The sequence below is a fragment of the Heteronotia binoei genome, chromosome 4 (assembly GCF_032191835.1).
Source record: "Heteronotia binoei isolate CCM8104 ecotype False Entrance Well chromosome 4, APGP_CSIRO_Hbin_v1, whole genome shotgun sequence".
Lineage (NCBI taxonomy): Eukaryota > Metazoa > Chordata > Lepidosauria > Squamata > Gekkonidae > Heteronotia > Heteronotia binoei.
In genome coordinates, this window is record NC_083226.1 from 129,008,456 (window position 1) to 129,585,171 (window position 576,716).

Consider the following 576,716-nt stretch of genomic DNA (forward strand, 5'->3'; position numbering starts at 1 on the left):
TTAAAAGATCTTCATATATACACTTAAGTAGGAATTAATTATACACTTGTCCACATTTCTCTAAAGAGGATTTGGCATCCATTTAATTTAGTAAATTGATATTATAGGAATCCTTTTAATGTTATTATGTCCTTGTACAAGCTATGAACAGGGGTTTGGAGCATGGAGCCAACATCCTGGCAAAGAACAAAGCTAATTATTTTGGAAGACCCATATGATCATGGGTACTGGGTGACTGTTTAAGTTGGTCATGCATCAGAAAACTTTCTGCTGCATTGAGGCTCAAAACACACACACACACACAAACAAAATGGAACAAGTAGCTACTCTGGAGGATGTGCTGACTTGGCTGTCACCAATGAGAGATTAAGATAGAAATTATACATATGTCCTTGGTTTCTAATTTGATCTAGGGCATATCCATTGATCTCTGTCTGCTGAGCAGGGAAGCCCTGCTCCCAGCAGTTAAGAAAAGTGACAGAAGATGATAATTATGGACCAGCCATAATTAGTGATGTGTATTTTGTAATCCAAAGGCACCACCATATGCTGTTGATACAATGCCTGCCACCTGTCCATGTAGCTGGATCATTTAAAATTTATCAGAGCTGTGCAGAAGCCACTCATAGAAAAATAAATCTCAAACAGGGTAGCTTTAAATGGCTCTTCTAAGAATCCCAAACAACTGTTAAGAGGATGATAGTCTTGGGAGGACCAGCAAAATTTATTTATTTGTTTATTTCAATTTATGTACTGCCCTCCTTGCAAGCAGGCTCAGGGCCAGTCACAGACAACAGTTTTACAAAAGTATTAAAACAGTTATACTAATAATATAAATAAATTAAAAACAGGTAGTACAAAGGTAATAAAATTTGCAATCCGGAGGCACTGGAAGCAGCTAGGCCATTAAACAAACAATGAGGTCTAGGTTTATGTGGGTGATGTTCAGCAGGGGAGGCCAAATAATTGGGTGCCTGCTGACTCAACCAAAGGCCTGGTGGAACAGCTCTGTTTTACAGGCCCTGTGAAACAGTAATAGGTCCCACGGGGCCCTGATCTCAGGTGGAAACATGTTCCACTAGGCTAGGGTCATGGCAGAAAAAGCCCTGGACCCTTAGGCTGGGGACAACCAGGAAGTGATGGTCTGCCAAGTGCAATGCTCTGTGAATTCTTCCCAAAAAACCTTATTCAAAAGGCATTATCCAAAACCAGGTTCTCTTATTTCCATCTTTCTTGGAGTTATCATGAAACTAATGATTAATATATACATGGTACCATTCCCTTCCATGTTGTTCAGCATGCCAGTAAGGATCTGTCACACAGGCCCTGAGGTGAGGTGAGTGGCATCCAGATACAGGATTTTTCAGTAGTGCTACCTCACAGAATTCTCTTTCTCTTGAAGCTCCATTGCTTCAAGGACTCCATTGCTCCATTGTTTGCTGGTGACTCCTTTGCTTTCTTTCTTTCTTTTTGCCTGCTTTGCCAGGCCAAAATCTTTCTGTTCACCAAGACTTTTAATTAAGGAACTGCTTTTTGAATCACTGTTTTAACCTGGAAACTGCTGTTTTAAGCTGCCAGTGGTCTGTTTGTATTTACTCTGTTTTTATGTTTGATGTGTCTTTAATGCTGGATTTTAATATCTTTTAGTGTTTTGTTTTTATTGTTTTAAATTTGTAAACCATCTGGGGCAGAATCCTGGACAGCCAGCACAGGTTCCTTCCCCCACCCCCCACTCCCCAATGAATAAATAATATTCAACATCAGGTTTTGGAGATGAACCTTGTCATTGAAAATGGGTTCCATCAATAGCCACACTCAATTAAACCCTGTTTCTTGAAAGCACTTCTTCCACCATCATATGATTTGTACTTTTTAAAAAAAAAACAGAGCTGGTGAACTAAGAACAGCCTCTCTCCTGCCAAAAGAGGAAGCTGCAGCCAATTATGCATATCTGTGTAGCCTAGAATGGGTGGGGAGAGAGCAAAGGAGATACAAAAACCCATAGTTGCAGGAGAGACACTTTTCAAAAGCAGCACTGATGAAGTGTAAATTATGTCAACTGCACAGTGAGAATTATGGATTTAGTAACTGATTTTCAACCACGAATGGTCAGTTCTTTCCATTTTATTCCAAAGATATTCTGTCAATGTTGAAGATAAAGTGCAAATTTCTGGTAGTAGCAGCTGCACCCTTCCCTTCACTCTAGGATCTTACTTTTCAATCTCACATTGTCATAGAAGTAACAAAGTTTATTCAGGGACCTAGGGGTATATGTGTCCCTCTCTAGAGGCCAAACATTTCTTTTGCAACATACTTGGAAAAAAAATACTGTGCTCCTTTGTGTTGAATTCATTCTTCTTGTGGCATGCATTTTTAATGATAAAGATATCACTGTCTGATCCATGTGTAAACATGACATGTCCTAAATTCTATCAATCTGTTCGTTAAAAAGGAACCATCTTCATACAGGGTTTTGTATAATGTCCATCTTTTTGGTTTGATGTGTCTTTTACTTGAAGACACACATCTGTTTCATAAAGCTCACAACAAAAAATGTAAGCTTCAGAATTCATTTTGATTTTTGAAAAAGGAGGGTTCATTTGAATTAGTTGAGAGACTGGGATTCTAAGTTGAAATCACACAAGTAGGTAGAGGTAGGCATCACCTCTCAGATTCAGTCCTGCTTTCTACTATTGCTGCTACATGATGATGATGGTATCAATTGTAGTAGCGTTTTGCTTTGAAATGTTTACTTTGAAGAATGTTTGTCAAAATGCAGTCTTAAGTCACAATTCATTCTAAGCAAATATTGTAAGTATTGTTTTCTGATTGTAAAATTGGATCCCCTTGTTAAGATACTGGTCCTTTAACCAATATATTTTGGCTGAACAAATTTGGGGAAATAAATGTGCCAAATTAAACAAGAGACTTTACTCCTTGGTAACATGAATTAAGTACTGAAACACCTGGGTCTGGTCCAGAAACTCACTCCAATTAAAATGTAACAAGAAAATTTATTTACAAAAGATAACAGAAATAAAAACATGCAAGTTAGGGGAAAAAAGGTGTACAAAGAACTATAAAACAAAGCAAACTATTTGCTAGCTCACCAATAATTGTTCTGATCAGGTTACAGCTTCAAAGTTGCAGGAGAAGCTTGACAAGCATAATCAGCAGCGCAGCAAAGTAGAAGTCCTGGAGATCTCTGAAGGTGTCTTAAGCTTCATCTTGGTGTGCTATATACACCTAACAGTCTCTAGCATCCTAAAAGCCTGAACCTAGGCTTCCCTTATGGTAGCCTAGCTGGCATTCCCTAATTGGGTAACCAATCCCCTTCCTTGCTTAATTAAGATCTTAAAAAGCAAGGTAGATCTAGATCATCACCTGTCACTAGATCCAAATAGCTAGCTGTCAAAACCAAACAACAACATTTCTCAGCTGATGGTCATTACTTGCAGGTTCTTAGGAATAACTTCTACCAGCTGATATTAGTAATAACCTCAGATACCTTGGGTACAACCAAAAAACACTTAAACATGGGGTGTTACATTTATAAGTGAAAGGCTTCAGCAGCTTACAGACATGATAGCACACATTTAAAGACAAATGGCTGTCACAAAGGTCAGTTTCTTAACACCCCTCACAAAGCTCTTCAATCCAGTCTCATCAATAGCTGTGAATCCCAAATGAATTATTTATTTATAACTTTTCTATGCCACTTTTCTACCCAAACATTTAAAACATTTCAAGTTTAAATAAAATAATTAAATAGAAACATATAAACAGACAACACCAAAGAGAGAGAGAGAGAGAGATTCATGTGCTGGTGGAAGACCATTATAGAGGGAAATTGATTGATCTTGAGGCGAGAGTTTGTGGTACCATAACTGAAAGAATGCCCTTTCTGAGGTTGCCACCCATTTAACTTCAGATGGCAGCAACATCTGAAGCAGGACCTTCAAAGATGACTTGAGTGAATGGGTAGGTTCATATGGGAAAAGGCAGTCCTTAAGATACATTGGTCCCAGAATGTATGTGGTTTTACCAGTACCTTGAATTGAGCCCAGAAACAAATTGGGATCCAGTGTAGACAAAACATTTTATGGTCCTTACAACCCATTCCAGTCAAGATTCTAGCTGCAGCATTCTGTATCAATTGTAGCTGTTGGGGCATCTTCAAAAGCACCACTACATGCAGCATTGCAGTAATCTAATCTAGATCTTATTAGGGTATGTACCATAATGACACGATCTTCTCCCCTTCAGAAATGGCTTACCAGCTGAATTTGTTGAAAGGCACTCTGGCCACTCCTGCCACCTGATTTCCAACAGGAACTCTGGATCCAGGAGCACCCCCAAACTATGAACCTCATCCAGAACAGCAGATAATCTATTCTGTGGGTCAAACCTCTCCACCCCCAACTAGTAGTACCTCAATTTTTCCAGGATTTTTCAATTTGTTAGCCCTTATCCATCCCAGAACTGCCTCCAAGCAACTCTTCCATTTGGTATAATGAGAGCCAGTTTGGTATAGAGAGCCAGTTTGGTATAGTGATTAAGTGCGCGGACTCTTATCTGGGAGAACCAGGTTTGATTTTCCACTCCTCCCTTTGCAGCTGCTGGAAGGGCCTTGGGTCAGCCATAGCTCTTGTAGGAGTTGTCCTTGAAAGGGCAGCTCCTGTGAGAGTTCTCTCAGCCCCACCTACCTCACAGGGTGTCTGTTGTTGGGGGGGGGGGGGTAAAGGATATTGTGACTGTTCTGCGACTCTGAGATTCAGAATATAGGGTGGGATATAAATCCAATGTCTTCTCTTTTTTTCATAGTATCCCTGGGATCTGCTGGATGTGCGAGATCCCATTAGCAATTGGTGAAGGCATCAGGCTTGTAGGAATTTCATTATGCCGATTACTATGGCAAAATTATTAAGTTTCAAGGGTTCCACTAATAATGTGGTTAAGACTTAGTTAGAATAAGATGTATGGGCATTAATTCAGGACTTGAATATTATGTTTGGTTGTTGATGAAGATATCCAAAACACGCCATACCAGAGGCATGTCCAACAACTCCAAAATCGGACTTTTGACAACTCCAGAATTGGACTCTTTTTAATGTGTTTCACCTGTTGAACAACTTGGGACTATTGGTATATGTGTTCTTTCTTTATGTATGACAATCAAATCAGTGGCTGTTGTACTTTGTATAATATGAGAAAGATAATTTGTAATATGTGAAAAAGGAAAAATTCAAGATACAAATGAACGTATTACATTAAAGTTCATTGGGATAGTTATAGTAGCACTGTTTTCCTCTGTGACTGATTTTTCAATAAAAGGATGTGCAAGATAGAGCTGAGTATCATCTACATAATGGTGCCAACTCATCCCAGATCACCAGATGACTCCTTCCAGTTGTTTTAGAGAAGCATGTGGATGATGTGGGACAAGATGGAACCTTGCAGAAACCTGAAGGCCAAGGCATGTGCCATAGCGGCATCCCTCAGCACCATACTCTAAAATCTACCTTCAAGGGAGCTGGAACCAGTGCACAACAGTGCCCCCAATCACACACTAGTGGGACCCAAACATTACCAAGTTCCATGGTATTGAAAGCTGCTGAGAAGTCCAGGAGAATTAGTAGAACAGCACTCCCCCATTTACATCCCAATCAAGGTCATCTACCAGAGCAACCAGTGCTGTTTCAGCTACATTACCAGGCCTTAATCCAGAATGGAAAAGATCCAAACAATTTGCTTCTATGGGAATCCCTGAAGTTGGCCAGCTACTACTCATTCAATCACTTTGTTCCAGAATAGTGTATTTGAGACATGACGATACATAATCAACTCTCCCGTGTCTAGAGTAGGTTTCTTTAGGAGTGAATGCACCACTACTTTCTTTAAGACAGGAGTGACCACCCCCTCTCACAAGGAGGAGGTGTTCTCCTGGACCCAGTCTGCCACCACCACTCCCTGGCAATTCTAAGCAGTCAGGAGAGGCAGGAGTTGTATAAGAAGATAGTAGGTCTAAAACTTCCACAAATCCTACCCATATACTCAGAATGGACAAACAGAAATATAACTAGATAAATTGGCACCCTGGGACCATTTGATCCTGTCACTGCTAATTTAGAGTCTGAGTCAGGATTAGTTATAGGTTTTTGTGGGCCTTGGTACAGTCCCTTTCTCCTGTGCTGCCACTGTTTATCGACCATTCTCTGTGTTCAAATATACAATGTCTTAGAGTAATGGTGTGTTCTTCCTCTGGTGTTCTAATGTGTCATGTATTAAAATTCATGGGGGACACCTCTACTACCCATTTTATGTGACATTTCTGTATTATTAGACAGGCTTTAAAGATTACAAAATGCCTTGAAAAGCAATTTATTCTCTGAAAAAACAATGTAAAAGAAAGTATATATTTCCAGTTTGCAATCCTTCTCACAACACTTGTTTGAAACCTCTACTTTTCTAGTAGTTTTTACAGGTAAAAACATTCAAATTGTAGTTCACATGATTATTGACTCTAGAACAAAAAGGGATAATTCTGCAAAGAAGGTTAAGCAATCATTTTTCTGTTTAAAATCAGATATGCCCGTTCATTCTTTACACCTGATGAGTAGAGTCTTGTAAATGCAAGAAGATCCAACTCCAACCCCCAACCCCAGTATTATTTGTCCTTTACTTTCTTTGGTTGCCGTGTGCCAAATAGGAATCCCCTCACCAATGCATTACTATAAAAACATCTCTTTCTTCTTCTGAGCATGAAATAGGCTTTGCTCACAGAAGAGGGTGTATTTTCTTGGATGGCCCCTTTGATTCACACTATTTTCCATGAAACTCACCCCCCCCCCCACCCCGCCCCGCCCAAAGTCCTGCTCTGGTTTGGTTCCATGTAACTTGCTATAGGAGAACTCAAGGCTAGCTACAAGCACTTCAGCTGAGATGCAATAGGATTGCCAGACTTTGTGTGGGTTCTTGAGATCACCCAGAATTATGAAAGGCAGAATACAGTGGCTACTGCTGCCACACACCCTACCCAACCCCCAAGGCTGGCGCGTGGGAGTAGGCAAACTAAGCAATTGCCTAGGGCACCAGCTCCCAACACCCTTTGAACTTGAAGAGCACTGGTGAGGCAAAGTGCTGAGTGTTCTTTCTGGGCTCTGACAGTTGGAGGAGCTCCCCTAGTCCCTCAGAGCCCAGAAAGCATGGCACTTCCCATCCTCAGCACCCTCCAAACTCACAGAGCACTGGGGAAGAGAAGCGCCAAGTGCCCGGTATGATGATGTCACCTCTTCACATGCATGCAATTTTCCTGGGGGTGGGGGGTGTTGGCAGAAGCAGGTGGGCTAAGACACAAAAATGACTGGCCATGTGCCTCAGAGCCTGCAGAAGTAATTGATTTGTGCACCAAACAAATTGATTTGTGCACTAGTCATTACTGCAAAGGGGAAGCTGGGGAGGGAGGACGGGTGAGGAAGACTCCCTCCCATCAGCAAAAACTGTTTCCAGCCACCTTTCTGCCTCTTCTTTTTCCAACCACATTTGAACCTTCCCCCAGCAAAAAATAAAGACCCCAAAAGCACCCACCTTACATGCTGCTGCTGAGGGGAATGAACAACTGCCTGGAATGAGCTAGCAGACTAAGATGCTTAAAGCAACTTGACCATGTACTTCGGAGCCTGCAGGAGCTTTGTGCACTAAGCAAACTGCAAAGGGAGAGTTGGGAGAGAAGCAGATTGCTTCCTTTATTGGCAAAGCCAAGGAAGAAAGAAGCAGGGAGGCTCCTTCCCTCATTGGCAGAAGCTGCAGTTGTGAGTGGGCCCCCTGGCATCCCTCATTGGGCAGCAACCGACCAAGTAAGCCCTGTTTTGATACCAAGCCTGGTTCAAGTTGAAGTGGATGTGAGAGATTTTATCTGCAAAATGCTCAGCAAAATTTAAATTAGCAGGAATATTTCCATGACAATATTATTCCCAAAATCAGAATGGTAGACAGTTTTCGAAGAAAATATCTATTTTCAAGCCATTAGGGTGAGAAACTTACTTAAAAACAACCAAACAAAATTACCCTGGCCAACAGCTTTCATCTGAAGGCTCAATAACAGTGAACCTTCTGGCACATTTACTGTAAATACGCAGCTGATGTATATCCATTTCAAGTCAGAACCAATCCTCTCCTCAGTTTTATCCACTGTAATGTTTTCAATAGCTCTGGGATGCACAAACAACCATGTGTCTGTCAAAACTGCCTACCACAAAATAACCTTTTTGTGACAGTAGCCATCAAAAATGCACACCTGGAAGATTCTTGCAATCAGAAACAAACAATGGCCAGAACCAAAGGACATATGGCTGGATATTAACTACAACATCTGGCTGGATACTAACTGCAAAGGCTTGTGGGATAATGTTTAAGGCATGATCGAGTGTAACTTCTTATCAGAACCAACTAGAGTTTCACCAAATAGTAATATTTTTCCTTATTTGTTTTACTTCAGGAAACAATGTATCTGAACATCTGTACATCACCTTTTGGCTGTGACATTAACTTAGGTAAAAGTTTAGTTCTTGCACTGACCATCCACAAAATGTGCAAATTCTTTGCCTGTGAAGAATATGTGTTCTCTTATCAGTATTCAATGCTTTGATCTGAGTCATCTTCTTTTGTTAAACACACCAGTTTGACAATGTAATACTGGGTTTGGCATAGTTTTTCATATACTATTCTACAAGGTACATCCTATTGTCATTGTCTCAGTCTGCCAGTCCAATGATTTGTGGTATTCAGTACTGGGGCTACAGAAAGGGTCCAAATATCTGTTTGAGCTGTTGACAAGTATCAGTGAGTTGTATTAACAAGATAACAATGTGGAACATTTTACTTTGTGTCAGATTCTAGTCCAGTAAAACCTTAGAGACCAATGCAATTTTCAGGGTATAAGCTTTCAAGAGTCAAAGCTCCCCTCATCAGATAACTGATGTGGTTCTGCATCCGGAGTGGAGGTTTGTACTGTGGAAACATATTCTGACATCAAAGTAATTCCTGTCATACTCCTCATCACAAAAATACTTCTGCCATAATTTAAAATATTACTAGAGAGGACCTGACAGAGATTTATAAATTTATCATTTGTCTCTGGTGGCATTTTCTAATATGTTGCAGTGATCATTGTAAGTGTATGACTGTCAGATTTGTCTAACAGTTGATGAATTCTTTTCTGTGGCACTCATTGTCACCCTGTATAAAAAAGAATATCCTAGATATGGAAGATGTATAGAAAACAGCAACCAGAACAATCAAGGACTGGCATACCTTCCATAGTAAGCAAGGCAAAAGAGTTTAAAGTTCTTTAAAATATCTAAGGGTAAACACAATGGTTTCTTAAAAATTGGAGAAAGTGGTTAGAGAGATCTTTTTCTTTTTTTCCCATAATAGTAGAACTTGGGTGTACAGTAGATATAGGACTGTCAAAGGAAGTACTTCTGCTCACAATACATTATTGCATTGAGGGCCCTAATTGGGTAGAAAGATGGGATATTTATGGAGCTATTAACTTATGAAGTTCTTTGCTATAGGAATCAATGCTTGCTTACATGTCTTTAAAAAACCCATAGAAGATATAGATCAGGGGTGGCCAACGGTAGCTCTCCAGATGCTTTTTGCCTACAACTCCCATCAGCCCCATGCTGGTTGGGGCTGATGGGAGTTGTAGGAAAAAAAATCTGGAGAGCTACCATTGGCCAGCCCTGATATAGATCAATCGATAATTAAACAGATCCTTGCCTTGACCTGGATAGCCCATGCAAGCCTGAACTTGTCAGATCTTGGAAGCTAAGCAGAATTGACTCTGGAAAGTACTTGGATGGGAGGCTTCCTTGGAATACTAGAGCTGAAGGCAGGGGCAGGCTTTATTCAGCCACCTCACTGAATGTCCTCCATGCCACTAGTAGGGGTCAGAGGTCACCATGAATTCCAGGTGCATGTGTGCACACACGCAAAAAAATACCACCACCACCCAAAATTAAACAGATTCAGTAACAGAGGCAATTTACCAAATAATCAACATAGATAAGATAGATCAATCAATCAATCAATTTTTATTTGTATCCCGCCTTCCCCGCCGAAGCAGGCTCGGGGCGGCTAACAACATAATCAATACATTAGTTTTACAAAGTATTTGAACATAACTAATTAACACATTAATTAAAATTCTACTAAAACTCTAAAATCAATAAAATCTTTAAAATTAATATACTGGTGCTATTGTATAGGTTTCACTAGCAGTTTCCCTTAATCGGTGAAGGCCAATCGGAACAGGGTGGTCTTGCAGGCCCTGCGGAACTGTTCAAATTCCCGCAGGGCCCGCAGATCCTCCGGAAACTGGTTCCATAGGCGTGGAGCCATAACAGAGAAAGCCCGATTACGGGTGGTCTGAAGCTTTACCTCTCTCAGCCCGGGGACAGTCAACAAGTTCTTCCCAGCTGACCTCAGCGCTCTCTGGGCTTCGTATGGGGAAAGACAGTCCCTAAGGTAGGCAGGTCCTCGGCCATATAGGGCTTTAAAGGTAATAGCCAGCACTTTGTAACGAATCCGGTATATAACTAGCAGCCAATGCAGTTCACGCAGCCTCCGTCTGTATGTGCTCCCACTTTGGGAGCCCCAACAGTAATCTAGCAGCTGCGTTCTGCACCAACTGCAGCTTCCAGGTTCGGCACAAAGGCAGCCCCATGTAGAGGGCATTACAGTAATCCAGTCTCGAGGTGACCGTTGCATGAATCACTGTTGCCAGATCCCGACACTCTAGGAAGGGAGCCAACTGCCTTGCCTGCCTCAGATGAAAAAAGGCTGACTTGGCAGTGGCTGCTATCTGGGCCTCCATTGATAATGAAGGCTCCAGTAAAACTCCCAGGCTCCTGACCCGGCACGCCGCTTTCAGCGGTGCCCCGTCGAAGACCGGGAGAGATATTTCCCCTCCCAGAGCGCCCCGACCTAGGCAAAGGACTTCTGTCTTCGCTGGATTCAATTTCAGCCCGCTCAGCCTTAACCAGGTTGCCACAGCCTGCAGAGCCAGGTCTAAGTTCTTTGGGACGCAGTCAGGTCGGCCGTCCATTAACAGATAGAGCTGGGTGTCATCCGCATACTGGTGACACCCAAGCCCATACCTCCTGGTGATCTGGGCAAGGGGGCGCATATAGATATTAAATAGCATCGGTGAGAGAACTACTTCCTGGGGCACCCCACAATTTAGTGTATGCCTCTGGGACAGCTCGCCCCCGATTGCCACCCTTTGTCCCCGATCCTCGAGGAAGGAGGAGAGCCATTGTAAGGCTGACCCCTTAACCCCAACATCGGTGAGGCGGCGGGTCAGTAACTGATGGTCGACTGTGTCGAATGCAGCCAACAGGTCTAACAACATCAGCACCGCCACACCGCCCTGATCCAGATGCCGCTGGAGGTCATCTGTCAAGGCGACCAGCACTGTCTCCGTTCCATGGCCCGGACGAAAGCCAGACTGGCAAGGGTCCAGGACGGAAGCGTCATCCAGAAAACCCTGCAACTGCAATGCCACTGCCCTCTTTATAATTTTACCTAAAAACGGTAAATTAGAGACCAGTCGGTAATTTGCCAATTCGGCCGGGTCTGCTGTACTTTTTTTCAGGAGGGGGCGGACCAAAGCCTCTTTTAAGGGCGTTGGAAAATGCCTCTCCAGGAGGGATCTATTTATGATGTCCCGTAAAGGACATGTAAGCTCCCTCGGGCAGGATTTAATTAGCCAGGAGGGGCATGGGTCCAAATCACAAGTTGTTGGGCGCGCAGAGGACAGCACAGCACAGATCAGAGGCAGTTTTCCTTCTAAGCCAAGTTAGTGTGAGCTAGCTCACATTTTTTTAGTCTCTTTACACATTTTTTGTCTCAGCTCAGGAAGGATGGCCCCAGAGCAAACTAATTTACACAGTGGCCAAATCACTCACTCACAACTTTAATGCCAGTAGCTCACAAAGTAGAATTTCCACTCACAAGACACCAAAGCTTAGAGGAAGCATTGATCAGGGGTCTCCAACCTGCAGCCCACAGGCAGCCTCTGAATTCTTTGTATGTGGCCCTCCAACCTACTTGTTTGCTGCTATCACCATCAAGGCATTTCTTCCTTTCAACCACACTGTTCTTGCCTACTGTTAGATACGAGAGGAAGTCTCCCCTTTAGCAGAGACTTGTTATCTGTAAACATCTTTCGGTGGAAAGTAAGCTATCTTTCTACCTCCGGGAGTCACCGGGAGCCTATCTCTTGGAGAAGGTAAAATCTCCCTGCTACTGCAGGAGCTCTGCGCTTACTCATCCTGGAATTGGGCCAGAAGGCCTACACTGGAGTTGAACAGGGAAGGCGGAGAAACTGCAGATATGACGTATGGGGAAGTGGGGTATGGGGGTCCAGATTAGTGGCCCCTGGGTGGTATCTATTCATCTCTCACTCCTAAATTGGGATATGAGACTTATTTGACTAATTAATGTAATCAGAATGTCAAAGACGAAGACTGGTGTAGCCAATCTGTGAGTTGGCCTTTGTTTACAGCAGGGGTGGCCAATGGTAGCTCTCCAGATGTTTTTTGCCTACAGCTCACATCAGCCGCAGCCATTGACCATGCTGGCTGCGGCTGATGGGAGTTGTAGGCAAAAACATCTGGAGAGCTACCGTTGGGCACCCCTGGTTTACAGGAAGGTATAAGATGTTGTGACTATGGGGAAGAATTTTGATGGAGAATGGAGAGGGGGGTTAAGGGTTTGTTTCTCCTTCCCACATTCAATGTGAGAAAAACAATAAAAGGAATCTGCAAATCAACTCTTCTGTGCCTCTGCTGTTTGGAAAGCCCCTCGATTGGAGAGGAGGGGGTTTCATCCATTTGCAACAGGGAAGATGTACTCTCTATGCAGAGAAGCTTTTGGGATTCCTCTTCCCACATCTTACTCCAGCAAAGTTCCCCTCCATCTGGCTGCCATTTCACTTCTCATGACTGAGGCTTGGCTGGCACCCTGCATATAATTTGCGTATGTGCACCCTGCGTATAATTTGGAAGCAATTTAATGGCATATCCTCTGCTCCAGATGGGAGGCTGCCCTTTCATTCACTCTTTCTCTCTTACCTGCCCTTTTTTCAAAGGGCCCCAATTTTTAAAGACTTAGTAAGCGTTGATTTAAACTTCAAGGAAGGGTGTTTATTAAGAAATAAATCTCATAGAGATAGATGCAGAAAATGGAGATGCATTGTACCATGCAGAGGTCAGGTGGCTTAGCAGAAGTCCTCAAACATTTTCTTCACTCTTTGTCTTGATGGTGATGTTTTTCTCAAGGAGAAAGGAAATGATTAAGAAGTATTTTCTGACCCTGGATGGATTTTTTATTTGGCTTTCTTAACTGATATCACAGTACATCTGAACACATTGAATCTAAGGTTGCAGGGAAAGGGCAAGTTTTGTGTCACATGTATTCTGAACAGGGCTGGCGCATGGGAGTCAGTAAACTAGGCGATGGCTTGGGTGCTGGCTTTCACAGGGGCACCTTCCTCCTTCCCGGCAGGATCGGTGGCTGCCCCTCCGATCCCATCTCCTCCCCCCACCTTCACAAAGGTGGGCGGAGGGGAACGCTTTGCGGAGGCTGCCCAAGGCTCGAGCAGCCTTCACAAAGGTGGGGGGGAGGGAGTGATGTCATAATGATGTCATTGGCATGCATGTGGGCAAATTTGATTAGGTGGGGGCAAAGGAGCAACATCTTGCCTGGGGCGCTGGAAACTCCAGCCCTGGGCCTGATTCTGAACTGGAAGCTTTTGAAGCAAAACTAAACATTTTTGTAAAACAAGTTAGTGAAAAGGATGGGAACTTACAATACAATGTTGAAAGGCACATCAAAGCACTGAACCTATTGTAGGTGGAATACCAGCACAGATTCACTGATTGCCATGAGCACAGAAAGGAAATTATAATGTTTCAGAATCCATTTGAAGTGGCACCGGAAGATGCAAGTAACTTTTCTTCTGATGGAACTAATTGATTTGTAAGCCAGTGATCATCTCAGAGACATTTACAAAGAAAATTATCTCTTAGATTTCTATTGTGGCCTGCATTATAGATTTATCAACCTAAAGAAATTTGCTGCAGATGTGTTCACAGTCTTTGGCACAACATAAATCTGCGGACAAACATTTGCTAAAATGATTTTTCCCCCAATTCCAATAACTTTTAATGGCATAACAATAGTTTACATAAGATGAAAATTGTGAAATCCAAGTGTAGGTCAAGACTTACAAATGAACATGTGCAAGACATTTTAAGGGTGTGTGTCACAAACCTTGACTTGGACATTAATGCCTTGTCTAACAGAAAACAGCCACAAAAGTCGCATTGACTAGGTAAGTGTGTGTAGCTAGATAGACAGACCAGGTTCAATCCCTGGTATCTCCAAAAAAGGGTCCAGGCAAATAGGTGTGAAAAACCTCAGCTTGAGACCCTGGAGAGCCGCTGCCAGTCTGAGTAGACAATACTGACTTTGATGGACCAAGGGTCTGATTCAGTATAAGGCAGCTTCATATGTCCATAAAAGGATTTGATAGTAAAACATTGTTCTAAAATGGACTGCATCCAACATAACATTTCTTCATTGACCTCTGAATGTTTACTTTTTATCTAAATAGGTAGGTTAATAATTTTGTTACATTTTGATTTAAGATGTAGCCCTCTTTAAGCATTGGACACTCTAATGCAGCCCCCATGTGCCAAAAGTTTGGGGACCCCTGAGATAGATAAATACTGGGGAGATCTTTATGCCTTTCTTGTGGGATAGTTGACTACAGCAGGGAAAAGGGTACTACACTAAGTAGATCTGATCTACCAGAGCTATCTGTTGTTCTTTGTGATATGTGATTATAGCCTCTGCCACTGATATATATGCACACAATAGGTATAATAATGTACATTAAGCATATTAATAAACCTCCTTGTCAAGTATAGCTCTATCTAGCAGTCGGTAATAAACAAAAGGAATATGATTATAAAATGCCTATCATTCTTGCCATTCACATCGCCAAGGACAATAGCTACTTTGCAACTTGTGTGATCAAGAGAAGTATTTTTCCTAAAGTGACAAATGTAACCATTCAAAGGCACTCTGAACCTGCTCAGAGACATTTATATCACTATTTTGTTGTACCAGGACTGATCCTGACAAAAGTTTGCATTCTACATGCCTTATTCTTCATCCGCCTTTCTGTAATTAATCTCTAGCCAAGTGAAGTGACTGCTGCTGTCACAGGTAAAAGTCACCCTGTATGTGCTTTAAGGCATTATTTCCCTAGGTCCTGATAGCTGTGTATTTGTAACAGGAAGCAAAACCACAGCAGAAAAACCCAGCTATCAGAAAATTCCACCAACAGACAAATTGATAGTGTACTTAACAAAAGATTGTACCCAATACAGGAAGGTGGTAGAAGTATATTACTGATGTGGAGTGCTGCAGAAATGACCTTGCTGTCCGAATGTATTTCCAGTATACAGGTCTTGTGTTCCTGTATGACAGAGGCAGAATCACACACACAAAAAAGAACATCTCTCTCTCGGCTTGACTTCGCGAACGAAGATTTAAGAAGGGTGCAGTAGTCCACGTCTGCTGCAGGCTCGCTGGTGGCTGACAAGACCAATGCGGGACAGGCAGGTCCGGCCACAGTGGCTGCAGGGAAAAGTCTGATTTGGGGTTGGTGCTGTAGCAGTACGATTCTTCCTCAATCTCCTTTTGTCCTCAAGACCAGCTATGTGTGCGTTCTCAAAGGAAGAAACATCCTGGTAGATGGTGTGCCTCCATGCTTTGCGATCTGAGGCTAGGACAGACCACTGGTGATGGTTGATGTGACAGGTGCCAAGGGATTTCTTCAAGGAGTCCTTGTACCTCTTCTTTGGTGCTCCTCTGTTTCGATGGCCGGTGGAAAGTTCGCCATACAGAGCAATCTTGGGAAGGCGGAGGTTTTCCATCCTAGAAATATGCCCTGCCCAGCGCAGCTGCGTCTTCAACAGCAGTTGAACACCAGAGCACGGGCCTTTTCAGTTGCGGCTCCTGCACTGTGGAACCAGCTCCCAGAGGAAGTGCGGGCCCTGCGGAGCCTCGACCAGTTCCGCAGGGCCTGCAAGACCGCCCTTTTTAGACAAGCTTATAATGATATCGACTGCTGAGCTACTAGGAACAAAGAACCGCCATCTATAATATTATCTAAACTGGCAGAACCAGCGCCAGAACAGTTTTATTGCTGCCAGATATATATAATGTAACTTAAACTATGTATTTTAACTTAACTAACTGGTTTTTATATGTTTAACTTTAATTGTTAAATTCAATGTTTTATCTATTTATGTTAATGTTGAATTGTTGTTAGCCGCCCTGAGCTGCCTAGGCGGGGAGGGCGGGATATAAATAAAAATTTAATATTATTATTATAACAGCAGTGCCTCGATGCTTGTAACCTCCGCCCTCTTGAGGACTTCAGTGTTGGTCACAAAGTCACTCCAGTGGATGTTGAGGATGGTGCGAAGGCAGCGCTGATGAAAGCGCTCAAGGAGTTGCAGGTGATGATGGTATAAAACCCACGATTCGGAGCCGTAGATAAGGGTTGTCATCACAACCACTTTGTAAACATTGATCTTTGTGCCTTTTTTCAGATGCTTGTTGCTCCACACTCTTTTGTGCAGTCGGCCAAATGCACGGTTTGCCTTTGCCAGCCTGTTGTCAATCTCCTTGTCGATCTTGGCATCTGAGGAGATGATGCACCCCAGGTAGATGAACTGCTGGACTGTCTTCAGAACTGATTCACCCACAGTGATGCAGGGAGGGTGATAATCTTCCTGGGGTGCAGGCTGGTGGAGAACTTCTGTCTTCTTCAGACTAACTTCTAGGCCGAATAGCTTGGCAGCCTCTGCAAAGCAGGACGTTATATGCTGCAGAGCTGATACCGAGTGGGAGACCGAGTGACAAAAAGAACATAATGGAGCATAAAATGCACAGGTTCCCCAAAATGCTTCCAGTCAGGAAGATGTTGTGCATTAGACATGCTCAAGAATGAATAGCCTGTTTGGGATCCATAGGCAAATCCCTACTTCTCCAATGTCAAGGAGAACAGAACTGCAAAAACAGTGAATGTACTCCTTTCATATATTGAGAGTTAGATATAACTTGACAGTTATACAGGTAGATTATCCAACTGGGTATGTACTCATTTGCAGCTGTGAGAACAGAAATCTAAAGTTGTTTGCCTTTAGCACCATCACATCTTTATCATCAATATTTTCTTATTGAATTGGAATAACTGTACTCCTAAACATTTCCCCCCCTTTTTGTTAGTTCATGTGGACATATAAAGGCAGAGCCTACAATGAAAGAAACTGAACACGCTTTGTTCTTGCCAGCTCTGGAGCTATTTTGCAGCATGGCAGATTTTTCACCTAATCACACTTGTACACATTGCACTTCATCTGATCCCTTCAACTTTAGACTTATTTGCATCACATTTCCCCTCAAGCAGGTTGAAATAGGATATCAATTGTGGACAACACAAGGGGAAAGGACTTCAGGTACAGAGCATGCTTTATCAGAGAGGATCATGCCCAGTACTTTTAGCTGCAACATCTAACAAGGTGACATTTTTGGTAGTTGCACTACCAAGGTCCTAGTCTCTTGGGCACTTCTACTTTAGACATGCAGGCAGCAGCATGGGCTTGGGAGGTGCCTCCTCCCTCTCCTGTGCCAGGGTCAAAGATGCCAGCACAGGGTTGAAGGTCTAGGATGTGCCTGCCTCATCAACCCTGCATTCTTCAAGGATAAATTGGCCTTAGGCCTGGGCAGCAGTTGTGCAGACAGGGAAGATAGTAATAGGGGGTAAAAACACACCCATCACTTCTCCCCTGGCACTGATGGCTGGGTGCAAGAGCGACACAGCAAGTGCCTTTGGCCAATTATGTCATCCCAATAGGAGTTGTTTGAGCAGTGACCTGGCTTTGCAGGCGTCTTCCTCCTGACCAATCCCGTAAGAGAAAGATGGGCCAATCAGAGGGCAGGGTGTGTCTGTGGGGCCTCTCTGCTTCTCTCTGGCAGAAACAGCCGCCGGAGTAAAGGGAGGAGTGGTGGAGGAAGGAAGCAGAGCATAGGAGCGTGGGGCTCTCGCCTCAGACAGACGCACGCCGCCTCTGTTTGTATACAGTGCGCTTTCCAGCCGGCACGGCGCTCTCTCGCTCCTCTCTCCCTTCATTGTTCTCTTCCCTGCAGCAGTGGCAGGAGCAGCCAGCCAAGAGGCTGTCACCGACCCACGATAGACGGAGAGGGAGAAAAGAGACACATACACACCTACCTAGCACATTCCCCGGAGCAGCCGCTTCTCTGCGAGCTATGACTGACTCGTGGCAGCACTTAGTCTGTGAGCTGCGTTCGGGTCTCCCAGGATATCCTGACTATTAGACAAGAAAAGGAACTCGTCGCAAACAGGGACGCGTCCCCTCTCCTGCTCTTTTTTGAAAAAGGACCTTTTTTTTGCACATTTTATTTTATTATTATTGTTACTATTAATGTGCTGAGCCGCCAGGTAAAAGGCTCGCTTCTGTTCCTCCATTTCCAACAAGGCTCAAAACTCCTAGTCTTCTCTCCACCTTCTTGGGATCGTCCCTTGGGAGACCAAAGGATCATGAGACGCTGGGTGGCCGCCTGGTTTCTGCTGTGTTTCAGCCTCGGAACCCCTCCACTGGCCAGAGGTGAGGGGACTCAGAGGGTTGGTGCAGGAGATCAAAGGGAACAGGATGCTCAATGGTGGGTGGCCTTGGTCGTCCGGGGAGGGGGCACCAGAAGAGTCACGGAAAGAGCAGTAGCCGGGGGAATTTCCCGATTTATTATTTTTTTTTTAAGTAATTGCAAAGTCGACAGAAAAAGTGGATTAATGCGGGCGATATTGGATGGAGGGAACCAGGCGAGGGAAGTGCGTGGCTGGATACCGTGAATAATCCAGAGCTGCTTGAACGTGGGTGTTTCTTGTATGCATTTATTTTCTTTAATCAGATTGTGTGTCATCCATCCGCAGACATGTTCAGCAAAATTTAGCAATGGACGCTTAATAAATGCAGGAAGGGCTTAAATGTAATGTAGACGAGTGGACTGGCAAGATTGAATAATAATATACTCATCATCAGAGAAAGCAGCTACTCTTTGCTTAGTCCCTCCCCATTTTTTAAAGGAAAAAAATTGACGGACAGTGACGGGGTGCTGAAGATCCAATAGAACACTGGTCAGTTTGCAAATGCAGCCGTGGTTTTTAGTAAGGAACGCTTCTGTTTCTCTCCCTCCTCCCTCTTGTCTCTAAATAGGACATTCTCCATCTAAAAGGTGCAGCGAAGGGGGGTGGGAGGGACTTCATAGTCTTCTTAATGTATGGAAGGCATGGAGGAAAGATTTAGATAAGATAGCGAGGGTTCCCATAGATGCGTTTGTTAATTCCATGTCTGTAACGCACAAGCAGATGGACGGAGACACAGATAAATACATCGGACATACACAGATTAGATAATTTAGGTGTGTCAGTCCTTTGCCCAGATAAGAGCAAGGACGTTCACAAAATCAGTTGATGTATAAAGGTTCGTTCTCTGCCTTTCCGAAAACGTTTCCCCTATGTGTTGCAAAAGTTGAGAGATTCGTCTTGCTTGAGAGGAAGGCGTCGTTAAAGAATTAAGCTTTCAGGCTGCAGGGGGAAGGGGCAATTGAGCAGTTGGAGAGAAAAGCAGCCCTGCTCTTCTGGAGACTGGCGGTTGTTAAGTTTGGTCCAGCTTTGAAACAACTGGCGGCATAGGGGGAGGCTGCCGCCGCCCGCCCCCTCTCCCGCCGCCGCCGCCGCCGCTGCTGCATACCGTTCGAGAGACTCGGCGAGAAGATAAAATGCCTCATCACTGTTCGGCTTCACAGATAGATCGATCTGCTGTCTGAGGAAAGATTTTATCTTTCCTTTCTCTCCCCCCCCCCACCCCCCTTTCAGTTTTCCCCTTGGAGATTCTCATCTTCCCCTTCATCTCCGCCATCGGAGAGTTTTCGCTGTCTGAGGAGAGCTCGGAAGGGGAGACCCCGTCTCTTCTCGTCGCAGCTTTTAGCCCAAAGGGCTTCCCTCTCCCTTCTCAAGCTCCTGTCTCTCCTGCTGGTGGGATTTTGTTGTTGTTTGTCTGTTTTCCGTCTGGCTCTCTTTCCAAAATGAGGAGCACCCCCTCCCCATATGTGAGATGTTTGATTGATTGATTTGCATGTCCTGTCGGGGAGAGAGATGGACTAGCGATGACTTCCGATGGAGGAGCGCCTCGTGGCAACGCCACCGCTTGATAAAAGCCTCATTTGGCGGCGCTGAAGCAAGCCCAGCTTTAGTCGAGCTAAGTAGTCCCGAAGGAGAGGGGGCGGCGACGGAAGCGCTTCTCTTCGCAGAGATTTCCTCCCCCTCGTAGTCCTCTCTCTCGCTTTGATCCTCTTCACACACAAGAGCTTAGGCGCCAGCGTGGGGCTGCTGAGCTGCGGAACAGCGACAAGCGCGCGTCGTGCCAGTGGACTGGAGACCGGCGGGCCACCCTGGACGCCTTTAACGGCCGCGCTGCTTTCCTCTCGCCTCCCTCCCTTCCCGTGGCGTCTCGGACTCGCCGTGAGTCCTGGACGCCCCTCCCCCCTACCGCCAAGGCCGTGAGCCGAGCCAGAGGCGCTGCCCCTGGAGCTTGGCCCCTGGCAGCAGCATGCGAGACTTCTCCTCCTCAAGCACCTGCTCCGCCACTGACAAGCCCCACGAGGCGCAAGGGCTGGCCCAAGGCATTTCGCCGCCCTGTTTGTTGCCGGCAGGTTCCAAGGCAGAGAGCCGCTGCCTCATCTGGGCAATAGCTGTGTGGGTCTTGGAGGCTCCTCCTCCACCCTCTGCACTCTGGTGGCGAGGTCTAAGGCAACAGCAGTGTGGATCTGGACAGCTCCTTCCCAGTGACCAGTGCTACGGTGGACATAAGTGGTAGCAGTGCAGAGTTGGAGGGCACCCCCCTCTCATCATCTGTGTCACCACCAGCAAGTCCAAAATTGGCAGACTCTAGAGGCAGAACCTCTTCCATACTTGTCACCACCACCTCTGTCCCAAGTGCCAGTGCAAACACTTTGCTCCGGAAGACAGCTTTGTGCTATCACCTTTGCTGTCTTCTTCAGCCTGTTGGCACTGGCACCAACATGTGTAATAGAGGAAGTGCCTCCCAAACCCACAACATTGCTGTCCAGGTTGAAGGTGGTGAGCTCCTGGACAACTTCTCTGGAACCTGCTGACTTGAATGTTGCCAGTGTCATCATCAATAGTAATGGGGATGATAGCCATTGTTTTAATATGATAGGAATGTTATTCAAAAAGTATGGAAATTTGGGAAGCTACAAATTCATTTGGGTTTGCTATTATTAATATTTACTGGCATTTTTCACATATGGTGTAATAAATAGGTTTTGTGCTTCTAAGCACAGAAATAATTACTACAAAGGCTTCATGTGGAAAAGGAGGCAGGTGGACTTGTGGAAATGCTTATTGCTGAATGTATTGCCTTTGTCTAAAAATGTTTTGGATCATGCATAAGAGCCCAAAGAGGTTCATTTATGCTAAAGATGCTTGTCAGGAAGCTTGATGGGAAATAACAGGGTGTTAGAATTATTTATGTAATTGCACAGACCATTGTATGTATGTATGCATATTGTTTCTATGCTACCTCTTCAGAGGCCTTCTCAAAGGAGCTTATAATTATAACTAGACTAGATTGTATCCCACTAGCTCCATTAAAAATATCCAAGGCACTCACAAAGGTAATTATAGTACATGTCAAGAGAATGATAAAAGTCAGATCTTATCTCCTATCTGACATGATAAGAGAAGTGGATATTACTTAAGTAATTCTCTTTGTTATGATAATGCATGTTCCCTAGAGTTATTCCATGTTCATGTACATTGAGTGCCCACAGTTAATAAATTCAGTGACGTTAAGAGAAGTTAATGGCACAGTATTTTATGTTGGTACTAAGAAACTGATATCATTTGGGGATTTAAGATACACCATTCTTTCCAACTGTTTGGCATGAGACTAGCATGGACAGCTGGTGATGGGTTAATCAGTCCCAGTTTTTGTGTAATTCCTTAGAGACAAAGAACTTGGCAGCCTACTCTAACAACAGACAGCATTTCCTCCCTTTTGTCCTCCTCACTCTTCTGTTGAAAAACTTCTCCATATAATTATTACAGTAATATGAAGGATAATAGAACTCAAACAACACTTTACTTCTGAACTTATAAATGTACCAAGAAACAAGATATTAATTAATAATGATAGGTCATTTCAGAGTTAATTGCCTTATTGGAAGGTGTATGTAACAACTCTTTAGTGCAGCATACATAATTCAAAGACTGTACCTGCATAACATTCCATTTTCATTTGTAGTGAATTTCCTTTAATTTATTCTTTTTTCTTTTATTTGAAAATAAAACTGAATTTTTAGTTCTACTAGAAATGTTGTCAGGACTTGAATTACTTTGGGGTGCTTTCCAAAGCCAGTAACCTTCATGCAGATATACTAAGCATGTGATAATTATGAAGTACCTGGAGTTTAAACTCTGGGTAAAAGGAATTATGGTGAGAGAATTAATAAAACAACAAGGAAAAATGAAATGATCATCTGCAAATTTACTCAGAAGTAAGGCTCACTGTTTTAAGGAGCCCAAGGAAGTGCAAACAGAATTTCCGTTTTTGTTTTTAAAAGTAGTCACTTTTCAAGCAAATTTTCACAGTTAATGATACTGAACTTAGACAGCTAGATATCTTACTTTGGCCTACATCCTACTGTGGTTCCAAGTCTTTCAACATGACTGTGGCAAGACATAACTTAGGCGAAATCAGTTCAAGCTCTCTTGCTAGCCAAGTACAATAAAGAAGATGTTTTGCTAAACATCTAACTTTGTTGTACAAAATATGGGTACTGGGTACTGATATTCCAATCTTCAACTCTGCTGGATAATTCAAATGTTTATTCATAATGGAGATTTTAAATAGTCATGGTCTTTATTTGGAAAGGCTGGAATATAGCATTAAAATAATTAAAATACAAAGAAACTTCTGCTTAGAATAGTTTATCCATCTGAAGCCTTGCTTACTGAAATGTCTATCAAGGGCAACAGTATCTGCTGAATCTTTTTATAAATATCTTGAGTTCAAATGATATTGCCAAACAGAACAAAAGTACTTTTAATTGTCAGTGATTGGGAGTAAATATTTGTTATACTTTTTCTTTTATTTCATAATGGCACACTTTACTCAAATGTTTGAAATCGTACATAAAGCCTGCTACTATAGTCAGAATGAGTGGCATGTTGCAGGTATTCAAAGAAATGTCAGAAGCAAATTATATATCATGATTGTTGAGATGTATCAAAAATGACCAACTGGAAATGTCAAAGGAATTTTAAACTTTCTATTTCAGAGAAACAGTGATGACAATCAATCATTTCTGCACAATAGGTGATAGAATATGCCTAAGAATAATTGTTCTTGCTGTTCTTTGCACTGCATTTAAATGTGTTTCTTGTGTCCTCAGGTACACCCATAGATACTGTAAACACCCTATTGCAGCCTATTAAATAACCCTAGTTCTATATGTGAAGGCACTCATTTATGGACAAATGCATGGGTTTGTTCTAAATATTGAGATATTGACAATAGTCAAATAAAACCTAAATAGTCTCTAATGTGCTATCAACCAAAGATGGTATTACCCATGAAGTTCATAATGAAGATGGGATCTTAGATACAGCAGTAGCTTCCACTAGGGGAAGGGATTTCCATCAGCAAAGCATGGCGTTCTCTAGGCTGGAACTGAAATTGAGTCATGGGATTATACCAAGTTCCCATCATTAATTTTGTTTATCTTTTTAGGAAAAAAGAAAGAAATGCCCACATTAGCCCTTCCTGGCAATTAACCCCCTCTGCCTATATGTAATGGCTGGAAATGTCTGTTTTAATGTATCTGAAGAAGTGTGCATGCAGACTATACCCAGAATTAATCTTTGTCATTCTTAAAGGTGCCACTGAACTCAAACTTTGTTCTGGTGCTTCAGTCAGACCAACATGACTACCCACCTGAATCTATCCACATAAGTGAAGACAGACATATTATGATTCAGATTGCAAAGTAGGTGGTTTACATTAAATCTTATGCAAAGTAATGCCCCTCTAAATCCACTGGTGTAACTCTGCATATTTTTGCACTGCTAATGCAAAATGTTGCATTGGATCTAGCGAAGGATTTTTGTGGACAGAAGGGTTAGACACTTTTCACCAATTTCTTACTCCTTCATATCTTCAGCACTTCCCTCATGCTGTCCCAGTGGTGAAATCTATTCCACAGGAGTGCCATTGGGGGCATTTTGGGCTGCAGTGAAAACTAGAGGTGGAAAAACTTTGTTCACAGAAATCCCTTCTACCAGTAGAAATTACTGCTGGATCCAAGCCCCATTCTAATTCATGAACTCCGTGAGTGATACTTTGCTTCATTAGTTCATGTTTCTTCTCCCCAACAGAAGCCCATTACACCAAATTATTTTAAAACATGAAGGTTGATCTATACATATATGTGTGTAAAGGCTAATTTATCATGATCCCATAGGGTTGTCAAGGGCAGGTGATTGAGCAGAGGTGGTTTGTTTTTGCTTGCAAAGTTTTCATTGCTGGTCTCCTATCCAAGTTCTGACATTGCTTAGTTTCTGAGCTCTGATGAGATTGGCCTATACCAGGGGTGGCCAAACTTGCTTAACATAAGAGCCACATTGAATAAACATCAGATGTTTGAGAGCCACAATACATGAACAAATATTACACACATCTTTATTAAAACTCTTAATACTTCCTTTGCATAGAAAGATAAAATACACATGTATGCATGTTATGTGTATGTATGCTATATATACAACCATGCTAGGAGGAGACTTTTTAAAAAAACTGAGAATAACAATCCCCAAAAGGACTAGCATATGGAAAGATTAGGGAATTGTTTTTTGACACCAGAGGGAGAAGGAAACACACATGTACCTTATAAATCACTGACCACTATTTGCATCATTATGCATCTCTCTTTGCCTTGAGACCAACGTTAGTAAATACAGCTTCTACAAGACCTATGAAATTAAAGGGGAACTCTCTTTAATTCCATCACTCCTTCCATTGGCTCCCTCAGCAGTTGTGCTTTCTTTTGCTGTTCTAGATTTCCAGGCAACCTCTGTGGTGAAGAAGAATTTGCAAGTCTGCCTCCCCCCCCTCCTTCCCTGCTTCACACACAGTAGAAACAGTTGCTTACCTATGGGTCAGCACTCAGAGGCTGACTGAGGTCCCAATGCTAAGCACACTTACTTGAGAATAAGCCTCCTTGACTTCCAGGAGCCACACAATATGTGTGAAAGAGGCACATGTGACTATACTATACCATTATCTATCTATCTATCTATCTATCTATCTATCTATCTATCTATCTATCTATCTATCTATCTATCTATCTATCTATCTGTCTGTCTGTCTGTCTGTCTGTCTGTCTGTCTGTCTGTCTGTCTGTCTGTCTGTCTGTCTGTCTGTCTGTCTGTCTGTCTGTCTGTCTGTCTGTCTGTCTATCTATCTAGTCATGAATGACCTAGTAAGTTCAATGGGCCTGACTCCATAGTTAGTGAGCTAAGTATTACAATGTTTAGAAATGTTTCAGATATATTTTTTATTATGGGAGTCTGCTATTCAAATCGAAGAGAAGAGTTTTTAAAAATCACTTGGAAACATGTAAAGGCTGTGGTGTGCCAATGTAGTCATTTTAATCCTACTTTGACGGCTGTTGAAAAGATAAATAAGGCAAGGATCAAAGTACATACAAAAAGAAATATCTCATATTTTAATTGAGTGTACATTTTTAAAAAAAAAAACCTTATTTTTCAACTATGAATGAGGAATTCAGAACTGGGCTGTCATGATTTCATGTTTTCTAAAGTTATCATCCATAGTGAAAACCTACATTTTAATGGTGAGAAGTTCTCTCAAGTTCTGTTTCTCACAGTAGTATAAGTATTGCATACACACTTGTAAGACTAAGAAAATAAGACTTTCATACACCTGGGAGTCATTAAATGAAATATTAGATTAAGTGAAGTCTGGGCACTATGCAGAAAACAACTTTTGGCTCATTCTAGGCAAGTTTGAGGCTTGGCTCTATTAGTTGGAGACTGGTGGTTGGAGGTTGAGTAGTCTGAATAGCAAAGCTGTTTATTTTTCAGTTAAAAATGCTTGCTTGGGAATTAGAGGAAACAGAATATTAAAGAGTCAAATAATTGAACTTTTAAAAATAAGATAAGGGCTAGTTTGGCATCATTAAAATGGCAGATGAATCAGATTAATGGAAAATTTGTCATAATGTCGTATATTTACAACTATGAGGCACTCCAAAGGGATCTGTTGAGGCTGGGTGAGTGGCAGATGAGGTTCAATGTGGACAAGTGCAAAGTAATGCACATTGGGGCCAAAAATCCCAGCTACAAATACAAGTTGATGGGGTGTGAACTGGCAGAGACTGACCAAAAAAGAGATCTTGGGGTCAATGTAGATAACTCACTGAAAATGTCAAGACACTGTGTGATTGCAATAAAAAGGCCAATGCCATGCTGGGAATTATTAAGAAGGGAATTGAAAACAAATCAGCCAGTATCATAATGCCCCTGTATAAATTGATGGCGTGGTCTCATTTGGAGTACTGTGTACAATTCTGGTCACCACACCTCAAAAAGAATATTATAGCATTGGAAAAAGTCCAGAAAAGGGCAACTAGAATGATTAAAGGTTTGGAATACTTTCCCTATGAAGAAAGGTTACAACGCTTAGGGCTTTTTAGCTTGGAGAAACGTCGACTGTGGGGTGACATGTCAGAGGTTTACAAGATTATGCACGGGATAGAGAAAGAAGTACTTTTCTCCCTTTTTCACAATACAAGAACTCGTGGGCATTCAATGAAATTGCTGAGCAGTTGGGTTAGAATGGATAAAAGGAAGTACTTCATCCAAAGGGTGATTAACATGTGGAATTCACTGCCACAGGATGTGGTGGCAGCTACAAGCATAGTCAGCTTCAAGAGGGGTTTGGATAAAAATATGGAGCAGAGGTCCATCAGTGGCTATTAGCCACAGTATATTATTGTAACTGTCTGGTGCAGTGATGCTCTGAATTCTTGGTGCTTGGAGGGGTGGCAAAGTGGAAGGGCTTCTAGCCCCACTTGTGAACCTCCTTTTTTTTGGCCACTGTGTGACACAGAGTGTTGGACTGAATGGGCTATTGGCCTGATCCAACATGACTTCTCTTATGTTCTCATGTATTTACAGTCTGTTTCATAATGAAAGGCAATATAATTATTTTATTATATGGCTTTTCATTGTATTATTTTATTATATGGTTTTTAATGTACTGGTATCAGATCAGTAACATCCCAAAATACATCAAATGAGAACTGTTTTTTTTATTCTGAAGATGAAAAAAAGTTACTTTAGATCTTAGCAGGATAATGGAAGATTCGTAGGGTATGGAGTCCTCCAATGTAGATTTACTACAAGCACCTCTGTTTGCTCATGTTTATATTACTTCAGCACACATGGGCTAGGCATCTCATACATCATTATAGTGGGAATGAGCAGAATTCCCATGATAGTGGGAAATAAGGGACAGGCTGCACGTCAGTGGCAGAACATGCAGTTGCATTAAGTGCCAATTTCCACTTTCAATATATCAAAATAAAAGGAGCTTGAGTAGTATTGCTGAGAAAGAACTCTGACTCCCAGCCAAAGAGTTGCCAGCCTCCAGATGGGGCCTGGAGATCTCTTGCTTTTACAAGTGATCTCCAGCTGGTAGAGATCAGCTTCCCTGAAGAAAATGGCTGTTTTGAAGGGTGGACTCTATGGCATTGTTCCATGCTGAGACCCCATCCTCTGCCAGATCTCCAGGTATTTTCTGACACAGTCTCGGCAAACCTAAGGACAACATATGTGAGTTCACCATGGACACTTACAGTCATATTGCAACGGTGAGTTCCTTGTGAGAATTCTACATGAAAACACCATGGGGGGTAATCCTGATTGGTAGCACAATGCAGGGAAAACTTCCCCCTGCAGGGGTGGGATTCTAGCAGAAGCTGTTTTGCATATTAGGCCACACACCCCTGATGTAGCTAATCCTTTAAGAGCTTACAAAAAAAGAGCCTTATAAGTTCTTGGAGGATTGGCTACATTAGGGGGTGTGGCCTAATATGCAAGTTCCTGCTAGAATTCCACCTGTGTCCCCCTGCACCATTTTTATAAGTTGAAATCACGTAGGGGTGTTATTTGCCCCATTGGGGGTGCTCCATATGCACTGAATGGGGCATATATCCCCCTCAGTGTCATCTTGGCTCAAAAAATGGTATGGGGAAGAGCCAGGAACCTCCTTCCCTACTTGCTGTGATCCCAATCTGAATTCGGCCCCTGTGGTGCTTTGAAATGGAGTTTCCACAATGAACTCACTGCTGCAATATGGCTGTAAATCTCAATGGAGGACCTGTGCATATTTAAACATGTAGTTTGACCTTCAGATTCTAGAGAATAACTACCAGTCTGAGCAGACAGTATTATGCCAAATGGAACAATGGTCTGCTTCAGTCCCATATGATTATGGAGAATACAGTAGCAGGGAAAATAACTGCTGTTGCCAGGAGATTCTGACAGCTTTGTGTGATTCCTTTAACAACACAGCTGTAGCAAGTACTGATGGATATAATTCAGAATATTGTGTTACTAATCAAATTAACATATGGAAATTGACAGTAGTTTTTTGAACATGTGTTTTTCCATACTGAAACTTTAAAATCTTTGATACGTATTATTATTATTCAGCCTCATTAAATAATAACAGTTCTGTTTAATGAATGTATCTGACTTATCAATGTCAGGCATATCATTCTATTAAGTCTCTCTAGCAAGTGCTTTGCTCATATTTGTACTTTGTAGGATCGTGGAATGGTTCTGATACTAACACATACTTTAGTTTTCCAACTGATTTTTTCTTTCTTTTCTTTAATTGCCAAGAAAACAAATTTATTAGTCAGAATATATTTAAATTATGCAATGAAATGATGCTTCCCCCACCCTTCTCTTTCCAACCCTCTATGCTGCATTAGAAATGCTTCCATTGGTAGACTGGAAAAGTGAGATGACCTATCCCAATTTAGTTTTGTGTGTTTCTTTCTTTAAAGTAACAGCTTTCAGCTGTTATTTCTTTAGCTGTCTGTTCTATGACTCATGTTTTGACTCAAATGCTATTATACAGAATGATGTCCTGTTTATGTGTTTATTTGAGCTAAATGGACAACTGCCTTCATTAAAAAACAAAACAAAACAAAAACTTCTCAACTGTTTGCTGTCTAAAATGTGTGGCTGCTCTCAGTAAATGCCTTGATTTAGTTGTTTCTACAATACTACCAATTCCCAGTTCAAAAAACTGTGTTGTATATGCATAACACACAGAACCTTGCTGGGCTTTTTTTTTTTAGGAGGAGAGTGCCAGTACTTATATATAAGATTGCAGTGATTTCTACCAGTCCCCTTCAGTACTTGAGAGCCCCCCACCAAGGTACTGGTACTCAGTACTGGTGAGTACCACCAAACACACAAAAGTTGTAGAATTTGGGACCTTATACATCCAGCAGTTATTATATATTCAACAGTTGTGCTGTTGTTGATACTTTGTTGATTATTGATGGAATAAACAAAGATCTCAATAGCAAATTCAATAAAAAGATACCAAATTTTATCTTTCCTATGCTAGGACATCCACTCTCCCAAACCCGTTATTGAATAACATCCACTTTCCAAGTTAATGTAACTGATTTATCTGATTTTAAATGGGGGAGAGAAACAACAAGTTGAAGAAGAAGGGAGAAAGGAGTTTGATATTCTGGAAACATTCTAAACTGTGTTTTATTTCTCTGAATTATGTCTTCCGTGGCACATACTTCATTATTTGATGGAAAAACAGAACATATCCAAATGGTTCTAAATTATAGACAACCAGAAACTTTGTCCAGTTTGCTTTTCAGCTAATGATACACTGGCAAGCCAGAGTACAAGACTTTTTGGCAGTTTCTATAATGGAAGAATGTAATTCAGGATAACGGGATTTGAAAGAGTATTTTAACATTAAAAAATCTAAATTGATTCTATCAAATACATCTTCTTAAAAAGATTCAATGGTCAGGCAATTTCATGTATAAATTTAGAGTGGATTGTGAACTACTACTTCTCCAGCATTTGTTATGTTGAAAACACTTATATCAAACGGTTTTGAAACAGAGTGAATGTGAATTTTCCACTGAAACCCCCTAAAAGATGATGAAGTGAAAATAAAGTAATTAAACTTTTTAGGTGGTGTCAGGAGAAAAGATAAAACTTTTAAGAAAGTCTAGCATTCTTGGAGGTTGAAAGGAAGAAGTACATCAGGCCAGACTTCTGTGACAAATAGTAATAACTGTTTTTGTTGATCTTTTGCTGTTTCGAGCAATCGACATGTCTGAGACTGGTGCAAATCAACACAAGTAGGATGTATCATTGATACCATTTATTTGACAGAGTTAGATTTCCAGCCCATTGCTTCCACCAGATTTGTTTTCAAGTAATAGAAAAAAATAGAATAGTAATCAGGAAGGTTTGTAAGGGAACAGGTAGTTCTTCAGGTATGCTGGTCCCAAGCAGTATGGGGCTTTTAAGGATCAATACCAGCACCTTGAATTGGGAACAGATTGGGAGCTAGTGTAAATGAGCCAAAACTGGTGTGATATGGTCCCTATGACCCACTCCAATCAGCATTCTGGCCACCACATTCTGCACCAATTGAAGTTTTCTGAACACTTTTCCAGGTCAGCCCCATGTAGAGTGCTTTGCAAAAAGCAGTAGTGACTGACTGACTGACTCAGTTCAAGCACTGGTGTTTTTTGGTTTTGGTTTTGCTTGGTAAAATTCATTTGTATTAATTGGTGCTTGCATTAGCACTCAATGTGTACAATCACAGCATTCCAAAAAAAGAAAAAAAAAGCTATGATTGCTCAAATCATGGCAGCCCAATAGCAAAATTGGTTCTTGCCTTTTGTAGAAGCTGTTGTTTGGTACTGCCCCATTTTCAAAAGGGAAGGCACCTGTCGATTTGGCAGGATGAATGGCCTTCTGTCAATCACTTGTGGTACTAGCTGATTTAAAATCTGCATGCCCCCTTTTGCACCATCCTCTGCCAGCGGAGTTGCCTTGCCTGCTAGTAAGTTGGGGCTGAGCAAGAATTTACAAAGAGAGAGTTCTTTATTCTTCATTATGGTATGTAAAGAGCAGGCTTTAAATAGATTTGGTCAAGATAGCATAATAAGACCCTAAATAAGGTGGCAAGTTTAATGTGGGCTATTTAAAAATATCAACTAGATTGACAAGCATCCTGAAATATCTCAGGATAGGAAAGGTAACCAAACCAGACACTTCAGTCTGGGCATTCAACTCTTTTGGTGCTAGACGTCAGTGCTTGAACCCTCATACTAGCATACAGTAAAGATTTTAATAGACAGCATCTCTCAGCATAGTTTGGAGTACAGACACTGATAAGTGAAGAGCAGCTTTGTTCCTTCTCTGTACTTGGAGAGAGGGTGGGGTTGTTCAAATGCTGGCAAATCCATTGGGTTGCTCACACTGAGGGGTGATAAAGAGTTCACTAGAAGCAATTCAGCTGTAAAAATTAACAAAGTCTCTTAATTTAATCCAACTCTAGTGCCAGAACCTTCCTTTGGAGGCTGGTGGATCACTGGTTCATATATGACTCACCACATATGAACTGAATGACTGGTTACTAGATTACAGCAGACCACATATTCTCAAGGCGTGGGTGGGTGGGTGGGTGTGGAGCACTGGTAAAAGGAAGGCAGATCTCAGTGTCACTTTCCTTCTACTGTAAGTTTATCTAGAGGTTTTTCTGTGTCAGTCTAGTACAATAATTTGAGAAATGGTGAATTCACACTGAGCTAAGGGAGCATTTCATACTTCTTTATCAGTTCAGAGGAAATCCTTGTGAAATATGCAAGGTAAAAGCAACACAGTTTATTGCAATTACCTGGTACATCTTACTCTCTCTACCAGCATGAAAAAAATAAAGAAAGATGCTTGCCAAGGATGTTATGTCTCAAAAGGCTGTTTTCAAACACAATGAATTCCCACTATTCCTTGTGGATTGATACTGTCATGTGTAATCCCATGCTTACTGCTAAACTCTTTGTACCAGTTTATACCTTTAGAAAAAAAGAATGAAATGAATTATTTTTAACAAGTGCCTGGTAGAAAAGAAAAAAAAAGCTCACAGTTTTGTTTTGCATCAGAATGTTTTACAGAGGTTTCTGTAGCAAACATTTATAGCATTTCTTGTGGCAAACCTGAAAAAAACTAATGCAAAAAGATGCTACAGTAATCAGTTCAAATGGGCTGGAGATGGAGGTGTGGAGATAACAATGTTCCCAAGAAAGGAAACAATTAGATTAAATAGCCAATCCAAAATGCATATGTAAAACGATTGATTTGCTGTCATCACTCACCTAGCAAGTCTTGGCAAAACACATAAAAGTGACTTTAAAATCTTTTCTGGCAAGGAAGTTGTCAAGGTTGTAGTCAAGGTTGGCATTATTTTCAGTTTATTTTGACCTCTTATCTTTCTGGCGTTAATGCTTGTGCTTATTCCTTACTTTTCATTTGTTTTATGTATGAAATAGAAACACTCTTTATGTCTTGACTTAAGTGACTCACATTATAACTTCCATCACCCCCGCAAATGAAGCAAAAGCTTTCAAATAGTTTTCAAAATGATTAGCACTGTAGTGCCTAATGGAGAAGCACTAAGACCAGCTGCAATGGGAATACAATTAGAATGGGAAGCCTTGCAAAAAGCCTCTTGCTGTGACAAGCTTAAAAACTAGTTTGTGGGCAATGACAGTTTAAAATGGAAAGCAAGCAGTTGCTTTTTTTTCCCCTTGCTTTCGCTCATAATTTTATACACTTTTAATAGCCTAGTGACTTCCATTTGACTTAGAATTGCCAGGTCTGGGTTGGGAAATACACAGAGACTTTGGGGGTGAATCCGGGAGAGGGCAAAGTTTGGGGAGGGCAGGAGCTTCAGCATGGTACAATGTCATAGAGTCCACCCTTCAAAGCAGCCATTTTTGCCAGGAGAGCTGATCTCTACCAGCTGGAGATCAGTTGTAAAAGTGGGAAATGTCCAGGCCCCTCCTGGAGGCTGGCAACCCTAATTTTGATTCCTGTAATTTCAAGATTTCAATTTGCTTTCTAAAATCCAGAGTATTAATCAACAGGATGAGTTGCCATTAAAAGTTAGCTGAGTACATTTCAACTTTTTAGTGAAAATGATAAGCACATTTTCAAAAGATAACACCATCATATTTGAACCAATAAAGCTGCTTTTGCCTGCCCCCATTTAGTTCAGAACTGTTTCACCTGACTGGCAGCCATATATGTGCCCAGTTGTGCATGTGGTTAAAGGAATACTGTGCAGTCATTGAGGTGTGGGATCTAGTTCTGCCTCAAACATTTAGAAAGACATAATCAGCTATCACATGGAAAATGACAGAGATTCCTTCCTTCCTTCCTTCCTTCCTTCCTTCCTTCCTTCCTTCCTTCCTTCCTTCCTTCCTTCCTTCCTTCCTTCCTTCCTTCCTTCCTTCCTTCCGCATGAGAAGGCAAGATTAGATTTAACAGGGAAAGGATTCATTGTTTATTTTGCGCTCTCTCTTTCTCTGTCTTTCTCTCTCTTAAAAAAGCTGGTAGAGATCAGCTCTCCTGGAGAGGGCAGCTGCTGGGGAACCCTATTCCCTCTCCCGGTGGAATTGAAAATGGAATTTGTTATACTCCCACAAGTCCCGTTTCAGGTTTTGGTAGCATTTCCAAGCACGGCTTTTTTAAGAGAAAGAGAGAGCGCAAAATGAACAATGAATCCTTTCCCTGTTAAATCTAATCTTGCCTTCTCATGCAGAAGTGGGCACCGCATACCTCCACCACCCTGATGGATGAAGCACCAGCACGCCCTGAGGTCATCCTGTCGAGGCCAGTGCGAGGGGGCAAGGGCAGTGGAAACCCCGGTGAGAGAGGGGACGACTGTCCCATGGGGGACGAGGATGAACGGGGTGTACCTAGACCTGATAACGACTGTCCCGTTGGATCTGAGTTGGAGGAGGAAAATGGGAGTCCCTCTAAAGAGACGGACATCCTAAAGACTGTAAGGGGAGAGATGACTACCATGGCAAGAGAACTACGGGACGAAATACAAGCGAACACCACCTACATGGCGCGAGAGATGCAGAGGCAGATCAATCGGCTACTGCTGCGCGACTTTGGGAGAGCTCCACCGGCCCCGCCCGCAGCGCTGGCACCACCGGTACCACCACCAGCACCTCAAGTGCCCCCGGTGGTAGCGGCCTAACCAGGGGCCCTGGCACCACCACCGGGACCCCCAGCCCCTCAAGACTACGGAAGGGGCCGAGAATTGGATGCCACCTTTGATGGCGACCCAGAGGAAGTGGAGTACTTCACCATTCAAGCCAATAGCTACATGCATTATTGGGGGAACACGTTCCCTGATGACTTTAGCCGAGTGGACTACCTTGGGGGGCAGTGAGGGGTTGGTACGTGAGTCTGTATGAGACGAGGGAGCCTGAGCTTGACACAGTGGCTGGGTTCCTGCAGGTGCTGTTAACTCAATACGAAGATCCCCTCCAAGAGACCCAAGCCATCACAGCCTTACGTGACATGCAGCAAGGGGCGAAGTCAGTAAGCGAGTACACGGCCGACTTCAGAGCACATTCAGCTAAAGTTCAAAGTTGGAGCGAGATGATAAAGATTGAAGCATACCAGAGAGGGCTGAATGCAAGCCTACTAGACCGAGCCCTGCAGTAAGCCTGCGCCACTACACTCATGGGCTGGGTACAACTGGCTGGCGAGGTAGAAACCAATATGAAGCGGGTGGCCCTCCAATGCCAACTGCAGCAAGGGGGAAAGGGGGGGGACGTGAGGCTCGGTTGGGGGCCAAGACCGATGGGAAGAAAGGAGCAACCCAGGGAGGAACCTCCAAAACTCCCCCTGTACGCAAATGCTTCCGATGTGGGGACCCAAACCACTTGGCGGCCAATTGCCCCAAGAAACCTCAAGCCCCCCCCCCCGACTCTGAAGCCGACCGCGGCGGGACCAAGAAGACTTCGACCAAGGCCAAGGAATCAGTCCGAGGGAGCACCGCAACATCGATGGTGCTTGATGAGGATATTATAATTCTGGATGACTTAAGTGAGGAGTCGTGGGGAACAGAGCCAGTGGAAAACGACAACGACCTGCACTGAGAGGTGCTGGGAGGCAGGTCGTGGATCTAATGGCACAGTTGCAGGTGAGAATAACTGGATCTTTGTTTTTTGTGCCATTGACATTGCTAAACCGAAAGCTTAAACGCTTTATCCATGCCTGAGCTCTAATTGACTCAGGGTGCACACGGGAAATTATCACCCCAAAGTTAGTGGATGCCTTGGGGTTAGCCCAGAAACCCCTACCCCACCCAATCCAATTCAAACAGATGGACGGGTCAGTAATGAGGGGAGAACCCTGCTTGGAGGAGACCCAGGGAGTACCGGTGGGGATAGAGGAGCACTGGGACGTAGAGATATTCATAATCGCCCCCTCCTCCTCCTTCAACATAGTGTTGGGAGTCGGATGGTTAGCCAAGCACCAACTGGGCATACAATGGGGGGACCAAACAATAGACTTTACCGATTAAAGGTGCAAACACCACCGCTGGTTAGGGGCTTGGGGGCCTAACCCTCCCCCCCCGAAATGAAAAAATGTGCGTGTCGGTGGAAGAGGTCCAGTCTATCCCCCGAGAGTATAGAGACTTGCATAGAGTATTCAGCGAGGAGGAGACGAACGAGCTCCCTCCCCACCGAAGCACCGATTGCGCCATTGAACTAATCCCTGGGCAGGAGCTGCCCAAAGCCAAACTATACTCCATGGGGTGGGTTGAGAAGGCAGAACTAAGGAAGTTCATAGACAATAACCTCAAAAGAGGCTTTATCAGGCTGGCTACTGCCCCGCATGCAGCGCCGGTACTCTTCCAGAAGAAGAAAGACGGGAGCCTTAGACTTTGCACAGATTTTTGCAGGATAAATGGGATTTCAATGTCCAACGTTTATCCCATCCCCTGATCCGAGATCTACTGAGTATGGTGTCTGAGGGATCCATTTTCACGAAACTGGATCTGAGGGATGCATACTTTAGAGTGCGGATCAAAGAGGGGGACAAGTGGAAAACTGCATTCAACACTCCAGTGGGGCAATTCGAGTACCTCATGATGCCTTTCGGGTTACAGGGCGCTCCGGGAGTGTTTATGAACTTTATTAATGAAGTCTTGAGAGAGTATCTGTACAAGGGAGTGGTGGTGTACCTGGATGACATCATTATCTATTCAAAGGACATAGCCTCCCATGTACAATTAGTGAGGAAGGTGCTCACTACCCTATACGAGCACAAACTGTATTCAAAATTATCCAAGTGTGAGTTCCAACAGACTGAGCTTGACTATCTGGGATTCAGAGTGTCCAGGAAAGGACTCGCTATGGATCCCGCCAAAATACAGACAGTATTGGATTGGGCACCTCTGAGGACACGTAGACAGCTACAATCTTTCCTCGGGTTTGCAAATTTTTACAGAAATTTCATTCAAGGGTTCGCCCAAGTAATGTTACCTTTGACAGATTTGCTTAAGACTAGAGGGAAGGGGCCCGAGGCGAAAAAACCAGGGGTGAAACTGATATGGACCCCTGCCTGCCAAAAGGCGTTTGAAAAACTTAAGCGGTTGTTCACAAGCGAACCAGTGCTGGCCCATCCCGATGAGCTTAAGCCCTTCGTGGTTCAATGCGATGCCTCTGATGTAGCTGTGGGAGCCATATTGATGCAGAAAGACTCAGAGGGGAGATTACAACCATGTGCCTACATTTCTAAGAAATTCTTCCAAGAGCAGTGGAATTGGTCGGTGTGGGACAAAGAGGCGTTCGCAGTAACGTTCGCTTTAAAAACATGGAGGTCCTGGCTAGAGGGGGCGAGAGTACCATTTGAGATCTGGACCGATCATAAGAACCTAGAGGCTCTAACTGGCCGCAGGAAACTAACTGAAAAACAAATTCGGTGGGTGGGATTCTTTGCGAAGTTCAACCACTCTGAGACACATACCCAGGTTGAAAAACTTCTTAACTGACTCACTATCTAGACTGCCCCAACATGAGAGTCAGAGGGAGGAGGTGGTGGACTCCATCATTCCCCCCAGCACAATAGCGGGTGCAGTGACCACCCGGTCGGGGAAGAAACGGGGAGCACCAGAACCATGGGGGGGGCAATAGATTGATCGAGGAGACAGAACACGAAGGCGAAGAAAGACCTGAAGGACTGATTAAAGGGGCAGCGGCATTTTGGTATCACGACGGGAAATTGTATGTGCCAAAAACACTGAGGCAAGAGGTTTTACAACACTGCCATTGTAATAAACTGTCAGGTCACTTTGGATACATGAAGACGTTACACCTAGTCAATAGACAATTCTGGTGGCCTCAAATGAAAAAAGACATTTCAGAATTTGTGACTGTCAAGTCTGATGTTTCAATAACGAGACTCTCTTGATAAGAAGTTTCTATTTTATTGTAACATGTTGCAGAACTATAGACGAAAGATTGCGAGACTGGCGAGCATACACAAAGGGCAAACTTTTAAGGTACAAATCAAAAGCATTCCTGAGGGGGGGGCACACTATGCAGGGCACATTCACACATCGTTGTTACTTTTATCGTTCTCAGGCCTTGGTTGGCCTTGGGCGCTTCCTTAGCGCTCGTTATCTCTGAGAAGGCTTCACAATCTTATTCCCATGTTCTCGTTACCAAGCTGTGCTACATAACAAAGGGAAGGAGGGGGGAAGGAGAGGTTGAGCTAGCAGCATATGAATACAGTATGGCTTTTTATCCATAGCTCAACCAAAGCAACTCCCTTCAAAATTGTCAATGGCTATGAGGGAAAACCGTTCCCACTGCTGCCCAGCGGTAGTGGGGACAAGCCCCCCACCTCCTGTCAGCAATGGTGGGAAACGCTAGGGAAAGGGTGGTCCATAATTCAAGAAAACCTGGAAATGGCCAAATGGGATTACAAAGCGCATTATGACAAAAATATGCCCCGGAATGGGATTTTAATGTAGGAGAAACTGTATTCCTGTCTACAAAGAACTTGCCTTTGCCCCAGACTTTCAGGAAGCTCGCATACAAATACTTGGGGCCATTCAAAATAAAGAGGGTGATAAATAAAGTGACAGTGGAGTTGGAATTGCCAAAACTGTTTAGTAAAATCCATCCTGTTTTCCATTGCAGCCTTCTTCGGCGAGATCCGGGGGCTACGAGCTGGCACCCTCGCCTGCCGGAGCCCAAACCTATTCAAGTGAAGGGTCAGAGTCACCATGAGGTGCAGGAGATATTGGATGCGAGTGAAAAAATGGGGGTACTCTACTTCCTAGTACGCTGGAAGTATTTTCCTCCCAGTTGTGATGAATGGGTGAAAGCATCCAAACTCCAGGCCCCCCTCCTCCTTAAAATATTTTACCTGCTGCACCCAGACAAACCCTGAGCAAGAGCTTAAGGGGGGGGCAGTATGTCAAGCATTGTGAATTTTCTATTTGTTATAATTGTCAGATCATAGAATTGTTACTAACCATGTATTATATTCAGGCACATCAAAGTAGCAACCCCCTTCCATTGCTTCTTTTGCTTTTACTAACAAATGCAGGAATGTCCTCTTTGAAGATAAGACCTCCTGGGACTCATTCCCAGGCCCAGCAAGGCCTGGACCCAGGATGCGCCAACCGCAATAGAGATAAGGAAGTTAGAGTGTGAATTTCACACGTGAATGTAGAATTGTTTATAGAACCTCTGATGTGCCATTTTAAAGCTTGTATTCTGTTGTTACTAAGTATCAGTTCCAATACCTAGCTCAACTAAGCCACATGGATTATCAATAAACTAAACTTTGTTTCAAAACCCAAGGACTGGTTATTTTGAAATCTCATGCTTGACAAGTTGCAAGTAAATTTGTTCTGACTACCCTTATGCATCAATTGTTATTTTTAAGGCACTTTATCAAATGATTAGTTAAGGTCTGTATATCATATACAGCCAGGTAAATAAAGAGGAAGTCCCATTTTGTGAACTTTTACAGAATAGTTTTTTACCCATGAAAATGATGATTGCTGTAATAGACAACAATTCCCATGTTGTAATTATTATTATTTTGTAAAATGTTTAATATTGCTCAAGGGTTAAACAGTTATTGTTTGGACAAAGATCTCCAGAAAAGTAGTTTCAGAGAGTAACTGTGTTGGTCTGCAGTAGAAGAGTTAGATTTGAGTCCAGTTGTACTTTAGAGGCCTTTTAGAAGAAGAAGAAAATTAGAAGATATTGGATTTATATCTCGCCCTTCACTCTGAATCTTAGAGTTCCAGAACAGTTTACAATCTCTTTTAACTTCCTCTCCACAACAAACACCCTGTGAGGTAGGTGGGACTGAGAGAGCTCTCACAGAAGCTGCCCTTTCAAGGACAACTCTGCAAGAGCTATGGCTGACCCAACGCCATTCCAGCAGCTGCAAGCAGAGGAGTGGGGAATCAAACCCAGTTCTCCCAGGTAAGAGTTTGCATGCTTAACCGCTACAGCAAACTGGCTCTTTACTTCTGAGACCAACAAGATTTTCTCAAGGAGTGTTGACTCTTGAAAGCTTATATTCTGAAAATCTTGTTGGTCTCTAAGGTGCTAATAGGCTAAAATCTAGCTTTAGGAATACATTCTTTGGAAAATAAACACCAAGATAACCAGACTTTGCTTTGATTGATTTAGGTACACCAGTTCCTTCTGGCAAGGGGGGAGGGGAGGGTTGCCAGTTTTGTGTTAGGAAATTTCTGGAAATTTGGGGTGCAGCCAGGGGAGGTCAGGGATTTCAGTGAGGTACAATGCCATAAAGTCCACCCTCCAAAGCAGGAATTTTCTCCAGGGGAACTGATCTCTATGATCTGGAGATGAGCTGTAATTCCAGGAGATCCCATCATCCCACCTAGTATCCCTAGGACTCCAACTGATGATTATTAATTTATTAAGAAATTAACTGGTATGCTAGTGAACTCTCTAAAGATAAAATCCTAAAACATTTTTTGTGGGAGTAAACCCCATTGAATAAAACTTTACCCTAATATCTATATCTAATTTGATTGTTCAAAAAAGAGGGGTGAAGAAAAAGTGTCATTAATGTGCACATGACTGCAAGCTACGGTTTTAAAAGTTCTTTGGTTTTTCATAACTGATCTCAGTGACAAAACTGCTGCTGAGAAGATGAGATTTACAGATTTGGGATTCAGTGATCAAGCAAAGAGTTTAATAGCTCTAGTGAGATGAGTGTTAAGGGAGAAAATTAAAATAAAAAGAATTAGTGACTCATTTGGCTGTACTGGGAAGGCAAGATATTTTCCAATAATTAATTAACTAATTTAAATCCTTACCCTTTCTTTGCTAAAGTAATAACTTGGGTGCTTGTACTGTAAAGCAATAGATCTTAAACAGCAAAATGAAAAATGATTGTGCTTTGCAAAACACAACGGCTATCCAGCGGACACCATTTGGCCATTTTAGCATCAAATGAGGAAGTCAGTAACACAGAAGCACATTTCACAATTCCATTTACTTTTTGCAACACAGTTAGTCCAGCATTTTTAAAATTTAATGAAGTGTTGAGTGTCATTTTTAATGCCTAAATATTCCGAACTTATTTTGGTGTCTATATGTGTTATATTTAATATTTGCAAACTACAATGTTCAGCCATTGGCACCTAGAAATAATTTAAGAATTAAAAATTTGCAAGTGGGACCTGTGAGAATTACTGGGGGGAGAATTCCTCCCTCCCCCAAGCCCATGGGATCCCAGCTTAATTAAGGCTTCAGCTCTATGCCTCTTCCCACGTGCTGCTGAGGCAGTGCTGGGTTGGCCAGGATGGTGGGGCTGCTGTAGTTGTGATGAAGCTGGGGGGCAATGTGAGGTCTGGTAGCAAGGCCAGGAGCTGCACCAAATCTGGAGGTGGAGACCAGGAGCCACATAGCTCGCAGCCTCCAATGCCATTACCACCGTGGTTCCTTGCACTGATAGAAAAGGAAAGTGTTTTGTCTACACATGCACAGACAGCATGCTTGTTTAAGGGGGATTTAAACCCCTCAATGCAATTTTTTTTTTAAGATTTCAGATTTTTCTGCAAACCTGGGAAGGTCTCCCAAGTTTGCAAAACTTTCTGTTATATGTCAGTATAGCCCTGATCTGTGAATTTAAGTATCCACAGATGGGCCCACACTTGACCATTAGAATATAAGATTAAAATCTATAGTCCTGGATAGGAAATAGGCAGAATATATTTACCTTGTTTTCAAAGAGCTGATATTAGTCAGATGCTGACTTTTAAAGAATTTTATTATTCAGCCACACAACAGATAACTCTAACCATATATTAACAAAACATTACAAACGGGGGGAAATAAAAAAAAAAATCAAATCAAATCAAAACTAGATTAGGACAAGAAAAAAGGAGATACATTAAAATGTTTACAATTATTATAATACCATTTGTTTTACATTTTTACCAAGATGTAGGGATCAGTGGTCTAGTAGGGATAGGGTTGCCAAGTCCAATTCAAGAAATATCTGGGGACTTTGGGGGTGGAGCCAGGAGACACTGGGGATGGAGCCAGGAGCAAGGGTGTGACAAGCATAATTGAACTCCAAGGGAGTTCTGGCCATCACATTTAAAGGGACAGCACACCTTTTAGAATGCCTTCCTTCCATAGAAAATAATGAAGGATGGGGGCACCTTCTTTTGGGGCTCATAGAATTGGACCCCCTGGTCCAATCTTTTTGAAACTTGGGAGGTATTTTGGGGAGAGGCACTAGATGCTATGCTGAAAATTTGGCGCCTCTACCTCAAAAAACAGCCCCCCCAGAGCCCCTGACACCTGCGGATCAATTCCCCATCATTCCCGATGGGAATCGTTCCTGGAGGTGCAGAATGGCTATGGGGGTGGAGCTTCCCCTGCCGGCCAGCTGGCTGGAGGAGGGGGGAAGCCTGTAAAACCAGGGGATCCCCTGCTGGGACCTGGGGATTGGGAAGCCTAAGTAGGGATCATCTAGGCTAGTATCCTGTTGTCCAGAACTAACAAACAGAGCACAAAAGCCAAGGATTTCCCCAATTTGCCTCCAGGCACTGGTATTTAGAGATTTACTGCCTCTGACTGTGGAGGTTCTCTTTAATCTCCATGGCTGGTGGACCTATTGTCCATTAAACTGTGTAATTCTGTCTTAAAGCCACCTATGCTTGAGGCTACAACCATAGTATATTTGCCAAACCTTATGGCATTTGAAACACTGTTGTATTATTATTCTAGACAACAGAGTGTAGAGGAAATATTAATATTCTATACAATGGGGTATGGGGGGAATCAGAAGGAAAGAGCTTCTAATATTTAGAAATGCCCACAAAGATTATGAAACAGAAGAGGAGGCAGCCTATCACAATGTCAGGTTAAAATCTTTCTTTCAATATTTTTCAGCATACAATTTTTAAAAAAGAAATTGGAAAACTGTCAAAATATTTTTAAAAGTATACATTGTCAAGGCACTCCAGACAATGATCCCGTGAGGCCTTATGACACCTTAGTGTTTGATAAACCATGGTCAGGAAATTTCTTGCTGTTTCTTCATGCCCAAGAGAACTTGCTCTGGTTTCCTTTTTACAAGACACACATTTGCTTTTTCCATAGTAAATTTCATTGAAACTTGGTTACGTCTATTGACAAGACTTGCACCACTTATGTATATACTACTGTACATTTAAACTGTAATAAAAATCTTTCTGAATACAAACATAAACTGTAGAATGTCATCAATTACCCAATGGTTCATATTCTGGAACAACTCTATTTGATGACAAGGAGATTCTTCTTTTGAGAGCTGGACTATTGGTTTTTTGCCTTTCACTTAAGATGAGTTACAAGCTTACCTTGTATTATGAAAGGCTGTTTTTCTATCTCTGCCTCTGTGGTGTGAGTGTTAGCTGACTATTGTGTAATCAATATTTTGCTGCATGACATGGTATAAGAAAAATGACTGATAGAATAAATGTAGTCCTATATACTACTTTGACATAGCAATGTTAACTGAACATCTCCACATACAAAACTCCCTTATGAAACACTGTTCTATAGGTAATAACATGCATAGATCATCACATATGATGACTGAAAATGTGCATCATTTGTTGCATAGTCACACAATATGTAATAGTTATATATGATAAAATACATAAAGGTTACACTATAGTTCTAAAACTTAAGTAGGAATTTGATTATGTATAAAAAAGTTATCAGTAGCAATTCCTGAAAACTGCTAGATTCAAGTCTAATAGCACTTCAAGAAACCAACAAGATTTTTGTGCTATAAGCTTGCAAGAGACAAAGCTCCCTTCATCAGATATGAGTTGAAATTGAATTATTTGAGTCCTTATATCTCAGTCAGAAGGGGGAAGGGTATAGTAGTTGTACTATAGACCAATATGGATGGCCTCTGAAACACCTGAAAATATGTGCATTCATAAACAAAACTCAGGTGCATCAGCCTCCTCTGTCTTTACAGCCTTAGTTCTCATAGCTAAGAATATGAACTTCAGCATATGAATGAAAGATAAATATAATGGTTTGTGAAACCCTTGCTTCTTAAATTATGAAACATACAGCCTCCTATTGCTAGGCAGCCATGGCTTTGTCCAGTTCTTGAAACAGAATCTCATCTACCAGCAGCTAATTAGAATGATTTCTTTGAGAATATGCTCATACAGAAGAGGAAATGGAGAACTAACTAAGGACAAGATAAGGGAAAATGTGCAAAAGAATTGGTTGTGCAACAATGTGACATTTACTTACTATAACAAGTATGGTTGTCTTTTAATATGACTTATATGTGGTCACTCATAGATGGTTACTTTTCAGAACTGGGCCTTTGTTTTAAATTTGAACAAATATCCTTGTACAACAAGTGTCTTTCAAACAGTGCTTGTGCTGTAAAAAACTACTTGCCTTCATTTAGTTGTGCAGTCTCAAAAATGCAGGAATAGTTCTTGTGGTAAAATGATCTAGGAAAACCAAAGGAAAATATAAGTCACATAGCTATTATCACATTCCTAGACTATTACAAACAAGACTGCAAGTACAGCAGAATAGTTACAATGACAGATTAGGAAAAATGGATGAATGGGGAAAGCCAAACTAACCCCCCCTAATCTGTAACATAACTATATGATTCATTTCCTCTAAAACCAAATGCAACTATGGTGATAAACATATGACTTTCATGTGCCATGTTAGAGAATAGTGTTGCAATGTTTCTGAAACATTAGATTTGTTATAAAGCTGCCAGGTTTCCCATTATAGTGGGAGGTGTACTGCTGGCAGCCTGTTTGCATGGCATATCTTCACAGGGTGGACTCTATGGCCTTGATATCCTGCTGAGGTTCTTCCCCTCCCCAAATCCAAGTTTTCCCAGGCTTTACCCTCAAATCTTCAGGAATTTCCCAATCCAGAGCTGGCAATTCTAAAAGCTGCTGAGAGGTCCAGGAGAATCAACAGGGTCACACTACCCCCATTCATTTTCTTCCACAGGTCATCCACCAGGGTGACCAATGCTGTTGCATGTCAATTTCGCACTAGACTTTTAATCTTGGTTTAGTCCTGTCTCCAAACTGACATTCTACACTAGAATAATAGAATCAGATAAACCAATTCTATGACTCTATGATTCTATGATTTTAGTGCAGAATGTCAGCTTAGGGATGGGGCTAAACCAAGATTAAAAGTCTAGTGCAACATTGGTCACAGTCTCATAGCTGGGCCTGAAACTAGGTTGGAATGGATCCAAGCAGTAATCATCCAAACATCCTATAGTTCAAGAAAGAGAGCCATGTTAGTCTGTTTGCAACAGTAGAAAAGAGCAATGGTCCAGTAGCACCTTAAAGACTAACAAAATTTGTGGCAGGGTATGAGCTGTTGTGAGCCACTGCTTGCTTTTTCAGATGACAGGAGGTTTGAATATTGAGGAAATAGCTCTGTCTGATGTCCTGCTAGCTGGCATGTATTTTCCAGTATGAGCTTGAGTCAAAGGCATACTTCTTTTTTTTTCTGTGACTTTGTATCTTTGAGACTGCCATGGGACTTTGTTCTAAACTTGGACAGACAAAAGAAGGAATGGAATGGCAACCTGGGAACAGAAATGTTAGGTTGTCCCTGGCCAAGCAACTGGAAAGAGTGAATCAGCAGGCAGAAGGAGCAAACTGTCATAAAGGCATCACAAAACCAATTCAGCTGTATAAAAATCAGACACGCTTGTCAGATAATTGAACAACAAAGCCATTTGCAAATAAGTTTCTATATTTCTGAAACGGAATCCCTCGGCCATCACACCAGAGAGTTGATATTTGCTAGTTAATTCAGCATATGAAATTTCTGCCGTGGGCTCATTTGGAATGAGATCACCTATTTGCAGTGTTTATTCTAACTCTTAATGCACAGAATTCTCATCATTTGCCTGTTTACAGATGTACTGGCAATTTACATTTTTATTAAGCACTTATTAAATTTAAGACAGTTTTGAAACACATGAACCAAGGATCATTTCCAAAAGACTATCTAAGACTCAGCAGTAGTTCTTTCTGGTGTGGGCCTTTCCAGTTGATGGGTTGTATTCCTACAAATAGTGTACAATTACTGCATGGTCTCTTTGTTCCAAGGGATTCAAAGTTTTCCTGCAAGCTAGTGTTTTCATGGAAGAATAGCACATTTCTCACTCTGCATAAACTGTGGTTTTTGTTGCTAGAAATTGTAATTTTATCCCCCCAAAATGCATCCAATTTTAGTGGGCATGTAGCTTGGAATGTAATTGTATATGTTGCATGGTGTTCTCCTAGGTAGTGGCTGTTGTGACATAATTAGCAATGAGTGAAACAATTTTCTCTGCCCCCTACATCACATCATAAATTTTGATTTCATTTTCCTTAAAAGGCCATGTCCCAGTGGCTGCTGAACATAAAGTGCTACCATAGTGCTGAAATAGTGTTTATTTGAGGAAGAGAAAAAAAAAATTCTGAAGCAGCAGTTTCTGTTTCTCCTAAACAAATTACAAATATTTGCCTTCTCCCTGCTAACTCTGAGCTACTTTTCTATGCTAAATTAGTGTGATGTATGCATTCAGAATTAATAATAATTATAATTATTTATAATAATTAATATTATAATAATTATTATAATAATTAATAATTATTATCATTTTATGGCATTGTGTGTCCAGATTTTGTCTGGCTGCCTTAAGTACTAGTCTCTTTTAATCAGGGCTTTTTTTTTCTGGGGGAACATAGTGGAATGGAGTTTTGGAACCTCTTCATGGATCCAAAATTCTCAAAAAAAGGGAGAAAAGTTTAAAAGATCATGAGGGGCACCCATGTGTTTCTCCTTCATTTCCCACTTGAGAGTTCCAACATCTCTTTTTCCAGAAAAAAAAGCCCTGCTTTTAGTGATATGTAGCACTAGGTGGTGGGCTAGTCTTATTTTGGGGGCTGAGAGAGCACTGAGAGCTGTGATTAACCCAGGATTACCCAGCTGGCTTCATGTGGAAGAGTGCAGAATCAAACCCTGTTCTTCAGATTAAAATCTGCTGCTCTTAACCACTACACCATGCTGGCTCTCTCATTCATAGTTATCCCTTATCTGTAGTTAACCCCGCCCCCCATGAGAGGTCAAAATATTGTGATATTGGGTGCTTTCATACATTGACTGTTTGCAAGTGGATTTTGCTATTCTTACATAGCAAATATTCAGTTGCAAAGTGTATTATTTAGTGTGTGTGAATGCACCCATTGGTAGGCCTGCAATGGCAAAAGTAAGTACTTTGAATTTTAATGATCTGGAAATATCTGTGGTTTATTACAGAATGAGTTGACAAAGAATGACAGAAAAAAATAGAAGTCAAAGAATGTTGCTCAAGGAATAGTCTGTTTTCACAAGGCATTCAGAGAATGAATTTTTAAAAATTGTGTACTTTTTCTATATCCAAGCACTTGGTGGGGATTTTTTGTTGTTGTTGTTTAGTGTTGGGGGAAATTTCCGAAACTTGGTGGAATGAGGAGAATCAGTGAGACATGGTGATTCCTGAATATAAATTATATCAGAAGGATAGGGAGGGAAGGGTTGGAGGTGGGGTGGTTCTGTATGTCAGAGAGGGTATACAGTCCAGCAAGACTGTGGTCAATGAATTAGATTCCCTTCTAGAAATGCTTTGGGTCGAAATAGAGGGCCCAAAAGGAAATTTAACTATGGGAGTTTGTTATCGCCCACCAAATCAAAAGATAGAGGATGATTATAATATGATGGAAGGATTAAAGATAGCAGCTAAATGCAAAAACTGTGTTGTAATAGGTGATTTTAACTACCCGCAGATTGATTGGGTCAATATGTGTTCAGGTCGAGAGAAAGAGATGAGTTTCTAGATGCTCTCAATGACTGTGCTATGGAGCAGATGGTCACAGAACCTACCAGGGGTGGGGTGATCCTAGATTTGGTCCTAAGTCCCAAGTCCCAAGACTTGGTGAAAGCTGTAAAAGTGATTGCACCGCTTGGGAGCAGTGACCATAACGTTATTGATTTCACCATTTGTATAAATAGTGAGTTGCCCCAAAAGACCAGCACAACCACGTTTAACTTTAAAAGGGGTAAATTCTCTGAGATGAGGAGGCATGTGAAGAGGAAACTGAAAGGAAAAGTAAATACAGTCAAAACCCTTGGGGAAGCTTGGAGGCTATTTAAAACTACAATCCTAGAAGTTCAGATAAAATATATACCACAAGCTAGGAAAGGCACAAACAAGTATAAGAAAAGGTCTGCATGGTTTACAAACAAAGTAATGGAAGCTGTAAAATGTAAGAAGGACTACTTTAAGCGGTGGAAAGCTAGTCCAAGTGAGATTAATAAAAGGGAACACAGGCTGTGGCAAATCTAATGCAAGACTGTGATCAGGCAGGCAAAAAGGGACTATGAGGAGCATATTAAAAAAAAAACATAAATACCAATAATAAGAACATAAGAACATAAGAGAAGCCATGTTGGATCAGGCCAACGGCCCATCCAGTCCAACACTCTGTGTCACACAGTGGCAAAAATTTTTATATATACACACACACACTGTGGCTAATAGCCACTGATGGACCTGTGCTCCATATTTTTATCTAAACCCCTCTTGAAGGTGGCTATACTTGTGGCCGCCACCACCTCCTGTGGCAGTGAATTCCACATGTTAATCACCCTTTGGGTGAAGAAGTACTTCCTTTTATCCATTTTAATAAAAATTTCTTCAAATATGTTAGAAGCAGGAAACCAACCAGGGAGGCAGTGGGGCCCTTGGATGACCAAGGGGTAAAAGGATTACTGAAGGAGGATAGAGAAATGGCTGAGAAGCTGAATGCAATTTTTTTTTTTTGCCTCAGTCTTCACTGTGGAAGATGAGAAGTGTTTGCCTGCTCCAGAACCACTAAGGGGTGTTGAAAGACCTGAGTCAAATTGAGGTGACAAGAGAGGAGGTCCTACAACTGATTGATGAATTAAAAACTAATAAGTCACCAGGTCCGGATGGCATACATCCAAGAGTTCTGAAAGAACTCAAAGTTGAACTTGTGGATCTCCTGAGAAAAATATGTAATCTTTCATCGAAATCTGCCTCTGTTCCTGAGGACTGGAAGGTAGCAAATGTCACCCCCATCTTTAAAAACGGAGGAGGGGAAGTCAGATGGCCTGTCTTTGCAGTCTCCCCGCAAGGCGGGAAGGTAGCAAAGGCAAACCCCATGGCTTCCCTCCTCATTTAAATACCCCACTGGGGATGTTTAAATGGGGGGGAGGCAGATCGCCTGCATCCCATTTTTTGAGTGGGGGTGCCATTTTTTGGTTTTGCCCCCACTCAAAAAATATGTTGATCCGGATTTTGGGGTCTGTGGGGTAGGCTGATGGGCTCTCCCAGTCTTCTTGACCTTCTGCTGTGGGTTCCAACTGGGCCTATACTGGCAGCCCCTCCCCCGCTAGAGATGTTTTTGTCTTTTTACTATCTTCTTGTATCTCTGGCACCCCCTGCAACTGTGGCACCCCCTTTGGGTGCCGGCTGCTCCCGGGGGTCCCCTACCCAGTCCCCTTAGCTGTAGCCTTGCAGGGTCCACCATTTCCAAGATATAGCAAGGGCTGGGGAAAGCCCCTGTGTACTGGAGTGCTGTTGTTGGAGCTGCTGGCCCTTTAACTCCTAGAGTGATCTCTGTGAGTTGCCAGCTCATCAAGCTGGCTTGCATAGCACAGCAGCAACACCAGCCTTGCAAAAGTGCTCATGCATTTGCAATTTCTGGCTCTGGTTGGCTGTTGGGGATCCCTCTTCCAATCCCCACCCCCATCCCAGAGAAACAAAGGAAGAGGCCGGAAAATACCAGAAATGTCTGGAAAGGAAGTAAGTGTGCTCCCTTTAACTTCTAAGCCCGTGTTCCCTCTGCTCTTTGGGAGGCCTGAGTTGCACCGAATACTTATTTGGGCAGCTGTATTCAGCTCCCAAATAACATCAGCTATTCTGCTTCAGCTAAATTTGGTGCCAAATGCAGCCAAATCACTTGGTATTCAAGGCTGTATATGATTCAGCTGAACCGAATGTACACCCCTACTACCAAGGTCAACATTGTCTATTCTGACTGGCAGTGGCTCTCTGTGGTGGAACCATTCGTTATAAGCAGGGGTGGTTATACTAGGTAATACCTTTTATTATTAGAAACAAACAAAATAGCATAAAACAATGCACAAGCTTTTGGTTCTTCAAAATGTTTAATCAGGATGGATATTAGAAAGGTGGAGATGGGGAGAAAGGTTGGCCCTGATCTGAAATCTTTCTTTCTGCATCGTGTGTAGAATGCCATGTGGATAATGTTGCTGGGTAGTGCTTCTGTCACATTGCATCTTTGACCTTCCAGGAAGAAGGTTGGAAGGCAGCTGCCAATTGAAAATATAAAAATCTGTAGTTAATCCGTATCTCTGTGACATCAAATGGAGTATGTGTGTCCATTAAAAGGTAGAGATAAATGTGATAGTCCTCTTAGTTCTGCTTGATTTAGAAACTTACTTTTGCCCATTTCCTTCATTTTAAACAAAATGGGATTTCTGTTCACTTCTGACAACAGAACCTCTAATTAACTTGGTGTTTATCTAAAGCAAAGCCTCAGGCCAGTAATTCACTGCCAGTTAATCAGATGCTTCTGTTAATGTGCAAGAAAGAAGCAGCTTGCACAGTAATTAGATGGAATAATTCAGCTCTCTTATACAGTAAAGTTTTCCCAAACAATAATCGATAGTCATTGCTACTCATTATGCCTAACTCTTGTTGCTTGTTCTGTAAAATACATTTTGAATTACTTTTTAAAAGTGTATCACTAATGTTTATTCAGTCTTCAGTTCAAAAGCAAGCACTGTTTCTGGTGACTTCCATAAGGCAATAGGTGACCTAGATTGAAGGTTTTATAATAGGATCAGATGAATCCCCTAGCTTATAAATATTGTCTGAAGGGTAAATAGTACCACTGCTCAAAGATTCAAAGGGCTTTAAAGATAAGTAAACTGTTTAATGTTACTATCATATCCTTAAAGGGCACTAAGAATATTTGCAGTTTTGAAATAAAGCATATTCATCCATTATGTTCAATGGGGATCTGGACCAGGTGCAGACTCTGGGATGCCTCCTATACTTTTAAGAGGTGGATGGGTTAGAATACTCTGTCAGTGTGGCACTGTGATGGGGAAAGGTGGTGCACTGAAATTCTGTCATTATACAGTCCTTAAAGGAAAGGAGTCATTGGAGAGATAGATCTGAAAATCCCAGACATGACAAAATCAGTCAGCTGAAAATTCTTCATTCCATGGACTCTTGACTATATATTATGATCCACTGGGTGATTAAACAAGTAATGTACTTTAGGGCTGAAAGCATGCATTTTTTAAAAGTAAAAAAAAAATCACTTTGGACTAGACTAAGGCTATAATCTTTCACACACCTATATGGAACGTCCCAGCAAAGCCAGTTGGACTTTCTTCCAAATAAACATGAACTAGATCAGGCTGTATGTAGGTTTGGATCCTGTATCTTCTTTCTGTTTGTGCTTCTTTCCATTCATTAAGAAGATGGTCTTCTGCTTCAGAGTAAATGTCTGCCTGGAGCTAGGCATTCCCACTTACATAAGACCAAAGCCCTTTACACAGCTAAAAAGTGCCTAGCAAAGGAATAACTTCAAAAAAGAAAAGGACAACAAGTAATAAAGAGCCAATGTCCTCTTGATCTCGGAGAACTGTCAAAAGAGACAAGATTATATCCTATATGTGTCTAGCTTTTATAGGTATATAAAATATATCTACACCAGGGATCTCCAATATGGTTCCTGGTGCTTTTAGAAAGTGGATGGGATCTAGCTTTTGCCTAGCTAGGGTTCTGATTGGCCTTTGGAGAGTTGATTGGCTGTGCAGATTTTCTAAAAAAAGTTGCTTTGGCAGCAGTTGTCACCATAGCACAAGGCTCTTTACTGTGTGACTGAAAGTAAGCTAAGGCTGCCATTTTGTGGCTGATTCCACCTCTTGCTGTAGCCACACCCACCACACTATGTCAGAATTTAAACAATGGTTGAAAAAGTCTGGGTCTATACTGAAGGCAGTTCAATAAACTTCTAAACTGTTTTTAACTTCTCAGATAAAAGATACTTCTTTATACCCTGTCTTTCAATACAAATTAAAATATCTATGAACTGAAGCAAGATCTGTGAGCGTAAATTCATAATTAGTGAGCTATGAATTAACAAACCCAGAATTCTATTGCCTTCAAAGGTAGACTATACAAATATCAGCTGACTGACATATGAGAATTTGAACTGACCAAATTTATGAATTTTAAATAAGTAATAAATGATCAGACCAGTTTTTATTTTTAGTCAAATAAAGATGCTTTTCATGGTATCTACTATCGTAATGTCGTAATGCCTCTGCAGCTTCTGTATCACTTATCCATAGTCAGATCACACACAGACATTAGATGGTTAGCTGCTGTTTTAACAACAACATACCAAGCTAGATGGACCCTTTAAGTGTTCTTTAAAAATATTAGCAAGCATATGGATAAGGATGAGAAGGAGACATAGTTTCCCAAAACATTTTTGATCAAGTCCCTCATCAAGGGCATCTGAATAATAATGGAATGCCAGGATAAATTGTGTACAATACCATCCTTAACTGAGTTACATCCTGTGACAAACTGTACTTTTAAAAATCCAGAAGTGCTGCACAAATAGGTAAAGGGTAAACTCTGCGAATGACTAATTCTTCACAGAGTCAGAGAGTGACAGACTGCTCCAAGGAATCTGATTGGTTAGCATCAGTTGAGCAGAGAAAGACTTGAGAACTGAATGCTAAGGAGAAGAGAGTATGAATTCAGCCCTGACTGAAAGCAGTTTAACACAGACTGAATACTGGAGAGGATGGCAAGAAAGAGTTGGTAGTTAGGCAAAAAAAAACCCTCCCACTTGAGCCAAGAAAAGGTGATAAATCTTCTAGAGAGAGAATTTCCCTACCCAGTTAAAAAAGGGAGTACAAGAGTGGCTCTGAAGAGTGGAGAGATCCCTGGTCTGGTGTGATTAGAGACTGCCTTTTGAAATCAGAAGGTCAGTAAAGCTGAAGAAGAGTAGTGGTGTGTTTACTGAAGGAGTTTAGCTACGGGATAGAGTATCCCAGCCTAGCTTAAAACATATTAACTGATTTTTGAACTGCCTTTTGAACTTCCTTTAAGAGACTGCCTTTTGAAACCAGAGGAGTCACTAATTATGTAACTATGGAGCCCAAATGCCTCTAATGGTACTGCTTACCATTATGATATGAAATGTTTTAGAGGCATCTGGGCTCCATCATTACATATTTTGTACCTAGTGATTACTTCATCACATCTATGAGTCCTTTCTTGGTTGTATCTATCATTTCTTGACAAAGGAAGTATCCAAAACAGTACATATTGAACTCCATAGAAAACTTAATACAGAAGATGCAATATTGTTTGGAATCAATTTGTTGTGGAATCACTTGACTTTAACACATATAGATAATTCCTTAGAACAGGGGTGTCAAATATGCAGCTCAGAGACTGAATCAGGCCCTCAGAGGGCTCCTATCAGGCCCCCAGGCAACTGGCTGTCATCTGCTTCCTTCTCCCTCTCTCTTGCTTCTTTTTGCATCACAGTTTGCTTTGCCAGGCTCTCTCAATTGCACAGCAGAGCAACTGAGCCAAGCCTCTCTTCCTTCTATTGGCTGAGGCTCCCCCCCCCCAGTCCCCTGGGGAAGAAAGGAAAGAGCCAGAGCTTCCTTTGCCCCATTCCCTGGATCCCATGGGAGAAATACAAAGAAAGCATCTTTAAGACCAATGCGTGCTAACGTTTTAAGCATGTTTTAAGTGTTTTTTTTAAATATACATATTTGTGTTTGTCTGTGTTTTTTTATAAAATTTATATCTCTGCTACCTAATCTTAACTAGGTACACACATGGCCCGGCTCAACATGGCTCGGCCCAACCCAACATAGCCTGGCCCCAAAAGGTCTCATTTATGTTAGATCCAGCCCTCATAACAAATGAGTTTGACACCCCTGCCTTAGAAGGTTCCTGTGAAACAGGTGGAATTCCTTGTTTACTGTTTGAAGTTTTCAATGTTGATTCTGTTTCCAGAGGACTTTTGACTTTAAATACCATGTAATATATTGATACTCTATTTTGTACTAATTAATTCTTTCTTGCTTATATTGTATTTTGTGATTTATACTATTTTTCATCACTCTACTCCTTTTCGTTAAATAGCTGTTTACATATATAAGGGAGATTTTTGTGTGTGTTCCTTTGCTATTTGTTCTGCCTTCCCTGGAGATGAACTGTGAAATAATGTGAGGGAATACAGCCTGGTATAGCCTGATCTTTGTGTGATCTCAGAAACTAAAGTGAGTACTTGGATGGGAGATCACAAAGGAAGTCTCTACAGAGAAAGGTCATGGCAAACCCCCTCTGCCAGTGGTGGCACTAAGGTGCCAGCACAAAGCCTGTGCTCCATCACTGCTCCCCCCGTGCATGTGCCTGAGCATGCACACGAGCACAGCAGCCCAGCCAGAGAGGCTCTGCCTCCCATCTGTGCTGGAAGCACAGATGTGGGACATGTAGCCATGTTTGCTGACCAGGACACAGGCATGGGACACGCTGCTTTACAGTGTATTTCAAAGAACTCAGGTACACGCGTGAGTGGGATGGCTAAAACGCCCCAGAGATGTTCCACCAGGCTTTTGCCTAAGGACAGCAATGGTTACTGGGCTGGCACATCTCTCCTCCATATCCTTTTCAGGGGTCCCCCCCACCCCAATGCAGCATTGGAAATCTGGATTTACAGCACTTGAATAAGATGTCATTGGGATCTGTATTCTGTTTTTTCATTAAATTTGGTTTATTAGTCAAATGACTGCTTTTATCTACTCTTATACATTGCCTAGAGCCCAGCATGAGCCAGGATAAGGCGATTCATTAAGCTGAATAAAATAAAATAATAAATTAATAAAAACTGCAGATGTTACCAAATTATTAATATGGTAAAAATATAAGTACCCTGTGAAGAATTTCATAAAAATCTTTCCAAACTAGGTGAGCATAATATAGTGGGTTCTATGCATGGCAGAGTCTCGGAGTAAGTGATAACAAGCTCTTTAATAGGAATCACATAGTAAAAGGTCAAAGTACACGGGCCGAACTTATATACATTTCTGGGTTCCCGCACAAGCACGTTATTGGGTCATTCAAACTGGTGGGAGCTTGTAATTGGTCCTGAGCTGCGGGGGTTTGAACCCTACAGCCCTTTGTTCCCAAGATTGAAAAAGGGCTGCCACCGGACATCTTATAGAATGCTGGTGATCACAGTTGAGAATTCAATACCGCCTATATTGTACTGAAACAGCGCCATAGAATGGTTTTAAAACTGAAATAAGTAAATTATGGTTTTATATGTTTTATTGGACTGATTGTATTTTATGATGTTGTGAGCCGCCCTGAGTCCGCTTGCGGAGAGGGCGGGATATAAATTGAAAGAAATAAATAAATAAATAAATAAATAAATAAATAAATAAATAAATAAATAAAGTCCCCAAGTTCAGTCTGTATGGTTCCAGTGAGCCAGGCGGAAACACCAAAGTCTTCCCTTGAGTCCACATACATAACAGTGAGTGAGATGTAAATGAAGTTCACCCTAAATAAAGGTGAAGAAGAAGAAGTAGTCTCAGAGCAGTTTACAATCTCCTTTCCTTTCTCCGCAACAGACAACCTGTGAGGTAGGTGGGGCTGGGAGAGCTCTTGGAGAACTGCTCTTGAGAGAACAGCTATACTGAGAACTTGTGGCTGACCCTATGTTAGCCAGTTGGCTGCATGTGGAAGAGTGGGAAATCAAATTCAGTTCTCCAGATTAGAGTCCACCACTCTACATCTGATGAAAAAGAATATCTTCAGCCACAAGGAGACTTATAGTCATTCCAGTCACATTTTCCACTAGCGCAGGTTTTTTATCTGTCTGTGAATTTCACATGCCTTTTGCAATCTTTGTTTGAAAGGTAATGTATGATCTTCTAGAACAACTGTGAACATTTAACAAGAAAACCAATTCCTCTCCACCCTTATCCTAAATTGTTTTTGAGTTCTTCAGGAGAAAACTGTATTTCAGTCCCACAGGCCTGAATGAATCTTGAAGAAACTTCTCACATGATCCCCTTCTGCCCTTGCACATTGAAAATTAGTTAGTACTTTTCCAGAAACTCATACTTTCCCATGATATCTGAAGTAGCAAACTTTGCTTTGTGTCTAACCTCAAACTCAACAAGAAATGGGGAAAAATTAAAAATTTGTAGAATATCACCATGTTTGTAATGACTCAGAGCCCACAGATTGTTTTGGTGAATGTAAGAAGCAAAAAATTCACCGCTCTCTCCTCTCACTGCAGACCTTTGACTCTCTGAGAGCTGTTCTTGCGAGTTCCTATCCCTTCAGGAGAAGCAGTATGCTAAAAGTTATTTTAGGCTGATGTGCGAAGTCCCATTTCCTGGACAGTAATCTCTTATATCCAGAAAAATCTCTGGTGGGTCCAATCAATTTTTGTTCACCATGAAGTCAAGCACCTGAAATGACTGCCTTAATGACTTGATCATAGTTCAAGTGAACTTCATTTCAAACAGTTTTGCACATCTATAGCTGTGGCATTCAGCTTCACACATGCTCACAAATCAATGGCTTGTTTGGTTTCAGGGACATTTTGGCATGTTACACAATATTTAAAATCAACTGCAACAGGTAACATGTGCTCCTTTTGTGACTGAACAGCTTGTAGCATTTATCATGGACCAAGGTACAATGTGCAGGTGCCATGTCTGTTGAACCAATTAATACAAACTATGAGCATGACCACTCTTGGCATTGGGAATCAGGCAATTAAAGCATTTGTGATCTGATTTCTTTTTTAATGTTTGAAATTAGATCACTTTTTAAAGAACTAAACATTGTTGCTATAGCTTAAGGGTACTTTTTACAAAGAGGTCAAATTTTGATCAGAACAGAGGGCTGAAGCCAGCTAGTTTGTTTTCTGATGAAAATGGAAGAAAGGTTTCCCTTTTATACCAAGAAAAGTTATTATTAGTATCACGGGAGCTACATGTACCAAAACGAGGTGGGATATGGAATGTTGCAAGGAGGATAATTGGGTGAGAGGGAGTAGAAAGGTTGGCTGGATGCAATACAAGGATGTTTGAACATCTCTACTTGCAAAGGGCTTGCCTAGGAAGGATCATTTATATGGCCAAGGTTTTTTTCCCAGGTATTCACGTGGCATCAAACCATGGAACTCAGGCATAATCATAATGGCCTTCATGCCATTTGCTGTCCATCCTTTTAACATCCATTGACTTTGGGAAATAAGACAGGGGTGGCCAACGGTAGCTCTCCAAATGTTTTTTGCCTACTACTCCCATCCGCCCCAGCCATTGGCCATGCTGGCTGGGGCTGATGGGAGTTGTAGGCAAAACATATCTGGAGAGCTACCATTGGCCACCCCTGAAATAAGAGACTATTAAATTAATATCACTCCTTTTCATTCTAGTGCTTTCAATACTTCTCTCATGAGGATTTTTAAAATATTTCAGCATGCATTTATGCCCTCTGAGTCTATGGGTCTGGGTGAACATGGTGCCTGTGGACTAATTTTCAGGGTCATATTTAACTGTGCTGCTGGATGTGTGCTGGTCTACTGAATGTACTGTGCTAGTTGATGTACGGAAAATAACAGACCTTGGATTTCTAAAAAAAACAAAACCCAGAAACACAATAAAAGTTATAACTGTTTATAACAGCAGAAAGTGTTTGGCTTCTATAATACTGTTAAATTCTTAGTAAATGAAAAGTAATAAAGGATATAAAAAGCAAAAATACTATCTGAAACATATGTATCTCTCTCTCTCTCTTTAGTGGATCACCAACCTATAAATGAAATGTGACAGAAGTCTGACAACAAATCGCATATATATTGTATATAAAGATGTTCAGACTGCATTGATTCAAAAGAGCTAGGTATTGTAACAGATAGAATGGTGAACTTTGATACCCATGAATTGCAACTCAAAATGTTGATTACTCAAATTGTTAGGAAATAGAATGTTTTGCATATGGTAGGTGAAATACTAACAGTACCATCCTAAGCAGATCTGTTCAGAATTCTACTCATCTACTTAACTTTGGCTGGTCCTCAGAAAGTGTCCTTAGAACTACATTGTAAGGAAGCACATCTAAGAAGAAGATATTGGATTTATATCCCGCCCTCCACTCCGAAGAGTCTCAGAGCAGCTCAATAAAATTTAGAGGTTCTGGAGCTCTGCTCCTGTGAGCTCTTGCCCAAAAAGAGGCTTCAAACATTGCTGAGCAGAGTGGCAGGATACCAGCCAAAACCTTTCTCCTACTAACAGCCAGTACTTTATCAGACACAAAACCAAACCGGGTAGGTGGTAGATTGCTAGCATGGGAAAATTTCCACTTAATGAACTGGCCTTGATTGGAAAGATATGGGTTGTAGTTGCAATCAAAATCAGGCAATATTTGCAGAATGCAAATGGAATATATTAGTACACAAACAAAAAGTAACAGAGATTAATGTTTAGTTTTTAAAATATATATATTTAATCTAAATTAAAGTTTTTACAGAAAAGTGAAAAAAATAATCATATTTGTTGTGTAGTGTACGCATTATTGTATAAATTAACCAGACATTACAGATTTATAGCTGGAAACATGAATGGCTTGACCAACATGTATGAGGTAATCATATAAACAAGATAGTATGTGGGGGTGGGAAAAGATGGAGAAAGGAAGAAATAGAGAATGAGACCTATTGATAATTATAGTCAGGGAATCCTTGAAAGAAGCAGGACTCAAGCATGTCAAAATCTGGATCTTGTAGGGCCTCTTAAGCATGTGGAGCAGTTGTAGCAGCAGCAGGTAAACAGGATTTAAAAGAATAAAATCCTTTCCTCAGGATGAATAAAAATAATCATGTAAATGCAAAGAGTGGGAATGTGGCAGAATAGTTGCCATCCTGTTTCAGCTCTCCAGGGTATGTAGGCAACAGTTGTCAACCATTCTCTCCACCTGGGGATGTGCTCTTTTCCCAGCTCACCTGACTCTTAGGAGGATTATCTCATGCTTCTCCTTTGGTACCCTGCCACCAGCTGGTCAGTTTCAGCATTGTCTGCTAAGAGGGCCAGCACTCATTCCTTTCTGTGTTGCCAAATAAAGGCTCCACCTAGTGCCTATATCTCCCACCACCCAATGACTGATTACTAGGGGAACAGCTTACTACATTTGATCATTCTAGTGAATTAGTGATCTAGCAACTAACCACATCCCTTCCTTGGCACCAGTTCAGAACAGTGGGTGTGAATGGTGGAGTCTAAGTGGTATGGAGAACCACTACCAGCATTTTAAATGGTAAAGAACACATTAAAAAGGAAAGTTCCATACATATACTTTACACAGCAATAGACTGAGCAAAGAATACAAATAAAGGGTGTAATTATGCAGTCCTCTGTCTCTCAACTGTTTATATACCCTAGCTGATCTTCTAAGGCAGGCTTAAAAATCACAGCATTCTAAAAACTTCTAGTTACTTTTAAGTCTTTGTCTGGGCAGCCAGCCCTTTTTTTGCTCCATATTGAAATGGCCAACATCAACATAAGAACATAAAAGAAGCCATGTTGGATCAGGCCAGTGGCCCATCCAGTTCAATCTCTGTGTCACAAAGTGGCCAAAAAAACCCCAGGTGCCATCAGTGGGACCAGAACACTAGAAGCCCTCCCACTGTGCCCCCCCCCAAGCACCAAGAATACAGAGCATCACTGCTCCAGACAGAGTTCCAACAATACACTGTGGCTAATAGCCACTGATGGACCTCTACTCCTAGATGAAGCTTGATGTGAGAGCTCCGTCTTGAACGTTTTCCCCAGTTGTTATCATCCAAAATGGAACCTTCTCCCTCTGTAACAAGGGATTTCATCTCTTCTGCCTACCCTTTCTGTGGGTCAAATCTCTTCTTCCTGGTGTCACAAGCAAGTTCTTATACACCCTCCTGCATTCCAAGTCTCTGTCACCTTCTGGTTATCAAGCAGTAAAGGTGTGTGTAATGTCTCCCTTTGGCTGTGGATTCCCAGGTTGGAGTACTCACTCAGGTACCCATTCTCAGGTCCATTCTGCAGAGACAAGCTGGCTCAAACATCAATTGTTTATTTACAAGGAGACAACTCCTACAAGCAACTATTTCAACAGCATACAAACTGGGGATTGAAACTAGCGCTCCATCCAATAGGACCAAACCAAATCACACAGATATTAGAGGAGGAGCAAACAGTTTCATTACATATATACAATAAATATACCTCAGTGTAAGCTGGCCATTTCATTGTCTCTGGCCGGGATGATCCTTTGCCTTTGCAAAGTTTTGATGGCTCTGTCCTCCAAAGAGGCATTGACAGGATGGGTGATTCTCTGAAGCTCTTCTGCTCACATAGAAAAACTTTTAAAAACCAAGTTTAGGGCTTGTGCAGAGCCCAAGCCTAGCAAGCAAGCTTTCACAAGATGGGTTTCCTTTCATTTTCTCTCTTCCAAACTTCCATGACAATCATTCTTCCCCACCCCACTGAAGGGATTTTTCAGGGTTTTAAAAACTGATGATTGACAAATTGTTGTAGTATCTTCATCAGCTTCACTACTGAACTTGAAACTGTACTACATATTTTAAACTGTGTGAACTGTTGAAATGTTCTAATGATTTTACTGTACTTTGATTTTAACATTATGCTCTTTTAACTGTTGTTAGCCGCCCTGAGCCCGTTAAGGGAAGGCAGGCTATAAATGCAATAAATTAAATAAATAAATAGCAGCCTAAGTGTTTTATGATGTGCTCCAAACAATATAGCCCTGCTCAAAGTAAAGTAGTAGTACATTCACAAAGTACTCTCTAAAGTGTTTGCAGAGCAATAATATTCATCCTGGAACAGTACATACAAGAAGATGGAATCAGCAAGTTAGCCTAAAATGAGGCTGGGACCCACTGAAGACACGCAAGACTTCCATTATTTTATTCTAGTGAGAACACAGGGTATTCCAGCATGTAAAAGGAAAAATGAAACATCAAGAGGTGGCTGATCTTGTCATGTTCAATGTGAATAGCAACTTATGTATTCATATCTTTTAGTCTTTAACCTTCCAGTTCTTTCGTTTTGAGCACGAAAGAAGCATATGCTGTGAGCTGAATGATCACTCTTTCATTCTGTTCACAGAATGTTAAATGTGAAAGAGTCATTGGTGTCAGAAGCACAATGGTACCATTGTTGGCTTAGTTATGCTCAAATCTCCTAACAAGAAGGCAAGGGACTAGTAGGCATTATTGCAAACCTCATGCAGTTTTCGCTTCATAGACAGGTAAGGTAGTAAATTGAAACTAATAAAATGGAGGGAGGAAATGATAATGCCTAAATACTCTCTGATTGCTGAAGTATACTTAGAGCTCAGAAAGCTTCTTACTTCCCTCTATAGAAGTTTATATTTATAAGGATAATTTCTCACTTAATTTTGGAATAGTTGGAATCAGGAACTCTTTGGTCGTTTTCGCACTCACCTTCCTCCGGCGCGACCCCCCTCTTCACCGCGCAGGATCCATGCCAGCAAGATCATGTTAAAGATTCTACAAGCTAGGCTTCAGCAATACGTAGAAAGGGAACTACCAGAAGTTCAAGCTGGGTTTCGGAGAGGTAGAGGAACTAGAGACCAAATTGCCAACATTTGCTGGATTATGGAGAAAGCACAGGAGTATCAGAAAAATGTCTATTTCTGCTTCATTGATTATGCTAAAGCCTTTGATTGTGTGGATCACAACAAACTGTGGCAATTCCTTAAAGAGATGGGAGTACCAGCCCACCTCACATGTCTCCTGAGAAACCTGTATAAGGGTCAAGAAGCAACAGTCAGAATGGGATATGGAACAATTGATTGGTTTAGAATAGGAATGGGAGTTTGACACGGATGTATATTGTCACCCTGCTTATTTAATTTATATGCAGAGTTCATCATGCAGAATGCTGGCCTGGATGAAGCACAAGCAAGAATTAAGATTGCCAGGGAAAACATCAACAACCTCATATATGCAGATGATACCACTCTAATGGCAGAAAGTGAGGAGGACCTAAAGAACCTCTCGTTGAGTGTGAAAGAGGAGAGCACAAAAGTAGGCTTGAAACTCAATATAAAAAAAAAATAAGATCATGGCATCCGGCCCCATCACACCATGGCAAATAGAAGGGGAAGACATGGAAGTAGTGACAGACTTCGCTTTTCTGGGATCCAAGATCACTGCAGATGGTGACTGTAGCCATGAAATTAAAAGACATTTGCTCCTTGGGAGGACAGCTATGGTGAACCTGGGCAGTATAATAAAAAGCAGAGACATCACCCTGCCAACAAAAATTCATATAGTCAAAGCAATGGTATTCCCAGTAGTAATGTATGGCTGTGAGAGCTGGACCATAAAGAAGGCCGAGCACAGAAGAATAGATGCTTTTGAGTTGTGGTGCTGGAGAAGAATCTTGAGAGTCCTTTGGACTGCAAGAAGATCAAATCAGTCAGTTCTAAGGGAAATCAATCTAGACTGTTCCCTGGAAGGTCACATGCTGAAGCTGAAGCTCAAATACTTTGGCCACCAAATGAGAAGGGAGCAGTCCCTGGAGAAGATCCTGATGCTGGGAAAGACAGAAGGCAAAAGAAGAAGGGGATGGCAAAAGATGAGATGGCTGGACAGCATTACTGATGTAACAAACACTAATTTCAGCAGACTTCGGAGGATGGTGGGAGACAGGGGGGCCTGGCGTTACTTTGTCCATGGCGTTGCAAAGAGTCAGACTCCACTATGCAACTGAACAACAACAAACAATATATGCGGGGGTGCAGTTCTAGTGGGAGCTCCTTTGCATATTAAACCACACACCCCTGATGTAGCCAATCCTCCAAGAGCTTACAAAAAAAAGCCTTGTAAGCTCTTGAAGGATTGGCTCCATTGGGGTTTGTGGCCTAATATGCAAAGGAGCTCCTACTGGAATTTCACCCCTGAATATATGTGGTGAAAATATGGTAGTGTGAAATGTGTAAGACTGGATCCAGTGGAGTGCTCATAGAATGAACCTTTAACAAGTGCTTAACAAGATGCCTCCATAAACTGGATGACCGCATTTTTTAATCACACCAAAGAGGTAAAATTTCTAGATAAATCTAAATGATTGTGCCTGAGAACAGCAGGTTATGAAACCAACCAGAGGGGAAGTGATCCTGGACTTAATCCTCAGAGGTGTTATCCAGGACCTAGTATGAGATGTGGAGGGGGTTGAGCTGATTGGAAACAGTGATTACAGTGGCATAAAATTTAATTTACATATATGTGGTGAAAGTACCAGGAAATGTCAACATGGTTATAGTTGACTTCAAAAGAGGAAAATTCTCTAAAACACTGGCATATCTTTGGGACTTCTTCTCCCTATATGCCCCCCACAGATTGTTACACTCAGTTGATCAACATCTGGTTATCCCTGGTCCCAAGGATGTCTGGCTAGCTTCAACTGGGGCCAGGGCTTTTCCTGTCCTGGGCTCATCTTTGAGAGAGATCTTTCTTTAGATTAGAGACTCGCAGGATCTATAAAGATTCCATAGGGCTTGCAAGACAGAGCCGTTCCACCGGTCTTTTAGATGAGGTAGCAGATATCCAAATCCATCTTGGCCTCCACTGCTGTCAATGCTGGCCAAAGGAATTAACCAAATGCTGGCCAAATGGAACTAACCAAGGAGAGCCAGTTTGGTGTAGTGGTTAAGTGTGCGGACTCTTATCTGGGAGAACCGGGTTTGATTCCCCACTCCTCCACTTGCAGCTGCTGGAATGGCCTTGGGTCAGCCATAGCTCTGGCAGAGGTTGTCCTTGAAAGGGCAGCTGCTGTGAGAGCCCTCTCCAGCCCCACCCACCTCACAGGGTGTCTGTTGTGGGGGAGGAAGGTAAAGGAGATTGTGAGCCGCTCTGAGACTCTTCGGAGTGGAGGGCGGGATATAAATCCAATATCTTCAAATAGAGCATCGCTGCTGAGCCAAATCCATCCTGACCGTATCTGCTTTGTGTTTTTATTGAAATAAGGTTTTAACTATTTACATTTCTACTGTTATTCTGTGACTTGCAACCCACTCTGGGCCCACTTGCAGGGAGGGTGGGATAAAATAGAACTAAATAAATAAATAAAAATGAGATTTTAAAAGTTGAAAGTTATATTCAAGAGGGTCAAAACTGTTGAAAAGGCTTGAGGAATTACTAAAAACCTCAGTACTAGAGGCTTAGTTGGAATTTAAACCATAGGTCAAGAAAGGTTGTACAAAGTCTAAGAGATAGCAATACGGCTAACAAGCAAGGTGAGGGAAGCCAGTGTGATTTAGTGGTTAAGCATGTTGGATTAGTATCTTGTAGACCCAGGTTTGAATCACCACTTGTGCCATGGAAGCTGGCTGGAAGATCTTGGGCCAGTCACAAACTCTCAGCCTAGCATAGTTCACAGGGTTGTTGTGAGGATAAAATGAAGGAGAGGAGAAGGAAGTAAACTTCTTTGAGTCTTCACTGGGATGAAAGGGGGTATATATGAATTTCGCTTCATAGACAGGTATAAATAAATATATACATAAGGAGAGAGGATAATCTCAAACAATGGATTTTAATAACTACTGATGCCACCACCGCCATGATCTTGCCTTCTTACCACATGTCCTCCACTTAGGAGCCAGAGCTACTGATCATACCTCATTCTGTGGGCATCTTGAAATACAGAATAGCAAGCCACACATGTCCAATAGGACTTTCCAATTTCTGGGAACCCATTGAGCATGTGTGATTGTCACACTTCTGTAAAGGTGTCCATTGAAGGGGAATGCAAGGCATATTTTCTGCTTGGAAGGGACAGGAACTACGAAAGACTGGAAGTGGGCAGTGAGAGGCAGTGAGGCAGAAGGAATTGGGGAATAGTGAGAGATGGTGGCTTTAGGTGGCATGTTGAGCCATAAACAGGATGAGTAATCCTTAAAATACTAAAACAGCCCTGGGAACAGCCTTGTTTGAGATAGCTGCCCATGTCAGTATGACTGAAAAATTCTGTTAGAAGACTCATTAGATCAAACACCAATTTAATGGACTTCTAGCAAGCAGTTGAGTGGTGTACATACCTTTTAAAGCCATTTTCTTGTAGAGGAGAAAATTGATCTGGCTTGCATGACTGAGATGTGATTGAGGTGTGGCTATTATGCTCCATGAGTCTCTTCCTTTTTTGTAGTCTTCAATGCAAATTACGAGGAGTACTGATTGTCTGCTGCTTACATTGGGTTAATTTCAAAGGCAGACGCTAATAACATGAGGGATTAGTGAGATGAAAAATAAGGTACAGAGTGCATGCATTCATACACAGTCACGTACAACAGACCAGCTGAACTGTAAATCAACTTCTTTAGAGTTCTAACCTGCTATATTCTAACATTATAAAGGGAAATGGAAGGGACTAAACATATGCCTGTCCAGAAGACAAAGACTCATGAAAAGAATGGAAAAAATTGTAGGATCTGAATGTGAACCAGCTTGTGATTTCCGAGATACTTGTGCTGGGTTGCAGAGCAATATTTGATGGGAAACTATTGTGGCTTTATTGTTTAAACTGCTGGGATTTTGCTTGATGTTGTTTAACCTGTTGGGATTTCTTTAATCCCAGAGTGAGGGAAGGGGAGGTGCTTCTTGGACAGGACTGGATTGATGCCAGAAGTTTTAAACCTTATTTGTTGATTGGGTAGGAAAGTATATCTCAAGGAGGGAAAGACTGGGGTGACAACATCTTTCTGACAGGGTTTATAGTTCTAAAAGAATTAGAAACTGAGTTACATTGTATCTATTTGGTTTGATTGGATTGCTGAGGGGGGGGGGGGGACACAGAGCAAGAAGAATAAAAATATCAGCCTGAGGGATGAATGTTATTTACATGCTACTGTCAAATATCCAACAGATCTTGTTGTGTATTTGGACTGTAAAGAAGTCAATTAACTGAAACATTGCTGTCAATTTGGAAGAAATTGAGGGGTGGGGGAGTGGATATGTTTGTTCTCAGGCAGATTATCACTCATTGTCCTTCCTCCCTTTGCAATTGAGGGAATGCACCAAAGTACTGATTAAGTTACTATGTGTTTTATTTCAAACCTTGGGGGAGACTGAATTAAGAAATAAAAGTGCAGCATCTTTCAGGGGGAGGGGCTATAGAAGGAGTACCAGCTATATATTGGGGGTTGTGCTCCTAAACCTGGTCTTTAGGTTACAAAAGTATACCTATTACAGTCATTTTGCAATCATTCCACTGGCTACTTATCAGTGTAGCAATTCCAAGAAGTGGATTTAACTTTCAAAATCCTTCATGGTCTCGAATTCCCATATCCACAGGCAGGCCTCAGATTCAATGGGAGCTCACAGGAGCACAGCTCCTGAACCTTTCTGAGAGTTCCACCTCCTTGTCCATTGAATAGTATTGCAACTGCATAACAATCTCTGGATGAGCTCCACCACCTATTTTTCTACAAAACAACCCCTGCGCACAGGACTGCCTTTCCTGCTATGCTTTACCACAACAGCTGCACTCATCTGAGCAAAGGCTTCTGAAGGTTCAAATATACAAATGGCTAAGATTAAGACTAAAGTGTAGATGGCTGAGGAAGGCAATGGCAAACCACCCTATAAAAAGTCTGTTGTGGAAACATGATGTGACATCACCCCAGAGTCAGAAACGACTGGTGCTTGCACAGGGGACTACCTTTACCTTTTTAAGACTAAAACTTTCAGCTCTCCATACAGAAAGACACTCAATGAAATTGCTGAACAGTTGGGTTAGAATGGATAAAAGGAAGTACTTCTTCACCCAAAGGATAATTAACTCATGGAATTCACTGCCCCAGGAGGTGGCGGCGGCTGCAAGCATAGCAAGCTTCAAGAGGGGATTGGATAAACATATGGAGCAGATATCCATCAGTGGCTATTAGTCACAGTGTATTGTTGGAACTCTCTGTCTGGGGCAAGTGATGCTTTGTGTTCTTGGGCGGGGCAACAGTGTGAGGCCTTCTGATGTCCTGGCCCCACTGATGGACCTCCTGATGGCACCTGGGTTTTTTGGCCACTGTATGACACAGTGTGTTGGACTGGATGGGCCACTGGCCTGATCCAACATGACTTCTCTTATTTTCTTATGTTCTATGAGGAAGCCCAGAAGACTCCCAGACTTCTTTCATTCTGCAGACTGTGTAAAACAGAACTGTTCAAGAGGGCATTTTTTTATAAAGGGAATAAGTCTATCACATAATGGAAAAGTTAAGGAGAGCACATTTATTATAAAAAAAATGGGATTACAGATTTTAAAAGGTTTATTGTGTGTTTTATCCTGCTCTTACTGCAGTGTCTTCTACTTCCGCAATTCCATTGTCTGCCTTATTTATGATACATCATGTCTGATACCTTTGTCATTTTGCATTGCAAATACAAGTCCTATTGCATAATTTATTGGGCTGCCTGATTACTTTGATTTATATTGTGTGATGCAGCTTGAGTCTCTGCAAGAAAGGTAGACTATAAATAAATAGATAAATAAATGTGCTTTTTCCTGTGTCGATGTTCACTTTTCTGTTAGAAAAGTACCTTTGCTAAGATTCACTAACATCTGTTGAACATGTATACAAAGGACTTTCCCCCCTAAGGTCACCTATACTGTGATTCAGATATTCCTGGAGAAGTACATCATGATTACATATTCTAATAGCATGGGGGATAGGATGAACCTTGCGCAACCCTAAATGAGCTAATTCTACAATATTATATATATTTAATAAAACTATACATTTACTTTCAGGTAGGTTTATTGAGGCTTCAGATAAACCACACTGTTTCAGTCCAGCTCACATAGCATGTAATTTTTGTCAGAAAACCATAAGACAGGGCTGGCCAAACTGTGGTTCGGGAGCCACATGGCTTTTTCACACATACTATGTGGCTCCCAAAGCCCCTACTGCCCCATTGGTCAGCTTGGAAAAGGCATTTCTCTCTTTACATCACTTCTCCAAGCCAAGCTAGCTGGTAGCTTGGAGAATGCATTTAAAGTTGCTTTCTTTCCACCTATCCCTCCCTCCTCCCTCACAGCTCTCAAACATCTGACATTTATGTCTTGTGACTCTCAAACATCTGATGTTTATTCTGTGTGGCTCTTACCTTAAACAAGTTTGGCCACCACTGTGATAACCTGTGCCTGTGAAACTTCATTCTATGCCTAGTGAGTTGTACTTACTATATAGAAAGGGAAAAATACAGCACAAACTCAAACACTGACTCATGGTAAAATCCTCCTTACCACTTGGCTGAATAATGCGGATTTCCAAGTAACACTTATGTGAGCTCTCCCCAGGGACAATTTGGATATCTGTATAAGATCCTAGAATGTATAGTAAGTTATCAGGAATCACTGTATTTAATCTTTCCACCTGTTCCACCTGTCTTCTCTGAGTATAGTAAAAAAAATGTTTGGACTGAAACTGACAAAGATGTTTGAGATGCTGGGCAGATTTCTTGCATTTTTCTCATAGTTCTCTCCCCAGTAGTGCTTTCCTGTTCATTGGCTGTGGTAATCTTTTGCTCTAAAGACAGATTGTGTTGCAACTGGCAACATCAGTGTGTTTATGAGCAACATTTTCCATATTTCATACGGACTACAAATGTTTAAAGTCAACACAGTCATAGATTTTATTTGGTGTCTGTTAACAAATTGTTTGCTATATTGTAGACAAAACTGGAGTGACTTCTTGATTGTAAATGCTTGCTTGCTATTGTCCTTCTTGCAATGAAAGATCTTATGGATGTTCAGGTTCTTTATCCTTAGGATAATTTCAGATATGTATATGTGTTGTTTTGTCCCCCAAAATTGTGGTTTAATTTTGGTGGTGTCAATTCCAGCAGAAATTAGAAGTGCCAGTATCACACAGGGGCAATGCTCTAGCACTTGTCCAGAAACTCCATGGGGTTTCTCAAACAAAGGCATTCTAACACTGTAATCTACAGCACTACCAATTCGTATACAAGAGAAGCCTGACAAAATGAAGTCTATGTTTCAAGGGTTCTATGTAGGCTTCAACATCAGTTTTGCTTGCCCAGCTGATCTCCAGGGCAAACGCACTTTGGATCTCATTACTCCTGAAACATAAAATAAAATGTAATTGTGTTTTACTATTGTAAATGATAATGAGGTATCCCCAGGAATGATTTCCACATAAATCTCCACTCTATAGCCAACTCATAAGTTAATGAGGTACAAAATGGTCTCAAAGTTCAAATTTGTAATTGTACGTTTTTTTACCTTTAAGTTTTGACACACAAGCCTTTTTGTATTAGAATGAATAGCTGCTTGAAGATTGCATGCAGATGGGAGACTACTGGCTCTGAAGGGGAGACCTCTGAATAATTATGAACACCCTATAATAATAATAAACGAAAATATGGTTTTGTGCCTTCAAAAGAGAATGTCTGATGCAACATTTAGAGTGACTGTTGGGAGGCCCCTCAGAGGAGCTTCTGTTAAACTGTTAAAACCAGACAGCCCAAATGGGTGTGAGTCACGAATGTGTATTGATAGCAGGAAACTCCTTGTTGAATAGATAAGCAGACACACTGGAAAACTACCAGGGAGAAAGGGGAGGGGGGAAGTGAATCAGATAACGTGTAAGGGGCCAGCCTGCAGGCTTGCTTTTGCCTAAAGCGGATGGTTTGAGAAGTGTGCAGGGTTCATTATTTTTGGGAGCCTTGATGCTCAAATGAACCTTGCTATTGGTGCCAAATAGTAAAATACCTTGTTTTCAATCAGTAAGTGTGTGCCTCGTTATTTCCCTGCTACAGCTCTTGGAGATGATTGTTTGTGCCTCAAATAGTTCATTTTCCCCCTTCTGCCTTTCCTAGTTTGTAGGCTTGTGGCAATAAAAGTAGGAAACTTAGATGAAAGAACTCAATTGGTTAAATGTAATGTGGCTATATTTTAGTCTTTAATTCATATTGTTGTTCTGAAACAAAGTAAAAACAAGAATATGGAGGCAGAAGAAATGTACTTTGAACATTTAAATGTGGAAGGAAAAAAATAAATAAGAGCACAGGAAATTACTTTCAGCTTTGCAGTTGTTAAGTAAATTACATTTCCATTTCAGAAGATTAGATTCAGTTTTGTTTTAATTCTTACTAAAACATACAATTTCATATGCAAGGAAGAATTAAAATTAGATATTTCTCTGCCATCATAAAGGGGGCAGTTTGTGGTATATGTCATAACTGTCCTCCAGGTTCTCAGTCATTCTGTGGTGAGGTTTGCTGACAACCATGAGATCTTTTTTTGTTTGCTTTTTTACTTTCCTTTCCCCTGGTATTGTTACTCCAGTATTGGGCTGTCACCACAAAACAAACAAACATGAATTCTTTTTATGTCTCCTCAGTAAAACACCAAAAATTCTGTGTGTAAGAGAAAGAAAGAAAAAAATTGAGACCCATGGGCTTCCCTCCTCCCTTTTCTATAACTCTCTGCCTCTATCTATCAGGACAGTCCTTTTTCAGCTTTTTTGAAACTGGTCATTGTAACCTGAGCTGTCTCAGCATTGTGAATAAGGTTTCTTCCAAGTAGTAGCGTTGCAAGCTCTGTGTTGGGAAATTCCTGATGACTTGGGGTGGAGCCTGGGGACCATGGGTGTTGGGTGCAGGGAATTGTGACTGGAAGAAGATTGTAGAGTAGAAACATGTTTTTGTTTACCCAGAATGCATGTTGTTGCTTTTGAATTGGACTGGAAGTGATCTAACTTTGTGGATATTAGCTTTGTACTCACTACAACTACATTGACAGCTCATCGCTGCAATCAGCTTTAAGAGATATTGTCATGGGGTGCTTCTGTCTTCTGCTGTTTATGGGATTTATGTGTGAAATGTCTACTGAAATAGAAAATAATTGATTATCAACCTGGAAGTTGGCAGACCATCCAAGTAGTCTTCAGTAAATATCCACAAATTGTGAGTTAAAATAAATATTTAATGACTAAACTTAAATCTTAGGTTGCAATCACACACACTAAATAATGTACTTTCAGTCCACTTTCAATGCACTTTCCAATGGAATTTTACTTATCCAGTTGGAAAGTGCATTGAAAGTGGATTGAAAGTGCATTATTTAGTGTATGTGATCATAGACTTAGAAAGTATATAATTCAAAACTACCACAAGATATATAGTACTAAGGCAGAACATGTGGAAAAGAATCAAAAGGTAAATTACTAGCTAATCTTATATATAAAGAGCCTCAACATTCTGTTACTTCAGATGCAAGCTCGAGCTTTTTGACACAGCTGTATTAATACATAAATGCAATTCTGGCTAACCATTTTATAGATTTACCTGTAGCATGAGAATTGCTGTTGTTATTTTTTTAATTCAGTCAAAAATAATGACTGGGGGCTCCCTCCAACCCCCTTAAAATATCTGGATAAAAAAGGTTATGATGCCTTGAAAAGAAATTAAAAATGATATATTATAATCTTCTGACATACTGTGCTGCTATCACACAGGGACAGGAAAAGGAACCCCAACATTACTAACAGCAGTGAGCAGTGGGACTGAGGTGCCCAAGGATAGCATCCACATGCCTTGTCCCCATGCTGCTGGTACCACCCCACCTCCCCCCGCTCATCAGGTCAGAGCACCAAAAGTACCAAACTGACAACAATCTCACCAGTCCCCTATGCAGCTCAGCCACATCCCAAAAGTGGACTGGATCATGAAAATGGCCCTGGAGCAAGCCAAGTTGAGCAGCCCCTAATGTTCTATAAGCCAACATTGCAGGGCCACTCAGCTCAGTTGGGCTGGCAATGCACGTTTGCTCACCAATTGCATCATCCCCCAGACTGGAGGCAGTGCAGGAGGAGATACTGGAGAGGTGACATTAACTGCCATTATTGATGATAGGTCTGGGCCAAACTACCCCTGAGGCTTAGGCAGACTTGCTAAATCCTTGCCACTTGGCCACCAGAGGCTCCATAGAACAGTAGTTCACTGGGAATTTTTTCCTGTAAGTTAAATAGCCAGGCCATCACTGCAGCTGCTCTGCTGCCAATGGTTGGCTCACAGCTAATTCCCATCTTCTTACAAATTTTTAAGCTTTGTTAAAGGGATTTAAAGCACTGCCGCTGAATATAGCCATTTTGAAGGTGGCAGTAAGCTCTGCCTGCCCTCTGGACTGGCCTCAGGCAGAGATTTCACATGAAGACATGGACCAGTTTTGCACACAGCTTATCCCGTGGTCATGTTCCTGTTCTCTGCGCAGCATCTGTCAGATTTCCCACTATCTGCACTGGAGTTACAGGAAGTGCCACTGCTTTTGTGTAGCAAACGTAAACTGGGTTTTAGCGGTTTATGTTTGCTACGTGAAAGCCGCGACACTTCCTGTAACTCTGGCACAGATAGTGGGAAATCCGATGGATGCTGCGCAGAGAACAGGAACATGACCGCATGGTAAACTGTGCAAAATTGGTAATGGTGTCTCTCTCTTAAATTAGAGCAAAGGCAGTTGTTCTTTGTTCCATCTTAAAGGGAAAGCCCCAGGAGTAGTGCTTAGAAAGAGCTTAGCATTTTGTGGAAACCCCCGAATAAAGCAAGGGCATGATAATCAGGACTTGATCATCATAAATTATCTCATGCACTACCCAGGGAAAAATCTCTCTGGCCTTGGCTAAATGGTGAGATTATCCCAAAATTTAATTCTGTTCACAGCTACATCAGTCACCATGTACCAGTTTCTTTCTTCCTGGGATGTACTTTTAATATCTAATTGTCCCTTAACTGAGTGTGTGTTATTCTAAGGGCACATTTTATCTTTTCATAACCATCATGAGATAATTTATGATTATCAAGTCCTGATTATCATAACTTCCATTCCATTCTGTTATCAGCTTCATGATCTTCAGCATGATCCAGAAACTATAACCTTCCCTTTTTTTGGATTAGGTAAAGCTATAACCTTTTTAGCTCTTTGAAATTAAGATTTTAGTTTTAACTGAAGCAATCAAGGATCTCTGTATGAATCTCTGTATGAATAAATGAAGGATGTCATAAAATTTAACACATATTAATTCTTTCTCATGGTCAGTGTGAAGAATGAGCCAAACAATCTTGCCTGACTGAACTAGCTTTTTCAGAAGGAAATCAGTTAAAGGGAGCACCAAAGGCCTTTATGTGGCCCTTTCCAATTCCCTCTTCCTACCATTGTACAATAAGATCCATAGAAAGCTCCACCCAATAGTTGATTGTGTTTCTGGGAGGGAGGGAGGGAGGCAAATAGATGGGGAGGGGAGAGAGGGATAGGTAGAAAGAATGCAACTTTAATTTTAAATGCATTCTCCAAGTCGCTAGTTAGCTTGGCTTGGACAAGTGATTTAAAGAGAGAAATGCCTTCTCCAAGCTGGTTGATGGGGCAGTGGGGGTTTCAAGAGCCAGACAATATGTGTGAAAGAACCATATGTGACTCCTGGAAAAAGGGATGAAGTTTTGCTTTATATCATTTGTAAGGTGGGTCAGTTTCCATATAGGCTAAGACCAACCATTAGTCTATCCTCTGATTCAGATTGCACCTGGAAATTATCCCTGTATCTTTAAATACAAGGCAGCATTGGGACATAGGTTCTGTTTCCCCACCCCCTCTCCATATAAGCCTTTTCTAGATTCTAGAGTTAGCTGTCTTGTGCTGCACCTGCAGTTCTCCTTGCTACAGCAGGTTGACAGAAAGGGCAGATGAAAAGGCTGTGGGAGGGGGAAATGACTGGAGGAAGCCAGGACTATTTATATCTCAGATCGGCAGAGGGAAAATCTCTAGGATGCAACCTGGCAGCACTGTGCACAGGTTACCTTTCCTTCATCTTTGTGTCATGCTCTTCACTGACCTTTCCCAAGCCGTGTGTTCTGAAAATGAGGAATGAGTAACTGAAGCCAAGACACCTAGAAACAATACATAGGATGAAGATATGACATACTAGGTAATGGAGCTTGCTTGTTTTAAAATGAATTCTTAACAGTAAGTGAGCAATGATCTGTTTGTTTGCCTGCATTCTCTTCTTTAACTTGGGAAAACTCCAGTTAATCAATACTTAAAAGGAAATCCTGCTGACTTCAAGAGCTATGACAAAACCTTCCTTAGCTAAACACACTGAACAAGGTACAAAGAGAGGAGAAAGATTTCCTCCAATGAGATCATACGATACAATGGGGAAAGTGAGAAACAGAAGAGCAGTGTGTTTCCATAATAAGCCCCTGGGCTGTTATTAATAGCTCAATTTAAAAAGAAATATGTTGATACCTTGCATCTACTTTCTAATTTCCTCCATATCCAATGTTTATTTTAGCCCTTATGTTTGTCAGACTGGCTCATGGTTCCTCTTTAGGGACGAAGCTAATCTATTTACCAAGGTGTAATAACTCTTTTATATTTCCAGTCTGTGAATGATGAGGCTTCTCTAATCACCTGTTTGCTCTATAACTACTGTACTCTATTACCCCCAGCTGACTTTGCTAAATGGCACCAATAAATATGTAAAACTTTAACACTGTGAACAAAGGGATAGTGAATGTAGGCCCAGATAATTTCTAAATTAGGTTAAAAAAAAAAAACATGGGAGAAGTGACAGTGCAATACTAGAAACTGCCCCCTTCCTCTCTCCATGGCAGATAGAGAAGAAATGCTGGTAGAACACAAATGAATAGGCATATTTTTTAAAATGTGCATGTGAATACACACCCCTTCAGTTTCTGATACAAAAATATGTGCTCAGTTGACAAAACTATGCTGTAAGTATGACTGATGGTTATTAGAAACTCTATTATATTTGTGTGGGCATATCATATATCCAGGGCTTTCTTTGTAGAAAAAACCCAGCAGGAACTCATTTTCATATTAGGCCACACCCCCTGACATCACCATTGTTTCACATAGGACTTTTTGTAGAAAAAGCTCAGCAGGACCTCATTTGCATATTAGGTCACACACCCCTGGCAGCAAGCCAGCCGGAACTGTGTTCCTGTGCGTTCCTGCTCAAAAAAAGCCCTGCATATATCTGATTCTGAACTGGGACATAGATTGTGGATCAAAAATTAGCCAAATGGATCTAGGGTTACACAGGGGAGATCGGGGTTACAGAGTAATCTGAAATGCATTCCATAAATGTGCTATCACTGGCGTTGCTGTTTGCCAGTCTCTATGCGGGGTTGGAGATCTCCCACAATAATGACTGATCTCCAAAGTACAAGGATCAGTTTCCTTGGAGAAAATGGCTAATTTGTATAGGGATGCCAACTCTGCCTTGGAAAGTCCTTGGAGATTCAGGTGTGGAGCCTGAGGAGGGAAGGGTTTGGGACAGGGAGGGACCTCAGCAGTGATGTGATGCCATAGAGTCCATTCTCCAATGCAGCCTTTTTTTCCCAGGGGAACTGATCTATTGTCTGGAGATGTAATTCCAGGAGATCTTTAGGACTCACCTGGAGGCTGGCAACCCATCTTTGCTTCTTCTTTTCCTCCATTCTTCCTCTATGGCAGGGTTTCCCAAACTTTTCTTTCCCTTGGCCCAGTTATTTTTACATTTCTCCTTCATGGCCCGCTAAAATTTGGGGGTGGAGCCAGGAGACTTTGGGGGTGGAACCGGGAGACAGGAATTATGCCATTTCCTGTGGTGTCAAGGACCAAGTGATGTCACTTCCGGGGCACACCGAACCAAAACTCCACCTTTTCCTGTGATGTCACTTCCAGGGCACTCCTCCAAACCTGCCTCTTCTTCGGAAGTAAATTCATTTTCAGAAAAATCTCTCTGAAACTCATGGTGAGCCAAAATGGGGTGGAAAGTGGGCGGTCCTCTCTTTTCACCCCCACACCTGCATGCACCTATCTGTTTGTGTATTCTTCTTCAGCTTGCAAGCACTCCTAATGCCCATGTTCAATTGCCTGCACCACCTACACATCCCTTCCTCAACAGCACTGGCCAGTGTATGCAATTGGGAGTGCTGTTGCCATTGCCATCAGGAATGCCAGCACTGCGTACCACCCACACTTGGCTCTGGCAGCTGCTCTACCTCAAAATATGCTGACACATTTAGTAGACCCTTCCTTCAACTGCTACTACTGGAACCCTGCCTCAAGCGACAACCAAGCTTGCTTGGTTTCAAGAAAATCTTTCAACAGCTATTTTTCATACTTTTCTTTGGTTAAAACATAGGGAAATTGCTGTGAAAAGTAGCTGAGAACTGTATTGCAATTAATGAATTAATTTCAAGTTATATGAAGTTCATACAAGCTTTTCTGCAGTTATCCCAAAAAGGATATTTATGAAGGGCTTGCAGCTTTTTACTGGCTGTGTTTCCCATGCCTTTAAAGCAGATACTTAGCCAGTGAACTACTTTCATCCTTTTTAATATCTACAGGAGGAGTTTAATTTTGGTGTCAGACAGCTGTTAAAAGCAGGACCAGTAAAATGGTGCCAAGTTCATAGTACCATTTCTTCCAGTGCTGTTGAGATATACCACAGTAATCTCCAATAATCTCTTTCTACCGCACACCTCTTACTCTCACTCAGTCACACAGAAATCTCATAGAAGGCCACCTGGCTACAACTGGGGGTGCCAACTTTTCATTGGCAGAGCTCCTATGTCTGCAACAACAGTATGATGAACAGAAAAGTTTCATCCAGTAAAAATGGAAGGAAAGAAAGAGAAAGGAAAAGAAAGGGAAAGAATGAGATGGAAGGAAAGGAAAAGAAAGACATGGAAAGAAAGAACATAAACATAAGAGGAGCCGTGTTGGATCAGGCCAGTGGACTATCCAGTCCAAAATTCCCTCATACCATGCCCAAACAGCACCAGAATGTCCACCAGTGCAGCCAGGGCACTAGAAGCCCTCCCACTGTTGCCTCCCCCCTCCCAGTACCAAGAATACAGACACAGCATCACTAAGAAAGAAAGAAAGAAAGAAAGAAAGAAAGAAAGAAAGAAAGAAAGAAAGAAAGAAAGAAAGAAAGAAAGAAAGAAAGAAAGAAAGAAAGAAAGAAAGAAAAGGGGGGACAAAGACAAAGAAAGCCTTCCTCACCATCAGATGATCCCAGCCAGCAAAAATTCTGTCCAGGGGTCGTTTGGTAAAAAAAATAGCTACTGGAATGCCCACTCCCTGCCCCTCCTGGCTGAAAAACATACACACATCCTTCTTTGCTGCCCAGGGGAAATCTCCCCCAAAGAACATACTGCAAGGCACATGAAAGCTCATACCTTGAAGAAAACTTCATGGGTCTAAAGTGCCGGTAGATGCTAGCTTTTCTCTTTTTTATGTTAACCAGATTTATTAAATTTTGCAATATATTGAAATGTATATCAAATAATAAAAAAAGAAAAAAGAAAAAAAAACAATATTTCAATCCTTATCAATACATTACACATTTTCTTTTTTTTCTCACTTCCCCCACCTCTTTTCTTTGACCTCCGTCGGCGCTTCAAGCTATTGAGAAAAAACAATTAAGGTACCATCAGTTTTAGAATCTTGCACTATAAAACTTACATAAAATCTAATAACATCTCTATATCTCTATTTATAATTCGGTCTTCTAGCTTTCCTTCAGGACATTTTTAGCACATCCTGAACATATTTATCTCAATATACTAAATCATATCACCTTAACCTTTTAGATCACCCATAGTATTACACTTATCTTTCATCTATTATCACACCAGTTATAGCTATTTCTTTTTAAGTATTACACTTATCTTTCATTAATCTATTATCACATCAATTATAACTGTTTGTTGTAATTATCACTATATTTTCTAACTGCTAATAAAAGGAGCTATCGTATATTGATTCAAAAAAATCTTACTAATCATCTGTCTCCTCAAGTTTCCCCAATTTCAAAAACCACCAAATGTCTCTTAACTCTCCATTACTTTTCAATATAGTCCTGAAACTTCTTCCATTCATCTTTAATTTTTTCTGCATCACTGTCTTTCAAGATTCTAGTAAGTCTATCCATTTCACTCCAATGTAAAATTTTTAAAATCCAGTCCCATTTATCTGGTATTTTAGCTTGCTTCCACCTTTGTGCAAACAATGTTCTTGCAGCTGACAACATATACCACACCAAAGTCCTGTCTTGCTTCGGAAAACTCTCCATTTGTAATCCTACCAGAAAGGTATCTGGTGCGCTTTTAACTGCATATCCCAAAATCTTCGACATCTTTTGTTGAATCATTTGCCAAAATTGTCTCGCTTTTTCACATGTTCACCACATATGGTAAAAAGAGCCTTCATGCTTTTTACATTTCCAACACCAATCAGATGCCTGCTTGTTCATTTTTGCTAACTTTTTAGGTGTCATATACCACCTGTATTGCATTTTCAAACAGTTTTTTTATATTATTACATGTCAATATTTTCATAGAGTTCTTCCATAGGTGTTCCCATGTCTCCATTGAAATTTCTTTATTCATATTTATTGCCCATTTAATCATTTGAGATTTTACTACTTCATCTTCTGTAGACCATTTCAATAACAATTTATACATCTTTGCAATCAACTTTTCATCTTCCCCTAATAGCACTTTTTCCATTTCTTTCTGATCTTGCCTTATACCTGTAGTCCTGATATCTTTATCCACTAAACTTTTAATTTGTAGCATCTGGAACCAATTAAATTTGTCTTGCAGTTCTTCCTCTGCTTTTAATTCTACTTTGCCACCCTTAATTTTTAGCAATTGTTTGTATGTAACCCATTTGTCTTGCTGTGAGTCAGAAATCCATTTTATAACTTCCATTGGTACAATCCACAGTGGTTTCCTCTCATCACCATATTTAAAATATTTCTTCCAAATATTCAACAAACTTCTTCTTATAAAATGATGCCAGAAGAAACCATCCATCTTCTCCTTCCCATAATACAAATATGCATGCCAACCAAATAGATTTCCATGACCTTCTAACGCCAATAACTTCTGGTTGGATAAGGTTATCCAGTCCTTTAGCCATACTAAATATACTGCTTCATGATATAATTTAAGTTGAAAACCTCCTCGTTCTTTCACATCAATTAGTATTTTCCTTTTGATTCTTGGTTTTTTTTCCCGCCCATACAAATTCAGAAATCTTTTTTTGCTGTCTATTTAATTGTTTCACATCTTTCACAATTGGAATTGTTTGGAAGAGGAACAACATTCTTGGTAAGACATTCATTTTCATGGCAGCTATCCTGCCCAAAAGAGACAAGTTCAGTTTATTCCATTTCAACATATCGGCTTCAATTTTACGCCAAAGTTTATCATAGTTACCGGTATTTTAAAACAGATCTATATTTTTCATCGTGATCTCTACAACCAAATATCTTACTTTCGAAGTGACTTTACATCCAGTTGCATTTTGAAGTTCTTTCTGTTTGCACAATAATAAATTTTTACTAAATTTGCGATTTTTCTTTATTTATGTAAAACCCAGCAAGGTCACCATATTCTCTATTTTTTCCCAATAACAATGGTAATACTTGTATTGGATTTTCAGTAATAAACATCACATCATCTGCAAAGGCTCTATATTTATAAGTCCATCCTTTCAATTTTAGTCCCTCTATTTCCTTATCTTCTGTTATTTGCAACAACAAAATCTCTAGAGTCATTATAAATAGCAATGGGGATAGAGGGCAACCTTGTCTTGTACCTTTGCTGATAACCATTTGCTCCGTTAAATCTGAATTAACACATAGCTTAGCTCGCTGTTCAGTATATATTGCCTTCACCATTCTTATAAAGTCTTTTCCCAACTTTACTTTTTCCATCACAGCAAACAAAAAGTCCCAATTAAGATTGTCAAAGGCTTTCTCCGCATCAGCAAAAAGAGTGCCACTTCTTTTTCCAGATGTTTTTTCATAATACTCTACAATGTCCACCACTATTCTGATATTGTCTCTAATTTGCCTCTTCGGGAGAAAGCCTGCTTGTTCCTCACAGATAAACCTATGCTGGTATTGTTTTAGCCTTTCCGCCAAAATTTCTGCAAAGATTTTGTAGTCATTGTTAAGCAATGAAATCAGTCTATAATTTTTCACATTTGTAGCATCTCTGTCTTCTTTTGGTAACAATGAAATAACTGCTTCTTTCCACGTATTTGGCACTTGCCCATCCAAACGGATATTATTCAACAATTTTTGGAGCATTGGAACTAATATATTTATAAGAACTTTGTAAAATTTTATTGAAAAGCCATCCGGTCCCGGTGCTTTCCCTATTTTCATTGAACTGATTGCAGCTTCTATTTCACCTTTTTCAATTCGATCATTCAGTGTTTCCTTCATCATTTCTGTTGTTGGATTTACCTTCACATTTTGTAAATAAGCTTCCATTCTTTCTTTATGAACTCGCTGGCCTTTAAATAAGTTAGCATAATACTTGTAGAATTCCCTTTTGATGCCCTCCTGGTCTACAATTTCTTTGCCACCAGTTTTAATCTTGTTTATGTATTTATTTTCCCTTCTTTTCTTCATTTGCCACACCAAATACTTTCCAGGTTTGTTTGCCCCTTCAAAAGATTTTTGTTGGAGTGTTTTCAAATTCCACTCCACTTCTTTATTCAGTAAATGACTTAACCGACTCTGTAAAATTGTAGTTTCTCGCAAAATTTTCTTTTTCCTTGGTCTCTTCCTTAATTCAATTTTCTTTTTTAAAGTCACCCATAAGCATTACAATTGCTTTTCATTTGCCCCTTTGTCCTTATTATTCAATATAATTAATGTTCCTCTCATCACAGCCTTATAGGCATCCCAAACTGTTTGAAATTGTACCTCTTGGTTGTCATTTATTTGGAAAAAAAGCTTTAGTTTCTTTTTCTAGAGATGCCACTATCTCCACTTTCTGTAATAAGTCATCATTTATCCTCCACCTCCTCTCTTTTTTCCTCCCTTTAGCCAACCACATCAATGGGTTATTGTCTGCACCTATTTTCAGAAGAATCTCTACTTTTTTTGTAATCAACCCCAGATCTTTTGTAGCCCACAACATATCAATCCTAGAAAAAGTATTATGTCTGGCTGAAAGAAAAGTATAGTCTCGTACCCTGGGGTTGGATTTTCTCCACACATCTTCTAAGCTCTCTTGTTTGATTAGTTCAAAAAATGTTTTAGGTAGTTTCCCATCTGCATTTCTCCCCCAGATCTATATAAGGAGTTCTGGATAGTTCCATTAAAGTCACCCATAAGCATTATCTGATTGCATGTTACTTGATCCAGTTGTTTCATAATATCATTGAAAAAGTCACTCTCAGCCCCATTAGGAGCATAAAGTCCGAACAACAGTCTTTTTGCCATACATCAAAACTTCTACTGCCAAATATCTACCTTCATTATCTTTAAAAATCAGTTTTGGCTCCAGCTCCTTCTTTATGTAAAAAATCGCTTCCCTTTTTTTTTCTTTAGCCAATGAACCAAATTCTTCCCCTAAAAATTTATTATGTAAAAATTTGTAATTCGATTGTCTAATGTGTTCTTCTTGTAAACAAATTATATTACATTTTTGTTTTGTAATCCAATGAAAAGTTGCTCTTTGTTTCTGCAGCAAATTTAGGCCATTAACATTCCAAGAAATTAATTTGTAATCCATAATGATTCTTCAGTTAAGCTGTGTCCCCAAAATCCTTATTGTCCACCAAAAACCCTTCCATGCCTTGAATGTCTATTATAGAATACTTCAGCCCCTTATACGCAAAAGTAAGTCCGGCTGGTAAAATCCATCTATATCTTGTACTTTTGCCCTTAATTTATCCATCAAAGGTTTAAATTGTCTTCTGTCACTGATGACCTTCCTTGGTAGTTCCTTCATTATTCTGATTCTGCTCTCCTCCACCACCAATTATTTTGCAAATTGTTGGTCAAGATCCTTCCCACTATATCTCTAGTGGTAAATTTAATTACTGTGTCTCTTAGCAATTTATGCCTTCTGGCAAACTCTGAATTGACCCTGTACACGTAATCACATTGATCTTCAGTCTTCTCTGGATCTTCACCCAAATATTCAGCAATAATAGTCATGATATATTTCTTTAAGTCCTCTTGATTGTTTTCTGGCACCCCCCTCAGACGTACAAAGTTCTCCATCAGCTTACAGTCTTGTAGTAGAACTTTTTCCTGAATCTTCTTTATTGTAACATCTTGATTTGTAACTCTATTTTCCACCTCTTGTATCTTTTGTGTTGTTGCTTGTGACTCCTTCCTCAGATCTTCAATTTCTTTCTTGATCTCTTTCTTTACAGCTTCAGCACTGGAATTTATTTCTTTTGTTAGTTCCTTAGTTATCTCTTTTGTAATTTCTTTAGTCTCTTTAGTCAACTTTTTCTCACTTGTAGTTATCAAATCTTTCATTGCCTTTGTTAATCTGGCCTCCATAGCATCCAGCTGTTGTTGGCAATCTTAGACATTTTGCCCTCTACTGAGCAGCTCTTCCATGCATTCTTAGTTCGTATTTTGGATCAGATATCAGACGTCAGTCTTCCCATAGCATATAATAGACCCCAAGTTGACCTCACCAAACTACAAACCGATAACAGGGTTCAATAGATTAGAGCATGCCCTCTTCAGCAAGCCCAAAATCACCATCCTCAGAGCTTCCTGGGCCCGGATATTAATATTTAAAGTTTTGTAAACATTCAAAATGGTGGCCACAACTTTTCCAGGCCCCAACTCTATGATTCTTTGGGGTAGAGTAGGCCTGAAGGTCTAGGATGTGTCCCTCTTCTCCCAGCTCTGTTTCCTGACTCTCTGGAAATGAAGTCCCATTCTCAATGGTTTCCACTCTCGCGATAGTTCGATCATCACTTCCTGTTTCCCAGCAAGCCGAGGCTTTGTTATGACTGGAGATTTTTTTTCTTTTGCAGAAGCCACAAAGGTAAACAAATCTTGTTTTTTTTTTTTAATTTTGCAGCACCTATTAAAGTCCCAACACCACGATTTCACCCCCAGCCTCTGTAACACAGTTTTATTTCTTTGCAAATAGTTCCAAATTTTTGTTTCTTTAATTTAAAAACATTCTTTTAGTCCCGGAATGAAAGATAAGAATTGTACCTTATCAAGTGTCCAAAACTTCCTTACACTGATCGTTCCAATCTTCAGTAGTCTATAGTCCATAGAAAGTTGGGGTTGGGTGAACTTATGTCAACTTAATGACTCCCAAAAGCCTTTGTAGACGTTGTTTTGTGATTTTTCATGGGAGATTCTTCAAAGCCAGCCAAAGTTAAACTTCTCAAAATCTTGCAAGCATGTCTTGGACTCTTGCCATAACTGGGAGGGTAGACAGCAGGTGATAAAAAACACCTTTTATGCCCAGAACAAAGGCATTGGTCCACTCCATGAAAGGGAGATGCGTCAGTTCCCCAACTTTCCAACCCCAGAAGTCCTGATGCTAGCTTTTCTCTCAAACACTGGGAGTGGGGGAGAAGGAAAGAGAGGCAGTCCAGCTCCTCTCTGCACAACACAGAGATGGGATGGGGCTAGCTTTGCTGGGGGTGGGGCTAGCTTTGGCTTTTCTTGTGATCCAATAGTGAGGCTTCCATGGCCCGGAACCGGGTCATGACCTTGCAAATGGGAAACACTGCTCTATGGCATTATGGACCTGTTCAACCACTACAGTCATCTTCTGAGGCCATGCTTCTGGTGTCCCTGCTTCTGAGATTAGGCAGATGGCAACTCAGGACAGGGCCTTCTTGGTTGTGGTAGAAAACCTCTGGAACTCTCTCCTTGTGGAGGCTCTTTTTATTTCATTTGGCATTTCCTCAGTGATCCATCCTTCCTGCCTAACTGTTGGAGGGGGGCATGTTTTTGCATGAATTTTAGCTCTGGTTTTAATGATGTGTTATTGTTTTCATTTTAATGGCTCTAAAGATATGATTTTATTGTGCATGTTTTAATGCATTAGCTGCCTTGGTGGCCCTTGTGATGGCAGAAGGGCAGGTATATATATTTGTAAAATAATTCATACTCTGCTGAAGTCGCTTCCTTTCCCATCCCAAACCCTGCCCTCCTTAGGCTCCACTCCAGGTCTCCAAATTTCACAACCTGGACTTGGCAGCCCTATGAATGAGGGGGACATAGAGGATAATCCTTGAACATCTCTGCTAGTTCTCAGCTTTTATATCAGCCAGTTAATGGACACATTTATATTGTTCTACCTGTAATTGGACAATTGATTTTGAAGGACAATGGATGGCTTAAAAATCAAGATGCCCTCCAAGGTTCCCATTTCTAAATGTGCTTTGAAACAAGGGTTACCAGTAGGGATGGGCACAAACTGACAAACTACGGTTCGAGCGTCACAAAGCCGGTTTGGGGTTTGTTTTGAACTAGTTTGTTTGGTCACATCATTCCTGACCCAAAAATGAACACCCTTTTTCCCATAGAGGTTTGGGTTGTTCAGTTTTTTTATTTGTTCTCCAGATAGCTTGGTGTCAATTCAATCAATTACTAGACAACACTGGAGGTGGACTTATGGAGACCAAATCAAACAAATCAGTTAGTATCATAATGCCCTTGTGTAAATCGATGGTGCGGCCTCATTTGGAGTACTGTGTACAATTCTGGTCACCACACCGCAAAAAATGTAGCATTTGGAAAAGTCCAGAAAAGGGCAACTAGAATGATTAAGGGGTTGGAACAATTTACCTATTAAGAAATGTTAAAACACTTGGGGCTCTTTAGCTTGGAGAACCGTCAACTGATGGGTGACATGATAGAGGTTTACAAGACTATGCATGGGGTAGAGGTAGAGAAAGAAATACTTTTCTCCTTTCTCACAAAACAAGAATTTGTGGGCACTCAATGAAATTGCTGAGCAGTCAGGTTAGAATGAATAAAAGGAAGTACTTCTTCTCCCAAAGGGTGATTAACATATGGAATTCACTGCCACAGGAGGTGGCGGCGGCTACAAGCATAGCAAGCTTCAAGAGGGGATTGGATAAACATATGGAGCAGAAGTCCATCAGTGGCTATTAGCGACAGCATATTGTTGGAACTCTCTGTCTGAGGCAGTGATGCTCTGTATTCCTGTTGCTTGGGGAGGACAGTGGCTTCTAGTGTCCTGGCCCCACTAATGGACCTCCTGATGGCACCTGGGGTTTTTTTTTGGGGGGGGGTTGCCACTGTGTGAGTGTTGGACTGGATGGGCCATTGGTCTGATCCAACATGGCTTCTCTTATATTCTTAGAGCCCTAGAAACACACAAAGCAGTTGTCCAACCACAGAGCTAGGGTTGCCAAGTCCAATTAAAGAAAAATCTGGGGACTTTGGGGGCGGAGCCAGGAGACTTTGGGGGTGGAGCCAGGAGACATTGGGGGTGGAATCAGGAACAAGGATGTGACAAGCATAATTGAACTCCAAGGGAGTTCTGGCCATCACATTTAAAGGGACAGCTCACCTTTTTAAATGCCTTTCTTCCATAGGAAATAATTAAGGATAGGGGCACCATCTTTTGGGGCTCATAGAATTGGACCCTCTGGTCCAATCGTTTTGAAACTTGGGGGGTATTTTGGGGAGAGGCACTAGATGCTATACTAAAAATTTGGTGCCTCTACCTCAAAAAATAGCCCCCCCAGAGCCCCCAATACCCACGGATCAATTCCTTATTATTCCCTATGGGAATTGTTCTCCATAGGGAATAATAGAGTGCCTAGTAGACATTTCCCTCCCCCCCACACACACACGCTTTCTAAAGGGGGGGAGGGCCTCCATACCAGGGAATCCCCCCCTCCCTGCCCTTTCCCTCTCTCACACACACAAATACTTACCAGATCTTCTTCCGGAGAACTCTTGCTTTGAAAACGAAAGCAAAGAAAGGGAGGGGCTGTTCTCCGAAGCCCTTCCTGTTTCCTCCTTCCTGCCCAGCCTTAAAGGGGCAGCCGTTTTACAAACTGCTCAGGAGCTCAATACCCTACAGGTATGTTCTCCCCCACCCCTCCACCCCCCCCCCGCTTCCCGATTTCTGGAGACCGGGGGATGAAGCTGCAAAACCAGAAGTCTCCCGCCAAAGCGGGGTGGTTGGGAAGCCTACACAGAGCTCCCATTCTGCTCAAAGTAGTTGTCCAACCACAGAGCTCCCATTCTGTTCTATGGGAGCATATTACATACCAGTATATCACACCTTGACTCATTTGCTTTCCCTTTGCAGTATGAAGAGAGAAGAGTTAGTTGTTGTGAGAGCAGAAGAAAAGTTTGCTGTATGGCTGATTTAAGGGAGGCTTTGATGGAATCCTTTTTTCTCCACACAGGGGAACAATTTTTTAAATGCATCTTCCAGCTGGGAAGGTGTTCCTTGCTGTGCTTTCAGGGACCAAATCTGAAGCTAGAGCTTTTCTGAGGGCACCTGCTTTGGATGGCTATAACATGAACATCCCAAATACAATTTTTGCCAAACTTCGATGATGCGTTGAGGAGAGCCTGCTGAAGACTCCCTTTGAGTTTGGGATCTCTAACTTTGGAGGGGGCTGTTCTACCACCTCCTGAACCAAATGAACTGCAAACTGGTTCAGGAAATGGAAGAGTTCATGTTAGTTCATGGTTCATACTACTCATTAGTTCATTCATTAGTTCATGGTTAGTTCATTCTACTCATCTGTTCACCAAAAAAGATTGGAGCATTGTACTCCATTTGAATATCGACCTTTTCCACCACAGCCTGGATCTTCAGTTCAAGAAATTTCATGTTCAAAGACTTAAGTACTATGGGTATGGGCATGGTCGGTGTTCTGTCACTTTAAAATGTGATTTACTTCACTTTTGATATGTTTATTTTTGTTATAGTGTTTTTGTAAATTACACTTAAATTTCTTTACTGTTGAGGCTGGTTTTCGTGGAGGTTTTTGTACCTTTACCCTGCTCCTACCTGGAAGCTGGCATATCTACTTGAAAATTTGATGGTTTCCTTACAAATTTTGGCATATTTAATTTCCAATAAAATCTATGTGGCTAGAAACATTGACAAATTTTGAGAGATCAATTTATAGTTCCATTAATCATTAACTAATTAACCGAAGAGTTTAATCTGTATAGAAGATCTAGGCCATGGTACCTTTTGACTGCAACATTTGTGTGTGTGTGATAAGTACAGAACCATTGGCACTTATGATCAAAACTAGAAACTAAATGTAGTCCTCCCTTTCATTTCATTTATTGGATTTGTATCCAATTTAAAATTTAACAATAAATTTATGATTTATTGCTAGCACTAAGAAGTGTATTTTTATTACCCACAGAAAAGAGGCACTAAACTTCATGGCAGCATTCAGAAAGTGTTCAAACTAAAAACCAAGCAAGAGTAAAAATGAATTGATATAATCCTCATAGAATATAATTAGTCTGTGTAGTTTGGCTTTTTTCAAAGAAAGAAGCTAAATACCTTGAAATCTATTTTACCTAGAGGGATTATATGTAAATAACTATATACATTTTTGTAAGTGAAATATCAACAGATAGGTGGTTCAAATTGATTTTTTTTTTAGTTAGTTAGTGAGAAGAGTAGAAATGCAAATAAATGTTTTCTCAAGACTTCTTTCCTCTGTTAGCTGTTTTAAAATCATGGGAAAAGAAAACAATTTGTAATCTGATTATAACTATTACCAAAATGCAATAAAGGAGGATTACCTAATATTAGAGTTTATTACTTTGCAAACTGCTTAATGTCATTCAATTGGATCCTATGAACTTAGGGTTGCCAAGTCCAAGGCTGGAAAACTGGGCTAAAATCAATAAAATGAATTTTGACCGGGATAAATGTAAAGTTCTGCATTTAGGTAGGAAAAATACAATGCATGGTTATAGGATGGGGGAGACTTGTCTTAGCAGTAGTATGTGCAAAAAGGATCTAGGGGCCTTAGTGGATCATACGCTGAACATGAGTCAACAGTGTGATGAGGTGGCTAAAAAGGCAAATGCAATTTTGAGCTGTATCAACAGAAGTATAGTGTCCAGATCACGTGATGTGATGGTATCGCTTTACTCTGCTCTGGTAAGACCTCACTTGGAATATTGTGTTCAGTTTTGGGCACCACATTTTAAGAAGGCTATAGACAAGCTGGAATGGGTCCAGAGGAAGGCAATGAAGATGGTGAGGGGTCTGGAGACCAAGTCCTATGAGGAAAGGGTGAAGGAGCTGGGGATGTTTCGCCTGGAGAAGAGGCAGCTGAGAGGTGATATGATCACCATCTTCAAGTACTTGAAGGGCTGTCAGATAGAGGATGGTGTAAATTGTTTTCTGTGGTCCCGGAAGGTAGGACCAGAATCAATGGGTTGAAATTAAATCAAAAGAGTTTCCGGCTCAACATTAGGAAGAACTTTCTGACTGTTAGAGCGATTCCTCAGTGGAACAGGCTTCCTCGGGAGGTGGTGGGCTCTGCTTCCTTGGAGGTTTTTAAACAGGCTAGATGGCCATCTGACAGCAATGAAGATCCTGTGAATTTAGGGAGAAGTGTTTGTGAGTTTCCTGCATTGTGCAGGGGGTTGGACTAGATGACCCTAGAGGTCCCTTCCAACTCTATGAGTCTATTATTCTAACTCAGAAAATACCTGGGAGCTTTGGGCGTGGGGCTGGGAAACTTTGGGGGTGGAGCAAGGAGACTTTCCCATTCCCTAAAATAGATAAATAAAAATACAGCAGCGTAGTTCCCCTGAATACAGTCTTAATTCCCTCATCCCCCTAGCAGCTGGCTGCACTTTCACCTCTCTCTCTCTCTCTCTCTCTCACACACACACACACACACACACACAGCAGCCAAAATAAACACAGTTTGGAAGCACGCACTTTGTAGTCTCACTGGGACAATTTACTCACCACAGGAGTTGTTGAATGCTGCATACTCAATCTTTAGACTAGCACAGGGAAACTGGTGGTTCTCTCTGTTTTGCTGTGCAAATTACTTCTGAAGGGGCTGTAAAAAAAATGGAGGGACTGGGCTGCTTCCCTTCCTTTTCTTACAACATCCACATTGTTCTGCTGGCTCACCCCACCCCATTCAGCCTGTCTCTGGAGATTTAAAGGCACACACAGGTTTCAAAAAGCAAGCCCTTCCAAAGTCTTTTAAGTCTTCCAAGGTGGAAAGACACATGATGGCTGTAGGGGTGGGGTTTCCTCCTGTCAGCCAGCTGATTGGGAGTGGGAAGGAGCCTGCAAAACTGGAGGATCCTCTGCTGGGACCTGGGGGTTGACAAGTTTATATTAACTGTAAATGTAAGACACTCCAGCAGGTGGATCTTCCCTGCCTTTCCCCAGAAACCTTTTTAACCCCTGAAAAGTTGATGCTAAGAATTAGAGGACTCTCAGGCTGTTTTCGCACTGACCTTAATCAGCAGCGACGCCTCTCTTCACCGCGCAGGATCAGCGCGGATTTTGCACTAATTGCCGTGGAGCACCCGGAAGAGCCGGAAAGTCCCGCGGCTTTTGCGGCGCAAACGGAAACCACCAAAAACCAGTTTCCATTTGCGCCGCAAAAGTCGCGGGACTTTCCAGCTCTTCCGGGTGCTCCGCAGCAATTAGTGCGAAATCCGCGCTGATCCTGCGCGGTAAAGAGGGGCGTCGCTGCTGATTAAGGTCAGTGCGAAAACACCCTCATAGACCATGGAGTTGCCGGGGGCTTCAGTGAAGAGGGAGAAAAGGGCAACCCACCCTAATCCTTCTTATGCTACAGAGAGTTTAACAGAAGAGGAAGGGTATGCCATTTTGCCCAATCCCCCTCCTCCATTGAGGCATTCATGCCACATGTCATTTTGTCCACAAGGTAAGCATGTCTCCCCAACCCTGGCCACTTCTTGGGGCTTCTAGGAATTTTTTTTTTTGGGGGGGGGATCACAATTCAGAATATCCAGCTTAGTTTATCTCCAGATCCCCATTGTATTTGTTCCTGTATTTTTCTTCCTAGGGAGCTAACTGCAATTTCAGAGGGGAGATTTAAATTGCAGAAGAAGCATGGAAGGAAAAGATTAAACACACTGTCCCAATAAATTTGTTCCCAGTCTTTTAAGCAGCCACATGAGGCAGTTAATTAGATTTTAAGAATTAAGATTCTTATCATGGAATCCTCATGTTGTGTGTAGTTTGGTCCTAAGGGCCATATTTAATTTGTGTATATACGTGTACAACAGTCATATATATTAACATCCACCATGTTCAAGAAAAGGCTAATCTCATATGCATACTGTTTTTGTGATGTTGTTACACAATTGTTTCCCACAAAATGATGGCAACTGAAATGTACTTAAAAATCATTAAGTGTGGAAAGCAAAATAGAACTCTTGCTCTTTATAACTCAAGCAATTTGAATATTGAGTAATAGTAGAGTCCAGTAGCACCTTTAAGAATAAATTTTATTGTAGCATAAGCTTCTGAGAAACACAGCTCTCTTTGTCAGATGCATATTGAATATTGATTAATTCCTCCATTTTAGAAATATTTTGTGCTAGTAGAAGGGTAGTGTGATTTTCAGCAATTGCAGCCTCCCACAGCAGACCCCACTGCCCTCCATGCTGTTCCTGAATTGTCCCCAGGACCCAACAGCAGTGTTTTAGAGGGATCGCAGCAGGTGACCAAATGGAGAATTTAATTGGTGGAAGTTCCTTCTCTTGGTATAAAAGAACCTTTGCATTTCCCCATAAAGTTTAACATACACTACAGCTATGAGTCAAATACTGGAAATGTATACAGTAAAATACAAAAGAAATGTTTCTCAAGCACTAGCTGCTTATGGGCCTCATAAAGGACATCTTTGAACTCTTAAATCTTACACACTAGAATAATGAAGAAGAAACCAAATATCATAAATTTATTCTCTGCTTCTCAATATCTGATAGCAAGTACATGCACAACACTTAATGTACATATTTAAATAAAACACTTTCTTCAACCAGTGCAAGTACAACCTGCATAAATCATTGTCTTGGGAACCATTAAAATAAAATTGTTCAACAGGATTCTTAGATGATTAAGATGAATGGGGTTGTTTTTCAAACTCTTTCATTGCCTGACCTTATTATATACTTCTATTTAACATAGATACTGGTCTAGAAGGAACCATTGATCTAAGCAGTGATTCTGATGCCTTTGAGTTGTCTTTCCATCTTTTTTGAACACAAATATCTTTAAATATCATTTTATTTTATTTTAATAGGAATAAAATGTTTTATCTGTGGAATTCATATCTGTATGGGTTGGATCCAATGAACCATAACTAAATGAGTATGTGGAACAGATCTTCTGAATTTTCTTTCCCATCAAAGCCCCTATATCCCCCTCTACCCCCAAAATGATAATAATGAGGGTTAGGGGACTTCAGGAATATAGTAGCATGTAAAATTGGGTGCCAAAGCTAGCAAGAAAATCTGTGGAGTGAGCTGCCTGTCCACCTTTTTTGTGAGTTTTTTTTAAAAAAATAGAGCAAGAGCTTGTGGAAGAGTAGGGCAAGGGGTGGTGCATTTCCTCTCCACTCTGGTGTTTGTTTTTTTATGTGCTCCTGATTGGAGGGGGGGAGAGGCAAAAGAGTTGCTGGAGGAATCAAGAGTTTTCCACAAACTTTTTCTTCACCATTTTGCTCCACATTAGAGACCATCAAAAGAACAAAAATTGTGTGATAGAGCAATGGTAAGTAATTCACAGCACAATTACACTTTTCTAGTACCAATGAAATCAAAATGCTTGTAAAGATACAACTCTGCTTAGCTTGCACTGTAACAGACAGATGGATTGGAGAAAATTGGATGGTAAAGGAAAATATAGGAAAGATTCTGCTGAAGAAACAAGATTGAGGAGATATTTATAGGATAAGAGGGACACCTGATTAAAGAAACTAGAAAAGCAAGCATTGGATCCCGTGGCATTATCCTTCACATGATGACAGCAGATGTAGTTCAGTGGTAGAAAGTTTGCAGAAGACTGCAATCCATTCCCTGAGAGTCCTGTTAATGGTGCATTGTGTGAGGAACAATTTTGCTCTGAGAGTGGGAGAATCACCACCACAAAGGCTCAGAGCAGATACATACTGAGCTAATGAACCAAAGTTTGTAATCAGAATAAGGCTGTTTCATATATTTGTGCATATGTCATTTTGAAGTTCATATTTTATGGTTAGCAAGTTGCTCAAAGTCGCATAATAGATTCATAGATGCTCTTAGACAGAAGGCTGATAGGAATTAAATATTCTGGTGTGTGTGTTGTAGTTACATTGTTGGCATGACTGAATTCCAGTTTTGTCTAAGAAATATTCTGAGTACAGCTAAGGCTGAAGATGGTATAGGCTTGCCAATCCCCAGGTCCCAGGTTCTTCTGCTTTATAACTTCTGCTTGGAAGGAAAAGAATAAACACACTGTCCCAATAAATTTGTTCCCAGTCTTTTAAGTAGCCACATGAGGCAGTTAATTAGACTTTAAGAATTAAGATTCTTATCATGGAATAATAATCTTCTGCTTTCCCAGACTCCTTCCCGCACCCAGTCGGCTGGCTGGCGGGGGAAAGCCCCGCCCCCAGAGGACCATGTGCTTTGCACCTCCAGAGGCTTCAGTCTCCGATGGAAAGGCTTACTCTTGGGAAGGTGTGTCTGTGTTGCTGTGAAGAAGCTGGCAGCAACTCGTGAGTAGAGAGGCCAATCCCCTGCTTCAGAGTCACCAGAAACGGTGTGTGTGTGGGGGGGGGGGGGGGAGGAACGTCTGCTGAGCACTTCATTATTTCCTATGTGGAGATCAATTCTCATAGGGTATAATGGGAAATTGATTTGTAGGTTTCAGGGGCTCTGGGGAGTTGTTTTTTGAGATAGAGGCACCAAATTTTCAGTATAGTATCTAGTGCCTCTCCCCAAAGTACCCCCCAAGTTTCAAAACAATTGAACCAGGGGATCCAATTCTATGAGCTTCAAAAAAGGTGCCCCTATCCTTCATTATTTCCTATGGAAGGAAGACATTTAAAAAGGTGTGCTGTCCCTTTAAATGTGATGGCCAGAAGTGTCTTGGAATTCAATTATGCTTGTCACACTCTTGTTCCTGGCTCCACCCCCAAAGTCCCCAGATATTTTTTGAATTGGACTTGGCAACCCTAAGGTGGTATGACTCTGTTAGCTGTCTGCATAGGCGATTGCTTGAGTTGTTCTGATAGAACAAGGTATGTGAAAGAAAGAAATACAGTACTGTCATGTCTTTCTCTAAAATTAACATCCATTTCTAAATGGAGAACATCCATAAATTGAACCTAGCCTTAAGTTTTTAATGAGCTAGGGAGACCTGTCACTGCCCCTAAAAAAAAAAAGAAAGAAAGAAAAGCCAGAACAGTGAATCCCTGCATCAAGAAATATCTCTTTAATGAGGAATTTTCTGTTTTTGACTTCCTTGTAATATTGCTTCTAGCAGTAACAGTTGGAAGAATTCTTAGCTGATATTTATAAACCTATCCTGTATCAGTTATATCAGTTAAATATATAGTACAATGTAGGAACAGAAGCATCATTTTAATTCCTGGAAACTACTATTCTATTGCCCGGCTGGTAGTCACTGGTCACTTTTCTTTCTTTTCATTGCCAGTTTTCTAGTATTGTGTCTTTCCCTCTCTTTCCTGTTAACATGATCCCTTTCTCATAAATAATGTGAATAGATGCAACTCTTATAACATATCTCTAGCAGAATGAATAGCTAACTCTTCCACTGCCCCAGCCACTAAGGGACAGCACAATTACCTTAGCAAATGTTGTATATGTGGGCACAGAGAAAAAGAAACATAAAAGCAGGAGCAGTTAAATCAAAAACAACAAAACAAGAAGTTCACATTCAATAAATAAGCAGTCTGTTTCATAAGGGCAAATTCAAACATGTCCATTCATTATACTCAATGATTTCAACAGTGAGCATTGACTTGTAAGTATGAAACAGCCACAAAGATTAAACACTACAGACACAGGAGTTTTCACGTCATGATACCTTGCAGTGGAGGTAGTTCACACAGTCAGCTGCAAGTCATAGAGAGAAATTATACCTGTTTATATATATTGCCATATTTAGTAGAAAACTAGCTGGCACCAAGTGGATAGTGAAAACACCAAAATCAGGCCATCCACAAATAAGGCAACTATCTCTGTCTCCTTGAGGAGATCTTCAGTATAAAGACAAATGTAACTTGATAAATTAACAAAAAGGAAACACTGGAAATTGACCTGATGAGACCTGAAAATGCTCCAAAATGGATGGTATACTGATACCAGGTCTTTCAGAGGAGCAGGCAAAAGGTCTACCTTAAATCACAAACAGAAGAGAATCACAGAGAAGGAGATTTAGACGGGCAGGTATTTCTCAATTATTGCCCTATGACTTATAGCAGCCTTTCACCTCATATTACATTAATACTTACACCTGTCAATGACCTTCAGCATCCTTGAATTAAATCTAATGAAAGAATAGCTGTTACAGAAAGTTAAATAAACAAATCTTCTAAGAATGTATAGCCATAAATGTATTAATCCAGATCCATCTTGATCAATTCCCATTATAAATATCGTATTGGACTGTTGAAAATGACAACAATCCTAGCTAGCATTAAAATAAATAATTCTTAAGTGAAGCAGCCTAGTCCTTTCTATGTATCTTCTCTGGGTCTTTCTCCTGAAAGGAATTATTTGGACTCCTTATAAAATGAGCTATGGATTCAGCCATAGTAGATTTGTGGATTCAGACACAGTAGATTTATGGCATGAGCTTGCTGAGAGGCCTGCCATCTCTGACAATTTATGCAATCTGAACAGCATCCCTGGTAATTCAGAGTCTGGCCATACATGGCCAACAGACAGCTGAGTCAGCTTGAAGGTCATGTGAACCCTCTGACAAGATTGCTTCTGAAGCAAATTCCTCTGTCAAGGCTTCTAGATCACCGCATGGTTGCCAGCTCTAGGTTATCCCAAAATTACAGCTGATCTCTTAACTACATTTTCCTCTGGGGAAAATGGCTGCTTCAAAAGGCGGGCTCTATGGCATCACATCCCTGCTGAGCTTCTACTTCTCTCTAAGCGCCATCCATCATGGATTCAGCCCCCAAATCACCAGGATTTTCCAAACCTGGAGATAGGGTTGCCAAGTCCAATTCAAGAAATATCTGGGGACTTTGGGGGTGGAGCCAGGACCAAGGTTGCGACAAGCATATTTGAACTCCAAAGAGAGTTCTGGCCATCACATTTAAAGGCACCACATACCTTTTAAATGCCTTCCTTCCATAGGAAATAATGAAGGATAGGGGCACCTTTTTGGAGGGCTCATAGAATAGGACCCCCTGGTCCAATCCTTTTGAAACTTGGAGGGTGTTTTGAGGAGAGGCACTGAATGCTATGCTGAAACTCTGGTGCCTCTACCTAAAAAAAACCCCAGTCCTCCCAGTGCCCCAAATACCCTCCAAACAATTCTTTATACCCAATGGGAATCGCTCTCCATAGGGAATGATGGAGTGCCCAGCAGACATTTCCCTCCCTCCCCTGCTTTCTGATGACCCTGAAGTGGTGGGAGGGCCTCCAAGCTGGGGGATCCCCTGCCCCCACCAGGGGATTAGATGCACAATAGGCTTCACAGAGGAATGAAGTTGCAACCAAATAAATCAAAACCACTCTGTGAAAAGTATTATCACAAAATATAATTCATACAAGGAAAAAAGTGCATATCAGCAACCTCATCATTTTACATACTGCATGTGCATATTTATGCCAGGACCGGATCTACGTTTTTTGAGGGGGGGGGCAAAATTAAAAAAAAATATGCCCCCTTATGGGCCCATTCTATCTTATGTGCCCATTCTATCTTATGGGCCCATAGAATAGAATGGACTCCATACTCAATTTGGCACCCCCCCCTCGGCACCTGGGTCAAGCACCCCCCTCTGCCCCCCTAGATCCAACCCTGATTTATGCACATATATGCAACAGTGTGCAAATAGTCCAAATCATAAATAAGTTCAAATAATAAATCCAAAAAGAGCTCCAACGAACTGCTAGCAGAGTAAAGCCCGTTTCGAATGGCCAGCCCCTTCCTCCAGATAGCATCTTGCAAAACTTGCAGTATATGTGTAGAAAATAATCACAGTGTTAAAATCTTTCACAAATTCATGCACAAAATCGGAACGCTGCTGCAATTAACTTGCTGACCAGATGGAGGCAGCAGCATTCTGATTTTGTGCATATCACATCACACAGCAGCTGCTCTAGGAGTTCCCAGGAAAACTCTATGGTTTTCCTGGTCACTCTATCAATTTGGGAGGGAAAACTCTTTGGTACCTATTGTTTTCCCTCCCAAATTGTTAGAGCATCTGGGAAAACCATAGAGTTTTCCCAGAAGCTCCTAGAGTGACTGGCGCATGACTTTGCCAGCATGATGATGTCACTACAAGTGATGTCATTGCCATGGTAACATCGGGGGAGGATCCCCCACACCAGCCCAATGCAGGTTGGGAACCTCCGGGGCAGGAGAACCCCAGCCCGGCCTGGGAACTTGGCAGCTCTAGTGGTAGGCTACAGTGGCAGCTCTAGTGGTAGAGACCTGTAGGCTACAAAGAAGTATGCGTAGGAATTATTACAGAAAGCCTACATTTCCCAGGATCCCTTCTGTCTTGCTGATTGGGTGGCAGGGTTTTGGAGGGAAACTAGCCCAGAGAGGGGTGGGACCTGAGAAGAAAGCATAAAAGGGCCAAGCACAGCCAGGGTGTGTTCTTTCCTGAAGAGACTGCAGGCAGGGAGGTTCTCTTACTGGGAGGCTGAGCTGGAGGCAGTTTAGAGAGCTTGCCCCTGGGAAGAGAGCCCCCACCCAAGGGAGGTGGTGAGTTCTGGTATTACAGTAGGGAATGCCTAGCTAAACGTGTCAGGGCTTCTTTTTATTTGCACCAACCTTTACTGTTTTCATATTCACTATAGCACTAAATCTTTATCACCCACTTATTGTTTTAGAGCACTAATAAAAAACCCTTCTTTTTGTTGTTATACTGCCTGGGTTCTCACATCTCCTTGATCATGGTTAAGAGGGATTTACTAATAAAGGCAGACAGGGATGGTTGGGTGCTCTGGGCCCTCCCATGCAGACCCTTACCAGAGTGGTGGCAGCCAGTAGAAGACCCTCCTAGGCCCCTGCTGTGTGAAATGGCCTTACCAACCTATAAAAAGTCCTGAAACAAAAGCAGACAACAGAAGATTGATGGAAGGGGGTTCACTGAATTTAGTGAAATTTTGTCAAATGGAAATGCTTAACCATGTGAGACAGAGAAAATGAGGACTGCTGTTCTGCCTGTGTAGAACACCCAGCCTAAGTAGAACGCTCACTATAAGCCGAGTAAAAAAGGTGTGTAACTAGCTAATAGCTTAGATCTCCCCTCCCTTCCATGGCTGCATTAATTTTTCAACTGTCTTTCTGCCTTGCAGGCTCTTTTGCATTTGAAACGAATCAGCCATTAACCTGAACAACTGTTTATGTGTTTGTTAAAAGAACTACAAAGCTAATTTGTTCTCTTGTTTATCAGTTGGTGTCTGTATGTGTCTTTGTTAAGATTTATGGCTGTGTTTCTGCTTCAATTGTGTTACCATTTCAATTGTGGATAAATAGATTTGAACTTTGACAGCTTACAAATTGCCCTGTGCATCAGAAAACTATTAAGGTTCTTTGAACGGAGTCACTGTTTTATTGTCAAATTACTACTGCCATATTATGTTTTCTCAATATTTTCTAAAGGAAGAAATAGTAACATTTGGTGGTCATAAAATGGCACTGTCTTTTAATAGTACTGATACTGAATTATGTTATTTTATTCTTCCAGTTACCTTTTCAGTTCTGCATGATGTATGGAAGTCCACCAATATGTCATGTTTAGCCTCCAGAGTAGTCCACTGTCCTGTCCTGTTGGGGAACCTAAAAGTTTCTACTGCCATAAAAGTGAGTGGCTCCCATTGACTTCTGTAGAACAGGATGATGGGTTACAGACATAAAAAAAAGTGAGACTAAAAATTCCTCCTTTCTCATGACACGAGGGCCACCAATACCTATGAGGGAGCAGTGTTTCTGTGCACATAAGTTATTACTTGTATTGTTGTCCCTATATTTTCTCCCACTGAAGTGAATGTGAGTCATTCAGTCTCGTAAAAGAATGTGCATTTGGCCTGCTGTACCAAGAAGCCCTTTTCCACTATTATTCTATTACTGAGATCACTGTATATGTGAATTAAGTATAGGACTACATTATACCAGGTCAGCTGTAGCTTTCAGTTTGGCATGTTTTATCAAGTAATAATTGCAGTTATGACCAACAGCTTGTAACTGTTATGACAACTTGTTTATACAAATGCCTGTATAGCATCAGCCATCAGAAAAAGATTGTTTAAGTAGGTAAGCAACAGTACTGGCATCTAAAGAGAAAAAACTACAAGTGTCTATAACAGTGGATGTATTTTCCACATGTGAATTAGTTGCCTCTGCTGTGGACAGAGAGGGCAGACCCAGGAGAGGCCGGACTATTGTAGTTTCTACAAAACTTCAGGCCAAAGTAGTAGAATTAGGGCCAAATGCTGAACACAGGCCATAGCAGTACAATTCAATAGATTTTGCCTTTTAGTTATTAATGTATACTTTCTACATAGCTCCTCACAATAATAAGCTTAGGCTACAGGCAATCTGGAACAATCATGGAAAGTACATAGTTAGTCTCTTGTTGAAGTTCCCTGGTGCTCTTGTTTCAGCTGGTGATTTTAATGCTATAGCCAGCCCATCTGATCAGTTGTTTTACTTAAGCAACAGAGCTGCCTCCCTCCAATGAGTCACAATGTACATAAAACCACAAGCAATATTTAAAGGTACATTTACTAACAGGTTTTCAACACACCTGTATGTGATTTGACAGCCTCCTCTGATAACTGCCGTCTAATTTCGTCCTCATAGTCTTTTAAATCCTGTATGACTCTTGTGCCTCCTTTGTCAGCAGGCTTGATGACAATGCTAGTATCTGCAGCGAGCTCTTTAAGAGCCAGACTTTACTCAAAAGTAATATTATGCCAAGTACGTTTGTTAGTCTCTTCCAATTTTTCAACATCCCTAAGTACAGCTTTTTCAAAGCCAAGGACCATGGGATCACTAATGTTTGGAACAAAACTGGAGGAGGGTTTAAAACGCCAATCCTCCTGACCTGATAATGTGGTACCATTTTTTTTTTAATTTAATTTGCCGAACCAACTTGAATATGTCTGTATGAGTCTTGAAAGAATCATACTTAGGTGTTGGCACAAAACCTAGTCCATAATTAAGAACACGTCTCTCCACTCTCGTGAGAGATCGGGACGACAAATTAATAACTACGTCTTCCATTGAATGATACTATATGCTTGTATTAGCTTCAGTCTTCGCCCTTGAGTGGTGAGTTGTTTGTAACTATTGCTAACCTAAATTTTGTGTTGAGATAATATAAATTTTGTATTGAGATAACTAATGTCATTGAAGATGTACATGTTTGCTTTATGTAGCCATTGTGAAAAACAACTTGTTGGATATCCCTCTTTGATAAAGACAGTGGAAACGGTGCGACAAGCGTCCTGCCGGCTCCAGGCTCCGTCTCATATACAAATAATTACAAGTATATTTTTGATTGTATTCGTTATTTGTCACAGTTTTTTTCTGGTTTTTCATCCTACTCCGTGATAGTCTCTATTGTATTTTTTCCCTCCAATGAGTCCGCAGTTCCTTGCCCCCAGACAATTCAAGGATGCTAAATCAAATTGGGAAGGGTTCAGTTTAGCACAATATGCTAGCAGATTAGATTTGTTTATTTTGAATGATTAAATCAAGGGTGATATTCCTGGTGAGTAAACAGTCTGGTCAAGCCAAGGAGCTACTACTATTGATATTGTCCTTTGCACAAACTGTTAGATTATGTAGATTATTTATGAGTTGGGACTGCCAAGATAGTGACCACTTGTCAATCACCTTTACGTTAAAAATTCAAAATCTAACAGTTCACTTAACTGAGAAATTTGATGCTAACTCATGTTTCTAGTAATAAAAGAATCAAATGGTCCAAAAATGTAGATAAAATGATCAGTAGTACACACTCTGAAGCCATCTTAGAGTATTATCTACAAATATCTAATGGATGGCAAGAACTGTTCACTAAAAACAACCTACTGTAGAACCCCAAGAGTAAGATACCCCACACAACTATGGTTTAATCATGAATATTTTCCAGCAAAAATTAAATAACCACATTTACTCAGTATAAGTCACCAAACATCTGTGTAATTCCTTTGGATTGATGTGTTTTAAAACAACAATGCAAAGATCTAATTGAAAAGAAAGAGAGAAGCACTAAAAGTGGCCTGGCTCTAATTAACCAGGCCACCAAATCCAAAGATGCCTTGCTTTAAAAAAAAAATATTTCAGGTGGACTCCAATCAGGTGGCTCAAAATCATCCTGTGAGATACCCACACAAGCTGGGAGACTCATTTTTCTGCACTCTACACCACAGAGTCTGTCCAGGTGTCCCGTCCACCTCTTAATACAAAAAATCTCCCACCCTGGCCTCTAGTCTTTGCTGCAGAAGTCAAGAGACTTGTAGCCCAGCTAAGGTTGGGGATGGCCCCAGAAAGTGATCTGATCCTTCTGAAGCTGAAAAAAATTGGCAGTGAATGGTGTCATTAGGGTTGCCATGTCCAATTCCAGAAATATCTGGGGACTTTGGGGGTGGAGCCAGGAGACACTGGGGTGGAGCTAGGAACAAGGGTGTGACAAGCCTTATTGAACTCCAAAGGGAGTTCTGGCCATTACATCTAAAGGGACGGCACACCTTTTTAAATGTCTTCATTCCCTCCACCAGGTGCTCTCCTGGGCCTCGAAAGCGGTGGCCTCGGCATGGTGGGGGTGGTGGCCAAGCTGCTGCAGGCTGGGCTGGCGGACGCGCGGCAGCGGCAGCTGGGGGTGGCGGGAGGCGGCCAGCTGCTTATGAACATATGATGCTGCCTTATACTGAATCAGACCCTTGGTCCGAGACCGCACTCTGCACATGCCCCAGAGCCTCCTCCCGCTCCCCAGCTGCCAAGCGCGAGCCCTTCCCCGGCTCATGGGCCGCCCTGCTCCTTGCCTCCTCATCCCCCGCAGAGCCAAGTAGCGCATCTTTGCACGGCTGAAAACTAAGCACCCCAAACCGTGGGCATCTCCGCCCGCCCTTGCAGCCCCCCGCCCTCCACGGCAGGCCACCCACCCCTGCGCCCCTGAGCGCGGCACTGCACGCCCCCCGCTTTCGCTCCGCCGACCCCCCCTGCAGCAAGGCACAGCCCCCATCGCCCACCTGGCAGAAAGCAACGCCTGGCCGCCTCCCGGGCCAGCTCTCCGTTCCCCGGGCAGCCAGGGAGGGCTCAGCGGCCAGCAGCCCGCGAGGGGCTCACACTCCCGTCCCCGGCCGGCATGCTCCCGTGGGTGGGCGGGGGCACTGAAGACGGGCTCGCCGGCCGTAGAGGGGGTGCTGCAGCGGCTGCTGCAGGCTTGCCACGCTCCTGGCCTGCCTCCACCCTTCCCTTCTTTGAGCGGGCAATGCTGCTGAGGGCGAGACGGAGCGGGCGACGCCGCTGCGCTGCCGCCTCTTCTTCACTTCCCAAGCAGAGAAGAGGCAGAAGCCGCGCAGCGGCGTCGCCGGCTCCTAGATGGGGCAGCTCGCCACGCTTTTCGGCACACTTCCCCCTCCCCCCACCCCCCGCTTCCATTTTTGGGGGGAGCAGGGGAAGAGGCTGGAAACCCTGGTTTCCCCCACCAGGGCGGGAGGGTTGGGAAGCCTACGTGTCATCGCCATTCCTTTCATCAACATTGACCAAACAGCACATAAATTGAAAGAGAGAAAAGAGGAAGAAAGGGAGGTTCTGCAAAATTTCAGAATTTCACTTTGTAGGTGTGCAGAGGCAGACAATATTGTTCCGAACTTTCTTGTTCCTCTGTGTAATATCCACACACACACACACACACACACCCCGGGGTCAAAATTATGAAATGGTTAATTGATTTCTTTGCAAAGGAGAGATTAAGTGAAACAGACTAAGAGGCATTAATAAATTGAAGAGTGAATTGATGGGGTCCCAGAACACAAGTGATTCCTGAAAGTTCCAAGGCATTTCCATTTGTGAGCATCTGTGATTTTCAAATACACATTGAAGTACTGACAATAATCTGGCATGAAACTACCTAGTTTTCTAAAGCAATGACAAAAGACAAAGCGAAGAGAGCTAGCAAGCCTTTTTAGTTGACCTGTTTCTCATCAAAGAATCCACAGAATATCTGGTACCCTTGGATTGCAGCAATTAAAATTGGGATTAAGCATTATGTAGCAATTATTCTTAATTTTTTGAACTGCAGACTTGGTCAGTGTGCAATAATTCTTCTCAAAATGAGAGATAAAGTTCATTTAAATTTGCATACACAAATTAGTGAAGCTGTTTTAAGATAGTACCCATATGATTTACTGTCAATTAAATTGTGAAGAACAAAATAAATGCCACTTTTGAATCAACAATATGCTTCTCAATTTACTTTTGTGCCTCTTGAGAGCTTATTTCTTTTGAAATACTGAAGCCTAATTTGTTATACATTCTACTTGGTTTGATGCATAGACTTTCATTTTTAAAGGTTTCACATGCATCAGTTTGAAGACCTAGTTTACTCTGACATTACTGGTGATGAGATTTCTTACAGTTTTTTACCTACTAAATTGCATTTTATATGACCTTTAATGCAGAACCCTGGTCCCAGATGAAAATTTAGGAATAGCAGAAATAGAATTAGGCCCTACATGAAGAACTATAATTATATATTTATTAATTTAACTATTTTGTGTGTGTGTTGAGCTAAACAATGTATATTTTATTTCATAGAGGTTATATCCATATATTTTTAACTCAGTCTCTAAAATAAACTACACTGTCCATAATGCAAATAACTCTGGGGCCAGGAATGAGCAAATGTGCCATATGTCTTTTAATATTCATTTTACATTTTTCTCAGCTGTTTCAGTTTTTTTGCTTTTTTGCTGTTGCTTCAGTGAATTCAGTTGTACAGCTTTTATGCACAGCTTGTAGAATGTTCATACATGCAAGCCCTATTCACAAATTAAAGTGAACACACATAACATATGTATACCAGTTATTTATATATATATATATATAGAGAGAGAGAGAGAGAGAGAGAAATGTTACATTCACTGCATATACAACTGAACCAGTTATTTATATATATATATATATATATATATATATATATATATAGAGAGAGAGAGAGAGAGAGAGAGAGAGAGAGAGAGAGAGAGAGAGAGAGAGAGAGAGAGAGAGAGAGAGAGAAATGTTACATTCGCTGCATATACAACTGAATGTGTGAACTCCAGTGCACTGGCTCTGACTTACAAACATGCAGGATGTACATGTGTTCACTCTTGCATGTGAATAGGTAGGGTTACCTGATGTCCTCTTTTTTTTTATGTCTGTCCTCTTTTGGGCTCTTTTTAAAAAACTAATGGAAATGTCTATGGGTTGGAAGGTTAGGAATATTTCTAGTTAGTAGCTGTTAATAGCTTAAATAGTAGGGATATTGAAAATGAGATTTGTCAGTTTTTAGTTAATTGGTTTTTATTGATTATTGTATGTATTTTTACTGTTGTACATCGCCTAGAGTCTGGCACTGGCAGGGATGAGATGATTCATTAAATTAAATAAATAATAATAGTGATCACTTGTTTGAAGTAGTCAGCTGGGAAAGTGTGTGCCATTTATTAGAACCCACTTATATTGAAGTGGTACAGCACCACATAATAGTTTTAAATTGTAACTGTATTTCATTGGTTTTTAAATTGTAAATATAAATGTTGTTAGCCGCCCTGAGTCCACTTGCGGAGAGGGCAGGATAGAAATTTAAGGTAAATAAAAATAAATAAATAATACATCTAATAATGACCCCTATATCTAATAGCCTAGGGCTAGCCTAGGTACAGATGGATCAGTCTACAAAACTGAGTCATTCACAACTATAATTCAGGGTTCTGCAAGCTTGAGAGAAGCCTCAGGTTTGCAGAAAGTATGACTTTAAAAAAAAGAGATTGGGGGCGGTGAAATACAAACTGAGAGCATTGTTGTGCAAGAGGTGGGAGGATCAAATGTGAAGGTATTATGAGTCAGCATCCTACATCAGCTGATGCCCAGCTGGCTGAGCCTGTTACCACCCTGTCAGTGATTCTAAGGTGGCAGAAGTGGGCCCTCAGGCACCAGTTGCTGAAGTTGCTAAGGACAGTGTGAATTCTAGCCCCATAGGCACTGGGACCACAGAGGAGGAAACCTTGACAGGAGTGAGCCAACAACCCAAGATTCAGGAAAGGCTGCCTCACATTCCCTTTCCCCAGAGTCAGGGGAATACAGGAGGCAATGGGCATGCTTGGAGCTCCTCGAGAAGAGACATAGTGTGCACCTCACAGTCCAGCATTTACCAGGAAGAGCACCTGGGGCTAGTGAGCCAGACAGCCCCCTGCAAGTTTAACGAGACCCAGCTGTGAACTACTCATAAAACACGGGATTCCAGACAGGTGTGGAACAACTCCAGCTCATCAACATTCCAAACACGCTGCAACCACAGCACCTGACCCTGATACCTCCTGGCTTTGACCCATGGACCTGCTTGACTGTGTCTCTTGGACCTGTTTGTACTTTGTTATTGGCTGGCCTCCAGTGCCTGCCAGACTCTAGGTGATGTACAGCAGTAAACATACATACAATAATCAATAAAACCAATTAATTAAAAATAGACAAATCTCATTTTCAATATCCCTACTATTTAAGCTACGATAACAGTTACTAACTAGGAATATTATCCTTGTTCTTAGCTGGCCTCCAGGGGACCCAGGCTGGCTTCCCCCTGCTTGCAGCCCTCCCAGCCTGCATGCACAGCTAGCAACTGAGTTGCTCTTTGCCCAACTTGCCTGATGCGGCTGCTGCTGGCGGCATAACCAAGTTTGCCTCTCTCTCTGCCTCTCCCTCGCAGGTTTGTCAAAAGGGCTTTTGGGAAAGTGCCTGCAGGCTGGTAGTGGGGTGGGCACTCCGAGATAATTTGCAAGGGGGAGCAAGAATTTGACTGCCTGGGGGCCTCCACAAGGTTTAATCCGGCACTCCCTTGCTGGCCTCCCTTGTGTATGACTTTTGGACTGACTTTTTGGCTACACAACACTTTGGTCCCTGCTTTGTTGCCCTTGGTTTCTACTGCCTGAGTCTACCCTGCTCTGGGACAGAAGGGTAGAGACAGTGAAGGCAAGCTGATGTGTGTGAGAGAGAGCTGCACTACCACCTGAACTTGGCGGGTGGGGAAGCTGACCCAGTGCCAGAGCTAGTGAGGGGAGAAGGGAAATCAGAACTGTGAGACACTGAGCCAGAGTGAATCAAAATATCTGGAACTGACCAACATGAGATTTGCCCTCATGAGTCCTTGTAGGTGCAGACTTGCAGGTTATATAATAATATATTGATTTACTGATATACAGGTTTGGAAAGGTGTACTTTTTATGAGGGAAAAATGAGTTAAAGGAAGCTGAAAATTGCATGAAAACAAAAGCTTGAGTGGATTCAAGCAAGAGAGAACTGAAATATGAACAGGGATTTTAAAGGGACAAGAAAATCAAAATCATGCATACAAGACATAGCCATATATTTGAGATGCTTTTCAGTGAAATCGGTTTCCATATTCTTCTGTGAGTCATCAAGAAAAAATATTACACACTAGTGATATACTGTATGGATAAACTGGCTTTATTTATATGAATCAAAACTACATTATGATCAGTCTCTTAAGGAATGATAGATATATAATTTTAGAGAACTATTTACTTTTTTTTTAGGTAGAAATATATGGATAGATTTTTTTTTCATTTTGCCTGTTTTATTTGATGATGTTTCTAATCCTTGTTTGTTTGTTTTATGTAATTTCCCAACCATTTCACATATGGCATTCTTATGTTGTAGGTTGAAAGTAATTTATGTACAATTGATGCAAAAATAATATCTAGAATTGCCCGTGTTTACAGTGAAATTTTAATTGAATTGATCTGTGTAATGAATTGATCTGTGTAATGGACAATGAATAGTTAATACTTTAACCCGGTTTGCGAATCTTGAGTAACAGAAGATTCAAATGGAATTGTACAGCTGAGCATGGCAGTGAAGAGCGACAGTTGACAATGGCTGTTAGAACAGGGAAGTTCAGTTAAGCTGGATGACAGGTTTTAGGAAGATCCTGAAATATGGAAATGAAGAAGAAGAAGATATTGGATTTATATCCCGCCCTCCACTCCGAAGAGTCTCCTTTACCTTCCTCCCCCACAACAGACACCCTGTGAGGTGGGTGGGGCTAAGAGAGCTCTTACAGCAGCTGCCCTTTCACAAGGACAACCTCTGCCAGGGCTATGGCTAACCCAAGGCCATTCCAGCAGCTGCAAGTGGAGGAGTGGGGAATCAAACTCGGTTCTCCCAGATAAGAGTCCACACACTTAACCACTACACCAAACTGGCTCTCATGAGAACAGCAGTACTTCCTTAAGGGAAATTGCTCCAAGTAAAAGGGGATGATCCCCATCAAGTGTTCAGGAAGGAAAATGGGAACTTGTGTGAATGTTCTGCTTTCACAGACTTAAGTAATTTTTAGACAAATAAGCTTATGCCTGTTTATTTAAGCAGTGACTGCCAAGAAATTTCTCTCCATGGTTTAAAGACTTGTTTGTATAACAATTGTTGTGCAGATCAAAAGGGAGGAGAGGACAATGATGTAAACAGCTTTTGTCCCCCCTCCCCCTTGGAGAAAGACTGTCCTTTTCCTAGGTAGAAGCTGCAGGGAGGGGGAGAGGTGATAGAAAACTGAAGTCCAACAGGTAAATAAAGGCAAGGCAATAGGGTTGCCAACTCCAGGTTGGAAAACTCCTGGATATTTGAGGGGTGGAGCCTGGAGAGGGTGGAGTTTGAGGAGTTGTGGGACCTTTATGCATTTAGTTCTAATATACAGACAGAATGCAGTCAGAAGTTTACTGTCCTTTGGTTCCCAGTAATTTCTTATCTAACTAAAAATGATGTCCTCCCCAAGAACAAATTTTGTCATGATCTTATTTATTTTTGACTTTCCTGATGTAATAAGCACTAAGTAGTTTTGTCTTTCTGGGAAAGCCTGCTCTTCATAGGTTAAAAACAATGTATGCTGGTTTGAAATATGGACTGTTAGTACATATCTGCTTTACAAATACCACACTATATTTCTAATTTATCTTGTATTTGTTTTTATGATTCTTGAGAAGTCATGTTGTCCCCTATATGGAAATATTGCTTTCTCTTGTTGTTTGGTTTTGATTTGTCTGTTGGAAAAATTGGTTATATATATATATATATATATATATTAATATATATAATATATTAAAAATATATATATTTAAAAAAAGAGGAGGGGTGGGACCTCAGACAGATACAAACCAGCCATTTCCTCTTGGGAAACTATTGTTGCCAAACTCCAGATGCTCTCCAGATGGCAGAGATCACTTCTGCTAGAGCAAATGGCTGCTTTGCATGGTGGACTCTGTGTAATTATACCCTGCTGAGGTTGCTTCCCTCCTACTTTGGTCCACACTGTGATTTCAGACCAGTCACATACTTTCAGCCTAACCTACTTCACAAGGCTGTTGTGCAGATCAAAAGGGAGAGAGGAGAATGATGTAAACTGTTTTGGTCCTCACTCTTTCTTAGATATAGACTGCAGGGAGGAGATGGAATGATGAAGTCAGATCAATTCCCCTACAGAAAATGGATGCCATGGGTTGGTAGGAAGACATCAAGGGGGCTCACTCACCCAGAGTCTCTTTCTAGAGCCCACTGTATTTTTCCTCACAATGTGCCTTATTCCTAGTATAAAATAATTCAATAATAACATATAAACACATGTAACATGAAAACCAGGAAAGGAAGGCCAATTTTCCACAAGTATAAATAAAATGGCAAGTACACTCACTGGTTTGATTCATACTGTGGAGAAGCAAAAGCAAATATATAGATTAGGTCAAATGATATGATTGTAAAATGTGGTAGCATCCCTAATGATAATTTTCTCCATTAAAATATCACCACTAGAGATGGGCACCAACTGGGGAAATGGTGGTTTGTGTTGGTTTGTGGTTCATTTGATTGACCAAACTGGCATTTTGTTTTGGTTTGTGGTTAATTTGAATGCTCAAACCATTGTGTAATCCATTGGTTCGTCCAGTTTATCTGGTATCCCAGCTCACTTCTCTAGACCAGTTTTCTTTTCCCTGCCTTTCCCCAGCTGGCCTCCCACAGCCTGACCAGCTCTCCTTCCTCTTCCTTTCCCCAGTTGGCCCTCCACAGCCACTGGCCAGGGGAAGCAAGGGGAAGGGAGAGCAGGTCAGTTTCACTCCTCTGGGTTTGAAAGCAGAGGGGAATGGAACTGACCTGCTCTACCTCCCAGTCTCTTCCCCAGCTGGCTTGCCATGGCAGGCAGGCTAGGGATGCTAGACAGCAGCCACATATGGCCTGCAGCAGCAGCATGCCTTGGTGAGGGAGGGGGAGGCATTCAAATGCCACTGCCTCCCTCCTCCAGCCTACAATTTGTCCAGTGTACCCTGTGTGCCCATAGGATGCAATGGAGAGAATGTGCTACTGCTATGGCACAACTCTAGAGAGAAGAGGTTTAAAGTTTAAACCCCTTCTCTGGAGTCACACCACTGCTGCAGCACAATCTCTCCATTGTATCCTGTGGACCCATAAAGTAAAATGGAAATATCTCTCCCCTTCTCTCTTCGCTTCCCCAAGTAGCCAGCCCTGGCAGGCCAGCTGGAAAGTAAAGAAAGTTCAGGGAGAGGTCTCCCCATGGCCTCAGCTGGGGCTCTGCTGGGCTGCCTAGTTGAAGCCTGACAGCTCAGCAGAATCTGCAAAGCAACTGATCCTCTGGGGAGATTGCATTCCCTACCAGAACCGACTTCCCCAAGCGCCTTGTGGCTGCAGAATGTCTGAGAAAGTCAAGGCATGGAGGGTGGCAGTTTAAACTGCCCTGCAGTCAAGAAAAGGCTGCAGGGCATCAGGGGAACCCTATCTAGGGATGAAAGGTAGTTTAAACAGGGTGCCTGGGACATAAGGCTTATAGAGAAGGAACAACCTCTCCCTGAACCTCCTAAACCTCCCATGGAGATTTCTTAGGTTCATGGGAAGAACTTTCTCCCAAATTGGTTTGAAACAAACCATGAATTGGCCGGATTCATGCATGAATCATGAATCGTATATTGGTTTGTGCCCATCCTGAATCATCACCTCAGTGTCTGGCCATTAAAAATGCCATCCAAAACATCCATCCTACACCCTTCTAAGCCCATTGACATCAGTACACTAAGAAGGATATACCCAGGGCTGCCAGCACTAGGATATACCCAGGGCTGCATGTGCCATCTGAGGGCAGAATCTTTGCTACAGCAAGCGAGGGAGCAGACTCCCTTCACAAACCAATGGCAAGGTACACTTTACTAAAATCAAACAATGCACCCGTCCAAGCTGCTGTGTGTGGGGGGGGATCTTTAAAAGGCACACATACACACAAATGCACATGGTAATTTTGTGGAGGAGAGGTGATGTCTGTTAGCAGCAGCTATTAGGTACCAGGGATCAATGAAACTTCTACGTTCAGAAGTACTATAGCTGAAAATGAGAGTGCTGTGGGTCAACAATAGGGGAATCCTCTGGCAAACATCTCACTCCACTGGAACGAATGTGCCCTGGAAAAGCACTTTGCCTTGCATCATATGAAACAAGATGAAACGCATACAATATATTCTTTTAATAATCACTGTGGCTATGTTTTTAAATAATTCTCATAATTGTGTAAATCCTCCCTGTCACTATATTAGTCTTTCTTGCACAGTAATGTCCTTTGCCTGACAGTGAAGGGCAATCTGAAAAGATGCAGTCTAGCCATTCTACATAAATAATGTAGCACATCATGATAGTAAAAGTCTATCAATTCATGTCAAGAATACAAACTTGCAGTATAATTTTGAAAACAATCTTGTAATTCAAAGGCAACCTGAGACTGACACTTCAAGCAGACAGGCAGAAGAAAAATGTCTTCAATTACATTACCACTCGCAAATAGTAAAATTTATCCAGAATACAAGCCTCTGCTGTAGTTTGAACTATGTAAACAAAGACGATAAAGTCATGGATGGAACAAAGAACATGAACCACGTTATTGAGCATTCCCTTGAGCATTTTCCCATCGCACTTGGAACTATTTGTAGCTTCTGAGCACTTATCAAATGAACCCCTGTACAATTTGGATGGCACTAGGACATGAGTAACTATGGCCAGGCACCTCTACCTTGGAAGAGATGCAGTTGGGGAACCAACAAAAGATGATTGAAGACACATCTACCACCTAGATGACCAAATAACCAAATATTTATTTAAAAAAATAAATCTGAAATTATTGCTGATTACTGGTGTCAAAAATTTAAGGCCCTCCTCCCTAAGTGTCAAAATTTGTAAGTAAATATGGTATATTAGTTAGAGTAGATAAGCTTATTTATTGAGATATTTGTATTCTGGTTTTCTCCTCAATGAGAAATCAAGGCAGATTACAACATTGTTTTACAACAACTCCGTGTGGTATGTTAGACTGAGAGACAGAATGATTGGCCCAGGGTCACCCAATGAGTTTTCAAGGCAGAGTGGGTCATAGGTCACTTACAGCACAATCCTAAAGGGAGGGGAAGTGCTGTGGAAGTGAACTAACCCTTATGTTGGCATAAATCCCAATTACACCAGTTTAAGTCAGGTTACATTGTCACAAATGGGATTTACAGGCAGCAGCAGAGGGGCACGGTGGCCAGGCATCAGCACAGCTGAGGCATAGATGGCCATGCTGGCATAGGTGGGAGTGGTGTTGGGGGTGTGGCCGGAGTTAGCTTCCTAAGACCTTTCAGCCTGGAAATGCCCCCTGCGAGAGGCATAAAGTTATGACAAGGAAAAAGCTGGCATATCCCATTGGTGCCTAAGAATCAAGAAAATAAAGTATTTGCCCACTGCTGGATTAAACTCGAAAGTCCTCAGGAAGCCAACTACAGACTGCACCGATCCTTTTATGCCCTGGACTGACCAATCCCCCTCTTTAACACCCAATCACAGCCCCCTCCCCAACCTACAAAAACTTCAGCTCAGGCTTTGCACAACTCTTTAGGTAGGGTGCATAGCATGGGAGCTCTCTGGTGTGCAGAGTTAGAGCGAAGGGTGAGGCACTTTGGTGGTGGGTGATGCACAGAGAGGGCACTCAGGCAGTACAGGGTGAGCTCTTCGACATGCAAGGAGGAGAGAGAGATCTGTACTCTGTGGCTAGCCTCTTCCATTTCAAAGTCCCAACAGGTATTCGACCTCTGGAGGATCAGCGCACAAGGGTGGTTGCACACACATGTAGGTGCAAGCAAGCACCACAAACTTGCCTCTTTCCTCCTCTCGTTTGAGGCTGGGCAGAGTGAAAGCATCTCCGGCACTCACGCCTGGCAGCAAGCTCAAGCATGGGGTAGCAGCAAGCTCTGGCACTCATGCCTGGCAGCAAGCTCAGGCATGCCACTCATTGTTGTGGCCCCTACATGCAGCTGGAAGCCCCTCTCTAGACAGTTTTCTGTCCTTTGCCTGGTTCCCACCTTCAGCAGGGCACAGGGTTTTTGAGGGGTCTGGCAACTGCTCTGCTATCTGTGATGAGCTAGGTCAGCGACTGTCCCTTTAAAGCATTCCCTTGTCAAAACACAGCTTCACAATGGCTGCTGTGGTTGATGGATTGCAAGCAATCCAGGAGCACTTTACCCCAGGACAGGTGGATGTGCGTTGGCTGGTTCCATCATGTGCCAGGGGGTGTTGTGTCAAACTCCCCCCCCCACCCCAGGACTGCCTTTGCTGACCCTGTTGGGACAGGACATCCATGGCTGCATATGGCATGGCACTTGTCATGAGCCCTGGCAAGGCGGAGCTGGAAGGGTTAACAGACATGGAAGAGTTGCCAGCCAGTTCCTCAGCTGAACAAACAGCAGCTGGTCCATCAATCACTCTCCAGGCACCAGTGTCAGCTGTTGACGATCAATCTCCTCCAAGCTCTCCTCCTCCCATCTCAAGAGTTCGAAGCAGGCTTCGGAAAGAACTTTCAGAGCGAAGACATGAGGCACGCAGATGCTTCAGATCTCTCAGCCCTGAGTTCTAGCAGAGTCACTGCTACCCAGGGAGCAGGCTGATTGAGACTCCATATAGCTCCTACCCAGGACCTGGTAACCTTGTGGAAGCAACAAGTCTATTCTCTGGCTTGCATCCATGCTCCTTGCATCCATGCTCCTTCCTGATTTCCTTGGCACCCTGACCTTTTGGCTTTTGGACATTGACTTCTGATTTCGGTTTGTGATTCTGCATTGGTGACTTGGCTCCTGCTTGACTTCCTGGACTTTGACCTTGGACTGGCTTTGGACTCCTGCCTGCCTGCACCCTGAGAACATGACAGTACTCCTCCCTGGATGCCATGGATCTGTTTCTCTATTTTGCAGGTGGAAATTTAACAGAGTGGCTTCCAGGTGTGGCAAGCCCCCCCCCCCGCCCCGTCCCTACTCAGTCAGCTGTTCCAGCTCTCAGAGTGGAGCCTCATGCCCTGCAAGCCTTTCCAAGTTCCATCTGGGATGCTGATGTGCCTCAACTTTTTATCTCCTCCTTGGTTTCTGCTTCACGCTCCTCCCTGCCCCACTCCCTCCCCATCCTATCTGCCACTCCCCCTGTGGACTCCCCGAGGGAAAGTCTAAGAGCATGAGTTCACGTGACTCTCTCTGTGTACAGGGGATAGGGTGGAACAAATGAGCCACCTCTGCGGCAGAGTGAGAGGCTGGACAGGGGAGCCTGAGGGTCTTTTCTCCACTTGTACCATGGGAGGGGTGGGGGTCTTGGGCCAGATGCATCCCCTCAGCCTGCCCAACCCCATGGGGCTGTTATAGAGAAGGGGGGGCTACTAACCTACAGAGGGCTGCTAATGGAATGGTTGCATGGCTGGGACTTCATACCCCAGGGGGTGGTTTGCACACATAATAGGGGGCAGCACTGAGTCACAGGGGGTTCCAGAGTCAGTGTTGGGGAGAGCCATGGCATGGGGCAGACTCCAAGTATTTGTCAGGAGATTGCCCATATAACATGCTGACATACAGGGAAAGCAGATGATTTCAACCCTATGCCTGGCACTGGCACAGCTCTCTGTCAGAGAGCGGGGGGGGGGGGGGAGGTGAACGGTTTCTTCAGAGCCACCTCTTCCCAACTGTCACATGTGATGGCATCTGTTCCAGGACTGGCCAATCCCATGGGCCTGCAGTGCCCCTCCCCTCCTGCCGCCCCCCCACCTCAGCAGTATGCCAAGAGTCCACAGCCCAGCAGAATTGCCATGGTCACAGCCTTGCAAGCACCAAGCTACATTTTCTTCCTAGCTCCACCCCAGTGTAACTTGGCCCTTAGGGAGCTAACTAGTATAGCGGTGGATCGATAAATCAATACCAATACCTAATCAATACATATGGCTTAGCAATGCTAGAGATGTATGACAGTGCTTTTAGAAAATAATCTTTTGGAGCAGTTTAAGCAAGGGAGTGGTAGCTGGCTGAGAAAAAGGGAACTGTGACAGGTCGTTGACCTTTCAAAACCACAGGCTGAAAAACATAGAACAGAGCCTAGAGAGAAGCAAAACAGGTGCCGGAGATGGAGCCAGAAATCGTGGGGGTATGGGTGGAATGTTTCTAGAGAAAGAGGAACTAGGATTTACTAGTGTTTTAAGGTAGTGCGTGGGTGGAGGCCCCCTATAAGGGATGGCAGGTAACTGTGATCATTGCTCAGACCCTCGGGTCTGGAGCCCGTGTATAGAGCGCTTATGCACGTTAAATAAAGAAGCTGTTTTCCCGATCTTGCCTCAGACCTCGTTTGTGAGTATGATTTACTATTAATTGGACAACACAGGACTTTTCCTGCTACATAAATTTGGCGACCCAGATGGGACAGGGGCCTTTAGCCCCTGATGATTAGCCCGGCCGAGTGCTGCTGTTGGCGGGGGGGGCCAGATTCACGGTAAGGAGCTCCCAGCCTTTTTTTGGCTGACCGTCATCTGCCCGCCCTGTCTTCAGTTGACCTTTGACCGATGGCCTAATCTCGGACCGGCGAGGAACAGGAACCAGCTCTGCTTGGGAAACTCCGGAGTGTAAGTAGAGAGCCTTGAACCCAGGGCCCTGACAGTACAGGACCTTGTGCTCAACGTGATAGATTTCCTTCACGTGAAACAGTCTGATTGCAGTAATAGAACCTTTCCAACAGGGTAGGTGACCAAACGGGTCGCCTGATGCCCATCCCGGCGGCCTAACCACCCGCATGCACCGGCAGCACCCTAGTACAGCCCGCTGGCAGGGGTAGTGGTTCTCTCCATACCAGCGCCCTGGAAGATGTGCTTGCCTTGAGAAGTTGACAGACCAGGGTTCCCTACCAACGCGGCTGCAGGGAGCCTACATGTCATTCGCCTGTCTGTCTGGGGAAGGGACGAAATCAACCCTTCTGCCACCAATAGGGAATTATTGGGGGAATTTTGTGTTTAATGTTTAGGGAAATTGTGTGTCCCATGTGTTTAAAAATGTTTTGTCCGTCTGGTTAACCATAAGAGAATTACAGTCTGGGGGACGCCCTTGACTGCATATTTCTTAAGATCAGCCTCAGTGGAGCCCCCCATCCGAGGTTCCAAAAGGTGTTTAGAGCAGCTGAATAGTGTAAAGGCTGGTTGGGGTGATGTGAAATATTTCTGCAGTATTGCATAACCCTCGCTCAGAGAAACGGGAAGTGCGAGTGTGAACCTAGCAACTTGCGAAATGTATGTGTTTTGCCCCAGGATAGATTCCTGGAGACCCCAAAGATGCTATCTATTAACCAGGAAAACTGTGCTTTATTTTTGTTTTATGATTGCAATGATACTGCCGTGTGAGACCATGTGAAAGAGCACCTAGAAGCATTAATCATGTCACATTTGTGTTTTGATATGGTTCCCATTTTACTTAAGTGTAGTAATGTGTAGTTTTAAGTAGCATATGGTTGTCAGATATACTGTCCCTGGACAGGCATCTCAGTCTCAGGACAAGGCACTTTTAGTTAGGAAGCCCCTGGGAATTAGATGCCAAGACATAGAGCAGTGTTTCTGCTGCCCCTTATGGGGAGCTGATTTTAAGCCCAACGCAAAGCTCCCAGCTTCTTCCTCTTTTGCCACTTAGACCTCACCCTCGCCCCCTTTATTGATTAAGAGCTGAAGAGTTCCAGATCTATGGGCTCCCCCAGAGAGAAGTTCTCCAGAAGCAAGTCCCCTGCCTCTGGTCAGCTTACCTTCTCAGAGGAAATCCCCGTCAGCCATGTGATGTCCAGCAGATCCAGGGCTCCCAGGCTCCTGGCCCATGACAGGCTACAGTATTCATTGGGCACAAGGGAGAAGAGACTTTTAAAGTGCTTGCTGAGTGTCCCTGAAATAATCCTCCAAGATTGCGGAAGTGAAGAAACAACTGCCCTCGAGTGAGATGCCAACAGGGAGGCTCCCATCTGCCTAGTAAGCCGATGCCAACAGGCTCTACCAGCAGGCACAAACCCATTAAGACGTGTGAGGCAGCAGAGATCCTCCAGAAGCCAGATGCCTGTGTGAAGCCCACCAGATTTATTTTGTCCACCAACCACGAAGTTACAGTCGGCTCCAGATATCAGGCGAAGGCAGCAGGAAGCTGAGTCCAGCCTGAAGGAGATTGGAAGAGTATTGTTCAGCCAGTAAGATGTAAGGCTATGACTATCGAGCCAAACAGCTGGCCCAAAGAAGTAGAGAGCCTGTGGAGGAAACTGTGGGCTGGAAAGCTTCCTTGATGGTTTTTTCTTTGTCGCTGTTGCTGCGAAAGATAAGAGAGAAAACCCTAGCAGAAGGGCCGATCCAGATAAGGAAACCAAGGGTCATCTGAAGGTCCTGATGTCTGCGACGCTTGAGCTCTTGGGTGGCTGCAGAGGGGCCAAGCAGCTGGCAGAGAGAACGCTGCCCCGAAGCGAAGCAGAATCGAGCGGATCCACAAAGGGGAACTGACTGGCATCGAGGAAGTCCCGCGCCTGAAGGCTGTAGCCGGATTGCGCCAGAGGGAGATGGCCAGGAAATGGTAGAAGCACGGAAGAAGCAGCTGTCCCAGTCCCAGAACGAGGTGTGAGCCTGCAAGGGCCTCTCCAGCAGGGAGAGGGCCCAGAAGAGAGTCCGGAAGAAAGTCCAACTTGCTAAGTTTCTGTATGAAGCTACAAAGAGGGGACTCTTTTTGTTCCTTTTTGAGTAATTTTTTGGATTATTTTGATCTTTTTTTTGATGTTTTGAAGCCACTTTCCTTTGATAGCAACAGCTCTATGCATGAGGCTTGTTTGCCCCAGAAGAAGAGAAGAAGATAAGACGATCCCTAGGGGTGAGTAGTCAAAATGTGCCCAAAGCTAGTTTTAGCTTGACACATTGCTCAGTGCCTTGCCCATATATTGTGATGCTTAAGTAAGAGAGAAGATTCAGTTCCTTGTGATTTTATTCATGAAAGGCCCTTTGAGAAAATTGTTAAAATGAGAAAACCCAGCCCCAGAAAGAAATGTTATGTTGAATTATAGGCTTGTTTTGAACTTTGTATTGTTTTGGCTATGCAGTTTGATTGAGGTTTTCCTAGATAGGCTTTCTAGGTGCAGTTTTGCTTCCAGACCTGATTGCTCGAAGCCCGACCTCTGGACCTCACTCACCGGCAGCAGTGAGGTTCCACAGGCAACGCCCTCTGGATCCTGGCTTACCGGAAATGGCAGGATTCCACAGGCATCAGGAGACGACACCCCTATGATTTTGATGCTTGGTTTTGATAGATTGATTTTAGTATGTGTGATGGTTTGTGGATGTCATGATAAGTAATCAAACTCTGTTTGAAAGAGGGGAAATATAGCGGTGGATCGATAAATCAATACCAATACCTAATCAATACATATGGCTTAGCAATGCTAGAGATGTATGACAGTGCTTTTAGAAAATAATCTTTTGGAGCAGTTTAAGCAAGGGAGTGGTAGCTGGCTGAGAAAAAGGGAACTGTGACAGGTCGTTGACCTTTCAAAACCACAGGCTGAAAAACATAGAACAGAGCCTAGAGAGAAGCAAAACAGGTGCCGGAGATGGAGCCAGAAATCGTGGGGGTATGGGTGGAATGTTTCTAGAGAAAGAGGAACTAGGATTTACTAGTGTTTTAAGGTAGTGCGTGGGTGGAGGCCCCCTATAAGGGATGGCAGGTAACTGTGATCATTGCTCAGACCCTCGGGTCTGGAGCCCGTGTATAGAGCGCTTATGCACGTTAAATAAAGAAGCTGTTTTCCCGATCTTGCCTCAGACCTCGTTTGTGAGTATGATTTACTATTAATTGGACAACACAGGACTTTTCCTGCTACACTAGCACCGCTAAGTTATGTGGTAGCTAGGCACTCAAACATAGCTATAACTCAGGATTGCTCTGCTCAGTCCTTATATAACACTTTAATCACCACACTAATTCACTTGGAATATATCAATCTTAGTCCTCCCTCAGTAAGGAAGCACTCTTGTTGTCTTTGGACTACTCACTGTGTCTCAGAGTAATTTGTCTTACAGTGCTGTTGTATGATAAAAAATGGGATGTTCCCATCTTTCTTATCCTTGGGTAGGAAAATACAACATGACTCCAAAATAGACAGTGTACATATGAAACCAATATGTATATTAACAGTAACTAATATCACTTAGTTGGCTTTATGTTCTAATTGCTGTATCATCTTTTTTTATTCTCTATATTTGATTTTAAAACTATCTATGATATGTTCAGTGGGAATAGAACTATGGCAAAATAAAAATATTGCTGAAGTTGTGAGTTCTCTTGGCAACAGTAGTGTGCAACTTTTTTATGTTGGGAACACTGGATATCCTTTGTGTCTGACAGTCAAAACACCTTCAGAATCTGCCAGGACAAATGTTGTCCCCATGTAATCTGTAATCAAGTGATTCTGGTGTGAATATATTTTTTATTTACCCTTTACCCTTTTGCTCTCCTTGTTCCATTTAAAATGGGTGTCCTGTATTCATTACATTGCTGCAAACGGTTGTTTTGTATTAGTGGCAAATGTACCTCAGTGACTGACAGCAAAGCTTAGTCCAAGGAGAATGGCTGGCTAGAAGGACAGGAACCAAGGTCAGGGTGGTTATTTTTCACACATCAACTTATCAGACTATAGTCACTGTTCTAGAACTACTTGAGACTGATGTTATTATGCCTGGAAGCTATTCCTTATTGATAAACATGGAAGCACCTGCTTGATTGTATGGGACTAGGCAGTTGTTCCTGAAAAGAATTAATAGCAGTTGCTTACAAATTAATAAGTAGTCTTTTGATATCTATAAAGAAAAAAAAAGAGCTGCTGGGCAAAGAATTTCATGTTTAGCTAATGAATATTTAATACTGATACTGGGAGCTGAGAAAACTACCTCAGTTACTACTACTTTTATTAAGAATACTATCAAACTACTCAGCACCACTATTGTGACTTTAAAATCCCTGTTTCCTGCTCATTTTCCTCTTCTTATAATCAAACCTATGTGCCTTTAACTTGGCACCATCATTTCGTGCTATTTTTTAGTCATTAAATTTACATAATTTTTTATCAATTGTATACATTTATAAATGGAATATAATGTAAAATGGGTGCAAGGATCTAAGGATCTGACTCCTCTTCCCATGGGAAGATGCATACAGGTACAGGAATTGATAATTACCCAGGTTTAACTACAAAATGACAGTTGAGGCAATGGAAATGCCATATGTACAACTCAAGACACAATGGGTATCATGGATACGCTAATCAAATTATAGCTTCTGTGATGTAATATCAGCCCAAAATAGTTCCAGAACTACAATCTGAGTACTTGATGTGAGAAATTATCCAATATGACCTTTGTTAGAATTTTTCTTGCTAGCTTCTTAAAAAAAAAGAAAAGCAATAGCTAGGTTTTCCAAATGGTAGCCAAAGAGCCAAAAGTTTCCTTGCTCAGATGCGTTGTGAGGACCAGGAAAAGTGGCACCATATCAGCTGTTAACTGTGATCATTTAGCCATTGAATATTACTGGTGAAGAAGAAGACATCTTTGGAGATCCATTTAGCTGCTAACCTTTTTTGCACAATGCTTTCCAAACTGCGCCGGTCCACTCAAGCAGTAAGAACCTGGAATTTTAGCACCACAGCAAGCATATGGAATTGTCAGCCAGTTACAGCAATTATGTTCATAATCATAACAAATTGCTGATATTGCATGAGCTCACTGGATAATGGACAGTGTGTGGTCATAGTCTATTTCAGTGAATGCATACAGGAGGACATTGGTATCATGTGTGGTGGCTTTGCTCTCATTCTCTGCTCAGTCACTTAAAGGACTATAGAGAACTGTCTCCAAGGGATTAGGAATTCTGTTTTCAGGGTACTTACATGTATGGAGAGAACACTGTGCATCTAGTGGTATAGTCTGAATTCAGTGGACATTCAAGTAGACTACAATTAGATGGAGGGAGCAGGATCTGCCACATATGCACATGCATTCAGTAAACACAGACTGAATATGTTGCTATACATACACAAAAAACTAAAATTGTTTGTAGAGAACAACTTTCTCTAGTTTGCCAGGTTAAAAATTGGTCATCCAAAACTCTTTGAAGTCTCTGGGTATGAAACAGATAATGCCACAATTAACAGGAGACAGGGAAGGAGGAGGCAAGTGTGTATTGGCATGTTTAGCCTCAACACCGTGACTCTTAACACCCTTAATCCTCTTGACATGGAATGTAGATCAATGATGTTGCTCTAAGGATATCAAGAAAATGTAGATTTTTTTTTACCTTTGTGTGCACAGTTTGGCATTTTGTACAGATAATGTGTGCCAATTTCTGACCAGTTACAACAGTCTAGTTAAAATCCAAATTACTATAAATCAATAAATAATTTATTACGGTACCAAGCCAGACAGTATACATGGGTACAAAAGTCATAAAACAGAATCAATAAAAAATATATTTCCAAATTGTTATGTGGAACATAATCCCGTGATACTTGTGGTGAGCCCCCCCCCCCCCCAGAAATATGAAATCTGGTGTTCATTCTCTTTGACCTTACGAAGACTGCTTTGCTCCTGATATAAATAATCTGTCTAAATGAACAGTATGAAGTCTAGCACGTTATCTTGTGCCCACAATTCCTTTTCAATTTGAATCAAACACCCGTATGGGTTTGCATAAGCAATATTTTCTTTGCCAAGTTAATTATTAACATTTCTGGGAATGCATTTCCCTGAGCAACTTCAAGTTGATGATAATTGGGTCCACAATGCGTTTCCCTCTTCCTAAAGAGGTACCATGTTGATCCCCATATGACTGACCTCCAGCTACCTTTAGTGCCCCAAAGAATGCTGTGAATAGCATGAAATGCACCCAAAGAACACTGGGGTGGAGCAGGAAAACATGTGCTTTCAAATGTGGAAAGGCAGAAGGTCATTTGTTTTCTGCTTGAGCCAGTATGCAACTCCCTCAGATGCATCATTTGCAGAATGCACAACAAACATGAAGCAGGTGCAGGGATGCCAATTTTCAGAATGACCTACTTTCCTAACACCTGGCAGAATTAACTCCCATCCTTCCTGTTCATTTGGAAGAAAGATGGATTCACTACGGGCTATCATAGTGCTGAAATCATGGCTCTAAAGTTAAAGCAGCACACATGGCTTTGTAAATATTCATACGGAAGGCTGATGCTAGGATTGCTGTGATCTGTTCCCCATGCACCCATAGAGCTCATAACATTCCCCTGCAAAATCAGGCAGACATGATTAATAATGTATAAAATTTCTCACATAGTAGTTAGTGCTCATTAACCCAGATGAACATGCTTCCCTTGGCGCTCCTTAAAGAGATATTTGATATAAAGAATTCTTTTAAAAAAGGCACAGAAATCAAATACAACCCCAGGTCCAGCGACAGTGATCTGTGCTCAGAAATGTGCTGTTTGTTTTTGCCCATGAATCATCATTCTGGATACAATCCCACTCATGTTAAAAGACTAGAGCTGTCAACTAAATCAAGAAATCTTAAGTTATTAATCATTAATTTTATCAGCTGAATGCATAACAGTTCAGAAGAAAAAGGCATCAATTGTTGTTATAACTCTTTGTGCATATTACTTATGCAGAATTATATGAGGGGACACCTGCCATTCATTTTGGCAAATTCTCATACTGAAAGCAGTATTAACAACTCTAGTGGTGATAAGTGCTGTCAAATTACAGTAGACTTGCAGTAACCCATAGGGTTTTCAAGGCAAGAGACATTCAGAGGTCGTTTGCCCTTTTCTGCCTCTGTGTAGTGACCCTAAACTTCCTTAGTCATATCCCATCCAACCCTGCTTGGCTTCATCTGATGAGATAAAATGAGATTGGGCTAGCCTGGACCATCTAAATCAGGACAACACATTTTGATTACTTTCATGACTTAAACTTGGCAACTATAATGGATGTTAGAGATGTGAATTCAGATAGAACCAAGCTGAAAATGCACCCCCAAAATACCTTTCTTGGTATTTTTGTGTATATTTCAGCACCCAAAAAATATCCAGGATTTTTCAGAAAGCCAGAAAAAAATCCCAAGAAAATCATGGACATATTTGGGGTTTTCTGGGAAAATCAAGAGCCAATATGGCAGGCTTCTTGGGACTGATCTTTCTTTTTTTGTTTCTGCATCTTGCGGGTTATGTGGTCTTCCTCATAGCTCTTGTCAGTTTCAAACTAGTCTTGTCAGCTTCAAGTTTTGTGTGTGTGTGTTTCCCCTTTGCCAGTATTCCTTTGTATTACTTTTCAACTTTCTTGCACAGAACTTGCAAAATTCCCCCTTACTTAGATTTGTTGTGACTCTGTGCTTTAAGATCCATCCTTTTAAACTTGGCATTCTGCTACATATTATAACTGGTTATTCTGGACTTGCAAAATCTACCCCCCCACACACAAATAGCCACACGATTTCTTGTGACACCATGCTTTGAGGTCCTTTTAAGCTTGTAGCGCCACAGTTGCACTGGGTTCTGCTGGGCATTCTGTACATTGAACAGATTGTTCTGGGCTTGAAACAATCCCCCCTTCAGTTTGCACTACAGGGATTCTCTGGTTCAACATTAGTCCTCTTTTGCTTACACTGCCAAAGTGGCACTGGGCTCTGCTGGGCATTCTGTATATTGAATTGGCTCTACTGGGCTTGCAAAAAAAAAATTCCACTTAGAATGTGATTCTGTGTTTGACATCAGTCCTGTTGAGCTGGCATTGCCACACCGGCACTGGGTTTTGCTAGGTACTAGTGCTTCACATTGGTTCTGCTGGGCTTGCACGCACACCCTTGCTTGGAGTATGTTTAATAATAAGTCTTACAATAAGTTCGTAGCCATTTGGGCCCCAGTGTTGGAATTTATGTCAAACCATAACCTCCTTCCATCTAATCGTATATACCACTCCTGATTGCATTTTTAATTTTTCTCCCCCCCCCCTTCTTACTATCACAAGGTCCTTATTTCTCACCTCCAAGTGCAAGAATTATTATTATTATTATTTGTTATTATTTCTTTAAAAACCTTTAATTTTTTATTATTGTTGGGAGTTTTATTAAATTTATTCACACAGTTTTAAAGTAATAATTTACTTTGCTTGGATATAGAAATATCCTCTTTACAGAGGGATTTCCTGCACTGAAATATTTCCTTCCAATTGTATGTTAATATCTCTTTAAGATCACAATGTTTAACTTTAGTATAAATATTATTACTACTTTTGTTCTTGATAGTGTATGATGATATTTTTATTTGTTTATAATCTGTATTAAATATATAAAATTTCAATAAAAGTTATTTACTGTTTAAAAAAAAAGAATTGGATACCTTGGTCCAATCTTTTTGAAACTTGAGAGGTAAATTTGGCACCTCTACTTCAATAAGCAGCACCCCCCCCCCAAATTCTCAAATACTCTCAGATAGATTCCCCATTGAGTATAATGGTCTCCTTAGTGTATAATGGAACTAAAAAAAAATTCAGGATTTCTGAAACAATTCCAAATCTTAATGCTGTACTGTTTTTGTGATTTGGGGATATCGGGAACAGGGCTGGCTCTTCCACTAGGCAAATTAGGCATTTGCCTAGGGCACCAGCCCTGGAGGGGTGCCAAATTAGGCACCTCCACCTTTTTATTTTAAAAAATCCACTGTGCAGCACTTCCTAGGAGTTTCTACTCAAGATGGCGCAGAGGGTTCCTGTCGAAGTCATCTTGAGTATGGACTCCTAGTGCCTGCTTGCACTGCAGCCCTCCCTGATTTGCTGTCTTCCTTCCTTGGCCACCGCTTCTCCTTGCCTCCTTCTCCCTCAGTTAGCTCACTGTCTCCCCCCTTTGCTGCCACTTCTCCCTGCGTCCTTTTCTTCCCTCCGAGATTTGCTTGCTATCTTCTTCCCTTTTCCTCCACTTCTCCCCACCTCCTTCCCTTCCCTCCCTGATTTGTTTGCTGTCTTCCCCCCTTTGCAGCTGCTTCTCCCCTGCTCCTTCCCCTCCCTCCCAGATTTGCTTGCTGTCTTCCCCCCTTTGTCGTCGCTTCTCTCTGCTGCTGGACAGGAGATCAAATAGGGCTGTGAAGAGGCAGCAGGGAGAGTGAAGGGTGGGGGTGGCAGGTGGTGGCAGCAAGGCTGCCTGGGGCACTACAGCCCCTAGGGTTGGCCCTGATTAGGAAATACCAATATTTTCAGGGTCCAGTATACCCAAATCTAGAAAAAAAAATTCCCCATACCTCTAGTAGATGTTTTGAGAAAAAACTTATTTTCAGCACATGGGACCTTACTTTTATCAACTCCTGCCTGTTTCATTTTCTCACTCAACAAGTCACCTGTGCTTAGGGTTGTCAGGCCTCCCATTATGGCAGGAGACCTTCCACTGATCTTCTCCAATGTCTGCCTCTCTTCCAGTATGTCATTTCCAGGTACAACACCCCCTGTCCTGCAATCCTCCTGCTGGTTGCCAGGAACAACTCTTCTTGGCCTGGCAACTCTACTTGTGCTTTCACACCTTTTAGAGCCAGTCGTGCTGGACATATAAAACTGCCTTCTATACAATCAGAACAGTGGGCAACCCAAGCATGCCATTTCAAAGACTGAATAAATTTAAGTCCTGTCTCCTCAGAACAAAATTCCAGATAGCTCAGTGGACTGTGAGGTAGGGGAAGGTAGAAGCAGGAATGACTCTATCTATCTATCTATCTATCTATCTATCTATCTATCTATCTATCTATCTATCTATCTATCTATCTATCTATCTATCTATCTATCTATCTATCTATCTATCTATCTATCTATCCATCCATCCATCCATCCATCCATCCATCCATCCATCCATCCATCCATCCATCCATCCATCCGAGTAGTTGCTGAGTGTCTATTCTTTGTTACATTGATTGCTTGCAAATTATCTGCTCAAGAAGACCCAACTCGTGTCAAGGAGTTAATGTTCCGCAGTGCTGAGGGACCAGATTTGGCTTTCAAGTATGGCACAGGTGGGAAGGTGAGGTTTCCAGTTTCCTTCCTGCTCCATTTACCCAAGCTGAAGCAAACTATGTTGGCTTGTGTGATTGCTCTTTTGGAGGAAGAGAGATACCATACCAGGTCTCAGATTCAGCAGGACCTCATAGGAGCACAGCTCCTGAACCTTTCTGACAGTTCCTCCTCTTCCTCCCCACCTACCTTGTCCATTGAATAGTAGGTGCAGCTGCATAACAGGAGAGCAGGTAGGCAGCCAGCCACCAGGAGCTTTGCCACACCCCAGCAGCCCTCATTAACCCCTGGAGAAGCCCATACCATCCTTTCTCCACTTCTTATGTGATTTTGGAAGACAGATGGTTTGCTGGCCTTTTGACTGGGGGGCAGCCAGTGCAGGAGAAACCCCAGGCAAGCAAGGCCTGCTTGGGCTGGCTGGATCTCTAGCCAGCCTAGGGTTGCCAAGTCCAATTCAAGAAATCTGGGGGCTTTAGGGGTGGAGCCAGGAGACTTTGGGGGTGGTGTCAGGAGACATTGGGGTGGAGCCAGGAGCAAGGTTGTGATAATTGAACTCAAAAGGGAGCTCTGGCCATCACATTTAAAGGGACCACACACCTTTTAAATGCCTTCCCTACACTGAAAATGAAGGATAGGGGCACCTTCTTTGGGGCTCATAGAATTGGACCCCTTGGTCCAATCTTCTTGAAACATGGAGGGTCTTTTGAAGAGAGGTAGTTGATGCTATGCTGAAAATTTGGTGCTTTTACCTCAGAAAATAGTCCCCCCAGATTCAATTCTCCATTATACCATATGGAGAATTTTCAGCAGTTCCAGGATCCCCAGTCTGCTGCAGTCCCAGAAAGACTTCCTTCACACCAAGAGGATTTTTCCAGCTAGGGTCTTTGTCAATTCTCTTATAAATCCTCTGCTACCCTACTGGCAAAAGGAGGGCTCTTTGACAGAGGACATCAATTTCAAGGTAGGAATTATGAAAGCTGGAGACCAGAGTGACTTGGCTCAGGCTCCTGATTCACCTTTCTACCTGAACCCAGCTCAGAGCATCTCCTTCTTGAGAACTCCATAGAACAGGATCTAGTTAACTCTTTCACAGCCCTCCCATCTACAGAACAACTTGTAATCACAACTAAACTCAAAGTGTTGAGGGACAAACTTTTGAAAACAAAAAGTGATCACACCAACAAGTATCTAACCTGCTCATGATGCCCAGCACTCTTGAGAATGGTTCAGCTTTATCAGTCCCTCTAACTCCTCTCATTTCTGTGGAGGTAGACCAAAGGAAAATAGGAGTAAACCACTCACCCTTCCAACAAGTGAATCCTGAAGAGAAGACTGATTTAATTTCCACCATAGAAGGCAAATTGGATCTCAAGGAGAACCTTGAGTCATCAACACAAGCTGAAGTTCATACGTCTCCAGTAATGGCTGAGAACCCCCTTCTGAACAGCAATAGTGAGATCGTGTGGCCAAATACAAGTCAACTAATTAAGAACATCTCAAGCGGCTTGGATAATGGATCTGTGTTTCATGATACCAATGGCACCCTTGAACAACTAACTAGAGAAGACTGACTCACCACCCCTTTCATACTCTTGCCATCCAAACCCTTCACCATTCTGGATATTAAGATTGTCTCCTGGAATGTGGCCACCTGGCAGAATAAGGCCAAGGATGCTGAGTTTATAAGATATCTTAAGGGGTTTGATGTTATACTACTACAAGAAACCTGGACTCCACACCAGATCCAACTATAAGGGTACAAGTCCTATTCCCTCCCAGCCTTCAGGAGTAATAAAAGGGATCGTTTTCAAGCAGGATTGTCTATACTTGTCTCTTCACATTTTGCCTTGGAACACATCACTCTACAGGCAAACATCTCTATGGTGCAGGTCGTCAAGCTTCTCCTCAAAAAATTCTCCTTAATTATTGTGAATGTATATGTACCACCCTCTCTAGATAAGCTAACTCTTTTGCAATATTGGGAACACTTGGCCACACTCATGGAGGAATTAGAGAGGAAATTTCCAACTATAGAAATAATTCTAGTGGGTGACTTTAATGCTAGGGTAGGGAAGGACTGTAGCATATTTTTTAAAGCTCTTGATTTTAACCAAGATGACACCCTTCCACCCATTTTCTCCTATCCAAGATTCTCCAAGGATAGTCTTCTAAATTCAGCAGGCATCTGTCTTACCAAATTCTGTATGCAATACAACAGAATTTGGTTAAACAGTTTGATTGGCTACCCAAATTCAGGAGAATTCACCTTTGTCTCCCTGAGGGTCTGTAGCGTAATTGATTACGTTTTAATCTCTCCTTTATTGAAACCTTATGTCAAAGATTTTACATTGGGGGATTTTATTATTAGTGACCATTTTCCCCTCATTTTGACTCTTCAAATTGGTCCCTACATTTATCCCTCCTGCAACTTGTCCCTGCAATCTTACAAGACTGACTTATTGCCCAGAATTCCTGGAATGATCGTACAGTTTGGAAAATCCAGCAGCTCTTCAGATCTGGTCCCATAGGGAATAATAAAATGCCTAGCAGACATTTCCCTTCCCCGCCCCACTTTCTGATGACCTTGAAGCAGGGGGAAAGCCTTCAAACTGGGGTATCCCCTGCCCCCACCCTAAGCCAGCCAGCCCAAGCAGGCCTCGCTCGCCCAGGGCTCTCCTTTCTTGCTTCGGGTTCCTTTTGGCTGGGGGGTTATGCTAATTTGCTGTGCCACCTATTTTTCTACAAAATGACCCCTGTATCATACTAAGCATGTAAATAGCTATCCAGGAATCAACTTGCATGTTTTAACCTTGTTCTGTTATTGTTTCCATGTATGTAGGGTAACTAAGAGATCCTATAATAGTCTGGCTGCCAGAAGCTCTAGCTCTTTAGCATTATCCAGGGTGCACCATGAGGAGGCGAGCTAGAATTGCTGCAACTGAGTTAATTGAAAATCTAGATATAACTGTTTTGGGGGTTGCCCAATCAGTCTGCATACCCATTTTATCAACTTGGTTACATATTTTATGTTATTACATACTTCCTATGTATAACTCTGCCATACAATAGATAAATAAATACAGACATACATACCCTTTTCTCTTGTTAACTTGTAGAATTATCTTTCTTCTAGGAAGTTCAAATACCATGTGCTATGTTTTGTAAGTTAACTTATTCAGAATAGAGGTGATCAGCTGATGCTTCTTCATTGGGTTTCAATAATTAAAATACTTCTTTCCTCTGAATGTTCAATTTACCTTCAGGGCTAGGGTCTGAGACGTGTGCTCATGCAATAAAGTTGAGAAAAGGAGGGAATTGGCAGTTAAAAAATGAACAGATGGAAGCAGAAAGCTGTGAGTTCAGCTGGACCTTTGGGGCTGCAAAGGTCCACACTGTTGTTTTGGGATTCTAGTGCAGGATCAGTGGTTTTCCTGTCTTGTGCAGGAATCACTTTGCTTCCATTGTCCTCTGTTAGTGTATAAACCAAAGAGATATTAATATCTCTAAATCTAAATTTCCTGTGACCCAGAGGAAGCTTACTGTGCATTCAACAAGCCAGGGACATTTACCTGTATGTACAAGAACAAACTGTTGAAAATCACAGTTTGTAGCATATGGTAACAAAACACATGGAACCATAAAGAGAAGACATTCAGCTGGGGAAATGCATGAACTATTCTCATGTAGTTTGCTATTGTGAAATCACACTTCAGAATAAGATGGGGCAAAGCATAAGAAATGTGCAATTCAGCATGCAGTTAAAATTCAGAGTGACGTCTGACATCCAAGTGCTTAATAAAACTGCAGTGAAATCAGTATGAAGCTATTTAGATAGACATGTTCGTGCTAATACAGTGCTCTACATGACAGCTGCCCCATTTGAAATGCTGGAGTCAGAAATGCTTTTTCTGAGACTCTGTCAAAGTTATCAGGGCAAAACCTCTACTTAATAGGGAGGAAAGCAATTTAAAAGACAGGTTGCAGCTCTTAAGCCCTATTAGAAATAGTAGGCAAGGACCTGAAGGAGGCATCTCATTTCTCCTTCCCACAGAATTTTTCTCTATTCCTTTCCTGAAAACCCCCATAGCCTCTTTTCTTTTCCTGCTTCTTCCTCTCCTTCCCACCACCATTCAGGCAACCTATCTGCCTCCCATCATCAGCTGTTATTATTTATTTGCTTCATTTATACCCCACATTTCTCCACAGAGTGGACCAAAAGCAACTCACATAATTCTCCACTCCTCCATTTTATCTTCACAATCCTGTGAGATAAATCTGGCTGAGAATGCGTAATTGGCCCAAGTTCACCCAATGAGTTTCCACAGCAGAGTGATTATTTGAACCCGAGTCTTCCAGATCCTAGTCTGAAACTCTAACCACTACTCCATACTGGCTTTTGTGGGGTGGTTACTTTAACAGCAGCAAGCAGTCAGATATAGGTGAGTCAAGCAAGCTGGGTGGTATCAAGTTGCCTGTTGGTTGCTGCCAGGCCTGACTGTGCTGATGCCTTCCTTAATGGCTAAAACATTATTAGATGCTAACAAAAAACAGGGCTTGAAACCTGGAAATACTGTGTAATTGCCTAGTAATGGCCACTGAGGCATTCATTTCTTAAAGCTACATTTCTTTCATTGGTGGGTGGGGGTTAACTCTCCACAGTTTTTTGTTTGTTTGCTTAAGATACCAGATTTCCCCACAAACTTGGGGTATTTTTCAAGTTTTTAGAAAGGTCTATCATGTCTTTCATTCTTTCTGTCTCTGGATTTTATCAACGGACTTGTTAAGAATTAGATATACTGATTTTATTAAAATAGGGACAGGTCATTCCTGTCAGCCATAACCACCAGCACAGCACTAATATCAGTGTGGTCTCAACACTATTAGTTGTATTTTATGCTCTTTCAAAAGAAAATATAAATTCTAGAGGACCCAAGTGCAGGAAACAGACAACATAGAACCTTCACAAAAGTCCATAGTAAGGATGTCAGCCTTCAGGTGGGACCTGGGGATCCCTCAGAATTCCAGTTCATCTCCAGACTACAGAGATCGGTTCCCCTGGAGAAAATTGATCTTTTGTAGTGTGGACTGTATAGCATTGTACCCCACTGAAGTCCCTGTCCTCTCCAGGGCCTAATCCCAAATCTTCAGGAGTTCCCCAATTTGGAGTTGAGAATTCTATTTTCCCCTCCTTTTTTGTTTCTGATAATTTCTCTTTCAGAAAGATTGTGTGTCTGTGGTCACCCCAGAAATGGCATCAAAGACACTGTTCAGGTTATCAACTAGGTATGCTACAAAGATGATCCACATATACTAACATGAACTGTCTCCTTTGCTTGGGCAAGGGCCACAACATTGGTGCCTGCCAAATTTGTCAACAATTTTCACCCAAGACTTGAGCTGAGAAAAGCTCCTGCCTAAAGATGGTTTTATGGGAAAAGGCATTGGCTTCTTCAGTATAAGCCTAACCAAGACTGGGCCAAGGGGTCCCTGTCTTTGGGCTCCCCAAAAGGCCCATTGCCACCAATGCTGGGGAAAGCCCATTAGCCACTTCCTCCATTATAATTGTTGTGGGGAAAGTGGCTCTGGCCAGAGGGAAGGTTGAGAGAGAGGCCCCAAAACTGCAAGGCAGCTTCAGGGGACTCCCCCACATGCAACCGCCCTGGCCTAAAAAAGACTGCACCCTTCTGTGGGCACCCCAAAAGGAACACTGTTCCCAATGGTGAGAAAAAAACAATTAGAGCCACTTCCCCCGCTGTAATTGTAGTGGGAAACCCTGAGGAGCAAGGGGTTTTGAGGAGAGCCCCCCAAACTGCTGTGCAGCTTCAGGGCACTGTCCCACACAAAACCCACAAGGCCAAAAAAAAAAATGGACCAGGGGGTCCAATTCCTGGGGCACCCAAAGCCAAACCTAACTTCACATCAGAGAATCTCTATAGGACCCAAATGCACTACATCCATCTCGATGAACCCTGCTGGCCTGGAACCAATATAAACCCAGTTGCCAATGTCATTGCCACACAAAACACAATCTGCTCAAGGTCTGCTCTGCAGACCTGACTGCAGCAAACCCAGATGCCAGCTCTCCAGCCCTGCCCCAAAACACAGGGAGAGCTGGCCAAGCACAACAAGCATGCTGGTTCTTGGTCTCTCACCCAAATTCCAGCTTCCCTGCCACGGAACACACAATCTACAGATGTCAGCTCTCTAGCTCTGCCCCAAACAACACAACTCTCAAACAAGAGAAGCGGTGGACCACACCTAGCTCCACATCATTCTGTATCTGACACAAAGCAAGAAGCATTTAGACTTACCACAAGTGATGGATGGTTGACTGGTCCAGGCTCTTTTGCGTTACCCAGGGTGCACCATGAGGAGGCGAGCCAGAGTTGCACCCCAAATGAAGAAAATCACTGGGAGGGCCTCAGATTGTGTAAGAGGAAGGGAACCATTCCTTCTCTCTCAGCTCAGCAGCAACACACCAGCTATCACTGTCCCATTAGAGGGACCTCAGCATTGGTACGGCTTCTGGCTGCCTGTCATCATCACTGCCACCTCCCTCTTTCTTCCTCCTGCCTCTGAAAAAAAAACACTGGGTTATCCTGGCTGGGCTTGTGGGTGCTGTCGGTTACAGTTGGGGGATGCAATGGCCCTTTCAGTATTATTAGGCATATGTGGATGGGGACTGGGGAAATTTGGATTGCTTTGCAGATTTTAAACCTGCATTTACTTTTGGTTTGGGGATGGATGAGGGGTGGGGAGTGGGTGCACTCCCAATCAATTTGTGAGTGAGTTTTTGGGCTCTCTCTGGACTCTAGTCTATGTTTTGTGGAAGAGCGTTTTGCAACCACCTTCCAAGCACGGGCCAAGAGAGGATGCAGGCACAAGTAGGTGCTCACTTCATTCACTCTCAAAGTCTACATTCAGGGAGCCCAACAGAGGCAAGTTGAGCTTCAGGAAGACCAACTGCTCAACTGTCCAGGGTTGCAGGTGATTGTGATGTGGGCAGACAAGACATATATGTGGCCATATGCGAAACGACGCGCTCACTCTGCACGCTTGTCGGTGGGCATGAGAGGAACGCCTTGGCCACGGAGGAGAGGGCTGGCCAGACCCCCTCCTTCATGACCCAGTAGTCCAAAGGAGATATTTCCTGTGACTCGTTGGACTCTGAAAGATAGTCCCTCAGCATTGCAGCACCAGTCTCCACTCTCAGGGGCCTACCACTACCAGAGGGGCCAACGAGTCGCCCAATGAGTATCATCTTGGGATTCTTCGTGGCGTGAGTTTGGTGGGAAACACTGCCTAGCTGGGGAGGTTGGGGATGAACAGCAGCGGAAGTGGCAGATGAGCTGCTTCCACCTGCCTCCTCCTTAGTTACTGGCACTGGGCCCACCCTGACTCTGCAGCTCTCAACCTTCTGGGAGAACTTGTCTTGCCAGTGATTGAGCTCGTTGGCCCACTTGGAGATCGTGCTTTTAATGCGCGGGTCTAACACCTTATCCTGGGTGAAAGTCTGAAAGCGGGTCTCAAGCCCTTCCTGCAGCCTAACAACCAGGGTGCGCACCACTGGAAGGATGTCTGTATGGCCTTGAGCTGGTACTAGAAATGAGGCCAGGTCCTCACAGGCAATGCGGACCATGGGGACTGTCAGACAATGGGATCTCAAATCAACCAGACCTTGAATTGTTGCAAAGTTAGGCTTTATTTGATAACCCATAGGCATCAGAACGAAGAAATTGGGACTGATACTATGTAGCAATGCAGAGCATACTTTAAGGGGAATACATCAAAGGGTATCACACAAAGCCACAATTCTAAACATTGCTGAGCTGAGGTGCGAAGATTCATACGGTCCCTCTCCCTTATCTTATTGTTACAGTTAGTCTTCCGGGGATGGCCAAGCGGCTGTCCCTGGAGGCGCTTTATCTTCAAAGGGGAATTCTTGCTTTTGTTAGTATCAAGGGAAAGAAATGTTCACACCAAGCACTAGCAACAATCTACAACTCTCTACTTTGATATGCAAGGTCTTTCTCATTGTTAGTAACAGTGGTTCAAGATGGCAGCAGTTCAGCTAAGCATTTTATTTCAGGAAAAGTTACATTGTCTGACAGGGATGACCAGTGTGATGCTCACTGTGTCAGACGAGAGCATTTCTGTGTGGGTCTTGAAATGACCACCCAATCCTCATGGGTGAGATGGTTCTCATCCCGAAAGACCCTCGTCTCAGAGACAAAGGCATCCAGGGCTGCTCTCTGCTCCACCATGCGCTCCAGTATGGCACAGGTGGAGCTCCAGCATGTGCTGACATCACCAATCAGGTGGTGCCCTGGCACGCCTGTCAATGTCTGTTTCTCACGCAGCAGATACAAGTCCGTATTGCTGCATGAGAAGTGACCCGTGATATGCCGACACTTCTGGAGCAGAAGTCGGTACTCATGGGTCGTGGCTAGATACCGACGATCCTGGCTTTTTATCTGGCCCAATGCATCCTTAACCATGAGGTGGAGAAGGTGGGCCACGCAAGGAAAGCATTGTAGGCCCTGATGCTAGACAGCCACCTTGATGTTGGAGCCACCATCAGTCCCCGCAAAGCCCGTGGTGACGTCCCCGCTGCCTACCCAGCCCTCTAACTGTTGTGAGAGGATGACTCTGATAGTGTCCGCCATGTGCGGCGCATCGACAGCTTCAGCATGCAGCAAGGCCCAGCAATAGCTGACCTGGTGGCCCTGACCCTGCCTGCCACTACTGCCACCCCCACCCTGCAGCTCACTGGGTTGCCACCAATGCGCAGCCAAGGAAAGATACCCCTCAAACACATGTTGGGAGCTCCAGATATCTGAGGTGAAATGAACAGTCTCCCCAGCAGCACGGGACAAATGTGCCTTCACCACAGATCTGGTCACCCTGAAAACAGATGGCACAATGGTCCTGCTAATGGTGGTTCTAGCAGGAACTTTGTACCAAGGCGACAGGTACTCGGGCAACCCTAGCACCCCAGGATTCTCGATCACTGAAAATGGAAGCCCATGGGCGACTAGCCTGGCAAGGTTCCAGATGATCAGCCTCCTGCCGTACCTGATCCCCCTCTTGGCACACAGGTGCCACCCCCACCAAACATCTCAGGCAGAGATGACTGGTGTCCCTGCACTGCCATAGAACTCTCCTGGAGAGATCTGGAGGTAGTCGCGATGGGACAGACCTCCTGGCTGGGTGGTGTTGGCCGTTTGGGCACCCCAGCACCAGCCTGCTTCTCCCCATTAAGAAGCACCGCCTGGTGGTGCTTCCGCAGGTGGTTCCGCATCCCCCCTAGAGTCAGGTGGGCAGGGTCCCACCCATGACTGATCCGGGCCCTGCACAGCTGACACTGCGCATATCGTGGATCCTCCATAAGTCAGAAATGCTTCCAGACTTTGGAGGTGTATGGATGCCCAAACTGACCGGCAGCTTTGGTGTCTGGAGCCACCTCCTGTGAGGTGCTCGGGGGAGACACATTGTGTCTCAGGGTGGCAGGAGGGGCTGGCCGCTGGGGGGAAGTAGGCGGATATGCAGGCAACTCATGTTTCTCCATTTCTTCCCCCTCCACCTCATGCGGCCTCCCCTCCTGGCCATACCCTGAAGGACTGGATTCCTCGATATAAGATATATCGGAAGGATAGGGAAAGAAGGGTTGGAGGTGGGGTGGCTCTGTATATCAGAGAGGGTATACGGTCCAGTAAGACTGAGGTCTGAGAATTAGATTCCCTTCTAGAAATGCTTTGGGTTGAAATAGAGGGCCCAAAAGGAAATATAACTATAGGAGTTTGTTATCACCCACCAAATGAAAAGATAGGGGATGATTATAATATGATGGAAGGATTAAAGATAGTAGTTAAACATAAAAACTGTGTCGTAATAGGTGATTTTAACTACCCGCAGATTGATTGGGTCAATATGCGTTCTGGTCGAGAGAAAGAGATTGAGTTTCTTGATGCTCTCAATGACTGTGCTATGGAGCAGATGGTCACAGAACCTACCAGGGGTGGGGCGATCCTGGATTTCATCCTAAGTAATGCCCAAGACTTGGTGAGAGATGTAAAAGTGATCGCACCACTTGGGAGCAGTGACCATAACGTTATTGATTTCACCATTTGTATAAATAGAGAGTTACCCCAAAAGACCGGCACAACCACATTTAACTTTAAAAGGGGTAAATTCTCTGAGATGAGGAAGCATGTGAAGAGGAAACTGAAAGGAAAGGTAAATATTGTCAAAACCCTTGGGGAAGCTTGGAGGCTATTTAAAACTACAGTCCTAGAAGCTCAGATAAAATATATACCACAAGTTAGGAAAGACACAGACAGGTATAAGAAAAGGTCTGCATGGTTAACAAACAAAGTAATGGAAGCTGTAAAATGTAAGAAGGACTCCTTTAAGTGGTGGAAAGCTAGTCCAAGTGAGATTAATAAAAGGGAACACAGGCTGTGGCAAATCAAATCCAAGACTGTGATCAGGCAGGCAAAAAGGGACTATGAGGAGCATATTGCAAAAAAACATAAACACCAACAATAAAAAATTCTTCAAATATATTAGAAGCAGGAAACTAGCCAGGGAGGCAGTGGGGCCCTTGGATGACCAAGGGGTAAAAGGATTACTGAAGGAGGATGGCTGAGAAGCTGAATGCATTTTTTGCCTCCGTCTTCACTGTGGAAGACGAGAAGTGTTTGCCCGCTCCAGAACCACTAATTTCGGAAGGGGTGTTGAAAGACCTGAGTCAGATTGAGGTGACAAGAGAGGAGGTCCTACAACTGAAAGACAAATTAAAAACTAATAAGTCACCAGGTCCGGATGGCATACATCCAAGAGTTCTGAAAGAACTAAAAGTTGAACTTGTGGTTCTTCTGACAAAAATATGTAATCTTTCATTGAAATCTGCCTCCGTTCCTGAGGACTGGAAGGTAGCAAATATCACCCCCATCTTTAAAAAGGGTTCCAGAAGAGATCTGGGAAATTACAGGCCAGTCAGTCTGACGTCAATACCGGGAAAGTTGGTAGAAAGCATTATCAAGGACAGAATAAGTAGGTACATTGATGAACACGGGTTATTGAGGAAGACTCAGCATGGGTTCTGTAAGGGAAGATCTTGCCTCCATAAACTGTTACATTTCTTTGAGGGGGTGAACAAACATGTGGACAAAGGGGACCCAATAGATGTTGTTTACCTTTACTTCCAGAAAGCTTTTGCTAAAGTTCCTCATCAAAGGCTCCTTAGAAAGCTCGAGAGTCATGGAGTAAAAGGACAGGTCCTCTTGTGGATCAAAAACTGGCTAATAAATAGGAAGCAAAGAGTGAGTATAAATGGGCAGTCTTCACAGTGGAGGACGGTAAGCAGTGGGGTGCCACAGGGCTCAGTTTTGTGTCCCATGCTCTTTAACTTGCTCATAAATGATTTGGAGTTGGGAGTGAGCAGTGAAGTGGCCAAGTTTGCAGATGACACTAAATTATTCAGGGTGGTGAGAACCAGAGAGGATTGTGAGGCACTCCAAAGGGATCTGTTGAGGCTGGGTGAGTGGGCGTCAACGTGGCAGATGAGGTTCAATGTGGCCAAGTGCAAAGTAATGCACGTTGGGGCCAAGAATCCCAGCTACAAATACAAGTTGATGGGGTGTGAACTGGCAGAGACTGACCAAGAAAGAGATCTTGGGGTCATGGTAGATAACTCACTGATAATGTCAAGACAGTGTGCGATTGCAGTAAAAAAGGCCAACACCATGCTGGGAATTATTAGGAAGGGAATTGAAAACAAATCAGCCAGTATCATAATGCCCCTGTATAAATCGATGGTGCGGTCTCATTTGGAATACTGTGTGCAATTCTGGTCACCTCACCTCAAAAAGGATATTATAGCATTGGAAAAAGTGCAGAAAAGGGCAACTAGAATGATTAAGAGGTTGGAACACTTTCCCTATGAAGAAAGGTTAAAACTCCTGGGGCTCTTTAGCTTGGAGAAACGTCGACTGCGGAGTGACATGATAGAGGTTTACAAGATAATGCATGGGATGGAGAAAGTAGAGAAAGAAGTCCTTTTCTCCTTTTCTCACAATACAAGAACTTGTGGACATTTGATGAAATTGCTGTAGTCAGGTTAAAACGGATAAAAGGAAGTACTTCTTCACCCAAAGGTTGATTAACATGTGGAATTCACTGCCACAGGAGGTGGTGGCAGCTACAAGCATAGACAGCTTCAAGAGGGGGTTAGACAAAAATATGGAGCAGAGGTCCATCAGTGGCTATTAGCCACAGTGTGTGTTTGTGTGTGTTGGCCACTGTGTGACACAGAGTATTGGACTGGATGGGCCATTGGCCTGATCCAACATAGCTACTCTTATGTTCTTATGACTGCTGGTGCCCAAAGGAACCAAAGAAGGGGGCTGGTCCTCCTCAACCAGCTTCTCCTCCAGCTCCTGCACGACACTCTGCACCCTCCTTGGGGTGATCATTTTGGACAGAAAACTGTCCCCAAAGCTCATCTCCTCCTTGGCCTTGCCCCCAGGGCACCTCTTCTGCTGCCTGTCACTCATGTCACCCTTGGCCAGTCTCTCACAACCTGAACTGAGAGTGGGTTTTTTTATAAACCTAACTCACTGCACTGTACCTTGAACTAACAGGTGCTCTGACTTCTTTTTAAAAACCCTCCCACGAAAACTTGTTTGTTTGTTTGTTTGGTCCTTAACCTGTCCTTCTTTGGGTTGTGGTAGTAGTGATCTTGTAAAGTTTAGGAGACTAGGTGAACCTGCCTCTACCTGGCTACAGTTTTTAAAAGGCTACCTTGAGATGAAGGCAATCCTTGTTATATCCTCCTAGTTAAATTTCTCCTAACTAGATCCTGGCACAAACTGGATTTCTTTGCAAACTAGAAATCAGGTGTCCCCTATATCTTGAGAGAAGCTGTGGTTTACCCTATGGAAATCTAAGGATGCACCAGCTTTCAGTGGCTGAAAGCAAGATGCACTGCAACCCTAGTCTCTTTAAAAGGGATCCTGATGTGGCCTAGTAGTCACACTGCCTTTTATGAGAAACCTAAAATCTTTTTAAATCACCTCTATTTGGTCTAGTTGAATTTTGAAAGAAGTTAAAGCCCTAAACTGAATTAATTTTTTAAAAAAATTTCAAAAAACACAATCCCTAAAAACACTCTTATTAGTGGGGCAGCCTATTTAGTGGTCCTAGACAAACTGAAAGCACCCTCAGACTCCAAAAATAACTCTATAAAAACATGAAAGTGACACACCCCACACAGCCCACACACCAACCAGAGGTAATTTAAAAAAACCAATATGTGACAGAAAGAAACTTAACTTTTAACCCACCCACCCATCCCCAAAACCAGAACCAGGAAAAGGGACAACAGGACAGGATGCAAAACCAGCAACAACAGAGAATAGATCCAAACAGATCACTGAGAAAAGGCCAACAAACTCAACTGTTAAAAAAGTTACCTTTTGAACAATGAAAATTAAGCCAAACAGCCACCCCCACCCCCAAGAACCAGAACCAGAAGAGAAAAGGAACAACAGCATCAGCTACACAATAGCCCTGCAAAGCATGCATGCTTTGGATTGGCTGCTAGGGTTCCTCTCCCCCTCCGCCTCCTTCCCTGATCCCAGGGAGGCTATGGAAGAGGCGGGAAAAGGCTTCCAAAGGCAAGAAAGAAGGCAAGCAGTTCCCCTGAGGCTGCAGAAGCTCCTTTCCCACCTTTTCCATGGAGTTCCATATACCTCCATGGAGTTCCATATACTTTCGTATAATGGCTTCCAATTGGATTCGGAAGTATATGGCGCCATATACTTCTGAATCGAGGGTGATTTGAAGGTTTCTTCAATTCAGCCGAACTGAATGCACACCCCTAGATACCACTTCCATCCTAGGTAAAAATCACCATTTAAAATGGTGGCAGATGTGAGTGTCTCCATTCAAATCCCTTAGGAAATGCTGGCATGACATTTCCTGTTGTTTTCTATTGGACTTCCTCTTACCAATAAATTACATCAGTGCCTCCATGAATAGGTAGATTTATTGTATCCTTAATCATGGTTCTAAATTTTAAGATTGGTATCCTGTGGTTGTGGATTAGCATCACAGAGACAGAGTAATCATCAGTCTGTTCTAGTTAATTCTGATGGTAAGTATCCATCTTTATATTCCATCATTTATTGAAGGGAACTCACCTTTAGGTGGTGGCTTTTCCCATCAATGAAAATGCATCAACAGAAAACTTCAGAACATTTTAATGTTATAGATTTTGTTGTTTAGGAGAACAATGACAAACTTTCCTTAGATTGGCAATCACCTATCTTAACAATATTAACACTATATCTGTAATGATATAATACTCTAGAATGATATATTCCTCTAGAACACTATTCCAAAGTCTGAAAGAGTCTCTTTGTTTAATTCACAGGAGATGTGTGTGACTCCAACCCTTGTGAAAATGGAGGTATCTGTCTGTCAGGGTTGGAAGATGACTTCTATTCTTGTGAGTGTCCTGATGGCTTCACAGACCCCAACTGTTCTAGTGTTGTGGAGGTTGGTAAGTGCAAATAAAACATAGAAAAAAACTCATTGTTGATATGCATCATTAATTGCTGAATACATAAAAACAGGCATTTCTGCAGTTCTCAAATCATTGTTATGTTTACCATTAATGCCAAAATTTTAATTCTTGTATACTGAACTATTTTATTACATGTCTCAAAGAAATGGCTAGATACCTCACTCAGCTGATCTATCCAGGGCTTTTTTAGTAGAAAAAGCCCAGCATGAACTCATTTGCATATTAGGCCACACCCCCTGACATCACCATTGTTTTGTGTGGGGCTTTTTTGTCGAAAAAGCCAGCTGGGACTTATTTGCATATTAGGCCACACCTGACACCAAGCCAGCCGGAGCTGCGTTCCTGTGTGTTCCTGCTCAAAAAAAGCCCTGTTTCTATTCATTATTCTGACATTTGGGAACTGACTGAAATAATTTCTGTGTAGTAGTTTAATCTGCTTGTATAGTATATCTGACTATGCTATGCAATGTATAGCTAGCATATCTGGCTACGCTATCACCACCATTCACTGGCAGAAATTTCTATTGTGTAGTGTGCACAATTCTCCTTATAATACAAGAAATCATAGCATGCAAAAGCTATCATGAGGGAGTTATTTCAGGTAGCCTCGTCATGGATGGCATAAAGTGCAAAGAGGCCTTTAGGAGCCATCTGTGCTGGACCAATGAGCCCAAGTAGACTTTTGATAGCAGAGTTAACAATTTAGAAATAATCACAGTGGATTCAACATATAGTTAAAGTATTAACATTTCAAAGATGTCAAATGATTTCACAGACTGTACATATTAGTTATCTATCATGAGTCTGCAAGTAATAGCATATTATTAAAGACATTTTAAAACTGTTTCTTGTCTATGGCCTGTAGAAGAAAGTTTTTGTGGGATAACAAAAATAATATGGTTGGTTTGTCAGGCAAATGAAGCATTGCATGCTAGTTAAGAATTGAGAGAAATCAAGGCCAGTTTTCTCAGTTAATAGTTTTTTTCTTTTTTGGGGGGGGGGAGATGTGTTGTCTTCCAACTCTGCCAAGTCAGCCTGGAATTCATGAATCTACTCTCTTTCCTGTTCATGAATAATCTTCAGTAATTAATAGTTAAACAGCCTAAAGCAGGAGTTTCAAACCCCTGGGTCCAGAGACCTTAATCGAAAATCCATTCTGCATTTTCCTTGCAGTTTTGTCTGTGCTGCAATGTATTTCAGTGGAGTAGAGCTCAAGTTCCACTTTCTAGTATTTGTATGGCAAGTTGCTTGATGGCGTCTCCTTCAAAATAAAGGGTTGATGCTTTGAACCACCTTGTCTCTGTTGAACAGACATGAGAACTGGTGCTTAGTGAGTACTCTAACCTGGGAACCTAAAGCCAAAGGGAAATATTACACTGGAGAGCCACTGCCAATCTGAGTAGACCAGGGTGGGAAGAGAAGCCTTGCAATGCCCAGCCATTTCATGTTTTGTTAGACTCAGAGCATTTTATATTTTTAGTTTATATTTTTAGTTTCTGCCATGATCTTTGTGCTTTTTCTTGCTGTGTTATTTTTAAAATTGCATTGCCAGATCCCTCTATTCTCCCACCTTTCCATTTTAAACATTTTTCCATTTTAAACATAATATTGCAATTTTCCATTTTAAACATAATATTGCAAGTTTTAAGCATGCATGTATTTTAAATGCATTGCCAGATCCCTCTATTCTCCCACCTTTCCATTTTAAACATAATATTGCAAGTTTTAAGCATGCATGTATTTTAAATAAAAACAAAATATTTAATTGTGTTTGTCTGTGTCGTTTATAAAGTTCCCACTATCTGGTAGTACATTTTATGACACACATGGCCTGGCCCCACAAAATCTCACTTATGTCAGATCCAGCCCTCGTAACAAATGAGTTTGACACCCCTGAAAGACAATCCACAGTGACAATGCTAACTGTCCCAATGCATGCCAACAGAATCAGTGCATAGTGACAGTGGTTTTTATGTGTGCCACAGGCTGAACAACTCTTGATGTAGGACTAGTTGACAAATGAAGCAGCGTGTGGGGCTGATATGGTCTCGTAGTGGTAGAATGGTCTGCATTACTTCAGACTATAAGTGGTAAATTCTATCTTTGAGTGTTTTGTTGCACAAAAAGTTTCATGCAAAATAAATGTAACATAGTGGGGAGAACGGGTCTGCCTCTTCTCATGGTTATCATGTTGATTTTCTATTTGCAAGGAATTTTTTCAACATTTAAAACCATTTAAAAGTATGATTCAGCACATACAGTCAGAAATAGTTCAGTCCATTCCATCTCTTCAAATCTCCGCTACCACATTCTCCAGCGTGCATGAACCAGGCCTTCATTATTTGACTTTCCTGGTGAGCATTAAAAGAGTATCAGCTTTGCATAAAAATCCAACTAAGCTTCATGTTTGAAAAGGCCTTAGCTTCATTAAGCATATCTGAAACTCAGGTGCATCTACCATCATAATAAAGACAGTTATTAAAAGGAGTATACATTGCCTTCAACCCTGCAGTTAATTGTCTATGCTGAGGGAAGCAGACAGGTGAACTGAAAAGGCTGTAGGGCATGTCTCACAATTTGTGACCCATCAAGTTGCAATCAGCCAGCCAACCAGGTATCTAGCAGGTCATAGTATATAAGCAATGGTCTGCTGTCAACATCATGGGCCACAAGTTGTGGTAATGGAGGATAAAAATGGCTTTGTGAAAGAAGAGAAAGCAGAACTGAATGCAGTCACTGAAATATATTGGCTGAAAGAATATTATTTAAAGTACTTGTTTGGGCTCTAATGTGTCGTAATGCAAGCAACTTTTCAAAACTCTAGGCAAATCAGCAATTTAACCTGATAAAATATTACATTTACTAAAAAATAAAATGTTTTATTTGCTTCAAATAGTGACCAGGTAACTGCATGTCATCCAGTTTGTCTGTCCAGATTGAAAATCATTCACATCTAGATATGTGGTAAGTTACCCAGTTTACATGCAAGATGAGCGATAGCAAGCCATAAGTCTGAACAGATGACAGAAGCATATACCAACTGAAATTATTATGATCTAATCTAAATGCACAGCGAGTACATTTCAGTCACACCAGCCAATTTGCCAGTATCAGCTGTCATGTTTCAGACTATTGTTGATTCCAACAAGAATCTTTGAGAAGGTGGCACTTTCAACCCTTTTCATATTTCCCTTTCCAGATGACAACCCTCAAGGAACCAGACTTGGCCTAGTTTTTCATCCTTACACTGTGGAGTTAGCATTTTCCTTTCACTTTTATTTCCCTCATCCAAGTGTTATCTAATGTTAACAACAGGTGGTTCCCTTTGTTGATCAAGCATTTCCCTACAGTCTAAACATGCCAGCTATGCTAAGAGTCAAACTATATGTTATGTGGGGTTTTTTACTTGTTTTTCTTTGTTCTCTGCGGCTCCACAGCAGTGGCAGGCTGCTTTAAAAAAAAAAAAAAAGGCTCAGAAGAGTACCATGGGTGAAGGAAGGGCTTCTGCCCACCCCACCAGCAGGTTTTTTTCATGAAAACCGCACGCTGGGAAATTATTTCTCCAATTTTGCTGCTCTACACTTCAAACTGCTTGAAGTGTCTGTGCATGTGGAACAGTGAAAAGCACCCCCCATTAGTGTGTGTTTTGCATGAGAAAACAGTGGGGGGGATGCAGGAGCCCTTCCCTGCCACTGCTATTCAGAGCTTATTTGGGTCCTCCTCCTCCTCCATCGTTTTCCTTCAAAGTTTTCCACAGCTGCTCTGGGCAGGAAAACAAAGGTAAACAAGGGACAAATTTATTTATTTATTTATTTATTTAATTCGATTTATATCCCGCCCTACCCCACCGAGGCAGGCTCAGGGCGGCTTACAACACAAAACCAACAAAATCAATTTAAATATATTAAAAATACATTAGTAATTATAATTATACAATAAAATACTTAAAATACGTATAAAATACATAAAACACATAAAGCTCGTAGACATAAATACTATGCTGCCATTCTTCAAATCAGTTCTTCAGTGTTCCAATATTAGATAGTCTGATGTTCGAGATTAGATGTTCAGGCATTCCGATAGCAATTTACTTGTATGCCAACCGGAAGAGGGCTGTTTTGCAGGCCCTGCGGAACTGTTCAAGGCTCCGCAGGGCCCTCACCTCCTCCGGGAGCTGATTCCACCAACAAGGAGCTACCATCGAGAAGGCCCTGTCTCTAGTCACTTTCAGACGGGCCTCCTTTGGCCCAGGGATTGTGAGAAGGTTTTGGGACCCCGATCTCAGCACTCGCTGGGGAACATGTGGGGAGAGACGGTCCCTAAGGTAGGCAGGTCCCAGGCCATAAAGGGCTTTAAAGATCATAACCAGCACCTTGTACCGAACGCGGTATGTTATCGGCAGCCAGTGCAGTCCCCGAAGCCCCGGCTGAATGTGCTCCCATCTAGGGAGCCCTAACAACAGCCGGGCAGCGGCATTCTGCACTAGCTGCAACTTCCGGGTTCGGCACAGGGGCAGCCCCATGTAGAGGGCATTGCAGTAATCCAGCCTCGAGGTGACCGTTGCATGGATCACTGTTGCCAGGTCGTCGTCCTCCAGGAAAGGGGCCAACTGCCTTGCCCGCCTAAGATGAAAAAATGCGGACTTGGCAGTGGCCGCTATCTGGGCCTCCATAATTAAAGTAGGCTCCAATAGCACCCCCAGGCTCCTAACCCTGTGCGCCGCTGACAGGGGCACACCATCGAGGGCCGGTAAGGAAATCTCCCTTCCCAGACCACGGCGACCAAGGCAAAGGACCTCTGTCTTCGACGGATTTAGTTTCAGCCCGCTCAGCCTAAGCCATCTAGATATGGCCTGCAATGCCAGGTCCAGGTATAAAACACGTATGTTTTATATGTAACATATAAAAAAGATAAAGGTAGTCCCCTGTGCAAGCACCAGTCATTTCTGACTCTGGCTTTAAGTCAGTTGTTCCTAAATCTCTTCAATGGATAAAATCATGCCTTTATTTAGAACACAGTTGTTCTATTTGATATATTTAGTAGAAGCTAGTTCTGAAACATTTAGCCCTGCTGGTGGACCTCCTGATGGCACCTGGGTTTTGGCTACTGTTTGACACAAAGTGTTGGACTGGATGGACTATTGACCTGATCCAACATGGCTTCTCTTATGTTTTTAACAGGCGAAACACCTTCACCTCACTACCATGACTTCTATATTGTAATGAGGTTCCATTCAAGTGATTTATCCCCCATTTTTTTAAAGCAACTCTGCATGACTTATGTGGAATTCTACACCTATTTACACAATAGAGGGGCTACTAAGAGATACCTTGAACTTTGTGACAAACATGTTTGATAGACAAACATACTAGGTGCAATGGCCACAGTTGCTCTTGAGCCAGTCAACAGATTTGTTTGCCTGTCTGCTGTCCATCTCAAACCATCATCAGATGTGGTGGTGGAGTTTCATTTCCATGCCTTGCTGGGCAGATTGCACCTGTTTTGTAGATGAAATCAATTCCACCTCTAGATCATGGATGGTTGGGACAGAAAACTGAATGATATGGGAGGCTACTCTTCCCACAAGACTGAGCATAAATATATGTGTGAGATAGACTTGGTGACACAGATCTAAACAAACATTAAACAGTAAGACTATGTTTTGTGTTTGTTTTTTTTAAAAGTGTGTTTCTTTATACTAACAGGCTGACTAATTGATTTGCTCATTTTTTTTCAATAACTGCACATACTGCAAGAATGCATGCATATGGAATACTGCCAATTGCACTGTATTACAATGCTTAAGTACATAAAATGTAACCTGATGAATGTGCTCAAACTGTTTGTAAACAGTTTGTAAACAGTGCAAGTGAAAAAATGCCCCCTTGGTATGAATGGCAAAGAGAACATGAGCTGTACTGGCAAGTGTTCAAGAATCCCCAAAAGAATAGCTTAACCTAGCTAAAACATCCAGTGCAGGTAGCCTGGTGTCTCATTTACTTAATGTGTACATTCTGGGCCAAATGTGGAAAGCCAAGGAAATCATGTCTCAGATTGAATGCAAGCACTGGCTATGCAAACAAGAACAGTGATCAGCAAAGAAGAAACAGCCAGAACAATAATTCAGATTTTAGCCTTATAGAGTTATATCAAAGGCGGTGATGGATGAATTTTGCTCAGCTTGCTTTCACATCACCTACTGCCTAGTCCTTTTAACTGGAGATGCTGGAGATTGAACCTGAAACCTTCTGTACGCAAAGCAGATGCTCTGCCACTGATGGCCTCTCCCACCTAGATAGATGACATTGCTGATGGTGGAAGTATAGGCCTTCACCCCAGCAGGCTGCTGAAAACCACCTCTGCAATGTCCAGGGAACCTATCCTGTTTTGTGATGCTTTTTGCTTGTCTGGGGCAGAAGAAAGCATTTTACTAAAGCCAAGGTTTTCAGGAAGCCAAATTTGCATGCCAGCAAAGTAAATGCTCTTGGGAAAAGAGGGTGAGTCACTCAAGAGCCATCAGGATAAACCCAGAGCAAGGATGTTCACTTTATGGTGGAGCAGTTGTTTATATTACTGCATGCTTCTTTTCAGAGTTACAACCAATCACATCCCCTTTCTAAAACATACCAAACCAATAAAACTCCCAATAGCCTTCACACAGGGCCGGTACTGCGGGTTCTGCCACTCCAGGCAGAGCCAGCCCCCCCACCCCTGACTTCCAGTGAGGTGGGGTAAGGAGGCATGGCAGCGGGCTGCTCAGAGCTTGGCTCCAAGTGCACTAACCGCCCCCTGACCTCACTCAGCCTTCCCGGGTCATTCAGTTTCAGTTTATTTCAATTTATATCCTGCCCTTCCCACCGAAGTGGCTCAGGGCGGCTCACAACATATAAGATCTAACATAAATTTTAGATTTAAAATACATCAAGTTACAGCAGTTAAAACAGTAAAATAATAAAACATACATAGGAGGGCTGAGCACAGTTGTTTTATTTTATTTATTTATTTATTCGTGATTTATATCCCGCCCTTCCCATGAGTTGTTGCAGCAGCGGGTGCACTTGAAGCCAGGCTCCAAGCACACTTGCTGCTGAAACACCCTGCCAACCCTGCTCAGTCTTCCCGGAACCCAGGTGGACTGGGTGAGGGGTGGCCACCTTTACGTTCCCTGGGTCTGAATGCGAAAATGGCCCAGCAGCACCTGCGCACTGCAGTCCTCGAAGCCTGCCAGGCTCTGAGGAGTGTGCTACGCAGGTGCTGCCCACTTTCACATTTCTCAGGTCTGTATAGACCCATGGAATGCAAAAACAGCTGTGCGGCATGTATGCTCCGTGGAGCCTGCTTTCCATTGGGGAAGGCAGGTTCCAAGGAGCACACACACCACCTTTTTCACCTACGCCCACACACTGGCTGTACCTTCACACCCTTTTTTAAAAAGAGGTAAAAGTAGTCCCCTGTGCAAGCACCAGTTGTTTCTGATGTCGCATTATGACATTTTCACAGCAGACTTTTTACGGGGTGGTTTACCATTGCCTTCCCCAGTCATCTCCACACCCTTACACTCCATTAAAAGCCCTAATAAAATAGCTTTGCAGTGCTTCGTAAAAGATTCTAGATGTGATACCTCCTCACTGCAACCACATAAAACATTTAAATAAAAAAAAATCAAGAGAACTGACACAAGTAAGGCAAATGTATATTAAAAAAAAAACTTACCTTCCATTCTTTCAGATATTTTTCTTTCTTTTGTTCCTGTTCACAGCCACTTTGTATGCACTCTGTGTTACTCCTGGGGAGAAGGGAGGGGAGAGGAACTTCTCCTTGTTACCGTGCTGCCATTGCCTTATACTTAGATCATATCAAATTATGTATCCCATTGACAGTAATGCACCATATCCATACTCAAAAAGGTTTACAAATGCATATTCAGGTATGCAATGTATTTTTAACACTTCTACCCCACCTTAGCATTTAAACACAATAACAAAAATACAATCTCAATAAAACAATATACAAAAAAAAATCTCTGGAATACAACCAGTATTTTTAATATAAAAAACACTACACTTATAAACAATCACTGGATTAAGTACCAAGCATAACTATGAATTATGATGTTATTCCTCTTATTGAATTATTTTCAGTATGAATATGATGCTCATTAGGATGTTCATCACAGTATGTTGACTTAGTTGCCTCCAAACTGCCTATGTATTCCTGCTTTTTCTGTAAAAACCATTTATTTGCAATTATTTTTGAATACTTAAGTGTTGTGACAAATTGCTGAATGTAGAAGGTTCCTTCTCGATGTATAAATATACACGAAAAGTACCCCCATCCATTTCATCTGAGCTCTGTGAGCCAGATGCTCCTTGGAGAGTTATAGTCACTATGCCAAATCAGCTCTTCAAGGAGCTCAGAGTGGGATTTGACCCACACTACAACATTTGGAAAGAGGTTAAATGGAGAGAAAGTACTGAAGCCAGGTTTCCCTCTGTGCTGGGGGAAAAAATTATTTTGGGAAAAGTGGTGCAAAGCCATAGTTTTGAATAAATCCGATAGCATCATGCCTACAACAACCAGCAAAATGACATCACTTCTGGGTGTTTGCATCATGATATCCCCATTAAATGTCTGTCCCCCTCCTGCTGGTTGCCAGCTGACACTAAGAGAAAGGGACTTGTCCAAGGCCATGCACCGGGAGCACAACTGTGCAGAAATGGAATCTGAATTTCAGTCATCCAAGACCAGCCTTTTGCCCCCCCCCCCCCCCAGGCGAAATAAAGAAGTGGACACAAATACATTGGTAAAACTATGGGCCACTTTATCAAATAACACTGCAGCGGCAAGGGCAACCAAACTGTGGCCAGGTCAGGGACAGGGGTCTCCTCAGACCGCTCCCCTGCCTTTTTCAGCGGGCAAGAGACCCGCCCCCCCAGCCAGAGCTGTGTGTCACAGCTCCCGTCAGGCAGGCCCAGCAGGGAGGCTCGCACCAGAGGCCCCAGACACCAGGCGTGCGTCTCAGCAAAAGGCACCTATCCAATCGAGTCTCCAGGACAGTCTGCATTCACACATCTTGGGTCACCAATATCCAAAGGTTGATCCTGGCAGACCCCTAACTCCCCAAAAGGGGGAGGCTAACCGGTCCTCCCCAGGCCGCATGGCAACATAAACCCAGCAAAACCTGCCCTAAAAAGTGACCAATCTAAAAGAAGGCACCATCCCGAAGCCAATTCCTCAATCCACTGATATGCTTTGCAGGGTAGGCAAAAAACACACCCTAGTCATCAGCCAAATAGCCAGGGAGTAAAATAATTCCTACCCGGCCCCTCAAAAAAGAGGTGACCAGCAATTGCCCACATAACAAATAGGGCGGGCAGGAGGGCCGAGCGCTGCAGGAAGACTGATGAGAGGGGAGCGGAGGCTTCAGAAGGCATGCTGAAGCCCCACGCCCTAAAGACGCGCCTAAAGTGCGCTAAATCGCCCGCTCTTTCCACCGGGAGGGGCAAAATCTCCCCGGCAGCCACGCCGCAATGCGGCGGGCTGCCAGAGGTTCCAATCTCCTGGGCAATACTGGCTCTTCAATGGATAATAGAGATAAACACACAGATCATTGCTATGTGTCATCATAATTATAAGACCTAGTAAAGTCAAAATACAGAAAGACATGGGATGCAGAAGAAATACAAGCAGTACAGGAAAGAGTAATTATTTCCCATCCAGTTCAGATCCTGAGAAACAAACATCCCAATCATAGGCATTTGTTGAAACTTAATTTGGATACTGAAGTTGAGTGTGCCAGCAGTTTAAAAAAATAGTGCAGATGTACTTTTGTGGAAGGGGGAAGTGCTTTGATTAGACATTGCTCATGCTTCTGTTTCTTTATCTTAGAGCACTTGACATTTTTATCATCTGCTCAACATAGGCACTCTAATTAGGGAAACATTTGGCTGAACAAGATTGGTTTTGAAGATAAAGAAATTGCATTGTCAGTGCTGTTTGATTTATTCAAAAATATGGCTAAATGGACTATAATTTAAAACGAGAGCCCTAATGGCTTCAGAAACAAGCATTTAATTTTAGCTCCAGCTTTTGCTGGCAGGAGTGAAGAAACATCTGCAGCTGTTTGTTTTTGAAGACATTCAATGACACCCTCATTTAGGTCAGTAGCAAACAAAGAAAGCCTGCAATACTTTTGCCTAACAAGTGGCATCTTCTAGGACAATGTAAATGAGATGAAAGGTTTTTTTGCCTAAAAAAATTCCCATTAGAACAATTTCACAATACATTTTGTGTTAGTTCCTAAGAATTTTGTGTTAGTCTGATGGAAGCTGCATTCTTCTTAAACAGCAAGCCTCTGCTAACTCTGCTAGGGTTGCCAACCTCCAGATTAGACACTTAGATCTCCTGGAGCAACAACTGATCCCCAGACTACATAGATCAGTTTTCTGGAGAAAATGGATGCCTTGAAGGGTGGAATATATGGCATTATACCCCAGTGAAGCCCCTCCCCTCCTCAAACTCCATCCTCATCAATCTCTGCGCATAAATCTCTCGGCATTTTCCAACCCAAAGCTGGCAACTGAAAGACTTCCTCTAATGGAACAAGGTTGCTCACATAGCAAAAAAGAATTGTAGGATCCAACTAACTAGGGTTGCCAAGTCCAATTCCAGAAATATCTGAGGACTTTGGGGGTAAAGCCAGGAGACTTTAGGGGTGGAGCCAGGAGACACTGGGGTGGAGCTAGGAGCAAGGGTGTGACAAGCACAATTGAACTCCAAAGGGAGTTCTGTCCATCAGAACTGCTGTGCTGCCGCCGCCTCTTCTCCGCTCACCATAGCTGCTCCTCCGAGATGGGCTCAAGCTGAGCCCATCTCGGAGGAGCAGCTACGGTGAGCGGAGAGAAGTTAAGAAGATCAACTTGGTCTGAAAATTCTATTTCACATGTTTTTGGCAAATTCAGTTCATTAATATCTTTCTGGATGCGGAGCTGCGCGGCGGAGGCTTTCTTGCTGGAGCCTTTGGTGCCACTGGCCGATTCCTCCTCCTCCTTCTGCTGCTTCAGCGAGAAAAGCTTGATCATCCTGGCAGGCAGGCTCCGTTCACCTTCCTTCCTTCTCCTTCCGGCCCCGGCCTCTTTTCCACCTTCCTACCGCTGCCCAGCAGGGGCTTGGGGAGGAGGGGCGCGGGGGGGGGGGGTTGCCGCGGCCTAGCCTGGCCTGGTGGAGAGGGTGGGCGAGAGCAGAGAGAAGGAGAGAGGGATGGGGCAGGGCGGGACGGGGTGGAGGGGAGGCGAAAGAGTCAAGCGGGACCAGCAACCGGGGGCCGCCCCGCCTCAGAGCACCGCCGCTTCTCCTACTGCGGGGGCTTCTGGCTCCCTGTGGGTCGGACGGCAACCTGGTGAGCGGAGAAGAGGCGGCAGCAGCGCAGCTGCATCGCCCGCTCCGAGATGGGGCGGCTCGCCACGCTCCTCGGCGCCGTTTCCCCCCCTCCCCCCCACTTCCATTTTTTTGGGGAGTGGGGGAAGAGGCTGGAAATCCTGGGGTCCCCCGCCAGGGTGGGAGGGTTGGGAAGCCTACAGCTAGCATTTTATAGCACTGATGCGATAATAAAATGGAGACTAGTTTGTATTTATTTAATCATTTATAACCCACTCTGGTCTTGTGGGGCTTGTGTGACTTACAATGCAAAGGAATATATATATAGAGAGAGGAAAACAGAAGCAGGAATTGGCAGAAAGCTTTTGACTAAAGAATGGGTTGCACTCTCCCAGAGTCTCTCAACCCAGTTTGGTTATGATAACCTGCAGGATAAGAGTCCTGAGCTTGCCCAGGCCTTTTATAACTATGGAAGGAAAGGAGAAACAGCCATATTTGTTAGCTAGCCAGCAAGCTCCTCTTACATCCTCCCCTGCCATGCTCTTTAGTTTCACGGAGAAAGGCAGGGGGGGGGGGGGAGAATGAAGAATAGCTGCAGAAAATGAGGGCCAATAGGGTTGCCAAATCTGACTCAAGAAATATCTGGAGACTTTAGGGGTGGAGCCACGAACAAGGTTGTGACAAGCATGATTGAACTCTGAACAGAGTTCTGGCCATCACATTTAAAGGGATTGTGCCTTCCTTCCATTGGAAATAATGGAGGAGGTGGTATTTTCATTTGGGGCTCATAGAATTGCACCCTTTGGTCCAATCATTTTGAAACTGGGAGGGGGAGTTGAGGAGAGGCACAAGATTCTATGCTGAAAATGGCGTCTTTACCTAAAAAGCCCCAGATACCCATGGATCCATTCTCCATTATACCCTATAGTGACTGGTCTACATAGGGTATAATGGAATACCCAGCAGACATTTACTCCTTCCCCGCTCTTTCTGATAACCCTAAAGTGGAGGGAAGGCCTCCAAACTAGGGTATCCCCTGGCCCCAACTGGGCATTGGCAACACTAATAGCCCTGCCCTGAGCCTGTTAATGGGAACGGCAGGCTAAAAATTGAATAAATCAAATCATCAAATCAATTTTTTCAAATTCCTCATAGCACCCACTAAATGTATACTGGATGACTAGGCCATGAGGTTGTTGTAAGCAGAATCTTGTATGAAGATTTTTTGGATTCCAATTTGCCAGATATTGGCAAGACAGTAGGAAAGTGATCTCCTTTGCTCTTAGTGTAACTTACTGTAACAAGGCAAAAAATGAGTAACACAGGCAAGCACAAGTAGTGGTGGTGGAAAGTGCTGTCAAGTCACAATGGATTTGTGGTGACCTTATGGGGTTTTCAAGGCAAGATATGGTTTCCTATTGGCTGGCTCTGCATCATGGCCCCGGTATTGCTTAGCAGTCTCCCATCCAAATACTAGCCGGGGCCGATCCTGCTTAGCTTATGAGCTTAGCTTCTGAGATCTGACAAGATCAGGCTAATCTGGCAGAGAAAAAGACATTTCCTCTTTATTGCTTTGGTTGTATTATTTTACTGTAAAGATTTTAAATGTCAAAGAATTTATTTCCTTTAATGACTGAACAAAGCATGATTAGTCAAGGTGTATTAAAAGGATGTTATTCCAGTAAAGGTTGTTATTGTTGTTGCATGTACAAATATAACATATTGTAAGAAATTCTAACATAACAAGAAACTGAAAAAATTGGAACGATTTTGACCCTTTTCTATTGATTATAAAGAGATAATTAAATAAAATAAATAAAGCATAGCCTGTTTAAGCTGCCCCATGAAGTCTCCTGATGATCACAAAGCTAGGTTCATGCCTCACCCCTCTGAGGAGGATTTTTCCATAGCCGTGGGGCCAGGAACAAGAAAGGTCCAGGCCCAAATCATAGCACAGCTTCCACTTCTGCGGCTTGACTGGAATGAGGGCAGACTGTCCCCTTTAGGACAAAAAAGTCCTGTACTCTGATGGCTCCATAGCTGGTTCGAGCAGAGCCGTCAATGTGGAAGGAAGACCCGTCACAGAACCAACACACAAATCCCTTTTGTTGGCTTCTGTTAGGGACATTCCTCCCATTGCTGGACAAGGTGCATGTTGCACAATGGGCAACAGGCACTCATGCTCTTCCCCAGTCACTATGAGACCAGACGGGGAGGGAGGCTCTTTTTGTTCCTTTTGGAAGTCTACCCCCCGGTTAGTCAATGCTAGTGTCCACTGAGCAATAAGCTGGTTGGAAACCTGGCCATCTTTTACTTTCCCTGAGAGGATGTACTTAAGAGGAGAGTGTGTGGTCTGCACTACTACTCTGGCTCCCCCTATGATGAATTTCCAGTGGGTAAGGTTCCAAACGAGTGCCAGACAGACTTTCTCACCTGGGGAAAACTTTTCTTCTACAGCAGAAAGGTTCCGTGAAGCATAAGATATCACCCATAGAGTTCCTGTCTGTTGCTAGATCAGGGTGGTGCCTAAGCTGTGTTCGGAGATAGCTAATTGAATGTAAAAGGGCTGTGTCACATCTGGGTGCGTGAGAGCTGGAGCTTTTGCCAGGCTTATCTTAAGCTCTACAAACGCGTTCTGCTACTCAGGCCCCCAGTACCAAGCCACATCCTTCTTCAATAACTCATAAAGAGGGCATGCTTTCTCCAAAAACAGTTCAATGAAGTCTCTGGAAAAATTGAATATTACATCCACTGCTGCTGCTAGGAACTTTTTCTTTGTTAGATAGTCAACTGGATCCTCGTCAAGGCTGTGTACAGTATGATGGTAGAGGTATTTTATAGTTTCTCCATCCCACGTGGCAGATGCTATTTCAGCAATCCATTCAAGGATTGTGAGGACATTAGTGTCCCTGTGATCTATGGTTTGTTCTATGGCAGTCAATTCCTGACCTGTTGCAGCTACTTTTAGGACCTGATTTAATTCATTAACAGAAATGCCCAGATATTGCTTCTAAGCCCGAGCCATCCACATAATTGATATGTCTCAGTTATATGATCCTAGAAACTGGTGTGCCATTTTGATATCTTCCAGTCGCCGGGCTCTAGTTTCCCTCACCACTTTTACAGACTCTGATCCGTCCTCCTTCGTAGTGGTAGTTTTCTGAGTAACCACTGGATGGAGTAACCACTGCTTCTTCTATGCTGTGAAACTCAACCTCATCGTCCTCCCCAGATTCCTCGCCAGATGAGAAATCATAAAGTGCAGAGGGTGAAATTGCTGAGCTCCCTTTACTTCTAATTTCTCTTTGAGTTCAGCTATTTCCTTTTTGCATGCCTCGTAACTAACCGCGTCATGTGTCTTTTTATTCTTTTCTGCCAAATACTCAGCAGAATGCTGTAGCTTTCTGACTTGTGCTTGGCTGTCTTCAAATTTGTGCTCAAATTTAGCCACTTGCTGCTATGCCCGTTTTAATGCCAGAAACTTATCTTGTTGAGGAATGGTTAAGGTGCGCTTGTCCAATTTAAGCTGGGTCACCTCTTCTTTCAAGTCCTGATTCTCTATCTCTAGACTGTAATTCTCTTGCATAACTTCTTGGATGTAAATTTCATGGGCCCTTTCCAGGTCTGGTATCTTATTCTGGGCTTGGGCCACTTCCATCTCACATGTTTTACGCATGTTCTCTTTCTCAGCTTCATGGCTTTTAAGCTTTTGTTCTGTTCTGTTCTGTTTGTTTTCTTCTTTCTGCTCCAGCTGCTCTTGCAGTTGTTTAATAACAGTGGAGCTATCCTTTAAGGCTGTGAACAATCCCCAAGATGCAAAAAGGTCTCACTTATTGGGGCTAAGTTTTGCCTTTGTGCAATGGTCTTGGAATGGAAGAGTTGGTAGGGATCAGGACTTGTAAACGATCCCCTTTTCACAAGCCCTTTTTTTGTTTTAAAAGTACTTTTTCTTCTTTTGCAAAGAATGCCATGGTAAGCATGTGGGTTGGTTCTTTTCTGCCCTACATTAAGATCACTGCGATTAGCAGAGCGGACCCCGGAACTTTTAAACAATCCTCTACACTATGGTTGCTTGCAGCTAGCAGAGCGGACCCCAGGACTTTTAAACAATGCCCTACACTAAGGTCGCTGTGGTTAGGAGAGCGAACCCCGGGAGTTTTTCTCAGTAGGTACCTAGTAGAAGCTGATCCATCAAACTCGCCCAACCCTAGGACTTTTTCTTTTCTAACAGTGTGTGGATGCGTGTGTAGTGTATGCGTACATGTGATTGTGTATAAGGTACACAGTGCTCAAGGAAAAAGAGAAGGGGAGGGGTCTCTATGTGTTCTTAAATATCCTGACCTATCTTCACGTTCCACCCCAGTTAGATGCGTTCAGGAGGCCTCAGGAAGCAGCTGGACTTCACATGATTCTCCCCTTGCTTTCCAGTCAGGCTCAGCCCCTGTACAGGCGGTATCTGGCCCTCTGGGTGCAGCTGGAGAATCAGCGCTGAATGATAGAGCGGGAGCAGCCCAACCCCACAATATAGAAATGCTCTCTAGAGCCGTTTACACAAGTCACAATCACTCATACATTCACACAACAGCCTAACCAGCAAGATTTCTGGATGGTGTACTCCCACGTCTGGTTGTCTGAAGACACGCGTGTCGACTCGCATGTGTCCAGACAGCCAGGATTCTGCCAACACTTTCTCCACCAATATCTGTAAGCCAAAATGCCCCCTCCCCAAGAGGTTGGGGAATTGACAGGTGGGCAACTTTGGCTCAAAAGGACCTAGAATTTATGTATACAGGATTCCACTTCCAGAAATTATTGCTAAATTTACCAAGGACACTAATTAAGTAAAACAATCATGAATTTGTTACAGAAAAATATAGAATACACATACAAGACAATAGATACATACAACATACAGACAAACCTAATAAAAATAGAGAGAAATATATAGAGGTAACATAAGGATGGACAAATAGGGTGATAATTACTGATCACAGTCTTCGAGGAAGGCTCCAATGGCAACAAACTAGGGTGATGGGGGAAGGGACCCTCAACTGATCAGGAATCGGGGATGAATCTAAACAGCAGGAATGGAGTACTGCTAGATGCACACCTGTGGGGAGTTGGGACTGTGGTTATAAGGACTACCTTGAGCCCTTAGGGGGTAGGAGGTACAGGGGCAGATGACAGGTGGTCAGCTGGTACATGACCTCAGAAAAAGGGGAGGCTCCTCAATGACCATAAGGGCTGGACTTGTGTGTAGCCAATGGTCAGCTTATTGGGGGCACCTGATTGGATGCCCATACCTGGCCAATGAGCAGACCTGGCCCTGGTTACCTGATTGGACTTCCTGGTAACAATGGGCCAAAGGGGGAGGCTTCAGGATGACCATTAAGGGAAATAATGGGTGAAATTATTGGGGTGGAAGTGATTAAAAGGCTATCAAAACTTATCTAAAAAGTGACAATAGATGGCCAAATTCCTACCTAAGGTAATACCCGATCTATACAAAGAAGCTTGGCTCTGGATGAAGATGTTCTTCCTCTTGATCGACTTCTGGGGGAGAAAAATGCTGAGTAATAATAATAATAATAATAATAATAATAATAATAATAATAATAATAATAATAATAAATTTTATTTATACCCCGCCCTCCCTCCGAGGCAGGCTCAGGGTGGCTTACAGGACATGGCAAGAGCCATATTATAACAATAAAACAAGATTATACAGTTTGATACAGTTAACAATTAAGTATTTAAATGGATGAAGATATGTTAAAATGGAACAAACTTAATTTGTCATTGCTGGGTAGAATAGCTGCAATTAAAATGAATATTCTTCCAAGAATAATGTATTTTTCAAACTATTCCCATTGTGAAAGGAAGTAAACAATTTGATAAATGGCGAAGAAAAATTTCAGAATTTGTGTGGGCTGGGAAGAAACCAAGGATCAAAATGAAAATTTTGACAGATGCAAAAGAGAGAGGTGGATTTCAACTACCGAATTTAAAATTATATCAAGAAGCAGTTTGTTTAGTGTGGATAAAAGAATGGATAACGCTGTTAAACAAAAAAATCTCTTAGTGCTGGAAGGTCACGGAAATAAATTTGGCTGGCACGCGTATTTGTATTATGGAAAAAAGAAGATGGACATTTTTTTCTCTCACAATTATATAAGAAATAATTTGCTAAATACATGGATGAAATACAAGAAATATAGGCATGAGAGAAAACTGTTATGGATAGTGCCAGCTGAAGTAATAAAAATAATGGCTGAGATAGGTGAAGAAAAGTGGTTGTCATATAATCAATTATTAAAAATACGAAGTGGCAAAATAGAACTGGAAACTGCTGAAGAGTTGAATAATAAATATGATTGGTTCCAAATGCAACAAATAAAGAGTTTGGTGAATAATGATATCAAAACTGAAGGAATAAGAAAAGAACAAACAGAAATGGAAAAAATTCTGCTTGGAGATAATGAAAAATTAATTTCAAAAATATATAAATTACTTTTAAAATGGTCTACGGAGGATGAAGTAGTGAAATCTCAAATGATTAAATGGGCAATTAATGTAAATAAAGAAATAAAGATGGAAACTTGGGAACACTTGTGGAAGAATTCTATGAAGCTTTTGACGTGTCATAGTATTAAAGAGAACTGTTTCAAAATGATGTATAGATGGTATATGACTCCTAAAAAATTGGCAAAGATGAACAATAAGATGCCAGATAGATGTTGGAAATGTAAAAAACATGAAGGTTCTTTCTACCATAAGTGGAGGGCTTGTGAAAGGGCAAAAAAGTATTGGCAGATGATTCAGCAAGAAATTTCTAAGATCTTGGGATATGAATTTAAGAAAGTTGCAGAGACTTTTCTGTTGGGATTACAAATGGAAAAATTTCCAAAAGAAGATAGAACTGTAATTTGGTACTTGCTTTCAGCTGCTAGGACATTATATGCGCAGTTGTGGAAGCAAGAAAAAATACCAGAGAAATGGGATTGGATTATAAAAGTTATGACATGGAGTGAAATGGACAAATATTCTGAAATTAGGGGTATTTTTCTCACACTACAGTATTATGCTATTTTAGTGCTGTTTTTTTTCATAATCTTAATTTCTCTGAATATGCACTTTTTGTTAGTGTGTGTGTGTGTGTGTGTGAGAGAGAGAGAGAGAGAGTACACAGAACATTCAAATCCTGGCAGGATTGTATCCACTTAGTACTTAAATATTTTAATTTTTTAGGAAGATAGAAAGTGAGACTGCTATATCTGAATTCTAAATACTTCTGTTAAGCATTAAACTGGAATATCTGTCTGTTTGGATATAAATATACCTTAAAGAATGGAAGAAGAAGCTCTTGATCCACATGAACTCTGTTGTGTATTGGGTGTTTTGACTGCTGTTTTGTTATGTCCAGGCCTCAGATTCAGCGGGAGCTCACAGGAGCACAGCTCCTGAACCTTTCTGAGAGTTCCACCTCCTCCTTCCCACCTTGTTCATTGAACAGTAGGTGCAGCTGCATAACAATCCTGGATGAACTCCACCACCTATTTTTCTACAAAATGACCCCTGGTTATGTCTATGCCTTTACCTTGAAGCATAGTTCATGCCCTCCAGGACCCTGATGCCTACATTCAAATTGGGTGTTCTTTAGAACCAGCCAATCTGGATGCAAGGCATTTCTCTCAGGAAATGCAAATAAAGGAACCTGGAGACCAGTAGGGTGGACTGTTGCCCACATAAGGGGGGATATATACATTCAGGCAAAATGTATATAAGGAGTTGCCCGTTTGCGTTCAGTTCATTTCTCGTTCAGTACACATTGTTGCTTACCTCAAGCTAGCTGAACGCACTATATAATAAACTCTTAAGCGCTTAAACTCATCCCAGCAGTAGAGTATGATAAATATGTTCTGAGTTAGATTGCTTCTTGTATCTGTGAAACCAAGACTTAGCTTTCAGTTTTCCAGACACTGGAGGACAATGCTAACTTGGCTACCCAAAGGTTGAGTAAGAGAAAATTATTGGAAATAAATTAAACAAAACTATATGTATTTATTACAAAGTGTAGTAAAACTCTGCTTTAAAAAACATAGGCACCTTCTGCCTTTGAAGTAGTAAATATTTGAATTAAAATATTGGAATTTTGAAATGCAGCAGTGAACAATAAAGTAAAATGTAATATAATCATTTTATCTTGTCTTCTCAAATGTTCCTGTCAATCTTGAATCTTAACTGCCACCTTTTACCTCCAGTAAAATCCCAAATGTGTAAACTCCAGTGAAACATCACAAGATTCCCCCCCCCCGCCCCCCATTGACCAATTTATTACTTGTTTTGCCTCAGATAAAATGTTGGAGAAAATTTGGAGGTTCCTGCCTCAGGAAAACACCCAAAGAATTTTTATGAAAGGAAAAAAAACCCAGTTTTTAAACATTTTAGGTACTCATTTCCCATCCCTTATTCACATAGATTTTCTAAATTGTATTCATGGAAACAAATCTGGAGTGAACATAAGAGAAGCCATGTTGGATCAGGCCAATGGCCCATCCAGTTCAACACTCTGACACTTTTCACACTTACCTTACACCGCTGTCATGTTCCTCTTCTCAGCATGGCATCCTTCGGATTTCCCACTATCTGCTCCAGGGCTGCAGCAATCACAGTTTTCGCGCAGCAAACAGAAACCGCTAAAAAACAGTTTCTATTTGCCGCATGAAAACCGCAATGTTTGCTGCAGCTCCAGAGCATATAGTGGGAAATCTAAAGGATGCTGCACTGAGAAGAGAACTGTGACAGCGGCGTAAGGTGAGTGCGAAATCGGTCTCTGTGTCACACAGTGACCAAAAAACCCAGGTGCCATCAGGAGGTCCATCAGTGGGACCAGGACACTAAAAGTCCTCACACTGTTGCCCCTCCCAGGCACCAAGAATACAGAGCATCACTTGCCCCAGACAGAGAGTTCCAACAATACGCTTTGGCTAATAGTCATTGATGGACCTCTGCTCCATATGAGTGGTAATGCCCTTGGCTTTGCATCTGGTTTGCCCCTTGCTTGGTGTGTCCCTTACTCTTCTTTCATTTCCTTATCAGCTTTTCTTACACTTACTATGTGAATTTTACATGGTGTGGCTTCTATTGTCTGGTGTAGGATTGATGTCATAGCATCTCCTCAGGTAGCTACTCTGTCCTAAAACTGTGCTCATAAATTAAAATGTAAAAATCAGCTTTCAGGCCAGATACTTTAGACACAGAAGATGAAATTGTACATGGTCCTGTGTGTATGTGTATGCACAAGGCAGGCTGGGATAGCAAGATCAATTTTATTTTACAGCATTTTTCCTTTCTGAGTACATAACTTGGAAATATAAAATGACTCACAAGATCCTGGTCAAAAGAGATATTTTAATCAGGATATTGTGCCTTATTTCACAAAAAAAAAAAAAAATCCCACTGCTGGTTTTCCTTGGATCTATTTAAAAATATTTTGTTGAATGTCCAGAAATAAAAGTCCTCATTAGTTGAGCTGCTACTCCATATGTGGAAACCAGCTGTGATCTGGCTGACCTTTTTCTCTCTGTCTCTCACACACTCCGACCCTGCCGACGCAAGGCTCATAACCTGTTACAGATCTGTAAGGTATCACATGGTGTAGCAGTCTACAGATTATCATACACTTCTGGTGTGTTTTTGGAAAGTAGGTTAGAGTTTCATTAAGCCTCTTTGAACATATGGCCTGCACTTCTTTTGGCTAAATGTTAATACAGTTTATATGATTGCTTAGTGCTGGGAAATCTTTGACCCATTTACAGAAGAGTTAAAATAGTTAGTTCAGATTCTGCCATGGCAAATGCAGTTACCTATTGTACTTCCTAACATGCCTTGACCTCAGCAGATTTTTACACACAAGCTGGGCAAAACCTATTAGTGTCCTTTATTGCATTAACAGAAATCTCATCAGGGCAGAGTAGTCTGGAAGTACAGTTCATTGATTTATTGAAGATCACCAAGAGATGACAATTGGTCCTGTCAGTCATGTCCAGATTTGCAGGAGGAGACCAGGAACCAGAAAATAGTGAATATTTCTTAAAAATATCAGAAGGAAACAGCAGGTCCTAGATTTTGTCACAGAAGCCAGTTAAGTGACCAGAAGAAACAGTAGGCATTCAGGGACAGTTATTCTAGGAGCCCAAAAACATAATCTGGTGACCTCTCAAAGCAATAAACTGATCAGGTTGAGGGCAGGACAATTGTAGGTATTGGACTGGTTTTCTATTAAGGATGGTAAAATCAGAGTGCCAGTCCACCCCCACTCAACCAGCAGTAGCATAGCAGGTGAGTTTCTGAGTTGCTGTGCTTGTGCCCAGATTGAAATTCCTGCAGTTGCTTCCTCTAGTAAGTAATCCTAGTGACACACAAAGCATGCAGACATAGCTGCATCAGATCCTTCTGAAACATGGATAATTAGGCTAGCTGGAAATTCAATAACATTCCATGCTGCTACTGATAATTATTGTTAATTGTATTTATACCCCACCATTCTTCTGTCAAGGTAGCATACATAGAGTTCCCAAGAAGTCTCCCAACCAGTCAACAGTCAAATTTAGATCTGCTTAGGCTGAGCAAAGTTGCTGTTATCATGTTCCCTTAAGCCAAAATGACGGTTCCCTGTCCTGGGTTCTTCTTCACTCAGATTCTAGTAAATCATCCTATAGTGAAAACTTGCTATGTCACAGATGCCATGTTGGACCTCATGAGCTTATTATTATTAGAATATGTAATTATGATACTAGACAACTGAAAGACCAACAGGGGTGTGGATGCCAGTGGACCATGTGATTTCACCCCCTCCTTCTCAATAGCTATACAGTATACAGGATTTCCAGCAGATAGATGTTGCTATCATGGATAGATTGTTCATATATGCTAATATGTAGAGTAAATCCCTAGCAATGCACTATATCGTGTTATATATTGGATATATGTATGTATATATAAGCATACACCATTGTTTGTTACCAGTACATAAGTGTACATTTTATGGTTTCAGTTTTGTATTGTACATTTTAAGCAATAATCCTTGTTAAGAAAAAGGGGGCTTAAATCCAACTTCTTTAAATATGAATATATCATAATTTCACTTTTTTATTTCAGCCTCTTGAATATATTTCATGTTATATTGTGATAGTATTTGATACATTATGCTCCTCCTGAAGTCTGAATGTATAAAGTAGTTAACAATGCTTTTTAAAACATAGGAATTAACATAAAATGTGGTATTTTACAAATACCTTGATAAAGTACATACTTGAAAAAGTATTCCTGAAACTTACATTCTTTAACTTTTTTATTTTTGAATTTGAAATCACAACTCATTCGCAACAAAAGGCTCTGAAATAAATTATTTCCGGTTAGGGATGTTATTGTTGGGTCTGATTTAGACTAGCTGCCCCAACATTCCAAATTAGTGCTGTTTGAATGAGCCAAGTACCATGAACTAGACTGAACATGCCTCCAAACATCACCATGCAGCCAAGATGCTCAAGATCCTGGACCACCTTTTATTATATTTTGATATTTATTATACTCCCAACTTCCTTCCCTTTGTTATTTTCAAGCCTGTAAAGAAATTCATGGGGGGGGGGGTGTGAGCTCTGTTGCTTGCCTTTTAATTGGGGAATGAAACTTGTCCTAGATTGCCCTTGACTTGTGAGCTGCTTAGGGTCCCCTTGGGCATGACAGTACTCAGTCCTTATTTTTTTCCTTTTGTCTTATTTGCTGTCAAGATGCCTGACTTCCTGCCTCCATACTGGAGACCATTGGGCTTCAGAAATGGTAGCGATAATTTCACCTGTGCCTAGTCTCTTGAGTGGAGTAACTTAACTAGAATTTGGGCGCTTGAAGTAAATTATTATGTAGCAAGCAGTTAAGGTTAGGTGTCGAGCATTAGGTGCTTAATATTATCTGAATGTTTTAAATTTGCTAATTCCCTGGCTAGATTTTGTATTATTTCACTCAGTAAACTCAGTTTATATTTTCACTCTGTCCAGATCTCAGTGTTCCTTCCAGTCATGTACCAAAGCCTCACCACTTAGTCACAGATCTGTTATTGCTGTTATGTGGGTCACTACCTAGATTTGAGGACCTAATCTTAGATCTGCAGAACCTAAGCCAGCAGCACCTATTCATAGAGTCAGAAGCAATCTATCAAAACTAGATCAATAATGAAGGAAAGGTTTACTTTATCAATCTTTTATCATTATAAATAAATCATATTTTATCATTATAAATAAATCATATTTTATCATTATAAATAAATCATCTCATTCACATTTGTCTGCTTTCAAAATCTGAAGTTCTTCAAACTTCTCTGTAGAAGGTGATTCCTCTGTGATTAATACATAAAGCTTCCTTTTACTGTGTCAGATGCTTGACCTGTCAAGGCCTGCATTGACTGGATGCAGTTCTCCAGGATCCCAGGTCTTTCACATCACTTATTACCTAATTTGGTGTAGTGGTTAAGTAGGGCAGACTCTAATCTGAAGAACTGGTTTGAGTTCCCACTCATCCACATACAACCAGCTGGGTGACCTTGGGTCAGTCACAGTTCTCTCAGAACTGTTTATTGAAGAGCAGAGCTATCTCAGGCCCACCTACCTCACAGGTTGACTGTTGTGAGGAGAGGAAGAGAAGATTATTGTAAACTGTTCTGAGATTCCCAGTGAAGGGTGGGTTATAAATCCAACTCTTCTTCTTCTTTCTGGTGATGATAGGCGATGACAGAAAGTAAAGCAAATGTACTACCACTGCCACACTGCCTGAAAATGTCTAAGACACTCCAAGTTATTTAGTGCAAATCCAAATCTGCATCCACGGGTGTGTTCACACTACTCTAAAAATGTGTTTTGCAACTGGGTTTTTACTGTGTGAGAACAGCAAAAATCCAGCAAAAATCCAGCAGCAAAACGCATTGTTTAGTGTTGTGTGAATGCATCCCACATTAACAAAACGTTTCAGAACTGTATTGTTCACATACACAGTTTATATACAGGACTACATCTCATCTTTTATCACAAAGCAACCTGTTTTTAGTAGTATTATTACATTTTAACTTTTTGACAATTTGTCTACACAGCACATTAGAGAAAACATCAAGAATTTTACTGTGTCTTGCTACTGTTACCTGTACATTTTTTTTTTGGGGGGGGGGTACCCATGAACACCTCCAGATTCCAATAAAATGGACATTTGGTCTGTAGTTTAATGGATGCAAACCTGAGCTATAACTCAGGGAGTTAGTCAAAATAGTGGGCTGTGAGAGGGAAACTATTTGAGTTTTAATCTTTATTGATCAAGTAAAACAAAGAGAAGGGAAAGTAGGAAAACAGAGGCAGTCTGAAAAAGCAACATAAAATACTATGTTCAGAAAATTACTGAGCTACAAATAATTAGATGACAAATACAATCACACCAGCATTTAGGGATTTTTAAATTTATTTATAACCACCATAGACCAGCAAACAATTAATAAAAGTCCAATTCATAACCAATAAAAGGTAAAATAAATAATTATTGTACACTAAAATATGATACCACCTAAAATATACATAAAATATGAATACAGACTTTAAGACACTGACACTGAAGATGTAAAATTAGTGTTAAAACCAAGGATGAACTAAAAACCCTGTCTAGACCTCTTTGTTCTTCCCTTAATAAATAATTTGTCACTGCCTAAACCAGCATTTAAAGCAGCAAAATCATACAAAATTAAAACTGATGGACCATAAAATCATACATAAAAGTCATAAAATACTGTTATAAAACTACAAATATAACAAAACATGGCAGTTACAGCCAATGGATTGGCAAAGGTGTTTAGCCAATTCCTGACTGAATCATTAGAGTTTTCCTTATTCTTGTGACAAGCCAGCCAAATTTTGCTAATTTGTATGTAACCTCAGGGTTCCTATCGCTAAGAAGATTCTTAAGGAGTTGCAATTTTTTGGCTACTGGTAAAAGGTATGGCTGTGGAAAATGGAAGTACTTCTCAATGATCATTATAAGCCTCACAGTCAAATACGACATGGACTAGAGATTCGATACCATCATTGCAGCAGCAGGGACATAATCATTCTTGGAACGGCACCTTTTTGTATCTCCCCTCCACCACCACTGAAGGGAGAACATCCCACCTCATAAGAGTAAACGTTCTCCTGTATTCATTGTTTGTTAAGCAGTCACCCTGTTGATTGGTTCTGTCAGAGCTCGCCATTTGGTTGTGCTATTGAGGTTGTTTTGTCTGACAACGTCTAATATTCTCTGTTTCACTATCTCCCTAGCATTATCATAAGTGAGAGAACTGAGATATTGTTTAGAAAGGCCGTAATAATGAATTCCGTCCTCTATGGCCCTAATCCATTTTGGGACCAAGGTATTTTGCAGAATTAAACTGATCAAGGCCTTAGTAAAAAACATAAGTTTCAACCAGAACTGGATGGCCAAAATCCAAAGCTTTGCTTCTACTGTAATAATGCCAGTTTCTGTTCTAATTAATGCATTTGGAATGCCCTTGGGTACCTAGAGAACTGGTTTTTTTAAATTTTGATTGAACACTCTCCAGTTTTTTGTAGTTTGTAGTGATGTTGATTGGGGCACCAAATGTTCGCTGGCGGAGGGATTTAGCCTTAAACAATCTAAGGGCCACAATTATACATTTACCCCCTTTGCCCCAGTAAAATTTTAAGATAGCCTCCGTGCTCCTTTTGGCATTTGAGGTAATCATGTTTATATTGGTGGTTCTTCTTCCATTCACTTGAAACATGACCCCCAGGTACTTAAAGCATGAAATTTGTTCAATGGGAATAGAATTTAAGTAACAATGGTGTGATCTGGGTGTCTTTTTGCCAAAGGCCATTACTTTGGTTTTAGCGTAATTTATCTCTAGATTGTTTTCCAGGCAATATTGAGCAAAAGCTTTCAAGGCTCTTCTGAGGCCTAAGGGAGTCCTTGAAAGTAAAACAGTATCATCAGCATAAAGGGGCACCTTTATATGTTTGTTACCTAGCTTTGGTGGGTGGCATTCTGATTTATTTATATGCGACGCCAAATCATTGATATAGAAGTTAAATAAGTAGGGGGCATCCTTGCTTAACCCCTTTGTTGGTAGAAATGGGGTCTGTCAAATAGCCTTGATAGGAATATTTGACCCAGATGGTTGTTTGATCATAAAGGGCCTGAATAAGAAATAACAGCTGTCTATCAATGTTGGTGGCTCTTAATTTATTCCATAGGATGGTCCTAGAGATAGAGTCAAAGGCTGACTTCAGGTCTAGAAATGCAACATATAATGACACACTTGAGTTTGAAAAATATCAATCAAGTGGTCCAAAAGCATGCAGTGGTTTAATAAGGCACAACCTTCTCTGAAGCCAACCTGTTCCTCACCTAGGCAAAAATCGTTCTCAAGCCACTCTCTAAATTTCCACAGTAAGTGTCTAGCATATAGCTTGCTTGTTACACTCAACAGGCTGATTGGCCTATAGTTTGGATCTTCTTTGTTACCTTTTTTATATATGGGGATGATGATAGCTGCTCCCCAGTCCTTGGGAGTTTTCCTTGATTGATCAGTTTGTGAAAACAAAGCTGTCAAAACTGGGGCCCACAATTCTGCATTCATTTTAAATAGCTCTGGTGGAATTAGGTCAATGCCTGGGGCTTTCCCTGGCTTCAAAGTATCATTGAGCTGCTTTACTTCTGTACACCCCACTGGAGGCCAAGTTGGTAAGTTATGGATGATATAAAAATTAAGTGGGCTTATAATTGTTTCCCCATATACCATTTTATAATAATGTAACCAAGCATCTGGCAAAATAGGATTATTAAATATATCTGGTGACCTACGTGATGGATCAGAGACTAGTTTCCAGAATAATACTTTTTTTTCTTTAACTGCCTTCCAAAGTTCCCCCCAATAAGCCATAATGTCTTCCTGTTTCTTTCTTCTAATGAGGGCCTTATATTGGGCTTTGCATCCCCAATCGGAATAAAGAGTCAGACAACAGTAGTTGGGAAATGGGCCACTTTATTTAACAGTAAACAACTAGGCAAGGCAAACAGAGGACGAGCCCTGGGGTCACCCATTGACCCCGCCAAGTCCTCGGAGGGCGAGCCACCCAACCCCCGGGTGTAGCCATACTTGCATGGCTATAACCGGGCGGCTGACCACACAATGTCATCCCCCATTGCCCACCCCGATCACCAGAAAGGGGCGCCAAAGGGGGGATACATGGACCCGATCCGCATTTCCGAACATTGAGCTGTAAAGCCCATCTGCCTTCCATACGGATCGTATGCACAACAACAGGAGCAGAGGCCTAGGTGCTCGCCAACAAGGTCCGAATCCCTTGGGAATTCCGCCAACCGCAACGCCAAGCCTCTGCTTAGGCGTTAGCGACCCCCGGGAGGCCCAAAGCCTCCCGAAGACCTTGCCTGAGCTCTGTCAAAAAGACCCAGTTCCCCTCATCGGACAGATGAACCCCATCTGCCCGGTAAAGTTCTGCATTGCGCACATTAATGCCAGGGTGTGCCAGGAAGGTGCCCAGACCTCCTTCCAGGGCCAGCTGCAGGGCCCGGTTTGCCTTTCTCCTGGCCCGCTCTATCCCAGCGGGGTTCCAGGCAGATTGCCACGTTCTCCGGGGCAAAATGGCCGACCAAATGATCCGGACTCCGGGCCACCTGCTCGCGATGACCCGCAAGTCGGAGATCGCCTGCAGGGAAAGCGCCCTGCCCTGTAATAAACCTAGGTCATTCCCACCCAAGTGGATGACCAACAGATTGTCGAACAACAGCGACAACAACTGGGCCCATCGAAGTCCCCGACGCCCCAACCATTCAACAGTGGCCCATTCGCTCAGCCCGAGCTGCGACCCAAATGACGAGCTTCTTGCGAAATGGGCCGCCCAAAAGACCATGCTGTGACCACATACGAGGATCCTCAGCCTCCCATGTCGAGCCACAGCACCTGAAACAAGAAAAGAGAGTCAGAACAACCACCACCAAGCTTCACCCTAGTAACTCAGGGGAGCAACAATGGACGCACATAAGAACGAAAGGCCGGGGACCTCCACCGCCCCACCCGTTGGATGGCAGGTCCCGGATATCCCATGGCCGCGGCTGTTGATGCCGCGCCAATCCGAAAAGAGTGCGTACCAAAACGGAAACCTCCCAGACCCAGATTACCCAAGGCACGGGAGGTGACCGCCCAAAACTGATACTTCGTAAGGGGAGCTCCCCCCTCGTGCCGGAAAAAGGGGCCCTTGTCAGAACCACGCAGCTGACAGTACGCCCGTAGGGCCTGCACCGGACACAGCCCAGGCACGGGGCATGGACCCAAACTAATAGTAGTCCCCTTAGCACGCTGGTCAGTCTTGGACCGCCGTACCTGCAAAAACACCCGCCCTTGCTTGAAGGACACATCACCCATCTGCAAGGCTGTGTCGCCAGTGTCCATCCGAGAGGACTGGACCAACTCACTAACACGCAGGGCTCCGAAAAAGGCAGAAAGGGCCGCAGCGTGAAACAACACCATCTCGTAGTTTGAACTACAGATTTTAGGCCACTCCCCCCCCAAACCCTGCAAAATGCCGGGGGATATGGGTTCGCGAGTGTCGGCCCTCTGCCCTTGCTCCCTGGACCAACCCTCCAGCATTTTCTTGATCCTAAAATCCTCCCCAACGGCAGGGAAGCCTTGCGCCTTGCTGAGAAATGACAACGCCGCCAAGTGGCCCCTGATGGTTTTAACCTTCATACCCTTAGACTTCTGGTAAACACAAAACTGCATCAAATGGGCCACCGGGATGGGCCATACCTCACCTAACCCAGCGGATCGTCGGAATCCCTTGAACAGTGAAGACACGCGATCGTAAGCCCTCCGCGTACTCGGGGCAAGCGCTAACAAAATTGCCCTACCTGCTTCGGCCAGCCAAGGTGCCAAAGGTGGGTTGGCATCCGGGTCGGATGGACATCGGCCTCCGGGGCGAGAAGGCGGAAGCGCTCCATCTGTCGACGAGACAGGGCATCCGCAACCCTGTTATTAATGCCGGGAACGTGCTTGGCGACGAATACGATGTTCAATTGGAGGCAGCGCAGGACAAAAGCTCGCACAAGCGACATAACTGGTTTGGATTTGGATGTCAAAGAATTGACCACGTGCACCACCGCAAGGTTGTCACACCAAAAGTGCACGACCTTATCTGACATTTGTGCACCCCAAATGAAAACCGCTACAACTATGGGAAAGAATTCCAACAGAGTCAAATTTCTACAAAGGCCACCATGGATCCACTCTACAGGCCATGGCTCGGCGCACCAATGGCCCCTAAACAGGACGCCGAACCCGATGGAACCAGCCGCATCGGAGGCAATTTGGAGGTCGGCTTCCAGCATCAGTTCCTCCCTCCAAAAGGACACTCCGTTGAAGGAATTCAAAAACTCCTCCCAAACCTCAAGGTCACCCCGGATGCTCTCAGTCATCCGGACCCTATGGTGGGGAAGACGAATGTTAGCCATGGCATCGCAAAGGCGCCGGATAAAGGCTCTGCCCGGGGCGACAGCTCTGCAGGCAAAGTTCAAATACCCCACGAGTTGCTGTAGCTCGAGTAACGACACCTTGCGCCTGCCCTTCATTGCACGGAGTCTGGTCCTAATCTGGCCAACCTTGTCGTCTGGTAGACGGGATGACTGTTGTAATGTATCTAACTCGATACCCAGAAAAGTGATGGAGGTAGCAGGACCCTCCGTTTTTTCATGAGCGAGTGGCACGCCCAACTCCGCTGCTAGGCTCATGAAAAAGTTTAGTAAACGGGCGCAATCGCCAGAACCAGATGCGCCCACAAACAAAAAATCATCCAGATAGTGCACCACCTCGCGGCGGCCCGACCTGTCCTTGACCAGCCACTCCAAAAAGGAGCTGAAACGCTCAAAGGCGGCGCAAGACACAGAACAACCCATAGGTAATGCCCTATCCAGGTAAAAATTACCTTCGAACTGGAAACCCAACAACTCGAAGTCTTCCGGGTGAACTGACAACAGTCGGAATGCTGATTTTATATCGCATTTTGCCATTTCCGCGCCAGGCCCGCAGCTCCGTATAACCCTGACCGCTTGGTCGAATGAAGTGTAACGAACAGAACACAAATGGTCGGGTATACCGTCGTTGACGGACCCGCCCGCCGGGTATGATAAATGGTGAATAAGCCTAAACTCACCAGCCACCTTTTTAGGAACAACCCCCAGTGGGGACACCCTCAAATTGGGAACAGGAGGAGCGGGGAATGGGCCGATAACTCGCCCTTCAGCACATTCCTTAGCTATCTTTTCCCGCACCACATGCTCTAAACCAATCACCGAACGCAGATTAGCAGCCCTGCAAGGGACCCGGGGTCCGATGTAGGGGATGCGGAAACCAAACGTAAAACCGTCCAACAAATACAACTTGTCCGCGATACGCGGATAATTACGAATAAAGCGTTCAAGGGCCATCAGACGAATGGGGCTGGGGCCCTTTTCCCATTGGCTGTGAGCCGCCGCCGCCCCCGGGTCGCTTAGGTCCGCCTTTTGGCTTCGCCTTACTGCAAGCTGAGAAGGCATGGGGACCACCACACAGCGGGCATTCATGTTTGAATTTGCAAGCCTTCCTCGAGCAGGCGCCTTGGGAGCTAAACTCCCAACACAACAACCGGGGTTGAACCGGCTGGCCCGCCGCTGGGCGGGCCGTTGAAGTGCTTGCTTGCTTATGGACCAAATGGCCGCTGTCAGCCCTATCCCCGAAGTTGGGTTTTGCCGGGGCCATCAGTTGCAACCATAACTGTTGGTTGATTTGGTCCCACGGCATTAGGGGATTAATTGCCGCCCTCATTCTAAACGTTTCATCGTACTGCAACCAGGCGGGACCGCCAAAATCCGTATACGCCCTGTATATAATATCGCAGTACTGGAATAAGGTGGCGGCCCTAGCGGGCTGTGCCCTAGCAATAACCCCGGCGTAAATGAGAAAGCCCGGCAGCCAGTTGGCCCAGGTCCTGTCCACTCGCCGCCGCTTGAGTTTTTCCTTCTCCTTTTCATCCAGTTCCTCTTTGCTTTTCTTCTCAAGCTCTCTATACAATAAGCTAAACACGTCCACGTACTCGCCCCTCAAAATCTTCTCCCTTGTAGCCGGGGTGAGGTGGTCACCCAACGGCATAGCGGGGTCGCCGTACGGCATAGCTAACAAAGGCACCGATCCATAGGGATTTTGCATGTATCCCCACGGGTAGCAAGGCACCGCCGGCCATCCGAAAGGATGCACAGAGTGCATTTGGTTGCCCCAAGGCAGAATTCCCGTAGAGGCCGGTGCCGTACCCGGTGTTGAGGCGGCAGGCGGCGTAGGAGGTGCCTGAGGCAGCTGTCCCCAAGCTACAGTAAGGCCTGGCCTCTGGCCAACCGTGGCCCCGCCCGGAGCCCATGAAGGGCCCGGGGCTGCAGAGGACGGCCCTTGGCCGCCCTCGTGCTGCCAAATGTCCACCCTGGTTTCCCCAGACTGCAGTGGTAGGTTTTGGCCCCAAGGGCCCCACGGCCAATGGGTGTGTTGTAAATCTGAGACCGTCCTACCTTCCTCCAGAACCGGCGTCACAGCTGCAGCCGCCTGCTGTGCCACTTGAAGCTGCTCCTCAGTCTCGTCCACCGCACCGCTGGCACCGCCCGCCGGTGGTTCACCGCACCGCCCGCCGGTGGTTCACCGCTCGTTTCACCCCCCTGGGGGTGGTCTGCCCTTGACCTGGCACTAATAACACAGGTCGAGATGCAGGACAGGAACCCGGAAGTGACCGACAGGCTGCTTCAGCGTGCCGCTGCGCCGGCCCCCTGGGCCCCACAACGATGGGACCGATGCCACAGGGACGGGCTCGAAACACTCTATAACCCCTCAAAAGAACAGCAGTCTAGCTCGCTTCCCCCGAGCCCTGCCGCCATAAGCCTCAAGGGGGCTCATTTTGCGGCATCTCCCAGGGGGAGGGTGGCACCCGCACGGGACACATATCAAATGAAAGAGGGGGCGCAGGGCTATCAGAAACAGCCGGCGGAGGGAGTCACGAGACCACCCCACTGGGGGATCCACACCCCGAAAGTGATGAAGGTGGCGCAGACAGAGCCAACAGAGCCAACAGGACAAAATAAATAGGCTGCATTATGCAGCACAGTTGAGAAAGTGCCTTATCCCATATACTGATGAAGTAAATACAGGATCTGAGAACAAAATTGCACCAGAAGACACAAACACAAAGCTCCCTTACACTGAATCAGTGCTTGGGTCCACCAAAGTCAGTATTATCTACTCCAGTCACAAACACAAAGCTCCCTTACACTGAATCAGTGCTTGGGTCCACCAAAGTCAGTATTGTCACATAAGAACATAAGAGAAGCCCTGTTGGATCAGGCCAGTGGCCCATCCAGTCCAACACTCTGCGTCACATAAGAACATAAGAGAAGCCCTGTTGCATCAGGCCAGTGGCCCCTCCAGTCCAACACTCTGTGTAACATAAGAATATAAGAGAAGCCCTGTTGCATCAGGCCAGTGGCCCCTCCAGTCCAACACTCTGTGCCACATAAAAATATAAGAGAAGCCCTGTTGCATCAGACCAATGGCTCATCCACTCCACCACTCTGGTCACATAAGAACATAAGAGAAGCCCTGTTAGATCAGGCCAGTGGCCCCTCCAGTCCAACACTCTGTGTCACATAAGAACATAAGAGAAGCCCTGTTGGATCAGGCCAGTGGCCCCTCCAGTCCAACACTCTGTGTCACATAAAAATATAAGAGAAGCCCTGTTGCATCAGGCCAGTGGCCCCTCCAGTCCAACACTCTGTGTCACATAAGAACATAAGGAGGGAAGGGAAGGGAAGGGAAGGGAAGGGAAGGGAGGAAGGGAGGAAGGAAGGAAGGAAGGAAGGAAGGAAGGAAGGAAGGAAGGAAGGAAGGAAGGAAGGAAGGAAGGAAGGGGGAGGGAGGGAAGGAAGGAAGGAAGGGGGGAGGGAGGGAGGGAAGGAAGGAAGGAAGAAAGGAAGGAAGGGAGGAGGGAGGGAAGGAAGGAAGGAAGGGAAGGGAGTGAGGGAAGGAAGGGAGGGAAGGAAGAAAGGAAGGAAGGGAGGAGGGAGGGAGGGAAGGAAGGAAGGGAGGGAAGGAAGGAAGGAAGGAAGGGAGGGAGGGAGGGAGGGAGGGAGGGAGGAGGGAGGGAAGAAAGGAAGGCCGCCCCCCGCCCCCCCCGCTTTCGGCCCCCTTACCTGATTCCAGGGCGGCATCCAGCGGCGGCGGGGAGTCCTGCGGCGGCGGCCTCACGGCGAGGGAGGGAGGGAGCTGCCGTCGCTGGCCTCTGGAGGCCTCCAGGGACCAGCGCCGGGCCTCTCCGCTACCGGCGCTGGCCTCTGGAGGCCTCCAGGGACCAGCGCCGGCTGCTCCGCGGCTTCCCCGCGGCCTCCGCTGGTCCCTGGAGGCCCTCCAGGGACCAGCGGAGGCCGCGGGGAGGCCTTCGCTGGCCGGCGCTGGTCCCGGAAGGCCTTCCAGAGGCTCTGGAAGGCCTTCCGGGACCAGCGCCTGGTGCCCCGCGGCGTCCCCGCGGCCTCCGCTGTTCCCTGGAGGCTCTCCAGAGACTCTGGAGGGCCTCCAGGGACCAGCGGAGGCCGCGGGGAAGCCTTCGCTGGCCGGCGCTGGTCCCGGAAGGCCTTCCAGAGGCTCTGGAAGGCCTTCCAGGACCAGCGCCGGGTGCCCCGCGGCCTCCCCGCGGCCTCCGCTGGTCCCTGGAGGCCCTCCAGAGACTCTGGAGGGCCTTCAGGGACCAGCGGAGGCCACGGGGAAGCCTTCGCTGGCCGGCGCTGGTCCCGGAAGGCCTTCCAGAGGCTCTGGAAGGCCTTCCGGGACCAGCACCGGGTGCCAGAGTCTCTGGAGGGCTTCCAGCGACCAGCGGAGGCCACGGAGAGGCCTCCACCACTGCCACCGGGCCCCGCGCGCGGGCGGGGAAGGCGGCGAGTGAGGGAGGGAGCGTCCCTGCGCCTGCGCAGGGGCCCTGCGCAGGCGCAGGGACGCTCCCTCCCTCACTCGCCGCCTTCCCCGCCGGCGCCCGCGGCCCACCGGCTCCGGGGCTGCCTAAACCGGGACCTTTAATGGTCCCGGTATAGGCAGCCCGGGAGCCGGGATTGGGTGGCCAGAACCGGGAATGTCCCGGGAGACCGGGACGGTCTGGCCACCCTAGCCTAGCCTTAGCATTGGAGCAGAGATCATCAGGTCCAATTCGGGCATTAAAATCACCACCAACAATGGCACCACCCACAGTGGAAATCAGGTGACATATATAGGATTCCAACCCTAAAAAAATTGCCTGAGCTTGATCATTTGTCCTATTAGAGGGTAAGTACACATTTACAACTATGCAATAAAAATCTTGGTAGTTAAGCAAAAGGGCTAAGGCAAAATGATCATAGTAAGGGAGTACTATTACTTTTAATTGGAGCAAGATGGATATTAAAATGCAGAGCCCTCCTTTGGCTCTGCCATGCTCTGCAGCCTCTGCAGGTAGAGGAAAAGTCCTATACCCATTCAATGATGGGTACTCTAAATTCCAAGTTTCCTGACTAAGAATTATATCAAACTTGCACATAAAATCAATTGCACTAGGTTCCTTCATTCTACAGTGCCATCCCCTTAAATTCCAAGATACCAGTGATAAAGTTTGACTGTTAGAAGGCTTGGATGGAGGTGACATAGCCAGTCATGGTAGGGATGAAATAATATTCAGGGTCCCCTCAACACCGAAATCACTCTGCTCCTCCTGAATTTATACCAACATTCCCCTCAGACGACAACAGAGAGACATTCCAAGAAAACACTTGGAACGGTTCAACAGGACCCATCCTTTTCAGATGATGAGCCTGAGTTTACTTTGGATGAGATGTCATCCAGCCTATTAAATGATGAGGAGCCCCCTCAACTTGACAGCACAATGGAGGATGACCTGTTAAGCTCTTTTAGGAGCCTTACTTCAGAGGCCCAACAGTTGATTACTGATAGACTGGAAGATGTTAGAACAAGACTGCTGAAAACAATATTTCCATATGGAGCTGATGATAAGGAGACTTCCCCTGTGGCTAAGAAGCCCCCTATATGCACTGCCCCTCTGAGTAAGAGGCCACCAACCACTAATACATTGGATGATGGGCACATTGGAGAAGGAGATCCCCAGGTGCCAATGGAGATCAGATGGTAAAGAGCCCTGCCCTATTATAGTGACTCAAAATAAAGAGGGAAATAATGTACTCCCACAGCACAGAGGGGAAGGGAATAATGGATGCATTTAGGGAATAAATAAACAGAACAAGCAGATGATTCCTAGTGAATGCTGTCCTAATTATGCTAATTGTTTTCCCATGAACTAGTCCAAATTCAGAACCCACCCTCAATATTAATATGATCATTAAGGTGCTGAGAAAGGGGTGGGTTGGGGGGGCAGGGGGTAGGGGAGGGAGGGGGAGAGGAGGGGTAGGTACCTGGTCACAGTGACCCATGCAATGGTCACTTCCAGACTAGATTACTGTAACTCGCTCTATGCTGACTTGCCCTTGAAACTTATCCGGAAACTGCAGCCGGTGCAGAATGTGGCAGCTCGCCTGCTGACTGCATCACCTCTATGGGTGAGCATGCGGACAGTGTTCCGTGGCCTGCACTGGCTGCCTATAGAGTACCAGATCCATTTCAAGGTGTTAGTTTTGACTTTTAAAGCCTTATGCGGCCTGAGACCAACATATCTGTGGCACGGTCTCTTCCTGTATATGCCCTGGAGGTCAACTGTCCCCAGCCCAAAAGATGCCTATCTTGCCTCTACCAGAGCCAGGTCCTTCTCGGTCCTGGCCCCAACCTGGTGGAATCAGCTCCCTATAGAGATCCGGGCCCTACCTGGCTTGCTAGCCTTGTGTAGGGCCTGTAAACTGGAGCTGTTCTGCCAGGTCTTTGGGTGAGGTGGCGGGCATCTATCCATTAGATTGGTTGGCCTCCCCTACTGTAATATCCTACTGTGTTGATTTGCTGCACTGTCCTGCTACACCATCTTATCAAATTGTTCTGCTGGACTATTCTGTTGTATTGAAGATTGTAATTGTTTTTTTATTATTATGCTGCTGTGATTTTATTGTGATTTTATTATTTATGTTGTACTCTGCCCTGAGTCCCTATGCGGAAATGGGCAGAATATAAATAAACAAATAATAATAATAACAATGATGATGATAATGATGAAGGAGGGCAAAAACAAAGGGTTCTCACTGAATGGGAAAACAGAGGAGGGGGAGGGGTAAAGTCTAGGGGTGGGCATCAAATTGGGATTTTTTAAAATTTAGGTATATTGGACCAAAAAATTATTAGTATTCCTGGTGTTATTGGAATTCAGATTTTTTTCAGGAATCATGGAATTCTTCAGCTGCATTATATACCCTATGGGAACAATTATAGTCAGTAGGGATCTGGGGGTGGGGGTGCTTTTGGGCATATCCAGGAATCAGGGAGTGTTTTTGAGACATAGGCACAACATTTGCAGAATAGCTGTTGGTGACTCTGAAACTGCAAGTTTCAAAAATATTGGACCAGGGGTGCAATTCTATGCCTCCTCAATGCTGTCCCTGTCCTCCATTGTTTCCAATGGGAGGAGGAAAAAAGCACAAAAAAAGGCAAGGACAAAACAGAGAATCTCTGCAGCAGAAACTGAAGTAGAAACTGTGGCAAATACAGCTCAATTAATCCATGCAAGGCTGGGGGTTGCAAGTCCAGCAGAACACTCTAAAAATCTTTAAAGGGCTCACAGTCTCCTTAAACACCTTTTGTTAGCTCTGCTAATCTGCTCCTAAGGCTATCCAGCATTCCTGAATAATTTGGAATATTTCTGCAATTATTTGAGATCAGCTATACCAGAAAACAAAATGATCTTCAAATGTATACTTAGCTGAAAAAAATAGCTTGGCTATTTTTTTTTTCTTGGGGGGGGGGGGAGGGACTCAAGTTTACCAAATGGACCTCCTACAAAGGTCAGCTAGCATAGAAGGGTGTTTCATGTTGCCTGATCTAGCAGTCTCTAGCAGTCACAGTCAGAAAAGTTCAAAAGTGACAAAGGGGAATGGTCAGGCCAAAAAAATAAAAAGGTCTCATGATTTCACCAGTAAAAGAGCAATCTTTTCCAGTAGTGATGCAGGAACAGTCTCCAGGTAAATTGAGAGAAAGTATTAAAAATTATGTTAATTTGAATGCAGGCCACTTCAATTAATAGGGATGGGCACAGACTGGGAAAGCCCTGTTCAGTTCAGGGTTCATGAACCAGGCAGCCCTGAACCAAACATCTGAGCAAAACCTGCCCAAACTGAACCAGTTCAGGGTCCCACTGGGGATGTGCACATGCCACTTTCAGCTGACATTGAATGCCACCTCCAGTGTGCCTGCATTATCCAGAAATGATGCAAGCATGTTGGCCTCCTGATCCATGCCCAACACTTCTGGATGGCATCATGCACTGCCCCTATTCACCCACATTACCTGGAAGAGACCCAAACATGTCAGGCAATACACTCATGTCACTACCAGATGACATAGGCACACTAAGGATGATGCTGTATGCCACCCAGAACTGGCATGCGGGTGTGAGGGGGCTGAACACCCAAACTGAACCAGGCAGATTCTTAGTGAGTGATTGGGGAAGGCTCCTCCCCTAAACCTGAAGTTAGGATTTGCAACCTGGTCAAAATTCAGTCTGAACTTTGGTTTGGGTTCAGGTCTGTGCCCATGCCTACCGATTCCATTCTAACACGTCCAGTTAGGACATGTGAGAATGGAATCTTAAATCAGGATCTGATGTTGGTTTATTAACTACAGTTACTCTTGCCTGTGTTTTTGCATGATCAGCCTCAAGGGCAAGCCAGTGTAAAGCGAGCTATAGTAGTCCAGCCTGGAAGTGACCATTGCATGTATCACTGTAGCTAAGTCTTGGGGGGATAGATACAGTGCTAGTTGCCTGATCTGCCATAGATAGTAAAAGGCAGACCCAATAACCATTGTGACCTGGGCCTCCATAGAAAGGGAGGCATCCAGAATCACTCCCAAATTCTTCACCTGTGGGGCCGGCACCAAGACAGCATTGTCTAAGGCTGGGAGCTGGATGCACAAACCCACCCATTCACCCCCCTTGACTCAGGCACAGGACCTTGTCTTAGCTGGATTTAACTTCAGTTGGCTCTGCTGTAACCATCCAGCCATGGCTCCTAACACATCGTACAAATGATCGGGGCAGAGGACGATCTACTACCCATCAACAGGTAAAGCTGGGTGTCATCAACATACTGGTGACAACCCAGCCCAAAACCTCGAGCAAGCTGGGCAAGGGGGCGCATATAGATGTTAAATAATATTGGCGAGAGGATAGCTCCTTGTGGCACTCCACATATAAGTGGGTGCTGCAAGGAAGTCTGCTTACCAAGCACCACCCTTTGTCCCCGTTCCCAGAGAAAGAAGGAAAAGAATTGTAAGGCTAGCCCCCATACTCCAGCAATGGTGAGGCAGTGAGTCAAAAGATTGTAATTGACTGTGTCAAATGCTGCTGACATAGAATCATAGAGTTGGAAGGGACCTCCAGGGTCATCTAGTCCAACCCCCTGCACAATGCAGGAAACTCACAAACACCTTCCGTTAAATTCGCAGGATCTTCATTTCTGTCAGATGGCCATCTAGCCTCTGTTTAAAAACCTTCAAGGAAGGAGAGCCCACCACCTCCCAAGGAAGCCTGTTCCACTGAGGAATTGCCCTAACTGTCAGAAAGTTCTTCCTAATGTTGAGCCGGAAACTTTTTTGATTTAATTTCAATCCATTGGTTCTGGTCCTACCTTCTGGGGCCAAAGAAAACAATTCCACACCATCCTCTAGATGACAGCCCTTCAAGTACTTGAAGATGGTGATCAGCCGCCTCCTCTCCAGGCTAAGCATGCCCAGCTCCATCAGCCTTTCCTCATAGGACTTGGTCTCTAGATCCCTCACCATCTTCGTCGCCCTCCTCTGGACCCATTCCAGCTTGTCTATATCCTTCTTAAAATGTGGTTCCCAAAACTGAGCACAATACTCCAGGTGAGGTCTTACCAGAGCAGAGTAAAGTGATACCATCACTTCATGAGATCTGGACACTATAATTCTGTTGATACAGCCCAAAATTGCATTTGCCTTTTTAGTCACCGCATCACACTGTTGACTCAAGTTCAGCGTATTATCCACTAAGACCCCTAGATCCTTTTCAGACATACTACTGCTAAGACAAGTCTCCCCCATCCTGTAACCATGCATTGGATTTTTCCTACCTAAATGCAAAACTTTACATTTATCCCTGTTAAAGTTTATTTTATTGATATTAGCCCAGTTTTCCAGCCTGTCAAGGTCATCCTGTATCCTGTTTCTGTCTTCTACTGTATTTGCAACCCCTCCCTTTTTGACAGATCAAGAAGAATCAGCAGCACCGACCCACCTTGGTCCAGGAGCCTTCTTAGGTCATGTGTGAGAGGGACTAATACCGCCTCCGTCCTCTGGCTTGGGCAGAAACCAGACTGGTTTTGCATGATGTCATCAGTGCTGAAAAATTATGCTATTAATATAGTGTTGCTATTTCATCATTATTTGGAATGTTTGTTTGGGGGGAGAGGGCTCCCTCTTGGGTATCCTACCCCCCAGGGAAAGTGTATGCGCAATTACATAGCCTCTCCTTTCCCGGTGTAGTGAACACCGCGTGGCTATGCCTGGCAGATGGTCACTGCAATGGCCTCTCCTGCATTACTGCATCCGTGGCAACACCATCCCGCTGGTCCCCCCCGTTTCTCACAGAGTGTGCCACGTCATGGTGCGACCGAATGTCCGGCGGTATAACCGGATGGGCAGGCTGGGCTCACCAACCTTGCCAGCCAGAGAAGGAAAACTCTAACATCAAACCCGGGCAGATAGAGCTCGTTAATGTAACACCTACCACCTGGAGAACTCTCTGCCGGCGTCCCGGCTTACTGGGCCATGGCAGATGACCCAAAGGTGAAAGGGTGGAGCCAGTACCATGCACACTGTGCTTCACCTAAAAATTCCTCTGCGCAGGCCTGAAGGGCATATCCACAACCCACAACACACCAAGTCCTGCAGCGATGGGCAAGGGGCGAAACGGCAGGTGGAAGATGCCACAGGAAGCCGCAGTCCCGATCCTGCATGTAGGTGGTTCAGGGTATTGGTCGCCTGATGCTGACCCGGAGATGAAAGCATTTTTCAGCAGCACCCTGAACGACCAAGCAGCCTTATCTAGGGACAGCACTGCTTGCTCCACACGGAGAGGGGCCTAGAAAAGGTGGCCTAAACAAAGCTCGTCTCCCCCACCCCAGTTGGCTAGCCACGGTCAACGGGCATCCTTACTTGAGGTCGAAAAAAAAACAACAAAGAAAAGGCTTGCACCTGCCTCACAAAGTGTGCAAAGACTGAAGCTTGCGTGTTGGAACATCAGAACCATGCTTGACACAGTAGACAGTGGTCGCCCTGAACGACGCTCTGCTCTAGTTGCATCACGTCCATGCGCCTCCCACTTCAAAACAAGCAGCACGCAACACTCTTTAGTGTGTATGCCCCAACCCTTCAAGCAGATCCTGCAGAAAAGAACAAGTTCTATGCTGATCTACGCAACCTCGTACAGAAGACCCCTACAGAGGACAAGGTGATCATCCTTGGCGACGTCAATGCCAGAGTAGGTAAAGACTCGAAAGCCTGGAAAGGAGTACTTGGCAAACACGGCATTGGCAACTGCAATGATAACGGGTGCCTCCTGCTAGAATTCTGCACAGAGCACCAGCTCACCATCACCAACACTATCTTTCAGCAGAAGAACAGCCTGAAGACAACCTGGATGCACCCACGGTCCAAGCACTAGCACCTTATCGACTACATTCTGGTGCGCCAGAGAGACCTTCGAGATGTCTTACACACCCGAGTAATGCCCAGTGCGGAATGTCATACGGATCATCGTCTTGTACGCTGCAATCTCCGTCTTCACTTTAAACCCACACCAAGGAGAGGAGGTATCCCTCGGAGGAAGCTTCAGGTTGGCAGCCTTCAGTCAGCCGAAGTTAAAGCTGCCTTCCAGGCAAAACTCCAGGCAAGAATTGAGGACACCAGTTGCCCCACAGACACTTTTCCAGAAGCATTCTGGGAACACCTAAAAACTCCCATTTTGTTGATCTCTGAAGAAGTCTCGGGTTCTCCACAAGGAAGAACAAGGACTGGATTGACGAGACCAATCAAGAGATCCAAGAATTACTAGCGAAAAAGAGATCTGCCTACCAAGCACATCTTGCTCACTCCGCCTGTCCCGGAAAAAAAGCAATCTTTCGCGCTGCATGTAGCAACCTCCAGCGCAAGATTCGAGACATTCAGAACAAGTGGTGGACCAAGCTTGCAGAGAGAACCCAGCTGTGTGCAGACACTGGTGATTTAAGAGGGTTCTACGAAGCCCTGAAGGCAGTATATGGCCCATCATATCAGGCTCAGAGTCCCTTGCGTAGTGCAGACGGCCAAGTGCTCCTCACAGACAAGGCATCCATACTGAACCGGTGGTCAGAGTATTTTCAGGTTCTCTTCAGTGCCAACCGCGTAGTTCAAGATTCAGCAATCCACCTCACCCCACTTCAACCAGTGAAAACAGAGTTGGATGAGATCCCCACCCTAGAAGAGACTGTTAAAGTCATCAAGCAACTGAAAAGTGCCAAGGCAGCGGGAGTTGATGGAATCCCACCAGAGATCTGGAAGCATGGGGGCACAGTACTACATAGAGCACTTCACAAAGTACTTGTCACCTGCTGGGAACAAGGCAAACTACCACAGGACTTTCGCGATGCAATCATCATCACTCTACACAAGCACAAAGGGGAAAAGTCAGACTGCTCCAACTACCGGGGGATAACCCTGCTCTCCATGGCAGGCAAAATCCTTGCCAGAATACTCCTGAACAGACTGGTGCCCACCATTGCAGAAGAACTCCTCCCAGAGAGCCAGTGCGGCTTCAGAGCTAACAGGAGCACCACCGACATGGTATTTGTTCTCAGGCAGCTCCAAGAGAAATGCAGGGAACAAAACAAGGGTCTATATGTAACTTTTGTCGACCTTACCAAAGCTTTCGATACCGTTAGCAGGAAAGGCCTGTGGCAAATCTTGGAACGTTTAGGATGTCCCCCAAGGTTCCTCAGCATGATCATCCAACTACATGAAGACCGGCGAGGCCAAGTCAGACACTGCAACGACCTCTCGGAGCCCTTCCCAATAGGCACAGGTGTAAAGCAAGGCTGCGTTCTCGCGCCAACTCTCTTTACGATCTTCTTTAGCATGATGCTTCAAAGAGCCGCAGTAGATCTAGATGATGACGATGGTGTCTACATCCGCTATCGCACCGATGGCAGCCTGTTCAACCTGAGGCGACTAAAGGCTCACTCCAAGACAATGGAAAAACTTATCCGAGAGTTACTGTTTGCTGATGATGCTGCACTCGTCTCCCACTCGGTATCAGCTCTGCAGCATATGGCATCCTGCTTTGCAGAGGCTGCCAAGCTATTCGGCCTAGAAGTTAGTCTGAAGAAGACAAAAGTTCTCCACCAGCCTGCACCCCAGGAAGATTATCACCCTCCCTGCATCACTGTGGGTGAATCAGTTCTGAAGACAGTCCAGCAGTTCAGCTACCTGGGGTGCATCATCTCCTCAGATGCCAAGATCGACAAGGAGATTGACAACAGGCTGGCAAAGGCAAACCGTGCATTTGGCCGACTGCACAAAAGAGTGTGGAGCAACAAGCATCTGAAAAAAGGCACAAAGATCAATGTTTACAAAGCGGTTGTGATGACAACCCTCATCTACGGCTCCGAATCATGGGTTTTATACCATCATCACCTGCGACTCCTTGAGCGCTTTCATCAGCGCTGCCTTCGCACCATCCTCAACATCCACTGGAGTGACTTTGTGACCAACACTGAAGTCCTCAAGAGGGCGGAGGTTAGAAGCATCGAGGCGCTGCTGTTGAAGACGCAGCTGCGCTGGGCAGGGCATATTTCTAGGATGGAAAACCACCGCCTTCCCAAGATTGCTCTGTATGGCGAACTTTCCACCGGCCATCGGAATAGAGGGGCACCAAAGAAGAGGTACAAGGGCTCCTTGAAGAAATCCCTTGGCACCTGTCGCATCAACCATCACCAGTGGTCTAACCTAGCCTCAGATCGCAAAGCATGGAGGCACACCATCCACCAGGCTGTCTCTTCCTTTGAGAACGCACGCATAGCTGGTCTTGAGGACAAAAGGAGATTAAGGAAGAATCGCACTGCTACAGCACCAACCCCAAATCAGACTTTTCCCTGCAGCCACTGTGGCCGGATCTGCCTGTCCCGCATCGGTCTTGTCAGCCACCAGCGAGCCTGCAGCAGACGTGGACTACTGCACCCTTCTTAAATCTTCGTTCGCGAAGTCAAGCCGAGAGAGAGAGAGGAATGTTTGTTACTGACATGACACAGTGGTTTGTGTAACATAATATATGGTTTATAAAGTGCTGATTAGATTCTGAGCTTAATGCTGTAACTGATTTTATTGTGATTTTAGCGTGTTCTTGATCGTTTGTCTTATTATTATTTATTTTGATTTACTCCACGTTGAGCCCCCATGACACATGGGTCGAACAACAACAACAACAACAACAACAACAACAACAACAACAACAACAACAACAACAATAATAATAATAATAATAATAATAATAATAATAATAATAATAATAATAATGTGCATATATAAACTTTATGCTGTTTCAATTCTGGTTTATTCTCTAGGAATGCCTTTACAGGCCAGAGAGAAAGAAATCAAACCGGCATTTGACTAGGCCAACCAGTATTGCCTGTGGTCAGAATCTTGAGATGCATTCACACTACACCAAAAATGCATTTTGCAACTGGATTTTTACTGTGTAAGAATAGCAAAAATCCAGATGTAAAATACATTATTTAGTGTAGTGTGAATATACCATTGGTTTCACAAACTAATGACAGCCAAAATAATCATGGTTTTGCATTATGTCTATGTGAAACCATTATGGTTGAACTAAAAGGTATCATCTATTCCTTTGGCTAATCTTAGATGGCTTATAGAAATGTCAAGATCTAGATGGCCTTTAGGAAAAGAACATGACTATACAATACCTACCTATCTTTCTCTGAGCTTTGTTAATATTCATATATTGTACTGTCCAACAATCTGTCTCCTTTCTCAGATGGTTTATATATGGGTGAGGTAGCCAAGTAACAATTCCATTATTATTTACAAAGAAAGCAAAATTAATTTATAGAAAACTATCTTACATAGCAGTAGAGTCACAGAAAATTAGAAAGTATTCATCCCTTGGTACTGTGTGTTGTGCTATGAGTAATCAGTCATGTGCTTTGTGGAAGGGGAACTATCTAAAGGAATGCAATTTACAGAAGGCTTTGGTCAGCTCTGATCCACTGTACTGTAGGTACTCATACTAAGAGCTGCCACTTGCCTGAAGCACTCGTATAAAAAGTGAATAAATAGCTTAAAATCCAAAGAAGCAAGCTGTTGAGTTGAATACCAAATGGTCTTTATGTTTTTAAAAGAAACTCTAATAAAACACCTTATAAAATCAATAGGTCTGACTCCTCCACTAATGAAAATTGAAAGGTGGAGAAAAGTACTGGAATGCTGACAGACAGTTTTGTTCGAAGTGCTTTTGTACAAAGGTTAAGTCAGAAAGGGCTGATAAACTTTTGATTTCTGGTGACTTCTTTTATCAAGAGAAAGAAAGATCAATTAAAATTGTCTTCACTCAACCTACTCATGAGTAATTTGCCAAGTAATTTACAAAGCTCCACTAAGGGACTATACATAAATTAATGATTTGTTTCTAATTCCTAAAGCATATTTCAAGAACCAATTTCTTTTTAATGGCATTTCTAAGTGCATGTCACTCAATGCTTCAAGCGCACTCATCACCTTTCAGGGTCAGCCTCTTAATTACTCATCATTTTCTTTTGTCCATCCAGAACATATTTTGAAGTCAATTAACAGAGAAGACATTTTTTAAAATCAAGATTTGCACACTTCAGCTTTCACTGCATAATTTAATGCCATTATGATAGATTAGACACGAAGAACTTAATCTAAACTTCTATTGCTGTCTATATGCCATTGTTAACAAAATATTTTATTCTTCTCCTTATGTCTCTTCTACACATACTTTTCAGTTACAGTGGCATCATCCTGTTAGGGTTGCCAGACTCCATGTGGTAACTGGAGATCTCCTGTGATTGCAACTGGTTTCAAGGTGACAGAGAGAAATTTACCTGGAGAAAGATTTATCTGGCTTTGGAAGGTGGACTCTATGGCATTATACCCCATTGAAGCCCTTCCCCTCCCCCAAATCCTGCCCTTCTCAAGCTGCATCCCCAAAATATCCAAGTATTTTCCAACCCTATCATCCATGGTTGTATTCAACTCATTATGGTATGAGTTCTATACACATGGGCCATCCACATATTGTTGCTCACCATTCTTGTGTGAGTTGTAAACATGGCAGGAAGCTGAAACATATGGGTTGAAGTATTTACACATACATGGGAACAACCAGGGGTTATTTTGTATGAAAAAGGTGCAGGAACTCAGTAGCATATCTTATTTGCATATGCCCTAGGATCTGTGTGCAATGGTGAGAGAACCCTGCATGCAGACCCTGGCTGGAGGTTCAGGAGCAATGCTCCTATGAGCTTCTGCTGAATTGAAGCCCTGGGAACAATTATGGAAGTAGCTAGTGTACCTGAAGAAATACATGTAAAGGAGATGTTAGGTTGAACTTGTTTATCCACTTATTTTATACAGTGGCATTTACTTCTGAGCAAGCCATACTGGATTTGAATATGAAATTATAAATTTGCCTTTTTTACTGTGTGTTTGATTTACAGTAGTCATTTTTTTTAAATGCCTCGAAGTCTCCAAACATTCAAGAAGTAGCATTTGCCATAGAAAATTTTATCTAAGAAAGTAGTAAAGACTCAAGGTTTATGCACACATTATATATTTATTTAGAGTATGTTTTCTTCCAAAGAGGTCAAGAATTCTGTGAGACATGTTAGTCTCAGAGAGAATGACTGGCCCAAGGTCTCATGCCCAACTGTATCAGCAGAAGTATGGGGAGGGATGGTGGCTCAGTGGTAGAGCATCTGCTTGGGAAGCAGAAGGTCCCAGGTTCAATCCCTGGCATCTCCAAAAAAGAGTCCAGGCAAATAGGTGTGAAAAACCTCAGCTTGAGAACCTGGAGAGCCGCTGCCAGTCTGAGTAGACAATACTGACTTTGATGGACCAAGTGTCTGATTCAGTAGAAGGCAGCTTCATATGTTCATGTTCATATAGTTTCCAAATCATGCTCTGGTTAGACCTCACCTAGTGTATTGTGTTCAGTTTTGGACACCACAATTTAAGAAGGATCTAGACAAGCTGAAACATGTCCAGAGGAGTGCAACCAAGCCTATGAGAAAGGTTGAAGTTACTGTGTATGTTTAGTTTGAAGAGAAGAGAAGATAATCACCATCTTCAATTACTTGAAGGGCTGTCATTATAGAGGATGGTACAGAATTGTTTTTTGTTGCCCTAGAATGTCAGACCAGAACCAATGGGTTGAAATTAAATTAAAAGAGTTTCTGGCTAAACATTAGAAAGAACTTCCTGACGGAGTGGTTCCTCAGTGGAACAGGCTTCTTGGGAGGTGGTCGGCTCTCCTTCCTTGGAGGTTTTTAAACAAGGCTAGATGGCCATCTGACAGTGATGCTGGTTTTGTGAATTAGGCAGATGATGAGGAGGGCAAGAAGTGTGCATGGGGGTGAAGTAATTGTGTAGTTCTTGCATTGTGCAGTGGGTTGGACTAGATAACGCTGGAGGTTCCTTCGAACTCTATGATTCTATGAAATGGGACCTTGTTGGGATGGGCCATGTGTGTCCTAAAATGTAATGGCAGGTAGTGAAGATGTAAACTTTATAAAGGATGAAGACAAACACAAAGATTTTTAAAAACTTAAAATAATACACACTTAAAATATTAGCACTATTGCTCTGAATTATTGCATGAAAATCTGGTGACAACATTTGTGCTGTAGCAATCTTGAGTATGCTGTTCAGGTATGCATCTGTAACTTGGAAACCTACTTTTGATTTATTGACATTCATTACAGAAATCTCATAGTCAGTGAATTAAGCCTAAGACTCCAAGGAAAACATGTCTGGGCATTGCAAGCTTTTGTACATAAGTTGCTTCATGTGCTTATCAACAACATGTGAAAGCACTATGACACAGACTGAGGGCTATGTGTTTGTCACAACTCCTACAAGACAGTGCAAGAATAGAGAGACAGCAATGTATAGTGGTCAGTATCAGCCTACTTATCTGGGAAGACTAGGTTAAAACTCTTCAGTCTACAAAGGAAATGTGCTGAGTGAACTTGATCTGGAAACACTCTCTGCTTAATGCATGTCACTGACTTGTTATTCTTCATCTAAATAGTTAACATTGCTTTCCTACTAAGAAAGACTGGTTCATGAAAGCATAAAGGGGAGGCAAACCCAGTTGCACCCAAGAGAGCTTTGGCACAACAGAACACACACTCTTGCTCTGCAGCAAGGCAATAAGCTCATACCTTAAATCAAACTTTGTTGGTCTTAAAGGTGCTTTGCATTTCTCCCTGCAGTTGAGGGAACTGGGCAAAGTAAGGGGATGAGTAGGGGGAGGAGCCACAGCTTTTCTGTGCAATTGAGGGAGCCTGACAAAGCAATTTATCTTGCTCTGCAGCTCCTGTGCAATTTAGAGAGCCTGGCAAAGCAAGCTATCTTGCTCTGTAGCTCCTGGAGGGTTGCCAACCTCCAGGTGGGGCCTGGAGATCTAATTTATCTCCAGCTGGCAGAGTTCAGCTCCCCTGGAGAAAATGGCTGCTTTGAAGGGCGGACTTTATGGCACTGTCCAATGCTGAAGCCCCTCCTCTCCCCAAGCCTTGCCCTCTCCTAGATCCAACCCTGAAGTCTCAGGGTATTCTCCAACATAGACCTGGAAACCATATGTGTGACTGAGAGAGCCTGGCAAAGCAAGCTGAGACACAGAAGGAAGCAAGAGAGGGAGAAGGAAGCAGACAGTGAGTTGCTCACAGGCCAGATAGGAAACCTGTGGGGGCTAGATCCGTCCTGTGGACTGCACTTTTGTTACCCCTGTTTTAAAATGAGCTCTCACCTGTGTCTAATCAGATACACTGTCAGTGCAGCAATCTCTCTTATTTTTTCATCTCCTACAGCCCTTCAGTAAACCAAGAGAGCTACTTGGGAAAGTTGGTACATGGAGTAATTTTATCAAGCGCCCAGGTCATTTCCTCATTCCAGAGCTCAACCAAGGTATTGACAGGAGTACAAATCATATCAAAAGAAAAATCCCTTAGAGCCATCAGAAAGCCATTTGGATTCATCTGGCTTCAGGAGTAGATCTTCTTGATAGATTCCCCCACCCCTGCAGATTTTTGGTATCCATGTCTGAACCCAAGCAGGTTGTGATCTGTCCTTAGCTGTGGAACCAGTGTCGATTCCATGAACCTCAGATCATATTCCTCCTGCCCAGAACAAAATATTAGTTGAAGAGTTTGACTTGCAGAATGTGTAAGACAACTTATTACCTGAGACAGGTCCATGGTTCCATGCAGGTCATGAAATCCTGAACTACCCATGACAAGACAGCCTTGGCATGAATGACCACCAGTGCAGGGGTCCTCAACACCACCCCTGAGACCAGTTCTACCAGATCAGGCAGGAAGATTAACTTTTTAAAATAAACATAGGATAGATTCTTTAATACCAGTGAATTTCAGAAGACGTGGAGCTGCTTTTTATTTATTGGAATTTTAAAAAAGCCTTTCATTTGCATAGGGGAGCCAGTTTGGTGTAGTGGTTAAGTGTGCAGATTCTTATCTGGGAGAACCGGGTTTGATTCCCCACTCCTCCACTTGCACCTGCTAGCATGGCCTTGGGTCAGCCATAGCTCTGGCAGAGGTTGTCCTTGAAAGGGCAGCTGCTGTGAGAGCCCTCTCCAGCCCCACCCACCTCACAGGGTGTCTGTTGTGGGGGGGGGGAAGGTAAAGGAGATTGTGAGCCGCTCTGAGACTCTTCGGAGTGGAGGGCGGGATACAAATCCAATATCATCATCATCATCATCATAATGGTCAGCACTCAGTTCTTCCTTCAATATGATTTTTCCTATTTTATTACTTTTATAAGGGAAAAAAAGGGAAGTGCAAATGGCATGCATTTGGCCAAATTAAGCATATATACCCAGTTTTCAAATGTCTGAATCATATATGGTAATGAGCCAGGCATCACATATAAATTTTGTAAGGAATTTAAATTCTTTTTGCTACTGTCTGGTGCTGAAAGACAGTGAAATTCAGCATGGAATGTTTATAGAGATGAGCATGGAGGGTTGCCAAGCTCAAGAGAATTTGCTGCAGTATACAGAGTTCTGAAGGTCCTGGCTTAAATCTCTCAGTAATGGGTTCCCTTGGTTGCAACCACAGTAGCAGAGGCACCCACACCACTGTAAGTAAAGGTAGGCTGACACTGTATAAACATTTTGTATTGTTGTGAAATGTCCAGCTTCAAACTAGGGTTGTTAGCCACAGATACCACAATGATTTTTGAGGACTGGGAACAAGCTTTTTGGTGTCACACCAGCATGTGATGTCATTTCCAGCATGAAACTGGAAGCAGTATCACTTGTGTTGGGGTGATGCTTTAGGATTCACTCCAAAATCTAAGCTTCAACCCCCCGCCCCCTTTTGTCCACTGCTGGCCTATCAAGCAGCAATGGGGGGCCCAGACCAGGAAGTCATGAGACCCGCCCCTCTACTTCAAACAGAGCAGGGGGATAAAAAGAGAAACAAGATGAGATTTTACAAGACAACATTGAAGGTTCAAGCCATGGGAAAATCTGCCAGTACAGCTTCTTCCTTGATAAATGGAAACTCAAAACAAGCTTGCTTCTTAGAATGGACATCATGCTTGTAATTCAGCTATATTGTATCCCTTGGCTCAGAGTCCCTTGCGTAGTGCAGACGGCCAAGTGCTCCTCACAGACAAGGCATCCATACTGAACCGGTGGTCGGAGTATTTTCAGGTTCTCTTCAGTGCCAACCGCGTAGTTCAAGATTCAGCAATCCACCTCACCCCACTTCAACCAGTGAAAACAGAGTTGGATGAGATCCCCACCCTAGAAGAGACTGTTAAAGCCATCAAGCAACTGAAAAGTGGCAAGGCAGCGGGAGTTGATGGAATCCCACCAGAGATCTGGAAGCATGGGGGCACAGTACTACATAGCACACTTCACAAAGTACTTGCCACCTGCTGGGAACAAGGCAAACTACCACAGGACTTTCGCAATGCAATCATCATCACTCTACACAAGCACAAAGGGGAAAAGTCAGACTGCTCCAACTACCGGGGGATAACCCTGCTCTCCATCGCAGGCAAAATCCTTGCCAGAATACTCCTGAACAGACTGGTGCCCACCATTGCAGAAGAACTCCTCCCAGAGAGCCAGTGTGGCTTCAGAGCTAACAGGAGCACCACCGACATGGTATTTGATGATGGTGTTAAGCTAAATGCAGGGTTATGAATGGTTATGTATTTTTAGATGCATTTAAATGGTCTATGTATATGTCCTTTTGTGGGTGTTGATGTGTTGGTATGTTTGTGGAGGAGCACCTCATTTCGTTGCTCTCATTTTCTTGAGAACAATGACAATAAATTTATCTATCTATTTGTTCTCAGGCAGCTCCAAGAGAAATGCAGGGAACAGAACAAGGGTCTATATGTGACTTTTGTCGAGCTTACCAAAGCTTTCGATACCGTTAGCAGGAAAGGCCTGTGGCAAATCTTGGAACGTTTAGGATGTCCCCCAAGGTTCCTCAGCATGATCATCCAGCTACATGAAGACCAGCGAAGCCAAGTCAGACACTGCAATGACCTCTCGGAGCCCTTCCCAATAGGCACAGGTGTAAAGCATGGCTGCGTTCTCGCGCCAACTCTCTTTACGATCTTCTTTAGCATGATGCTTCAAAGAGCCGCAGTAGATCTAGATGATGACGATGGTGTCTACATCCACTATCGCACTGATGGCAGCCTGTTCAATCTGAGGCAACTAAAGGCTCACTCCAAGACAATGGAAAAACTTATCCGAGAGCTACTGTTTGCTGATGATGCTGCACTCGTCTCCCACTCGGTATCAGCTCTGCAGCATATGACGTCCTGCTTTGCAGAGGCTGCCAAGCTATTCGGCCTAGAAGTTAGTCTGAAGAAGACAAAAGTTCTCCACCAGCCTGCACCCCAGGAAGATTATCACCCTCCCTGCATCACTGTGGGTGAATCAATTCTGAAGACAGTCCAGCAGCTCAGCTACCTGGGGTGCATCATCTCCTCAGATGCCAAGATCGACAAGGAGATTGACAACAGGCTGGCAAAGGCAAACCGTGCATTTGGCCGACTGCACAAAAGAGTGTGGAGCAACAAGCATCTGAAAAAAGGCACAAAGATCAATGTTTACAAAGCGGTTGTGATGACAACCCTCATCTACGGCTCCGAATCGTGGGTTTTATACCGTCATCACCTGCGACTCCTTGAGCGCTTTCATCAGCGCTGCCTTCGCACCATCCTCAACATCCACTGGAGTGACTTTGTGACCAACACTGAAGTCCTCAAGAGGGCGGAGGTTACAAGCATCAAGGCGCTGCTGTTGAAGACGCAGCTGCGCTGGGCAGGGCATATTTCTAGGATGGAAAACCACCGCCTTCCCAAGATTGCTCTGTATGGCGAACTCTCCACCGGCCATCGAAATAGAGGGGCACCAAAGAAGAGGTACAAGGACTCCTTGAAGAAATCCCTGGCACCTGTCGCATCAACATCACCAGTGGTCTGACCTAGCCTCAGATCGCAAAGCATGGAGGCACACCATCCACCAGGCTGTCTCTTCCTTTGAGAACACACGCATAGCTGGTCTTGAGGACAAAAGGAGATTGAGGAAGAATCGCACTGCTACAGCACCAACCCCAAATCAGACTTTTCCCTGCAGCCACTGTGGCCGGATCTGCCTGTCCCGCATTGGTCTTGTCAGCCACCTGCGAGCCTGCAGCAGACGTGGACTACTGCACCCTTTTTAAATCTTCGTTCGCGAAGTCAAGCCAAGAGAGAGATCCCAAGATTTAATTGGTTCTTACATATCATGCAGGGTCACTTCTGAAGAGTATTTCTAGTTTCTCTCTCTTACTGTGGTTGTGTTCAAGGCTGTCATCAACCAACCCAATGAACTTCTCAGTCCAACAATAAAGCAATCTGTTGTTTGAAACAAGCAATAATTTGTAGCTCAATACTGCCATCATAGCTGAAGCACAGATGCATTCTAGTAGCTTTACAGAAATTCAGAAAATAGGTTACAAAAATTAGCAGCAGGATGCACAGTCAAGCAGGCGCTGCAGGCAAGTTGACAAAGCTTCATAGTCGATATTATATTGAGCTCAGCTGACAGATCTAGTAAAATCAACATGTGCAACCTTTCTGTGTCCATTACCACTGTAATATGCTAAGAATCAATCATCTCATTGATTTTCATTTCAAGCCCAGAACAGATCCCAATTTAAACAGCCATTCTATGTTAAGCATATTGAAAAAAGAGGATGCTTTTTAAAATGCCCCCCAGCTATGCATTTTAATAACTTCTGTAGTTGCGAGGGGGGCAGTTTTATCTCTAGCCAAGTGTTGAACTTAGATTGAGAAAAATTGTTTATGTATAAAACAAGAATGAGCAAATGTTCCCCATTTTACTTTCTTTTAAAATATTCATTCATATTTTGCCAATGATTTCAATTTTTACTGTTGCTGTTATAGAGCTGTTCATATTCTATATACAGTCAGTATGTTTTTAATATATAATGTAGTTGGAATTTATACCAACGGTGTGTGTCATTTATACATTTAATGTATCATGATTACTTATTGATGTATAGAAATATTATCAAATGTGCACATTTAGCAGATAAATTTTAGTAGAAAGACACAGACAGCAGCTCAAAAGTAAAGTAATTCTATTTGTATGAGGCCTGACTTGGATAGTCCAGGCTAGCCTGATCTCACCAGATCTTGGAAGTTAAGCAGGCTCAGCCCTGGCTAGTATTTGGATGGGAGACCTCCAAGAAATACCAGGGTTGTGACATAAAGGTATGAAATGGCAAACTACCTCTGAATGTATCTTGCCTTGAAAACCTTATGGGGTCTTCATAAGGCAGCTGTGACTTGATGGCACTTTCCACCACCAGCATTTGTATGATGGAAGGCAAAACTGAAAGTATTCAAATGAGCAGGCCAGGGCTACCAGTACCCCACTATGGCAGGAGGGCTCCTACTGGTAATGCATCTTTACCACATGGAATTCACTGCCACGAGGAATGGTGGTGGCTGAAAGCCTAGACAGCTTTCAAGAGGGGATTGGATTAACATATGGTGCAGAGGTCCATCAATAGTTATTAGCCATAAAGTATAGATGGAACACGATATCTAGGGCAATGATGTTCTGTATTTTGGGTGCTTCGGGGGCAACAGTGGGATGGCTTCTAGAGTTCTGGCCACACTGATGGACCTCCTGATGGCACTTGGGTTTTGGCAACCATGTGACACAGAGTGTTGGACTGGATGGGCCATTGGCCTGATCTAACACAGCTTCTCTTATGTTCTTACATTCTGTTGGCAGCACTTTGTAGAGCAGCAGGGGTGAGTTCCAATATCATGACATCACTTCCAGCACACCCTTAGACACGACATCATTGTGACATTATGAAATTCACAACATTTTCACAGCAGACTTTTTAGGGGGTGGTTTGCCATTGCCTTCCCCAGTCATCTACACTTTTCCCCCAGCAAGCTGGGTACTCATTTTACTGACCTCGAAAGGATGGAAGGCTGAGTCAACCTGGAGCCGGCTACCTGAACCAGCTTCCACTGAGATCGAACTCAGGATAACATCACCAGAAGGAGAGCCAGTTGGGTGTAGTGGTTAAGTGTGTGGATTCTTATCTGGGAGAACTGGGTTTGATTCCCCATTCCTCCACTTGCACCTGCTGGAATGGCCTTGGGTTAGCCATAGCTCTAGCAGAGGTTGTAAGGGCAGCTGCTGTGAGAGCCCTCTCAGCCCCACCCACCTTACAGGGTGTTTGTTGTGGGGGGAGAAGATATAGGAAATTGTAAGCTGCTCTGAGTCTCTGATTCAGAGAGAAGGGCGGGGTATAAATCTGCAGTTCTTTTTCAATACAGCATCAAAACACCATATACATACATGCCCCCAGCTCATGTCCACTTCTGCTGGTTCCAGTATTCCTGACAACCCTAAGCAGGATTGAGAAGTTTGAAATTATCACTGGTGTAAACTATTTCTTCTTAGGAAGAAGATTAAATCCAACATTTTGCTTGTTTGCATACTTGATGTTGATGTTGTGATAGTTGTTGACAGGCCTTTTCAGAAAATCAGGTCTAACCATTAATGTGTCAGAAGGATAGGATTTTCTGAATGAGTTATGTACACTTTCCTTTTGCTTCATTACATGTTTTCTGTATCTGTTTATGTGATGCTTGCCACTTCTTCCTGATAAAGCAGTTAAGTGCTGGCAATGTAATTCAGTCAATACTACATTTCTGTGAACCATTATGAAAGTGACTTCACTGTCCCCACTCCCCTGATTAAAATAGTGCTCATCATGTCTCCAAGTTAAGAGAGAGCAATTTCATACATGATGTATTGACAGGTTTTGTTTCAATCTGTTCATTAGAAGCTGTAACTGCAAGACTGTGCAACTGATTTAAATAAAAACTATTACGAATTTGGGCCCTAAATTTATGGAACAACCAGAAGCTTAAAGATATTTTGTGTATCATATATGGAAGCAACCTGAACACATTTAAACAAAAGGGCATGCTAGTTCAATAAGAGTCATTTCAATAGTATTACCATAATTATTGACATGTAATATTTCACAATTGGAGGAGTTCAAAGTATTATCTTCCCAGCCTGGAAAGCCCTGCCTTGTTATGGTTTGTGTGGCAGAATTTTAGTGGACAAACACCTTATAGGGCTTTGGGCACAGCAATCAGGATGCATTCTTTAAGAAATAATAGTGCACTTTAATTGGGTATTTGCTTATTATAATAAATTCTGTATGTTTCATACTAGAATGTTACATAATTAACAATAACTGCAATATGGTTTTAATTTTAATAAATGGTTTTAACTTTGGAACAGATCTCTCTCTCTCTCTCTCTCTCTCTCTCTCTCTCTCTCTCTCTCTCTCTCTCTCTCAATATATGGGGTTCTTGCCAGTCATTCCCCACACCCTTACCGAATCTGGTGGGAAAGGGAGTCCTAGAAAAGTCTCTATACTCCAAAAATGTCCTAACAGTTTGCACCCAGACCTTTATAAATGTAGGCCTGACTTGTAAAGGGGTTTAACTTCATCTCTAACCTTCCTTCCCTTCTGAACTGAAATAAAACCCAGCAAAACCCAACTTACTTTTGAGATAGGAGGGCATCAGTCTTGATAGTGTGTGTGTGTGTGTGTGTGTGTGTGAGAGAGAGAGAGAGAGAGAGAGGGAGAGAGAGAGGGAGGGAGGGAGGGAGGGAGGGCTGCCAACCTCCAGCAGGGAGCTGGAAATCTCCTTGGAAATACAGCTGATTTTGTAGATTCCTTATTTTATGCAAGTATCTATTTACTTATTTAAAACATTTGTTCCATTTCCCCTGGAACAAATGGCTGCTTTGAAAAATGGACTTTATGGCATTATATCCTACCAAGGTCCCTACCCTCCCTAAACCCCAACCTCCCAGGTATTTCCAGACCTGAAGCTGGCAACCCTAGCTAGGGAGGGCAGTTTACACAAGAGACATAATTCCAGATCTCATCTTTAAGTGGAAATTATGCTTGGAAATGTTGCCTAGTGTAAGAACACACATTTTCCTTGTAGAAAGTCCCAGGATTCAATCCTCAACTTCTCCATTTAATGGATCTCAGAGTTAGCATGCAATGAGAAAAAGCTCAGAAGAGCTGCTGCTGGTCAATGTAAACAATTCTGAGTTAGATGACTCCTCATAGCTGGTTCCTATTTAAATGCAGGAGCTTTCCTGTGCTTGACCTACAAACTCAAGGGCTGCAGATTTTGTTCCCGCTCACAGGCTTAGGAGCTTTCTTGTGCTAGCCCACAATTCTCTGGAGCCTTAAAAATCCTTTTGAATTTTACTCTTTATTAGTGTCTATAGTGGCTGTTCATCCTGATGTTTTTTTACAGGACAATCCACTTTTTGACTTATCTTTCCAATGTATGTACCAAAATGCTAATGACTTTTTGACCTAGAGGAATATGAAATCGAGCAGGGAGTAATGCTTTTAAAATCTACAAGTCTACGGAATTCCCTGTCTGAAGGGTTGCCTTGCCTCTTCCTTGATGAACTTGATTATTCTGTTTCCAGAGGACCTTTGGACATTTGCTGCTAGTTTTTTCCCCTGTGCCTCTATTATTTTTATTGGCTATTTCTGATTTACAATCCATTTTTTATATTGTTTTATGATCTATTGTGATTATGGTTGCCAGCTGTGAACGTGGATATGAGGGGAGCAATGCCAGCTGTGGTGTCACATTAATTCTGGTAGAAATAACAAGGGTGCCATAGTTTACTGCCAGAAGCTCCATAGTAAAACAATAAAGGGATTCACAGGACTACCCTATATGACTCTCTTTTTTAAGCAGAAGTGACATGACATCACAGCTGACTTTCCTCCCTCCCATCACCAGTTACCCCAGTGACAGGCAATGGGAATGGCAGACAAGGAGATCTCCAGCCCCAACAGGAGGGGGTGGGAGGTTGCAGCCCTAATTGCGATTTGTTGTTAGTTGCATTTTATCATATACACACATACATGCATCATAATATAAACCTGTGTTGAGTGTGTTCGCTTATATGCCCACAAAAACTGAAAGTTTCTGCATGCACATATTTTCTGAAGAAGAAGAATTGCAGATTTATACCCCGCCCTTCTCCCTGAATCAGAGACTCAGAGCGGCTTACAATCTCCTATATCTTCCTCCCCTACAACATACACCCTGTGAGGTGGGTGGAGCTGAGAGGGCTCTCACAGCAGCTGCCCTTTCAAGGACAACCTCTGCCAGAGCTATGGCTAACCCAAGGCAATTCCAGCAGGTGCAAGTGGAGGAGTGGGGAATCAAACCCTGTTCTCCCAGATAAAAGTCTACACACTAAACCACTTCACCAAACTGGCTCTCTTTCTGCTTGAAAGCTAGTGTATTGTAGTGGTTAAGAGTGAGACTACAATCTGAGAGACCCAGGTTCAAATCTCTACTTGTGTCATGGAAGCTCACACAGTGACCTTGGGCCAGTCAGACTCTCTCAGCCTCATTTACCTCATAAGGCTGTTGTGAAGGAGAGAGAAGAATGATGCAAGCTGCTTTGGGACTCCATTGGGGAGAAGGGCAGGGTACAACTGGATTAAATAATGATCAATAAATAAAGGGAATACAGTTTTAAAATATCTATTTTTTAATTTGTTGCAATCTTATCCACATTGCTTACCTGGCAGTATGCCCCACTGAATACAGCAGAAATCTCTTCTGAGCAAAAATGCATTGCATTGGGTAGTTGGTCTAATAAAAAGTGATATATTCCTTTTATGGGATCCTAATTCATGGTTGATATTGGGGGTAAAAATCTTGGTGTCAATTTTTTTAGAAGAAAACTCCAGAAACTATCTATTAAGTCATACTACCTAATTATTAGAAGAAGAATGGATTCAACTCTAAGTGCTCTGGCTTCACATGACTTTGTAACTATGGATTCACTGTATGACCATAAACAATTTAATTGTGGTTATCTTCAGATGCCCATTGTTTAACAGACCGTGCTAAGCTAAACATCTTTCATACTTTCGTGAAATGCAGGAAGTTCCTTTGAGTGCTAGTTGTGCATTTAACTCTGTTGTGTTCTATTATTTCTTGGAATTCTATGTAGTATCCAACTTGATAGATAGATAGATAGATAGATAGATAGATAGATAGATAGATAGATAGATAGATAGATAGATAGATGAATTTATTGTCATTGTTCTCAACAAAAAGAGAGCAACGAAATGAGGTGCTCTTCCACAAACATACCAACACATCAAACACACATATTCATAAACCATTTAAATACATCTAAAACCATTAAACCATTTAAACCATTAAAACCATTTAAATACATCTAAAACGGATAAACATTCATAAAACCATTAAAACCATTTAAACCATTAAATAAACATTCATAAAACCATTAAACATTCATAAAACCATTAAAACCATTTAAACCATTAAATAAACATTCATAAAACCATTAAACATTCATAAAACCATTAAAACCATTTAAATACATCTAAAATGGATAAGCATTCATAAAACCATTAAAACCATTAAATAAACATTAAAACCATTTAAACCATTAAATACATCTAAAACAGATAATCCTTCATAACCCTGCATTTAACCTAACCACAGCACTTGGATAGAAACTGTCCTTAAATCTGTTTGTCCTAGCCTTCAACACTCTATATCGTCTACCTGACGGTAAGATCTCAAAAAGCAAATGGCCCAGATGTGTATGGTCCCTTAGGATCATTTGTATCTTCCTTTTACATGCCATATTATACAGATCCACCAATGAGGGGAGAGAACATCCACAAATCTTTTGTGCTCTTCTCATCACTCTTTGGAGCACCCTTCTCTCTGCTTCCGTGCAGCTCCCAAACCACGCGCAGAGGCAATAAGATAAAATGCTCTCAATGGAACTACGATAAAAGGCAACCAGCAGACTCCCTGACAGTTGTAGTGATTGTTGCCCTGCTGAAAATCTGTACAGCTTTTTCCATTTGCCAAATAAAAGCTGAGTTCCTTTCCCATCAGGAAAGGAAAATTAGAAGACAAAATAAACAGCTGCCTGTGTAGTGACTAAAGGCACTGGGTGGCAAAGAACAAAGCCACTGTTAGTGAGGCACAAAACTTCTGGAGTCCAGTGAAGAATCCTTCAGACAACCTGAAAGTTTCATAGGTTTGTTTTCTCAGTTTATTTTATTTCTTGGTGGAACCATGGAAAAGTCAACATATATTTGCTTCCATTACCCTTATTTGGGCTAATCCTTTTTAATTCTTGAAATCCAGGCTATAAACAATGTTTTCTTCTTATTAAAAAACCCACAATATACCTCTGGGTAGATCCAGATATGACAAGGTGACCCATGAGCCAGAAGGAGTATCCTTTGCTTGTCACTGCCCCACCCCACAAGCCTTTCATTGAAGTTTTTTCATCTACCTTGATTCTGAGATCAGAAATAAGGCAAGCAGTTACAGGAGAAGGCAGGCTAAGAAATCTGCCTCACTTTATGGGAGCAAAAGCAAGTAGGAAGAGAATATAGTACTTTATTTTATCTACTACTTCTTACTCTTAATCCTTCCTTTAAAAGCTCTTTGTCACAGACCCACATTTGAGGACACTTTTGTCCAGTCTTCCTCTCATCACCAGTTATCTAGAGAGAGAACATAATGGTAGAATTGAGAGGGGGGTGAGAGATGTAAGATACAGAATGAACATCCCTCTCTCTCTCTCTCTCTCTCTCTCTCTCTCAGCTTGGCTTCGCGAACGAAGATTTAAGAAGGGTGCAATAGTCCACGTTTGCTGCAGGCTCGCTGGTGGCTGACAAGACCAATGTGGGACAGGCAGGTCCGGCCACAGCGGCTGCAGGGAAAAGTCTGATTTAGGGTTGGTCCTGTAGCAGTGCGATTCTTCCTCAATCTCCTTTTGTCCTCAAGACCAGCTATGCGTGCGTTCTCAAAGGAAGAGACAGCCTGGTGGATGGTGTGCCTCCATGCTTTGCGATCTGAGGCTAGGTCAGACCACTGGTGATGGTTGATGTGACAGGTGCTAAGGGATTTCTTCAAGGAGTCCTTGTACCTCTTCTTTGGTGCCCCTCTATTTCGATGGCCGGTGGAGAGTTCGCCATACAGGGCAATCTTGGGAAGGCGGTGGTTTTCCATCCTAGAAATATGCCCTGCCCAGCGCAGCTGCGTCTTCAACAGCAGTGCCTCGATGCTGGTAACCTCTGCCCGCTTGAGGACTTCAGTGTTGGTCACAAAGTCACTCCAGTGGATGTTGAGGATGTTGCTAAGGCAGCGCTGATGAAAGCGCTCAAGGAGTCGCAGGTGATGACGGTATAAAACCCACGATTCGGAGCCATAGATGAGGGTTGTCATCACAACCGCTTTGTAAACATAGGCAATGGAGTTCCTGACCATGAAGCCAACGCCAGAAAGGCGGCTCTCAGCCTTTGACTTACCCGACCAGTAGAGGGTATAGCCAGCACCGTGTTCTTGAAGACTACCTTCCTCAGGGAAACGGACCTCACTGAGAGCTGCTATGTCGATATTCAACCTGAGAAGTTCGTGGGCAACTAGAGCAGAGCGTCGTTCAGGGCGACCACTGCCTACTGTGTCAAGCATGGTTCTGATGTTCCAACACGCAAGCTTTAGTCTTTGCACACTTTGTGAGGCAGGTGCATGCCTTTTCTTTGTTGTTATTTTTCGACCGCAAGTAAGGATGCCCGTTGACCGCGGCTAGCCAACTGGGGTGGGGGAGACGAGCTTTGTTTAGGCCACCTTTTCTAGGCCCCTCTCCGTGTGGAGCAAGCAGTGCTGTCCCTAGATAAGGCTGCTTGGTCGTTCAGGGTGCTGCCGAAAGATGCTTTCGTCTCCGGGTTAGCATCAGGCGACCAATATCCTGAACCGCCTACATGCAGGATCGGGACTGCGGCTTCCAGTGGCACCTTCCACCTGCCGTTTCGCCCCTTGCCTATCGCTGCAGGACTTGATGCGTTGTGGGTTGTGTGTGTGGATATGCCCTTCAGGCCTGCGCAGATGAATTTTTTAGGTGAAGCGCAGTGTGCGCGGTACTGGCTCCACCCTTTCACCTGGGGGTCATCTGCCATGGCCCAGTAAGCCGGGACGCCGGCAGTGAGTCCTCCAGGTGGTAGGTGTTGCATTAACGAGCTCTATCTGCCCGGGTTTGATGTTAGAGTTTTCCTTCTCTTAGGCTGACGAGGTTGGTGGGCCCAGCCTGCCCATCCGGTTATACCGCCGGACAATTCGGTCGCACCATGACGTAGCAAACTCTGTGAAAACGGGGGGGGACCAGCGAGAAGGTGTTGCTACGGATGCAGTAATGCAGGAGAGGCCATTGCAGTGACCATCTGCCAGGCATAGCCAGACAGTGACCACGCGGCGTTCACTACACCGGGAGAGGAGAGGCTATGTATTGCGCATGCACTTTCCCTGGGGGGGTAGGATTCCCAGAGGGAGCCCACCCCCCACCCCCCACCCCTAATGAACATCCATTGATTTCAAAATCTACATATATATTGCCAGGGGGGAGGGGATGTAATTCCATTTTTGTCTAGCCTTCTTAAAGGAGCTAAGGGTGTCATATAATTATCTCCCCTCCTTTATTTATTTAAACATTTATATCCCACTTTTCCTCTTCATTTAAAGCAGCCTGGCTTTTGATTCAAGATGACCTTTGTAATTCTTGCCACAGGCTTGTAAGAATGGTTAGAATGTGAAAGCATGACCAGCCCCAAATCAAGAACACCAGTTAGATGCCATTGAACTGATGCAATAGAAGGTATTGTGTGGTTTTGGGGTTTTACTTTTGGACTAACACAGCTATAAACAACTTAATTCTAGCCCAAGATTATCATATTTGTAACCCAGGATCATCCAGTGGGGATCTGAATTTACTACACCACAGTGCCTTTCCTTCCTAATTATCCATGATCATATTCTTGTACAGCAGTATACCTTAAAATCACTGTGATGATTTTGATGAGATAAGGGGAAACCCTCTCTGCAAGAAAAATCCAGTAGCTGTGCTTTGGGGCTGTTCACACACACACACCTGAAGAGGTGTTGGGGTAAAAAAGCCCAATGTAGCCCTTGCTAGTTCCCATTTTTACAGTTGTCAATCATAAGAATCCTCAAACTACTGTATTATGAATCTTCTTCAAAACTGGAAATCTTTAAGGCATGATTGTGGGGGCATGTGCTTATCTTCTACAACAGAAGTCACAATGTTGCAAACATAATGTTTAGATTATGTAAATTTCAGGATAAGATTTGACACAAGGAAACAGAAAATGTCATGAAAGTAAAGACCTGAAGGTTTGTTTGTGCGAAGGGGAAAATTGAGACAGGGATTTCTGATTCAAAGTGGTGCAACCAACGAATTCAGTAGCATGTCTGATCTTTATTTTGAAGATTAAGAATTGTTCTGTTCTATTGTTATATGAACAATGGAACAGAACTTGTAAGTTTGAAGTACATTTCCACATCAACATACAAGATCTGGCGTTAACAGTTTACCTGAACAACAAATGCATTTACTATATTATTTTCCCAACTTCTTTCAAACTAGCTTAATCTAAGGCGTGAGAGGCAATCTGGCAAGGAGCCAGACAAAATTTCATCTACTGTGATGCTTTTTTTCTGTCACCATTAGGGAAAAACACTTCCCTGGAATGGCATTAGAAATAACCCCAGTGACCAGTACAACTGTTAATAAAATAAGATATAGAACACTGACTTGATCTGTTCAAGAATTATATACATACTGAAAACACAATTTATATTTTTATGGGAAAGTGTCAGCTGTTAGCATAGCTATGTTTAAATCCCCTGAGAATGATGTAAAAGTTGGGTAGACAGTATGAAGAAGCAGATTAGCATATTAGTTCTTCAGAGATTAACTAAAATGTTTAACTAAGTGGATGCAGTAGCAGAATGCTTGTTTGGAATTTACCCTGTAATTAGGGTTGCCAATCTCCAGCTTGGACATGGAAATTTCCCAGAATTTCAACTACCTCCAGGCTACTTGGAGGGTGGAATTTTTGCATTTCACCCATCTGAGTTCCCTTCCTTCCCCAAACCCTGCCCTCCACAGAGTCTAACCCCCCCCCCCCACAAAATCTCCAGGAATTAACCAACTCAAAAGTTGGGAACCCTATCTATAACCCTTAACCCCTGAAGGTTGGCCCCTCAACATGAAATAAACTCACTGGGGAAAAAAAATCCTATACATTGCCCCTGGAAAACCAACTTGTAACTGAACTAGTAAGCATACTGAAAACGCAAAACATCTGTGTGTGTAATGGCAAAGTCAGCCAGATCTTTGGATACTTAAATCTGGTGACTGGATCTGTGAACATTCAATACAGGTCTTTCCACAAACCTGAATAGGGCTCCAGGTTTGTAGAAAAATGTGAACTGTTTTTTAAAAATACATTGGCTGGCTTAAAAAAAAATCTGAAATTGATAAAAGGGATGCCTATAGTGTTATGGAACAAATTCCCTCTTTGGCTGTTGCTAGGCAACCACAGCATTCCAGGTTGGGTTTCTGTGAGCAAAAAAGAAAGACGAGAGTGCAGGGTCATTTCCAGAGCTATTTTGGCTTTTGAAGGAGATTCATTAAGGCCAGCCATTATAGAGGTTGCCAGCTCCAGGTTAGGAAATTCCTGGAGATTTTGTGGAGGAGTTTGAAGAAGATAGGGTTTGGGGAGGGGAGAGGCCTCAGCTGAATATAATGCCATAGAGTCCAGTCTCCAAAGCAGCCATTTTCTCCATGGGGACAGATATCTGAAGTTCAGTTGCAATGCCTGGAAATCTCCGGGTCCCATCTGGAATTGGCAATCTTAGGCCTAGTAGAAACCTTTGGGGAACTTGATACCTTCCAACTTGTATGACTCATTATCATGTGAGGTACCCACCCACCCCCAGAATTCCCTCAAATTTCCCTGTTGGATAGATGAGGCAACCCTAGGGCCAAGTTAGAAGTCATGTTGGATCAGGCTAAAAGAAGTCATGTTGGATGACTAAGAAGTCATGACTAAAAGAAGTCATGTTGGATCAGGCCAATGGCCCATCCATCCAACATTCTGTCACACAGTGGTTCAAAACCCCAGGTGCCATCAGGAGGTCCACAAGTGGGGCCAGGACACTAGAAGCCCTCCCACTGGTGCCCCCTGCCAAGCACCAAGAATATAGAGCACCATAGATGGGTGAGACCTCAGAAGGGTATAATGTTATAAACTTCAGCCTTCAAAGCAGCCATTTCTATTTCCAAAGCAGGAGAATTAAGGCTGCCAACCTGCAGATGTGTCTGGCAATCACTTGGAATTACAACTGTTCTCCAGCCGACAGAGATCAATTTATCTGGAGAAAATGGCTGAGGTAACGTCCTTCCACAAACCTTGCCCTCCCAAGGCTCTGCCTTCAAATCTCCAGGAATTTCCCAGCCTTGAGCTAGGAACCCTAAGGGGGAACTGATCTCTATAGTTGTGAGGTCTGTTGTGATTCCAGATATTGTGGCTCCACCTGGAGGTTAACAAGCCTAGGAGAGAAGAAGAGGGAAAGTCTATGGGAGCATTCAGAAAAGAGAAAGTCTATGGGGGCATTCAGAAAAGAGATAGAGGAAACAGTGGGGGATGGAAGTGAGGTGCCTCCTGCAACTCCTTGCAGATTCTTATTTGTTGTACAAATATGCATATATAAGAATTATAAATGTATACATACCATAGTTAAGTAAACTGAGAACAATCAGAACTCTATCTTATAAATATCATATACACCCCAACTCTTCTGTTAATCCATTATTAATTTATCATTCCAGATGTTTGATAGTCATGCCTTTAGCGCTTCAACTTCATCTTTCATCTTCCTTGGGCATTTTGAAATATGACAATACCCATGTGTTTTCTTCCATATAAATATCTGTATGTGGGGAGAGAAAGCTACTGTAGGAAACTAGTATATGAAATGTCCATCTAAAAATGGAGTAACTGGTAACCAAGGGAAGTCAGTGCTACCAACAACCTTTGTAAAGCCAGTTTCTTTTCCAGTCCTTCCAGGGTTCTCCTTATTTTGTTAGTGGTGCTTTCTCCATTAAATAATTTAATCTAAAGGCAGTATGATTCTATTTAGATATAATTAAATTATCTTTAAAAGGGAGAAGTAGAAATAGTAAATTCAGTCTTTTATGTTCTATTCTCCCAGCAATTCAACTCCTGAACAAGCTCCACTGAAGTGTGTAGTAAAGCAATTCTTAATACATCTAACCAACATTGACAATAATAATATACTAAAATATAGAAAAATAACATTAGGAACAGTAAGAATAGAAACTTGCTGGACAGTAATAAACTAGTAATAATTAAAAGAATTGCTAAAATCTATGGGTTGAGTCCAAATGTTCTATCCCCAATAGTGGAGTTTTTCTCCAGGACAAGAAGTTTTTCACTGGTGAGAAATACCTCTTCTTCTGTAGAAAAATTAATTGCCCTAGTGGAAAGATCTCCCATTAGAGGAACCAAATCTTTTGTTCCAACCCTTGCACAATGTCTTTTCTGAATAACTAAATATTTAAATGAGTGAAATCTTAAATACTAAGAAATAAATAACTCCAAATGTTATCTAGTGTATTTCTTGTGTATTTATAATATTTTTTCTTTTCTTCTGTTAACAGAACTGGATGAAGAAGAGCCAACACCAGCAGGTAAGAACCTTTCTGTTCCTGTTCTACACATTGTCACCTGTTAATTCATCCCCCCTAAGCTGGAAACCTCTGTTTAGGTCCATAGCTAACCAGTGGCTTATGAGGTCCAATCACTTGACAGTTTTGGGGGGCCCTCACTTTCCATTCCAGGACCATCCTTCTCCTTTCTCTTCCTATGTGATTTAAATCATGCAGGATGGACAACCAGGAGCTGCTGCTGCCTGTCCCTTGCCATTTAAAGGGCATGCCAACCAGCTGATTGGTAGGTCCTTTAAATCATGCAGGAGGGGCAGCAGGACTAAGATGGAGTTGCCACCTTCCCTCTCTCATCAGCATCAATCAGTCCACTGCTTTGCCAAGACTTGTGTGCCACTGAGGCACCCAGTCCCCCCCTTTCCCCTCACAAGTACACTTCAGAGGGCTTTAATTCCCCCTCCCTTGGAAAACAATTCCTGTCAGGCTCTTCCAGACCCATTGGTGGGGGAAGGGTGCAGGAGAGCAAGGAAATGGGGGGAGTGCACAGAGAGAATGAGAGAGAGAGAGATTGGCCTTTTTTTGAATTCTCAGAAGTTGATCACCAGAGGCTGAGCTCCAGGAAAGGGAAGAGAAGAGAAATCAAAATGCATATGCAACTCAAATCATGCAGGAGGAGGGAGGGAGAAGGGTGGCCCATGGCCTCTCCAGGTTCCTGCTCTCACCCCTGTGGCCCCCCTCCCCAATGGCCCCCCACAGCTCCCTCCCCTGCGGCTCCTAGTTATGGAACTGCTTCTGTTCCTACAGCTTATTGTCATGGTAGGTAAGTAACTGTACCAGGAAGACACAGGCTCCGGAGTGCCACTTTTTTTTAAATTAAACAGTTTATTGGAAGGCATTTTTGCTACTATTGCACGCAATACTACTGAATCAGATACCTAATCCATGAATGCATGGGAGAAAGCATGGATATAGGGCTTCCAACCTCCAGATGGAGTCTGAAGATCTCCCAGGGTTACAACTGACCACCAAACCACAGAGATCAGTTGCCCTGGATAAAATAGCTACTCTGAAGGGTAGACCATATAGGATTATATCCGGCTGAGATTCCTCTCCTTTCCAAATCCCATGCTTCTAGGGTTGCCAAGTCTGTCTCAAGAAATATCTAGGGACTTTGGGGGATGGAGCCAGCAGACTTTGGAGGCAAAGTCAGGAGCAATGTTGTGGCATGTATGATTGAACTCCAAAGGGAGTTTTGGCCATCACATTAAAGGGACAGCATCCCACCACTGGAAATAATGGAGGATGGGGCACCATATTTTGAGGTGCATAGAATTGCACTCCATGGACCAATCTTTTTGAAAATGGAGAGAGGGGGTGAGGAGAGGCACCAGATACAATGCTGAAAATTTGGTGCCTCTACCTCAAAAAGCAGCCCCCAGAGTCCAGATTGTTTCTTCATTATACCTGTGGGACTGGCCTCCATAGGGTATAATGGAATGCCCAGTGGAGTGCTTTCTGATAACCCTGAAGTGGGGGAAGGACCTCCAAACCAGGGGATCCCCTGCCCCCAACTGAGGATTGGCAGTCCTACATGCTCCAAAGGCTCTGCCACTAAATTTCCAGAAATTTCCCCACCTGGATATAAAACCACCAGAAAGTTATGTATGGCTACAGCAAATAATATGGAATCCATAAACAGGCAGTGCATAAACATAAGCAAGTAACACATGGGTCTAGAGTACAGTTCTAAATCATTCCAGTAGAGAGAAGCAGTAGAGAGATGAGGAGGAGGAGATTGGATTTATACTCCACCTTTCAGTACCTGAAGGAGTCTCAGAGTGGCTTACAATCTTCCCCCTCCTCCCCACAACAGACACCCTATGAGGTATGTGGGACTGAGAGAGCTCTTCTGGTACTGCTCTTGAGCAGAAAAGCTTTGAGAGAACTTGTGGCTGACCCAAGATCACATCAGCTGGTGCATGTGGAGGAGTGGGGAATCAAACCTGATTCTCCCAGATAAGAGTCCACTACACCAAAATGGCTCCCCCATCTTGATTCAGAGACTTCTTGTACTGACATATGGAAACCTATAATGTGTTTCCCTCTCCAGTAACCCTAGCTTCCCTCAGTTGCCACACATGGTCAACAGTTGCCATCATGCCCTCAATTCCAACTTTTATTATGCTCCTATTAATATTATCCTGAGTGTTTATGCAGTCATCCCTTTGGACTGATTTGTCCCAAACTAGTGATTCCCCAGCTCCTGTCTGCTCCTAGCCCCCAGGGGGTTATTAAAAATTTTCTCTGACACCTTTATGATGTTAATTGCCAGCAACCTGGTTCCCTTTTGGTTCAAGTGAAGTCTATGACCGATTTCTCACCAACCTTATGCCGCTCTCACACTCCTCTTCTCTGTGGGGCTTTCATCGGATTTCACACTATCTGCCCTGGGGCTGCAACTGGCTTCACCTTTTCCGCATGGCAAACAGAAACTGGTTTTTAGAGGATCTTGTTTGCTGCGCAAAAGAGGCAGAGCGAGTTGCAGCCTCGGGGCAATTTATGTGAAATCTGACAGAAGCCCCGCTGAGAAGAGGAGAGTGAGTGTGAGGTAAGGCTAGTGGGAAAGTGGTGTGTCTCTTTTATACAGGCTCAACTTGTCCCAGAAAGTTCCCAGTGCCTAATAAATCAAAACCCTTCCTCTTGGGTACCATTTTCTCATTCAAGCATTGACCTGTACCTGTCTAGCTAGCCCTATGCATGGAACTGGCAGAACTTCTTCTATAACCTTTGCACCTGGCAGGCAATTCACCATGTGGTCAAACTCCTCTCACAGACCCCACTCTCTATATTCCCAATGATTGAATCTAGTAGTGATTCAAAGCCCACCTCCCCCAGCCCCCAAGGATATCCTCAGTACACTGGTCCATAGCCCAAAGAAGGAGTCCCTTCTAAGGGACCACATCCCTCCTTCTCAGACTGACGCCCTCTTACCTCAAGACTTCCACTCTTTGCAACAGCAGAAGGGCTGTCAGCATAGGAGTGGAACTTTTTTGGGAAGTCCCTGAGGGTCTCTCCCCAAATCTCTGTCTGCCTCAGCTTCTCCAGGTTGGCAATCCCAACCTCATGAGAACAAACTCATTCCCTGGGAGACATGAGGTCCATGCAGTGAGCACACAACCACAATTTCCACCCAGTGGGTACATGTGGCACTCTCTGCAAAACACTGAATAGCTCCTGCCCCCCCCCCACTGGTTTTCTACCTTCATACCTGGTTTGTGGTTTAAAAGTAACTAAAGTGATGCAGGGTCCCCAGGCCTGATCCCTTTGATTCCAGCCAAAGGCTCATGTCTCTGCCTAGGAGGAGACTTACAGTTCAGAGGCCCACAGTTCCTACTTCCCAGCAACAACAGCAGAGAGTGGGGCCTGAAATCAGCCCCAGGCAAACAGACCTTGCTCAGTGAGCAACATATTCAACAAAGATCCAAACAGACCCAGACAAAAACGCCGCTTCTCAGAAGGCTACAAGCACCACTCACCCTCAAACTCTGTCCTCTCACAAAGGATGCAAAGGATTGGGCTGAAAGTGAAAGAATTATGATCCATGTTTAGTTAAACCCTGCCACATGTATTTATTTTAAACATTTGAGCCCCCGCAAGAGGCTCAAAAATGCTCAAGTGAATATGCCTATAGGTATAACAATGAAATAATAAAACCATAAAATATACATTCAGGTGGGCAGCCATATTGATTTGAAGCAATAGAATGAAGTTGGAGTCCAGTTTAGAACCATTGCCTACCATTGATATATAGCTCTACTCACTGTACGTCATTCCTCATCTGAAGAAGTGTGCATGCACACAAAAGCTTACATTCTGAATAAAACTTTATTGGTCTTAAATGTGCCATAAAATATTACAGATGCTAGTGTCTAGTCATCATAGTTCAATTGTTCATGGACGATTATTAAGATAACAATGGTGATGTAGGGGTATGTGGCCTAATATGCAAATGAGTTCCAGCTGGGCTTTTTCTACAAAAAAAAGCCCTGTTGCCAGGTCTATGTTGGAAAATACTTGGAGGCTTTGGGGGTGGATCCGGGAGAGGGCTGGGTTTGGGGAGCATAGAATTACAAGGGAAGATAGGGTCAGCATGATACAATGCCATAGAGTCCACCGTCAAAGCGGTCCTTTTCTCCAGGGGAGCTGATCTCTGTCAGCTGAAGATCAGTTGTAAAAGCAAGAGATGTCCAGGCCCCTGGCAACCCTAGATGTAAATTATAAAGTTTCTCCTGGGTTGTACCACTTCATGTTGCAGAGGATGAGCTGTATTAGTTGAAGCCTTTTACCAGTCATATGCTCAGGCCAGCCACTGTTTTTCTCACCATAGCTCATATTCTAGCCCCTTCCTTTTTTTCTTTTTGTCTGTCACAGACAGACAAACACGCCTCAACTGTTCTAATTGCATTTATTATATTGATTCCATGCTATTTCCATCATTTTGTCCTTCCTTTCCAATTACAAAAAAAGTGCTTTTAATAAAAGGTGCCAGCAAATAAGATGTTTTAAAATGTTCTGTGTTAGCTTGGCAAGGTGGCTAGGCATATGTCATCTTGCAGTGCAATGAGAATAACTCCATGGAAATTTTTTGCTCCATTTCCCCTGGGTGTTATAAAATTCAATATTCAAGTCTAGAAATAAAGGAATATAGCTAGTTTCATATAAACCCTCTGTAAATGAAATTACACCTGTTCATTGTGTTCATTGAGGATTTCTATTAAGTACTTGAATCTGCTAGGTCATCTTTTGGGAATACAGTTATAATCCTATGAAATATTACTGGTAGGGATTACCCTAGATACTGAAGGTGTTCATTCTTTCTCTACCTAATGTAACAATGGCATGGCACAATGTAATTCAACAAAACATCAAGAGTTTCACAACCACAAAATTTCATCACTTTTCTGAGTTGAGTCTGTGAACATATGAACATATGAAGCTGCCTTATACTGAATCAGACCTTTGGTCCATCAAAGTCAGTATTGTCTTCTCAGACTGGCAGCGACTCTCTAGGGTCTCAAGCTGAGGTTTTTCACACCTATTTGCCTGGACCCTTTTTTGGGACCTTCTGCTTCCCAAGCAGATGCTCTACCACTGAGCCACCGTCCCTCCCCCTGTCATTAGTATTAGAACTGAATTCCTGTTGGGGTGTGCATTCAGATCTTCCTGAGCTGAAAATATGCCTGAAAATACCTTATTGGTATTTTGGGGTACATTTCTGCATCCTAAATGTATCCAGCATTTTTTGTGAAAAACAATTCCCCCCCACCCACCCACCCAATCCCAGCATTTTGGCAAACTGGGAAGATCAGGCAAACAACTGGAAGGCTGCTCCTCACTTATCACCTGTTTCCCCCCTGCTTCTTTTGCATTCCCTTTAATCCAGGCTGAGAGGCTGGAAGACTGCTACCTCCCTATAAACTGCTTTCCCCCCTTACTTCTTCTGCAGTCTATTTAAACCACGGAAATGGCTAAGAGTGGGAGCTGCCACTCAGCTGTGTTTTGCAGCTTTGCTTCTCCTGGATTGTTGTTGGGGTTTTATTTTCCCCCATTTTCCCCATCTTGGATCTATTGGAGCTGGAAAAAAAATGGAATTTCCCAAAAATCCCAGATCTGAAGACTTTTGTTATTGGGATCCAAGATTTTTTGGAATTCCCCAAAAAAATTTTTTCATCCAAGAGACCTGAATAAAAAAAACAAAAAAAAAAACAAAAATTGCACATCCCTGTTTTCTTCAAGTTTTCAGGGTTTGTCCTATATATAAATATTTCAAGGGCATTGCAAAGGCCCCAGACATGACCATGTTATTGGGTCTGCCTAATCCATCTATGATGATGATTGAATTGAATATATTTATAATGGTCATAGACCAGCAAACAATTCATAAAAGTCCAATTAATAACCAATAAAAGGTGACATAAAGGTACAATAATTATTATACAATACTAAAATATGATATCACCTAGAATATACATAAAATACGAATACAAACTTTAAGACACTGAAGATGTAAAAAAAGTGCAGTTCCAAGAACAATTATGTCCCTCCTGCAATTATGGTATCGAATCTCTAGTCCATGTCATATTTGACTGTGAGGCTTATAATGATCGAGAAATACTTCCATTTTCCGTGGCCATACCTTTTACCAGTAGCCAAAAATTGCAACTCCTTAAGAATCTTCTTAGCGATAGGAACCCTGAGGTTACATACAAATTAGCAAAATTTGGCTGGCTTGTCACAAGAATAAGAAAAACGCTAATAATTCAGTCAGGAAATGGCTAAACACCTTTGCCAATTCGTTGGCTGTAACTGCCATGTTTTGTTATATTTATAGTTTTATAACAGTATTTTATGCCTTTTATGTATGATTTTATGGACCATTAGTTTTAATTTTGTATGATTTTGCTGCTTTAAATGCTGGTTTAGGTAGTGAATAAACTATTTATTTATTAAGGGAAGAAACAAAGAGGTCTAGTCAGGGTTTTTAGTTTATCCTTGGTATTAACAATATATCTATGAGTGCTGTTTTTCTGTGCACATTTCTAGATTATAAGAGGAAAGGAAGCCCTTTGTGTGGTTGCCCAGCAACCAACCATTTGACAAGTTTCTTAGACTTCTTTTATTTTAGTAAAATTGTTTTTGGGTTCATAATCCTTGGCAACAGAGTACTTGCATGCATTTAAGGAGAAAGCAGCAGTGGAGAGTGGACAGAAGCAATCCCAGTTTGTGTGCTATAATCAGCTACATGACTCTAGACATTTGCAGCATATCAAATTCTTTCTCAGGCAAATACTTGCTTTTTGCAAAAAAAAAAAAAAAGCTGATTCAGAGTTATCCATCATGCATTCATAAAACATTGAAGTTATAGAACATGTAGTTACTCTATAGTAACATGAGGCTGTGAGTGGCCAAGATTCTGTTCCATTCTGTGGCTTGAAATATAGTATATAAATATGTCCTTAGATTCACAGCAAAATGAATGAAAGTCACAAAAAAGTTGCCATGACAACTTTAAAAAAAACCCATAAAAATACCAATTGATTACTAATTAAGTGCTATTTTCATAGTGTAACATTTTAACAAGAACTGTGTTTGTCTAAATGTTCAGAAATGTTCTTTGTGAGCCTCTATAACTTATGAAATTAGCTCCAAAGCTTAAAATGTATTGTTGAAAAGTTACTATATGAAAATAAAAATAAATTGGCAATCAAATGCTATTGGTATGTTTTCTTTTCAAGGCAATTACTGCAGGGTATTTCATGTGATGCCTAAATTGCAGCTATTCTGCTTACCAAAAAGTTAATTTATACTCCAGAATGACATCAATAATTGTAGATATTTGAATTTTTAGAAAATGTTTATCACCACCATTTCTTTTTGCTTTAAGATATGACCAGATGTTATTGTTTTGAAAGGAAGAAGTTAGAATGTTCTTCTTGAAGTAGTTCTGATATTTATTTGCCAGATTGTCTTGACATTTAAAACCTTTGCAGCTTCCATAGAACAGATAATCTCTCTCTGTAATAATTGCCTGGGGAATAAAATAGTTGAATTGTTGAACTAAATGCCCAGTATTTTTTTAGAGTTTGTAATAAATGTAAAAGGCTGCTTCAAAGGCAGAAGTAGATGCCAAGGCATTTGATTGCTTTTCTGATGTATGTGAATTGGAGTAATAAATTTCACATTCATCCATGTTTATTGACATTTGCAGATTTTAATTAGTGTAGGAACCATCCATTCAGTAGAATTGCAATGTCATCCTAAGCAGAATTACATCCTTCTAAACCCATTGGTCAATGGGCATAGAAGAGTGTAACTCTGCTTAGGATGGAACCGTCATTCATGCACTAGCATACCACCTACCTATTTCTACATTCTTGGAGAAGGAGTTATTATCCCAACAGAGCTCTGATTTCTAGATAAAATTGCACCAATACCTAGATCCAGCCAACAGGCTTCCAGTTAGCAAAACTGTGCAATAAAAATAATAGCTAACTGTGTATTAAGAATTCAAGTCTTTAAAATGCATTCATCTGGACCTTGTCCCAAATGGTGGGAAATGATGAAGAGACAGCTGTACAGATAGAAGTTGTATTAATTCACAAAGGTTTCCATTTTAGCACATAGACAATTCTTCTACTGAAATCAGGAGGACTAAAATTGTTTAACTTTGACAGGATTGCTTGTATATTCAAATAATACAAAAGAGTAGCCATGAACTTGGCAGGATCTTTTCTCTTGTAATAAGAAGAGTCCTGGTAAGATCAGTCAAATGCCCATCTAGTCCAGTATCCTGTTTCCAATAGTGCCCATACATACACATTTGAGACTCCTCCAAAGGAACAAGAACACATCAGCCTTACTGTTTGGCATATAACAACAGGTATTTGGAGGTAATGTTAGACATCTGACCCTGACCCTGCTTAGCTATCGTTGATGATAATTACGTTCATCATTTCTCTGGGCTCGTAAAGGGAAGGAATGGATGAATTTAACTCCTTCCCATGACTGGAAACATAAGGGGTAGGTGGAAAGCCTGATTCATAGAACCTCCATGGGGATACTTTGTCCTTCTGAGGGAAAAAGAGATCTGACTATGTATCTCCTGCTGTCTTTTCAAGTTTGGCCATTAGGCTTATCTAGTGCCTCATTACACACTACACAATACATGTGTTTTCTGTCAACTTGTTTCTCTTTTTGGGCCCTGTAGATTAGTGGAAAGAAGAGAGGAGTCACATTATTGTGTCAGTAACTTTCATAAAGAGACTTAAAAGAGCATGAAGGCTATCCTCACTATTTTCTCCTCTCATTGTTAAGGCAATTGTTTGCCAAGACCAATCACAAACAATAATAAAACAAACAGCTCTAACAGGCAGTTTTGCACCTTTTTAACAGCCAGTGTTAAGATTCAGAGATATACAGAGATCACATATAGCTATTTTTAAAATGCCATTTTAAAAACAAAAATATGAGGTTTTCAGTGCGAAAAGTAAAACTTCTGGCAGGTAAAGCAGGGTCAGAATGATTAAGCTCTATAGCAACAAGTACCCCACAATGTTTCCAGTTACCATTTAAACCAATGGTAATTAGAGTGTTTCAGAACGAGTGGTGGACCAAGCTTGCAGAGAGAACCCATCTGTGTGCAGACACTGGTGATTTAAGAGGGTTCTACGAAGCCCTGAAGGCAGTATATGGCCCATCATATCAGGCTCAGAGTCCCTTGCATAGTGCAGACGGCCAAGTGCTCCTCACAGACAAGGCATCCATACTGAACCGGTGGTCGGAGTATTTTCAGGCTCTCTTCAGTGCCAACTGCGTAGTTCAAGATTCAGCAATCCACCTCACCCCACTTCAACCAGTGAAAACAGAGTTGGATGAGATCCTCACCCTAGAAGAGACTGTTAAAGCCATCAAGCAACTGAAAAGTGGCAAGGCAGCGGGAGTTGATGGAATCCCACAAGAGATCTGGAAGCATGGGGGCATAGTACTACATAACACACTTCACAAAGTACTTGTCACCTGCTGGGAACAAGGCAAACTACCACAGGACTTTCGCAATGCAATCATCATTACTCTACACAAGAACAAAGGAGAAAAGTCAGACTGCTCCAACTACGGGGGGATAACCCTGCTCTCCATCGCAGGCAAAATCCTTGCTAGAATACTCCTGAACAGACTGGTGCCCACCATTGCAGAAGAACTCCTCCCAGAGACCCAGTGTGGCTTCAGAGCTAACAGGAGCACCACCGACATGGTATTTGTTCTCAGGCAGCTCCAAGAGAAATGCAGGGAACAGAAAAAGGGTCTATATGTGACTTTTATCGACCTTACCAAAGCTTTCGATACCATTAGCAGGAAAGGCCTGTGGCAAATCTTGGAACATTTAGGATGTCCCCCAAGGTTCCTCAGCATGATCATCCAGCTACATGAAGACCAGCAAAGCCAAGTCAGACACTGCAATGACCTCTCGGAGCCCTTCCCAATAGGCACAGGTGTAAAGCAAGGCTGCGTTCTCGCGCCAACTCTCTTTACGATCTTCTTTAGCATGATGCTTCAAAGAGCCGCAGTAGAACTAGATGATGACGATGGTGTCTACATCCGCTATCGCACTGATGGCAGCCTGTTCAACCTGAGGCGACTAAAGGCTCACTCCAAGACAATGGAAAAACTCATCCGAGAGCTACTATTTGCTGATGATGCTGCACTCGTCTCCCACTCGGTATCAGCTCTGCAGCATATGACGTCCTGCTTTGCAGAGGCTGCCAAGCTATTCGGCCTAGAAGTTAGTCTGAAGAAGACAGAAGTTCTCCACCAGCCTGCACCCCAGGAAGATTATCACCCTCCTTGCATCACTGTGGGTGAATCAGTTCTGAAGACAGTCCAGCAGTTCAGCTACCTGGGGTGCATCATCTCCTCAGATGCCAAGATTGACAAGGAGATTGACAACAGGCTGGCAAAGGCAAATCATGCATTTGGCAGACTGCACAAAAGAGTGTGGAGCAACAAGCATCTGAAAAAAGGCACAAAGATCAATGTTTACAAAGCGGTTGTGATGACAACCCTCATCTACAGCTCCGAATCGTGGGTTTTATACCGTCCTCACCTGCGACTCCTTGAGCGCTTTCATCAGCGCTGCCTTCGCACCATCCTCAACATCCACTGGAGTGACTTTGTGACCAACACTGAAGTCCTCAAGAGGGCGGAGGTTACAAGCATTGAAGCACTGCTGTTGAAGACGCAGCTGCGCTGGGCAGGGCATATTTCTAGGATGGAAAACCACCGCCTTCCCAAGATTGCTCTGTATGGCGAACTTTCCACCGGCCATCGAAATAGAGGGGCACCAAAGAAGAGGTACAAGGACTCCTTGAAGAAATCCCTGGCACCTGTCGCATCAACATCACCAGTGGTCTGACCTAGCCTCAGATCGCAAAGCATGGAGGCACACCATCCACCAGGCTGTCTCTTCCTTTGAGAACGCACGCATAGCTGGTCTTGAGGACAAAAGGAGATTGAGGAAGAATCGCACTGCTACAGCACCAACCCCAAATCAGACTTTTCCCTGCAGCCACTGTGGCCGGATCTGCCTGTCCCGCATTGGTCTTGTCAGCCACCAGCGAGCCTGCAGCAGACGTGGACTACTGCACCCTTCTTAAATCTTCGTTCGCGAAGTCAAGCTGAGAGAGAATTAGAGTGTAGTTAAAATGATGGCACCATCAACTGGCTAACATTCAGTTGACAAAAAATAAGTAGGTTTGATCAGTTATTACTCAGTTTCTCAGGCTAGATGCAGTGTTAGGAACAGTCGCACATTACAAAAGATACGGTAGGACACAAGGGTTGGGTAACATATAATTGAGACCCTAGACACAGGGTTGATGTTAGGGTAAAATACTACAGTGCTGACCTGAGATCCTCAAAGGAATGGTGGGATATATATTTTAGAAATCAATTTTAAAAACCCAAGTACAAATAATTTATGGTACCCATTAAACAAGAAGCTAATTAAAAATACAGCCCTCTCCAATTACCTCCCAAATAATTTAGTGATTGTATTTGAGTACCTTATTGTGGATTGCAACAGGATTCTTAGTGGTTTGAGAATAAATGACTGGCTTAATGCATTTGGCAAACATTTGTGAATTCAGGGGCCTGTGAAAATCATTCATATAGTGCAGGGAATCAAGTCTAAACAAATTAAGGGGAAAGAGTGTTTCCTGAAATTGTTACATCTCAGTGTTGGAGATATTAGCTATGAGTTCAGGACCAGAAGGGCACCGGGGGGGCGGGGGTCATACAACTTTATTTATGGAGGTTGGGCACAGCAAGAAGACTCCAGATTTGAAAGGATTTTATATGTTTTACTTGGAAAAATATGTTGGTTTACAATCACACAAAACAATCGGAACACACACACATTCAAGAACTAGGAAAATTAAGGTGTGAAAAACAAAGATTTTTTGGTATTGTTATGGGAGATACTACCATTTCAGATGTGCAAACGTCCTTGTAGAAGGGAATGAAGAGCCAGTGTGTCACATCAAGGAGGCTCATGATTAGCGTCGGAGACCTTCAGAGTGTACACTCACCTCTGACATTTATACTATTCTGAGGGGGGGAGGTCTTCCCTCTTGGAATGCAATGGTTGTTAGTAATTGTTTGGTCAGTTTTCTGGGGCTGATTGAATAGATTCCCATGTTTACACTAAAGATGTGAAAGGTTTCTGATGGCTGTCAGGAAGGGTTGTGATGGTTTTGTCTTTGGAATTATTTATTTTGGTTGTTTGATGGTGTGTGCTTTTGGCACATGAAAGCTTACATTGTGAATAAAACTTTGTTGCTTTAAAAGTGCTACTGAACTCCAACTTTGTTATTCTGAGGGACAGAAAAAGAAAGGATGGGTTGGCAATCAAAGATTGTATACATTTACATGGGTATCACACAAAAAAAATCAAGAGGGGGCCTTGGAGACAAGAGCCAGAGATTGCCAGCTAATAGTAGGGACTGCAGATACTCTACCTGAGAGACTTTTATATCTGTTCCTTCTTTAGTATGCTGTGGGAGGGGGGTGACAGGATGCCCTTTGTAACCTTAGCCAGAAATCCTTTGCAGCCTTGGCAAGCTTCATGACACACTCAAAGAAAGTGTGTTATGAAGTCGTAGCAAATTCTTCTGCCACACTGTCTAGGCATCTGAATGCACAAACATGCAAGCAAGGTGGATTGGCAGTGTGAACCTACTAGTCCACTCTAGGCACTCACCTGTATTCTTAAAAAAATTGATCCATCTCGGAGACATTGGAGGATGGGGTGAGAGTGGAATGGGCAGCAGCTATGCTTGTCTGACCTTGGCTTTCTAATCCACCTGGGGGCCATGCCTTTGTTGGCTGAAATTGGCCATCTGAATGCAGCCATTGTGTGGCTTTCGAAGCCCCCACCACCTTATTGGCCATCTTGGAGAAGGCATTTCTCTCTTGAAATCACTTCAACAATCCAAGCCAGCTGGCGGCTGCTTTCTTTCCACCTCTCCCTCCCTCTCTGCCATCTGTTTGCCTTTCTTCCTGCCTTCCTGTTCTGGCTCTCAAACATTTGACATTCATGTTTTGCGACTCTCAAACATCTGACATTTATTCTATGTAACTCTTAAATTAAGCAAGTTCAGTCACCCCTGGGCTATACCATGCCAACTCCCCTCTTGTCCACAGAATTGCCAACTTAATCATTAAGCAATATGCTACAATTAAAAAAGCAAGAGAAAAACATTCTCAAGGTTATTGGTGAAATATTACTGTTCTGAACCAGTCCTTGTATATGATGATCAAGAAGATGGGAAAGAACAAATTAAAAATGAATTCAAATAAAAAAGAAGATGGCCTGGTTGTAAATATTTTGTTTGCAAGTGTTGCCAGTATTGGACATGGTATAATTATCTCTCAGCTCCACCTACCTCACAAGGGAAAGGAAAGGAAAGGAAAGGAAAGGAAAGGAAAGGAAAGGAAAGGAAAGGAAAGGAAAGGAAAGGAAAGGAAAGGAAAGGAAAGGAAAGGAAAGGAAAGGAAAGGAAAGGAAAGGAAAGGAAAGGAAAGGAGATTGTAAGGCACTCTGAGACTCCTTTGGGTAGTTAAGGATGGGCTACAAATCCAATTTCCTCTTCTCTTTCTTCTATCCTTACTGTTTAGGGGGCGGCTTGGAGTGGAAGCTAAGAATGTCATTTTTTCCCAATTATATTCCATTCTATACTCGGCTGTTTTGGGCACACTGCTCCATGCTACTATAATACTCTGCATGGACCCACTCAGAAACTTCAGCAGGTACAAGATTCAGCAATAAAATATTATAAACACATCATTCTGATTTTGAAATTGCTATACCTGGTACCTGTTTGCTCACATTTAATTCAATTGAGTTATTACCTTTGAAGTTATTCATGACCTGGGGAAGCACATCTCTCCTGCTGTGATTCCAGGTTGATTTGCCCATCAGCGGATCCTGGTTGTCCCTCTGTTCAGTTGGCAACAACTTACCAAAGAATGCATGGCAAGCTCTTTCTTTGGGAGAGCATGTAAAATTAGTTTCTTTCAACAGGGCTTTTGTCAGTTGCTGAGGTACATTGTTTAATGTAATGTGGTGTCATGTTTTGCATTCTTGGGCAGTTTTATTGTTTGATAGCTGCAAGTTTGTCCCCGTACTTTTAACACTTTTTATAAGCAACCTTCATGGAAGGAAGGATAGATTTTTTACAAAACTAAAACAATAAATAAATAATATGTTTACAGCAGATGAAAACTCCCACTGTTTTTTTCATTAGTCCCCTGAATTGCTCAGCCTTGTAAGATGGTTATTGTGTGAATCTTCTCACAAATGACCACAAGACAATACATTTTAAATGAAACCAGAGCCAGATACTGCAATGCCTCTGAATGCTTACAAAGCATTACAAACTGAACCACTAAAGTGCTCATATTGGTAACAGACTCAGACTCCAAATGTTTTGTAAATATCATCAGAACTATATAAAGACAAAGCTTGAACTTCAGGTGGTAGATTCTGAAAACTGTGTACTAAGTCTAAGGACCAGAGTATTTACATGCCATAGTAACTTTCAGGCAAAGGCTGTACCCCAGAGGCTGGCTGTTCCAATAATAAAGATTCTGGAGCTGCTGATTCCAGGTTCCCTTACAGCACCTGAAAAGTATGTGCTTTGACTATAGAAGATGATGAGTTCCATCCTTGGCAACTTCAGTTTCAGAATATCAAGGAACCAGATATTAACATTCTACAGGATCTCTGCTCAAGATCCTGGGGGAAAAAAACATTAGTTAAGAAACATGAAGATGCTGTTTTAGAAAGTTGTCATGACAACAATCTGCAATTGAAGAAAGTGAAAATGTAAATCTGCTATGTCAAAATAAACCTTCGTTACTGACATCATACTTGAAATGCCTGGTTTAAAGAGCTACAAGGTTGATTTAGGAATGAGCAGTATAATTTTCGGTTCTATGCATCTATGAGGCAAGGTTGTAATGATAGCAAGCTCTCTATTGAGTACAGCATGATGGGTGGCTGCACTAACAAGACTGAAGAACGGGGCCTACTGGGCCAACTATATACAACACTGGGTTCCCGCGCTAGCACGTTATTGGGTCATTCAAACCAGCAGGGGGCCTGTGATTGGAGCAGGGCAGTTGGGATTTGGATCCTACTGCCCATTGTTCCTAAGTCCCCAAGTTCAGTCCTTCAGGCTCCAATGAGCCAGGCAGAAACTCCATTTGGTAACAACATTGGGCGTTTTCGCACTGACCTTTTACTGGTGCGACCACCCTCCTCACGCCAGCGGATCTGCAGGGATTTCGCACCAGAAGCGCCGGCGCAGCCAAAAGAGCCGGCTACTTCCGTCGCGAAACCCGCTCAAACGTTTTCCTGCTTCTTGGCGGTTTCCGTTTGAGCTGGTTTCGCGACGGAAGTTGCCGGCTCTTTTGGCTGCGCTGGCGCTTCTGGTGCGAAATCCCTGCAGATCCGCCGGCGTGAGGAGGGTGGTCGCGCCAGTAAAAGGTCAGTGCGAAATCAGCTATTGATTCTCATACATAACAGACAGCTAAAAAGAAGTTTATCCAATGGCAATAGTAATACCACTAAGACAGATGTTGGCCCAAGATATGGAATCTTTCTGATGATCAAACCATGAACCAGTGTTCAGTTACTCCAATGAGATATTCACAAAAGTACCTGTAAGTGTCATAATGCAAACAAGCCAGTTTCAACATTACATGCTATGTTATTGTAAAAAGCTATGTTTTGGTTCCAAAGTACTGATGACTACCCAAAGGGGAGAAATACTAGCCCAACAATCAAACATCAAAAATCTAGCCAAAAAAAGGTTAGTGGCTTGAGAAAAGCTGGTTTAAATTGATTCAGTGGAATCAGGTGACTTGTGCTTTGTAGATATTGGCTGTTTCGGTCAACAGCTTGTAAATGCATGGAGAACATGTGTTTAGAATACTGAATATTTTTATTTGATCTTTACTTTGGGAGTATATTTATGTGTCATGCTCCCCCCACCCCCACCCAGCCAGGGAAGAAAAAGAAGGAGTTCACACTTCTAGAATTTGATAGTACATGATTTTATATTTTAGGTTGACTTCTGACAATTGAAGTTCAATAGAAAAAAAAACTCACAAAAGGAGAGGCTGTTCTGGACTACTTAATTAGGAACTTGGGCCTCACATATTAACTGATAGCAATGAAAGCTTACCTTTTCAAATGGGCCTAAGGACTCTTGCATTTGACTGGAACGCTATTACTTGGCAGTTTTTTTCAATACATCTATTTTTATGTTAAGCCATTTTGACTTGTTTTACCTCTAGACTTACAGCAGGGGTGTGGAACCTTTTTTCTGCCAAGGGCCATTTGGATATTTATAACATCATTTGCGGGCCATACAAAATTATTTTGAATATGCAACTCGTCACCCTTCGGATACCAGGGGCATTGCTTACTGATCTCTTGTAACGGAGTCTTAAGTTGGCCAGAAGTCACGGACCCACCGGACTTTTGGATCAAAAACTTTAACTCACCTGGGGGGTCTGTACGCATGCGTTAACCAAGCCGGCTGTTTGCTCGTCCTCCCCTTCGGATTGAAATTTTAAATAGCTCAAAAGAATGTAAATAGCCTTTTGGCAAGACTATTTGAAGAAGGAGCTTACTTACGAAGGTCTGAAGAACATAAGAATTCCTTTCTGGGGTCCCAGAGGGTAAGATAACAACTTTTACTACCAAATTAAAGAGGCAACGCCCAGGTTAATTACTCAGTGGTCGAGCGTAACTCCTGAAATAAATCAACATGGCTAAGACAATTAAAAAATTATCTGAGCAAATTACTGCTTTCCAGGCTTTAATAATGTCATCCCAGGACCAGATAAGATCTGAAATTAAATCAGTCAGAGATGCAGTCTCAGAGTTGACTGCAGAGCTCAAGGACACACGGAACATTGCAATTTCGGCTAATGAGCTTGCCTTATCTAACAAACAGAAAATACTCCAGCTGAACTCCCAGCTTACAGAGCTCTCTGACCGTAACAGAAGAGCGAATTTGATCCTGGGTGGAATTTCAGAGGAAATAAATAATAAACTCCTGGAAGGAACTCTTATAGACTGGATGGGTGAGCAAGGAGTTACTCTGCAATCTCAGGATATTGAGAGGGCTCATAGACTGCAAAGGAGACAAGATGGGGGTGCCCCAAGGGAAGTCATAATTAAATTTTCAAGGGAAAAGACTCAGCAGATAGTTTTCAAGACTTTGAAAAAAAGGAAAGACCTTTCTTTTAGAGGAAGGAAAGTTTGGGTGAGAGAAGACTTCTGCCAGGAAACCATCAGAAAGAGAAGGCTAATGAGACCCTTTGGGCAAAAACTATATGACAATAAGATTAAATTCTCTTGGGGGTACCCCTCCTCAATAATTATTTTTAAAGACGAAAAAAGGCTGGTGGCTTGCAACCCTAAGGAAGCAAGAGATCTCCTCACTCGCCTGGGCATCGCCACAGACGACCTGAGAGACCCGAGAGAGGAAGAAGAAGAAAAAACAGTGGAGCTCGATGTGGACCCGGGAGAAGGAAGCTCAAGTAGACAAGAGAAAAGGCCAAGAACGGACTACTAAAGGGAAGTATAAAACATTTTGAGCTAAATTTAGCTAGAAGCTAGAAGGGGAGGGCGGGGTGCGTACCCCCTGGAAGGTGGAAGACAGGATGATGGTCTCATCCAGAAAGTTGTCTGTGCCACAGGGGAAGGGAATGGGGGGTGGGTTTTCAGTTAGAAGTATAGTAAAATACCCTCAGCCATTAGGGCCCAAGTTTGTTACAAATAAAGAGAATGGATAGATCTTTAAGAGTCCTTTTACTGAATGTGAATGGTCTAACATCAAATCTTAAGAGACTCAGAGTAATTAAAATGGCTAAAGAACAAAGAATAGATTTGTTGTGCCTACAGGAAACTCACAAAAAAATAAATGATAGAAAACCATTGATAAAAGATTTGAGGTGGCAGGTTTTAGCAGAAGCAAGAGGGTCTTCCAAAGCTAGAGGCGTGGCTACATTGATTCGTAAGGATATTAAGTTGGAGAACATGGAAAAATTAGTAGATAAGGAAGGTAGATACCTATTAGTTAAGTTTAAGCTGGAAGCCATAAAAATCACTATAGTAAATGTTTATGCACCAAATAAAAGACAAAGGAAATTCTTAAACTTGGTTTTTAAGAAGATACAACAGTTTTCAGAGGGCGAAGTAATTGTAGTGGGCGATTTAAGTGCGGACATAACCAAGAACAATAGTATTAAGCTAAGAGATTGGGGCTTGAAGGACGCTCATGAGTTTACTAACACGAGACCCGGCCCGACACATATTTCTTGTAGACATAAAACAGCATCCCGCTTAGATTATATAATTTTGGAAAAAAATAATAATATGGTGGTTAAAGAGATCAAGACCCATCCAATTTTGATTTCTGACCATGCCCCTCTAAGTATTGAATTAGAACTAAATCTTCCCTCGACAAATAGACCTTGGATGTATAACAACCTGGTAATGGCAAAAGAAGAAGATAGGGAATACTTAATGACACAGTTAAAATTATATTTTAAGGAAAATAGAGGAACTGTGTCAACTAATATATTATGGGACGCTGCTAAAGCGGTAATAAGGGGCCATTTGGTTAGGAAGGAAAAAGACATAAAAAGAGAATGGTATAAAAAAAAGGCAAACAAAACTTAATGAATTGGAGGAGTTACAAAAAGAAATAATGGGAAAGTGTAATCCTAGTTTACAGATTAGAATTAAAGAGATTCAAAAACAGTTGGAGGCTCTAGATATGGCAACAATGTGGAAAAAGGAAATAATGGTTAGGAACGACTTCCAGAGGAATAGCATTAATACAGCAAAAAGGTTAGCTAATTATTTGAAAGTTAAAAAGGCAAAACAATCAATTAGAAGTATTAAAATTAATAATAATACAACTCAAAACTCTAAGGAAATCACTAAGGCATTTGAAGACTTCTATAAAAAATTATATTTGAAAAAGAATATAACGGAGTTGTGGGACGCACCTAAGCTAATCATAGAGGAGGAAGCAAAAGCCTCACTGGGTGCTGAGATTACACTCCAAGAGATAAAGGAAGTAATAAAAGCGCTCAAAAAAGGTAAATCACCAGGGCTGGATGGCTTTACTTCTGACTTTTATAAAGAAATGGTAGAAATTATAGCACCTGAATTGCAGGTAGTTTTTAACGAAGTCTTGGAAGGAAAGAAAGCCCCGGTCTCATGGAAGGAAACAGAAATAATTTTGATATTAAAGCCCCAGAAAGATCCGGAAGAAGTAGGTTCGTATAGGCCCATTAGTTTACTAAATCAAGATTATAAGATCTTTGCTAAGGTTTTAGCAAATAGACTTAAGAGAGTTATCCCATCAATCATAAAAGGGGACCAATACGGTTTTATTGAGGGTAGATCTATTGCCCATCCTATTAGAAATATCTTAAATGTATTGCACCATGGCCAAAAGAAAAAAATAGCTCTGTTAAAGTTGGATGTTTATAAAGCCTTTGATACTCTCTCACATGAATTCTTGTGGCAAATATTAAGGAAGATAGGTTTAGAGGAACGGTTCTTACATGCTATACAGGAAATATACAACGGAGGTAAGGCCAAAGTTAGAGTCAACACTGACCACTCACAAGCGTTTCCAATTCAAGGGGGGGTAAGACAAGGCTGTCCACTATCTCCGCTCATATTTATAATAGCTATAGAGCAATTAGCAGAGCGAATTAGGAATGCGGGGAGAATAGAGGGGTATAAGTCTGGTAATGAAGAAATGAAAATTAATTTATTTGCAGATGATATCATAGTAATTATGTCTAACCCAAAAGACGGAGTTAAAGAGATTAAGAGAATTTTAGATGATTTTGAAAAGTGTTCAGGGCTCGGAGTGAATATGGCAAAATCAGAAATTCTATACCTTAATGTTAATAGAGAGGAAAAACAGGAAATAAATAGGATTACGAATATAGGAATGGGAGCCAAGAGACTTAAATACCTAGGGATAGTCCTGCAAAAAAATATGGACAAAATGATAAAGGAGAACTATGGTAAAATATGGAAGAAAATAGAGAGAAATATGAATAAATGGAATCATAAAATACTAGGGATATCAACTAGAATAAGATCTCTTAAAATGTTCTTGATACCAAAGTTAATGTATTTATTCCAAACGTTGCCTTTAGGTTTGAGGAAAAATCAAATTGAACAATGGAATAAAGCAATCAAAGTGTGGATTTTTAATAATAAAAACTGTAGGTTTCATAAGAGAATTCTATACAACCTTAAATCAGAATTAGGCTGGGGAATCCCAGATTTAAGTAAATATTATGAGGCCTTCCAACTAAGAGCGTTACTAGATCTGAGTGAGGATAAGGTACAGAAGTGGATTAATTTCGAGAATGCAGTCAACAGTGGTATTGGAAGATTTGGAATTTTTTCCACAGGGTCGACAAAAGATCTAAAATTAGCTATAGGGTCCAGAAGAGTAGCATTAGAAACCTGGATGAAATGGTACCCACAGTGGCTAGGAAAGGTTTCAAGGTGGACCCCCCTAGAAGCTATTGTTAAGGAGGCGCATGCTATAAAATGGTGGGAAAGGCTTAAAAACAAAGGCTATTTTAGAGTGGACGATATGTTTAGGGGTGGTAAACTAAAATCCTTACAGGAAATTACAGAAGATTTAGGTAATCAATACTGGTTAAACATAGCAGGCTTGCATAAGAGAGTTAAGAAGATCAGTGAAAAGGGAGAGCTTTGGTCAGACGCTCCAATGGAAGAGATATATAAAGTAATGGCCAAACAAAGGAAGGGTCTAGTGGGGTCACTATACAGGAAAATGATTTCAAATAAAGATAAAATAATAGTTCATTTACAAAAGATTTGGAGTCATGAAGGTCAGTTAACAGAGAGGTTGGCTGGGAAAATCTTGGAAGGACTAGAAAGGATTAAAGTAATCAAATTTAAAGAACTGGAATATAAATTTTTCACAAAATGGTACAAAACTCCCGCACAAATAGCCAATATATTCCCAGGAATGAGTTACAAGTGCTGGCATTGCAAACAATTTATGGGTTGGTTTGCACATATGTGGTGGGAGTGTGAAGAGGTTAAACCCTTTTGGGGGGAAATTATTCAATTTATTAGAAAAGTCTGCAATGTACCATTAACCATTGGCTTTAATATGATGTTGTTAAGCACAATAGGAAGTCCGGCACTAAGTAGACCCACTCAAAACCTTGTCAAGGCAATGATACTAGCGGGGAAGGCGGTCATCGCTTTGGGGTGGAAAGATAAAAGTAAATGGTCAATAGAAATCTGGCACAGCTATTTGTTTGATTACATACAGTCTGACATCGTGGCAACAATCAACAAGGATTCCACGTGGGAAGATAAAGTCAAGGAAATCGAGACCAGATGGAACCCTTATTTAGAGTGGATCTCAGGAGAAACAAGGAAGGACATTCAGTGGAAGATCAAGACTTTGTGCCCTTGGCTGAGGGGAAAAGACTAAGAGAAGATGGGGAGGGTTGGGGGGGGAAGGGTTATTTGTAATTCCAACATTCATATGTTGTAATGGCCAATTGTACAAGAGTCGATAAAACATAAAAATATTTATATAAAAAAAAAACTTTAACTCACCTAAATGTTTCTGCTCAGCCTGAGAAAACTGTCCACCCATTACTTACCAAATGAAAGGGGTCATTTGAGAACGACGGAGTGCGCACTTTGGGGCTGTATGCCAGGCATTTGATAAGTAGGAACTGAGCTGCTGGGCTGTGTCAGGCGATACCTGAAAGCAGGAGCTCTCTCTTGTCCCAGGAGCTGAGCTGTACCTGCTTCGGTGAGCTGTCCTTGCTTTGGTGAGCTGTCCCTGCTTCGAGGGGCCACATGTAGGAATGAAGACTCTCGACATGTGTATTGAGGAAGTGAGGAAAGCTTGCTCTCTGCAAGTCCTGGTTTTATTTATACATCTCAGGCAGTTAATAAAACAGGAAGCATGCATGAGGTTATGTCTTCATAGCCCCCAAGATTCGATACAGCCAGCAATTTATCAAGAATACATGTGTCAGCAAAAGGAAGCGAGAATACAAGTGTAAGATGACTGCGCCCTTTTAGCCTTTCAGACACAATGTGGGCGGCTCAGGCTGATATGCCAAATGCGTGATCCACCCATATTTCTGTCTTCAGGCTTTGTGGGGTCTGGGGGCTGAAACGCATGAGCCCCACACCTCATCGTGAACCTAAATTCATCATGAAAATCACTCAGTTTGTGGTTTGGGAGCTGAGGGTTGTGTGATCATGTCTACAGTGAACATCCCATGATGGTTTTCAAGGAGGTTTGTGTGGTTCATGCCAGTGATTTCTGCAGCAGAAATACTGGTACCAATCAATTAATCATCAAAGCAAGGGGGGGCTGGACTTCTACAGCCCTTCTGCAGTCCTGGAAACACCAATAGTAGCCTTGACAGGCAGTGCTAGCTGCCAACAGAGAGCTCCCATTATGGATATATACCCTCAGCTCACATGCAGCTGTTTTAACTTTAAGGGGGGATGAAGAGAGGAAAGGGAATTGGAATTCATTCCTCAGTGTGAAAACAGTTGGGGTGTTTGGTGTTTGATCAGGGCTCTGAGACACCTGTCTTTCTGCTCAAGTCGAGCAGAGGGGCTCAGCCAGTAGCAGAGACGCTCAGCCAGTGGGTTCCTCAGCTAGGGACCCACACTCCCCCTCAATGGGATTTTTGAGTCCTCAGTTTCTCTCCACTTTGCCCTTCAGACCCTCAGATGCTTGACTTCTATGCCTCTGGGCAACACCCCCCCCCCCCCGGTGCCATCATAAACAAACTTTAGTTGTCCTTCATACATATTTCAATTTATGTCCTGCCCTCCCCACTGAGGCAGGCTCAGGGCAGCTCACATGGTCATGCATATGCATGAATATAGACATGTAATAAAACATAAATACAATAAAAGCAATTTAAAACATAAAAAAATGACATTTCAGGTGCTATGATCCTAAGCGCGTTGTCTTGCAATTCCAGCTAGGTGTTCTCCATAAAGCAGATCTTAATGGATCAGATGTTCTACATAGAGCAGATTGCAAAATGTGGTCCAGATATTTTTCGGAAACTATATATATAATGAAAACCTTTCTGATCATTGTTCTTCAAACTTGGGATGGACATGAACCATTTTTTTTCCAATTCAATTCAAGGTTTGTGGCTGAACCACAAACTGAAACATGAACACATACGAGCCAGGAAGCTGGTTCATGAACCGACCCAGTTCATATTAGTCCATGAGTCATTTAAAGTTTAAACACCTGTTTTCTGCTCCCTGCAAAAAGCTACAGGAGTTTCCAAACAGCTGAGTGGTGGGGACCACTGCTCAGTTATTCAGTTTAAATGGCTCCAAGCCTTGCTTTCTGCTCTCCATGTTTTTTTGCAGGGAGCAGAAAGCAGGGTTTAAATGGCTGTCCTTGCCACTAAGCTGTTTGGAAACCCCTGCTTTCTGCAAAAAGTCATGGGGCAGAGTTTAAACAGCTCCCAGCCATTTAAAACAAACAGCTATTTTTTGTGAAGAGTTCTTCACAAACTACCACAAACTGCACCAAAATTCATGGAAATGTGTGTTAGTCTTTATTTCACAACCATTGCTTTATGAACCATGATCCAGCCAAAATTCATAACAAATTCTAGTTTACCAGCCAGTTTGTGCCCATCTTTACTTCATATCCCATTAGAAACTATTGTATATCTTTATTGTTGTATAAACTGCAGCAATTCTATGAACAGGTCATGGTCAAGAATGTAACAAGTAAGAGAGCCAGTCATGATATAGTGGTTAAGAACGGCAGACTGTAATATGGAGAACTGGGTTTGATTCCTCATTCTTCCACATGCACTTACCTCACAGGGTCTGCTGTGGGGAGAGGAAAGGAAGGTAATTGTATGCCACTCCAATACTCCTTCAGGTAGTGAAGGGTCAGGTATAAAACCAACATTTCTTCTTCATTTATTGTGTGTTCTATGAAACCAGAGAAATTACTATATAATTTGTATATTTACCATTTCAAATGTTTACTGTCTGTTGGAACTAACCAATTAATAATCATCTGAAATATAGCTGGGATTATTTATGTTGATGTGATCTATTTTAAAGACAGATGTACAATGTCTAACTAAAAAAGAGACATACTGATCTCAACTGATCACATTCTTCTCTAAGTGAAAGACTGCTACCTCAAATAACATTTTTCCCCCTTCATACTATCTCTTGGGCTCCTATGGTCGTTGCATAGGAAGAGAAACTTACTGATAAGTAATTTAGTAACTCCATTGACAACTGTTCACTTCCCAATGAGTCGAACCACTTAATGTCCAACACAGTTATTGCTGAAACCCAGTCTAGTGTTCTATGGATAATTAGACCAATAAAAATAATCTTCTGAAAGTGGTTGTATTTGACAATGATTTTAACTGTAACTAAACAGAAGGATTTAAAGACATAAGATCCATTTTTCCTCAGGAGGAGATTATTATACATGTGCTCAATTCTCCTACTGAAGTTGATATTCAGAAAAATTCCATGCAGAGCTACTCTATCCTGAGCTCATTGGAATAAATGGGTTTAGAATGGAATAACTCATAGGATTGCACTGATAAAATTTTGGTTCATGCTCAGAGTAGTAGTTCAAACAGCAAATTTATTTATTTATTTATTTATTTGTAATTTATATCCCACCCTTCCCACCAGGTGGCTCAGGGCGGCTAACAGCAAAGCTGGATTCATTGTGCGTATGGTATTCCCCAGTGGCTTCTGCACACATATGCTGTTTCATAACACATTCTGGGAATCCACTATTCTCTGCTGTGAGCAGATAAAAGTGCTATGAATTTTATTTGGGTATCTTTGTGCACATGCTGAGCACTTTCAGCACAGGTTTGGTTTTATACCATGGCCATAGGGTGCATGGCCTAGGATAAAGTCTTCTTTTTCAGTTTAGCAGATCTATTAGTAGAGCTGACATAATTCAATTAAGGTATTTATTGAAGTACTGAAACTATTGCAATTAAACCTCAAGAGGTCTCTGTGCAGCAGACTAAGATGCAAATGACATAAATCAAAAGAAATGATGGAGAAAGAGAGGAAACTCAAAAGTTCTTAGAAATTTAAGTTTTTATAAACATATAGCTAATATGGTTCCTGGGTAAATGAGTTCACAGTTGGAGTTCCAGTGGAGTAGTTAAGATTATAGCATCCCTGTGTTGTGTTTGATGCTAAAATTCCCTGAGACTGTGTTAGGAAAGGAGGTAGAAACAAGTAGGAAAAATTAAGAGGATCTATGTGGTATTGAGAAGAAAATATAGTGAATTTGAAGGTTGCTATTTCCTTGGGAAAGAGACTGAAAGACCCAACACATTTTTTTAAAACTTAAAATACAATGTGCTTAAAAGCATTTTTGCAATATTTTTTTCTATTTTTTTATGAAATAAAACATTTATTGATAATTATGATAGTACATACATATATCAGTTACTGAGTAAAGTGAGCTTGATACAGCACCACTATGTAGGATGGTTATCTTATGGAAATTATACATTTGAAAAAGACTCAACACATTTCACAGTAAAAATGCTAAAGATGATGAAGAAAAGGCAAACATAAGAAAGACTTGTAAGGAAAAAGTCATCAGATGCAGGAATTCAGTACTACTGCAGCTTTGGAGGTAGAATCACCTGTTGTAAGGTGACGATAATAAAGATCATGCCTACTGGAAGATAGGGACTATCAGAAAATTTGCTCCAAGTACTGCATATCAAGGTGTTCAGTTTGAAGGATTTCATGCCAAAGAACCTTTGAGAGCTTAGGTTGTTAAAAGCAAATGTTGGGAGGAAAGGAAGAGTTTTAAGCTTTCAGATATATGTGGGTCTTCAATGTATGTTCTCTGTTTGGATTGGTTTCATATATGGGTGGGAGTTCTTTAGTTATCTTAAAGGTAATCCCTGTGAGTTGTTTCTGACTCTGGGGTGATATTGCTTTCACAACATTTTCACAGCAGACTTTTTACAGGGTGGCTTGGCATTGCCTTCCCCAGTCATTTACACTTTACCCCTAGCAAGCTGGGTACTCATTTTACGTACTTCAGAAGGATGGAAGGCTGAGTCAACCATGAGCTGGCTACCTGAACCCAGCTTCCACTGGAATCAAACTCAGATTGTGAGCAGAGAGCTTGGACTGTAGTACTGCAGTTTACCACTCTGCACCACGGGGCTTTTTATCTTGGGGACCTCCATATGGGATTCCTTTCCTATATTTAAGGCTCATAAATATAGGAAGATTTTAGACTTTTGACCTTTCTGGTGCATTTAACTGTGTTTAAAATGTAATGGGTTGGATGCTGCATACCACAAATTGATACTTCTTGTGGATATGAAATTTTCTCACTTCACCTTGTCCTCAGCAGACTCCAGAATTCATTGGAAAGGTAATACTAGGGGTTCTAGGTAGTCATTGATTACAAAAAAATGGGAAATTTGGATGGGCATTAAAAAACCCTCCAGTTTAATTTTTTTCTTTTTGAAATGAATGACAGGCTTTTTAAGACACAGTTTTACTCATTCAGAATAGCATGACATTTTTTTTAAAAAAGTAGGGCAGTCTACAGTATTATAGACCATTTCATTCTTTTATGTCATTAAAGGTTTTTTGAATTTGAATTTATATTATAGACCAGTTATACAATAGTTGCTATGTGTACTGTAGACATATACATATCTTCTGTGATATATCAATATATCTAATTCTCAACATGACCCACCCCATCTGTGGGTAAATCCAAAAACTTGGGATGTGGACAGACAAGACAGTATTTCTACAGACCTGAGAAAGCCTCAGGTTTGCCAAAAAATTGTTGTTGTTGTTTTTTTTAAAAAAGTATAACTTTAAGTTTGTAGCTTTAAGAAACAAATGCCCCCATTGGTCATTTCTAGACAACCACAACAGTATTGCCAGCATTGCGCCTACCCTTCCTTCCTTTCTGTAAAAAGAAAAGAGACTGCGGGGATGCCAGTCTCCAGGTGGTGGCTGGAGATCACCTGGGATTACAACTGATCTTCAGATAACAGAGATCAGTTCATGTGGAGAAAATGGACTCTACTTACAAAATCTCCAGGTATTTCCCAAACCAGAGCTGGGCTATTTTGGTCTCTGTGGATGGAGTTACCATGGTCAGGCTACTGGTTAGAGTTTCACAGTAGGATCTAGAAGACTCAGACAGGATTGCCAATCCCCAATCTCCTGAAGGCCCTCCCCCTGCTTCATGGTTATCAGAAATTGTTTTGCGGGGGTGGGGGGAATGTCTACTGGATACTTCATTATATGCTATGGAGACTGATTGCCATACAGTATAATGGAGAATCAATCTTTGGGTATCTGAGGCTCTGTGGTGTTGTTTTTTTAGGTAGATGCACCAAATTTTCAGCATAGCATCTGGTACCTCTCCTCGAAGCACCCCCCATGTTTAAAAAAGATTGGACCACGGGATCCAATTCTCTGAGCCCCAAACAAGGTGCCTGCATTATTTTCAATGAAGGGAAGGCATTTAAAAGGAGTGCAGTCCCTTTAAATGGCATGGCCAGAGAGAGAGAGAGAGAGAGCGCGAGAGGTATGTCAAACTTGTTGGCTTAAGGGAGAATCATCAGGACATCTGGAAGAAGTCATTTTGAAGAGAAAATAGGAGAACCTGTTAGAATGATGTAACTCTGTTTAGGATGGTATTAATCAGTCTACTCAGAATCCTATTCAGGTCTATTCAGAAGGAAAGTGTTCTTATAATTACCTCATAACACATAAGTTGTTACAGAGCTCATTTTATCAGAAGTGTTACCCCCTAAGTTGACAGAAATACACACATGGATACAAACAGGAACGAGGGCAGCGGAGGGGAAGAAGGGAAACCTATGCAACAATAAATGGTGCTAGCCTTTAAGGTAATGTGATACTCTTTGTTGTTTTGACCATAACAGATTTCCATGGCTACTACTTTGGAAGTGATCAAATAGGAGGAATATAGCATTTGCTTGAATCAAAGTTCCATGGAGACTGATGGTGCCATTATATATTCAATAGTCATAAAAAGAGTGAAGTGAGTGGTTAAAAGTATCCACTGTCAGATAACACCTTCCAAATTTAGGAGTATTTTGAAAGCAAATTGTAGAGAATATCAGTTACAAAATGTCAAAAAGAAGGTCATGCTTAACTGTGAATTTAATCTGTCATTTTCAGTAAAAGTGAGGCTGAAAAGAAAGTCTTTATCAAGCTCAGTCTTTTAAATTACAAAGCGACAGTACATGACCAAGAGCTTTAAACATCATGCCATCAGTAATTACTCCCCCAGTTATTTAGTTGGCTGAGCACTTGTCTGCTGCTTTCAATTTCTCTGTAATCACAATTCACTCAAACAGAAAAGGCAGGCAAGAACTGGAAGAGGAAAATGACCAGAAGCATTTTTATACTTCAGGTGTATACCTTTGCTTATGGCCAGATGGAGGCACTGTGATAATGGGCAATCAACACACTTTATCTGATACATGAAACATGATAAATATTTCAGTGTAGCACAGCTGGATCTAGATTCCTGCTATCCCTATGTAATGAATATCTGGAATCAGGATATGCTAATTCAGTCACATACTTGGAAGATGCATTGATGTAATTTATTTACTGAAACACTTCTTTACCACTTTCTTAACCTTATAGCAAGGTGAAGTAATTAAAATAAAGGTGGCTAATTTAAACAGGGTTATTTTTTTATGTGTATAACAGTTGTGCATAATTAATTTATAGTATGTACAAATGTGTATCTGTTTGTAGGTATAAGTAAATTATATGTAAATTACATGTAAAATATAAGCAGTGGCTAACCTGGGCAGGTTTCAAGGTAACATGGAAAGACTGGTTTAGGATTTAAGAATAACAAGAACAGTTTTGTAATATATAATTTACACACACACATCTAATTTCATCTTGCAAGCCAATGTATTCTTAAGCACTTTGCATACTCATGGATCTAGCCTTGATATTTAGATAGCAGGTTGCTTGGATGGTCTTTTTAACAGCTGAATCTGATTGACCAGCTCTCCAACCCAGCCTCACTAATCCATGCTTTTGTTATATCCTGGTTAGACTTCTGTCATTCACATTGGACAACTCAGAAATTGCAGCAGCCTAATTGTTGGTCAGGATTGGCTGTTGGAAAAATGCCTTGCCTGTTGTAAAACAACCTCATTGACTGCCGGTTTATTTTCACGTTGAATTCAAAATTTTGGTTAAACCCGTCACAGCCTGGGATACATATATCAAAATTATATTCCCCATTCATCCCATTTTGCCATCATTTGGATGTTTCCTCACTAAACATGGCATGTCCAGCATTGACAAGGGACCTTGTTTTCCCCATGGTTGCTTTCATTTTAGGGAAAAGGTTCCCTATGGAGGGTGACATCCTGGGAAACTCTGGGAGGTACTGTAGGCTTATTTTATTCATTCCCTGTTGTTGAATCTCCAGAGGAAATGGTTGGCCATGTGTGAAACAGAATGCTGGACTAGATGGACCACTGGTCTGCTCCAGCAGGGTTCTTCTTATGTTCTTATGTACCAGAGTTTTTAATGGAGTATAAATTGTAAGCATTTTAATGGGTGGGGAGGTAGGATCTGGATTTGGTGTTACCTGATGTTTTAAATTATTGTAAATTGCTTTGATCCTGGGACCTTCCATTACATGCTGTGCTACTGTGGAAAACAGAATCATGAACTAGATGGACCATTGTTTCAATCCAGTAGGAATGTTTTTATGTTACCAGTTTAGGCATAGTTTTGCTCAGAGGAGATTGTTCTGAATAGTGGGAAATAGGAGCATTTTTGAAATCTATGTTAACCAATGTGGGAGTCATTCCAGGAAGCCTTTGACTGCCTTGAATATAGCCTACCCAATCCAATGCCAGGTAAGTCAGACAGTTTTTAGGGTCAGAAATATCTGATTGCACATCTTTAGATCCAGCCCTGAAGGATACATCATGGTAAGATTCAGAAGTCAAGAGTGCCTTGATGTCTGAAAGGCTGCATCCTGAACCTGGCCAAGATGCCACTCAATTTGTTTCTCTAACTGTTGAGGCCCCTCCCCAAACCCCACCCTCTCCCAGATCCACCCCCAAAGTGTTTTCCAACACAAACCAACACAGGATAGACAAAACCCTATCCTGCTATGAGATCATCTTCTTTCAAGAAGGTTGGTAAAAGCTGAGTAATTTTGGGAAAATTAAAAAATCTGGTCTACATTTTAGTATAGGAACACTTGTCTTTTGTGTGGAAGCTGCCTGATGCAGTTTTGTCCTTGGAATAAAGTTTATTGACAAAGGAAAATATATACAAGAATCAGTGGAAAATCCTAGCGTATGTTCCAAAAAGCCACACATTCATGGTGGGGTTGCTGGGTCTATTGTTATGTCTAGCAGTCCTCTAAAAAAATCACCAACAGTATAATGTCACTTTTAGGAAAAAAAACAAAAGTGATGTCTGTCTATGGCCATACCATAGTTTCCATTGACTCCTAAAGAGGTGTGTGGGAATTTATGGGTTTTTCCTGGAAGTGATGACATGATATTGTTAATGGTACCCCTACCCATGTCTCTGCTCCCTTCAGCCTCCCACTAGTTGCCAGTCCATGCTTCACAACACCAGTTCCTGGTGAACTTAATTGGAGGCTGAGCCCATTGTAACATTCAGATCATGGTAGCAAACTAGTTGAAACTGGACCTACCTTTTTGCAACTCTGCTGAAATTGCAACAAGGTACAACAACTTTGCATTGTTGCGCAGATCTTCATATCTATAGCTCTTCATATCTCTCCACAGCTACTTTAACTTAATTTGCTGCTGATGCTGGCAGGTGTCTAGGATTTATTTAATCAGTCAGGCAGTGTGTTTGAGTATATGTTAAAGCTGACTTCCAAATGCTGGCACTGAAGGAAGGACATGTAAACATTTGGCCTTCTACCATGAACCTGGAAATAACGCCAGTACATTGGTGCCATGCTTTAAGACTTCCCCAAATAGAGTTTTGGAGAAATCCTAGAATGTCAAACTGGAGTCACACCAGAAGTGAATCTGTAGTCTCAGAATAATGCATATCTTTCCCAAACCCCATTTCCCCACCACCATTCCCATTTCCTCTTTTACCAGGCACTTCCTCTTATAACATTCCATTGTTTTTCAATGATCCCCAAAAGACCTAATGCAAGAGGAAGTGAGCTCCCCAGTGCAAACTGCCTTTGTAGGGCCTGAAGAGAAGTGTGCACAGAGCAGAAGTCTTGCAGCAGCTGCTTGTGTATGTATTAGGGGAGAGCTGGAAGAGGAAACCTGCATTTGGAGGCTGCAGATTTCCATGTGATTTATTTTAATTATATTACTTCCACCATACTTTACAGCACAACTATGTTGATGAAACATTTTTCTTGAATTGGACTTGGCAACCCTAGCATCCTCAGTATGTCACCTTCTGAACATACTAGTTGCGTTCAATATCTTCGGTAGTAAAGGCCACTCCTTGGAATGCTATTACTGCATATTGGTACAATATTAATGGCCCATTCTTATTTGTGTTGCAGTGGTTATATGTGGCATTGGTCTTTTAAAAACTAACCTATCATCTTTACAAGTTTTACTGTTCTACATATTTAATGTTTGAAGAGGAGGAGGGGTCAGTTTTCATTAATACTAAGTTCCCTGGAGCAAAGCTCCTACAAACAGAAGAAAGACTGTAGATTTATTAATGGTTACTGAAAATGGCATCAGTTTGCAGCACTACATAGACGAGTTCATTAAGGAAAATTAATTATGCCATAGTACTATAATTCTGTCTCATTACCGTGTCACTGAACAGATAGCCTGGATAACCACAATTCATTGAGCTGATAGCAAAGGGTAGATAGTCACAATAGTTTAGAGACATGGCCTCGTGTTTTGAACAAAGGCAATCCTGTTCTTGGAATAATGCTACAAACTTTACATTACAATTTTTTTTCTTCTAAGCAGGACGAGCTATGGATTCACTATTGATTAAGAGACTATTCTCTGAAGTATTTCATATATCTTTTCTAGGAATGCCTATATTCTTGGATGGTAGAAACACATTACAGGTTTGTTGTGGTTTTTCACACTATGAGCTATTCTCAGTATTTATTTTCAAGATTGCTTTCTTCACTAGCAGGATAAAACTGAGGTACATAGGTAAACTGAATGGCTGAGAGAGCACAATAGAAATATTTCAAATGAATAAATCAATACTATCCAAAGCAGGGGTTATTTTTCCTAGTGAGTTGGCAATCTTATGGAAAGAGAGGAATTTGCTGGGGGTGAGATTATGAGGTGGCAGGACATGCTTTGCCATACTTGCCACCAGTTCTCATCAGCAAATTTGGAAGTAATCTGATCAATATGGCATTAGATTCAAAACTTTAATATTCTATCCTTATAATAGTTGGGTAAATGAAATAAAAATTTTAAAAACATTGTTATTTATTTAAAACTGTAGCCAGCTGACTCACCCCAGGAGTCTTAAGCAGTGGCTGGAGGCTTCTGTTGGCTTAGGTAGAATGAAGATAGCTGAACCACAGGAGGGATGTGTTGGGTTTCTGATGCAATTTCACTTCTTATTGTCATAAGTTAATTAAGTGTTTGTATATGCATGCTGATGTTTAGCCAGTAAGTAGGTAGAGCCAATGAGAATGTTTGCACGTACTTTCCACCAAGACTAGGTGTCAATATGCATAGTGACCAATGAGGGAGAGCCCTAATAGGCTAATCCATATATTTTTGTGGTGGTCTAAGGGAAACCATTTGGTCAGTTTTATTGCCCTTTGTGTTAAGCCCTTAGATCTCCATGGAGTTGAAGTTAAGACTCGAGAGAGTCAAGATGTAGACTAGAAGCTAGATAGGATAATGAATCACCCTATGGTAAGAGAAAGCCAGTGCACAATGAGAAGTCTCTAGAAACCGATGCAGGAATGTCCCTCACTGAAATGGTCGATTGGCTGACTGCCAGTAGCGCAGACCCACAAGGTAGGCCAGAAAGCACCCCAGAAGCAGAAGGGGAGGCAGATCAAGCTGGACCAGAAGGGGAGACAGGCAGTACTTTGAGGCAATCTCAGAGGAGTAACAAGGGAGTACCACCTGCCAGATATGGACTTTGTAATGTTCTGCAAACTGCAGAAGAATCCTCAGACAATGAGGAAATCCCAAGGGAGCTGATTGTAAAGTATGACACTCTCAGAACCCTACTGAGTATAGCAGCACAGAAAGGAATGCATGTGCAGCACCTTGAGATTGAAAAGGCAAACCTCAAGGAAAACTTACCTGATAAAGGACTGAATGAAGTGCTAACTGCTTTTCTGCAGAAGCAAGGGTTCCAGCAAAAGAAAATAGAACCCAGCCTGTTCTTCAAACTGAAGAATGATAAATGCCAGTATGTACTGATGTCAACTGATGGACTGTTGTTATGCTGTCAATGTGAATCTGATGTGCAAGAGATAGTTGACAAGCTGAGTGCAGAAGTGGAAGTAAAATGTTTTTGGACTTTGGAACACTATCTTGGAATACAGATCGAAAGACCAGAGAATGGAGGGGTTTTTTTCTGAGTCAAAGAACCAAAATCCTGAATCTTGCTAAGGCACTGAGCCTGGAAGATATCGAGAGCAAGTTTCCCACTTGACCCATCTTACCTCAAGCTAGAAGATGGAGTGCCTCTCAAGGACAATCGTCTGTACAGAGAAACTATTGGGAAACTACTATATCTAGCTCAACTCACCCAACCTGACATAAGTGCAGCTGTTCGAATCTTGAGCAGAAAGACAAGCTCACCTAATCACCATGATTGAAATGCGGTGAAGAGACTTGTTAAGTATCTTATTGAGACATCTTAGGGGAGGGACGGTGGCTCAGTGGTAGAGCATCTGCTTGGGAAGCAGAAGGTACCAGGTTTAATCCCTGGCATCTCCAAAAAAGGGTCCAGGCAAATAGATGTGAAAAACCTCAGCTTGAGACTCTGGAGAGCTGCTGCCAGTCTGAGAAGACAATACTGACTTTGATGGACCAAGGGTCCGATTCAGTATAAGGCAGCTTCATATGTTCATATGACAGCTGATCTGAAACTGAAGATTACAGCTTGATGATGACCCAAGATTGGTTGGATACATGGACGCAGATTGGGCCGAAGACACTACTGAACGCAAATCAGTAAGTGGGCATCTGTTTTTCTATGGAAGCAACCTGATCAACTGGACAAGTCGCAAACAGAGTATAGTAGCTATGTCCACAACGGAAGCTGAGTTTGATTCTGCAGCAGGTGCCTGCAATGAGCTTGAATGGATCATACACCTGCTGAGAGACTTTGGAATAGAAGAGCCTATTCCAGTAACCCTGTTTGAAGATAACACACCTTGCCTAAGTTTGATCAAGAGTGAAAGTGTCAAAGGCAAGACCAAGCACATTTCTGTGCGATACCATAAAGGGAGGGTGTTGCAGCAACAAGGAATATTTGCACGTACTTCCCGCCAAGGCTAGATGTCAATATGCATAGTGACCATTGAGGGAGAGCCCTAATAGTCTAATCCATACATTTGGGTGGTGGTCTGAGGGAAACCATTTGGTCAGCTTTATTGCCCTTTGTGTTAAGCCCTTAGATCTCCATGGAGTTGAAGTTAAGACTCGAGAGAGTCAAGATGTAGACTAGAAGCTAGATAGGATAATGAATCCTTTTTTGTTCTCTAGAAATCCCAGTCATACCTTTTCCTCATTAGTAAAATAAACTACTTTGTTTCTTAAGCTAAACCGTGTGCCTGGCTGTTATTTGTGGTTCTCTCCACGTTACTCTGCTAATAGTATATCTAAACCCCAACAGGATGCCACCATGAACAAGAGGGCAGGAAGAGTTGGGTGGCTGGGGAGAATAAAAGGGGGGCTGGAGGCTAAGGCAAGGGAGTGGTCATGAATGAAAGGCCAGAGGCAGCTGAAAGTGCTGAGGTAACTGGAGGAAGTACAGGCAAGCAGCAGTGTTAATTTATCAGAAGAAGAAGAAGAAGACAACTGCAGATTTATACCCCATGCTTCTTTCTGAATCAGAGACTCAGAGCTGCTTACAATCTCCTATATCTTCTCCCCCCACAACAGATGCCCTGTGAGGTGGGTGGGGCTGAGAGTGCTCTCACAGCAGCTGTCCTTGCAAGGACAGCTTTGCAAGAGCTATGGCTGACCGAAGGCCATTCCAGCTGCTGCAAGTGGAGGAGTGGGGAATCAAACCCGGTTCTGCCAGATAAGAGTCCACACACTTAACCACTACACCAAACTGACCAAATAAAGGGTGCTGGCAAAGATTGGCATATGAGGCACACACTGAGCTGGGATCAGATGCAGGTGGAGCCCTGCAGCAGATACTTGGGAGACTGCACAGCCAGAAGGAAAAAGCAGCAGCAGAACTGAGTTCCATGGAGGCAGAAAAAGCACTCCCAGCTGGATGAATGAAGCCAGACTTTAGGAACGCAAGTGGGCTCTCACAGTCAGAACAAGCAGGGGAGTTTCCAGATACTGCTCACACAGAGAGTGCAAATACCTGCCAGCCCAACAACATCACACCCGTAGAAGAGAAAGGCAGCTCGGTGTAGGGTAGGATACAAGGCCTATGGAACTTTTGTTATAATTGGTCTTGAAGGAAAAAAAGAAAGTGGCCAAGGAGAAACTGGGGATGGCAATCCCTATAATCTATGCAAGGGCTCCTTGGTCTGAGGGCACATTAAGGGATACCACAAAAACATTTATTAGCTGCCTTTGTAGCTTACAGAACTAAAGGTGGCTTACAATGGAGATAAAACAATAACAGTAGAATACATAAACATTTTAAAATCAAATTTAAGACAGCCAAAAAACTGAGATGGGGGGGAACCCTAAATTAATTAAATGTCATCCTAAATAAAACTGTCTTCAGCTGCCTCATAAAGATCAAGAGTGAAGCTGCCAGGTGAACCTCCCTGGGAGATTGTTCTTTAATTGTGAGGCTGCCAGCAAAAAGGCTCTTTCTCATGTGCCCACCAGGTGGGCTTATTTGATTGGTGTGACAGTCAGGAGGAGCTCTTCCTGTGATCTTAATTCCCAGGCAGGAAAATCTGTTTATTTTTTTTCTCTGGGAACAGAAGAAACATAGCTGTGGGAAGTTAGGGTTTTGGGATCTTTGGACCAAAATCCATAATCATCTTTGGTTTAATTATGCACACTTACTGGAAATGCAGTGCATACACAATGCAATTCTAATAGAAGATGATGAAGAAGAAGATATTGGATTTATATCCCGCCCTCCACTCCGAAGAGTCTCAGAGCGGCTCACAATCTCCTTTACCTTCCCCCCCCACAACAGACACCCTGTGAGGTGGGTGGGGCTGGAGAGGGCTCTCACAGCAGCTGCCCTTTCAAGGACAACCTCTGCCAGAGCTATGGCTGACCCAAGGCCATGCTAGCAGGTGCAAGTGGAGGAGTGGGGAATCAAACCCGGTTCTCCCAGATAAGAGTCCGCACACTTAACCACTACACCAAACTGGCTCTGAATCCCTAGATAATCAACACTGGAAATGGTACTGTGAACAATGTCAAGTGGTTTTAAGATGTGCTCCAATAGCAAAAGATGAGCTTAGAATAAATGAAAAGATATCATCCAGTTCTCACAAATGAAGAGCAGTGCACCAGTCTATAATGTTTCTTAGTTCCACTGTTATTGTCATGCATAGTTGGTTGTTGTTGTGTGTGTGTGTGGGGGGGGGTAGTTCATAAGGGCCCCACTCACAGAGACACTAAATATCATTTCTATGTATTGATCTCATGCTGCTGTGGTTTGCTACTAGCAGTAAGAACATATGGATCCCTCACTCCCAGCTAGTCAAAGACTGAGGCGAGGGGACTCGCAAAAAAAAAAAAATGTTCCTGTATTTGGATGCATACCAAAATGGTGAATGGGGAGGGGTCTTGCTAGGAAAAAAAAAATTCATGTATTTCTGTCATTGATCTAAGAATTGTTTTTTTAAAAACAATTTTAAAATTCTATTCAGAGTTGTCCATCAGCTGTCAATGCACAGTTGTGACCATTCTGTCTCATTGGTACTCCTTGCATGAATCCTATTCCTGTCAAGAAATGCCTATGTGATTATATTAAACTAGGAGTAAGGCCCGTGGTGAAGAAAAATACAACGGGCTCTAGAAGGAGGCTCTGGGCAAATGCTGTTTTCCCATCCACCCAAGTAAAGGCATTGACACTCCCCCACCTCAAGGGGAGCTAATCTCTGCCATCTAGAGAAGAGCTGTAAATTTGAGTGATGATCTCCAGTGCCTCCACAGAAGGAAATGGCACTGTACCTGTCTGAGGTCTTATCCCTTCTCAAACACTACTCTCGCCAGGCCTCACCCCTAACCTGGAGATGGCAACCCTATCTCCTTTCCTTTATCTGACTTCTGCTTTCAATTGCCTTTTCCCTCCCTGAGGTTTCTACATAGGAAAACGATAGTCTTTCTTCATGGAGAGGAGGGGCAAAGCAGTTTGCATCATTCTCCTCTCCTCCCATGTGATCTGAACAACAACCCTGTGAGGCAAGTTAGGCTGGAAGTCTATGCCTGGTCCAAAATCACTCAATCAGCTTCCACAGCAAGAACCTGGGTCTGGCAGATCCCACTCTGAATCTCTAATTCATATGTCCTTCTCAAATTCCACCACAGAATTTCCCACCAATTTGGAAAGGCACCACTAAAGACCTCTGGGCGAGTGCCCCCTCTCAGCCTTGCTGTCTTCCCACCCACTCAAGTGAAGGCATTCACTCCCTCCCCACCTCAAGGAGAACTGATCTCTGCCATCTGAAAGTTCCTAACCTGGAGTTGCCAACTCTGCGGCCTCTAAGGAAAAGGACAGTCTTTCTTCACAGTGTGTGTGTGTGCGTGCGTGGGGAGGGGGGGGAACCAAAGCAGCTAACATCATTCTCCTCATTTCTCTCCCCCCCCCCTTTGATCCAAACAACCCTGTGAAGGCTTCCCTATCTCCTTCTCAGGCAATCATATTGGGGTGAGGCTGAGGGGAGGAGGGAGTGAAAGACAATAAAGACAGCCATGCCCTCTGAGGTGGTGCCAGGCTTCCTGGCTATTGCAGTGGCCTTCTGAGGCTGTGTATGAACATATGAAGCTGCCTTATACTGAATCAGACCCTTGGTCCATCAAAGTCAGTATTGTCTTCTCAGACTGGCAGCGGCTCTCCAGGGTCTCAAGCTGAGGTTTTTCACACCTATTTGCCTGGACCCTTTTTTGGAGATACCAGGGATTAAACCTGGGACCTTCTTCTTCCCAAGCAGATGCTCTACCACTGAGCCACCGTCCCTCCCCATGCTGGGAGGCCATCTGTGTGGGCTGTTGACAAGACCTTTTATGAGGCCGCAGGAGTGCTGCAGCCCTTTCTGAAACCTGTTGACAGAGAAGAACTAAAAGATGTACCTGTCTCTGAGCTAAGACTGCTTCTGGCAGTTTGTTCTACATTTCTGGGCCTGAGTAGGCGGGGCAGGGAAGTCAACCAAGTGATGCCAGAGACACTAACTGACATGTGATGGGCCAATTGTTTGTTCTCAAAATATTAGCGAATGGCCTTCCTTGGTTAGACCATGGTGATAAGAGAATTATTACTATAGATTAATAGGCAGAATGGCAAACTTGACAAGATCAGAGTCCTTCACTTTTTTAATACATCTGTTTCTTCCTGACAAAAATACTAGCTATCTATCACACCATGTGAGGAAATATTCCTGCTGGCTTTGAATGCTCTCAGCTGTGTGTCTTTACAAGTAATGTGGTGTGTTAATAGGAAGTTTGTTTTATGTACTGTGCATACATACTTGCTGCCTTAAGAAAGCTAAACATTTATTTTTAAAGAGAAAATAGGAAACAAATATTGTATGATCTTTTAAATGCCATAGGGCTATAATCAAACCTAGAACCTGTCCTTATTATAAACATAATTATTTGAAGAGTCAGAAGTTAATATTAGGGTGTTTTCATCTAATGTTAGCATATTTTCACTGACTCAACAACACTTATACAGCAAGATGCTTTTGCTGTCATTATAGATCAATCAATGCAAATGAATTAATCTCACTTTGCCATGTTAGATGTGTATCTATCTTACAGATAGATGTATGCACATACATGTGGATGTCTATTCACTGTAGTGTAGGAGCAGAGTTTATTTCTTCTATCTTATTTCACAGCATTCTTGTGAATATAAACTGAACCCACAATCCCATCTTTGTCATTCTGCAAAGGAATTATTTGAAGAGTGGATGGATATAAATGTGAGACAGAAATAAAAATGCGTGATAAATTACCAGAGAAGTACGGGAAATAGCCACACCAAAAGATGAATAATTGGAATTCATACTTCAATCATACTCAGGAGAGTCAAAAACACCCACCAGGCTGGTTTGACTGCAGATAGGGTGGTTTATTGGTGGGTTTGTGTGTATGGACACAGCGGTCCATGGAAAATTATTCTGTGTTCTGAGAAGAGTGTAGAGAAATCTAAAACTATGCAGATTGCCTATAGGTAAGCAGAATCTGGAAGTATGAAGATATGCATAGATTTGTTTTTTGCTCATTCAAACTCAATTTCCTTAAACTCCAAGCTACAACATGGGCCTTTCTAAAGAGGGCTTCTGATTTATTCCTATTATTTATTTTCTTTAGCAGCATTTACATTTCACCTGGGGAAAAATGGCTTTCTCTACTCTATCTGACAGCCTCTGTATTTTAAATCCAAACTACCTGTCACATTTGGAAATATTTAATCTCCAGTTCAGAGTTGGACCTTCCCCAATGTACCTGTATTATGGAAATAGAATTGACAATATTTGTCACCAAGGCCAAGAAGTAACAGTTTTGCCTTAAAGACCTTTTTGCTACCCCAGAGAGAAAAGTCATTTGATTCCTTTGCCTAAGAACTTCAGATATTTCAGTCACCGCTTCTGAAAAATTCAGTAACTGCTAGCATTTTATGCTTAACTATTATACCATTAGTATCTTTCCAGTGCAGGATGGGATTCCTATTGAATATCAACATCACACACATCTGAGAGGCTCCTAACAGTTATTTCACTGGCTATTATCAGTGGGATTGTACTAAGCATTGGACTCTAAAGAACAGCAAACTGTATAGATCCATTACTTTTAGAGTGCAATTAATCTTGTTGACATTACTTATATAAAATGTGGATTAAAATGCCTGGAAAGCATACTGTTGGATTTGGCGGCTCATTAATATTGATCAAAGGTTGCTGTTCCCTTTGTGTTAGAAGCTACTTAAAGATTACCTACAGAAGTATTACTACACAATTGATTAAAAAAGAGTCCCTGAAGCCTATTGTGTTTAATGCAACACTACAAGAATTTTCTGTAATGATGAATGTTTACAAACTTTGCCAGGGTCTAATGAATAATATCAATCACACAAAGCCTTGGATGACACATATACTATATTATGACAGAATCACCGCCTTTATTTCTATGCTGCACTTCCGAACATGGGGGTACAGTGAAGAGAAAACAGTTTCTCTTATGTTTCTGCTGATGTTAACATCACAGAAATGTTAAAGGATCATCGCTAGGGCCATTATAACAAATCTTGTAAGCCCTGAGACTGCTACTGCTATTCTGACAAATACAACCAAATCCCTGTCTTTGTCAAGCACCAAAACCTTTGTGACTGATGTAAGTAAAGAAAATGGAGAAGATACATCTGGTCTGAGTATACATGGTAAAAAATGACAACATTAGGTTAATACATATAAACACATGAAACTGTCTTATACTGAATCAGATTGTTGGTCTATCAAGATCACCACTGTCTACTCCAACAGGCTGTGGCTTTTCAGAGTCTTTGATAATAGTCTTTCACATCACCTACTATTTGATTCTTTTAACTGTAGATTCCAGGGATTGATCCTGGGACCACCTGCATGCAAAGCAGATGCTCTGAGCTGCAATCTCATTCTAAATATAGTAATATAATATAAAGCACAGCCCTTTAAATGCAAATATCTCTATTTCAGCTACACAGGACTGAACTCTCTACTCTGGAAAAGTTTTGAATGCTGTAGCATTGAAGTTCTGATTAAGTAGGCTTTCACTAATCAAGCAAAACTATGCATGGTCCATTTTTTAAAAAGCATGAAGAACAGACTGCCCCGGATTATTAAAAAGTTTATCAACATCATAATTAGGATTCAGTAATAATTGTGGTGGGGCAACCATGTGTAACAGCTTTTGAGGGACATTTGGAGTTGCAGCAGGAAGGAGAAAGAGAGAAAGCTGTGCTGCAGTAGAACCAAGCTGATGTCTTTACCCCATTTAAAGCTTGTTCCAGGAGAAATGTGGCAGCTCTGTATGGGAACCTGCATCTAAAAAAATACAAGCTTTGTAATGCTAAGAGTAGAGAATTGACTACTTAAGATTCTGATTTCAGTGGCAGCTTCTTCTCAGGCAAACAATCTGGACAATTTTGAAGGAAGTTAAATTAGTTTAATAAGATGTGACATTTCTCAGAGGCGCTTCACTCCCCTAGACTGACATAAAACTCTGCTTAAAGCAAAATTTTAACTGGATTTGGAAGTTTTCACCTAGGCAATATATAAGAGGAATTCTGAAGAAAGCAAAAGAAATTGTGGCAAGATTATTAATATATATCAGTGCAGAAGAAGGTGTCACGTGGCTCTAAGACCAACAATTAGCTGTTCAGGTCTGGGGTCTTTGTAAGAATGGGCCTTTCAGGATATGCATGGCATTAAAATAATGAACAGGACTCATTTGTAAAGTGCTTGTGGACATACCTTGCTAAACCAAGTAATTCTGAAAAAGTCAGAAGATCCTTACCCTCCTAATATTTTCTAAAATGAAGTATAAATTAATGAACCCTAAATGATACATATGTATTGGGATTTCAGTGAGACTCTGCAATTAAAATCCTCACTTTATTTCAAAACTAGGCTTCTCTAAAGTAGTTTTCCCTAAATGTTTCATCTAAGAAATCCAGAAACACCAGAATATCTAATTCTCAGTATGGCTACGAACAGCAAATACAGATTTTTCTACAAACCTGGAAAAAACCTCCCCCCTCCATCTTATAGAAAAATATGGGGGGAAATGCATTGTAGGGTTAACTTCACTCCTTCCCCAAATAGAAGCAACACTTTTAAGAAATGATTACCCTCTGAGATCTTCAAGCATCTATGTGAGCACATAACTACCTCTGGTACAGTTTGGAGCAGCATCACATGGAGTCTGTTCCATGTCTGCAGTGTGAGTATGCAGGTTTCTTCTTCAACTTTCTTGCCTATCATACTACTTAAGTCAAGTAGCTGATACCTCCTTAAAGCTTCTTTTGCATTGTCCAGTGGACTTGTTATGATCAGAAAAGAAGTTCCAAACGGGATCAGTGAAGCAAAGCAGTTTATTATAACGGTTTGCAAAGCGTGGGAAGACCTTGGGCCAATTAACTCACCCAAAAATCCTCCAAAGTCTGCAACGCAATGCAGCTCATTTTTAAGCCTCCCTAGTTCCACCTTCTCTGTCTTTGTCAACCAATTGGCTAACAAGCTCACAATCTATTCAACCTACCCAGGTACACTTCTAACACGCGCGCTCCCCATGTTTCCCCATGTTTCCCCCCTCCCTGTTCCCCTTAAGATATATTTTGGTTTTTTTCTACGGCTGTGAAACTTTGGCTCACTTTCCTCATTAAATTCTGTTTCTTTGTTCTTAAGCAACGGATGCAAGTTATCTACTGGCGTTGTGCCCTGTTTTATTTGGCGGCTCAAATGATGTTCCTCTACTGCATGCCTAATTAACTATGCTTGTATGTCCTGTCACGTATGTACGTCCAAGTGCTTTATATCACAAAATAAAACAATTTCCTCTAGTCTATTTTCCGATCAGACTAAGTTTTAAAATTAAAGGAGGCCTTATGTTTAGCTTCCGTTGTCTGGATCCCACTTGAGATTTTTTGTTGATGAAGAGGACTGGTTTTCTCCTCTTCTGCCTGTGGCTGAATTTTGACTCCATGTTGTTCCTTTGCCCTATAAACAACATTAGGGGATGTATTTGGAGCTGTAGAAGGAGGGGCAGAGGAGAAGTGATGTTATAACAGCGTGCCTCGCAGTCTCACTGGATCGCTTCTATATGCGGCTTATGGCTACCCCAGCCCCTCTTCAGCCTCAGTTCTTCCTTTAAAATTTTACCTCACAACTATGAAACGCAAGGGGTGGGTATAATATGGATTTCTCAATACTAGTCTCTTTGGGGTTTTTGTTTTGCTTTCAGATGAATATAAACTCAGTTTATTGGGGACCACAGTAGTTTTGATAGTTTTCCCAATATACTGGCACCAGATTGAAGGAGATTGAGGAAGAATCGCACTGCTACAGCACCAACCCTAAATCAGACTTTTCCCTGCAGCCACTGTGGCCGGACCTGCCTGTCCCGCATTGGTCTTGTCAGCCACCAGCGAGCCTGCAGCAGACGTGGACTATTGCACCCTTCTTAAATCTTCGTTTGCGAAGCCAAGCCGAGAGGGCACCAGAAAACTTTAAAGTAAACCACAGAAATTTATTAACGTTCACACACCGTTTTCAACTGGGGAATGGGAAATATATACATGGGCTATATTGTATCTCAAGCAGTTAACAGTTTCTTCGTAGTTCAGGCTTTATAATATCAATTTCGCTTAGGTCTTTCAGGTTTCACAGATCATACAGCTTTCACTCTCCAACACAATTCTGGGTTGGCCTCTTGGGTATAATGTGCCAAGTCCCTTAAGTCAACTGGTGTCTCTCCTCCCAGCCCTTCAGACTTCTAGACCCACATCTTTCCCTCAACCACCTCTTTAGCTCTTAAGAGAAGTGTCTCTGTGTCTGTGACCTCTCAGGTCTTTTACTGTGACTCTTCTCTAGTCACACACAGCCCCGTGGCTGTCTTTATAGAGTGAACAGTGAGCTCTGCTTCTCTCGAAGACTCTCTTCAGCTCCTGTCTCATTTTCTTCTCAGACCAACTGCTCTCTTCAGCAGTCTCCCTCAGACTCTGTCTGACACTAACTGCTCTCAGCCGTTAGCTGTCAATCACCTCTGAGAGTTCCGAACACTCTGGCCCCCACCCTCAGATCACCTGACGCAGGCTCTGTGCATCCTTAGTTTTCTTGTTAACCCATTCATTACCGTCACAGATGTGTTTCGTTGATCAGAATCCCTTCCATCCTCAGAAATCTTTAATGGATCTAAACCCAATTAAATATTCAATACAAAAACTCATACTGCTATGAAAGTCCCAGATTGAGTGTAAACCAGTTATTTTTGTTTATTAATCTGGTTTTAAAAAGAAAGATGTGATATTGTCAAAAATCTGAACAAAATTACGAGTCCAATAGCACCTTAAAAGACCAACAAAGTTTTATTCAGGGTGTGAAGTTTTCATGAGACATGAAAGTTTACACCCTGTTGAAACTGTTGGTCTTTAAGATGCCATTTTGAACTTTGTCCTATTGCTTCAGACCAACACGGCTTCCCGCCTGGATCTATCAAAAAATCTGGTAACTTTTGTATTGTGACATATTCTGCATTAGTAAATTACAAGATTGGAAAGAAAATTTATTTTTATTCATAATAAAATGAGATTTTTAAGTGTACAAATAATTGTATTTAAAAACAACAACATTGCATTCCAAAGAATGAAGTTTAGCTCTATATTGTGGAGAAAAACTTTTAAGTAATTGTGAAGAGCTCACTTCAGATGTTTTCAAGCATGTAATCACTTTTTAAATACTAATGCTACTGACTGCCAATGCTTTGTTGGAAGCGAATCTGAAGTAAAAAGTTTAATCAAATATTTTGAAACACTGAAGATATTTTTGTGCAAGCTAATGGGGATTGATTGACTTAAAGCACTATCTTAAAGCCTACTCATGTATATTCAAGAATGCTTACTCCCAGGAAATTGTTTCTAAGGTAGCACTGTTGATGTAATTATCAGTCCCATTCTCCAAAAAATGCTTGAGGTAGGTTACAAATAACAGAATAATTATTTTAAAATGTATTAATATAGAGAGCACATTAGAAACCGTTAACAGAATTCCTTTGTAAATACATAGGTTTTCCACAAAACTTAATAGAACAAGTACAAGGTGAACCCTTGGAAAGGCATTCCAAAGCCAAGCTACCACTGAAAAAACCAAAGGTTGGAGTCCAGACACACTTGGTATTTCTTTCTGATTCCCTCTTACAACTGCAGAATTCCCCCTTGGAGATCTCTGTCCCTCAGAAACATCATTTTATGGAGATCAGTGGGCTGCAGTTGAAGGGAGGAGGCAAGAAAGTTCTATTCTGTGATGGAAACGTTATTATATAACCAACTCCATATCTCTGGCTTACATCAGAAGTTAGTCTTTAGAGGCAGACAGGTTCACATAGGAAAGCTACTGTGTCCAACTCTGAGAGGCAAAGCGTCATTAAAGTTATGAAAAACCAGCTTCTGTATGTAGTTTATGGAAATATAAAGGACCTGAGGAAAAAGTACAAGGACAAATACAGTCAGTGCTGTACCATAATTGTTGGTTTTATGCAGGGCTTTTTTTTTTTAACAGGAATGCAGTTCCGGCTGGCTTGGTGTCAAGGGGTGTGGCCCAATATGCAAATTAATTCCTGCAGGACTTTTTCTACAAAAAAGCCCTATGTGAAACAATGGTGACATCAGGGTGTGTGGCCTAATATGCAAATGAGTTTCTACTGGGCTTTTTATACCAAAAAAGCCCTGGTTTTATGTCTCTGTATGTATTTTAGCTCTGGTTTCAATTGTTTTATTGATGTGGTTTTTCTGGGTTGCTTTTAAAATGGGATTTTATTACGTATGTTTTAGTTTGTTAGCTGCTTATGTGGCCCTTCTGAGGGCATACTGGCAGGATATAAAATTTGTAAAATAAAATTATGCATATTGAAGAAAACATTGTTCATGGATATTTTCATAACTTTGTTTCTTATGAACTCTCTGCAAGTTGAAATATTTCTAGCAAGTGTAAAAGTGATTTTTTAAAAAAAATAAGTTAACATGTTATAAAATATTCATGCTTTGGGGACTGTATTGAGAAATTAGCTGTGGTGTTGAAGGGGAAATTATTTTCAGCATAAAACAGTAAAAACTACTGACCTAGATTTATAACATGCAGTTATTTCAGGAGATACCTGATCAGTATAGAAATAACATCTACTATATTTTTGAAACTCATCCAAATTACCCATTGTGAATGACAAAATTAATATAATTATATCTCACAGTAGTATGCAGAAATTATAATTTGCTGTAACAGCATGTTAGCAGAGTTTTTTAAAGACCCATTTAGTCAAAACCACACTTTAAAAGTGATTATGAAAGAGTCATTGAAGTCTCTAGAGTTATTTCCTTTTTCACAGCCTGTTCACAAGACTGAATATTATGCTACTGCAACAATATGAACTTGGGCTAACAGCAATACATTCTTAGGGTTTATAGAATCTTTTGGGCTCAAGTGCCGTGTTCTACTGGAGAAAGTTTTTCTTCCAGACGTTTCGTTCTCAGCTGTGGAGAACATCCTCAGTGGCGTTGCAGCCAGAGCAGGTGCTCCGACCTTCTTGGCTGCTGTGCATTGAGTGAGGCCAGGGCTGCTGGAGAGCTGCTATTTCTAGGCTAGAGGGGGTGTGGTGAAAGGGCAATAGGTTTGTGGATGTGCCCATTGTTTGGTGGGGCTTCCTGGAAGGGTAGTGATAAGGAAACTGGCTGTTGAATGTGTCCATTGTTCTGTGTTAATTGCTGGGAGGGTTGGAAGGGGTGTGAAGATAAGGAAGATGGTTGTTGACTGTGCTGATTGTTCTGTGGAATGTGCTGGTTGTTCTGTGACTTTCTGCAATTTATAGTCTGTAGGGTGTTTTGCAGAGCTGGATACCAAGATTGGTGGATGGAAATGCCTTCTTCCTTTCTGTTAAAATTGTGCTGATGTTTGTAACTCTCAATAGCTTCTCTGTTCAGGCGGGTATGATAATGTGAGACTGTAGAAAGGACTTCAGTTCTTTCAAAGTGGATGACGTGATCTCCTTCTTGAAGTGCATGTTCAGCTACAGCTGATTTTTCTGGCTGAAACAAGCAACAGTGTCTCTTGTGTTCGGTGAGGCGGGTGTTGATACTGCATTGGGTAGCGCCAATGTAGACTGCACCACAGGAGCAGGGTATTTTGTAGACTCCAGGGGTTGAAAGTGGATCTCTCATATCTTTGGCCAAGTGCAGCATGTGGCGGATCTGTTGTGTGGGCTTGAAGACTGTGTCAACATTGTGGCGTTTGAGAATTTTGCCAATGCGGTCGGTGACAGATTTGATGTAAGGCAGGAAGGCTGTACCTACATTTGTGTGTGGCTCGGGATTTGGTATGGATGGTCTTCTGGGATGGAGGGCTCTTCTAATTTCTTGTTGGGAGTATCCATTGGCCTGCAGTGACTGGTTGAGGTGGTGTCTCTGTGCTCTCCAAAGGAGGGAACTTTGCCATCACCCCTTCCAGAATTCCTACAGAAGACATTGTCGCCAACATTGAAGCCAGTATTCGCAATCTCCCACGACACATTGCAGAAGAAATAAGAAGAGAATCATCAAGACTCCTACAACACGCTAAACCTCCAAAAAGCAACCTCACCCATGCAGAAAGATCAGCTCTGAAAACCCTCAACACTGACAAGGACATACTGGCTTGTGGAACATCTCTGCTGGGGATTGGATGTTAGGTGGATTCAGGGCTCTTATCACCTTGTCTCTCTGCTCATCCAAGTAACTCAGCTGAAGACTCACGTTATATACCCTCATGATTGTGAACTACTCTCCCCTGCTTGGGTTTGAATGTTAGGTGGACTCAGGTGTTATGTATTGCATCTCACTGGGTTCTTGTCACCTGAGTTTAAGACTGGCACTCCTTGCAAATCAGGATCCTGATGCCTGAATCAGGATGCCAGGCATGTAACAACCTGTAACAAAGAAATGCAAATGAAAGATTCTGAAGTGAGCCAATAGGAGAACCTGCCTTTAAAGACTGGGGGGGGGGGGGCTGGGAGCATAGGGAGGGATGGTAGCTTTGCTTCCACTGTCTGGAGCGGGGTGGGTCTGCCTGTGAGTTTGGTGTTAATGACTTGTTCCTGAGCTGTTCCATAGACTCCTGTATGCAGCTGTCTTTTCCAGAAAGACCACTGGGGAGACCCATAATCAGAATCCCAGAAATATAATCCACTCCCAACTTGAAGAGAGTGTAGAGGAGTGGGCAGCAGGATGAGGTCCCTTGTGCATTGGTGTATGTAGCTTGCACGGGGTCCATTCTATACACTTTTGAGCCTATGCCTGACATTTCCGCCATAATCACTTTCCTGACATGACCTTAGTCCTGTTGCATTTGAACTGCCACAGTGGCACTAGTTCTGTTGGGCATATTGCACTGGTTCTGCTAGGCTTGCAAAAATGCCCCCACCTTAGGTTTCTACTGCAGAGATTCTAGGGGACTTTGATCATGTTCTGCAGGGCTTCTATTGCTTGTGTTTGTGTGTGTGTGTGTGTGTGTATGTGTGTGTGTTTGCTGTTTTCTCCCTCTGTTCCCCCGCCCCATTTTTGGGGGGCCATAACTTGGACCCCACAAATTCAATTCTCACCAAACCTGAAGGCAGGTAGGGAAGAGTCAGCTGGAGATCCCTTCTGAGGTTGGTTTTTCTAGCATGCAGGAGGCTATTCTACCATGTAATGAATGCCAAAAAGTTCAGAACGATCTGTGGTTTGCAGATTGGGTATGCCACAAAGCAGGAACCACATTTCCCCAGTTTGTGCCCATCCCTAAAGCATATTGTTCCTTAGGGGACTTGGAGGAGAGAGCTTTAGGCTTTCTTGATTGCATGAAAGATGTGATCACTGCGATTACATGCATGTAATGTCATGAAGGATATTGGGTGGGACTTTGCCTTCCCTTTTCCTCCCAATGTCTGCCTTCCACTGCCAAATTTTTCATTACAGTCAGAACTCCTTTGCTTGCCTGTCTTATAGCCCATTCAGCAAATGTACCTCAGGGTCCTTCTGTTATTGCTGGCCTGCCCAGATGCCTTACCCTCCTTGTGCCACCAAATGTCTTTGCCTCATCAGTTTGTGTCTACTTCATGCTAATCTTTTTCAAACTAAGTGGCTGCAGTGCTGTCTCTGTTACTGTTTGGAATCTTTCCTCACAGTTTTCTCATAGCCTTTAATACTAAATATGGATGAGTTCCATTGCCTTAAAAAGGATGTTCCTTTATGCTCTGTATCTGACATTTGGCAGTGTGGGTATCCTAGGAGAGTAGTACTTTTTTTTTTGTCCAGATTGGTTGGAAAACCATGACATTTCAGACCCATGAAAAGGGAAGGGTGCCTTCCACTGAAATCAATGAGAAATAATAATGAAACAGAAATATGAAAACAAAGCAATAAAACACAACCGTGTTAAATGACTAAGTAACTAAACAGTCTCTTTCGGAATTAATAACAAGAAAAGAATTAACTCCCATACATGTCTAGAAAAAAATGTTGAAAAAGGAAGCCATATTTGATGACAGAAAGCTGCAAACTACCATTGAATCTGATTCTTTTGCCAAAGACAAATGGGACTAAATGGACTGAAATTTCTTCCCTATTGAGAATATTGATTTGTCAAAAAAAAAAAAAAATGAATTGAATTTTAATAAAGCATGTGGGCAGAAGGCATTTTGACATCCTCCATATAACTAATGAGATAATATTTTGCATTTGTTTAGCAGTTACAACATTCTATCTAAAAATGTATTTGCTTCAGATAAATGCAGGGCTTCTAAAACTGGGCAAGGAGCGAAAACTAGAGTTCAGCTTTCTTACAGGTGGGTTGCAGTTTCAGAACTCGGGATGAGGAACACAGTGTCTGGGAAAGTGAAGTCTGGAAGGCTCTGGGTGTAAAATGGCCAGCAAATACAGACAGTTGCTCAGTTTGATTTAAAAAAAAAAAATCTGCACAGTAGGGCAAAAATGGATAGTGGTGATGTTTCTGTAAGTGAAAAATTAGGGGTTAAGTCATCCAAATGATGAAGCAGATGGGAACACCAGGATAATGGGTTGCGTGGGAAGTGGGTAGGCTTCCCAACACCCCCCGCCCTGCTGGGGGACCCCTGGATTAGCAGCCTCATCCCCCGCTCTCCAAAAATGTGGAAGCGGGGGGGTGGGGGTGGGGAAACGGCATGGTGTCTCTTTCCTTGCCTGCCTTCCTCCCTCACAGGCTTTAAGCTTCTCCCTTCCTCCGAGTCACGAAGACCCGCCCACCGCCAGTCTGCTATTCGCTCCAGTCCGGCCTCCCTTCGCAAGGTGCATGCTGGGACTCATAGTCCTTGTGTCCTCTCTGGCTGCCACAGGCATCTCCTTGGGGAGTCTGGCTGGCAGATGGGGGGAGCTCCGCCCCCAGAGGACCATGTGCATTTCTACCTCCGGAGGCTTCAGTCGCTGATTGAAAGGCTTCCTCTTGGGATGGGGTGTCTGTGTTACTTTGAAGAAGTTGGCAGCAACTCGTGAGTAGAGAGGCCAATCCCCCTTCAGTGTTGCCAGAAATGGGAGGGGGGGGAAGTCTGCTGAGTACTTCATTATTCTCTATGTGGAGATCGATTCTAATAGGGTATAATGGGGAATTGATCTGGAGGTTTCAGGGGCTCTGGGGGCGCTGTTTTTTGAGTAGAGGCACCAAATTTTCAGTATAGTATCTAGTGACTCTCCTCAAAATATCCCCCAAGTTTCAAAATGATTGGACCATGGGGTCCAATTCTATGAGCCCCAAAAGAAGGTGCCCCTATCCTTCATTATTTCCTATGGAAGGAAGACATTTAAAAAGGTGTGCGGACTCTTTAAATGTGATGACCAGAACTCCCTTGGAGTTCAATTATGCTTGTCACACCCTTGTTCCTGGCTCTACCCTGATGTATCCTGGCTCCACCCCCAAAGTCTCCTGGCTCCACCCACAAAGTCCCCAGATATTTCTTGAATTGGACTTGGCAACCCTAGAAGTGGGACATTAACCAAAAGTAAGGAGAATCCATAGGGAGGGAGGAAGCAGCAGCAAAAAAGTTGATAAGAGAGAATGTGGTGGTGATAGAGGAAAGACAGCATTGCTGTTAGGAAGAAAGGAAGAGGCAGTGATGGAAGCTAGAGGCCACATACATGATGGGATGGCAGTAGGCAGCAGAAGATGGTGAAGGAAAGAGGATAAACTGAAATGAAGTGAAGACCAACAGTGGAATGGGATTTCTCTTACACCATGAGTTCCTCACAGGACCCTCACTTGCACGCTTATAGATACTCAACTCCAGGTGAGGTCTGGAGTTCTCCAAAGTATTACGACTGATTCCCAGACCACAGAGATAAATGGACTTTTTGTTCTGAAGCAGCAGAACTGCTGAACTCAAACTTTGTTTCCCTGTATTTTAAGTTAGGAAGGGGAAATGTACTGTGGTGTTACTTTGCAAGTAGGTCATGAAAACCACAGTAAATTTAAAAGTTTGTCCCTTTCAAAAAGACTGAAAATCCTTGGACTAAGGCATCAAATGTAACCTGTGAACTGTCACAGGGCCTGTTCTCCCCACCCCATCCCCGCAAAAAAGAAAAGAAAAGGTGGAACTGTTAGAGAGCTTTCAAACACTCAGTTTTCTGGGTTTAATCATCCTTTATTAAAAAAAACAGTGAGCAAATAGATTAAATATTTAATTTTATATCACTGTGAAGGAAACCCTGCTCCACACTGAAAGCCCCCAAACCTTGCTGCTGTCTTTTTTCCTTTTCTAATTACTTAGAGATCTTTTTCAACTGTCAGACCTCTTTACAAAAAGGATTTCATGGTAACAAACAGCCAATTGAGGACCTGGTTTGAACCTTGCAGTCTCAGTGGGATAGCTCATTTGTTCAGCATTGTAACTTGTTGAAAATAGTCAGCAACAAATAATAATATATAATTGATAATGCATAATAAGAGAAAATAGGAAGGAGTGATGAAGAGGAGGCTGTGGTTGTGATAAGGACTTTGTTTTCAATGTTTTTATATAACATCCAAGAATTGCAGAAGGAGAGTAACATAATTATTTGGTTCTCTCATAACCAATTACTTTTATTTATCGTACTGATGCATTAATATTTTAGCCTTAGAGATTAGACATTTGTATCCTCACAGCACCTGCACCATGAGAAATCAACATAAAATGAAGCTAGTAGTGCACATAATTCTTTTCATTTAAATGTTTAATTGGTCTTTTTTTTTTTATTCTTCAGGACCATGCATTCCTAGTCCCTGCCATAATGGTGGAATATGTGAAATTAGTGAAGCATATAGAGGAGACACTTTCATAGGCTATGTCTGCAAGTGCTCAGAAGGATTTACTGGGATTCACTGCCAACACAGTAAGTTTCAACACAGAACGTTCTTTCCCTGTTTCAAAATAGAATGCAGCTGCATAGTTATAATTGCTAAAATGCTATTAACTTCAACAAATACCTTTCTTCAAACAACCTGGAAAATATTCAAGTTCAACGTTATATCTAGCTGCCCCCACAATAATACTCCACATGAAAACTGACTTTCTCCCCTCATTTTTTCCTTGTGATTTTTTTTTAAAAAATCTTGAAATGGGGGTGGGGGGGTGGAAGTAAGATTAATTTCATGTTATAAAATAAAGATGAGCTAAATTCTTCTTCCCTGGACATTTTGGGGCATCAGAGAGCAGATTAGCTGTAGGGCTCAAGGCTTCATCTTGATGTTGTCAGTAGTTCATTTAGTTAATGACAGCTGAAGACGAAAAGGGTTGTAAAAAGCAGATCTTTATGGTAATAGGTTTCCTATAGCTTCTTCTTCAGCCCATTTTAATACTAGCCTGAGACAGGTGCTCTTAGTCATATTATTTAATTCAATGAGAGGACTTTCCTGAGGGCTTTATTAATGGATATGCTAGGTTTAAAAGCATTGAGCTTCTGCCATTTAGGTTCAAAGCACAGTATTCATTTTACTAAAAATCAGCCATAACTGGTTGGGGAAATGTCTACTGCATTATAAATCAAACATTCATTTCACCTTCTCTTATTGCTTTGGAAATTAAACAAATTAAGAACGGGTTCACAAATACCTGTTTTCTCCATGTTCACAGCCATAACTTTTTTTTTTTCATTTTGAGTACATGAGTAAATTAATACGTAAAAACTGATTTATTCACAAGAGGAGAAAAGCTATAGGGTGAATTAATCTTAACAGACAATCTTTAAACCAATATTATTCAGGGACACAGAGCTTTGAATTTATTTATTTATTTATTTTAAAATATTAGTACCCCAAAACATTTTAATATAGTGTAAAAGAATACTGAACAACAGCCAAAAAAATAAATAAATACTCCAATCCAAGTAATATCAGTCAGAGCAATCCATCCAACAGCTATAATACCAGAGTCCACTACAAAATATTGGCCATAAGAACATTTGAGGAGCCCTGCTGGATCAGACCTGTTACCCAAAGAGGCAGTCTCCTATTTAATTGGGGAATTAGCTTAAGGAAACAGAGCAATATCTCTATCAATGTTTATGAGTATTTTTTCTATCAATGTTTATGGGGATTTTTTCTCTTAGAAAACACTTGAAATGAACCAGTCAGGTGTTCCACCAATAAGGCTTTTTATTAAAATAAACAGAAGACACATAACACACACAAAACACATTTAAAACACACAAACTAGCTAAGAGGAAATAAAGAAAGAGAAGAAAGTGATTTCAGGGAAGGCAATGGTTACCAATCTTGAAGATCCATGGAGGCAGCTGTGAAATAATCACCATTTCATGAAGAAAAAAGGGGAAGCCCACAGGCAAGTGGAGGTGTGGAGGTGTGGTGTCCTGATCCACATAACACAAACACACTGCAATGGAGCAGTGGTCTTGCAATTATAGGGGAAGACAATCCTAGGGGCTATACTGACATGCTTGCCCCAAAAACAATTACTTGTTTGCTTTTCCGGGAATGCATAATGATCTTGGAAAACTTTGATGAGTTTACCTGAAGTGACCTATAAATTAATGTCTCTTGATGATTACCAAATGGGAAAAGCTACCAGGTTGTGAGAATAGGTTTAAACATTGCTAAATTGGGATAGGTGGGTGAGGAGGAGTGGAAGTGGTTTGATGAGTTTAGTCTAAGGTGAGGTAATAGCTTCTTGGAAGAGCCATTATTTCTAAATTATTCATTTCCTTAGAATGGGGAGAGGGTCATTAATCAGCTGCCTCTAACTCCCCTTTAAAAATTTTCCCAGGATTGTCCCTGGCTTGTCTCTGACTGGCATCCATTTTGGGTCATTTTGGGTCAGGCAGTGTCTTACATTCATGATTTTTGAAGTGGTATTTTTATGAAGAGCATTCATATCTCTTTCTATGCACTAAACAGGCAATTCCCATCTGTGCCGGGTCACAGGGGTTTCCCATCAAGGTCCCGCTGCTGGGCAGAGCTCAGCCGGGGCTACCACATCTGCGTGATGGCCCCAGGCTTCCCCCACACCGGACAGAGCTCAGCGAGGCCTGCCGCTTCCACGTGGTGGCCCCGGGCCTCCCGGACAGCGGGCGGAGCTGAGCAGGGCCTGCTGCTTCCATGCAGCGGCCCCAAGGCTCCCCAATGCTGGGTGGAGCTCAGCAGGGCTTGCTACTTCTGTGCGGTGGTCCCAGGGCTCCCCGACGCTGGCCGGAGATAAGCGGGGTCTGCCGCTTCCACGCAGCAGCCCCAACGCTTCCCAACACCGGCCAAAGCTCAGCGGGGCCTGCCGCTTCAGCGCGGTGGCCCGAGGTTCCCCGATGCTGGCTGGAGCTCAGCGGGGCCTGCTGCTTCCGTATGGTGGCCCCGGGACTCCCCGACGCTGGTTGGAGCTCAGCAGGGCCTGCCACTTCCGCGCAGCAGCCCCAGGGCTCCCCAGCACTGGGTGGAGCTTAGTGGGGCCTGCTGCTTCCGTGCGGCAACCCCAGGACTCCCTGATGCCAGCTGGAGCTGCATGAGGCCTGACACCAGGCGAAGCTCAGCAGGCCAAGCTGCACAACGCAGAAAGTCAGCATTTTAAAGGTTTGTTGCTCCCATCCCCTTTCCGTTTTTCTTTTTCTTTCAGTTTCTTTCTTTCTTCCATTTTTTCTTCCTTTCTTTCACTCCTTCCCTCCTGTTTTCTTCTTTCCTATTTCCTTTCTCTTTCTTTTTTCTTTTTTTCTCTGTTTGTTTCCAATTCTCCTACCCACCCTCTTTCTTTCTTTCTTTCTTTCTTTCTTTCTTTCTTTCTTTCTTTCTTTCTTTCTTTCTTTCTTTCTTTCTTTCTTCTTTCTTTCTTTCTTTTCCCTATTTCCTTTATTCCCACTCACCCTCTCTCTCTCTTTGAGTCTTTCTGTCTCTCTCTCTCCCCCTTTTTCTGTCCGTCTTTCCCCCTGTCTTCTTCCTTCCTTGCCATTGCTACTTTGAGTAGACTGCTGGGGGTGGGGAGGGGAGGGTCCGTCTTTCCCCCTGTCTTCTTCCTTCCTTGCCATTGCTACTTTGAGTAGACTGCTGGGGGTGGGGAGGGGAGAAGCTTAAAATGCCCTGCCATTTCATGTTTTCACAGGCTGAGAGCATTTTTAATTTTTAGTTTTCTGCTGTGTGATTCTTGTGCTTTTTCTTGATGTTTTAGTTAACACATAAAGTCGAAACCTTTAATGGCATAAGGATGTTTATTTTTAAAATTGCATTGCAAAATCCCACTATTCTCCTACCTTTCCTAAACAAAACATTGCAAGAGTTTTAAGCATGTTTGTACATCATTTCCTGTCTCCTGGCTCCACCCCCAAATTTTAGTGGGCCATGAAGGAGAAGTGTAAAAATAACCAGGCCACCGGGGGGGGGGAGGGGTTGGGAAACCCTACACTAAACTGTTCCTTCTGTGGGAGGAGGGTCTGACTGCTAAGAAGGTCAGGTTAAAGGATTCCCCACAGGTGTTTGTTCTATAGGGTTTTGGAATTGCTTTGCATGCAGAAAGTCCATGCCCCATCTCTGCTGCTTGGCACTAATGCATTCAATGCACTGGTTCTGTGTGGCAGTCCCTGCAGAAAGCACCCCCACACACACACACACACACATTTGTGAATCAGAGAGATTCTCAAAATTAAACTAAGGTCATGCGTATTGCACTGCCACTGCCACAGTGGCACTTGTTCTACTGGACACATAGCACTGTTATGCTCCTTGCAAGCAAGCACCCTAACCACAGTTGACTTTCCACTGCAGAGATTCTCTAGGAGAATCTGATTGCTGCCTGGGGTAGTTTTTCCTATCATAGGAAACAATGACACTCTTTGGGTGCCTCTAGAATAGGAACCTCTGGTCCAGTCTTTCTGTAACATGGAGTTCTGGTGAGGAGAAGCACCTGAAGCTTCCCTGCAAATTTGGTCCCTGTCCCTCAAACCCCCTGTCCTCCAGCCCCAAGTCATCAAAGTGACTGATTGCTTTTTTCCCACCATAGGGGAAATTGGAAGTGCCCCTAGAATTGGATCCCCTGGTCCAGTCTTTTTGAAACCTGAGGTTTCTGTGAGGGAGAGGCCCCTGCAGCTGCCTTGTATGTTTGGGGCCTCTCCCTCAAACCTCCTGCCCTCCAGCTGCCATTCATTGTACCCTATTTTCCCATTGACTTCAATGGCCCACAGGGAATAATGGTGGGATGGGGCACCCGCTTTGGGTGCCCCTAGAATTGGAGAATTGGACCCCCTGGTTCAGGTTTTTTTTAAAAAAAAAACATTGGGGTTCTTTTGGGAAGATGCTCCTGCAGCTATTCTGCAAATTTGGATCCTCTACCTCAAACTCCTCTCCCCAGGTGCAATTTATTATACTCTTTTTGCCATTTACTTCAATGGCCCATAGGATATAATGGAGCTGAATACCACCAAATACCACCAAATACTGATTCAGTAGTATTTGGCCCCTGAATAACATTAGATAATCTGATTCAGCTGTATTTGGGGACAAATCAGCTATTATCAAAGATTTCAGGTTTTCACGGCTGGTAACATCATTAGGGTTTGTAGAATCTTTCGGGATCAAGTGCCGTGTTCTACTGAAGAAAGTTTTCCTTCCAGACGTTTCGTTCTCAGCTGCGGAGAACATCCTCAGTGGCGTTGCAGCCGGAGCAGGCGCTCAGACCTTCTTGGCTGCTGTGCATTGAGTGGGGCCAGAGCTGCTGGAGAGCTGCTATTTGTAGGCTGGAGGGGGTGTGATGAAAAAGCAATTGGTTTGTGGATGTGCCCATTGTTTGGTGGGGCTTCCAATTGCCCTTTCATCACACCCCCTCCAGCCTACAAATAGCAGCTCTCCAGCAGCTCTGGCCCCACTCAATGCACAGCAGCCAAGAAGGTCTGAGCGCCTGCTCCGGCTGCAACGCCACTGAGGATGTTCTCCGCAGCTGAGAACGAAACGTCTGGAAGGAAAACTTTCTCCAGTAGAACACGGCACTTGAGCCCGAAAGATTCTACAAACCCTAAATCAGCTATTATTTGGAATTTTATTTGGTTCAGCCGAAGCAAACAAAAGCTTATGCCCAGACTGAAACTTTGTTGGTTTTTAAGGTGCAACTGGACTCAAACATAGTTCTGCTGCTCCGGACCAATACGGCTACCCACTTAATTCTATCTTTGGTTATAATTTCTACTAATTTTACCAGTACAAACATTAGGGTGACTGGCCTGTAATCTTCTGATTCCCCTCAGGACTCCTTTAAAAAAAAATCATGTAACATTTGTTATTCTCCAGTCTTCTAGTACAGTGGCTGAATTTATTGATAGGTTATGCGTTAGTGATAGGATATGGGTTAGTAAAGGGTGTCAAATATGCAGCACAAGGGCTGGATCAGGCCCCCAGAGGGCTCTGATCAAGCCCATGAGCAACTCACTTTCATTGCTTCCTTCTCTCTCTCTTGCTTCCTTTTCTGCCTCACAGCTTGCTTTGCCAGGCTTGCTCAACTGCATAAGAGCTATAGTGCAAAGCCTCTATTTTCTCCATTGGCTGAGCAGCATATGAAGCAATTTATATACAAAAGCTCACAATGCCTAGCCATTTCATGTTTTCCCCTGGGTCTTTTATCCAGGGAATGTTCTTTTAGTATTGTTTTTATAGTCTGCTTCTTTGTTCCAAGACTTTTTTTAAATGAGAAATATTTTATAATTGTTAACGCTATGGCTGGGTTTTCAATACTGGATTTTATTAGTTCATAATTTTTTAAACAATTGAGTGATGTTTTATATTTTTATCATATTTTACTTTGTAAACTGCCTAGAAATTTTACAAATAAATATGGCTTACTGTTGGCAAACATTCAGTGACAGCAGTTCTGGAGGTTATGGACTACTCTTGAGTTTTGCAGTGAGTTTCTTAATCATTTTTGCAGAGAAACAGGAGTTACCTGGAGAACACAAAATAATCAGCAGATAACCCAACAGTTAATGTGTTTGATTTGTACATTGTCAATTGGCATAATGTTCAGATTAGAGTACTTGAATCTGAGAAAGTTGGTGGCAATTGTATGAAGTTATGGACTACTCTTGAGTTTTGCAGTGGACTACTCTTCATCATTTCTGCAATTGTATGAGTAACAATCAAAGAATTCAAGAATCACACAGCTGTTTCTAATAGTATCTGAATGGTGATTACAGAGTGCAATACTAGCGATTAAATTGTATATATTAAAAATAAGAATATTAATGGATATGTTACTGGTGGTGGTCTGAATGTGTGCATTTATAGACTGTAGGTGTGATATAGTGACTCAGGAAGTTGCCTGCCACCAATAACTTGAATCTTGCCTCTGGCATGAGCACAACTATACAAGCCACTCTACCTCAGCCTCAATACCATTTTTCAAGTAAGAAATGTTTACAGTGTCTCCCACTATTGATTGGTATTGAGAAAATTGAAACAGAAAGAGGGCTTGTAATAGTACATTAGCTCTGTGGATTGAAAATGTAATCTGAAATCAATTTTGTGCACTATTACATCACAATCGCTGTTTTTATCTACCACTTTTGCAAATGAAACATTCCAATGCACATGACCTTTCTAATACAGTATTGTATTTTGACTGGAGCACCTACAAGTTTCTGTTAGCTACAAAACAAACTTTTCATTTACAAAAATAGCATCCATGATTTATGTCAAAAGAACAGAACCACAGGAAATTCTACAGCATCACAGTCCCAACATCAGACTAGACTGCAGATTTCTCACTGCGTTTGTACAACAATATGAGCCAAGGAGCAGTGATGCAGATCATAGTGGAGATTTCAGCAGCAGTTCCAGGTGATTAGATGCCACAAGAAATAGTCAATGCCAAAAACATGATCAGATTCTACTGGAGTAATTTTGGAAATGACCAATTACTTTTGGGTAATCTTCTGAGTAGAGCACACAGAAAATCTACAGTTAAGAGGAATGTCAGTTCAGTGCAGAACTATTAGTAACGTCCAGGTGTTGTTTTGTAGAAAAATAGGTGGTGGAGTTCATCCAGGGATTGTTATGCAGCTTCACCTACTATTCAATGGACAAGGAGGTGGAACTCTCAGAAGGAGGAGGTGGAATTCTCAGAAAGGTTCAGGAGCTGTGCTCCTGTGAGCTCCCACTGAATTCGAGGCCTGGTAGTGTCTCCATACATCTGTACTTTCCCCCAAGTAAGAACTATTTGATGCAAGGAGTACTATAACCTTTGATCAAACTATTAGGAGCTACACAATGAGTTAATAAACTGTGGAATTTGTTTACTTTTATGACCAAATAAACTTTTTTTTAACTGCTTAAAACTTCACAACAAAGATGGAGCACCAATGTTTCTAGTCAATTACCCTAGAAAACGGCTGCTATAACTAAGCTTATACTTGCACATTCCGCCCCCCCCCCTCACACACACACACCCATGCAATAAAAACTAACAGGAGGATTATTTCAAGTTGGTGCCTCCACAGGTTTGTATATATTTGCTAGATTCTCAACACAGTAATAGAAGTGCTGCTTGATGCTTGGTAATGAAAAAAAAATCTGGAGAAATTTAAAATATTGGGATTAAATATGTATTTTGGGGATAGCCACATTGCCCAATTTCATATTCCCTGGTAGAATGTAAATGTTTTGTCAAGTATCTTTTTTAATAACTCATTTTAAAATTAATTTTCAAGCTTTACAATGAACAACTTAAGTAACAAACATACATAAAATGTACATAAAAACTGTGTCAGAAGAATACAAAATCAAGATATTCAACTGGTATTTTAGAGGATGGCCATCTGACAGCAATGAGGATCCTGTGAATTTAGGGGGAGGTATTTTTGAGTTTCCTGCATTGTGCAGGGGGTTGGACTAGATGACTCTGGAGGTCCCTTCCAACACCTTCCATCAATGTTTCTATGATTCTATGACATGGTCAAGGAGGTGGATTCTATTACTTGTGGACATTAAGATAAGCAAAAAAACTGAACAATTTCTCCACAAAAATATTTTCCATTAATGGATTCTCAACTTGCAAAATTTATGCTGAAAGTTTATCTCTAACCACTATGTTCCATACCTTATCAAACCCTGATATCAAGTGTCTTAGACATGTGTGAGTTGAATAAGCATATTCATATACTTTTGGTAAATGCACAGAATTATGGCAAGTTGTTCAGATTTTAAGTAGATTCTCCTTAGGAGCATAGGAAGTAATTTTTGCCCCAAGTGTTGTGGAATATTAAGTTATTCTGACTTAGGTGCCTTAATTGATGACAGCTAGCAACCTAAATATGTTCACCTTTTGCCCAACAAAAGCTGCAGCAAAACAGGTGGCAGAGGCCATGGCTCCAACACTCAGAAGCTGTTCTCTTACTACTCACCCTTCTGAGCCCGTAGGACTAAGAAGAACTATAGATCATTAGGAATCTCCTAAAAGCCCTACAACCTGTATCATTCAAATGGAGTGAGGAAGAGTGAAAAGAGCTGTAGCACAGTGGAATAGCACAAGGATAGAATACACAAGACCAATTATTGCATTCTCATGGGGAGAGACCAGCGATCATCCAGCTGGACTCCTAAAAACATCAGATGCTTTATCCCATCAAACATCATCATGAAGGGTTACTCATGTGATTGGATGCCCCACATGGCCAAAATTTTTGGCTGTCAAGCCCCAATTGTCTATCTTTCTCCTGTACTCAGCAGGCTCATTAGCACTACCTGCTTCCATTCAGCCCAATGAGTTTTGCATTCCATCCATCTCCACCATAAAGAAGAATCATGTTCTGACCAATTACAGAAATGACTGTCAGAAATTCCACAAAATCTTGAAGCCAGAAAAAAACAGCAGCATGGTAGATATTGTATCTGCAGCTTCACAGGATCCATTTCCCCCTCTAAATATCTTACTGTCACATATCAAAGGTGGGTTCAGACTACTTCTGTATTTTATTGATTGATTGTAGACAGTTGTAAGCTTTGAGTCAGATTGGCTCTTGGGGAAGATTCCAGGATTCACACTTTACCAAATACTACTACTAATAATAAAGAAGAAATTAAACCAGTTGGTAATGAAACATACCTGAAATAGAGGTCTGTAGTCCATGAAAGTTTATCGTGGAATAAAAAAATCAGCATTAAAGATTGTACTAAAAGACTCACATGTTTTCTTTGTTTTTCTTCCCTCCCTCTTCCTTTGTACATGTAGCACAGTGGAAGGCTTCCTGGTCTGAGAAATCTTGAATGAAGCTCCAGTTCACACTGAAGTCCAAATAAAGGAGTTTTAACTGGAGTTTGTCATAATTCTCTTCCCCACCCCACCATCTGGTATTCTGAACTGGGACTACACCAAGATTGAGAATCCTTGTTTGAGAGGGAGAGAGAAACCGCTTGTTCTTTCAAGCATCTATATCCAAATATTATAGAAAACTGGAGCTTGATTCAAGGGATTTCCAAACCAGAAACCCTTCAATGGCCACATGAGGGCAAAACTGAGGAGAGTATATGAGCATAGTCAAATGTTTCCTTGTTATGACGTTATCTGGGGTTTTGTGTGTATTTAATTCCTTGTTAGCTTTCATAGACTATTTCCTTTATACATTCCAGTCTTTGAATTTAATTGCAATCTCATTAGAATTCAGACATATGGTTGGCCCGAATTTTGAGAACAGAGAAGCCTAAATTAAAATGACCTCACTGTAAGGCATCTTTGGGAATTAAGATTGCTGTGAGTCTGCCTTATAATTTAAATTTTTTTAAAAAATGCAATATTGTCTCATCAAATCAATTAATGTAGATAATTGCAAAACTTATCAAATGACACAAATTCACACCGATGAGTCTCCAACCAATATACCAGTATGTGTGATTTCCTGACCCTTTGTTCATGTACACAATTAATATGTAAATTACAGAGCATATTGCTATTAATTTTACTGATTTCATATACCAGGCTTGACAGATTTGCCTTGCTATTTATTTGCAATATGCCTCAACAGTTTTTGATGTTTCAGTTGCAATTTGAATAGTTACACATTCTATTCCACTGCGCAGGCTCATAAACTGATCATCACTTTTGTATGGGAAGGAAGACCAAGATGCAAGATATTTAATAGAATCACAACATTTAGCACTGAGTTCTGTGACAATGCGTGAAGAGGAGAACCAGAAAATTTACAAGCCTTCTTGAAGCTTGTGTAACTGATGCATTGTTTTCACACACTCCTTGAAGTAGGCATTTGAACCCCTATATGATCATATTCAGACATCACACGGAACCATGATTTACAAACAATGGTTTACAAATGTATTGGCGGCAATATGTTTTTTTTTTTCTTTAAGCCATAGTTCATGTGAATTCTAATTTGCTATGATGTCTGAATTCATAAATCACTGATTGGACCATTCCTTTTAAACTTCTGACCATAATGATATCTTCCTTTCTGAGAAGTAAGAAGTATGTAAACCAGGATTTATTAATGTCTGATCATATAATTAGCCAGTTGTTCAGGTGGTCAGGGGAATCTGGCCTGCAGGAATAGATGGACAGCTTGGTGGCCAACCATGACCATTTTGCTCAGCATTTTGCAGACGAAATAGTTTGCCTCCATTCTTACTTTGATTCTGTGTTAGCAGTGAGAGAGCTGGATGATGCCAGGGTGCTGATTTGTCCAATTGGGTGCTAACTGAATCCTTGGAAGTTTGAGACCTACTACCTCCATATATGCAGGAGTCATTTTATAGAAAAATAGGTGGTGAAGCTCATTAGCATATCCCCCCAGCCAAAAGCAACCTGATGCAAGAAAGGAGAGCCCCAGGCAAGCAAGGTCTGTGATAGCAACGCCTTCAGGGCACCAAAGTTCTTTGACGTGTGGCTAGCCAATTAAAGACAGACAATGAGACAAAACCCAGACAGCAAAAAGAGGTAACAAAAGTTTTATTCAAATAAGGAACAACATACAGCCAAAGGTTCAGCTCAGTTGTTCACTGAGCCCCAGTTGTGTTCAAACTTTTATACTCTTCATCGCTCCTTCCCTTTACATCATTAATCTTACATCACCAGGCATGCGCTTTTGTAAGTTCTTTGTCTCTAACATACATTAATCTTACATTTGACAAACAAGATGTTCCTGGCTTATTTTCAACTTTACTGACCTTCTCATCAACAGGTGTGTTGTCAAGACTTTCTCATTAAAAATGAAATGTAACATCTTTCTAGACACTGACCTTCCTGTTACCTTTAATTGGCTCCTTTCCTGGACATTCCATCTCTTATGAACTTATGACCTTAAATTCATATCACAAGCAAAACTTTATATAGCAAAACATTACTTTATATTGAATAATCTTGCTTCTACATACATAAAGATATATTAAAAACAGTTGTTAATTAAGCATTCTTACAAAATATATGAAAAGAATTGATAATACCACATCAGCCATTTCTTTAAAAATTGAACTTTTATATGGACTTCTCCAGCTCCAAAATAACATAATCTGAAATAATTTATTTTTCTCTCTTGAATACCTGTTCTTGTTTATTCTCTAATTGATCAGGAAGCTTTTATTTGATTTTTTAAAATTATTTAAGTTTGTATTTTATACCAAAACTGTGAATAAAACACTTTTCTTCTTAACCATATGAGGGCCTTCTTTGTATAGAAATCATTTTTGCTTTTCCTTATTATTTTAATTACTATCTTAACTAGCTTTCAAAATTTGATTTAATTTTCACCTATGACAAAAGTTCTGGACAGGAATAATAAATTTTAAAACATCTGCTCTATTAGAAGTATCTCTCATTGGCAAATGTCCCAGTCTAATTGGCTAAAAATACTTCCCAATGACAGGATTCACCTTTGCTTGTTAAAAATAATGCTGATTGATTCCTTGCTACCATCATAGAGTCTAAATAATCAAGCTGTTTATTTATGCATTTCTTCAGCTAATAATCCTTTAACAATTCAATATAACATAGTATTAAACATTTCAAAGCCTTGTGCTAAAACATACATTTGAGTGCTAATAAATCATATTAACTAGCAAAGCCTCTCCTGTTGTCTCCCTCATTCAGAAACTCTTAATTCAATTACAATTTCTTTTAATCCATGATGCTTAAAACTATTATTTTTTTGAACTTTCTCAGAAGCTAAACTTTAAGCAAAAAACTTCTTAGCTAATATTAAAATATTATGAGCTTATAAAGCAATATTTTGAAACGTTAAACTTTAATTGACCTCAAACAAAGAAAGGGCATTTTGCCAAATTATTTTCTCTGTTCAGAAACTTAAACCATAATTTGACGTTCATGTCTTGTGGCTCTCACACATCTGACATGTCTTGTGGCTCTTATGTTAAGCAAATTTGGCCATCATATATGATTAATATAGTGCAGTGGAGACTTAGAATGGTAGGAGCAAAAATTTCACAGGTTGCAAATAATTCTCTTAGCAGTTTTGTATACTACCAAATGTTACCTGCATTTGTTTTTCTACTTACTAGTTATGTATATTAGTACTGCACCACAGTTTTAAGTACCCTTCTCATAAGGAAGCACTGACTATTTTTTGAAGCCAATCAGCCTCCCCCCACCAAAGGTTTAAGTAACCAGGAAGGACAAGGGTCATATAAGCAGGCCTCATTTTGAGCAGGAGCTCGCAGGAATGGAACTCCAGAACCTCTAATTTTTTTGTGCTCTTTCTTTCTTGTCTCTCCCCCCCCCCAAAAAAAATACTTCCTTCTGGGTTCCAATGTTCAAACCCCCTGTGAGAAATTTGCTGAACTCTCAGATTTGACAAACTTCCTAATATTTTTCCTTACAAAAATGGGAAAATAACTACAACATATAAAGCAGACAGATAAATCTTCATCATGCCACTGTGGTCACACAGAAGAAAGTAGTTTAAAAGTATGATGGGAGTAAGGTTTTATTATGACAATTCAAAAAGCATTTTAGGGTAGATGCTGAGCTGATATAATTTAGTACACCTTCCGGTGATGTCAGGGGTGTATGACATATGCAAATGAGTTATGCAAATGAGTTGTGCTAATGAGCTCTGGCACCTCTTTTTCTACAAAATGACCCCTGCTCTTAATCCAAATAAAGTGAATGATCATGCTGTCAGTTCTTACTCTTTGCAGCTTCTATATGATTGCCTGAAAAAAGCATACAGAGCAGCTACCTGCAAATCTGAAACCCAGCAGTGATTGCATAGAAGTGCTGATTGTGAGAAGTAACACTTCTATTTGAAACATATTCACACAGCTAGAGTGATTCACACAGCTAAAGTTTGGTTAAAAGGTGTTCTACTAGAGCTGATGAATAATCTATCTAGCCCAGCATCTATTGCTGGAGAAGCAGCAGCCTGCTAAAAGTCTAATTAATGTAAATACTGCTAAAATAGTACTTTAGTCCACTTGTACCCTAGAGGGAGCTGGGGCGTATTCCCTAGTGTTCAGGGCTTCTGGAATGTTTTTTCTTGTAGTAGCCTCCTTCTTGTTGTTTCTCACTCTGCTGTGTGTTAGTAAGTGTTAGTGCATGTATTCTGAAGGCCTCTCTGTTGTATTAGTGACCTGCAGTCAACTATTGCCTTCTTGCAAAATCCTGTTGCTATTGGAAACAAACTCCAAAGCATGGACTGAATTATTTCTCAAACTCTCCCAACACCTGTTTCACACAATGGCCAACTAACAGGGCAGCTGGTTGTCCAAGTATTTATTCTGATGCTTCTTCTCAGCTCTAGTATTCAGTGGTTTACTGCATCTGGAAGTGAGGTTCATTACAGCTAATATCCATTGATGGACCTCTCCTCCATGACTCTATTTAGTCCTTTTTAGATTCTTCTGTGCTACTGAATTCTACAATTTTAATTATTCATTGAGTAAAGGGGTATGACCTCAGTTTGCCCCCAAGTTCCAGAGTTGAAAGAGACAGAAAAAGAGCAAGCTCTTTCCATTCACTTTCTTCACCCTGTGTAATATGTTATAAACCTTGATTGTAGTGGCATCCTATCAACTCATCCCATGGAGAAATACCACTTCCTATTTTATATAACTGCCCCCTCACAATTCCTGATTGTCTACAAATCCACAGTTGTGGGGCCACCGAGGATGTGATCAGGCTTTAGATGATCATATATGAATAATTACTCCAAAAGGGAGAAAATGTTTAGCCTTTATTCAACCCCTGTTTTGTGCCCTATATGAACAGTATTGTATTCAACACATTAATATACATGGGGCTGCCCTTGTCTCAAACCCGGAAGCTTCAACTAGCGCAGAATGTGGCAGCCAGGTTGCTATTGGGTCTTCCCTTACAGGGCTGAAAGCACTGTACTGGTTGCCTATTGCATACTGGGTTCGTTTCAAGGTGCTGTCCCTTACCTTTAAGGCCCTATATGGCCAGCAACCTGCATACCTTAGGGACCACCTTTCCCCACATGGTCCCCAGAGAGCACTTCGGTCTGGATCACAAAATCTGCATTCAATCCCCAGCCCTAAGGTGTTACACCTCAACTAACTTTTTATTGGGGAATATTAATATTTCTTAGCTCAAAATGGTGAGTCTACGAGAGGTGAGGTGAACAGGATCTCTGTCTATGTCTATGGAGATAGACCACTGAAAATCCTTTGGTTAATAATGGATTTTATTATAGGTATAGGGTTTCAAATAGTTACATCCCAATCAAACAATTTTAAGCATACAAGAGGAATACAGAGATTAGCTGAATAAGCATGGATGGGGGAAGGTGATACAATACCTAGATCTTGCAGGGTAGGCTCAGTCAGAGGAAATGCAAGACCTCTGGAGGGAGATTTCTCTTGAGAGGAAGGGGGGTGAGGGTAGGAGGGATGGAGGGAGGAGGATGGAGGAAGCCCTCTTCTTTCCTTTTTTTTTTCTTTCCTTCTCTTCTCTTCTCTGCCCTGCTCTAACCTGACAGGTGGGGTTGCCTGTTTTCTAGGGTAAATTACGTCACATCAAGCGATTCAATTACCCAATGAGGGGGCAGAGTGTCACACCAACAGAAAATCAGTGTGTCATATGTGGAATATCCAATCAGAGATCATTCGTGTCATACATCCATACCCCCAACATAGGAATTTTAATTACACTGGCCAAATGACTTTTTATGGCCCTGTTTTCCCAAATTGACTCTTTTGAAGCTCCCCAAAAGTGATAGATTTCTCTCTTAGTGTCAAACATGATAGGCATCCATCAAGAGTTCAGGAGATGGGTTGACTTTGATGGCCTTCGCAGTGATTAAAGAAAAATAGAAACTTTGTTTAAAGTCAAAATTGTGAGATCAGTTTACAGGTATACCACACATTCACAACAAGATGAGCACTTAACCCTTAGCCTTTGTGTTTTTGCTGTCTTGCCCTGAAGAATAACAGAACACACACACACACACACACACACACACACACACACATATATATATATATATATATACACAAGCCATTTATTTGTGTTGCAGGGTCCCTGGTCCACTTATTTCTTTATGCTTTGATAACAGGATTTAAAAGGTTGCCAAAAGAGTGAAGGCATTTTTACACCTCTGCCCACCAGTCCCTCTCTGGGCCTGGAATTCTTCATCCCCAGGAGCAGAAAGATGGATGCTTCTTAACCTTTCAGCATTGGCCATCATGTCTGTCCAGCCTGTGAAGCAGACTTGACATCAATTCAGCCTGCCTGAGGCCTAAGAAGGAACTGGATTTGTCTCCCTTATGTGCAAGAAAGACCATTCCAATTCAAATGGGCATTGCTGTGTCATATTAATATTCTAGGGTTACATTGCAATATCACATTCCAGGGGTGCATGGCTTGGAAATCACTACAGGGATGTCTTCCTGGATATCAAAGGAGGCCAGGTTCATGACAACTAGAGCCAGCGCCTTCTCTGTAGTGGCCCCATGCTGGTGGAATGAGTTGCCAGAAGAAGTTAGGGCCCTGCGAGAGCTCATACAGTTCTGCAGGGCCTATAAGACAGCACTCTTACAGGCCCTTTCTATCAGGCATTTGCAAACTACATTGCTGGCCACTACAGTCCTCAGGAAACATCTAGACCACCTCTTGCAAGCTGTCCTGTAGCAGCAGCAGAAAGGACCATCTAAGATCTGCCTACAGAGAACATAAATTTGAATTTAAGACTATAGCATTAAAATGTTAACTTTTTAATGTTTTTAAACTGTTTTATGGCTTTTATGTCTTTTATATGTTTTATACTCATGCATACGCATGAGCATGTAAGCCTCCCTGAGCCCAGTTCAGTGGATGGGCAGGATATAAATGGAATTAAATAAATAAATATATAATATTCCTTTCCCTCTAATAGCCTACCTTAAGCCAATGCCAACTTTGCAAAATGTGAAAGGAAATTAACACATCTTTTATACAGCTGCTACATTCAACCCCCTTAATTAAAACTGCATCCTCTGAAATGGCTACATTACAGTGAAATTTTGCCAGAATAATGGACAGCTGTGAACTGAGCAGGCTTCAGACTGCCATGAGTGCCTTACTCATATTACTCCTCTCTTCCATTGATGCCCTTTGTGACAACCAACTGAAATAATCAGTAGTACTGTGAAATCAGTTTTGAAACACCATCAATCACAACCTGGTAATTACAGCTTTTAAAATGTACATTAAATAAATTAAATAATTAATTTTAATGGTGCTATTTAAGACAATCTATGACAGATTCAAAGCAAGATTTATTTTATATATTTATGCTTGGAAACTATCTTATTCCATAAACTTTAATACCAATCATAAAATCAAATGCACACATCCAAATATTTCTACAGGCTTGTTTAACTAATAAGGAACATGATTTATTTCCATATTTAACAAGTTACCATTGGATTGCACAGATACAAAAGCTATTGAGGAAGAATCAGCATGAATTCTGTAAGGGAGGATCTTGTCTCACTAGCGTTTTGGAGTTCTTTGAGGAAGTGAACAAGCATGTGGACAATTAGATGTTATTTACCTAGACTTCCAGAAAGGCTCCTAAGTGAATTCCTAAGTGAACATAGCACACATGTTAAAAATTAATAAATTGTAAAACTTCCAACAAAAAAAAGTTTATGAAGTACTGAATGAAGATATTGATTCATATAATTGACTCCTGTTTTGTTCTAAACCCATTGGAAATCCCAGGCGATCATGATAACTAAGCATCTGTGATGATGAACCTGATGTTCCAGTGGAATCACAAATCCAAAATGAATGAGATTATGTACTGGAAACCCATTGTCCGTCTTCTGGCCCTTTCTTGAACCACTTCAGTCAACTTTCTCTGGAAGATGTGGACAGGATCTTGGCTGCAGTGAAGCCTATCACTTGTCCTCTGGGCCTGTGCCCATCTTGGCTTGTCAAAGCAGGTGGTGCTGATGTCTGGAGCCCTCTGGTTGACATTGCTAATCTGTCCCTTCATCAGGGACGTTCCCAGTTAGGCTCAAAGAGGCAGTGATGCATCTGCTTTTAAAGAAGCCATTCTAGCCCATACTGCCCAGTTTCGAATCTTTCATTTCTGGGCAAGGTAATTGAGAAAGTGATGATGGAGCAGTTTCAAGTTTTCTTGGAGAATACTTCTATGCTTGACCCTTTCCAGTCTAGCGTTCGCCCTGGTCATGAGATGGAAACTGTTTTGGTTGCCCTCACAGATGACCTCAGAAGCATCTGAATCAAGGTGGGTCAGCACTGCTGTTACTATTAGATCTTTCAGCAGTGCTTGACACAGTCGATTATGATCCAATGACCCCCTGCCTTGCCGACACTGGAGTTCATGGGGTGCCTTACAGTGGTTATTTCTCCTTTCTCCATGGTCAGGGACAAAGGGTGGCTCTTGGTGAGCAGACCTCCATGCGTCATTCACTTGAATGTGGTGTGCCACAGGGAGCTATTCTCTTGCCAATGCTGTTCAACATCTATATGCGTCGCCTTGCCCAGATTGGTTGAGGTTTTGGGCTGGGCTGTCACCAATATGTGGATGACACCCTGCTCTATCTGCTGATGGATGGCCAATCAGATTCTGCCCCAGATCATCTGACTAGGGCTTTAGAAGCTGTGGCTGGATGGTTGCAACACAGCCAGCTGAAGCTCAGTCCAGCTAAGATGGAGGTTCTGTACTTGAACCGAGGGGGATTGGAGTCAGGCCTCCGCTCCCAACCCTGGACGGTGCGTCTCTTGTGCCGACTCAGAAGGTGAAGAGTCTGGGAGTGATACTCACTTACCATGGAGGCCCAGGTCACAATAGTTGCTCGATCTATCTTCCATCATCTTCGGCAGGTCAGACAGCTGGTGCCCTATCTATCCCCCCCCCCCGGATTTAGCTACAGTGGTCCATGCAATGGTCACTTCCAGGCTGGACTACTGTAACTCACTCCATGAAGGCTTGCCCTTGGGGCTAATCTGGAAACTCCAGCTGGTGCAAAATGCAGCAACATGTCTGTTAACTGCATTGCCTTTACAGGCAGGCATTCAGCCGGTGCTGCACCAATTGCACTGGCTACCAACTGAGTACCAGATCCACTTCAAGGTTTTGGTACTGATGTTCGAAGCCTTACATGGCCTGCGACTGACATACTTGAGAGACTGCCTTTCCCCATATTACACCCTGGAGGTCGTTGTGGTGTGCTACACAACACCCCTTGACCAACCCTGGCCTGAAGGATGTCCGTCTTGCCTCGACCAGGGCCAGGGTTTTCTCAGCTCTGGCCTTTGCCTTGTGGAATCAGCTCCTTATGGAGATCCAGGCCCTACCTAAGTTACTACCCTTTTGACGGAGCTATTCCACCAGGCCTTTGGTTGAAGCAGCGGGCATCCTATTTCAGCAACTATTCCATCAGTTGGCCTCCTTTGTTGTGACTTCATGCTTTACAGGCTTTTTGTGGTGCTGAATCCTATTATTGACACCATCACTTTTCTTGGGCCAAAAACTGCTGTATTTTGTGAAATGTGCCCTTCCTGCCGATGATGCAGCTTATTTCATTTTATTGTTCTATTGTCTTGGGTTTTATTGCATTGTTTTAACTTAAAATTGTTTTAAATTTAAATTTGAACAAATTTATTGTTCAGTTTATGATGTAATCCGCCTTAAGCCTGTCATGGGAAAGGATGGAATATAAACCTACTAAATATATCAATAAAGACATAGAATCATAGAATCATAAAGTTGGAAGGGACTTCCAGGGTCATCTAGTCCAACCCCCTGCATAATGCAGGAAACTCACAAATACCTGCCCCAAATTCATAGGATCTCTATTGCTGTCAGATGGCTATCTAGCCTCTGTTTAAAAACCTCCAACGAAGGAGAGCCCACCACTTCTCGAGGAAGCCTGTTCCACTGAGGAATCGCTCTGTCAGGAAGTTCTTCATAATGTTGAGCTGGAAACTCTTTTGATTTAATTTCAACCCATTGGTTCTGGTCCTACCTTCTGGGGCCACAGAAAACAATTGCACACCATCCTCTAGATGACAGCCCTTCAAGTACTTGAAGACGGTGATCATATCACCTCTTAGCCGCTTCCTCTCCAGGCTAAACATCCCCAGCTCCTTCAACCTTTCCTCAAAGGACTTGGTCTCCAGACCCCTCACCATCTTCAACACCCCCTCTGGACCTGTTCCAGCTTGTCTATATCATTCTTAAAATGTGGTGCCCAAAACTGAACACAATACTCCGGGTGAGGTCTTACCAGAGCAGAGTAAAGTGATACCATCACATCATGTGATCTGGACACTATACTTCTGTTGATACAGCCCAAAATTGCATTTGCCTTTTTAGCCACCACATCACACTGTTGACTTATGTTCAGCATATGATCCACTAAGACCCCTAGATCTTTTTTGCACATACTACTGCTAAGACAAGTCTCCCCTATCCTATAACCATGCATTGGATTTTTCCTACCTAAATGCAGAACTTTACATTTATCCCTGTTAAAATTCATTTTATTGTTTTTACCCCAGTTTTCCAGCCTGTCAAGGTCATCCTGTATCCTCTTTCTGTCTTCTACTGTATTTGCAACCCCTCCCAATTTCGTATTATTGGCAAATTTAATAAGCATTTCCTCTATTCCTTCATCCAAATCATTGATAAAGATGTTGAACAAAATAGGTTGCAGGACAGATCCTTGAGGCACTTCACTTGTCACTCCTCTCAAAGAGGTTTAGGAACCATTCACAAGCACTCTTTGGGTGTGATTTGTCAACCAGATCCACCTAATGGTAACAGGATCCAAACCACATTTTACCAACTTGTCAACAAGAATAGTATGTGGTCAAAAGCCTTACTGAAATCAAGATAAACGATGTCTACAGCATTCTCCTGATCCTGAAAGATAGTCACTTTCTCAAAAAAAGAGATCAGGTCTGACATGACTTGTTCTTAAGAAACCCATGCTGGCTCTTAGTAATCACATCCATTCTTTCTAAATGTTCCAGGACTGACTGATGATTTGGTCTAAAACTTTTCCAGGTATAGACGTCAAGCTGACAGGTCAGTAGTTACCTGGATCCTCTTTTTTCCCCTTCTTGAAGATGGGAACAACATTCACCTACCTCCAATCTTCCAGCATCTCTCCTGTTCTCCAAGAATTCTCAAAAATAATAGCCAGAGGCTTAGAAATTACATCCGCAAGCTGTTTTAAGGAAACTAGGTGTTTATGTACTACCCCTATGCTGATCCTAAGTTGGAACTTCATACCCTCCTTATTATGTTCTGTTTTTGCCATGTTGAGCACCGTTTCCCTCAGAAGAGAAGACTGAAGAAAAGTAGGAATTGAGCAGTTCCACCTTCTCTTCATTACCTGTTACAGTTTCACTTTCCTGCCCTCGCAATGGGCCTACCATGTCCTTGCTCTTTTTCTTACTCTGAACATAAAAAAAGAACATCTTTGGCCAGCCTAAGCTCATACTGAGCTTTAGCTTTCCTAACTTTTTTTCTACAAGCACTGGTGATTTTTTTTTTCTACCAGCACTGGTGACATAGTTTTGACAGAATTCTACATGTTCTTAGACAGAGTGCACTTATTCTAACTTCTTCTTTTTCCTGTCACAATTATTAAGTTATTGGATCTGTTTGTCACTATTTTGAATGATTTAATGGCTGTATACTGAAATGTATATTCACAGTGATCTTATGAGATACTCTCTCAAGCAATCTGAAGGCCACTTCTTAAGTATGTAGGAATTTTAACCGAGACACACATACCTATCCAAATCCAGCATTCTGTCCATTCAATAATGGACCAAAAATATTCTACAATTTTAAGAATTTTGTTTAATGTACTTGGTAGTTATTTCCTTTAAGAAAATAATTTTCCAAAATCAGCATTATATGGCAATTCTCAGTCCAGAGAAGGAAAATGCTGTTTTGTCTGCATTTAGGCTCACACAATGACCAAATTCCAGTTTATATGCTAATATGCTAATATTCATCTTATCACTCAGTACAGCGAACTTATCATAAAATGTGCAATGAATATAAATATTTTCAGTTTGCTCCAGATTATACATTCAAACAAGCCAAAGCTATTATCTAAGGCCTTAATGTTCTCTATTCTTCTCTGAAGTTATTCTTCAGCCAATTTTTTAGAAAATATACATTTATATCAAATGGTGATTTATATGCCTTTCTCCCCTGGAAGACTGAACATCAAATTAGCAAAATCTCTCCCAAATCTTTCCAGAACTTTAGAAGAGATAAACAATTTATTGCTTTGTGTCATCATTCTCCAGGTTACCCTTCAAGTTCAAGCAGCTTCTCTGAAAATATACCTATTAGCAGGGCTTTTTTTGGAGCAGAAATTCCTTTGCATATTAGGCCACAGACCCCTGATGTAGCCAATCCTCCTGGAGCTTACAGTAGGCCCTGTAAGAAGAACCCTGTAAGCTCTTGAAGGATTGGCTGCATTAGGGATGTGTGGCCTAAAATGCAAATGAGTTCCTGCTACAAAAAAAGCCCTGTCTTTTGAGTCTTTCAGAATGCTCTGCTTTCTTGTTTGAAGTTTGCTTGGGATCTGAACATCTGTATCAGGCAGAATTTCTCAATACTATAATTATATGGGAAATTCTTAGATAGGAACTTCCCCTCCAAACTAATTTTTAAAGGTCATAGTTTATTTTAAAACAACAACTTAAGTACTGCATACTTTGACAAAGCTATTAGACTTAAATATGTATTTGAGTATGCAGAAAAGAGAGAGTTCAAAATCATGTTCTTTTGATTTACTTATAAATATGTAACATTGGTTCTCTGAAGAAATGTCCTGTACCATAGAATCCATCTCAATATTATACTAAGTGGAGCTGTACTTTGCACATGCACCAGAAGCTTTAAGGCTGGTAAAATACTAGCAAAAGGAAAACCTTATGGGATGAGTCATCTCTCTCCTAGAATACAGCACTCCAGTGCTTAATTATGCAAATTACTCTGGATGGAGTAAGACAAAAGGTTTACCAACTTACACCTTGCTAGAATGTTACACTAAAGGGACAGAAACTGAACTAGCCAAAAGGCTAGCTAATATTTTCTTCCTCTTGTGGAAGGAAGGAAGATCAGGAGTGATTTCAGAAGTAGATAGACTCCTAAGAAAATATTATAAATTCTCAGGACATGATGAAGAAGCTCTCTTAATCTCTTACTCATACAATTACTTTTGGCTCTAACCATGGAGGACTAATCCTTTACATTGCGATTCTGTCTTTTTGTTGTTGTTGTTCAGTCGCACAGTTGATTCCATCTTTACTATGTGTCAGTGTTCAATGGACGGAAGTGCTAACTGAAAACTAAGGTAATGGTGGACTTTTAAAGGCTGCAACTTCAAAAATTACTAGCCTATCTGAATAAAACATCATTTAAGATAAGCATGGAATTTAGGATTTAGAGGATTGTTTGGATTTTTTTTTTTCATCTTTTCTTTCTTTCCTTGATCAGTTTGTTGCTGAACCAGACAAAGTGTAACATTTTTATTTTTGTTTATTAAAATTTCTTATATTATGAATAGTCAAAATCTGAACTGTGTAAAAGACACCACACCTGTTTGGTCTTGCTTCCAAAAGGGCAGTGAATGGGAGGAGCCGTGGTTGAGCACATCATCCCTTGGGTGCAATAGCCCAAAAGTGTGGAAGCTAGCTTGAGTAAAGCAGGATACATGGCAACCAGGCACAGCCTCTATATGGAAGTGGAGGTAGAGGGCTGGATGCACAGTTCAATCTAGTAGGAGATAATCTTGCCGATTTGTTGGTGACAGTGGTTACTTCCCAGGTAAAAGTTAGTATTACACTGGGAGTAAGGGTGCATCACCAGATGGAGACCTGGAGCGTTTTCGCACTAGCGTTTACTCCGGTGTAGCACCCCATTTACCTCCGGATCTTTTCCTGGTTTTCGCACCTGTTGCTCCGGCGCTGCGGTTTGCTCCAGCGCTTCAGGGGTTTCACGCCGGAGTATGTTTTTCAACATGCTTCCGGAGTTTTTGAAAACCTCCTGATCCACACCGGATCCACTCCTCGGAGTTTGCTGTGGGAAATCCATCCACGCCGGATCGACTGCTTTGTGGGCGTCACCCTCTCCCTTTCTGTCCTCCCACCCCATCCACCCCCTTGGCCAATCATCAGCCATTCGCGGCGCTTCCCAAAAGTGCCCGCACGGCCATTTTTTTAAAAACTTCATATTTCTTGCGTAATAGCGATATTTCGAAATTAACAAATACAAAAAAAAACCCCTCCTGGAATAGCCTCAATTGCCACTTCAATTGGTTTCGTTAGAATTTTTTATTATTATTATTGACTTTAGTTGCGTTATTTCGCTGTTGCGTTATCTCGCAACTACATTATACATTGTTGGGGGGGGGGAAATCTAGTGCCGGCGCGGGCCAAAGCGTTCATGTGTGTGTGTTTTAAAAAGGCAATGCCTCCCTCAGCTGTGCCACCAGGATTTCTGGACCTGCACAAAATCGCCATGTATAAAATGGGAAGTTGGAGTCCTGCATTCTTCTCCCTGGCTACATTCCGCTCGGTTAGAAAATAGACGCGAGCTCGCTCTTCACACGTGCCACAGAAGGGGAAGGAGAGAATGGGGCGGGGGGGGAGCTCTGGCAGCAGGAATCAGTCAGGTCCCCATTGCAAGCGCCAGCCGGGGAGGGGGAAGAGCGCGGAGGAAATCCCAGCTTCGCCACCCGGGAGGGAGCGAGGCTGGGAAAGGAAGAAGCTGCCACACACACACACACACACACAAACCCCTCGATTTCTCTCTCTTCGTTATTGCGATATTTCGCAACTTCAGAATTTGGGGGGGGGGGAATCTAGTGCTAGGATTCTCCACTGTGAATGCTTCTGTTAATACATAAAGGGCTGTGGAGGATACTACAGCTGCAGCCAATCCATAAGCAGAAGCAGCACACGTGATGCGGTTTGTCCACGAAAAGAAGGGGAAGGAACAGCTGTGACTGCTCGATGTTACGTTATTACGTCCTTACGCAACCAGACTTGCACTTAAAAAAAATGATTGACAGGGCATCGAACTCAAGTCGATGCCAGTGGGAAAACGATTTGAGCCGGGGCTTCATGGAAAGCGACTCCGCAAATGAGTCCATGTGCGAAAACGAGGAAAATGAGCCGGACATAATTGCGCCGTGGAATAAGGGGAGCAAACGCTAAGTGCGAAAACGACCCTGGAGTTTTTCTGACTTCCCAGGACAGGACAACATAAGAAAAGCCATGCTGGATCATACCAAAGGCCCATCTAGTCCAGCATTCTGTTCACACAGTGGTCAATCAGCTACTTCTAGTAAGTCCACAAACAGGAAGACTGAAATAGCATCATCTTGCCTGTGTTCCCCAGAAACTGATTTAAAGAGGTGTATTACTTCTGGTATGGGAATAAATAGAAATCCATCATGATTAGTAGCTATTGATAATCCAGTCCATCATGAATTTGTCCATTCCCTTTTTCAAAGCCCTCCAAGCTGGCGGCCATTATTACATCCTGTGGCAGCAAATTCCACAATTTAACTATATTCTGTGTAAAGAAATATTTCCTTTTGTCTGTCCTGAATCTCCTACCCTTCAGCTTCAGTGGATGATCCCAAGTTCTAGTATTATGGGAGGTGGAGAAAAGGACTTGAAGAAAGAAGAAGATATTGGATTTATATCCTGCCCTCCACTTTGAAGAGTCTCAGAGCGGTTCACAATCTCCTTTACCTTCCTCCCCCACAACAGACACCCTGTGAGGTGGGTGGGGCTGTAGAGGGCTCTCACAGCAGCTGCCCTTTCAAGGACAACCTCTACCAGAGCTATGGCTGACCCAAGGCTATGCTAGCAGGTGCAAGTGGAGGAGTGGGGAATCAAACCCGGTTCTCCCAGATAAGAGTCTGCACACTTAACCACTACACCAAACTGGTTCTCTTCCTTCCTAGGCCCATTTGGCATGTAAATCAGATTTATGTATTGCAGAGTTTTAAGTGTAAGGCTACACATCATGTCAATCCTGTGAAGGCCAGTATTTCCCTCATATTATGTTGAGTCTGTTACCACAGAAATTGCCATGCAGTGTAGAGATTCCATATGGAAGCTGCTTCAGATATTAACCATATGAAGAATAGACTGGTGATGAAATTTTAATTACCTGGTGAGCATTTATGCAACTTTTACAGTGCCATTCTATCGGAGCTGCATCCTTCTAAACCCAGTGCAGCCAATGTATTTAGAATGATGTGATTCTGTTTAGGATTAAATGGCAAGTTTCAGTCCACAAATCATATAGATCCTCAGGCTCACATTAGTAAGGGCTTGGAAAATTATTAGAAGCATTGTAAAACCTTTCCCCCAACAGTTCTAAATTTATTTGTAATTTGCTGGCCTGCTCCCTGTGGCCCCAGCCAACTCCATCTTTCTCCCCTATTGGAAATACAGACTTCAGCATCATTTCTCCCCTCCTGACTGTCTCCTGTTTCTCTATTATAGAAGAAATGGCTGATTGCACCTGGAACTCAGGTTTATTGCCTTTGAACATGGAAGTTCCATTTAGTTATCATGGCTCATACCTGTGTTTTTATTATTGATTAGGAATTATGCCTACAGACCATTGAGATCACTTTCTGTTGACAGCTATGCAATATCAATGTTTTCAGAATGAGGATTTTATGTTTGTTTTAGTGCAGAAAGAATGGCCAACTGGTGTCATCCTCCTAAATATCTTTAATTTCCTATCTTTTAAAATATTGGTCACAGAGTTTTGCTGATCTGGAAAGCTTATGTGTAGTTAAGCGTCTATTACACAAAAAAGGATTTGAACTGATATTTGCCAAAGGACAATATATTTTATAATCTTATCAGAACTCAGTTTATCCATAGCATTAAGGCACATCTGCTAATATATTCTGTCCTGTTTAGTACTTGACAGGGGCAGCTTGTGTATAATTCATCAACCATCATGCAGTTTTCAAAGTTTAATTTAAATATATCAACAATGTGCTTGTGATTTAGTTAGTTTACTCTGTAGTCTGCTATTCTGTACGTTCTGTTCCCTCTCGCCTTCTTTTATTTGCTACATACTACAGTTTTAAAGTAGTGCTTCTGAAGAAAGCATAGGCTGAACATGAAATAACTTACTGAAAAGTGAACATGGGACACCAATGGACTCCATGGAAGTATCAGTATCTATAAAATGTTGAGTGACGGGGACGCTTTTTGTCCAAGTGCTAAAAATAAACCCTGCAAAATTCAGTGGGGGAGTTGTAGCAGGAACTCCTTTGCTTGTTAGGCCACACACCCCTGATGTAGCCAATCCTCCAAAAGCTTAGAGTAGGCCCTGTAATAAGAGCCCTAGAAGCTCTTGAAGGATTGGCTACATTAGACGGCCTAATATGCAAAGGAGTTCTTGCTACAAAAAATGTACTGTAAAATTTTAATTGTGAAGATCAGGCCTTGAATTCAGCAGAAGCTCACAGGAACGCAGCTCCTGGACCTTTCTGATGGTTCCTCCTCCTCCTCCCCACCTACATTCTGTACCTTGTCCATTGAATAGTAGATGTAGCTGCATAACAATCCCTGGATTAGGAGAGCGAGCAGCCAGCCAGCCACCAGGAGCTTTGACACACCCCCAGCAGCCCTCATTAACCCCTGGAGAAGTCCACACCACCCCCACTTCTTATGTGATTTTGGGTGGCAGGTGACTTGCTGGCCTTTTGACTGTGGGGGTGGGCAGCCAAGGAGAGCCCCAGGTGAGCGAGGCCTGCTTGGGTTGGCTGGATTTCTAGCCAATCCAAGCAGGTCTCGATCACCCAGGGTTCTCCTTTCTTGTGTTGGGTTGCTTTTGGCTGGTGGGAGGGTGCATATGTTAATAAGTTATGCTAATAAGCTCCACAACCTATTTTTCTTCAAAACAACCCCTGGTGAAGATATTGCATGTTAGTAAACAAAAGAGGTGGAGACAAGAAGCTTTTCTATAAAATGACCCCTGGTGAAGATATTGCTTGTTAGTAAACAGAAGAGATGGAGGCAAAAAGGTTTTATTTGACCAGATTTAGATTTTTTCCCCTTGCATGTGGGTAAGGAGCTTAAAGTATCCACCAATTTAATGTATATATACTTTCTAAAATACTAAATTCCATGCTGAGCAGCACCTGAGAACTTTAGCAACAGAAATAGGAAGTTGAAATCAGTTGAACTCATTAATCAGACTTGCCGGGCTTGTGGAGTATTGAACATATGAACATATGAACATATGAAGCTGCCTTCTACTGAATCAGACCTTTGGTCCATCAAAGTCAGTATTGTCTTCTCAGACTGGCAGCGGCTCTCCAGGGTCTCAAGCTGAGGTTTTTCACACCTATTTGCCTGGACCCTTTTTTGGAGATGCCAGGGATTGAACCTGGGACCTTCTGCTTCCCAAGCAGGTGCTCTACCACTGAGCCACCGTCCCTCCACTAATTATTATTAGGGGATTATTAGTATTAGTATTATTAGTATTAGTATTATTAGTATTATTAACATTTGACTGCTTAGCTGTCCCCTCATTATTAATCCAATGGAAAGACCATTGGTGTAAACATTTAACAGTGTCACACTTACTGTGTTGTTTGGGCAAAAAAATAACAAAATATCTCAAAAAGTCCACATTGTATTTAAAAGTCCAGAAATGCTCCCCAAGCGGAGCCTCATTGTTTCTAACATTGTTTCTAACACGGGATTTGTGTTACAACATGCGTGTTCGTATGACACGTGTCATGCTTCCGACATAGATTTTTAAACACGGGCATAAAAAAATTGCATAAATGCACATCTTAGTCCCACATGTAGTAGTTTCCTTGAGAACTATTTTATAACCTGAGCTGGGGTCAGTATATTCTTTGATTTGTAAGCATGCTGAACAAGTGGCACACCCGCTACAGTGAAAGTGCCCACCCGTTCCAGCATTTGCTTCACTCTTAGATGTTAAATCTGTTTTAATTGAGGTGTCCCCAATACTTTTAGCTTTCCTAAAACCCAATCTAGGTACATTTCAACATCCTGGCAAGTTCTGAACAACAAACCAAAAATTTCTTATGATATTCTGAATAGAATGAACCAGTAGGGAAAACTGAAAAGCACATGTAATACCATCCTTGCATTCTATAATAAACGATTACATTCCCTTAAACCACAGGGACTAAATAATTAATGGGATCTGTCATGTTTCCTTTAATGTATATTACTCAGTTACCTATTTCCTTTTCTTTTATCTCAGGTTTCTGTCAGCTTTTCCCCTACACTCTTATAATATTTGGACAATATTAGGATTTGACTCTCTCTAGTCAGTAATATGTCCTCTATAAGTATTCTACTTTCCTTCCCTAGAATCCAAATACTTTTCACAGCACTCTGCTGGATTCAAGAGACTGCTTTGTCAGACTCTGTAGACTGCTAACTGCTGACAGCCCAAAAACTTCTTCCTTCTCTCTCTCCATACACACTTCATGGCTCCATCTATACACTCTTGGTCCAGTCATCTCACTCACTCTTCCCCTTCTTTCACCCTTTTGTTCTTCTGCAACTTACCAAATATTTAAAGAAACATACCCTTAAAACTTTAAATTATTGCACTCACACTTTATCCAAAGACTTCAGTGCCATTTATAACAATTTTCCAGGTGGCCTTTTACACAGTCAGCTTCAAGCATCAGAGAGTTTTGCATTTGTGTGATGAACTGTGTGATGTGCTTTCAGGTATATGGTGAGCAGATGTCCATATTTTAGTGTATTAAACTTTTGCTGTTTTGTTCCACATATAACTCTGCTTCACTTTCATCAAAGGGAAAACAAATCCTTAATAGGTTATTTTGGAATTTCCTCTACCTTCCCCTATATTTTGCAAGCTATGAGCATGCTATCACCATTTTTTCTGAGTTCTAAAAGCATTCATAATAATTGTTCTGGTAAATGTTGCACAGTTAATATATAATATATATTATTTGTGCAGAAACCAATGAAATCATTGATTTATATCACAAGAATACTCCAGTGCATTTAGTAACAAGAGGGGGAAATGAAATACTTTTATCCTTTTGTGTTTGCTCTGTGCCAATTGCGCAGTACAATTATGGAAGAACAGTAGTTTCTGATATCATCAGTTCCACTCTGCTAACAAAATAAGATCCCACAAATATGTGCAGAAATTCAGATGAGGAAACTTGCAACAGCTTCCCTACCCAGAGGCTGGCTAGCAAAAATGTTTGGAGGACTTGCATTTGTTAGACTTCCCTCAAAATAATGCAAATTAATATTGTGCACAGTTTTAAATCTGTCATTACCCTCCCTGAACCATTCAAAACACTAAAGTCTGAACTTGTTTCTATTGAAATTCAATTCACCATTTTGCATAATTCTTTTCTGTCACATCTGCATCTACTCCCTCCCGAGGGACAATGCTCCTCCTGCCTCCACCTGCTGTTGTTGCTGATAGGTGGGAGAAGCCTTCGGGGGCTGGGAGCCATGTAGGGCTCACCAGCATCATTATTGGTGGCAGAGAGAAACCCCTGGAGGCTGAGAGCTATGCAGGGCTCACTGTCACTGTTGTCAACTGTGGGAAGAGAGCCCTGCAGCCAGGAGGCACATGGGGCTTGCTGCCATTGATGGTGTGAGAGGAAAAACCTTGGCAAGTTCAGCAGCTCAGAGTCATGCAGGGCTTGCCAGCATTGATTGGGGAGGGAACCTCAATGGGCACAGAGGCTGGGTGATGTGCAAGGTTTGCCAGCATGGTCATTGAGGGGGTTGGGGAGAAGCCTTAGTGGATCCAGCTGCCATGAGCTGCATGGTGCTCACTGGTGTGGGGAGTGAAAAGCCAGGCACAGTGGCAGCAATGCAGGGAGGAAATAAAACTAAGACCTGTAGTGGACCCCTCCCTGCAATTATCATGAGGCCCCAATTTTATATTAATAGAAAAATCTCGTGAGTGGAGCTCTGAACAGACAAGACAGATCTTTCTGCTAACCTGCAAAATAACTCAGCAAAGTAAACTCTGAAGCCTAAAAAAGAATACATGGTGGGTCTTTTTTTAAAAAAATGCAAAATGATAGGACTACTTACAGAAGCCCTTATTGGCAGTTGCTAAACAACCACAGAATCTAGGCTTGGTATTTGTCAGCAAAAGACAGGGGGAGTGGCTGAGCCCTTTCCAGTGCTGTTTTGGTCTTTGAGGGAGCACTTATCAGGGCCTGGCAGCAACCACTGAGTGACTTGATACCATCCAACTTGCATTACTCACCTAGGCACAGATGCTTGCTATTGTTCAACAGCAGCACTGTTCATACAGTGGTATGAAAGACAGTGTGGAATAGCGGTTAGTGCTTCCAAGTAGGGTGTGGAAGACCTAGATTTCAATCATGGGAGCTCACTAAATGATGTTGTGTTCTCCATAGAGTTGTTATGAGGAGAAAAAGGAGGAAAGGAAAATGATGTAAGCTGCTTTGGTCCCCACAGTGAAGAAAGGTGAAGTATAAATGAAATAAATAATAAATACAGCTCAAGATGGAAGGGAGATAAAAGACATGTTGATAAATGGCTGAGAAGGAAAGAATGAGTCAGGGAAAGGAGATAAGATATGGGGGTTGACAGAAGGAGCAAAAGGGGAAATGTGGGAAAAGGGAAAGTAATGTGTTTCCCTGAGTCCTTGAGGGTGTTCTCAGGTTCGATGCTAGGGGTGCCTGTGCCCCTAGGCCAGACTGCGATCCTCTGCCCCCCCCTGTTATCTTAGCACACACAAAGTGCGTGTGCCAATGATGTCACAATGACATCACTGTCAACACCCCCCCCCCCAACTTTGACAAGGACTCCCAAGGCTCGGGAGACACCGGCAAAGTCTGAAAGGGCGGCAGGCTCCACCACCCCCCCTCAGTGGGGGAGGGCCCCCAGTACCATTTGCAGGGAGGGCTCTTCTGAAGGAGCCCTCCAGGCAAACGCCCACCCCCTCAACCTTCCTGCACCTCTTTCCTCCACCCGAGTCTCGGGTGGGGGAAAGAGCCAGCTCAGGTGTCCTCTTCACCTTCGGGCTTCCACTCCTGCAGGGGAGGCAGCCAGAGAGTGAAGCCGAACTGCCTCTTTCTTCTGCCCGAGTTTCAGGTGGAGGAAAGAGGAAGAGCTGCACCAGCTGGCATGTGGGGAGGGGAGCCTTGCGGCACCCTGTAGGCCATGCAGTGCCCAAGGCAGCCATCTACATGGCCTTACTCCCATGCACTGGACCTGGGTGTTCTACCATACAAGTGGGCCTGGCCTGATGGCTGGCACCACACAACTGTGCCATAGTTTTCCTAGGTAGATGCTGCTGAAGTAGGGAAGGAAGGCTGAAGACAGAGGGACAGATAATGATAGGTTAGCTGTTCAGTGGGAAGAAGAGATGGAAAGGGGAGAGGCCAAGGCTGGCTCTGCCACTAGGCAAACTAGGTGACTGCCTAGGGTCTAGTGATGTTATCAGTGCAAGGGGGGCTGTCAGAAGTTAACCTTGCCTAGGGTGCCAGACAGTCTAGAGCCAGCCCTGGGAGAGTCTATGGGGGCTTTCAGGGAGGGGCAAGAGGAAATATGGGAAATGAAATGCCCCCCACAAGTCCTTGCAGGTTTCCTCTTGCATATTCTAATAGCTAAGTCAGTCAAATCTGAGTATCTTAAATCCAGCTATTGGGGCAGGACAGATCTTTCTACAATCCTGAACAATGCCCTAGGCTTGCAGAAAAACTAAAATCTTTTTTTAAAAGTGATTTTAAAATAATCTGAATGAGAAAAGGAGTGCCTGTAGCTTTAACAAATGGATTCAATCAGTGATCATTGCTAGACAGGGTCTGGGAGACTCAGGTTCAAATCCTGATCTTGCTGTTGAAGCTCACTGGTTGATTTTGGGCTAGGTGCATATTTTCAGCCTAATCTGCCTCAAAAGTTGTTATGATAAGAAAAAAAAAAGGAGAGGAGAATCATGTAAATTACTTGTTTCTTCATAACCCTGATATCAGACAAATGTTCCCAGGATGGCACACCATTAACAGGACTGGCTAATGATGGATTTACATCTACAGCAGTAAATCTGAACTACATCTTAATTCTATTTGCAGTATTAAATATTTTTATAAATTTAAACTATTTCTCTTACTATTGTTATATTTTTATTCTTTCTCTTTAATGTGATTTCTTTTTATAGCAACATTTAAAGAAAATCAGTTGTCAAAGTGCTAGTTGTATAAACAGTCAATTATAGCAATAAGGTTCAAGGAGATGATGGGAATCATTGTCCTGAAGGCATGCTTTTAAAGTGTGAAATTACACACAAAATAAGTTAATGGAATCACTAAGATTTCTATCCCTGTGTATACTAAAGGCAATTACTGGGGGTGGGGGTGGGATTAAAGACTGTTTATATAATTTATAAAGTTTTAATTTTCAACCAATATTTGCAGTGGACTCAGCGTTGTTTTGGCAGTACATTTCACACAAAAGCAGTGTCCACATGTCATTCACATGGCAAATGGCAGCAATAGAAGTCTAACAATAGTGTAACTGTGTCTGCCTCATTAACTGGATGAGGTATGCTGACCATTTTCAGGAATCTCAGTGTGTCTGTTAGAAATCCTGTCCTAAACAGGCATGAATTTCCACAAAATTCTCCTCCTCTGGCACCATTTTTATGATCCAGTTTATTATTTCCTTCTGTTGCAATTGCTTTGAACTCTTTAGAACCCCCACACACACAGAGGCAATCCATTTATGAAGCTCCCAAAATTTCATCTACTTTTGTCCTGTCATTTAAATGAAAGGAGTTCAGCTCATGCCCGACTTTTAATAAATCCAATGGCACTTTTAAAATGCTGACTGGTTATATTTCACCATATATTCTTAATATACATATTTTCAGGCACTTAATGGAGTTTTTTTGGGGGGGGGGGGGCGTGCTCTAAAATTTCTGTATCATTCAACTGCTTTTGAGCTAACATACAATTCACTGAAAATGTTTGCTAGCAGTACCCCAACCATACACAACTTTACAAAGTATCTTACTTCTTATTTTGAAAGTACATTTTCTTAATTTTGTCTAACACTTTCCTTGACCATTCCCTACAGATGTGAATGAATGTGAAGCTGAGCCTTGCAAGAATGGTGGAATTTGTACAGACCTTGTAGCTAATTATTCCTGTGAGTGCCCAGGTGAATTTATGGGAAGGAACTGCCAATATAGTAAGTATATTTTAAATGTATTTATTGAAATTCCAGTCCTTGCCTTGCAAAACAATAATATGCTAGTATATGAGACTTTCTAAGGATTACTTAGATTTGAAATATTTAAATAAAGATGTTAAGGTATTATTGTTGGCAATATGTTTACCTAGCATAAATGCCTGTTTCTTAAAAAACAGTTTGTCTTAAAAAACAGTTATGAAAGTTTAAAACATTAGATGTAATTGTTCCCAAGTGAGCATTTTAGAAAATTTTACATATGTACTAAGAATAGTGAGGTAACAAGATCAGATCTTGGTTAAGCTGAGAACAACACGCTGTGAGCAAAAAGCCCCCTACTTTTCATACACATGGACATCGTGATCACCAGTACGGTTGCCAGGCCGCCTGGAGATTCAACTCACACATATCAGCCAAGAAATGTGGGGTTTTTTTCTACCTGAATATAAGGGACTTATGTGAGCATTAATAATGTTGCAGCAAGCACTCAGCGCTTCTGGAAGAGTGCTGACCAGGAAGCAAAGCAGGATGCTCACGTACACAATAGATGTCACCTGTGCATAAGGCAATCAAACTCACCCCAGGAGGGGAATTTGCTAGACTGCCTCAGCCTTTGTTCATTGGAACCAAGACAAAAGATGGCACCAGCAAAGGAATAAAGAAGAGGAAGAACAGCATCATGCAGAGCCAAGCGTCTTTGTATAGATTGGGTGCCACCTTAGGTAGCAATTTGGCCATCTATTGACACCTTTTTGGTATGTTTAATAGCTTTCAGTTACCCCCACCCCAGGAATGTCACACATTCTTTCCTTTCATGGTCACCTTGGAGCCTCCCACCTTGGCCCTTTGTTCCCCGGAAGTCCAATCAGATAGCTAAGGCCAAGTCTGCTCATTGGTTAGCTATGAGCATCCAACCAGGGGTTGCCAATTAACTGGCTATTGGCTACTGCATAAGTCCAGCCCTTATGGTCACTGCAGAGCCACCCCTTTTTCTGAGGTCATACACCAGCTGACCACCTGTCATCCGCCTCTGGACCTCCCACCACCTTGGGGCTCAGGGGAAGCTTTATAACCTCTGACCCAACATTTTTAAGTGTGTGCATCTAGCAGTACCCCAGTTCTGCTGTCTAGATCCATCCCCAATTCTGGCCACAGTTTTGGGTCCATTTCCCCCGTCCTCTTTTGTTGCCATTGGAGCCTTCCTTGAAGACTACGATAGGTAAATATCACCCTGTGTGTCTACCCTCATGTTCCTCTATCTATCTATCTATCTATCTATCTATCTATCTATCTATCTATCTATCTATCTATCTATCTATCTATCTATCTATCTATCTATCTATCTATCTATCTTTCCTAGGACTGTATGTGTGATTTTATGAGTATTTTATCTGTATGGAAGTCTATACTTTTCCTAATAAATTGTAATTGGTTTTACTAAATTAGAGTCCCAAATATTTAAGCATTACTTTTCTGGATGTGTATTCTTGTATACATTGGTAAAAGATCCCTAGTGAGCCAGGTGCCCACCTGATAATTCCCCAACCTCATTTTTAGGGCATTTAGGCTTACAACACCTCTCCATCTCTGTGTTGCTCTGAAGAATCCAGCTCATCATACATTACCTTACTGAAGGTCACAGCTGATAAGACAAGTACCTGAACAGAGTGTTCTTAAATGTTCATAATTCTGGTTCTGGTGATTGGCTGGGATCCTCAACCAATAAAGATCCAATAAAGATTCCCACCCTTCAGAGCCCTAGTTGATGTCTGTCTCCCTTAATTGCTGTTCTTATCCTAGATCTCTTATCATTCAACAACTAAACTAGTGCACCAAGGGAAATATAAACCCGGACAATTACAGTAAAACATTCAGTATCTTTTGAGGTGTGCTTTGATTTCTATATAATGGGAACTGAGGCGACTCAGTTTTATAGGTTATGTTCCTGCTCATCAGAAGTTAATGTACTGTTGTGACAAAGAGAATGAGATGTGATCTGGGTGATCCTCAGTCCTAATCTCTGTCACAAACGCACAAGGTAGCCTTAGCTTTCTTATTCTGAAATATGAAGATAATTGTATTGGTCTACATTTCAAAGCTGTTGTAAAGAGCAGAACAAGATAATATATGTGAAGTGCTATGAGCGCTGAATGTTCTGTATAACTTCCAAAAACATATCTTCAACAATGTTACCTGTCTCCTCTTCTGCTTCTTTTTTATCTATGGCCATGTCTCTTCTCTGATCCATGGCCATGCAGTAAATGTCTTCCCTGTGACTAAAGAACATGGGAGGAAATCCATATATATTATTGAACATTTTATTTTCCATTAAAACTAATGCTTACAGTATGTAGTCTTTATAATCTGTTAGATGTAACAGAAAATCTCTACTGGAAATTTTTTTTTATTATCATGCTGCCTTTAACTATGCTTAATTCTTAGGCTATTTTATGGAGTGTAAATAACATGGTGGTTTAATGTCTGTACTGACTGCAGAACACTGAAATACCCTTGCTTAGGGAGACAACCACATCTTCCCTAAGCACAATGGCAAAATTTTCTTGACTTTTAACATTCATTTGTGAGCTATAAACATAAACTAGGTATAGCTGAATTCATATTAAAATGTTAGCTCCTTCCTAGATATATCACAATATTATTCTTGTAAGCTATAGTATCAGCATAAGAGAGCTCCTGCTTTCACAAGGGTATTTTACCACATTGTAACAACTAATTATGTAATTGCACATTGTAATTACAAGTCCTAATTGCATCACTGCACATATTTACAATAATTATGTAATTGAAAGCTGTCACACTAATTATGTAAATCTCCGATTACTGATTACACCTACCTCAGATCTAGTTTTTTTTTCACCGTAGTCCCCAAATACTTGAAAAAGAAGTAGTGAGAGTTAGAAAACATGTATAATTATTCTAGACATACATTTCAGTTTTTGGTCATAGATGGATTTTGGATGAGACTGTTTTGCTGTCACTTGTTTGCTTGCTTGCTTGTTGTTTGTTCATTTCTTTCTTTTTTATTGCTTTGAAGTTAATTTTGAACATCTTAAAACCAGATTTTTTTTTCCTTTCTGGGAGAGATGTTTGTCAACTTGATTATTGTCACCTTCCTATCAAATTCCATCCATTATCAATTAGCCATTATCTTTCTAGAGTTTGACTTACTCCAGTTATAAGATGGCAGTTATCATATGCAAAAAAATGATTTATTTTAAAATGTTTAAACCCACCCTTTCTCCATATTTACAATAACTATGTAATTGAAAACTGTTGTACTAATTATATAAATGTACAATTATGGTTACAATCTCAAAGTGACTTATAAGACAAAAACATCAAATAACAATAAAACTTCTTTTCCTCTATAATCTAATAAACCCACATATTACATGCAATAAAACTGTAACTATGTGAAATGATGCATTTAGGACATGTAATATCACACAAAATATAGATTTATTGTTTTGCACCAGAAAAATATCCTGATTGGGTGACAGAATGTGAGGCAATTGTGGTATGATGAATGTAGATGATGTGTGGATTGCAGTGATTCTTCACAGTGCATGGAGATTATCCAGGCACCCAAAAATGTCTTATGTATTTCATTATAAATTAATGTGTATGAATTTCTATCTGTTAATGCTGAACCAATTTAATATTGCTTAGATGTTTCTTTTGTGTGCTTATGAGAGGATTCCTTGGGTGTTTTAATGTTAATGTATATAATATATATGATCAGAGAGATATGTGTATATTCTAGGCCTAAGTGTTAGCTTACCTAACACTTTAGTATCAAACTCAGGCCATTGTATAAGGAAAATCTGCTGCTGCCTTTCAATTGAAAAGCTAATGGCTTGGATTTTACAACTAGTTTAAGGAAATGTGTCCAATCTGAGCAGTGACATATTAAATATGGTGAAATCAGAGACAGTTAATAGAGTGAATTAATTAGCACCCTCAAGCAATCATGAAAATATCAAGCATAGATTAATAGTAGTTGCCCCCCCAGTCGGAATAAAGAGTGTCAAGCATTGTATACCCCGTCCATATTTCAGAAGTCAGACCTTAGAATTGTTATTCTTATGTTAGAGAATTCAGATTGTAGAAATGCTACTAACCCAAAGTTAAAGTGTGAGCACATCAAAGTAGCAACCCCCACCTTTCTTCTTTCGCTTTTACTAACAAATGCAGGAATGTCCTCTTTGAAGATAAGACCTCCTGGGACTTGTTCCCAGGCCTAGGAAGGCCTGAACCCAGGATGTGCTAGCCGCAATATAGATAAGGGACCCAGAGAGTAAATTTCACATGTGAATATAGGATTGTTTATAGAACCTTTGATGTGCCATTTTAAAGCTTGTATTCTAGTGTTACAAAGTATCAGTCCCAATCTTCAGCTCGAATGAGCCACATGGATTATCAATAAACCTAACTTTGTTTCAAAATCCAAGGACTGGTTATTTTGAAATCTCATGCTTGACAAAGAGGCTGACACAGTATGTTGGATAAACCGGGCTGCTTTATTAAAGATAACTTAATCAACTAGAATGGCAAGGGGTATAAGCCTAACAGGACAAGCCCTGGGGTCAACCACAGAACCCCACCTTGTCCTTGGAGGGTGAGCCACCCTGCCCCCAGCACGAGCCCAACATTCTGGCTGGTGCTGAGCAGCCAGGCCCAAACTCCACCTCCCTCTAGGCCAGCACCAATCCCTCTGCACTCCTTGCATTGAGCCATACAGCCCATCTGCAGTTCATACAGTTCATACAGACCACCTGCACCTGCTGGTGCAGGGCCATAGGTGCTCCCCTGAACAAACACTGTAGCCCATACCTCATCCTGCCACCGCAAATGCCAAGCCTCTGCTTAGGCATTAGCACCCACTGGATGGCCCAGAGCCGACCGCAACCCCAGCCTAATCTCTTCCAAAAAAGCCTGGTTACCCAATTCGGATAAATGCACCCCATCCGGTCTATAAAAGGCGGCATCCTCGACTCGTGTGGTCGGATGGGGGAGAAACATCCCTAAACCCCCCTCCCTGACTTTCTGCAAGGCCCTATTGGTTTTGCACCTGGCGCGCTGTATCCCAGCAGGGGACAAAGCATACCGCCAGACTCTGTGTGGCAGAATTGCTGACCACACCAACAGAATTCCTGGCCATCTCCGCTTGATGGCCCGCATATCATCCCGCGCCTGCAATGAAAGGGCCTTCTCCTTCATAAACCCAAGGTCATTGCCCCCAAGGTAGATGACTAAAATGTGTGGAGGAGGTGCACTCCTCTCGCGGAACAACAGTGGCATGATCCCCAGGCAACGCAGGTGTCGGCGACCCAGCCACTCCACAGTTGCCCACTCACTGAGACCCAGCTGGCTGCCAACCAGAGATCTCCTGGCCTGGTGGGCAGCCCAAAAAATCATACTGTGCCCGCAGATGAGGATTCGACGCCTCTCCCAACAAGCCACAGCACCTGAAAAACAGAAAAGAGCAACAACCCAAAAAATACATGCCAACAAGCAATATAGCAACTACCTGCCCATCACCCCCGGTCTCACTGAAAGGCCAACGGGTGAACATATGACCGGTAGGTGGCCGAACGCCAATGCCCCAATCGCTGTATAGCCCAAGGGGTGTAACCCATAGCAGCCATGGTGGATACGGAATCAATTTGGAATGAATGTGTAGCAAATTTAACCCTCCCTAACCCCAACTTCGCCTGTGCCTTACCGGTCACCGCCCAAAATTCGTAGTTAGGGGGGAACCTCCGCTATGGTGAAATAAAGGGCCATCGCTTTCTCCCCTGATGGTATATACCACTCCAATGCAGTGACAGGGCACAGCTCTGGTGAAGCACACCGCCCAATTATAATCACTGTGCCTCTCTGATGCTGGTCCGTCTTGGACCACCTTACGGTCACCCAAGCTTGCCCCCCTTCGAATTTGACAACCCTAGCCTGAAGCACCCTTTCCAAGGTATCCTTTTTTGACTGCACCACCAACTCACTGATCCGTAGTGCACCAAAAAAGGCCACCAAAGAGGCAGCATGAAAAAGTGCTGCCTCAAAAGAAGATAAACATACATCCGGCCAAACCCTGTAAAGCCCACTCAACACTGACAGGGATATGGGCTGTCTGGCATCCACCCACAGCCCATGTTCCCTCGCCCAACCTTCCAACATCTTCCTCACTCTGAAGTCACCAGTGCCTTCAGCCAGGCCCTGCGATTTACTTATAAAAGAAAGTGCAGCCAATTGTCCCTTAATTGACCTGAGCCCCAACCCTCTGCCCTTCTGATGAATGCAGAATTGTAATATGTGCACCACCAGAACCGGCCAACTATCCAAAAGCCCGGCCGTGCTCCTAAAAACCCGGAATTGCTCCACCGCCCTATCATAAGCTTTCCGAGTGCTTGGTGCTAGAGCTGATCGAATCGCCCTACTGGCTTCAGCTTCCCAAGCTGCCAAAGGTCCCGTGGCATACGCACTGGCTGCAGATCTGCTTCCGGAGCGAGCTGGCAAAAACACTTGATCTGTTGATGAGATAGAGCGTCCGTCACCCCATTGCACACTCCCAGAACATGCCTTGCCAGGAACAAAATGGTCAAACGAAGGCATCGCAACATGAATACCCGCCCCAGATTCATGACCACTGGAGACTTGGATGACAGGGAGTTGATAACATGTACCACAGCCATGTTATCGCACCAGAAATGAACTGTGTGGTTGGCCAGCTGTTCTCCCCAAAGCCAAACTGCCACTACAATGGGAAAGAACTCCAAAAAGGTGAGGTCCCAACAGAAACCATTGGCCAACCACGCCATGAGCCACTGCTCCGTGCACCAGTGTCTCCGGAAATACACTCCGAAACCAGTGGCGCCCGCTGCATCAGAGGAAATTTGAAGCTCCGCTTCTATCTTCAATTCCTCCCACCAAAATGAAATCCCATTAAAGGATTCCAAAAATTCTTCCCACACCTCCAGGTCCTTACGCATACCTGTGGTAATCCAAACTCTATGATGAGGCAGCCACAGGGACCCCATGGTGTCACATAGCCGCCTCAAGAAGGCCCTGCCAGGCACAACAACCTTGAATGCAAAGTTGAGGTGCCCCACTAGCTGCTGCAACTCCAAAAGCGACACCTTGCACTGCCTTTTAAGGGAGGCTAAATGACCCCTAAGACCCTCCACTTTATCTGCAGGCAGCCATGAAGCTTGTTGAATAGTGTCCAGCTCGATGCCTGAAAAGGTAATCACCGAGCTGGGCCACTGAGTTTTTTCATGGGCCAATGGGACCCCTAGTTCCCCTGCCAGGTCCTCAAATGACTGTAACAACCTGGCGCATCGCCCCGACCCCGCAGGGGCCCATGAAAAGGTAGTCATCCAGGTAATGCACCATGTTGTTTAACCCTGACTTAACCCTAAGTGCCCATTCCACAAAGGAACTAAAACGCTCAAAAGTGGCGCAAGATACGAGCATCCCATCCCTATCCATGTAATATTTTCCTTCAAAGGAAAACCCCAGGAGGTCAAAATCTTCAGGATGTACTGGCAACAGGTGAAATGTCGCATTTTGCCATTTCAGCCCCCACACCACAACCCCGTACCACTTTGACTGCTTGGTCAAAGGAAGTATACCTGACCGAACAAAGAACGTCAGGGATGGAATCATTCACTGAGCCGCCCTTGGCGTATGACAAGTGGTGTATCAAACGGTATTTCCCTGGTGCTTTTTTTGGTACCACCCCTAACGGAGATACCCTTAACGTAGGCACTGGCGGAGCGTCAAAGGGGCCAAGAAATCTCCCCTCTGAACACTCCTTGGCTATTTTTGCCCTAACCACGTGCTCCATCCCAACCACCGAACGTAGGTTGGGGGCCATACAAGGGACTCCGAAGGGGTAACAGCCACTGCCACCACCGGGGTTGTCTCCACCACCGCCCTTCCTGTGCACAGGCTCCCCACCGGGAGCCTCTCTCGTATCCACCTCTGCTTCCTGATCCGATTCCTGCTGCATATCCGAGCCAACGACCACGCCCTGTAACGCAGAGAGACAAGCCAGCACCTCCTTTTCAAAAGTCAACTTGGATGAACGGCCAGTTGCCCTACGGCGCCCTTCCCATGTGGAAGCCCCCACAGCACCCCTCTGTTGCTCCAAAGCAGCCAGCTGTCCAATGATGGCCTGCCTTAGCTGGGCCTTCTCGCCCGGGTCACCAGGTGGCCTCGGTTGCTGCCCTCTCTTCTTAGCGGGCTGTTTTCCCTTAGAGGGGCCTTGACCCTTCTTGGGAGCCATCCCTCTTTTAACTACCCCTGCCTACCAGAAAAACCACCCCTCGAGTAACCCAGCACCCACGCTTATCGCCCTACCCCCAGGCAACCAATGCTCTCAGTGAAGATAAGCCAAAAAACTTTGAGCCGCTACTCAAACCCAGCTTCCCCTGGGCTGGACTCAGGTTGTGAGCAGAGTCCAAGGCTGCAGCCTGCAGCTTCACCAATCAGCGCCAAAGGGGGCTGCTGCACATGCTCCTCTTTCTTTCTTTTTTTTGGTGGGGCAGTCCCCAAGACTAAGGCCCCCTCTCCCTATTAAGTGCAAGGGGGGCGGGTGTGAGTCCCACTCCTGGTCCCAGGGGGGAGGGGGGCAAAATCCGCTGGCCTGGCACCCCCCCCAAAAAAGCACTCCCAATTTGTCACAAGAAAAACCCCCAACTTGCAGTTCACTGGGCAAACCAGCGCTCAAGCCATCGCTAGCGCACTGAGCCCGCCGTGCCTCCGTGTGTGCTCCTAAGGGCCTCGCACGCACCACCGCACCCAGCTCCAACTGCGCGATACTGATGACCAGCTGCTCTCCCTCCGAGAACCAAATTTCCACTGCGTGGAACTGGGCGGGGCCGGGGCCTTTATAGCCCCGACGCCTCACCCAGCAGCCTACCCACATGCCCGGAAATAACGGGGGCCAGCCTTCCCTCCTTCCGGGAGGGCAAGCGCAGCCCCCAGCCTCTAGCCAGCAAGCCGGCCCGGCTGGGAAGGGGCCGGTTTTATCACTAGAATATCCATGTTGACATACGAAACTTCCAAAAGGAATGCCTGGCACTCAAGAAGGTAGAGACCAGAGGCAAAAGAAGCAGAGCAAGAGGGTGTTAGAGGAAATATTAGTTACCTCATGACTTTCATTTGTTTATCTACTTACTTCATTTATAGTCTGCCTTTCTCACTGAGACTCCAGGCAGATTGCAGAGTTACAAAACAATGCAAAAAGGCAATGCAATATTTTTAAAACTGCCTAAAATTTTCACATAAATTAAAAATACAACCTAATGCCCTTTATTTAAGGTACCCTCCTGAACAGTTCTGATTTTACTGCCATCCATTTCCCTGTATAAACTTTTATACTTATACAAGCAGGGAACCCACAAGGATTTAAAAGGGCCACTTCATTGTGAAACAGGACAATCAATTCTTAAGGTGCACTAAGAGAGCATTTATTGTCCAATGTGTGTGAAAGTAGCTATCCATCCTTCCACTTCAAGATGATACCACCACTTCCCTACATCATTATGCTGCATATGTAGATCAGGTGTTCAAGTAAAGCCAGGCCAAGTAGCTCCACTGATTTAAATATTTTTATAACAGTAATCATGCTGGGTTATGAGGGTTTTATTTTGTTCTATGAAAGATAAACACAATTATGGATATTTAGCTGATTTTGTTAGGCAGTATGTAAACTAACAATGCAATTTTCAAAGCCCAGACTTCTCTGCAGCAAAGTTCTTCACTGTACTGACACAAATGATACTATTCTGCTCTCCTTACTCAGATTAAATATAGGGAAGTCATCTCCTCTCCCCAGTCATTTATGTAGTACTGTGTGGTATATATTCAAAGCTCTTTTCATATTCTTAATATTCATATGTTCTTGTGAATTATCAAGTTTCTTTGTTACTTTCTAATGTGTATTTTGTCTTTCTGCATGCTTAGTACTTTCTACTAGGGGTATGCATTCAGATATACTGGTGCCCAAAATGCACCTCAAAACACCATATCAGTATATCCCAAATATATCTGGAAAATTTCCAGGATTCCAAAAACATGTTTCCCCAAAATCCCGGAAATATTTGGAATTTACTGGGACGATTGTGAGCCAGTGATTGCAGTTTCCCTTTTGTTTCCCCTTTTGTTTTTGTCACTTGAGGGTTGCTATGGGTTTACCAGGCTGCTTGTGTTAGTTTCAGGTGTGCTTGTCAGTTTCAAGAGGTCGTCTTCTTCTTCGACAGAGTAGCTGTTTGTCCCCTTTGTGATTTTTACAGTGTTGCTGCTTGATGCTTGGATTTGTTCTGCTGTGGTTTGGCAGTCCTGTTGATCTCACAGTTATAGTGGCATGTACACTGCCATTTATTCTTTTGGGCTTGCAAACCCACCATTCCTTGCTTCAATTTGTGTTTTGTGATTCTCTGGCTTGGCATTAGTCATGTTGAGGTTACACTGCCACAGTGGCTCTAGATTCTGCTGGTTACTCTGTACATTGCCATTTTTTCTACTGGGTTTCTACTGCAGAAATTCTCTGGTTTGGCTTTGGTTCTCTTTGTCTTCTGCTGCCACAATGGCACTGGGTTCTGCTGGGCTTCTGCACACTGCAGTTGGTTCTGCTGGACTTGCAAAAATTCCTCCCCTCACCTTCAGTTTTTACTGTAGAGATTCTTTGGTTTGACTTTGGCTCATTGGCTTGTTGTTCTACTGAGATTGCTAGGTTCTGCAATGGGGCTATTGGGTTTATTGTTGGTTCTTCAATGGTTGCTGCTTGCAGGCATGGATTTTGCCCTGGAAACAGCTTGTAGAGTTTTTTTTATTTCCCCCCATAGGAAATAAAATGGTTAAGGGCACCCTGTTCAGAGCCCATAGAATTGGACCCCTTGGTTCAATCTACTTGAAACTTGGGGATTATGCCCTGACCTGGATAGCCCAGGGAAGCCCTATCTTATCAGATTTTGGAAGCTAAGCAGGGTCTACTGTGGCTAGTACTTGGATGAGAGACTGTCCTTGAAATACCTAGGAGGAAGGCTGGGGCATGCTTATTCAAGTCACCTCCCTGAATATCCTCCAGGCCCCCAGTAGGGGTTAGTCATCAGAGTTTGACATGACTTCCAGGTGCAGACACACAGAAAAAAAATTACAAAAAATAAAAAAAATAAACTTGGGGATTATTAAAGGATAGACACCAAGAGCTCTGCTGTAATTCTTGGTGACTGTATCTTTTAAAAACAACCCTCCTAGCCCCCTGGAAGATTTCCCATAAGGAGTAAGGAATAATGGACCCCGAAAAATTTGGACATTCCCCACAAAAACCAGCTCTGACCACCATACCAGTATTCAGAATTCAGGAACATAAAGAATACTGGGGGGGAGGGGGGGTCAGTGTGCCAGAATAAAAAACAATTTTTGTATACTCATCTTTTCCACTACATCATTCCTGTGACTTTGAACACTGACGTGGCATAAAATCTGCTAAAACTGCACACTTTAGCAATATATTATATTCCCTATAGATGGCTTTATATGGCATTTGGACTTGTTTATTTTCTAGTGAGATTGTTAGTATATGTCTTATTATTAAAAAATATTAAATGAGAATTTTTAAAAACTACTACAAAGTTAATATTCATGTGTCCCAGATACCATGATTATGAAAAGACTTGGAAAATGATATTTTTACATTTCCTAGTACAATGTTTACTGGTAAAATGGATGGGAAAATATTTTGTATAAAACAAAATCTGGGAAGCCTACAGCATACATCTTAATTTTTACCAGGTTTCCATCAACAAACAGCCCACACTGCACGAGGATAAAAGGGAAACACACTGAGCTTCCCTTTTAATAGTTTTCTGTTGTGGAGGAGTTTCCCCATATTGAGTAGGCAGAATGGAGAATTGAATCCATTGACAGCCAGAGACTTATTTATTTATTTGGAAACTTCTAATATATATTGATACTTTTAATACTTTTCAGACTACTATCTGTAATAATGGAGAACCAGAATTTTTTGCCTCAGAATTTTCTTGGATTTTTTTGACTCCAATTTTGACTCCAATTCTAAGCCAATGACTGTACCTTTTTAAAAAGTCCATCTAATTGCCCCTTTTCATTCCTCAGCTGCTATTTATCCCATGGGAAAGGAAACAGTAGAATGCTGCCTGTAACATTTGCTCTTTTGGCAAATAGCAGCTGCAGCAGGGTGAGTTTAGGAATATGGCACAAAAGGAAAGGGTTAAAACTCTCTGTGTCATATTCTCAATCCCTATTAAGCACATTCCTGTAACTGAAGTTTACATTTAAAATCCCCCTTAAGAGATCAAGTTCAATGAGTTATTGAGTTTAAAATGCATTGAGTTGCTATTAGATATGCAAGAATACACAAGCCCTTTATTTCAGTGGGTATAAATGTAATAATTCTATTTGACTGTGTTATAAGAAAATGGTTTGAAATATAAATCAAAATGTTTCAATATTTTACTGCTTTTCATGCAAAAAAAGGCACACAAGCTCTATTGAATTCATCCATGCATCTAAGTCTCAAACATGAGACAAATCATCATTTGCATTTTGCAAATGGAGGTTAGAAGCAGTGGCATTTCACACAGCACAGTGAATCCAGATAGCACCCACATGTTCATGTCCAAGCCAGCAATGCCCCCTTCTGTGGATGCATTCAAGGAGATGTGGAAACAGAGAAACAGGAAACAACTGAGCTCTAGCCCTATGGGGCTCTTCTGTGTGCAAGAGCCTCTGTGATCCATTGGACTGAGCCCATAATGTTCAACAGCGCAGATAGCTGTGTCTGAACCAATGAACAATTTACTGTGCTATTGTTTACTGCCAACATCAATTTTGAATTTTCTCTCATTTATCTTAGATATGTCATTGCATCAATCCTATTTTTAGTTACATTTAAGATGTTGTGTGGTTCCTATCTTATAATCACATTCATGTAGGCTCATGTAGTAATTGTGTACCTTGTATGATATATACTAGCAGGTACACAATTACTGGTAGTTTGTTTTTAAACCTAATAATTTTTTTAAAAACCACACAAGAAGTGTTGTGGCTTTTAATATGTATTTAAATTAGAGCAGTTTGCATGCAGTCAGGCACAGTGCTATTGATATAATTTATTTTTAGCATTTTACATTATCATTACATTCTCAATTGTTTCCAAAGGATGTATTGCTACCCTACATCACAGAATTAGTCCAGATTGTATGTTTTTAAACCATCTTGTAACTGGTAACAGTTCTGTCATATTTTAATTTTAATGTTTTTGCTACTCTTACATTTTAGAAAAAGTAAGAATAGAATTTGAATATGTACATGTGAGAGAACACAGTTCCACACTTGGAAAGAAAAGGAGACTTTTCCCATTATTTTGACATGATATTTTCTGCATAGAGTGCCTGCAAGTAATGTTAAATTCATATTTTTAATGTGGGTTTGCCACAGGAATGCAGGTGACATTTCAGTTGCTGATATAAGGTTTCTGTGGGGGGGGGGGAAGACTGGCAAAAGAGGCAATACAGTTCTACGTTAACAGATCAAGTCGCTTATTCTGAAGCAGGCTTAAACCTTTCATTCTTGATTATTTACTGAATGTCAAAACTACATATGGTGCTACAGAAGAACTATCATGCCTGAATAATGTGATCCCCACTGGTCTATGTTAGAAAAACACAACAGGGAAGAATAACATATTGTGTATGTGCTTTGCCAAAGCTCATAATTATATTGGCAGGTCTAAATAAATGCTGCTTTCTGAGCAATAATGTGTAGATCATAAGAAGTTCCCATTTGTCTTATATTCATTATTAATTCAAATCCTTTTCAGAGGAATATTATTGAGTCTGGGAAATTCAGTGGCAACCTTTTTATCTAGGATGTACACAAGAGGACCTATTTCTTTAGAACTTAAGTTCTTTGACATGTTGGGTTGATGAAAAAGAGCACCTTTTGACTGTTCAAAATAGCTGTGCTGAGGAATAGGACAACTACATTGTGAAGCAAAGCACCCTCTGTTTCCTTCCAAAGAGTTCATTTGAATACTAGTGGGCCTACTCCAGGTGTCCATAATTGGGCCTCTCTGCCTTCACTCTTCTTATGTCATTCATGGCCAGAGTCAAGAATGTGATAAGCAGCAATTCTTGGGAACCTGTAATCCACTGGATGGGAGGTAGGATGTAGGAGTGATGCTGTAATAATCTAAATCAGTGTTTCCCATTTGCAGGGTTATGACTTAGTACCGGGCCATGGAAGCCTCACTACTGGGTCACAAGAAAAGCCAAAGCTAGCCCCGCCCCCAGCAAAGCTAGCCCCCCCCATCTCTGTGTTGTGCAGAGAAAAGCTGGGCTGCCTCTCCTTCCTTCTCCCCCGCTCCCAGTGTTTGAGAGAAAAACTAGCATCCACTTGCACTTTAGACCCACGAAATGTTCTTCAAGGTATGAGCTTTCATGTGCCTTGCAGTATGTTCTTTTGGAGAGATAGCTCAGAGGGGTGGGGAGTGGGCATTCCAATAGCAATTTTTTTTACCAAATCACCCCCGGGCAGAATTTTTGCTGGCTGGGGTCATCTGATGGTGAGGAAGGCTTTTTTTTTCTTTTCCCCACCCCTTTCTTTCTTTCCCTGCAAGTGATGCTCAGCCTGTATTCTTGGTGCTGGGAGGGAGGGAAGCAACAGTGGGAAGGCTTCTAGTGCCCTGGCCCCATTGGTGGACATTCTGGTGCTTTTGGGGCATTGTATGAGTGAATTTTGGACTGGATAGTCCACTGGCCTGATCCAACATGGCTCCTATTATGTTTATGTTCTTTCTTTCCATGTCTTTCTTTTCTTTTCTTTTCTTTTCTTTTCATTCTTTCCCTTTCTCTTTCTTTCTTTCCTTCCATTTTTACTGGATGAAACTTTTCTGTTCATCATACTGTTGTTGCAGACATAGGAGCTCTGCCAATGAAAAGTTGGCACCCCCAGTTGTAGCCAGGTGACCTTCTATGAGATTTCTGTGTGAGAGAGTGAGAGAAAGAGGTGTGGGGCAGAAAGAGATTATTGGAGATTACTGCGGTATATCTCAACAGCACTGGAAGAGATGGTACTAAGAACCTGGCACCATTTTACTGGTTCTGCTTTTAACAGCTGTCTGACACCAAAATTAAACTCCTCCTGTAAATATTAAAAAGGATGTAAGTAGTTCACTGTTGTGGTCAAGATGTCATCTCTGGACCAGTAGGTTCTTAAAGCCAAAGGCGCCTATACTACTAATCTGCAAATACTGTGCTTTTAGACATTGATTTTGTACTCTGCAAATATTAGTTGATGTACTGACTAACCAATACTAAATAGTTACACAATGCTGTGCAAGAAGAATAATGCCAGCAGCCAGGAAAAACACTCCATTGTTTCTTCCCTTTGCGGCAGCATGTAGTCTCAGCAGAGGGATCCGTACCCTCATGCAGAAAGCAAAAGCAGCAGCAGCCCAGGAACAGACAACAGCCCATCCACCCAGCCAGTAACTAGTACACAAGCTCAGTGGACAGTAAAAAGGCATCTATTGAGTCCTGGCTCAAGGCTCCATTGACAAGTGCTCTCAGTTTTCTTTAGCTCCCCCTTTCAGTACTTCTTCAGTATTTCTTCATGGGTGCCTCCATCCATAAAGAGCTTTCCCTTTAAGAGTCTTCCCTTTCCTTGCCCCTTTAAAGGGGTGGGGAGTAATGTACTTTTGTACAAGATAGAGGCTTATTTGCATCTCGCCGAAGCAGGGATTCAGGGGTTAGCCTTACAGTGGCTTTCCTCTTTCCTTGAAGGTCGGGGACAAAGGGTGGCGATTGGGGGAGAGCTGTTCCAGAGGCACACACTTAATTGTGGGGTGCCCCAGGGGGCGGTTCTCTCTCCAATGTTATTTAACATCTACATGCGCCCCCTTGCCCAGATTGCCTGGGGATATGGGCTGGGTTGTCACCAGTATGCTGATGACACCCAGCTCTATCTATTGATGGGTGGCCAGGCTGCCGACGTCCCTGTAGATCTGGACCAGGCATTGCAAGCCATGGCTAATTGGATCAAGCTGAGCGGGCTGAAATTGAATCCAGCGAAGACAGAGGTCCTTTGCCTAGGTCACAGCGTTCCGGAAGGAGGGATTCCCCTTCCAGCTTTTGACGGGGCGCCACTGGTACCAGTGCGCAAGGTCAGGAGCTTAGGAGTGCTACTGGAGTCTTCCCTGACAATGGAGGCCCAGATAGCTGCCACTGCCAAATCCGCCTTCTTTCATCTTAGACGGGCGAGGCAGTTGGCCCCCTTCCTGGAGTGAGGTGACCTGGCAACAGTGATTCATGCGACAGTCACCTCGAAATTGGACTACTGTAATGCCCTCTACATGGGGCTGCCCCTGTACCGAACCCGGAAACAGCCAGGCTGCTGGTGGGACTACCTCGGTGGGAACATGTGCGGCCTAGGCTGAGGGAACTGCACTGGCTGCCAATTATATACCGGGTTCGTTACAAGGTGCTGGTTATTACCTTTAAAGCCCTATATGGCCGAGGACCTGCCTACCTTAGGGACCGCCTCTCTCCAATGTTCCCCAGAGAGCACTGCGCTCCAGCTCACAAAATCTTTTGGAAATCCCTGGGCCTAAGGAGCCCAAACTTAAAACAACCAGGGAGCAGGCCTTCTCCATAAAAGCACCCCAATGGTGGAATCAGCTGCCCGAAGAGGTGCGGGCCCTACGGGATCTCAATCAGTTCCGTAGGGCCTGCCAACCCCCCCCTCTTCCAATTAGCCTTTTAAGATGGAACCAGAACTAATATTATACTATCTTGGATAAACAGAGATTGTAGCACCATTGTATTGTTTTTAGCTTAATTTTAATATTAATTTATATATTGTATCTATGTCGTTGTTTATTGATTTTATTATCTGTTTATTGTTATACCATGATATTATATCATGCTTTGTAAGCCACCCTGAGCCTGCCTTGGCGGGGAGGGCGGGGTATAAATAAAAACTTATTATTATTATTTCCAAAGCTGCACAGAGACTGCACAGAGATGCCACCCCTTTGATTGTCATTAATTTAGTCAGGCAAGAAAGGGCTCTGAAGGGCTAAATCTAGTGGGCAGTATCCCATTGATCTTAATGAACCTGTGTCCTTTGCTATGCAGCAAGCTTTAAGAGTAGATCAGAATGTCCTGTGACTCAACAAGCTGAACTAGGACAGTCAGCTCTTACTTAAGAAATTCCTGGTGATCTGGGTGGAGCCTGGGGAGAGGAGGGTTTAGAGAAGGGAAGGGCCTCACTGATGTACAATTTTAATGCCATAGAGCAGAGGTATTGAACTCATTTGTTATGAGAGCCAGATCTGACATAAATATTACTTTGTCATGCTAGGCCATGTGAGCCATAAAATGTAACGCCAGGATCCAGAGATATAAATTTTATAAAGGACACAGACAAACCCTTTATTTCTTTACACAAAACACAAACAAAAGTAATGGACTCTTGAGTAGTGAATGTAATTGATTTACTGGGAAACCCACAAAAGCCCCAATAATCAAATGCAAGACTAGGTTTTCCCCAAGGGATACCATAAAGGCGGTGGGGGGGGGGGGATCTTACATTTACATAAAGATTAGCTACTTTTATAGGAAATGTCCTCATCCTTGCAAGTAAATAAGGCAGATTTTCAGCACCACCTTTGTCCATATGCCCCACCTCAGCAGCTAAGTATGAATACAATCTGTCTAATCCTTTTTGTTTCCTTTCTTCCCATCCTATCTCTGAGGAGCTCATGGAAGCACATGGGACTCCTCCCTCCACTGCCCCATCCCCACCACTGCCACCAACCCTATGAGGTGATCCAGGCGACAGGGTTTTGGCTCAAAAGGAGGGTGGGTCTGAACTTGGCTCTCCCAGATCCCACCACCACCAGTCCTCATCTGTTCTGCATTTCTTACAGAAGTGGTGGGACTGAGGGAAGGCCTGATGGAGAGGCTGTTTTCAAAACCTCCAGGAGGTGCCTTTTGTCCTCCTGAAACCCCTTTCTCTCACAGACTGAGAACAGGTGTGGGGAGAGAAGGGACGTCTCAATCCCCCATCCCCCTCAACACTCACTCTGCCTTCTGGCTCTGTGGCTGTAGTAGTGCAGTAGTGACATGCAGTAGTGACATCAGCACACCTTTCTCTCTCCATTTGCTTCTGAGAACTGGAGGTCTTTCCCTTCAGAGCAGCACACACAAGACAGCCCAGTTGCCTTCCAATCCACATGTTGGCCCTGCTCCTCCTCTCTTCTCCCCTTGCCCCATCCCTTTGTTGGCTAACCACTGCTTCACATGGTTGCTTTCGCCAACCCCACCATTTGAAAAACACACACACACAAAGCAGGTTGGTGCAGCAGTGGCAGTGCTGGCCACTTGGCTCTTCCCCATGTAGTGGCTTCACCAATTCTCTCTGAGCTGAAGTTGGAGGAGGCAGGAGGGAAAAACACCACACACGCTTTTTCCACCTTCACTTCCATTCCACCTCACTCTTTTACCTTAGCCTCTTAGCTCCATCCCCTAGCTATTCCCTTTCTATTTCTTGACAGCTTTGACCACACATGCATACTTCATTCCACATACTTTCCCCCTCCCTGTGCAGACTCCTGCCTTCTCTCCCTCTAACCAGTTGTTTGCAGGTCTGATAAGAGCCCTGGACAGGCCAGTTCCAACCCACATGCCATATGTTTGACACCCACAGAGTCCACTATCCAAAGCAGCTATTTTCTCTGCTTAGTTCTGGAGATCATTTGTGATTCTTGGAGGTCTCCAAGCCCCGCCTGGAGGTTGTTTACTCTAAGGTGAACTCAGGCACTGAAAACCTTCCATGTTTTTGTCCAGTGTTAGGATATTCCTACTTTGTGGGTTGCCATATCTGTTTCTGGACTCAAAAGGTGTGCTAGGAAGGTAAAAGTTTAGCATTTGCTTGCCATTGGTGGTATTGCCTAACATTGCTCAGGGCCAAAGTTCAAATGTTGGTGAATTCTTAATATCTTCAACTAAGAACAGGTATGTAGCCATGATACAGACATAACATTATAGACCTCTTTAGCAAATAGTACCTGCTGGAATAAAGTAGGCTTTTTCATAAATTTAAGCAATATAGGGATTCATGTGAAATTACCAGTGAATATGTGCAGAATTAAAGCTAGGCCATTAATCCATGGCTGCCAACTTTTTTAAATAGCTGTCAGTAAAATGGATAACCCCCTCAAATTGTTCCTTTAGTCATAATCATATAATTTTATAGTATCAGAGTAATGAGGTAGCTTGAACAGTGTTCTGCGTCTGCCTGGAGGAGGGAGGATTCTGTATCCTTGGCAGCACTTTTTGTTGTTGTTGTTGAAAGCATGTTTATTATGGTCCTCTGCAAAGGACAGGCTTTTAGCTAGGGATAAAGAAAGAGCAATGATGACTCTTAGTTTATCTTGGTTATGGATCGAAGCTGAAATAAACAAAGCACTGCAATGATCATTCCAAGCCATCTACAGAATGCTTCATACCATTAGTGCTATCTTTCCCTCCTTTTTTCCTTCCTAAAGCAAAGTACCTAAACAAAACAACTGCAGGAGAATGGGATTGGCTGTGAGCTAAATGGGAAGTGTATGCATGATTCAGTATTAATTATCATCATATTGGAGGTCATCCTCTATTCTACTGTCAGGTTTGTGTTCAGTGCCATTATCTTGCCATACTAAGCACAGCCAGAGTAATCTCACTCCACACAATGCGGTACAGAGAAGAAAAGAGGAGTGCAGATGTCTCAAGCAGATTTACTTCTTGCATGCTTTCCATTTGCAATCTGTTTGTGCAAACTATAGATTACTTGTTGTGAAGCTCTGCCAGTGGGATAGATGCATTGGGGCGGGGGGGGGGGGGGTGGAGGGGGGAAACAACCCAAACCCTCTCACCCTCCTGGCAGCTTATTTCATTAAGAAGACAAGACATCCATTTTGCACCTTTGGGTAATATTTGAGCCATTAACTGTAATTGCCCTATCATCATTTATTATTTATACTCAGCCCTCTTGCATACTAAGCACTAAAAATCAGTATAAATGGTGCCATTTAGGAGGGGTAGTGGAGGTATTTGCCCTCCTCAGTGTCTCAGACCACATTTGATTGTGGTCTGGACTGGAACACTTAAAGTCTGGCTTGCTTGCTGCTGTATAAATTATGCATATAAAGTATTAAATGGAGTTATGTAATGCAACTGAAAGACACAAATACATTTGCTTTTTTTTTTAAGTGACTATTTGGCCTGTGTTAAAAACATTATGAATAAGTAACTACAACAAAGGTTTTCATTTTTGTTAAAAAAAAAAAATTTCCTACTGTTTTTCCTCTGAATCTCTTCAAACAGAACCTTGCCTAATCCCTATTAAAATCTCTTTAACTCATGTAATCCCCAAACTTTTTGAGCCTATGGGCACATTTAGAATTCTGACATGACATGGTGGGTACAAAGACTTTTTTTTGTATCAGGAACTCCTTTGCATATTAGGCCACACACCCCTGATGTACCCAATCCTGCAAGTGCTTACAGGGTGCTTAGTAAGACGTGCTTAGTACTGTAAACCCCAGGAGGATTGGCAACATCAGAGGGGTGTGGTGCGGCCTAATATGCAAAGGAGTTCCTGATACAAAAAAAGCCTTGTGGGCACAGCCACAAAATGGCTACTGCAGGAGGTGGTGTCAGCTACAAAATGATTGTCCAGGTTTAACTTCAGTAACTCAGCGCAGCTCCTTGTGCTCTGGTGGCAGCTGCTGCCAGAACAGCATTTAAAAAAATCTGCATAGCTAATTGTATTGTCAATATTCAGTCAGAAGCCTTGCTGTGTGAAAGCTTTGCCTGAACTCATCCACTTCCAAAAACCTCTCGGTGGGCACCAAAAAAGGTATGGGTGGGCACCATGGCACCCATGGGCATAAAACTGGGGACCCCAGTTTTAACCCCTCTTCTGAAATTACTTGTGGTAATTCAGGCAAATTCCTTCTTGTTCTCCCTAAGTGGTGCTCCATATTACCGTCTCAAATACTAGTTGTTACCTGCTGGGTTCTATTTAATGATTATTTTGGTATTCTATAATTATAGAAATGTTTTCCCTGTGGCTGAAATCTAGTGAAGAAACCTCATACATATAACTGGTGCTTCTTCCATTGCTAGCTATGGAGGATCTATTGCCAGGTGTTGGATGGAAAAGTACCCCCCCCCCCCAGCACCTGCTGGAATGGCCTTGGGTTAGCCATAGCTCTGGCAGAGGTTGTCCTTGAAAGGGCAGCTGCTGTGAGAGTCCTCTCAGGACCACCCACCTCACAGGGTGTCTGTTGTGGGAGGAGAAGATATAGGAGATTGTAAGCTGCTCCGAGTCTCTGTTTCAGGGAGAAGGGTGGAGTATAAATCTGCAATTCTTCTTCTTTACACAAAACCTTATCTGCTAGAGGTGGCAGTACACTCCTGTATGTATGAACCATCTATTAGCATGGCTTGTTCAAGGTGTTTTGACAGCTCCCTGACCAGTTTTGTGTTTGTGTTTGTAGATCTATATTTAATATCCCAGTTTTAGGTACTCTGATACATATGTTTATTTTTTTTCCACAGAATGCTCTGGGCCATTAGGAATTGAAGGAGGAATAATTTCAAATCAACAAATTACTGCATCGTCCACTCATCGGGCTCTTTTCGGGCTTCAAAAGTGGTATCCCTACTATGCACGACTTAACAAAAAAGGTCTTGTAAATGCTTGGACAGCTGCAGAAAATGACAGATGGCCATGGATTCAGGTAACAGATGGAGCTGTTGTAGTGGAGGTTGGGAGTCTTCCAGGCTTCACTGCCAAAGAAATTTAAGATACTGATGAAGAAAAGGGATAAATTGTTATCAAGATTCCTGTTTGAAAACTTAAATGAACCCTAGACTTCTGGGGAGGTTTTTGTTGTTGTTGTTGTTGTTGCAGCTGCTTTGAAGGGATGTGCATGAACCAGCTCACAAATATAAGTTCATTATGAATTTTTACTGGTTCTTGGCTCCCAAGGTCAAGTTCATGGCAGGGCAACTGGCATACACTTTCCATGAATTTTAGTGCTGTTCATGATGGTTCTTGCCAGTTTGTGAGTGGATACATTTCCAGACAGACGGTCTCCACTCACATTTACCAAACATCAAAGCAACAGGGGCAATTGGAGAGCAGAATTCTCCAGCCTTGGACTATTTCTGGTTTGTCAGTTCTGAACTTAGTCTTGTCAGTTTCAAGAGGGTTTCTTTTTGAAAACCAACTGCTTTTTAAATAATATACATTTTCCCCACCACCTTCCAGTGCCTTAAATGATTTGAAGGAGGAAATCTGTCAAAACAAAAAAGATCAATAGAAGTACAGTGAGACATTGTGGACACTATGGAAAAGGAGGAGCAGGAGTGAAAAGTGAAAAAGTATGACTGCCATGCAAGGCACACTTTCTCTATGGAATGCTCAAGGAAAAGTTAGATGTGTCTGTGGGTGGTCAGTGTGCAGTTTAGAGCAGTTTAGAACAACTGTAAGGCACATCTTCGGTTTGCATCCCCCAAAGGTGAAGCAAGGGCCTCTTGCAAACCTTAGAGAATTACAGCAATGCAAGCCTAGCTCCAAGATACTCATGTGTGAACTGTCATGGCCATTAAAGGGTGCAGAAAGCAAAGCTCACAACTCCTCCCTGAACCCAAGTGTGCCTGGGATTGCAGCCTGAGTGCCCTGATCCCTAGGCACATGCACTTCCTCAGGAGTAAGACCTCCTCTGGAGTCTGTCATGCCAGGAAAGCACACGCAAATTCAACAAAACGAAGCTTGGCGAGGCCCTGCATTGTCCTTTTCTTATATTCTTCCACAATGGAAAAGGGAAAGGAATGTGGGAAGGAGGGCTGCATTTCTTCTAGCCCCCTCCCCACCTAGCAATCCTGGCAGAAAGAGAGTGCCCCTTTCCCAGATTGCCAAGCCTTTGCTTGCTGCCCCTTGCCTAGAAGCCTTTTAACCCTCTGCTTTCTGCTCTCCATGGCTTTCTGCAATGAGTAGAAAGCAATGGTTAAAATGACTTCGGGTCATTTAAAACCCTGCTTTCTGCTCTCTGTGAAAAGCAGTGAGGAGCAGAAACCACAACTCATGAACCCGAATGAACTGGTTCAGTTATGAACCAGCCTCCCAGTTCATATGGGTTCTTGGTTCAGTTCATTACTTGAACCACAGAAATGTGATTTGTGCCCATCCCTAATCATTCACATGTACAAATTTTATCAAAAAGCATGGCCATGCCTCCTTCTGAGCATCACAACTAAGTTAATAATGATGGGGAGCATTAAAACAACCTTTTCACACATGCTCAATGAAAATGTAATGGCAACATCTTTTCATAACAACTTTTTAATGTCAAAGGCAAAAGCTTGGGTCGCAATGTCGGCTTTAATTGTTTGTGTGAGATAGTGTTTGCACCCAGTCATCACTAAAAGCAAACAAGACAGGGCAGTTCCATAATGATATTTGAATGTTACCACAGAGACTAGACATGTTTGCCTCTCTACTACAATAATGCTAAGTAAATATTTGCGTTAGTGACACCTTTAAGACCAACAAAGTTTTATTCAAGGTATGTAAGTTTTCATGTGCATGCAAACTTCTTCAGATAAAATGAAATGGAAATTACCAGTCCATACATATAGGTAGAGGGTGAGCAATAAATTAGCATACAGTGTAATGAAGATGTTTATCAGATTCAAACAGGAATAACAAGCAAAGTTTATATGATTACCATTTGTTTGGGTTTTATTCCAGGGAAAAACATAGTGAAGGAATAAATATATCAAAACTAGAGAGTGATTGGCAGATGTATCCTTAACTGTGGAATGCTGAGAGTAACTGAGACCCTGCCATTATGCTCCATTGCCAGTCACCCCACTTCAAAGACAAAGATGCTATAAGGTCACCTCCATGCTCAAGAGGAAAAAGATGGTGTGTGATGGCAGGGTCTCAGTTATGTTCTGAAGTAGTATTTCTTTGAATACCAGATGCTAAAGCTAAACAACCAGGGTAAGCTGCAACTTTCATGCCCTCCTTGCAATTGTACAAAATATACCTACGCAGGAGTGTCCAAAACAATCTGGAGTATGAACAGCCATGACAGCTGGAAGCAGAAGTCCAAGTGCTATGGGATCAAAGCTAGGGGGGAGGGAGATACTGGACCTCTATGACTTGTGTGAATAATGAGTAAAGTTCCCCTGTAAATATTATAGAGGAATAATTATTATCCATAATTTTATATGATATTGTTTGTTACTAATCAAATTAAAGTTTCAAGTACTTTGTAAAAACTTAAAAGGAACAAATGAAGTTGTCTTACACTGTCAGTTTATTAAGGTCAAAAGTAGCTAGTCTGACTGGCATTGACTTTTTGGTATCTCAAACAGAGGCCTTACATATTACCTAGTACCTGACCCCTTTAACTGGAGATGCCAGGGACTGAATCGGGAATCTTCTGCATGTCAAACAGATGATTTATGAACTGAATCGCAGCTCCACCATCAAGTAATTGGTAATATATAGTCCTCTCCCACTCTCTCAGAGCCAAGAAAGACATAACAATGTTCTAGGCTTCCCAACCCTCCCGCCCTGGCGGGGGACCCCAGGATTTACAGCCTCTTCCCCCGCTCTCCAAAAAAACGGAAGTGGAGGGAGGGGGGAAACGGCGCCAAGGAGCATGGCGAGCCGCAAGTCCGGGTCCTTCTGAGCCCATCTCGGAGGAGCAGCTAAGGCTCAGAAGGACCTGGATTCACGGCTCGCCACGCTCATGGCCTGCCTCCACCCTCCCCTTCTCTGATTTTGCTTCAGAGGCGGAGCGGAGCGGGTGACGCTGCTGCGCTGCCGCCTCTTCTCTGCTTCACCGTAGCTGCTCCTCTGAGATGGGCTCAGGCAGAGCCCATCTCAGAGGAGCAGCTACAGTGAAGCGGAGAAGAAGTGGCATCAGCGCAGTGGCATCACCCCCTCCGCTCCACCTCTGAGGTAAAATGAGAGATTGGGTGCTGGGGTGTGTGGGGAGGGAAGAAACAAGCAGCTCCGCAGCCTGCCCCCCTCAGCCTTGGTGGATTGGCTGCTGGAGAGAGGCAGGCAGCGAGTGGCAGAGGAGGAGCTCTGAGGGGACCACGCCCGGCCTGCAGGACGGAGTGGAGGAAGGCCATGAGGGCAGCCGAGAGCTGAGTTGCCTCCTGCTCTGCCAGACGGTGTGGACCCCAGCAGGCTTCTTTTCCCCACAGCGATGCCTTCTCTGCTGCCGGCCTCACTGCTGCCCTCCGCCTATTCCGCCCCTTTGCCGGCAACTGCTTGGCGCACAGTGGGTGGGGATGAGGTTTCTTCAAAGTCTTGGGGGGGGCAGGAATCTGCAAAAGGGGAAACTTTGCAGAAAGGGAAACCCTCGCCCCCTTGGGCGACGCTGGGCCAGTCGCCACTGCATCTCCCAGGCTTGTTTCTTGCTGCCTCCGAGGCCTTCATCCCCCCCCCCCCCAAGTCCTTGGAATTTCCCATCCACCACCAGCATCCTGGGTTTGGCTCTAAAAAAATTTGCATCTAGTTATTTGCTTTGGTGCTTCCAGGTCGTTTAACATACTGGAATTAAATAATTGTTCTATGGAGGTACATCAAGTAAACATCTCTTATGGCCTCGAAGCTGCTGTTCCCTCGAAGCTGCAAGAGTCTTGTGAGCAAAAATTCTACTTTGTGAGCTACTGGCATTAAAGTGGTGAACTACTTCAAATAAATTAGTCTGCTCTGGGGCCATTTTTCCTGAGCAAAGACAAAAATATGTGAGCTGGAGGCTAAAAAACTGAGCTAGCTCATGCTAACTCAGCTTAGAGGGAACACTGCTTATGGGAGGGGGAAAGTGGTGGGGGAAAACTCACCAGTCCAGCTATCTACAGAGTGACTCTAGTCTAGGTAAGCTCTTTCTCATTTTGCAAGGCAATCCTAAAGAGTTGCACATTTCTAAACCCATTGCACTGTTGGTTTCGGTTTCTAAACCTCTTCATCCCAGACACCAACAGAGATTTGTTGCTGTTCTCTGTGTGTAAAGGGCAGCACTGGTTATTTGAAATTCCACAGTTCTGTGATCCTAAAGATAAAGGTAAAGGTAGTCCCCTGTGCAAGCACCGGTCATTTTCGACTCTGGGGTGACGTTGCTTTCACAGCGTTTTCACGGCAGACTTTTTACGGGTGGTTTGCCATTGCCTTCCCCAGTCATCTACACTTTCCCCCCAGCAAGCTGGGTACTCATTTTACCAACCTCAGAAGGATGGAAGGCTGAGTCAACCTGGAGCTGGCTACCTGAACCAGCTTCCACTGGGATCGAACTCAGGTCGTGAGCTGAGGGCTCTGACTGCAGTACTGCAGCTTTACCACTCTGCATCACGGGGCTCTTACCCAGGGCTTAATTTAAATTCCAGGAATTATTTTTTTAAGATCATAAGTCTCAGAAATGTGTGAAGCGATGCCTGAAAAAAAAGGGTTCCTGGGCATGTGAAGACTGGCTTGCTCTGTCACTGAAGAACCTGTTCTGGCACATTTAAGTGTTAAGTAACTGTATTTCCAATGTTAGCTGGCTGCGGGTTTGCCCCGTATTTCTGCTTGTTTTTTAGAATTTGAACTTCCCTGGATCAGAATCCACACTTCTAGTATTTCTTTATTATTAAAACAAGCCCCCCTCCCCCCACAACTGAAGCTCATCCTGAGCCCATCTCGGAGGAGCAGCTACGGTGAAGCGGAGAAGAGGCGGCAGCAGCGCAGCGGCATCGCCCGCTCTGCTCTGCCTCTGAGGTAAAATGAGAGAAGGGGAGAATGGAGGGAAGGAAGACATTAAAAAGGTGTGCCGTCCCTTGAAATGCGATGGCCAAAACTCCCGTTGGGGTTCAGTGATGCTTGTCACACCCTTGCTCCTGGCTCCACCCCAGTGTCTCCTGGCTCCACCCCCAAAGTCCTCAGATTTTTCTTGAATTGGACTTGGCAACCCTACAATGTTCACAGATCTCCCACATCTATAAAGGTAAATTGCATATGTAGCTGTTATGCGGATCGGAGGCATCAAGGAAGAAGAGAAGGGATGTAAATATTTGACTTCCAGTCAGTTTTGCTAATGTGAAGTCAGATATCTTTGTTTTGATTAGTTTTTTAGTGAGAAAATAATAGATCTGTGAAGGTAGTAGCAGTTTGGGAAGCCTGGTATCTGTTGGCAAAACCATGTGGTGTTGAAATCTCTTCCCTTCCTGCATAGGCCCAACCCAAATCAGAGCTGCATTAACATGAAATTTACCAGAGAGCTGTGATTTTTAGCATGTCTGTATTGACACTGAGGTGAATGACACTCAACAATAAATCTGCAATTTATTTTTCTTGCATTCTGCAAGGGAGCTGAAAATTGAAATCACTATTCTAAATTTATACTTACAGAATTTCATTAGTAATAGAACTACAATAGAACTTGTAATTGGTTTGCAATTTAAAGGGTCAATGGCTATGGCATTAAAAGCAAATTAAAGAGAGACTGAGTCATATCCAACTTTAAATCATTTCATATGGATTTACAGAATTAATAATATAATATTCGTGTTAAGCACTTACAGCTTCATTAGGAACACAGAGCATACTGCTTTAAGTGAGATGTGAGAAATCGCCTCTTTGTACCTTCTTTATTTTAATAACTGCCAGTTAGATGTGATCAGATTTTTCAGTTAGCCTATTGTAGCAAACAAGCTTGCTCTTTAGTACTGCCATCTATGAATATGCACTATTATTACCCCTATTCCAATGTTACATTACTCATGTGACTTCAATGTGAGTTTAGGGAAATAAAATTTCCCCAAAGATAAGAATGATATAACAAAGGAAGGAGTTGTAGATTAATGTTGCTTCATTTTAATTTTTGTGTGTAATATTTTGCTTAATAGTAGTGTCTGTCAGCATCCTATCAAATCAGTGTGGGACTGTACGCTGATGTTTAATTATTTTGTGTGGCCTATGCTGTGTCTCAGCTCTGTGCCAAAGTATACCTCTGCAGGAGGGTCTAAAGCAATCTGGAGAATGGACAGCAATGACAGCTGGATGCAGAAGCCCTAGTACCATGGGACCAAAGCTCAGTGGGGACATACTGGACATGTTTTGCTGGGACTTTTGACAGAACTAGAAAGTAGAAAAATGAGACAATAGGGAACAGAGCTAGAAAGTGTTGGGGCTTGAAATAAGAAATGTGGCTGTTGCCTAGGCAAAGGCTTAGGCTTGACAAAGAAGAAGTTACAGCCAGTTACAGAACAGGGGAAGTTACAGAACAGGGAAAATGAAAGAAATATATTGAAACCTGTGTGAATTATACAAGCATTTCAACTTTCTGGGGAGCCTATTAGGAGATCTCCAGTTTGGGTACTGGACACTCTTAACTACCATCATTGCATTAAGTAGTGAAAGTTAGCAACAGATTTCTGAAAATCTGGGGGGGTGGGATTCTGCTTACATGTATTTAACTGTTTCCTAGAAGGCTAAGAAAATTCATGACTGGATAGGAGCTTTTGTGAGTCACAAAATCAGCAGCGGATCACAAAAGCTCATACCCTGCCACAAATTTTGCTAGTCTCTTTTCTACTGATACAGACAAACTAACATATACCAATCTTGATCTGTTTCGTGTTCATGCCTTTCTAGAATAATAGAATCACAGAGTTGGAAGGGATCCCCAGGATCATCTAGTCCAATTCCCTGCACAATTCAGAAATACATCTCCATAAGTTCACAGAATCAGCATTGCTGTCAGATGATCATCTAGCTTCTGTTTAAAAACCTCCAAAGAAAAAGAATCCACAACATACCAAGGAAGCCTGTTCCACTGAGGAACCACTCTGTCAGGAAGTTCTTCTTAATGTTTATCCAAAAACTCTTTTGATGTAATTTCAACCCATTGGTTCTGGTCTGACCTGGGGCAACAGAAAACAACTCCTCACCAGCATCTATATGACAGCCCTTAAAGTACTTGAAGATGCTGAACATATCACCTCTCACTCATCTCCTCTCCAGGCTAGACATACCCAACCCCTTCAGCTTTTCCTTGTAGGACTTGGTTTCCAGACCTCTCACCATCTTTATCGTCCTCCTCTGGATGTGTTCCAGCTTGTCTATATCCTTCTTAAATTGTGATGCCTTAAACTGAACACAGTACTCTATGGGCCTTTCCACACTAGACCTTTAATCCTGGTTCAGCCCTGTCCCTGAACCAACATTCTATACTACAGTCAGGTTCACCACTGTTTTTATCTTTCTTTTTTTTTCCATTTCCACATTTAATTGCGGTCATCCTGGTTTTGCCCCACAGTTGTCCTGCAGTATATGGATGTTGTAATAATTAGAGATAAATGCAAGGTAAATGTCAACAAGTCAAACACAGAGAAAATCCAGGTTGAGATCCAAGTGCAGAAAGGGTCTAGGTGAGGTCTAACTAGAGTGGAGCAAAATGATACCATTACTTCGCATGATCTGGACACTATACTTCTGTTGATGCAGTCCAAAATCACATTTGCCTTTTTAGCTACTGCATCATACTGCTGACTCATGTTTAGTGTATGGTCCACTAAGACTCCTAGATCCTTTTCACACATACTACCGCCAAAACAAGTCTCCGCCTTCCTATAATTATGCATTTGATTTTTCCTGCCCCATCTGTTTGCCATACTTCCAGTATCATAGAAACTCACACATTAAAGTGTCATTGAATAGGGTGGTATGCACCTTTAAAACCAGTGGATTGGATCCAGTGCACAATTTCTATTTGTTCTAGAGCTATTGAGCCAGCAGAAATAGGGGTGAAAGCCCCCCCCCCAAAAAAAAATAGCAGCTTGCACTAATTCAAACTTATTGTATCCCATTTGTGTTCCTGTTTGTGAAGAGATTGTGCAAACAATTCCAGGATTTCAGGAAGTGATCCTAACAAGTTTTTCACTCTCAAAATGGTTTCCCTGTGTCCAGTATGAGAGAAGGAGAAGACTGTTGCACAACATCTTGTGAGCATATGTCACTATATGTATGAGCAATGTTGCAGAAAATAATCCACAAGTGGAACTACACAAAGTAGATTTCTTTTGTACATCACTGGTCCAACCCAATGTGTATAGACTCAAATTGTCATTCATTTATTCAGCTTTTATCCCACCTCCCACCACAGGTGGGTCTCAGGGTGGCTTACAACATATACAAACACAACATTTTAAAAAAATAAAACTTTATACAATAAAAATCAGTTCAATATAACATAATATAAAGTGCCAGATGGCTCCTATGTGGTTAAATTACTCATAAGTTCCCATTGTGTGTGAATTCTGATGGTTTAATAATTTAAAGAGTTACAAACTCCTATCAGGAATAACATAAATCAATGCCTACAAATATTGCCAGCTCATGGAACGGGTGGGTGGAGCAGTGGGGCCATTTTAGTTGGTATCCACCACCCCAACCAAAGACCCAGTTGAGCATCTCAATTTTACTGGCTCTGTGGAACTGATTTCCATAAACCCTGATTTCACTTGGGAGACTGTTCCACTAGGTTGGAGCCAGAGATGAAAAGGCTCTGGTTCTGGTTGAGGCTAAGTGGATATCTCTTGGGCTGAGTATCACCAGTAGATGTTAGGCTTCTCAATCCCCAGGTCCCAGCGGGGGATCCCCCGGTTTTACAGGATTTCCCTGCTCCCAGTCTGCTGGCCGGTGGGGGAAGCCCCGCCCCCACAGCCACCAGGCACCTCTAGATCTTGGGCAGGTTTAGAAACCTGAAAACAGGTCCATTTCAAAATGTGTGTGTATCTGTGTGCCTTTAAAGTTGAGCAGGAAGTACTTCATGAGGAAGGGTCAGCAGCATAGTCCCTCCATTTGTTTTGCTTTTGTTTCACAGCAAGTAAGTGGGTGTCTGTGAGAGAGAGAGAGAGAGAGAGAGAGAGAGAGAGAGAGAGCAACGTAGCCCCTGTTCTTTTCAGATGTCATTGTGGAGGAACGAGACCAGTAAGTGTATGTGTGTGTGAGTGAGAGAGAGGGTTGCCAGTCCCCAGGTTTGGAGGCCCTCCCCCCTTTAATATGTGTTTGTGTGAGTGAGAGCGAGGGTTGCCAATCCCCAGGTTTGGAGGCTTTAGAGTCATCAGAAAGTGGGGGGGAGGGAAGTGTCTACTGGGCACTCTATTATTCCCTATGGAGAATAATTCCCATAAGGAATAATGGGGAATTGATCCACTGGTATCGGGAGCTCGGGGGGGGGCTGTTTTTGAGGTAGAGGCACCAAATTATTAGTATAGCATCTAGTGCCTCTCCCCAAAATACCCTCCAAGTTTCAAAATGATTGGACCAGGGGGTCTAATTCTATGAGCCCCAAAAGAAGGTGCCCCTATCCTTCATTATTTCCAATGGAAGGAATGCATTTAAAAAGGTGTGCTGTCCCTTTGAATGTGATGACCAGAACTCCCTTGGAATTCAATTATGCTTGTCACACCCTTGATCCTGGCTCCACCCCAATGTCTCTTGGCTCCACCCCCTAAGTCCCCAGATATTTCTTGAATTGGACTTGGCAACCCTAGTAGATGTTGATCTGAAGAACACAAGGATCTTTGGGGAATGTAGTGGGAGAGAAGTCCTGCAGATGTGCAGGTCCCAGACCACAAAGGGCTTTAAAGATTAATACCATAACTTTGAACTTGATCCGGTACTCAACTGGAAGCCACTGCATCTGGCAAAGAACTGGTTGTATATGTACTCATAGGACATCCCAGTATGGACATGTGCAGCTGCATTTTTAATCAGCTGAAGTTTCTGGATTAGCCTCAAGGGTAGCCCTGCATAGAGTGAATTACAGTAATCCAGCGTGGAGGTAACCATTTCATGGGTCACTGTGGCTATCACACAGAGAGATATAGCCATCCAGTGGCCTAACCAGCCCAAGATGATAAAAGGCTGAGCTGGTAATTTTCATGACCTTGGCTTCCAGTTAAAGTGAGGCATCCAGGATCACACAAACTCCTCACCATCGATGTTGGCATTAACATTATCCCATCAGGGATGGGGACCTGGATTCCTGATTCCATTCCTCTGCTGCTCAGGCACAGGACCTCCATTTTAGATGGATTTAATTTCAGTTGACTCTGCTTCAACTAGTCAGCCATGGCCTTCAATGCCCCGGCCAGAACCTCTGGGGCAGTGTCTAGGTAGCCATTCATCAGCAGAAATAGCTGGGTATCATCAGTGTACTGATGTCAGCCCAGCCCAAATTCTGGATCAGCTCTGCGAAGGGCACATAAAGATGTCATTGTACTGCAAGTAGTATACTAATTGTGTTGTTCCAATACAGAGACCTTTTACGCATGCATGTACCATATCCAAGTCCTGTGCTATGTGTTGATATACAAGACTATCAAAGGTAGGACAGGCATGTTTAGTGGTAAGATGGGAGAAAGTTTTCATATCTGATCCAAAGTTGAATTCAGTTCCTCCCTGTAATAAAATGTTGGATTTCAGAATTATCAGTGTTAACAACTAGGGATAGGCACAACCCCCCCCAAAAGTAGCTTGGTTTGGTGTTCAGGCAATCCCCAAACTGAATTGACCCAAAACTGAGCCAGTCCAGTGAGTTTGGTTCCCCCTTTCTCCAAACTGGGGTGGGCTGTCACTGGGGAAAAAGGGGTGGAGACTACCCTGGAAGGGGCTTCTTTACAACTTTTCTCCCAGCTTCAGCTTGCTGGGGCCAGGAGAAAGGGGGAGGATGTCTGGGAAGAGGGGAAATGCCCATTAAGTCTCAGCAGGTCTGCTGTTAGGTTTAAATGACTGGAAGCCATTTAACCCATCAGTTTTGCTTCCCCAGAATTGAAGAGAGGGAGCAAACCCAAAAGGTTTAATGGCTTTCAGCCATGTAAACCTAACAGCTTGGTAAATCCACTGGTCAGCTGCTAGGTGTAAATGGCTGTCAACCATTTAACCTGTTGGTTTCACTTCCCCACCTTTCAGAGGGAGGTGTTAAGTGGCTGACCAGCCTAACTGAAAAGGTCACAAATCCGGTAAATGTTTGGGGGAGGTGCCTTCATCAAACATCAATTCACAAACTCCAAACTAGCCTATGTTTGGCCCAGTTTTGGTTCACAAGCTGGTTCATGCCCATCTCTATTAACAGCTTCTATTGAGAATAAACTACCAAGCATATCTATAGTTAGTAGTAGTAGTTATAACCATGCCATTGCTTATTTTGTCTTATTTCCCACTGGCAAATGAACTACATCCACAGCACTGTAGCACATATAAACAATCAGAGATGATACAATCTAAGCTATTAAAACCTGTGGCTCACAGAATCAAGTGCCAAGACCAGCCTGATTTCGTGGTAGAAATTTTGGCTGAAATCACATATTAATTGTAAAGAGCTTTAAATATATCTTTTAAATGTCCTTCCCCAATTTAATATGCATTATAACCATTCAAAAGTGAGCACTATCTCATCTGGAATGTCATCACTTCTCTCACCTAGTGTGAGAGAAATAGATTCCCAGTTACCTACCCTGAATGTAGGGTCATATGACAACTTGTAAATCCCACTGAAAATCTTCCTGCAAGATACATTTTTTCAACAAAATGTTGAAAACAACAAGATTTCCATTCTATTTTCCACTGCTACTGAGGTAGATCCTGGAAAGTAGCAGGGAACTTCCTGTCTCCTCTTGCCTTTCACCTTTCCTATGGCTCACTTTGCTTTCTGGATCTCTCTTCATTACTCTCCTGTCTCCTGTATATAGGACTGAGGTTAGGTATACTTTATAGTCCCCATGCTGGACTTGAAGTGTGTGGGGAGGAAGGGAATTCTAAGGGGGAAAGCATCACCAAGCACAGTGGGATTTACATCTAAGTAAACAGGGACAAAATGTAGCGGTAAGTAAATTAATAATTTTCTGATTACTTCCCCTCTTTGAAATTAGACAATGTACTTCTTTATCTCCAGTTCTCATTCAGTTGTTCCTCCCACCCCATCTTTCTTCTCCTGCCAATATACCTGTTAGTTTCAGACAGGGGGAGGTGTCAAATTATAATCTGTTTCTATAAAGATACAGGGAAGCACAATTCTCTTTCTGTTAAAATGCAGTGCTTATTAAGGTTACCAAAGACATGAATAGGGAAAGAAGGATAAAATATATATTTGAAAGCACCTTTCCCAAATGTGTTTCTTTCTGTGGGGAAATAGCGCTGGAGGATTATTGATGCACATAAAGCAGAACACCTCTTTTTTCACCTAAAACTGAAGTGGAGTTGTAAACCAGCTGTCATGTATGCCCATCAGCCAATTCAGGAACCAGATACAACACCTTTAAAACTGGATTATTTTTTACATAGGTGCCCTAAGAACGGGAGAGATGCTCAGCAGTGCTTTAAAGGAGCACTTCTGAATGATGATTTCATCACTGACAGAGCTTTTACCACCTAGATGGGATAAGGGGACCATTATGGGCAACATAGAGAAAAACAGCAATAGATTTTCTTCCCAAACAGTGGGTTGCAAAATAAGCTTCTTTGCTGAACCTTCCTGCAGACATTGATCTGGAAGCCACAGGTAGAAATCCATGTGTCCCCAAGGTTCCAATGTGGGAAAGTGTGCATTGATCCCATAATGTTGTTCTTTTGCTTTTTTTCTGTGTAAGTTATCAATATATCTGCTGCTGATTGCAGTTTCCTGGGCACCCACACTTTCATATCATGATGGCAGGGAATTTGAACAGTATGATGGTATATATAATTTGTTCAGTGTTTGGGGAGGGCTATTTTTATATTGACCATAGCTGAAAAGAATACTCAGCTCCCAGTCCTTCCCTAGCCCCGAACAAATAAATATTATACCAACAGTGTTAATTTCATGTTTTGTTTACTAATCCTATGTTGATCCTATGATGGAAAATTCAAAATTTCCTTTAGAAACAACCTATCCCAAGTTATAAGTAAAAATAATGAAAATACATATATTTTTTGACAGTGAGCGTGGGAAGTTCTTCGGTTTGAGTACTCTGATAAGTGCAGCTCCAGCTGCTGTTCTAAAAAGACAAACTCCAAACAAGCCGTTCAAACAGATATATTTGGGGTAAAGGCGGTAGAGGCAGTTACAGTCAGTCCAAAGGTTCATACACAGATAATCAGTCCAGTCAAGGCAACAGCACAGAATCAGTATCCAGTAGAGTAGTCAACATACCAGTCCATACATCAATCCTTATCCAGTCCTTATCCAATCCGACAGAGTAACAGTCTGAGTACAAGATATTGCTCCTCTCTCACACACCGTCCTCCTCTCCTCGTATCACCCACAGTGGCTATTATCACCCACAGTGCTATTATAGTACAGCTAGCCAATCACAAGCATTGATTAGTAAACTAGCTGCACATGCTACTCTCGTGACATGCATTATCCTGTATAGCTGGAGTTACATAACTATTACTCAGCATTTTGCTCTCTTAAAGAACCCAATGCTGTCATTTTTAAATTTAGTAAACAAGAAAAATGAAATGCTACCAGGTAGCATTGCAAACTCCAGCTTGGGAAATTGCTGAAGTTTTGGAGTCAGTTTCTGGGAATGACAGACTTGGTGGGGTGGGGGGGAGAAGCTGACTGCAGATGTGTTACCCTACAGTTCACCCTTTGAAGCTGAAATTTTCTCCAGGGGAGCTGATCTGCTAGAAATTGCCTATAATTCTGGAAGAACTCTAGGTCCCATTTGAAGGTCAGCTACCCTAGTACTTGGGATTATATTTTCTTGAAATTTCTTTGGAATGGCATAGTGTAGTTGACTACTCATCCTAATTACAGAAAACTTTGTGTATGTTCCTTGCTTTTTAGTTACAATGGATCGATCATAAATACAATTGCCTGGGAAAATGAAATATATTGGCTGCTCGGAGGAAGCTCTGTTCTTCCTAAACTGTATAGTATTTAAAAAATGATAATACCAAACAAGTAAGCATAGATGGTGAGGTTAAGATAGGGCATTCTATGATTAGGACACAGAAAACAGTGTAGGAAGCTAGTACCTGAATTAGTTTTTGTTGTTATTGTTTTTGCTTAGTATACCCCACTGCCAAATAAAGAAGATTTTATTTATTTATTTAATTTACACTCTGCGCCTTCTCCCCACAGGGGACTCAGGTCAGTTTGTAGCATTTAAAATACAATGAATAAATGTAATACAAATAAATACAAGAATCAAATTATAAAAACAGTTAAACCCAGAATAATAAAACCAATCAAAACATCAGCTTAACAAGCCAATTTGAAAGGAGTAGAACACCTGGCCAACTCCCTGGTTCTCAATGCTACCCAAAGGCCTCCCAAAGCAGTCTTGCATGCCCTATAGAAATCTGGAAGGTCCCATAGGACATGAATTTATCTGGGGACCTGGTTCCAGAATGATGGGCAGCTACTGAAAATGCCCTTGCTCTGGTGATAGACAGCAGGCAAGCAATTTGTGGGCCAGGGCCTGCAGAAGACCCCATCATGATGTTCTAAGGAGGTGAGGCGGGTAACACTGGGGGAGGCAGTCGCACAGGCTTTTTAGTTTAAAACAAACAACCTTTTTCTCCAACAGTGCATCCCAGTTATATGCACTGTTTTACTCCAGCACTATATATATTACTTTTTTGAATAAACCCCACCCCCCAATGGTAAATCTTGTAAATTGTATTAATTTTGTATAGAGAGGGCTACCACATTTTTAAAATAATAATAATAATAATAAGGTATAGATTTTTAAAAACAATTGTTTTAGGGTGTTTTCATTATGGAGGACTATGAAATTTATGTTTTTTACGATTTTTGAACATGGCTGCTGCAAAATCCAGGTTTTTGCCACCTGACTTCAAAACTCAAAATATTCAAACTCAGAATGAAAAATCATTAAAGAAATAACCAAAAACATAAAGAATGATAAAATCCAGCTTTCCTTCTAGCAATAAATATGTACCAGGTGATCTGTTTTTGAAAATACCAACTCTAAATCACAAAACTGATGCAATGTTGCTAGAAGCAGACAGCCTTCAGTGGATGTGGATTCAAGGTTGTAAAATAGATAACAAAAGGGCCTTCACCTCTTTGAGAAGCTTCTTGCAAGAGCTGATAACACGTGGAGACAGAAGGTAGAAGGAGAGCAAGGGGGTGGGGAATGTTGAGTTAGATAAGCCTGGGGGGGCTGCCTTCTTGTTTTGGGTGTGAATAAAAACAGTCTGAATGAAAATAATTTGAACTTAGTCAGTTTGGAAGCTTATGGCTGGCTATGTTCTGCAGGTCTAGTCTGTGAAGGCCATTCAAAACAGAATGGTCTTGCAGGCCCTGCGGAATTGCTCCAAGTCCCGTAGGGCCCGCATTTCTTCTGGAAGTTGGTTCCATAACTGTGGGGCCATAACAGTTATGGGGCCATAACAGAGAAAGCCCGGTTACGGGTACTTTGAAGTTTTACCTCTTTTGGCCCGGGGATAGTCAGCAGGTTCTTCCCTGCTGACCCCAGTGCTCTCTGGGGTTCATGTGGGGAGAGACGGTCCCTAAGCTAGGCAGGTCCTTGGCCATATAGGGCTTTAAAGGTAATGACCAGCACTTTGTAACGAATCCGGTAAGTAACTGGTAGCCAGTGCAGTTCACGCAGTCCTGGCTGTATGTGCTCCTACTTTGGGAAAGAGGCATCTATATGCTTATCTATCATATTTTATGCCTCCATCTATAGTATCTTGTTAGAGCTTGACTTTTTCTGAGTGTTTTGTTCAGAAAATCCTTTCTATGTTTAAGTAGGAGTCAATTCTGCTTGATTTTGTGTTTCAAGCCAGTCTCCAGTCCTGGCCAGGCTTGCTACTGGATAACACATTTCCATTTGCTTGTTTTAAGTTTCTGCCTCTCTGTTATTTCAACCTTCTTTGTCAAGGTGCATTAACCAGAATTTGCTTTCCAGGATTGTTTTGTTATATATAAAGGGAATCCGGATCTGCAATTGAAGTTTAGTGCATGCTCATTATTATATAGTAGTTTTAAGAATTGCTGGTATGTCTGCTAAGAATTGTTTGTTTAAGGATTAACTATTATTTGCTTTTAGGATTTTTGTTGTTAAAAGTTTGTTGAAACCCACTCTCATACCTATGTGAGATCTACAGAACAAATTTTGGATGAGTTGACACGGAGGAAAATGGGGCTCAGTGGGACTTGAACACCCCACTGATGTCCAATGGTTTAAATTCTCTAATCCAGTTCTCTAATAATTTTGGGTCTGATCCCTCACATACATGTATATTAAAAGCTGGCATTGTTCTTTTGAGGCCTCAGTTTTGTTTTGTATTTGTTTTTGAAGTTTTTCTTCCCTTTTTGTGACCATTTTCATAATCCAGGGGTAACTCCAACTCTGATTATCTCTCTTTGTAGCTCCAAATTTTGTGCACAATTTCATGTTTTCTTTTTAAAGATTCATATCTGTTGCAACAAAATAAAAGACCACTCACGAACCTCTAGGTGCTCATTTTCTATATGGATATGCACTAGCCTGAATCATGAGAAGTGATGCATAGGTTTATATTGTGGATATGTGCTCTGCATAATGTATGGTGTATGAAATCTGCCCTTTAACATTGGAAGGATAGACACTTTGTCAAACTGAAGCTCCATGTGAGGAGGAGGAAGTCTCCAGTCCAAAGCAAGTGTGGTAATTTAGCTAATGTGTGCAACCCTATCTCAACAGGTTTGGACTCAAGTTATGGCAATTTGTGGACAGCCAAGGAAAGCTTTAAACGGAAAAAGCACCTATAATTGCTGTTTTGTTTGTTTGTTTCTCCAAGTATGTTTTCCAGGCTCTTCCATATCTACCCAGAGGTCCTGAAATCTGCCTGGTCATGCCTCATTGATGTGGGAAGGAAGGCCTCCCCCAGAACCCCATCCAAACTGAGTTGTGGAGAAAACTTATTTTCAGGGAAATTCCTCTACCTAACAAAAGGGTGGTTGTCCCAGCTGATCACAACAGCAGCCCCACTGCCACTTCCAAGTTGTGCTTCCAGGAAAAGGAATTCCTTTTGTCTGCAATAGAAACAGATTTCCCTGTGAAAAGATTGTCATGCATAGAGCACGCAAACTCTCCATGAACTCAAGAAGGAAGACTAAGGGAGGAGGGGAACAAGGAATTAGTCAGGAAATGGTTTTTCTGTTGTAAATAATGTGGCCAAATGTGGACTGCCCACAACTAGCAATGTTTCCAAGTATGTCTGAATATGTGTATCATTAAATCACCCAGGCTACAACAAAGTGTTTGCCATAAAGGCACATGAGATGATTCAGTTTATAGCATGTCACTTTCATATGTCCCATAAAAGTGTTTTAGAAATAGAGATGAGTTCCTGTATCCTTGCATCATAACAAGTAATGTTTTATTGATAAAGAAATAAGTTCTCTAGGATCCTTCCAAGTTCCGTGTTCACAAATTTAGACTGGACATATGTAATTATTCAATGCATACAGTATGAATGGATTATTTTATATTTTTAACTCATGTATAGCCTATTGGTAGTTGACATTCCTAAACCCTTTCCCTTTGTCCCAACTGTGTCTCAACCCTAGTTATTTGAAGTCTGATCGGCAGTGCACCATGAAATGTGGCACACACCCTCCAAGGATTGGACAATGCCAAAGGGGAGGAAATTGATACCAGAGTGCTGCCAAATAAAGAGGGTAGCCTTAAAAGACATGGGGAGCCCTCTCAAGCTAGTCTGTGTGCCCAGAAAGGCCCCATGATGGAGACGAGGAAAACTCCATATTGGAAGGCTGGGCTGCATAGCCAAGGCATGCCTCTGAGTAACCTTCTTCCCCCCACACACATCTTCTCTAGATGGAAAATATTGGGATGTGCCAGTGTGAATGGATAATCCCATCACTGTCTCTCTTCCTTTCGTGACCCATCTATACCTCATCTCTGTCAATATACTATTTCATTACCCCATTGTAGTGAAATATCAGTCTTTCCAGGGAATGTCAAAACCAAATTGTCACCTAGCGGCCCTTTCTGAGTGGGCATACAGAATTAATTTGTTTAATGATGATGATGGTCAGTCTGCTTCAGAATTAAGTAAATAAGCTTTCAGAAGACTGAAAGGGGGGGAATGAAGGGGGACCCTGAATAATTAATGAATACCCCTATAATAATAATAATTGAAAATATGTTTTTGCCTTCAAAAGAGGGTGTCTGATGCAATGTTGCTAGAAGCAGCCAGCCTTCAGTGGGTGCGGATTCAAGGTTGTAAAGTAGGTAACAAAAGGGCCTCCGCCTCTTTGAGAAGCTTCTTGCAAGAACTGATAATGCATGGAGACAGAAGGTAGAAAGGGAACAAGGGAGTGGGGAATGTTGAGTTAGATAAGCCTGGGGGCCTGCCTGCTTGTTATGGGTGTGAATAAAAATGGTCTGAATGAAAATAATTTGAACTTAGTCAGTTTGGAGGCTTATGGCTGGCTAAGTTCTGCTTTGGTGCCAAAGTAAACTCCTTTTCAACACAGTAAGAGTGGGGACCTCATTATTTCTCTGCTTCATCAGGAAGATCTTCTAAGCAAGTTACCAGCAGTCAGCTCAGCCATTTCATTGTGATCTGTTTTGTCTTCATGAGTAGAAGAGTACTAGCCCCCCCCATTATTGTCATTAGCCACATTTAAAACTCTTTAGTACCATTCATAGCTTTAAAAATTCAGAATCTAGTTTCAGTTAATATAATTTCTGTTCCTTGTGATACATGTAGTCCTTTAAGAACATAGGAACATAAGAGAAGCCATGTTGGATCAGGCCAATGGCCCATCCAGTCCGACACTCTGTGTCACACAGTCGCCAAATATATATATATACTCACACAAACACTGTGGCTAATAGCCACTGCTCCATATTTTTATACAATCCCCTCTTGAAGCTGGCTATGCTTGTAGCTGCCACAACCTTCTGTGGCAGTGAAATCCACATGTTAATCACCCTTTGGTTGAAGAAGTACTTCTTTTTATCCATTTTAACCCGACTGCTCAGCAATTTCATTGATTGCCCACGAGTTCTCGTATTGTGAGAAAGGGAGAAAAGTACTTCTTTCTCTATTTTCTCTGTCCCATGCATAATCTTGTAAGCCTCTATCATGGTACCCCACAGTCGACGTTTCTCCAAGCTAAAGAGCCCCAAGCGTTTTAACCTTTCTTCATAGGGAAAGTGTTCCAACCCTTTAATCATTCTAGTTGCCCTTTTCTGGAATTTTTCCAACGCTATAGTATCCTTTTTGAGGTACGGTGACTAGTATTGTACACAATATTCCAAATGAGACTGCACCGTTGATTTATACAGGGGCATTATGATACTGGCTGATTTGTTTTCAATTCCCTTCCTAATAATTCCCAGCATGGCGTTGGCCTTTTTTATTGCAAACGCACACTGTCTTGACATTTTCAGTGAGTTATCTACCATGACCCCAAGATCTCTCTCTTGGTCAGTCTCTGCCAGTTCACAACCCATCAACTTGTATTTGTAGCTGGGATTCTTGGCCCCAATATGCATTACTTTGCACTTGGCCATATTGAACCTCATCTGCTACGTTAACGCCCACTCACCCAGCCTCAACAGATCCCTTTGGAGTGCCTCACAATCCTCTCTGGTTCTCACCAGCCTGAACAATTTAGTGTCATTTGCAAATTTGGCCACTTCACTGCTTACTCCCAACTCCAAAGCATTAATGAACAAGTTTAAGAACATGGGACCCAGTACTGAGCCATGCAGCACCCCACTGCGAAGACTACCCATTTATACTAACTCTCTGCTTCCTATTAATTAGCCAGTTTTTGATCCACAAGAGGACCTGTCCTTTTACTCCATGACTCTTGAGCATACTAAGGAGCCTTTGATGAGGAACTTTATCAAAAGATTTCTGGAAGTCAAGGTAAACAACATCTATTGGGTCCCCTTTGTCCACATATTTGTTCGCCCCCTCAAAGAACTGTAACAGGTTAGTGAGGCAAAATCTTTCCTTACAGAACCCATGCTGAGTATTCCTCAATAACTTGTGTTCATCAATGTGCCTACTCTTTCTGTCCTTGATAATGGTTTCTACCAACTTTCCCGTTATTGAAGTCAGACTGACTAGCCTGTAATTTCCCAGATCTCCTCTGGAACCCTTTTTAAAGAGGGGGTGACATTTGCTACCTTTCAGTCCTTAGAAATGGAGGCAGATTTCAATGAAAGATTACATATTTTTCTCAGGAGATCCACAAGTTCAACTTTGAGTTCTTTCAGAACTCTTGGATGTATGCCATCCGGACCTGGTGACTTATTAGTTTTTAATTCATCAATCAGTTGTAGGACCTCCTCTCTTGTCATCTCAATCTGACTCAGGTCTTTCAACACACCTTCCAAAATTAGTGGTTCTAGAGCAGGCAAACACTTTTCATCTTCCACAGTGAAGATGGAGGCAAAAAATGCATTCAGCTTCTCAGCCATTTCCCTGTCCTCCATCAGTAATCCTTTTACCCCTTGGTCATCCAAGGGCCCCACTGCTTCCCTGGCTGGTTTCCTGCTTCTAATATATTTGAAGAAATTTTTATTGTTGGATTTTATGTTTTTTGCAATATGCTCCTCATAGTCCCTTTTTGCCTGCCTGATCACAGTCTTGCATTTGATTTGCTACAACCTGTGTTTCCTTTTATTAATCTCACTTGGACTAACTTTCCATCGCTTAAAGGAGTCCTTCTTAACTTTTACAGCTTCCATTACTTTGTTTGTTAACTATGCAGGCCTTTTTTATGCCTGTTTGTGCCTTTCCTAACTTGTGGTATATATTTTATCTGAGCTTCTAGGATTGTAGTTTTAAATAGCTTCCAAGCTTCCCTAAGGGTTTTGACTGTATTTACCTTTCCTTTCAATTTCCTCTTCACATGCCTCCTCATCTCAGAGTATTTACCCCTTTTAAAATTAGACGTGGTTATGCTGGTCTTTTGCGGCAACTCCCTATTTATACAAATGGTGAAATCAATGATGTTATCGTCACTGCTCCCAAGTGGTGCAATCATTTTTACATCTCTCACCAAGTCTTGGGCATTACTTAGGACCAAATCCAGGATCGCCCCACCCCTGGTAGGTTCTGTGACTATCTGCTCCATAGCACAGTCATTGAGGGTGTCTAGAAACTCAATTTCTTTCTCTCAACGTGAACAGGTATTGACCCAATCAATCTGCAGGTAGTTAAAATCACCTATTATGACACAGTTTTAACGTTTAGCCACTCTCTTCAATCCTTCCATCATATTATAATTGTCCTTTATCTTTTGATTTGGTGGGCGATAAACTCCCATAGTTAAATTTCCATTTGGGCCCTCTATTTCGACCCAAAGCATTTCTAGAATGGAATCTAATTCTCTGACCTCAGTCTTACTGGACTGTATACCCTCCCTGACATACAGAGCCACTCCACCTCCAACCCTTCTCTCCCTACCCTTCCGATATAACTTATATCCAGGAAACACCATGTCCCGCTGATTCTTCTCATTCCACCAAGTTTCTGAAATTCCCACAAGGTCTATGATGTTTTTCCCCAACACTAAACATGCGAATTCACCAATTTTACTTTGAACACATAGCATTTGTAAACAAACATCTATAATTTCCCAGGCTCACAACCTTCCTCCTGCTGCCTCGAGACTTTGGCAGACAGTCCATACTGTTTGTCACCATCTCAGTTGACAACTCTGATTCATTACCCAGTAGAAAAGTAACAGCTAACCATCTCTTTGAGATGAGTTCTTCCGAACCAGAGACATTTCATCTCCTGTTGGCTTTCCCCCAAGATTTAGTTTAAAAACTGCTCTGGCACCTTTTTGATTTTAATCGCCAGCAGCCTGGTTCCATCTTTGGACAAGTGGAGACCGTCTCTTTTGAACAGCTCCCGCTTGTTCCAGAAAGCATCCCAGTGCCTAACAAACATTCAAAACATTCATCAGGATATTAATATCACAGAATTCTGCACTGTTTCTAGTTCATCAACTGGGTTTAAAAGGAAAGTTGTATCTCTTGGGAGATCAGCCTCAGAATGTGACAAGCATAAATGTATTTATTTTTGTGAGGCAAGGAATATAAACCAGCATGGGAGAGTTGAAAGCTCTACACTTTGGTTTTGCTTTTGACCTTAGGGTAGATGGAAGCCTTCCAGCAGTTTCTAGTTAGCTTTTTAAAAGAGAGAAAGAACTGGCAGAAAAAGTCAACTCTGTACTACACGTAAGTTCTGTAGCCCAAGATGCAACAGAAAGAAGGAATCACTTACCTGATACTGAACCATGCATTCCTTCCAGAACTATGACAAATTAATAGTGGGATTGCACCATCCCCCCTTCATCCAAGGCTTTCCTTACACTGAGGATTTTCTACTAGCTTTCTCAGAGACTCCTCAGGAAAAGGTTAGAGACTTTCCTAGCTCCTCCCACCCAGAAACTTTGAGAAATCCAATCCCAGGGAAGAACTTCCTACCAGTTCTCCCCACTTGCCTCAAACAAAGTTATAGAATCATAAGAGCTTGAAGGGATCTCCAGTGTCAGTAGTAGCAAGGAGATTGGTAACTAGCCAAGGGTCAGTTTGTTAAAGACAGGAGGTGTTTTTTGAGCTCCTGAGCAGTAAGTGTCATTTTTTGCCAGAATTTAGCAGATGATGTAGTTTTTCAGTGCCTCCCAAGCCTATGAATTGATCTTGGAAGCACAGGAAGCCACATGTCTTTCAAAACCAAGCCACAATATCAAGTCGGCAGATTCAATAACGAGTCGATGTTGATACAAAGAAACTACTTTATTGATACTGATACTTGAGATTAAGCCAGCATTGAAAGACTAAAGAATAACCTGTAAATACATTGCATATATGAGACACTTCAAAGGGATTCCTAAGGGGGGAGGATTATGCAGGGCACATTCACACATTGATGTTACCAATTTGTTCTCAGGCTTGCATGGCCTTGATCGTAGTGGGCTTCTGACTCCCTTCTGAGAGCCAGGCCTGAGAAGGCACAGATAAGACTTTCACATCTTTCCATTTCAAAGCAAGGACACTCACTACAGGAAGAGAGGGGTAGGGAAGGTACAAGCTAGCAGCAATTGAATATACTTTGGTTCTACCCAGAATGCTCTCTGACTGAGCCAGAGTTACAGACAGACTTGACACAGAAACCATGCTTTTAAGGAAAATCTAGAACTGCTTTAGGCTGATACCTTCAGGGCCTCTTCAGGCTCAAATTATTTGTCCCCACCATTATTCCACATGTCTTGCAAAGGTAAGGGACTGGCCTGGTACTGAACTCCATCAGAGCTGGACCCTAACTTCAAGGGGATGGGAACTTAGAACCATGACTTCTGAACCACAGAAGATTTATTTCCTATCCTGCCCAAATTTTCTGGCACCACTAGAATGAACTGTCAGCTTCCAGTCTTCAAAACACAGTTAAGCATTTAAAGCACCACTGATTTAATTTGAAGACACTCTAAGCCAATCTCATTCTCATGGTACAAAACTGGGTTTGCTCAGGGACTGTAATTCTCAACTGTAGTTTGTGAATTTGGGACACTTGGGCTGCTAACAGACTGGCACTTTGGGCTGACCCAGGGATGTCTCAGGAGGCAATCCAAAAAAACTCTCCACATGCAAACATCTGGCAGGTGTCCCGATCCCATACTCAGCCCGTCCTTGAGCCCACTCCACTCACCTCAAAACAGCACCACGGCAAAAGTGGTGCCTTTTTGCTGGGATGCCTCCAAGGCAGCTTCCAGCCATCTGGAAGGCTCGGAAGCACCTGAAGAGCACCCGGGGAGCCGCAAATGGGATGTGTGAGCATTCCAGATGCTCTCCTGCCATCCACGGCCTGCCCCTTTCTGCAAGCGCCATCCAGAAGCTTCGGGGCACTCTATTTCTGGCCAACTGTATTCGGGGCTGCTTTAAGCCGCCCCAAAGCAGCCACCTGCTATCAGCCTTGAAGTAGCTTCATACTGTCCATTCGAAACCATATTTGAGTCATGGCATCAGCAGAATTTTTTTTTTTACCCAGTAGGTGTGGAAAACAAAAACTCCTAATTACAATGCCAGGCTTCCTCTTGAGACTCATCAAGTTTGCTTCTTCCCTTGGCATACTCTGTGTAACATATTCTGACAAAGTGCTTTCAATTTTTAATGAGATGTATTGTCTTACATTCTTTACTGAGAAATAGAAGAAAAGGGGGGGGGGGATTTTATGCCTTTAATTTGCCTTGGATAAGGTCCATAAAGTGTAAGGATTTTTTTTTTTTGCATCAACAGAAGTTTAAACATTCTTAACTTTCCTTTTGACAGTTTATGTGGTGACTCTTTAGAAGAGAAGCTGATTGTGAAGCCTGCTCTTCATTTTAATTTGTGTGGGAGTTTTCATCTTCATCTTATACAAAAATAAAATGAAGAGTTTTTCCTCTTCCACTTGTCTCTCCAGTGCTGCATTAAAAAAAAACTCTCCAAGAATGCAAAACTATGAAATGTCAAGAGGAGTGTAGCCTTGCTCCTTGGTTCTGTTTTATGGATTATTCTTTTTCTTGTGTGTTTTTTTAAATTGTTTATTATATCCTCACTAAGGCTGCATTATTTGAGGTGATAGATTACAGTGTTCTTTATTGTAAACTGAAAATCTGTTAATAAAAATCTGATTAATTAAAAAAAATTAAAAAGAAGTGGGTAGCCACCAACATCTGACAGAACTGATAACTAATACCATCATTGTTGGAGAAAAATAGCAGCAGCCTTTCTGTCCCTCCCTTCATCATTGTTTGTGACTTATTCTTTGCTAAGCAAAAAAAAAAAAAAACATACTCCCTACCTCAGGAGATAATGCAGTCTGCCCTTGTATGTCCTTTAGTCTGGAAAGAAAACAAGTTAATATATTTGGTGACCTAACAATGCTGACTATGGTTTTAGAGTCCTGCTGCAGTCTTGTTTCTGAAAAGTTTGAGGTTTGGGTTTGTTTGTTTTTTAATGAAAAAATGACTTTCCCTAAGAGGAAGTCTTTCCCACACCCATCTCCCCTGTTCACTGTTTTGAGCATGGAAAGAGGGAAACCCAGAGCAGGGACTCATTCAGCGAGCATCTTCCAGTGTAGAAGGATTGTTTTGAACTCACAGAAGCCTTCCATTATTTAATTAATGTATTGTTTAGGGCACAGCAGTGCTCTCATGATATCCTAATGTGCTCCATCCATAAATGCCTGTATTATTGGATAAAAAAATGCCAAGAGATCTTTCCAAGATGTATTAAATAGTAGCTGTGCCCTCCCATCATGTGGTCCCTATCCTCATAGTTTTTAGTCTCAATGGAGGTATTATGTTTTCAAAATCATATGTATAGTTTTTATGGTTCTATTTCCAAATGTAGGTAAGGAACTGACAGATGCCTTAGTTGTAAACAACCAGGGTTGCCAAGTCCAATTCAAGAAATATCTGGGGACTTTAGGGGGGGAGCCAGGAGACATTGGGGTGGAGCCATAAGCAAAGTTGTGACAAACACAATTGAACTCCAAAAGGAGCTCTGTCAATCACATTTAAAGGAACTGCACACCTTTTAAATGCCCTTCCTACATTAGAAATAATGAAGGATAGGGGCACCTTCTTTTGGGGTTCATAGAACTGGACCCCAGGTCCAATCTTTTTGAAACTTGGAAAGCATTCTGAGGAGAGTCATCAGATGCTATGCCAAAAATTTGGTGCCTCTACCTCACTGTCACTGTCACTGTCTCTGAAGAAAACTGCTTTTGGCAGTTTGTTCAACATTCCTGGGCCTGCAGTAGGAAAGCCAGCCAGTGGGAGGCCAGAGATGGTGACTGACGTGTGATGGGCCACTAGTGTGTCCCCACAGTAACTGCCAGAACTAAGGCTGGTTGCCTTTTACTTTCAAAATCAGCTTTGCTGGCTAGCAACAGCCACTTGAGCAGGAGAGAAAAGCGGACTCAACCAATGTCATGCACATACTCTTGATTGATAGTTTTATGGGCCAAAGGCAGCCCACTGAGCCCCAACCAATCAGGATAGTCAGATTTGCCACCACAACAGGATAATTATTATTACAGATAAGTAATATAAGAATTATAAATTATAACTTTATAATTACTTTACTCTTAAAGAATTTTATTTAAGGACAAAAGCCTGCACCAGTTGAGGGGAACCTCCACATTCAGAGTTACTAAGCCTGTTAGACAGGTTGCTGAACTAGATGGACCACTGATCTGATCAAGCAGGCTCTTCTTTCCTAAGTAATGAGGAGTCAGTATTATCTGAACTATATGTTAAAAGTATTTACTAATGATTGTTTATTACTGTTTTGGTATATCTAGTGAATTCATAGATGGAAAACTACAAAAATTATTAATAAAAGCTGAGAAAAGTGGGGGGATAAAGCAGGGCTCTTCTTTTGTTAAGCTTTGAAACACCTTCCAAGAATGGCCCCAAGTACAGTGCATTGCAGTAATATAATCTACATACAATCTTGGTATGCCAGCACATTTTTGCCCAGAAAAGGCTGAAGCTAGTTAGGCAGTCAAAACCAGCATGTGCATCGTCAAGTATACAACAACGTGAGGAGGAAGTAAAAATGATTTCTAACTGTAGTCAGGTTTTAATCTGTATTGAGCTTTGGGGAAAGGGGGGGGGGAATCCTACTATTTTACCATTTCCCTCTGATTGATTCCATGTGGCTTCTCCAGTTGTCATGCTTATCTATAAGAGTTCGGTGGGACTTATTTTCATATGAACATTGATAGGATTATTGTCCTAGTTTTTAAATTAAGATGGCCACTAAGATATTTTGCTTTGTTCAATCCAGTGATAAGAAGAAAGCAGAAACATGATTCAAGGTGCTTATAAACTGGGGCCATTGATTTCACCTAAATGATTTTTTTGGTACCTGCTATATGAGACTTGAAAGGCTGGAATGACCTAAAATAATTTAAACCAAATTTTTGAAGAAGATATATTTTGGGCATTGATTGTTGTTTACTACTTCCTTTGATAGTTAAAAGCTGTGGAATGATCTGATTCTTAAAGACCAGGAAATACCAGGAAGAGATAAGCAGTCCAGTGTGGTTTCATAGTTAGAGTTTCAGAATCAGATCTAGGACATCCCCTCTGCCATGAAACCTCACTAGGTGACCTTGGGTCTGTCACAAACTTTCATAGGATTTTTGTAAGGATGAAATGGTGAGAAGAATGATGTCAACTGCTTTGTTTCCCCGTTGCGGAGAAAGATGGGATATAAATGAAGTAAATAAATAAATGTAGAATGGAAATTTCCCATTGAGACAAAAGAGTTACAGCACTCACTTCTGTTTCTCATTTGAACAAGACTCCTTATTCATTGCTCAAACTATCAATTCTTTTTTTTTTTTGAATATGTAAACAGTTCCGACACTATATTTGGGAAACTGCCAGCAAAATATCTGAATATTATGATTTATTAGCTTTGAATTGATTTAACCTATAGTTTTGTGGAATATCGACTGGTATGTATCTCTTGTGAGATAATTTCATTTTTGTTAAAATCTGCTGATAATATCAAATGTGACGGTACATTTAAGGTGATGTCGTAGACCCCTTGTCGGGGCGTGTTATTGGTTGTTGTAAGGTTATTTAAATATTTTCAATAAAAATTTAAATTTGAAAAAAAAAACTATCAATTCATTGAGCAGATGGTTCCCCTCCACAACATTTGCACAACAGTTACATATTGGCCAATATAATTAGTGATTTTATATCTGTACTAGGAGTAAGGCCCGTTGCGGGGGGAAAAATACAATGGGCTCTAGAAGGAGGCTCTGGGCAAGTGCCTGCCACCCTTGCTATCTTCCCACCCACCCAAGTGAAGGCATTAACTTCCCCCCACCTCAAGGAAAGCTTATCTCTGCTATCTAGAGAGCAGTTGCAAATCTGAGTGATCTCCAGTGGTTCCCTAGGAGGAAATGGCATTGTACCTGTCTTAGGTTCCACCCCTCCTCAAACCCCACCCCTTAAATATCCACGAATTCCCTAACCTGGAGTTGGCAACCTATCTCCTTCCCTTTATCTGCCCCTCTGACTTCAGTTTTCCATCTCTTTCCCTCTCCCTGCAGCTTCTACTTAGGCTGTCTTTCTCCACAGTGGGAGGTGAGGAACCAAATCAGCTTACATAATTCTCTTCTGCCCCCTTTGATCTGAACAACAACCTTGTGAGGCAGGTTAGGCTGGAAGTCTGTGACTGGTCTGAAATCAGTCAGTCAGCTTCCACAGCAAGGACCTTGGTCCAGCAGACCCCACTTTGAAGCCTTAACTCCTATGCCCTCCTCAAAGTTCATCACAGAATCTCCAGGAATTTCTCACCAACCTGGAACTGGCAGCCGTAGTCAGCACTGGGCCCAGTGAGTTCTGCCTCAGAGGCTTGTAGTGAGACAAACTGTTTAACAGAGAGGAGTCATCAGCCATTACATCAGCTTATTTCCCTCTCCTCTCCCCACCTTTTATCTGAACAACAACAACAACCCCATGAGGCAGGTTAGCTTGGATTGAAATCACCCAGTCAAGCTTCTACAGCCCTCACCTGGAGATTGGCAACAGTGGTTCCCCAGGAGGAAAGGCCCCCCCCTCAGAGGCCTGTAGTGATACCTTTCAGGCCAACAGTCTCTCTCTGACAGACTGTTTAATAGGGAGGAGTCCTCAGCCATTACATCAGTTTACATCATTCTCCTCTCCCCTCCCCCCCCTTTGATCTGAACAACAACATGATAATGCTTTCTACCAACTTTCCCGGTATTCTTTCATTGAAATCTGCCTCTGTTCCTGAGAACTGGAAGGTAGCAAATGTCACCCCCATCTTTAAAAAGGGTTCCAGAGGAGATCTGGGAAATTACAGGCCAGTCAGTCTGACTTCAATACCGGGAAAGTTGGTAGAAAGCATTATCAAGGACAGAACGAGTAGGCACACTGATGAACGCAAGTAATTGAGGAATACTCAGCAAGGGTTCTGTAAGGGAAGATCTTGCCTCACTAACCTGTTACAGTTCTTTGAGAGGGTGAACAAACATGTGGGCAAAGGGGACCCAATAGATGTTGGCTCTTTAGTAAGCTCAAGAGTCATGGAGTAAAAGGACAGGTCATCTTGTGGATCAAAAACTGGCTAATTAATAGGAAGCAAAGAGTGAGTATAAATGGGCAGGCTTCGCAGTGGAGGATGGTAAGCAGTGGGGTGCCGCAGGGCTCAATACTGGGTCACATGCTCTTTAACTTGTTCATTAATGATTTGGGTTGGGAGTAAGCAGTGAAGTGGCCAAGTCTGCAGATGACACTAAATTGTTCAGGGTGGTGAGAACCAGAGAGGATTGTGAGGCACTCCAAAAGGATCTGTTGAGGCTGGGTGAGTGGGCATCAATGTGGCAGATGCGGTTCAATGTGGCCAAGTGCAAAGTAATGCACATTGGGGCCAAGAATCCCAGCTACAAATACAAGTTGATGGGGTGTGAACTGGCAGAGACAGACCAAGAGAGAGATCTTGGGGTCGTGGTAGATAACTCACTGAAAATGTCAAGACAGTGTGCGTTTGCAATAAAAAAGACCAACGCCATGCTGGGAATTATTAGGAAGGGAATTGAAAACAAATCAGCCAGTATCATAATGCCCCTGTATAAATCGATGGTGCGGTCTCATTTGGAGTACTGTGTGCAGTTCTGGTCGCCGCACCTCAAAAAGGATATTATAGCATTGGAAAAGTGCAGAAAAGGGCAACTAGAATGATTAAGGGGCTGGAACACTTTCCCTATGAAGAAAGGTTGAAACACTTGGGCCTTTTTAGCTTGGAGAAACGTTGATTGCGGGGTGACATGATAGAGGTTTACAAGATAATGCATGGGATGGAGAAAGTAAAGAAAGAAGTACTTTTCTCCCTTTCTCACAATACAAGAACTTGTGGACATTTGATGAAATTGCTGAGCAGACAGGTTAAAATAGATAAAAGGAAGTACTTCTTCACCCAAAGGGTGATTAACATGTGGAATTCACTGCCACAGGAGGTGATGGCGGCCGCAAGCATAGCCACCTTCAAGAGGGGGTTAGATAAAAATATGGAGCAGAGGTCCATCAGTGGCTATTAGCCACAGTGTGTATATGTGTATATGTATATATAATTTTTTTTGGCCACTGTGTGACACAGAGTGTTGGACTGGATGGACCATTGGCCTGATCTAACATGGCTTCTCTTATGTTCTTATGTTCTTAAAAGAAAAGAGGGTTTCCTGCTATATTCCTTTTCTTGTTTTCTCTCTAAACTCACAGTATGAAACTCAGTGTTAATCTTCTGGTACTTTAAAGCAGTAATAAAGCCAAACAATGCAAATATTCAGTGCAATCCAAGATGCACAAAAATATATATAACTGGAAGTCCATGTGATAACCATTTGAACTATATACTGTCTTAGACATGGTCACAGATCAAAAAGGGAGGATAAAATACTAACAAAATGTTTTCATTTACAGTGATTTAACTGCACTTTTTAGCAAAGTTATACCCCTCTAGATAGGTGAATTTAAAATGATTAAGGGTTGTGCTTTTAACAGCATTGTAATTACACCTTTTTTAAAAAAGGAGGATGGTGGAAATCAGTATTTTTGCTAATATTGATTCTGTCCCAAAAGGGAGTTCAGGCCATCATATTTTAAAGGAACCATACTCATTTTAAATGTCTTCTTTCCATTGGAAATAATAGAGGATAGGGAGAACTTCTTTGGGGGCTCATAGAATTAGGCCCCCTAGTCCAATCTTTTGAAACTTGGGGTGGGGGGGTGAGGAGAGGCACCAAATGCAGTACTGAAAATTTGGTGCATCTCCCTCAAAAATCAGCCCCTCCAGTGCCCCAGATATCCAAAGATTGATTCTCCATTGTACCCTATGGAGATCAGTCTCCATAGGGAATAATGGAGTGTCCAGTGGACATTTCTCCCCCCCCTCCACTTTCTGATAACCCTGAAGTGGGGGGAGGAACTCCATACTGGGGAATTCCCTTCCCCCAACTGAGGATTGACAACCTAACATCCACCCTTCTTTATGGACATTAAACTGAAAAGGAAATTACTTTTAACAGCATTTTAATTACTAATGCAATTTAGAAAGTTATTATATTTAGGTTTGGGAAACTGATTAAAAATGCTTATTTAGGCTATTAAATTTTATCTTGTAAGTAATTTTTATGCAGTCCCCCCCCCCTGCCGCAATTACAATGAAACTAGAAGGAAAACAAGCTGTATAAATTGCATCTGAACTGCAAACACAGCTGGAATATTTGTTATTTAGAAATCCATATTAGGGGTGGGGGAACATGGTTAGAATCTTCTCCATTCTTTCTGTTCTTCATATTGTAAATTTAGGTTAATTTATTCCTAGAAATCAAAAGAGATGACAGGGAGTTTAGGAACAATTATCCTTGTTTAAATTAAGTAGTCATCTAATGTATTCTTTCTGAGTGACCATAAATTAAACTCAGCTTTTGTATAATGGTTAATGTGAAATGTACTCATTGTGTGTTCTTGACATTTGTGAAGGTGCAGAAGGCAGTTCATGGGAATAGAAAGAACAATCCTGATTTAGATGTATTTGGGGCCGAATATAGCTGAATCAGCTGTTCGTTGGGGTTTTATTCGGTTCGGCCGAACCGAATGCACACCGCTAGTGTTGAGTGTTCTTCTATAAACTCTGATGCAAAAAGCAAATGTTTATCTTGCCTTTGCACTTTTTCTAAAAGATTAGACATTTCCTCTTGTGTACCATGGAATGCAAGATCACTGCCTGAGTTGCTTCAGGAAAAAAATGGACTGACAAACTGTGAATGAGCAAAGCAAACTGTAAACCTGTGTGTTGACTAATATGGATATGTCTTCCCTGCATGACTGTACATATTTCCTCAATGAACTTCAAGTGCAAATGATGACTCTGGGTCTAGTACCCATCAGGTGGTAAAATATATAGTCCATCCCCAGCTGAATGGAGGGAACAGCCAAGTACAATTGAAAAGAAAGTACAGTTTTAGGTGATAGAAGAGCAGCGCTGGTGCTGGGGGTTCTGCCACCCCAGGCAGAGTCCCGCCTGCTGCCCCTGACTTCCAGTGGGGGGAGGCGCAGCAGCAGGCTGCTCAGAGCTTGGCTCCAAGAGCACTTGCTGCTGTCCTGACCCTTCTCAGCTTTCCCGAGACCTAGGAAGGCTGAGCAGGATCAGGGCTGCAGCGGACATGCTTGAAGTCTAACTCCAAGCTGCCCAGTGCTCACACCACCCTCAACTTCGCTTAGCCTTTCCGGGACCCGGGAAGCCTGGGTGGGGGTGGCGCAGCAGCGGGCATGTTCAGAGCCATGCTCCAAGGGTGCTCACTGCTGCTGTGATCCTGCTGGGTCTTGGGAAAGCTAAGCAGGGTCAGGGCAGCAGTGAGTGTGCTTAGAGCCATGATCTGAGCATGCCCACGCCTGAGGTGCCCCTCCGACCCCGCTTAGCCTTCCTGGGGCTGAGAGGACTGGGAAGGGGTGGGGGGCAGCCTCCTTTGTGTTCTCCGGGTCTGTGCTACAGACTGGGGAAATACAAAAGCAGACCGCAGGCACCTGCACACTGCGGTCTGCAGATTGCACAGGCGCTGCCTGCTTTTGCACTGCACAGGCGCTGCCTGCTTTCACTAAACAGACCCAGGGAAAGCAAAAGCGGCCTGGTGGCATGTGCACTCCATGGAGCCTGCTTTCCATTGGGGGAAAGGGGGGGGGCTGGCAGCACCCCTTTGGACAAGAGGCAGCCATCTACTTAGCCTACTCCGACGCACCGGGTGTGTAGAAGAGTCAGAGGAAGAGGCAGAGAGAAATACTGCTAAGAGTTGGTTGAAGGAAGTGGTGGTGGCTACAAGCATAGACAGCTTCAAGAGGGGATTGGATAAGCATATGGAGCAGAGGTCCATCAGTGGCTATTAGCCACAGCTTATCATTGGAACTCTCTGCCTGCGGCAGTGATACTCTGTATTCTTGGTGTTTGGGGTGGGCACAGTGGGAGGGCTTCTAGTGGCCTGGCCCCACTGGTGAACCACCTGATCGCACTTTGGGTTTTTTGGCCACTGCGTGACACAGAGTGTTGGACTGGATGGGCCACTGGCCTGATCCAACATGGCTTCTCTTACGTTCTTATGTTCTTAAGCACCTTAGATATGCAGGCTCCAATGCAGGATAGCAGGTCTGCAGATAAAACAGCCCACCTATTTGCTTCTATCTGTGCTCTGGTATGTATGACAGTATGCACTGCATTCAGAGCTGGCTTACCCACTAGGCAAACTAGGCAATTGCCTTGGGCACCGGCCGGGTGGGGGTGCCAAATTTGGCCTTCCCCCCACCCCACCTCCTAGGCAGATGCCTATTTTCTCCCCCAGCCTCCTCCTCCCTCTTGATTTTAATGCCCAGAAGCTGCTGCCTCGTCCTTCCTTCCGCTACTGCCCCTGCAGTTATCGTGAGCATGCCGGAGAGGTGGCATAGGAGCTGCCAGCCCCCAGTGTGGTTTTACCCACCGATCAGCTGATTGGCAGGGGTGAAGGCCTTTAAAGAGCCTCGGGAACGCGATGTTTTACTGCTGGTTCCCAGGCATTAAAACTGGGAGGGAGGAGGAGGCAACACTGCAGAGGAGGGCAAGGGGGTGGAGGGCGGCAGAAGCAGCATGGTGCCACGGAGGGGTTGGGGGGCACCAAAGAGGGGGCAGTGGGCAGCTAGGCTGCCTGGGGTTATGTGCCTTAGGGCCGATCCTGACTGCATTATCTTTGTTATGTAAAAAAATACCACTATACAAACTCTAAGGACAGATTTATGAACAGCAATCAGGCAAGTGGCGAAAAGTGGCTGTGCCACAGTGTCAAATCTGATTTCTCCAAAATGTGCAGAGGAATGGTAGCTATGCCATTATGACTTGCTGGCTGTGCTGTTCGGGGGACAAACATGTCTCTACTACTCCATTTCTTTCTTGAAACTGTCCACTCATAAAATCCTCCATCTCTTTCTTGAAACAGCCCACTCATAAAATCAGAAAGTTCACTAAGATACCTTACCAACTGCAGACAACAAGTTATTATGGACAGCAGAACTTGTCATTTATAGTTAGCATTTTTCCTCAGAATGAGGAATCCTCTCCAACTGATACATTTTTTCTGAAGCCCCTCCCCTTCTTTCATACACAAAACACCTCTTGCAAATTCAGCTTGCATTATGGAATTATAGGTATTTTACTGTTTCTTCCTCATCCAGCAATCCATGGCTGTGTGAAGCTTCAACAGCCTGTGTACCGGCTGTAATAATGTATTTGGAAAGACGTTTAAAATATCCTGTTTTAGATTTTTTTTTCTTAGTAAGATTGTGGTGGAGTACGAATGAACTAAGTTTCTACTTTCTAGGATTACCAAATTGTGATTTTAATAATACAATGGGTTCAGTGGGTGTACCCAGAAGTATTTCAGTGGGAACTTCAAGAAAGTTAAGGACAGGACCTTGCACATTTTTAAATAGATAATGAAGGTAGAGTTTCTTAGGTTTTTCTGGAGATCTGGGAGTGGCCTTTGCCAATGAATAACAGGGGTAGCTGACTGGTCCATATTCTGGGAAAGGCTCTGATTGCCTATGGCCTCACTCCCCTGATGTGAGGGGGGGAGAGAAGAAAAAGAGCAAGCTTACCCTGCTGCCACTTGCACCCATCCCTTCTGCGGCTCAGGCCACCTATATGCAGCAACAGCTTCTCACGTAGGCCCTGTCCATTGCTCAGGTAGCCAGCTTGCATCAGTTGTTCTCACATATCTCACATGGGGCAAGGGCTACCCCTTGCTTTGTCACAGCAAGGAGCCCAGCAGAGGGGCTAGTGGTGTGTGGCAGTGAATCTGGGTCCCAGAATCACTGCCTCTATGGAGATCATGAGGTGGAATCTTAGAGATCTTGAATAACCCAAATTTATCATGTTTATCTTGTAGATGCTAAGCCAACAGAGAAAAAAAGTAACAACCTGCACCTCAAAATACTTTCTTTGTTCAACAGATATCTGGTATGAAACCTGAGCTAAAATTACCAAATGGATAGATTAAATACATAAGATTCGGTAACCTTGTGTGAAAGTACCTCAACAACAACAACAAAATAATTGAAACAGCCAGATTGTAATCCACTAGCAGTTTAGAGACCAACAAAATTTGTGTCTGATCACTGATGAAGAGAGCTTTGGCTCTCAAAAGTTTATATCCCACCAATCTAGTTGGTCTCTAAGGTGCTGCTTGCAGGGCTATGTGGATGTCACCACATAGGTCTACCTACAGGATAAAATATGCTTTGCAATTGGGAGTTTACCTGTAAAATGCACTCTGTTTTGTATTCTAGCATATGCCAATGTCTATAGAGACTGTTGTTATTTAACATATGATACCCTTTCTAATGAATTCATATTCAGTGTCATGTATTCCATCTCTAGCCAAATTTAAGCCCTGGACATAAGCAGATACAAGAAAAGCCACATAATGCATTGTGTAAATCCAAATGAAATAGAATTGTAATAAAAAAAAAACATTTTTCATTGGTGGTCACTGATGGCAAAAATATTGCTCTTTCAGATAAACTTGCAAAGGAAGATGAGAATCACTGGAGTTATAACCCAAGGTGCTAAGAGAATTGGCAGTCCAGAATATATAAAATCATACAAAATTGCATATAGCAATGATGGGAAATTATGGGCAACATACAAAGTGAAAGGCACAAATGAAGACATGGTAAGTCAGTGTCATTAGCAATTTAAGTTTTCAATGTACAATAGTTCAGTAAATTAACTTTATTGCATTATACAGAAAATGGGTTGATAAATACCATATTAATAGAATTGATTCTGAAAAACCATGGAAGGAATTGACGTTCTATGCTGATTAAGCAGTTCTTATATTTTAATTGATGGTTTTATAAATATAACATCACAAAGGTATAGTAATCCTGTGTGTTACATTTAAATGATCCTCATTTTAATCAGTTTACCAGTAACTACTTTTCTGTATCCAATTTAATTTAATTACATAGGAAATTGTTAACCCTTGAATTCATGCAGTAGCATTAAACTCTATACTGCCAGAAAGTCATCACCATGTACAAGGAAATTATAATTGGTTCTACATCTGTCCTTAATACAAAGAAGCCTCTGCACTTTACTCAAAAGAGCAGACATATAGAAAGATAGTTTCTGTTCAGAAACTGGAAAATAATATTAATTATATCCTCTTATATTCCAATAGTCAAATGTGGCCCAATCTGCAGGTATCTACACCTGTGGATCAGGGCCAAACTGACTGTAAACAGATAGTTCTGCAAACTTGGGAGACTCCCAAGTTTTTAGAAAAATCTAAAAACTTTAAAAAAAAATACAAGTTTTAAAATCCCCTTAAAAAAATAAAAGGTGCTTGTGCAGACATTAGATTTACCTTCCTTCTAGAGTGCTGACAACAACAATGTCCAAGAGCTGGTCCAGGCTTGAGGCACAGCAGTAGCAGAGTACAGTAGCCACTCCAGGTCTAGGCATAGCAGAGTCTGGGAGCTGCTCTGGGACTGGTGTGATGGCAACAGAGTCCAGGAGCTGCTCTTGGCCTGGCAGTGTCAGTGTCTAGAAACTACTCTGGACACATGACCATGACCAGTAAGCCATGACCAGTAGCCACTTCCAGACCAGCCATGACAATGGAGTCCAGGAGTTGCTCCTGACTCAGAGCAGCTCCTGGACACCTCAGCCACTGTGGCCAGGCCCAAAGGTGGCTGCAGAGGCATGGAGACATACTGGGTTTGGATATGGGGGTAGAGGATGGGAATTTTCCCCATGAGTCTCCTGGCCCCCACTTTGATGAATTATTTACAAACTGCCAAACCAGGAGTCCCTAAGCCACTGAACCTAAAACTGGCACAACATAAAAATTAGGCAAAAACCAGTAAAACAGCAGAACAAGCAGCCTTTGTGACCACCTCCCAACAGAACATACAATAGATACATAAGCTGTGTTCAAAGGCTTTCTTGAAGAATTCTGTTTTACAGTGTTTACACTCCCACAAACGTTTAGGAAGAGACTATGGGTTCCCAAACTATTGATACCAGCCTCTTTTACAGTGAGAGTAGTTTTGTTTTTGTTTTGCGTTTAGCAGTAAGAGTAGTTCAGCAGTGGAATTGACTGCTTATGAAGGTGGTGAGCTCCCCCTCCCTGGCAGTCCACAAGCAACAGCTAGACAAATACCTGTCAGGGATGCTTTAGGCCAATCCTGCTTTGATCAGGAGGTTGGACTAGATGGCCTATGGCTCCTTACAACTCTATGATTCTATGATATAACAAAGTATATATTTCCATGTTAATGAAATTGGGCCTAGAGGCTATAAATGCAACCCCTCCAGCAGTCATATTTCTAGTACTCCTGGTTCTTTGTTCTGGACTCCATCAAGAGGCAGATGGCTTCTCCTCTGAACATTAACTCTTTATTACATATACTTGTGCATTTTTTTCCCACACTGTCAGTGCAATCCTTAACAGAGTTCAATGGACATAGAAGATATAACTGCTTAGGAGTTCACTGTAAACTTCTCTGGGAGGCTAGTCCAACAGAAGGAGCACCACCAGTCTAGGATCATGCAGCAGCTGTTCTAGCAGTCCTGGCAGGTGGAAACCGCAGGGAAGATCATAACAGGAGAGATGGTAAAATTTATGTAAAAATATACAAAGAAATGAAAGAAATAATAAGGATGTAGAGACACATTTAATGGTTCCTGGTTTAGGGAAAGGAGGTGAGATCGTAATTGTTTTAAATAAATACAGAAAGCTAGAAAAAGGAGTGCAATTTTCACAATGCAATTTTCCTTGGTATCTATTGGAATGTATTCATTGCCAGAGAAGCGTATTCCTATATTAAAAGTGGAGAACAGACATTTTCAGGCACTAGTAAGCATCCTGCTTGGCTCAGCCACCATCCTGACTTATGCAGTAAATGTGCAGATGAAGAGAAAGGAGAAATGAAAATGAACATATAACAATGAAATAGGTAATAATGGAAGTAATGAAAATGAATTTTAAAAATTAAAACTAATTTACTTATTGCCTTGTCATTGTAGAAGATATAGGCTAGTTTCTATGCTTGTTAGAACTTCTTACCCTCTATTTTAAAAGATTTTCTCTTTCAAGGCTTGCTTTCTTGCTTGTCAAAGCCTGAACCATCTTAAGGAGAAAAGGTAAATGTAGTCCCCTGTGCAAGCACCAGTCGTTTCCAACTCTAGGGTGACGTCGCATCATAATGTTTTCATGGCAGACATCTTAAGGTGCTCAAACACTAAGCCTGTGTTTTCTCTAATCTGTCTCCTCACTCCTTCACTTGCAGCTGCTGGAATGGCCTTGGATCAGCCATAGCTATCACAGAAGCTGTCCTTGAAAAGGCAGCTGCTGTGAAAGCCCTTTCAACCCCACCCACCTCACAGGGTGACTGTTGTGGGGGGAGAAGATATAGGAGATTGTAAACCGCTCTGAGTCTCTGATTTAGAGAGAAGGGTGGAGTATAAATATGTAGTCTTCTTCTTCTTCCAATACTCTCTGGAGGCATAGGGATAGCCATTCTCCATTGGAAACTATCCATTCATAATGTTTCACTAAGTGGTGAAAAGCATTTTATTACACATTTTATTTATGTATTTGATTTATACCTCACTCTCTCTCCCTGCAGAGGACTTGGAGCATTTTACAACATTTAAAATACAATAAATACAAATATAATACAAATACAAATAATTGTAATAAATATAAAATTATAAAAACCAATTTAAACATTGACTTAACAGCAAACTGCTCAAAAAATTAAAATAACTTATCACCTCCCTGGTTCAGACTGCTAGCCAAACAAACAAAGCAGCCTTGTATGCTCTATTACAGAATGTTAGAAGATCCTGCAGGGCACAAAATTCTCCAAGGAGCTGATTCCACAGAGAAAGGGCAACCACTGAAAATGCCCTTGTCCTTGTCCATGACAAGCAGGCACTTTGCAGGCAAGGCACCTGTAGATGGCCCTGCAAGGGTGATCTAAGGAGGTGGGTGGAGAGTCATACTTGAATTTGCACCAGAAGGTGACCAGAAGCCAGTGCAAGTGCTAAAGTATTGATGCTATATGTGCAGACCAGGGAGACCCAGTTAGCATCCTAGCTGGACTGTCTGAAGCTTTTGAAGCCTCTCCAAAAGCAGCCCTACATAGAGTGCATTGCAACAGTTTCACCTGGAGGTGACCACCTCATAAATCACAGAGGCAAGGTCAGAGCGAGACAGATTGGGGCCAGCTGGTGGGCTTAGAGTAGGTGATGATGCTGTCTTTGCCATCTTGGACATGTCTGTCCAGAGTATGGGAATAATCAAACACCCCCAAGCTCCTAACAGAGTCCACTGCAGAGCGGGTAACTCAGGCAAGTGCAGACTTCAGTGAGGACCTGGCCAACATCAGCATGAGACAACAGGCTGAAGGAGTAAAAAACAAACAAACAAACCACCATGGCATGTGAAGCCTCTAGTCTGCTACTGGTTCCAAATCTGGCAGCCAGATCCCAGCAGAGACAAGAGACTTTATCTGCACACAAAAATGTAGTAAAAGAGTCATAGCTAATAGTTATTCAATTTAGGAACCATTGTGGGAGTGGTCAGCTGCTGAATTAGTCTAAACAGTTGCACTGAACAAGAACTTGTAGTTACAATGCAATCAGTAAAGTACAATCATTTTGCTGCCTTCATTGCCACTTCAGATGGGCTCGATGCTTCATCACAAATCTGCTACCAGACTTGATCTAGCTGTCTAGGCACTCTCTTTGCATCCCTCAGCTCCTCTGTATACCAGGGGGCTTGGGAGGTTCAAATCCGATTTTGTCAGAACTCAAAAACTAAGCAGGGTCAGCCCTGGTTGCTACTTGGATTGGAAACTTCAAAAAAGACTGCAGCGGAAGGCCTCTGCTTCTTGCATGCCTTGAAAGTCCCTTTCTGGAGTTGCCATAAGTTTTTTTGCAAATTGAAGGCACTTTACATGCACACGTGAGGAGGTTTGAGAGGGTAGAGGGTGTCAGGACGCAATTTGGTCAATGCTTACTGCAGGCCTGAATTCCTGGCCTCAGCCAGCTCATCAAGAGAACTACCAGAAGGTCCAGACAAATCCCACAGAGCATTTTGGAAATCAGTTCAATCCATAAGTCTCTGCAGACAAGCATAAATAAATTCATTGACCCTGTAGGTGTCAGTGTATATGCAGGTGTCAGACCACTGCTGACAGCAAAGGATCTAATTTACAATAGATGATCTGGCTGACAAAGGCATTTGGCAGACTGCCAGATTGCAACAGCCAGAGTGATGTGAGCATGACTCAGCACTAAACCTGATTGGTCACTTGCCTAGAGGACATGTATAAATGTACAGTAGTACTCTACTACTTGTGGGTGGTTGGATGGTGAATTGTATGCGGAGCACTTTGCTAGTCTGTATTATGGTTGTAAATAAATGTATATAGCTAGTCTAATCGCAGCTGTGTACAAGACTGGATTCCTTTGCGTCTTCAGAACCCTCTCTCACTAAACACGGAAGACCAACAGGGTTATGGGCCCAGCACGCTTCCGCTGCGCCTGAGTGCCGTGAGTAGAAGAGGTGTGTGTTGGAGAAAGACACAGAAGTGCTCCAGAAGTGAGGAGAAAGCTGCCTCGGTGAAGGAGAACAGGTGCTGAGCAGGATGGCTACAGTGGTGGCTATGGTGCTGATAGATAAGCTGACTCCTACTAACTACAACATGTGGGCGTTGCGTATAGAACATTTTCTTAAGCGAGAGGGGCTGTGGAACTGTGTATCTGCTCCTCCTGCGGACCCCACACCTGAAGATGCCATCTGGGACCAGAAGGCTCTCACAACCATAATACTAAGTATATCGGATGACCAGTTGGTGCACGTCGGAGGAAAACAGCAGGAAAAGGAAGCCTGGGACGCACTCAGGGCCCTCTACGTGCAGACAACGGCTGGCTCACTGATAGCACTGATGAGGAAGCTGTATCGGAAGAGAATGCTGGCCAGGGAGACGGTAAGAAACCATCTCAACAGCTTATCTGCATGCTTCCAAGAGATGGAACAGCAAGGTAAAACAATTCCAGAAGAAGATAAGGTGTATATAATCCTGAGCTCTCTGCACAAGAGACTTGATATGTTGTTAATGGCATTCGAGGGCCAGGACGCTGATAAACTTACTTTAAACTACATTACTGGAAAGTTCCTGGCAGAAGACCAAAGGCAGCAAGAGTGCAGAGAGCAGGCAGCCCACGCTCGTCAAAGCCAGCAGAAACCAGAGCCTGAGAATGTGGGAGGTGCCTTTAGCTGGCAGCAGTCACCGAAGGAGAGAGTGTTGCAAGTAAAGAAAAAAATGTTTCTTTTGCAGCAGCGAAAAACATCTGAGAAGGAGTTGCCCTGAGCTATGGAGAGGCAGGCAGAAGTCTTCGCAGAACCAGCAAGCGAAACTGGTGAGGACTGACTCGAGTCTGCAGAGATTACCGTGGATTATTGACTCCGGGGCCACCCAGATGTTCTGCTGCGAGGAGAGACTGCTAGAGGACACTGAGCCTGCAAGTCTTTGGTTCGTGAGTTTAGCTGATGGCAGAAAGGCTGAGGTCCTCTGCCAAGTAACTGTGTACTTTCCTGAACTAAAGCACAAATTTGTGAACGTGCTTTGTGTACCTAGTCTAGAGACAAGACTACTAAGTGTCTCAGCATTGGCAAAGGCAGGCTTTACTGTATCCTTTGATGTAAATAATTGTAAAATATTTAAGGCATGTAAACTATTGGTCAGAGGTGTATTGAGAGACAATGTGTACATGCTGGATCAGAAAGAAGTGAAAGCACAAGCTGTATGTAACAAGCAGCCTCATCACAAATGTATTCATAGATTGCATAGGCTGGGACATGCAAGTTACAACACTATTAATAAGACCCTGGCCATTCTACAAGGTGAAAAGGTAGAGTCCTGCAGTGCCTATCTTGATTGTAATGTGTGTAATAATAATAATAAATTTTATTTATATCCCGCCCTCCTCGCCTAGGCAGGCTCAGGGCGGCTAACAACATATCCATACAAAAGTTATACAATAATTTTAAAATCAGCATTATCTTAAAAACCATTCTAGATTACATTCGACATAATTTAACAGTAACAGTGGTGTTCCTGGCGCTATTCTGTCTGTTTGTATGATGGCGAAGATCACTGAGACAAAAGTCACTTTGGCGGATCCATCAGTTCGGCGATCTTTAATCAGCAGTCTGCAAAGGCCAACCTAAAAAGGATGGTCTTGCAGGCCCTGTGGAATTGGTCAAGACTCCGCAGGGCCTGCACCTCTTCCGGGAGCTGGTTCCACAGGCATGGAGCTGCAATGGAGAAGGCCCGTGCGCGGGTGTTCTGCAATTTCGCCTCCTTTGGCCCTGGAATAGTCAGCTTGTTCTTCCCTGCTGACCTCAGTGCTCTCTGGGGCTCGTATGGGGAAAGACGGTCCCTCAGGTAGGCAGGTCCTCGACCATATAGGGCTTTAAAGGTAATAACCAGCACTTTGTAGCAAACCCGGTATGTAACTGGCAGCCAGTGCAGTTCGCGCAGGCTGTATATGCTCCCACTTCGAGAGTCCTAGTAACAGCCTAGCCACTGCGTTCTGCACCAGCTGCAGCTTCCGGGTTCAACACAAAGGCAGCCCCATGTAGAGGGCATTACAGTAGCCCAATCTTGAGGTGACCGTCGCATGAATCACTGTTGCTAGGTCCCGACGCTCCAGGAAAGGGGCCAACTGCCTTGCCCGCTTCAGATGAAAAAACGCCGACTTGGCAGTGGCTGCTACCTGGGCCTCCATTGATAATGAAGGCTCCAGTAGAACTCCCAGGCTCTTGACTTGGCGCGCCACTTTCAGCGGCGCACCGTCAAAAACCAGGAGAGGTATTTCCCTCCCTAGAGCGCCGCGGCCCACGCAAAGGACCTCTGTCTTCGTCGGGTTCAGCTTCAGCCCACTCAGCCTAAGCCAGATTGCCATGGCCTGCAGTGCCTGGTCCAGATTCCCTGGGACGCAGTCAGGCCAGCCATCTATTAGCAGATAGAGCTGGGTGTCATCTGCATATTGATGACAACCAAGCCCAAACCTCCGGGCAATCTGGGCAAGGGGGCGCATGTAGGTGTTAAATAACATCGGAGAGAGAACTGCTCCCTGGGGCACCCCACAGTCTAGTGTGCGCCTCTGGGAGAGTTCGCTCCCGATTGCCACCCTTTGTCCCCGTCCCTTGAGGAAGGAGGAAAGCCATTGTAAGGCCAACCCCTAACCCCTATGTTGGCGAGGCGGTGGGTCAGTAGCTGATGGTCGACCGTATCGATTGCCACCGACAGATCTTACAGCATCAGCACCGCCACGCCACCTTGATCCAGTTGTCGCTGGAGGTCATCTACCAAGGCGACCAGCACTGTCTCCGTCCCATGGCCCAGGCAAAAGCCGGACTGGCAAGGGTCTAGGATGGAAGGCAAAATCTAAGGCCTACCCGATGGCCAAAGTAAGCAACAGAGTCTCTGAGAGGCCCCTACAGCTAATACATGCCGACGTGATCGGCCCTTATGCCCCCAGTGTATCTAAAAACAAATATGCGTTAATCTTGGTAGATGACCACAGTCATTTTACTTGGGTGTATGCCATGAAACAAAAGTCAGAAGTGTGTTCAACTTTCAGATACTGGGCTAATCATGTGCAAAGGCAGTTAAATTGCAAGATAAGTGCCTTGCAGACAGATATGCGGGGAGAGTTTGTAGGAGAACAATTTGCCTCCTGGCTCAGAGACCAGGGAATACATCACAGAATTGCTAATGTTTCTGCCCAGCAGAAAATGGGGTGGCAGAGAGAAAAGGGGGAGTACTTCAGACAATGTTTCATGCTATGTTGAAGGATAGCAAGCTAACAATAACTTATTGGGGAGAAGCACTGAAGACAGCATGCTTTATAATAAACAGCTTATAGACTCAAGCAATAAATGACATTCCATACAGGGTGCTGTATGGGAAGAAACCATGCTTAGATTTCCTTAGAATCTTTGGCTCCAAGGCTTGGGTCAATGTACCATTAGATAAAAGATGAAAAGGGGGTGCCAGAGCAAGGAAATTGCTATTCTTGGGATACCAAAACGGAATGAAGGCGTACAGATTCGCAGATGGGAAAAATATGCTGCGATTTAGTAGGTCTGCCTCATTCTGTGATGACGAAAGTTGGAGCAGGGTACATGCAAATGAATTGCCCAATGGTGTAGAGTTACCAGTGTCTCAGCAGAGTGAGGAGGGGCATGTGAATATTAAACAAGAGACTTCCTCAATAGAGGAGAGGAAGAGAACTCAAAGCTCTGACAGTTCAGAGACTGTAAAACATGAAGGCTCTGATGGTTCACAGAGCACTCAGCCTGAAATCAGAGTGTCAACCAGAATAAATAAGGGAGTGCCTCCGAAGAGGTATGGGTTTGACACAGATATAAATTTTGTGCACGCAACAGAGCCACAATGCTACAAAGACATTTTAGCTCTAAACAATAAAGAGTGTGCCGGCTGGCTGCAAGCTATGCAGAAAGAGTTCAACTCACTAACTGAAAATAACATATTTACACCGGCCGAGCTACCAGCTGGAAAAAATATAATTGGCTGTAAATGGCTATATAAGCTTAAACGGCTTACAGATGGGACACTTCAGAAAAAAGCTAGGCTAGTGGCTAGAGGATTTACCCAACTAGAAGGAAGAGACTTTGATTAATGTTTTGCCCCCACGGTCAGACTCGAGACACTAAAAGCAACACTATGTAAAGCTGATATCAGTGACATGACAGTACATCATTTTGATGTTACTACAGCATACCTTAACACCACCATAAAAGAGGAGCTGTACCTGCAGCCATTCCCCGGGTTCCCCAATAAAAATAATATGCCTGTACTTAAGATAAATAGAGCATTGTATGGCCTTCGACAGGCAGCCCGTGAATGGAAAAAGTGCCTGAGTACAGCACTCGAGGGCTTAGGGTTTAAGCAAAGTGTGGCCAATCCATGTCTGTTTAGCTAAATGGTACATGGGCAGGAATGCTATATATTATTTCATGTGGATGATTTGTGCCTCCTTTGTAAAAACAATGAACAGCTGGAATGGTTTATAGAGGTAACACAAACACTATTTAAAATCAAGTATTTGGGGGAAATACAACATTATCTTTGGATGGAAATTACCAAGAATACAGATGGGCACTATCAAGTAAGCCAAAAGGAAAAAAATACTAAAACTATTAGAGATATATGGCATGACTGAAGCCAAAGTAGTTCAGAGCCCCATGACTACTGGTTATGCAAAAGAGGAAGATGACGCTTTACTAGAAAATAAGCAGGTATACCAGTCCTTAGTTGGGTCATTGCTATATTTAGCTTGTTGGACTAGACCCGACATCTGTATGGCGGTCCACCTGTTAACCCAACACTGCAGAACCAAAGCAGAAGGATTGGATAGCTGCCAAAAGAGTACTCAGGTACCCGAAGGGTACAATGGATCATAAATTAGTAATGAGTACTGATAGTGATCAAGTTCTGGTGGCATACAGTAATTCCAGCAGGGGGGAAAGACCAGATGGAAGGTCCACCTCAGGTAGTGCAGTGTTCATGCATGGTGCACTAATAAGCTGGAAAGTACTAAAACAAACTCACATAGCCATGAGCAGCTGTGAAGCTGAATACTCGGCAATCAGTGACACCATTATACAACTAGAACGGTTAACTCAATTAATGAAAGATCTGACATTACCAGATCCAATACCTGTAGAAATGCATTGCGATAGCACAGCAGCTCAACATTTAGCAATGGCAAAAGAAATAAAATGCAGAAGTAAGCATATCAACATACATTATCAGAATGTCAGAGAGGCAGTAAATAAAAAACTGGTGACTTCGACGCATTGTAAATCTGAATGTAATGTTGCTGACGTGTTCACTAAAAATGTCACTGTGGAAAAAATTGTAACACTAAGGAATATGCTGAAACTAGTGGTCTGCACCTGAGGAGGGGTGTCAGTGTATGTGCAGGTGTCAGACCACTGCTGACAGCAAAGGATCTAATTGACAGTAGATGATCTGGCTGACAGAGGCATTTGGCAGACTGCCAGATTGCATCAGCCAGAGTGATGTGAGCATGACTCAGCACTAAACCTGATTGGTCACTTACCTAGAGGGCATGTATAAATGTACAGTAATACTCTGCTACTTGTGGGTGGGTGGATGGTGAATTGTATGCGGAGCACTTTGCTAGTCTGTATTACAGCTGTAAATAAATGTATATAGCTAGTCTAATCGCAGCTGTGTACAAGACTGGATTCCTTTGCGTCTTCAGAACCCTCTCTCACTAAACGCGGAAGACCAACAGTAGGAGGGAGGGGCAAAACTCCACAGGGAAGTGATATGATTATGGCACAAATTCACGTCAAACTACGAACCTCAGATCAGCACCTACACAAAAGATGAAATCCAGTGTGTGGCCTGCTTTCATGTGTGGGGCCTAAACAATCTCAGAAAGTCCCAGTGTTGGTTGAACCCATTCAGAAATCCAGGGAAATGGATAAGTTTTAAAATATTTCTCACTACTTGGCAGGATTTTGCAGGTGACACATGGCCTTCACACATGATGACTGAAGGAGCCTTTTGATACATGGCTGTTTATACTGAACCACTGTCATTCACTTTGCATCACTGTCATCTTATCTGTCAAATCAGGGCAACACAGCCTCTGTAAGAAGGTATACTGTGAAATAGTAATAAGAATGAATTCCATCGATTTGTACTGATAAAATACACCTCTAGAAGTCATTCTAATGTCTTCCATAATGTGTTGCATTTTGTCCCAGGTGTTCCATGGAAATGTGGATAATAATACACCATACGCAAATTCTTTTACCCCACCTATAAAATCTCAGTATATTCGACTGTATCCACAAGTTTGTCGAAGGCATTGTACTTTGCGAATGGAGCTACTCGGATGTGAATTATCAGGTAAGATTTTCCTCTAACACACTGAAATAATGGAAGTGACCTTTAACATATTTATCTATTCTTAAGTATTTCAAACTGAAAAGTATAATCAATTAACAGCAATTTAGGACTCTGCTGAATAACTAAACAGGTTTGAATGCATTATGGACTTGATCAGAAAAGCCAACACACTGGCTGGGTACAGACAGGCAGCTTGGGGCAGCAGCCTCCCAGCTCAGAAAAAAAGCCAGCACAGTCTGAGGTGTCCCAGGGTGGTCAGACAGTGCTCACCCCACTGCTGGAAGAGGGACAGGCTGTGTGCACTCCAGAGGAGAGGCCAGACAGCTCAGGCGCATGGGAGACACTTCTCTGGTTCTCCCTGGCCATTCAGACAGCTGGGAAAGGTGACAGGGAAGTACTTCAGCAACTTTTTAAGATGGCAGAGAGGCACTGGAAGACAACACAAGGGCACAAGAGAGGTGAGACCCAGATGTGCGTGTTTGAATGTGCAATTTAAATCTGGCTGTGGGGAGTTCCTGTGTCGGCTCAGGCTCTCTATATTCAGCCACTGTCCTTAGCTCCAGATGCATATACAGTAAGCTTCCCATGCCTGAAGTCAGATACACTGTACTTCAGGCAGCATAAAACAACCGATAAGCAATGCAACTGGATTAGGATTTCAGAATTAGAATTAGAGATGAATTAGAGAACAATGCAAACAACAAACTATTGAGGGGCAATATATAAACTCTTTTTATATAAACAATATAGAAAGTGGATCACATAATGGAACAGGACACAGTTACTACAATGATTATTGTAGGATTGCCTATTTTTACTGCATTGTGATCCACTTTCTATATAAACAGTATAGAAAGTGGATCACAATGCAATAAAAGAAGGTAATCCTACAATAATTGTTGTAGTAACTGTTTCCTGTTCCATTACGTGGTGCCCTCTTGGACTTCTACATTCTACCACATATCTAATCTCTTTTTAAAAATGCCCTCCTGAGCATATTATGTTTTTCGCATTCCTCAAGATGATAGAAGTGTAGGGCCTTCCTGATCTCTTCAGGTTGGTCATTGAAATGTGGGACCCACCACTGAGAATACTCATGAACAGACAGCTACCCATCTTGCCCATTTTCAGCTACCCATCTTACTCATTTTCAGCAAGCTTTGCTCAGATGAGCTAAGATGGTGGGAGAGGCAGTGTTGCAGGTATGTGGGTCCAGGGCCATTAAGGATTCTGTAACGTATAACCAGAACTTTGAAGCGAACACGGTAACTGACTGGTAACCAGTCGAGTATCTGTAGAATGGATGTGCAATGTATGTTTCTCCTAGTAACTGGGCTGCACCATTCTACATCAAGTGCAGAACCCTGTAGAGTGCATTATAGTGGTCTCAGGGTAACTATAGCATGGATCCACTTGGCCAGGTCAGCCACTCTTAATCCTATATAAATTTCTAGGGTTGCCAGGTCCCCCAAGCCACTGGGGGGGGGGGAATAGGGGATACGGTTGCCAGATCCAGGTTGGGAAATGCCTGATGATCTGGGGGTGGAGCATGAGAGGACATGAACCTTAGCAGAGTATAATTCCATAGAGTCCACCCTACAAAGCATCCATTTTCTCCAGGGGAATTGATCTCTGTAGACTGGAGATGAATTGTAATTCCGGAGGATCCCCAGGTCACACTTGGAGGCTGGAATCCCTAATAGATTTCTCTTCTATAAAGTCTACAAAGCTATAACTACATCTTGTAGTAATGCATTTATGTAGCTATAACTACATCTTGTAGTAATGAATTTATGTAGCTATAACTACATCTTGTAGTAATGCATTTGTAGAACTAAAAGCCATACATAGTAATGGTACAGCACCGTGAAATAGTTTTTAAATTTTAATTGTATTAATGTTTTGTAGATTTTATTGACTTATTGTTTTAAATCGTGTAATGAATGTTGTGAGCTGCCCTGAGTCTGCTTGTGGAGAGGGCGGGATAAAAGTCTAATGTAAATAAATAAATTGTTCACTGGTTAGTATCAAAGACTCGCCTAGGAGCTTTGACCCCCCCCCCCCATAGTAGCTCTATTGTTGTTTGCTATAAGTTACCAGCTTCTAGAATTACCTAGTATGGAATACAAATTGTCCTAACTCAAAGTTCTTGGATATATTAAAATTCAAATTGTTTGCTGAGAAGTTCTTAAATAGCATAAAACGTATGCAGAATGAGATTTCAATTTATTTTTGGCCACATTCTGGGAACAAACCATAGCTCTGACACAAGTGCTCTCCAAAGGATCTTCATAAAGGTCCTTCCTTAGCTCTGCCTGAACTACTCTTTGTTTCCAGGAGTTGGTAAAAAAAAGTTTAAATTGAAATAGATTCATTGTACATGTAGAAATGTAGTTTGTGTGTTCTCCAGTTAGGCACAAGTTGCAGATACAGTTCTGAATAAAGCTGAGTAGATTTTGCCTATCACTGATGGAGAGATGTTTGGCAGGTACCTCTTCTTCTGTGTTCCAATCCAGCACTTCAAAAGCTATACTTGCTATATGTAGTGATTACAGCATTAGAATCCTCTTTTGGGTCAATAACCAATAATTTTTAGTTTATGCTACTTCCTGAGGATACAATGAATAAGGGTTTTAAAGCTTGCAAGAGTTTTCTAACTGAATTTTCAGAACTTTCCAGCTGAAATGAAGTACACTGCTGTGCCTGGTTGCTTTTGATGAGATTTGATTTGATTTTGTTTTCTTGCTTTCCAGCAGAACCTGTCATAGCCAAAGTAAATGAACTAGTGCAGCCAATATCAGCCCTTTCGAGGTTTTTGTGTAGATGGGGTCATAGCACAAAAATGTAAAGCCTGACCTGGCTGCTTTTTGCACAAAAGCTTCATTCCCTTGCAGATTCAATGAATCACATAAAATGTTCCCTCTTTGTCAAAAGTACCAGCATTTTCATATGGCAACAGCTACAGTAAATTTGTTCTGAGATTATTTTTATATGACTGCCTCCATACTGTACAAACAGTCAGCCAGGGCATTAGTAAAGTATCAAAATGGCCCATGTTACATAATTCTTGGTCCTTGAGTGACAACAAAACCAGATTCCAAAATGAAAAGTTAATGCATTAATCTCAGTATGGCCCTCTTCCAATACAGATAGATTGGAAAGTAAATAGCAAATGGTGTCCTGGTGTTTTAGTGTATTAGATTTTCTTCTTTTATGTCTTCCATACATGAGAGCACAATTTAGAAGAAGCCCTCGTCAGAAAGACTAGGAATGGCTTTGCTCAAAGAACTGTGAAAGCTACTAAGTGAATCTATTTCAGTAGTCTCATCGTGTTTCAAGGTCATTATACTTCTGAACTGTCATGGCACTCAGGTTCTGAGGAACAACTGCACAGCCAACTGAAACATCAATACAAGACTGTAACTAGGCTTGGTTCAATGAGTGTCCTACCTTGAGCAGAAAATCCCTCTCCCATTAAAAAAGAGAAAAGTGTGTGTGTGTGTGTGTGTGTGTGTGGTTCTTATTTATTTGAAAGTGTTTCTTATAAGTAGGTTGATGCTAAACATAAAATAATTCTGATTCAAGTCATAAATTGTTGATGCTAACTATTCATAGACAATAAAATGTACAGACAATTGGGTTTGCCAATGAGATTTTGTTGGTTAGGACCTTCTGTTGGTTAGGAGAAAATCCAATTCTCCAGTTAGTTCTTTGACACCCCACCTGAACATATAGTAGCTCCACCTAGTGAGTAAACCTGGTTACAGTCTGTCATATATACAAATATTTTTAAAGAAACTAATGTTTTTAGTGCCTGGTGACTAAACTTTGTTTAAGGTGAAAAGTCGTTTACAGGACTTGTGATCATCAATAAGGTCTGTTTTAATGATGTGCCCATGGGGGGCATTACATTCACCATACAGACATACAGCCTTCTTCTCAGGATCAAGGTCAGGAGAAGCCCATTCTTTCTGCTTGCAGAAGAACCTAGCCATTCAGCATGCTGACTAGCCAGTCCTGAAATGTCACAATATCACTCCCCTCCTTTTTTAGTTTTTCATCTTGTAACAAGCAAATTATGTTTCTTGTAAAAATGAAGATTCATGCTGCACTATAGGTATAATGGGCCTTTCGTATTTCTGAAACTCATATATGGATGCTTACACATATATCTGTTATCTTATTTAGACTCACTCTCTCCATCTCAAGACAAAATATTTTGCCTTTTTTTTTACTGGGACAAAAAAGAGTTAGAGGAAGCATACTTACCAAGTGGAAATGTTCTTGAAAATCAATAGAAGTGCTTTGACAACCTGCAAATAACAATCTTTAGAAATAAAAAGATTTAGCTTTATCAGTTGGGCCCTGTAGAGAAGACAAGGGTGGGTTCATACTGGAGAAGCCAGGGACATACAGTCAATGACTCTATTCCCTGCAATAGAGTGGAAAAGCTAATTATTTTGACAAGCCAAGAGTCATTGATAAGGAGCCTTCAGTTCTTTGGATCCCAACCAAATGAACAGGAATTGCAGCAAAATTAGATAGCTGTTATACTCAGCTCTGTAAAAGCAAAAGCAGATTGGAAAACTCAAGAACAGGTCTCTTACTTAACAGAAAGCTCTAATGAGTTGAAAACATTTAGAGAGATCAGGGAATAACAACTGAGTCACTTTGGCCTGTTTCTTTAAGGGCCCTTTGTTGGCTGATGTGGCTTGTCACCCTGCAGTTTCTGGCTTTTGTATTTATTTGTTTGATCCTGTAAAAGTAACTGAATCAGGGGGTTCATATGTAATGAGAGCACAAAGCTGTTTTGAAGGCACCACCAATATTTCACCAATTTACAGATTGATGAGAAGCTCTGTGGCCCAGTGTGAATTGTGGATAGATTTGCCAGATGCCTGGTTCCTCCACTGGCACTCCCTGTCTCTGGTGCTCAGTGGAACACAAGGGGAAAATATGGGGAGGATGGCCCCATACAGTGCTACAAAATGGCCCCATTACAGCTAGGAATGCAGAAGTCAGTTTGCCACATTGCCCAGTGCTCTATGTCCCCCATTTCCATGGGTTTTACCACAGAGTTTTGAGGAGACCCTAGAGCATTGCAAGATTTGGTGATGTCACTGGTCACATAACCAGAAGTGGTGTTGTACAACATCATTCCCTACTGTCTCCCCCCCCCCCCCCATGTTCAGTCCTCACATCAGTTGCCGGCCAACCCTAACTGTGGAATGGCAGTGTCTCAAGGAGAAGCTGTTGATGATTTGGTCTGGCCCACAGCATCTGCTGCTTTACAGATATATGTACATGGTTAACTAACAGTAAAATGTTAGAACATTTGAGTCCAGTGATACCTTTAAGACCAACAAGTTTTATTCAGGGTATAAGCTTTCATGCACACAGACTTCTTCAGATAAATTGAAATGGTCAAAGTAGCTGTTCCATTGCACAGGAACTTCAAGAACAGACTAGAAAAGGAAATTACTGGCTGATAACAGACAGCTGGCTCAGGGTGGCATCAAGCTGCTCCAGAAGTGAGCTGGCTGGAAAAGGAGAGGCTGAGATCCTCCAGATGGCAAGCAGCCTGCCCTGAAACAGGGATGGGCTGTGTGCATCCTGGAGGAGCTTCCAAAGCACTTGTGCACCTGTCGGCCACTCCCGGATGCTTCCTGGCTGTCCAGACAGCCAGGGAAGCACCTCGGAGCTGCCTCAGAATTTCTGAGGTGGCTTCAATCTGACCCAGGATGGGCTGCATGCAGGACGGGAATGGCAGGAGGGTTTGCATGTTACTACATTTTTTTGATCTGCAGATGTTTGCATGTTGCTACACTTTTTTGATCCGCCTGCCTGCCATCCCCGAGGTGGCTTTAATTGCCCATCTGTTATCAGTCATTGAGTTGAAAGTTATTACAACACTCAGAACAAGGACTTAACAGAGATATTTGTTTCTTATCTCACTGCATATGCTAACCTAATTCACCCCTTACATCTGTATTTTCACCAATCCCCCAAAAGGGCCATACATCCTCTTTATTTCATTTTATTTCTTATTTGGACTAATAAATTAGAATATTAGATTGTGATGTAGCATAATGAATAGCAGAGTGTAATGCAATTTGGAATGGTAGTTTGGAATGTTTTCTCTGGTCTGAGGACAGGGGAAATAACTCATACAGCCAATCACCCCACTTCAAAGAAGCTGCTGTAAGGTCCACTCCATGCTTGTGAGAAGACAGATGGAGAGTAATGGCAGTGTCTCAGTTAATTACTATCAGCATCTGCCCATCACTCTCCAATTCTGACATATTTGTTTCCTTCAATATGTTTCCTCTCAGAAATAAACCCAAACAAATGGTAATCATATCAATTGTTATTCCTGTTTGGTCCTTGAATCTGCTAAACATTTTAATTATGCCATATGCTAATTTACTGCTCACCCTCTCTCTAGCTATATGTATGGGCTGGTAATTTCCATTTCATTGTAGCTGAAGAAGTGTGCATACACATAATAATAATAATAATAATAATAATAATAATAATAATAATAATAATAATAATAATAATAATAATAATAATAATAATAATAATAATAATTTATTTTTATATCCCGCCCTCCCCGCCGGGGCGGGCTCAGGGCGGCTGACAGACATGGGAATCCCATGAATCATAAAACAACATAAACAATTTTAGATATCAGTTACAGTAAAAATTATTTAAAAGTTAAATATATAATAAAATAGGTGCTAAATGCTGTAGTCGTGATATCCACAAGATGACTAGTTGTCCATTCATCAAATTAGTCGGGTTCCATCTCAAAGGCCAGCTGAAAGAGACATGTTTTGCAAGCCCTGCAGAATTGGTTCAAGTCCCGCAGGGCTCGCACCATCTCCGGAAGGTCGTTCCACCAGCGAGGGGCTATCACCGAGAAGGCCTGCTCCCTAGTGGCCCTCAGCCTGGCTTCTCTTGGCCCAGGGATTGTCAGTAAGTTCTGTGAGCTGGATCTCAGTGCTCTCTGGGGCACATATGGGGAGAGGCGGTCCTTTAGGTAGGCAGGTCCTCGGCCATATAGGGCTTTAAAGGTGATAACCAGCACCTTATAGCGAACACGGTAGACAACCGGCAGCCAATGTAGATCCCGCAGCCCAGGCCGTGCAGTTTCCCACCGTGGTAGTCCCTCCAGCAGCCTGGCCGCCGCGTTCTGGACTACCTGAAGCCTCCGTGTTCGGTATAAGGGCAGCCCCATGTAGAGGGCATTGCAGTAGTCTAATCTCGAAGTGACCGTTGCGTGGATCACAGTTGCTAGGTCGGTGCGTTCCAGGAAGGGGGCCAACTGCCTCGCTCTCCTAAGATGAAAGAAGGCGGATCTAGCAGTGGCAGCTACTTGGGCCTCCATTGATAAAGAGGATTCCAGTAGCACTCCCAGGCTCTTGACTTTGCGCACTGGTACCAGTGGCGCACCGTCAAAGGCCGGTAAGGTGATCTCCCCTCCCGGCCCGCCGCGGCCCACGCAAAGGACCTCAGTCTTCGCCGGATTCAGCTTCAGCCCGCTCAGCCTGAGCCAGTCAGCCACGGCTTGTAATGCCCGGTCCAAGTTTGTTGGGACATCACCAGTCCGGCCGTCCATCAGTAGATAGAGCTGGGTGTCATCTGCGTATTGATGACAGCCCAGCCCATACCTCCGTGCAATCTGGGCAAGGGGGCGCATAAAGATGTTAAACAACATCGGGGAGAGAACTGCTCCCTGAGGCACTCCACAATGAAGTGGGTGCCTCTGCGACAGCTCCCCCCCGATTGCCACCCTTTGTCCCCGACCGTCAAGAAAGGAGGAGAGCCACTGTAAGGCTAGCCCCCGAATTCCTGCGTCGGCGAGGCGGCGGGTCAGCAGCTGATGGTCGACCATATCGAACGCAGCCGATAGGTCTAGCAACAGCAATACCGCCGAGCCGCCTCGATCCAGTTGTCGTTGGAGGTCATCCATGAGGGCGACCAGGACTGTTTCCGTCCCATGACCCGGGCGGAAGCCGGACTGGCATGGATCTAAGACGGAAGCGTCCTCCAGAAATTCCTGTAACTGCATCGCCACTGCCCTCTCGATAATCTTGCCCAAAAAGGGCAGATTTGAGACCGGCCGGTAGTGTGCCAATTCGGCCGGGTCTGATGACGGTTTTTTCAAGAGAGGGCGGACCAATGCCTCTTTCAGGGGTGTTGGAAAAACACCTTCTGAAAGGGATCGATTTATAATATCCCGTATAGGATATCTTAATTCCTCCTGGCAGGCCTTGATTAGCCAGGAGGGGCATGGGTCCAGGTCACATGGAAGCTTATACACAGAATTAAACTTTGTTGGTCTTAAAGGTGACACAGGAGTCAAACTTTGTTCTGCTGCTTCAAACCATCATGACTACCCACCTGAATCTATCTTAATGAAATACTAAACAGAATTACATCCTTCTGAGTACACTGCACAATAAGTAACCAAAGGAACATACATCTCTGTGATAGTTGTGAATAGTTTTTTGGGGGGGTTAAAAGCTTTTTTAACCACTAAAGCTACAGTCCTCATCACATTCTACAGTCCACATCATTTTAAGCAATTCTGTAAAAGTACAAAATGGACACAATTCTGAAAATTCCTGTTTTGAAACAGTTCCTTATTTCCCAGACATATCTCTAATGAATTTTGTGATTGCCACATTTCCTTACTCCTATGAAATCATTACAGGCTCATTATTTTTTTCTTATCACTAGAATATAAGTAAGTAATAAATGCATAGGTATCATTAATTTTATAAGCCTGTGATCTGGTTTACATTGCAACTAGGGATGTGCATTTGGCTATACTGGAGCCAAAAGTATATCCCAAATATATCTTGAAGATTTGGGGGATACTGAAAAATTTGTCTCAAATAACCCCACAAATATTTGGGATTAACTGGAAAGATCAGAGCAAGCACTTGCACACTTCCTGGCACTGTCACTCTCCTCCCCACTCTCTTTGGTTTCTGTGACTCCCAGGAATTTCTGTGGGCTTGCCCAGCTGTTTGTATCAGTTTCAAGTGCACTTGCCAGTTTCAAGAAGTTGTTTTTCCCCCTTGAGTTTCTTTGTGTCCAAATCCACAAAACCCCCAGTGTTACTCAGTGCTTGCAAAATCTCCCTCCCCTCCGATTTGTTCTGCTGTGATTCTCTAGTTTGATATTGGTCCTGTTGATTTGCACTGCCACACATCGCCATTTGTTCTGGTGGTCTTGCAAAATCCCCTCTTCCCTTGCTTTGATTTATTCTTTAGATTCTTTAGTTTGACTTTGGTTTTGTTGGGCTTGCAATGCCATAGTGGCGTTGGCTTCTGAACATTTCCACTGGTTCTGTTAGGCTACCAAAAAGTGCCCCCCTTCAGTTTCTAGTGTAGAGATGCTCTGGTTTGAATTACTTCTTTTGATCTTGCACAGCCCCAGTGACCCTAGGTTCTGCTGGGCTTCTGCATGGTGTAGTTGATTCCGTTGGGCTTCCAAAAGTCCATACACACCCTTGAGTTTCCACTACAGAGATTCTCTAATTTGATTTTGGTTTGGTTCGGCATTTGGGTTGTGGGTTCAGCAGTGATTCTTTTGGGCTTGTTGGTATTTCCATGGGAGACATTGGACCAGTGGTTGCTGCTTACAGGGATGGCTTTTGCCTTGGAAGCAGCTTGGGGTACAGGGGATCCCCTCCATAGGAGATAATGAGAAATGGCTGGGGCACTCTGTTAAGTTGAAACACAGGAATACAAATAATGTTTGGATTGCTGAGAGACTAGTAAAGTAAGTAAAGTAAGTAAAGTAAAATTTTATTTGTATCCCGCCCTCCCCCGCCGAAGCAGGCTCAGGGCGGCTAACAACATTTAAAAGTGAACAATACAATAATAAGGCATTAAAATCACATTAGAACCAATCAATAATTAATTAAAACATTTCTAAATCTAACACTATTAAGACAAGCCTGCTTGGAAACAACCACGTGAATTACTTTTAAACCCAGGTAAGGAGTATGCTAGAAAACCCTCAAGGCAAGGCAAAGAGTCTGCCCAGGTTTCCTGGAGGAAGATGATCTCAAATTGTTTGAGGTAGGAACAAAAATCAAAGTCCTCTTTCTTACTACTCCAGCCAGCTATATTCCAGGATAACAGTTTCACTGGTGAGGGCTGGGGCATTGATAGACATCAATCAGTTTCAATCAGCTGATCAAGCGAGTTGTTCAAATCAAAGTTGATGCAGCCATTGTTGAAACTGGAAAAAGGAGGTGCTTCAGGAGGAGGGTGTATAGGATTGACCACACTGGGCTGCAAGGGGCTAGCCGTCCCAGGGTCCTGGAGAGGGTGAATCTCTGCTTCCACCTCGATCTGGCGCTTAGGGGGTCCAGCTGAACTTTGGGTAAACTTGGGACATGTAGGCATAGTAGTAGAGACTTGCAGGAGGGGAGGAGTCAAACACATCTCATTCTTATTTTGGTAGGACAATAAGCAGGATTTCAATTCTTCTAACCTGGCTGTAATTAGTTGTTGCTCAGTAGTAGACAGATTTTTGTAAGTAACCAGGAGGTCACCCTCCAAGTCAGGCTGGCCCACAGGGTTCTCACCCAGGAGGCGAGGAGACTCAACAGGTTCCATCCAATTAATTAGGTCATTTGGCAAAGCCTTGTTTGATGGGGTGCTGTTTCCTTTGGTAGCAACAGCAACAGCAGGCTTAGAGGTGCTTTTGATGGTAGTTTCCTTTTGCCCCAACCTAGTGGCTGTGGACACTGATGGAAAAAGTGGAGCAACTGAGATGTTCTGGAAGACTCTTACAGGGAAAACACCATTGGAACAAAGGGAAGATTTCCTAATTAGAAGAAGCTGTGGAATTTTTGTGCTGCTGAAAGTTAGCAGGACCTTTAATGCCTGGTTGGTATTGTTCAACAGCTCTACTGATTCCACATCCACCTGCTTGATTGCTAAGAGTGACTTAAGATGCCTTGACACCAGAAATTTGTAGTTCCAGGATGGGGTCTGGCCCCGGAGGCTGCAAATTGTTAGGCATATTTTGCGTGGCTGTAATATCAAGTGCCATGCAGAATCTAGCCTTGGATTGAAGGCGGAACAGGCAGCAGTTTTCTGGGGGAAGTGGGGCTGGAGGGAGGACACCAGCACACTGGATCTCTCCCCATCTGCATTTATCCCTTGGTTCTTGTGCAGGAAAGTTAGATGCTCCAACTTGGTGTGCAGAGAGGCTAAATTGTTCCACAAAAGCTCCAAAGTTCTTTCTACAAGGGGGCAAAAGTCGGCTAACAAGCAATTAGGGTCTTTTGTATTGTCAGTCACTCCGGAATTAATCTCGGGAAGGCTTGTAAAACATACCTTGTCCTTGGGTTGATTGACGCTATTACCATTATTAATTGGACTGTTGGAGCCGACAGCCTTTTCTGTTGGTGAGGGCAGTTCATTAAGGTCATCATTATAAACATTAACATTGTCAATATCAGCCAAGACCTCAAAACGGTTGTGAGTTGGAACCTGGGTGGAATAAAAGTCTCCAATTTTTAATTGTTTGGGAAGTGGGAGTGAATCATCAGTATCTCTTGGCATCTTTCTACGTCTTTCTGCCAAGTTCCTTGGCCCTGGGTGCGCTCTAACAGTGGCAAGAACTAGTGCCTTGGCTATTGCCCATTTTTTTTATCTGAAAGGGAACCGATATGTCCCCATGGCCCTAAGAGCTTTCAATGCGAAATCTAGCCCCCAACTCTTATATGGTGCTCCCATATGGATCAGTGCCTTCGATCACACCACCGAAGGCCTACAATCCCTTTTTTTGAGGAAAATACTGGGATTACCCAACTGTGTTCCTTATGCTGCAATTTGCATGGAAACTGGACTGTTGTTGCTGGAAACTCGCGCCTGGCTTTTGACCTTTAAGTTTTGACTGCGCCTTTTATTTAACTCTGATCAGAACTCTTTCACCTTTTTGATGCTGATGGACCATCATGCATCCAAATGGTTGACCCTGATCCAAAAGAAAATTACATCCATAGGAATTTCCTTGGATGCATTTTATCTATCCTTTGCTCCTGCGGTATTCCAATCCATCAAACTCAGATTACTAGATATCCAGTTGCAACATCTAACTGAGGCAGCTCAGAAAACCTGCTCCCCAAGCTATTTGGGTTTATCCCTGACTCCTGGGTTTTTAGCGCCCTATTTCCTCTTTTTAACTGATCCTCACCAAAGAAGAGCTTTCATGCTGGCCAGATTTAATGCACTACCATCAGCCATCCCCTCCGGAAGATACCACAGAATCCCCCGCAATCTTAGACGATGCCCTTGTAGCCAAGGAGTCATCGAAACGGTCTCTCATGTTCTTTTGGACTGCCCTTTCTATAGCAGTCCACAAGCAAGATACTTAGATGCTCTGCTCTTTGACCATCAAGGCCTCTCTGTCAATGCTAAAGTTCACTTTTTACTCCACGGGAAACACAACTTTGTCACCACTCACGTGGCTTACTTTTTACAGGTTGCGATCCAAATCAGAGAGGCTTTTACTCATGCATAGCCCACAGCTATTTTATGTCATTTAACTTTTGCTGGTTTTTCTAAGGTTTTACTATATTTTATAGTGTTACTGTCGGTTTTAAAGTATACTGTGCTCTTATATCAATGCCAATAAAGGTCTACTACTACTAAATAATGTTTGGGTCTAATATACCCCAAACTGAAAAATACCACCCCCCCAAACAAAATTGCACATTCCTAACTGCAACTGTTTTCTGCTTCAATATCTATAATTGCATGTGTGTATGGCAAATACTCACAATCACAGCCATTTTCATGGTGGGCAGATAAAGGCAGGTTGGCTAGTATGGGAAAAGGAGATTAGGAAACAGTATGTGGTATGGAAGACTAATACAACAAGAAAGGGAACTGGTAAAATCTGCCTATTTGTCCCTCTTACTGTATACCCGTGTGCCAAATGATCTGTCATTCTCAAATTCCTCTATCAGTAGTATTTTCAGGGAGTGCAGCAAATGGGAAAAATCAGTAAAGATTAATCCTGCAATGTCTGCTGCATTCAAAGTTCTCTGAATTCAAGCCATATTGCTTTATAATGAGGCCATGGTCCTCAATATCAAGTGAAGAGTAAAAAAGCATATGAAGGTTAATACCAAAGAAAGAAATACTTGGCTTCCATGTGAGTATTGTATAAAGCATCAAAAGAAATCAGCTTTATGGTGGCAATCACACTGTGCAGTCATTCCACTAGAGGTCTCCAAAGTAAGGTCAGGTCAGACCTTGGATATAGAAAACTTTTAGAAAACCTCTGCTTGCCACATGAAGAAGTAATAGTAAATCAGCAAGACTGCTTTATCAGATGACCCTATGACCCTCTCTCTTTTGGCATAATATGTATAATCCTCAAACTACTGCTGTTAAATGCCATTTCTAACTATACAAACTGCCAGTGCTTTGAGGGAAGGGGAAAAAAGACTCAAGCCTCTTAAAAGAATGCAAAATGATAAAGCTACCTTGGAGAACTTTTTTTTTTTTTTGCTTAATGCTGTAGTGCATTGTTGAAAGACTGGCAAAATATATTGAGAGAAACTTGATACAGAACTTCATATAGTTTTGTGTCCTACAATGGCATGGAACCAGTGTGCTGTAGTGGACAGAGTGTTGGACTAGGAACTGAGAGACCAAAGTACAAATCTCCTACTGTGCCATGGAAGCTTGCTGGGTGACCTTGGGTCAGTTACACAGTGTCAGCCTAACCTACTTCACAGATAGTTGTGAGGATAAAATGGAGGAGAGGAGAACAATGTAAGTCTCTTTGGGTTCCAATTGGGGAGAATGGTGGGATTTGAATGAAATATATAGATATATTTCTTCTTCAGGATGGTAGTATAGCAATCCAATTATATCTTCTATTAACCAATATTGATGATTTTAGTTAACTAAGCAGAGAACAAATGAAAGATTGCATGGAATGAGCTATGTATACCAGATGTCCACTTTAGCTGGTTTAATAACAGAGATTAGCCATTTAGACTTTATATAGACTGAAAGTAATGTTCTGATTCTAAGGATATACCTTGACTTACCACCAAATCCAGTCTATGAGAGCAAAACATACAAGCACATTAAGATAGGTAGCTGTGTTTGTCTGTAGCAGTAGAAAAGAGTAAGAGTTCAGTAGCACCCTAAAGACTAACAAAATTTGTGACAGGGTATGAGCTTTCATGAGTCATAAGAACATAAGAGAAGCCAAGTTGAATAAGGCCAATGGTCCAGCCAGTCCAACATTAGATTGAATTGAGACTTAGGTAGTTGTTTCATTACCAATGCTGATTTCTCTATGCCTACTACCTCTCTGCATATCACGACTAATCAAATCACACCTTCTATTGTCTTTTCCTTGCTAATGTCTTTTGACATCTGAAATGACTCCACTTTCTCATGTGTAGGACAGATAGGGCGTTTTCACACTGACCTTCAAGTAGCACGACCACCCTCTTCACACCGGAGGATCTGCCTGGATTTCACACAAGAAGCGCCGGCGCACCCAAAAGAGCCGGCTACTTCCGTCGCGAAACCCGCTCAAACGGAAACCTCCAAGAAGCAGGAAAACGTTTGAGCGGGTTTCGCGACGGAAGTAGCCGGCTCTTTTGGGTGCGCCGGCGCTTCTTGTGCGAAATCCGGGCAGATCCTCCGGTGTGAAGAGGGTGGTCGCGCTACTTGAAGGTCAGTGCGAAAACGCCCATAGACTCACATTCCAGCTGTATATGAAGAAGAGAGCAGTGAGTCATGAAAGCTCATATCCTGCCACAAATTCTGTTAGTCTTTAAGGACCTATGGGACTCTTTTCTACTGGCACAAGCACATTAATATTTTAATAGTTTTATAATGTTTTTGATTTTTTTTTAAAAAAAGATTCTTTGAGGTTTAACTGTGGGATTGCAGTTTAAATAAATATTTAAAATTCCAAAATGCTTTTGATGGAACTGAAAAATGGTGAGAAAATAGAGAAATGATTTTTTTCAAATATCTTTTTAAATTCCCTTAGGTTGCTCTGAACCACTGGGGATGAAATCAGGACATATACAAGATTATCAAATCACTGCTTCTAGCATCTTCAGAACACTCAACATGGATATGTTTACATGGGAACCTAGAAAAGCTCGACTAGACAAACAAGGCAAAGTGAACGCCTGGACATCAGGACATAGTGACCAGTCACAGTGGCTACAGGTGATCATTTGCAATTATTAGTGAGCCCTACTTTGTTGAGCACTTTTTAAAACACTTTTTAGACTTTAAAACTGTTCTAAAGTCTATCATAGGGGTTTTTTAAAAAACAAACAAACAAACAAACTAGGCATTTCTTTGTTACTCTTCTCCCAAAGAGATGTACAGACAAGGCCAAAATATAATTACAACTACCAATTTAAACAATTCAAGTTAAATAAACAAAGAATGTACAAACATGTGCTGCGATGGTCCTGGTTCATCAAGCTGCCTAACACAAGCCTCACACTGTAAACCACAGCACAAGAAACATTTGGCTGTTTCTCTTGGGGTGCATTCACAGACATTCAATAATGTGCTTTGCAACTGGGTTTTTACTATATAAAGATAGCAAAATCTACTTGCAAACAGTCACCATGTGAAAGCACCCTTTGGCTCACACCCATTGGTTTTCATCTCTAGCCTCACCCAGGTTAAGCACCTGAAAGCAGAGGAGAAACAAACAGCCCAGAGGGCAAACTGGCAGGATCTTTCCTAATCATCTTCTGCTAAACTGGCACTTTGCTTTTTTTTTTTTTTCTTGTGGATAATTTAAGATTACAAATACTTTCTTAATATGAAGAAATATTCTGTACACCTAATATACTATTATATTATGAGAAATTTCAGTTCTGATCAGCACTATCTGACCAACAAGTGAAGCACAGTGTTTTTGTTTGTTTCTTTGTTTCCATTTGATGGGAAGCACTTTTTCTTAGTATATTTTGAAACTGTGAAGAGTTTCTAAATATAGTACAAAGTAGGAGTTTACTAGCACCTTTAAGACCAGCAATGTTTTATTCAGAATGTAAGTTTCCATATGCATACATACTTCATCAGACAATGGAATGGGGTACAGTGAGCAGAGCTACATATAGCTGGTGGACCGTGGTTAAGAATGCAAAGTGGTACAAAGTTAGAATCCAATGGCAAAATAATTAAATTAACAAATTGAAGGAGCATTTGGTCTTGATATCATTAGCTTGGGAAACCAATAAAACAGTTACATGTCAGAATGATGGTGCGAGTGACATAAGGTAATAAATGTAGTCTGTTCATTGCTCTAACTCTGTATGTAGAAGTGTTAGTACTTACACAACTTTCTTGTCTGGGAGAAAGGTGAATTAGAAATATAATAAATAAAAATGAGAGCAACATTCATGAACCTTAAGCCCAACAGAATTTACAGATTATGTTGAATCCTATGAACTTCAAGGACTATAGCACTTGCAGATGTGGATCTCTCCCACTACTCCCTCTTTCCCTGACCTGAAAAAATCTGATGCTATACTGCACGGGAGGAGGGAGCAGTGAAGAGGCAGAATCACCCCCACTTTCATGTTCTGCTAGCAGAGGAAACTTTCTGTTTGCACAAGTAGAGGGAGGGATGATATGCAATAAGGCATAGTGTTATATTCAGAGTTCCTGTATTCCTTCTATTGGGGCAAAAAGGAGTGTCTACTGAAGCAAGAATTTTGTGAAGCATTTTACATATCCAGGGGTGGCTAACGGTAGCTCTCCAGATGTTTTTTTGCCTACAACTCCCATCAACTGCAGCCAGCATGGGCAATGACTGAGGCTGATGGGAGTTGTAGGCAAAAAACATCTGGAGAGCTACCATTGGCCACCCCTGAATACAATGAATCAAGGACCTTGGTGCTTTGAGAGATGAAGCAGAGGAGCTTGGCTTTGTGCAAGCAGAATATGACTGCCATCATTACCATGCATATCATGAATGCTATTCATGGGGTGCTGGGAAGAAGGATGGAGAAGCCAACCTGGCTCTTGCTTGGCTTTCTTCTCACTCATTGTTACCAGGCTGCTTTCTATCTTCTATGTGTGTTACCTCCACATCCTAAACCTTGTTTCCTTGAAACAAAAGTGCTATGCTATTTTGAGTTCATTATCACATAGATTTTGCATATGTTATTGCATTATATGTCTGGGATATTCTTGGGTCACCCCCCCTCCCCATGGCCATTCCATTTTTATGAGTTTATCAGCTTCTAAAACTTTTGTCATGTTCTTGTTTGCTTGACCTCATCCATCATAAAGCACTTGTTTCCTTGAAAATTTTAAAATGTCCTTGCTGGCTGAGTACAAACCTGCAAAGCTGAATAATGAAGAATGGTGTTTTCAGTGGACATCCATCTCGTCTATTATGCTATTGCAAGAATTTGATACAGGCAGTGGATTTCTCAGGCTAAAGAAAGAGTTTTTAATGAGTTGTCTAATACCCAATGAAGTCTTGAGAATCATACTGTGTTGATAGGTTGTTTGGAGAGATTTGGTTACCAAATCTGTTTATGCTCTTCAGATAAAAGCCTATCTTCATAATCTTCACATTTTCCAAATGGATGCAATCAGAACATGGTGCGTTTGCAATTAAAGAATTACCATAACTGATTTCTCACTAGCAGTTGCTCTGCATGCAGGCTTCTGCTTTTCCCAGTTCAAGCAATCAATTCCCCACCAGCTGCTGTATAGGTGCATTTTGATTTGCCGCTCCCTCCAATTTGCCTTGCAGCTTCTGGATCTCAAAAAAAAAAAAAAAAAAAAAAAAACCAGGAGCAGGAATCTGCCAGAGAAATCGGAGGGAACCACACTTGATCTGGGGAAGGCAGAAGCCTGGGGGCAGAGCAACTCCTACCAAGGAATCGGTCCATGTTTCCAATTCAGCTCTGAGAATTTAAATCATAAGGTGCTGATACAAATCCTATAGTTGTACACTGTCTTCTTAACTTAAACTTAGATAGTGATAAGAATAAATCAATTAAAATCCAGACACTTATGTTTAGCTTGATTATGAACATGCCATTAAAGAGATACAAGATATACATGTCTGTGCCATAGCATCGAAAGCAAAGTGCCTGGTTATAATTAAATATTTCCACGGCGAATTTATAAAATTAGATTTATTAGAGCATTTTATTCTGGTGGAAATTTTAAAGAGGTATAGAATTGTAATTGATTATTTGTCAAACAGAATGAATATTGGTACTTGATTAATTAATTCTGAAAAGCATTATTACTTCTGTCTCCAGATGTGCTTGGTGAATTGATGGGTGTGCAGAAACCACATTAGGTTACTTGAAACAATTGCAGATCTTCTTTCCTTTAACATGTGTAGCTCTAGCAAGATTGATTCAGCACTATGAATTTATTAAGAAGCTGTTCACATTACTTGTTTTCAGTGGTAGGATGATTTACAGAAGTTGCTGGGTAGGCTAATATGTAAAAGCAACAAATCACCAAAACAGATGACTATTTGACCAGACACTGCTCAATTTACATATTAGAATGGTTGTATATTGCTGTGTTTTGAATTGACTGTCAGTGGGGAATGGAATTCTCAGCATGTAGTCTTAAGTGCACCAGAAGTGTGCTGCTAGCCCCCTGCAATCTTTTCACATATAAATTATGACATTAGCTTTTTTTTAACCTGCAGTTGCTAAGCAATTCAGCAGTGTGATTACTATCTTGCCTCTGAACTTTCACATGGAGATGGGAGGGGAAACACACTTGCAACACTTCCTTTTCTATTTATTATCTGAATAATTAAACATGCCTAGATCTAGGCAATGCATTAGCCAACTCACTGGGAAGAAAAATGAAGGCCTGCTGCAAGAGAAATGTTGCCTGTTCAGCTGCAAGCCCCCAAAGGGAATTAAGTAGTGTTTGGAGTGAGAGTGAGCTAGAATCAGCAAGCCTGTGTGGAAATCCTCAAGTTGTGTTTAAGCTGTCTGAACAAGTCACCTTTATAAGGCCCTTGACTGTTTTGATTGGAGCAGCACAAGTCACAGGGGAGGTATGGAAGCAAGGCCAAAGTAGCAGGCAGGATTGATTCAGTGCTTAGTTCTCGTGGCCCTTTCTCACACACCCAGGGAAATGCTGATCACCACTTTGGGGTCAGGAAGCAATTTTTCTCCAGGCCAGTTTTGTCAGGGATCCTGGAGGTTTTTTTGGTTTGTTTGATTTTTTTTTTGCTATCTTCTGGGCATGGAGCAGGAGTCACTCTGGGTGTGTGTGGAGAACATATTTGTAAATTTCCTGCATTGTAAATCTACTCTCTGCCCCCTGCCCCTGACAAAACAGCTTTCACCTATCCAAAGTAGGCTTCCCAACCCTCCCGCCCTGGCGGGGAACCCCAGGATTTCCAGCCTCTTCCCCCGCTCCTCAAAAAAACGGAAGCGGGGGGAGGGGGGAAACAGCGCCAAGAAGCGTGGCGAGCTGCCCCATCTCGGAGTGGGCGACGCCGCTGCGCGGCTGCTGCCTCTTCTCCGCTTCACCATAGCTGAGCCCATCTCGGAGGAGCAGCTAAGATGAAGCGGAGAAGAGGTGGCAGCAGCGCTGCAGCATCGCCCGCTCCGCCTCTGAGGTAAAATCAGAGAAGGGGAGGGTGGAGGCAGGCCAGGAGCGTGGCGAGCCGCGAATCTGGGTCCTCCAGCTAAGGTAGGAGACCACCAATGAAACACAGCCAAACCACCCCATTGCTGTCTTTTGATTTTGTCCTTTGCTCTTAATGACTCCAGCTGAACCTTAACAAAACTGGATCTTTAAGAGTCTTTATTCCATGAGAGACTATTGGAGACTTCTTGACAGAATATAGATGGATTTTTGCTAAATGCAGCCATTTTGGGGATCTCAGGATGCCATTTACTCCTCATGGTAGAAGATCCACAAGACCCCTTTGCCAGACTCACATTCTGCATCATTTAAAAAAGTAATTCTGACATATGACATATCTCTTGCCCAGTTTGTGTATCCTAAAAAAACAGGATTCCTTCAGAGGCAATGCAGGTTTATTTGGTGGTATGTTTCCTCTGCTGGTAATAATAGATCAGTGGATGTGTGCAGATGGGCAGGGAATTAGGGAAGTGTTAAAGAAATGAGATGACAGCCCTTATTATTTTCTCTAACAATTTCTGTTGTATTCCAAAACCTTTCCCCTGTTTTACTTGATTGAGTATACAAATTGATTCATTCTGCATCCAGGTGGCTGCTAGCTGATTTTCTGTTAACCCTGGAAGAATTATACCTAGTTTTTTTCTTCATTGGCAAGCTACAGAAATCCTTCTAGTGCCAGTTGAAGTTGCTCTAAAGCAAGTTATACATAAAGTGTAGTGAGGTGAATTTACGAAGTTCTTAGAATATATGAGTGTGTGTGTGTATGCACACTCATAAAATGCTGGTGAGGTCTACAGAAATTAAACATGTCCAGAGTAAACTCTGGTGCGTATTATAGCATACGTCTGACATGTAAAGTGTGAACTAATTCTTTGCTGCATAAAGCATGAGGAAGTACCTCAAGCAGGAAGCAATATGTCATCTTGTATTCATATGGTACTAGTCATGTTGTACTTGTATCTCAGAACTTTGAGTACAATAACTTCAGGAAGCAGAAATGTGCCATAAAGTCTTGAATGTTAGGGGTCTGGAGATCAAGTCCTATGAGGAAAAGTTGAAGGAGCTGGGGATGTTTAGCCTGGAGAAGAGGCAGCTGAGAGGTGATATGATCACCATCTTCAAGTACTTGAAGGGCTGTCATATAGAGGATGATGTGGAATTGTTTTCTGTGGCCCCAGAAGGTATGACCAGAACCAATGGGTTGAAATTAAATCAAAAAAATTTCCAGCTCAACATTAGGAAGAACTTCCTGACAATCAAAGTGGTTCCTCAAAGGAACAAGCTTCCTCAAGAGGTGGTGGGCTTTCCTTCCTTGGAGGTTTTTAAACAGAGGCTAGATGGCTGTCTGATAGCAATGTGAATCCTGTGAATTTAGTGGGAGGTATTTGTGAATTTTCTGCATTGTGCAGGGGGTTGGACTAGATAAGAACATAAGAGAAGCCATATTGGATCAGGCCAATGGCCCATCCAGTCCAAAACTCTGTGTCACACAGTGGCCAAAAAAGAAAAAAAAAAACAAACAAACCCAAGTGCCATAAGAAGGTTCACAACTGGGGCTAGAAGCCCTTCCACTTTGCCCCCCCCCCCCAAGCACCAAGAATACAGAACATCACTGCCCCCAGACTATTCCAACAATACGCTGTGGCTAATAGCCACTGATGGACCTTGAGCTTGGAGGTCCCTTCGAACTCTGTGGTTCTGTGATTCTATAAAACTTGGCAAAGTAATAGTTCTTCTATCATTTAAATTTGTCATTCTGCTGTATTTGTTGCTTCTCTCTAATTTCTTATTACCATACTTTCTATAAAAGTATCATAAAGATTTTATGGAGTCTAATTATGTATATAGGAGGAAAATGTGCAAACATCAAGTATGTGCATGTGCTGGACTCTTGAGCTCATGTGTACTTTGCTCCCCCTTCACTTCCGGTTTCAGAAAGGAGAGGGAGTGAAACGTCCTCCAGTGCTCTCTTAAGAGAGAATGCTGAGATGCCTGGGCCGCATGAAACTGGGTAGGGCCAATTCTAGCGGCACTCCTCTGAGCGCACCAGGGGGGATGGGGCGGGGGGGCAGAGCATGGCACCACAGAAAGGAGAGAGGGGCAGCCTGGCCTGGGGTGTGTGCTTGTGCGTGCATGCCTAGGACCCTCATGGGTGTGGAGTGGCAGACAGTGAGTCTGCCTGGGGTGCCATGCACCCTAGGGCTGGCCCTGTTGTAGTATGGCTTGGATCCTAACCAGCACAGAGTCACATCCTTGCCTCCTACTCTGACTCCAGCCTTCTTTGCCACTGCAAAATCATGCCCGTTTAAAATCATAAAAATGGGTGGCAAGAGTGATAGGCAGCAAGCCAAGAGATTAACCCTTTTAAATTAACTAATCTGCAGAAAAAGAGTAGAGCCTAAGAAAGATCATTAAGCCAGGAATGTAAAAAAGTTCTAGGACACAAAAGAAACTATTAGTTCTAGGACTAATGAAAAGTAAATGAAGTCGGTTCAGTGTCAGGTAGGGTTGCCAGGTCTCCACTGGCCACTAGAGGGGGATGGGAAGGTTGGGTTGCCAAATCCAGGTTGGGAAACTCCTGGAGATTTGGGGATAGAGCCTGGGGAAGACAGGAACATCGATAGAGCACAATGCCATAGAGTCCGCCCTCCAAAGCATCCAGTTTTTCTCTGTAGTCTATAGATGAGTTGTAATTCCAGGAATCCTCATGTCCCACCTGGAGGCTGGCATCCTTAGCAGGGCTGTTTTTGAGCTCAAATTATTTAGCTTGAAAATATTACTGGTTTTGAACCTGAATCATTTAACATGAAAAAAATGAAGGAGCTTGAGAAGCAAGAGTGTCATGAATAATAAGAAGAAAAAACAATGTCAAACAAGTTTGAAACAATAACTGAAACAAGAGGTTATTAGCACAGCTTTCCAACAGCACTCAAAATGTTAATTCAAACCAATGAGTTATCTTTGGCTGAGTTCTGGCTTTTACTAGGGCAACAAAAGTAGTTTATGTAATTCTAAGGACAGAATGGCCCTCGTGTATGTGCAGATATTGTATAGCAGATACAATACGCTGACATAAGAACAACCCTGCTGGATCAAGCCAGTGGTCCATCTAATCTCACACAGTGGTTAACTTCCTCTGGATGGCCCAACAACAGGCCATAAAGGCCAAGACCTTCCCCTGATGTTCAGGACTGGTGTCCCTTAGGCCATCACCTAGGGCAGTGGCCCTTGGGGGACACTGAATTGGGTGCCCCCACATGACAAACGGGTGGGGGCAGGGCCAGCACAGTGCTGCCCAGCCCCACTGGAGCATGCCAAGAGGATGGCCAGCTGCTCCACCCACCCAGTCCATTCGGCTCCCTTGCCAGCAATGCAGCAGCAGCTGGGGGAGGAGGCACCAGAAGCCATCACATGAGAAGGGAGTGGCAGCAGCAGGGCTCCAGCCTGACTTTGCCTGTGAGTGGGGGGAGGAAGGGCATGGCCCAGCAGGGGCTGTGGGCTGGCAGGGGGGTACTAGTAGAGGGGGAGGTAGGGGGCTTGCCTAGAGTGCCAAAAAGCCTGGCACCGGCCCTGCTGATTTTGCCTTCTGGCACTGGGATTCAGTGGTTAACTGCATCTAAACATGGAGGTTTCCCTCAGACACCTGCTGATAGACCTATCCTCCATGAATCAGTGTAATTCCATTTTTTAAAACTATCTATTCCTCTGGCAACATTTCCACATTTTAATCACTGTGTGTATAAAGAAATATTTCCTTTTGCCCTTCCTGAAATACAGATACAGATTGGAACTTGCAGTGCATGTTTTTTACGCCACAAGGCAGCGCACATATATGCAGACTCATCTCAACTCATGATGCAGGATATTCTGGACCTCTATGATGAACAGCCCTCCATTACCACATGGTTTCATTCTCCATTATTTAAATCTCAGTATACATTGTATTCTTCCAACTATAGGTTTGGTTAAAAATCCTAAATAGTAATCTTCAATTATAGCAAAAGAAGTTATTTCAAAATTATAATATTTAGGAAAACTGTGTCCATGCAAGCCGTCACCCCCCCCCCCCCTTGGGCAAAGAGGGCAGACTGTTCTGCCTCCTTCACACTATGCTTTTTAATGTTTAGAGAACCAGTAAGTCCATTCTACAGTGATGAATCCTATAATATCTTTCTCTCTCTTTCATGTTTATAATGCGTATAACTTTATCTGCCAGGAGAGTTGCAAAAGTTTAAACATCAGGTTCACATGACCAAACCAGAGGATTTAATCAGCAAAAGTCCAAAGCATGGAAAATAAAGTACTAATCAAAATGGCTCTTTTGTTATTAACTCCCTGCCCCTTGGCATAGAGCCTAACCTACCCACTGACTTTGTCTTTGTCCCTTCAGTCATGCTTGAAAAACATTTAGCTTTTCCTTCCTCAGTGTAGTATTAATTCCCATTAATTGCTCTGATCAGTGATAAAACTGGCTCTGCAGTATCCAAGGGCATTATTACCTGAGTGATGCACTTGACATAGATACTACAAGTTGTCTCCTCACCTACTTTCCTTTGCATATGATATCAGGCAGAATTCATTATTCATATTAATAGTGTTATTAGCGTGCATGCTGCCACATTGCCCTTTCAGAAATTGCTTTTAACTTTGCCAAGCTTTCATTCATCATTTGTTTTATGGAAATGTTTATAGCAATAATAGAATTTAGGCATTCTATTTCAATAGAGCAAAATAAAAGCTTAGTTTATTTTTAGTGCTTTTAATATAGCATTTGGGTTATAAAATGTAGAACCTTTGAAAAGATATTGCATTGATCCCAGTAAACCACCTACAATGAGATTATTAGAAGAGCAGTGCAGAAAAGTCTACCAAAATGTTACATTATAAGAGGCATCTCCAGAAATCCATGAAATAAACAGCAGTGTTTGTGCGTGGGGGAGGGTGCATTTTGAATGCCTCCTTGGGTTCTGTTTCTCTTTAAAGACAACATAATATAAGGAGGAGATAGTGTGAATATATAATAGCACAAAAGAAACTGTATTGTAATATGGCTGATGTTTGAAAAGAGTTTCTGTTTCTAAAGTTTCATATTTTCCCCAAAAAAGTTTAATAATTGGGGAGTGGTAGGGTTGCCAGGGCTGACTTGGGAAATATCTGGGGACTTTGGGGGTAGTGCCAGGAGAGGGTGGAGGACACCAGGTGATGGAGACATGTTGTTTGCACTTGTGTAGACAATGCTCCTTTGTTTTGTGGGATTTTATCCCCTCCATTTGTTTTACTTTCAGATTTTTCTGAAATAATAACAACAACAAACCATCCTTCCCGAAGGGCTCAGGATGGTGTACATCAGGAATTAAACATAAATCATTAACATTATAAATAGCAATTAACAGATAAAACAGTATAGTTTAGTTTATTATATACAATTTATTAAATATATTGATCTTGAGAATCAAGACTCATATTTGTTTCAATGTTTGTAAATGTCCAGAGGGGGGAAATAACAGAATAAGACCATCAATCTCATCATTGAGCTCCCCAGTTGATGCCAACTGCAACACTAGTTCAAGAAAGAAAACTGACCAAATAACTTATGGATATATGACAAGACAAGGAAAAATTAAACCCTGGTGGCACTAGAGGCAAGCAAAGAAGAGGAGTGGGCAGAGGAGCTGGCTCTGGACGTTGGGCAGAGGAGGAGGAGTGGGAGCCACTGCCTTGGCTTCTGGAGCAGCAGTGCAGCAGGCTGGTAGACATGGGGAAGGAAAAGGGAGGCTAGCTCCTGCTGCCCCCTTCTCCACCATGTCAGCCAGTTGTCAGGATGGCAGGCAAGTGTCTGACTGATGGATGAGGGGAGAAACAGCAAAGGATTCTCCTCTCTTTTGAGTCTCTTGGGTCTCTGCTTGAATTGGTTATAATCTTGCAACTTCCTCTGACCCCCCCACCCCCACCCCAGATACAAGCCTCCATCCTACTTTGTATTTTTTCTTTGTTGCTTTTCTTTTAAAAGTCTTATTTTAGTCTTCAAAAAGTATCTGCCATCGTGAAGCAATTTTTGATCCCAGCTTAATGGATACTGCTGCTTATGCAGATGGCATTTGTTGCAGTTGAATTTGCACAGAATTCTTGCACAAGTTTGACTGAAATAAAATTCTCCAGCAGCACTGCTTGGTCTACCTCATAAACAAAATTAAGTGACAAAATACCCCTTTATAACTAATTAATAGAGAGAAATGGGTGATACAATCTGAACACATCAAGTTATCCTCAATTTGGAGGTTTGGAAGGTTTTACTTTGGTCTAGTGCAGTGACTTTGCCAATAACCTTGCTTCCAAGTTGCATATGAACCTCTAGAGGACTAATATTTTTACATTATGGTGAAGCTGCAAATTGCAGCTGATGACAATATTAGAGTCACGCTGAACCTGAGTGTATTATATTTAACTAGCAACCTTGCTTCTTTCCCTTTTAAATGATGCTTCCAAGAAGCTCACTGCAAAATATATACTGATCTACTTGCCCAGACCTCTTTGCTTCTGCAGAACACACCATTCTCATTTGGCTGCATTTAAATATATCTATAAATGTCAATGCTTTCTTCTTTTCTTTCGCAAGTAATCATTAAAATGTCAGCTTTATTTATCTCATAACCAAACTTTAGAGATTGAATTATATTCACTCATGGCCTCCAAATTAACTATATTCATTCACTGTTATGAATAAGTGAGGAATAAACTGAGAAGGGTAAGAAATGTAGCACAACAAATGGAAAAGGAAAGAAAAATCAGATAGGAAAACCACTCTTTTTCATTTCTATTTTTTTCCAGAGGCAAATATGATCACTAAAATGGCAAAGAAAGATTTAGATCAGAGGAGTCAAACTCATTTGATATGAGGGCTGGATCTGACACAAATGAGACTTGTTGGGGCAGACCATGTGTGTCATAAAATGTAATGCCAAGTAGCAAAGATATAAACTTTATAAAGGTCACAGACAAACACAATTAAAGGTTTTAAAAAACCAAAATAAATATGCTTAAAAATTTGCACTCCTGCAATATTTTGTTTATTTGACAGTCTCTGATAACTGACACATCTTGCTTTGAATTGTTGCATCCAAATCTGGAGACAATGTCTATGCTGTAGCAATCTTGAGTATGCTGTTTAGGTGTTGTTAAGGTGTGTATCTGTAAGTTGCAAACCTACTTTTGATTTATTGACATTAATTACAGCAATCTCATGGTCAATGCTTTGAGCCTAAGATTCAGTGGAAAACATGAAATGGCTGGCATTGCAAACTTTTGTACATAAGTTGCTTCATGTGCTGGTCAACAACATGTGAAAGCACCATGACACAGACTGAGGGCTATGTGTTTGTCTACAAAACTACAGGATTCCCCAGAGAAATAATTACAACTCCTTCAAGGCAGTTCAAGAATAGAGAGACAGCAATGTATGTCAGTATCAGCCTACATCTGGGAAGCCTAGGTTAAAGTGGAAATGTGCTGGATGAACTTGGTCTGGACACACACTCTCAGACCAATCCACCTCACTGGCTTGTTGTTTCTCATCTAAATAGTTAATATTGCTTTCCTACTGAGAAAGTTTGGCTCATGAGGCATAAATACAATGAAAAGGGGGAAGCAAACCCAGTTGCACTCACAAATCAACAAAACTCTCTCTCTCGCTCGCTCTGTGTGTATGTGTGTGTGTGTAGCGAGGGGGAAAGTTCATTCCTTGAATAAAACTTCATTGGTCTTGAATCTACTTTCTTTGTATTCCTCCTGTGCAATTGAGGGAACTGGACAAAAGAAACTCAGGCTCTTTCTCTCCTTCCCCAGGAGATGAGGAGGGGGGAGGAGCCTCAGTCAATAGAAGGAAGAGAGGCTTGGCTCAGTAGCTCTGCTGTGAGATTTAGAAAGCCCGGCAAAGCAAGCTCTTCCTCCCTCCTTTTCCAAGGGAAGAGCCTTGGCCAGTGGAGAAAAAAATACAGGCTTTGCTCTGTAGCTCCTATGTGATTGAGAAAGCCCGGCAATGCAAGCTGTGATGCAAAAGGAAGCAAGAAAGATGGGGAAGGAAGCAGATGACAATGGGTTGCTCACAGGACTGATAGAGAGAAATGGGTGATACAATCTGAACACATCAAGTTATCCTCAATTTGGAGGTTTGGAAGGTTTTACTTTGGTCTAGTGCAGTGACTTTGCCAATAACCTTGCTTCCAAGTTGCATATGAACCTCTAGAGGACTAATATTTTTACATTATGGTGAAGCTGCAAATTGCAACTGATGACAATGGGCTACTGGAGTCCTCCCTGACAATGGAGGCACAGATAGCTGCCACTGCGAAATCCGCCTTCTTCCATCTTAGGAGGGCGAGACAGTTGGCCCCCTTCCTAGAACGTAGCGACCTAGCAACAGTGATCCATGCAACGGTCACCTCAAGACTAGACTACTGTAATGCCCTCTACATGGGGCTGCTCTTGTGCCGAACTCGGAAGTTGCAGCTAGTGCAGAATGCAGCGGCCAGGCTGCTACTGGGACTGCCTTGGTGGAAACACGTGCGGCCCGGGCTGAAGGAGCTGCACTGGCTTCCAATTATATTCCGAGTTCGCTACAAGGTGCTGGTTATTACCTTTAAAGCCCTATATGGCCGAGGCCCTGTCTACCTTAGGGACCGCCTCTCCCCACATGTTCCCCAGAGAGCACTAAGATCTAGCTCCCAAGGCCTTTTAAGGATCCCTGGACCAAAGGAGGCCAAACTGAAAGTAACAAGAGAGCAGGCCTTCTCCGTAATGGCCCCCCACTGGTGGAATCAATTACCGGAGGAAGTGCGAGCCCTGCGGACTTTAGTCAGTTCTGCAGGGCTTGCAAAACCACCCTCTTTATGCAAGCATATAAGGAGCCCTGAAAACGATACCTAGCCATCGAAATATATCCACTGAACATAGCACCTTAATTTATTGTAGTTTTAACTTTTATGTAACCGTTTTTAAATGTATGTATCAACTGTATTTTAAAATTGTTTTATGTAAATCATGGGATACCATGTCTTGTTAGCCGCCCTGAGCCTGCTTCGGTGGGGAGGGCGGGATACAAATAAAAGTTTATTATTATTATTATTATTATTATTATTATTATTATTATTATTATTATTATTATTATTGTTATTATTATTATTATTTATTTATTGATAGGAGCCCTCTGGAGGCCTGATCCAGCCTGTGAGCCACACATTTGACACCCCTGATTTAGATAGTTGAATGGACTGACATTGGTCTAACCCACTGTTATTTTAATTGTCAGAAGCTGCTCAAGGAAAATATGTAATGATGGATGGAAATATGTTGGTTCCAGAGAGAGAGAGAGAATGTGTGTGCAGTGCAGTGCAGTGCTGGCCTAAGCAGAGTTATGCCATTGTAAGTCTATTGAGGTTAATGGGCTCAGTGGGGTGTAATTCTGCTGAAAACTGAACTGTAAAAGAATTCAGTACTTTCTATTATAGGGAATCCTTATGGCTTGGGTTGGCAGCACTGGGTTGTATCCACTTATGTATGGAGAGTAGCATAGGAGCATTCCATGGGATACATGCCAAAAGCACTGTTATACCAAATAGCCTTTCATTCCAGAGGAAAGAGAGGGTAGAAATGCCCTTTGACAAAGGAAACTGAAGCAGGAGTTAGGTTTGGTTTGCAATCGTCCTTCCTCCCTTTACACATGGAAGAATGAAGTAAATTTCTGTTGCCAAACTCACAGAGGAATCAAGGGCAAATGTGACAGGTGGCTGAGCTTATCATTAGCTAGGGAGATATCGGCCCTCTTCATAGTCTTGGACCAAATTCTAACAGGCACCTAAAAACAGATTTTAAAAATTCTGGTATACACTACATTACACATATTCTAAGGTGTAGGGAATTACTGGATTGACCAACTAGACATCCACTCGGGAAAATCAGTGCTACATTCACACATATTTGAAGGCCATTAATATACACTGCAATATCTCTGAAAGCCTGCTCAAACCTCTTCTCTGTTTACCCTGTCTTAGTCCTCAGCTGAAGTCTGAAATGAGGCAACAACAGGTTGCTTTGGTGGGAAAATGAGCATTCAAATTTGCAGCCTAAGACTGCAAACACCATGGTAGGAAACTCTTCCTCCTGCAGTACCACTTTTGTGCTTGATTTAATCCCATTATTTCATTTTATGTATATTTATACAATTTGTGTTCATTGTAAATGTTTGACCTTATCTAATACAACATTTTATTGTGCAGTTTTCTCCATTTCATTAAGTGAGTTTGAAAGGTATTCATTATGCACATTTCACCCCCTTTCAAAAAAACAAAACAAAAAGCCTTCAGAATTGAAACAACTGCACAAAATCCACCGTACAGCCATATAATGTGAATTTCATTTATACTTTATAGGGCAGTGTTTTAAGCCTAACCTTTGTCCTGTGTAAATTCAAGGATCATTGAGATAAAGGTGCCAGATTTATTTCAAAATTTAGCCCTTTAGTGTTGTGCTGTACCAAATCAAGATCTCAGCACTATTGAAGCTGCTCTTCTCAGCTCTTTTGTATTTATGCAAAGTTCTCCCTATGGACATGACATGATGACCACATTCCTAGGAGGCTGACGACAAGCACAAATATTGACTTCTGCCATGTCTTGCCTTATAACTAGTTAGAACACCTGTTGCTCTCTGCCCATAAAATGCCAAGACCTGAAGAATCTGTAATCAGTAATATTGTGGTCTGATTTCTTCCACTTTGATGTATCCTTCTCTCCTTCCTCTCCTGTGTGGTCTCCACTCTGGGAGCAAGTCAACTCTTATTGTTATTAGTGTTACTCTTCTCAGCTATTTATATTTACTCAAAGTAGCTGAACAAAAGAAGTTTGCTCTCAGAGGGCTTTTGCTGCCAAATCTGTACCTTTTACTCCACCCCCTGCCCAAAAGGTAATATAAATGTTCACATGAATCTGTAGTGGTGTTCTTTAACATGGTTGTATGATCCTGGTGTTAGAGGATAGTATTGGATTCAACCAACTTTCCAGTGGTGAGGAAGGAAGGAGGGGGTCTCCTTTGGCCTCCTAAAAGGTTGTGCTGGAGATCATGAGACCTGCATGTGGGACAGGATTTGTAGTAGACAAAAGCCATGTGGGACAGGATTTGTAGTAAGAAAATTAATCAGACTGAATTGAGCAAAAAAATGTTGGCTGGATCCAACCTATATTTACAATATTGCAGTTTTTCTTTGAGAAAAACTCAAAGGTGAGAGCCAGTTTGGTGTAGTGGTTAAGTGTGTGGACTCTTATCTGGGAGAACTGAGTTTGATTCCCCACTCCTCCACGTGCACCTGCTGGAATGGCCTTGGGTCAGCCATAGCTCTGGCAGAGGTTGTCCTTGAAAGGGCAGCTGCTGTGAGAGTCCTCTCAGCCCCACCCACCTCACAGGGTGTCTGTTGTGGGGGAGGAAGGTAAAGGAGGTTGTGCGCCACTCTGAGATTCGGAGTAAAGGGTGGGATATAAATCCAATATCATCATCATCATCATCTTCTTTTTAAAGAAATATATGGTGACAGAAGCCAGAAAACTGAAGCTGCAAGTCTAATTTTATCCACCTCTGCTAAGATCTACATCTCATTTCTCTCTTACACCCACCCATGTATATACTTCTGCTAGCCATTGATATGAAACTGAAAGACAGAGAAGAGGAGGTAGCATATTGCTACATTTTGAGTAGCATGGATAAGTTATGTTAGTCTTTATGGAGGCATGGAAACAGACATGAAGCTGCCCTTTTCAGCAACAGTGGCCCATTTATTATTATGTCTCATTTTATTAAGGAAAGTTCAAATATCCTTAAGAATAACCTAGCTTTCCTGATGTAACCAAACTGTAGAACTCATGGAACAGATGTGCAGGGAAAGATGAGGTGCTTTAGATATGGGAGCATGAAAGCGGTCAGATGATTCAAAGTAATTGCATTAGAAGCAGCATGAACTAAAAGTCACATGAGGAGATACAGATTTAGGTGAGGGCAGGCAGATGAACCCCAGAGCTACTCATAAAGCATTTTCCTCGATAAAGTTGTCTCTTGCAGGACTACCTGAGTTTTAGGTAATATTGGCAATGTAAAGGGTTTTCTTTAAAAATTTAACAGAAGACAATTCAAATTATTCTTTTGCATTCTCCCTGTACAGCAAAAAGAAGGGCAAAAGAACCATGTAAGCTACTTTTCTTGGAGATAGGTTCCGAATTTATGTGCAAGGGCTCATGAATTTATTCACACTGCCATTCTATTATGAATCTAACCAGCACAATGAAGCAGTGGTATTACAAAACCCTGGCTGATTTAAGTTATTCTTTTTTCCCCCTCATTGCTCATGTTGCTTTATCCTAGAATGGTTCATGGCAGAGCTTCAATAAAGTGGATGTAGACAGATTCTGCTCCTAACTTGCAAATTATAAATAGAAGGCATTTGTCCTTTTTGTTTTGCGTTACCAATAAAATCAAGACTGATGTGTATTGGGAAGATGGAAGTAGTGACAAATTCATCTCCAATTAATCTTAATTAAGAGACAACCATATCAGTGCCTTCTTCAGAAGCCAATAAGCAGGGGAAATATCATAAATTATATTGATGCTCCAGTCTGGCAAGTAAGAAAAGGAAGGGGGGGGGGAAAGGAAGCCACATCTTAGCACGTTATAGTACAAAATGAAAGTAAATCTGCACATTATATGAATCTTTCATTTGAGTTTCACAGCATATTAGATTTGTTGGTTTGATTTGTTGCCATAAGTAAGCAGATCTTTCCCCTGAACTTGACCTATCATTTATTTTATGCTGATAAATTATCTTGTTAGTCAGTTGTTTTGGTCTTCCTTTCTCTTCAGGAACTCTTCAGAAGAATTCTAAAGGAATTCTTGATCGTAGCAATGATACCTTGATCATAGCCCAAAACATTTCACAGCAGAGGAACTCCGTATGTTGTTCAGTAGAAGTCTCATTAGGCAAATATGTACATTTATGAAGATTTCTTCCACTCTCCTTTGCATACCAGCCTCTTGCTAGTGGTGTCTGCGAGACTGTTGTTACATCCCAACCGAACAGAACAGAGTCTTCACTGTCCTCCTTAATGCAGGAAGGCCTTGCTCTGTGTGGGAATGGCGGTTCTAACAAGGTTTGTAGCTTTGACCTGTTTAGCTTGACTATGTAAGGACAGCAATGTTCTCTATAGTTTTAGGGTAAGCAAGGAACGACAACTTAAATGTTGCATAAGCTGGAGAAAGTCATGAAATATTTATATTTATTTTTATACAGTGCCAATTATTTGCATAAAATCCAATCGTCTGATGAATGAATGTGCTACACTATTTTCAGATATCAGTTTTGTAGCTTTTTGTGTGAAATGAGAGACAGATATCTGAGATTTACATTTACTAGTAAATGATAATGATTGGGGTATAAGGCTCATTTGGGTAATGGATCAATCTGCATAAATCAATCCCATTATAGTTAATAATGGAATCTGCAAATGATGAAAATGAATATGAAAACTGATTATTTACCAAAGGCACTGAGTTGTTCTTGACCAGTAGTGAATGTCAGCATTTTCTGACAGCTAAAATGGGCCTCCTCAGCTATTAAGAGTTCTTAATAAACCTGGTCACAACAAGTTTATTTGCCAGTGTAATAGCACCTACAGTAGTGCAGCAGAATTTCCATTGGCAGGGGGAGAGACGCAGTTTTTGCCCCCCTCTGACTACACTGGGGTCCACTTTGCTCCCCCATGCTGTTCCTGAGGGTTCCTTGGAAAAAAATTCTAGGGGCTCAGCTACTACAAAAGGAGGTGGGGAAGCTTTACTCCGTTTCCAGCAATGCAGATGCATTCCTAAACATTATCTCCTTTATACTTGCTGTAATTCTGCATATAAGAAAAGAAAGAAGAAAGATATTGCATAGTGGAGCAACAACAAGCACCTGATTTCCTTAAACATAATGGTTTATTAGTTAACATTGAGACCAATTTCTCACAAGCATTGCTCCACCCCCAGGCTTCTGTTTTCCCCAGCACAAGCAATTGATTTTACACCAGTTGCTGTGTGGGTGCATTTTGACCTGCATCTCCCTCCTGTTCCCCTCACGACTTTGTGATGCTGTCTTTTACAGATGAAGAAATCATGAGGGGCACGTGATGCAGCCACAGGTCAAAATGTGCCCATGCACTGGGGAAAACAGAAGCCTGAGGTGGAACAACACTAGTGAGAAATTGGTATGAAACTTTAGAATCATAGAGTTGGACGGGATCTCCAGCGTCATTTAGTCCAACCTCCTGCACAATGCAGGAAACCCACAAATACGGTACCTACCCCAAATTCACAGGATCTTCATTGCTGTCAGATGGCCATCTAGCCTCTGTTTAAAAACCTCCAAGGAAGCAGAGCCCACTACCTCCCAAGGAAGCCTGTTCCACTGAGGAATCGCTCTAACGGTCAAGAAGTTCTTCCTAATGTTGAGCCGGAAACTCTTTTGATTCAATTTCAACCCATTGGTTCTGGTCCTACCTTCTGGGGCCACAGGAAACAATTCCACACCATCTTCTATATGACAGTCCTTCAGGTACTTGAAGATGGTACTAGAAAATGACTAGAAAATGGATATATAATGGATATATATAACTTGGCTTGAAAATGGATATATAACAAAACTAAAAGCTGTTTCTTGGTTGGGGCTTCCGGGGTTGGATCATGGAGAATTGAGTCGCTTCTCAAAGAGGAGCGGACCGGAGCCTTTGTTCTGGGCAGAGAAGGCGACCCCAAAGCCTACTGCCTACTTTTCTCAGTGAGGGAAAAGGCCAAGACATGCTTAGGGAAATTCTGAGGGGATGTACTTTGGCTGACGAGGAGTCCCAGTGGGGTTCCTTTTAGGCTTTGAAGAGTCTACAGAGGGTCTCCGTGGTCATTAAATTGACTTAAATTCATCATGATTCAAGCTTTCTTTGGACTATTCTAATATCTAAATATCTATCTCTGGAAAGAACGGTGTTAAGAAGGATGTATTTGGCTTCAAGGTAAGAAGATCTTTATCTATCATTCCGGGACTAAAATAAACTTTATATGAGACAAGAATTGAAATTTGGGACTAATTACAATATTCTAAAGTAAAGAAAAAGGAAAGGGGGTAATTTCGGGACTTTTGATACTCAAGAAACAAAGTTATAAGCTGAAAAAGAACTTATGTTTGGAATACTTGCGGTTTCTGTAAAAAAAAAATCATCACTGAGTTGCTGATCTGAAAGATGTCACAGGAAGTGGCGTCATATGAGCATTGCGAGATTTCTCAACCACTGAGAACGAGACTTCGTGGCAAGAAAAGCAGGAAGGCGCCAGTGTAAGAAGGGAAATTGTCAAGCCTCCTGACCTTCTCTAGGACTGAACCATAGAAAAACTTCGGCGGCCATTAAAGGAAGGTCAAAAAAATTAAAAACTTTTATCTGGAACCAGGAAGCTCTGAGAACGGCGATTTTGGGCTCATTTAAAAGGGCAGGCTCAAATCTATTAGATACTGTGGTTCAATTTTAATTTTGTGAGACCAACTTTGAGCTTATTTTGTGATGGGAAGACAGTAATGTCCGAACACAAGCCAGGACCAAAGCCAGCACATACAAGGGCCAGTTCATTGGAGGAAGCAAAAAATGGCTAAAGTACAAATACAAGAGCAATTGGAGGCTATGGAGGCAAGATTGGTCAAAGTGATGAAAGATTTAATAACTGATAATAAGAAGAAGATGAAGATGAAGATGAAGATGAAGATATTGGATTTATATCTCGCCCTCCACTCCGAAGAGTCTCAGAACGGCTCACAATCTCCTTTACTTTCCTCCCCCACAACAGACACCCTGTGAGGTGGGTGGGGCTGGAGAGGGCTCTCACAGCAGCTGTCCTTTCAAGGACAACCTCTGCCAGGGCTATGGCTGACCCAAGGCCATGCTAGCAGGTACAAGTGGAGGAGTGGGGAATCAAACCCGGTTCTCCCAGATAAGAGTCCACACACTTAACCACTACACCAAACTGGCTCTTTTTTAATCCAATGAAATGAAAAGAAGCAATTAAAGAATTTAAAAAAGATATTGAAGCGAGTGCAGAGGTGGAGAAAACGGAGATTAAAAAAGAAATTGAGGATCTCAGAAATGACACACAAGCAACATTAAACAAAGTACATGTGGTTGAAAATAAGGTGAAAAATACACATACATACACACTGTGGCTAATAGCCACTGATGGACCTCTGCTCCATATTTTTATCTAAACCCCTCTTTAAGGTGGCCATGCTTGTGGCCTCCGCCACCTCCTGTGGCAGTGAATTCCACATGTTAATCACCCTTTGGGTGAAGAAGTACTTCCTTTTATCCGTTTTAACCTGTCTGCTCAGCAATTTCATTGAATGCCCACGAGTTCTTGTATTGTGAGAAAGGGAGAAAAGTACTTCTTTCTCTACTTTCTCCATCCCATGCATTATCTTGTAAACCTCTATCATGTCACCCCGCAGTCGACGTTTCTCCAAGCTAAAGAGTCCCAAGCATTTCAACCTTTCTTCATAGGGAAAGTGTTCCAGCCCTTTAATCATTCTAGTTGCCCTTTTCTGGACTTTCTCCAATGCTATAATATCCTTTTTGAGGTGCGGTGACCAGAACTGCACACAGTACTCCAAATGAGACCGCACCATCGATTTATACAGGGGCATTATGATACTGGCTGATTTGTTTTCAATTCCCTTCCTAATAATTCCCAGCATGGCGTTGGCCTTTTTTATTGCAAATGCACACTGTCTTGACATTTTCAGTGAGTTATCTACCACGACCCCAAGATCTCTCTCTTGGTCTGTCTCTGCCAGTTCACACCCCATCAACTTGTATTTGTAGCTGCGATTCTTGGCCCCAATGTGCATTACTTTGCACTTGGCCACATTGAACCGCATCTGCCATGTTGACGCCCACTCACCCAGCCTCAACAGATCCTTTTGGAGTTCCTCACAATCCTCTCTGGTTCTCACCACCCTGAACAATTTAGTGTCATTCGCAAACTTGGCCACTTCACTGCTCACTCCCAACTCTAAATCATTTATGAACAAGTTAAAGAGCATGGGACCCAGTACTGAGCCCTGCGGCACCCCACTGCTTACCGTCCTCCACTGCGAAGACTGCCCATTTATACTCACTCTCTGCTTCCTATTACTCAGCCAGTTTTTGATCCACAAGAGGACCTGTCTTTTTACTCCATGACTCTCAAGCTTTCTAAGGAGCCTTTGATGAGGAACTTTATCAAAAGCTTTCTGGAAGTCAAGGTAAACAACATCTATTGGGTCTCCTTTGTCCACATGTTTGTTCACCCCCTCAAAGAACTGTAACAGGTTAGTGAGGCAAGATCTTCCCTTGCAGAACCCATGCTGAGTCTTCCTCAATAACCCGTGTTCATCAATGTGCCTACTCATTCTCTCCTTTATAATGCTTTCTACCAACTTTCCCCTCCCCAAACTTGACTCTTCTCAGATTCCACCCCCAAAATCTTCAGGTAATTACACAACCAATTCTAACTATGACCATCCTATGTTCCATTTTAACCATGGGTCCTTGATTTAAATTGCTGGTAACACCCAAGTGGAACAAGGATATTAGGAAAGAAAGCACAGGAGGAAGATACAGCTCCTATTCACTTTAGTCAGCTGTCAAAGAAATCCAGCATTTGGTATGCAGTAGCAGCCTTACTTAACTTTGGTTTCCAAATGACACTGTTTCATCACTTTTCTCCCCTCATGGATGATATAGGTTTTTATTTCAGTTCCCAAATATATAAAAATGATTTTCATTATCCACATGTGAGTAATATTTCCATGCTTTTTGAAAGAGCAGATTGTCTTGTAAATATGCATATATTGTGTTACTTTTGATATAAGGAAGCAGAGGGTACCTAAATCACTATCTTTAGACAATACAGCCTGCTTTCTGTTCATATTTTGTTTCTTTTTGATTGGCCTCTCATTTGAGATCCCTGAACAGCTTTAAAACAGCTGCTTATCATTTTTACTGTCAGTATGTTGATTTCTAAAAAACATCTGGTGGAAAACAAGAGCCTTTTTTAAAAGTCTCTCTTCCCAGTACTTTAAGTATGGGATTTAAAGATAGGATAGGACTATTTGTTTGTCTGTTGTTTATTATCTTTGATTTCTAGCCTGCTCTTCCCACAAGTGGGCTCAGGGTGGGTAAGAAGTAGCATAAAACAATCAGAGACATAAGCCATTTAACACTTCCAAGCAATTGTTGTTTTTTACCCAAAAAAATTGGTATACCCATTTAAAAGTTTCTACAGGCATCAAACTCCTGTTGAGCCTTCTCCTCAATGAACTGCATCACCCTGAAGCTCCTCTCGCCCCTCCCCTCTTTCTTTCTTTCTTTCTTTCTTTCTTTCAACAAAATGGTAAATGGGGTCCATCTGGCCCCAATTGACTTGGCTTGAAAATGAAAGCACTATGCATAATCATTATTTGGGTTTCTGTTTCCCCCAACAAATACTGGAAAAAAATTGTTTCCCTATTTAAATAGATGGACCAATACCTATTATCTCCATTTTATTGAAAGGTCAAGCAAGCAGTGAATACAAAACAAAATCTAATAATTTATATCTATAGACATCTTTTGGCTTTGAGTTTTCACACCACTTTTGGGATTGGAGGTTGCAACGATCCCCATGGAAAACAGCCTTTGCAACCTGAATTGTTGAGTATATAGGAGAAGCGGGTAAAAGCCCTGTGTTTGTGCTCTGTCAAAGGTTCCCCCATGCCCGTAGCCACATGGAAAAGCTCAAATTGGACTGTACTGCAGTTTTGGAAATGGGGTCATTCTGTCCCCCAGCAGGATAAGTCTGGAGTTAAACGTATTTGAAAGCATCCTCTGAACCTCACATTTTCCATAATTGAAGATGCCATGAAGCCTGGAACTCTATATGACCCCTGGCCACCTGTTTTCTGAGCTAATTACTTCTGCATATCCTTCAAGTTTTGCAAGCCTCAGAGTGATCTTCTCAACTTTACATATTTTGGGTGAGAGAAGTACTTCAGATGGCCCCAACCACCTGTCCACTGAGCTGACCTTTGCACCTTCAAATTTTCCAAACCTCTGATTTGACCATCTCAGCTTTACAGGGGGAAGTTACCCTAGATAACCCATAGGCACCTCTGCACTGAACTGTGGACCTGTGACCCCTGGCCACCTGTTTTCTGAGCTAATTGCTTCCCTTTGTTCTTATTTGTTCTCCCACTATTATCAATGTTGTAACTGTTAAAATGATTGTTTTCTTTAAAAATAAATAGATTCCCAACTATGTCTTCTGCTTTAAAAACGATACGGTCAATTTGACTCTATTTATGTTTTTGTGAAGTTCTGACGTTTGCAATGAGAGGTATTTTTAACCACAATTTAACTTTCCTTTGTCCTGCATTTCTGAAAGAAATTATTATTGAGTCCTGATTTTTTTTTCTTAGAAGCTAATTCCATGTCTGAGAGAGCTATCAGGTTTCCAGTTTTTTTTCTGTAATGCGAGGTCACTTTGACTCTTATGCCAAAGTGGTATAGCATTTTTTTTTATTTGGGAGGGTTAACAGTGGAAAACTAAAATATCAATTATGATATCAGTTAAAATTATTGTCTTGGGTTCTCTCTCTCCCAAGCCCAGGAAAAGAGAGAAGGCCCTTTTAACACAGGCAAGAACAACACTTTATCAAAATCCTTCAGAGTCTATACCCTCTCTTCAGGTTAAACAGTAGGCTACCACCAGGCTCTGTGACTATTCCCAATAACTCAAGAGGCAGAGCCACCCTATGAGCCTTTCATGGAAGCTATTCCAGAAATCAGCCCTGCAAGGTAGGCTTGCAGTACTGAGTTTTCAAACTAAACCTTTAATAGTCGGTGAGCAAGTCAAGACATCTGGATTTAGTTTTGAGGCTGTAGAAACAAGATTCACAAAGGATTATTAAAAATAAATGGTTTATTTAAGTGCAAAATATGTTTTAAAGACAGCACATGTGAAGGAACAATAAACAATAGTTACAAAGATTCCAGATGAAAAAGAACATTCTCAAAACAAGACAAAGGCTTCACCTGGGTGCAGCATTTGAATTGCTAGCTGCCACTGACATGATGATGAGTAGTTATGACCCCTAAGCAAAGTATAGTTTAACTTATAGAATAGAGTTGTATTACCCCTTGAGCCCTTGTATTACCCCTTGAGCCCTTGGAGCCAACCAGAGTCTACAAGGTGATGTAGTCTTCCTCCTTGTTGCCAGAGGAGCTAAAGGTCACATGACTACCAATTTGTCCTAGGTTCTCAGGCTACAGAGAGATACCTTCTCAGCTACATGGAATCTAGGCTTCCCAAATCCCCCGCCTGGGCGGGGGCCCCCCGATTTGGAGCCTCCATCCCCCGCGCCCCCAAAATCTGGAAAGCGGGGGGGGGAATGGCGGCCCTTCCCACCCAGCCCCGATATCAGCAGCTTCTCTTCTCCCCTTCCTGTTTTGTCTTCTCGCCCTCAGCGGCCGCGTCTGCCTGTCTGAGGCGTCGTCTCCGTCTCTTCCTCGCCCTCTCTGCAGACTCAGGTCAACCATGGCGAGGGTTGGGTTGTGAGGAAAGTGGGGGGGGGCTGTGAAGAAGGAAGGGGGGAGCGAAAGAGGGAGGGCGGCTTCTCCCTCAGGATAGCAGGGCGTCAGGGCGCAGGAGGCGGAGGAGGGGCAGGCTTGGGGGAAGCGCTGCAGTCGTCGTCCTACTGCGGCGAAGGAGCCGCCATGGAGCCTGCCTGCGAGCTCTTTGAAGCTTGCCAGAACGGGGATTTGGGAAGCCTACAACCATGTGAAGAAGGAAGGGGGGAGTGAAAGAGGGAGGGCTTTTCCTGGGGTTGGGGAGGAGTTTGCATTTGCAGGGCGAAGGAGGAGCCGCCACGGAGCCCGCCTGCGAGCTCTTTGAAGCTTGCCAGAACGGCAACGTGGAGTGCGTAAAGCGCCTGGTGCAGCCAGAGAACGTGAACACAGACACGGCCGGCAGGAAATCCAGCCCCCTCCATTTCGCCGCAGGTACGACCAGCCCTGGCTCTTCCCTTCTCCCTCTCCTCTGCTGCCTCCGCTCCGGGTCTCTTGTGGGGGACTCTTCCCTTCCCTCCTCGAAGGTGCTGCTTGTTTATCTTAAGGCTGGAGTGGAAGGAAGGGATCATTTCCCCAGCGGCCTCTTCAGGCTCGTCCAGGCTTTGTGTGTGGAGACTGGCATCAGTACCAGTGTGCCCTCTAAGCTGCGGTAGATTTTTAGCCTCCAGCTCACACATTTTTTGTCCTTAGCTCAGGAAGGATGATCCTAGAGCACAATAATTTATGCAGGAGCTCACAACTTTAATACCGGTAGCTCACAATTTTAATGCCAGTAGCTCACAAAGTTTTTTTGCTCACAAGACTCTGCAGCTTAGAGGGAACATTGATCAGTACCCAAACTGGATGGAAATATGGGGCCAGGGTTATGGCTCAGTAATTAGACCTATCTTCCCCCCTCTCCCTGGGAGAGCTGTTTTTTGAGGTAGAGGCACCAAATTTTCAGTATAGTGTCTACTGCCTCTCCCCAAAGTACCCCCCAAGTTTCAAAATGATTGGACCAGGGGGTCCAATTCTATGAGCCCCAAAAGAAGGTGCCCCTATCCTTCATTATTTCCTATGGAAGGAAGATATTTAAAAAGGTGTGCTGTCCCTTTAAATGTGATGGCCAGAACTCCCTTGGAGTTCAATTATGCTTGTCACACCCTTGTTTCTGGCTCCACCCCAATGTCTCCTGGCTCCACCCCCAAAGTCCCCAGATATTTCTTGAATTGGACTTGGCAACCCTAATGGAATCTCTTATTTGGAAGTTTGTTAAGGATGACACCAACTTCCAATAGGTGGCTGATAACTTCACTTGAAAGCCACATTCCATACCAGTTCGCCCTTGTGAGAAAAGAGGGTTTTTTACAGTCAAGGGGCCTAGCTGAGATCTTAAAGTCAGACCTCTTAATTGGAGTTTAGAGTTAGTCCTCTTGACCAAAGTTCTTTTTAGGAGCTCCAAGAGCACTACAATTATCGATTACATTTTTCAAGATGGTGACAAACTATTATCCCACATGAAGCCCCACATCTGGAAAAGGCAGATCACTATTAATTGTTCTTTGGGCTGAAAGTGGGGCTGTTTTGAGCAGGGAGGTCCAATAGTATGATGTCCACCCCTCAACCAAAGGCCTGGCAGAACAGGCCATATAAATCAATGAATGTTAAGACCATATAATGAATGACTGTTAAGTCCATATAAATCAATGACTTTCAAAGGAATAATATAGGCATCAAATGCTAATTTTCATGTATTCAGGCCTTGAATTCAGCAGGAGCTTACAGGAGCACAGCTTCTGAACCTTTCTGAGTGTTCCCCATCTTACTCCCCACCTACCTTGTCTACTGAATAGTAGGTGCAGCTGCATAACAATCCCTGGATTAGGAGAGAGGGCAGCCAGCCACCAGAAGCTTTACCATACCCCCAGCAGCCCTCATTAACCCTTGGAGAAGCCCATGCCACCTTTTCTCTACTTCGTATGTGATTTTGGGCAGCAAGCCTTTTGACTGTGGAGGGAGGGCAGCCAAGGAGAGCCTCAGGTGAGTGAGGCCGGCTTGGACTGATTGGATTTCTAGCCAGCCCAAGCAGGCCTTGCTCACCCGGAGCTCTCCTTTCTTGTGTCGGGTTGCTTTTGGCTGGTGAGGGGGCAGTATATGCTAATGGATTATGGTAATGAGCTCCACCACCTATTTTTCTACAAAACAACCCCTGCATGTATTTATTAAACTTTGTATTCCACCTGAACCACAGATGCCCACAGTTTGCACATCTTAAATCAGCAGATTTGAGACCAAACAAACAAAACCGTGCTGCATCAGTTTCAGTTGAAGTTCTGTGTCTACCTAATAGGGATATGATGCAGATCCTTGAAAACTGCTCTGTGTACAGAATACCATGAGATGCCACAAATGTCTACAGGAGCATCATTTTTTGCTATTTCAGCACAGAAGATTGATTTAAATTTACATCTTGACACATTCTAAAAGCCCAGGAAAAATAATAGGGAGGGGTTTGTTTTTGAATGAAAGCCTATTAAATATACCACTGGATCAGAATTTGCAGTTGAAAGCCTTGAACACACAATAAAAGTATGTAGAAAGGAAGTAAAAGTTTGTAGAAGAAAGGGACTGGGGGTCCCATGTCATATACACGTTTAATAAAAAAGTAAGGGCCCTGAGCAGAAATTGAGCAATTATCCATCATTATGATCTAGAGGAGCATACATACTCCTTTACATACATACAATGAAGCTCTTGAAATCAGTTCTACAGCTGCATCACAAACAGTACAATTTTAAGTAGACTTATGTATGTCTAAATTAATAGACTTAGAAGTAAGTAACTTTAGTGAGGACCACACTGCATCATCTGTAAAATCAATGCTATCAAATGCTGTAGAAAGACCTCAGGGCTTTTTTTGTAGCAGGAATTTCTTTGCATACCCCTGATGTAGCCATTCCTCCTGGAGCTTACAGTAGGCCCTGTACTAAGAGCCCTGTAAGCTCTCGGAGGATTGGCTACATCAGGGTGTGTGGCCTAATATGCAAAAGAGTTCCTGATACAAACAAAGCTCTTTTTGTAATAGGTACAGTTGCTCTTATTGACCTCTAAGCAAAAAGTCATCAGTTGCATTCCTGGGCTGAAAGCTAGCTTTGACCCCAACTTTAAGGACTATTATTATTATTAATTTAGATGTTTAGACCTCCCTCCCTTGTAGGAAATGGCTACTCATTGCACTGACATTACTTAGTCGACCTACAACCTGTCCTAGTGTCCTAGCTTAACCTGAAAGCCTGCCTATCAAAGCCTGCGTTCATGATAAGCAATATTCAAATTTGTTTTAATTCCAGGGGGATGCACACATACCTACATTTTTCTCAGTTGTACCTAATGCCTGTGCCTTTCATCTTGGAAAATATTTGTGCAAGGTGGCAACAGCATAAATGCAATAAGAATGAAGAGCCAAAGGTAGAGAGTTGCAGGGAAAGGAGGCCGCTTCCATCTTTAAGAACCCTTTGATACCATGTTTTAAAAAAAACATATCTTTATTCAGGAAATTATATTCTTTCTCTTCCATTAAAGTATATAAGAAAATTAAAATTTAATGCTGCAGGACATAACCAAAAACATTAAAATTAATTATGCAAATTCAATCTGTATTCCAGTTTTCTAGAAAAAATTCTAAGCATTGCACTTTGGCCATCAAAGCAATGTGATTTCTTTAAAAATTGACGCTCAGCCTTGAGGTGAGTATTTGCTGGATAATTTGGTGTTATGTCTTTTTTATGCGGCTGGCTCCATATTGTGCAACAGACTAAATAAGGCAAACATCAGAAGACAGACTAATAAAAGATTGCCCAAATGCTGCTTGTAAAATTTGTTGTTTTGAGCAGCACAGTGTATTATGTTAATCAGCATGTGAAAAGGATATAAATGGCCGCCTTGCGTTCCTGTTATTTGTATATTAATTATTTTACAGCTTCAAATTTAGTGCAACATAGCCTGAAAAAGTTGGTTGCAGCTTTGCTGGGATTTTACAGCTCACAAACTGCCATTAACTTATCCCGTTAAACTAATTTAGATGTTTTTAACAGGAAGGTTAGTATCCAAGATAAACAATAAGTACTTGAAGGCTTTCATGTTATGTAAATAACTTAAATAGAGCTCTGGAGAAACCTAGTGATGCACAAAATCAGGTCGCTATTGTCATTCTTGGAATTAAGAAAAAAGCATAACAAGTACTATTAGCAGAATTCAACATAATTCACTGACATTGCTGCTTTTTTACTAGTGCTGAAATTTACTGGGATCCTGCTACATCAAACAGTGATATGGATGTTTGTTAGAATCAGTTAGGGCAGGGGTATCAATCTCATTTGTTATGAGGGCTGGTTCTAACACAAATAAGTCCTTGTCAGTCCAGGCCATGTGTGTCATAAAATGTAATGCCAGGTAGCAGAGATATAAATTTGTTTTTAATTTTTCAAGAAAAAGAGGGGGAAAGGGAAGTGGAAATAGAAAAGTGATAATACATCTATCAAGAAGAATAGAATACATTCTGCATATCGCTATATCATTCAAATAAAAGAAAGTTTCATCATATTGTTACACACTTAACCTCTCATCACAGTGGTCATATAGCATTGTACTGCAAGTTCTCACTAAAATTATCAATTTAGCTTGTATTTCAACCATATAAATTGAAGAATATTAACCGCAATTCACTCCAGAGCATTTTAAGTGCCTAGCCATTCATATAACTTCTCCCAGTACTTTCTTGCATCTTCCTTGGATTCCCCAGCAAGCAATAAAGATAAGTAGTCCGTATCTGCTGCTTCCAGTATTTTCCTAATCAATTCCTGCTTTGTAGGAAGTTCTTGAAGTTTCCATTTCTGAGCAAACAAGATCCTTGCTGCTGTGTTAATATGTGCCATTAGATGTCTTGTCTCTTTTGTATAATCACTAGGATACATATTCAGCAAGAACAGTTCTGGTTTAAATTGAATCTGCATGTTCAACATTTTCTGCAATATGTCATGCAACATCTTCCAGTAATCTTTTGCCTTCTCACAAGTCCACCACGTATGGTAAAACAACCCAACCTGTTTTGCACATTTCCAACATTTGTTGGACATAGTAGAATACATTTTAGAAAGCTTTTGAGGAGTTACATACCATCTATAAAACATCTTATACAAATTTTCCTTAAAAGATACTGATTTGGTTAATTTAATATTAGATTTTCATAAGGTCTCTCATTCATCTAACATAATACTATTCCCTATATTCTTAGCCCATTGTACCATATCATTTTTCATGATCTCATCCTACATCTTCATCTGTAATAAGAGTATATTTTCGAGCTCAGTTTTTCCTGTGGACACAGGAAAATTTTATCAAATGGGTATTGATCAGTATTGAATCCTATTGTCTTGTCTTTAGCATACCTGGACTCTATTTGCATTCTAAGCCACCAGCTCCTGTTGATGTTCTTACTCTCTAATTCTTCCTTGGTTTTCAATTGGTTATCTTGTTTCAATAATTCCTCATATTTGTAGCATTGATTTGGTTTTGTAAGATTTGGTGGTGTAAACGCTTCAACAGGAGACACGCATCTTGGAATTCTTTCATAAATTTTCAGTTTTAGCCATGACCATGTATGATAGAGAGACTTCCGTAGCCAGTGATTTTTGAAGTAAGAATGTCCTTCTCATCTTTGATACCACAAATAAGCATGCCAGCCCTGGCTACGTTCATGTCCCTCCAAAGACAACTGTCTTCTATCTTGCAATAATACCCAATCTCTCAACCAAGTCAGCACCGAAGCTCTATAATACAATTGCCAATCTTGGAGGCCCAGACCCACTCTTGTCCTACAGTCTTGCAGCACTTTTAGTTTAATTCTTGATTTTTTCTTCTGCCAGATATATACAGATACCATCTTGTTCAAGTTGGAATTAGTTAGGAATACCGGGATAGTTTGAAACAAAAATAGTAATCTTGGCAATATATTCATTTTTATCAAAGCTATTCTTCCCATTAGTGATATGTTCCAATCCTGCCATTTTTCCAAATCTCTTTAAGCAATTTGTTATAGTTATCCACTTTTAGAGCATTATATTTATTTGAGATATAAATACCCAAATATTTCACTTTCTTCTCATAGGAAAATCTGGACTTTTCTTGAAAAGATTGGATTTGTTCTGTTGTCATATTCGTAGCCAGAGATTTTGTTTTGCCATAATTTATCCTCAATCCTGCCCAGTGACCAAACTGATTGATCTTATTTATCAAATGGTCAATTGAGTGAAGTGGTTGTTCTAATATGAAGACCATCTACAAAAGCTCTCCGTTTATGTTGATATATGAATCTTAGTTTTTTATTCTTGTATGAGATAGGTTCAAAGTCTGAGACAGGCATCACTGGGTAACTATCAAGGAGCCATGGTCCAGGGAAGGGAGCTACCATTGTGCAGCAGTAGCAATCACAGTCATCCCCTCTCTGTCTGGGTGATAGCAATGCCCCCTCCCATAAGAGCTGGTCTTTCCCATCATTCCTCCTTCTTTTGCTATTCACATCTGCATGACAAGTGGAGACAGTTGCTCCTCTTCTTTCTCTCTTCTTCTGCAGAATAGTTAGAGAATGGGTAGCAATGGCTGCTTGATGCTGTCGTTCATTCACTTCCCCAGGCAATCAGTGATAACTGCTAAAAGCCTTAGATATCACTACCAACCATAGGAGATGGCAGATGTGCAAGTAGTGGGTGCTGCCCCTACTGGTAGCAGTGGCTGAGGAAGGAGCAATGGCAACTAACAGCATGAGTCTTTTTTCCTCTTCCTGCCCCATCCCCATTATGACCATGCCTTCAAAGAGTCTAATAAACATCTTGTTAACAGCTGCAAAATTCTGGGAATCAGTCCAGAATTAAATATGGAACAGTGGTGACTAGGTGAGATTAGATGCCTCTCAGTATGATACTAAACAATTATTTTGTTTTAAGTCACTTGACTGCAGTGGACTTACAAGGATGGAACTGTTGTGGGTTGCACTTCTCTTTCTTTCACAATGCTATGTGCCTTTATATAATTTTGATAAGCAAGCAGTTTTAGAGGCCAAATCCAAGATAAGCAGCGCTTCCACATGCTTAATGTATGGATGATGTTATCAGCTTTTAAAATGAGAATGTCAGTTCTGTACCACAATCCCCCTTTTTGATTGTATATACTTCATAGGTGCCATGGTTTTATACTAGTTTGTCACAGTCACTGAAACTGAACCGTAAATATGTACACTGTCTAACTTTTCCTGTTGTCTTATTGTATTGCTCTGTGTTGTGATGAAGGAGTGATTGGGCTTGCACAAATCCAGGGTGATTACTGCCTACTGGCTAAGCACCATGAAAGTGACAAGGCTAGAAGGAGCTGATAAATGAGTCATGATTCTACAGATTCTACATTCTCTTTTTGAAATTGGAGATCCTTTCAGTGGGTGAATATAAGCAACAAAAGAGGATGTCTGCTAATCTAGTTACTTTAATGACAGCAAACATGAAACAGAACCTGAAATTGGATGCAGTTGTGAATATTAGTAAGTTCTCTCATAAATACTTACGAAGGCATTTGTACAGTAACAATATGTGCAATCAAAAAATCTGTCTAGTACATTTTATCCTTTCCTTTCTCCAAGGAGCTCAGAGTGGTGTACATCATCTCCTTCATTTCATTCTTGTTACAATCATGTGGGACAGTGTAGAGAGAGAACAAATTATTTGAACCAAGGTCACCTAGTCAGCTTCAGACTTCAGAGCAGAGTGGGGATTTGAATCCTAGCTTCCACATCCAACTTCACACTAGCTTTCAGTTTCATTCCTTTTTGCTCCAAAAACTCCATTGTGAACCCAAGGGCAAGGGTGGGAGTAAGGGCAAGGAGGAAGAACAACACCACAGGCCAGATTGGGGGAAAATAGGCCACAACTTTATTGAATACAACTGCAGGAGCATTGGTGCTGCATGGGGATGGATTGGGTGACCTGCCTACTGACCAATATAACCTCATCCCTCCAGCCCACCTCTGTGTGGGTTCCTTATCGGTGGCGAGAGTCATCTGGCAGCTCCTGACTGGGCATGCTTCTGAATGGCACCACCCAGGCAGGACTGGCTGGCCAGGTGGGACTGGCTGGGCAGGTGAAGTACCTGTGGCTCTCCACCCCACTGAAAGGTGCCCCAGACACACCCACCCCAGAAGTCAGGGGTGGTAAGTGGTGGGGGTTCAGTGTTCAAGTGCTTGGGCCAGGACCCTGTGGGCCCCACCATGGCTACAGGCCTGCTCCACCCCTAAGACCTCATAAGGGAGTCCCTGAACTGGAGAAGACAGTCACACAGGTGCAGCCTTCCCCAGAGAGGATCCCTTCCAAAGCTCAAACCACTCAACCAAACTCTGATGAAAATGCAATAAAACAAAGGCAAAGATGACCAAAATAATCACCAAGAACTCAAAGGGGGGTAGGAGGGAGAGCTGGAACAACAGAAGACACTTCCCCAGCAGAAGCCCAGGTAAAATGGGAAATGGGCGGATCAGAGTAGAAACTCTCACACTAGGTCCACTTGGAGCTCTGCCTCCTCCTGGCCAGCCAGAAACAAGCTAATTGGCTGGATCTGTTTGCTGCAGTGGCCACTCCCTCAAACCTCATGCAGCTGGCTCAGGACAAGCAAGAGGGCCTCCCAGCCCCAGGTAAGTCTGAGGCTGTTGCTTTTACTAACAGCAGAACTTTTGCACAAAGAGTCTCCCACACCATTGCGGAAGTCTTCCACTAGTCAGTGTAACCTTAAGATGATACTTCCGTAACATACTTTATTGAAATTACATAAATATTTCAACTGGTCCAAAATGCAGTATCTCAGTTCTTCATTTTTCATATTATTTCTATTTTAATATCTTGACATGAGTTGCTTATTGGTTTCTAGCTGAATCCAAGATTGTTTTAACCAGGGCTTTTTTTGAACAGGAACGCACAGGAATGCAGTTCCGGCTGGCTTGGTGTCAGGCAAATGAGTTCCTGCTGAGCTTTTTCTACAAAAAAGCCCTATGTGAAACAATGGTGACATCAGGAGGTGTGGCCTAATATGCAAATATTCCTAATATTCCTGCTGGATATTTTCTACAACAAAAGCTCTGGTTTTAACTTTAAAATCCTTCATGATCTGGGACACACATATTTAAAGAACCTTCTATTCCTTTATGAACCTATGTGACAGCTCTCAACAGCTTCCCCTCTTTTGGATATGTTAATACTGCCAAGTGTTTGATCTCAGGCCTTTACTCTAGTGGCTCCATTTTGCAGATTAACAATGCTCTCCCTGAAAGGATCAGGAAGGTGACTTATCTTCTAGCCTTCAGGGGACTTAGAAAGGCTGATCTTTTCTGCAGTGCTTTTGCAAGTGTTTGGAGGTCACAGTGATGGTGTGTTACTGTGATCTGTCCAGTGCTTCCTGTTGTCATTATTGTTATTAATTATTGTATGTATTTTAAATTCTGTTGTAAACTCTTTGTGAGAAAAGTGACACCCTATTAGAACAGATCCATAAGATCCAGTCTATAGTCTTTTCCAGGCCTCAGATTCAGTGGGAGCTCACAGCACAGCTCCTGAACCTTTCTGAGAGTTCCACCTCCTCCTTCTGAGAGTTCCACCTCCTTGTCCATTGAATAGTATATACAGCTGCATAACAATCCCTGGATGAGTTTTACCACCTATTTTTCTACAAAATGACCCCTGGGCTTTTCCACTTTAATCAGGGAGATCAAATTTTTGTCTAATCTTTTTTTTCCAGTTCCAGAATCAACATAATCTTCTGCTGTTATACCAGCCTTGCCAAATCACTGTGATCATAATCCATTTTATTTTTTGCAATCAGCTCATGGAGCCAGAGCTTTTAATTTGTGTTCCAGATCATTGTCCTTGCCAAAGCATACCTATGTACAGTACTGGAATCTACAGTGGTAGGTGTCCATCTGTGTCTGCCTCTGTAGATGATTTTTCTTGTTGATGGGAGCTGAATATACTGATTAAATGTGCCAAACTAAGAGTTTATCCATGATATCTTTTGTTGCTGCTGCTCTGAACATATGCTTTTTTCCTTCTCCTCTCCAGAACTATAACAAAATAAAGATATTGAAGCATCCTAATAACTATGCAACACAATCAAAGGTTTAAATGTAGTCACATGGAAAAGGAAAGTTACTTAGTATTCTCTGTTATTGGATTTTGAATCTCAGAATTGTATTCCATGTTTTGATTATCTGTAATGTATATTTGCCAAGGCTGTGAGTAATTCACTACTAATCACAATTTATCACAGCAGTTAGCAAAACAGTCTTTGGTGTGCCAGCAGCATATGGTTCATTCAGGATTTAGTGTCACAGAGAAAACCAGGAATCTTGCATCCCAATCCTAAAACAATTTCCTCAAAAATAAGAACCAGTGATTTCACAAGGCAGCTTATTTCTGCATAAGGGCTGATGCACACAACTAGCTTCTGTCAGCTTGTTACTTGATACAACATGAAGATACTATCAGATGGCTGTGTTATTATGTGAAAATTAATAGAAAAGGTCACTCCTTGATAACTGTCTTTTAAATTATATTGAAATACTTCTGTCCTACCTTTTATGGTGTTAATGATGGTTCCAAGCAGATAAAACCTATCATGGAAATCAGCCGTAAGGCTGCAATAATATCCATCTTTACTTAGAAGTAAGACTCACCCATTTTAAACTCTGCTCACGACCTGAGTTCGATCCTGGCAGAAGCTGGGTTCAAGTAGCCAGCTCATGGGTGACTCAGCTTTCCATCCTTCTGAGGTTGGTAAAATGAATACTCATCTTGCTAGAGGTAATGTGTAGATGACTTGAGAAGGCAATGACAAACCACCCCGTAAAAAGTCTGCCATGAAAATGTTGTGAAAGCAGCGTCACCCCAGAGTCAGAAATGACTGGTACTTGCACAGGGGATACCTTTACCTTTAAACATGTGATGGGGAAATTACAAATTTTAGCTGGGTTCAAAGAAGGGATTCAAATCACTACTAAAAGCTAGAGTAGAAACTTTTTATTGATTCATCATGATCAAGGAAAGCATCTATTTCTAAGACAAGATGCTGACATTAATCTTTGATACTTACTAGGGTGTGCATTCTGAATTACCCAGACCAAAAATATAACAAAAAATATGTTATTGGTATGAGGGGGGCAGTATATTTCAGTTTCCCAGATGAAAGACAGCCTGAGTACAAACAGTGCCAGGAGAGCAGATTGCTTCTGCCAACTTGGCTTTGGACTGACTTCTCCTGCAGCACAATTTAAAGTAAACTGCAGGAAAAGACATCCCAAATGGGATCTGCATGCCAAAGAGAGATTGCTCCTGGTGGCATCAGTGTTTTCTCTAAGCTGTGGAGTCTTGTGAGCAAAAATTCTGCTTTGTGAGCTACTGGCATTAAAGTTGTGAGCCTCAATTTAAAGGGAACACTGAGTGGCATACAAATCCTTGGTCTGGCTTCTCCTGCAGTGTGGTTTAAACTGTGCTTCAGAGAAGCCATCCCAACTGGGATCTGCGCACTGAGTGGTCCCAGTGGCACATTGATTGAGTGGTCCCAGTGGCACACCGATCCTGGGGCTGGTTTCTCCTGCAGTGCGGTTTAAACCAGGCTGCAGGCAGGGGCGGTGCTAGGGTTTTTGTTGCCCTAGGCAAGCTGCCCAATAGCGCCCTCCCCAGAAATTTAAAAAACGGAGAATTGTAGAAGAAATGAAGAAACTTGAAACTATTTACATTTTAATTTACAGGGTTTTTATATTAAAGTTTATTTTTTTAAGAAAAAATTGAGAGTAAGCAATAAAAATTGTGAGAATATTACTTGATCCTTTTAGCTGGAGTTGCCAGGAACAAGACCTTCACATGACCATTTCTACTTGATCCTTTTAGCTGGAGGTGCCAGTGACAAGACCATGTGAGAAAGATGCTCTACCACTGAGCTATGGCTCCCACCCCATGGCTGTGTTAAAGTAGAGTAGGAAGGATAAGTGACAGCATACAACTTCCACAGGAGCCAATTTTTAGAAACTGTAATTGGCTCTTCTTCAGCTTTTAGAATTGGTTAATGTATTCCTGCCGGGCTCCGAGGAGTGCACTGCACAGGTGCTGTCCACTTTTGTGTTTCCTGGGTTTGTAACAGACTCAGGGAATGTAAAACCGGCTGGGCAGCTTTCCACTGGAAAAGGCAGGCTCCAAGGAGCTCACACACTGTGTGTGAGAACAGGGGGCCCTAAGCAACCACCTATTTGGCCTACCACACACCAGCCATGACTGCAGGAGAAGCTATCCCAGCTGGGATCTGCACACCATGAGGGTGTTAACATTCTTAACATACTTTTAAGAATACTGTTAACTTATCTATTGCACACTACAAGTACAACATGAACTGCTGGCTATTATAGTTTAAGAACACAGGATATGGGTTAAGGTTAGTTTGCCCTGAGACCAGATTTTTGGAGACTTCAACTAAAAGTACACATAACAGTGCTGGCTCAGCACTAAGTCAAGCTTCCTTCAGCATTAGGTCAAAAGTTCCCCTCAATTCTGTTCTTGGCCTTTACAAACTTGGCTATACTATGGCTCATTCACATTTCACCGTTTTCCCACTTCACATGTTTAGTACTGGGTTTTTAAGGTGGAAACCTACAAGCTTAATACTTAAGGACAAACAAGATGACTGAAAGTTCCATGTGTTTGGGACCACAGAGCAGCCTTAGTCACGGACAGTGAGGAATGAGCTCAAATTAAAAAGCAAAGGGGGTCATGGGATCAGATCTTCACAAATTTTCAATGAGTCACTCCCTTACAATTTTTCCCCTCAGTAATTTTTAATTTTTTACTTCAAACTGCTGCTGTCACTTCTAGAATAGCTTTTGGTATGGATCAGCAGTCTGTTACATAGGATTCCCTCTAGAGTCAATATGATGTACGTGTCTACTGCCACTGATTTCAGTAAGTCTTACTCCCATTTATTTACAGACTTTCACAATTCTGTATTTTTGCTGGGAGGTAAGTGGAATTTTCTGCTGTATTTCACAGCAGAAAAGGTTTTAAGTGAATTTCAAATTTACAACAGTTTATCAAAATATAAGGTGACAATTTAGTTAAAAAAACTGAAATCTTTTGAAATTGATTCCTTTTGATGAGTTGCAAAATCCAGGTCCAGGTGTCTTCTCAATATAAAACCATTTTCATGGGTTCCATGTTAAAACATTTTCATAGGGGTTATCAGAAGCTTCTTTTAATGTTTGTTTCTTTAAATATCTCAGGTATTTTGATTAATCTTCCTTGCAGCAAACTCTTCTGGTTTTTACTTAAAAGTTGGTCATAAGAAAATAAGAGAAGCCATGTTGGATCAGACCAATGACCCATCCATTCATTATGAATGTACAATGCGGAGCAGTTAGAGTTTTTTGTTTTTTTAAAAAAATATATTTTCTTATTCATTGATTTGTTCATTCACTTATCACTTTTCAAGCCATGTTAGAACAATATCATTTCCCACATGCTAGTCTCTCTCTTTCACCTCCATGCACCAGTGTTTCTGGATTGTTATATTTTGAGATAGAGGCACCAAATTTTCAGCATAGCATCTGGTGTCTCTTCTAAAAAAACAACTCCACAAGTTTTGAAAAGTTTGGACCGAGAGGTTGCATTATATGAGCCCCCCCCCCCCCCTTCCATTATTTCCAATAAGGAGAAGGCATTTAAAAGGAGTGTGGTCCTTTTAAATGTGATGGCCAGAACTCTCTTTGGAGTTCAATCATGCTTGTCACAACCTTGCTACTGGCTCTGCCTGTCCCGCATTGGTCTTGTCAGCCACCAGCGAGCCTGCAGCATACGTGGACTACTGCACCTTTCTTAAATTTTCGTTCGCGAAGTCAAGCCGAGAGAGAGCTACTGGCTCCACCCCAAAATCTCCTGACTCCTCCCCCAAAGTTCCCAGATATTTTCTGAGTCAGATCTGGTAACCCTAATTAAGACTGGAGTGAAAAGATCCTTACAAATTACTTCAATCAACATCTTGGTTGTAGAAATCTGCACCAACTGAAACACTTTTAAAGTTTTCAAACACTTGACCAGGAAGGTAGAAGAAATTACTTGAGATTACTTGAAACACTGTATCATGGGTTGCATCATCTGTACTTTTATTTACTACTTTACCAATAAGCTTTTTGTATTGCTTGCCTTTGATACTTATTATTTTCACATACCCTCCCATTTGATGTAATAAATTAAGTGACACATTGAGGACATTTGAAACGAAAGGTTCATATGAAGTTGAAAGCTTGCACAATATTTTGTGTCATTTCAGTTGGCCCTAGTAAAAGGTATAACATGAATTGTTTTTCTTGTTCTGGATTTTTTGTGGGTCAATATGGCAGTTTACAACTTTTGTTCAGATATGCAACATTATTGTGGAAGAGGATCTATATTAAAGTGACCAAAACTGAGAAAGGAATTTGTCTTTATGCATGACACTTTGCATGACATTTGTTGCTACACATGACGTGATTTATAGTGCAATAATGTGCGGAGTTAGCTCAGTCTTAAGTCCATTGGTTTTGGCGGGCTCACATTATGCAGAATTGGACTGTTGGTATAGCATTGTAATTAAAAATGGAGGTTAATTTAAATCTACTCCTATTATCAGCTCATTTGATGGCTTCTCTTTCTCTTGTCTTCAGACTCCCATGTGCTATTCTGCCTACCACATCTGCAATACTGACCTATGCTAAGGACTGTTTAAATAATTTTTGGTAAAAAATATGAAACTTTTGAACACTATAAATACTAAATGACATTATTAAGGCAAAGTAGATAAAAGCATTTCAAAAAAATGTGAAATCACTATCACAATGTGTTTCTTTTCCCCCAGAGAACCATATTGCTTGTTTCCTGTGATTATATGCTTGGTGAGTTACAGTTTCTCCAAAGAGAACTGGGATCAAGGTGGCACTATGATGCTTATGTCAAAATGACACATGAAGAAAACCTGAAGTTATATTATATACGTCAAGAGAGGAAACAATTGTTATACAAGTTTAGAGCCAAAAGTGTGTCAGAATACCTCCTGGAGCTGTCCTTGAGGCTGATGTAATATAATATGACACCACTGACCTAACAATGGTGCACATAAGATTTTATTCTATTCCAGTCCAATAGAAATAGCTCCACTGTTCAGCCAACTGCACAGCCATAGATTGATAATATGCAACTGGGGCATCTGCTATTATAAATGCATTAAATGAATATAATTTATGAAAGTATTGTCTGCTGTGGATTGCACTAAGACCGTGGCTGTCAGCTTTCAAGAGAACTATCTTCATTGCTTTACCTTTCCTTTGATTTCTTTGTTTATGGCAGTGCTTCATGGCAGTGCTTGCAAATCATGAAACAGACTCAAAGGAGAACATAGCTAACTCAGTTTTCTTTTCAAATTGCAAGTCTTATTATAGATCACTATAGGATCATTATTTGTAAAGTGTACTTCTAACTTTCTGAGTAGTTTAAATTAGCATGATTTAAGTGAAGCAGTGGGTCATTCAACAAGTTAAATATACATTCAGATGTTAGGATAAGTTATTATTTCCTGGATTTTTGAGTTCTTTGTTGTCTGAATGCTTGTTCAAAGTTTGCATTGATTTTCAGAGCTCCCTTAGGGCTTTGAAGACTGAACATACATGAATCTGTTTTGTACTGTGTTACATGGATTGCCTGAGTCTGGTTATAGACACACAGGGCAGCCAAAATGCGCAAGGGTTCTTTGTGTATATGAGGGTCAGATTGCAAGGGATGCCAATGGAAGAAAGAGGCTTTTAACTGAATAAATGGAGTTTTATTGTGAATAAATGTATAAATTCATACTTATCGCTCAAGCAAAATAACGGAGACCTAACAGAGAGATGATCGATAGTGACAAGAAGGTGTTGGATATAGATCAGGAACATATAAACCTGAACCTGGGGACCAGAAGCCATGTGTAGAAAGGATGGAGAAGACATGGCCAACCAGTGATTCATATCAAAGGCTCAGACAGCATGTGAGGGTACACTCTTATGGGTGCCTCAAGAGATGTACAAAATTGGGACACAGAGATTAAGTATGTTTTGGGGAGCCAGGAATGGGCTGGCCCAAGGTGTAATGAGTGGCGAGATTAAAACTGGGAATGTGTAGGATACTTGGTTTATGCTTCCAAGGTCCAGAAGGCTGCATGGTTTGTGTTTCTATGTGTCAGTAGCTCAATGTTGTGTGGGGAGAGGTGCTAGACCTTCTACATTGCTTCGCAGGAGATGGTGCAGCTGTGCCAGTGTTAGAGGAGATGGGATTACGGATCAGTAGGAAGACAAGAATGGCTATGATGTTGATTGTATCAGTCATGGGATTCTGTGTACATACTTGCTTTCAGTACTCCTTTAGGCTCATCTTCCTCTGGGTCTATTACGCTGGTCAAATATGGAGTCTTGCTGGCTCCACATAGCCTGCCTTTGACAGTCCTTTGCAAGATGGGAGGCCTGCTTTTCCTGCCTTACAGATTGCCAGACCTCTTCAACTCTTTGGGGAGAGTGGGTTTATTAGAAGTATATTCAGGGTAGGTAACAACTGAATCATACCCTTGGTCCATCAAGTTCAGTACTGTCTACTCTGACTGGCAGCACCTCTTCAGGGTCTCAGGTAGAAATATTTCACATCATCTCCTACCTGATAATTTTAATTAGGGGTGCCAGGGATTGAATATGGGAACTTCTGTATGTTAAGCAGATGCTATACTACTGAGCCACAGCCCCTTGTCAAGTTTGCAATTACTTTTTTTAAAAAAAGCTATGCTGAAGGCAGTTGCTGGTGTTGGATGCATGTTTTCTCAAGTTACAGAGGTGAACATGACCATCTTGACCATCAAGAGAATATTATGAGAGCTTCTGGGTCTGCTTCCTAAAACAAATTTCTACTCACAGTTCAAATGCTGATTTTGACCTATAAAATTCTTAACAATTTGAGTCCAAAATACCTTAGAAATGCATTCCGGTTTTGCTATTCCCTCATGACCATGACATCAACGATGTATACCATATTACAATGCTGTCCATGCACTACATTTGAAATATCATGAAGATATTTGCAGGGCTCCTGTGGGAAAATCCCAGATAGTCTTTATAGTCCATCATCGAGGAAAAAGGAAAGCTTAATCATCTCCCATCCATACTGAGGCCTGGAGGAAAATAAGTAGATGGTTTTAAGTGGGTTTTTTATTGTTGAATTTTTGGTTGGGGTTTTTAGGAGGAGATATTTGCAGAACTTTAGTGCAAACACAGTTGATATTTTAATCCTCATGCAATGCTATAATTTATAGTTCCCTAGTGCCTAAGAGATGAACTTTTTGTATGAATTAGGTACATAGAAAAATACTAATAGCTTAGGGCAGTCTCTTTATTAAATCTTGGAAGTAGTCCAGGTAAGCAGCTGTGAGAATGGAGATAAATCATTGTCTATATAACTGTTTACGATAGAAAATAGCTTTCCATTCAATTGTATGAGGATTAGGACTTAGTTATTTCCACTCTCATATTCCTTATGCTTTATACGTGTATGTGTATGTGTGTGAGAGAGAAAGACCCTGAGTCTTGTGTTAGTAGGAAAAACTTCTACTATAATCACAAGATTGTTGTTTTAGATGTGCTTTTTTTCTTCTAGTTTTACTGTCTTTTAGTTTATTTTGCCTATAGATGAAATTGCAGTTGATTGTGTGTTAAAGATGTATAACTATCCTATAAAATTCAAAGATACCATATCCACAGATAATGTTAGATCCATGAATCAACTAGTTTAGTTTAGTTTAGTTTAGTTTAGTTTATTTGATTTATATCCCAGCCTCCCTGCCAAAGCAGGCTCAGGGCAGCTCATAAAACATAATAGAGTAACAATAAAACAGTTAAATTAAACATTAAATTAAAACAATTTAAACAATTTGGTGCTAATGCTATATAATTTAAGGAAGGTATTCAGTGTTCTTGGACATCCAATTGGATCTAATATCTCAGCGGTGGTTGTTATTCAGTTAAAAGCTAATTGAAATAATGTCTTGCAGGCCTTGCAGAACTGGGCAAGGTCCCACAAAGCTCTGACCTCCTCAGGCAGTTGGTTCCACCAATGCAATGCAGAAGGCTCTTTCCCTAGTTGTTTTCAGTCTTGCCTCCCTCGACCTGGGAATCAATAATACATTTTGTGTTCCTGATCTGAGCACCCTCTGGGGAACATGTGGGGAGAGATTGTAGGCAGCCATATAGGGCTTTAAAGGTAATAACCAGCACCTTGTAGCGAATCTGGTATACCACCAGCAGCCAGTGCAGCGTCTGCAGCCCAGGCTGTATGTGTTCCCACATGGAGAGCCCCAATAGCAGCCTGACTGTCATGTTCTGCACTAGCTGCAGTTTTCAGATTCAGGACAGGGGCAGCCCCATGTAGAGGACATTACAGTAGTCAAATCTCGAGGTGACTGTAGCATGGATTGCAATTTGCTGGTCACTGCGCTTGAGGAAGGGAACCAACTGCCTTACCCGCCTAAGCTGGTAAAAGGCGGATTTGGCAGTGGCTGCTATATGGGTCTTCATTGTCACGAAAGGTCCAGTAGCACCCCCAAGCTTCTGACCTTGGACATGGTTGTAAGTGGTGCACTGTCAAAAGCTGACAGGGGGATTTCCATGCCAGGACCACCACGACGCAGGCAAAGGACCTCTGTCTTCTTCAGATTCAGATTCAGTTGACTCAGCCTGAGCCATCCTGCCATGGCTTGCAGCGCCAGGTCCAAATTTTCTGAGACCAGCCATCCATCAGTAGATAGAGCTGCACATACCCAGCACATACCTCCGGGCAAACTGCACAAGGGGTGCATGTAGATGTTAAACAACATTGGGGAAAGCACTGCCCCTTGAGGCACACTGCAGTTAACTGGGTGCCTCTGGGATGACTGACTCCCAATTGCCACCCTTTGTCCCCAACCTTGAAGGAAAAAGGAAAGCCGTTGTAAGGCCAACCCTTGAATTCCTGCATCAGTGAGACGGTGAGTCAGTAGCTGATGGTCGACCGTGTCAAATGCAGCCGACAGGCCTAGCAACACCAGCACTGCTGAACCACATCGATCCAGATACTGCTGGAGATCATCCACAAGGGCAACCAGTAGTGTCTCCATCCCATGACCTGGGCAGAAGCCAAACTGATGGGAATCTAGGATGGAAGCATCCTCCAGAAAGCTCTGCAACTGTAGCACTATTGCCCTCTTGATGATCTTATCCAGAAGGGTCAAGTTCAACACTCATCAATAGTGTGCCAATTCAGCCAGGTCCAGTGTTGGTTTTTTCAAGAAAGGGTGGACCACTGCCTCTGTAAGAGGTGTTGAGAAAAGCCCTTCAGAAAGGGATCTATTTACAATATCCCATCCAGGATGTCATAACTCCATCTGGTAAGTTTTAATCACCCAGGATGGGCAAGGGTCCAGATGGCATGTCATTGGACACACAGTGGAGAGGATTCTATCAACTTCCTCCAGACTGAGGGTTGTAAAATGATTCAAAACTGTTCTCTGGAAGCAGGGAGTCTCAAGTTTACATACTAGGAACCAAGGGGGTAACCCTGCATCTGGAATGTGTGACTCAAAGGACTGAATTAAGAAAGATGTTCACATATTAAAATACGCCATGTCTGAGAAATGTCTGCCCCTGACCATTAGTACTTGGAGGGGGGGGGGGAGCATTCACACATGAGCCTCCTCCAAATTGTAATAGTATAATCTATGTACACATTTGCTCCTGATGTGCTGTTTCTGAGAACTAAGCTTCTGAATAAAGAGATTGTGTGGAAAAACAGGAGAGCTTTCTGTACCCTGTTTAGTTTCAATCAGGGCTTTTTTGTAGCAGGAACTCATTTGCATATTAGGCCACCCCCCTGATGTAGCCAATCCTCCAAGAGTTTACAGGAGGATTGGCTACATCAGGGATGTGTGGCCAAATATGCAAATGAGTTCCAGCTGCAAAAAAGCTCTGGTTTCAATAAATGAGAAAAATTCTAAAAATCAAATAATATTCCTCACTTGGCTCATTTTTATGGTATACTCAATGTTACAGAGTTATATACATTAATTTAAAAGTCCTTTCTAGTGGACCAATCTACTTCTGCTTCCTTCCTTCGCTCCCAAGCTAAGCCACATAATGCAAAAAAGCTCCCATCCTTTCCCCCAGCTCAACTCAGCTGAATTCCATTCCCTGACTACTGAAATCCTACTCTGGCTCTACCAATTCTAATTACAATTGATTGCAGAATTTCTGTTTTTATACCGCAGGGGTGGCCAACAGTAGCTCTCCAGATGTTTTTTGCCTACAACTCCCATCAGCCCTAGCCAGCATGGCCAATGGCTGGGGCTGATGGGAGTGTAGGCAAAAAACATCTGGAGAGCTACCGTTGGCCACGCCTGCTATACTGGATGCCTACTGTTTTGGATTGTTGAAAAACAGAAATGTGAGATTGAAAGAGTATTTAAGTCTAATACCGAAATGTTATTTTGGAAAAATCTTAGGCATAATGCCTTGTGTAAGGAATTCTACTATGTGGAAAAATAAGGTTCTTTTGTCTGTATCGTAGATTATATGCATTTAATGAGTGGCCACATGTAAGGCATTCTAGACATTCTTGTCTCACCACTGTAGATTTATATAAACTACTTATTCTGATAACTCTGTAGGGGAAAAGTATACAATTTTATTTGACATGTATTTACTATCCTAATACAAATCCGAGTGCATTTCATAGTAGTCAAATTCCCAGTCACCACCATCACTACCAAAAATGCATCTGTTTCATATTTTTAAGTGACTTATTTGAACATCTACAGCCTAGATATTCACTTTCATATGAAGTAGAATAGTTATTTTATCTAGATTTTTGTCCTTTTTTCATATTTAGTAACTCACTCCAATTTTGTGGAATGTTTTCAGGCCATCTATGCAGAAGCTGGGTTCAGGTAGCCAGCTTGAGGTTGACTCAGCCTTCCATCTTTCCGAGGTCGGTAAAATGAGTACCCAGCTTTGCTGGGGGCAAAGTGTAGATCTGGGGAAGGCAATGGCAAACCACCCCATAAAAAAGTCTTCCATGAAAACGTTGTGAAAGCAACGACACCCAGAGTCAGAAACGACTGGTGCTTGCACAGGGGACTACCTTTACCTTTTTATCTGTAAAACAGAAATGACCTATTATCTCTTCAGATCACTGAACAATACTTCCTTTCATCAGTGTTTTCTAGAAGAGGAGGGTACCCTCATTTAGTTGTGGGTTGTTGTTGTTTTTTACCCCAGTGTGGTTTTTAAAATTTCCAATAGCAAAACTGCAAAATAATAATCATCATCTGGGACAGTTTTATGCCCCTAGGTGCTGATTTGTTTGTGGGGGGAAAACTGTAAACTGTAAATAGCCATGCAATGGTAACATCACTTTACTAGTTTGTAATGTTATAGAGTCCCGTGGTGCAGAGTGGTAAAGCTGCAGTACTGCAATCTGAGCTCCCTGCTCACAACCTGATTTCAATCCCAGCAGAAGCTGGGTTCAGGTAGCCGGCTCCAGGTTGACTCAGCTTTCCATCTTTCTGAGGTCGGTAAAGTGAGTACCCAGCTTGCTGGGGGAAAAGTGTAGATGACTGGGGAAGGCGATGGCAAGGAAAGGGAAAAGTCCCCTGTGCAAGCACCAGTCGTTTCCGACTCTGGGGTGATGTTGCTTTCACAATGTTTTCACGGCAGACTTTTTACAGGGTGGTTTGCCATTGCCTTCCCCAGTCATCTACACTTTCCCCCCAGCAAGCTGGGTACTCATTTTACCGACCTCGGAAGGACGGAAGGCTAAGTCAACCTCAAGCTTCCACTGGGGCTCAAATTCAGGTTGTGAGCAGAGTTTAGGACTGCAGTACTGCAGCTTTAACACTCTGCACCACGGGGCTCTCTTTGTGATGGCAAACCGCCCAGTAAAAAGTCTGCTGTAAAAATCTTGTGAAAGCAACGTCACCCCAGAGTCAGAAACGACTGGTGCTTGCACAGGGGACTGCCTTTACCTTTTTAATGATATTGCCCTCAAAGGAAGAAGTTGCAGAAACACTTTTTAATGTAGTATACAAAAAACAGGGGAGGGGGGGAATTTCACCAGAGAAAATTCAGAAAAGTTTTAAAAGTGGCATCTATGAACTGAAACCTCTTAACAAAAAGTGTGCTTTGCCTTGAAAAAATCCATTTCAAAAACTTCATAATCCTGCTTTTATTCATAATTCAAGAAAACTAGTATTGTTCATATTCTAGTTTAATTAGCATGAAATAATATGCTTCATTTCATTAATCTAACATTCTATGGAGATGGTTATTTTGTGAACATAGAGGAAGACTGGGTTGTAATCACTAGCTGTGATCAGTCCTTAACTGCACCTGGCTTCCATGCACTGGGGATAGTATTGACACAGAGAGTATACGGGATCTTATATTCTAATAGTGAAGTTGGCCAAATCTTTGGATACTTAAAATTCATTGATTGGAGCTGTGAACAAGCAAGATCATGGAGGTTTTTGCCATCTTCTGGATATGGAGCAGAGGTCACTGGGAATGTATGGGGAGGGGGGGCAGGTCTTGAATTCAGCAGGAACTCACAGGAGCTCAACTCCTGAACCTTTATGACGGCTCCCCTCCTTCTCCCCACCTGCCTTGTCCATTGAATAGTAGATGCAGCTGCATAACAATCTGTGGATTAGAAGAGCGGGCAGCCAGCCAGTCACCAGGGGCTTTGCCACACCCCCAGCAGCCCTCATTAACCCCTGGAGAAGCCCATGCCACTCTTTCTCCACTTCTTATGTGATTTTGGGCAGAGGTGACTTGCTGACCTTTTGACTGGGGGGGGGGTGGCCCCGGAGAGCCCCAGGTGAGCTGGGGCTCTCCTTTCTTGCATCAAATTGCTTTTGGCTGGGGGGGGGGCAGCATATACTAATGAGTTATGCTATTGAGCTCCGTCATCTATTTTTCTACAAAATGACCCCCTGGTGGGGGGATGTATTTGTGAAATTCCTGCATTGTGCAGGGGGTTGGACAAGGTGACCCTGGAGGTACCTTCCAACTCTATGAATCTATTATTTGAAGACAGATCTTTCTACAAACTTCAAATGGGATCTAGGTTTGCATAAAAATGTGAAATGTAAAACAAATGTATTTTGTTTTACATTTCACATTTTTTTTAAAAAAAACCTGAAAATTATTTTTAAAAAGAGCTCCTGTGTCTTTAAAAAACAGATTCCCACAGGGGCTCTTGCTAGGCAACCACAGCATTCCAAGTTTCTGTAAGTAAAAGGCAGGGGGAGGGGGCAGGGCCCTTTCCAGGCCTATTTTGGCCTTTGATGGTAGACACATCAAGGCAGGCCAGGGGCTAAGGTTGCTAGTTCCAGGTTGGGAAATTCCTGAAGTTTTTTTTTAGTTAAAGTATGATGAGGATATGTTTTAGGGAGGGGAGAGGCCTCAGACAAATATTATGCCATAGAGCCCATTCTCCAAAACAGCCATTTCCTTCACAGGGATAGTTGTCTGGAGTTCAATTGTAATTCTGGGGGATCGCCAGGTCCTACCTGGTGGATGGCAGCCCTAGACCTGGCGGCACCATCTAAATGACTTGATACCACCTGACTTGCATGACTTAAGTAGGCCTGGCTGTTTGCTACCGTTAAACAACAGCCACTCAATGAAAGCCAGTATGATATAGCAGTAACAGCTTCAGAGTAGGGTCTGTGATGCCCAAGTTCAGATCCCCATCTTGCTGCAGAAGCTTACTAGGTGATTTTGGACCATATTTTCAACCTAACCCACCTCACAGGGTTCTTGTGCAGATAAAAAGGAGGCGAGAATAATGTAAAATGCTTTGGTCCCCACTGTGAAAAAAGACTATAATTTTCCTCAGTAGAGACTGCTACTGAAAGTAAATTGGTTGTTGGGTGGAAAAGAGATGGGGTTGCCAAATCCAGGTTGGGAAATTCCTGGTTTTGAGGGATGGAGCCTGGAGAGGGTGGGATTTGAGGAGCTGATGGTCCTCAGATAGGTATAATGTCATATACCCCACCCTCCAAAGCAGCTATTTCCTCCAGGGGAACAAGCATTGTCATCCTTCTGATGATGAGGCTGGGAGAGTGATGGGGGGCAGAAAGAGAGTGAGAAGTCAAAGGGGCAAAAAAAGAGAAAGAGTGATGAGGTTGGGAGGCAGAAAAAGAGAGCAATCAGATAGAGTGAAAAAAGAGAAAGAGAAAGTCGTGGAGGAGAGAGTTAGAAAATGGGTGGCAGGAAGGAGAAAGTAGGAGAAGGAGGAAGTAAAGGTTAACAAAGGGGATAACCGATTCTGCAAGTTTCTTTTGGGTCCCCACTTGTAAATGCTAATGCCAGTAGTCTATCAAACACATAATTGGAATCCTCCATTTCTCAGTGGTATGGATTAGGAGTACAAAGGAACCCACATATTTTTGACTTTGTGCAGCTATCATGTCCAATACATGAAGACGTAGCAGGATCTGGGGCCAGGGGGGTAAAACTGTCAGGTCTGACCACATGTCACTTTTTATAAGGACCATCTGCTCAGGTCCTCAACTTTCAATTGTTAAGGATTAGCCTTTTCATTTTGTACTGAGTAGGACTTCATGTGAAGGTATACATACACTTTTACAAAGATGGGCTGAAAAATACTAAACATGCTGATCAAGGCACCTGAGGGCTGAGGTCAGACGCACATAAACTGACGAGATGGGCATGGATGAAAGCCAGATGCATGTCAGATTTTATGCGGTTGTCCAAACATCAGCATCTGGCAATGGTCGTTGGCTCGTTCGTGTCCCAAACTGCCACGACTGAGACGCAGACTTTTTTGATAGTACATTAAATCCGGAATAAGAATGCTTCCGATGACTCTCGCGTGTACTTTCTATGTTTGAATGCTCCATTGTAGCTGACTCATCGCAAGCGCACATCTGCTTCCCTACGAGAACCCACTCCAAATGATATCATTGCGCCAGCAATTGTTGACTCAGCCTTCCAACCTTTCGAGGTCGGTAAAATATGTACCCAGCTTGCTGGGGGGAGGAAGTGTACGGGGAAGTCAATGGCAAACCACCCCGTAAAACGAGAACGAAACGTCTGGAAGGAAAACTTTTTCCAGTAGAACACGGCACTTGAGCCCGAAAGATTCTACAAACCCTAATGATGTTACCAGCCGTGAAAACCTGAAATCTTTGATAACACCCCGTAAAAGGTATGCCTTGAAAACTTTGTGAAAGCAGCATCACCCCAGAGTCGAAAATGACTGGTGCTTGCACAGGGGACCTTTCCTAAATGGGGCGGGAGGCAGATCACCCACCTTTGCTGTCTCCCTGCCAGGGGAGGAAGATGGCCCACCTTTGCCGTCTCCCCGCCAGGCGGAGAGACAGCAAAGAGAGTTGCCGTGCACCCCCCCATTTAAACACCAAATCGGGGTGTTTAAATGAGGCGGAGGAAGATCACCCACCTTTGCTGTCTCCCCGCCAGTTGGAGAGACAACAAAGAGAGTTGCCATGCTCCCCTCCCCATATAAACACCACGGCGGGGTGTTTAAATGGGGGGGGAGGAAGATGACCCACCTTTGCTGTCTCCCTGCCAGGCGGTGAGACAGCAAAGAGAACTCCTGGGCTTCCCCTTCCTTTCCGGGTGTTTAAATGGGGGGGGGGGCAGATCGCCCACCTTTTCTGGCACCTTTTTAAAAAAAAAGGTCAAGCACGATATCCCACGGTACTGTGCTTGCGCGAGTGTGGAATGCCATCTCAAAAAATGAGGTCCGGTCGAGACCTCTGATCAACTAACGACGGGACCAACGCTGCTTAGAACTGAAGGATGGAGGGATGTCTGATCAGGAAATTCGTTGTAAAAAAGCTGCGGGATATAATAGCGACGGGTTAGGGATGGATTTAATGGTGAGTGTGACCGCGGCCGAGTTCTGTTTTTTTCCACCTTCCTTGCTTTAATTCCGTTGACTGTTATTAAAGGGGACAAGTTTTTCCCTTTTTTGCCAAAATAATTTTAGCAAGTTTGTTTGTTAATCTTAAAGTCAGTTTTTGTGATTTTGTTACCCCTTGCTTTAGATCAACAGCAAAAGATTTGCTGAAGTAAGTTGCATAACATATAATAATCTTGGCTGGCAGATGGTCGAAGTCATTCTTTGAAAGGCTGGCTGAATAAGGCTGACTCGGTAGAAAGTCTTGCTGTGCAGGTTATATAATAGCACAATCTTTAAGCCAAATCATCATGTATTGCTTAGGCAAATTTAACTTGCTTGCATACCTGTGAAGACCTAGAAGTTCAGTCATTTTAAGTATCAGTCCTACTGACCTAAATATGTCTTTAGCAGGGATGGGCATGAACCAGCTCACAAAATAAATTTCATAATGAATTTTGGCTGGTTCATGATTCTCAAACTGATGTTTGTGGTAGGTCAGCTGCCACAAACGATCACAAAGTTTTAGTGATTTTTGTTGCAGTTTGTAGATAGATATATTTTCTAGAGAGACTAATACGGCTCAACTAAACTGTTTATGAAACTCCAAGGCAATAGGGTGGGGCAGAAATCTCCAACCTTGGAAACACCAATAGTGACCCTTCAAAACTTGACAGGCAGTGCCAGTCACAGCATTCTCATTCTGCTGTATGGAGACAGAATGCTAAATATTCAGTTATCTTACCTTCCACCCTTTTCTCTGCTGGCTGGTGACAGTAAAAGAGAGAAGCATAAAGCTTTTAAAAAGCAGAACAGATTCATTGCTTTCTGCTTGTGATCTGCTTTCTGCTGCTGGGGTTTCAGTGAAGGTAGACTCAAAACTCCGAGCTACTGTGAGTCTCTGCTCATGCCAAATGGTGGGGCTTAGCTACTGAGTTCCTTAACTGAGGCATCAGATTTTGTACCCTCACCCCTCTTGCTTGTGATCTGCTCTCTGCTGCTGGGGTTTACATGTAGGTGGACTCAGGGCTCTAAGCCACCCTATCTCTCTGCTCATGCTGAGCAGAGAAGCTTAGCTGGTGGGTTCTCTGGATGAGGGCTCACATATATATATCCTCCCAGGGCTTGGGTGTCAGCAAGGATGGCCTCAGGGCTCTGAGATTCCCAGTCTCTCTACTCTAGCCAAAAAATGGGGGCTTAGCTGGTGGGTTCTTCAGTCAAGGGCCCACACATATATACTCCCGGGGCTTGGGTGTCAGAGGTGGTCTGAAGGCTCTAAGCCACCCATTCTCTCTGCTCCAGGCAAGTACAGGGGCTTATATGGTGAGTTCCTTGGATGAGGGTCCACATTTATACCCAACCCTTCTGATTGTGAAGGTGAAAGTATGTAGAAGGGGAGCTCCTCATGGGGTGAATAAGCCCTCCCTCCAGCATACCAGAGGCCCCTCTCTGTGAACATCAACAAGGATCTCAGATTCTCCTTCCCTGCTGTGACTGTGGGGCTCTCCCAAGAGTAAAAAGAGTTTTTAGCGGCACTGCCCAGGCACCAGCAATTGCTTAAAGCCTTTGGAGAAGAACATAGATTCAGAGAGTGGTGGAAAGCATCTGCCCCTTCTACATCCCAACTAGGGACAGGCACAGACCAGACCATGGTCCTAATTTTTCCATGGACCAGGGACCAGTTCATGGTGAATGAGCCCAGTCCATACCATTAAGTTGACATGGGTCTCCCATGACCCCACACAGAGATTTGTAAAGTCTGTGTCAGTGGAGCTTACCAAGCTGCTTGATGCACAAGGGAAGGCCAGGCAGCAACTTCACCCACTTTCTGGTGGTGAACGATGCTCCAGGGCTGAAGATCACTATGACGGCCACCTGAGCCACTGCCACCCTCAACTTGTAGTCCCTGTTCAAGAGCTGCTGGTGCCTCAGGTCTGTGCACCTACTGTGCAAGAGGCAGGGGGAGGGGTGAGCCTGAACACCAGTTCATCCAGGACCTACCCACTCACTGGAACTCCACTTACACTATGATACCACATTTGGTTGAGCAGAAGAGTGCACTGCAGGATTTTATCTCATCCATGACCATCTTGAATGGGGAACAGGAGTTCAGCATCAGTTCCAGTAACTGGCTGACCCTCTCCCAAATAGTGTGTGTCCTGAAGCCTTTCTAGGAAGAAGAAGAAGATTGCAGATTTATACCCCGCCCTTCACTCTGAATCAGAGACTCAGAGCGGCTTACAATCTCTCTGTGCCCATATGGCGAGCCTGAGACAACTCATCCTTCTGATTAGAGGGCTGGACTGGGTGCTGGCCTCTACACTGCAGCCAGGACCTGAGGTGATGGTTGTATTCCTCTGCCTGAGCCTTGGCAGAAAGGTTGCAAGTGGACATCAGCACTAGGTTGCATTCTCTCTGCAGGGAACTGGCCTGTATCTGCAATCCATGGATTAATGGCAGCAATTCTCTCCCTCACAGAGCTCTTGGAGTGGAGGTGTCGGCACTGAAAAGAAGTGCAGAGGCTTCAGGCCAGCATATGTGCTCAAAGGAAACGGCGGGTGGAAGAAGCTGGGGAAGAGGGGGAGGAGAAACTGCAGCCCAGCACTTCTACTCAAAGAGCCCAACCAGGCAGAAGTTCCAATACTGGTTGTCAGTGGTGAAGTGGGAAGTCAGCAGCAGAGGTGGGGATGCCAGGCATGCCATGGTGGAGGATTTGGCAGTGGTGATGGTGAGGGAGTACCTTGCTGAGTCCCTTGAGCTTGCCAATGCCAGTCTTCTCAAATACTGGTCACTCAATGCTATCATCTGGCCAACCTCTCTTGTGTGGCCATGAATCTCCTATTCTGCCCTCTCACCAATGTTCAGAGTGAGTGGGTATTCTCCCACATGGGAGACCTTCACAGCCCCCACCACCCCTGCCTGGACCTGGCCAGGGTAGCCTTCTTTAAGGTCAGCTTCCCCCGGCCTGATTCTGCAACCCATGGATTAAAGACAGCAGTTCTCTCCATAGATTCAGCATGGATACCATGTGACTTTGGCATTTATGTATACTAAAAGTCAAATTGCTGCATTGATAATGGCACATAATGGCACATGTAAATGGCCAGAGAGCACTGTACACACTTCTTTTAGAGTCTTCTTTAAACCACGGGATACTTACTTGATTTTTAAGCAGTCTAATTCACCTTCCACCCACGCACACATAGTGCTCCCAACATCTGCAATGGCGGGGGGGGGGCACTATGTGTGCGTGGGTGAAGGAAGGTGAATGTAGAATGTAGGATGTAGGTATCTTTTCACACCATGGCTGATGACAGGTTGGGGGGAGGGGGGATTATGATTTGTTTACTGCCCTAACTTTCTTATTAGTACATACCTGCTATTTGGAAGAAATGGTGAGAGAAAAACATACTCCATCCTCAGTATTGGGGCCGCAATCTATTTCTGGCTTCCCATACTGCTTGAAAGCTTAAAATGTTAGGAGGTCCATGATTGTAACATGCAGCTTGACCCTTTGTTGCTAATTGCTATGTATAAGAGCGAAGTTTTAGAAACCTAGTTGTGCATGATATTTCAGGTTGCTGTAAAGAATGAAACTGCAATTCAGTGAAGCAAAACTGTCCATACAGTGAAAACTGCCATTTTGAATGTGCCTTTGAACCTTTGGTTTTCCATAATTAGCAATGGGAATCCTGGATGGTCATCTTGTCAGGAAAATCAGCCTTCATTGCTAAATGAAAAAAAAAATCTGAATCTGTTAAGATATTTGAGGAAAAGAATAAGGATAGATTTTTCTGCTCAACATTAACATAAATGAAAATATTTACTTTCAGACTCTTACAGCAATTTTTCAAATTCAAGTTAAAATGCTTTATCAAAGAACCACGGCTGATGTAGAATTAACTTCTTTTCCCAGCTGAGCAGCAAACAATCATATAAAGAGGACTGGAGTAAATTGGAGTAAGGACCTATGCGACTGCGATTAAGCTCTCAGGTCCTTTCTTAACCATCTTAAAGCTTTATTTGTAATATGCAGCTCAGCATTTTCAGCTAAAAGAGATACATTCTCCCTTACCAGTTCTAAATTAATTAATTGGTAACTTATAGGGTCTTAAATAAGTGCCAAGATTTATATTTGCATATAAAAGAATAACATATATAGGGAAAACATACTTCTATTCAATGACAAGGGGAGCAATCCTAAACCAGGTACTCATGTTAGTCCCATGTTAGTCAATGGAGCTTACTCCCAGGAAAGTGTTGTTGTTTTTAGGATGAAAGCCAGTGTGGGTGATTGTTAGCATGCTATAACCAAATTTTCTCTGAGTGGCTGACATCCTTACTTTTTAATTGATGTGACTTTGGATCCAGTACTGCCCTTTTAAATGAGCAGAACCAAAGCATCTTCTACTCAAGAAAAGGGGGGGGGGGAATCTGATTTCTGACAATGCTCTCAACTGCAAACCTCCTTAAAGCCTTTCTACAGGCCTCCTCAACCTTCAAGAGCAACTTTAAGCACTAGCAGGAAGGATCCAGTAGGAAGAAGGAAGCAGAGAAGTAGCATTCCATGAGCAAAATGCCATGCACACTTGAGCAGTTCTTAGGGTCCAAGCCATTGATGTGGAAGAGAAGCTACATTCCAGAGATAATTGTCAGCTCAACAAAGACGTATTGTTTGCTCTTGACTAAAAAAAAAAAAAATTATCAAGTAACTTATGTACAGTTCTAAAGCAAACATAGCAAATTATAATCATAAAATTAAAAAATAATTATGAAAAAGCTTCAATAAAGGATCTGATTTTATTTACCAAGGAATCAAGCATGCAGAAATAAGACAGAGATTATTTTGTCATTTTAGCTGCCTAATAAAAATGCTAATCTACTGATGAGAGACATATGGATAAAGGAATATAAATTGCAGCCCACACTATTACAGTTTGACTGAATGCCAAGAAAGACATCATCCCCTCCTCCCCAATTTCTTGATATAACTGGTAATTCAGAATATGGTTTTATATCATTCCACATCTACCTGGACAGAAGGTACTAAAATTCCCACTGTCAGTCTACCTTAGGATATTATAGTTTTTACTGAAGAGAACTGTAACTTGTTCAGCCTACTAGTGCTGTCTCTTAGCTATATCCGCATTTGGCAAGGGACTCCAGCAAAGCTGCATTCCTGGCGAAGGATGTCCACTGAAAAGATGTACTTTGAACCCCTTACCTCATTTTATGACTGATGTAAATGTTGCCATAGTTCCTGTAAAACTCATGGGCTCAAAATTCCATGGAGAATGTTAAGTGAGGAGAACACATGGGCAGGACATTTCACGGGATAGAAGGATTTCTGCCCAAATGGCATGAGTTTTTCATCTTACCTCCTCCGCCATCTCATCTCACATTCAATGGCCAAAAATACCTCCATCTGCAGAAAAACTCATGGATCCAAGCAATGGGATCCTGTCTTGTAGAAGACGGCACAGCGGGTAAAGAGCCTGGGTGTTTTACTGGAGCCTTCATTATCAATGGAGGCCCAGATAACAGCCACTGCCAAGTCAGCATTCTTCCACCTGAGGCGGGCGAGGCAGTTGGCCCCTTTCCTAGAGCGTCGGGACCTAGCAATGGTGATCCATGCGACGGTCACCTCAAGATTGGACTACTGTAACGCTCTCTACATGGGGCTGCCTCTGTACCGGACCCGGGAGCTGCAGCTAGTGCAGAATGCGGCGGCCAGGCTGTTACTTGGTCTCCCAAGATGGGAGCATATACGGCCAGGGCTGCGCGGACTGCACTGGCTGCCGATCGTATACCGGATCCAGTACAAAGTGCTGGTCATAACCTTTAAAGCCCTATATGGCCAAGGACCGACCTACCTGAGAGACCATCTCTCCCCATATGAGCCCCAGAGAGCACTGAGGTCAATGGGAAAAAACAGACTGAATATCCCTGGGCCAAAAGAAGTTAAACTTCAAAGCACCCGCACTCAGGCCTTTTCCGCTGCGGCCCCACAACTCTGGAACCAGTTCCCAGAGGAGGTGCGGGCCCTGCGGAACTTAGACCAGTTCCGCAGGGCCTGCAAGACCGTCCTCTTTAAACAGGCGTTTACCAATGACTAAATTAATGTTTACCGCCAGATTAATAATGTTTACTGCCAGTATCAGATCTAGGAATGTTTTAATCATTGATTGGTTTTAATGTGAATTTAATATGAATTTATTGTTTTATTATTGTGTTGTTCACCTTAAATGTTGTTAGCCGCCCTGAGCCTGCTTCGGCAGGGGAGGGCGGGATACAAATAAAATTTTACATTACATTACATTGTATCTAGTCCAGCCCTATATTATCTTCCAGGGCTTTTTTTGTAGCAGGAACTCCTTTGCATATTAGACCACACACCCATGATGTAGCCAATCCTCCAATAGCTTACAGGGCTCTTAGTACAGGACCTATTGTAAACTCCAGGAGGATTGGCTACATCAGGGGGCTGTGGCCTAATATGCAAAGGAGTTCCTGCAACAAAAAAAGCCCTGTTGCCTTCTAATGTGTGTTGGGGGGATCCAGATGGAAATAGCTATGTTAGACTGTTACAGCAAAGCGAAAAAGATAGTTGCTAAATATCAACAGATTTTTTGAAGCATAAGCTTTCATGAACTGTCAGATGCACAGAGTATGTATTTAGTGCACATGCACACACTAGGGTTGTCAGGCCCCCTGTGTCCACTGGCAGAGGATGGGTGGGGTAGGATTTCCAGATCCTGGTTGGAAAACTCCTGGAGGTTTGGGATAGAACCTGGGGAGGACAGGGAACTCAGTAGGATGCAGTGCCATCAAATCCATGCTTCAAGCCATCCGTTTTCTCCAGAGGAACTGATCTCTTTAGTCTGGAACTGAGCTGTAATACCAGGGGATCCCCAGATCCCACCTGGAGGTTGACATCCCTAGCATGCACGCGCACACACAGATGCTTACTAAAGATTTTTTTAAGCAACAGAGCCAAAGGGAATGTAAAAGGTGTAGTCTATAACACTATTCCTCATTGGGTCCAGGGAACCTGGGGCTCTGTGAAAGTAGACAGGGCGGGGGGTCCACGTATCCTTTATAAGAACAAAAGGCAAACCAGATTCATTCTGTTCTGACTAATGAAAAAAAATTCCTCTCAGTTTTCCAGGAATGGGGCAGGGGCTTTTTATCTCAGCTGAAGGAGAAAAAATTGGCATTTCCCTTTTTAACAGGGTGCACAATCCACAGACACCTAGCTTTTGGATCATTAGCCAGACAATGCCCTGATACATCACCAGGCTCCAACAGCTCAGTCCTTAGAACTCAAAGTTGTTGAGTGGCAATTCTAGTATAATTTTTATAGTTACTTTTTATTTACTTACATATTTGCTTCAGTTGTCATTGGCCTTGTTGAGACTCAAAGCACATTATAGATAAAAGATAATACAATAAAGACAGTATAGTGCTTACTATCAACAATGCCATAGAACTGGTTTATACAAATTAAAGAACAATGAAACAGAAACAGTATAATGCATTGCATAAAGTGGATTTCACAGCCAGAGGATGCTGAACTATAGACAGTATAATCCATCCAGAAAGCAATGCAGTATAAAAGAGAAAGAAAAGAAGACTGCCTAACCATTTCACAGAGCAATTGTAATTAGATGTTTATCACCTATTTAGAAATTGCCTTTTCTGCAGAATTCCATTTTATTCTGTTTTCCAGTGCAAAACATGTCACCATGGAGAGATCAGGGCATTTTGATTGTATTGGCTACCCTCTGAGACATGATCATGGAGGCCTTCTACATAAAATACCATTATGTTTCTTAAGTGTTGTTTTAAGTGTACCTGATATAGTTTTCAGTGTCTTGTTTTGAGGACATTAAAGGATGAAAGCATTTTTTGGGCATGTGTAGCAAGCTACATACTTTGAAGGGGACTATGGCATATGGCTGGCAACAGTGAGAGGTCAAGCTTGGGGGCATCTTTGAAATTTTTTTTAAAAAAAATTAAATGTTGGTATTTCTGTGCCTAGAGAATCTATGTTGGCTGATTATATAGTGTAAGCCAAAATGCCCTCAAAACGAGGTTGGGGAATTGTCAGGTGGGCACCTGGCTCAATCAGGATCTTTTACCTGTGTATACAAGATTAACCGTCCAGAAAAATAATGCTTAAGAATATTGGGACTCTTATTTAGTAAAATCAATTAAAATTTATTAAGAAAAATATAGGCTTCCATACAAGATAAAATACTCATAAAATCACATATTCAGTTCTAGGATAGATGGATGGATAGATAGATAGATAGATAGATAGATAGATAGATAGATAGATAGATAGATAGATAGATAGATAGATAGATAGATAGATAGATAGATAGATAGATAGATAGATAGATAGATAGATAGATAGATAGATAGATAGATAGATAGATAGATAGATACATGGGTAGACAAACAGGGCAATATTTACCTATCATAGTCTTCAAGGAAGGCTCCAATGGCGACAAGTGAGGAAGTGGGAGAAGGACCCGAAACTGATCAGGAATTGGGGATGGATCTATGCAGCAGAAGTTGGGATACTGCTAGAAGCACACCTGTGGGTAGCTAGTCCACAGATTATAAGGACTCTCTTGAGCCCTTAAGGAATGGGAGGTATAAGGGAGGAGAAAGGTGGTCAGCTGATGTGTGACCTAACGAAAAGGGGAGGTTTCGCAGTGACCATAAGGGCTGGCCTACTGCGACAACCAATAGAAAGGTCATTGGTGGCACCTAATTGGGTGCCCGCTCTTGACCAATGAGCTGGCTTGGTCCAGGAGTACCTGAGTAAACTTTCAGGTCGAAACGGACCTGGGGGGCGGCTCCAAAGTGACAGTTGGAAAGAATAGAAGTGACTACTGGGTGGGAAACACTTAAGATTAGAGAACTTATCTAAAAGGGTGACAATAGAGAGTCAAATCATGGCCTAGGTAATACTCAGTTTGTACAAAGGAACTTGGCTCTGGATGAAGATGGTCTTCCTCTTCTTCTGTCTTCTCCTGGGCACCAGTCTTTGTCTAGCGTTCTGTTAAACAAAGAAAGTGGTGGTTGGACTATTAGCCACTCCTGGGGTGAGTAGGTTGCTTGTAGGCCGAAGGTGACATCTGGTGTGTACGTGAGCCGTCCACTTCGCTGGAATGGAGTCAAGCCTGGTAGAAAGATGGCTGCATGGTGTTAGCCCTCCACGGTGGATTCCATGGTCAGAACTTCATAACCGTTTGCCTGGATAGCTCCTGGCGGCGCAATTTCCTTCGCTCCAATGCTGGGATGGCTGTCATACGGAATGACGGGAAGCCTTCCGTTCTCCTGGTGGGCACTCTTGTACTGGTCTAGAGTACCTTTGTAGCGATAAGGCTAAGTCCCTTTTGCCCCTGGATAGGTTTACCCACACTCTCTGGCCAGATGTGTGCAAGTCACTTCTCCAGATGCTCTGGCAACCAAGCTGGTAATCACGATGTTCTGTAAGGGGGGTTTTCCTCACAATTGAGTCTCAAAAATCAATGTGTTGCATAGCAGCAATTAACAATGCGACTTCAGAAAATATGTATGTTAATTTGAGTACACAATATATTTACATATATGTTCCTGCTACTGCTATTATTCTTTGCTATGATGATTTTTTTTTCATACTCCTATTGATTTTACAAATGAAGATGATATAATAAGAGGGGTTTAAAATTGAATCATGGATCTTGATATGAGAAGATTTAATACTAACAAGAAACCTTCAAATTTACTTCCAAAAATATTTTGTAGAGAGATAGATTATTTACAAATGATTGAAATTTGTAGATTTTTCAATCCTCGTAAGACCTCCTTCTCATAGCCATATAATAGTTCTTCTAGGATTAATTTGATTTGCTTAGTTCCTGGACTTACTGTACCAATTTCTGATACAGCCTTTATCTGGCCAAATTCTTGTTATGGTAATTTTTTAAAAAAATTATGTCAGTGGAAAATGAATATTATGCATGTAAAGAAGAAGTATTACTCTTTCACAGAGCCACATCTTCAGGAATTCTTTCTTTATAATACTCTAGACATACCATGGCAAATTATTTAGTGTTGGAAATATGTTATCTGTTTTGTATGTCCTTTGCAATGTTCTAAAGTTCCAGTCATTATAGGGTTAACACTGTGCCTGATTCCCTATTGTCTGCATGGCCTAGGAAGAAGATACTGACTGCTGTCAATCAAGGTCTAGAAGCGGGAAAACCTGTTTTATCTGTTTGGTCAGTTAGTCAGGTGACTTCCTTTGTTCAGGCAGAGAGGTCAAGAAGAAGGAGGAAGTAGCCCCCATTAAGCACATGATCTTCTAGTGTAAGCATGTAGTTCTATAGTGTTTGTTGTTTCACCTCCCAGTACCCTTTCCCTGTAGAAATAAATATGTTTTTGCTTTTTCATGTTAAATGCTTCTCAATGATTATTTGATCCAGTGATCTGTTTGAGATAAACAGAATTTCAAACTGAAATCCCTAACATTTAGTACACAAACAAAATGATGAGGGGTATTGCCTTGAAGAGTTTAGTCCAGAAGAAGAAAGCATGTAATAACTTTAAAGGAGGATTTGATTGTTTTGATTAGCCAGCTGGAGAACAAACAAAAATGCTTTCTAAATACAGAAATTAAACAATAATTACAAGTTTATAGAAAACAAAGATGTTATTTACTAGTCATATTTTCTTCTTTACAATTATATTACAAAAAAGAAATATACTTTTGGTACTTCATCTACTAAAAAAAGGAAAAATCCTATTCTATTCCTCTGTCGCTCCCCAACAATTCACTGAATAATGTTACAGAAGTGTTATTGTGTCAGATAAACTATTATTTTTAAAAAATCATTATTGTTTGTTACAAACCAGTGTAGCATCAATATCTAAGAAATACACTCTTGACCTGAATACACCTATCTCTGAGTAACACATTAAAAATTATAAATCAATCAGTATTTGAAGGTTACTACAGCCTTTTTTTGTCATTGTCTATCTGTTTGCATTACTCCATATTACTCCAGTTTCCTGAAATGATGCAAAAATAGTGCTTATTTACAAAATTAATAAAGATCTAATAAGGTGCTATGGTGTGCTTTGGAAAATACAGGATACCAAATATATCAAACAAAAACTGATTTTAATTACGATACAACAGTTAAAGGTCTTTTTTTTTAAAAAAAATGCTGATATTCAGTGTTCCACTGCTTTGATTTGATACCTAGGAAACTGGCTATCAATTATATAAAGACAGTCACTTGACGCTACAGGCACATATTAAGAATTACTTGTGAATGTGGTTGTTCCTACATACTTTATGCTTTGATAGGACAGTAACTTTGAAAATGGTTTGTGTTGTAAAAATTCTATTTTTATGTAAACGGATGAGCTACAGTTTCTTATCAAACATTAAAAATATTTCTCAAAAAATCATTATACCAAATAAGAAGTCGATAATTGCTGTTCTATTGCAAAAACAACAGGACAGGAAGGATGATTGCTTTGTCCTAACCTCCTGATATGCTGTCAGTTTGTAAAACTGAAAATTTTGCATAAAAGGCTTCATGCTGATACGAATGTTTATTGTTCCCATCTTTTCTTTGATTTGTCCTGTTCAGTTACTGTATTTCCATGTTGATCTTTCTGCATGTCTAACCATGATTTAAATTTCCCTTTGATTTCTTGGATCTTATGGAACAGAACTATTGTTCCATTTTTGTTGTTCTATTTCTTTACATTAGTTATTATAATAATTTTCTTAGTCTTTATGTGTAAGTCACTAGAATGCTGCATTTACACCAAACTGGCTTTTGTGGGGTGGCTTCTGTTGAACAGTAGCGATCAGCCAGGCCTGGGTGATTCAGACTGCATTGCAGCAACTCAGTGCTGGTTGTTTGTGAGCCCAGCCAGGAAGAAGCCTTCCACAAAGGCCGAAACAGCCCTGGAAAGTGCTCTCCCTTCCCCCTGCCTTCTGCTAACAGAAACCAAAGCTTGAAGGCTGGCAACAATGTTGTGTTTGCCTAGCAACTCCCATAGTAGTAAGTAAGTAAGTAAGTAAGTAAGTAAATTTTATTTTTATATCCCGCCCTCCCCCGCCAGAAGGCGGGCTCAGGGCGGCTCACAGACATGGCAAGCCATGATTTGGTTAAAACAGATAACAATAATTTAAAATATGGTTCAATTACATAAATTAATTAAGTTTAAAAATATAAAAATATAAAATATAAAAATAGATAGAAGTAGGTGCTGTACTTCTATCAGTCACAAATTACACATTGTCATACATCAGTCATTGAGAAGGCATTTGTTTATAAAAGTCACAAGAGCTGTTTCTATTATTTTAAGTGGTTTTAATCCCCAATATAATTTATTTTAGATTTTTCTGCAAATCTGGAGCTGTTCAGGTTTGAAGAAATATCTGCCTTATCTGTTCATTGCTCTAGTCTCTGGATGTAAGTATCCACAGACCTGGCTGTATTGAGAATTGTGTATTGATGCTGGTAAACTAATTTGATTGATTTGAAAAAAAAACTAATTTGATTGATTTGAAAAAATGTGCCCAAACTATCAAAATTCTAATGATTTTCTCTTACTATTTTCAGTTTTGCCTTTGCTTTGACTTGATCAAGAAGGCAACCTCAGAGTATAAAATATTTTTTAACTATACATTGTTTATTTGTCTTTTATAGATTGACCTCCTTGTTCCTACAAAAGTCACTGGCATTATTACCCAAGGAGCAAAAGACTTTGGTCATGTACAGTTTGTGGGCTCCTATAAACTTGCCTATAGCAATGATGGTGAGCACTGGACCGTATATCAGGATGAAAAGCAAAAAAAGGATAAGGTAAGGTAATGAGGCAATTGGTATTTGAAATGCATTTTTATAGGAAGCTACATCTCTGGTAATATCAGAGTTGGTAGCCTGCAGGTTAATGTATGCTGTCTGCTTTATAGGATGTTCATGCTTAAGGTTCTGCGGCTAAAAGTCAAGGTGAATGGAAAGGAAAAACATACCATAATACACTGACATTCACCAAAGTATTAGGCACATAAATATACAGTATTAAATTTAAAGCCATTAAACATAGGATATACTTTTTACTTATATACAATCAAATATGTTTAATAGAAAAATGCTATTTTCATTTTTAGCATTCAATTTTAAACATGGCAAAATAGAAGATAGAAATAAATCGGAGCAATACATAAAAATCCACATAAAATATAACTGTTAAAATACTATATAAAGATCTATGAACTTTACAGTTTCACACACACTTGTAGACTGGATTAAACAACACAAAATCCATCTGTCCTCCTAGAGGACAGCCAGAATAAGGATGAGCCTCATTGACTGGAACTTTTTGGAGTAGGTAAATTGGGGGGGGGGGGGGTGTTTAAGAAAAAAGATCCATTGGCTGTTGTTGGGATCAGTGACAATCTCATGAACCAATGCTACTTAGCTTTGTGATGACATTAGTAGCAGCAAATAAAGCTAATGTAAGCTTCTTTGGTTCCCATTGGGGAGAAAAATGGGGAGAAAAGTAAATAAAAATGTTTAAATGCTTCATTTTCACTAATCTCTCTTGTGTTCCTATCAATATGTGTGTGAGAAACTGCTATTGCTTCTCCCCACAAGTCTGCAAGGCAGGTGGTCAACCAAGCTTGCAAGCTCTTTCAAGGTAGGATCAAAAAAAGACAAAGGGGAGGGGGGCAATGTAAATATCAGTTAAAAAACCCCCCACAAACTACTGTTCAGATCACTATAACAATTCACATTATTTAAATAAAGTATATAAAGAACCAATAATTAATGTTTCTTCTATCTACAGGTTCATATCATATGTTTTGTAGTCCAAAACCAACATACAGTGTACAGTGTAAACATATGCCCAATGCAGAAGCAAATAATTTACAAATTTTATTGGCTAAGAACCATTCAGAATGTGATATTGTACCTGGAAACATGTCATCCTTTGACTTTTGGAATTCTTTTCATCATATAAGCATTGGTCCACTCCTAAAGGAACTATGGAATATACTCTCAGATTGAAGAGGAAATAATTTCAGCAGGAGTGAGACTAGTATACATTGGGGTTTATACTTTGGACAATATAATTTGTAAATTCTTCACTTTTGCATTAGACATATGTTTATACTGTACACTGTATGTTGGTTCTGGACCACAAAATCATATGATATAAACCTTTAGATGGAGATCAGCATAAATTATTAGTTTGTATATACTTTATTTGCATTATGTGAATCTTTATAGTGGTTTGGACAGCAGTTGGTTTTTTGTTTTTTACTGATTTCTAGGTAGGAGGCAAAGCTTCTATTCCCATTCCCTAGCAAAATCTTTGCCTTTTTTCCCTGCTGCATGGGCTTCCTGTCACTGAGGATTCATAATATTGCTTGATGCAGCCTCTGTCCCCCTCAGCTCACCTTGCTTTACAGTTTATCCACACACATTAGTTTGTCCTTACCTAGAACATTGTAGATGCAGCCCCACAGAACAAAATGGCTTGTGCTAACAGGACTCATAAAATTAGGAGACTTTCCCAAAGCCAGAGAAATGAGCAATGATTGGCAGAACTTGCAAGCACTATGCATAGAAATGTCTCTCAGGATAATACTGTTTGGCAAGGAGATAGAATAACTGTTCTGGATGGATGGCATCCCTGTCAGGTACATATTGACTGTGCCAGTTGCTCTCCTTGCTGCCACTCTTGATTCCTGCTGCTTGATATAATGAACCCAGAAAATGAGGCACAAGTATAACTGCCATATTAGCTTTCTTTTGTTCCCAAATGTCAGAAATAATTCTGTTTGGCTACTGAGTGTTTATTGTATTTAAAAAACAATGTTGTTTGGGTTGGATTTTAATTAGTAAATAAACTTCTGCATATCCCCAGGGGAAATATATTCTGCTAAGAAGAAAGTCTGGTCATGTTGCTTTGGGTTATATCAGTTACCTTACTGTTTTAATTTTGAGGTATCTGAAGGACACTGTAAAGTGGAAGACAAAAACTTTCTGGCAAATCTTCTCACTGCATCTAAAATTAACATCACTGTAACATGGAGATAATCAACACTGCCAAGATTTTCAGAATAACTATGTATACTCAAAGGTGTAGGTGGATATGAGAGAACTGACTGCAGACAAATTTATCACACTTCTGTTTGCTTAATTAGGTTTCTTTCCTTATCATGAGTCAATAACCGATCTCAATGGCTGTGTTGATATTTTACTTATATATCCAATAAAAAAATAATGGTGGGGAAAGGGAAGAGGTGGGTTTATGAACAGGCCTCAAGGTTGTTCAGTTTTTCAGGGCACTTTCATACATGCTAAATAATGCTGTTTCAGTTCTCTTCAGGTATTGTTTACATGGATTTTGCCGTGTCACACAGTTAAATTCAGTTGCAAAGTACATTGAATGTGAATTGACAGTGCATTATTCAGTGTGTCTAAAAGTGCCCTCAGCCCTACAACCTGATTTTTAACCATTCAGCCAAATTCAGCAGCATGCAGTTAGGGCACTTTCACAAACACAAAAAATAACATACTTTCAATCCATTTTCAATGCCCTTTGCATTGCAACTGGATTTTGCTGTTTGAAAAGCATGGCCACCTTCAAGAGGGGTTTAGATAAAAATATGGAGCAAAGGTCCATCAGTGGCTATTAGCCACAGTGTGTGTGTGTGTGTGTGTGTGTGTGTGTGTGTATATATATATAAATTTTTGGCCACTGTGTGACACAGAGTGTTGGATTGGATGGGCCATTGGCCTGATCCAACATGGCTTCTCTTATGTTCTTATGAAATGGCAAAATCCACTTGCAAATGGTCACTGAAGTCAACTCAAACTACATTATTTAGCACATTATTTGGCCCGATCAGTGGACTGGTACTGGTCCATGGGCTGACTGGAACTGGTCCGCAAAGCCTGGCCACCCCCCCCCCCAATGCTGTGCAGCCTCGCCACCCCATCTTTACTCGCACACCTCCACCACCACTCTCCAGTAAGGCAGAAGAAAGGGCGGTGAAGTGCCACTTTCCCCAGCTCCTAAGGGCTGACCCCCCTCCCTTCCCCTTGCCTTCTCACCACTTCCTTCCTGGGTGTGGGAAGGAATTGGGGTGGAGACAAGGGCGGCGTCACTTCTTCAGTGGGTTGCCATCCACTGCTACAAAGGTTTTTCCTGCCAAGATCGGTGCGGGGAGGTGGGGGTCAGCCCTAAGGAGCCGGGGAAGGTGGCACTTCACCGCTCTTCTGCCTTAAAACGGAGAGTGGTGGTGGAGGCACCACAATGAGAGATGGGGCAGGAAGGCTACACAGCTGCGGAGGGGGTGGCGGGGAGGCTGCATGGCCATGGGAGGGTGGCAGGGAGGCTGCACGGCTGTGGGAGGTGGTGGGGAAGCTGCACAGACACTGGGGGGGGGGAGGCTGCATGACCGCTGGGGCATGGCGGGAAGGCTGCAAAGCTGCTGAGGGGTGATGGGGAGGCTGCATGGTGATGTGGCAGGGTGGGGCCGAATTTGGTGCCCCCACCCTGCCAGCCCTGGGGCCATTGGGGACCACTGATTTAGCATGTGTGAAAGTTCTCTTAATTGTACTACGGAGAGCTGAAACAGTGCTTACTCAAGTCTCACCTAGGGATGGGCATGAACTGGGAAAATGGTGGTTCATGTTGTTTCATGTTTTATTTGATTGCATCATCGGTAAACTTACCGTACATGTACTTTTCCATTTCCCAAACCAGTTTGTGATTTGTTTGGTTCATTTGATTCAGGACAAGTTAGAGAAGTCAATCTCACAGGCAATCTTCAGCAAGTTCTTCACCCACCCACTAAATTTGGTGAAGATTGGGTTTGGGTGCCTGTGTTATAGCCTCTCAAAGTAGGTGCCCCCAGGAAAGCTCAGCTCTAACTTCAGGTTCGGTGCTTGAAACCACAGCAAGGAACACCTTCCCAGCCAGAAGAAATTTTTGAAAAATTGTCCCACTATGTGGGGGGAAAGAGTCCATCAAAGCCTCCCCTAAATCAGCCATGTAGCAAAAAATTCTTCTGCTGCTCTCATTCTTCTCTCTTTGTGCTGCAAAGTGAAAGCAGTTGAGTCAGGGTATGGTATTATACTGGTATATAATCTGCTGCCATAGATCAGACTGGGAGCTCCATGGCTGGCTCCCAGAGCTACCAAGACAGCTATGGACAACTGCTTTGGGTGTTTCTATGGGTCTCCACAACTCCACAACCCCGGTGTTGCCTAGGAATTGATTGAATTGGCACCAAGCTATCTGTAGAATGAACCACAAAAATGAACCACCTGAACTTCTACGGGGGAAAAAAGGCATTTTGTTTTTCAGTTTGGGAATTATGTGACCAAACAAACTCTTTCAAAGTTAAGCATAAATCAGCCCAGTTTATGATTGAACCACTGTTTGTTTTTTGGTTTGTGCCCATCCCTAGTCTCACCCACTACATATATTAAAGTAACATAATCAGGGAGACTGTGTTATTACCTGAACAAGGTTTGAGTCTTATAGGTGCCACTAGACTCAAACCTTCTGCTGCTGCTTCAGACCAACACAGCTACCCACCTGATTTTGTGTTATTACCAGTTACAATTGTTAGTAAAAGTCATTTGCCTTGTTTAACTTGAATTAAAATTATTGGCTGAAGTTTTACTTCAGGCACCTGAGGGTGCAGCCTAGCCATTGAAAACTTATGCTACAATAATTGTATTAGTCTTTAAGGTGCCAAAATACTCCTTTTTGGTTTTGCTGCTAAAGAGTAACTGGGCTAACAATATGAAACATATATATACACAGAGGCAGCAATCCTTCTGCCATCTCCTGTAATGATGGATATCACCTCATACTTAGACAGCAATAGCATCACAGCCATGTAGCCATTCTTCCCAAACAGCTCTCAGCTGGAGCAAACTGTGTCGCAGAATTGGCTGACCTTCAAATACTTTACAACCTGTAGTGATTGTGTAGCACTCAAAAAAACAATCTGTCTTCCTGTCAGTGCTGTAAAAAGGAATATTGCTTATTGCTATTATAGCTGCATGTGATTAGTTTTGCAGATCCAGGACTGAAATGCAACTAATTCCTTACTCCTGACATGGTCCAAATAATTGATGTGTATGCTACACTTTCTCTGAAGAGTTAATAGCAATATTTTATCCACCCAAACCTCCTATGAAGTAGATTAGATTCACCCAAGGCTTCCTGAGTGAGGAACTGAACATGACAGTCCACCTGTTACTGCTCAGTGCGAGTGGTGGCATCATATTTGCCTGTTATGGTTTAATTTTGGGAATATGTTATAAAAGTCAGACCCAAATCACATAGCCTTAGGAATGTACAAATAGCTATCCACATAAAGTGAATCAGTCATTGGATCATTTTGCTGTGTGTCTGATCCCCAACTAGTGCTCTACATGTATGAATATATAAGCTGGCATGAATATGTATTCATTTTAGCTCTGAGTAAGCATATTCACCTTTAAACATAAATATAAGTTTGATCAACCGCAATATTTATTAATTTTAGCTTACAGTATTTTTTCAGGCACTGATGTTAATTTTCCTTTTTTCTCAATTGAATGGTTGATTGCAGACCTTGGGGAACAATGAAAACTACAGCTTTAGAACATAGTGTTCAGTAGTACAATAAATACATCTTCATTGTCATGCTGAACACAAACACATTCAACAGGGGAGCCAATGCAGTCAAGCGGATGTTCTATAGTAACAAGCAAAAGTTCTAGACTCCAAAAACAAAATTAGAGTGAAATCCTGAGGGTGCTTTCCTGGAATTAACTCCCACTGAGTACATTTGAGTACATTTGACAGCTCTCATTGCCAGCTTGTAACTGTAAGGAGATCTGATCTAACAGTTGATTACAATCCTGTGAATACATAATATTGGCATGTGCTTAATGAAGATGTGTGAAATTGATCATTTTGGCTTTGTGAAAATTTTTAAAAATCTGATATTTGAAGGATATTTTAAAGAATAAGATGGTGAATAGATAATAGACAGCCATGGCTTAGCAGCAGCCATGAAAGTTTCATTTCAAACATCTGCTACCAATCTCCTACTCAACTGCCACAGTCACATCAGCTACCCAGTCCAAGCTTTTCCTCCTCACCTGCAATTTAGTACTGTTTGTGCGAGAACAGGCACATCGTGGATTATCCTTGGCCCCAGAATGTTTGGGTTTTTAAAGCCCAGAATCAGGAATCTAGACTTTAGATTAACTGTCAAACAGTGGTTAAATGGATTGTGTTAAAGCCTGGAATTTAATGAAAAATAACCTTTACGCAAAGTTTGCAAACTTTATCTCTGATCTTGATGGAAATTCCAGTTCATCGGTTGAAGCATGCTGTTCAATTAAAAATAAAAACAAACAAAAACTCTGTAGATTGCCAATGTTAGATTTCTGTATGTCTTCAGACTATCTCTAATAAATAAAATAGATGTAGTTAAGGAAAAATGTCCAAATTAAGATACTCTTAAGAGACTAAGCCAAACTTTCAGGAATTTTATTTGTGAGACTTGCAGCACAATCCCTAAATCAGTGGGCTTAACCTAAAGTAATTCTGCCCAGGATTGTTCTGTAAATGTGGATGTTCAATGAGAGAGAACTTTTCATCAAATATCTAAGCAGATAATACAAAAAGTATTTCTCTGCTTTTCATCTGAAGTGACTGAGGGGACAATCAGAAGCAGACAAAAAAAATGGAAATGATTTTCAACAATAATGAAAGCCAAAAAGGAAACTGAAAAGACTTTCTTGGTTCACTTTTTATCGCATGCTTTTAAATGGAGAGGTTATGAAAATGTAGCTCCTACTATTTCCATCTGGCTTTTGCTACTTTAACCAGCAGTTTTTTTAGTTTAAATTGACACTTAGCTCCTCTAAGGATACAGCTCAGGGACCCTGCAAAAGATATTTTTTTTAAAGAATTGCTACTTCTCTTCATTTAATTGACTGGAAAGGAAGCCATATCTGACCACTGTCTCTGTATGTGGAGTCAAAAAGAACTACATGTGAAAATATATTGCAGAAAAAAATATATCTTGACTTAAATGGTGATCTTTCTTTCCTCAACTAGAGGTCAGTAGATCACTGTATATTCAGTGCTTGAATAATTTATACCAGATTTATGGGGCAAAAATAATCTGTCTCAGTCTTTGATTTAAAAATAATAATATGCAGAGTCAGATGAAAGGAATTGCCATGTCATATTACAAATATATGTCATGCTCTATAGATCTTTTCCCACATGTGATTGCAATGTTACATATACAGATGTGCTGCATGTGCAGAACAGATGTGTTACCACTCATGGGAATCTTGCTAGGTTCAGGAAACAAGAGCATATGCAGTGCTTTGATCTACATGGAAACCTACTTGTGGATTGGCAGATTTGTTTCCCCATGCACAAACTGTTGTGCAGGGCTTAAGAGGACCACTGGTAAAGGTGGCAAGACCACAGACATGGGGACACCCTGAGCTAACCATCATCTTTTTCATGCAAAGACATATCCTGATGAAGGGTTGCTTGCATGGTACCCCTTGCCCTTCTGGAATGAGTTGCAAAACAAGAATAACCTACAGGAACCATGTTTTTATAAAAGTTTTGATATAGTTTCTATATTTCTAGAGTGAATAGCTTCATACATTTTGAAGGAATATAAGGCATTCCTGCAGCTCAAATTTGCAGGTCTATACTGGTACACTGAATGGATAGCAAAGCATCTAGAAACCATACTGTAGCTCTTTTACACTCTTTGAAGAAATAATGAAGCGTAATTTAATTCATTTTTAAAAGTGCTTTCAGAAGAGTATTTAAAATTATCATCTCTGGAATGATTGTATTGTCTAGATAAATTGCTGTACAGAAAAACAGGCTAATTGTCCCTCTAGCTGAGCATAATCTCCAGTATTGATCCTCAAAGATGAAAGAAGTAAGACTGGTTGCCAGTTGTTGAATTTTTTTAGAGAATAAGAAAACCTACTCAGAATAAACTTGCCTTGGGAAAAGAATTTATTCATCTTGGGTATACAAACCATGTTATATTTGCAGGAATCTCTAATTTATCTGTTTAAATAGTTGTTTCACACCTTTCCTTGTGACTCAAATTTGTTGTCTGGAGGGGGGTGGGAAATAACATTCTTAGCGCCACTGGAAATGTTGTTAAAAACTGCCAAAAACACAACTTAATTACTTCCCACAGCTATTGTTCAAAAATAATCTCCGATTTGTAAACCCAGTATAGATTATAAGACTTTATGAGATGGTAAGGCTGTAAATGAATATACTTTTTATGTTTATACTAAAAAAGGTGAAGAAAGGGAGAAAGGAGTCTTGTGGCACCCTACAGATTAATAAATTTATTGAGGCCTAGTATACCTGTTTTTCTTTAAGGTGCCACAGGACTCCTCATTTTTTTCATTATTCAGAAGGAATTGCTAGCATTTTGGTTGGGTTGGATGTTTTAAAAGAACTCTGCCTAGTTGTGACGATTAGCAAAGAGCTCTAGGAGAATCTCCACAAATTAGGTGACTGGGTAGCAATGTGGCAAATTAAGGTCAGTGTTGGCAAATGTAAGGTGATACACACTGGAACAAAAAATCCCAACTTCAGGTACAGGATTAAGGGATCTGAACTTGCTGAGACTGAGAGGGAAAAAGACTTTGGAGTCATAGTAGATAGCTTGATGGTAATATCAACCCAGTGTGATGTAATGGTGAAAAAGGCAAATTCTGTGTTGGAGATTACCAGGATTGAAATTGATTGAAAATAAAATGACCAATATTATAGATCTAAGGTATGGCCTCATTTGGAATAGTCTGTGCAGTCCTGATCCACCATATTTCAAAAAGGACATTGCAGAGTTGGCAAAACTGCAGAAGAGGGCAACCAAGATTATTAGGGGGTTGCCTTCTTATAAAGGAAAAGTTGAAGATTCTGGAACTTTTCAGTTTAGAAAAGAGATGAAAAGGGGGACATGATAGAGGTTTATAAAATTATTTACAGGGTGGAGAATGCTGACAATGAGATATTTTTCTCCTCTCCCAAAATATTAGAACTGAAGGGTATCCAGTGAAGCTGATGGACAGTAGTGATTAAAATATGGAATTCACTACCAGAGGATGTAATGATGGCCAGAGGCATAAACAGCTTTAAAGGGGGATTAGTCAGATCCATGGAGGATAGGTCTATTGGTTGGTACTAGCCATAATTATTGAAGGGATCCTCCATGTTCAGAGGTAGTAAACCTCTGGACAGCAATCCCAGGCATATTGGTGCTTTCCAACTCTCCCATTGGCCCATGATGCTCATCTCACCCACTGACCCATCAACCACCACTCAGCTGTACTTCCATCCCATTAGCTGAATCTGCTCTTTTCCCCTGCCCACTGCCAGCCCGGCCATATCTTCCCTGGCCTATCTCTCTTCAAGTGGCAGCAAGTCTGGTAGGCAGCAGTGGTCATCTGGAGGAAGCCTGGGCCACACAAAGAGGCTGCTGTTGCCACCCAGGCAGCTGGGCTGGTGAAGTTTCCTTCACTTCCTATTGGCACACCCCTCCAGGTCCTCTATTTTCCCTCAGTGGTTGTTGCTAGGCAACCATAGTGTTTCAAGCTTGGTTCTTCAGTAAAAGGCAAGGGGAGGAGGCCCTTTCCAGGCCTGTTTTTGGCCTTTGAGCAGCAACCATATGTCAGTGTGGCATGCAAGTTAGCGCTTCAGAGCAGGGTCTGCCAGGCCCAGGCTCTTGCTGTGTGATTTTGGACCAGTCACAGACTTTCAGCCTAACCTACCTCACAAGGTTGTTGTGTAGATCAAAAGGGGGAGAGGAGAATGATGTAAGCTGTTTTGGTCCCCACAACATCTGTGTGATGGTCATCATACCCTCTCACCCCCATAATAATTCTTCCTTATCTCCATTCTGGGCCTGTTTCAGGGCTTTGAACCATCACAGACATGGGGACATACATACATACTTGCCGGGGGGTGGGTGGGAGGGGAGTAGCATCTGTTTCAGTTGAATGGTGGGTGGGAAGACAGCAAGGACTGGGGAAATAAGAAGTGCTAATGATGTGGGGGTTGTTGAAAGGAAAGTGGTTGGGGGTGGGGGGTAGTTGGAGGGGGATGGGAAGGGTGGGGGAGTGAATGCCTTCATTTGGGTGGGTAGGTGGGAGGAAGACAGCATGGGTGGAGGGGCACTTGCCCAAAGCCTCTTTCTAGACCCTGCTGTATTTTCCCCTACAACAGGTCTTATTCCTAGTGTTGTTATAAATTGCTACAGAAGAGTTCTAAATGGCAGCAGCAATTTATGCCCATTACATTTTAAATGCACAAATACATTTCTACTGAGTTAACTGTGGAATGAACATACATGTGAGTAGATTTGATGAACTTGAAGTTTTGGTTTTTTTAAGGAGCAACAAAATCTCTAATTTAAAAGGTGTGGAGTATTTGTATTCACAAAATATAAAAATCAAAGTCAATAAAATACATAGAGAATCAATGGATGGTGCACCATTAGGTTTTCCAGGTCTAGATTGGAAAATACCTGGAGACTTTGGAAGTGGATCTAGGTGAGGGTGGGGTTTGGGGAGGGGAGGGGCCTCAGCATGGCAAATTGCCATAGACTCCACCCTTTAAAGCAGCCCTTTTATCCGCAGGACCTGATATCTGCCAGCTAGAGATCAATGGTAAAGGCGGAAGATCTCCAGAACCCACCTGGAGGCTGGCAAACTTATGCCCCATGTGTCTGTTCAGCAATTAGACACATGAACACCTACATGTAGTTTCCTGATCTTAAACAAGAATAAAAGATAATCTATACATTTCAAAAATCATATGTCAAGGAATTAAATAGACTGCATACAATCTAGCCATTTTATTTTTAAAATTCTCGCCATTTGTGATCTTTAAATGAACAGAATAGAATACACAAATACATCTATCAGTACTCATTACAGTGCCCATCACAAAGTTTTGCCCTGTTGTTCCAGCTGTATCATTGGACATTAAATACAATGTTACACTCTTGTTCATAGAAAAGTCCTGTGAGAAACAGCCTTGTACTCTGCAGAGTATGTCAGGATTAAACTGTGCAGGCAGATGGGCCTTGAGCCAACATCCATTACTTTGTACCAGTTATGTTTTTATTAGAATACCTACAGCTCACTTTCTCCAAATACTAGAATACTCACACATAAGAAGTTGGAGGCAGCTGGGTAAACAGAGGTTTATTGTTGTTTGTCAGGGTAGAACCAAAGTGGAGATATTTCAGGGGAGATTCCCAAGCACATAGGAGGCTAACAACAACAACCTGGAAACCACAAATTACTGAGGTATAGTCAGAACCAGTCAGAGGGGTGCATGTTGAGTCCGATGCCCAACAAATCAGTCTGTTATCTTGTTTTCCTTAATGGTTGTATTATATTGTCTTTGTTGTTAATGGTTATGTAATGACTTTGCTTTAATATCTTTGCTGTAAACTGGCATGAGCAGCTCTCTAAAGAGGCAGCATATACTTTCTAAAGAAATAACAAATTCAGGTAAAGATCTAGGGAAGCAGGGAGAAAAATCAAAGAAACACACATGCTAAGAATGGGAAACTTTTATAGCAACACCTCATGGTAACACTAACAGAAATAGACACTGTGGGGTTGATCCTGCTTCAGTTATAAGACTTAGGCTGAAGTCCTAAGAACATTTATTTGGAGAAAGCCAAGACAAATGAAATCAGCCTCAGTTCTGTGTAAACATGTATAGGAATGTACTGTTGATACTGAATAAAATATGAACGGTTCCTTTATCCCAGCCTTGGAAAGGAAAGGTAGTTCTTGTGAGCCCCAAGAAGAGTTTCCTGATTAGTGGAGGGTGTGGCAGAGGGAGTTACAGAGCATGGGAACTTTGACAAATAAGGAAATGAAAGAAAGTCTTCAGGTGGGTATGTTTGGCTCTTTTGCCAAAAAATAGGGTTGCCAGGTCCAATTCAGGAAATACCTTGGGACTTTGGAAGTGGAGCTAGGAGACTTTAGGGATGGAGCTGGGAGACTTTACCATTCCAAATAAATAATAAAAATATAACAGTGCAGTTCTCCTGAATACAGTCTTCATTTCCTTCTCCTGTTTTTTGCCTTCAACGAGTTCCCCAACAGTTGCACTTCCATTAAATGAAAAGTGAACACACACACACTCACAAAGCAGCCAAAATAAACATTTTGCAAGCCCACACTTTTGTGATCTCACTGGGGCAATTTCCTCACAGGAGTTGCTGGAAGTAGCAATTTGCTGTATTCCAACCAACTTCTTCAGAGAGAGGAAAATGAAAGCACTGAGCAGAGCAGTCTAGGGGGTAGAGTTTTCCTCCATCCCATTATCAGGTTCTAGTTAACTCTTTACGATCCCTTTAGGCAGATGACTTCTGAAAGGAATGCAAACAGAAAGAATGGGGGCTCTCTCACACACTCAACAGGAAGAGCCATATGGCTCTGCATGCTTGTCCCCCCCCCCCCTTCAGCTTTAGTCTCACTGATATTTAAAGGCACACACCCCTTCCAAAACAGAAGCAGCCTGCAAATTTCTAAACCTGCCAAGATGGAAATGCACATAATGACTTTTGGAGCAGGGCTTCCCCCTGTCAGCCAACTGGCTGGTGGTGAGGAGGAGCCTGCAAACCTGGGGGATCCCCTGCTAGGACCTGGGAGCTGGCAAGGCTACCAAAAATAAAATACAGGAAGCAGCTCTCAGGTGCTCAATATTGAGCCACATGAGAACAAAAAACATTGTTAGGATAAAGTGTTGACACAACCAGTATTTATTTATTTTTTTGCTAGAAAGAAATGTTAATGTAGTAAAGATCCCTGTGTAAATATATAGCATGGTCAGTGCCAAGAAGTCCTCATTAATAATAGGAAAAATTTTGAATCTTTATATCTCTGGGCTACCATTGTATTTCCAAGAAGCTGTGATAGAATCATACTGGTTGTATCCTGGTCCTCCCCACCCTGTAATAGTTTTCAGCCTTTATGCTGAAATTGGCCCAAAAATGAATCTCCTGAACCCCATGTCAGCATGAATGGCAGGGATGAATCAGTTATGGATCTAAGACAGATGGGAAAGAAGGGAAAGGCCAACCAAAACACAGTCTCAGTGTAACTATTTTATAGATTTTCGTTTCTGAGATCCTGCATAGCAACTTTCAGTTAGAATAAACAATACTGACTTAGATGGGCCAGTGCTCAGACTTGGTGTAAGACAGCTGCACACACATGCTTGACTTTGATTGAAAAGTTGTATTCTTAAAGCTATTAAAGCAATAGTATATGCATGCTATTGGAGGAGAGCCATTATTTTTGTTAACAGGAGTTATATTTTCTAAGTTTGCATTTGCAAAAAATTTGAAATCATTTAGACCCTTGAATCACTGCACATTTCAGCTCTCATTCCTATTTACCTCATTTCTAGTCAATGTGTCAAGAAAACAGCATCTAGAGCAGAGGTTCTCAAACTTATTTGGCCTAATGCCCCCTTTTCAGAAAAAAAGTTACGCAGCGCCCCCCTGGAAATCTGCCTTCAAGAAGTGGACTAAAAGATGCAGTGACATATTTGCACACAGGGTAAACAAAGATGTTGTAAAGAAGACACTTTGAAGCTTGAAATTCTAAAATGATTTTATAAAATCAACCATAGTAATATTCCCATACACAGAGAATTTTTGAAATTTCTTTATAATTATTATCCACCCTCCCCTTGTCAGCTCCAACTAATGCAATGGGAAGGTGCCCTGCCCAGCCACTTTCAACCTGAAAGCAGTGGGCAGTGGTAAAACAGGGTGCTTTTCGGAGGCTTCTTTGGAAGCCTCTGACAAATGCTGGCAATGTTTGCCCTGCGAAGAAAAATGACGGCATGGCAGCACCACCTGGGGCTCTTAGCTTGCCTGCTGGCTGGCACAATCATGCCACAAGGGAAGGGATAGTAAGGGGGTGCCCAGCAGTGCCCCCTGGCAGGGTGGCACCCTAAGTGGTCGCCAACCCACCTTCTCCCATGTGCTGACCCTGCAGAAGCCACTCTGACCGATTTCGCACTCGTCTTATGCCACTCTCAAGCTCCTCTTCTCAGCAAGATTTCCCTCCGATCTCACACTATTTGCCCTGGGGCTGCAGCTAGCTTCGGCTTTTTTGCACTGCAAATAGAAACCTCTAAAACCCAGTTGCAGAAAAGCGGATGCTAGCTGCAGCCCCGGGGCAGATGGTGTGAAATCAGAGGGAAGCCCCGCTGAGAAGAGGAGCTTGAGAGAGGCATATGGTGAGTGGAAAATCGGTCTCTGTGTCTAGGGCATTGCGGTTGGCTGAAATCAATGGAAGCAACCACCTGGTAACCAGAGGACTGTAAGAAGACACTCTGCATAAAACTTGTGAGGAACAAGCTACAGGTTGAAACTCTTCAGAGAAGTTTGTGTAATTGTCTCAGTGCTTCCACTGTCATGACTTGAACTGTATTGCTGAGAGAGAAACTGCAAGCAACCTTGAGAAGCTACTAGCTGTAGCAAGTATTGGTTAGGATAGACTAGTAAGGTTTTTTTTGTGTCTGTCTTTCTTGTTTGTCTGTATACTTCTGGTTTTTTATTCCGTCTTGTAAATAAACTGTATCCTTCTTATATTTTAATTGGAAGGAGTTCTGGTCCTAGTCTAATTGGGTGAATTTGCACTATGTAGCAGACAAAAAGGAACCCTCTATTTTTGTTAATTGGAATTTTTCTCTAAATTAGGAATTCTGGACCCCTCCCAGAAATGTGATGTTTTGACACCTCCCACCCTCTTCTCTTCTCCCTTTATGCTTCTATTGCCCCCTTATTTTTATTCACCACCCCCCAATTGCACCCAAAGCTATTACCGCCCCCCTGGATCGTTCCAGCGCCCCCAGGGGGCAATATCACCCACTTTGGGAAACACTGATCTAGAAGGCTTTCCAGTATCTTCCAACGAAGTAAACTGATTATACCTGTCCACTTCCATTTGGCAAGATGTTCATATGAAACTGATAAATGAGTAAAACCCTTGGTATAAATCTTAGTAGAAACTGCCAAAGTTTGAATGAATGGGAATTCAAGGTTGCTATGGGCACTTTAAAATTCAATATTTTGAACAGGGTAGATATACACTCCAGAACTGGAAAAGCAAATCAGCCTTGCTCTAAAAAATAAAAATAATTCAGAGGGCTTGAGAGTTTTTTAAAAACACACACAAAAGAAATGTCAGTCAGGAGAATGTTATGAAGAAGTAGATAATCTAGTTGATGTTTTCCAGGATTATATTGTTTCTCTTACTGATCTATTTATGTTTTGCTACATTTAAAAACCTGCATAAGTGTTCTGGAGTGGTACAGGCAGGAATACTCAAGACTCTAAAAAGTTGGTTGTATGAAAACTAATTTTAAAACCTATTTAAAAATTGTGCAAAAATGGTGTATGTTGGTCTGGTTACCAGTAATTCCCCAGCCATAACAGAAAGATTCCTATGACATTCATACCAATATGTTCCACACTGCATTCCATGTTACAGCAGGGGAAAGGGGTGGTATTCACATTTTCCTAGTGACAGAATCCTGAAGGCTGTTAGGAAAATATATTTTGCCATGATCAGATACAGTGACTGGGGAAGAGATTCTGAATCCTCTGTTTTCATCGTGCTGCAAAAATGGTGGAATGACTTATGCAAACTCTCACACAATAAAACAATTATCCGGCAAGGACCAAAAAGAATATATGCCCACACATTAGCTTATCCTTCCTGAACAAATGCATGCTGTAATGTTCCATGCATATCATTGGGACTGTTAAATTTAGTTTGGATTATGCACTGCTCCATATGATTGCCTTGCTAGCTGACATTTGTTTGGAATAGGTGATATTTCATTCATTAGCTGATTTTTAGAAAAATGATCTATCATCAATCTGCACACTAGTGATAAAAATAATCCCAGTATTCTAAAAGTGGGTGAAACAATTTCCCCTGTATTGTTCGTGCCACCAAACTTTGCCAAAAAGTGTAATTAAAATATATTCATTTCATACATAGCAACACATTCTGCAGCAGAAGGGTGTAAACTGGAAACAAGCTTCTCTGATTTTCTTTTTCTGCCTCATGTTGTGATTATGAATAGGAAAGAGGGCTTCTGAGATAAATGTAGTCACCTAATTAGAGGCTTTGTTTGCCTAATGTATGAATGCCTCCGTGCTGTGACTTTCTGCATCAACAAATGAATTAGCTTCAAGGGTCAGAATCCCACCAGAAAACATGACAATTTGAGGATATTTTAATGACAATAGGAGCTGGCCTTGGAAACTGCTTATACAATCTTAGTGGATCTCAGGATTTCAGCTTTCTGCTATTCTGAATATTTCACCCATGGGTATGGATACATCTGCATATTAGACCATTGAGGATCTAAGCTGTTCCTTCCTTAAATCTTCATTCTGATGTTATTCCAATGGATTTAGAAAGTTGCAATTTTGCTTAAGATAGCACCGTATATATTGGGCCATAGCTAGTCTTCCTAATACTGCAGAGTTTCTAGAGCACTGCTCTGATGCCGTGTCTGGGTTTTTGCCAGTCTGAAATAATGTAGTCTGAGATAATTTCTGCCCATTGCTCCATCCCGAAGCTCCGGAGGTTTTTAGTCCACTACCTGGCAACTTGAATGTATTGTTATTTGACTGTGTGCCACTTCTCTTGTCTTGGTTTTCCCACTTTTTCCCCTTTTGCTATCACTTTGTTTCTTCTTGGTTATTTTTCAGGTTTTCCAGGGAAATTTTGACAATGACACTCACAGAAAGAATGTCATTGACCCTCCAATCTATGCACGGCACATAAGGATTCTCCCTTGGTCATGGTACGGCAGGATCACTTTACGGTCAGAGCTCTTGGGCTGTACAGAAGAGGACTGATGAGAGATCTTAACTTAACAGCACAACTCTTGATATTCCTAAAAATATTTCCATAGAAGAAACTGCAAAACCTGTAGGAAATTGAATGGGTTTTTCATGAACAAGTGCTCAAAATCTGGTAGGCCGCTAACTGTCTTTTGTAAGGAGGTCTAAGCCTGCCCTTAAAATGGTCCAATCTGATTTTGTCCTTTTCAGTTGGTTCTAGTTATTACTCTGTTTCGCTGTGGAAATTACCTTTCCAGTTTTCTTCTGAGTTGTTCACACTGGATGAATTATAGTTAGGGATGAAAAGCAGCATCACTTTTGCAAGGGAGATGAAAATGGCATGATGGAGTTCTTTTTCTGATTGCCAAAGAAGTGGGGGAGATTCATTGTTTCCAAACCCAGACAGTCATCTTACTTGCAAAAAGTGATACTGCAGCTTTAGCAATAAGTTTCCTCGGGGAAGACTGCATTTGATTGTTTCCCTTGTGCCTATCAAGCATTGTCAAGATTAATGACACTTCTTGGGAGAATCTCTGTGGTCTGCAGTCCTCCTGATGTTACAAGCTACCTTTCATCATTCTCTTTCCAAATGTGGAGTCTGCATATCCCAGTTTATTTATTTTTCTTTCCATTTAAGCATTCAGCGGGCATCACTCTTCTTTCTGTTTAATCACATTAAATGCTGTTGTTTGCTTTTAATGAGCTGATCTGGATTTTATGGCACAAGATCTGCTCTCAGTATATTATGAAATTAATGATTTTGTTGGAGTAAGTCAGTGAATTCAGCTTGCAATTTCTTCCTAAAGGACGTGGAGGTGAAATAACCAAGGACCAAATGCAAGACCTAAGCTAGTGTAGCATAGAAGTGGGCACAGATGAATGCTGTAGAAATTGTATTCATGTGAGCCTGTGTCATGTCTTGCTTGGAAGTTGCCTTGTGGAGATGTATGGGAGGGGGCATATCTGTGAGATTTAGGCAACATGCCAAAACGTGCAGGCCATGTAAAGTATGATCCCTGCAGCAGTGTCGCCCTGACTAGTTCTTTAGAAATGTGAATGGAAAGGAAATGAAACAAGATCTTGGGGCTGAAGGTTCACATGACATGATCACTAAAATTATTGTTTAGCAATCAGTTCTGCAGAGGCTCTTCAGGCACTTGCATAAAGTGAAGATAGTGAGTACAGTTCCATGGGAGGAATAAAAGAAGAGTTGTAAGATCTTATATAGAAAATGGATTCAGATGCAAGACAAACATCAGCAATCAGAGACAATAGGCAAAGTGATATGTATGCCATGATTCTGTACAAGAGACAGCAGGAAAAAAACATGACATTGTAAGGCAGGAGTCCAGCAGCACCTTAAAGATTAACAAATTCCAGCATAAACTATCATGAGTCAGAGGTCACTTCATTAAATGCATGAAGTGTACATCCATTTATACTAAAAGCTGCAAACAACAGAGAGGTGAATGTGGGGAGTGGGGACAAGTTACAAAGAAAAGTCTGTTTAAAGCAAGATCTAAGCAAAAGATTAACCAGTCCACATAGAGAGGATGAGGACCACACCCATCTGTTGATAGATAAACAAAGTAAGATAATAATAAGATCAAAATGGGGGGGGGGGACCCTAGAAGTATAAATGAACTAATTAAGGGCTGGAATATGCCCTTGTTCAGACAAAGGTGGGGGGATTTCTATTCATTGAAGAGAACACTGGCTTTGGTAATACATTGACACTGGATTCAGCATTCAGCTATCTAAGAACCCATCTTTCATCTCTAAAAAAATAGGAAGAGAAGTGCTTAACTGTGTGTGGCAATGCCTGCTAACACCTTCAGTGGTTGAGAATGATGGCCCATTGCTAAGATTCTTATCCCCATAATTAACAGAGGCATAAGGATCAACACTGCAATCCTCACCAGAGTTAACAAAAATCAAATCCAATTGACTTCAATGTGTGTAACATTGCTTAGAATTGTGCTACCAATTGCCTAGGTGTAGAGTTTTAGTTCTGAGTGTTACACTTAGTACACAAAGCCCTGGTGACAAGACACTCCCTAAGGGCATGCACATGAAGAGAGAGGCCACATTCTTTCAGGTATTCTGTTTCTTCTGCTCCACAACTCCAATACCAATAGCATTTCACTATGGCGGAGTTCTATAAAACTACAGACAAAATGTTTTTTCTTTAAAAATGCACTTTTTAGCGCTGATTCACATAACCCTCTGCAGTTGCCATAACACGGTTTCATTGTGTAGGACATTATTATTATTTTTCACTATTGGGTGGTTCTCCCTGCCCACCCCCCACCCCCCCCCCCCCACACACACACACATATCTGAGCAGACTGTTCAGGATAAGCAAATATATCAAGTGATGACCCTGTTAACAGTTTCTCCCTGATCATCTGAATTTGCCAATAAATTCACTTGCATTGCATATTCATCAGGTGACACTGGCAAGTTACACCAATTTCTGTGCATCAGACTCCCTGTGTGAAAAGGCTAACCCAGTTGACATTTTATTTATGCAGAATGAACCCAGTGTGCTTGATGCTGGATGCTAGCAAAATCCATTCTCAGTCAAACAAGAGGTGATGCTTTTGCCACTGAAACTAGTGTGTAGATACCTTGGCAGAATATTGTATAAATGGCTCCTGAGAAATGATGGGGTCCAACTCAAGCATATGAATAGACTGAATGGATATGACTGCACGATTAGTACATAATTCAGATGGAATTCCTCCAAATGCAAAAGCCTTGCATGTACAGGAGATGTGTCCACAGAGTTGTGGACCTAGCCAATATTGCAAAGTACTATGATTTCCAACAAAATATGATATTATGTTTCATTGGAAATAACATGCCACAGTAGATTAGTTTTGACTGTGCCTCATTAATACAAGTTGATCATCCTTTTAGAAGGACATTGCATTATCATGAAAAGAAGTCACATGATTGAAACAAAGCTTGCCATCCTTTAATTTTTTAGAAAGAGAAGTCTAGAATCTTTGTAAAGAGTCACATGACCCTTGCAAAATTCCATATAAAATCAATTACAGTTGTTTGTCCTTCAAACAGTTTGGGACAGATGACCTTTTTATGATCAGTCAAGGCTCCCTCAACAACACTGCTCAAAAAAGGAACCAATGAAAATGTGCCCTGTCTCAACAATAAACAACCAATTCTTAAGGTGTCTTTGTTCTTATTTTATTTTGTAAGGCTTAGACACAGCTATTCAGAATTTCTCGGTTTGATATACTAATAAAGGGGTAAGCGAGTCTGTGTAAGAAATGTTAAGTTCCTGTGCAACCCTGCTAATTTTCTTTTTTGTTCTTGAGTCGGATTTGTGCTGCATTACAAAAGCCACTAGACTGTTACTGTCTTGTCTGTAATTGTGCTAACATCTCTTAACAATGTTATCTATGGAGTGGTCTTCAATTGTAGTGAATAATTTTAAAGAGAAAGTCAATCGTAACTGTAGTTTAAGGTGCAAAAAAGCTGGTGAAATAAGGTTGGGGATTGACATGGCATTAAAACTACTGACAGTCCTTTTCTGCACTTTAGGCTCTTATGAAGATCCTGTAGTTCACAGCTCATTTATTGCCAAGCAATTCTGTTTGAAGTTTATAGGCCTACTCTAGATTAAGAAGTTGTGAACTGCTGATGCTTGACTTTTCCAGTGGGTCTAAAAACAGCCTTGTTCTTTTCTGCTATTTTATGGGCCAAATTATGTACTTGCAGTAGAAGAAGAGAGGGGATTTATACCCTGCCCTTCTCTCAGAGTGGCTTTCAATCTCCTTCCTTTCCTATCCCCACAACAGACACCCTGTGGGGTAGGTGGGGCTGAGTGAGAGAACTGTGACTGACAGAAGGTCACCCAGCAGCTGCATGTGGAAGAATCAAACCCAGTTCTCCAGATTAAAGTCCACCACTGTTAACAACTACACCAAACTGGCTCTCCAGTACAACAGGATGCAAGCAAAATCACTGAGACTTGGCCCCAATCCTGGGGGGCACCAATAACAACCACAGGTTGGGTGCTAAAGGTCTTTATCCTGTGATAACTGTATATGTACCTTTTTCAAATATGTAGATCCCAAGCGAAAAATGCTAGTTGCCTTGAGGGATAAAGGTACAGTCTGTGATCCTTACACTGCAGACACTCTCATCAAGCAGAATGCTCAGGACAACTGTAGCCTCCTCTTAAGAGGAAATGATTTCTGTAAATAGGATGCAGCAGTGTTTGGGTCCTGATCTTAAAAGGCTACTACTAACAGCATTTAAGTGCTGCTACTACTAACAGTGCATTTCAGTGAGTAAAGACTGAACTGAAGGAGCCCTTGAGATGCTAGTCATGAAATGTGTTGGCATTAGTACTTTTCCCCTCTATGAAAAAATGCATTTAAATTGCTTTTATTTGCAAATTAATTTAATCTTATAATCTATAGTGCATAAAAATAACATTATGTTTAAGATGTATTTTTTTCCTATTCATTCTTCCTTTTACTTGAAATGATTGCATTTTGCCCATCTTTGTTCATTCGCATTGCCTTTTGTCACTTTGTTCCTAAAAATCTAAAAGCTGTTAAAGTATACCTTGAGAACTTTTTTGCCATATGCTTCTTTAATGCTCCTTATTCATTTTAAGAAATGCTGTTGACATCTGTTAGATAACTTTGTGAGCAATTCACTAGGAAATTCATCTGGATGAGGACTTCATGTTCAGAACAGCACTCTCCTATGCTACATTTCAGTGAGGCTTATGCCCAGAGAACTTCCCAATGGATTATGCCCTTTATATTTTATATGACAGTTGAAAGACAAATGTGTCCCATACTGTATCATTCCAGGATTCCCAGCCCTGTTTAGCCTGTGACCATTTTTGGAATTTGGAGACAGGTAGTGGGCACCACCACAGTCACAATATATGGGAACAGTCACAAAATTGCTTACATGGGGGTGACTGGGATGTTCAAGGAATGTCCATCATATGGGCATTCCCTGTGGACCCAAAAGTGATGTATCCTAGCTGGAAGATGTATTCTGAACTGGTTCTTGCTCAGATCTGGTAAAGGAAAGCCAGGACTGGCCCTTTGTTTTGAGGAAGAAACAAGTGGGCACAAGAAAACACACTGGCATGCACTATGGCACCCCTAGGCACCACAGTGGGGATCACTGTTGTAGAGTTCTATTTTTTTTATTCTTTTTTACTGGAATGAAATTTATTAGTGCTGCAGGATCCTATAGTAAAAATCCATCCATTCATATCATTATGATGACTAGCACATGTAAACAAATGGAGGATGATCACATATTTAACTGCAAGCATCAAAGGTTAAGTAAGCAAATAACTGATTGATGAGGCATTCTGTGAATACATACATGTGGAAATCAGCCCTAAGTCTTCAGAAGACACATCACACTAATGTATTTGTATTAGATGCAGTTGTGATTTGCAGACTCCTTAAGTAGGAGTACTTGCACTTCAGCAACATTAATTAACTAAGAACAGGTATATCATGCTCAGTGACCTGGGAATCATAATTAAACATTGATCCTAAATTCAGGAAGCTCACAGGTGTTCTAATGTGTCTGATCCACATGCAGAGGTGTAAGTCATTAGGCTTCCCTGCTCCCTCAAACTCTCATGTAGAATGTTTAATGGCCCTGAAGCTCTTATGGACATCTATGAACATAACTCTGCTCTAGGGTGGCCAGATCGTCCCGGGCTCCCGGGATTGTCCCTCCCCCGCGGCCAAAATCCCGCCTCCCGGCTTAGCTATCCCGGGACCATTAAAAGTCCCGGTTTAGCTAAAATGGATACAATGGTGAGGGCTCCAAGTTAGCTGCCAGCCTGCCCAGCCACTGGGAAGCAGTCTTGAAGTGGTCTGGGGGCGTGGCAGGCAGCGAGGGGCCCTCACCATTGGTCCGTGGGACGTGGCTGCCCACCCCCGCTTCCCGCGCCGGCGCTGACGCTGTACTTTCCCTTCCTACTCTGCTCTGGGCTGGGCAGCAGACGAGGAGCTCCATCTGCTCTCCTTGCCCATTGCAGAGAGAGAGAGAGAAAGAGAGCAAGAGAAGAAGAACGAGAGAGTGGAGAAGAGGAGGAAAACCCTACACTAAAGTAAGTGTGGCCTTCCCCCCATTTTCCGAAGCCTGGCCTGCCGATCCCGGCCTGGCCTGCTGCCCTGCGCTGCCCGCCCCCGCCCCGCTCACCTGCTCGGCGGCTGGGCCTGCAGGCCCAGTTCGCCGAGCGATCCCCGGCCGCGCGTAGCTGCGCTGGCCGCTCCGCCCCCTCCCGCCCCCGGCCACTCACCTGCTCGGCGGCTGGGCCTGCAGGCCCAGACGCCGAGCGATCCCCGGCCGCGCGTAGCTGCGCTGGCCGCTCCGCCCCCTCCCGCCCCCGGCCCACTCACCTGCTCGGCGGCTGGGCCTGCAGGCCCAGACGCCGAGCGATCCCCGGCCGCGCGTAGCTGCGCTGGCCGCTCCGCCCCCTCCCGCCCCCGGCCCACTCACCTGCTCGGCGGCTGGGCCTGCAGGCCCAGACGCCGAGCGATCCCCGGCCGCGCGTAGCTGCGCTGGCCGCTCCGCCCCCTCCCGCCCCCGGCCCACTCACCTGCTCGGCGGCTGGGCCTGCAGGCCCAGTTCGCCGAGGGATCCCCGGCCGCGCGTAGCTGCGCTGGCCGCTCCGCCCCCTCCCGCCCCCGGCCCACTCACCTGCTCGGCGGCTGGGCCTGTAGGCCCAGTTCGCCGAGCGATCCCCGGCCTCGCGTAGCTGCGCTGGCCGCTCCGCCCCCTCCCGCCCCCGCCCCACTCACCTGCTCAGCGGCTGGGCCTGCCGGCCCAGGCCGAACGATCCTCGGCGTCGCCTGGCTGCGCTGGCCGCGCGGCCCGCACTGCCCCGCTCACCCGGCGGCTGCTGGGACCTTCCATCGAGCAACACATCAAATAGGTAAGTGTAATTATTTCATTTCCTCTCTCCCATTTCTAGTATCCTGGCTCTAATTTTCTCTCTTCTCATTTCCTCTCTTCTTCTTCCTCCCCTTCTAGTGTTCTGGCCCCATTGATAGATCTCCTGATGGCAGTGGTGCCTAGATTTTTTTTGCTTCTGTGTGGCAGAGTTTTGGACTGGATGGGCCACTGGCCTGATCCAACAGGGCTTCTCTTATGTTCTTATGTGACCAGAGAGTGGTGGACTGGAGAGGCCATTGGCCTGATCCAACAGGGCTTCTCTTATGTTCTTATGTGACCAGAGAGTGGTGGACTGGAGAGGCCATTGGCCTGATCCAACAGGGCTTCTCTTATGTTCTTATGTGACACAGAGTGTTGGACTGGAGGGGCCACTGGCCTGATCCAACAGGGCTTCTCTTATGTTCTTATGTGACCAAAGAGTGGTGGACTGGAGAGGCCATTGGCCTGATCCAACAGGGCTTCTCTTATGTTCTTATGTGACACAGAGTGTTGGACTGGAGGGGCCACTGGCCTGATCCAACAGGGCTTCTCTTATGTTCTTATGTGACCAGAGAGTGGTGGACTGGAGGGGCCACTGGCCTGATCCAACAGGGCTTCTCTTATGTTCTTATGTGACCAGAGAGTGGTGGACTGGAGAGGCCATTGGCCTGATCCAACAGGGCTTCTCTTATGTTCTTATGTGACCAGAGAGTGTTGGACTGGAGGGGCCACTGGCCTGATCCAACAGGGCTTCTCTTATGTTCTTATGTTTTACCATCTTATTATAATTTGTAAATTTTAACTTGTAATTTATCTTAACTTGGATTTTATATGCGACACAGAGTGCTGGACTGGAGGGGCCACTGGCCTGATCCAACAGGGCTTCTCTTATGTTCTTATGTTTTACCATCTTATTATAATTTGTAAATTTTAACTTGTAATTTATCTTAACTTGGATTTTATATGCAACTTAGGGTGCATTTCATGCCTGCTGAGTTGTGTTCAATCTATATTACAGTTTCTGAGTTGATGTGAATTGAGACACTCACTTTCCAGTGTGTTCCTCCTCCACATTCTTTAAAAAGATATCTCTGTCCACCTTCACATTATGTGTGCAAGTGTGGACTTTCAAGTAATCAGGCACATAGTAGAATGATTTCTGATTCTCAGATTTATGTTCTCAGAGGCAGGGATGGGAAAGAAACAGGAACTGGCTTGCTGAGAGATGGGAGCTGTGTATAGTCCCATCCAGGGCTTTTTTTGTAGCGGGAACTCCTTTGCATATTAGGCTATACCATCTGATGCAGCCAATCCTTCTGGAGCTTGCAGTAGGCCCTGTACTAAGAGCCTCGAAAGCTCTTGGAAGATTGGCTTCATTAGGGAGGTGTGGCCGAGTATACAGAGGAGTTCTTGCTGCAAAAGGGGCCCTGGATGGGACTACACATAGGCTGAGACTACACAGAGACACTTATACACTGCCCCAGCAATAGGACAATGGATTCTGAGATACCGGTTCGAATTCCTGCTCGCACATCAAAATCACCAGGTGATCTTGGGCCCCTCACTCATTCACACTGGCCTACTCTGCAGGGCTGTTGTGAGATGCAATGGAGGAGAGGAGAATCACGGATGCCACCATGAGTTTGCAAGAAGGGCGGAGTGAACAGGGGATGGACAGATCTGTGAAAAGAGGACAAAGGCAACTTTGCTGCACCTAAACTCCCGGATGGTTGGATTGCAAAGAGGTGAAGGGTTCATCAGCATCCAGGGCTCACCTGAGGGCTTCCTCATTCCAATATCCATGATCCAAACTAGGGGCATGATCCAGCCACAGTTAAGCATCTCCACTGATTCACACAAGACAGGTGCCCTGTAGGCATTTGACTTTGCCATGGGAATCACGGAGAGACCAGTTCCATATGAAAGCAAACAGGTTTCAGTGGTGGAGGCAGAATTCGCCAAGGCCCAAATGCCTACTGGTGAGCAAAGCTGAAATTCTTGAAAACGGTGCATTTTAATGGCATTTGTTGAGACTGGACAGTCAGACAGAAAGACAGCGTTAGAGAGTGATTAAAATGTAGCATTCACTGCCAGAAGATGTCGTGGTGGCCACAGGAATTGTCATCTTCAAAAGGGGATTAGATAGATTCATGGAGGAGAGATCTATCAGTGGTTATTAGCCATGGTGGCTAAAGGGAACCTCCACATTCAGAGACAGTTAGCCCCTGAACCAGGAGGCAATATCAGGGGAAGATGTCAACCTCTATGCCCTGTTGTTGGCCATCCATAGGAACTGGTCAGCCACTGTGTGAGACAGGATGCTGTGCTCAGATGGACCACTGGTCTGGGTCAGCAGGGCTCTTCCTATTTCTTGTGTCATACAGATACATATATATGTGCACTGCACACACACACATATATACATTAGAGCAAAATAGGAGTCAAGTTGCACCTTTAAAGATGCCCTTGACTCCTATTTTGTTCTACTACTTCAGACCAACACGGCTGACTACTTGGATCTGTCTACATGTATACATTGTAAACAGGGCTTTTTTTGTAGCAGGAACTCCTTTGCCTATTGGGCCACATGCCCCTGATATAGCCAATCCTCCAAGAGCTTACAGGATTCTTCTTACAGGGCCTACTGTAAGCTCTTGGAGGCTACATCAGGGGTGTGTGGCCTAATGGGCGGGGGAGTTCCTGCTACAAAAAAAGACCTGCTAAAAAAAGCTATAGCTGTGCTAGCAACAGACAACAAACTTCCTTTAAAAAAAAAATTGAAAGCAAGAGAGTTAAGCAAGGCAAAAGAGACTATGTGTGTAAAATTATTTCTACCCTGGCCTTCCAATCCACAATTGTGGAGGCGGCTCACAACATTCATAAAAGAAATCACATTGTGGCTAAATTGGTCAGAGAACAACAGAAATGTACAGTGTTACTAACCACTGGTGGTGAATTGTCATGATCTTACTGGCCTACTAAAAAAGAAATTGAGGTAGACATGAGATGAAGGAACGTGAGGAAAGAACTTCTGAAGGGTTGGGCCACCACCAAATAGGTCCTGTCCCCAGAAGCCATCCTCCTCATGTTGAAAAGAGGGGAAATTCTGAATCAGACCTCCAATGAATAGCTTTAACTATTGGGCAGGACACGGTTCTGTGCCTCTGGTTTAATTTCTAGTGCAGCAAATATGCAGGATTGTTGTTATGAATAAGGATAATCCAAGCATTTTATGCCCATTCCAAATATTTGTGCCTTTCCTTTCTTTCTAATGGGGATCTAAAGCAGAGCATCTTATGACATTTCCCTCTCCTCCATTTTATCCTCACAGAAACCCTGTGAGGTAGGTTGGGCTGAGGGTGACTAGCCCAAGGGCACCCAGCAAGCTTCCATGGCAGAGGGGGGATTTGAACCTGGTCTCCCAGATTGTAGTCTAACTCATTTGCTTACTTTCTGGCATAAGTTATTCTGCTTCCATGAATTATGATGTCACAGGAAGTGATGTCACTTCCTGCGTCCGGCAGGTGGCGCGGGGAAGTGATGTCACTTCCTGCTTCCGGCAGGTGGCGCGGGGGAAATGATGTTACAGGAAGTGATGTCACTTCCTGCTTCCGGCAGGTGGCGCGGGGGAAGTGATGTCACTTCCTGCTTCCGGCAGGTGGCGCGGGGGAAATGATGTCACAGGAAGTGATGTCACTTCCTGCTTCCGGCAGATGGCATGATGTCACCGGAAGTGACGTCACCGGAAGTGACGTCACTTCCTGTTTCCGGCGGCGCGCGCACGCTTCGCGCGCGCGCACCCCTACCTCCCCCCCCAAAAGTGTCCCTGGCTGGCCTTCAGACATTATGGCCACCCTACTCTGCTCAGATAGTCACCTCTTTATTGTGTGCTTTTATGCCTGACTAGTAAGCCCATTTCAGACATTTAGAACTATGCATACTCATGGAAAGGGAACTAGGATCATGGTGGCAAATTCTGACACAACTTTCATGCATTGATTGTTTCATTGTGTACAGAACCTAAATGTGTACCACTTTCATGCATGCACACTCTTTGTGCAAAGAAACAATCAGTGCATGATGTTGGCGATAAGGCTGTTGAAATGATCCTGATATACTTCCACATGTTGATTCTACACAGTTTTAGAATATCCAAAAAGACTATAAAGAAAATTCTGTGAGTTAGGATATGTGTGTATACAATCTTGAGTTTAATTCCTGCACTTCCTCTGTTTGTACAGCAATCACACCGGAATCATGTGTGAACTTGCCCTTTAAAATTAAGGAGAAATGTTCATTGTGCTTCATCTGAAGTTATTCTGTTGAAGTCAATTGACCTTCTCCAGAAGTAGGTGCTCTGAGTATTATAATTTAATTGCCTTTAGGATGTTGGTCTTTTTAAGGCTGGAATCCTCAAGCCACATACTCTAGAGTAATCTGCTGCAATAAAAGGAAGTGGGTTTGATAATTGCACCCTTTCAACTTGTTGAAAAAATATTATAAAATTGTCTTTAACTTTTATAGTAATTCTAACAGTGAAACTAAATTGGAATGAGCAATATTCTTCTAAGTTCACCCCAAAGTAGTTAGGTATTTCTAGGCACCTTTCTGTAGCTCCCTAATATGCTACCTTTATAGCCTGGAAAGTAAATCAAAATGCACAAGGTTTAGGATTATCTATGTTCTATAAAGGGCTTCTCACAAAAAGAAAGAAAGAAAATACCTTTGGTTATGATTTTTTAGGTTGACTTTCTCTTTTGGAATGAAAGCAGACAAACTTGTATGAGTTTTGAAGACTAAGGATCCTAATAAGTGTATCTGTGCTATACAACAAAATATGAAATATAATATTCAGTGCTGGCTTCAGATGTGTCAGTAAGTACAGAATTATCTCAGACACAATGACCTTTGCAATCTTGGCGACCTGTGTAAAGTTCTAATGTTTTTGTATATATTTAAATCATGTAGAACAATGTTTAAAAAGTATGACCTTGTCTAGTCTTCAAACTTAACAATAAAACTTTTGGAAAATCAGGATGCTTATGAAGTTTTTGGAATTATACCCTAGGCATTTGAACTGAAGTACATACACCTCTGTGTGTAAGAATGGCCTATTTTGCTACAACTGGAAATCCTGCTTACAAATGCTTATAATCATGACAAAATAGACATTTATATCATTTTCACACATGCAGCTTACACAGATATATACACTATAAATCTCTTTGGATGACTTAATAAGAAATTAATGAATCAGATTCTTTGAACTCATTATTTTGCTTTGGTTTTGTCCTGAATTTCAGTACTTGAAAGAACTGACACAGCTTCCCGATTGTAGCATAGCCTAATATTAGATACATCTTGTAGGCCCTTTCAGGTTTCATCAAGAAGTGTGTACATACCACATCAAAACCTTCCCCTTTGAGGCTGTGTTTATATGCAGGGTTTTGTCTTGTCATCTTTTCCATTTAGTTACTTTATCACATAATTACCTTTCCCACCCCATCTTTCTTTCAGCTGAAAATGGAGGTCTCCTAAAGTTCAGAACTTTACCATTAGTAGTGTTACATCCTCCACCTTTTAAGTTCGAGAAAGTCATTATCTGATTCAGCTAACTTGAATCCCTTTCTTTCTGAATTGAGAAAAGACCATCCCAGACTCATATGTTTTCTTTAATGATAATAAAAAAATCAAAAGGGTCAAAAGTTAGAATCCTGAAAGTTTACAATTTTGTCAATGCTTTATTAATGTACTTAGATTCAGGTGGGTGGTCATGTTGGCCTGAAGCTGTAAGTCTGAGTCCAGTGGCACCTTTAAGTAACAAAATCTTGCACACAAAAGCTTGTATCCAGAATTAAACTTTGTTGATCTTAAAGGTGCCACTGGATTCAGACTTTGTTTTATTAATGTACACATGTTATTGGGGAAAGATTTAGAAGCTTGCAATGAAAAAGAAACAAAGTAATTGTATCTCCTAATTCCCCTCCCCCCAAAAAATTATTGAATGTATCAGAATCAAGTGTGTTTATCCACATTGAAACAAGTAAACAGCATATGCTTCCCAACTACAAAACCAGAAAGAGCATCCCTCCATAATGCTACAGAATAACAAAGTGTTGAATGTTTGTCTGAATTCTCTCTTTTCCTAGGGCCTAGAGTCATTTAAGTTCAGATCCTTGTGCTTTGTCTCCTCACGATTCCAAATCTGTAATCCTTAATTATTATCTGCTGGACTGAAGTTGTATTTTTATTTTTTGTTCAACTCACAGTCTTCTGGGATGCAATAGGTATGTCAACAGATTATGCCACTTATTTTAATTTACTCTATTTTACATTCCTTTTAAATCATTTTGTTACATTTTCCCCACCCGATATTATTTGTTTATTCTACAATTTTTGCCAAACATCACAAATTTACCATTGAAAGAAACAGCCTACATTACAAAAGCAGGAGGGAAATTATCACTAGATAAGTCTGTCATTGATAAATCCTTTGGGGGCGGGGGTCAAGTCTTTCTTTAATCCAGGCAAGTATTTAAGACAGCCCTCATCCTCTCCAGGACTTAGTGTAGGCAAGAAAAAAGAAGCTATTATTACTGCAGCTTCACACAGAGAAAGAACCTGACAGCGGGAGGAGGAAGAGGATTTATACCCCACCCATCAGTTGGAGTCTCAGAGTGGCTTAAAATCTCCTTCTCTTCCTCACAACAGATACTCTGTGAGGTAGGTGGGGCTGAGAGAGCTCTGAGAGAGCTGTTACTGACCCAAGATCACCCAGCTGACTTTATGTGGAAGAGTGGGAAATCAAACCCAGTTCTGCAGATTAGAGTCCACCACTCTTAACCACTACACCAAACTTTGTTCCTATTTAAAACAAAGCTTCCTCCTTATTCTGATGCCTACCATTAAGAGTACAATACTGTGCAATTCATATGTTATAATACTATATCCCTAATGTCTCTTTTGTTTGTTTCTAAAGATTCTTAGATAGCTTGATTTCATTCTAACTAGTGCACTTTTAAATGTCTGTTGGAACAGTAGTAGCTACTACATCATGCCTTAGGCAACTGAAGCAGAGTAGACTAGCTCTGTCCTGCCTTTCTTTTTATATCCATAACACTAGCTTTCTGTCATAGAAGCTGGACACAACAGTGCAATAAATTTGGACAGATGCATTCACTTCAGCCTTATATGGTACAAACACTTCAGTTTCTCCATGCCTTCTTAGCTTTACCAACCACATGAGAAATCTATGCAATGAACAAGAATTATAGCTTAGCAATGTCAAAGGCTGCATCTTGACCTGGCACAACCAGTGAGGCCCAGCATGCAGCACCCAGGTAAGCGGGTCGAAGTGTTAGTCTGCACCAGGTAAGTGGGTCGAAGTGTTAGTCTGCACCAGAGAACTATGCTCCATGGTTCCTGTGCAGCTGTGCAGTAATACTGATTGAATTCTGACTGAGGACCTCAACTGAAGCTGGTGGTAATGTGAGTAATGCTTGAGGGTATCTGTTCATTCTTTTGCAACATAGAAATAGTTTGCTGTTCTCATAAATTAATATTGCGAAGTATGTATAAATGAAGTACACTATAACATATATGCATGAAAACAGTTTCCACTGACATAATAAAGCCAGAAGTAGCCCAAAGTAATAGCAACCCTTCCCCCAAAATGCCCTGAAAAGTAATACCTCACAACTATCTGAGGCTTTATGCAAGGAAAAAGGTCAGTAGCTGCACTCATTAATTTTTCAAGAACTTGATGAAAAGAATCAACTTCTACAAGAAACAGTTTTTTAAAAGATCACTAAATATTTTTATGGTATGGCTACCCCAAGGCCATTCCAGCAGCTGCAAGTAGAGGAGTGGGGAATCAAACCCGGTTCTCCCAGCTAAGAGAGGAGTAAAACAGCAAGCTAGTTGAAGCATCCTAATGCTGTCTAATCCAACTGTTGCTTGTTGATTGGTTGGTCATTATGCGAAACAGGATGCAGGACTAGATGGACTAGTGGTCTGATTCTGCATAGTGACTCCTATCTCTTTATGTTGTCTCATAAGTGTTGTTTCATTTTTAAAAAGAAGCTACTGTAGAAAACATTTGGCCAGTTCTCCTTTGTACTTTTGTGAGATTCACATATTCTCAGTATGTAACAGGAACCACTAGGAATAAATGGTCTGTTTTACAAAGTAAGCTATCAGAGCTCTGAGTTGTAATACCAAGATTCCAGACCATTGAAATGTGAGGTGTTTATTTACACTATACATTGAAACAGGTACAGGGCTTCCATGGAAAGACATAAGTTTACTTCAGCTGTGAATCAGCATTGTGAATATATTCTTCTGTCCATTCCCCATCCACATTCCAATAGGATTTCACTTATAATTTTCTAACAATACCATTTGTACCCTCCAATCGGCATCCAATGGCTAAGTATTTCAAAAACCATACTGCAATTCTCAGAGTCTTGCTTTCCAAGTTCAGAATTATAATGATAATTTGGAACAATATTTAAGTTTTGTTGCAAAAAAGATCCAGAAATTGTTGGTGTCAGTGTAATAGCGATAAAGATAATTGATATGCTTACAGTATCAATTTATTATTTAATTATATTAAAGAAATGTACAGAAGAAGAAGACTGCAGATTTATACCCTGCCCTTCTCTCTGAATCAGAGACTCGGAGAGGCTTACAATCTCCTATATCTTCTCCCCCCACAAGAGACACCCTGTGAGGTTGGTGGGGCTGAGAGGGCTCTTACAGCAGCTGCCCTTTCAAGGACAACTCCTGTGATAGCTATGGCTAACCCAAGGCCATTCCAGCAGGTGCAAGTGGAGGAGTGGGGAATCAAACCCACTTCTCCCAGCTAAGAGTCCGCACACTAAACCACTACACCAAACTGGCTCAAAATCACCAAACATTTTTTCTACTTCTCTCACACTTTGAGTTTTAAGAGAGCAGATCAATACAAAATGCAATGCTACCCCCCTCGCAAGAAAGCAATAGTAATAAATGAATAATTAGAAGAGAAAGAACATAACTATCTAACTTTGCAGTCAGAATTCACCAAACAGATGGATATCCAAATGATAAAAATGGAAAACTGAAAAAGATGTCACCATCCTAATAACAATATAAAGATTGTATGCTGTCATAAATACAGTTCTCAGCGTGAAAAATAGATTGTACAGAGTGGAAGCATTTTTATGGTATGTGTTTTGTTTTTTATATATGCATCAAAGCAGTGGTTTCCTCTGTGTTCTCAGAGGCCATTAGAAAAACAATGCCACAGATGGGACAAGAAATATGTGGCTGCAGCTCAAAGAATCCTATCTGTGTAGAAAACAGAGACTACTTCTTTTGGTTTCTTTTCACAGCTCTAGCACTCCCAACACTTTCAAAAGGTGGGTGTTCTTGGATACAATCATTGGGCTACTATGACAGCATCCATGACATATTTTAATGAAGCAAGGGGGAGGAATAACAATGTTATGAAAATGAGGGATATAGGTTTGAGTTAATGGAGGAGCACATTACAAGTTTAAAAGGCCTTTGACAGTATAAGATGCTTTGAGACAGCCTAGACTGGAAGGGGAGTTCTGTGGAACACAGCTATATCTTTGGGTGAGGTCACAAATAGAACTGGGTAAACTTCTTACAGACACACTGGAATCTGCCATCTTCTACTTTGTTTATTGAAAATACTCACCCCCTGTATACTGAACCATACCTAAGGTGGCTTGGGAGAATGGCTTGATTATTTGCTCTCCTTGGAAAAACGTGTGTCCTTGGTGACAAAGTTTAGATTTTACTATCTATGTCGGGCTTGCCAACTTGCTCCCTATCTGTCTTGGGAGGACCTTGCCCCAGTCATTTATGCAATCGTCACCTCAAGACTAAACTACTGTAATGTATGCTTTGGAAATTGCAAGTGGTCCAGAACACAGCTGACAGACAGCTGACAGGAGTTTCCAGGCCAGCATATATAACACCTACTGTTAGCCAAATTGCCCTTGAATGAGGTATGGGGGGATTTATTAGGTGGGCAAAGATAGCAAATGCATGGGATCAGCAACCTATGTATGCAGGAGGCAGTCTACCCAGGAACCCTTCTGAAATAATGAGGAGATTTGTGGTAAACTAAAGGGATTTGTATTAGAAAAATAATTCAAACATACAAGGGAAATAAATCACACAATCATACAGTCCTAGAAAAAATAGCAGGAAATTAGATAGGGAAACTTATATGGGAATGACACAGACAGGGAAATACTTTACCAGTCTCAATTAATCCAGAAAAATGATCCAAAAGTGAAGGCGATAAGGGAGAGCAAGAAACAACCAGCATAACTTACTGTAATGAGCCCAAAACTGATCAGGTATTGGGGATCGCTCAAGTAGCAAAGGTGGGGGTACCACAAGAGACACACTAGACTGGCCAAAACCTGGTCTTCTTATAGCCAAATTTGGGTCGTAAGGTGCTGTCAGGTGACACTTGACATCACTCTGGAGATGGTTCCCTGTAAATTGACAAAAGGATTAATGGGCTTGGACTGTTTTACCTATTGCAAATCACCACTGAAACAAAGAAATATGGTGGGTCAATCTAGTGCCAAATTACTAACTATTATGACACTGGAGCTAGCACAATGGAGGAGGTCTATGTGACAGGATTAAGTCTTCAATGGCAATCATCTTTCTGGGTGTTTCATTGTGTCAGACGCCTGCCTAAAGGATCAACGGGAACAGTCTTTTGTTAGGTGTGAAGACATGACAGCAAGTCTATTGTTGACCATTGGCTTCTTCATTTACATCTCCATAGCACGACTGGAGTATGTGGGCTCTCATCTCACTCTCATGCCGCTTGGCAGGATCGGGAGTTGTTTTAGGACATCACAGGAACATGGCTTCTATGAGGACTACTTCTTGACACTCTCTTCTGATGACAGGAACACAGTTGCCATCTGCAAGGCTGGGCAGCTCTTTAGGGAAGCACAATCTGGAGTCCTTTGCAGGAAAAGTGCAAACAGTCACATCAATAGCAGGAACATGCAGGGAACTGTCTGGAGCCTGGCTGGAAAATCCTGCTGCTTTTGTCCACACAGTGTAAAATGTCCATACTGAGTTGGCATCAATATCAAAGCCTTAAATTCCAACAAGACTGAAATGTCCAATAAGGGATATACTACATATGAGTTTCAGGCAATTAGTGTCCATTGCAACTATAAGTCCCTATAGGGCCTGGCATCAGATCCAGAGAATCATATTCCTTAATGGTTGGAGTGGGATCCAGGGCTAACACTATCCTATGGAAGATGCATTCGCTCCCAATTAGTTCTGGTGCCAATTCAAAGTGTTAGTACTTACCTTTAATGCCCCTAATTGCCTGGGACCCTCATACCTTCAGGACCGCCTCTGCCAGCATGATCCTCCCTTTATCTCTGCATTTATTGAAGGTCCCAAGTCCACAAACTGTCTGCCTTTTGTCAACAAGGGTGAGAGCCTTCTCAGTAGTGGCCCCATCCTGTGGAACCAGTGCCCTGAAGAGATGTCTGCCTTGAAAAATCTCCTTAGGTTCCACAGGGCATGCAAGACTGCTCTTTTTCAGGCAAATGTGATCCACCAGGCAGCTGGTAGGCTTCAGCTGTGTCTTTACCATCCTAACCTGTTTGACCGAAGATTGGTACACTCCTTCTACCTGGGATGGTCATCCTCTTCCACCAAGTGTGCAACTTCAGGAGGGACACACATGGAGTGGTGAGGGAGGTAGGGGACACCTGCCTAGCCAGCCAGATCAGCCGAATCAAACCTGGCGATCAATGGGTTGACAGATGTTGCAGCCAGATCGCTCTCACATCCTCCTACCCTGTATTATAGTGGATAGATTTTAATGGGGATAGCTTTTTAATTATTTTATATTTTGGAGTTTATAGTATCTGTTGTTTTGTTTTTTTTAAATATTATTAGGTGTATTTTATGTACTGTTAGCCACCCCAAGTCCTGTTTATGGGAGATGGAGCAGGATATAAATTTGATAAATAACACATAAACAAAAACTACCAGCAGCATCAATAAGCACAGTGCTGACTTAACAGCTAGCTGCCATTTGTCACTCAGCTGGGATGGGCAAACAGAAATGGGGCTGCTGGCCTGTCTCATGGCCTGGCAGGGAGGGGCCTTACCTGGAGGCAACCAACAGGGAGCTAGTCCAGCTGCTCTCTCAGTGTGTTGAGGGACTTCCACAAAAAAGGACCCAAAACACAAAATGCCTTAGCATTAATAACGATCTGTTTCCAAAAGCAGGGACATTCAGAGCTCTGATACACAATCATGGCAGCAGCAGTATAGTTGTGTGTCTGTTGTTTTTTTAAAACTGTCTGCTGTTATTTAGCATGAAACTTCCATTTATCCCATCAGCTTGAAACTAGTCATTAGCCCAGTTTCAAAAAAATTCCACAGCAAAATGGCTAAGTTCTAAACATTTAAATTGCCTTGACTGAAGGAGGTTTGTAAGTTTTTAATCAATACTTTGCACATGCAAAATACGTATATATTTTCTAATTTATATTCTTCCAAAACTCCAAAAATATTTTCTGAGGTTTTGGTTTGGCTTGTTTCTAATTGGAATGGTGAATATCTGATAAATTAATAATATTAAAAATTTCCAGAATTCACATTTAAAATAGTCTTATAAGTAATAAACACAGACATGGTACGAAAGGGTGGCTTTCTTTGTGGAAATCCGGCCCTTTCCCGCCCACGCCGCCATTAGGCGGCTTAGGGCGGGGGCCGAGTTTTGCCTCCCCGGATGGAGCGAGGCAAACGGTCCCCGCCCATCCGGGCATTTGTCGGGCGTGGTCTGGGGCTTTATAAGCCCAGCCACGCCGGAGAGCACGCACTTCGTTGCGTTGTTGGCCCGGCGTGTGCGTGCTCTCCCTGGGTCGCCTTTTTTGCTACGTCACGGGGGCTTACCGGGCCGGCATCGGGCTGTTTCTAGCTCCGCTGAACAGCTGATTCCTTTTGCAATCGCTCTGCTCGCCTGCGACGTCGGGCCCCTCAGGGCTCCAAAAGCGGGCTTTCTTCACCGCGGCTTGCCACTGGGTGCTGGCAGGAAGACTGTGGGAGCTTGGTGGTCTGCTTAGTAAGTTTCTGAATGGCACCTAAAAAAGGCCAGGGGCCCTCTAAGGGCAAGCAGCCTGCTAAGGTGTCAGAACTTGTATCTTTGCTGCTGGTCCCCTATAATGTGACCAATGCTGTATGGTAGTTTTACTGTGCCTTAAAGCTGTATTGTAACTGAACCAAACTGACTCCATGTTGTAACCTCTGCTTAACCCAGAGTGCCTGAATAGTAATTAACCTTGCCCCACTGGTATCCAAAATATTTGGGGCTGTAGAATGAATTATGTCTTGTCTCTGCACATTCTCACACTGGGACCCTTTGAAGCCGAACAGCATGGCCTTCGAAGTAGGGAGGCATCCTCTCTACTGATAGTGATGGTGAGAAGACAGCTGCGCCCTGAGATGTGAATTGTGGCTTTGTGAGATGTTTGCTTTACGTGTATAAAATCAAGCTGATGCTGGCTCTCGCCATTACTGTTATCTTGCCTTTTCCAGCACCTAGTTCTCTTCAATAAAATCCTAGCTTTGTAACTGAGTATGGGATCCGTTTGACGTTCTTGAGTTCTGACATTATAACAGTAATCCCATTGTTCGTGGCTTATCTGTACTGGAGGCTTGGCCCGATGGCGGCAAAAGTACCAGACGACGGAGAGCCCACCACCCCATCGGAGGACCCGCCGCTCGACCCAAACGTGACGGGGGTCCGACGCAAAATTAAGGTTCCAGCGCCCTTCTCGGTCGACGCCGCTTTCCCGGCTCCGCGAACCTGGAGCCCACGGAAGTCCACGGCAGCCATCGACGCCGCGGAGCAGCGGTACCGAAGCATGTTGGGCGAAGGAGGGGCAGGAGACGACGACGAGGGCCAGGCGGAGGGCGCGGAGCCCCGAGGGGGGGAGGACCCGATCCGGACCCTCCGCAACGAATTATTCGATTGGGTGCGGGAGATCCACGGCGACGTGCACCGCTCCCGCGTGACGATGGCCGAGGAGATGCAGCAGAACCTGGGCGCTATCCACGACCAGCTCCGCACCTTGCAAACCGCGGTCCTGGGGATACCGTATGGAGTGTTGCCACTGGGGCAGCCGCCCGTCGCCCCACCGGCCCCCGCCCCGCAAGCTCCGGCCGCCCCGGCGCCGCCGGCCCCGGTGGGCCCAGCAGCCCCGGCACCTCCGGCTCCGCCGGCTCCGGCACCGCCAGCGCCACCTGCACCAGGGGCCCCGGCCGCCCCGGCGCCGCCTGCGCCACCCGTCCCGATCCCGCCGGCCATACCGGGCCCAGCGCCGCCGCCTGGGGCGCCGCGAGCGCCAGGTGGGGCCGAGGGACGGGGAAGAGAGTTGAAGATTACGTTCGATGGGAATCCGGAGGACGTGGAATACTTTACTATCCAGTGCGACACATTCTTCACCCACTGGGGTGCCGATTACCCGACCGAAGCCAGCCGAGTGTACCACATAGCGTCTCGACTGAGAGGGGCGGCCCGCAAGTGGTACGTGGGGCTCTTCATGGGAAGAAAGCCCGAATTAGCTACCGTGGCAGGGTTCCTGCATGCGATGCTCCGCCAGTATGGAGATCCCTTACGGGAGGAGAAGGCGGTCGCTGCCCTCCAACGCATCGAACAGGGCAACCGCTCCACCCGCGAGTACGCCACCGAATTCCTGGGGTACTGCGCGGCAGCAAGGGGATGGAACGAGGTCATGAAATACACCGCGTTCATCAACGGGTTGAATCCGAGCATCCTCGACCGCTGTTACAGTCAGGGAAGGCCCGATACGCTGGTCGGCTGGATCCAACTGGCCGGGGAGGTGGAGACCAACCTCCAACACGTGGGGATGAGGAGACAGCAACTAGCGAGAAAGGGAGCCAAACACACCCCAACTAAATCTGAAGGGAAGAAGGCCCCGACGACCTCCACCCCGTCTCCCGCCCGCAAATGCTTCCAATGCGGGGACCCAAATCATCTTGCTGCTAACTGCCCTGGGAAAGCGGGACCCACGCCACCCACGGCGCGGCCAACCACCCCGGGCCCGAAGAAGAAGAAGAGCAGCCGGTCGAAGGAGCCCAGTCGGGGCTCCGTCGCCACTTCCTTGGCGACTGACGAGGATTTTACCACCAGCCTGGCGGCAGTCGAAGAATCGACCGAGGAGTCGGATGACACCGAGTCGGCGGGAAACGACAGCGACCTGCTTTAATGGGTGCCGCAAAGCAGGTCCAGCAACAGCCGGCACTCCTCACGGTGAGAGCAACTGGGGGTTTACTTTTTATGGCCGTTACCCTCCTAAACCCGAACCTAAAGAGGTTCATGCACGCCCGAGCACTAATCGACTCAGGGTGTAACAGGGACTTGATCACCCCCCGCCTAGTTGAGGCGCTGGGATTAGCCACTTCGCCCCTGCCACAACCGATGCAGTTCCAGCAAATGGACGGGGGGCCCATGAGGGGGGAACCATGTGTTTTAGAAACTCAGGCAGTCCCGGTAGGGACCGAGGAGCATTGGGGAATTGAAACTTTCGTAATTGCCCCCTCCTGCTCTTTCGACGTGGTAGTTGGCTCAGCCTGGCTCGCCCGCCACCAACCCGATATAAGGTGGGAGGAACAGATCGTCCGGTTCCCAGATTGGAGGTGCGAGCATCACCACTGGCGCCCCGAGTGGGGGCCGCACGCCCCCCCCCCAAAACATGCGGGCGTGCCTCACACTTGAGGAAGTCGCCTCCATCCCCAAGGAGTACCGAGACTTAAAGCTGGCATTTAGCGAGAAGGAAGCGGATGAACTACCGCCCCACCGCCCTACAGACTGCGCCATTGAGCTAATCCCCGGGCAGCAGCTTCCCAAAGCGAAACTGTACTCCATGGGTTGGGCGGAGAAGGCGGAGCTCCGAAAGTTTTTGGACAAAAATCTAAAGCGTGGTTTTATTCGACCGGCCACAGCCCCCCATGCCGCCCCCGTCCTATTCCGAAAGAAAAAGGACGGGTCGCTTAGACTTTGCACAGATTTTCGTGCGATAAACGGGATTTCCATGTCCAACGCCTACCCGATCCCGTTGATAAAGGACTTGTTAAACACTGTAGCAAAGGGGAAAATATTTACCAAACTCGACCTCCGGGACGCGTACTTCCGCGTCCGCATCAAAGAGGGGGACGAATGGAAAACAGCCTTCAACACCCCACTGGGACAATTTGAGTACCTTGTCATGCCGTTTGGGCTACAGGGAGCCCCGGGCGTTTTTATGAACTTTATCAATGAAGTGCTGCGGGACTTCCTGTTCAAGGGGGTGGTAGTGTACCTTGATGACATCATTATCTATTCACAAGATCTAAAGTCTCATGTGCCTTTGGTCAGAAAAGTGTTAAGCACCCTTTGTAAACACAAACTGTATGCCAAACTGTCGAAATGTGAATTCCACAAGACCGAACTTGATTATTTGGGCTTCCGGGTGTCGGGGGAGGGATTGTCCATGGACCCCGCAAAGGTCCAAGCGGTGTTAGACTGGGAACCCCCTCGAACCCGCAAGCAGTTACAAAGTTTTATCGGGTTCGCTAACTTTTACCGCGACTTCATAAAGGGGTTCGCCACGGTCATGCTCCCCCTTACAGAACTCCTCAAAACCAAAGGGAAAGGTGACGAGGCTAAAAAACCCGGCGCACGCCTAACGTGGACGCCGGACTGTCAAAAAGCTTTCACGGAGCTAAAACGCCTCTTCACCTCCGAACCCGTGCTAGCGCACCCTGACGAACTAAAGCCCTTCGTGGTCCAATGCGACGCCTCCGACGCCGCTGTAGGAGCCATATTAATGCAGAGGGGGGAGGATGGGGCGCTCCGACCATGTGCCTATATTTCCAGGAAATTTTCCAATGAACAAAGAAACTGGTCAGTCTGGGACAAAGAAGCGTTTGCAGTCATGTTTGCCTTAAAGACCTGGCGCTCCTGGCTTGAAGGAGCAAGAGTCCCCTTCGAAATTTGGACCGATCACAAAAACCTGGAAGCCCTCACTGGGCGTCGCAAAATGACTGCAAAACAGATCCGGTGGGCAGGCTTCTTTGCAAAGTTTGACTTTGTGCTGAAACACATCCCAGGCTCAAAGAACTTTTTAGCGGACGCCCTTTCCCGCCTGCCCCAACATGACAGTCTTAGGGAGGAGGTGGTGGACTCGCTAATTTCCCCCTCAGCCATCGCGGGGGGGGTCACCACCCGCTCCGGCAAACAGACCGACCCTCCGGACTTAGAATTACTTTCTCGATTCCTCTCGGAGTACAAACAAGAGGCTGACCGCCCCCCCAACTTGGTCAAAGCCGAGAACGGGCTCTGGTTACATAATGAAAAAATCTATGTGCCCGATCCGCTCAGGAAAGAGGTTTTGGACCGCTGCCACTCAAGTCGCTTGGCCGGCCACTTTGGCTATGTTAAAACGCTCAACTTGCTCACCCGCCAATTTTGGTGGCCAAAAATGAAAAAAGATGTTTCAGAGTTTGTACTCTCATGTCCCACGTGCCTCATGGCAAAACGGAGGGGGGGCAAACCTCCGGGCCACCTAGTCCCCCTCCCTACGGCCACCCGACCTTGGTCGGTAGTCTCCATGGACTTCATTGTGGAGCTCCCGCCTTCGCAGGGCAAAACAGTCATCTTGGTCGTAGTCGATACCTTTTCAAAGCAGGCTCACTTCATTCCTTGCAAACAATTACCTACCGCTAAAAAACTCGCCCAGCTCTTTTTCACTCACATTGTACGCCTACACTCATTCCCAGACAAGGTCATTAGTGACCGCGGAACACAGTTCGTTGCCAACTTCTGGCGGGAGTTCTGCAAACTGGCTGGTATTGAGCAGGGATTGAGTTCTGCCTACCACCCCCAGTCGGACGGACAGACGGAGAGGGTTAATGGCCTTCTTGAGCAATACCTCCGCTGCTTCATTAATTTCCAACAGCCCAACTGGGTAGACCTCCTCCCCTTTGCAGAATACGGCTACAACAATAGCCTCCATAGCGCAACCAAAACCTCCCCTTTTCAAATCATCAATGGTTACGAGGGCAAGCCGTTCCCCACGCTCGCCCTCCCAGCTAGCCCATCCCAACCGACATCGTGCCAACAGTGGTGGGAGGGACTTCGTGAAGGCTGGAAGGGAATTCAGGAAAACCTGGAAGAAGCGAAAAAAGCATACAAAAAACAATTTGACAAAAAACACTCTCCGGAGTGGGACCTAAAGGTGGGGGATACAGTTTTCCTGTCAACAAAAAACCTCCCCCTTCCTCAGTCCTGTCGCAAACTGGCCCTGAAGTTCCTCGGACCTTTCAAAATCAAAAGGGTAATAAATAAAGTAACGGTAGAACTCGAACTACCCAAGTCTCTAAGTAAGATCCATCCTGTTTTTCATTGCAGCTTGCTTCGGAAAGACCCTGGTGCTACGTCCTTCCATCCCAGGGCCCCACCGCCCCCTCCGACGACAGTGAGGGGTCAGAGTCACCATGAAGTCCAGGAGATCCTGGACTCCAAAGTCAAACGGGGGAAACTGTATTATTTGATCAGGTGGAAACACTTCCCCCCGAGCTGTGACGAGTGGGTCGAATCTCAGAACGTAGTGGCTCCGCAACTGCTGAAAAAGTTTCACCTACTGTACCCGCACAAGCCCAAAGTCGGTCCCGCGGGAGGGGGCGCTTAGGGGGGGCAGTATGTCAGAACTTGTATCTTTGCTGCTGGTCCCCTATAATGTGACCAATGCTGTATGGTAGTTTTACTGTGCCTTAAAGCTGTATTGTAACTGAACCAAACTGACTCCATGTTGTAACCTCTGCTTAACCCAGAGTGCCTGAATAGTAATTAACCTTGCCCCACTGGTATCCAAAATATTTGGGGCTGTAGAATGAATTATGTCTTGTCTCTGCACATTCTCACACTGGGACCCTTTGAAGCCGAACAGCATGGCCTTCGAAGTAGGGAGGCATCCTCTCTACTGATAGTGATGGTGAGAAGACAGCTGCGCCCTGAGATGTGAATTGTGGCTTTGTGAGATGTTTGCTTTACGTGTATAAAATCAAGCTGATGCTGGCTCTCGCCATTACTGTTATCTTGCCTTTTCCAGCACCTAGTTCTCTTCAATAAAATCCTAGCTTTGTAACTGAGTATGGGATCCGTTTGACGTTCTTGAGTTCTGACATAAGGCCCCTGGCAAGAGGCCTGCGCCCAGCAGACCTGGGGTGGATGAGGAGGCCCGAACCAGACAGGCCATTGTTGAGCGCCTAGAGGCACTAGAGCAGCAGCAGGGCTTGGACCCGGGTGCTTCGGGTTTACCCCGAGAGCGGAAGGCTGCGAGGGCGTCCACCAGGGCGTTCGGGCAGGAGGTCCTCGCCCGTCTCTCTACCTTACAGGATATGGCCGCCCGTCCGGGCCCGTCCACCGAGCCGTGCCAGAGACCTGTGGAACCTGCCTCGGATTCTGATGATGGGGGCGCTCCGCCAGAGGGCCCGGTTCCAGCTGAGGGCCACAGCAGTGCTACGCCAGTGGTGGTTGCAGTCGGAGTGACCGACCAGGAAGGTAAGTCTGGAGGGTCAGGGTCTTGGGGCGGCTGGGGCCCCCTTTATCCGCCCATGGCATCCCTTCCATCTTCTGCAGTTGGCCTGGGCGCTGCAGGAGGGTCTTTTGCTCAGGCAGCGCCCACCTGTAGCTGGGGCCCTTGTGGGCAGGGTCAGATTTTGCCGTGGGGTGCCACACCCGCCTCTGTGGTGGCTGGCTCCCCTTCCACATCTCAGGCCACTGTAGGTCAGGCGCCACAGGGTGGATCGTTGCCCTGGGGGCAGCTGTGGGGCGGTCAGTGGCCTTTTGGTTGGGCAGGCACTCATGGCGGCCTGAGCAGTTGGTCCCAGGCTGCACTGGGGTCGGTTCTGTTTCAGTGCCGCCCCTTTGGCGACACTGCTATGCCACTGGGTGACCACTTGACGGTTGCCACCCATGAAAAGATACTTTGGGGCGAGTATGTCGACGTCTTTGGCCTTCTTTACAGGGAGCTGGAGAAGAAGGAAAAAGACGAGCTCGACGAGAGGGACAAAGAAAAGATTAGGCGTAGGAAGGTGGAAAGGAATTGGGCAAATTGGTTGCCAGGATTCCTAATTTATGCTGGTGTGATAGCGCATGCACAGCCTTTACGGGCTGCACCGCTGTTCCATTATTGTGAAATTGTTTATAAGGCATACACGGACTTCTCGGGTGCTGCGTGGCTGCAGTACGACGAGGAGTTCCGGATGAGAGCTGCTCTCAACCCCGCCATGCCTTGGAACCAGATAAACCAGCAGCTATGGCTGCAGTTGATGTCCCCCACTAAGCCCAATGCGGGTGACAGGTGCTGACAGTGGGCACCTGGTCAGTAAGCAGGCAGGTCTGTCTGCTCCCCACACGGGTGCGGGGCAGCTGGTTCAACCCCGGCTTTTGTGCTGGGAGTATACTTCGCAGGGAGTCTGTAACCGCAAGACCTGAAAGTACAAGCATGAGTGCCCACTCTGCGGGGGATCGCATGCATTGTCAGCGTGCAGCAGATCCAAACCTCGAGGGGGGCCCAAGCGCTCAGGGGGTGGGGCCGGAGCCCATGGCTCTGGTAAAGGGCCCCAGCCCCATCAAGGTGAGGGTTCTCAATAGGCTGTTAGTGACTTATCCCAGAGTTCGGGATAGGGCATATTTATGGGATGGTTTCACGTTTGGTTTCCGTATTCCATTTCAGGGTCCGCGCGGACCCTGTATGGCCAAGAATTTATTGTCTGTTATGGGTATGGAACAAGTTGTGAGGGAAAAGATTTTAAAGGAGTGTAGAGAGGGCCGGGTTCTGGGCCCTTTTGATTCTCCCCCAGTTCCCAATTTACGGGTATCCCCCCTGGGTGTGGTACCTAAGAAGGCGCCGGGTGAATTTCGGCTGATTCATCACCTCTCTTACCCCAAGGGGGGGTCGGTGAATGATGCCATTCCGGACTTTCTGTGCACGGTCTGATATACTTCCTTTGACCAGGCTGTTCGGGTTGTCCGGTGTTGTGGGCGTGGTGCTGAGCTGGCGAAGTGCGACATAAAGTACGCATTTTGCCTGTTGCCGGTGCACCCGGATGATTTCGAACTCCTGGGATTTGCATTCGAGGGTAAGTTTTATATGGACCGGGCCTTGCCCATGGGGTGTGCTATTTCGTGTTCGGCCTTTGAACGCTTTAGCACCTTTTTGGAATGGGCCCTTCGGGAACGGGCGGGGTCCGCTAATACTGTTCATTACCTGGATGATTTTTTGTTTGTGGGCCCCCGGGGATCGGGGCAGTGTGCCCATCTTCTTCGTGCCTTCCTCCAGTTAGCTGAGGACCTTGGGGTCCCACTTGCCCATAAAAAGACGGAGGGCCCCTCTCCGGTTTTGACCTTTTTGGGAATCGAATTGGATACGGTCAGGCAGGCGTCTCGCCTGCCGGCTGAAAAAATTGAGGGCCTACGGCAGCGGCTTGCTGGGGTTAGGGGTAAACGTAAGATTTCACTGCTTGAGCTCCAGCAGATTGTGGGCCACCTCAACTTTTCTTGCAAAGTGGTGGCCCCAGGAAGGGCTTTTCTGAGGCGTCTGTGTGACGCTATGGGGGCCCTTCGTCTTCCCCATCATCGTGTCAGAGTTAATCAGGGAATGCGGGATGACCTTGAGGTCTGGGAACACTTCCTTTCTGACTTCAACAGGGTCTCCTTTTGGAGGGAGGATATGTGGATCGAGGCCGATCTGCAGATCATGTCCGATGCTGCCGGTGCCATAGGCTTCGGGGTTTATTTTCGCGGACGATGGTGCGCGGAGATTTGGCCCGAGGTTTGGCGGGATACTGAACTTTGCCGCAACTTAACCTTTTTAGAGTTTTTCCCAATTGTTGTGGCTGTCCGATTGTGGGGTGAGGAATTGGCCAACCATGTCGTGCACTTTTGGTGCAACAACATGGCGGTTGTACAGGTGATCAATACCCTCACGTCCAGATCAGTCCCGGTTATGCGTTTGGTTAGGTTTTTTACCTTACGTTGTTTACGTTTAAACATTTTGTTCCTTGCCAAGCACGTGCCCAGTGTGTGCAACGGGGTCGCGGACGCTCTGTCTCGTCGGCAGATGGAGCGGTTTCGACTTCTCGCACCGGAGGCCGACCTCCAGCCTGCTCGGATGCCCCCAGAGATGTGGAGGCTTGGAGAGCTGAGGCCGACCGGGCAATGATGCTGGCCTTAGCCCCCTCCACCCGGAAGGCCTATGATCGCTTCGTTGAGCAGTTCACGGCTTTCAGGGAGCAGGTAGGATTGGCCGATTTGTGGCCGATTCCAGCAGCTCATCTCATGCAGTTCTGCGTTGAGCTGAAAGGTAAGGGGCTTTTGGTTAAAACCATCAGGGCAAAGTTGGCCGCATTGGCTTTTACCAGTAAGGTGCGGGGCCTTGCAGATGCTTCTAACGACTTCAGGCTTCGTAAAATGTTGGAAGGCTGGTCCCGTGAGCAAGGCCCATGACCTGACACCCGGCAACCCTTTTCACCTGAGGTGTTGAAGGGTTTCCATGGAATTTGGCCTGTTGTTTGTTTTTCCAAGTTCGAGGCAGTATTGTTTCAGGCCGCTGCCATGACTGCCTTCTTTGGTGTGCTGAGGGTCAGTGAGCTGGTGGTCCACTCGCGCACGGATAGTTCAGGTCGTGCTCTCCAGGTCGGTGATGTTAAAATTACTGGGGACCGCGCATCCATCAGGGTGTGCAGGTCCAAGACTGATCAGAGCCAGCGGGGGGTTACGATCGCCTTGGGTTTGTGCCACGACCGTGATATTTGTCCGGTCAGGGCCCTGATCGACTATATGGCAGTTCGTGGTGTTGACGCTGGCCCCTTTTTCCAGCACGAGGATCAGTCCCCGCTGACTAAATTTCAATTTTGGTCAGTCACCAGCCAGGCCTTGGAGAGGCTTGGGCTGTCTGGTTTTCGATTTGGGACTCATTCGTTCCGAATCGGTGCTGCCTCAACGGTGGCGGCCATGGGGTACCCGGGGCCGGCTATTCAGCAGGTTGGGCGATGGCGGTCTTCGGCGTACAAGGGTTATGTCCGCCATATTCTGCCCGGCAAGTATTAGCCGGATTGTGGTTAATGCTGTTGCTTTGTTTTTCTTGTTTTAGGTGCTGTGGTGCATGGCGAGAGGCGGAGGATACTGATCGCTGGCCACAGCATGGTTTTTTGGGCTGCCCACCAGGCCCGGCATTCATCTATTGGATCGCAATTGGGGCTCAGTGAGTGGGCAGCCGTTGAGTGGCAGGGTCGTCGGGGCCTTCGCTGGGACGGGCTCCTGCCACTCTTGTTTCGGGGGAGGAACGGTCCTCTGCCCCATGTTCTTGTCATTCACCTTGGAGGCAACAATCTGGGCCTGGTTCAGGGGAGGGCCCTGTCACGCCAGGCTGTTGAGGACCTCAAGGTGATCCGGAGCAGGTGGCCCGAGGTGCAGATACTATGGTCCGCCATCCTCCCACGGCGGGTGTGGCGGGCTGCTTGGGACCCAGCGGGGTTGGAGAGAGCCAGGCGCAAGGCCAACAGAGCGATTAGGAAGGCGCTCTGTGGGGGCCTAGGCATCTTTGTGCCACACCCGGCCATTAGATCGTATCGGGCGGACCTGTATCGGCAGGACGGGGTCCACCTGTCCGTGGCCGGAAACAGGGCGTTTTTGAGTGAGCTGCAGCTGGGGCTGCGGCGGGCGTTAGGCCTGTCCGTGGGCCCAATAGCTTAAGCAGAGGCTTGGCTTTGGGATGGCGGGTGTTTAGTAGGTTATAGGTTTTGGTGAGCACCCACGGTTTTCCCTGATTTAGGGAAGTAGCGGGATGGGACGGTAGCTGGTTTCAACGGCCCTCTACTGTCTTGCCTGCTATCAGGTCACCTCTTCTGGCAGGCCGACCCTGGGTGGGCGGCCGCGCCTTGGTGGTATACCTGGCCTTCACCGGCCTGGCTGCAGCCGGCTCTAGCGGGCTGCTGCGGGGGGCAGGGTGGCTCGCCCATCCGGACAGGGTAGGGTCCGGGGTGTTTCCCTTGGCCTGTCTGGGTCCAGTTTAGTTTTGCCCCAGGCTGCACAGCTCAATAAAGTTGCCCTGTTTTCACCCAATTACCGTGTTGTCTCGTTCTTCCGACTGGGGGGGCAAATGGCTGCTATCACCTCATCCAAATTCTCTATTTAATAATTAGCAGCATGAAAGATTATCAGAACAGCACTGGGCTCCCAATGGGTTCATGAGTCAAACATCTTCTCATTTCCCTTCCCTTCTCTCCTCACAGTGAAAGCTTTCTGCTGTTAATATATCACAAACTCAACGAGTCTTCCTATAGAGGAAGACAAGAAAAGAGCTGTTTGCTGGTGGTTTTTACTTCTTCCCTCTGTGCACTGGCACAAAGAAACAGAGCCATGACCCTTCCCAGGGCTTTTTTGGTAGAAAAAGCCCAGCAGGAACTCATTTGCATATTAGGCGACACACCCTGATGTCACCATTGTTTCACACAGGGCTTTTTTGTAGAAAAGGCCTAGCAGAACTCATTTGCATATTAGCCCACACCCCCTGATGCCAAGCCAGCCAGAACTGCATTCCTGTGCATTCCTGCTCAAAAAAAGCCCTGACCCTTCCATTGGGCTGAACTGGACGGTAGAAGCAGGATCTGCTGCCATTGAAGAAAGGAGAGTGGTTGATGCAGCTGGGGTGGAATTCTAGCAGGAGCTCCTTTGCATATTAGGCCACACACCCCTGATGTAGCCAGTCCTCCAAGAGCTTACAAAAAAGAGCCTTGTAAACTCTTGGAGGATTGGCTACATCAGGGGTGTGTGGCCTAATATGCAAAGGAGCTCCTGCTAAAATTCCTCCCCTGGATGTAGCCCTTATCTCTCAATACTGAGCACTATTGCATCATGCCCTTCACTTCAGGGACTGGTCTCAGGCTTCTAGAACATGGGTGGGGAACCTTTTTTCTACCAAGGGCCATTTGGATATTTACAAAATTATCAACTTGAAAAAACAGTGCTCCGCCAAGGGAGAATGATTCAGGCTGGCAAAATTAATGCAAATAATTGTTTTTCTATTTGAAGTCATGTGGGGAGAGCCTAATTTGGCACACACACACAAACCAAGCCCACCACCCTAGGCCTAGGTCCAGGGATTTTTTTGGGTAGAAAAAGCCCAGCATGAACTCATTAGTATATTAGACCACATCCCTTAATACTAGCATATTAGATCACACATTCATTAGCATATTAGGCTACACCTAATGGTGTGGGATAATTAAGTGCAAATTGACTGGTAGTAGCTGGCTCCCTGCCAGTCAGCTGGGCCACAGGGAAGCTGCTGCACAGCACGGCTGGCCCCACGATCCTTGCTGGCCAGCCGGAACCCAGGGAGGCCACCACACGGCTTGGCTTGGCCCAGCAATCCCTGAGGGACAGACCAAGTGATCTCGAGGACCGTAAACAGCCCTCAGACCAGATGTTCCCCACTGCTGTCCTAGAAAGGGCAATTGTTGGGAAGGGGAAAATATTTCACACAATTGCCTTCATCTTTTTGTGTGATAATGAAGCAGAAGGGTACTGTCTGCTGGTTAAGCAAGCAGTTTCTAGCTACATATTCTTATTGTGTTAGGGAGTGAATCTGCAAGGGTTTAAAGACCAAGCATCTCTACATTTGAATATTTTATTCAATGGGGCCCCAAGAGAGAGCCAAAAATTTCTAGGCTTGGGAACTAATTGTAGCTCACTCTTCCTCTAAGTAGTTTGCATAGTTCCCCTCTCCCCCATACCTTTCAATAGGTATTCAGTATTGTTAATTTTGGAATGTAACCCAATTCTTTAAAAATATTTACAGAGCACTGACCCCTGTGTTCTGCATTAGAGGCTCAAACTGCATAGGAAGAAAGCGGAAACTAAAAAAGCAAAGAAAAATATAGCTTCACAGAGCCTAGCTTGTAAGTAAGCACAACATATCAGAATGTACAACCTCTGCACTGCTCATATGGCATGGAAGTTAAGATGGCAGCCAAAGTGAGCAGTTTCCACTTTATTTTTTTTTAAAAAATGGATATATTTCTAAGTTCTTTAACTCTTCTCTTATGCTAAAGGGTTTTTAAAAAAGATTTTAGAATTATCACTAATGCTGTTTTATTTCACTTGGTGTTACATTCAGAATATTCCTACCCCCTCTTCCAAAATAAACTCCAATTGTAAAACAGCCTCCTCCTTAAGTGAACAGATATACATTTGTGTTTTTTTAGTTTGGGCTTGTTTTTTGGAGTTCCAGAAGCTGTGAGGGAAATTGCTCCAAGGAAAGCAGAAGCTCAGGGGTGGAGTGACTGCTAGTGAAGAATCAGTATCTGATTTCACAAGATTCCTGGGCCACAGAAGGGAGGAGGAAGGGAAACAGTTCTCCCAAGCAATGGTATCAGGCACTAAGAGATCACTAGATGTGATTGTCTTGTAGTGATGATGCTCTCAGAGCCCTCCATGGCTTCCTGAGCATGGGCAAAGACGACAAAAAGCAGGCTTGCAAAATGACTCCATTTCAAGGCTAGATTTTTTTTTGAAGTGGTCTTTATGCTTGCTGATGCATCTCTGGTCTGTGCCTTGGGTTTCTGTTGGCCGCATCTGCCTTCCTGGGAAGACCTTCTTGCTGGTACTTGGACATCTTCAGGACCAGTTTTTTCCCACAGTGGACTTTGTTTTAAAATATTATTTCAAGTTTTTCTGTGTTCTTTGCTTTTGCCTAGGAAAGTTGTAGCTGGTTGGGGGGAGAGGCTCCCCCCCCCCTTTCTGGTGCTTTCAAATTAGTTTTCCTTTATTTTGTTTTGCTGTTTTTTAAAAAAAAAAGTTTAAAAATATGCATTGTTTGGACTCTCTTCTCTTGGCTTGTGTTAGAATTTTTAACTGCTTTGCATTTTTTCTGTTTTTAAAAGGATTAAAAAAACAATTTAAAAGAGGTTGTGCTTTGGGGAATAACCAAATTCAATTATTTAGTTTGACATTGGTTCTTTTGGGCTTGCCATATTAGCCCTGGGTTCTGCTTGGCTTCTGTGATTTATCATGAGCTGTGTTGGACTTATACTAGTACCTTTTGCTTAAGATGGTTTGACTTGGATTCTCTGGATTGACATTTGTTGTGTTGATCTTGGCACAGTAGCCTGTAATTCTGCTGGGGCTCTTTGGTTTAATGTTGGTTCTGTTGGGTTGGTTGGTTCTGTTTAAATTGGGAGTACCTTTGCTAATGGTTGCTGTTGAATGTTTGGCTATTGGCTTCTTTGCCCTGAAGAAAGCATGGAATTTTTTCCTCATAGGTGTGGCGGAATTTATTTTGGGTTGGCCCTCTTTATGATCCTAACCATATTCTTTATGGTCTTAAACATACTCTTAAACATACTCTTTATGAAATTGGCTACAAGAACTCTTTCTGAAAGTAGCTATGCTCTTATGAAATGATCAATAAGCTCATCAAGCACCTTAGAAGCCTCTGTATTTCTCTATGATTTTTGACTGCAGTTATGAACTTAGCCACCAGTTCTACGCTATTCAGCACTATCATGCATTCATATTGCTAAGTGGGTCAGGACAGGAAAGAAGATGGAGGGAGCAGCCATTTGCAAAGACCCAGAAACTGGATAAAAGGTTGGAGTGAATTGAGGACAATCTCAGCCAGGATTGTTTTGAAGTTAGCTCTGATTGTTGATAGTTGGCCCTGAAATTGTTTACTGCTGAATGACACAAGTAGCTGTGTGTATGAGGTCACTAGAGCCTATATAAGCTGTGGATTTTTTGGCCCACACTGCTGATCTGGACCAGAGTGTAGCTAGACTGCCTCTGTGACAGATTATGCCACACTAATTGGGACTTAGAAACTTGGGCTGCTCTGCAGAGAAGGTTTCTTCTGCTGAACAGCCTAAGAGGAGAAACAGCCTTTGCTGATTTAAACCATCTTTGGTTTGCGAAATCGAACATAGAGAAAATGCTCAGATTTATAATCTAGAGCATAGCATCTACTAGGGATTTGGGACTTAGATTGTAAATGGGAAAATGTAGACTAATAGGGCTAAGTTCTGTTGGGACTTCCATTTTTCAGTATGCTATCTGCTTTATGTTCTACATGTGTAACTGTTTTCTGTCTTATTCTCTACCCATATATTTTAAGCCTTCTAAAGGAGTTTTCTTAAGTCTAAAGGAACTGTAAGAGCAACTGTACTAATGTAATCTCTGATCTGCCTTTCTATCCATATATCTGAAGCCTTCTGTGCAAAGGAGAAACTTGGAGTCTAATAAACTGCTTTTTCTTTTGAGAAACCTGGAGTCAGATTAAGTTTATCTACGAGGTCTTAAAACTTATTAGTGAGTATGTAATAGCCTTATGATAACTGCAGGTTGTTCTGATAACTGCGGGTTTAGATTTTTGGTGTTTTATATTGTTGGGGGTACAATAGAAATCCCCAAACAATAGGAAACAATGGAAATAAGTAGGATGGTTAGGAGGAACCATGTACAGATTGTTTAGTGGACAGGCAGGTTTAGGCAGGTTTTCCTGTAATTTTAATGCCATTTGCTTGAAAAACAGCTACTCCACCCCCACCCCTCAGAAATAGTATATCATATAGAATAATGGACACAAAAGTTCAAAATTTTGAAAAACCCAAATCCGAATTCCAAAATAATCCAGAATCCCAGTATGGATACCCTTCCTGCAATCCAAATCTGACAAACATTTGTGTACTGCTGCCCAAGGCACATCTGTTGGCACAGATGCATCCCCATGATTAAAGATAAGCCCCAAGGTTTAAATACTCTTTGTTATTCTGAGAAAGAGGAAGAAGAAAAGAGATTATATGAACAAACAAACAACCTTAAAATTCTTTCAGATGCTCTCTAGACAACAAAGTTTCCCCTAATATTCAAGCTCAATTTTCAAACCAAAATGTCTCTCTTGCTCCATCCAGTCTATTGAGAAAGCAAAACATATCATCATTAACCTTTTAATGTGGTTGGCATAGTGGCAGTCAGGGGCTAAAGTCTGGAGACTAAGCAGCTGTCCAGCACTCTTTTTCAGGGTGTTATTTTCTGTCAGTAGCATTGATGGTCTTGTGTGCCACTGTTCCTACAATGTGATTTTCATGCATATTCCAGTATCTTAATGACGCCAGCACTACTGCAGCAGACTTCAATAAAACACAGATTATTTTCAGCATAGAAGGCAGCACTGATGTGGCATTTAAACGACATGCCAGAGATGAGTTCCCATAGGAATCTAGCTTGATATTAAGATTGCATGCACATATGCAAAATGTCACACCCGCTGTTTGCTCAATAATAGCCATAATTCCCTTCCCATTTCTTTTCCGTTTCTGTTCAACAATGGAAAGTGCTGTTTTGCAATGGGAGACATGCCATCCTCTCACAGATGGCTTTTCATTGGAAATGTACTTAACTGCTAATGATCACATTTTCCAAATGGTTTAGAGAGGCTAAAAGCAGACTGAAAACCAAGAACCATCCAGAAGTAAGTTTCATGTGGTCTCTGGGGTATTTATTGAACACCACTGCAGCCTCTGAGCTGACCAAAAGGCATGCATACATTGCACCTGAGAGTACAAAGGAGACTATGTGAAGTGCGGAGGAAACAAAATTCCTGTAACATGCTGCAGCAGTGTAGTTGTAGGTATTTTAAAACATTTAATAATCTTCTCCTTGCTCCTTTTTCACCAATGGAATTTCTTTGGCATTCAAACATGCATTGATTTAACTTAAAACATAATAGGTAAATGAAAGTTCCCTGAGTGATGGAAACTCAGGGCAAACATTAAAGGACAACTTTCCTTTTGAATGACAAACTGCTGGAGACAGATGGTGACTTTAATAGTTTTTGTTGTACAAATATACTGGCTGAGTAGAAGTTATAGCCCTTAAGTGTCTCATTTTACAAAAGCCTTAAAGGAGATTTTACATAAAGAATCAAAATAATAGCAGTATTCTAAATGGACTTTACAGCGTTAAATGAATGAACTGTCTTTGAATCATAACAAAGATTAGGAAAGTTGGTATTTCCTCGACCATTTTGATTCATACTGCATGACTAAAGTCATGCAAATGATGTTTTTATTTAATTTTAGAATTATTATTTTTTATGATAGAAAAATCTGATTTACTGGTGCTTTGGCTGCTATGGTATTAGCCAAAGTTTCTAAACTGACATGAAACATGGATTATTTCCATGTGTGTTTAGTGGAAAGGCGATGTAATGGGCAAATATCCTGTGGTTCAAATCATAACTCTGTCTCTGTAAATGTTTAAAGGAAAAGGTCACATTTTTATCAAGAGCCTGGGATGAAATAAACTGTCCCCATCAGTATCTCCATGCCACCTCCATTTGAACTTGGATTTGATGCACAATGGATCCTTCTCCTGATAAAGCATTAGGAGACTTCAAGTTCACCTACAGAAGATCTTCCTCTTTATTCAGAGTAGTTAATATGGATGGCAAAGTCATTGGAACTGTACATTGTTTGGATCTGAAACCCATGGATCCAGTCCTTACAGTGCTATAGGCTAATGCACCTGGGCTAGTAGCATTTTCACTACAGCAAGGGTTGTTGGATATTGCCACAGGTATCTGGGCCAAACCATCTTCTTTGCCATCTTTTGCTCATAAGCAGGAGTACATGTATAAAATACACCTAGAAGGGTATGAAGGCTTGCTTATCCACTAACCAATAGATTCCCTGATCACAGAAGTTACGTCCTCAAAACAGCATGATGGGTCCCACTCATCACCATTTGACAGGCAGAGATGCAAATGGTGTAGGCTAAAAAGAATAATCTACTCCTTTGGAGCCTTGGGTTTCAGAGTGGCAAATTACCAGGCCATCATGGGACATTATCAGATGTCCTTTGAGACCATATATTGACCCACTTGGATCTCTTGTGAGGTGATGAGGAAAAAAACAGATAAACATATTGAAACTGAGGATATTAAACAGGACTAGCGGTAAATTAATGTCTCCAGGCATGCTTCTGACTATTCTAGTCTATTCCATCTGCTGTGTTCCATAAATTACATGCTTTCTCAAATGAGATTATATCCAGTGTGAAGGATCTCCTATTTGAAGGAAAGGGCTTAGTTAGTGTCCAAGCAGATGAGATGTTGGACAGAATCCATAAAAAATAGATTACTATGAAATCTCTAGGAATCACTGGGTAAACTGGGTAAATTCCTACCACTTATATGCCCATGTACTTTCACAGACACTAATGCCAGTCACAACAACCCCAAAGGTTTTATAGATATCAGCCATTGCAGCCTTATTCTGCTTACTATCCCCACTATGGGATTCCAGGGGAAAAAGCATTGTTCTAAATCCAGGACCAAAACCAACTGTTTATTTCCAACAAGGTGACTATTTTGAACATAGTAACTATTTAGAACTTCAGAACTTTTAAACGTCTGTTCCGAATCCTGAGGGCCTAAAATAGGACTCTAATCTCCATCTTTTTAATCCACCCCCAAAATTAACAGGAATGGAATCTCACACTGTTATCCCCTGTGGGTACTGGGTGATGTCTTCCTCAGCTAAGAGCGGGGTGAGTTCTACCTCCAGCTGTTTTGGGGGAGGAAAAGGGGTAGAAACAGGAAGGTGACCAGTGGTAGAGGACTTAAATTCAGGAATCAGCCATGCTTAATTATAGAGAGAACCCAGGTGTCCTCTGTGTCTCTAGCACAGGGTGGGGGGGCATTCTACTGCATCATGAACCTCACAAACTGAACCAGTTTGTTTGGCCCCTAAAAATTTGTGATAGTTCATAATTTGTAAATCAGCCATACCATGAACCACAAACTCTCATGAACCGCATTTTCTCAGTTCATGCCCATCTCTAGTTAATTGGCTGCCTGATCACAGGCAAATGGGAGGTGAGCTAAACTGGCAGGACTCACTGACACAGACATCCCTACTGTAAAGGTCATAACCAGCATCTTTAGTTGGAATCAGAAAGAAACGGGCAGCCAATGTAACTGTTTTAAGTTATAAATTTCTACTAGCTAGGAGCTGACAATAATCAAGATGTCACATTCTGATTTCATGATCTCATTTCATTGCTTCATTATTCATGAGGAATGGATTTGGTTGGGTTCCACCTCTCCTGAAGAGCAATCAATGGGAACTGATGGAATGCTGGAGAGAGGAAGAGTTGAAAACAGCAGTGAGGTCAGGTGAGAGAGAGAGAGAGAGAGAGAGAGAAGGTCTGAGTGAAGCTGTAGCAGAAGGGCAGTTTCATACTGTCTGAAAAAGGTCAAATTGCAACAAAAAACCCCAAATGCCCCAATAGGGAAATAGTTCAGAAGTTGAACTAAAAATAAACTTTGTAAGATCTACCTGATTTATTTCAATATTATGTTCAGACCATAAATAAAAGTTAACTCCTTGTTTGTTTAACCCTGTGGTGTGTTAAGCCAAATGCCCTCAAAACGAGGCTGGGGAATTAGTTAGGTGGACACCTGGCTTAATAGGAATCTTTTTACCAAATGTATACCAGGCTCAACCATCCAGAGAGTAAATGCTCAATAAAAAGGACTCTAATTTAATAAAATCAATTGTAATTTATTTAGAATAATAGTTCTTTCACACAAGATAAAAATACAAAACAATCACACATTCACACAGGTCTAAGGAAATACAGATAGATTGATAGGGGAACATATATGGGTAGACAGACAGGGCAATATTTACCATCGTAGTCTTCCAGGAAGGTTCCAATGGCGACATAAGAGGACAGGGGAAATGGACCCAAAGCTGTGGCCAGAATTGGGGATGGATCTAGACAGCGGAACTGGGATACTGTTAGATGCACACATGAGTGGAGTTGGATCAGAGGTTAAATAGGCTCCCTTAGACCCTTAGGGGCTGGGAGGTCTTGGGGAGGAGCAGGGAGAGGCTCTGTGATGACCATGAAGGCTGGACATTAGCAGAGCCAATGGCGAGTCCCTTGCTGACACCTAATTGGATGCCAGTTTTGACCAATGAACATCACCTTAGTCCGGTGAACCTGGAAATTTCCAAGCTGCAATGTTGCCTGAGGCGGCTCCAGGGTATTAGACTGGGGTGAGAAATGGGAATGGCTGGATGCTTAAGGTTAAATGGGATTATCTGGGAAGGTGACAATAGGGAATCAAATACTGGCCTAGGTATCCCCGGTGTAGACAAAAGAGTTGACAATGACAGGAGATGTTCTTCTTCTTATCCCATCATCTTATGGGCAGGAAACATTGTTTAAGGTTCTGCTAAACAATCAGGACTAACAGTTGGGCTATTAATCCATTCATGAGGCAAATGGGTTGCTTGCAGGCCAAGGGTGACACAGGGTGTGTATGCGAGCTTCCCACTAAGAAGGAATGGAGTCCAGCCTGGCAGGGTATGCTTGGATCAGGAAAGCAAGATGGATTCTGGTGGTGTTAAGCCTTTGGTTCATGGAGACAGGCTGGAAACATGGTGGCCTGGCTTCTTCCACTGCAGCGGCCAAGACTGGGCACACAAGGAGCAGAGTTCTGGCTAACACGCATCCAGAGGTGTAGAATGCAAAGCTGCCACATAAGCCTTAGAAACCGTGGGCAAAGTCCACTTCTTAGAGAAGATGTGTGAGAGTCAAATCTCCAGGCACCCTGGCAACCATACTGGTGATCACGATGTCCATATGTATGAAAAGTAGGGGGCTTTTCCTCACAGGTGGGATGTGTGGTCTCAGGGAAAGGAGCGTGCACATGCACACACACACACACACACACATGAGGGTATATGGATAAATGGTGTCAAGCAGTCTGTGAATGAAGCAGTGTTTGAGCCCCCAGCCCCAATAGCTATATGCAGTGTCTGAGTGAGGGGTGATTATTAAGAGGTGGGGATACCCTGTCTGGTGGAGTCTCTGTGAGTAAGAGAGAGAACCTGGGCTATGAAATGGTTGTGACTTTTTCTATATTTTAAAAGAGGCAAGACAGGTGGTAAACTGTGGCTGCCTGATTTGCCTGTAATTCTGAACCTGTGGTGTTACCCCAAATGTTGCGTATTGGCCCAAAAGAGGCTGTCTCCTGTTTTTGTTGTGGGAATTAGCAAGAAGACAGAGCTTGTGTGTGTGTGTGGGGGGGTAATTTAGTGAGATCCTCCTAACAGAGTTTTTGGGGCACTTTCCCTTAGAGGAACTCTCATAAATAAACCAGGTGGTTGCTTAACTATGAAGGCAGTGCCCAGGGCATGTGATTTTGGGGTGTATTTAAGATGAATGGTGCTTGGACTTACTCTTTCTAGGTGCCAGGTTTTCCCTTCAGCAAGAGGAGGGGTCTGGGTCTATCTGTGGAACAGACATTGTGGAGTATGGTGGGCACTCTGAGTGAAGGTGAAAGGCTATCACAGGGTGTTTTTCCATGGTCAGATTAGAAAGTGGGGAACCTTTTTTCTGCCAAGGGCCATATTAGGCTTCCCAACCCTCCTGCCCTGGTGGGGGACCCCAGGATTTCCACCCTCTTCCCCCGCTCCCCCAAAAAATGGAAGCAGAGAGAGGGGGGGAAACAGCGCCAGGGAGCATGGCAAGCCGCCCGATCCTGGAGCGGGCGAGGCCGCTGCGCCACGCCACTGCCGCCCCCTCCCTGCCCACCGCAGCTGCTCCTCCGAGATGGGCCCAGGCTGAGCCCATCTCGGAGGAGCAGCCAAGAGGCGGCAGCAGCGCAGGCAAAACCAGAGAAGGGGAGGGCGAGGTAGGCCAGGAGCATGGCGAGCCGTGAATCCGGGCCCTTCTAGGATCTGGACTTGCGGCTCGCCACGCCCCCAGCCCGCCTCCAGCCCCCCCTCTGATTTCACCCCAGAGGCGGAGCGGGCGAGGCCGCTGCGCCGCTGCCCCCCCCACCCCACCACAGCTGCTCCTCCGAGATGGGCTCAGCCTGGGCCCATCTCGGAGGAGCAGTCACGGCGAGCGGAGAAAAGGCGGCAGCCGCGCAGCGGTGTTGCCTGCTCCGAGACGGGGCGGCTCGCCACGCTCCCCGGCGCCGTTTCCCCCCTCCCCCTAGCTCCACCCCCGTGTCTCCTGGCTCCACCCCCAAAGTCTCCAGATATTTCTGGGATTGGACTTGGCAACCCTAGGCCATATGGATATTTATAACATCATTAGCGGGCCACAAAAAATGATCAGCTTAAAAAGCAGTGCTCTGCCGAGGGAGAATGATTCAGGCCAGCAAAATTAATGCAACTGATTGTTTTTCTATTGGAAGTCATGTGGGAAGAGCCTGATCTGGCACACACATGCGCACACACAAACACACACGGCCTGCCGCCCTAGGCAAATGCATAGGTCCAGGGCTTTTTTATAGAAAAACTGAGCAGGAACTCAGTAGCATATTAGACCACATCCCCTAATATTAGCATATTAAGTCACACACTCATTAGCATATTAGGCCACACCATTTGGGATAATCAAGTGCAAACTGAACTGCGCCAGTAACTTTTCCAGGCCCTGCAACAGTTCTGGCCAGCCAGCCGCACAGTACATCTAGGCCCTGAGATCCATGCCTGGCCCTGGGGAGGCTGCTGCACAGCGCAGCTGGGCCCCGTGATCCTTGCTGGCCAGGCAGGCCCCAGGGAGGCTGCCACATGGCTCGGTTCGGCCCAGCAATCCCCAAGGGCCACACCTTCGGGGCAGAGGTTCCCCACTCCTGGTATAAATGGTAAAGTGTGTAGTAGAATGTGAGCTCAACATCTGCATGGGCTCAACATTAAATATGTCTGCATTTTTCAGTTTCTGTGCCCCAGCTGAAATCCTGCACATTGCATCTTGGATTTACTGTTAGACTTTGGTTATGGACAGTAAGTTGAATATGTGGCCTTCAAAGTGTTTCAAATAAAACAGACATTCATATACTTCTGTTGACAAATTTATCTTTGTAATAGGATGACATATAAAAATCATTTTGGGAAAAATATTTCACCTCACAAAGAAAGCTATGGTTATAACAGACATGAAACAGCACCAGGAATACCTGGAAAGGTCACTAGCAGATATTTCAAATGTCACCAGATTTGTCCTATAAAATTGACTCTGAAGTGATAAATCTATTCTCTGTCTCTTTCTAGTCCTGTTGACATTCTAGAGAAAATACAGTTTAACTAAACTTAAAATGCTGGCTTAAAAAACCTCCACAACTTAAATCACTAAACTATCCTGCAGTAAACTTTTTCACCAAGATGGCTTGACCATCTATATCAGCCTACCAAGATAGGCTGCCAAGAATGTAAGGATGGTTTTACTGCTCATCAAGCAGGGCCAGCAACAGGGTTTCTGTCACCCTAGGCCCATGATGGCGAACCTATGACGTGCGTGTCACTGGTGACACGCGAGGCAATTTGGCTGACACACCAGAAACCAAGGAGCGTGGTGAGCCGCGAGTCCTTCGGAGGCTGCTGAGCCCGTCTCGGAGGAGCAGCAGCTACTAAGGTGAAGGCGAGAAGAGGCGGCAGCAGCGCAGCGGGCCGCTGCCTCTTTCCCCGGCTCCAGGCCGGGGGTGGGGGTGGGAGGGAAGGTTGGGGGTGGGAGGGAAGGTTGGCCGACGCTGCCAGTGCCTCGCCTTGACCTGGGGGTGGGAGGAGACAGCCTCCTGGCGCAACCCGTCCCCCACCCAAAGCAGAGGCAGCCAAACGTGCCTCCTCCTCCTCGCAACAGGGCCGAGCTTTGCAACCCCCTTTCCCCGCCCTCCCCGGGGCCTGAGGAAATAGGTGGGTACAGCAAGAAAGAAAAAAAGAGCACTGCAAAAAAAGAGGCAGGGGGGAAAGAAGTGCCCTCCTCGACGGGTCGCGCCTTTGCAATGCCGGGGCTTTGCAAATGCAGGAGCAAGGCAGGCGTGTTTTTTTCCGTTTGTTTGCACGGAGCGGCTGGGGGGGGAGGCAGAGATGGCATTGCAGCAGTGTGTGGGGGGTGCAATGCCCGAGGGGGCGTCACTCTTGGGCCTGTTGTGGGGCTGCCCCCCCTCCTCCTCCTGGGTTTTTTTTTTGCAACCAACATGATCTTTCTCACTTTGCTCTCTCGCTCTTTCTCATGGCCGCCTGCCGGAAGCAGGGTTTCAGATTTAAAGGACAAGCTGCCCTTTTCAGCTTGGAAGAGGAGGAAGGGGGTGGGCGTTGGGGGCTGTGTGTGGGTTGCAAAAGAGCAAGGGGAGGGGAGCATTGGGTCGCCCCCCTTGGCTTCCCTTGGCAAGCGCTGGAGCAGAAAAGGCGGGAAGAAAAAAAGATACACCCTTTCCCGCAGGGTTACCAATCCCCAGGTGGGGGCAGGGGATCCCCCTCTCCCCAAAATACCCCCCCAAGTTTCAAAACGATTGGACCAGGGGGTCCAATTCTATGAGCCCCAAAAGATGGTGCCCCTATCCTTCATTATTTCCTATGGAAGAAAGGCATTTTAAAAGGTGTGCTGTCCCTTTAAATGTGATGGCCAGAACTCCCTTGGAGTTCAATTATGCTTGTCACACCCTTGTTCCTGGCTCCACCCCAATGTCTCCTGGCTCCACCCCCAAAGTCTCCTGGCTCCGCCCCCAAAGCCCCCAGATATTTCTTGAATTGGACTTGGCAACCCTAGTCTGACCTAGGCCGCAGACCGCGCACTGGATCCTTTGTGCCTGGTTCTCCTGCGGCCCCCTCATTTGGTGAGTGTGGTTGAAGTGACACGGTGAAGTGACATGCGACCCGAGGAAGACTACACTTTTTCCCGATTTTCGACACACCAAGCTGAAAAGGTTAGCCATCACTGCCCTAGGCCCACAGTTGCCAAGGCAGCGAGTGCAAGTGTGGTGGTGGCCGTATGCCATACTGCCTCAGCCTTCCTGGGTCTGTGCTTCCACTGGAGGTGGAGAGGTAGCCAGCAAGAGTCAGCTGACAGTGGTCTAAGTAATTTTTTTAGCAATTTTCATTGTCAGTTTTAATGTAAGTTCTGTTGAATTTGGCAAAATACTTGGCATAGGATTTTTTTAAAGGATAAATAGGTTGGGTGGGCAAATATGAGGTAAAAGAGATGAAGTCAGGAGCAATAATATATATCACCAAGTTATCCGTTCACATAAAACTAAATTTCAAATAAAAGAATAACAAGAAAAATGTATATGCTTCCAGCAGCCCATTGAATCTCTCTAATAATTAGTCAACTGTCAGCTGGCCTGATTGACTACTTTAATTGGTAGGGCTTTCTGGGTAAATGTTTCATTACTTGTGCTGCTTTAACAAAAGATGCATGCAATACAAGTGCTCTGCTACAGAACTGTGGCCTTCCAATGGTTTGCCACTGAGCTACAAGGCCTTCAAGATCATGCTTAAAAATGGTAAAGGTAGTCCCCTGTGCAAGCACCATTCATTTCTGACTCTGAGGTGATGTCACATCACAATCATGCTTACTTATGTACAAAGAATGTACTCACTTTTGTATTGTATCGCAGCCTCATCTGGTTGTTAGTCTCTGTTGCCTGTTATCTGTGCCACACTCTAGTGAGCAGGGCCAGTGGTGGGGTTTCTGTCACCCCAGGCAAGGCACTGCCCCCCCACCCTCCAGTGGGGGAGGGCCCCCAGTGCCAGCCCAAATCGGGCCCCGTTTGCTTGGAGGGCTCCTTGCGCATAGAGTGTGCAAACACTCACACCCCTTTTGACCTTCCTGCAGCGTGCACAGAGAGCTCCTTTCAACCTTCCTGCGGTGCAGGAAAGACAAGCGGGGCCAGATCACTTGGCCCTTCCCAGCACCCTCGGAGGATGCTGGGGAAGGGAAATGCCACTCTTTCAGCTCTGAGGGATCTCCCACTCTTTCAGCTCCCCTGATCCTTCAGAGTCAAAAGACCACTTGGCCCTTCGCTTCCTCAGTGCACTTTGAGGACACTGGGGAAGGGAAATGTCACTCTTTCTTGGCTCTGAGGGATTGGGAGAGATCCTCCAATCCCTTGGTGCCAAGAAGAAATGAATCGGAGGCTCAGGGATGGCATGAGCAGGGAGGGGGGTGGGAGCTGGTGCCCTAGGCCAGGGGTGGTCAATGGTAGCTCTCCAGATTTTTTTGCCTACAACTCCCATCAGCCCCAGCCATTGGCCATGCTGGCTGGGGCTGATGGGAGTTGTAGGCAAAAAAACATCTGGAGAGCTACCGTTGGTCACCCCTGCCCTAGGCAATTACCTAGTTCACCAACTCCCACAAGCTGGCCCAGCTAGTGAGATCCATACATCAATGAATGTTTCACCATTGTAAAGATTCACTTCCCATGTTTTCCTGGCTGGACAGAAAAATACAGGCAGTGAATGGCAAAACATCCATTAATATACAGCAATCACAACAATGCATGAATACCACTTTTGATTAGGTTGCTCTGTATGAAGCTGGTAAGTTGATCACCCCAACAGGACCTTCTTGCTTCCTTGCAACTTTTGCTTCAAAACAAAAGTATTAGTAACTTTGAACAAAGACTTCGGCCTGTGAATTTGTTTCTCCTTCAGCTCCCATCTTAAAATGAAACTTAACAACTAGTTAGGGCGTTAAATACTGGCTTCAGTGGAAAGAACGAGAATTCCCAGAGTAGTGATCAGCATCTTTTACTCAAGTGATTTCCACTATGTACAAGCATGAGAAAACCCCAAACCAGGTCTGGTTATATACAATGAGACTTCACCCCGCTGTACACCCATAAGTGCATTTAAACTGTCCCCTATAGGTAGTCCATGTAGGCTTGCCAATCCTCAGGTCCCAGCGGGGGTTCTCCTGCTTTCCCATGCTCCATCCTGCCCCCAGTCAGCTGGCCGGGGGGAGGAAGCTCCACCCCCACAGTTACCATGTGCCTTTCCCCTTCAGAATGCTAGGAGAAAGCTTGCAAAGGCTTCCTTTTTGGATGGTGTGTCTGTGTCTTTAAAGCTGAATGAGGGCAGGGTGAGCAAGCAAAATGTGGCTGCTCCCAGTAGCTGTGAAAGCAGCCCAGACCCTCTGTTTGTTGTACAAGCTTTTTGGAGGTCATTTGCATAGTAATCCCTGTGTTGTTGGAAGTTCAGCAACTTGTGAGTAAATTGCCCCAGTGAGATCACACCAGTGTTGCAAACTGTTTTATTTTTGCCTCCAAACTGTTTTATTTTTGCTAGTATGGTGTAGTGGTTAAGTGTGCGGACTGTTATCTGGGAGAACCAGGTTTGATTCCCCACTCCTCCACTTGCTCCTGCTGAAATGACCTTGAGTCAGCCATAGCTCTGGCAGAGGTTGTCCTTGAAAGAGCAGCTGCTGTGAGAGTCCTCTCAGCCCCACCCACCTCACAGAGTGTCTGTTGTGGGAGAGAAAGATAAAGGAGATTGTGAGCCACTCTGAGATTCGGAGTGGAGGGCAGGATATAAATCCAATATCATCATCATCTGTTTGTGTGTGTGTGTGAGAGAGAGAGGGAGATATATATTTGCAGCTGCTTGGGTGAGGAAATGAACTGCACTGCTGTGTTTTTATTTATTTATTTCAGGGAAAGTCTCTGGCTCCACCCCCAAAGTCTCCTGGCTCCACTTCCAAAGTCCCCAGATATTATCTGAGTTAGACTTGGCAACCCTAAATCCATGGCAGCCCAGTCAACCAGACTGCAGTTGTTTCAGTCCTACCTCTCCATTGTCTACAGGTTGAAGCTCACACAGTTCTTAATATAACAAGCCTGGACGTAACAGGTGAGAATCATTTAGGTCCAGTTATGTGATTGGAACTCCAGAAGCATAATTTGGTTTTAAAAACAAATCTGATTGTGATATGAAACAAGGGGGAGGGAAGTAATCATCATGTGCTAATTTCTTCCTCAACGCCCCCACTCCACTGCTTTAAGTCCTGGAAGGTTAAAAAGACAAGTATTCCCAATGCTTAAAAGAGCCTATTAATGCATTTTCAATAGAGAAAAATGTTTCTGGGGAACAGTTCAATCACCTTGATCTACACTAGGGCCCCACAACTGCTTCTCAGGGCCACTAATACTTCTGGAGCTCCAGTCATAAATCTTCAGTACGGTGTGAAGCATAGCCCCACATTTATCAGTGTTATCTGATTCCAGCTGGGAAGCAAAAACTCCACTTGGCTGTTTTATGTCTTAGTGTTTTCCTCAGTCTTCAGAGAGTTAAACTCATCTGATGATTAATGTACACAATTGCCATAATTGGCGAATGAGAATTATTATGTTTTTCTTTATTTCAGTAGCTTTTTATTCAACAGGAAATCCACAGACTTCCCAGGTGAGTGTCAGTTTAATCCCCTGTGGATACTAAACTGAAAGCTTGTTTCATTTTTCAGGTCACATTGCTCTGTCAGAATCTCTGAAACAAAAGGCAAGCTGCCATTATGTTCAGCTCAGAGTGATAATAATTGGAATGACCTAGAATTTCTCCAAACTACTTTATTATTAGAAATATACACTTACCTCTGCTGACCTTTCCCTAGAGATGCCAATCTATGCAAGTCCAAAGGAGACTAAACGTGTGACTTCCTTAGTGAATACTTGAAAATGTATTGATTCAGAAACTCCAGTTGTAAGCTGCTTCTTTGGAATCCTACATTTAGTTTATTTTGCTGAGTGTATAGCTGCCACTAATTCAGGCTTAGTTTTTTCTTGTGCCTGGATTGTACCACTGGGCTGCTTGGGGGCAACTTCTATAATGGAATGTTACCCTGCAAAAATAAGTGTTGGCTATATAGAAAACTATCATACAAGACTAGTCTTGAGAACCTTCTTCCTGACATCTAGTTTTGCATGTGGAAGGATTTCCCCCCCTGTATAGATGAGAATTCAATTATGAGCTCCTCACCTGCTGTTTGAAGACTCAGCTTTACCACTTTAATGAGAATGGGGCCTCAGTCAATTTATCAATGTCATTTCAGTAATACAATTCAGGCTTTTCCAAGAGGCATTTCATTTTCAAAAGACTATCCTCTCCAGAACAAATGAAATAGGGGATGGTCAATGTTATAAAAATGTCATAAGATTCCTTGGCTGGTGGCATTTTTAAACTGTTATCAATACATCTGAAATAATTATAGAATGCCTCACCATTAAACTTAGCATTCATTTGTTCTCTTTACCATGAATGGTTTTTGACTACAGAATAGGATCCTGACTATTCCGCATATGTTTAATCAACAAATATCATCATCATCATCACATTTTATTTGTATCCCGCCCTCCCCGCCGAAGCAGATTGTCACTGTAATCTATGGCATATTTCTAGCAATATAACACACTTTAGCTGGAATAAACACTTAAGCTGCAATAAATCTAGCAACTTAATAATAGAAATAAAAACTTAACCTGCAATAAATCTGAATATGCTAGAACATTTGATCCCCTTTTAAAAAGTTTTTTTCTAGCCTGTTTTATCTCCATTCTGTTATTTTCTCTTTATTTTACAAAGGCAACATACAGAAGATGTTTATTACCCAGGGATCTCACCAAAAATATAGCATATTTATTTAAATATATGTTCTTGTTGAGCTCGTTATTGTCCAGTATAGAGAGAGACATCCAAAACTCTCCTCATCTCACCTTTTTTCCAATTTTTGCTGTTTCTAGTTTCTGGTTCGCAACGGATACATTTGGGGTGCTATATGATTCCACTTTTTAGCTGCAACTGCACATGTGCAATTGTCTACAACTTTCAGGTCTTTCATTCTATTTGCATATTCCCCATGTTATCGACATACATATGCTCAGAGCTTTTTTTGAACAGGAATGCACCAGAATGCAGTTCCAGCTGGCTTTGTGCCAGGGGGTGTGGCCTAATATGAAAATTCATTCCTGATGGGCTTTTCCTACAAAAAAAAAAAGCCCTGCATATGTTCAATGGTAGAAACACTACACCAAAAAGTTGCATCAACAGTTTTATGGATGACGCTTCTGTCCTAGACCCTTGCCAGTCTGGCTTTCATCCGGGTCATGGGACGGAGACAGTGCCGGTTGCCATGGCAGATGACCTCCAGCGGCATCTGGATCGAGGTGGTGTGGCGGTGCTAATGTTGTTAGACCTGTCGGCTGCATTCGACACGGTCGACCATTGGCTACTGACCCACCGCCTCGTCGATGTTGGGGTTAGGGGATTGGCTTTACAATGGCTCTCCTCCTTCCTTGAGAATCGGGGACAAAGGGTGGCAATCAAGGGTGAGCTGTCCCAGAGGCGCACACTACATTGTGGAGTGCCTCAGGGAGCAGTTCTCTCACCGATGCTACTTAAAATCTATATGCGCCCCCTTGCCCAAATTGCCCGGAGGCATAAGCTTAGGTGTCACCAGTATGCGGATGACACCCAGCTCTATCTGCTAATGGACGGCCAGCCTGGCTGCATCCCAGAGAATCTGGACCTGGCACTGCAGGCCATGGCAACCTGGTTAAGGCTGAGTGGGCTGAAACTGAATCCAGTGAAGACAGAAGTCCTTTGACTGGGTTGGGGCACTCTGGGAAGGGAAATACCTCTCCCGGTTTTTGACGGGGCGCCACTGAAAGCAGCATGCCGGGTCAGGAGCCTGGGAGTTCTACTGGAGCCTTCACTATCAATGGAGGCCCAGATAACAGCCACTGCCAAGTCAGCCTTTTTTCATCTGAGGCGGGCAAGGCAGTTGGCTCCATTCCTAGAGTGTCAGGATCTGGCAACAGTGATTCATGCAACGGTCACCTCGAGACTAGATTACTGTAATGCCCTCTACAAGGGGCTGCCTCTGTGCCGAACCCGGAAGCTGCAGCTGGTGCAGAATGCGGCTGCTAGACTGTTGTTGGGGCTCCCAAAGTGGGAGCACATACAACCGGGGCTGCGCGAACTGCACTGGCTGCCAGTTATATACCGGATTCATTACAAAGTGCTGGTTATTACCTTTAAAGCCCTACATGGCCGAGGACCTGCCTACCTTAGGGACCGTCTCTCTCTATATGAACCCCAGAGAGCACTGAGGTCAGCAGGGAAGAACCTGCTGACTATCCCCGAGCCGAAAGAGGTAAAACTACAGAGTACCCATGCCCGGGCCTTCTCTGTTGTGGCTCCACACCTATGGAACCAGTTTCCAGAAGATATGCGGGCCCTGCAGGATTTTGAACAGTTCCGCAGGACCTGCAAGACCATCCTTTTTCGGATGGCCTTCATCGGCTAAAGAAAGAGACTGCTAAGTAAACTTACCATCTACTGTAATAGCACCAGCATATTAATTTTATCAATTTTAGAATTTTAATTAAATTGTTAAATTAGTCTTTGTTTTAAATATCATTGTATAATTTAATGTATTGATTTATGTTGTTAGCCGCCCTGAGCCTGCTCCGGCGGGGAGGGCGGGATATAAATAAAATGATGATGATGATGATTTATATTATAAAAAGCTGTATATCATGACCTACAATTCCCATCCCCCACCTGCACACACACATTTTGTATGGTATTTCTACCTGAGGCTGGTGGCCAGGGATGCCTACGAATGACACACAATTTTAGTTTTTACTGTTATAAAATAATCTTGATGCAAGATTCATCAGCATAGGCACATCAGGCTTGCCCTTTTGCAGGGTTGTAGAAGCATGCATGCAAATTCATAAGGTAGAGGAGAAAAATATGCAAATAAATGGAAGACAGTTGTAGTAAACTGTGCATGCCCCAATTCTGGAATGAAATTTAGACATTCTCCCAGTCAAAATGGAGTCAAAAAGGTGTAGAATGCTGCACAGAGAAGAATTTGAAACAAAACCAGGAATGGTATAGAGGGAAGATCTTTGCATGAGAACAGGACAGCAATGATCTATTTAAATGAAACTTTTTCAGAAGCATGGTCACGTTAGTCTGCTTTAGCAAAAATAAACAGAAGTCTTCTGGCATTTTAAAGACTAACATTTTTTATTGCAGGATAACTTTTCCTAGATGGGAGTCTGCTTCATCAGCAGATCTTCACTTGATAGACATACATATATGATACAAATAAAAAAGCTGTACAAGATGGAACAAGGGGCAACAAAATGCAAGAAGTACAGAGTTTAAAGGTAATCAAAGGTAATCAAAAAAGGTATGGACTTCATTAGAAATAACTGCAATAATTGTAGATAAGACCATCTCCCTAGTTTTCCTAAACTAATCAAGTACCTATCAAGGCACTGAGGAATGCAGTTAAACCTTGATAAATTCTCATTCAACGGTTCCAGCTGGAGTCCACTTAGGAAGTTATTTTGCTTAAGAATAGTGACTTAAATGAATGACAGAGTCATTTATTAAAATGCAAATTTTCTTCCATTGGTTTCCAAAGGTTGCTTTTGTATCAGATATGTGACTGATCTTTAATATTCCTGGAATTTCAGAATATGAAATCCATATATCCATGGAATGACTTGAAAACAACATTTTGAATTGTTCTTGCACTTTCTTTCTAGAGGGAGTTCCCAAAATTGGAAGGTGAAAAGGAGAGCATGACTCATGCCCTCTAATTCTAGAATCAATGTACTTAAGGCTCAGTCATAATATTCTAGTGAGATTTATGTGTCCAAGTCTATGATCATAAGGTAGGGCTAGGCAACTGGTTACACATGCCAAACATCAGCAAGTCAGAATATTTTCTGAGCATACAGAGTTGGTCAATCCAGCCATTAAGCCAAGGCAAGCCCCTAGGGAGCTGGCAGCACTGCTGCAGTTGGTGGCATTAAATAATGATGTCATCATCAATTTTATATTCACAACACTGGATGAACATTCACAGTATTTTAGCTTGCAGGGGCACAGTTATAAGCCTAGGAACTTGAACTGAAATTGACCAAGGCCTTTTTAGGCATGGAGGTATATACCTTCATGAATTATAGAACCAAATATAGAACCAAAGGTGGTAGTGGGGAGAGTCTTCAAAGCAAAGGAAGAGAAAGGGAGTGAACGTGCTAGCATTACAGCCATAAAAGCAGCACATAGAGCTATCACTGTGAGCCTTTGGTCAAATTTAACAAGGACTTCACAACACCTGAGGCTCCAAGCACCTCAGGATTTCCAATAAAAGGACCATGTGCGCTACACAACAGGCTCCAGTTAGGAATCCGGTGGCAATGGCAAGTCAAGAATGAGCAAACTGGACCTGTCCACTTCCAGAATCTCTATAGCCTTCCCGAGGTCTCCAGCAGCAAGAAGACAGCTAATTTTGTAATGCCCCTGTATAGATCTAAGTTGTGGCCTTATTTGGAATACTGTGTACAGTTCTCGTGCCCGTATCTCAAAAAGGACACTTCAGAGCTGAAGAAAGTGCAGAGGAGGGAAACCAAGTTGATGAAGGGGTTGGAGCAGCTTCTCTATGAGGAAAGGCTGAAGAGTCTGGGACTTCAGTTTAGAAAAGAGACAACTAAGTGGGGACATGAGGTTTGTAAAATTATGCATGGGATGGAAAGAGCTGACAAAGAGAATTTTTTTCTCTCTCCCCCAGAATACTATAACTCAGAGGCATCTGATGAAATTGATGGACAATAAGTTCAAAACAGACAAAAGGAAATACTGCTGCCAGAGGAGTTTGCTGCTGGATGATGTAGTGATGGCCACAGGAATAAAGAGCTTTAAAAGGGGATTAGATAGATTCATGGAGGATAAGCAGGGCTTTTTTTGTAGCAGGAACTCCTTTGCATATTAGGCCACACCTCCTGATGTAGCCAATCCTCCAGGAGTTTGCAGGGCTCTTAGTACAGAGCCTACTGAAAGCTCTAGGAGGATTGGCTACATCAAGGGTGTATGGCCTAATATGCAAAGGAGTTCCTGCTACAAAAAAAAGCCCTGAGGACAAGTGTATCAATGGCTACTAGCCATAGTGAGTGAGGGGGACTTCCACATTCAAAGACTAAGCCACTGAATCCCAGAGCCAAAAGACAACATCAGGGGAAGACCTCGGCCTCTATGCCCTGTTGTTGCCTGTCCAGAGAAACTGGTTGGCCACTGTGTGAGACAGGATGCTGGACTAGATGGACTACTGGGCTCTTCTTATTTGAGAAGAAACCTGAACTCAGAAAAACATCATTTAGGGCAGCTTAGGGCATCCCACAAACTAGTCCTCTTAAAACTTGCTTGGGAGGAAGGCTTCTAACTGCTTCTCCCCCTCCAGCAGCTTGGGAAAGACTGACTGGTTGAGAGTTAAGTTTTAACAGAAGCATCTTAATCTTTAAGTAGGGGTAAGGTGGAGAGGAAGTGCGATTTCCTCCAGCCAGTGCCAGTTTGTATACACCACCTTTTAAAACAATCCTGACAGAAAAATAAACTGCCAAAGATAGCTGTGGCACTGGGGGTGAATGTGGACTCATTGGAAGCTGCAGAAGACTGGTGCCCTGCAACCACACAATTCTCCATGGCAAGGCGAGAGACTGAACATGCAAAGGTGCCTCAGGCTGATCCACTGATAAACTAGTGGCCATTTAAACAGCTTCTTTTGGCAAAGATATTCAGAAGGAGAATGGTACAGGTAGGGTGGCCAGACCGCCCCGACCACCCGGGAAAGTCCCGCCTAAGCCCCCAAATTCCCGCCTCCTGGGCTGGCTATCCCGGGACCATTAAAAATCCCGGTTTAGCCAGCGAGAGGAGCCGGTGGGCCGTGCGCGCGGGCAGGGAAGGCGGCGAGCACCTGTCTGGAGCGGGAGGCCGGGAGGGACTCCTGCTGCCGCCGAGGGCGGTGAGGCCGGCGGAGGCATGCGCTCAGCCCCGCAGCCAGCCCTGCCCGGACGCCGGCTCAAGCTGGGAGGCCGAGGCGCCCTGCCCTCCCTGCAGGCCTGGCGGCCTGGCTGCGGCTGCCCCGCCCTCCTTTCTTCCTTCCTTCCTTCCTTCCTTTCTTGAGGAACAGCTCTCTTTTTATTCCAAATGACAGTCAGGATTTCTGTAATTCTGCTTCACTACACTGTACTAATAGTGTAGGCATAACTCTCTTGGAGAACTTCCCCTGGAATCTCACTGGAATCTGACTGGCTTCTCAGCGTGGAACCCGTTCTCTCTAGTCTTCTCACTTTGAAAAAAGTAAAAAAAAGAGTTTTATTTAACTTTATTTCCCCCTTTCCCTCTCTATAAATAATCTTGGTGTTTCCGGCGGTGATATTTGGGGGATTTTTGGGGACGTCACAGGAAGTGCTGTGAAGTCACTTCCTGTTTCCGGCAGTGGCATTTGGGGGAAATATAATAATAATAATAATAATTTTTTATTTCTATCCCCCCTCCCCGCCGGAGCAGGCTCAGGGCGGCTCACAACATAAAACACACATTACATCAATTATACTTATAAAACATGGTTAAAACAATTACAGAGTATTAAAATTAACATAACAATATGGCGTTATAAACAGGTTTCAATAAATTTCAGAAGTAAAAACGTTTCAAGAATAAAAGCATTTCTAGCAGCATATCTAGATTTGTCACAGTTTTTTCGCTAGTTGAAGGCCATCTTGAAAAGGTGGGTCTTACAGGCCCTACGGAATCCCTCTAAACATCGTAGGGCCCTCACCTCCTCAGGGAGTTGGTTCCACAGTAATGGAGCAGTAATAGAGAAGGCCCGGTCCCTGGTGGCTTTCAGTCTGGCCTCCCTTGGCCCAGGGATATTCAGCTGGTTTTTCCCAGATGACCTCAGTGCCCTCTGGGGCTCATATGGGGAGAGACGGTCCCTTAGGTAGGTAGGTCCTCGGCCATATAGGGCTTTAAAGGTAATAACCAGCACCTTGTAGCAAACTCGGTATGCCACTGGCAACCAGTGCAGTCCGCGCAGCCCCGGCTGTATGTGCTCCCACTTTGGGAGCCCCAGCAACAGCCTAGCCACCGCGTTCTGCACCAGCTGCAGCCGCCGAATTCGGCACAAGGGCAGCCCCATGTAGAGGGCGTTGCAGTAGTCCAGTCTCGAGGTGACCGTAGCATGGATCACTGTTGCTAGGTCGCGGCGCTCTAGGAAGGGGGCCAACTGCTTCGCCCGACGAAGATGAAAGAACGCGGACTTGGCAGCGGCCGCTATCTGTGCCTCCATTGATAATGAAGGCTCCAGAAGAACCCCCAGGCTCTTGACCTTGTGTGCCGCTTTAAGCTGCACACCGTCAAGGACTGGCAAGGGGATTTCCCCTCCCAGGGCACCGCGACCCAGGCACAGGACCTCTGTCTTCGTTGGATTCAGCTTCATGATGTCATTTGGGGAAAATGATGTCACAGGAAGTGATGTCACTTCCTGTTTCCGGCAGGTGGCGTGGGGGGAATGATGTCACAGGAAGTGATGTCACTTCCGGCGGTGGCATGACATCACTTCCTGTTTCCGGCGGCGCACGCGCACACACATCATTCCCCCCTCAAGGTGTCCCTGGCTGGCCTGCAGATATTATGGCCACCCTGGACCTGTAGCACCTCAAGATCTGCAGTACAGCTATCTTTGGGACCTCACCTCACATAAACAAAGGGATTGTAATTCCCAGGCAAACTCCTCTTTGAAGCCAACTTCACTGGCTTCAATGCATACATTCTGTGTATTGTATTGAGTGGATTTCATCACAATAAGTATATACATTAGTAACTACAAATCCTACACTGCAGTTTGAAAAAAATGTGATTACAACCTATACATTACACATTATTCTGTGGGTCCCCACTTGTCCTTTCTAATTGTGGAAAGTTACCTGAGACTCCTTGTGACACTCCAAGTTTGAAGATAACAAACAGCATTTTTTTTCTTTTGTTGGGCTGGGGTGCAGTGTTATGTAGGAAAATATATTTCCATTGCATTACATTACAATCACTATACCAATAGACTGTTCTAAATATTATACCAACATATTGTTCTTTACAGGAGTTATTTCTGAGAAATCTGTTCCTATATATTGCATTGTATTAGATGGATGACTGAAAAAGAGGGCATGGAGGGGTCTGGTGGTGGGCAGAAAGGGGCCAACACCTTTCAAAAATTTGAACTGGCACTGTTATCCCCTAAGCCAATGTGGTGTAATGGTTAAGAGTGTTGGACTCTAATTAGGAGAAATGGGTTGGATTCTTCATTTCTCCAAATGAAGCCAGCGGAGTGACCTTGGGTCGGTCACAGTTCTCAGAGCTCTCTCAGAGCCAGTTTGGTGCAGTAGTTAAGTGTGCGGACTCTTCTCTGGGAGAACTGGGTTTGATTTCCCACTCCTCCACTTACAGCTACTGGAATGGCCTTCATAGGAGTTGTCCTTGAAAGGGCAGCTGCTGTGAGAGCCCTCTCAGCCCCACCCACCTCACAGGGTGTTGTGGGGGGAGAAGATATAGAAGATTGTAAGCCGCTATAAGTCTGATTCAGAGAGAAGGGCGGGGTATAAATCTGCAGGGGGGGGGGTGGAAGTCTAGCTCACTACCAAGTGGTGCATAATGGTAAAAAGGGCTTGTACTTCAGGCAACCAGAAAATCTTTGGATCTCCTGGCTATATGACACAGAACACCATACAATAATTAATTAATCTCCTAATTATTGAGTTTGTCTGTCTTTATGTCTCACAGTATCCCAAGAGTAATATTGATGTACAGGATCATTCAGTAACTTAGTCCACTCATTTTTTTTAAGTGCTAACTGAAAATACACTAATAGCTGCTAAAGCAAACAATAGCTTTAGCCCATCAACTCAGAGGTACTGTGCAGTGTTGAATATGGTCAGCCTTTTGTATGTTTCCAGTTGTTCCACAGGATTTTTTTTCTTCCTCTTTCCCTCAAACATTGCTGTTCCAATACTCTAAAAATTGAACTATCTTGGTGGTGTGGGAGGAATGAAATAGTTTGAAGTAATAAGTTCATCCTTTCAGTCATGGGAACATTTTTAAAAGCTGTCATTTTCCAGTTGTGGGGAATTATTCTTGTTTTGCTCAGTATTCATTCTCTTCTCACTTTCTGTCTTTTGAGATTAAAAATCTGCTAGAAGCAGAAGCTTATTGCTAGATGCCATATCTCTGGTTGGTCTTGAAAAAAGAGTTCAGTATTACAGACAAGAGGAAACTCTTCAGTGAAGGCAATGAACCTATTACTGTCAGAATCCACAGCTTAAAAGATAGAAATAATTCCAGAAAATGCATAATATGAAACCCTGTCTTGACAAAATGTTTGAAAGCAGATAATTCCTCTAAAGCCAGAGTAGCTGGAGAAAATGAGATTTGGCAAGACTCACATTTTATTCCATTAGGAATAAAGACTCTAAGAAGGTTTTTACAACATCCAAAAATGCAAAAGAATGTACACAGTTTTGTTCTGCAAGTTACATGACACAACCATACCTCAAGACCAAGTATTATGATTCAATTGGGGGAATCATTATAAGGGAAATCAGAATTGCTGCATATAACACTACCATATTAAGGTACTGGATGGGCATCACTGTAAAATCAAATGGTGACTGGTCATTTGCCGAATGGGTGCCTCTGACTGCAGCACTATTATGCTTTGTTTTTTGATCGCTGCATCTGACATAGGCTATCATTGGGTCTTTTTTTTGTTCAGTCGCACAGTAGGGGTGTGCATTCAGTTAGGCTGAACTAAATAAACCTCCGAATGCCCCCTGATTCGGAAGTATGTAGCGCTGTATACTTCCGAATCCAATTGGAAGGCATAATATGGGAGCCATATACTATACAGAACTATACTATTTGGAACTATATAGAATCCATAGAAAAGGTGGGAAAGAAGTTTCTGCAGCATCAGGGGAGCTGCTTGCCTCCTTTCCTGCCTTTGGAAGCCTTTTCCCGCCTCTCCCATAGCCTCCCTGGGATCAGGGAGGGAGGGGGAGGGGGAGAGGAGCCCCAGCGGCCAATCCAAAGCATGCATTTGCAAAATGCATTGCAAAATGCATTGTTGTGTAGCTGATGGCTGGGCTAATCCCCCAGCCATCAGCAACATTGTTGTTCTTTTGTTTACTTGGGTATCCAAGTAAACACTGTTCTCTGGCCAATCACAGAGCAGTGGTATTTTTTGAAACTGCTCTGTGTATGGCCAGAGAACCTTTTTAAGGAGTCTGCCTGGCTGGACTCCATTCCATTGCTGCTGTGTTGGTGTTGGTGTGAGAGAGAGATTGTGCTGTGCTGGCTCTTGGCCTCAGCTGCTGCTGCTGCTGTCTCTCAGCCTTGCCTGACCTGCCTGGAGAAGAGAAGACATCTAAGGTAAGACAGTCTTGGGTTCTTGTTTTTATTTTAGTTTGGGTAAAAGTAAAAGGACTTTTTAAGACTCAGAGTCCCTTTACTTATCCAGATTTGGGTCAGTGGGTACTGGGTAGCTTATTTGGGGTTAGGGTTAGGGGGTTCTGCTGGAGGTGGGGGCCTGGGGTGGGCGGTTTGCCAATTTGCCTATATCTTACTTTAGTGAGAGGACTTTTAAAAGTGCAGTGTCTTTTTAGTTTTCCTAATTTGGGTGGCTTGGATTTCTTGGGGTTAGGGTGAAGGTAGTTTTGGGGGGGAGGGGTTGGTAAAGTTCCTGTATTGTTACAAGTCAAGTTTTTCACTGTTTTAAAAGGATTCTGTGTTTGATTTGTTGCTGCTGTGTTCTGCTGTTGTTCCTTTTCTTTTCTGGTTCTGGTTCTTGAGTGGTGTGTGGGGGGGGGGCTGTTTGACCTAATTTTCATTGTTAAAAAGGTCGCTTTTTTAACAGTTGAGTTTGTTGGCCTTTTTTCAGTTGGATTTGTTTGGATCTGTTGTTGTTGGTTTTGCATCCTGTCCTGTTGTCCCTTTTCCTGGTTCTGGTTTTTGGGGTGGGGTGTTGTTGACTGATTTAGGCTGTGGTTTTTTATTGTTAAAAAGGTCACTTTTAAAACAGTTGAGTTTCTTGGCCTTTTTTCAGTGATTTGTTTGGATCTGTTGTTGGTTTTGCATCCTGTCCTGTTGTCCCTTTTCCTGGTTCTGCCTTGGGGGGGAGGGGGAGTTAAAAGTTAAGTTTCTTTCTGTCACTTTTTTCAAATTACCTCTGGTTGGTGTGAGGGGGTTGGTGTGTGGGGTGGGTCACTTTCATGTTTTTATAGAGTTATTTTTGGAGTCTGAGGGTGCTTTCAGTTTGGCTAAGGTCGCTAAATAGGCTGCCCCACTAATAAAGGTGTTTTTAGGGATTGTGTTTTTTAAAATTAAAAAAAAAATAATCCAGTTTAGGGCTTTATCTTCTTTCAAAATTCAACTAGGCCAGATAGGGGCAATTTAAAAATATTTTAGGCTTCTCTTAAAAGGCAGCATGACTACTAGGCCACATCAGGCTCCCTTTTAAAGAGACTAGGGTTGCAGTGCATCTCACTTTCAGCCACTGAAAGCTGGTGCATCCTTAGATTTCCATAGGGTAAACCAAAGCTTCTCTCTAGTTATAGGGGACACCTGATTTCTAGTTTGCAAGGAAATCCAGTTTGTCCCAGGATCTAGTTAGGAGAAGTTTAACTAGGTGGATATAACAAGGATTGCCTTCATCTCAAGGTAGTCTTTTAAAAACTGTAGCCAGGTAGAGGCAGGATCACCTAGTCTCCTAAACTTTACCAGACTACTACTACCCCAACTCAAAGAAGGACAGGTTAGGGACCAAAAAAACAAACAAACAAGTTTTGGTGGGAGGGTTTTTAAAAAGAAGTCAGGGCACCTGTTGGTTCAGGGTACAGTGTAGTGAGATAGGTTTGTAAAAAACCCCACTCTCAGTTCAGGTTGTGTGAGACTGGCCAAGGGTGACATGAGTTACAGGCAGCAGAAGAGGGGCCCTGGGGGCAAGGCCAAGGAGAAGGCTAGAGGGGTGGAGGGGAGGGGGAGGACTCAGTTTCCCCCCACCTGTGCGTAGGGTCACTCCATAGCCGCCTTCAAGCACTCCGACCTCTGGCCAGAGCATGATGAAGAAGTCCTGCCTTGGGCCCTTCATCGAGGCTGCTGCTGGGACACCCTCAGCAGAGGTGCCATGAGGTGCTGGCACTGAGCAGGGGTCTGCTGCTCGGGCAGTCCCTCCTCCAGCTGATGTCGCTCGGCCTTAGCAGCCGGAGGAGGGCAGCAAGAGCAGCCCTCCTTGGAGATGAGCTTTGGGGACAGTTTTCTGTCCCAAACCATCACCCCAAGGATGGTGCAGAGTGTCGTGCAGGAGCTGGAAATAAAGCTGGTTGAGGAGGACCAGCCCCCTTCTTCGGTTCCTTTGGGCACCAGCAGTCCTTCAGGGGATGGCCAGGAGGGGAGGCTGCATGGGGTGGAGGGGGAAGAAATGGAGACACACGAGCTGCCCCCATCTCTGCCCACTTCCCCCAGGCAGGCAGCCTTTCCTTCCACACCAAGACACGATGTGTCTGCCCCGAGCACCTCACAGGAGGTGGCTCCAGACACCCAAGCTGCCGGTCAGCTTGGGCATTCATACACCTCCGAAGTCTGGAAGCATTTCTGACTTATGGAGGATCCACACTATGTGCAGTGCCAGCTGTGCAGGGCCCGGATCAGTTGTGGGCGGAACCCTGCCCACCTGACTCCAGGGGGGATGCGGAACCACCTGCGGAAGCACCACCAGATGAGGAGGAGAAGCAGGCTGGTGCTTGGGTGTCCAAATGGACAACACCACCCAGCCAGGAGATCTGTCCCACCATGACTACCTTCAGAGCTCTCCAGAAGAGTTCCATGACATGGCAGGGATTCCAGCCATCTCTGCCTGAGATGTTTGGTGGGGGTGGCACCTGTGTGCCAAGAGGGGGAATCAGGTACAGCAGGAGGGTGATCACCTGGAACCTTGCCAGGTCGGTCGCCCATGAGCTTCCATTTTCAGTGGTTGAGAATCCTGGGGTGCTAGAAGAAGAAGAAGATAATATTGGATTTATATCCCGCCCTCCACTCCAAAGAGTCTCAGAGTGGCTCACAATCTCCTTTACCTTCTTCCCCCACAACAGACACCCTGTGAGGTGGGTTGGGCTAAGAGAGCTCTTACAGCAGCTGCCCTTTCAAGGACAACCTCTGCCAGGGCTATGGCTAACCCAAGGCCATTCCAGCAGGTGCAAGTGGAGGAGTGGGGAATCAAACCCGGTTCTCCCAGATAAGAGTCCACACACTTAACCACTACACCAAACTGCTAGGGTTGCTCGAGTACCTGGTGCTTTGGTACAAAGTTCCTGCTAGAACCAACATGCCATCTGCTTTCAGGGTGACCAGATTTGTGGTGAAGGAGCATTTGTCCCATGCTTTCGGGGGGACTGTTCATTTCACCTCAGATATCTGGAGTTCCCAACATGTGTTTGAGGAGTATCTCTCCCTGATTGCACATTGGTGGCAACCCAGTGAGCTGCAGGGTGGGGGTGGCAGTAGCGGCAGGCAGGGTCAGGGTTGCCAGGCCGGCTATTGCTGGGCCTTGCTGCATGCTGAAGCAGTCAACACGCCGCACATGGTGGACACTCTCAGATCCATCCTCTCACGGCTGGGTAGGCAGCGATGATGTCACCACAAGCTTCGTGGTGACTGACGGTGGCTCCAACATCAAGGCAGCTGTCCAGCATCAGGGCCTAAAATGCCTTCCTTGCATGGCCCACCTTCTTCACCTCGTGGTTAAGGACGCATTGGACCAGATGAAAAGCCAGAATCGTCGGTATCTAGCCACAACCCATGAGTACCAACTTCTGCTCCAGATGTTTCGGCACATCACGGGTCACTTCTCATGCAGTATCTGCTGCATGAGAAACAGACATTGACAGGCATGCCAGGGTGCCACCTGATCGGTGAGGTCAGCACACGCTGGAACTCCACCTGTGCCATGCTGGAGCGCATGGTGGAGCAGAGAGCAGCCCTGGATGCCTTTGTCTCTGAGATGAGGGTCTTTTGGGATGAGAACCGTCTCACCCAAGAGTATTGGGTGATCATTTCTCAGACTGTGGAGGTTCTTGGGCCCTTCAAGACCCACAGAGAAATGCTCTCGTCTGGCATTGTGAGCATGGCACTGGTTGTCCCCATGGTCCACATGGCCCATGAGGACCTGGCCTCGTTTCTAGTGCCAGCTCAAGGCCGTGCAGACGTTCTTCCAGCAGTGTGCGCCCTGGTTGTTAGGCTGCAGGAAGGGCTCGAGGCCTGCTTTCAGACTTTCACCCAGGACAAAGGCTACATGATGGTGACCAAGTTAGACCTGCACCTTAAGAGCACGATTGCCAAGTAGGCCAATGAGCTTGATCGCTGGTGAGACGAGCTCTCCCAGATGGTCAAGAGCTGCAGAGTCAGGACGGGCCCAGTGCCAGTAGATGAGGAAGAGGGGAGTGGAAGCAGCTCATCTGCCACTTCCACTGCTGTTCATCCCTAACCTCCCTGGCTAGGCAGTGTTTCCCACCAGACTCACACCAAGAAGAGTGCCAAGATGACACTCATCGGGCGTCTCGTTGGCCCCTCTGGGAGCGGTAAGCCCAAGAGCGGAGACGGGTGCTGCGATGGTGAGGGACTATCTTTCAGAGCCCAACAAGTAGCAGGAAACATCTCCTTTGGACTACTGGGTCACGAAGGATGGGGTCATGCCCACCAACAAGCGTGCTGAGCAAGCGTGTCTTTTTACATATGGGCAACATTGTCTGCCCACATCGCAATCGCCTGCAACCCTGGACAGTTGAGCAGTTGGTCTTCCTGAAGGTCAGCTTGCCTCTGTTCGGCTCCCTGAACATAGACTTTGAGAGTGAATGAAGTGAGCACCTACTTGTGCCTGCATCCTCTCTTGGCCCGTGCTTAGAAGGTGGTTATAAAATGCTCTCCCACTAAACATAGACTAGAGTCCAAATACAGCCCAAAAACTCACTCACAAATTGATTGGCAGTGCACCCCCTCCCACCCCTCATCCATCCCCAAACCAAAAGTGAATCCTGGTTTAAAATCTGCAAAGCAATCCAAATTTCCCCAGTCCCCATCCACACATATCTAATAATACGGAGAGGGCCATTGCAGCCCCCAACTGTAACCGACATCACCCACAGGCCCAGCCAGGATAACCCAGATTTTTTTTCAGGGGCAGGAGGAAGAAAGAGGGAGGTGCCAGTGATGATGACAGGCAGCCAGCAGCCATACCAATGCTGAGGTCCCTCTAATGGGACAGTGATAGCTGGTGTGTTGCTGCTGAGCTGAGAGAGAAGGAATGGTTCCCTTCCTCTCACACAGTCTGAGGCCCTCCCAGTGATCTTCCTCATTTGGGGTGCAACTCTGACTCGCCTTCTGCACACTTCTTCAGATATGATCAAGATTCACAATAGAAAGATTAGCAGGTAAGAACCTAAGAACAATTAACAAATGCTCTTTGGGTGTGATCTGCCAACCAGATGCAGATCCCCCTAACATTAATAGAATCCAAACCACATTTTACCAGTTCGTCAACAAAAATATTATGTGGGACCTTATCAGAAATGAAGATAAATTGTGCCTTCAGTGTTTCCCTGTTCCAGCAATGTAGTAACTTTTTTAAAGAGAGAGAGAGAGAGAGAGAGAGATCTTTTTTAAAATATGTTTATCTTTTGTCCAAATTCATCAAAAGTAAGCAAATGATCTAAAACTGATGTATTTTTCAACCACCACAAAGTAAGATTTTTTAAAAAGAGGTGACCTTCTAATGGGTTCTCCCAGATAAGAGTCCACGCAGTTAACCATTACACCAAACTGGCTCTCACTACACCAACTGGCTCTCTGGAAATAAAACACGTCCTAGAAAAAATATTTGGGAGGGGGATGATTAATGTGTAGGTGGTAGGAAGGAAGGAAGACAAACAGAATGAGAGAGAGAGAGACAAACAGAATGAGAGAGAGAGAGAGAGAGAGAGAATGGTAGGGAAAAGATGGGGAGAAAAGAGTGAAAGGCCCTTTTCTTCATTCAGCTTTGCTCCAGATCTACTGAGCACTGAATCCACCTGCTACAAACTCGCATCATTCAAAATGCTTCTACATTTAAAACTATGCTCCTCACCTTTTACGGAGTTTTACTTCTATATTTGAAAAGGAGGAAGGCTCAGGCAAGAATTCCTGCCCCCCGCATGGCCGTGCACACATTGCTGCCATGCGCCGCCCCTTTCACCTGCCTGGGACCCAGGCAGTTGAAGGGGATGATGGTGCACTTCTCTGCCACTTGGAGGCTGCCTTCCTTTGCCACCACCTCTTTCACCTGCCTGGGACCCTGGCAGGCCTGGTGCTAGGGCCTCAGGCACCCCAGACCAGCACCTGTCCTATGCCCCCCAACTGTGCCTGCCCTACCGCTGCACCCCTGCTCACAGGGAGAGCAGGCGCAGCAGTGAGGAATGAAGAGGGGACAGGCTCTGGCTTAGCCAGGCCTGTGCAGTGCACTCTCGAAGGTGTAGAGCACCTCTGAGAACGCACTGTGGAAGCATTCTCCTCTGAATCATGCTTAGAGAAGCCGTGCTGATGCACCTGGCTGCATTCACCTTGAAAGCAAGAGCAGCCAGTGCGGCGTGTTCTCCTCTGAGTTGGGTTTTGCTTGCAAGAAGCTGCACTGATGCCCCACCTGGCTGCCTTCACCTTGAAGGTGACAGCAGCCAGGCAGGGCACATTGTCCTCTGAGTTGGGCTTTCCTTGTGAGGGAAGCCCTACTTGGAGGAGAGCACATGTAAACGCAGTTCTGAGCAGTGAACCTAGTGATTTCCTGAATCAGTGCTCTCGCAGGTGAATGATGGATGGGGCTTTGCTCCTGGTCCCACCGTGATGCCTCCTGGCTCCACCTCCGAAGTCTCCTGATCCGATGCCCAAAGCCCCCAGATATTTCTTGAATTTGACCTGGCAACCCTAATTGAAAGTGCATTATTCAGTGTGTGTGATCACAGCCAAAATGAAATAAAAAGACAAAAATACAAAGATACAGAGAAAGAATGAGAGAAAGAACAGAAGGAAGGTAGAAATATGAGGGGGGGAAGGAGTGAGAGCAGGGTTCATTTTGTAGAAGAAGAGGTGCCAGAGCTCATTAGCACAACTCATTTGCATAACTCTTTGCATATACCACACACCCCTGACATCTCTGGAAGGTGCACTAAATTATACAGTTTATCTACTTGTTATAATTGTCATCTTACTCCCATCATACTTAAAATTACCTTCTGCTGTGTGGCCACAATGGCATGATGAAGATTTTGATCAGTCTGCTTTATATGTTTTAGTTATTTCCCCATTTTTTGTGGAGGAAAAGATTAGAAAGTTTGTCAAATCATTAGAGGTCTGCAAAATTCTCATAAGGGGCTTTGAACAATGGAGACCAGAAGCAAGTGTTTGGGGGGGGCAGGGGTTAAGGAAAAGAGCACAATAAAATTTAGAGGTTCTGGAACTCCACTTCTGTGAGCTCCTGCCCAAAATGAGGGAAGTAAAAAGGAGAAGGAAGATAGAATGAAAGACAGAGACAGAGAAAGTATGAGAGGAATGAATGAAGTGAGAGTTATGTTAAAGTTTTGAAGAAAGGAATAAAATAAAGGGGAAGAAAGGGAGAAAGACAGGGAGTAGGGTTGCCAATCCCCAGGTGGGGGCAGGGGATCCTTTGGTTTGGAGGCCCTCCCCCCATTTCAGGGTTGTCAGAAAGCAGGGGGAGGGGAGGGAAATGTCTGCTGGGAACTCTATTATTTCCTAGGGAGATTTATTCCCATAGAAAATAATGGAGAATTGATCCACAGGTATCTGGGGCTTGGGGGGGGGCTGTTTTTTGAGGTAGAGGCACCAAATTTTCAGTATAGCATCTAGTGCCTCTCCCCAAAATACCCCCAAGTTTCAAAAAGATTGGACTAGGGGGTGCCCCTGTCCTTCATTATTTCCTATGGGAGGAAGGCATTGAAAAGGTGTGCCATCCCTTTAAATGTGATGGCCAGAACTCCCTTTGGAGTTCAATTATGCTTGCCACAGCCTTGATCTTGGCTCCACCCCTAATGTCTCCTGGCTCCATCCCCAAAGTCTTCTGGCTCCACCCCCAAAGTCCCCAGATATTTCTTAAATTGGACTTGGCAACCCTAACAGGGAGACAGAGAAGTGACAGGAAGACAGGAAAGCAGGCAGGCAGCCATTAGAAGCCTGCCTTTCACCCCTTCCCACTTGCAGATGGGGAGAGAATGAAAGGGAGCCTTCAAATGGCTTCTTGCCTCTTAAAGCAAGCAGCCCACTGTAGTCTAATTTGAATAGAAAGAGTGAAGTCTATTTGCAGGTGGAAAGGGGGCTTGAGTATAGAGAATATAGAGTACAGAGAGCCTGTTTATCTGCTCTGCCCCTCCCCTGTTGTGATGGGACATTCCTTTTCTGTTGAAGAGATTTAACTGTTTTCTGTCATAGTTTGCTTCCATGTATGTAGTTATTAAATGATGTTCAATGCTACTTAATCAAGTATGTGTCACATGATATTAGTTCACACTGAATTCAACCACAGACTGTGCTATAAGCGAAGAGGTGGAATACTGCCACATAAGGAGGATTTTCTGGCATATTTGTAAATATAAATACCTCACCTCCCAAACAGTAAGGGCAGGGGGAGCGTACTGGGCAAGTGCAGCTTTGGCTGGCAGTGTTAGTTGGAGGTGGCAAAATGGTGGCATCATTGTTTTGGGGCAGGGAGATGGACTGAGGAAGGATCATAGTAATCAGTAAGACTCCAGGAGAATCTCTCAGCAGACAACTGTCTTTGTCAGAGGTCAGAGGCTGACTGATGGGGTTCTGGCCTGACAGGGCCGGCAGTAGGTGGGTCACAGCGAGACTACCAAATGACAGGGGGGAGTCATAACAGACAGAGTGCAAGGCCACTCCTGTGGTAGCCACAACTTCCAATAAAAATTGAGGATCGAGCCACCCGTAAGGCTTTTATTATATCTACTAGGAGTAAGGTCCGTGCTGGGAAAAAAAAATAGGAGACTCTGGGCAAGTGCCTGCCACCCTTGCAGTTGTAATTCTGAGTGATCTCCAGCGCTCACCTAGAGATTGGCAACAGTGGTTCCCATGAGGAAATTGTCCGTTTGGAGTCTATGGCATTTTACCTCTCTGGGTTCCCACCCCTCCTCAAACCCTGCCCTCTCCAGGCCTGGCCCCTTAAATCTCCAGGAATTTCCTAATCTGGAATTTGCAACCCTATCTCCTTCCTTTTATCTGCCCCTCTGACTTCAGCTTTCAATCACCTTTGTCCTCCCTGCAGCCTCTATATAGGAAGATTAGTCATTCTTCACAGTGAGGGGGGGAGGACCAAAGCAGTTTACATAATTCTCTCCCCCCATGTGATCTGAACAACGACCCTGTGAGGCAAATTAGGCTAGAAGTCTGTGACTGGTCTGAAATCAGTCAGTCAGCTTCCACATTAAGGACCTGGGTCCAGCAGACCCCACTCTGAAGCCCTAACTCCTATGCCCTCCTCAAATTCCACCATAGAATCTCCAGGAATTTCTCACCAACCTGGAACTGGCTGCCAAAGTCAGCACTGGTCCCAATGAGTTCTGCCTTAGAGGCCTGTAGTGAGACCTTTCAGACGAACAGTCTCTCTCTGACAGTCTGTTTAATAGGGAGGCATCCTCACTCATTACATCAGCTTATAGCATTCTCCTCTCTTACCCCCTTTTGATCTGAACAACAACCCCATGAGGCAGTTTAGGCTGGTTTGAAATCACCCAGTCAGCTTCTACAGCCCTCACCTGGAGATTGGCAACAGTGGTTCTCCAGGAGGAAAGGCTTCTCCCTCAGAGTCCATTCTGTCATGTGAGCCCACTGTAGCCTAATTGGAATAGAAAGAGTGAAGAGTATTGGCAGTTGGAAAAGGGCCCTTCGCTGCTGTGAATGAACATTCCTTTTGCCTCAGTTGAAGAGAAGAAACCCTACTGTTTTCTCATGAGCACAGGCCCATAGCTGGAGAGAGAGGGTGTCTGGGAGGGCCAGGCACCACAAACCTTGCCTCTGTTTTACACCCTCACACCTCCTTGCCTGCTCTCTGACGGACTGTCCTGGACTTCCTACAACAGACCCTGAGGAGAAGCTGTGCTGATCAGTAAGCCCCCTGTCAGCAGAGAACTGTCTCCCGCCAAGGTCAGTAGGCTTATGCTGGAATTATTGCCTGATGGGGCTGGTGGTGGGCAGGGAGAGCAGAATCAGACAATGACACGGCAGAGACAGTGTGAGCCAATCCTGTGCAAGTCACATCTAACGAATGAAAATCCTCAGAATTGCCACCACAGTTGGGCTTTTATTTATATAACTGATGATTATATTTTGATGGGTTCTGTTGTTTCTACAGTTGTATGTCACTGCATGGAAATAAATTTATACACATAATCAATTACTAGCTTAGAACCAAAGTCCTTCGGAGATAGAACTCCACTAGGAAGGGGGGCGGGATTTTTCTGGGTTCAAATGCTTAATCAAACTCCTTTCTTCTTCTGTTGACTGTAATAAAGACTAAAGTGATTTGTTAAAAAAATGATTGCTATAATCTTTCTGTTGTAAACTTTGATCTCCAGATATAATGTTTGGAAGTCTTAAACTTCTCCTACATAAGGGGTTTCATCAGGATCTCTTTTACAATTTTTGGATTATCTATCTAACCAAATGTTTTTTTTTTTATCAGTGGGGAATGGAATATGCAGCCCTTGCATGGAAAGGCACAGTACAGATTCTGAATCAATAACTATGCTGCTTGGCATAGACTTTCCTGTAATTTAGAGCTTTAGTCCAGGCAGATACCAGCTCATGCTTTGATTTATGTACCTAAATTAATCATTCATTACTATGGTGTTTGAATAGAGGCATATTAGGCCTTCCCTTCCTTGTGAGAATCTATTGATGTTCATATAGGAGAAGGAGTTTGGTCTCATAACTAGGAGATAGTCTCAAACATCCCAGTTTTCAAATTTCCATTGCTCATGGATCCCAGATTGAAGAGTCAACATTGCTAACTAATCAAATCTAATAATCTACCCAAATCTCAATAAAAAAGAAAGCTTGGTCAAAGAAATGGAATGAAAGAGTGTGAATTATATAATGTTTCAGAAAAGATCAGGTTTTGGTCCAGCTTCCCTTCCACATTCCTCCCCACCCTTGTTTACTCATCGTATTGTTTGCCAGTCTACATGCCAATAAAGGTGACTGACTGACTGACACTGCTCTTCCTTTGTCCTCCCATGTTTTTAAATCATTCACAAATCATATAAATCAGTCAGCAATAAATGTTGTGTTTTTATAAAATCCTGCACTTCATTGTTAATCTAAGTAGTCCTTAGTGATGCTAATAGCTGCTGATCAGTTTGAATCAGCAGCATATACAGTTCTGGGGAAACCCAATGCAAACAACTTGGACAGGCATTCACAGCTCCTCTCCTCAGCACAAACCAAACAGACAGAGTGACTGGCTCTCATCTGAGTACTACCTTTGAACACATCAATGAAAGGATAAAAGGTATTAATTTTAGATGCTGGGGGTTGTTGCATTTTCTGATAGCCAGTTGGGCTCTCTGTTTAGGCATCCCAAAAGATCTCTTGATTATTGATCAATATCTGTACACAGTTTGATATAAACTCTGAGCAATTTGGTTATCTTGATATTTAGATGAATAAAGTAGAACAAAGTACAAACTTCTGTCTCGGTCTCTTGCCCACTGGGCTGATCTCTCATCCAGGGACCAGGATGAATTTTCTCCTGCGACAATATGTTGGGTAGAATGAGCATCTGCATCAACACACAGTTATTTACAGGGAAAGAAAGAAAGAAAGAAAGAAAGAAAGAAAGAAAGAAAGAAAGAAAGAAAGAAAGAAAGAAAGAAAGAAAGAAAGAAAGAAAGAAAGAAAGAAAGAAAGTGCATTGATTGTACAAGGTAGGAGGAGGCAGATTTGCCCCTGTAACATGATTTTAGGAGATCTTCCTGCTGGTATGGACCTTACTTCTGTCAGTGTCTTGGTTATCCTCTGGAATGGGGAAATTAAATGGGATTTAAAATTTGTTGTTGTTCAGTCACATAGTCGAGTCTGACTCTTTGTGACCCCATGGACGAAGTCATGCCAGGCCCTCCTGTCTTCCACCATCCTCTGAAGTCTGCTCAAATTTGTGTTTGTTACATCAGTAACACTGTCCAGCCTTCTCATCTTTTAAGAACATAAGAGAAGCCATGCTGGATCAGGCCAACGGCCCATCAAGTCCAACACTCTGTGTCACACAGTGGCAAAAAATGTTATATACACACATACACTGTGGCTAATAGCCACTGATGGACCTCTGCTCCATATTTTTATCTAAACCCCTCTTGAAGGTGGCTATACTTGTGGCCGCCACCACCTCCTGTGGCAGTGAATTCCACATGTTAATCACCCTTTGGGTGAAGAAGTACTTCCTTTTATCCGTTTTAACCTGTCTGCTCAGCAATTTCATCGAATGCCCACGAGTTCTTGTATTGTGAGAAAGGGAGAAAAGTACTTCTTTCTCTACTTTCTCCATTCCATGCATTATCTTGTAAACCTCTATCATGTCACCCCGCAGTCGACGTTTCTCCAAGCTAAAGAGTCCCAAGCGTTTCAACCTTTCTTCATAGGGAAAGTGCTCCAGCCCTTTAATCATTCTAGTTGCCCTTCTCTGCACCTTCTCTAAAGCTATAATATCCTTTTTGAGGTGCGGCGACCCGAACTGCACACAGTACTCCAAATGAGACCGCACCATCGATTTATACAGGGGCATTATGATACTGGCTGATTTGTTTTCAATTCCCTTCCTAATAATTCCCAGCATGGCATTGGCCTTTTTTATTGCAAACGCACACTGTCTTGACACTTTCAGTGAGTTATCTATCATGACCCCAAGATCTCTCTCTTGATCAGTCTCTGCCAGTTCACACCCCATCAACTTGTAATTGTAGCTGGGATTCTTAGCCCCAATGTGCATTACTTTGCACTTGGCCACATTGAACCGCATCTGCCACGTTGACGCCCACTCACCCAGCCTCAACGGATCCCTTTGGAGTTCCTCACAATCCTCTCTGGTTCTCACCACCCTGAACAATTTAGTGTCATCCGCAAACTTGGCCACTTCACTGCTCACTCCCAACTCTAAATCATTTATGAACAAGTTAAAGAGCATGGGACCCAGTACCGAGCCCTGTGGCACCCCACTGCTTACCGTCCTCCACTGCGAAGACTGCCCATTTATACTCACTCTCTGCTTCCTATTACTCAGCCAGTTTTTGATCCACAAAAGGACCTGTCCTTTTACTCCATGATTCTCAAGCTTTCTAAGGAGCCTTTGATGAGGAACTTTATCAAAAGCTTTCTGGAAGTCAAGGTAAACAACATCTATCGGGTCTCCTTTGTCCACATGTTTGTTCACCCCCTCTTTTGCCGTCCCCTTCTTCTTTTGCCTTCTGTCTTTCCTAGCATCAGGATCTTCTCCAGGGAGTGCACCCTTCTCATTTGGTGGCCAAAGTATTTGAGCTTCAGCTTCAGCGTCAGCATCTGACCTTCCAGTGAACAGTCTGGGTTGATTTCCCTTAGGACTGACTGATTTGATCTTCTTGCAGTCCAAGGGACTCTCAAGAGTCCAAGGGACTCTCAAGCACCACATCTCAAAAGCATCTATTCTTCTGCGCTCAGCCTTCCTTATGGTCCAGCTCTCACAGCCATACATGACTACTGGGAATACCATTGCTTTGACTATACGGACTTTTGTTGGCAGGGTGATGTCTCTACTTTTTATTTTACTGCCCAGGTTCGCCATAACTGTCCTCTCAAGGAGCAAACGTCTTTTAATTTCATGGCTGCAGTCACCATCTGCAGTGATCTTGGATCCCAGAAATGTGACGTCTGTCACTACTTCCATGTCTTCCCCTTCTATTTGCCAAGGTGTGATGGGGCCAGATGCCATGATCTTAGTTTTTTTGATGTTGAGTTTCAAACCGACTTTTGTGCTCTCCTCTTTCACCCTCAACAAGAGGTACTTTAGGTCCTCCTCACTCCCTGCCATTAGAGTAGTGTCATCTGCATATTTGAGGTTGTTGGTGTTTTTCCCGGCAATCTTAATTCTGACTTGTGTTTCATCCAGGCCAGCATTCCGCATGATGTACTCTGCATATAAATTAAATAAGCAGGGTGACAATATACATCCTTGTCGAACTCCCAATCAGTTGTTCCATTTCCCGTTCTGACAGTTGCTTCTTGACCCTTATACAGGTTTCTCAGGAGACATGTGAGGTGGTCTGGTAAGAACATAAGAGAAGCCATGTTGGATCAGGCCAGTGGCCCATCCAGTCCAACACTCTGTGTCACACAGTGGCAAAAAATTTTATATATACACACACACTGTGGCTAATAGCAACTGATGGACCTCTGCTCCATATTTTTATCAAAACCCCTCTTGAAGGTGGCTATGCTTGTGGCTGCCACCACCTCCTGTGGCAGTGAATTCCACATGTTAATCACCCTTTGGGTGAAGAAGTACTTCCTTTTATCCATTTTAACCTGTCTGCTCAGTAATTTCAGCAAGTACCCACGAGTTCTTGTATTGTGAGAAAGGGAGAAAAGTACTTCTTTCTCTACTTTCTCCATCCCATGCATTATCTTGTAAACCTCTATCATGTCACCCCGCAGTCGACGTTTCTCCAAGCTAAAGAGTCCCAAGCGTTTCAACCTTTCTTCATAGGGAAAGTGTTCCAGCCCTTTAATCATTCTAGTTGCCCTTTTCTGGACTTTCTCCAATGCTATAATATCCTTTTTGAGGTGTGGCGACCAGAACTGCACACAGCACTCCAAATGAGACCGCACCATCGATTTATACAGGGGCATTATGATACTGGCTGATTTGTTTTCAATTCCCTTCCTAATAATTCCCAGCATGGCGTTGGCCTTTTTTATTGCAAACGCACACTGTGTTGACATTTTCAGTGAGTTATCTACCATGACCCCAAGATCTCTCTCTTGGTCAGTCTCTGCCAGTTCACACCCCATCAACTTGTATTGGTAGCTGGGATTCTTGGCCCCAATGTGCATTACTTTGCACTTGGCCACATTGAACCGCATCTGCCACGTTGACGCCCACTCACCCAGCCTCAACAGATCCCTTTGGAGTTCCTCACAATCCTCTCTGGTTCTCACCACCCTGAACAATTTAGTGTCAACCGCAAACTTGGCCACTTCAATGCTCACTTCCAACTCTAAATCATTTATGAACAAGTTAAACAGCATGGGACCCAGTACCGAGCCCTGCGGCACCCCACTGCTTACCGTCCTCCACTGCGAAGACTGCCCATTTATACTCACTCTCTGCTTCCTATTACTCAGCCAGTTTTTGATCCACAAGAGGACCTGTCCTTTTACTCCATGACTCTCAAGCTTTCTAAGGAGCCTTTGATGAGGAACTTTATCAAAAGCTTTCTGGAAGTCAAGGTAAACAACATCTATCGGGTCACCTTTGTCCACATGTTTGTTCACCCCCTCAAAGAACTGTAACAGGTTAGTGAGGCAAGATCTTCCCTTGCAGAACCCATGCTGAGTCTTCCTCAATAACCCCTGTTCATCAATGTGCCTACTCATTCTGTCCTTAATAATGGTTTCTACCAACTTTCGCGGTATTGAAGTCAAACTGACAGGCCTGTAATTTCCCGGATCTCCTCTGGAACCCTTTTTAAAGATGGGGGTGACATTTGCTACCTTCCAGTCCTCAGGAACGGAGGCAGATTTCAATGAAAGATTACAGGTTTTTGTTAGAAGATCCACAAGTTCAACTTTGAGTTGTTTCAGAACTCTCGGATGTATGCCATCCGGACCCGGTGATGACTTATTAGTTTTTAATTTGTCTATCAGTTGTAGGACCTCCTCTTTTGTCACCTCAATCTGACTCAGGTCTTTCAACACCCCTTCCAAAATTAGTGGTTCTGGGGCGGGCAAAAGGTTTTCGTCTTCCACAGTGAAGACGGAGGCAAAAAATTCATTCAGCTTCTCAGCCATTTCCCTATCCTCCTTCAGTAATCCTTTTACCCCATGGTCATCCAAGGGCCCCACTGCTTCCCTGGCTGGTTTCCTACTTCTAATATATTTGAAGAAATTTTTATTGTTGGTCTTTATGTTTTTTGCAATATGCTCCTCATAGTCCCTTTTTGCCTGCCTGATTACAGTCTTGCATTTGATTTGCCACAGCCTATGTTCCCTTTTACTAATCTCACTTGGATTGGTTTTCCACCGCTTAAAGGAGTCCTTCTTACCTTTTACAGCTTCCATTACTTTGTTTGTTAACCATGCAGGCCTTTTCTTATGCCTGTTTGTGCCTTTCCTAACTTGTAGTATGTATTTTATCTGAGCTTCTAGGATTATTGTTTTAAATAGTGACCAAGCTTCCCCAAGGGTTTTGTCCGTATTTACCTTTCCTTTCAGTTTCCTCCTCACATGCCTCCTCATCTCAGTGTATTTACCCCTTTTAAAATTAAATGTGGTTGTGGCGGTCTTTTTGGGCAACTCCCTATTTAGACAAACGGTGAAATCAATAACATTATGGTCACTGCTCCCAAGCGGCGCAATCACTTTTACATCTCTCACCAAGTCTTGGGCATTACTTAGGACCAAATCCAGGATCGCCCCACCCCTGGTAGGTTCTGAGACCATCTGCTCCAAAGCACAGTCATTGAGAGCATCAAGAAACTCAATCTCTTTCTCTCTACCAGAACACATATTGACCCAATCAATCACCTATTACGACACAGTTTTTACGTTTAGCCGCTATCTTTAAGCCTTCCATCATCTCTTTACTCCCATCTCTACTCCCATCTCTTTAAGGACTTGCCACAGTTTGTTGTTATCCACACAATCAAAGGCTTTAGTATAGTCAATGAAGCAGAAATAGACGTTTTTTCTGATACTCCCATGCTTTCTCCATAATCCATCGAATGTTGGCAATTTGATCTCTAGTTCCTCTACCTCTCCGAAACCCAGCCTGAACTTCTGGTAGTTCCCGATTGACATACTGCTGAAGCCTAGCTTGTAGGATCTTTAACATGACCTTGCTGGCATTTGAAATGTGTGCAATGGTGCGATAGTTTGAACATTCCTTGGCATTACCCTTCTTTGAGATTGGAATATAAACTGATCTTTTCCAATCCTGTGGCCACTGTTTTCCAAATTTGTTGACATAATGTGTGCATCACTTTAACAGCATCATCTTTTAGGACTTTGAGTAGCTCAGCTGGGATACTATCATTCTGCTCTCTTTGTTGTTAGTAATGCTTTCTAAAGCCCATTTGACTTCACTTTCCAGGATGTCTGGCTCAAGGTCATCGATTTCACTGTCATGGTTGTCAAGGACACTGAGATCCTTCTTGTATAATTCTTCTGTATATTCTTGCCACCTCTTCCTGATCTCTTCTGCTTCTGTTAGGCCCCTACCATTTTTGTCCTTTATCATGGCCATCTTTGCACGAAACATTCCCTTGATTTCTCCAATTTTCTTGAAGAGATCTCTTGTCCTTCCCATTCTATTATTTTCTTCTATTGCTTTGCATTGTTCCTTCAGGAAGGCCTCCTCATCTCTCCTTGCTGTTCTCTGGAAATCCGCATTCAGCTGGGTGAATCTTTCCTTTTCACCTTTGCCTTTCACTTTCCTTCTTTCCTCAGCTATTTGTAAAGCCTCATCAGACAGCCACTTTGCTTTGTTGCATTTCTTTTTCTTTGGGATGGTGCTGATTGCTGTCTTCTGTACAATGTCACGAACCTCTGTCCATAGTTCTTCAGGCACTCTATCAACTCTAGTTCCTTAAACCTATTCTTCACCTCCACTGTATGTTCATAAGGGATGTGATCAAGGTCAAACCTGAATGGCCTAATGGCTTCCCCAGTTTTCTTCAGTTTTTGCGATGAGTAGCTCATGATCTGAGCCGCAGTCAGCTCCAGGTCTTGTTTTAGATAACTGTACGGAGCTTTTCCATCTTTGACTGCAGAGTATATAATCAATCTGATTTCTGTGTTGCCTATCAGCTGATGTCCACGTGTAGAGTTGCCTTTTAGGCTGCTGGAAGAGGGTGTTCGGTATGACCAGCTTGTTCTCTTGACAAAACTCTATTAGCCTTTGCCCGGCTTCATTTTGTTCTCCAAGGTCAAACTTGTCAGTTGTTCCAGTCACCTTTTGGCTTTCTACTTTGGCATTCCAGTCCCCTATGATGAGGAGCACATCTTTTTTTGATGTTAATTCTAGAAGGAGTTGTAGGTCTTCATAGAACTGCTCCACTTCAGGTCTTTTGCATCAGTGGTTGGGGCATAGACTTGGATTACTGTGATATTGAATGGTTTGCCTTGGATACGGACCGAGATCATTCTGTCATTTTTGAGATTGTATCTCATTACTGCCTTCCTCACTCTCTTGTTAACTATAAAGGCCACATCATTTCTTCTACGGGACTCTTGGCCATAATAATAGATGTAGTGATCCTCTGAGTTAAATTCACCCATACCTGTCCATTTTAGTTCACTGATTCCCAAGATGTCGATGTTCAGTCTTGCCATCTCTTGTTTGACCACACCTAGCTTACCTTGATTCATAGATCTTACATTCCATGTTCCGATGCAGTATTGTTCTTTGCAGCATCGGACTGTTCTTTCATCATCAGACACATCCACAGCTGAGCGTCCTTTCGGTTTTGGCCCAGCCACTTCACTCTTTCTGTGGTTACTTGAATGCTCTTCCCCAGTAGCATATTGGGTACCTTCTGACCTGAGGGGCTCATCTTCCAGCACCATATCTTTTAGCCTTTTGTTTCTGTTCATGGGGTCTTGGCAAGGATACTGGAGTGGTTTGCCATTTCCTTCTCCAGTGGATCACATTTAGTCTGGATTCTCAGCTGTGGCCTGTCCATCTTGAGTGGCCCTGCATGGCATAGCCCACAGCCTCATTGAACCGCACAAGCCCTCTCGCCATGACAAGGCAGCTATTCATGAGAGGGATTTCTCATTGAAATTCTTAAGAGTTAATGTTTGATTCTTCTTTTTTAATCTTTTTCAAAAACTTTTGTTACAAATATGTTATTGTGTATTTGAAGAAGGGATGGAAGTTCATCAGATCTTGGCAGCTAAGCAGGGTCAGTAGTTGGATGGAAGACCACCAAGGAAGACTCTGCAGTGGAAGACTATGACAAATCACTTCTGCTTCTCACCTGCCTTTAAAGTCCCTGCCTGGGTCATCCCATTAAGTTGGTTATGCCTTAACAACACATATGTAAGTATTTGAAGAGGACATTTTAACAGAGAAAAATGGGAGAATGGAATTACTATCAAGGTAAGCTGAGAGGCTGTCATTGAGGAGGAGAGTGGTTGATTGCATTCCTCTCCGCATATTTTATGTATTTTTTCAATAGCAGAAGAGTCATGTCAAATGATAGAAGTGGTGATAAAATTTTATACCATGTCCACTCAGTTTTGCCTATTCATTTACCCTGGGGACAAAGCAGTATCTTCCAACTTCCCCTTCCCAATTATTCAGGTTTTCCAGAAACCAATATCATGGTACAAGGTCATTTACCACATCATAGCACCAGTTCAGACCTTTAATGCACATTCACTTTTACTATGACATGACATCAGCAAAGGAAAGCACATCTCTTCCTTCCCATTCTGAGCTTCATAGTGCAATCTAAGTCATGAAGGCCATATAACTTCTGCTGAGCATTTTGTTCGTAGCTGAACCTGTAATATGCCACATTCAGGCCTCTTCATGGCAACATGGCAGGGAGGATTGCCAGCTGTAGTTGGTACCCAGGTGAGAGAACTTGGGGTAAGGATAAGTGATTTGCCATCATTCCAACACATCATGTTATTCTGTTATGGCAATTGTGGAAGACTGTGGTAATTCAAGGAGCTAGTGGTAAACCACAGTTCTTCCATCTGTGCCCAGGATGGCCTGTTGACCAGACCTAAAAAGGTTATCGGTACTGCAGAGGTTCTGTCTTGAAAATATTTCCCTCTCTTAATGTTGAAGAGGGACAGTGGCTCAGTGGTCGAGCATCTGCTTGGTAAGCAGAAGGTCCCAGGTTCAATCCCCAGCATCTCCAACTAAAAAGGGTCCAGGCAAGTAGGAGTGAAAAACCTCAGCATGAGACCCTGGAGAGCCGCTGCCAGTCTGAATAGACAGTATTGACTTTGATGGACCGAGGGTCTGATTCAGTATAAGGCAGCTTCATATGTTCATATATGTTCATTTATCATTTATTGCACTTTGGAAGTGGGTTCCCCCCCCCATTGTAATACTAATATTGAAATATAGGGAGTATCTGTATAGGACATTCAACCCACCACATTGCTTATCAGTTGGCTGTGGGCTATATTACTCCCATCCACAGTTAATTATGGAGAAAACATACAAATACACAAGCAGAGGGAAATCATGTATCCTTAAATAGTATGTAAGTCCCTAGCAACCACCCCAATAATGAGCCTTGGTGCCGGTTGAACTGCAGAGCACAGCTGTGCACATTGGCCAGTTACAAGAGTCTGTTCACTGTCATTTTTGGGGTTTCCACTCAGCAGAAAGGGTGCAAGCATTTCATCTCTTGGCAGTACAGACTTCCAGTATGAAATTGCAAGTGACACTATTGTATCAAAGTGATGTTCTAGGATTCACCCTAAAATCTATGGTTAGAGAATAGAATAATAGAATCACAGGGTTGGAAAGGGGCGTACAGGCTATCTAGTCCAACCCCCTGCTCAATGCAGAATCAGCCTGGACCATCTCTGACAAGTGTTTGTCCAGCTACTGCTTAAAGACTGTAGTGAAGGGGAGGTCACCATCTCCCTAGGTAGCTGATTCATCTGTTGAATAACTCTTTTTGTAAAGAAGTTTTTCCTAATATTCAACTGGTACCTTCCCACCCTTAATTTAAACTCATTATTGTGAGTCCTGTCCTCTGCTGCCAACAGGAACAGTGGCCCTTTTGAGGGATTAACATGACCTGATCAACACTGATGGCTGCTAGCTGAGAGTTTTGTTTGTTTGTTTTAACAGATCAGGCACATTCATGGAGGACATCTTCATTACTACCTATTAGATGTGATGGTTAAATAGAAATTCCAAGTTCAGAGAATATCTAAATATGAGACATTTAGAGAATGTCTAAATAATGTCTAGAGAATGTCTAAATATCACATGCTAAGGTGCAACAACACATGAAGACTTTGGCCTCTATGCCCCTGCTGTGGTCTTTTGATGGAATCTTATTGGGCTTTACTGAATACAGGATACTGGGCTAGATAGACCATTGGTGTGATCTTGCAGGGCTCCTTGATGCTCTACAAACACAAGACTTCCAGAGTATATCAAGCAAATATCCTTAAAATAAAATATCCTTTCACCACCCCTTCCATTATTTCTGATCTTCCAATTTAATGAAGCAGCAGAAGTAGGCTTACCCCAGCCCCAGTTTGTGCTTCCCACCACCACTCAGGTGGCAAGAACAAGAAAAGATGCTGGGGAGCTGAGCAGGGGATGTCAGCAGTGCCTTCATGCACTGTTATCACTCCCCATGTGATAAAAACTCCTTGCAGCAAGGAGGAGCTTTCTTTTGTGCTGGATCTATCAGAAGATACAGATACAGAAGATACAGAACAAGTTTAAATTAAGGGTGGGAAGGTACCAGCTGGATATTAGGGAAAACTTCTTTACACAAAGAGGTCTGCAGCAGGCAACCCACTAGCCATGAAGTGGCCTAGTCAACAGGAAAGAAGCTTCAAGGTAAAGGCTGGTACACAGAGATCTGTAACTTCCTAAGGTAGGGAGCCTGTCCTATATTTTAACATCTGAAGGGGCATATAGAGAGAAAGGGACAGAGGAATTGCATTTTACCCATTTCTTTTGAATTCCTTGTTCAGTATGGTACTGTGCTAAAAGTACCCTTGTGAATATTTTCTTTTTAATAAATATTTTATAACTTTTGATGCTGGTAGTGGTTCTCTATACCACATAGACCTTCACCACCTTGGACATATTGTTTTAAAAGGGGTGCCAGGGGGAAGGTCAGCAGTTGGGAAGTAGCTATTCCTCCAGGGGCACACAAGGCAGTAAGGTCTCTCTGTGATGTCCAGACACTGGGCAATTGGAGACACAGGGGCAAGGTCTCAGAACTTGGATGGGAAGCTGGGAGTCCTGACCCTCCCAGTGGGCCAATCCTACAAAGGTCGGGGGGGGGGGCTACCAGAAAGAGAGAAAAGCCTCACCTGGTGTTGGAAAAATCTTGGAGTGCAGGATGGAATAGAGCCTGCAGGCCAGGCCAGGTCCATTCCACCACACATCCATTTAATTGTTTGAGTTGTGCACCCCTAAACAGATATGGAGGAAGATAGAAAGAGGTGCATCAAAGAAAACAGGCTGTATAACCACAATGAACAGAGTGCCCTGTGTCCAAATACCAATGACTGTCCCAATACAAAATATTCAAATGTGATCTATTTGAAACGTTGCTTTCCTAGTTTACCTTCCATCCCTTTCTTAGATTTCTATTACATGTTGCTATATAAAAAACATTTAAACTGATAGAAATGCCAGGTATGTTGTTGAAAGTGGCAACTGACCTGGAAGTATTTGCTAAGCACAGGAACTCCCATGTTTTTCCTTCCCCATTCATTGAGTATTAAGCTTTCTGAGTAGAGTTGCTTCTGCTTCCATAATGCAAAGTTGTAAATCATGATCAAAATTTGGTTGAAAGGGCTATGAGCACAAGTGGTGTCTCTCTCAAGTATGGAGATTATTACTGCATTCTGTCAATATGCCAGATCCTGGCAACAATCATTAAGAGCTAATAAATTATAATTTTATATCCTTTCTTGGACATGCTGAATAAGCCAGAAGCCATTTGCAAAAGACACTTTCGAGGAAAGAATCCAAACACAAGGACAGAAAAGTCTGCGGTCTGAGTACTAAAATTCTCACATGAAAAGGGAAGTAAGAAGTGATAAATCAGCTAGAACATCCAATGACTTATGGACAAAACAGAGATAGAAAATAGGGGGGGGGGGCAGAATCACAAAGGTACCAATATTTGTTTATGTACAAGGCCAATTCCAATTTCTGTGGCCTCCGAGAACAGCGTATAACTGGTTCCCCTCACCCTTTTAATACCATCCTGTCATCCCCCAGCTACTACCTCCCAGTCATCTTCTCTAGCCTTACCTCTTGCAACTAAGTAGGATAGATCTGGCCTGATGGAAGGTCACAAGCTGCTTTCTCTCCACTCAGCCAACCTCCTTTAATGCTAATTTTGGAAGCAACCCCAGTGGGCTCAGCCTTAGGGACCCAGCAAATACCCAATCTTACCAACTGCTGACACTCATCATAGTTACATAGGGTTGAATCCAATTAAATAAATATGTTCTTGGAATATATCTCCACCCTCCGGCCCTCTGCAGCTTCTTACATCTCCTAAAAAGCTTCTCCTGAGGATCAGACAAACCTCAGGAACAAAGGAATAAAGAATCAGGAGCTTCAGCAGTTTGGAGGAAGTGGAATGTAACATATAATCTTGAGGTTCCTTTAGATATAAGTTTTATAGTATTTAGAAACACAGTAGAATATAGAAACACAGCTAAAACATGTCTGTCTTTCTTCAGTGGCCTGGTTTGGCTACAAAACCAAATGCACATTCCAGTCTAGCAGTTCGCCCTTAATGGCCCAACCAAGCATCAACATTAAGCCCTATAGTCCATGGGCAGTAAAGTTATTTAGCTTAGGAAGAAGCCAGGCCTGCAGTCAAGGGAAAATTTAGCATCTCTTTGAAGACCCAAAAGATTGATACAAATGAAAAAGTTGACTTACAATAAGGTTTGTTATCTTGGGTTGTTTTGATAACATATTCACAAAGAGCCTAGACTGGAGGAAGCACCCGTTGTTCTTGGAAGGGCACATCTCCGAAGAATCATTGTTTTATTGTAGTTGGAGGTGCCAGCTTGGAAGGATGTGTTCTTTTTAATATAAACATTTGCTAATTTCTTTAGGTCCATCTCAAAATTGGAATGGTCCAATGGAACTTTTTATCTGTTTTATCATTACCTGTTTATCCAATAATGTATGTTTTGAATAATTTGCTTATGTCATCAAAGGTATAAGACCCCATGTCAATCCTGTATTCTTTGGAGAGGTCTTGGATTTTCTAGGTCTTTGGTATCTTGGAGTCCACTGTCCTGGCTTATTAATAAACCTGTCAGTTTTTTCTCTCCTCACAGGACTTCTTGTGTGTTCTTTAATTTGGTTGGGGGACACATTAGGCCCTGGGTTATGTGGTACAGCAGTGCGAACTTGTGTGAGCTCTTACTCAGCCAACTCATGCAAGAGAGGAGGGATTTTTGCTATTTCCTCTCAAGCTGTAGTGCTCTATACTGCATGCCACTGTGTTCCTGAAGGTTTCCAGGTCTGCGTAGCAGCTTTTCTGGATGCTCTGTGGACAGTAGGAAGGGGAAAAGATGGAGATATTAGTTGTTTGTTTATTGGATCAAACCTATTGCTCTTAAGGGCATATGTGCTTATTTTTGTGCATTACTTAACAGCCCCACTGCCACATGAGCTCCATTCTGTTTTGGCCCTCTGAGATGCCTAGGGAATTAAGAGTTACCCTGAGCCTCCATTCAGTGATGTAACACTTTCTTGAGTCCAGCTGACTCTTGGCAGGGTTTCCCCACATGTTTCTGTTATTTCTGCTGCCACCAGGTGGTCAGCTCTCATACTATCCACTAATAGTGCCAGCATCCTTAGCACTCCATATTTGCTGCTGGATAAGACTCCACCTAGTGCCTGCATCTCCTGCTACCCAATTTCTGGTTACCACTGGGATGGCATACTGTACTTGCAAACTCCAAGGTGACAGCAATCTAGATATCAAATGCCTCTCCTCCCTTGGTCCCTGTTGTAGATAACATGCTGGAACAGTGGAGGTCTAATGACATTACAGTTACCAGCATGTAATATGGAAAAAGACTTACTGGAAAAGAAAAGTTCACATATGCAGTCTGTACATTATCGACTTGAACAAGAAATACAAAGAGATGGTGTGAACACTCAGTCTTCTGTTCCAGAATGGATCCCTCTTCCCTTGTGCCAAGGGATTTTATCCTAGGAAGAGATGCTATCTGATGTTGTCATCCCTGTCTCTGTTCCCTCCTAGTTGTTACACTCTTGCCCAAGTATGAGATTGCTAGCTAGCTAGAACTATTTGCATAGCCAAATCTTTACTAGGTGCTTGGAAGAGCTATTAACGGGATGGTACTTGAGAAAAACTAACCTACCTCCTGTTTCCTAGCATTGTGTGTATTTACATTACACTAAATAATGTGTCTTGCACAGGTCTCAGATTCAGCAGGAGCTCACAGGAGAACAGCTCCTGAACCTTTCTGATGCCCCCCTCCTCCCTACCTACCTTGTCTATTGAATAGTAGATGCAACTGCATAACAATTCCTTGATTAGGAGAGCGGGCAGCCAGCCAGCTAGCCACCAGGAACTTTGCCACACCCTCAGCAGCCTTCATTAACCTCTGGAGAAGCCCACACCACCCTTTTCTCCACTTCCTATGTGATTTTTGGCAGCAGGTGGCTTGCTGGCCTTTTGACTGGGGTGGGGGGGTTAAGAGAGCCTCAGGAGAGCAAGGTCTCCTTGAGCTGACTGGATCTCTAGCCAGCCCAAGCAGGCTTCTCTCACCTGGGGCTCTCCTTTTGATTGGGGTGGTGGTGGCATATGCTAATGAGTTACACTAATGAGCTCCACCACCTATTTTTCTACAAAATGACCCCTGGTCTTGCATACTGGGTTTTTGCTATTTTTACACCCATTGTGTTGACACAGCAAGTCTCTTAAAATAAAGGTGGGGCTGAGGTGTAGCCCCCAAATGAAATGTATTTATATTCAATATAATAATAATAATAATAATAATAATAATAATAATAATAATAATAATAATAATAATAATAATAATAATAATAATATTTTATTTATATCCCGCCCTCCCCGCCTAGGCAGGCTCAGGGCACCTAACAACATGTCCATACAATAATCATACAAAACTTTTAAAATCAGCATTAGTCTTAAAACCATTTTAATTTACAATTAACAATAAATTAACAATAACAATAGGCATTTCTGGTGCTATTCTGTCAGTTAACATGATGGCAGAAGTCACTTAGGCGAAAGTCACTTAGGCGGATCCATCACTTCAGCAATCCTTCAATCAGCAGTCCGCAAAGGCCATCCTAAAAAGGATGGTCTTGCAGGCCCTGCGGAATTGGTCAAGGCTCCGCAGGGCCTGCACCTCTTCCAGGAGCTGGTTCCATAGGTGTGGAGCTACAATAGAGAAGGCCCGTGTGCGGGTGTTCTGCAGTTTCGTCTCCTTTGGCCCGGGGATATCCAGCTTGTTCTTCCCTGCTGACCTCAGTGCTCTCTGGGGCTCGTATGGGGAAAGACGGTCCCTCAGGTAGGCAGGTCCTCGACCATGTGTTATGCAAACGGAATATTTTTTTTCAGAAATTATATGCGGATTATCAGAGGACATAATAAGATGAATTGATATTATATGGTCCCTTTCAGTCAGTCTATCCAGATTTATTACAGGATCTTGTCTATATGTACAACCACAGAATGAAATTAGCCTTCCAGAAAGACAGCTGTGTTTGTTGCACCAAAGACATACTGGTGTTGGACTCCTTCCTAACACTTCTGTTAACATCTTTTAGGTGTCAACTGAACTGTATCTATCTAACATGGGCAGATTACAAGGCGTGAGTCAATACAATTAACAAGATTGGGCATTCAATAAACAATGAAAAAGTATTTGGGTTGTAGAACCAACTAGAAGACACCTTAAAATGATGCAAAAATTACGCAATGGGATCCAACCTACAGCAAACTGTGCAAAGTAGTACAGACCACAGTCCCCAATCATTTACCCAAGTAACTTCCTGAAGCCATTTGTACAGTACTATTCTATTGCCTTCTTCAGTAATTCAGTTTTGCATAGTTTGCAGAAAACTAGGAGAGTGGGAGCATTTCTGACCTCCTCAGGCAGGCCATTCCACAAGGTGGGGGCCACAATGGAGAAGGCACATGTAGGGGGGGGGGGTGGAAGATTCATAGCTACCTGTCCAAAGAGTAAAAGTCCATGGAGAGGAGGGACAAGATGACTAGCATCTTGGGTGTGTGGTTAGATCTAGGAACACACACCACTGAGCATGTCCAGAGTGCCTTCTTAAGTAGGCAAAAATATATTCTGAGGCATAGGTGGGCAGGATGTTCCTTACAACAATGCAAGATGGGATTCCCATTATGCAGTGAGGGTGAGTTGAATGCTTCTCAGGTACTAAACACAAAAGTGTAATGTTTTATGTTTGTTCAGAGAATGGGGCCAGGATATGGCTATTTGGTAAAAATGAAGAAGTTAATTATTTCCTTGATATTTTGGAGCTGAAGAGTGGAAATATTTAAGAAGACTATCAACTACAAGAATAGCTTTCAGGAAAGATGTGATTATCTGGAGGGGAGAGGTTCCACAGAACCTGGAATGTTAGTGTTCATACTATCAATCACAATCCATTTATATCAACAGAGATGGGCTATAAGCATGATCATTTGTCTATGCTTGCTGTCAAACAATAGACAGCCTTTTAGCACATTAGAAACTGGGATCTTATAACTGGGAATTATAACAACTGTTTATTCATTGTTCCACCAAGGAGGAGAGGAGACTGGGGTGGGGGTGGGGGGGAGCTGCATAGAGGACTGTGGCAACCAGCCCTGTCCTTGGCACCTGTATCTCTCTCAGGTCCAAGTAATGGATCCTGACAGGCTCACCTTTGACACCACTCCTGGCTGCAATGGTGGAACTGTTGTGAAGGCCCATAGTGCTTTCCAGGGTGTTGGAGTGTCTTTGCTTTTGGGAAAGACCACCTCAGGTTGAATGGCTGTTGTCCTTGGTAACAATGCTTAGTTTGCATTTTTCAGATTATAGATCACATATATAGCTTGCATAACTATAGTTTCTATTCAGACAAAAAATAAAAGACCTAGTCACTGATGAGGTCAGCAGACTCAGTTCCATTTCTATCTCTCTCCACTTATTATGCATGCATTTGTCATGTGGGTTGCACTGCAGAATGACTGCTTTGAATGTAGAAGTTTCTGTGTTTAGTCTCTGGCATCTCCATCCCTGAAGGAGTTCTAACTGCATTAATGCTTGCTTTGGAATGCCCATAATCTGGCAATGTGAAAAAGAAAGAGGGTGACTTTCAGTGTGTGGGGAAAAAATGCTTTCCCCCAGGCCCCTGAATAATCATAGCCTACTCGTAAATATTTGGGATTAGAGTATGAGGCTGCCTTATCAGATAATAAGGCTTGTTGGTATGCGCTAATGCAGAAATTTAGTACTGCAGATATCTTCTTCCTTCCTTGCCATCCCTAAAAGACAAGGAAATCGCAATCAGCATTATTTTGTTTTGATTCATCACTTCACATAATCGGCTTGATTCTTGTTCTTAATTGGAGCTAAGAATAAAGAGTTCAGAACATGATCTGTTTCATTTGCAGCTGTATTTAATTTTTCAGGGATCATATTTTCAATTACATTTGCTTTTTTAATGCTCCTCACTTCAATATTTTTCCATCTGTCAAAGACTTGGGCTTTGGCTGCATGTTGCAGATGTGTTTTCATTTATACCCACATTTGGTAATTTCAAGCAGGTTTACAACATAGCACATCCTCTAAACAATTCTGCACAAGGAAAAAATGTAAGGCATGAACTTGACAGTTGACACTAAAAAAGCAATGATTTATGTTTAACTAATTTTGCAAGGCTAACCCCTGTTTATAAGAGAAATAGCTATCTTGAAAAACTGAAATGAGCACTATAAAGTCTTAGATGTAATTATCTCTTGCGAGAAGAGCATATGCAAACGATGGAGCTTTTCCTGTTATTCTGAGATCAGTTCAGGTCAAGTAAAAACATTAACACGCTACTCTTCTTATTAAAGACACAAGGAGAAAGTTGCAAACATCTCAAGCAACAAGAGGGCAAGTGAGTCATTCTATGTCTATACTGATGAAGACTAAGCTAGAGAGAGGGGTGAGACCTTGTAAGGAAGGGAAGAGTTTGCAAATTACACTTGCAGAGGGAAAGAGTTTTGTTTTAGGACTGAAACTTAAAAGAATGGCAAGAAGCAGCAAAATGGTGATTTCATAGTCACAGGGCTGTTTTCCAGCTGTTGACTGCCCAAGTCCTGCCTGGTTATGCATTTTTGAGCTGTATCAACAGAAGTATATTGTCCAGATCATGCAAAGTGATGGTACCACTTACTCTGCTCTGGTTAGACCTCACCTAGAGTATTGTGTTCAGTTTTGGGCACCACAATTTAAGAAGGATCTAGACAAGCTGGAGCATGTCTAGAGGGCAACAAAGATGGTAAGGGGTTTTATGAGGAAAGCTTGAAGGAGATGGGTATGTTTAGCCTGAAGAGGAGATGATTGAGAGGTGATATTATCACCATCTTCAAGTACTTGAAGAGCTGTAATACAGAGGATGGCATGGAGTTGTTTTCTGTTGCCCCAGAAGGTCAGACCAGAACCAACAGTTTGAAATTAAATCAAGAGTTTCTGGCAAAACATTAGTAAGAACTTCCTAACAGAATGGCTCCTCAATGGAACAGGCTTCCTTGGGAGGTGTTGGGCTCTCCTTCCTTAGAGGTTTCTAAAGAAAGGCTAGATGGCCATCTGACAGCAATGCCGATTCTGTGAACTTTGGCAGATAATGAGGAGGACAGGAAGGGTTGCATTAGTATTAGTGCTTAGTTCTCTCAGCTCTTTCTTAAGTGTCCAAGGAAATGCTGATTGCCACTCTGGGGTCAAGCAGCAATTTTTTCCAGGCCAGTTTTGCCAGGGATCCTGGAGAGGTGGGGGGGGGGGTTGGGGTTTTTTAGCATCTTCAGGGCTTGGAGAAGGGTCACTGTGTATGTGTGTGCATAGGGGAAAGATACTTGTGAATTTCCTGCATTGTGCAGGGTCTAGATGACCCTGGAGGTCCCTTCTAACTCTATGATTCTATTATTCATGCGTCCTCCTAATATTGTTAGGATCTGCTTTTGCCTTGATCTGTGGGGATTAAGTGATTTGTCTTAGCAGAACAGTGCCACAGAGAGTCATGGCCACCACAAACCATTTGAAGAACCTCCAGGTGGAAGCCAGCAGTTCCATCTGCCTGGAGTACCTAAATACCCTGTGTGACCATCAACTGCAGCCACAACTTTTGCTGGGTTTGCATCTCCTGCTGCTGGGACAAGGTGAACCATGACTTCCCTTGTCCCGTCTGCCACAAGATTTTCTGGTACTGCATGCTGAAGCCCAAGCAGCAGCTTGGCAATATGATAGAGACAGCAAAACAGTAGCAGGTCACCCACAAGTCAGGGTGCAGGATTAGAACTTGTGATGGAAGCACAATGAGGTGCTCCACCTTTAATGCAACCATGATCTGTTTGCTTGGTGTGAGAGATTCCCCATGAGCAGGGCTTTTTTTGTAGAAGGAACTCCTTTGCATATTAGGCCACACACCCCTGATGTAGCCAATCCTCCTGGAGCTGACAGTAGGCCCTAGTACTAAGAGCCCTGTAAGCTCTTGAAGGATTGGCTACAGCATGGGGTGTGGCCTAATATGCAAAGGAGTTCCTGCTACAAAAAAAGCCCTAGCGAGATGGAAGAGTATCAAATATTTCAGGTTTTCATGGCTGGTAACATCATTAGGGTTTGTAGAATCTTTCGGGCTCAAGTGCCGTGTACTACTGGAGAAAGTTTGGAAGAAAAACTTTCTCCAGTAGAACACGGCACTTGAGCCTGAAAGATTCTACAAACCCTAATGAGATGGAAGATTGATTGCTCCTCACCAATATGGGCCATGAGCAAATTTTGTAAATGAATAAAAGACTTGGGATACCTCTGACATTCTCTTCATTCAAATTTCTCATCTGATTTTGGAGATCTGAATAGCCCGGTCTTATTTTCAAACAGAAACTGATGCACTAGGAATTCCCAGTTGTTCTTTTTCTACTTCCAAATTTTGTATGGAGTAGAGATGCTGCAATCTTGGCCACCTGGTGAATTTACCATAACTGAAGGCAATAGGGTTGCCAATCCCCAGGTAGGGGCAGGGGATCCCCCGAATTGGAGACCCTTCCCCCACTTCAGGGTCACCAGAAAGCGAGGGGAGGGGAGGGGAGGGAAATATCTGCTGGGAACTCTATTATTTCCTATGGAGATTTATTCCCATAGGAAATAATAGAGAATTGATCCACGGGTATCTGGGGCGCTGGGGTGGGGCTGGTGTTTGAGGTAGAAGCACCAAATTTTCAGTATAGCATCCAGTTCCTCTCCTCAAAACACCCCCCAAGTTTCAAAACAATTGGACCAGGGGGTCCAGTTTATGAGCCCAAAAAGAAGGTGCCCCTATCCTTCATTATTTCCTGTGGAAAGAAGGCATTTAAAAGGTGTGCAGTCCCTTTCAATGTGATGGCCAGAACTCCCTTTGGAGTTCAATTATGCTTGTCATACCCTTGATTCTGGCTCCATCCAATGTCTCCTGTCTCCACCCCAAAAGTCTCCTGTCTCCACCCCCAAAAGTCCCCAAATATTTATTGAATTGAACTTGGCAACTCTAGAAGGCAGCAAATCTGGTGAGCCAATATTGGGATTTGTTCATCAGTGCTGCATACAGTCTGACCTTCCCCTGAACTTGCCACTGGCAAACAAAATTCACAGTTCAACAGCAAGATGAGGCTCTGGAGCTGGGTCTCACAGGCCCTACTCTGAAGTTCTAACTGCTATACCACACTGGCTTTCATAGGGTGGCTGCTGTTGAACAGTATCAAGCTGCCAGGCCTACCTGAGCCAAGCAAGTCAAGTGGTATCAAGTCACTCAGAGGGTGCCACCAGGCCTAAAGTTGCTAAACTCTAATTGGACATGGAGATCACCCAGAATTACAACTGTATTCCAAACATCGGTCCCCCTGAAGATTACTGCTTCAGAGAGTGGACTTTGTGGCATTATACCATACTGAGGCCTCTTCCCACCCGAACCCCTGCACTTTTCAGACACCACAAAATCTTCACAAATTTCCCAGTCTGGAGTTGGCAACCCTGATCAGGCCTGGCCCCTATGAATCCTCTTTCAAAGACCAAAATAGGCCTGGAAAGAGCCTTCCCCTCCCCTGCCATTTACTAACAGGAACTGAGGGCCAGAATTGTGTGGTTGCCTAGCAACAGCCACTGAGAGAATTTGTTGCTTAAAGCTACTGGTGCCTCTTATCATTTTCAGATTTTTTTGAGCTGCCAGATGTGGGTGTTTTTTTTTCCAATTTCACGATTTATTTATTTTTTTGCAAATCTAGGCTCTGTTTCAGGTTTGCAGAAAGATCTGTCTTGACCATTCACATCTCCAGTCACAAGATTGAAGTATCCAAAGATATCTTGACTTAATTGTTAGAATATTAAGATTATGTATAGAAAAGATTACAAAAGCTAAGAAGGAGTGGGACAGAAAACATATTAAAATTCTGGAACAATAATAAAACTGAGAAACACTGTTCATTCCTAATCAGCAGGGCTGTGTGTGCTGTGATTCCATAGGAATGTAGAAAAGCTATTGTCAAAAGCCCCTAAAGAAAGGTAGAAGGGAAAGGAAAAATGAGGGACCTTGCTTCCCCAGCCTTTCTGAGACCTGCTTGGCTGTTGCTTGTCCTTGAAACAACAGGCCTCATACACACTCACTGGGTAGCTGCCATCACCTGTCACTTTGAGATCTGAAGCAAAGTCTGTGTCCTGATGGCTGGTATTCTCCAGGCAGGCACACAGATGCAGTTTCTAGGCATCAGAGTTTGTAGAGCAATTCCAGGGCCAGTTGTCTAAATACAATTCCAAGGATCAGGCACAAGGTAGATAACACTCACAGCTACAAATCTGAAAGGCAGTCCAAAACGTGAATAGGAAGGGACCGACCAGGCTCAGAGATAGACTTGCCCATCCCTGGTCCCAGCAGGGAATCCCTCAGTTTTTCAGGCTCCTCCCCCTGCCATCCATCTGGCCAATGGAAGAAGGCCCACCCCAACTGCCACCATGAGCCTTTAAACCTTGATAGGCTTAGAAGGCACAATTGTTTGTGTTTTGGAACATGACCATGCCTTTAAATCGCAGCAGGAAAGCAGGGGGGTAGGGCGAGCAAGCAGAGCCATGCGTATGTGAAGCTGTGAGAAAGGAAGATAGCAGAATCCCTCTGTTTTGCATTTGCTTCAGAAGTTGTTTCTATAGCAAAATGGATAGCAATCAGCTAGAACCTGATTATGAGATGGAGGAAAACTCCACCCCTAGGCCAGGGGTGTCTAACTGATTTGTTATGGGGCCCAGATCTGATATAAATGAGACCTTGAGGGGCCGGGCTATGTCGGGTTGGGCCATGTGTTAACCTATTTAAGATTAGGTAGCAGAGATATACATTTTATAAAGAACATAAACACAAATATATATTTTTTAAAAACTTAAAACATGCTTAAAACGTTAGCACTCATTGGTCTTAAGGATGCTTTCTTTATATTTCTCCCATCGGATCCAGGGAACTGGACAAAGGAAGCTCTGGCTCTTTCCTTCCTTCCCAAGGGAGCTGGGGGAAGGAGCCTCAGCCAATGGAGAAAATAGAGGTTTTGCTCTGTAGCTTTTGAACAATTGAGAAAACTTTGCAAAGCAAGCTGTTATGCAGAAGGAAGGAAGATACAGGAAGAAGGAAGCAGATGACAGCCAGTTGCTCGGGGGCCTGATAGGAGCCCTCCGGGGCCTGATTCGGCCCTCGAACTGCATGTTTGACACCCCTGCTCTAGGCTGCTCTTCTTTCCTGTTCCTGTCTGAATAAGCTGACTGAAATACAACAGATAGTTACATTCAGCAACTCCTATGAGTAAATTGTCCCAGTGAGATCACAAAAGTGCATGCTTGCAAATTATGTTTATTTTGGCTGCTTTGTGAGTGTGTGTACACGTGTGTATCCCTTAAAAAAGCCATGCTTGGAAATGTTTCCAAAGCCTGACAAGGGGACTTGTGGGGTGGGTACGACAAAATTCATTTTCATTTAGTGGAAGTGCCGCTGTCAGGGTAGGCAAAAAAGGGGGGGAGATGAGGAAATGAAGACTCAGTTCAAGGGAACTGCACTTTTGTATTTTTATTTATTTATTTTAGGGAATGGGAAAGTCTCCTGGCTCAACCCCCAAAGTCTCCTGGCTCCACCCCCAAAGTCCGCAGATATTTCCTGAATCAGACCTAGCAACCCTACACAGAGACAAAGAGGACAATCCAGATCAGAGACAGGAAGGTCAGTAGCTATTGGACAAGTTTCTTCCACACACCCACTCCCTTTTCTCTCTGTTGCATTTAAGCACCATGTTTCTCAGCAGCCTGTATAACATCATGCACATGCTGGCTGCCTTGGTTCTGCTCCTGCAAGTGCTCATCCTCACTATTGGTGCTGGGCTGCCCAGAAATCCTTACACCTTCTGTCTGAAAGGTATCTCCTCATCTTCCTCTTACAACATTCCTGAGGCTCTGGAGATGAGGGGGGGGTGTGAACAAACCTACAAGTGGCTTTCTGTTGCCAGCTCAAGGCTGGAGGACTGAGGGTCCAGTGCATTGGTTCCTGGCTGAGGATCTATGTCTGGCCCTTCAAAGACTGCCTCCTCCTGCAGTGCCTCTGCCAGTAGCTGTGGGTTGGGGTCAGGTCCACTGGCTGCCTCTTCCTCAGAGAAGTCTTTAGCATCCCTTTGATCTGCTGGGCTTGGTTGGTCCATGACAGCCTAACAGTCCTACTTCTGCCTCTCATTGTCACACACACACACCTCATTTGGTTAAACATGCAGGCTTGCTCACTTTGGAGCTGACTTACACCTAACCCAACACTTTTTACACCTAAGCAATCTGAGGGCAATAAAGGCTCTCTTAAACAGTGTTCTAATTTTATTTGGGGAAACAGAATAAGAATTGCTTGACAAGGGAGAAAAAGACAATGGAAGGATTTCAAACACAAAATGCAGAAACAGATGAAAAACGTAACCCAGATAAACCAGTTCCCTAGTTTCATAGCTAACAGATCCTGAGCCATGTCAGCTGGATGCACTAGGCAAGGAACTTCACATGAATATGTGCTTTCCCCTCCACTCCCAATGGTATTAAGCTAATCAGGTGATAACTCTTGGAGGGGCTTTACTATTGGCTGAACTTTTCTTGTTCTTGCTACAGATGCTGCCTGATTTTGGAACTAATGACAAAACCTATAGAGCTCAAATATCACAGCTTGTAGCAAAGAGAAAAGGTAATTATTCCCTGCACTACTGTTTGCAAAGATATGTTTGGAAGTAAAATGAAAGAAAGGGAAGGCAGCCATTGCAAATATTTCTGTGTGGAAGTCTGTGAGTTTGTGTGCACACACAAGCCCTATTCACATGTTACAGTGAATGCATATATTTTTGTTGGTAAGAAAGAACCAACATGCATTTGCTTTACAAATGAAACTAAGGACTAGTACCCAGATAAATGTAGATTTTAAATCACACAATCAGCTGCACATATGTTGACTGTAACATGAGAATTACTCAATATATGTATAAAGGAAAATCATGGATACGCTGCTCACACATTGTGCATGTGTTCACCAGTGTTCCCTCTAAGCTGAGTTAGTGTGAGCTAGCTCACAATTTTTTAGCCTCCAGCTCACACATTTTTGTCTCAGCTAAGGAAAAAATGCCCCAAAAGGAAACGAATTTATGCAGTAGCTCACAACTTTAATGCCAGTAGCTCAAAAAATAATCTTTTTGCTCACAAGATTCCACAGTTTAGAGGGAACATTGGTGTTCACTGTATGTAGGAACGGGGTTAGTCAAACACACAAATGCTTTTCATTCAGAATTCCAGAGATCATCTCATTTTTGAAATCTTACAGTAGTATTCACAATAGTTTAGGTCCAAACTGTATGCTACTTGTGAAAGTCCATAATTGGACTTTTAAAATGTTTAGTTTGATGTTGATGGTTCTGAATTTGGTCATGGGGAATGAAAGTACTTTTTTAAAAAAATTGAAGTCATCCCTCCTATTTCTATTAAATGGGTTAAACATTTTGATAGATTTAATTATCTAGGAGGTTGTGTGTCTACTGAGATGATCTATGAAGACAGATGACTGATGGGATTGAAATGAAGGTAAAGAGCTAAACTATTATGTCCCTTTATTTTCTAAAAATATGAGAATCCATGGCCGAGGTCAGACGCACATAAACTGACGAGATGGGCATGGATGAAAGCCAGATGCATGTCGGATTTTATGCGGTTGTCCAAACATCAGCATCTGGCAATGGTCGTTGGCTCGTTCGTGTCCCAAACTGCCACGACTGAGACACGGACTTTTTTGATAGTACATTAAATCCGGAATAAGAATGCTTCTGACAACTCCCGCACGTACTTTCTATGTTTGAATGCTCCATTGTAGCCGACTCGTCACAAGCACACATCCGCTTCCCTGCGAGAATCCACTCCAAATGATATAATTGCGCCAGCAATTGTTGACTCAGCCTTCCATCCTTCCGAGGTCGGTAAAATGCGTACCTAGCTTGCTGGGGGGGGGGAGTGTAATGACCGGGGAAGGCAATGGCAAACCACCCCATAAAAGGTCTGCTGTGAAAACATTGTAAAAGTAGCATCACCCCAGAGTTGAAAACAACTGGTGCTTGCACAGGGGACCTTTCCTAAATGGGGCGGCAGATCACCCACATTTGCTGTCTCCCTGCCAAGGGAGGAGGATGACCCACCTTTGCCATCTCCCCACCAGGCAGAGAGACAGCAAAGAGTTGCCGTGCGCCCCCCCCCCCATTTAAACACCATGGCGGGGTGTTTAAATGGGGGGGAGGAAGATCCTGCACCTTTGCTATATCCCCGCCAGGCGGAGAGACAGCAAAGAGAGTTGCTGTGCACCCCCCCCCCATTTAAACACCACGGCGGGGTGTTTAAATGGGGTGGGGATAAATGGGGGGGGAGGAAGATCCCGCACCTTTGCTATCTTCTCGCCAGGCGGAGAGACAGCAAAGAGAGTTGCCATGCGCCCCCCTCCCCCCATTTAAACACCATGGTGGGGTGTTTAAATGGGGGGAGGAAGATCCCGCACCTTTGCTATCTCCCCGCCAGGCGGAGAGACAGCAAAGAGAACTCCTGGGCTTCCTTTTCCTTTCCAGGTGTTTAAATGGGGGGGGGGCAGATCGCCCACCTTTTCTGGCACCTTTTAAAAAAAAAAGGCAAGCACGATATCCCATGGTACTGTGCTTGAGCGAGTGTGGAATGCCATCTCAAAAAATGAGGTCCGGTTGAGCACTCTGATTGACCAGTGACGGGACCCACATGGGATAGAACAGTAGCCTGGCTGTTGTCTGATTGGGAAATTGGTTATGCGGATTATAATAGAGGCGCGTTGCAGATGGATTTAATGGTGAGTGTGACCGCACCCCATGGGGTTTTTTTTAATCAGTTGGTAACTTGGGCCAAACTATCTCCATTGTGAATTCCATTCTTATAACTTCCTACAGGACCACTTTTCTCTGTCTTCTCTTTATGGACTTCTCTTCAGAAGAGACAACTATCTGATTTTCAGACTAGAGTCAGAGGCCTGGGTATCATTTCTTCTTTTGAAATCATATTCAAAAACATATCTAACTTGAAAATTCAGCTTTGTTAAAATAAAGTTCAAGTAACCAGCCCACAGTAAAATCCAAATTAAAGTGACACAGGTGCTATACAATTGTACATATATTTTCACAGCCAGAAGCCATTTACTTTAAACTTCAAGTTTGCTTTGTTATATTTGTAATGCTATGTTGCAGTTTATTCTTCTTGTCTTCTCACCATTTCTGTCTTTGAGGTGGGGGGGGGGGAGGGGAGGTTTCATTTAATCTTGGATATGTCAGTAAGAAAAGAAGCAATGACTTTTTGCTGTGAAAAATATGTAGTTATTCTTTGATTACTGACTGAAATCTCATAATTTTTGTGCCATGAGGCATGAAACTCATCCTGTCAGAAGAATAGCACCTTCGATGTAGAGCCACTAAATATTTATTTCAGTAACAATGTTCTGGAAAGGTTTGACTACTTAGACTGAGCACCACTTCCAAACCTTCAGCTTTTATTGATTAGATTAACACTTTTACCACTTCACCATCAGCGCTCTCAAAGAACGTTTCCCATTCCCTATGTTATTTCTGCAAAAGGAAGAGGATAATTTTCATGTACCTCAGTCTTAATTAAGCCATTTGGATTAATATAGCATTAAGATAATATCTCTCATTTCCTGACAGCCTCTGTGATGTAGCTGAGTTTTCCCATTATTGTCTATCTTGTACCCACAGCATCATAGACAGCAAGGCCTGTAATATTTTATAGGAAAGTAATAGTTTGAAAGTATACTAGGAAAAAAACCCACATCTCAACAACTGTGATTTGGGTGGGGGGATGAAGAAAAACAATTCTTCCAAGTGCAGGTAAGTTTGAAAGTGAAAAGGGGGGAGATGTAATTTGAATTATTATTTTAATATTCTCTTCTCCTCAATAGGGACTCAAAGCAACTTAGAAAAATATAGTTTCAACAAATTTACATAAAACAATATAAAAACAAAAAAGACAAAAATAGATGAGTCTTCCTGGGTTGGTACTCATGAGTACTTACTCTTTGGTTCACATGAAAGGGCTGGTGCCACCAGCCACATCCAGGATAAAAAAAAATACCTGAAGTAAGAGAAGACACTCAGTCTATTTTTTTCAAACTTTGAGCCATCTTCCTTTTTAATTTCTCCTTCTCTTAAATCTGTTCACTAAAACGTTTTAATTCATGAAGAGAAAAACTTGACACCAACAGAATATTCATGAAACAAATGTTAATCAGATCAAGCTTTTAAAATGTAAGTGAGCTCTATACAATTTCTGGGAAAGTATCATTCAAGGGAAGTCAAAGGTAACTGAGCAGAGATTTTGCTTGAGGTCCATCAAGATGGCAGTATTTTTTTTCTTCTCAAGCGCTTCCAGCCTTAGATGGAGAGGATGGATGCTGAGATTATAATCATTTTTTTATTTGCAGTTACAAAAAAAACCCTGAGGGTTACATATCAATCTTTGAACAATAAAGCTCTTTCTTAATTCAGAAATTTCTCCATCATTATAGTGGATATCTTCTGTCAAATGTTTGAGTGTTATTAATTTCTGAATATGTACATTTTCCTGTCACACTTTTGCATATCTAACTTGTGGACTTTTTTTTTTCATCTTTGCTCATTTTCTCTCCAGTTTTCCTTCCAGGTTCTTCCATTCTCCTTATGGCTTTCTCTCTATTGGTCTAGAATTCTTCTCCTTGCCAACCTCCCTTCCTGTCACTGCTATCCATAGCTTGCACTTTCTCAGATCACTCATGTCTACCTTCCTAACTTCCTGTTTCTTTTCCTCCTTCCCTTCTTCCTTCATAGAATCATAGAGTTGGGCCATACAGGCCATCTAGCCCAATCCCTGGCAAGTGTTTGTTCATTCAGCTACTGTTTGAAGACTGCCAGTGAGGGAGAGCTTACCACTAGGGTTGTGCAAGGGGAAAAAAATCATTTGGGGGTATATTAGTCCTGGAAAAGTTTGGTATTTCCCAATATCTCTGAATCCCACTTGGGCACCCCAGCAGCAGCCTTCTTTCCCTCCAAAGAAGCACTGCCTGATGGTGCTTCTTCAGATGGTTCTACAATCCAGTAGTTAGGAGATGGTTGAAGTCTCTTCCTTGCCTGATATGGGCCCTACACAGCTGGCTCTGTGAGATGTGAGGTTCTGTCAGCTGAAAGTGCTTCCAGACATCAGATGTGTAGGGGCACCCATGCTGACCAGCAGCTGCAGGCATTCCTGGAGCCACCTCCTGTGAGGAACCAGGGGCAGACACACTATCTTGGGGAAACAGGAAGAAATGACTGAGAGGGAAGGGGTTGAGATGGCAGCACCTTGGGGTGCACCTCAATCTCTTCCTCTTGCACCCCCAGCTTCCCCTCCTGTTCCTCCTCAGAAGGCTGGCTAGACTTTTGTGGTCTGCAAAATTTGTGAAAAAGACTAGGAAGTGGAGGATAAATGAAGATTTGCTACAGAAACATGACACAGTGGTGTCTCTAGAAAGAGGAACTAAAACTTTCGTCCAAATCAATGAAAAAGAGGACATTCAATTTCAAAATGTGTGGGATGCATATAAGGCAGTAATGAGAGGTATCTTAATTACATTGAACAATAAAGATAAAAGGTCTAAAGAGAAACAAATGCTGGACATTCAAAAAGAGATTGCAAAAAAACAAAAGGAACTTAAAAAGAGACAGGGAAATAAGAACATTATAAGAGAGATTACGATATTACAGAACCAATTGAGACATTTGTTAAAGAGGTAGAATGGAACCTTAAAAGACTACAACAGAAATCATTTGAAGGAGCAAATAAACCTAGAAAGTATTTGGCCTGGCAAATGAAAAAAAAAAGGGAAAATAAATATATTAATAAAATTGTAGTGAGTGGTAAGGAAATTGTTGACCAAGCAGGAATTAAAAGGGAATTTTACAAATATTATGCCACGTTAGTTCAAGGCCAAAAGGTGGAAAAAAGTAAAATAGACATATATTTGCAGAAAATCCAAGTAAATCCCTTAACAGATAATATGGAAAAGGTTTTAAATGAACCAACTGAAAAAATAGAAATTGAAGCAGCAAATAATTCAATGAAATTGAATGAAGTCCTCGCAGAGATGTTAGTACCAAAACTTCAGAAATTGATGAATATTATAAGAATTGAGGAGAAAATACCAAATACATGGAAGGAAGCAATAATTTCGTTGACACCGAAAGAAAACAGACACCACAAATGAAAAAAATTATAGACCAATTTCATTACTGAATAATGACTATAAAATATATGCTAGCAGAACGACTCAAACAGTATTTGAATAATGTTATTAAAGATGAGCAAGCAGGATTTCTTTCCAGGAGACAAATTAGAGATAATGTCAGAACTGTTATAGATATTGTTGAATATTATGAGAAGCACCCTGAAAAAGAAGTGGTATTATTTTTTGTGGATGCAGAAAAGGTTTTTAATAATCTGAATTGGGATTTTATGTTTGCAGTGATGGAGAAAATGGGATTGGGAGAAGATTTTGTAAGACTCGTTAAGGCGATATATACTGAACAACAAGCTAGACTTTGTATAAATGCAGATTTGACGGAAAAAATGGTAATTAGCAAAGGAACAAGACAAGGTTGCCCTCTATCTCCACTATTACTTATAATGACTCTAGAAATTTTGCTTATGCAAATACAAGAAGATAAGGAAATAGAGGGACTGAAATTAAAAGGTTTTTCTTACAAATACAGAGCGTTTGCTGATGATGTAATGTTTATCAATGAAAATCCCTTATTTGTAACACCACTGCTGCTTCGTAAGATACAAGAATATGGAGAATTGGCAGGCTTCTATATAAATAAAGAAAAATCAAAAATTTTGTGTAAAAATATAACAAAAAGTCATCAGGATCCCTCCTGCACTGCAGAGTGCAACAGAGTGTGAGGTTACCACAAAAGTAAAATATTTAGGTGTGGCAATTACTATGAAAAATATAGATTTGTATAAGAATAACTATGAAAAGGTCTGGCATAAAATTGATGGTGATCTGATAAAATGGAATAAATTGAACTTGTCTATGCTGCGCAGAATTGCTGCAATCAAAATGAATGTCTTACCAACAATTATGTTCCTTTTTTCAAACAATTCCAATCGTGAAGGACAATAAACAATTTAGTAAATGGCAAAGAAAAATTTCAGAATTTGTATGGGCCGGGAAAAAACCAAGAATCAAAATGAAAATCTTAACCGATGCAAAAGAAAGGGGAGGTTTTCAATTGCCAGATCTAAAATTGTATCATGATACAGTATGTTTGGTGTGGATTAAGGAATGGATGATGTTACTAAATAAAAAATTCTTGGTTTTAGAAGGACATGGAAATATTTTTGGTTGGCATGCATATATGTATTATGGGAAAAATAAGTTGGATGGTTTTTTCTCACATCATTATATAAGAAGAAATTTGTTAAGTACCTGGTTAAAATACAAAAAATATGGTGATGAGAGAAAGCCGCTATGGAATGTGCCAACGGAAGTAATAAAATTATCTTCAGAAACTGATGAAGGGATGTGGCTAACGCTTAATCAGCTATTAAAAATACAGGGAGGAAAGGTGGAACTAAAATCGGCTGACGAATTACAGCGTAAATATAATTGGTTTCAATTGCAACAAATTAAGAGTTTGGTGGAGCAGGACATTAAAAATGAAGGTATAAGACAGGAGCAAACAGAATTGGAAAGAATGCTGTTGGGCGAAAATGAAAAGCTGATTTCAAGAATTTATAAATTATTATTGAAATGGTCTACAGAAGATGAAGTAATTAAATCTCAAATGATAAAATTGGCAATTAACTTTAATAAAGAAATACAAATGGAATCATGGGAATATTTATGGAAGAACTCTATGAAGATATCGACATGTTACAACATTAAAGAAAATTGCTTTAAAATGCTATATAGATGGTATTTGACACCAAAAAAACTGGCAAAAATGAATAATCAGGTGTCAGATAAATGTTGGAAATGTAAAAAACATGAAGGATCTTTCTATCATATGTGGTGGACTTGTGAAAAGGCAAGACAATTTTGGCAAATGATTCACAAAGAAATGTCAAAAAATTTAGGTTATGACATTAAGAGGTCTCCAGATTCTATTCTGTTGGGATTACAATTGGAAAGCTTACGAAACAAGATTGAACGATGGTGTGGTATCTGCTTTCAGCTGCAAGGACATTTTATGCGCAGTTATGGAAGCAAGATAAAATACCAGAAAAATGGGATTGGATTTTAAAAGTTATGTCTTGGAGTGAAATGGACAAACTAACAAGAATCTTAAAAGATTATGATTTGGAGAAGTTCAGAAAGGAATGGGAGAAATTCCAAAAATATGTTGAAAAATACTGGAAGGTAAAGGGACATTTAGTGATTTTTGATAATAGCTGAAGTTTTGTGGAATAATGGACTAAATCTTGTTAAGAAATATTTTTTTATATTATAAAGAAATGAAGGAGGACATATAGGGTTTGATTTTTCTTATACTCATTCTTTTCTTTTTTCTTTTTTATTGTGATAAGGTTTGATAAAATTATCTTGTATTTTTATCAATTAAAGTAAACACTGGTGGGGGTCATAAGAATGGGGGAGAGGAGGAGGGGGGAAAGTGTAATGTATTGATATAAACTGGTGTTGATTCTTTTTATTTCGTGAATATTATAACAATATATTGCAAATTAATAAAAATTGTTTTACACAAAAAAGGCTGGCTAGACTTTAGAGGAACCAGAGCAGGAACATTGCCCTCTCTTCTAGCTCCTCCAGAAGCCTCTGGGTCCCTGGGGTGAGCTCCAGAGCTGGAACACTCTTGTCCCCAAAGCTCACCCCAAAAGACAGCTCAGGCAGCTCCTCCTGCTGCTGCTGAGTCTCAGCAACAACAGCTGGAGGAGGGGCTGCCTGAACAGCAGACCCCTGCCCAGTGCCAGGACCTGAGGGCATCAGTGCCAGGACCTAAGGGCACCTCTGCAGGGGATGCCCCAGTGGCAGCTTCAATTATTAGGTCCTTGTATGACCTCTTCATTGCATCACTCTGGGCAGAGGACAGAGTGGTGGAAGGCGGATGTGCAGCAGTCCTCTGCACAGATAGGGGGAAAACTGCAACCGTCTCTCTCCCCTTCCCTCCACCTGCTGCTCTTCTCCTGAGGCTTGCTGCCAGGGCCCCACTGTGTTCTCTTCCTGCCACTCATTGCTACCCTGAGCCAAACTCTTTCTAAGTGGTACTTGTGGGGAAGGTATTATGCACCTAACTACCTGCGCTGCAACCTGAACCTCCCACCAAAAATCTAGGTTTTTGTCCTGAACTCTGTCAACAAAGTGTACCCAGAGATCTTTTTCACACACCTAAAAATGCATCCCCCATCCAGTATATGTGTATCCAGTATTTTGTATATGTGTATCCAGTATTTTGTTATCTATACCTTCTTGACTACATTTGGTGTAGTGTAGCCAGTTTGGTGTAGTGGTTAAGTGTGTGGACTCTTATCTGGGAGAACCGGGTTTGATTCCCCGCTCCTCCACTTGCACTTGCTGGAATGGCCTTGGGTCAGCCATAGCTCTGGCAGCGGTTGTCCTTGAAAGGGCAGCTGCTGTGAGAGCCCACTCCAGCCCCACCCACCGCACAGGGTGTCTGTTGTGGGGGAGGAAGGTAAAGGCGATTGTGAGCCGCTCTGAGACTCTTCGGAGTGGAGGGCGGGATATAAATCCAATATCTTCTTCTTCTTCTTCTTCTTCTACATTTAGAGATGTGGATCTTCCCTATCCAATCACTTACCTCCTTCCTGGCCTAGTGACATGATTAGATCTTACTGAACCCAGTTATTTCATTCTCAAATCATTTAATAAATATTAATACATTGGTGAGCTTTGACTCACCTTATAAAGAATGGACTTCCAAGGCTATAGATTAAGACAATGAAAAAAAATCTCTTCATTGATTATGATCAGTCAGGGTCAATCATGCTAAATTAATCTGCTTACCTGCATTAAATTAATCTGCTTACCTGCATGCAGTTCTCCTGTACATAGCTATTTGGACTGGACATTACCTTAGGAAAGCTTCCATGAACACCCTGAGCCCTCAAAGAGCTTTTCAGTTAAAAAAATGAAGATAATAATATTCCATTTGTCTCCCCAGAGTGATATGCAGATTAATTAGTTAATGCTCCAAAACTGCTTTGAAGATCAAATATTCCATATAGTGCTTAGTTAGCAGTGCTGCTCTTCTCTCTTCCACTGAAGACAAAAAGTAGAAAGGTAAATTGTGCTTTTTCTTCTAAAGCATTGGACATCTTTGACCCAAAAACTGTGAGGTTCAGGAACTGGAGAAATTGTTCTAGTCTGCTCTTTCCAAATTCAGAATGATTCATGTATCTGTTTTAGCACTTGGCAATAAAAAATGATTAATCGTTGTACATGATTAAAGTTTAGAATTGAGATAACTAGGTCAGTTTGATCTACAACACATACTAATTTAAAAATATGATGAAAGCAGGCAATTCAGTAAATATTTGAAAAACTATAAAGAAATAATAAAATGAAGCACTAAGGAAAAATCCAAATGCAAAGAGCATATTTATTTGTTTGAAACATTTTTGCTGCCTTTCCACACAACTAAGAGTACCTAAGGTGACAAACAATTAAAACCTTTTAAACAAATTTTTAAAAACACATATTATAAAAAACTATTTAAAACAATTAAAAATGCATAAAAATAAAACTCACAACCTGAGTTTGAACCTGGTGGATGTGAAAACATGTACAGAGGATGAAAGAACAGTGATGGTATGCCATATGAAACAGATAAGTCTTCACCCACTGGCAGAAGACAATGATAGAGGAGGACAAACAAATCTCCCAGGGAAGTGAATTCCATAATCTGAGGGCCCTGGCCGAAAAGGTCCTTTTTTGAATTGTGACCCATTTAGCCTCAGACATCAAGGACACTCAATGAAGTGCCCCTGAAGATGATCACCATGATCAGATAGTTCTAAATGGGAAAAGGCAATGTATATTTGTGCCAAGCTGTATAGGGCTTTAAAGGTCAAATATATTAGAAGTAGGAAACCAGCCAGGGAGGCAGTGGGGCCCTTGGATGACCATGGGGTAAAAGGATTACTGAAGGAGGATAGGGAAATGGCTGAGAAGCTAAATGAATTTTTTGCCTCCGTCTTCACTGTAGAAGACGAGAACTTTTTGCCTGCCCCAGAACCACTAATTTTGGAAGGGGTGTTGAAAGACCTGAGTCAGATTGAGGTGACAAATGAGGAGGTCCTACAACTGATAGACAAATTAAAAACTAATAAGTCACCGGGTCCGGATGGCATACATCCGAGAGTTCTGAAGGAACTCAAAGTTGAACTTGTGGATCTTCTAACAAAAATCTGTAATCTTTCATTGAAATCTGCCTCCATTCCTGAGGACTGGAAGGTAGCAAATGTCACCCCCATCTTTAAAAAAGGTTCCAGAGGAGATCCGGGAAATTACAGGCCAGTCAGTCTGACTTCAATACCGGGAAAGTTGGTAGAAACCATTATCAAGGACAGAATGAGTAGGCACATTGATGAACACGGGTTATTGAGGAAGACTCAGCATGGGTTCTGCAAGGGAAGATCTTGCCTCACTAACCTGTTGCATTTCTTTGAGGGGGTGAACAAACATGTGGACAAAGGAGACCCGATAGATGTTGTTTACCTTGACTTCCAGAAAGCTTTTGATAAAGTTCCTCATCAAAGGCTCCTTAGAAAGCTTGAGAATCATGGAGTAAAAGGACAGGTCCTCTTGTGGATCAAAAACTGGCTGAGTAATAGGAAGCAGAGAGTGAGTATAAATGGGCAGTCTTCGCAGTGGAGACGGTAAGCAGTGGGGTGCCACAGGGCTCGGTACTGGGTCCCATGCTCTTTAACTTGTTCATAAATGATTTAGAGTTGGGAGTGAGCAGTGAAGTGGCCAAGTTTGCGGATGACACTAAATTGTTCAGGGTGGTGAGAACCAGAGAGGATTGTGAGGAACTCCAAAGGGATCTGTTGAGGCTGGGTGAGTGGGCGTCAACGTGGCAGATGCGGTTCAATGTGGCCAAGTGCAAAGTAATGCACATTGGGGCTAAGAATCCCAGCTACAAATACAAGTTGATGGGGTGTGAACTGGCAGAGACTGATCAAGAGAGAGATCTTGGGGTCATGATAGATAACTCACTGAAAGTGTCAAGACAGTGTGCGTTTGCAATAAAAAAGGCCAATGCCATGCTGGGAATTATTAGGAAGGGAATTGAAAACAAATCAGCCAGTATCATAATGCCCCTGTATAAATCGATGGTGCGGTCTCATTTGGAGTACTGTGTGCAGTTCTGGTCGCCGCACCTCAAAAAGGATATTATAGCTTTAGAGAAGGTGCAGAGAAGGGCAACTAGAATGATTAAAGGGCTGGAGCACTTTCCCTATGAAGAAAGGTTGAAACGCTTGGGACTCTTTAGCTTGGAGAAACGTCGACTGCGGGGTGACATGATAGAGGTTTACAAGATAATGCATGGAATGGAGAAAGTAGAGAAAGAAGTACTTTTCTCCCTTTCTCACAATACAAGAACTCGTGGGCATTCGATGAAATTGCTGAGCAGACAGGTTAAAACGGATAAAAGGAAGTACTTCTTCACCCAAAGGGTGATTAACATGTGGAATTCACTGCCACAGGAGGTGGTGGCGGCCACAAGTATAGCCACCTTCAAGAGGGGTTTAGATAAAAATATGGAGCAGAGGTCCATCAGTGGCTATTAGCCACAGTGTATGTGTGTATATAACATTTTTTGCCACTGTGTGACACAGAGTGTTGGACTTGATGGGCCGTTGGCCTGATCCAACATGGCTTCTCTTATGTTCTTATTGGGGCCTGGAAGCTAACTGGCAGTAAATGTAGGTGTGATGTTGGCCCTATGAGTCATTTCAGTCAGCATTCTGGCTGCAATGTTCTGTACCAACTGTAGCTTCTGAATACTTTTCAAGGGCAGTTCCTCATACAGGATATGGCAGTAATTCCAATTTTAGCATATGTGCCCCGCTCCTCCACATGAAGACTGTTAGGTGATCTTGGGCCAGTCACAGAACTCTCTCAGCTCCACCTGCTTCACACTGTACCCATCATGGGGAGAGGAAGGGAAGATGATTGTGAAGTGCTTTGAGATTCCTGAAGGTAGAGAAAATTATTACTGAGCTATGTACCACAGTGGAAAGATCTTTTTTGACCAGAAAAAGCTAAAGCTGGTAAAATGCATCTCTGCCTACCACTGACATCTGCTTATCCAACAAGATTCCCAGGTCCATCAGCTCTCCCAGGCCATGAACATTTATTTATTTATTTATTTATTTGAATTTCTATCCCACCCTTTCCGCAAGAGGACTCAGGGCGGCTAACAATCAGTTCAATAAAACAGTTTAAAACCAATAAATACAATTTAAAACACTATATGGTGCTATGCAACTTTAATATGGCAGGCTCTTTTTTTTCTGTTTCTGTTCGCGATCCGCAATGGTGTGAGGTGGCAGTTCCCTCCCAGTCAGATGTTGAAGGCCTGTCGGAATAGTTTGGTTTTGCAGGCACTGCAGAATTGCGAAAGTTCCCGCAGGGCCCTGATGGCCTCCGGACGGCATTCCACATTTCCGGTGCTGCCATTGAGAAAGACCTAGCACAGTCTGGCTTCCTTTGGTCCAAGGATGGACAGTAGATTTTGTGTCCCTGAACACAGTGATCTCTGGGGAACATGCGGAGAAAGGCGGTCCCATAGACAGGCCCCCGACCATAAAGGGCTTTAAAGGTCAAGACCAACACCTTGAAGCAGACTCGGAACACAATAGGTAGCCAGTGCAGATCTTTCAGCACTGGCTGAATGTGCTTCCATCTAGGGAGCCCCATTAACAGTCGAGTTTGCAGTGTTCTGCACTAGCTGTAGTCTCTGAGTCAGTCAAGGGTAGCCCCATGTAGAGAGCATTACAGTGATCTATTCTCAAGGTGACCATAGCATGGATCACCATAGCTAAGTCGTTGTGCTCCAGAAAAGGGGTCAGCTGCCGTACCCGCTGAAGGTGAAAAAAGGCGGATTTTGTAGTGGCTGCTACCTGGGCCTCCATTGTTAGAGAGGACTCCAAGAGCACTCCCAAGCTCTTGACCTTAGGGGCCGGTATCAGTGGCACCCTGTCAAGTGTCATGACCCAGACCTGCAGGCAGCGACGGGCAGCTTCTGTTGCCCTGGCAATCGGCCAGGACGCGGGCTGCCGTCTGTAGTGCTTGCAAAGGGAGCTCAAGCGTTATCTTAACAGTCCTAATTGGTCTTTACCATAAATCAGTCCAGCCGAAGGGAGTAGCAAAGCACGGTGTCAGGAATGCAAAGGGTCAATAACCGGGGAAAGCAAGCCGAATATATCCAAAGTACTTAGCCAAGTCGCAGAGTCAGAGCAGGGTCCAGTGTCCAGTCCAAAAGTCAAGCCGGGTCGGGAACAGACAGGTTTGCTCAGCAGGCAAGAGGGTGCAGGGCGCGGTCACGTCCGAGGGTGATCATTTGTTGCCAGCACAGTTTGTACTGAGGCCAGGATTCCAGATATACTGTGCTGGCTAATTAGCTTGTTAGTATTCTGGGCTCAGATCCCTCCTAGCACGCCTGCGTGCCTCTCTACGCCTGTTCCTGAACTCCAGCCGTCTCCTCTCGCGTAGCCGGTCTCCAGGTGGTGGTGATTCAGGAGGGGATGAGCTAGTGCTTGGTGTAGCCTGATCGGTTCCAGGTGGCCCCTGCTGCTGGCTTGCTCCTTCGGGATTTACGTCCGATGTTGGTAAAGGCATCTGCACAGCAGGGGCTGGGTCTGAAGCAGGCACCTGCTCCGAGTCAGCAGGGGCAGGCATGACATCAAGAGCCAGCAAAGAAATCTCCCTTCCCAGGCCATCCCGGCTCAGATAGAGGATCTCCGTCTTCATTAGATTCAGCTTCAACCGACTCAGCCTGAGCCAAGATGCTACAGCTCGAAGATCTCCTGGGGTACAGTTGGAATGGCCAGCCATCAGTAGATAGAGCTAGGTGTTATCTGCATATTGGTGACATCCCAGCCCATACCTCCTGACAATCTGAGCAAGGGGGCACATATAGATGTTAAATAATGTGATCCTTTAAGGTGAGCAAAATGCCATCCAGAATAGAAGACAGATCAGTTCTGGGGTCAATACTTCCACCCACCAATAGCAACTCTATTTTGTTTTGTCAGGATTAAGTTTCTGTTTATTTACAATCATTCATTCCAAACCTGCCTCCAGGCATCTGTTCATAGTTTCCACAACCTCCCTGAGATCTGCTGGAAGTATGAGATACAGCTGACTATCATCCACAGAATTGTGATAAGCACCCCATATCTCCAGACTACCTCCCTCAGTGATTCCATGTAGATGTTAAAAAGCACAGGAAACAAGCATAGTCTTGAAGAACCCCATAGACCAAGATGCCAAGCAATAGACATCTATCTTCCAAAACCACCACAGTCCTAACCTTGAAATCTTGTCCAGAATGACAGCATGTTCAATGGTATTGAAAGCCACAGAGAGTCCAAGAGGATCAACAGGTTTTGAACAGTTCATATTTAGATACTTAATGTAAGAACAGTAATGATCTCCTATTTCATTCTGAGTCAACTTGATGCTCCAGAAAGCCTATAAGTAGCACATGGAAGCTAAAACCTCTAGTTATTGATAGCCCTCAGTACCGGTATTGGAAGACTACTGCCTCCAAGCATCATCATTCTATTTAGTGATATTGATTAACTGATGTTGCTGTATCTCTCCTTTGTGAATTAGTCAAATCTCTTTTCAAAGTCAACTAAATCAGTGGTCATCAGTATACCTTATAGCTGTTAAATACATATGTTAATGACTCAGAGTGAAGTACTTTCTTTTGTCTTTTCTGCATTTATTACCCATCAACTTCATTGGGTACTCCAGAGTTCTGCTATTCTTTCTCCACCCCATGCAAGATTTTCAAAGTTGTTCTCACCTTTTATCTAAACTTAAAAGCCCAAAATGCATTAGCTTTTTCTCAAAGGGTAAGTACTGCATTCCATTGATCATTTGTCTGCAATTTTTCCAGCACTAAAACAGCTTTTTTTTTAAATATAACCAGAACTGTACACAGTAGTCAAAATGTGGCCATATCTTTACAAGATATTAGGATACTGCTCACTTCGGTTTCCGTCCCTTTCCATTATGCCTGCTTTTTTTAGACAGTTTCTAAAACAGTGCTAACACAGGACAGAAAGGGTATACAATGCTTCCAAAACCAAGCCAGTGTAGGAGCCCCCCTAACTAAGAGGCTGTTCCAGAGTTCTGGAGTTTTGGATGAAAAAGATCACATTTGAGCCATAGCATCTAACAGGCTTAGGAATAGTATAATCAGGCCTCAGATTCAGCGGGAGCTCACAGGAGCACAGCTCCTAAACCTTTCTAAGAGTTCCACCTCCTCCTTCCCACCCTGTCCATTGAATAGTAGGTGAAGTTACATAACAATCCCTGGATGAGCTCCACCACCTATTTTTCTACAAAACAACCCCTGAGTATAATCAAAAGGGATTTCTGAGAGGATCTGAGGGTGTGCATAATTTCATACCAGAGAGGCAATCTTACTACTGAATCTGTGATCCTTCTTCTTCACTTTGTTTGGACAAGACTTCATTTTTTAAAGGAAATTTTCTTTTATTTTGTGGTTTCCTTGACTTCATTCATTGCTTATGCTGGCATCCTCTTACATTCAGTTGTAATCTGTAGTATATATTTTATAGGATCTTCACTACTGTGAATATATAATTCTGTGCTGTGAACACACACACCAAATAATGCACTTTCAATCCAGTTTCAATGCACTTTCCATAGGGTTGCCAGGTCTGTGTTGGAAAATACCTCGAGGCTTTGGGGGTGGATCTGGGAGAGGGTGGGGTTAGGGGAGGGGAGGGGCCTCAGCATTGTACAATGCCATAGAATCCACCCTTCAGAGCAGCCATTTTCTCTAGGAGAGCTGTTCTCTACAAGCTGGAGATCATTGTAAATGCAGGATATCTCCAGGCCCTACCTGGAGACTGGCAGCCCTAGGTAGTAGGGTTGCCAGGTCTAACTCAAAAAATACCTGGGGGCTTTGGGGATGGAGTCAGGAGACTTTCCCATTCCCTAAAATAAATAAATATACAGCTTTGCAGTTCCCCTGAACACAGTCTTCATTTCCTCATCCCCCAACAGCTGGCTGCACTTTCTCTCTCTTTCTTTCTCTCTCTCTTTCACACACACAGAGCAGCCAAAATAAAGTTTGGAAGCACACACTTTGTGGTCTCACTGGGGCAATTTATTCATCATGAGAGTTGTTGAATGCTGTATACTCAACCAAGTTCTTCAGACTAACATTGGGAAACCAGAGGTTCACTCTATTACTGTGCAAATGACTTTTGAAGGGGCTGTAAAACAAACAGAGGGACTGGACTGCTTCCCTTCCCTTTCTCACAACAGCCGCATTGTTCTGCAGGCTCACCCTGCCCCCATTCAGCCTGGCTCTGGAGAGGCACACACATCTTTCAAAAAGCAAGCCCTTCCCAACTCTTCTAAGAAAGGCACATGGTGGCTGTGGGGGTGGGGCTTCCCTCCCACTGGCCTGATGACTGGAGGCAGGAAGGAGCCTACAAAACCGGGGGATCCCCCACTGGGATATGGGGATTGGCAAGACTAAGTGGTAGAGATTTCAATTTGGATCAGCTGTTTATTCCTCTCCCCCCCCTCCCGCGCCCATGCTTTATAGATGGGAACACAGTTTATTTTGGAAAAAATAGTGTTGGCCAGTGATCAATAAAATGAGTAATGATGAAAAGACTAGCCAGAATGGGTCATGATTTGGGTGAAGAGTTCATAGGTAATTTGACTAATTCTGTCTTCTGCTCTGAAATTGAGTGGTTTTAATTGTTTTACTGTTATTTTATTGATTTTGAATTGTTTGTTCTTTTACTCCACCCTGAGCCCATTTAACAGGGTAAAGTGAAATAGTTTTACTTGTTTTACTGTTATTTTATTGATTTTGAATTGTTTGTTCTTTTACTCCACCCTGAGCCCATTTAGCAGGGTAAGGTGAAATAGAAAAACAACTAAATAAAGTAAATAAAGAAATAAAGAAGAAAGTTTAGTGCTTTAGGAATGCTGAAAAGTCAGGATTGGGGATCTGGGGAAAAATACCAAGCTATTATCAAGTTCATCAGAGTAGCATCGGGTTGCTATATTCAGATGTCAACATCAATGTTTACTTATAGTTCTATGACATGAATGTATAGTTAATGGTTCTGAAAAGCTGATAGTTTCAGTTTAGGATTGCATCTAGCTTGGTGCTGTTTTGTATTTCAGTGAGAGTCAATCAAGTATCCTAAATTGATTGGGATGATAGTATAAACATTGAGAAGAAGAAAAAAATATGTCCACACTCGTCACTGACTGCCTTGATTCCCATGCTTAGCAAGTAATTCTTAACAGGGGTCATACCTAGCTAATACGTAACCTAATATCTAAGAGGTATGGCATAGTAAGTGTAGTACATTTTGTTTTGTTTTGTTTTCTGGCTCGTGCATTCTGATAGAAAACAAATTAGGGCAGGTGCTTCTGGAGCCTTCCAAGGACAAAGAGACTTGATTCTGCAGTGGGTCATGAACTGAACAATAAAAAGGTAAACATAGTCCCCTGTGCAAGCACCAGTCATTTCCAACTCTGGGGTGATGTTGCATCACAACGTTTTCATAGCAGACTTCTTATGGAGTGGTTTGCCATTGCCTTCCCCAGTTATCTACATTTCACCCCCAGCAAGCTGGGTACTCATTTTACCAACCTTGAAAGGATGGAACATATGAACATCTGAAGTTGCCTTATATTGAATCAGACCCTCGGTCCATCAAAGTCAGTATTGTCTACTCAGATTGGCAGTGGCTTTCCAGAGTCTCAAGCTGAGGTTTTTCAAGCCTACTTGCCTGGACCCTTTTTAGTTGGAGATGCCGGGGATTGAACCTGGGACCTTCAGTTTACCAAGCAGATGCTCTATCACTGAGCCACCATCCCTACCCAAAGGCTGAGTCAACCCTGAGTCAGCTACCTGAACCCGTCTTCTACCAGGATCAAACTCAGGTTGTGAGCAGAGCTTGGACTGCAGTACTGCAGCTTACCACTCTGCACCACAGGGCTCCTGAACTGAATAATAGCAGGCATTTATTCAGCCTGTGCCATTTTTGACTTAAAAAGTGGACTGAAGGAGGGCCTATAGCCCCCTGCCAATGAAGCCTAAGCCACCAGAGATCACATGATATTCTTTGGCCCCTTCAAAAACTTCTGGTCTAAGTTTCTCATCAGTTTGAGGAAGAAGAAAATAAGTCTTTGTTGCCATAAGATGGCCTTTGTCTTTCTCTACTTTTGCTTTGCCTCAAACAAAAACAGAGTCCATCAACCTCACATTTAATATGTGGTGAGACAGAGTTTGAAGAAATAAACTAGAAAAGTTCTAAGAGAGTGAGTGTGATAAATCATGTGAAAAAAATCCATCCATGGATGAATTTGTGCAATTAGGCCATGACATGAACATATCAGTTGTGCTGAATGTTCCACTGAATTTGTCAATACCAGTTAATTTATATTAAGCAAGGTAAATCCAGTTTTTTTTCCCACACAAAACCTACTGGACCCGTTTAAAGGACAGAATCACAAGAATTTTTTATTATATGACAAGATTTACTTTTAATTAATCTTCAAATAATCGCTAAGAACTACAACTCCATCTGAATAGGAAATGGTTTGAAGATTGTAGTGATGGGCTGACAACCAGTATCCTTGTAAGGAAGGCAGAGCTTCATTGCATGGTGGGGTTGCTACTTTCCTAGTGTGAAAATAAATGAATGACAAGCACAGCTGTGAGACCTCATGGTAAGAAGAAACAATTGTGTGTGTGTGAAGAACATCAAGTTGCTTCCAACTTATGGCAACCTTATAAATCAATGACCTCCAAAAAGTCCTATCAATAACTTCATTGCTCAGGTCTTGCTAGGGTTGCCAGCAGTGGGGGATGCAGGGGGGAGGACTTACCAGGAGAAAGAGGAAGGCCCAGGCAAAATGGAGATGCCAATTCCAGCATGAACAGGAAGTGACTTCATCAAAAAGCAACACTCCAGTATTTGAGCACAAACTCTATGATAAAGTGGCTTCTACCATGACGTTTCTGCCCAAATATCAGAACTTGCCATAGCTATTTTGCCTGGACCTTCCTCTGTCTCCAGGTAAATCCCCCCCCCTCCCCACCAGCTGATTTGCCATAGGGAGGTGGGACCTGAAAGCAGGGGAGCCTGGCCTCCACCAGGGGTGCTAGCTACCCTAGGTCTTGTGAATTTCCTTTACTAAGTCAATCCATTTCATGTTGGATTTTTCTCTTTTCCTGCTGCCTGCAATTTTCTGTAGCAGTGCACTATTGTCTTTTTTCAGGAAGTCTTGCCTTCTCCTGATTTGACCAAAATACAACAGAATCAGTGTGCTCATTTCAGCTGCTAGGGAGAATTCAGGCTTAATTTGATCTACAACCCACTTATTTGTCTTTTTGGCAGTCCATGGTATCCATAAAACTCTCCTCCAACACCATAGTTCAAAGGAATTTACTTTCTTCCTGTCAGTTTTCTTCATTGTCCAGTTTTCATACCCATACATAGTAATGGGGAATACGATAGCCTGAATTAACTTGATGTTAGATCTCCATGGTAAATATATTATCTTTCAATTAGACAGTGTACAGCCAGGAAGACAGGTTGAGGACCCAGTCAATGGGAACTATCAGGGGCAAACTATAAGGTGAACCCACAAAACACCGTGGGTTAAAAAAAAATGCCAGTGAGAATCATAAAAATGTCCTGCAAAGAGTCTGTGTCATAATTTATGATCTCATAACAACAATTAAAAAGGCCTTGTTTGCAAATGCAACAATAGGACAAATTGCACCCAACCAAATAAATGGCAACCATTTATGATTCAAATTGATCTCTAGTGCAGATTCCACACTGTCTATATCCAGACTATAGTCAACAATTGCCTGCTAAAAGTCTGCAAAGAACCTGATGAGATTATCAGGGAAATACTGATAAAAGGAGCAAGACCTTTTGTTTCCATCTTCAGAACACAGGAATCACAAGCCTGGAAGATCAGGGTTCTGGTACGCCTGTACCAAGGCTGAAAATATGTGTGTTTTCCTTTCAGGTAAAATGGCAACTGTGCTTAACAGGAAGATCATATGCAGTACTTTCGTCCATACACATGGTAAAACGTAATGACTTGAAAGGGTTATGTTATTGTTATTGAGTTGATAATTAAAAAAAAACAGGATTTGTCCTTATACCTTGGGATCTCCTCTGCTCTTATCTGTGGTCCAGGATTATACCTAATAACAGAGTTCCTTCACTTGCTGTAGCTGTCTTTTTCTGTGAGGGGAAAGTTTCTATGTATATGGCAGATTATGCATTAGCAGTTTAAAAAAGAAATGTGGTCAAAGTAAATGCTCCAATCAAGCTGTCACACATTGCTATCTTTCTGTCCTGTATGTGCTGTTTTGATATGGATGGTTGGATACAGAAGGCAAGCACCATGATTCATAACTACAATTATGAAATACGAAGGCAGGTTTAATAACCGAAAGATTGCAGTTTGAAGCAAAGATGGTGAGAAAAGGGGATTGATGTCAAGCCGTTGCAATAGATTCTGTCAAAATGAGCCATTTGTTTTAGTGCAGTGCAGATAACAAGACAACAAAACACACATGAAAATTAAAAGGAGCACACAGTTAATAGGGATTTCAGAATAGAGTTGTTGTTTTTAATCCACATCCATGCAAAGAATGCTGCTGTGCCAGGCTGGTATTAAAGACTAAATTGTTCAGACAATAGCTCTGTAATAATTCAAGGACTGGATATGTAAAATGGCTTCTTGCTTGGATAGTCTTTTACCCTCACAGAATAACAAATACTCCCAAGTTTGGATGTACATCCAAATAAAATTTCCTTTTCTTTATTAGAGGTATATAATATTCAGAAGTTCAAGAATGAGTGTGAACTCTGGGAATGGGGAGTGAGCAATGCTGCACAGAGAAGGACCAAATTACTGTTATATGACCATGTAGGCTGGAATTCGGTTCCATCCTGGTATAAAGGAAGTTGCAGTGATCTTGCATCAGAGAGATAACTTATATGCTAATCTGAGCTGCTGGTTAATATGACTGAAGTACAAAATGTTTGACAGAATTTATTATTTATTTAGGATACCTCTTATCCTGCTTTTCTTCCCAATGGGGACCTACTGGCCTACAAAATGTAAATACATTTAAAACTATTTAAATAAGCAAAACACAACAGCAAACAAGCAAAAAAAGTAGAACTAGAGATATTGGTTTTTCTGGATATATTCTTAAGCAACTCCTGATTTTAAAAATGCTCCCTAGGAATAAGATTATTAATTGAAGACAGTGGGTGGCGTTAAAGTTTTCTTTGTCAGGATCACAGATGTCAATTATTCATTTGATTTCAGATGTGGTCTTAAAAATACAGAGATTCCATCAGGGTGATTGTTGCAAAGTATGTTCAACCAGCCCTTATCTCAACAGAGCTCTTTATTAAGAAGAAACAGTCACAAGAACAGGCAACAATGAGGAACTATATACAGTTTGAGCAGGCTAAACCTCTCCCAGTAGGCAGGCACCCACCAATCCTGTTCTGCTCTCCAGAATCCTTCATTTGCACTTCTTGGGGAAATGTCACACATCCTGATTGGCTGGTTCCAAGAAACTGGCCAATTAGAACATAGGCATCAGGATCCTGGTTAGCAATGGGTGTCTGCCTTAATTCAATACATAACAGTGATCATCTAAAAATTGAGGGGGGGCTTGCTTTTTGCATTAAATCATTCCATATCATTAATTTCTGATTAACGAGATGAAAACCCTTTCCTATGAAGAAAGGTTAGAGGTTAGGGCTCTTTAGCTTGAAGAAATTTCAAATGGAGAGTGACATAATAGAGGTTTACAGATTTATGCATGTGATAGAAGATTGCCCAGTCTCTTATCCGTCATCAGCTCTTCATTCTGATCTTTAAACCACCCATCTTTGTTCTTATATCCCCCCAAAAACCTGACTGTTTCCACTGTTCTTTTACCTGCATTACCTTCAGCCATTTAAAGATCTTCATCTCTCTCAGAAAGTGAGCTTCCTCTTAAGCCTTATGCTGTGTCTGGAATTCCTTCCCAGGACACCTACATGACACCATCAAGGCATGTTCACCCCAAGCCTGGAATGAGGACTCCCTGGTTAGGAAGACAAGGCAAACAAAGGTGCAAAAATATTTTTCAAAAAGAAGAACAACACTGTGAAGGAATAAAAATAACAAATTCTATGCTCATCCAGTTTAGTTAATACAGTAAACAAAATTCCAAGTTACCAGTTGTAATCCAAAAGCTATCAGATTCAACAACAAAGACTCTGATCTTCAGATATGGGGTGGGGCTTAGCCCACACAGGAACAGCTATTCAAGATGGATACCAAGCAGGCTCAGCTGAGAAACTACTTACATCACACATACCAAGTAGTCTCTGAGCTCCTGAAAGGCAAAAGTTAACTAGATTTGTGAACAATGGTTCTGATGGGCCTCAGATCTGTTAGGCCAATCAGAATCCAGAGAGGTGATGTAACTATCATTTTAAGTTACTAAGCTTGTGATTTACAAGGGGGAGAGAAAATGAAACCTACTGCATGTTATTTTGCCTCTGTTCCCAACTACAAATCAAGGTCTTTGTATTTATTCTTTGAAAGCTCAAGGTGTGATGAATACTCCTTTCTCTGCCAGATGTACACCAAGGTCAACCTTCTTCAAACTAACAGAAAAACAAAAGCAGAGCAGCTTAGGGGGTGGACTTTTCCTCCAAACAAACAGAAGGACTGCACTCTTCCTTTCTCACAAGCTTCACAAACTCACTGGGAAGACCCACATGGCTTTGCTTCCTTGCCCCACCCATTCAGTTTTCCTCTTGCTCAGATTTAAAGGCACACACAGAATCCAAAACACAGGCAGTTTGCAAGCTCCTTTTAAGCCTGCACAGATTTGAAGGCACATAGTGAATGTTGGGGCAGGGGGAAGAGTCTGCAAAACTGAGGGATCCCCCGCTGGGACATGGGGGTAGGCAAGCCTAGCCTGGCAACCCTGAGATCATACAAACTTTTTGTCTCTGATTCTCTCTGGGAAAAAATATACAGCCCTCTCTCAGCCTGAACAAAAGATTTTTACACAAATGTATTTTTTTCAAGGGGGGGAGGGGTGGGCTCCCTCTTGGGTATCCTGCCCCCCCAAGGAAAGTGTATGCACAATACATAGCCTCTCCTTTCCCGGTGTAGTGAACGCCGCGTGGTCACTGTCCGGCTATGCCTGGCAGATGGTCACTGCAATGGCCTCTCCTGCATTACTGCATCCATGGCAACACCTTCCCACTGGTACCCCCCGTTTCTCACAGAGTTTGCCACGTCATGGTGCGACCGAATGTCCGGCGGTATAACCGGATGGGCAGGCTGGGCTCACCAACCTCGCCAGCCAAGAGAAGGAAAACTCTAACATCAAACCCGGGCAGATAGAGCTCGTTAATGTAACACCTACCACCTGGAGGACTCGCTGACGGCTTACTGGGCCATGGCAGATGACCCCAAGGTGAAAGGGTGGAGCCAGTACCGTGCACACTGTGCTTCACCTAAAAATTCCTCAGCGCAGGCTTGAAGGGCATATCCACATCCACAACCCACAACACACCAAGTCCTGCAGCAATGGGCAAGGGGCGAAACAGCAGGTGGAAGATGCCACTGGAAGCCGCAGTCCCGATCCTGCATGTAGGCGGTTCAGGGTATTGTATCACCAACACTATCTTTCAGCAGAAGAACAGCCTGAAGACAACCTGGATGCACCCACGGTCCAAGCACTGGCACCTTATCGACTACATTCTGGTGCGCCAGAGAGACCTTCGAGATGTCTTACACACCCGAGTAATGCCCAGTGCGGAATGTCATACAGATCATCGTCTTGTACGCTGCAATCTCCGTCTTCACTTTAAACCCACACCCAGGAGAGGAGGTATCCCTCGGAGGAAGCTTCA

The 576,716-nt window shown here is 42.8% G+C and overlaps 1 protein-coding gene across 1 annotated transcript; it reads left to right on the forward strand.

The window, feature by feature from the left end:
- Nucleotides 1–18,592: 18,592 nt before the first annotated feature.
- On the forward strand, nt 18,593–458,573 carry EDIL3 (EGF like repeats and discoidin domains 3). The gene is made up of 11 exons (XM_060235733.1): nt 18,593–18,773; nt 139,280–139,408; nt 205,645–205,674; nt 258,248–258,376; nt 292,066–292,179; nt 313,857–314,038; nt 349,933–350,088; nt 361,267–361,411; nt 376,472–376,656; nt 440,593–440,748; nt 457,740–458,573. The coding sequence occupies exons 1-11, from the start codon at nt 18,707–18,709 to the stop codon at nt 457,887–457,889; spliced, it is 1,443 nt and encodes a 480-aa protein (XP_060091716.1). The 5' UTR covers nt 18,593–18,706; the 3' UTR covers nt 457,890–458,573.
- Nucleotides 458,574–576,716: the final 118,143 nt, after the last annotated feature.

Bases quoted from the DNA above. Each gene is read 5' to 3' on its own strand.
- EDIL3 (XM_060235733.1), top strand. From the start codon at position 18,707: ATGAGACGCTGGGTGGCCGCCTGGTTTCTGCTGTGTTTCAGCCTCGGA. The intron at 376,657-440,592 runs GTGATCATTTGC...TGTCTTTTATAG, and splicing joins ACCAGTCACAGTGGCTACAG to ATTGACCTCCTTGTTCCTAC. The intron at 440,749-457,739 runs GTAAGGTAATGA...GTTATTTTTCAG, and splicing joins AAAAGCAAAAAAAGGATAAG to GTTTTCCAGGGAAATTTTGA.